The sequence below is a fragment of the Maylandia zebra genome, linkage group LG3, assembly GCF_041146795.1.
Source record: "Maylandia zebra isolate NMK-2024a linkage group LG3, Mzebra_GT3a, whole genome shotgun sequence".
Classification (NCBI taxonomy): Eukaryota; Metazoa; Chordata; class Actinopteri; order Cichliformes; family Cichlidae; genus Maylandia; species Maylandia zebra.
In genome coordinates this window covers 55,868,688-56,445,403 of record NC_135169.1, presented here as the reverse complement: position 1 = coordinate 56,445,403, position 576,716 = coordinate 55,868,688, and the positions used below count along the sequence as shown (strand labels likewise).

The 576,716-nt window shown below is 42.1% G+C and overlaps 20 protein-coding genes, 2 long non-coding RNA genes and 3 other non-coding genes across 33 annotated transcripts; 7 read left to right on the top strand and 18 right to left on the bottom strand.

The window, feature by feature from the left end:
- Positions 1-14,429: 14,429 nt before the first annotated feature.
- Positions 14,430-26,131, bottom strand: LOC143416597 (snRNA-activating protein complex subunit 2-like). Its single transcript, XM_076882015.1, has 7 exons — positions 25,873-26,131; positions 24,666-24,839; positions 22,813-22,933; positions 17,917-18,005; positions 17,379-17,823; positions 16,132-16,220; positions 14,430-15,875 (listed from the first exon to the last, which is right to left on the bottom strand). The coding sequence occupies exons 1-7, from the start codon at positions 26,080-26,082 to the stop codon at positions 15,558-15,560; spliced, it is 1,446 nt and encodes a 481-aa protein (XP_076738130.1). The 5' UTR covers positions 26,083-26,131; the 3' UTR covers positions 14,430-15,557.
- A 22,277-nt stretch (positions 26,132-48,408) lies between these two features.
- On the bottom strand, positions 48,409-56,655 carry LOC143416596 (uncharacterized). Its single transcript, XM_076882014.1, has 2 exons — positions 56,404-56,655; positions 48,409-52,697 (listed from the first exon to the last, which is right to left on the bottom strand). The coding sequence occupies exon 2, from the start codon at positions 52,645-52,647 to the stop codon at positions 50,503-50,505; it is 2,145 nt and encodes a 714-aa protein (XP_076738129.1). The 5' UTR covers positions 52,648-52,697; positions 56,404-56,655; the 3' UTR covers positions 48,409-50,502.
- Positions 56,656-61,091: 4,436 nt separating this feature from the next.
- LOC143416595 (AP-1 complex subunit sigma-1A) lies at positions 61,092-72,792 on the bottom strand. Of its 2 annotated transcripts, XM_076882013.1 has the most exons (6): positions 72,603-72,791; positions 71,549-71,691; positions 70,171-70,349; positions 66,556-66,664; positions 65,299-65,436; positions 61,092-64,870 (listed from the first exon to the last, which is right to left on the bottom strand). In XM_076882013.1, exons 3-6 carry the CDS (start codon positions 70,347-70,349, stop codon positions 64,823-64,825), a joined length of 474 nt encoding a protein of 157 aa, XP_076738128.1. In that variant the 5' UTR covers positions 71,549-71,691; positions 72,603-72,791; the 3' UTR covers positions 61,092-64,822. The 2 variants fall into 2 exon arrangements, with proteins under 2 accessions (XP_076738128.1, XP_076738127.1); XM_076882012.1 differs by lacking the exon at positions 71,549-71,691 and having other exon boundaries at positions 72,603-72,792.
- A 2,082-nt stretch (positions 72,793-74,874) lies between these two features.
- On the bottom strand, positions 74,875-79,469 carry LOC101481046 (serpin peptidase inhibitor, clade E (nexin, plasminogen activator inhibitor type 1), member 1). The gene is made up of 9 exons (XM_012915921.4): positions 79,389-79,469; positions 78,351-78,589; positions 77,863-78,087; positions 77,557-77,751; positions 77,255-77,453; positions 77,035-77,135; positions 75,992-76,078; positions 75,581-75,664; positions 74,875-75,495 (listed from the first exon to the last, which is right to left on the bottom strand). Exons 2-9 carry the CDS (start codon positions 78,586-78,588, stop codon positions 75,452-75,454), a joined length of 1,173 nt encoding a protein of 390 aa, XP_012771375.1. The 5' UTR covers position 78,589; positions 79,389-79,469; the 3' UTR covers positions 74,875-75,451.
- A 10,062-nt stretch (positions 79,470-89,531) lies between these two features.
- Positions 89,532-89,605, top strand: trnat-agu (transfer RNA threonine (anticodon AGU)). Its single transcript has one exon. It is a non-coding gene; the product is annotated as a tRNA-Thr (tRNA).
- A 238-nt stretch (positions 89,606-89,843) lies between these two features.
- trnas-uga (transfer RNA serine (anticodon UGA)) lies at positions 89,844-89,925 on the bottom strand. The gene has a single exon. It is a non-coding gene; the product is annotated as a tRNA-Ser (tRNA).
- A 5,967-nt stretch (positions 89,926-95,892) lies between these two features.
- On the top strand, positions 95,893-177,460 carry zanl (zonadhesin, like). Its single transcript, XM_076882267.1, has 102 exons — positions 95,893-95,896; positions 96,236-96,385; positions 96,512-96,777; positions 99,081-99,165; positions 99,284-99,436; positions 99,693-99,863; positions 99,963-100,060; positions 100,151-100,229; positions 100,344-100,850; positions 100,957-101,150; positions 102,019-102,160; positions 106,755-106,999; positions 109,021-109,169; positions 109,637-109,765; positions 109,852-109,990; positions 110,190-110,331; positions 110,732-110,928; positions 111,117-111,255; positions 111,782-111,898; positions 112,173-112,297; positions 112,731-112,876; positions 113,318-113,461; positions 113,591-113,698; positions 115,890-116,059; positions 116,627-116,829; positions 117,366-117,510; positions 117,777-117,970; positions 118,060-118,201; positions 118,364-118,608; positions 120,379-120,527; positions 120,995-121,123; positions 121,210-121,348; positions 121,548-121,689; positions 122,090-122,286; positions 122,475-122,613; positions 123,076-123,192; positions 123,467-123,591; positions 124,028-124,173; positions 124,615-124,758; positions 124,888-124,995; positions 126,806-126,975; positions 127,498-127,700; positions 128,367-128,511; positions 128,778-128,971; positions 129,061-129,202; positions 129,365-129,609; positions 131,693-131,841; positions 132,956-133,084; positions 133,171-133,309; positions 133,509-133,650; positions 134,052-134,248; positions 134,437-134,575; positions 135,103-135,219; positions 135,494-135,618; positions 136,055-136,200; positions 136,642-136,785; positions 136,915-137,022; positions 139,245-139,414; positions 139,982-140,184; positions 140,721-140,865; positions 141,132-141,325; positions 141,415-141,556; positions 141,719-141,963; positions 143,735-143,883; positions 144,351-144,479; positions 144,566-144,704; positions 144,904-145,045; positions 145,447-145,643; positions 145,832-145,970; positions 146,433-146,549; positions 146,824-146,948; positions 147,385-147,530; positions 147,972-148,115; positions 148,245-148,352; positions 150,163-150,332; positions 150,901-151,103; positions 151,770-151,914; positions 164,387-164,634; positions 165,141-165,318; positions 165,424-165,532; positions 165,820-165,914; positions 167,508-167,684; positions 168,448-168,656; positions 168,742-168,886; positions 168,987-169,084; positions 169,175-169,321; positions 169,424-169,588; positions 169,768-169,895; positions 170,859-171,130; positions 171,209-171,417; positions 171,599-171,743; positions 171,841-172,088; positions 172,179-172,308; positions 172,401-172,582; positions 172,851-173,032; positions 173,292-173,422; positions 173,804-174,006; positions 174,089-174,224; positions 174,642-174,785; positions 175,277-175,373; positions 175,587-175,630; positions 177,155-177,460. Exons 1-102 carry the CDS (start codon positions 95,893-95,895, stop codon positions 177,208-177,210), a joined length of 15,927 nt encoding a protein of 5,308 aa, XP_076738382.1. The 3' UTR covers positions 177,211-177,460.
- Positions 177,461-181,111: 3,651 nt separating this feature from the next.
- On the bottom strand, positions 181,112-196,594 carry trappc14 (trafficking protein particle complex subunit 14). Of its 3 annotated transcripts, none has more exons than XM_004575974.3 (12): positions 195,988-196,594; positions 193,584-193,667; positions 190,203-190,332; positions 189,923-190,009; positions 188,948-189,068; positions 188,683-188,752; positions 185,519-185,580; positions 184,067-184,239; positions 183,446-183,579; positions 183,063-183,208; positions 182,182-182,343; positions 181,112-181,694 (listed from the first exon to the last, which is right to left on the bottom strand). In XM_004575974.3, the coding sequence occupies exons 1-11, from the start codon at positions 196,420-196,422 to the stop codon at positions 182,202-182,204; spliced, it is 1,584 nt and encodes a 527-aa protein (XP_004576031.1). In that variant the 5' UTR covers positions 196,423-196,594; the 3' UTR covers positions 181,112-181,694; positions 182,182-182,201. The 3 variants fall into 3 exon arrangements, with proteins under 3 accessions (XP_004576031.1, XP_004576030.1, XP_004576029.1); XM_004575973.3 differs by having other exon boundaries at positions 183,078-183,208; positions 188,683-188,830; positions 195,988-196,593; XM_004575972.3 differs by having other exon boundaries at positions 188,683-188,830; positions 195,988-196,592.
- A 2,312-nt stretch (positions 196,595-198,906) lies between these two features.
- Positions 198,907-221,537, bottom strand: LOC143416594 (galactose-3-O-sulfotransferase 2-like). Of its 3 annotated transcripts, none has more exons than XM_076882010.1 (5): positions 221,428-221,537; positions 219,190-219,446; positions 209,267-209,383; positions 203,881-204,181; positions 198,907-203,120 (listed from the first exon to the last, which is right to left on the bottom strand). In XM_076882010.1, exons 2-5 carry the CDS (start codon positions 219,204-219,206, stop codon positions 202,038-202,040), a joined length of 1,518 nt encoding a protein of 505 aa, XP_076738125.1. In that variant the 5' UTR covers positions 219,207-219,446; positions 221,428-221,537; the 3' UTR covers positions 198,907-202,037. The 3 variants fall into 3 exon arrangements, with proteins under 3 accessions (XP_076738125.1, XP_076738126.1, XP_076738124.1); XM_076882011.1 differs by lacking the exon at positions 221,428-221,537 and adding an exon at positions 220,265-220,410; XM_076882009.1 differs by lacking the exons at positions 219,190-219,446; positions 221,428-221,537 and adding an exon at positions 213,008-213,698.
- An 8,159-nt stretch (positions 221,538-229,696) lies between these two features.
- On the bottom strand, positions 229,697-230,963 carry LOC101479542 (lysophosphatidic acid receptor 6). Its single transcript, XM_004575976.4, has one exon. The coding sequence runs from the start codon at positions 230,961-230,963 to the stop codon at positions 230,007-230,009; it is 957 nt and encodes a 318-aa protein (XP_004576033.4). The 3' UTR covers positions 229,697-230,006.
- Positions 230,964-235,327: 4,364 nt separating this feature from the next.
- Positions 235,328-237,906, bottom strand: LOC143416593 (metallo-beta-lactamase domain-containing protein 1-like). The gene is made up of 2 exons (XM_076882008.1): positions 237,464-237,906; positions 235,328-236,093 (listed from the first exon to the last, which is right to left on the bottom strand). Exons 1-2 carry the CDS (start codon positions 237,881-237,883, stop codon positions 235,851-235,853), a joined length of 663 nt encoding a protein of 220 aa, XP_076738123.1. The 5' UTR covers positions 237,884-237,906; the 3' UTR covers positions 235,328-235,850.
- A 3,861-nt stretch (positions 237,907-241,767) lies between these two features.
- On the top strand, positions 241,768-247,188 carry mpdu1b (mannose-P-dolichol utilization defect 1b). Its single transcript, XM_004575970.5, has 7 exons — positions 241,768-241,928; positions 243,798-243,863; positions 245,211-245,343; positions 245,460-245,545; positions 245,849-245,967; positions 246,284-246,394; positions 246,573-247,188. The coding sequence occupies exons 1-7, from the start codon at positions 241,802-241,804 to the stop codon at positions 246,690-246,692; spliced, it is 762 nt and encodes a 253-aa protein (XP_004576027.1). The 5' UTR covers positions 241,768-241,801; the 3' UTR covers positions 246,693-247,188.
- A 3,486-nt stretch (positions 247,189-250,674) lies between these two features.
- On the bottom strand, positions 250,675-255,039 carry LOC143416592 (transcription factor Sox-19b-like). Its single transcript, XM_076882007.1, has 2 exons — positions 253,907-255,039; positions 250,675-252,343 (listed from the first exon to the last, which is right to left on the bottom strand). Exons 1-2 carry the CDS (start codon positions 254,566-254,568, stop codon positions 252,082-252,084), a joined length of 924 nt encoding a protein of 307 aa, XP_076738122.1. The 5' UTR covers positions 254,569-255,039; the 3' UTR covers positions 250,675-252,081.
- Positions 255,040-259,190: 4,151 nt separating this feature from the next.
- On the bottom strand, positions 259,191-263,977 carry eif4a1a (eukaryotic translation initiation factor 4A1A). 2 transcript variants are annotated; one of them, XM_004575966.6, is made up of 11 exons: positions 263,837-263,977; positions 262,619-262,661; positions 262,389-262,521; positions 262,150-262,289; positions 261,867-262,035; positions 261,345-261,454; positions 261,098-261,241; positions 260,875-261,012; positions 260,698-260,787; positions 260,009-260,088; positions 259,191-259,856 (listed from the first exon to the last, which is right to left on the bottom strand). In XM_004575966.6, the coding sequence occupies exons 1-11, from the start codon at positions 263,857-263,859 to the stop codon at positions 259,712-259,714; spliced, it is 1,215 nt and encodes a 404-aa protein (XP_004576023.1). In that variant the 5' UTR covers positions 263,860-263,977; the 3' UTR covers positions 259,191-259,711. The 2 variants fall into 2 exon arrangements, with proteins under 2 accessions (XP_004576023.1, XP_004576025.1); XM_004575968.6 differs by having other exon boundaries at positions 263,941-263,965.
- Positions 261,604-261,744, bottom strand: LOC111501241 (small nucleolar RNA SNORD10). The gene has a single exon (XR_002721443.1). It is a non-coding gene; the product is annotated as a small nucleolar RNA SNORD10 (small nucleolar RNA).
- Positions 263,978-266,181: 2,204 nt separating the features above from the next.
- LOC143416591 (uncharacterized) lies at positions 266,182-285,934 on the bottom strand. The gene is made up of 12 exons (XM_076882006.1): positions 285,547-285,934; positions 284,081-284,223; positions 281,878-282,552; positions 281,373-281,486; positions 279,247-279,358; positions 277,710-277,857; positions 276,682-276,729; positions 272,380-272,457; positions 269,084-269,221; positions 268,585-268,668; positions 268,408-268,458; positions 266,182-267,453 (listed from the first exon to the last, which is right to left on the bottom strand). Exons 2-12 carry the CDS (start codon positions 284,166-284,168, stop codon positions 267,343-267,345), a joined length of 1,647 nt encoding a protein of 548 aa, XP_076738121.1. The 5' UTR covers positions 284,169-284,223; positions 285,547-285,934; the 3' UTR covers positions 266,182-267,342.
- Positions 285,935-286,479: 545 nt separating this feature from the next.
- Positions 286,480-314,763, bottom strand: LOC101476623 (leucine-rich repeats and calponin homology (CH) domain containing 4). 2 transcript variants are annotated; one of them, XM_004575965.3, is made up of 18 exons: positions 314,384-314,763; positions 299,382-299,526; positions 298,464-298,593; positions 298,164-298,269; positions 297,675-297,921; positions 296,724-296,820; positions 296,489-296,582; positions 296,322-296,413; positions 296,177-296,229; positions 293,359-293,514; positions 293,127-293,195; positions 292,933-292,996; positions 292,785-292,848; positions 292,388-292,489; positions 292,214-292,311; positions 291,914-292,051; positions 291,340-291,417; positions 286,480-286,899 (listed from the first exon to the last, which is right to left on the bottom strand). In XM_004575965.3, the coding sequence occupies exons 1-18, from the start codon at positions 314,553-314,555 to the stop codon at positions 286,789-286,791; spliced, it is 2,016 nt and encodes a 671-aa protein (XP_004576022.1). In that variant the 5' UTR covers positions 314,556-314,763; the 3' UTR covers positions 286,480-286,788. The 2 variants fall into 2 exon arrangements, with proteins under 2 accessions (XP_004576022.1, XP_004576021.1); XM_004575964.3 differs by lacking the exon at positions 286,480-286,899 and adding an exon at positions 287,547-291,149.
- Positions 314,764-325,080: 10,317 nt separating this feature from the next.
- Positions 325,081-326,832, top strand: LOC112430984 (histone H2A.Z). Of its 2 annotated transcripts, none has more exons than XM_076882005.1 (5): positions 325,081-325,219; positions 325,502-325,579; positions 325,724-325,837; positions 325,915-326,044; positions 326,271-326,832. In XM_076882005.1, exons 1-5 carry the CDS (start codon positions 325,217-325,219, stop codon positions 326,330-326,332), a joined length of 387 nt encoding a protein of 128 aa, XP_076738120.1. In that variant the 5' UTR covers positions 325,081-325,216; the 3' UTR covers positions 326,333-326,832. The 2 variants fall into 2 exon arrangements, with proteins under 2 accessions (XP_076738120.1, XP_076738119.1); XM_076882004.1 differs by having other exon boundaries at positions 325,090-325,202.
- Positions 326,833-341,917: 15,085 nt separating this feature from the next.
- LOC143416814 (protein NLRC3-like) lies at positions 341,918-575,097 on the bottom strand. The gene is made up of 14 exons (XM_076882437.1): positions 575,049-575,097; positions 572,124-572,259; positions 570,589-570,702; positions 568,387-568,488; positions 566,840-566,916; positions 564,896-566,723; positions 496,498-496,674; positions 495,024-495,197; positions 491,658-491,831; positions 488,289-488,465; positions 400,765-400,941; positions 351,599-351,775; positions 343,139-343,312; positions 341,918-342,463 (listed from the first exon to the last, which is right to left on the bottom strand). Exons 2-14 carry the CDS (start codon positions 572,231-572,233, stop codon positions 342,454-342,456), a joined length of 3,471 nt encoding a protein of 1,156 aa, XP_076738552.1. The 5' UTR covers positions 572,234-572,259; positions 575,049-575,097; the 3' UTR covers positions 341,918-342,453.
- LOC112432492 (protein NLRC3-like) lies at positions 360,127-362,315 on the bottom strand. The gene is made up of 2 exons (XM_024801035.2): positions 362,043-362,315; positions 360,127-361,901 (listed from the first exon to the last, which is right to left on the bottom strand). Exons 1-2 carry the CDS (start codon positions 362,248-362,250, stop codon positions 360,127-360,129), a joined length of 1,983 nt encoding a protein of 660 aa, XP_024656803.2. The 5' UTR covers positions 362,251-362,315.
- Positions 379,989-384,953, top strand: LOC112432863 (neuroligin-2-like). The gene is made up of 5 exons (XM_076877846.1): positions 379,989-380,027; positions 381,717-381,887; positions 382,315-382,388; positions 382,479-382,769; positions 383,075-384,953. The coding sequence occupies exons 1-5, from the start codon at positions 379,989-379,991 to the stop codon at positions 383,901-383,903; spliced, it is 1,404 nt and encodes a 467-aa protein (XP_076733961.1). The 3' UTR covers positions 383,904-384,953.
- On the bottom strand, positions 396,002-399,012 carry LOC143416590 (uncharacterized). Its single transcript, XR_013096984.1, has 2 exons — positions 398,563-399,012; positions 396,002-397,893 (listed from the first exon to the last, which is right to left on the bottom strand). It is a non-coding gene; the product is annotated as an uncharacterized LOC143416590 (long non-coding RNA).
- On the top strand, positions 513,810-514,297 carry LOC112434443 (uncharacterized). The gene is made up of 3 exons (XR_003024069.2): positions 513,810-513,865; positions 513,945-514,068; positions 514,228-514,297. It is a non-coding gene; the product is annotated as an uncharacterized LOC112434443 (long non-coding RNA).
- On the top strand, positions 519,268-530,351 carry LOC112433243 (mitogen-activated protein kinase kinase kinase kinase 2-like). Its single transcript, XM_076877841.1, has 7 exons — positions 519,268-519,382; positions 525,826-525,963; positions 526,052-526,123; positions 526,199-526,285; positions 526,368-526,438; positions 526,542-526,597; positions 528,843-530,351. Exons 1-7 carry the CDS (start codon positions 519,268-519,270, stop codon positions 528,928-528,930), a joined length of 627 nt encoding a protein of 208 aa, XP_076733956.1. The 3' UTR covers positions 528,931-530,351.
- LOC143414128 (carboxy-terminal kinesin 2-like) lies at positions 535,673-539,154 on the bottom strand (the record flags this gene model as incomplete). Its single annotated transcript, XM_076877838.1, has 5 exons — positions 535,673-538,018; positions 538,170-538,244; positions 538,336-538,475; positions 538,714-538,852; positions 538,984-539,154. Coding segments are annotated over 5 exons (540 nt in total), but the record flags the coding sequence as incomplete, so codon positions are not given.
- Positions 575,098-576,716: the final 1,619 nt, after the last annotated feature.

Here is a 576,716-nt window from a genome sequence, read left to right as displayed (position 1 = left end):
AGGATAAAACACAGAAAAACATGAAGGTGATTTTCCTGGCCTGGGATTTAATAAAAATATTCTGCAGTAGATCAAAAATGAAAGAAAACCATTAATCAACATGTGAACATTACCTGATGCTGCGGAAGTGAAGCAGAGCAAAGTTACAGAGGTTTTAGAGACACAGCTGAGCGTTTTGCAATTTTGCATAATTTTAAAAAGTTTACATTTGTTCAGAAGCTTGTTGAACGGCAGAAATTAGGTTTTCTTTTCGGAAGTAGGTAAAAGGAAAATAACAGCGGCCGACAGCGCTGTAAACAACGGTAGACTTGTGCATAACAAGCAAGCGAATAATGCAGAAAACAGAGATTTTTAGATGGGAAACTGTTCTTGAAGTATACTGAGAAAGAGAGAGAGCTGTGCATGAAGTGTGATTTTATCGTGGTGGCAGCAAAACAATAAGAGGGAATTCATGACGATGTTTATGTGAAGTGTAGTTTGGATCTCCTTTTGCTGCTGGTTCAGTCAATATTGTTTGGAGAGAGATAAAAACCTGCAGCTTTTGAATCTAGCGCAAAAAGGGCGTAAACACAAAGCGCGGAGCCGCCGACGGATCAGGATCAGCGAGCTGTCAGCTTTCAGCCCCGACCGTGTACGTGCCGTCGGGTGAGAAAGGCACATCTCACTGATTCTGATCCGTCGGCGGCTCCGCGCTTTGTGTTTACGTCTTTGTGCAGAATCCGTGTTCCTGCTCTCATTTACTGTTTTAGCTGTTTGGTGGTTGTTGAAATTTAGTGCGGTTTAACCTGAGATTCACGTTTCGGGCAAAATAAATTTATATTAAAAAATCGATTCAGGATTTTAATGAATCGATATCACGTAATCCAAGCTAGAATCGATTTTAATCAATAAATCGATAATCAAAACCCACCCCTAGTGGTAATTGACTCGACTCCATTTGAGTGCACACAAAGTAAACTGCACACTTTAGCTGTGAAGTGAAAACACTGAAATCGCAGTAATAACACGTACGAGGGGAATAATAACGAAGACTAGATTCTCCCGATCGTTACTCTTGCTGTCCTGTGAACAGCATCGGCGTGGTGTTAATTGTTTGCTGTTCTCACAATCGCCTCCTGCCTGGGAATATCACCAGGTAAACTTCCGACATTTTTAAACATTTTGTTGTTCAACAGCAACAAGACTGTCGGACTGTGTTTGAGGAAACCTCACAAATGTCACAGATGAAATATCTGTTTGCGTGTGCAGAGCGAGTTTAGATATTTGCATCTGTCATTCCTTTGAGCTACTCCTTTAACATTTTTTCTTTTGTTTTGTTTTTTTAATTATCATTTCTGTGTCAGATAATGGAGTCAAATCTGGCGCCTGTGTAGAGCACTCAAAACCCATGAAGGCTTCCAGGGCTCACGATGCACTCCACAAGGAACTGCTCCTGGCACATAAGAAGTAGGTACCATATGAAAACCAAATATTTTCTAACATTTGAATGAAGTCTAATGCGGTCTGTTCATCATTTTTTATCACACACAAATGTGACTTGTAGTCTAAATTACTGCGAGTGGTCAGTAAGACTAGAAAAGTGCTACACCACACTATAGGTGGGAGTACATTACATTGCAAGTCTTCACCTGTTCTTCAAGGGTCACCTGAGGGCGAGTCTGTTTTTACAGGCAACTTCTTTCAACATGTTGCACATATCTTTACAATCATCTGTTCGGGACATTTTTCCACTGATATCTACCATTACCCATGTGATAGTTCATGATTTCTTTGTTAAATAAACTAAATGAGCAAGCTAAGCTTTGTCTGTACAGTCTCTGTTCTTTGTTGTCAATTTTGAGCCAACTTTGTAACACATGTGGGCTCGTTCATAGCTTTGAATGCTTTTTGGAAGCACCAAGTAAAAGTTAATTCTCCAGAGAGAGGGGTTTTGTATGTTGTCAACACATGTAAGTTAGTTCTAGCTTTTTATTTTAGATTCTCGACTTAGTGAGTCCCACTATTGTTGATTTAAATGGGGGGACCGTTTTTCCAGCAGGTTTCAGAGATTGTGTTCTGGGTAACTGTACGTGTTTGTTGTCTTAGTTTGTCTTAGTGTTGTCTTAGTAAGGGTTTATTGCTGGTTAAAGGTGGTCACAAGAAAATGCCAGCTGTAGAACCCTGGTCTTCTGAGCAGGAAGCTAATGAAGTTCACATTTGCATTGATTTTTGTTAGCTTTTGTTATTTTTATCTGTTGTCACATAAACCCCAGTGATCCTGTTTTATTTGCAGCCATACAAGGTTATCTTGGTTTCGTCAAGCTAAAAAATGTTTTCCAGAACAGAGCAGGCTCTTTTAGATTGGTGTCCATAGATGGACAGTGATACATCTGTCTCAATAGTGTTCTTGACCTGGCAAGTTGTTGTGATGAAGTTTGTCTTAACCAAGAAAGAATTCATCCACCTTTTGTCTTGTGTAGTGTTTTGACAGTTTAAGGGGTTAGTAGGCCACTGCAATAATTCTAGTGTCAGATTTTTCATTTGAAAAATTTTCTGACACTCCGCGGGCACCTTCGTTCTATTTAGCATCTTAGAGCACTGGATTTCGGTTGAAACCCACAGCGGGTAAGGAGCTTTCTTGTCTTGACCAAGGACCAAGATGGCGGCGCGTGAACACGAGGCTCAGTGTCTCTCCAGAATCTGCTATTTAGCGTTTTTTTAATCTACTTTTAACCGGATTATTCATCCAGAATTGCTGTGCGTTGCTGACCTACAGCAGACAAGAGCTTCTGGACATCTGGACTCATAACTCCAACAGTTTTATCGCCGATCTCCGACTCATCCCAGAGATCTCCAGAACACCAGAGGCTGCCCACTCTCCCCGGCCGGGCGGAAGTGCACGCAGACGGCGCCGAGAACGTAAACAAAGGCGAGGTAGGCGCGGAGGGCTATGGGCTAAGGGCTAAGCTAAAGCTAACAACAGTATTTTCCTCGCCAATGTCCGTTCTCTGGCAAACAAAATGGATGAGATATGGCTCTCCATCACTAACAACAGACGGATTATGGACTCAAATGTCATGTTTTTCACCGAAACATGGTTGAACAACAGCTGCCCGGACAATGCTATCGAGTTAGCAGGACGCCACACACACCGAGCCGACAGGCTAGCAGATGACTCCGGCAAGACCAGAGGTGGAGGTTTGTGCATTTATATTAACAATGCTTGGTGCATGAACTCCACTACTATTGAGAGTCACTGCTCACCTAATGCGGAGTCTCCTGCCACACCAGAGGAGACAAGACTTTAGACCGTGTTTATTCCAACCTGGCTGGAGCCTACAAAGCAACACCCCTCCCCCACATTGGACAATCGGACCATGTCTCCCTGTTCCTCACACCTCGGTATTCACCACTCGGTATTCATCACTCGGTATGCACCCACGGTGTGGGACGGAGAGATTTCGCAGGTCTTTGCTCCCCACTGCTGTCAGACTCCATAATAAAGACTTTAACTGATCAAGCACACACATCCATACATATGCAATAATACTAAGTGCAATAATCCTTTCTGTCATCGTTGTATTTTTACTCAGTTGTATATAGTATTTGTATTTGTATTCTATTTTTATCTTATTGTATATTTATTTTATTTTATTCTACTGTATATAGTATTTTATTTTATTCTATTCTGTACAGTTGTGTACTGTATTTATTCTTATTGTATTCTAATTTTTGCCTCATAACTTTTGCACTGTCCACTTCCTGCTGTGACAAAACAAATTTCCCACGTGTGGGACTAATAAAGGTTATCTTATCTTATCTTATCATCTAACGTGTGAAACCTGCTGTGAGGACAATTAAAGTGTGGCCAGAGGGGACAGACGCAGTGCTCCAGGACAGATTTAAAAACACAGACTGGAATACGTTCACTCACACAGACCTGGACCAGTACGCCTCATCTGTACTGGAGTACATCTCCAAAACCACAGACAGTGTCACCACCCAGAAACGTATCACCATGTACCCCAACCAGAAGCCTTGGATGAACCGGGATGTTCATCTCCTCCTGAAGGCCCGCAACACCGCCTTTAGGTCAGGAGATGCACACGCCTACAGTACAGCCAGGGCTAATCTAAAGAAGGGCATCAAAAAAGCCAAACACCATTACAAAAAGAAGGTAGAAGAACACTTCTCCAACTCCAACCCCCGACGCATGTGGCAAGGACTCCAGACCATTACAGACTACAGGACCACCAAACCCTCCCCCGCATCCTCCGATGTCTCCTTCCTCAACAAGCTCAACAACTTTTATGCTCATTTTGAGCGAGGGAACCCCACAATCACAACCAAAGCAGACGTGACGCCAGACCACCAACCTCTGACTCTCTCCCCCACCGATGTAGGAGCGGTGCTGAGCAGGATCAATGTCCAAAAGGCGGCAGGTCCTGATGGCATCCCCGGGTGTGTTCTCAGAGCGTGTTCTGGGGAGCTTGCAGGAGTGCTCACAGACATATTCAACCTGTCCTTGGCCCACGCTGTGGTACCGGCCTGCTTCAAATCCACCTCCATCGTCCCGATACCCAAAAACTCCAACCCATCTTGCCTCAATGATTACCGCCCAGTAGCACTCACCCCCATCATCACTAAGTGATGAAGCACACTTCAAATCCTGTCTCCCCCCCACCCTGAACCCCCACCAATTCGCATACCGCCAGAACAGGAGCACAGAGGATGCAGTCTCCATCGCACTGCACTCTGTCCTCTCACACCTGGACAACAACAATGCCTACGCCAGAATGCTGTTTATAGACTTCAGTTCAGCATTCAATACAATCCACCCCTCACAACTCATCAGGAAACTGACAGACCTGGGCATCAGTTCCCTCATCTGCAAATGGTCACTGGACTTCCTGACCAACCGCCCCCAACATGTCCGGCTGGATAACCACTGCTCATCTACAATCACAATGAACATCGGTGTACCACAAGGCTGTGTGATGAGCCCTTTCCTCTACTCCCTCTTCACCCATGACTGCAGGCCTGCCGATGGTTCCAACACCATCATTAAGTTTGCAGATGACACCACGGTGATTGGCCTCATCAGTGACAACGATGAGGCCGCCTACAGGGAGGAGGTGGATCGTCTGGCTGAGTGGTGCGACAGAAACAACCTGCTGCTTAACACCGAGAAGACCAAGGAGCTCATCGTGGACTACAGGAGGAATGCTGACCCACATCCACCCATCCACATTAAGGGGACGGCTGTGGAGCGTGTGAGCAGCTTCAAGTTCCTGGGAGTCCACATCTCCGAGGATCTCATCTGGACGACCAACTGCTCCAAGCTGGTCAAGAAGGCTCACCAGCGCCTCTTCTTCTTGAGGACTCTGAGGAAGAACCACCTGTCCTCAGACATCCTGGTGAACTTCTATCATTGCACCATCGAGAGCATCCTGACCAAATGTATAACAGTCTGGTACGGGAACTGCTCTGCCTCGGACCGGAAGGCGTTGCAGAGGGTCGTGAAAACTGCCTAGCGCATCGCCGGAGCACCACTTCCTGCCATAAAAGACATCTACAGGAAGCAGTGTCTGAAAAGGGCTGGGAAAATCATCAAAGACCCCAGTCACCCATCACATGGACTCTTCACCCTCCTGCCCTCTGGGAGGTGCCACAGGAGCCTCCGGACTAAGACCACCAGGTACCGGAACAGCTTCTTCCCCACAGCTGTCAGACTCCTGAACTCTGCCTCCTGACATCTGACCCACGTTAACACATGGACTGAACATACACACACCCACAATGGACAACTGTACCCTCAAACACACAATAATAACATGGACTGAACCACCATTCACAACCACTAGCACTTTATATAGCCTCTGTAGGAATTATATCTCACTTATCTTAACTGCACTACTGTATAGCTCTGTGTAAATAATCATTCTGTACATACGATAATTTTTAATCCTACAACTGTTTATAACCTGCATAGTTCCCATTTCTGTATAGCTGTATATCTCAGATTTCTGTATATTTTTTTATTTCATATTCTGTATAGTTTTTCATAGTTATATCCTGTTCATAGCCTGTACAGCTTGTACTCACTACAGCCTGGACATACTGTACTTAAAGTTATAGCATATTCATAACATACCTTCATACTGTGTATTATAACATACCATAATAGACATATTTCTGTAATATACTTACATATCTACATTATTGCTAATATATATTATAATATATCTATATCATGGCTAAAGCACTTCTGGATGGATGCAAACTGCATTTCGTTGCCTTGTACCTGTGACATGTGCAATGACAATAAAGTTGAATTCTATTCTACTCTAATTCTATTGATGTCAGTGGCTTTTATTTCCTCCTTTCACCAGCTTATTGTCCTTATTGTCCTGTGTTGACTGCTGGGATCTTGTTCCAGAGGTGTGGACTTGAGTCATATGACTGAAAAGAAAAAAGTCTTGTGACTTGTCTTGGACTTTTACACTGATGGCTTGCAACTTGAACTGAACTTGAAACTGTTTACTTGAAAAGCCTTTAGATTTGGAGTAAAATAAAGATAATAAAGTTTATGTCATGGTCTGCGACCCAGTGAGTTGAATTGTTTATTATTTACTTGCCACATTATTGCTGTCGGTGTTTTGGTTTTCTTCCCTTTGCCCCTCATGTTTCTCTGTGCTCCCTCTGTTCTGTGTCTTGCTATCCCTGCCTGTGTGTTCCCTTGTTTCCAGTGTAGTCAGGTCACTGTGTAAAGCCCGTCTCTCTGAGTCTGTGTCTTTGCATGTGTGTTGAGTTTCCTATTTTATCCTGTTGAAGATGGTGGACATCTTGTAACCTTTTGAAGAAACAACATATTTGACACAAGGTAAGAACAAAGTCGCAATTAGTGCTGTCCATCCATACTGTTCCTCAATCACCACCTTAAAAAACTTAAGCCTCAAGTCAATTTCCTGAATGGCCTGGTAAGGAGTTTCCAAGCATCTTTGAACAAAAGATTTCTTGGAATCATTATCAGTGTGCGAATGGCTAGAGCAGCCTCCTCAGATCCAGTGTACCTCAAAGCAGCTGCTTTGGATCCAAAACAATGACGTGGTCCCACCTCTGTCTTGTTCTTCCCACTCAGCTGACATCTCAGGATTTGCCTTACTGTCTGTAGATATTTTGTGGTTGCTGCTTTCCTAGTGGCAGCTTCACGGTTCCCATTTGGCTGTGGGGACACAGGTCTTAAGGAGACAGGACTCACCCCATCTGGTCCAGTAGACTTGCCTGAGTGGAGTCTTCTCATTTGTCTCTGAACCTGGTCTTGAGTGAAAAAGATAGGTGGGGTGATAGAGGGGCGTCAGGACTTTTACAGGAGGCAACGGTGCAATGTGGAGAGGGAGGGAGAGAGAGTGGTATGGCTGTGGATGTAGCTGACTACAGGTAAGGCTGTTGGGGGGTGAGCATTCACTGCAGTGTCGAATCTGTTGAAAAACACATTCAATTCATTAACTCTGTCCTGGATGACTCAGCCCCAGCCTCTGCTGCTGAATTGCTGCATCTGTTGTTTTCTTTAGCCAGTAGATGTGGATCATCGCAGGGGCTGATACTGTCAATCTCCCCCTGCTTGGGACACCTACTTGAATATCTGCCACTGCGATGGATACTCAATCCTGTTTATGGAGGTTACTGTAGTCTGCTTTTAGCTCCACTAGCCACTAAGCACTGGTGCAATATGTTGTGTCATTCTGCCATATGCTCTTCTGATATTGCTCGGTCTCAGTTGGGCTGTATACACTGATAGTATACCTTGGATGTCTCAGTGGAGAGTAGCTGGCAGCGCTTCAGGACTACTTCGTGCGCACAGACGGGAGCATGTTTAAAGAAGCAGCCACACGAAACGGCCTCCTGGACCTGGACAAGTTCACTGAATTTGTGACCTGCTACATCAGTAAGTGCACAGAGGATGTAACGGTCTCCAAAAACACACCACGAGAACCAACGAGAAGCCCTGGTTCACTGCAGCAGTACGTGCATGTCTGAGAGAGAGAGATGCTGCTTTCCGGTCTGGAGATAAACCGGCTCTCAGAACAGCCAGAGCCCACCTCTCTCGCGCCATCCGACATGCAAAGCGTGTGCATGCACAAAAGATCCAGAGCCACGTCCACAACACAAAAGACTCACGCAGTTTATGGCAGGGCATTCAGGCCATCACACAGTACAAGCCTGGACCAAGCAGCTGCATCAGTAAGGCCTCCTGGATTGTGCTTGACCCCTCACACTCCTCACATGGACTCTTTTCTCTCCTTCCATTTGGCAGACACTACCGCAGCATCGGGGCCTGATCCTCCAGACTACGGAATAGCTTTTTCCCACAAGCCATCAGACTCCTGAACTCACTACCAGGCCCCCATCTCCCCCCACAACACACCCCCACACAAACTGTTAACAGACTCTTTTGCACTTTACACACCACTCCCTCTGTAAGATGGTAAATGGTAAATGGCCTGTATTTGTATAGCGCTTTTACTAGTCCCTAAGGACCCCAAAGCGCTTCACACTACATCCACCCATTCACACACTGGTGATGGCAGCTACATTGTAGCCACAGCCACCCTGGGGCGCACTGACAGAGGCGGAGCTGCCGGACACTGGCACCACCGCCACATGCTGCTTTATAGACAAATGTTTTACTCCAGGTTTACAAGCTGGTGACTTTAAACCACTCCAAACTCTAAATTGTAACTTCTCTTGATCCCCTAAGACTTAAGTGTATATTTGTTTTTCGTACTCCTTTTTATATCTATTTATTAGCCCTTTTCCACTGATGTAACCGGAGCCCTGTCGTCTTGCTTCTCTGTATGCTGCACTGGATATAGCAGAGATGACAGGATGAAGTTTACTCTGACTTTGACTTTCCTGAATTCTGTCTCCATTGTATACCTCTTCATGATCCTAGCCAGGGATATGAGTCTTTACTTGGCAGTGCTCTACAGCTCCAATAGCTAGCTTTGGAATTTCTCCCCATGTTGCCTTGATCTTGGCATCGCATATCCGTCTCCATGGAGGGTCCTCCTCATTGTGGGTCCTTGTAACCAAGCATTCCAGTGGTTTTAGATAAGTTATTTGGTTGCAGTGATGGTTGCAGTAGAGATTGTCTGTGCTGCATATACATCTGTAGTTGGTACTGATAGGTTTGTAACTTGAACCCATCCGCTGGAACGTTGAAGACAATATAATTACACAGCAAAGCAAGACACAAGGCACCAAAGTTCTCTGGTTTACTCATGCATGAGGGAGACCTGCCTAGAGCCAAGTGTCGTCCCACCACTTGACCTCCACCAGACTCTCAGCCAGGCTCCCCATAGCACTCCTTTTATTGTGGTTACATGAATATGCATAGGGTCATTAACATATAGCATCTTACATAGGTATACATGTGAACAAAGAATACTGTGTGTGTGTGTGTGTGTGTGTGTGTGTGTGTGTGTGTGTGTGTGTGTGTGTGTGTGTGTGTCTGTGTGTGTGTGTGTGTGTGTGTGTGTGTGTGTGGTACTGCTGATCAAAGGGTCATACATCCTTGGTCAGGAAGAGGGTAGCCTCCCCCTCACCCTAGATAACACGGTGAGGAAGTCCTGCAGCTCATCTAAACAAAAAGCACTTAGACTAGAACAGATGCAACTACGTTAATCCTACCATAAAACAATAAGAGAAGGTACGACCTCTCTCGTGCTCCCAGGATGTGGGTGTGCATTCTAGTGTGGAATACACACCAAGCCTTTGCAGCCTGTTAAAGATCACAGTCCTATCACTACACAATTGATTATACACCTCTAAGCATATATGGTTAAATATTTCTAAGCATAAATGACAATCAACAATACAAAACCTAACAGGTACTTCACATAGTCTTGGTAAATCAGTCAGTAGGGTCTGATTTTACCAGTAGGCCTTTACCTGACATCATGGCTCCCCCTTGCTGTAGCTTTCGAGTTTTACCTCATCAATCTTCAGTTGTGATAACAGTTGCTTCCTGATGCTGGAACACTGAGCTACTAGTTGCTTCTTTGTTAGTCTAGATTTTAGGTGTTGAAGATTCCTTAGGTCCCACCTCCTCTTGATGTAACACCTTCCGCTGGTAGGTGTGGTAGCATTTCAACAGCCCCGTATTCTCATCTTAACTGCAGTTTTTCTCTGCTTCCTTTATGGATAAAGGGGTTTGGCTCTGAGCAGCAGATCAGAACTTCAGCAGGTGCTTGAGAGGAGGAAAAGGGAACAGAGTTACCAGGATGAGGAACAACATAGTAGGACTCCTCTGGAGAAAGTCCTACTCAGACGTCAGCAGAAACAGCATGAGGTAGTAAACTTAAAGTGTTGCACCAGCTTTAGCTACTTTTAGTAAGTTCCTTCATTTAATCGGATCATCCATTATAAACAGTGTCTAGTAGGGTTCAAGACCATTTCCTCCAAGACTACTGTAGGGTATTTATCTTACAATATAAACCACCCTGAGGTTACTGCTGTTGTGATTTGGTACTATATAAAACATAATTGTACTAAGGAAGGACTGTAGATAAAATGAGTGGATTTCAGATATCATGAAGAACATTATTAACACAGAACGCAAACGGACTGAACTCAGTTAAAGCACTTCTTACTCAATGCGTTTAATATTTGCATACATTCACGCAGAATGTATTTCATAAACAATAAACATATTATGTCATAAAAAGGACCTTTTTATGACATGAAAAAGTTACTTTTTCTCTGTCATTTATTTTCAATAATAAGTTCTATGTGCTTCTCTTTGTCTCTTAGAGAGAGAGAAAACAAGATGAGGAGGTACGAGAGGAATCCCAGCTGATGGAGTTTGTTCGAGTCCGACAGAACTTAAGAAAGATCCATACCGTGGTCCAGGAGAAGAATGCAAACTCTTGAACTGTTATTGAAAAATATGAAAAGATTTATTGTTTCATTTCACTTTATTCAATGTCTGATGTCCTTTACATGTAAAAACACTGGTTGTTGAAATACAGAAAGGAAAAAAAAATTAATACAAAATTGTTACACATTTTTGTTATACTTTACATGTGCTATATTATATACTTTTTAAAAAGAAGATATTCATAAATGTAAATAGGAACTGTTCTTTAACTTGTGCTGTTTAGTTATATTGAAGTCTTGTTATAAATTACTGCTACGTTTATGTTTTAATAATACCAGATGTTTTTGCAAACAGTTGCACATAAAATCCTGAACACTGCAGGACAATTAGCATGTTTTGTTGTGAAGTGGAAAAAAATACAAATCAAAATGTAAAATTCACAAAATTTGGCCAATAACTCTTGTTAGTGATGGAACGGACTGTGCTGAGGCTTCGGGGTATGTGTCAAGAAATCCAGTATTAGGAATAAAATGATTAAATAAAGCTGTTTTTATACACATTGCTATGTGCTCATTAAAGAGGGAATTGGATTATCGTGATTGTGCAGAGGGTTTTGCAACATGCTTACACATTATACCGTTTAAAAGTCAGGATGATATTTCTGGGCCAAGGGATCAGGGTTCAGAATATCCTGAACTTAGATAATAGATAGAATCAGTAGGATAATATTAATCAAGGTTAGGCAGGGAGGAGTTTTCTGTTATATTCCAGGAGAAGAGCAGATACGAGACAAGGCCAGATGTGAACAGAGAGAGAAGATTCGCAGGGAGACGGCAGGACCGCCACTTTGCTTCCCAGAAGAAGACAGTCATAACAATACTTGTTTGTTCTTGTTTTATAAAACTGTACAGCCCGCTCTGATGGTCATCCTCTGTGTGAGACAGACGGCTGATTTCACTCTGAGGTCCAGCGCTGTAAACTTGTAATTTCAAGTGCTGAAGCAAATTAAATCTTTTAAACGACAGAAGTTCTCCTGTACTTCCTTAAGAAAAAACAAACATGTCACCAGAAAGTCTTTTATGAAGATTCTTCGTCATGAGGCTTGCTTCATTAGGGTGAGTGATGTCACCGATGACATCTGAAGCCTTGCTGGTTCAGAAAGTGGTTGGAGTGTTTGTGTAATTGATGATCATATATTAAGTAGATTGGATCCATGCAAAATTTTCATGTTAGTGTTCAAGCTTGTTTTCATGGAAAAAGAAGTGTCTCCCCCTATATGGCATCACTTTGTCCTGATTTCTCCTAATAAAATATTACACATAATGTGCAATGTGTTACTGCGACTACAATATTCACAAGTCGGATTTTTTTCATCATTCTAAGGTGAAGTATTTGTTGTGTGCCAAGCACCTGACCTATGGGTATCATCTAGAAAGAGGTGCATTAATCCAAGCTGGCTGTGGGATACTCGTCCACTCTGTGGGAGCCAGGGATTGAACCACCAACCTCCTGATCAGCAGCTGCCCTGCCCTACCTCCTGAGCTACAGCCACATCATTAAATATTTTTTTAAAGTGTCATTAATTAAAAAAAATGTAAAATCATTCAAAGGCATTTAAAGAAATTTGAAGCATTTAATAAATAATAAACACTTTAATGGAATAGTAATGACTGATATAGTTAATTATTTCAATTTTAATTTGTAATTAATTAATTACACATTTAATTATGTATTTATTTGGGCATTTGTGGGCCTCAAAGCCCAAGCACAAAATATAGTTTCTTCCCTCTGCTGCTGAGGAGACATTCATCTGAGTCACCAGCCTCAGAAATCACAAGTTAACAGCAGCTCAGATCAGAGCCCAGATAGATGCACACAGAGCTCCAGTAGCAGACACATCTCTACATGTTCAGAGGAGACTGTGTGAATCAGGCCTTTATGGTCAAACAGCTGCTGAGAAACACAAGGAGTGGACATTAGACCAGAGGACATCTGTGCTTTGGTCTGTCCACATTTGAGATCTTTGGTTCCACCTGCCGTGTCTTTGTGCGATGCAGAAGTGAAGGCAAAAGGACCAACAAGTGCTCAGCATCTCTGGGAACTCCTTCAAGACTGTTGGAAACCGTTTCAGGAGACAACCTCATGAAGCTCATGGAGAGAACGCCAAGAGTGAGCAAAGCAGGACTCAAAGCAAAGGGTGGCTTTCATTACTACATAATTCCATATGTGTTCATTTATACTTTTGCAGTCTTGATTGCAGCAAGGAGGAATTATGGCAGGAGCCCTAGCTCCGCCTGGAAGAGAGAGCTGGGGATTCAGTAACAGCAGGTCCTCATCTTTGGCCTACACCTTTGCCATCATTATATCTGGCAAGGAGTAGGCTGGGGCGCCACACAGCTGGGCCTCCAACGCCAACTAAGACAAGCTTCTCTTAAACATAAAACAGAAATTTGGATGCCAGATGGATCAATATCTACCCACCCATCAGCCATAAATGAGTAGTTTGAGAAATTCTACCGCGACCTTTACATCACCTTTTTTTTTTTTAGGTATTTACAAGTCTGAAGCTTTACTAGTAAGCACTTCAGACTTTCACAACCACCAGATCATTCAGTTACTGATGACATACTTGATTTGGACCCTTGTGCAAAAGGCAATATTTGAATAAATTATTTCAAGATTCACCGAGCTGGGAAAAAACTAGATTAACATGAATAAAGGATCTCAAAATGGAAATTCCCAAAGAATTCTGGCAGCTCTGTCTAGAGCTTTCTGTATTAGACAATGTTTGATACAATTTAAGAGAGTACTTAGTTACAGACAAGCAAAAATGTATCCAACTGTGAGCGTAGCATGTGCAAGATGCCAATCAGGTTCCAACCACATTAGGGAATATGTTTTGGGGGTGCCCTCGGCTACACAAATTCACAAGAATGTGTAGGTCTTTCATACACATGCAACAGAACAATTTCACCATCGGCCCACATCTCCACCTTTAGGATTCCTGCCCAAGCTGTTATGGTTTCGTCACCACAGCTAAAAGCGATTGCTTTCGCCTCAGTCACGGCTCAAAGGTTTATTCTTCTCCACTGGAAATTAGACAAACCTCCTTCTTTTAACAACTTGGTAAAAGAAATGCTTTAAATGTTACAGCTGAAAAAACTGAGCTACAGCAATTCAGTTCAATTTTATTTATACAGCACCAAATCACAACAGCAGTCACCCGAAGGCGCTTTATATTCTAAGGTAGGCCCAACAATAATCCTTACAGAGGAAAAACTCAGATTCATGGATTTAAAATGGACTCGTAAAGTTTTGGCGAACTTAAAATAAAACAAAAAATAAAGCTCGCTAGCAAACATGAAATAACTTTGCCAGTGTTGGTCTATGGGATGCCAATAATAGTCCATTTGATTAATTTACCATGCTGAGCATTGTTACGTTAACTTGGTGATGACTTTGCTTACAGAACTGTTATATCGTGAGTGGTGCTTCATATGCCAATGTGGCCACATTGTACATCATAGTCATGCACTTTATTTTCATGTTTTACAGTAACAGACACGCGTTTTCAAGAATACAGGTTTATTGAACTTTTTTAACTAACATTTCTCAAACAATTGTGAGGACAGAATATCCATTGTATTAATTTCATTTTTTATATCATGGATTTTTTACATTTGTGACACTACCATTCAAACCCAGGTCTACTTAATAAAATTACATGTTTCCAACTTCCTGTACTTTTTTGCATTTATCAAAATATGCTGATATTTTATTTACAATGCTTTCTGTAGACAGTGCTGAACAGAACTGTTGGCAGGTCAATGAGCTGCATATCTATTGCTCTTCCTCCTCCAGGTCCCAGCAGCTGCTGAATAGGCAGGCATAATTCAGTCAGGTCCGCTGTTCTCCAATCCCCAAATCCAGACTCCTGTACCCAAACTGCCAGACGTAGAAGTGTGATTCATCACTCCAGAGAACACGTGTCCTCTGGAGTCCAGTGCTTTACACCACTGCATCCAAAACCTTTCATGTAAGGCTCGGATGCAGCTGATCAGCCACGGAAACCCGTTCAATGAAGCCGTCTAAGTGCTGCTCTCAAGCTCATTTGAAGGCTTTCATTCCCAGTGGTTTTCACTTTGTTATACTACTGGCAGACTGGAATATTCAGCATTGCACAGGCATCCTGTAACGGTACCACGCAGGAATGTATTGAGCTCATGACAGCGACCCATTCTTTCACAAAAGTAGAACCAGTCTGCAGGCCTGGAGCTCGATTTTATACAGCTGTGTTCGTGGAAGTGATCGGAACACCTGAATTAAAGGGTTTGGGTAGGCGAGGGAATACTTAATATAGTTTTATTACATTCAGCCATTCTCATAGATGAAAGATCTGAAAGTGCTGTTTGGAAGTGTTGTTTAGTTATATTAAAAAGTCAAACAGTTATCTGCAGGAAACATTTCAATTAAAAAAAAAGAAGCTAAATGTCCCAAATGCATTTGTTTTAACTGTACTAACATAATGAGCTGAAAGAACAGCTTTGCATGAATGATACAGCTCGAAAGTTTGAAATAAGAACCCACGTAATTCAAACAAATAAAGAAAATCAATTAGCAGGAGCTTTTGACACTTAACATACTGTGATGAGCTGAAAGCTCAGTAATGGGTTTAAAATCACTACAACAACAACGTCTAAATAATTATGGATTCCTGTCTACGCTTTAACAGTGTCAGCGGCACAATAAAAGGGTTAAGATGAGGGGGCGTCACATTTGAATAATCTAATTTGCTAGATGTGGTAGAGCTCTGTGTTGATTGGCTGTCGGCTTTGTGCATCAGTGACTTCTTTCCTTCACCGTCCGTGACGTTAGTGCTGTCGGTAGTTCCTGTAGGAGTCTGATGGTCTTGAGGAACCAGTGCCTTTAACTGAGTAAAAAGTTCATCATCCAGTTCTTGAAACCTTCTTCTTGTCGTGTTAGAGTCAGCGGGGGCAGAGAGACACTGGTACATCTGAAACACAGAGGGTCTCATCAAAACACTGGAGCAAAAAGTTCCTATTTTTAGGTTCTGCCAGAAACATAAAAAGCCAGACGGCTGACAAAACCTAACCAGCACAGATCACCAACTGTCCTCGGCCTCCAGTGAAAGCCAAGAATGAAATTTATTTCAATCAAAGTAATTTTATCCTCAAAAGAAAAAACAATTTCAGGGCTTTCAAAGCCTGCTCACATGAAGACGACGGCTGTGTGTAAGCAGCAGGTCTCACCTGGATCATATGTTTGTGCAGTTTGTTGCAATCTAGCAGGGGAAGCTCCTCTGGGAGAGACATTAAAAGGTCCAACACTATGGCACTCTCTGGATGACAAAATGTATTATTAGCAAATGTAAATTCATCAAGTGAAAGCTATAAACAGACTTTCAGGATCGATCCAATATTTTGAGTAACCAGAGGAACAAGAACACAATGCACGTTTCAGTTTTTCCTTTTTAGCGAAGCTTTGGTCAAAGACAGCACCAAGTCTGTTTCATAATAGTGTAAAAGGAGTTCACAGAGTAGGTGTACCCTGGTTTTATATGTTGTTTCTTCAATTTTTAATTTAAAAAAATATCTCTTTCAGTCTCTTTGTTGGTAACATCTCCATTTCAGCTTCACCGACAGGTGTTGCCGGCATAAAATGTAAAATAAGCTTCTATTTTTTTAAAAATACAATAAAAAAAACTCTCAGTTTCAACATTTGAGAACTTGTTTTGTACTATTATGAACTGAATATATGCTTTAAAAGACCTGCATATCATTGTCTGCTTTTGTGTTTAGATTTTATGAAGTGTCCAAACAATTTGGGGTCAACTTGTGACGACCAAAATGGTTTCCCGGAGCTTGAGGGGTTTGCACATTCACAGGTTGCCTGATGGGAGGGGACGCTGCTGCAGACAGTTACAGTCAGACTGCAATCACTCCCAAAGACATTGATGAAGGTTGACAAATAATTGCTATCGACTTATAGACAGATTGCCATCAGCTGGTTGTATCGTGCTTACTTTCTACAGAACAAGAAAGTTGCTGAGCGCAAATGAAGTCGTTAAATGTGAACTTCTATGTAGACAACAGACGTGAGTTTTTACTATTACAGTTAACTGCTGTATTATTTTACAGACTAATACCCGACTGTTAGCAAACTAAACTCTGTCTTATATTTAAGAAGCACATCTTGAGTACAGCTTTACCAACACGAATAACTTTTGATTTGTTTCTCGTGAAGACATCCTGTTGTTCTGAAGACAGAAACGAACCTTTTTTCATTAACCTCACATGAATATTACATAAAATACTGACGGCACCGGTGCAACCCCTCAGCCTCCTGGCAGACACACCTACATTTGAAAATCCTAGATGACTTCATACTTAAGTTTTCACATTCACAGGATATTTGTGGAAAGGTTTACGTGTGAAATTCAGCATGTTCAATGTGTTTGTTGCAAAAGGATTCTGCCATAATATTCAGCGATGCTTACCCATGGGAGTGAGTTGACAATCCTGATTCGGTTTTTGAACTGTACTTAAGAAGCCATAGATCCTCTCAAAGTCCACTACACACTTGACACCAAACATGTCTTTTGTGGCATATTTGCTGGTCCGACCAAACTTGGCATGAAATGCTGTGGCGGAGACGGACTGTGGGAGAGTAGTGGGTGTGGAGCAGCTGGAAATGGCTGAAGAGGCAGCAGTGGATAATACAGAACGGGGGACTGAAGTAAGGGTAGTGGCAGAGCAAGAGGCGGGCACATTAAGGCTGGAAGACAAAGACTGAGAGGTGGAGGTGATGGCGACGGTGGTGGGCTGTGACTCGGTGGGCTGCTGGGTGGTCTTGTTTATTGACCTGCTAAGACTTGGAGATGTCGAAGACCTAGAAGGGGGTTGAAGCGGTCCTTTCTCTGGCGTCGCTGTCAGAGATGCAGTCTGTAGATATACACATGGCTTGTCAGAAGTTTCAAATGTGGGCGCAGGCTGTTGCTGCGGTAGACAGATTGTGCCGTTTGGCATGCTACATACTTGAGATGGTGCTGGCGGTGTTTTGGATGGCCTTGTGGTTGGTGCTGGAGTCTTGGGTGACTGGACTGCCTTTGTGTACCGATGCGCACCTAGAGAGGGACGTTTTACATTTTTAGTTGCAATATATTTTTTCACAATAATATGGCAGCAACTATCAACACATGTAATAAGGCGTTACCTTGGGGATCAGAAAGGACACACCTACAGTTTGGCTACTCTGGTCTGCATCTGTGGATGTGTTTGTAAACTTGCAGCTTTTTCCTGTGATTTGGTTTCTTTTAACACAGAAGAGTCAAACTGAACTCTGCAAACCTTAATTCATCCCTACAAACCATGTGAGACTGTTCACTCTGCTTACTGGTCAGCTGTGTCTGTGGCAGGAGTAACAGAAGTAAATACAGGGAGATGTTGCTGTGTGCCGGACTACTGGAGAACATGGACAGTTTACATAGAAATCACAGTTAGCTGCTAACCCATATATTGATGCCTATGATATATCTACCTGCACATTTTTAGTACCTTGATGGTGGAAATAACTCATTTTTGATGTAAACAGACTAAACACCACAGGTGTGAAAAGACCCAAAGACACAAAACAAACAGGCTGGTGACCACTTTCATAGTTGTGACAGAGTATCTGGTCTCACAATCAATATGCAAGTGGCACGACAGCTCTATGAGATTGTCTTAATATACAGTAAAAGCCATAGAAAGCAGGCAGGTGTTTGTTTGTTTAAAAAAAAACAAGAACATATTTTTCCCATTACCATGTTCAGGTGCCCAAAATATGGAGCAAAACGGATATTACATTTCACAATATGGGAAGCTGTTATTCCAGCTTTATTCTTAAATGGATTAAACTCATTTTCCAATACAACACTCCCTAATGACAAAGTTTGCTTGAGAATTTCAATACATTTGCTTTTATTCCAAATTTATTAGTTAAAAACCAAAAATACAACATGCACATAAGTATTCACAGCCTTTACCGTCACACTCGAAACTGACCTCAGGTGCGCTGCATTTCCTGTTCTTGTCTGCAACTTAATTAGAGTCAAGCCTTGGTAAATTTAATTGATTGGACAAGAAAGGCCAGCTCATAGTTTATGGTGCAGGAGCTGTCTGTAGACCTCCAAGACAAGACAAACACAAATCAAGGCTGCAGACAAACTTCATGAAGGCCCCAGTGAGCACAATGGCCTCCATCAAGTTTAGAAGCACCAGGACTCTTCCTGGAGCTGGTGCTGATCAAGGTGTGGGACCGGGTGGAAGGGCCTTAGTAAGGCAGGTGACCAAGAATCCAACAGACACTTGTGGGCGATCGTGGCTCAAGAGTTGGGAGTTCGCCTTGTAATCGGAAGGTTGCCGGTTTGAGCCCCGGCTTGGACAGTCTTGGTCGTTGTGTCCTTGGGCAAGACACTTCACCCATTGCCTACTGGTGATGGTCAGAGGGCCCGGTGGCGCCAGTGTCCGGCAGCCTCACCTCTGTCAGTGCGCCCCAGGGTGGCTGTGGCTACAATGTAGCTTGCCATCACCAGTGTGTGAATGGGTGGATGACTGGATATGTAAAGCGCTTTGGGGTCCTTAGGGACTAGTAAAGCGCTATATAAATACAGGAGTTTGTTACTAGCAGCTATATAAATACAGGCCATTTACCATTTACTCTGGTGACGTTCCAGTGCTGTTCCAGAGGGAGGAGAACGTTCCACAACGACAACCACTTCTGCATTATTCGACCAATCAGACCTGTATGGTCGACTGGACAGATTAAAGTGAATCCTCAGTAAAAGCGATGATGCTTGCCTGGAATTTGCCAAAATAGATCTGAAAGGCTCTTATACAGTGGGGCAAAAAAGTATTTAGTCAGCCACCGATTGTGCAAGTTCTCCCACCTAAAATGATGACAGAGGTCAGTAATTTGCACCAGAGGTACACTTCAACTGTGAGAGACAGAATGTGAAAAAAAAATCCATGAATCCACATGGTAGGATTTGTAAAGAATTTATTCGTAAATCAGGGTGGAAAATAAGTATTTGGTCAATAACAAAAATACAACTCAATACTTTGTAACATAACCTTTGTTGGCAATAACAGAGGTCAAACGTTTACTATAGGTCTTTACCAGGTTTGCACACACAGTAGCTGGTATTTTGGCCCATTCCTCCATGCAGATCTTCTCGAGAGCAGTGATGTTTTGGGGCTGTCGCCGAGCAACACGGACTTTCAACTCCCGCCACAGATTTTCTATGGGGTTGAGGTCTGGAGACTGGCTAGGCCACTCCAGGACTTTCAAATGCTTCTTACGGAGCCACTCCTTTGTTGCCCGGGCGGTGTGTTTTGGATCATTGTCATGTTGGAAGACCCAGCCTCGTTTCATCTTCAAAGTTCTCACTGATGGAAGGAGGTTTTGGCTCAAAATCTCACGATACATGGCCCCATTCATTCTGTCCTTAACACGGATCAGTCGTCCTGTCCCCTTGGCAGAAAAACAGCCCCATAGCATGATGTTTCCACCCCCATGCTTCACAGTAGGTATGGTGTTCTTGGGATGCAACTCAGTATTCTTCTTCCTCCAAACACGACGAGTTGAGTTTATACCAAAAAGTTCTACTTTGGTTTCATCTGACCACATGACATTCTCCCAATCCTCTGCTGTATCATCCATGTGCTCTCTGGCAAACTTCAGACGGGCCTGGACATGCACTGGCTTCAGCAGCGGAACACGTCTGGCACTGCGGGATTTGATTCCCTGCCGTTGTAGTGTGTTACTGATGGTGACCTTTGTTACTTTGGTCCCAGCTCTCTGCAGGTCATTCACCAGGTCCCCCCGTGTGGTTCTGGGATCTTTGCTCACCGTTCTCATGATCATTTTGACCCCACGGGATGAGATCTTGCGTGGAGCCCCAGATCGTGGGAGATTATCAGTGGTCTTGTATGTCTTCCATTTTCTGATGATTGCTCCCACAGTTGATTTTTTCACACCAAGCTGCTTGCCTATTGTAGATTCACTCTTCCCAGTCTGGTGCAGGTCTACAATACTTTTCCTGGTGTCCTTCGAAAGCTCTTTGGTCTTGGCCATGGCGGAGTTTGGAGTCTGACTGTTTGAGGCTGTGGACAGGTGTCTTTTATACAGATGATGAGTTCAAACAGGTGCCATTCATACAGGTAACGAGTGGGGGACAGAAAAGCGTCTTACAGAAGACGTTACAGGTCTGTGAGAGCCAGAGATTTTCCTTGTTTGAGGTGACCAAATACTTATTTTCCACCCTGATTTACAAATAAATTCTTTACAAATCCTACCATGTGAATTCATGATTTTTTTTTCACATTCTGTCTCTCACAGTTGAAGTGTACCTCTGGTGCAAATTACTGACCTCTGTCATCATTTTAAGTGGGGGAACTTGCACAATCGGTGGCTGACTAAATACTTTTTTGCCCCACTGTACCATTCTTGCCTGATGAAACAAAGACTGAACCCTTTGGCCTCGTCTGGCTCTCTTCCACAGCATCTTGTGTCATGCCTAACACCCCTCATCCCCAACTAGTTGCAGCAGATGGCAGCCTGAGCCCTGCTTTGCTGCGGCTTTCTTCCTGTTAAAAAGTAGTGGCTCCCCATCCAACCTGATGGAGCTCGAGAAGTTCTGTAAGTAGAATGGGAGAAACTGCCAAAAATAGGTGTGCAAAGCTTATGGTAACTTATCATTTTGTCATTATGGGGTGTTAGGTGTAGAATTTCTGCTATGATAAATGAATTTAGTCCATTTTGGTCTTGACATTGTAACATGACAAATTGTGGTCCAAGTGAATACTTTACGGATGCACTGTGAACCTTCAGGGGGAATGTTTTTGTTGTTTGTCAATCATTTCACACTGACCTATGAAACACATAAAAATATAGAAATAAATCAGTGTAGCGTCAATACTGGCAGGGCCCAGTCAGACCCTTCAGCCTCCTTGCAGATGCACCTATGGTATAAATCTCTGACTCTCTTCCACAGCATGTCTTTATCTTGTCTTCCATCTCTCCCCCCAACCGATCGCAGCAGATGGCCCCTCCCTCCCTGAGCCTGGTTCTGCTGGAGATTTCTTCCTGTTAAAAGGGAGTTTTTCCTTCCCACTGTCGCCAAATTGCTTGCTCATAGGGGGTCATATGATTGTTGGGGTTCTTTCTGTATGTATTATTGTAGAATCTACTGTACAATATAAAGCACCTTGAGGTGACTGTTGTTGTGATTTGGTGCTGTGTAAATAAAACTGAGTTAAATTCAATTCCAAAATCCAAAATGCCTCATTCTCAACTTATTGCATTTAAAAGATTTCCAGAAAACCTTACGGTCAAGTTCACTGGCATTCAAAGTTTTTTGAAATTTTTTAGCAGATACATCTAGATTATCATTTTCAAAATCCTAGGTGACTTCCTTCTCCAGTTACTACATCACTTCGTTCTCGAGTTACGGCATACACAAACTTGATTGTTGGCATTGCCCACCCTCATTCCATCCAGTGTGATAAAAATACAAGACCAGCCTTTTATGGCTGATTTACCATGAAACCATGAAAAAAATTCAAATTATAGGCGCTTTGTTACTAGCAGCCTGTTAATTAAAAAATGGTAACTGAGAAACTGAGAAAGATAACACAATTTGACAGTACAAAAAAATATATATTTTTGCACCAACAATGCGATTCAGAAAGAGCCATTAAGCAAAAACCTGGCGTACATCAGCATACTGTGCAGTGTGCGCTTAGAAAACACTCTACCGCTTACCAAACGTTTATCAGAAATGGTCTCAATACAAGGGTGGCTACCATTAAAAATAAAAAGGAGCAGGCTCTCGTTTCTGGCAGCTGAATACATGATGCTGAGAGGTGGTTGGAGGAGCTACAGGTTTGTACCTTGCACTGGCACCGGTATTGGCCTCAAAGGGATGGTACGACCATCTGTGGGTGGTCTGTGCACCTGGGGAGGGTCACCATTTCTCAAAGTGCAAGGCTCTGTAGAAGACACGATCAGCATCTGAAAACACAGAGAGAAGCAGAATGTGGGAGAACAACATTGATTCAACTGTGTTTTTAACTACACAAATGTAACTATCAGCAGGAATTTTAAAAGCAAAGAACAGAAAACTTTAGTTTAATTTACATGCAGCAAGAATTATTCCTTGCAAATTAAGATGAGGTGTTGCACATTATTGATTTGTCTTTTTTGAAAAAGCTATATTCATTTTGATATCAGCCAAGCTCATGAAGGTGGTACTTTAATGCCATATATTTTCTGAGGTGGTACTCATCATAAAAGGTTTGAGAACCGCTGCTCTAGCTGATCTCGATGAACACCAAGGTGTTCCCAGACTAGCTGAGATGTACAGTCTCTCCAGCATGTCCTGGCTCTGCCCTGGAGCCTCCTTCTGGTGGGACATACCTGTTACGCCTCACCCAGGAGGCGCCCAGGAAGATGTTAGATGCCCGTACCACCTTTACTGGCTTCTTTCCATGTGGAGGAGTAGCATCTCTACTCTGAGCCCTCCTGGGATGGCCAGAACACTCAGCTCTCTTTTCACCACAATTTTAGGTGCAGCATCTGCATCACTGCAGCCGCAGCATCGATCTGTCTGTGGATTTCCTGCACCCCCTCTCTCATCACTCAACAAGACTCCGATATACTTAAACACCCGCACTTGGGACAGTAACTCGTCGTTGACTCCACCCTTTTTCTGGCTAAGAACCATGGCCTCAGACTCAGAGGTGCTGCTTCACACTCGGCTGTGAACCGCTGCAGTGCGAGCTGGAGGCCACCACCTGATGAAGCCAACAGAACCACATCATCTGCAAAGAGCCGAGACGAAATTCTGAGACCACCCAATTTAAATTCTGTCCATAAAAATTCGATAATTCCAAAAGCACCTCTCACAGAATACTCCAAGGGACACGGTCGGATTCCTTCTGCAAGTTCACAAAAGACATGCAGACTGGTTGGGCACTGGCACCCACCCCGTGCAACCTCAAATAAGATTCGGAAAGTACTGGGAAAAATTCTCTGATACAAATATGTGAAACGATAGACTTTGAAAAACTTTGTTTTGCCTGTTTGTCTATGAGTCTTCTTTTTTTGGTCAGTGGGTCTTTGGGTATAAAGAACAGGCTCCACCACTTTCCCCCCTCTTTGTTGGAGACAGCACAAAGCAAAGATGACAATCAGCACAAGGAGAGTTTTACCGATTACCACAGCAATTCAACTTGAGAAACATGAACAGGTAGGAAAGAAGGCTGCAGCTTGACTTGTTAGCTGCTGAAGTTCAGTTCTGGCTGCTGGGCTGGGGTCTGAGTAACTTAGCCTTAGCATTAGCATCCTGTCTGTACAGGTGTTTGCAGAGAGCTGAGGTTCTGTTAGCAGTATAATAAGAGATTTGTTTTTCTGTCCTGGATGTAGTTTGCACTTTATCATCATGCTCTTGTCCTTTTCTTCAATAAAAATAAGAGTTCGGTCCATATCCACGCTGTAGACTGCGCCACTATTTTTCTCCACAGGCACACAAATTGAAATCAGCTGACTGTACACAAGTGCAAGGAGAACCAATAAGTGGAACCAATAGGCAAGCAGAATAACAATCCCAATGAATTAAAATACTGGGTCTCGTTTCTCCCTACTGATAACAGATCTATCCTGAAGTATGACTGTTGTGTGAAGGATTTGTTGTTTACTTAAATTATCACAAAAATAAAGTTAAACTAAATTTAAAAATGCCTACCTGAGAGAAAGCGGTGGAAATAGTTTCCTCAAGGGTTCCCACTAAAGAAGAGGCCATGTATGTCCACTCCTCAATGGGTTTTCTAACGTTCCTCTCCTCCCTCCTTTGCCTTTTCAGCTTCAACCTGGCATTTAAGAGCACTTTGTTCTTCAGAAGTTCAACCACAGACTGGATCTGAAGGAGGGAAAGGACAGTGCGTGTCTTTATGCACAGTCAGCACACAGTATAAACAAAAATTAATAAACTCAGTTCAAAAAGTAAGGAATCTTGTGTTAGATTATTTTTTGTAACAATATTTGGCAATAAACCTCATGCTCTTTAGTCCCCTAAAACGCTGTCACGTTTCTAAGGAAAATGCACTTGCAGCGGTTACAACGATGGAAAACTTGCCAAATCTTCTCTATCAATGACAAACAACTTATTCTGACAAGATGCTGACAGTCAGGTCCCTGTGAGCATGGTCAAAGTATGCCACGCTGACTGACCCACACCATAGGGCAACGTTAAGCTGGTGTTGTTGGTCCTAAATCTCCAAATTGAAGACCAAGTTCGAAATAATGGGAGATGTCAGCACTCAGGAACCATAGGCGGTCTTCTACAGATTTGCAGGATTACATGGCACTCCAGACAATCTAGCATAGACGGCACACGGCCAGTCTCTGGCCTCATAGGGCTGCCATGACTGCCCTTTACTGTTTGCACTGGTATTGACAACATGTGCACTGGAACCTGAAGATGTGGAGGAATATCATCTTTGGTGATGATGAGTCCAGATTCTGTCTATGACACGGAGGACGCTACGCTGCTTGCTGCACCAATAAGGTGACAGCTTTCAGCTTTTGGTGAAGGAAGTGTGCGATGGTGTGGGATGTCATCGTTCTCACTGGAAATCCAAAGTTTGTCATTACTGGGGACTCATATTTCCAGTTTCTTCAGACTTTAATCATCCGATCCAATAAATGACACTAAATGTGAGCTGTTTGGCAGTGACAACGATCTGAAGGCACAAATACACGTTCCTTACGATTTAAGGGGAAATATACAGATTCAAGACGTATTAAAAATTAGGACTGTTAAAACAAACAAATAACCACTCAAACACATACTTCCTTACTTTCTGTTTATATAAATTAAAAAGGATATTTACGAAAGACTTGTTTTGACTTAAGTACCAACGAAAAGCGTCGTTTCTGTATGAGGGCCGTACCTCTGAAAGGGACCGAGTAGGCAGGTGTTTTCTCAGGAAGGCACAGTCGATGTCTGTTTTTCCTGCGGCGGTCCTGCTACTCAGTCCTTTAAGGGCAACAAGAAGTTTCTTCTTCTCGTCTCGATGCCAGCTGCATTTACCGGAACGTTCCGGCTCAGCGTCCAGTCTGTCAGCCCACTTTGTCCGAGTAACGCGAGGATGCGGCTTCATGTTCGCCTGAGATTCAACACAGGTTCCTGCTACTCAAAGCAGGAAAACCCAGTGCGCATGCCCTTTGCTCCAAAACTTCCGATAATACATTTTCAGAATAAAAGTTGAATATTTCTATTTGCTACAAATAATTTGTTGTTCAGTGTGCATTGAACTGAAATTACATTTATTTGGTGATACAATTAAAGAAAAAGCGTTTCTAATGGCCCAGGCTTATGATTTTTTTATTAGATGTGATAATAAAAAATAAAACAAACAAACTGTCTGTCACATCAATATTATACATTTAAAAAACAAAACTTTTTGCGCTCCACAGGTTTGGAATGTGAAATCAAAGCATTTAGATCCCTTGCTCTCTCTCTCTCTCTCTCTCTCTCTCTCACACACACACACACACACACACACACACACACACACACACACACACACACACACACACACACACACACACACTTTTAAAAAAACTTGTTTTTAGCGTATATTGTGGATGAGTAGGTTTCCATTTTATTTTGAAGGTCGTACTGTTTCCGGGTAACTTCAGCGCTGACCTCCAAGGTAACGCAGCATAAAAATATGGACAGAGCTTCGTGAAATTCTGATCGCCTGGCAAAAAGTTTAAAAAAAAATCATTGCGGGAATTTAAGCTGTTATACGTCACCTGTTGACCTACATCTGTCAAAAATAAGCCAATCATATCTGTCACAAACAATTTCAAGTATTTAAAGGCCAAAACGAGCATTCCTGTCACTAAGTAGCTCCTGCAGTCAGTGTTTGGTAAAATATATATATCCTTTGTTTATCTGGGTAAAAAGTGTAATGTTTTTCAAAAAAGATCTTCCCCAAGAGGGAAGCAGAAATTGTGACAAATATAACGTCACAGTTTTATAAACTTATTTGAAACTTATTTGAAATGACCAGAAAGCACTGGATTGATGACAAAATGGGTACAAATATGCAGTCATAAAGATACTTCAGAAACAGGTCATTAATGTATTTGATATATAACCTCTTCATAAATCCTGTCACTACAGTCTGTGTAATAGAGTGAATTGTTGCCCCCCAGTGGTAAAATACAGAAGTGCCTGTTACAGGGCTAGTTCTTGGTTGACCAATATATAACAACAAAAAAGGGTAGTTTTCTGCACCGCTAAGAAACAACAAGTTAGTGTGTGATGTCCTGCTGTTCAATAAAGGCACCTATCCACGTCCTTCTGTCCTGATCCTTTTAAGAGCCTAATCCAGAATATCACAGTCTGTTTACAGAATTAAAAATTAGATGTATAAAAAAAAACAACCATAAAAACGGAAATCAAATTTTGTCACAACACCTGAATTGAAGATCTTGAAGATGTTGTTCTGTGAAACAATGATTAATGTCTAACAAAGCTCCTTATTATACCAGACTGCCAGTTTTTATGAACAAGAGAAATACTCGCACAAACAAAGAAAGAAAAGTTAAAGACACTGTTAAAGACAGCAGGCTGTGACTCTAATAATGTGCTTCAGCAAAATTCTCCATTTGTTAACATTTGTGTTGCTCACAATAAATCAATCATGCGCTGTGGGTCAGCACGTCACCTGGGCCTGCCACGGCCGCCCCGCGGTTCAGCATGCCGCCCAGACCTGCTCTCCCCTTGCCGGGGTCAGCAGCGCGCCTGAGAGACATGCTCTGAACGAACTGGAGGTCAGCACTTTGCCTGGACCTGCCTAATGATTTTTCATGCATTGGAGCCAGCCAACACTGCCTACGGCTGCCATGCCACCATCGGCTCAATTGCCTGCGGCTCCAACGTCACCACCAGCTCTACCATCAGTAGCTTCTATCTCACTGTCAGGTCCAGCCAAGTCTCTGCCTGAGCCGGAGGTCAGCAAGTCCCCTGGACCTGCCATAGAGTGCCCACTCCGGGTCAGGGATGAGTTCCTACCCCAAGTGGTGGAGTCTAAGTACAGTGGGGCAAAAAAGTATTTAGTCAGCCACCGATTGTGCAAGTTCCCCCACTTAAAATGATGACAGAGGTCAGTAATTTGCACCAGAGGTACACTTCAACTGTGAGAGACAGAATGTGAAAAAAAAATCCATGAATTCACATGGTAGGATTTGTAAAGAATTTATTCATAAATTAGGGTGGAAAATAAGTATTTGGTCACCTCAAACATGGAAAATCTCTGGCTCTCACAGACCTGTAACGTCTTCTGTAAGAAGCTTTTCTGTCCCTCACTCGTTACCTGTATGAATGGCACCTGTTTGAACTCATCATCTGTATAAAAGACACCTGTCCACAGCCTCAAACAGTCAGACTCCAAACTCCGCCATGGCCAAGACCAAAGAGCTTTCGAAGGACACCAGGAAAAGTATTGTAGACCTGCACCAGACTGGGAAGAGTGAATCTACAATAGGCAAGCAGCTTGGTGTCAAAAAATCAACTGTGGGAGCAATCATCAGAAAATGGAAGACATACAAGACCACTGATAATCTCCCACGATCTGGGGCTCCACGCAAGATCTCATCCCGTGGGGTCAAAATGATCATGAGAACAGTGAGCAAAGATCCCAGAACCACACGGGGGGACCTGGTGAATGACCTGCAGAGAGCTGGGACCAAAGTAACAAAGGTCACCATCAGTAACACACTACAACGGCAGGGAATCAAATCCCGCAGTGCCAGACGTGTTCCGCTGCTGAAGCCAGTGCATGTCCAGGCCCGTCTGAAGTTTGCCAGAGAGCACATGGATGATACAGCAGAGGATTGGGAGAATGTCATGTGGTCAGATGAAACCAAAGTAGAACTTTTTGGTATAAACTCAACTCGTCGTGTTTGGAGGAAGAAGAATACTGAGTTGCATCCCAAGAACACCATACCTACTGTGAAGCATGGGGGTGGAAACATCATGCTATGGGGCTGTTTTTCTGCCAAGGGGACAGGACGACTGATCCGTGTTAAGGACAGAATGAATGGGGCCATGTATCGTGAGATTTTGAGCCAAAACCTCCTTCCATCAGTGAGAACTTTGAAGATGAAACGAGGCTGGGTCTTCCAACATGACAATGATCCAAAACACACCGCCCGGGCAACAAAGGAGTGGCTCCGTAAGAAGCATTTGAAAGTCCTGGAGTGGCCTAGCCAGTCTCCAAACCTCAACCCCATAGAAAATCTGTGGCGGGAGTTGAAAGTCCGTGTTGCTCGGCGACAGCCCCAAAACATCACTGCTCTCGAGAAGATCTGCATGGAGGAATGGGCCAAAATACCAGCTACTGTGTGTGCAAACCTGGTAAAGACCTATAGTAAACGTTTGACCTCTGTTATTGCCAACAAAGGTTATGTTACAAAGTATTGAGTTGTATTTTTGTTATTGACCAAATACTTATTTTCCACCCTGATTTACGAATAAATTCTTTACAAATCCTACCATGTGGATTCATGGATTTTTTTTTTCCACATTCTGTCTCTCACAGTTGAAGTGTACCTCTGGTGCAAATTACTGACCTCTGTCATCATTTTAGGTGGGGGAACTTGCACAATCGGTGGCTGACTAAATACTTTTTTGCCCCACTGTATCTCTGGGTCTCGTTCACAAGTGACAGGAGAAGAGAGCAGGAGATTGACACGTGATCGGCAGTGATGCGGCCGCTTTACCGGTCTGTTGTGGTGAAGAGAGAGCTGAGTGTAAAAGTGAAGCTTCCAATTTACCTGTCGATCTACGTCCCTACCTTCAACTATCGTCACGAGCTGTGGGTAGTGACCAAAAGAGCGAGATCGTGGATGCAGCGGAAGAAATGGGATTTCTTTGAAGGGTGGCTGGTCTCTCCCTTAGAGATAGGGTGAGAAGTTCAGCCACCCGGGAGGGGCTCAGAGTAGAGTTGCTGCTCCTCCACATCGAAAGGAACCAGTTGAGGTGGCTCGGGCATTGACAACGATGCCTCCTGGACGCCGCCTGGGTGAGGTGTGCCAGGCATGTCCCACCAGGAGAAGGTCCCAGGGCAGACCTAGGACACGCTGGAGAGATTATATCTCTCGGCTGGCCTGGAAACGCCTTGGTGTTCCCCCAAGCTGGAGGAGGTGGCTGGGGAGAGGGTGGTCTGGGCTTCTCTGCTTGGCCTGCTGCCCCCGCGACCCGGCCGCAGATAAGAAGAAGATGTACAGATGGATTGAAATTAATGTTAAAGTCATAGTGTTTAACTGTTATAAACATCATGGGGGGAAAAACCAAAGAAAACAATACAAGAGTGCTTTACTTTATTTTTTCCAGAGAAAAAAAGTACAAATAAGTTTTCACTGAATAACATATTTAAACCAACTTCACATCAAATCATCAGTTTTAAACGTTTTACAGTTTTACTGTTTATCACTGTTAAATATTCAAATATCGTTCATAGTCTAGATTACAACAGTTCAGCAGTACCAGATACCTGAATTATTATATTATGGATGTATCACTCAGACTTTACACTTCACCTGGGTCTTGCTCTGCATTGTGCAAATTCACATAGCATTGTGGACCCCCTAACACAAATCCTTTGATGTGCCTTGCTTTTGCCTCTCTTCACCCTAATTTCTTTTGTAAGATCTCCCAGAAAGAGTTCTAATGAAGGAACCTACACACCTGGTCAAGGCGAATATAACAGAGTCAGTTCAGGAGTAGGTTGTAAGAACCTCTGACTGCTTTGTTCACACATATCTTAGCAGGGTGGAATCGCATTCCCTCTTTCTCATAATACTCATCAGTGTACTTTTGCAAAGGTTTTCTGGGTCACCCGACGCCTCTCGCTTGCATTTCAAAAACATTTTGACGTCAACCCTCTGGATTCTGATTACTTTTGATTTTATCCTTATATTTCACCTTTTCAAATTGTTCACCATGTCATGTTTGGTATCATTCTTTTCAGCACAACCTCACACGTCTGAATTTAAAGATATTGTTTTTATTCTCACATACTGTATTAACACAACTGACCTAAAATCGGACCAAAGACATAAAAATCAAGTATGAAAAAGTTTGATGTTTTTGCTGTGAAAAACACAAACAAGTTTAACGAATAATTTTCATAACTTGAAAAGAACATATGCTCAAATTTTGTGAAATATAGGTAAATATAATTATTTACCTAAAATGCAGCCAATGCCTGAGGAGTTTTTCTGCAGCCACTTAAACTCTCTCTCTCTCTCTCTCGCTCTCTCTCGCTCTCTCTCTCTCTCTCTCTCTCTCTCTCTCCCTCTCTCGCTCTCTCTCGCTGCTGTCACTCACAAAGCTTCGCCATCTCCCGAAGCAACCAAATGCCACATTGCCGTAAAAATTTTTTTGATTGGGGCATTTGTTCAGCAATAGGAAAAGCACTCACCCTATTGGTTCTGCTCCTCAGCACAGGTACTACAGCGAGGAAACATCAGTTATCTGTAGGGAAGGCCTGGATGAAACAACCCACCAGGTGGCAGCACAGTGCATTTGACAAAAAACGTGTAAAGCATCTGAACTTGAACGTTTTCTTTAATTCAATCTTGTGGTATAATTTCATTGCATCTGCCGAAGAAAGCATTACTGGGGCCGAGATGCTGTGGCTTTCTGTCTGGATGAAGGCCATGACTGTGAAATGAGTCAACTTTAATGACACCCAAAACATATTCTCACATGACCATAACATCAACACAGTGATGCAATCTCAATGCATGTACCTGTTCATAAAACACACAAAGCTCAGCGCAGGACCCCTAACTGACCGGAATAATCTTATAATCAGGATGACATGACAGACAGCAGCTGGAAAATTCAGAAGTGGCATTGATGGAAGCGTCGAAACCATCCACAAAATATAGACCCACTCGCCTGTGAGAGCATGTTTCACTACAATGTTGTCTCTGTGGGCTAAAACTGAAGCCGTTCAATAGAGACATTAGTAAAAATCGTATTCTAATTAATATATGCTCCTTCATATGTGAGAGCTTGTATGTCTTGGGAGAGAAACAATGTTTTATACATGCACATACATGATGATGTTAAAGTAGTGAACAATGCACTTGGTCTACAGTTTATGAATGAATGTATGGCAATAGACACATCTTTAGCACAATAACGGTGCATTTCCAACTGAAAATCAAAGATTTTTCTGGAAGACAGTTTGGTATCAAGCCATAAATTTGGTTCACACACTTTCACACGTTGTGTCGTAGCCATCGAATGACAGATCAGGATATGATCCCACATTCATTGGCTGTATTAAATTTGTGTGGAAAGTGACCCTTGTCCAGGTCTTTTCTTATATGTTGTATCACACATTTCACAATACCTGAAATTGTCACAAGGAATCAGACCATGTCTCTGCTCTGGGGTTATTTGCAGATACGATTACAATCTGCATTTTTCACCATGTGCGTTGCTGAATTTGGAACTGTGGTGTAGGGGAGTCTCATGGCCGTAGCAGTGGTTACAGACATAGGATGCACTGAAAGAACCTGTGGAAACCTGTGAGTCATGTGGTGATGTTCATTGTGTAATTACAGCAAGATTGTGGATGTGGATTACTGTGTGTAAAAACACACCAGCAACATGATGGAAGATTACAATCTTGACATTTAAGTATTTTCAAATTTGGTGACATCAGTGTGGGATACCTGCTGATTATCATCTAGTCCTACTGCACTCTATAGCTTTCTTTCTCAGACATGGCAGCACTGGCTGAGTGTGCAAGACATAAACAGAAGTTAAACTTGTTTTCAATATTGTTTGAATTAGACAGTTACTTCCTTTTTTTGACAATATATATATATATATATATATATAAGGTACTCACTCCAGCCTTAAACATTACCCACCTCCATTAACTCTAGTTCTTTGGCTAATAGAATCATTATTACTCTGCATATCTGCTTCATCAAGAAATAAATCCAGGTTATAAATGTTATCTGCATTTAAAACAGCCTGAACATTGCTGGCTACTGAAGGTCCTCTAAAAACAGCATTTATCACACCACCAGGCTGGGAGCCGTCCACTGCTCTATCAGGGACATTAGCCAGACTCTCTTACTCTGATGGGCACCTGTTCTGGGTTATCAGCACCAATATCTCTACATACTACTCAGGCATTGAAAGTGGATGTGCCTAATCGTTGCTGACCTGTCGTCACCACTACTGCGCCATAGTCACAGCGTCGTTCACATTGTCAACACCAGAGGGAGCAAGAGAAACACGACTCCTGTCATCAGGAGACAGCAGTAGAAAAGCATCACCAGAATTAATATAACAATATAATATAACCACCATTGTTCACATTATCAACAGCAGTAGGTGGCATATAAACACTAGTGTTATAAACACAGCCAGAGAAACACTAACATTATCATAGTGAGAGCCAGAGAAGCAGCACAAGAACTGTTAAAAGCACCAGGAGGCACAGAAGCCACAGCAGCTGCAGGATTAACAAACACGTGGAGTAGTGAAACCAGATGGTTCACACACATGTAAGTGGGTGAAGAGCTTGTGCCAACCATCGCATCTCTATCATATGTCTATTATTATTACCATTAGCATTTGCAAATATACTAATTAGACATGGGTTTGTGAAACGGGGGGCGGGGGCTGCATGACATCTTGTGACAAAGACGCACACACAACAATAAGATTGTTGATTTGTGTATCTGTGCATTCTCACAGTTTGGTGTTCCAGGTGCTGTATGTTGTTTGTTTCTAATTCCCTGTGTTTGCGATACATCATGTTGTTCTATTTGTGCTCTATCATCTTATTATGTTTCCTTCTATTTTCTCCTACTGATGGTCCTGCTACACATATAATGCATTAACTGACATCGCACTAATAGAAATCAATAAATAAGCAGATAAAAGAAACACATGAACAAGAGAAGCTTATACTGACGTTGTAGAGCTCATCGTGGAAAAGCAAAGTGTGTTTGGCACAGAGAGCATTCAGATCATAAACCTGTCTGCAAAAGCTGCCTGACAGGAGGTCAAAACACACACACACACACACACACACACACACACACACACACACACACACACACACACACACACACACACACACACACACACACACATGTGTCTCATCCACCAACACCATCATGCAGCCGCTGCTGCTGCATGATGGTGTTGGTGGATGAGTCATCCACTCCTCAGCACATGACATCATGAATCACTTAACCCCTCTGTAGGCAGGAGAGCTGCAGCCATTATGCTTTTCTCTCTCCTAGTAACAAGGCTAGGCACCTGACAGATTCGCTTTTTTGTATTCTTCTGTTTTTCTTTGTCATCCTATTTATTTCATGAGCTGAAATTCATTCTTTTTCAGGGTAGCCTACATTTTCACCCTTATACTTCAACCTTATATCCCTCCCATCTGTCTGTTTCAGTTACTGGTTCATCCATGCATCACATGGAGCAAACATGAATCAGTTTGTCACACACACGTGTCAGAAAAGGCATCCAGTGTGAAGTCTTTGCTAAATCAAACATGTGGATTCAAAACAGAGTCGTCTATACCAGATCAGTCAGGGTCCAGGTTAACAGTGATGGTCTCCAATGCCATTGCCCAACAGGTTGCTGGTGAAAAGTGCTGCTGTTGGCTGAATACAATATTGACATAGGAAAGGGATGAGGTGTGATAGGAGGCAGTGAGAAAAAAAGAAAAGGCAGGAGTGTGTAGGTGAGAACAGAGACTAAATGACTAGTAGAGGGGGAGTGCAGACTGATGTGATGGAGATGATGGCAAACAAACGATAAGTCAGGCTTCCAGCATTGTAGCCTCCATTTCTACACAACGTTTCTACAGTAGAATAACTGTGGTGATCGCTTTAATGTGTCTTTGGGCTGGTTTTCAACTTTGTTTGTGTTGAATGAATATGGTTCAGAGACGGTGACACTTACCAAAAAACAGAAGGTGGAGAAGGAGGTGAAAGAGCACAACATGTAATTATTTTTATTGGAAAAATTGAATAATGAGGATGGGCAAGATTAAAAATGAGTATATCAGAAGGATATCTCAGGTTGGGACAAGACAAGAGAGGTTTACATTGTTCAACACGTGCAGAGGAGAGACAAATCATGCTAAATCAGAATCAGAAAACGTTATTGTTCGTTGCAAAGTAATGGAAATTTGTTTTAAACTTGGTTTTCACTGTATAGAAAATAATACAACAACAAAAAACACAATATAAACACAGCATACTGAGATTAATACATAAAAATTATCTCTTTTTTTAAAAAACAATATTTTTAGTGCTTTTGCAACCACATACAAAGATTTGTTTTCACAGTAATATGCCGCAGTAGTAAGAACACCCCCCCCCCCCCCCCCCCACACACACACACACACCCTCACCTCCCATCCCTGCTCTCACCCAAGCATACATCAAATAAAAACACATGAAATGTGCACACATTAGTATATTATGTGGCATTTATACATATTGAAGGAAACAAAAAGAAGGGAAAAAACCAAAAACAAAAACAAAATAGCCCAAATGTACCCAATGCCCAAACCTGGAACCCTGCGTCCACATTTCCTGGTACAAATAAAGAATTTTTCCAAATAGGACTAAACCGAGAGAGATTATTCTTAATATTCCTCATTTCTTTTACTGTAAACCAAACTTCAATCATGTTTCAGACTATAGGATTATTTGTTTCTTTCTTTAATTGTTTTGGCTGTGCAGAGTATAAGTACAAGTTTAATGGCATTTTAAGAGAATTTGTTTCCATCCCCACCCAAGAAGGGATATTTTGGGATGAAAAATAAAACATTATTGTCCTTAGTTGAATAGCCAGATAATGCCAGTAAAAGTTGGGGGCATTTCAACCCCCCTGTGTCGAAGGGAAGATGCAACAAAGACAAGCAAATGCGGGGACGCTTCTTGTTCTAAATAAACTCTCTGATTACAGTTTTTTCTGAATGCTTAAACCCTAACTGTGATTCCTGTAGCACAATCTCTAAAACTATTCAGACTTATAGCAAAACCACTCACTGAGTTTGCAAAACTAAAAGCACAAAAACTGCTTTGCACTCAGTTTGCAATTTTGTAACACACACTTTGCAAAACTGTAGGCACAATTCACTGCACAACACTCAATTACCAAATTTCCAACACACTCCTAGCAAAAGTATACACATGTATGGCTATCATTAACACTAATTTGCCAACTGTCTGGCACACTTTCACATGTGAAAACTTTTTTAGATAATTAGTTCATTTTGCAATCAGCCTAAGCACTATAATACAGGTAAGCTGTGTGTGCGGAGTACAATGGAGGGAGCAGAAAGAGTGAGAAGTAGAGGAGGCCGAGGAAGAGGACGTGGAGGTGAAGAAGTAGGATGAAGAGGACGACAAGGACAAGGAGGAGCAAGAGGAAGACGAGGAAGGGGGAGAGGAAGATGAGGAGGGGGGAGAGGAAGGGTAGGAAGAGTAAGAAATAGAATTGCTGATGACATCAGAGCTACAATAGTGGACCATGTAATCAACCGTGGAATGACCCTGAGGGTAGCTGGCCAACGGGTCCAGCCTAAACTGAGCCGCTACACTGTAGCAAGCACCATAAGGACATCTTGAAATGAGAATCGGTTAGTACAGTCACTTCGCACAAAGATTTGTAGCACTGCCGTATGCCAATGAGAAACACACCAATACCATTGATGTAAAAATACTGAAATTGTTACTTTACAGAGTTGCTAGATGACCAGATGCTGGGGCAGAGGAAGCATGTTCACTGCAGACCAAGTAACCCATATAGTCATTATGGCGATTGCAAATAATCCTATACTTGGAAATAAACACTTGTGTTTGTTTTGATGTGTTTGAATAAACACCAGTACTTGAAGTTTGGATCCCTCTATGCTTATGGATCTATGACAGAAGTATGAGCTCAAACTGACATAGCCTACCTTGTGCACAGAGAAAGCAAAAGCCAGATGTGTTTTGTATTCATACCATCAGTGTGCAGTTGGCGCATTATGTGCTTAGTAGATGATGGCTTGTGTGTACTGTTTGATACGGAAACACCATTTTTACGAAGGTGTGAAGAGTTAATCTAGCTGTGTTTGCTTTTGCAAGAGAACTACAATGTTTTGATTATTGGGTGACAGGTTTTCTTATTTGTGTGAAGAGTTTTGCAAAATTAGCCAATAGTTACAAAAAATGTGCTTAAGCAATCAGAAAAAACTGTAATGATGCTAGATTGGTAAACAATCCAGTAGGAGGAGCCAGTGGGACATTCTGAAACATTCATTTATTTTAAGACCACTTATCCTTCCAATAACAGATGTTATTATAAACTTATACAACGCTCCAGATCTTTAGAAATTTTCTGTAGAATTGTATTATAGTTAAGAAGCACCACATCTTTTAGTGAAGGAACTATTTTAATGCCTATAAGTGAATTCAGAATTAACAGTAAACCCAGATATATTCTGACTTACGTTTTGACTATACCCTTGTTTAAGTAACATTAATGATGGTTTTGTTACATTTACTTTATACCCTGAGAAGGCCCAAACTGGTCTATTAAATCCTTTTACTGCAGACGCAGAAGTTTTTAGCTTTAAAAATAAAGATTTTTAAAAATAAAATGACATCATCAGCAAATAAAGCAATTCTATGGTCCTGTCTACCAATCTTAACACCTTGTATTTGTCCACTGGTGCTAACACCTATTGCCAAAGGTTCAATAGCTAAAAGGAATAAAGGTGGAGAACCCTGCAGACACCCTCTTTTACAGTTTTTCTCGATTGCTTAAACACTATAACCAGGCCTCTAAACTAAAATTTCAAAACCGTAACGCTACTGTTCAAAAAGCTCACCCATTTCCCTGAACTATAAACACTATTCCCTGCTTTGACACATGACTCAAATTTGGTGAACTGTTACTGCAAAACTCTACACACAAATCCCTACATTTTACAGTGCTTACACCATGTAGTCATTTAGAAAGCACTAGCATGCAATAATGTTAACTTAAGTCAGCATAGCTTGAGCTCAATTAGCACACAATTAACCAGGTGGAAACACTAGGAGTCAAAATTTAGCACACACCAATCAGAACCTGCGATAGATAGATAAAAGGGCCAAAGTCAGCTCATTCAGGTTTGAAACAATGGATCCAAAGAGATGCAAAGGAAGAGGACGTGGTGGAGAAAGAGGACGTGGTGAAGGAGGTGGAGAACGACGGCGACAAGGAAGGGGAAGAGCAAGGGCAAGAAGACAGTCAGTCTCGGATGAAATTCGAGCCACTTTAGTTCACCATGTCCTTGTCCATGGGATGACTATGAGGGAGGCTGGGCAACGAGTACAACCAAATTTGAGTCGCTTCACTGTTGCCTCCATCATCAGAACCTTCAGGGAGGAAAACAGGTAGGTGTACTTGCAGTAAGACTGCTTTGTACAGTAACGTTTAAGTTACTGAACTTATGTGTCTTGAGTTTCAGTATGTTTCCATTATTTGCCTGTAAAATGAATGTGTGACAGTTACAGTAATGAGTGCTTCTATTTTTGTAGGACACAGAGACGACCACCTGGTGGAGGCAGGTTAAGGCTTTTGTCGGAGGAGCAAGAGAGGGAACTTGTAAACATGGTAATTGCAAATAATGTAATCCGCCTGCAAGAGATTCAAAGGAGAGTGATTGAGGATGATCATCTTTTTCGAGGCATAAATGCCATCAGCCTCTCCACATTTGACCGAAAGAATCAATTCCGGATGAAACAGGCATACCGAGTCCCTTTCGAACGAAACTCTGACAGAGTGAAAAACCAACGTGTGGAATATGTTCAGGTATGAGTTTTGATACTGTATAAAGTATTGTGTACCATCACAGCATGGCAGTTTATGCTGCCATTTCAGCACTCTTGAACTGTGGTTCAGGGTACCGATTGACTCTACTGTGTTATGTGTTTTGCAGAGAATCTTTGAGATTGAAGGACGGCCTGTTCCCCATGAAATAATCTTTGTGGATGAGGCAGGTTTTAACCTGACCAAAAGAAGGAAAAGGGGGAGGAACATAATTGGCCATCGGGCTATTGTAAATGTCCCTGGTCAGCGTGGGGGGAATGTCACTATGTGCGCAGCCATCAGCCAACGAGGGGTACTCCACCGCCATGGCGTACTAGGACCCTATAACACTATGCTTCTCCTTGCTTTTCTTGATGGTTTAAGACAACATATGTTCCAGCTGGACTACAGGGAACCAGCACAGCCAGAGCAGCCTCACTACGTTGTTGTGTGGGATAACGTCAGCTTCCATCGCGCTGCTCTGGTTCGTGACTGGTTTACCAATAACCCAAGGTTTTCTAATATCTTTCTGCCTGCATACTCTCCCTTTCTAAACCCGATAGAGGAGTTATTTTCGGCATGGCGGTGGAAAGTGTATGACCGAGAACCTTATGTCCGTGTTCACCTCCTTCAGGCCATGGAAGAGGCCTGCCTAGACATATCAGTAGATGCATGCCAGGGGTGGATCAGGCATGCAAGAGGATTTTACCCCCGCTGCCTGGCTGGGGCCAATATAGCCTGTGATGTGGATGAGATTCTCTGGCCTGACCCAGACCAAAGACAAGATGCTGAGGTGGGATAATGTTTCTGGTGTGTGTTGTACTGTATAGTACATGAATGACAATGTGCCACTGTACATACATTGGTTGCGTCTTTTGTGTTTATCATGTGACAAGGGTTTTGAAGGGGAGAACCATAAGCAACCTATTTGTTTTGGAACTATTGTTTTGAATTAATTGTACCAGTGTGCAAAACTCTGTTGTAGTGTGTGTGTTTTTGAGGGCTTGTGTTTGATGTCTGAGGGCAAAGTTTGGTTTTTCAGCAGGAGTGAATAGTTTTGGGTGTAGAGCTTCATTTTGACCTGGAAATAGGATGTTTGGGAAATTGAGTGAGATGTTATGGATTTGTGTTTACTGTTGTGAGGATATGAGGCGTAGTTTCAAGAAATGTGTTTTAGCAATCGAGAAAAACTGTAATGTCAAATGGTTCAGAAATTATCTCATTAGTTAGAACCTGAGCAACAGAATGACAGCTTGATCCAATGCAAAAATGATTTACCAAACCCAAATCTAACAATGACATCAAAGAGATATGGCCATTTGATTCTATCAAAATCTTTCTCCATGTCAAGCGAGGGAATGGCTGTATCTTCCTGTTCACTTTGATTATGAAGAACGTTGAGGACTCGTCTTACATTATGAAAACCCTGCCTATATTTAACAAATCCATTTTGATTCAATTCAATTTTATTTATATAGCGTCAAATCACAGCAACGGTCGCCTCAACAATCATATGACCCCCTATGAGCAAGCACTTTGGCGACAGTGGGAAGGAAAAACTCCCTTTTAACAGGAAGAAACCTCCGGCAGAACCAGGCTCAGGGAGGGGCGGGGCCATCTGCTGCGACCGGTTGGGGTGAGAGAAGGAAGACAGGATAAAAGACATGCTGTGGAAGAGAGACAGAGGTTAATAACAGACATGATTCAATGCAGAGAGGTCTGTTACAGTTTTTTCTGATTGCTTAAGCACATTTTTTGTAAGTATTGGCTAATTTTGCAAAACTCTTCACACAAATAAGAAAATCTGTCACCCAATAATCAAAACATTGTAGTTCTCTTGCAAAAGCAAACACAGCTAGATTAACTCTTCACACCTTCGTAAAAATGGTGTTTCCGTATCAAACAGTACACACAAGCCATCATCTACTAAGCACACAATGCGCCAACTGCACACTGATGGTATGAATACAAAACACATCTGGCCTTTGCTTTCTCTGTGCACAAGGTAGGCTATGTCAGTTTGAGCTCATACTTCTGTCATAGATCCATAAGCATAGAGGGATCCAAACTTCAAGTACTGGTGTTTATTCAAACACATCAAAACAAACACAAGTGTTTATTTCCAAGTATAGGATTATTTGCAATCGCCATAATGACTATATGGGTTACTTGGTCTGCAGTGAACATGCTTCCTCTGCCCCAGCATCTGGTCATCTAGCAACTCTGTAAAGTAACAATTTCAGTATTTTTACATCAATGGTATTGGTGTGTTTCTCATTGGCATACGGCAGTGCTACAAATCTTTGTGCGAAGTGACTGTACTAACCGATTCTCATTTCAAGATGTCCTTATGGTACTTGCTACAGTGTAGCGGCTCGAGTTAGGCTGGACCCGTTGGCCAGCTACCCTCAGGGTCATTCCACGGTTGATTACATGGTCCACTATTGTAGCTCTGATGTCATCAGCAATTCTATTTCTTACTCTTCCTACCCTTCCTCTCCCCCCTTCTCGTCTTCCTCTTGCTCCTCCTTGTCCTTGTCGTCCTCTTCATCCTACTTCTTCACCTCCACGTCCTCTTCCTCGGCTTCCTCTACTTCTCACTCTTTCTGCTCCCTCCATTGTACTCCGCACACACAGCTTACCTGTATTACAGTTTTTTACAGTCGCTAACAAGCGCCTACCCATACTTCAGATACTTTTTCTAAACTCTTAACACAGACCCACACCTACAAAACACAATTGGCCAAATGGATAATATCCTTCCCAAAAATACACTTCGTTAAATATATACTAACTCCTCATTTCAAAATTAGAACACATCTTTCTCTGCACACACTAACTGTACAAAAACACTATAAATCTGACTCAAAATGAAATTAGTCTGTCAAAGAATAACACTTGTTTTCACTTCACAAGGTACATGCAGTCAATCAAAGTACACCAGGTTTCAAAATACTGGCTATTATTGACATTACAAAAACTGCATAGACTTTTATGTTTCAGTTTCACAGGTATTTGCATGCGAAACATGCAATCCACCATATTGACACCAGAAATGTCTTGGTTGGTAACTGTATGTCCACATGTACAGTAATGTTCACATTCAAAAGCATTCCAGTAAAAAGCAAACAAGTTTTTGTTTCTTTACTGTTTACCACAGGAGGTACAGTAGAAACACGGTATGATAGGACAGAGAAAGTTTTACAGTATTGCTTACAGTGAACAAAATATCCATGAAACACACAAGAGCATTCTGAACAAAAAAACAACAGCAAAAAGCCAAGATAAAAAGGGGGGGGAGGGGGAGGGGGGCTAAAAAAAGGCAAAAGATTTGCATCTAATCTCTGCGATCTTCAGGGTTAGGCCACATGTTTTCATCAACATCACATCTGATGTTATCCAAGTCGATGCACCTGGGATAAAACCGCCTGGTATGTCGGATCCACCGACATATCATTGCAGAAGCAGAGGTTTTTATACTGTATCTAAGGTTTGGAATATTGTTTTTGCTATTGTGGGATGTTGTGTGTTAACATTCGTAGATACTACAAGAACAGTCCATAGTTTTGTTGGGAGGTATAACTTGTCTGTTAAGAAAATGTAAGCATTGTGGAAATGTGTTCACTGACTGCATATTGGGTGAACACGACATGAAATGTGTGAATGGTATGGCCACAACAGACCGATGCTGTGCTAATTGTGTTTAGAGTTTTGCAAATGTGACAACTGTTTGGACAAACGCTTGTTAGCGACTGTAAAAAACTGTATAGTGCTTAGGCTGATTGCAAAGTGAACTAATTATCTAAAAAAGTTTTCACATGTGAAAGTGTGCCAGACAGTTGGCAAATTAGTGTTAATGATAGCCATACATGTGTATACTTTTGCTAGGAGTGTGTTGGAAATTTGGTAATTGAGTGTTGTGCAGTGAATTGTGCCTACAGTTTTGCAAAGTGTGTGTTACAAAATTGCAAACTGAGTGCAAAGCAGTTTTTGTGCTTTTAGTTTTGCAAACTCAGTGAGTGGTTTTGCTATAAGTCTGAATAGTTTTAGAGATTGTGCTACAGGAATCACAGTTAGGGTTTAAGCAATCAGAAAAAACTGTAACACATAGTGAGTGAGAAAGGTGACTGGAAAGGAAAAACTCAATGCATCATGGGAATCCCCCGGCAGCCTACATTTATTGCAGCATAACTAAGGGAGGATTCAGGGTCACCTGGTCAGGCCCTAACTATATGCTTTAGCAAAAAGGAAAGTTTGAAGCCTAATCTTAAAAGTAGAGATAGTGTCTGTCTCCTGAATCCAAACTGGAAGCTGGTTCCACAGAAGAGGGGCCTGAAAACTGAAGGCTCTGCCTCCCATTCTACTTTTAAATACTCTAGGAACAACAAGTAGGCCTGCAGAGCGAGAGCGAAGCGCTCTAATAGGGTGATATGGTACTACAAGGTCATTAAGATAAGATGGGGCCTGATTATTTAAGACCTTGTATGTGAGGAGCAGGATTTTGAATTCTGGATTTAACAGGAAGCCAATGAAGGGAAGCCAAAACAGGAGAAATCTGCTCTCTCTTTCTAGTCCCTGTCAGGACTCTTGCTGCAGCATTTTGGATCAGCTGAAGGCTTTTTGAACATCCTGATAATAATGAATTACAGTCGTCCAGCCTGGAAGTAATAAATGCATGAACTAGTTTTTCAGCGTCACTCTGAGACAGGATATTTCTAACTTTAGAGATGTTGCACAAATGGAAGAACGCAGTCTTACATATTTGTTTAATATGTGCGTTGAAGGACATGTCCTGGTCAAAAATGACTCCAAGGTTCCTCACAGCGTTACTGGAGGCCACGGTAATGCCATCCAGAGTAAGAATCTGGTTAGAGACCATATTTCTAAGATTTTCAGGGCCGAGTACAATAACCTCAGTTTGATCTGAATTAAGAAGCAGAAAGTTAGCGGCCGTCCAGGTCTTTATGTCTTTAAGACATTCCTGCAGTTTAACTCATTGGTGTGTGTTATCTGGCTTCATGGACAGATAGAGCTGGGTGTCATCAGCATAGCAGTGAAAATGTATGCTATGTCTTCTAATGATGCTGCCTAAGGGAAGCATGTATAATGTAAACAGAATGTATGGTCGACAGTAACGAACGCTGCACTGAGGTCTAGCAGGACAAGCACAGAGACGAGTCCACTGTTAGAGGCGCTGATCGTTTGGAGAAAGTAATTATTGAAGTGAGCTAAGAAAGATCAGTTGGAGAATCTAATTGGAGAGTCTAAATAAATATCAGCAGCCCTGAAATGAGTCACTTTTTTCGCTAATGGTTAACATTTTATTTGTGACAAAATTCATGAAGTTATTGCTGGTTAAGGTTAAAGGAATGTTTGGCTCAACGGAGCTCTGACTTTTTGTCAGCCTGGTTATCGTGCTGGAAAAAAAAACTATACTGGATTAGTTAGTTTTACTTTTACTCCCTACATTTTTAACCAAACATCTGTACTTTCTACTCCTTATATTTTCAATGCTCCTAACTTTTTGTTTGAAGCATTTCAGTTGTTATTTCACGTCACATTGGTCCTTCATCAACATCAAACCAATCTGAACCTGTAACTCATGAAAAGCAATCCTTTTTGTGTATTAATGACCAGCAGATGTGGCATAAAAAGAGGTAAAAAACAAAATAAACAAACAGGCAAAACTATCAGGGGTTAAAGTGAATGATTTTTTGGTTTGTTTGTTTGTTTGTTAGCTCTCAGTAGAAATAATCGTGACGTGATTAATTTCCTCATGATGAATTTTTAAAAACAGATGTTCCTTCCTTTTCTTTGTTCTACTTAGTTGACTCACGCCGAGTGCATTTACTAGAATTAAAATTTAGACTAAATTAAATTTTGTATTCCCATCTACAAATTTTATTATTACACAAGGTTCACTTTGCACAGCTGGTAGAGATATCCTCAAAAGAGCTACATTTTCACTTTTACTTGAGTAAAGAAGTTGAATCAGTACTTCAACTTTTACTAGAGTATTTGTCAACAGTAGTATGTGTAGTTCTATTTAAGTCTGTACTTTTGCTACCTCTGCTGAGGATCCACAGTATCCACACTCATACGCAGTGAAGATGTAAAACCATTAACAAGATAATGATATACACAAGATGATGCATGCAATTGAAGAAAAGAAAAGTGGAGGAATTAAAAGTAAGCACTTTCTGAAAGTTGTCTACCGTAATGAAATGAATTCCTCACTGCTGTATAATCCATAATTGTAAATGTGAATGGTATTAGGAAATGACCGGGCAAAAGAGGATCTTTGGAGAATATTGTTAGATGTTCAGGTTTTATGCCATTTGTCAGAATAGGTCTAGAGTGTGAATAACGTGGTGGATGGTTTCTTTTACACATTTAAAAAATTCAGTTGAGTCTAATATTGGAAATAGATATAAAATGTATTTAATCCCACACTGAGGGAAATTAGATAAAAAGTCAGAGAAATCAGAGTAAGGTCCAGGTGGATGATAGATAACAGCAGCAAAAGAACTGGCTTTTGAGTTTTCAGGTTTGGTTGAAAAATGCATCAGGCTTTCAAAACTCTGTCTGGTCTTTAGTGTGGAAGATTGCTGCCACACCCCCTCCTCGGCCTGTGCTTCGAGGATTCAGACAGTTAGTGTTTATTCATTATCACTTATGTTAGAGTTTGTATTGTTGATTGTCATTTATGCTTAGAAATATTTAACCATATATGCTTAGAGGTGTATAATCACTTGTGTAGTGATAGGATGTGTGATCTTTAGCAGGCCGCAAAGGCTTGGTGTGCATTCCAGGAATGCACACCTACATCCTGGGAGCATGGGAGAGGTCGTACCTTGTTTAATTGTGTTATGGTAGGATTAACGTAGCTACGTCTGTTCTAGTCTAAGTGCTTTTTGTGTATAAATGAACTGCTGGACTTCCTTACTGTGTTATCTAGGATGAGGGGGGGTCTACCCTCTTCCTGACCAAGGATGTTTGCTTGTGTGCTTTTATGACCCTTTGATCAGCAGTACCTCACACACACACACACACACACACACACACACACACACACACACACACACACACACACACACACACACACGGGCAAGGTACTCTTTGTGTGTATGTAGACGTCATATGTTAATGAACCTATGCATATTCATGTAACCTAAGGACAGGACAGTGGTACGGGAGAACGGAGGAGAGCAACTGGGGCCAAGCGAAGGAACGGCGTTTGTCCGGTTCTCTCCCGTGCACGAGTAACATGAAGAAGCTTGCCTATCCATCTCCATAAAACCTCTCTTGACATGTCTAGATGACATTAAAGCTTGGTTGGCTCGAAACTTTTTAAATTTTAATAAAAAGAAAACAGAAGTGTTGGTGTTTGGACCCAGTGGTCCCTGTGAGTCCTCCTCTGTTGTTTTAGGATCCCTGGAAGTCTATTTTAAATCTGTTGTTACTGACCTTGGTTTTAAGTTGGACAGTGATTTTAAATTGGACAACCAAATCAGAGCAGTGGTGAAGTCCAGTTTTTATCATTTAAGGCGACTGGCAAGACTAAAATCTTTTCTTTCGAGGCAGCACCTTGAAACAGTGATCCATGCTTTTATTTCTTCCCGCCTGGACTACTGTAACTCACTTTATGTGGGGGTCAGTCAGTCATTGCTCTCACGTCTGCAGCTGGTTCAAAATGCGGCTGCACGACTCCTAACAGGAACTCGAAAAAGAGAGCATATAACCCCCGTGCTGGCCTCTCTGCACTGGCTGCCTGTGTCTTTTAGAGTTAATTTTAAAATTCTTATGTTTGTTTTTAAATGTCTACACAGTCTTGCCCCGCCTTACCTCTCTGAGCTTCTTCATCCCCACATACCCTGTCGGTCTCTCAGGTCAGCTGACCAGCTGCTCCTGGAGGTACCGAGATCCAGGAGGAAGCTCAGAGGGGACAGGGCCTTCTCTATTGTGGCTCCAAAATTATGGAATAATTTGCCCATGCATGTTAGAGAGGCCCCTTCACTGTCCACTTTTAAATCACGTCTTAAAACCCACTTTTATTCCTTGGCTTTTAACCTCAGTGAGACTTAGTTTCTTTTTTAATGCAGTAGTTATTTAATTAATGATTTCACTCTTCTTTTATTTGTTTTTTATTTATATCTCATGTAATTTTATTTTACAGTTCCAATGTACAGCACTTTGTGTCAGCTGTGGTTGTTTTAAAGTGCTTTATAAATAAAGTTGATGATGATGATGATTTGTGTCTTGCTTTGCGGTGTAATCATATTGCCTTCAACGTTCCAGCGAATAGGTTTATGCTACAAACCTATCAACTTACATAATCATCCTGATGTAAACAGGTTTCTGTAAGGTAGAATAATCAGCATGTTGATCAATTATTAATTCATGTACTAACAGGGACTTAGAAGACAGAGAGACTTGCACTGTTTTACTCGTTAGTGCAGTATGTTGTTATATTGTTTTTCCTTTCATTTTCTGTGGATTTTTGTTTTTTGGTGGTCGGGGACCAGACACAGTCTCTAAGGGGATGGGGATTTGGGGGACAACAGGAGGAGAGAAACTGCAAAGAAATTTGTAAGACTGCAACCCTGCTTCCTGCTCCAGAAGGTTACAGAAATAAGAGCTGCTCCATCCAAAGTGGATGGATGCCATCTCTCCTAACAAGACCAGGTGCTCCCCTGAAAATTTCCATAGCAGGCGATAGCTTCAGTGTTGCCTGCTCTGGCCCATGCAAGACAATTCACTACGGTTGCTGGTGTCTCTGTCTTCACGTCTCAAAACAGAATTGGTAATATCCAGTTTTTTCCAGAGCAGAGTAGCTGGTGTGGAGTGGTTGGTCGTGCACTCACAGAAGATTGTCGTGGGGGCTCTTGTCAGGCCTGCATCGGCTAATCCACAGTGTTACTTGTGTGGGTTTTTTCACATAGTTGGGCCCCAATGAGACCCTGGACAAGCACATTCTCTTGGGGCTACATAGGATAAGTGTAGGTTTTCCCAGCCTCAAAGTCCATCCATATATGCATACTGCTGGCCCGCACAGACATGTATGTTGGGAAGTAAGACTGCAGTTCTCTATTGAGCTGCTCATGATTATGATCATACTTCAACCAAATTGGACTGGCACAAATATGGTCCAAGCGAGCACAGTACATCATGCATTCTGGTAGCAGCCCGAGAATGATCTTTACCGTCCTGGTTGAGCAGTTTATTGAATCTAGCACTCTTTTCAAGACTGAGAACACTGATGAATACACAAAGGCAGTCAGTCAGGCACTCAGCAAACAGACAGTAGGGAAAAGCCTATACTGATATTCACTGTCGTGATGTGACAACTGCAAGCTCACCATCAGAAGTGTTCAGCTTTACTTTGGTCACCAAAGTCACACATGTTGCCGACCAAAGTGTCCAGGTTCGATGAGATGACGACTTTGCTGTTGCTGTCTCTCTCTCACAGTCTCTTTGTGTCCAAAATGAAACATTTTTTTTAATAAAAATATTTTTCTTTATTTCTTTATGTGTAGTAAAATAGTAATTGACATGGACATTTACATCCAGCAAACACATATTTATTACAGCGGTTACAATGAGTTACATCTAGAAAGAGCGTTGGTAACACTCATTGCATACATGACGCAAACAGTTAGTAGTAGGTACACTGACGTTTTTGTTTCATTCATCTTTAAGATTTTTTTATACTTTTTTCATTGATGCATAAATGTCTTTAAAAAAAGTTGTTTTTCAGATGCAAGTATACATAAACGTGCAGACATTGTACCCTCTACTGTGTCTCAGCCCCTTTCTTTATTAATAAGCCAAAAAGAAAAGCATAAAAAAAGCAACAAATCATTAAAAATGACAAAAGTTCAGTTCATTCTTTTTGTTACTCGTAGCTCATGGTTACTTTTTTCTATGACACTTTCAATGCCAAGATGCTGCGCTGATACCTTGATGATGACAAAGATGAACACCAACAAGCCAAAGTGGAAAACCTCTTTTCGATTGGAAAAATAGAAAAAGTAGCAAAAGAAAGTTTTTATTGATGAATTATTATTAGTATCCATGTGAAAACGAAAATCAGGCTGTACAAAGTTTCTTTTTGTGTCATTGTCATTGAAAAATGTTTGGAAATGTGGAGCAAACATAAACATGAGCAAACTGTTAAGATGGTGAGAACATTTGCATTATGCACTTTAGTCTGACTGACCACACAAAGTGCTTCACACCAAACCTTACCATTTTACTCTGTTCTTGCATTGCTTTATTCCCTACACTTACACATTTGATCTGCATTTGACCTGCCTTGCATTCGTACTTTGGCAAATTTAGAACCAGTACATGTATCATGTATGTTTTTCATTGTGGGATTCTCGCTAATTAGGAGATTTGAAACTAGAGCCTTCTTGATATGAGGTGAAGGGATGTTACTAAACACTGAACCACCATTACAGGAGAGTTTTCCTATAATCAACATTTGGATAATGGGAAAAATAAGCCGAATTAAAACTGAATTTAAAAATGACAAATTAAAAAAAGAACGAATAAAATAAAAGTTTAAAAAAAATGTGTGAAACTGGGATTTCAGAGCACTTAGTGCCAACAACACTTCTTGTAAAATAGAAACTTGTAACATTTACTAAAAAACTACAAAGGCCATCTTGCTTAGAAAAGTAATGTATTAAATGCAAACTGCTGCTTCTAAGGAATCTGTTGAGAGTGACTGAAAATGTAGAATTATTCTTTTGCTTTTAAATATCTCCATGAAAAGATCAGTATGGCTCCACCATTACATCCTCCTCCAATAGCAGGACGTGTAAAACACTGGACTGTTTTCTAGCCAGGGTTTGGCTGAATTTGTTATCACCGTAGCAACAAGGTTGTTGAAGTTATGCAAAAGAATGAGTCATCCAAGCTATTATATTGGTGGTAGTCTGGCTTTTTGATGCATTATGTTTTATTATAAAGAGCTTTGGTGGATATGTGTGAGTATACATTCACAGAAACGTGCTTTCCATCAAAAATTTATCCTTTTATATGAACAATAAAAAACTGATACATTTACATAAACATGTGGTCATTTAAAAGATAATTATAGGGAGTGGCTTTTGATTTCTAAGAGGTGATAGTGAAAGAATGTATGGACACCCTGCCTTTGGGGGCTATTTCCTTCCACTGAGGGGGGACTTTTGGTATCTTTTGGCCAGGCATAATTTTGAGGAAACTATTTTAATTTGATAATTTTCAAATTTTAATGCCAAAACTATCATTCCTGACAGTAGAGCCAACATGGGAATAAATGTTTTCAAATTCATCTGACTGATTCTGAAAAAGGCCTTCGGTACAGGTAACAGCATATTTAAACATCCTCCTTTGTTGGCATTTTAAAATGTCCATATAGAGAATGTTGTCAAGAAAAGTTAAAGGATAGCAAAGGAAATGAGTGCAGTTGTACATCTTTCATCCGTTTTATCCAGACCACCTCTGGGGAAAAGTCTTCTGTGGTGTCCTTGTCTCAATCATAACCAATCAAAATGATTACAGGAAACTTATTACATATGAAAAACCACCTAAATACTTTAACATAAATAAATACACTCTTTTCTGCTTGTGGCTCTTCTTCTTCTCGTCCTTCTTCTCATGTCTGTACTCAGTCCATCATGTATGGCTTCTTCATGGATATCTGCTGTATGTATTTCTCCAGATCATCATAGTTACTGTCTGGCTGCTTTCCAGCCACATAATAATCTGCAGGCGCTGGGGCTGAGTAATACAGCTGCTTCTGCTGAGAATGGATTCTGGGAAGTGGATGTAGTTTGGGGTTGGACGCTGGCTGAAATGTCCAAGGGTACAAAGAGAGAGGGTATCTGGTGTAGTAAGACTTCTGCTGTTGGCCTGTAGGGGGTTTTCTCAGCTTAGGTTGGACCCAGCTGTTGTATCGCCTTTTGGGAGAAAAAGCATAAACATCATCCACTGAATGAGTGAGGAAGTTGTTGAGAGTGAGAGCGGGCTTAAGGATCAAGTAATAGGGTTTAAGTCTGGGTGCAGGAGGAACATAGATGGGGTAGCCTTTGTAGGGCTTCTTCTGGTAGTAGGAAGGATAAGTGTGGGGGAAAAGGGGATAGTGAGGATATCTAGTCCAAGCAGCTTTAGGGGACGTGAGCCAGAGGTCCTGTTTGATCGGCACAGGAGGCTGGGCCCAGATATTTTGATTGCCAAGCTGAGGTTTTGCAGGTTTGTTCCAGAGATCCTCTGATCTTGTTGGATTTTTCTTCTGCAACCAAGTTTTGAGGAAATGAGCTGCTGGAAATGGTTGGTTAGAGGCGGGAATGTCATTTTGATTGCTTGAAATCTGTGATTCCGATGAAAATGGTGAAGATATGGGGGATAAAGGTCGTCGCCAACCTGATATCACGTCAGGCGACAAGTCTTTCTTCTTCTTCTTCTCCACGTCACTGATGATGTCCACCACATCATCAGCAGGGAGGTGGAGCTTGCTGGAGATCTCTATAAGCTTGTCAATGGTCTGAGGATCAATATCGTCTTCCTCTGTGACTTCCTGTTCTTCATCAGACCTTTTATCCTCTGCAGCGCTGGAGAGAGAAGAGCTGTACTGCTTGTTCCCGTTATTCTGTTTGACCATGTACCGCAGCAGCATGTCTGAGGCAATATCAGCTAGCATCTCCTCCTCCATCTTGGCTCTTTGTGCCTCAGCTGCCTGTCTCCTCATCTCCTCCTGCTCACCTTTGGCCTGAGCCTCCTCTTCCTCTGGACTCAACACCTCCTCATCTTCTTCCTCCTCGTCTGGATCATCATCTTCCATCGTCTGTTCTCTTGGAGCCTGGAGGTCTGCTGAGTTATGATTACTGTCATCAAATTCATCCATAAAATTATCTCCTCTGAACTTTGGGAAGCTGAGAGCTTTCTGCGTCTCTTCTTGCCATTTAAGCTTTTTCTTAGTGATAGCAAGGTCACTGCCTTTATTTATGGGCATGATGTCGTTGTAGCTGTAGTCTCTGCTTTCTCTGTGACTTTGCTCAGAGTCTCCTTCCCTCTTAATGGGCACATTCAAAGCAGGGAATTCCTTCATCATCATCTCAAGACTTTTTAGCTCCTCAGGGCTGAGCTGTTCCTCCTCCTCACTACTGGCTTGATCAGGGCTGGTTGATCCCTGCTGGGAACCAGTACTCTCTCCATTATCGCCTCTTCCATCTGAGCCAGTGGGAGGCTTCTCTCTTGCTATTTCGACTGTGTGGCTTGTAGTACGACTGGTCACCCTCTCGGTCAGCTCCTCTTCTTTTTGTGCTTTCTTCCTCTCTTCCTCTTCCCCCGTTTCCTGCTCCTTCCCCTGTGTCGCCATTAGCAGCTCTAACTCTTGTCGTCCGTCTCTGTCTCGGTCTGCTCCCTCAATCGTTCTCAATTTTCTGTATGAATCTTTGTTTTTATATTCCTCTTTCTCTGCCGTCATCTCTTCTTCCATTCCATCACGCCCCTCTCCTTCGCTCATTTGCTCTGCTTTTGAATTATTCAGTGCCTCTAGTAAAACTGCTGCTAGTTTTTTGGGATCAACATTTTTAAAAAGCTCTTCTTCATGCTCTGCTTCCTCTTGTCTCTGCATTGGCTGGCTTTCTTCACCACCTATATTCCTATATCCAGACACAGTCAGCCCTGACATATGTTGGTATGGCTTGTCAAGGGTGCTGAGAGGATTGGAGGTGGACAGATGGAGAAAGTATGCTGCTGTCAGAAGAAGCAGCCGTATTAAAGCACTTGAGGGATTATGGTATCTAGTCATGGCTAGCCAGAACAGGACTTTCTGTGAGCGGTGAAGGAGATCAGAAATCCCTGGAAAAGAGAAGAAACAGAATCAAATCTTCACTGAGAATGCAAGGATGTATATGTGGGTTTGATGAGTGAATGAGTGAGTACCACATATGACGGCTAAAGCTTGTTTTCTATCTGCAGTTAATCACAACTTTTAGTGTAACCATGACCGTTTCTTCTCCTGGTGCTTGACTAGCCATTCCACTCCTATCACACATATTGCTCCCATGAAAAGATATTCTAAAAAATGCATACTGTGTTTACACTTTAGTAAACCTTTTGTCCCGTTTCATTTTATGAATTTGAAATTAATCTCATTAAATCTGTTACTTTTATTAGATGTCACCAAAAGTTTTGGGAGCTGACACGTAGGGATGGAAACTGATGAGAGCTGAGTGATGCAGATTCCATTGTCAATATCACTTATCAATTATCAATTCTTGTTGGAGCTATTTATTCTTTTTTTATTACTTTGAAGTTTGCTAGGGGTTGTTGTTGATTTACATATATTTTTGGGTTATTTTATTTGTAGGTTTATACTTCTTTTATTGTTTTGTTTTGTTGTTTGTTTTGTTAAGTCAGCCAGGAGGAACTGTAGGGCCATTTCCTTTAAATGAAGGCACTGGTAAGTGCACGTGGAACTGATAGGTGAGCAAATTTGACGAATCCAAGGAACTGAACATCTCGAGTCCCATCCCTACTCCTAGAGTTGTTCACAAAAAAGAGTTGTAACATAAGTTATAACACACAGGGACCTGAAGTGAACCTGAGAGTTAAAACAATGAAAGTGTCCATTGTCTGCACTTTTCATGATTTACATTTTGCTCTTTGAAGTTTTTTTAAATTCTCCTGTTCTGGTGAACTCTGATATTGTTCCCTGCTCTCTTCTGGCCCACTTGCTAACAATCAACCTTCTTCAGAAGTCCAGCTCCAGTGACAAGCAGTAAGGATCTTGGAGGACTGCACATCTCCTGAAGGTAAAAACCTTTCTCCACCCGCATCCAACCGAATTGTAGAGTTGGGCGGATTGATCCAAATATCGATAGCATCGATACCAGATCGATACTAGCACGATTGGATCAATACTTTGCTTTTATCCTTCAAGTTCAGTATGTGGCCCGCTGAACTGTGTTAATCATTTCTTTGGAAAAACTAAACCTCAAACACGCACTCTGAAAAACGTGCAAACTTTCTGTGCTTTAGATTCAGAATTTTTTTAATTCCAAGTCTCCAAAAACCAAGTTTGAAAACATGAAAAGCTGAAAGGTGTGTTTTGTTGTGTCAGCTAATTATTGTGGAAAGTAACAATCACAGTGGTGATTAAAATGTGTTCAGAATTTGCAAATTGAGAAATCATCTCATAAGTCATGGCAAACTATTCTCCCCCAATTAGCTGCTGAGTAACTTCAGCAATACTGGCCCTGTATTTGCTTTGTATTGGATCGATACCAAAATTTGTAGTGTGGCACAGAAATTCTGTGAATGAGGGAAAGTGTGAACGTGAAATTATGTGACGCTATAATTTGAAATACAATAACACATGAATAACACACAAATCCTGCGTGAAGCAGCCCAGACGAGGTCCTGACAGACATTGACTGATGCGCGCGCGCACACGCACACGCGCGCGCACACACACACACACACACACACACACACACACACACACACACACACACAGGGAAATAGGAAAGTGGAGACAGAACACAAAACAAACAGAAAACAGAAGCTCGCGCAGTGAGGACTGAGGGACGTGACGCTGTGCTCTAGCACTAGAGCAATGTTTCCGTGCAACACTAAGAGCACAGTTGATTTTCACTTTCTGCGTTTTCGCGCGCGCGCATGCGTGTGTACCTGAATCTAGTGTAGGAGTAACTAACCAAGGTAGTTATAGTTAACTAAACCGGGCAGAGGAGGCGTGGGTTTTCACGCACGCAAGACGCGCTACCTGCAGTCCTCGAAGATCCTAACTGCGCGTCGCTGGAAGCGGATGATATGTGACTGCTGAATGTTGATTGGTTGACAAGTGGGCCGAAATAGAGCAGCGAGCGATAGCAGAAGCAGAAAAATAGTGAAAAAACGTAAAACATGATCAAATAAATCATCTCTCAATGTCGCTGCTGCTGACGCGCTGCTCTGCTTGGTGCTGCAATGTTGAACCCAGAGTGCAACAAGTGAAATATCTTGAAATCCGCAACAACCAAACCGGTGCGCATTCACTGCCATGCCGTCTTTGGAACGGGTAAGACGTTTATCACACCGAGTCGTTTACACCATCAGAAAAAGCTGCTCTTGTTTTCAGAAGCCACCGCCTGCCTGCATCGCCATGTGCCACATGCAGCAGTTAAACACTGTAAAAATGCGCAGGAACAGCAAACTCAAATGTATTTTCTAAGAATACCTAAACAACCAGTTGTACGGTGAGATTTTTTTATCCCTATTAAAGCAAAACAATTCAAGTTTAATGTCATTTCGTTCTCAGCTAATTACCACAAACCTTTTTGTTTGTTAAATCACCCAACAGTTCTATCAGTATATTAGTAAATAGTTGCTAAAATCCTTTTGTTTTTAGTTGCAGTAAACACACTTCGGAGATACAGGAACAGCATATCCTGCGGTGGAGGCTGGGCTGTGCCAAAAAAGGGATTTCACATGTTCTCGTGTGTTGTTGTTGTTGTTTAATGTCTAATACATGTACTTATATTCGTGAGTAGACTGTACTGAGCAGGATTTATGAAGAGGCTTTTGAAGTGTCTTCATCACTCTGTGTAATTGTACCCATTTTGTCATCAAGCCCTTCCTTTTTGGTTACTTCAAGTAATTTTATCGAACGGTGATGCTGAGATATGATTGGCCTATTTTTGATAGGTTTCAGGTCAACAAGTTATTTTTAACCGTTTAAATGTAATCATTGTTTGGCACAACGAGATGACTCTGTTGTTTGCACTGTTGCAGCAGGTCACAGTTCCCAGAAAAGCAAATAAACATGAGCATACAGCCACCTCAGACTCTGTTCGACAGTAACCTCCCCGCAACTCGCACTTCACATGTAAACAACATTATCTCAGACTAACATGGACGTCAGTGTTATGCAGAGACAAAAGGTTGCCGTTGTCTCTGTGGTTTTTAATGCGAATGTCCCCGCGGTTACAGCTTCAGTCTACTTATTTTACAGTGCAGTTGTTTCAGTCTAGGATATGATTGCTGGAAATGACGATGATTGAGATGATGTGGCTGAAGATGAGAAGTAGGAGGGGTTGTAGGAGCAGACACGGTTGATTATAAACAATGAATTTTGACCACATCAAATAACAATACTTTAAGCTGCCATCAGTGCACAAATCCACTTCAACGTGACGCCTGACTTACGAACCGCCTGCGTGTCCGCAAAATATTGACTGGGGCCTAATTGATTTTTATTCAATAAAATCAATTAAATGTGCCACAGTTTGGGACGAACATAAATACTTCCGATTCATCTACTAAACCTCCTCCAACCCATCACACAGCAGGCATTACCACCTTTTTCTGCATTTTCTATATATTTTGCACATTTCCTGCGCCTCGCTTTGCTTTGACTACAAAGCTGTAGCGTGACATCATAATTTTGTTGCAATATTTCAAACATTTATGAGTATTTCTAAGAACGCTTATATTAATGAGCAACAGTACTTCTTTCGGAGAGCACAAGGTTAAATGCTTTAATGCAAAATAAGTTGCCGCTTACTTGCAGTTCAGTGTGTGCGGCGGGGGAATTCCTGCTTTCCCTCCTCGTCACGTCACACAGCTGCTGAAGTCCTGCAGTCATCCACTCCGTGCTCGTCGTGACGCGTGCCGTGTTGTAACGTGCTGTTAATCCTTGTTACTGTTATTGTTGTATGTCGCAGGGTTTCGGACTCTTCGTGTGCTCCTATCACAGGAGTCAGAACCTAATTCGTGTATTTTCAGGACTACGGACAGAGGCTGCGGCTGTCTTCTACCCCCTCCTTCCGCACACACGTGATCCTTGCGTCAAGGTCCCCATTGACGTCAATAGACTGGATTTCATTCATAAGATTTTTCTGCACCCCACCGACCTTATCTTATCCCTCCTCCCCTATTGTATCAGACCAATTAGCTGCAGTGCTGCTGTTGAATAAACAGAATATTCGTAATTCATGGTGCAACCTCAGAGAGCTGGTCCAAGCTTTCACGGGCAAACCGGAGTGCAAGAGGGAACATTTGGGGTTTTCTTTAGACATAGACACGCTTATTTCTGCGGCTGTCTCACGTTTGTGTGCCATCAGAGCTTAAGGATGCTGTGCACTGGTGTGTGACAATGGAGGCAAAAATAGCTCTCCTAATAAGCTGTGAAAGGGCTCAGTTTTAGTAAATAAATACATTTATTTTTCATGGATCATCATCTCCATCCTTCTGTTCACTGGTGCAATTCTGCATTCATCAGCGTCTCCAGTTTTGTGTTAAAATGTCTGGTTAAAAGTCCACTGCCCTCGCTTAGATATTTCCGCACTGCTACAGCTGCATCATCTGAACCTTTCATTCAGTGGTGCTGGTTTCAGTTATTGTGCAAACGTACAGTTTTTAAGTTTGGGGAAACCTGCAGTCAGCTGAGACATCATGTTCCTCCCACTGAAAACATCCAGATGAACAGAATCAACTTTTGGGGAGCTTTTCTACTCTTCATTATTTTCATAGTTGCCTCAACTCCCTCTTAATAGTGTATGAATGTGTGTGTGAATGGGTGGATGACTGGATATGTAAAGCGCTTTGGGGTCCTTAGGGACTAGTAAAGCGCTATATAAATACAGGCCATTTACCATTTAATTAATCTTCTGCACTTCCTGTTTCCAAGCGCACGCTCTCTGTCTAGCCAATTCATAGAAGTCAAATTCTCCTTCCATACTGTCCAATCTCACGTGCAACACACTTTTTCTTTTCCACCTTTCTTTTTGCAATGCACGTGCCCTACCAGTGTTCCTGGCTACTTCTCCTTCATCTCATAGACTGTCCAACTTTTTTATTACCACTTTTTATTTGCATAACACCAAGTCACAACCGTTGCCTCACGGTGTCGTTATGTACATTTACTTTTAATACCATTGATATTTGGACTGCTTTTCTCCATCATCTGCCTCCCTTGGTCACATTGCAATAAGCTGTTGATGGCTTCTCATGATGCATCATCATGGATTCATAATCTTCATTTAAATGCTTGCTCACAGGGGGTCACATGATTACTGGAGTTTTCTGTTTTCTTTATACTCTATGTATAGTTTCTTCACCTTCTAATATAAAGTATTTGCTCAAAGAGGCTCGTCTCGTTTTCTCTGTATTATTGTAAAGTTTTTTGCTTACAATATAAAGAGTATAAATCAGCTTGAAATATAAATGTCAAAGAATAAAACTGATGATGTGCCAACTAAAAAATATCCAATCCAATGTTTGTTCAAAACGTATCATCACTCAGTGATCACCACGACTACATTTTCTCTAAATAATACAAGATAAAATTCATCAGTTCTCAAAGTTTAGCTCTGTCAGTTAACCTTTATTAACACCAGGTGAAGAGTTCCTGTTATGAATCTGGATGACAAGCATAGTTTTTGAAAGTGCGTAGACTAGTCTTCTAGTTTTTTGTTAGCAGTTTAATCTCACTGTGGTTGGGCATGCTAGTCTTTACAGGTATCTCTGCAATATATCAATGCAGGAAACCCGCAGTCAGCTGAGACTGAAGATGTCACTTGGATGAAGGACGAAACATTTCTCCATCTGAAAACGCTACGTCCAGATGAACAGAATCAACTTTTAGTGTATCCGCACCAACAATCACACCCAAGGCCAATTTGGAATCACCAATTAACCCAGTGGTTCTCCATCTGTGGGGTGTATAGCTACTGGACGTGCACAACTAGTGAAATGTGAAAATAAGAATGTTTTTTAGGTAAACAACAGTTGTCATTGTTCTGAACTTTACTAAACTTGAAACCTTTTCTTTTACTTGCCAGTCAGGGTAATTATTATAATTCTTAACTATTGGGATTCTTATCTAAGTTAAACTGCGCCATTAAAGTTTTAAGTTGCATCTCTATATATTTCATATAGCTCCACTTGCCACACAGATGCATCTGTATGTGCAAGGGTGTGGATTTCTGTGCCACTTTGAAACTGGTGTGTGGAGTGACTACGCTGACCTGTCGTCAAATGACAGAAGACTACAGGATATTTCTGACTGCTGGACCATTCAACCTAGAGCCTAATATAACTGTACATTTGGAGAGACATGAAAAACATTTCCCCCTTACCCCCACCAACCCACCCACTGAGTGCTTTTGACTTTTACACAGGAAAGAAGAAAAAACAAAAACTGGACCATATAGTAGAACTACAGATCTATGGTAAATAAATAAAGAGCAAGTTCCATCACTTATTCTTTTACAAAAAAGGTAAATAAACTCCTAATGTGGGCCTTTTGGGGTTTTTTTCTTTATATATTTTGGCCACACATTGTGGAATATAGAGGATTTTGCCCAATTTTACACTGGACTGAATCAAAAATACACACATTTCATGCTGTGTGTTAACAGTGCTAAGTGAATCACACTTGTTGTGATTTACCTCTTCAATATAAATACCTTTCAACAGAATTATGAAGGAAGATGGATTGAGTATATTGTATAAAAGACTTTAAATGCAGAATGTTTGTCCAACTCTTAGACACCCCTTTTCAGAAATGTTTATTAATCCCACCAACTCAGACTAATTTGTGTGATTACAAGCAGATGCATTCAAATTCAAAGGGAAAAGTAAACAAAGTTAGAAACATTGTTCCAGCTCATAAAATATTCCTGCTGAGACAGTATAACGAGCTAAGATTTATTTTAAACAAGCAAACAAACCAGAGAATCTTAAGCCCGACCATTTTAACATAATTTCCCTGGAAAATAAATCCAAGGTGATGAGGTGATGATACACGTCCTAATAACCCCATAAAAAAACATAGACACTGCAGCACCTTAGGGGGGCGTGCTCCATTTTGACCCCGAGACTTCCAGGCCATACTCAGCACAGATGTTTCTGTATCCTATGCCAGCCACTTGGTTATGGCGTTCCATGTATGTCCTGTTTGCTAGCATCTAGCACCCTGTTGTTATATGTGCTCAGGGGCATCTTTGCACAGCCCGCCCTTGGGGTCTTGCCTTGTGTGATAGACCGTAAAGTCTAGTGCTCAGAGTGTGTTCCTGCACTGCCATGATTAGTGCCTTTCTCTCAGTTCACCTTTGTCCAGCCACTGGTAGGATTTCTGGACATCAGCCACTTCTTCTGCCGGCCGTATATACCATGCAGGGTTCTGTAGATCCATGATGCTCCTCTTCTCAAATTTCTGCTGCCTGAGATATTAACTAACCACACTCTCAGTTGTGGCCATCTTCCTGAAGTACTTGTGGATGTTCATTGTCTCATCCTGGGTAGCAGTTCTGACACTCACTAGCCTTGGCCACCTTCCTCCTTCTTAGTGTACAGTCTTAGGGTGCTGCATGCATGTCAGTGGCTTCTATCTCCTCTTTTGGCCAGCTTATTTCATGGTTCGTTCCTATTTGTCTATGGGACTACCCCCTCCCCCTTTTCTTTTAACGATCCAACTACACTTCTCAAGTCCAAATGGGCTGGAAGTAGCCTGCATATGATTATATCCGGCCCTAGATAATTTCACGTCAGTTATTGATGGTCCTCAGTAGAAACAGAATCTTTGGCCCTGCGGAGAAGCCATGCAGGCAGGGATGGGACTTTATTCCGATGGGCACACCATGCAGGCAATCTGGGATCATATCATTATGTTAAAATAGGAAGGGGGCAGACGTTACAAAGACAACAAGTGTAGTGGTACAGGCTTAGTACACAGAGACAAGGGTGCCGGATTTAAACGCTAAGGTGTTGGGAAAAATGAGTGAAAAAAGTAAACTAAGCAGCACTTGGCTGCATTTTAAATAATACTGAAGACTGCTGAGTGCAGAATCTATCAAACTAGGAGCTGGCTAAAGTGACACCAGATTTTATTTTCAGCCATTTGCCATTATGGAGGACAAAAGGTTTCAAACTTGTCCAGGCCTTAAAGCTGATGTGTGCTCTCACATATAGTAATAAATGCATAAAAAATAAGGCTTTTCTGAAAACAATGAAAAGTCTCACAGGCCAGAATACATGCTTCAAGCCATTTATAATTCTTACCCTGTTTGATCTGTTGCTCACCACAAACAAGCACAAGAAAAATTTGTTACCCTAAACTTTAGTTGCATAAGTTTTACAGCTTTCCCCACTGATAAAAACGCTTCATACTACACAAAATAATTAAGCAAAAACAACTGAATGAAAAAACAACTAAACGTATATCAAAAAAATGGAGTCTGAGCAATGAGCTACCAGAACTTTACACATTTATTTCTTACACTTAAAAACCAAAGAGTCATGCTGACAGATTTGTCACAGCAGCTTTTTCTTTACCATCTAGAAACAGTTCAGAATCAGAATCAGCATACTTTATTAATCCCTAAGGAAATTATGTAAATATGTAACTTCTTTACAGTGACGTTGAGTTTCACTAGTCCAGCCCCTTAAGATCAACATTTGCTGTAGATCCTGGTGGTGTGGATCAGTGAACCAGTGTCTCCTTCACTCCTGGCATACAGCTTGATATCATCCGTGTAGAGGAGGTGGCTAATAATTGCTTAAGTCCTTGGCCAGCCTGTTTGATGATCTGGCTGACGGGGGTTCAGGCCTATGCAGAACAGTAGTGTGGGGCAGAACATCTCCTTGGTAAATCCTGCACTTGAAGCTGACCTCTAGTGTTCGCCAAATCCCCATCAAATTCCTTATGGTCCTGTCTTGTACAGTCAGAGGAATCCCAGGATCCATGAGTGAGGCACTGAGTCATAGGCTTTCTTATGGTCAATCAAGGGAGTGCACAGGTTGGTCAGTCTTGTCTTACAGTCTCTGGTAACTGCTCAACCAGTAGCAGGTTTTCACCACTCTCACCACCCCAACATAGCACACTGGAACCTTCAACAGTTTTAGTAAATCCTTTTGTAACCAATGCCATCAGTATATTTTGTAACAAGCTTGCGAAGCTCTTGACAGAGCACACTGGTTTTACACAACATGAGATGTTCCTTGTGTGACACCTTTTTATAGGCCATCAGTTGGGACTTGAGAATTAGCTGATATTAATCTGCACCTGGCGGCAGGAATGCTTTCTAATTACAGAGGGAGTCTGACAAGAGCCAAATTGTGATAGCTAGACCACTGGATCAGCACATTTCCAAAACTGCAGCTCTTATGGAGTGTTCTCAGTCTGCAGTAGTCAAAAGTGGTTGAAAAGGACTAGCGATGAACCAGTGACAGGGTCATGAGCGGCCAAGGCTCACCAGTTCATCTGAGGAGCAATGGCTGGCCCGTGTGGCTGGTCCAACAGACAAGGTACTGTAGGCTTAAACTGCCCCCAAAATATTGGTTCTGAAAGGTTACTGAAAAACAGTGCATTGCATTTTGTTGGGTATGGAACTACATAACAGCAGAACAATATGGGTGCTCATGACCCATCCATCACCAAAAACACCAAAAATGGGCACTTGAGCATCAGAACTTAAATGCCTTAATGCAACTGCTGTTGTGATTTGGTGCCATTTAATTGAAATGGAACTGAATTGACCGTGGTGCCATGGAAGAAGGTAGCCTGGTCTGGGAATCATGCTTTCTGGGAATGGCCAGGTTCTGCTGGGGAACCTTGAGTCCTGTCATTCATGTGGATGTTACTTTGACATGTACAGCCAACCAAAGCCTTGTTGTAGACCATGTACATCCTTTCACTGAAATTGTAATCCCCGATGGCTGTGGCCTATTTGAGCAGGATAACCCTCGCTGCCACAAAGCAAAAATGTTTCAAGAATGGTGTGAGGAGCTATCTGTTTCTAACGCCTTGGTGCAAGGTGTGTGTGTGTGTGTAAACTGTAATCGTTTTAGCAGTTTATCTATTAAGAAGTAGGGATGGGTATCGTTTAGGTTTTATCTGATACAAGTACCAAACCGGTACTTTTGAAACTGTGCCGGTGCTTAAACGGTGCTCAAACCGGTGCTTAAAGAATGGAGAACACAAAATTGGTCCAAAAACCTCTCATGTTTAGCTGTTTTCCACTTTTTCTTTGGTCATTTTAGCCTTTTTGGCCAGGGTGAAGGGAGTACCTGTCATCAAACAAGAAGACAGCTGCATGTAACTACGACGGTGTTTGCTAGTTCATCTTACATGCATTAATGTAATAACGTGGTTAGCCTACTCAACGTAAATTACACACGAACAACATTAAGCTACTCACGCAGAGAAGAGGAACGGCAGAGATGTGCACGGTGTGAGGTCTCGCAGCAAGCTATCAAATACGGCGCTTTTCTCGGCTTTTAAAAAAACGCTATGCGTCGCCAGGTGTTTCATCAGATTCGAGGTGTTACCTCCTTTGCACAGTATCAGCTTAAAGCACTTGTTGCAGGCTGCTGAGTTTTAATCTTTTGCTGTGAAGTACAGCCAGACTTTTGACCGCTTCGCCTTGGGCATTTTTAATCTGTAGCTCTGCTCTAAAAGAATGTACGTACCTGGGCCCGCCTACTACGCTCGCAAAGGTAAAATGATTGGCTGGAATCCAAAGTGCATGACATCTCAGGAAAAAAAAAAAAAAGCACCGAAATAAAGCACCGAAATGTGCGCTGCTTTTCGGTCTGGTTACTACCATTTATGTCAGAACCGATACCGGTACCCATCCCTATTAAGAAGTCTATTATCCTGGAATTTTGTCAGGGGTATCAGCCTGGAAATTTTTCAACTTGTTCAACTGATTTTGAATGACCCGTTCCATTACTGCCCACTGCTCATTCAGCAAAAGTCTGTTTTTCACACAGATGTCACACTGAAAACAAAACTTTGTAAAACATTTACAGAACAATAAAATATAGTTAAGCTAGATAATTCTATCTGCCTTGTAATTTCACCCCAGCCCAAACAAGTAACCACTGCACACAGCATGTCCCTCCTATAACTTTCAACTCTGACCTTTACCTGTGTTCCTTCTCATTCTAAGTTGCACTTTTCTTAAACTGCATATGACATTTCCACCTCATCAGGATACAGTACATATTAATGGTTCAAATGTAAATAAGATCCTTTTTTTTTAGTTCTGATGCCATTCTAAAATGTCTTTGGTTTATTCTTCACTATCAGTTTATCAAAGTTGTGCAATGAAAGATGGGCCAATAACAAGGAATATTCATACAATCTAAAAATATTAAACACCTGAAATAAACGTGATATATTCACACACCAATTGATTACCTAGTACAAGAACAATTTGAGTGGAGCCAGAAAATTAAAATGTCTAATTCTTGTAATTGTTTTGTTTTTAATTTCTTCACTGTTTTATGTAGCGCCTGCATTTCTTAACATGGTGTAAATATACTGTACAAGGCAGGAACACAAGCCATCATACGAGCGAATGTATTATCTAAATAACAGAATGACATTAAATGTTGTTAAATGTATGTATAAATTAAGTGTTTTTTCCCCAACTTACCATCGTCAATGCTTTAAAATTCACTAGTAGCACTTGTAGTGACATTAAATATTTATTACAGTCTTACTACTCAAGTGAGCCCATAGTCAGTACCTGACAAAGCTTCATGACATAATGTGCCTGCTCAACCAGTTTTTGTATCATAGCCCAGTCACACTGCAAAATCACAATACTGTGATAAACATTCAGCAAAATGTTACTTTGCTGAAGTGTATATAACCCACAGTGGTAAACACTGTGGGTTATTTTCTTAGCTGGACTCTGCCTTACTCCTTAAAAAGAATATAAACACACAACTCTGGCAGCCACATAGAAGTGACCTCCCCACCCACACACACGCACACTATCACCCACCCACCCAGAGCTAAAGGGCCTGGCACTGCAAGGTTCTTCCACTAACTGAGTCTCTCCCCCAGTTAAACAGTGTATATCAGTCCCCATTCACATATACATAGTACCAGTACTGTCAAGTTGATGCATGTTCTACCCTACACTGACCCACCCCCTGCCTTCTATATTCTCCCATAACGCTGCTGTGGGCTATGCCAAGCCCATCTCCTCCAGTACACTTCTCGGTGATTCGTCCTCCTGAAAAGATAAACAAATGGAAGACGCAACTTAAATTACAGACAACAAATTGTTCCATTCACATTGCATGGAGCTGTCACCTCTCACAGGCATGATGACCGTATGCCATTTATATTAGTATTACTGTATTATATGCAAAAAAAATGCAACAGTTAGGGCTAGCTGACTCAGAGTGCAGGCAGAGAGGAAACTTACACAAAACTGTTTTTTCACCGACCAGGGAGGAACAAAAACGACACAAATTTACATATGCAGAGTGTACAAACTGCACAACTCCAAACTGAAGTTAGTCTGGTGATCATTAACACAACAAAATGTGTCCCACAGTCAGTCCATGACTTGTGACTGACTTTTCAGTGATAACTCACAGGTCACTAACTTTAACGCATCGTCTTCTTGAGTCATGTCAACTCTGAAGCCCAGCTTACCTCCTGCAGTAGGTCAGCTTGTTCAATGGCTTTGAGGACACTCTTTTTAGATGTGTCCTGAATCTCTCCTCCCATCAGGAACTCGTCTAAAATGAAGTAGGCCTTCTCAAAATTAAAGATGATGTCCAGCTCACATACCTACACATACACAAAACGCCACTCTTTACCATGCCAGGGAAAGTCTCAGAATGGTCTTTCAACTTTTCCCTTTTGAGAATTCAAACAAAATTATGTTTGAATTCATTGTGAGTACATTTTAACAAGTAGACATTTATCTTTCTGACAATAATAATTTTAGAAAACGTATACAAAATGATTCAAAGAGTGACTGCATGTATTATAGGAGTACATTTTTACTTAAACCAACTAAGGATAAGTTGCTGTACTAAGAATTATTGTTACCCCTGGACAAAATGTCAAACGAAATGTCAAACGATCACTGCGGCATCAATGAGTTAAACTGTCTAAATGCTTTCATCTTTAATAAAATGATCAGTGTTGCAACTTTACCAGGTGTAACAATTAAGTTTAACATCCAAGCATCCATGAAAACAGCATTTATTAAATTCAGCAGTTAGAAGTTAGCAGGAAGTTAGCTTGCTAGTTTCCATGTAAATATACCATGCTCTGAGAGATTTCAGAAAGAAAAAAAATCAAACTTACAGCACTGCTGTCACTTAAATGAGGACAGAAAAACTAAACCGAACTGACCTTTGTAGGGTTACTGAAGTTGGGCTAGCTGGAATATAATGGTTTGCTACATGCTGGCTAGCTACAGAGCTATAGTTAGCATGATATAAAAACATTAGCACAGTGAAGCTGGAGGATGAAATATAAGTTTTTCCTGTTCCTGTTTCCATGTTAAGTTCCTGATCTTCAGCTTCATGTTCCCATTCCAATCTTTATTTGCCTCAGAGTGATTCTTTTCTGACTCATTCAAATTTTTGGTGTCTGAGCAGCTGGGTTGTAGTTACATGGTAAGGTTTTAAAACTGAGCTTTAAAAAGTGTTGCAGATGAATAGTAGTAATGAAAACCCAGACAGGTCGACAGTGATCATGGACTATTTTTAGGGGCTTGTTCTGATTAAACAGAACAAGATGCAAAGCATTAAAACATGCCAAAAACACAACAGCCTTAAAAAACGCAGAGTAGTTTGGACCCGGAAGCAGGATTCATATGCCATCAACTAGTCTCTTCCTTCAAAGTAATTCACATGCAAATCAGAAAAATCACATTAAGATGCACATATGACTTACACTGCCAAAATATTTATCCAGCAACTCTACGAAACGGTGTATAACTTCGAGTGTGATCAGCTCATTGTCTTGCTCTTCAATGGCACAACAGAAATAAAGGCTGGCATACCTGCAAGACAATATACACAGAAGTAGAAACAACTTTAAAATCCTACATTGCCTTGTTCTCAAGTTATCGCATTCACTAGATTTGCAGAAAACGTAACCTCTGACCTTTATGTTAAGGCCACTGAGATTGAAACTCAAACATATTAAGTGGATTCACCTATGGTATCAATTTGAAAACCCAATGTCGCCTCGTTCTCAAGTTAACAAAAACCACCAAGGCCGCAGACTGCCTGCTGTGAGATCCAGTTAAGACTTTCTGCCTCAAAATTCATCACAGATTTTAAAAAAGAAAGAAAGACGAAGAACAACAACAACAACAACAACAACAACAGAAATGTACATACAGTCGAAGTATGACAGTTTACCATACCTGTGTAGGGCTGCCAGACAGAGCAAGCGTGCAGAGTTCTTTCAGTCCAATAACCTGTGTTTGGGTGCTGACCTATGAAGTAGCATCTGTGTTTTAATCAGTCACTTATCCCCCTGATCTTGTTGACTTGCCTGATTTTGTAATTTGTCCAAGGTAAGTGGGCTAAATGATTAAATCCTTAATTCTGCTTTCTGTTTTAAATGCATTGTTTGCCTAGTTGTGTTGTAACCTCCAAGTTGTGCTTGCGTTTTGGTTATTAACACATCAATATCTCATTATTATATCAATATCCCAAAGGTGTTCTATTGAATTAATATCTGGTGACAGTGGGGGCGATGTGAGTATAGTGAACTCATTGTCATGTTCAACAAACCAGGTGACTGGGGGAAGCTGTCGTCACAGGATGGGCACAATGTGAGCATAAGGGTTGGACGGGTCAGGAAAAATACTCAGGTAATGATCCCATTTAACACCTGCCTGAACATTTCATACAGTGTAGGATAGCCCCATGCTTACAGTGTAGGATAGCCCCATGCTTGCATACTATTTATGTCGAACTCTGACCCTCTCATCCAAACGTCGGATAAGAAACTGAAGCTCAACAGACCACACAATTGTCTTCCAATATTCTATTTCCCTATTTTGGTGAGCACATACAAAGGAATGGCACCCAGTGTGGTCTGCTGCTGCCATCTTGTCTTTTGCATACTTTGGCTGTAATGCAGGGTTATGTTGGTACTATGGTAAATGGACTGGTTCTTATATAGCTCTTTTCTACTCCACCTGAGCATTCAAAGTGTTTTATACAACTTGTCTTGTTCACCCATTTACACAAGCTCTTATTTTTCTCTGTACATGCTTTCTACCACATTCACACACATTCAAACTCAGATGGATGCATTGAAGAGCAACTTGGGGTTAGTATCTTTCCCAGGGATATTTGGCACATATGTATTTGGAACAGCCATGGATTGAACCACCAACCTTCTGATTAGCGCACAATGTGCTATACCTGCTGAGCTACAACAACCCTTATCAGATAGAAGAAGTCTTCTTCTCTGAAATGAACAAGTTATTTTTGCCCAGAGACCCACTGCTCCCTGCATATTTTCTCCTTTTCAGAACTTTCCCTTTAATTTCTAAAGAGGGTTGTTAGAAAATAGATCACCAATTTGTGAAACACTCAGAATAACGTGCGTCAGAGCAACATCCATGCCACATTCAGTCACCTGAATTACATTTCTTCCCCATTCTGAGGTGCTGACCATGTCTACATAAATGCATGGACTGGGTTGCTGCAATGTCAGTGGCTGATTAGACATTCAACAAGTAGTTAAAAAGTTGTACCTAACAAAGGTATACCTAACCTATCTATAGACTTGGAGTACTGTGTTAAGCCACCCATCCTTTCTTTATATTTTGCTTCCACTGAGCCAGACTCTTAATTTTTTGTAATTTTTATTCAAAACTTTTACCTGGACATTGTTAGGGCTGTTTTTGTTTTTGTTGTGCATCTGCACCTTATTGTTGTCAATGCCTACGGATGGGACAGTGTGAAACGTAATTTCAATTCCTTTGTATGGCAAGTACATTTGAAGAAATTGACAAATAAAAGTATTCTATTCTATTCTAATTGTAGTTCACTGCCCAGACTGTCCTGTATTTACGAATCACTTTTGTTTTTTTGATTGATGAAATCTCCATAGTAGATAGTGAAAAACAGGAACTTTCCTGTCAATTAAATGTTTATGCTGGTGTAGCATGAATGGCTGTAGATGAAGTCTTTATCAACAGAAAAGACTGTTAGAAATTATTATTAAAAAAAAATAAAAATACAGTTAAAAGTCCAAAAATGTATGCCCTCCGTCACATGTTCCAAAGACTCCAGTGGGCTGAATTGGTGTCTTTGCTGGATTGATTCTGCTCCCCTGGTCTTATGTTTAGCACCACTGATTTAGTCCAGTGTTAGACTATACTTGTAGAGGGGATGCGTTCTTTAGTGATGGTCAAGGGTGGTTCTGTGCCACATAAGATGGTTAGTCTAATTTCCTTCCCTTCGCCTCAGCTGAACTTGTCCGGTCTGTAAAATCTCAAGTATGCCTTCCAAAGCTCTGATGCAGAAAAGCAAATGTTCTAAGGCTTGTTGTGTCAACATTGGACTCAGCCATTAACTCTGCTAGGTGTGGCAAAGCCAGCTGATGTGGCTGGCCATAGTGGGAAGTAGGAGAGGCCACTGTGTCACTATATTAGTTACTATAGTGTGAAATGTGTAGGCTTCTTCAAATTTCAAATGACTCATAAAAATCTAATAATGTAACATTCAACAGAAAGACCTGATGCATCTTCTAAACCAAGTTGTTTTCCTTGGGTACAGCTGGTTTAAGTCCTTAAGATGTGTTTCTCTGACCAGGGAAGTCAAGGGAAGCAGGCCAGTAGTAACTTGCCCTGATGCTAAGAGCTCCTGGCAGTTAAGGCAATGCAAATCCAGCCCATGGCCCTGGTGATCAGGGCCACCCATATTCCTCCACTGATCACCGGATGTATGAGGCCATGGTTAGGTTCTCTGTAGTTAGAGCTCAAAGGCAGTAGTTCACCTAATTTGCCAAAGCAGACTTATAGTTCATCTACGTGTTCCACCAGTGGGGGCTGGGCTGGCAGTGAAAGACCATGTACCACTGTGGTGGACGTGGGCCTATCGTCCCCATCTATATGAAAGCAGCTTCTCTTTCCAACAGACATTAATTTTAATGAAATACTCAAATACAGACAAATATGTAGTTTTCCTTCCTGCTGTTTCTTTCTTGGAGACGAAGCACTGCCACATCTCATCCTTTTTACATGTTTAATACTGTGTTACTAACATTTCTTTTAAAAATTTCTAAACAATAAAGGCTACTGCCTAAATGTATAAAAGCACTAGTGCATTTCTTTAGTTTCTTGATAATTAGTGATAAATCAACAGCAGTTCATAGCACGAGTTAGCTACAAAAGAAAATGAAACTGTAAATATCTACTCTAGAAACAACTGTCAGTAACGTTAAAATGAGAAAAGATGAAAATAGTGTAAAGAAAGCACCACAAGAAGCACGTGATGATGTGATGAGTACAAAATGCAGGACTGCCCATGGCACTTTTACCTTTTATAGACAATCTTGAGGTCGCGCCATTCTAGAAAACTGCACATCTTTGGTTTGCGAGCCAACACTATCTGCATCAGCTCCCTGACCATCTTCTTCTTGTCACGCTCAGCTGTGGCTGTGTACCACTTCTGCAGTCGCAGCTTGCCCTGCCGGCTGAACAGCAGCATGAAGCGCATCTACATGCAAAAACAGAACAGCCCCCAAAAAGACAGTACAGCATATATGAGAACATGTATTCAATGTATAGGTACATGTCAATACATAAATGTAAATTTGAATTACTGGCCCAGTAAAGGAACCTTTCCTGTTAACTGCATTCTTGTGCCCAATTATGAGTCACTTCATCACAGTTTTTTATCATTTGCTCCTTTTGTAAACATTATTATCAAGTCTGACATCATTAACAATTTCTGTGTTCAAATGCTCTTTCAACTCCCAAAAGCAAAGAAATACAGGGACGTCATTAAGAGTTAAATATGGTCAAAACTATTTCAGCTCCAATAAAATAATCAGTGCGGCTGCTCAAGTGTTGCACCATTATGATAAAGAGGATAAATAGGAGGGCCCCATATTAATAGAGGCAGATGCCATCATATGGTAGGAATCAATGGTATGGTATCAACGTTTTGCAATGTGGTCTGGATTACTTGCTTAGAAAAGGTTCAGGTTCAAAGTTTAATATACAGTGAAATCTGAAGTCAGCCCAAGAGAATCACATCCTTGGTGACAAATAAACCTCAGTGTGCACTGTGAGTCTTTGGAAATTAAACCATGTCAACAGTGCACATTTTTAGAGCACGCGGCGGCTCCTGTCTGCTCAAATAACAAAGAACTGCACCATGTTTGAAATCCAGCAGAATAGATGCTTGGGCTGAGATGTGCTGCACTCAAAAATCAACTCTGACATTTTGTGAGACTTTAACTTGTGGTAAACATTTCAGGTAGAAATATACTGCAAAAAAAGAGAATAGCATGCCAAATTGTTTTCTCAAATCACAATAAAAAAAAAATTTAAAAAAAGGTCTAATCTCCACTTGGTGTCTATATTAGATCATCATCCCATATCTACTTGGTCCAAGGGAGTGTCACAATGAAACACATAGGGAGTTAAGCCAGCATTATAAAATAGCCATTTTAAAATGATTTTATGTTACAGTGATCCAGTCAAACCTACCAAAAAAACATAAATAAAACAACCTCATGGCTTTCTGTAATAGGTTATTTAAATTCCAGTCTACTTATCCCACGCCCTCCAAATCCCTCAGTTGTTAATGCAATATCTCTCTGATACGTCCCAAGTACACTACTGAAAACTGGCAGTTCAAAAGTAGAAGGTGAACAAAGTGGAGCATTTAGCAGTTGAAGAGTCAGTTACCTTTTTCAGGTGCTGGAAGACCAAATTAGGACTAAAACCAAAATTAATAATGGATTTGGTCACTAAAGACTTGCACTAGGATGACAATCTTTAAATATTCTTTGTGAAGTCAGCTGGGATAGGCTTCAGCACCCCCCGCGACCCTGAAAAGGATAAGCAGAAGCAAATGGATGGATGGATGGAATGGATATGAAAGTCTATAATAACATAATGGCCATGACAAATTTACATTGCGATTGTATGTGGCGAGTGTTTCATCATCCTATGCTGTTTCCCCACTGGTAAAGGAAAGGGAGGAACTGACATCAAATGGCTATAATATTTTGGTTTGATATTACATACACACATAGACGTCTTATACTGCATTTAAAGCAAACCCATATACATAACACTTCAATCACATAATGAAACCACTGGTATAAACTTAAGCTGTAATGTGTATTACAGCTATTTTAAAACTTTGCAGATTTGGCAATACTAATCCCCCGTATCACTTACTAATTATGTTTACTTACATGTGCCTGTTACCAGTCTACAGTCTATTTGGCAGGGACGAGTGTGGGAGCTATGGCAGGTAATATTAACATCACCAGTGTCAGTCACATCATTCGGCCACGCAGAGTTTCAAAAACAACTGCGCTGAGGTTAAGCAGAAAGTTAGCCACATAATGAAACCTATTTCATTACTTTATGTTGTAACCCTAGGCTGGCAGAAAGTAGGAAGCACGGCATCACCTCCGTTGCTGACGATAACTAAAACCTACAGATAAACTAATTACCTGCAACAAGGGCAGGCACACTAGTTTGTCCCGTATCTGTCATGCTAAAGTCTGACTAACATCACACGGATCACAAGCTGCACGAAAGCTATATACAGCGTAAGAAGCATGAAGCATGTTTCTTATGCTGGCCTGTTAGCTTGCAAGGCTATGCTGACAGAAGCCAGGTGTAGTTACCGCAGGTGGTGACTTCCTGGAGTCATACACCTTGATAGCATTAGCGTAGCATACCCTCCACGTACACTTTTCCAGGCAGGTGAGACGTAATAACTTACCATTCTGTGGGGTTTTTAACGTTTGTGTCACGTGACAAACGGACTGTACTCCCTCGTTGCCCACTCAGACGTACACCCGAACTAATGCCGAAAGTTCATTCCCGTGTGAGGTGCTCAACTACTGCGCTTGTAATAAGCGCAAACCCTTCCCCGACCGTTGCTTCTGCCAAAGCACTTCCACATCCGAGGAGCATGCGCACTCGGGCACGTCTAACGTGACGTTTATGATTTCGTCTCACTTCCGGAGGGTTCGAATGATCTTAAAGTGTATGAAGTGTAGTGTTACATCCTCACCGTGTGTAACTGCGGACACTGAGTCCCTGGTAAAGAAAAAAAAAGAGAGTCTCCGTAGCGGTAGGATTTTCCATCATCATCATTCATTAAACACCGAAAAACCAGGTTTCTCTTCAGCATTGTAGCCATGCTTACAAAAAGTCAGAGCTCTGCTGAGTCAAGCATTCCTTTAACTTCATTGATTAAAAAATAAATAAATGAAATTTTATCTATTGAAGAACAAATACTCAAAGCCATAGACACATCATTATTTTAAGCTACTTTAAATGTCATTTATATTTATTTAGACTCTTTCACTTCAGCTAATCTAAATCTGAAATAACTTTAGTAATCGCTTCCTCCAGGTCATCAACGTGTCCATTAGACCTCATTACCCATTCTTACCAACTGCTCAAACTATTACAATTAGTAAATGCTTTAATCTTAAATATGATCATCTATCTCTATTAATAGGCTATGTGCAATTAAGGTGGCAATCATTAAACTATTACTTAAAAAGCAGTAACCTGACCCAGCTGTCTTATGTAATTATTGACCACTCTCCAGCATTCCTTTTATCTCAAAAATTCTTGAAAGAGTTAAACAGCTAACCGATCATCTGCAGAGGAATGGTCTATTAAAAGAGTTTCAGTCAGGTTTCAGAGTTCATCACAGCACAGAAACAGCTTTAGTGAAGGTTACAGATCCTTTCCTATATGGCCTCTGACAGTGGACTCTTACACACTAAGTTTAATTATCCAGTCTTTAAGTGATGACGGGATGAACCCTGCTTCTGGGTCAAAACTACTCTGCGTTTAATAAGGCTGTTGTGTTTTTAAAATGTTAAAATCTTTTTCTATTTATTCTGAACTTCAGCACCCCTAAAAAGCGGGGTGGCTTTTTAGGGACTTGTGCTCAGTTGGTAGAGCAGGTCAGATACTAACCGGAAGGTTGGTGGTTCGAGCCCAGGCTCCTCCTCTCAGTGATGCCGCAGTGTTCGTTTGAGTTTGGGACCTGAAGCGGAGTTTGGACCCCAAAACAGCTAATGATGTCAGACTTAAAGACCGGATTGAGTTCCACATGGTTCTGTGCTAGGACCAATTCTGTTTACATTATACAAGCTTTCAGTAGTATCATTTGAAGTCACAGTATAGATTTTCCTCGCTAGCAGATGACACAACATGATGTCTAACCAGATACTTAGTATCTAAATATGATGGGACGCAGAGTCTTCAGCTTTTAGGCCTTCTTTTCTAAAGTATATAGTTAGTGCTCGATCTGGTAACTCTAAATCCTTCCTTATTTGGACCTAGACTGCTGCAGGCTTCCTGTGATGCACGGACTGTTTCTTCGTCTTCACTTACCTTTTTCACATGTGTAACTTGCTAACCTAGCCCTGTAGAGTCAGTGTTAAACACCTGGAATGCACAGAGTTGATTGGTTAAGTGGTATCATGTGGTATGGCTTAGCTTCCATCCAATTGGTCTGTGCATTTCTGCAGCCACTGAACCACTATCATAAAGATCAGAATAGCTGAACCAGTTAAAAATAGAAGTGCCCTCCCTGGTGTTAAATCATAAACTTCTGTTTTGGCTGTAGGTCTTGGTCCATATGGGACAGCCTGTGGGTCGGTGTCAGTGTCGGGACTCTACCCCACCCTATATCTTTCTTTCAGATACTGTTCATCTACTGTAGATAGATACAGATTTTTTTTAGACATGCTTTTGTCTTCCACTTGTCTAGTTTCCTCAGTCACTGCACACCATGCTAGGTGTTCAGGTTTTCAGCTAATACCTATTTTGCAGCTTAATAGGACAAAAATGCTGTTTTGTGCAAAGCTTATCTCTGGCAGATTTAACTAAAGAAATGGGAACTAATATTTCTGTTATGTGTAGAAACTATATTGATTTGTTAGGTGCCTTTTGATGCTTGACTCAGGGGGAGAACAGAAAAAGTCAATGTTAACCTTTCAAAGAACTCCTCAAAGACTGCAACAATGTAAAAAATATAGTAGTTTAATAAATATAAACATAGTGACAGAAATAAAAATGTAAGAACAAAACAAACAAAAAATATGAAATATATTTTTTAACAGTAATAATATCAAAATATAACTATTTATAAATACTAATTCATTCAGCGTCCCTCCCTTACAATTAAATCAATATCTTTTGTATCAGAAACAGGTGAAATACCTCATATGTTCACTTTCCTTTATATCACAATATGTTTTATCACTCAGAAACATTCAGAGAAATAAATAATCTATAAAGATATATATATATATATATATATATGTATATATATATATATATATATATATATATATATGTGTGTGTGTGTGTGTGTGTGTGTGTGTGTGTGTGTGTGTGTGTATATATATATATATATATATATATATATTTAGCAAAATCTTTTTCAATAATGTTGTAAATAAACCTTCCAGTGATAAAGTTTACAGTTTCAAATATGTCATCTGATGTAAGTAGTATATGTCAGATATGTCATCCATTGGATGGTCATTATGTGGAATTTTAGTAGCCTCACGCAGGGGAATGAAAGGTTTTCAGAGCGGGTTACTGCTGAGGCTGGTTGAACTGACCCATGAAAAGAACAGCACCTAAACATAAAAGGGAGAACATTAGGGAGCCACTCTACCAATTAGCAGTCTGGTATTGTAAAATTTTATTCTAGTGAAAGGTTACCTGTGAGTTTGTGCTGGATAAGGAAAAGGAACGGTCGGTCTAGAATGATCTCCTCTACGGCCATACGAGAAAACAAGACAGCAGCTAACAGAATAATGAAAAAGAAAGGGGGGTCAGTGTTGGGTTTATGTGGGGACCTCATTTGGACCCCTCACATTATCTTCAAATAGTTCTCCTGATACATTTTTTGTTGAAAAGTATTTGTTACAATATGATTAATCACAAAAAATGATTAAAATATTTTCTCTGTCTATAAATCAATATCTATAAACATTAAGAACTCTGCTTCTTTTGCCTATTTTCAACATCCCCTTTTAGCTTACATCATATTATGTTCCATACTACCATAAAAAATCAATTATATCACCTGTGCCACAAATAAAAATATATAGACTTGAGAAATGAGGGTACCTGTTGATGCTGCTCCTTTGGTTCCCTCTTCATTCACCTCAATTTTCAGTTTTTGCAGGACCTTCGACACACACAGCCTTTGATCCACTAGAGGGAAAAACACAAAAAAAAACAAATGAGTAAATAAAGAAAAAAACAATTACATAAAATATGTTTGTTTTTTTCATTATGTAGTTTTTTTTAAACCTTAAATTTTTTTTATCTGCTTATTTATAATCTATCATTAAGGCTTAAAATGCTTCAATTTTAAATATGGACAGTCTTGACACACAGGCTTTTAAGGTGGTTGTAATGAATAGATAGATAGATAGATAGATAGATAGATAGATAGATAGATAGATAGATAGATAGATAGATAGATAGATAGATAGATAGATAGATAGATAGATAGATAGATAGATAGATAGATAGATAGATAGATAGATAGATAGATAGATAGATAGATAGATAGATAGATATAAAAAAACTGAGTGATCATCTCTGAAAGACTGGTTTATTTCAAAAGCTCCAGTCAGGATTAAGAGTGTATCATAGTGCAGAAACAGCTTTAGTGATGGTCATGAACTATCTTCTGGACTCATCTCTTTGTTTGTCCTGCTGGACCTCATTAAAACACCATTCGTGTTAAACAGTTCAGTTGTTTGAATTCTATCTGTAACACACTCCGATTTGTTCATATAACAACACAATACACTCATGACTCCAAGTTTGTAAGGAATCTTGGAGACATTCCTGACTCCAAGATGATAGCACTGATAGCACTGTTCTATCTACCCGAACACTCACAGTGCTTTATACAACTTATCTCATTTATACCATTCATATGCTTAAGTGCTTTCTATCTAACATTCACACTTAATTATACTCCAGTGGATGCATCGGAGAGCAGCTTGGGGTTAGTATCTTGCCTGAGGATATTTGGCATACAGACTGGGGTAGCTAGGGATCAAACCTCCAACTTTCTGATTGGTAGATGACCTGCTGCACCTCGGGAACTACAGTTACCCCCGAGAGGTGAACATTTAACAAAAAGGTTGACTTACAGGTGATGCGTGTGAAGTCTGCAGTAGCTGGGTTGAAGATGTCTCCTAGTCCCATGTTAACTAGCGCAGTCTTCAGATTCACCTCGGAGTCCAGAGTAAACCTTCAAAACACCAGTCTTTCAGTTTCTTGTGTTTTGTTTAGGCTGACAGCCTTGTGATAATCAATATGAATCAATATAATTTATTGTTAGCTCCAAAGATACACTCTGACCACTCTTACCTAGGCAAGGCCAGCTGCCTCCTGACATTCCTGAGCTCTGTCCTCCACTGTCGGATCTTCTGGCTGCTCAGATCTGCACTGAGCGTGCTCAGAGGAACTTCAGGCTCAAAGGGAGACACCAAGAGCATGCTCAGTAAGTCGCCCTCATATGGGACCTCAATCACATCGTAATCCACTCCATCAGCGGTTACAAACTCTCCTGTTAATTGAGGGGAAAAGAAAGGCCTTAATGAGTAAATACAGATAGAGACCTTAGTCATCTGTGGAACCGTTTGATAAACAAGTGCAACAACGTGGCCCACCGTAGTTGAAGCGGTTGGTGATTCTCATCATGTGGACTGGCACAGTGCTGCCATTAGCACAGTGGAACATCCTCTCCTGTGTCAGTTTTGGGTCAAAGGGAATTTTCCAGAGCCCCTGGAAGTGGAGCGCATTAAGGAGGATGAGGCGTGTCTGATCAGTCAGAGATCCAGACTGCAAGAATTCAGGGATAAGACCTGCAGAAGAGATGACCAAACAATTTCAAAGATGGACACAAAGATAGACGTCAGCAGAAATCAAAGCTGATGGAGGTTTCAGACGGGTTTGAGTCTGCTATATGAATATACCTGCAGTGTGATCTGAGACCCATGCATTGATAACGCTGATGGCTTGGTCTGGCTTCGTGAAGTCCACCTGGTGAGGGTTGGTCTTGAAGGCCTTGGCCAAGGTCCGGTGATATCTCTTCTCCAGATTCATCTTCCTCTCCACCATCACCCCGTTGGCTATTTCTACCCCTTCCTCAGTGGACAGGCCCCGCTGCAGAAGCCACTGCTGCCGAAGCATCCCCCGCTCTGCGGGACGAGTTTTGTTTTTTCATGGTTATGGTCTTGACATGCTCTAGTCTACCAAAGTCACAAAACTACCTTTTTTTAATCTTTCTTTAACTTAGTTACAAACTTTCTTTTGCAAACGCTACAGTATGTGTAAAAACAGTAAATAGTGCCATATTGTTGTCCTGATGCTAAAAACTTTATGGATATATTCTCATTATTTCCTGTAACCTGTTCCTGTTGCCGCAGTCCCACTTTGTTGTCTGGATCTAGATGTCACTCACCTTGCAGAGAAAAACCCATAGCTGTAGTTAAGGCCTTGCTGGTGTTTCCATTTGCACCAAGCTGAGCCATGGCCAGAACAGAGGCCACACCATATGGGGACAAGACCACATTCTTGTCTGTTGACTCCTGGGCCAACTGGTAGAAGACCTTCAGCCCAAAATCAGTCTGCTTATCCTGCAGAGAACTCAGTCCCACTCTGCTCAGAGCCAGCACCAGGAAAATATATACACAAAGCATTCTGGAAAAGAAAAATGAGAATTTCATCAAATATGAATAGTGGTGATTCAGTATGCAGCAGACACTCTGTATCTGACACCTGCAAGTATAACCTTTCTTCTCAAACAGCTTTTCTCGCAGTGATTGTACACTACATCACTAAAACTGATGCATTCTTTAGAAATAGGTATTGTATCCATTTAAAGAGGAGTGGATTTTTGTTTAACCTTGTGTCTGTAGATCCTTTCTGATTCTTAGTAAGAAACTGCACTGGATTACACAGTGGTACAGAGAAAGGTTAAAGACCTGTCAAAAGTTGGCCATAAAATGATGTCTTAAAATTATGACTGTAAAAACTTGCATACAGAAAGGTTCCAGCAAAGAGTATGAAAATAAATAAAGACAGAAAGAAAACGTGTCAAACTAGCCACAACTGGTAGATGTAAAAAAAAAAAGAAAGAAAAGAAGAAGAATATATTAGTCCACTTCTAACTGTGCTTCAGTCAAACACTGACTCAGGATAATGAGATTTAATAATAATAAACTTAATAATAATAATTCAGGATAGGATTTATAACAGATTCAGTTTGTTCTTAGGAACTGAATGCAAGTCAACATTATAGACATCTGTATTAAAAAAAGCTGTGCACATGTGATTGATGGTGTAATTTATGGATGTGGACAAGATCAACTGAAAACTACTCAAGAGGCTAAATTACACTTTATTGTATTAAATAACAATTTCCCTTCTAATTCCTTGTAATGCTGTGTGTGCCTGTATGTATAAGCTAAAGTCTGAACTGTCAGGTTCAGGTCCTTACCTTGTAGTTGGTGTGTGTCCAGTGTAGTATTTCAAATCCCTGTTTGTTCAGGTTTGTTCTCTGCTGGTCCCTGAGTTTGAAATACTGACAGCGGTTTGCCTATTTATACTAAAAGACTGCCTCCCTCCTACGCACACACATAAACACACAAAGCGTTGGAGACGATGATGTCATCTGACACTGTCTGGACAGACTTCCTTTTCATGAACACACATGTCCACTCACCCTCCCTCTCACTTTTTTCCTTGTCTCTTTTTCCAAGTTATCATTGAGGATATGGAAAGTCACTTAACTCTTTCCCCACACGGACACACACACATTAGTCTGTTCTTCCTGCTCATGCTGGGACAGTTAGTCAGAGGTGAATGCACAGTAATGTTTCGTAATCACTGATTTTTTAAAATGTCTGGATATAATAAATATTGCTGGCTGAGAGGCAAGTGCTGCACTCTCGAATGCTCTGCATTTTTCTACAGGAAATATGGTGTGGAAGTAAATGTGCTATCTGTTATTTGTTTTTGTTTGGAAGGCTATTTTTGACTTGTTTTAACGTGTCACAGGTTAAAAACATATATAATCCAGTGCTGCAGTGAGTGGTATACATGCTCATGTGCTTTCACTTTGGGTGGGGCTGCATCAGAATTCCAAATTTAGTCACAACTTTTAACATTCCTTATCCCACTACTCACCAAGCATCTGGTAGACAGGACAGAGAGTTGCATTTTACACACTTTTTCCAAGTCTATCTACGGAAGCTTGTGGCAGCCTAACAAAATTGTAATTGAAGCCATTTGTTATATAGAAGAAAGCAAAATCAAAGAGCTTCCTGGACCTGATTTTGTTATGGAGTGTTTCAATTTCCATTACTAAGAAACAAAGAAACAAAAAGGACAAGAAGATGTTAAAACACTGCAGATACCCAGGAGACACAGAAATTACCAAACTGCATCCCTTAATCATCAGAATAGTGTCAACAATTTTTCCTAAGAAGTAGGACCAAAACCATCTGTGGATTATCCAGAGTAACAGAAACATAAGAATCACCAAAAACACAAACTAAGTATAAAATACATAAATAAAAAAGGTGAACAGATGTTGTGCTGCTGGAACATCGTTTCTGTGAGGGGACCTTATATAACAAGCTGCATTCACACAAGCTGTTTCATCCTTGAGAGCTTTTCTAACATTCACTCACATTCTGATGGATGCACTGGGAGAACTCGGGATTAGGATCTTGTCGAAGTATAGTTGACATGCAAACTGAAGCATCCAGGGATCAAACCACCAACCTACTGATAAGTAGATGATGTACCTCTTGAGTTATACTCAGACTGAAAAGATGTGCAAATGTAATTTCATGAATACCTTATTAACAGAGAAAATCAGTTTAAACTAGTTCACCTTGTGTAAAACATTCAAAATAATTCCAAAGAAAAATACAAACCTAGGCTACAAATTTTAATGACAAGGTTTGGGAACCAGATCTTTCTTTATTCTAAGATAACTGAGTCTTTGACAAATGTTTATGGCCATTGACAGTGTCTGGCATTTTTTGCCCTGGCTTTTAAATAGATGTAGTTTTCTATCTTCAAAATACTCAAAATTTGTTTATTAAGCCTGAGAAGCTCCCACTACTAATACCCTGGGAATGTGACACAGCCACAACAGTGAGAGAATAACAACAGTGAACAATGGGATGACAAGTCCGTTATCAAGCCTTTAGGATCACCACTGTTATTTTTACACATTATGCTGTTTTTGCTTTAGACAATGTTTCCTAAAATATAAAGATGCATCAGCACATCTGGTTACTGTAACTTGGTCCCACAACCCCTGAGGATTTAGTACATTCCATGTAAGGCTGTGACTGGAAATTTGGTTTGTACACCCACTCAGTTCTCTGTGAGAGAAAACAGGAATGAACTGTTGCCAAGGCAGCAAATAACACCACACACTGACTCTTAGTTTTGTTATTGCTTAGCTATTGATTTGTATTTATTCCCAGGTATTTTTGTCCTAGTTATTGGGTTTATTTGTTCCCTCTGTGGGGCTCGTCCCTCTGTATCACTTTTCTCTGGTTAATTTATTTATACATCCATGTTTCTCTATTTAGTTATAAGTCTTATTTCCTGTTTTATATCACCTTCTCATATTGGTAAATGGACTGGTTCTAATCAATCTGAGCGCTCAAAGTAATTTACATAACTCCACACAGTCTGGCTACACTGTCACTAATAACTCTGCGTGCTCTTTGGTTAGAATCCAGGTGACTTGAATAAACCTCATGGGTTTGAAAATAGAGTTAAAATTAAGAGGATAAACAGAAATTTCAGTTCAGTTGTATTTATATTGTGCTAGTTCACAACATTATTACTTTATATATAATTATAAATTTCAACAAAACGTAAAGGCTTAAAATTAACATTTGCACTAATTTTCAGCAATAATATGGTATATTACAGCTGATATATTGTTATAGCCTGAAAAAAGTGTGGTGCCGGACTGCTGCCTTTTGAGTAATACGGTGAGGGATGATCATGTTATGACTGATGTGTCAGAGTGTGGTTGTTCCTCTGTATCAGCCCATCACAGCTGCAGGGACATGTACAATAAGTCCTGAGTGTAACATTTCTGTAGAGACCTATCTCCACACATCAAAGCTGATGTGGTCCTTGTGTTGACTCATCTACTTTCTGTCTGTCTTGCTACATCATGCTCTCTTCTCTCCTGTTTTATGTTCATTAACTGCACCTTCTGTTTCAGGGTCTTCCTCTGTGTGCCACCTTTGCATCCAGCACACCTATATTTCTTCTCTGTGCAGGTACCTGGTTGTGTCTGGGGGACTTGCCAAGAGCGAGTTTTTCCTTGAGAAACAGTTTATCTGTGAATCTGTAGTGGAGACCAGGACATTCCAGCTATCATTCCTTATGCTGTCTGTTGTTTTTACCTTCACTGTAAATAAACACACTGTTAGTGAACCTACTGAGTCCAGTCTTCTCTAGTGTTCATGATGAAAGCATTTTGGCAGCTACCAAAATGCATCCTGATTTTTCTTAAAAACAAGAAATAATGGACTGTAATTATTCTGCTGATCAGTTCTAATAGTTTGTGGTTTAAAAGTAATTAACAGGGTTCATAGCAGTTTGGCCGATCTCAGATGAAAATAATTTGTCAAAACAATTCATCCATGTGTTTTATCTTAATTACTCCCCTTTTTATCCATTTCTTTCAGAAAACTATCAAAAAATGTCAAAACTTTGAAGCGCTCCATATTAACAGTAGGTACTTTTGTTGACTTGGAGGCCCCATTATTTCAGAAGTTTTGGTTAAAACTTAAAGTACATAAATATCTCTGAAGACAAAAGTCACTGATGAAGATACACTGTCTTACTTTCAAACTAGCCTCTCCTTTTCTAAATGTATTCTCTATGAAATAAGCAGAGAGGGGGCCAATCACATTTATACTGAAATTTACTAACATGGTTATCATACAAAACACTAGAGTAATGTGACAGTTACTTTTAGTGTATTGACTATCATGTTGAGCTGTATACGACACGGCTCTCAGCCATCCTACCAAAATGAGATAAAACTGAGGCACAGTTATCATATTCATATCCAGCAGTATTCCTCAATTATTTTAACATTTTACTGATATACAGGGACCAAGCCTACAAAAACAACAGAAAGTAATTTTGTTACATAAGTTCCTGCTGTATGTATGATGAAACAGTTTTATATAATCCCTGAAAGTGCAAAGCAGTCAATGAGAGACAGAAGAAATGGAAAACTCAAGTGTTTGTGGTTAGGTGAGTAAATGGGTGTGATTGTGGTGAACAGATAGAAGATCGCTTATGTTCAGAAAACGGGAATTTCCATCCATGAAATGTATTCGCTACTTCATATTCCACAATCAACTGTTTATTATATTCTAACAAAGTTGATGCGATTTGGATTGAAAGCAACTCCACGTAAAATCACAATGGGATCAGTGGATAGTGAAGCGCGTGGTGTACAGTCATCCCAACTCTCTGCAGAATCAAACGACAGTTAGTCTGCTGTCTGCGGCAGGGGAGCAAACTTCCGGCGGCATGCGAGAATGTGTGACTTATTAGTGACCCGTCAGTAAGTGCGAGCTTCACCGGCCTGCTGACAAACCATGCAGGCAGGGGCGGGGCTTTGTGTTTATGGACACCAATCACACGCAAAGACAGACTAGGATCATACCATTACGTGAAACAAGGAAGGGGGAGGGGGCAGACATTCCAAAGACACCAAGTTAGTGGTACAGGCCGGGTACACAGAGGAGATGAGCATCTGGCTGCATTTCAGTGCGATTGGAGACCGCAAAGCAGAATGCAGAATTTATAAACTTAGGAGCTGGATAAAGTTTTGGAGGATGAAAGGTTTCACATTTCTCCTTAAACCTCATGCTCTTCTCCATAGCAGTAGTAAATGAATTAAAAAAAAATGATGTAGCACTTATCTATCTATACTATTAGGCGAGTTATGTAAACTGCTTTGAGTGCTCAGATAGATATAAGAAGGTGAAGGAAAACTAAGCACGAGAAACAAATAACTGTCAAAGCAGGCAACTTCTAAATATCTCGTGTTGCCACATGTATTTCCACGTGTGGGACTAATAAAGGTTATCTTATCTTATCTTATCTTATCTTATTGCCTTCCAGTAAGTTTTAATAACCTGACAGTCCCAGAAAATATAATAGTCTGCATTTGTGTTTCCACATCACAGTCATAGTGAGATTTTTGGTATGTTGTAATAAAGTAACTTATCAGGCTTTTCCAACCAAACTCCCTCCAGCTCACACAGCGTCTTTGAATGGCAGAGATGTAGAAATGTGTGCATGTAGCACAGAGTCATGGTTCACTGAGTCTCAATGAGTCTCACAGGCCGGAATGTGCTTGAAGACTTTTACAATTCTTAACTTGTTTGATCAGCTGCTCACCACAAACGAGCACACATTTGACTTTTAACAGTTTATCCCACATTCATACTACGTGAAGTCATCAAGCAATAAACAGGAAATGACAAGAGTTTGTTTTTACTTTCTAATGTCCAAGTTTGTTTTGTTTTCCAACTACAGGTTAAAAAACAAAAAAAAAACTGGAGAGTCGGGGCAATGAGCAGGACAATACAGGACTGTTAATTAAGACACTTTATTAACAAACATTAGCTTACAAGGCTCGCTGTCACGATGCTGTCCTAGTTAAAGAGCAGCTCAGTAAAATATTTAAACAACCATTTTGACCAGCCACTTGGGGAGGGAACCTACACGGGGGAGTGCCCAAGGGTGCCACCAATTACTCACCCGTGCAGTCTCTCTGCAACTTAAACTCCTATTAAAAGCATGATTAAAGTACAACAGTTAACACTAAAACACCATAAAACACAAAGAACCAGTCTATGCCAGTCAACACAACCACAACAAAGCAACAACAAGGCTACAACAAGACAGCAGCAGTGCGTAGGCCTGTAACAAGAGAAAGAAAGCAGTGATCCAGGGCCCACCCTGCTATAAGCCAAATTCCAGACAATCTATAACAGTGGTCCCCAACCCCCCAGGCATCGGACCGGTACCGGTCCGTGAGTCGTTTGGTACCGGGCCGCGAGAGTTGAGGCTCAGGTGTGAAATGTATAGTTTTCAGGGTTTTTATCGGTTTTCAGCGTTATTTTGTTATCGTTTTTATCGTTTACTCGGTTTTCCTGGGTCTTTTCACTGTGTTATGAATAAATTTTCTGTTTTTCGGTACCGGTACTAGTTTTATTTTGTTGTATTTATCCGCGACACCTTAAAGGCCGGTCCGTGCAAACCAGCTTCTGGTTAACAGCTAAGGGAAGGGTGAATGCTCATGCTGCAATCAGACACCATGCGTGAACCTAACACCTCCTATCAAGTCTAACCCACTCATACCTGTTATTAATCTCTGTCTCTCTTCCACAGCATGTCTTTGTCCTGTCTTCCTTCTCTCACCCCAACCGGTGGCAGCAGATGGCCCGCCCCTCCCTGAGCCTGGTTCTGTTGGAGGTTTCTTCCTGTTAAAAGGGAGTTTTTCCTTCCCACTGTCACCAGTGTGCTTGCTCATAGGGGGTCACATGATTGTTGGGTTTTTCTCTGTATGTATTATTGTAGGGTCTACCAAATTGCCTTGAGGTGACTGTTGTTGGGATTTGGTGCTGTATAAATAAAACTGAATTGAAAAAATGACTTCTCGTAGCCTCTTATAGTGTGAGATGCTTAGGTCAAAGATATATCCAAACAGAGATATAGCCTGACTGCTCTTGAGTACTGGAATATTGTGGAGTACTGTACATGTGTACCAGCAGATAAAAAGTTTCCTCTACCTGTAGTGACTAAATCCATTATTTTGACACTGTGGTTTCTAATTGTTTGGTAGTAGTTTTAACGTTCACTCAATCAAAGTTCACCATGCCGATCTTTGTTTCCATTCATATTCATGAGTCATTTATTTCATTTGCATTGTCTGGTTTTCTTGCCATTTCCATTTATAAAACGCAACAGGTAACTTGATTAAGCACAGGAGAAAACCATTTCTCATCAGCAACACCTGAACAGAATTACCCATGACCTTAAATAACCCTGTACCCGCTTCTGCCATAACCAGTACATAAAATGAAAAACAACCCTCTAGTGGTGATAAAGATAGGGAAACACTACCTCTGTGTGAACCTCTTTGCTCCACTGTTTGACAGTCAAAAGAGGCACGATCCCAAAGGTGTCAGACTGCTTACCCATAAAATGTTTTAGAGTCCATCACTCATGGGTTAAACAGAAAGAAAAACCTAAAAATGGCTAACCATGCACTGTTACAAAGGTTGTTATATGTCAGTATAATCATAAAAAGCAGTTTGTAGAATTACCCATAATGGTAATATATGTCCATATTTTTTTCTAGACATTTACCGTATTTTGTTCCTCAGGAGCCCTGGAAGCTGAAGGCTCTGCCTTCCATTCAACTTTTCCAACTTTGTTTTATTGATTTCAACCATGACATACAAAGTCAGCAACAGCAAAGTCGATTTTGATTTCAGAACAATTGTATGTCCATTACACCCTCCCGAATTCTCCCCCTTCCAGGTCCACCCTAGACAAGACACCGCAGAGATCCAGTCTCTGCACATAAAAAATACCTCAAGACCCATACACATAACAAGCATAACAAAAAAAGAAAAAACCCACCAACAACAAAACGAAAGGAAAAAACCCCCAAAAGAGAACAAAACAAAAGCTTTATAACGTAGCCTCACTCAGTTCACTTCAGTCTCAGGAAGTACAGTAATGGTGACAACCAGTAAAAGAAATGATTTCCAGGTTTTGTTAAATTTCCTAATAGAACTTCCATTCAACTTTTAAATACCCTTTGAGCCACAAGTAAACCAGCAGTCTTTGTCAAAGGGTGTGACACTGGCGACATGTTTTACCATCAAGCACAAAATTGCTGTACTCAAAGAGACCTTGTCTAATCTTGTCCTTGTCTAATCAACGCGATAACACTGATATGGCCGTTGTTAGCAAAAGTTAAAGTGCCACCTAGTGGCAACTGGAAATGTCACGTTTGAAATTTTAATGCACTGCTCCTCACATGTTGATCCCATCCACCTGAAATCTAGTGTGGGTACATATCAGACGCTTCATTGTGAAAATTGTGAGATTTCACTGAAAGGCATGCCGAGTTACCAGGGAGCAGGAAGTAGCTTTAGAGGGGCTTGGAAAGCTCAAAAACTCATGAATCTTAGCATACTCCTCTAATGTGCAGCTTTCCACTTCTGTAGCTGTTATTAGAGCACGAATCTTAACAGTGATTTTTGCACATCAGGTCATCTTGCATATTAAGCTCATGGCTCCTTTGCATTTTGTTTTCTTTCTGTCAACCCTTAACCTATCCGGCATTTGTGTGTGGCAGCAAAGAGAAATGCTTTTTCTTCTTGTACATATGACAATAAACGCTTTGAATATTGAATCTAAAGACCTTGATTATGCTAAACTGAGAAGCTTTTGGGGTTTCGTGAAACGGCGTGGTCATGACAGCATGCCGAGTTTCGATCTTTCACCATGAAGCATGAAATGCTGTAGCTCATTGACTAGCCTCTATCAAGCTTGACAGGCATGGTGACAGTCCCACCCCGAACAGATTGATATGCTATTTGTCAGCAGTAGTTAGAGTGCCACCTAGTGGGAAAAGAAAATATGCAAATAGGTATAATTATCAATCTTACAGTTTTTTCTGAATGCTTAAACCCTAACTGTGATTCCTGTAGCACAATCTCTAAAACTATTCAGACTTATAGCAAAACCACTCACTGAGTTTGCAAAACTAAAAGCACAAAAACTGCTTTGCACTCAGTTTGCAATTTTGTAACACACACTTTGCAAAACTGTAGGCACAATTCACTGCACAACACTCAATTACCAAATTTCCAACACACTCCTAGCAAAAGTATACACATGTATGGCTATCATTAACACTAATTTGCCAACTGTCTGGCACACTTTCACATGTGAAAACTTTTTTAGATAATCAGTTCACTTTGCAATCAGCCTAAGCACTATAATACAGGTAAGCTCTGTGTGTGGAGTACAATGGAGGGAGCAGAAAGAGTGAGAAGTAGAGGAGGCCGAGGAAGAGGACGTGGAGGTGAAGAAGTAGGATGAAGAGGACGACAAGGACAAGGAGGAGCAAGAGGAAGACGAGGAGGGGGGAGAGGAAGGGTAGGAAGAGTAAGAAATAGAATTGCTGATGACATCAGAGCTACAATAGTGGACCATGTAATCAACCGTGGAATGACCCTGAGGGTAGCTGGCCAACAGGTCCAGCCTAACTCGAGCCGCTACACTGTAGCAAGCACCATAAGGACATCTTGAAATGAGAATCGGTTAGTACAGTCACTTCGCACAAAGATTTGTAGCACTGCCGTATGCCAATGAGAAACACACCAATACCATTGATGTAAAAATACTGAAATTGTTACTTTACAGAGTTGCTAGATGACCAGATGCTGGGGGCAGAGGAAGCATGTTCACTGCAGACCAAGTAACCCATATAGTCATTATGGCGATTGCAAATAATCCTATACTTGGAAATAAACACTTGTGTTTGTTTTGATGTGTTTGAATAAACACCAGTACTTGAAGTTTGGATCCCTCTATGCTTATGGATCTATGACAGAAGTATGAGCTCAAACTGACATAGCCTACCTTGTGCACAGAGAAAGCAAAGGCCAGATGTGTTTTATATTCATACCATCAGTGTGCAGTTGGCGCATTGTGTGCTTAGTAGATGATGGCTTGTGTGTACTGTTTGATACGGAAACACCATTTTTACGAAGGTGTGAAGAGTTAATCTAGCTGTGTTCGCTTTTGCAAGAGAACTACAATGTTTTGATTATTGGGTGACAGGTTTTCTTATTTGTGTGAAGAGTTTTGCAAAATTAGCCAATAGTTACAAAAAATGTGCTTAAGCAATCAGAAAAAACTGTAATGAAAATTTACTTTGCAGTTCCACACACGATATGCATCAGTGTGACATTTTGGTCAATTGTTATCCTCCATTGCCACCTAGTGGGCTTAGAAGGTGCTCAGCAGGGCTCGACCGCATCGGGGTGCAGCTCTCGCATGGCTGCCTGCAGTGCCCCACTTGATTACTTGCTGTTTCTCCCCGATGCTACTAAATAACAATATATTAAGTTTATATTAACTTGTAATACATTTCATTATGATATTGTGACTAATATAGACAACTTTTAAATAAATATTTTCTTTTCATATCAGGCGTGTATAGCCCTTCCATCCATTTTCTTCCATGTATCCTAACTAATGGTTGAAAACTCATTTAAAGCCGAGCTTCAGCGAATTCAAGTTCTAGTTAGCTCTCTCCAGAAGTCGGTGACCAGGTTAGCGCCCCATCTCCGTACATCCCTGGCTCAGTTTGAATACGTCTTTATCATAAGTCCTCCTCATGTTTACTAGAGTTCCTCTTGACTCAGCGCTATGTTAAGGATTGACACATGTTTGGGTCCGGCCGGTCTTCACAAAGTTTCGTTTTAAAAATTTTCCGGGTAAGTCTACATCTTTAACGCAAAAATAGCACGGCTGCGGAGTAGGTGGCGCCGTGGCTTAGTTGGTTAAAGCGCCTGTCTAGTAAACAGGAGATCCTGGGTTCGAATCCCAGCGGTGCCTTTTTATGGAAACACATAATTTACTGCCAATTGTTAGAATAATTGTGAAGTACTTTTAATATCCGTATAACATAGACTATCGGACTGACATTTAATCAATGACTCAAATGGGCTCATAGTCTTTTTTCGTTTTAGATAGCGTAATATTTTTATTTCATAGATAACCATCTTTAGATTCCAAGAATAGAGTCAGTAAATTTACATTTTTCTATGAATAAAAGTAGTGAAAGGAAAGCACACGCTGCGAGCAGGGTTCGAACCTGCGCGGGAAGATCCCATTGGATTTCAAGTCCAACGCCTTAACCACTCGGCCATCGCAGCTAAGCCACTACATGGTGGGTATTGTTTTGATAAGTGAGTAAGTCGTATAAGTCGAATAAGTGGGAAAAAAGTGGGCATGTGTTTTGTTTTTCCTTTTCCAGAATTCTGAGAAAAATGTCAGAAGACTTTAGTATCACACATTAATCTCAGAATTCTGACTTTAATCTCAGAATTCTGGAAAAGAAAAAAAAAGATGTGCCCACCCTCACTAGTTATGTTTCTGATTGAGGCAGTATCACTTATAATGGAGATGTCAGGAATAGACACGGTTGTGGCACTGATTCACTCTTTAGCACTATGGTCACCCCGGTGTGTTGGCCAGAACACCACTTAAGGCCAAGTTGTCCCAGAGTATAGAAGAAGGAGCTTGAGGTTTGGTTTGAGGCACTTTATTCTCAAAGCTCAGTTCCTGTGGCTGTAATCACACGGGTGTGTGTGTGATTTTTTAACATTCACGCACACATCACATCCCACAGGAATCAGTGCATCCCCACCGGACTAACACCGCTCGTCCGACACTAAAACTGCCCACCTTACTAACTGGATGATGTCACCAGACGGTGGGCTGGCTCAAACTGACAGAAGAAGAAGGATTTTCTCCTTCCAAATCGAGTTAAAACTGAGGTTATTGTACTCTGCCGTAGATGTGCCTTAAAAATGTGAAAGCTTAACTTTATCTTATCTTATATCTCAGAAATGTGGTATGAAACCAGATACTTGTCTTCCAGTAACATTGAGAGGAATCGAGGAGTTGTTATTGACTAGAATATGTCCTTCAAACCACAGATTTAAAAAAAATTCTGTGTAGTGTTTTGAAAAAAGTTTTTTAAAACTGCAATTTGAGTGTAAAGCAGGACTTGTGCTTGTAGTTTAGCAGGATTGGTTCTGGGGGTTGGTGGATCAGTTACATGTTGTAGTCATTGTGTCTGAAGTACAAGTAATTGTGTGTAAACAATTGGGGGAAACTGTAACAGGCTGTACTAAAAACTCCCTGAAAAGCCTTCAGTTAATCCAAAATGCTGCAGCAAGAGTCCTGACAGGGACTAGAAAGAGAGAGCAGATTTCTCCTGTATTGGCTTCCCTTTGTTGGCTTCCTGTTAAATACAGAACCAAATTTAAAATCGTTCTTCTCACACACGAGGTCTTGAATAGCCTCATCTTATCTTAAAGGCCTCATATAGAGCACTTTGCACTCCATCCACATGTCAAAGGAAAAGTGTTTCGTTGTTGCTACCCTACTGTATGTGTTGTTAATTTCATTTACACATAAGCAGCTGAAACTGATTAACAACCCTGTCTGCTACTTCACTGACCAGACCAAGAACCCAGAACTTGAACTGACTTGATGCCATACTGTCATTACAAAGTGTTGCTTTAATCTTTTGAGCAGTATAGTATCTAAAACTTGTCACTTGTTTAAGACCGACAGGCAATTATTCATTGTCACATCTACACTTACAGCTTATTTAGAATAACCACCTAACCAAAGAAGCATATAGATCACGCTCCACAGAAAGGGCACAGCTACGTTAGAACAGAATATTTCTGCATTCAGGCGACTCACTACCACAGCACCCAGATCTCATGTGAAACACTTGGTTCTTACTTGGTGTAAAAAAAACTTAACTCCAGGTTGCAGTGTGTGATTTTAAACCACACCCCTGAGAAACACACTGTGGTCACAATGGCAACCAACACAAAGGTCCTTACTTTGAAGGACTTCACTCACGTCTCAGTATCTTTATTGGACTAGAACTTTCATGCACACCCATAGCTGATTCATGTTGATGATTTTATATTTTAATGATTCAAGCTAAGCCACCATCCACAGATCATCTGTGTTTAAAGGTTATTTTTCTATATGATGCGTTCACAAGTAAACATAGAAGCTTGTCCGTTGATTTTAAAAAGATCTCATTTGAAAACGACGTACAGAGCTATTATTAAATTAGGTTTATATGCTGTCCAGTACAATGGATGCAATGCTTTACTTGTAAGATTCACTGCAAGGTAGAAAACTTATGTAACACTTTTTAGGGCATAGTGTGATAGCTCTGCATTCATCAAACCAGCAGGAAACTCAAGTCAGAGCTGAATCAGTTTAAAACAAGGATGTTACCTCAATTTTAACATTTTATACCTAATTCGGAATTATTATTATAATGTTGCTGCTGAGCATGTTTGCTATTTGCCTCATTTAATTTATCTTATTTCATAATTTATTCAAGAAATATCAGGAAAATGTTTTGTCTATGTGGGTCATAAAAGCCCAAACCCATTTTCACTGTCAGGAAAACGATGGGAGAGTCCCTGTTGAAACTTTAACAGGAACTTTCTTCCGTGTGTAAAAGGACAGTGACACCTGTATCACCTTGGGTTCTTATGGGTTTAGAACTAAGGAAACAAGGAAGTAGTCCGGGGACCAAGATATAAGAAAAGATAAAGATAATGTTCTGGACATTAACATAGTGCAGTAATATGAGAGAGAATCAGCTGCATCTACGATGACATTCAAGCTCCTGTATCATTTTGTGCATCGTCCTGTATCTTTATTGTTTAATCTCTTCTGTCCAATTCTTGTCATTGACATGAAATATGAGAGCTAGTATTCTGAATTGTTGAGATAAAGTCATTGCTAAGTTGATTGTTTCTGGGTGTGGCCATCATATTTTATTTTATACGTGTTTTATTACAAATTTCTCTTTGGTTTTTCCCTACTCTCAGATCTCTGATATGATACCACACAAATTCTCAAAAAAGATGATTAGATGATTCTTCATATCAGAAATGTCATTTAGGTTGTCATCTAATGTTGTGTCCACTCTTAATAATTTTAAGTGGAGCATGGGATTCAATTTTCCATAACTAAAACCAGCAGAACTTCGAGACTTATTTATGCAATCATGCCAAAGGACTGTTTTTCTAGAGCTTTTAAAGTGAAGGGCCACCACCGCTACCTAAAAACCTTTGCAAAAACTTAATGAGCTTAATTGTGAAAGCAGAAAGAGTGTCTGTCTTCAAATCTGAACTGAGATGAGATGATGATGAGATGAGAGCCTTTATTTGTCAGTTGCAGGTCTTTTACCCACAACCGAGATGACAGACCATACATACAATACACAAACATCACATTGGGGAGACGGGTCAGGCTAGGTAGCGAGGAAAAAAACATTGAAATGTGTAACACTGAAGGATAATAGAGGAATGCACAGGTATCAACACACCATAGCACAATAAACACAGACAGCAACATGGGAAAGAGTTCCAGTGTGTACATCTGATCTGGGGCCGCTGCAATCTTCGACTGCGCCTCCAACTGACCCGATGTCCACATCAGAGGGGAGGTAAGCGTTGGAGGTGGCGTTGGATCCGGGGTAGGGAGGGTGATGCGTCAGTGAGGGCTTATCAGTATCAGTATATCTATGTGTGTGCGTGTCCATAGTTCAGCTGAGACAGTGTCCTTCGCCCTGCCAGGCTAAGTAAACAGTCTTCCAGCCAACCCAGGTGGCCTTGCATGGAATGGGAAGGAACAGACTCAACACAGTCGTTATCAGGGTGTTGATGTTCAGCTCCGGTCTTGCAGCTGGCGCCGAGAGGGGATCCGCATAAGTGATGGTATTTTTTACTTTAGTGCGAACAGCTCATATGAATTTCAAAGCAGTTCTACAGTCCAACACTGGTCTCTCAATCTCCCGTTGGAGAGCCGCGAGCTTCGCCATACTTGCGTTCTGTGATGTTGTCATTTCTTGTGCTCAAGGAGCCGATTTCTGAGAACTCACGGCAGTGTGCCTCCCCGAGATGTCATCCAATTTTGCGCCCAGAGATGTTATTCCGAGCGAGCCCTTCCGAGATGTATCCAGTCTGCAGTCAGAGGTCTTATTCTGAGTATTCACAGCAGCCGTAGCCTCTCCAAGATCTTATCCGTGCTGCGCTCAATGAGCCCATTTTGAGAAACTCACGCCTCTCCCATCGTTTCAATCCCAGCGGGCAGCCTTGTGGGGGTTTGAACAGCCGGTTCCGCTTCCTTAATTCTTCGATAAGTCAGGGCCAAGCCAGCTCCGATCAGCCAGAACCCTGTTACCATGGTTCCGAATAGGTAGCACTCAGGCTCACCCAAGCCCAAACTTCTCGTTGAGAAAGGGGTGTCAATTGCAATCCATAATTCCTCTTTTAGGTTTTAGAGAACAGACTGTGAGAGAATGTAAGCAGGGAAGATAAGGGAGAGGAGAAAAAGTGTGTCCGCCAAAGAAGAAAAGCTGGGAGCTTGTTTCACAGAAGGCGTCTGAAAACTGAAGGTTTTGCTTCCTTATCTACTTTTAAATACCTGAGGAGCAACAAGTAATTCTGAAATCTGAGAGAGAAGTGCTCTTTTGGTTCTTTAAGAGTTCTTTAAGATATGATGATAATACATGCATGAACTAGTTTTTCAGTGTCACTCTGAGACAGGGTCGTTCTAGTTTTTCTGGTGTGAAACATTTCTAAGATACCTGAATGTAGAAGTAGTGTGTACTGTTCATGCTGATGCACAGATATAAAATGTAGGTATATCAGATAAAGAAAAGGAATAGGAAATGCTGATGTGAGGTTTCGTATTTGCTGCAGTATGAGCTGTCCTCACAACATGATTCCTTGAAGCTTACTGGTTGAGAGTCCATGCAGTAGTCGGTCCACATCGTGTTACCGGTCCATCCGTAAGTTGGTGGTAAAGAAGAACAAATATGTGAACGCAAGTGGCCTTCCTAGAATCACTGTCAATATACATTACAAGCTAAAAAGGTGTGTCCCTCTGATCAAAGTTTCATGTTTATTACACAATAAGCTTGATAATTTCTTAAGTTCTTTTTTATAATATGATGTTTGAGGAACATCCCCACCCTGCTCGTGAACTCCTGAGGTCAAAAGGCACACATGCACACACGTATCCAGTCACGCCTAACGGGACCACACCCTCTCCCTATCATTCACAGTTACTCATTTACTCATTTTGATACACAATATACAGCAGTTCAGCATCCACACCACCTACTCAATTTATCCATCCTGGTTTCCACCCAGCATGCCCCTGACTCATCCCCAGCCTATAAAAAGTCCTGTACTCTGTGTCTCTGTCTTCTTGCACTGGTATCTCAAAGTTAGCCATGGAAATATTAAAGTTTTTAATTTTCTTATTGTGGATGTGTGATTCCAGAGCAGGACAGTTACAGTACAGGTGAGTTCTTAATGCATAACAACTATATAATCAGTTAAGTTGCTAATTATTCATATAGCTGGATCCTTCTAATAAGTTATGACTTTATCGAGCAGGAAAGCGTCGTTTCTTTTCTGGTTGTTCTCAATAGCTGCCTTCTTTAATAATTGCTTTAAGTGATCAGTAAGCCTGGAAAAGCACTATGCCACTATGACTCTTATGTATAAAAATGTAAGGCTTAAATCACAAATATATGTCATTATTAGACCTTTTTTTTTGTTAAGAATTGGGAATTTATTTAGTTATTTATTTCTACCTTTAACTTGACTTTCAGTTTCTTTGGATAACTAGGCCTTCTTTGGAATATGGAATGAGTAAAGTGCTTCTTAAATGGACAAAACGACGAGTTTCCTACTTCACAAATGACTGTCACGGCCCATCCATGTTCATGTGCTCATGTGTTTTTTGTAATTTGGCGAATTGTATCGCAGTAGTTGCACTTAATTAATTAACTCTAATGATGTAAGCCACCACATGAATAACAGAGACACAGAGAATTCTGTTTGAAGCACATTTACTTTATGCACTTTGGCCTGTCTTCCACCATCAATGTGTTCCTTGGAGAGTCTTTTTTCTTCTTTTCAATGTCCTGCGCAGTTTTAACCAGACTCTAACCTGCATCTTTCTCTTGTTTTCAGTGCGCAGAATGAGCAGACAGAAGATGGTATGTTGGTTTTTTTTATCATCTACGACATGTTCAAGACATATAAAGTGCACTTATGGGTAACATACTATCACAGAGATGTGACATTACTGCAACACTGTATCCAACACAGTCCCTGTGTTGGATTTGAACCTTAACTCTTTACAGCTCCTTATCTTAAGTAATGATAATAATGTCCGGCCTAAACGTACAGAAAAATAAACAGTTGTCTCTCATTGTCGAATCAGTTTAATGTCTGTTACTGGGATGTTAACTGTCAGTAACGATTAGGCATAGCTTGAAACCTGACACTAATAAACAGATGCTTGTTTGCATTTAAACACTTGAACTACTCTATCATAGAGAATTCTTCATGAACATGTTTGGCCTTGTGTTCCGTCTGTAATGTGTTTCTACAGCCGTAGTGGTGACTTCATGCGACTTTAACCAAGACAGTGGCCCATTCTGCGATTTCATCCAGGATAGCACAGACAGCAGTGACTGGACCCGGCACAGAGGTCCAACTCCCACACCTGGCACTGGTCCCAGTGGAGACTACCCTGATGGAGGTTTGCATGCTTTATTAAAAACACGTTTATTCCGTACTATTGTCGTGATTGTACTGAATGGGATTAATTAAGAGTTCGAGGGTGTAAACAAATAAACATGTTTCGTCTGTGTCCTTCTTTCTGCAGAGGGATACTACATCTATCACGAGGGGGACAATGTGTCTAATGGACAGAAAGCTCGCTTGCTGAGCCCCCCCATCACCTCATCAGCCTCTGAGATCTGTGTTCAGTTCAACTACTACATGTACGGGATTGACAATACCAATAATTTGAGAATTCTGGCAAAATTACCCAGTAGTGAGGCAGAGGTGTGGAAGAGGACTGGATTCCAGAGTCCAAACTGGTTGAACGGCTCTGTTACCGTATCGAAAGCGAGCAGCCAGAGCATTACCGTGAGTGTTACCAGATCACTTTAACAACTTTAAACAGCATCAACAGTAGCAACAGGAGCTTGGGACTTTAGCTATGAAGTGAAGTCATTCAGACACTAAACTCTCATCAGACATTAGTAAGTGACATTAATAAGGTGAAGGAAGCTGCTTTAAACAGCTTTGCAAATATAGAAATCCTTCTGTATTATTATCCTCTAATTTTATTAAGGAACTAATTTAAAGTTTCATTTTGTCGCTGATAATTGAGAACAATTTTTCTACATGCCAAATGAATACACGCAATAAGCAATATTTAGCATTACAAAACAGATAGTCAAAGGTAATAATAGTCAACACACGTAAAGATTATTTTACAGCTGCTTTTATGTCTTTGTAATTGCAACAACAGCTGTAAAACAACCATTCAAAATGCTGAACGAGACAAGAACAGACAGATATGTGCTGAGGCCCATGATAACGCTCTGCTCTTTAAAACATGTTCATAAAGTTTCGGACTGTCACACCCTCAACAGTATTCTGAAGGAGTTGCTTAACGTCTAGTGTATCATATTTGATACATACAGTTTTTGGCACTTCCACATCATCAGTGTGAATTTTCCCCCTGAAAAACCTAAATAAATTGCACAATACCTTTTTTAGCAATAAAAAAAAACAGATAAGCAAATACAAATTAAATGTCATATACAGAAATTGAAATGTGATTTATTTTTTAAAAACTTAAACAAAAGGAGGTTAAATAAACACTATTTTCAAAGAATTACAATTTTCTGGCAATGATTTCATGATTCAGGCTTTAAAGGGTTAAAGTAACAGCTGTGCTGTTTCTTACATTTTTTGCACAGTGCTTATCATGTAACAGCTTACCCAGTGCTGTTCAGAACCACACTGTCTGTTATACGCTTCACTTTTGGTGAAGTGAAAGCTCAGGAGGAGGAATTTGAAACGAGTCAGGAAACTCAATAATTAAAGATTGTTTGCAGGTTATTATGTAAAATCAATATATAACACACACAGTGTGTTCTAGCAGACACTTCTGGTCATGTATGTGTGTCGGTTACATCGCAGTATTTAACAACATGAAATCAAAGTACTTACATGCAGGACTAAGGTCGTAGCTTTATGGTCTGAACTATGATACCTTTGTGTCTCATTAGTCTGATACTTCTTCACCTTTTCTAAGAATCCTTTGGTGCCTCTTCTGTCTGTCACACTTCTCATCTCTCACCTCTTTCTTCTCTTGTTCATAAGAGGCCAAATCCTTAAAAACGTTTTGTTTTCATGACTAAATGAAAAAGCTTCAAATATTTAAGAGTCCAGCCACTACCACATGTCAAAGACATGTCCTGTAACCAGTTTTTACTGTCTCAGTTTCTTTATTTTTGAAACACATCCTTATGAGTACATTAAAGTGTAACGGCAGAATGCTGCTGGAATGACACACAGCGGCGGCTTCCTCTGTGTGTCTATTTCTGGAGGAGTGGAATGATTCTTATCATCTTTCACATTTTATTGTTTGGCCAACTCGTCCACTTTGTCACGTGTAGACATGATTTTCTGCTTCCTAAAAGTTAGCTGTAAAAATATTTTCAGGGCCCAAACATCAATGTGCTGAAAAACTGATGAAGCACACAAAGTTATTCATCACTGACACTTGTACTGTTTATGTTGAGGTTGAGCTGACATGAAAACTTTTTGTTCACTTGCCCGCCAGACTTTTATTGGGCAACTAATCTCACTTGCAAATGTTTCCTTCCATCTCTAAAAGCATCAGAGCAATTGTCATTTTGATCAGAAAATGATGTTTAGATAAACTGACTATAGCTTTAAAAATTACTGTTAAAATATGATTGTTATTTATTATAAATTAATTAAAATTACTAGCAAATGGTGCAGATGGCCCCGCCCCTCCCTGAGCCTGGTTCTGCCGGAGGTTAAAAGGGAGTTTTTCCTTCCCACTGTCACCAAAAGTGCTTGCTCATAGGGGTCATATGATTGTTGGGTTTTTCTCTGAATGTATTATTGTAGCCTTACAATATAAAAGCGCCTTGAGGCGACTGTTGTTGTGATTTGGCGCTGTATAAATAAACTGAATTGAATTGAATTGGATTACTTGGGTATCTGGAATAAAAGAAAATAAACCCTTAAGTCTTTTACACCCCCCCAGTTTGTTTCTGCTCCTACCGCTTAGATGGAAATCAAGGCTTTATTGAAGAAAAACTCTTTCTTTAAGTTACTGTGTATATTATGTATATAAATCTCTAGCTTTTTTTGTGTAGGGTGATATTTTCTTTGCATGTCTACAGATCGTCTTTGAGGCTCAGAGAGGCTTATCTTCTTCTTGTGATTCAGCTTTGGACAACATCGTCATCACTGAAGGAGCATGTCCCTGTGAGTTCACACACATGCACATAAAGACACAGACACACACACACACACACACACACACACACACACACACACACACACAATCACATTTTGAGCTGATATATAAATGTTTTGTTCACAGCTTGTATTTTTGGCTGTGATTTTGACACTTCCGGTGACCTCTGTGGATGGACAACTCAAACTGAGGATCCCAATATGTTTGGCTTCAGTCAGTGGACAGGAGGAACTGAAACTGAAGGCACTGGACCTGATGGTGACTTTTCAAAACCTGGTTGTAAGTGATTTTTCTTTGTGAGGTCTAAATGGAAGTGAATGTTTTACCAAGACTGGCTCTATTTTCCTCTTGCAATATTTGCAAAACATAGAACGCTGCTTTCTGGCCTGATTAAGCACTAACTGACACTATTGTGGTACTGACAATAAATCAGAAATATAATAACAATTCTACTAATAATTTACAATTATTACTACTAGTAGTAGTAATATTATTTGCATTGTTATTATTATGCTTTTAACCCTTACACATGTAGTTGGATCCTATCTGTTGTTGGATTCCTTCGAGGCTATACCTGGAGTCAGTGCTCAGATCACAAGTCCTTTAACAACTCCCTCCTCCTCTGCATGTCTCGAGCTTACCTTCCATTACTACCTGTATGGCACTAGTACTACTATGCAGATCAGTGTCCACACGATCACCACAGGTAAAAGAAAAAAAGGGTGCACTATCATAATAGAAGAATGTTTGACCAAAAGCTAGAAAAGAGGAAAATCATTTTTTGAATTGTTTTTCTCTTTACCAGATGAAACCCTCGGACCTGCTCTCTTCACTGTAACGGGGAACCAGGGACAAGGCTGGAAGCCGGCAAACGTCCGCTTTCTGGGAAATAATGCTATTAAGGTAAATAGTAGAACACCACAAGTCTCTTTATGTGTGTATTCCTGTGTGTGCACAGGCTTCACATCATATGCACATTTATATGCATTTCAGTTTGCAATTGTGGGTACCTATGGAGAAACGCCTCAGACAGATATTGCTATCGATGCTGTTTGTATCATGACCTGCACAGGTGAGAGATCAACCCAAGACGTTTAATTTGCCTTCTTGCACATTCAGAACCTTCAGAAATATGGATCAGTTGTGTCGGTGTTTACATGAGAAACTATATCTGTTTCATTTATAGGTCAGCCTGTTACACCCAAACCACCAACTGCTGCTCCAACTACACCTAAAACAACAACACCCAAACCACCAACTGCTGCTCCAACTACACCTAAAACAACAACACCCAAACCACCAACTGCTGCTCCAACTACACCTAAAACAACAACACCCAAACCACCAACTGCTGCTCCAACTACACCTAAAACAACAACACCCAAACCACCAACTGCTGCTCCAACTACACCTAAAACAACAACACCCAAACCACCAACTCCTGAACAAACTACACCTAAAACAACAACACCCAAACCACCAACTCCTGAACAAACTACACCTAAAACAACAACACCCAAACCACCAACTCCTGAACAAACTACACCTAAAACAACAACACCCAAACCACCAACTCCTGAACAAACTACACCTAAAACAACAACACCCAAACCACCAACTCCTGAACAAACTACACCTAAAACAACAACACCCAAACCACCAACTCCTGAACAAACTACATCTAAACCACCAAGTAAGACTTGTTTTATCAGATATTTCCATTAATACTTCATTCCAGAAGTCCAGAAGTTCTTTCATTCATGCTCCTTTTTATTTTCCATCTTATTCTTTCTATCCAGACCCCTGTCCTCCTAACGCAGAGTATATAGAGTGCGGTCCAGCTTGTATACCCACCTGTATGGAACCCTCCACCAATTGCTCCGGCTCCTGTATCAGTGGCTGCTTCTGCAAACCAGGCTTTGTTTTTAAGGGACGGCGTTGCATACCACTGGAGAGTTGTGGCTGTTTAGACGATGAGAATAACTATTATGAGGTCAGATGTCCTATTTACATATACTACATAAATTCCCGGTCAGTAAACACAGATATACAGTCAACCTCTGCCTATTCAGTATTTGTTGATTTTTCTGTGGAATGTAACTCTAAATTATTGGCAGAAAATTTGCCTATTTGTGGATTTTTTGATAAAGCATATCTAAAATATTCATTAGTTATTTTCATCAGGGTGATTTCATGTTTGAACTATTAAAACAGGCAGTTATAAGCGTTTTTAGAGGGCGTTCTTAAGTATTCCCAGAGTGATTGTGGTCCCTAACCACAATCGGGGGTCGACTGTAGTAACAAAATAGCAAGCATAAGTTGTATTTCAGGTCCCTCTTCTGTGAAACCAGCCCTCAGTTTAGATTTGCAAAACAGACGCCCTCTCTGCTTTTAGGATTATGCTTACAATTTTTTGATAAAGCTCATACTTAGGGTAGAAGCAGGTGACCCTAAAATAGTTAGTTATACTGCAATAGGTCAAGGCTACTAAGGCGTTCGTATGATAGACTGAATGTCTCTTCTTTGCTTAACTCTTTTCACTTTTTGTGTTTATTTATAAAACACTTTTCACCTCATCATTACTTATCTGGCTGTGTTCCATAGTGTGTCTTTTTTCTTATTTGCCTTTATTTCTCTTTTTCTCAACTCCAACCAGTCACAGCGGATGGCTACTCCTCACTGTGCCTGGTTTGGCAGGGATTTCTTCCTGTCAAAAGGGAGTTTTTCCTTCTGACTGTTGTGAGAAATAAAATAAATCTAGAGGCGACTACTGTTGTTAAATAACTAAAAATGGAATGAATTGAATAATATGTAATTATACACCACGCTTTCTTAGTTTTGATTGTGTTAATTCTTTTCAGCCTGGTGAGATCGTATTTGGAGATGGCTGCGCAAAGCTGTGTCGCTGTGCAGGGAACTACACTTTGGAATGTGTTGATAACTCCTGTGACCCCACTGAAGAGTGTCGGGAAGTTAATGGTGTAGCAGGCTGTTATCCTAAAGGTAATAATGTTTGGCAACAAAAAATTTGTCTTGAAACTACAACATGCATCTTAAAATGTGTAATTTTAATAGATGAATATGCAATGGATGGTCTAGTCACATCTAAAGAGAAAAATATTTTAAAGTAGTCACGTCCACAACTACCACTCCACTGTTCAAAGATTGTTGATATAATACTCCAGAGGTTGATTCTGTTCATCTGGACGTAGCGTTTTTGTGGGAGAAATGTTTTGTCACTCATCCAAGTGACTTCTTCAGTCTCAGCTGACTGCAGGTTTCTCCAATCTCATAAACAGTACATTTGCATAATGACTGAAACCAGCCCGCAGAAGGAACAATGGGCTGGGAGGTCAGTTCCTTAATCTAAGGAGCCTGGAAAGAAAAAGCATCTGGACTTCTTTAAGTTGCTTGAAGACATTTCACCTCTCATCTGAGAAGCTTCTTCAGTTATAGCGTCAAATGGTGGAGAGTCCCAGATTTAAACCCTGTGGGAGTAACCCCACTGAGAGGGCCAAAGGACCCCTAATGATCCTCTAAATAATCGCATGTCAGATGGCCCAGGATGTGAGTGGGCGTTGAGGCGTCTGGGAAGGAAAAACAAAACTGGATTATAGATGGCAGACAGTTGGTGTCGTAAACCACCGCTTCTGTTCAAAGATGGTCGCTCACAGTGGACAAATGGCTTATTTTATTCCTCTTTCAAACCATCTGTCTTCTCTGTCCAAAATGTGAACATTGGCATCCTCGAAAGAGTGACCTTTGTCCTTTAGACGCAGTTGGACAGCCGAGTCTTGTCCTGTGGAGGTGGCTTTTCTATGTTGTGCCATACGTTTGTGAAGTGGCTGTTTGGTCTCTCCAATGTAGAGGTCTGGGCATTCCTCGCTACACTGTACAGCATACACCACATTGTTAAGTTTGTGTTTAGGAGTTTTGTCTTTAGGATGAACCAGTTTTGGTCTGAGTGTGTTGCTGGGTCTGAAAGAAGCTTCTCAGATGAGAGGTGAAATGTCTGTAAGCAACTTAAAGAAGTCCAGACGCTTTTCTTTCCAAGCTCCTTAGACTACGATGACCTGGATGACTGAGAACCTTCACAGTTAGTTCCTTGATCTTAATTATGCAAATTCTCATGACCATTGATCAACAACCACTGATCAATAACCATGAGTCCCATTCACAGAGAGTTGGGGAATGGCTGCAATCACAGCATTGTAAGATGGTGACAGATGTACCCTTAGGCCCCCTCCTCGATTCAGAGATGGTCTTTCCCTTTTCACGTAAATTTTCACGTTCCTCCCTGTCCAGGATGTTACATCCTCATCATTGAAAGAGTGTCACTGGCCTGTAGGTGTAAATAGACTGCAGAGTCCTGGCCTGACGAGGTGGCTCTTCTGTGTTGTAGCCAGAGGTTGTTTGGTTTCCCTGATGTATAAATCCTGACAATCCTACTGGCACTTAACAGCGTACACTATGTTACTCTGTTTGTGTCGGGGGACCCGATCCTTGGGGTGGACCCATTTTTGGCGCAGCGTGTTTTGGGGTTTAAAAGCCACAGAGACCCGGTGTTTAGAAAAAATGCATCTAGACTGCTTCGATACTCCTGACATACTCCTGACATGTACGGGATAGCTATAGGTCACTATATAGTCAGCGGTTGTCCTTCTCTCCTGGAGCTTTCTTTAGGTGGCTTTTCTTTAGGTGGTAGTAGGAGGACGCAATGTGCAGACACTCAGAGGCGGAACGTAAACTGAAAAGGGTAACAAAACTAGGAATACAAAATACACTTACACAGATAGAAAACGCAGCTAGATAAGGGTAGATCGCAACGCGGACACAGAGAAACACAGGGCTTAAATACACGGAGGGAGGAATCAGGGAATGGGTAATAGGAGGGAAACACAGCTGAGGAAAACCAGGCCTAACGAGACAAAGGAAGCACAACCAGATGCATTTACATGGACTTTCAAAGTAACACAGGAAACATAACACAGACTGAACTTACAGACACAGACTCATAGGCAAGCACTACAGAGGGAACAGAGACGTGGAACCAGGGCAGACACAGACACTGACTGGACACGGGGATATAGCAGGCAGGGGAGACAGCAACTAAGGTTTACACAGAGACATAAACCATAAGACAGAACTCTAACAAAGAAAACAAAGACTAGAAATGATAAATAATATAATAAACTCAAAACCTTGGGTCAACGACCCAGGCATCCTAACATAGGCAGCCGTTGTCCTTCTCTCCTGGATCGGCTGGAGCTTTCTTTTGGCGCCTTACCAGCTTTGACAAAAGTCCAGCTGGGATAATCACATTTACTCAGGGCCTTCTTGATGTGATGTTCTTCTGCCTCCCTGGCCGCTGTGTCTGTGGGGATGGTGTTCGCTCTGTGTTGTAGCGTCCTGATTAGGGATGGGTATCATTTAGGTTTTATCCGATACCGGTGCCAAACCAGTACTTCTGAAACGGTGCCGGTGCTTAAACGGTGCTCGAACCAGTGCTTAAAGAATGGAGAACAAAATCTTTGTCCAAAAACCTCTCATGTTTTTATTTTTTGCAGTCTCTTTTTTTCTGCAAAATGATAACCAAGTTAGCCTTTTCTGTTGATACAACATGAAGGGAGTATCTGCCATCAAACAAGAAGACGGCCGCATGTAACACCGACAGTGTTTGCTAGTTCACCTTATGTGCATTAATTTAATAATGTGGTTAGCCTACTCAACGTGAATTACATACGAACAACAGTAAGCTACTCACCCAGAGAAGAATGGCTGCTGCCGCCACCATCATCATTTTTGCTACACTGGCAGGGCTAGGGCCAGGACTCTCCTCTTCGGGGATGTTGCTAACTCCGGGTCAATAACAGGCACCACATCCGCAGTAAATGTGCTTGGTGCGAGGTCTTGCAGCAAGCTATCAAATACAGTGCATTTCTCAGCTTTTAAAAAAACGCTATGCATTGCCAAGTGTTTCATCAGATTCAAGGTGTTACCTCCTTTGCACAGTATCACCTCAAAGCACTTGTTGCAGGCTGCTGAGTTTGCATCTTTTGCTGTGAAGTACAGCCAGACTTTTGACCGCTTCGCCTTGGGCATCCTCGGAAACGTAAAATGATTGGCTAGAATCTAAAGTGTATCACAGCTCAGGAAAAAAAAGCACCGAAATAAAGCACCGAAATGTGCGCTGCTTTTCGGTCTGGTTATCAGAATCAGAATCAGAATCAGAATACTTTATTGATCCCTGGGGGAAATTATTTTTTGTTACAGTGCTCCATTTTAAACCAACATTAAGACAAGACAGACAATACACTAACTAAGAATAGTACAATATATACATATATATACATACATACATACATAAGTCACTCATAAATAAATAGTTGGAAAAGAAACATGTGTAGTTGTAGCAGCAAACAGTGTGTTAAGTGGATGCGTTGTACAGGGAGATGGCCACAGGCAGGAATGATTTCCTGTGTCGTTCAGTGGTGCTTTTTGGTAATCTCAGTCTCTCACTGAACGTGCTCCTGTGACTGACCAGCATGTCATGGAGTGGGTGGGAGGTGTTATCCAACATTGTCTTTATCTTGGACAGCATCCGCCTCTCCGACACCACCTTGAGGGAGTCCAGCTCCATCCCCACAACACTGCTGGCCTTACGGATTAGTTTATTAAGTCTGTTGGCATCTGCGACCCTCAGCCTGCTCCCCCAGCATGCAACAGCATAGAGGATCGCACTGGCCACAACAGACTCATAGAAAATCCTCAGCATTTTCTGGCAGATGTTGAAGGACCTCAGTCGCCTCAAAAAATAGAGACGACTCTGGCCCTTCCTGTAAAGTGCTGTGGTGTTTGCAGCCCAGTCCAGTTTATTGTCAATGTGTACTCCAAGGTATTTATAGTCCTCCACAATGTCAACACTGACCCCCTGAATTGAAACAGGGGTCAAGTGTTTATGTCATACCGTTTATGTCAGAACCCATCCCTAATTGGGAGTGGACCTAAGGGGGCCGTGGACCCCCTAATGTTCCTCTCCATTATCACATGAGCCACGGTTAGAAAACAGGTGTGGGTCACAATCAGCACAGGTTTCGGGTGAATCCATTGTGAGACCTAGCCTCAACCTATCATGTGACTTACTGAGGTGAAATGACCCAGTATGTGAATGGGTGTTAAGGCGTCTGGGAAGGATCTCAAAACTGCATTATAGATGGCAGACAGTCGGTGTTGTAAACCTGTCCCTCTGTTGAAAGATGGTCATTCACAGTGGACAAATGGCTTATTTTATTCCTCTTTCAAACCATCTGTCTTCTCTGTCCAAAATGTGGACATTGGCATCCTCTTAGGGACACTCCCAATAGGGCTTAAAAGTCTGTGACTGTCCACCAGTTGCTCTTAGAACTGAAGAAGCTGAAGAGGTGAAATGTCTTAAAGAAAAGTCCAGACACTTTTCTTTCCAAGGTTCTTAGACTACGAAGACCTGGATGGCTGAGAACCTTCACGGAAAAATCTGCCTTAAATTCTTGATTACATCAATACATTACATTCGTATCAAAATGCCAATATACCATTTATCTCTTGTTATTTTCTTTAGGTACATCCACGTGCGTTGCATCTGGCGATCCACACTACACCAGCTTTGACAAACGCAAATATGACTTCATGGGCAACTGCAGCTATCTGATGTCTAGTCCATGCAATGACACAACTGTGCCCTACTTTGAGGTCCATACTGACAATGAAAACCGGTATAACAGGCCGACCATCTCCTATGTGAATGCCGTACATGTATACGCACAGATGATAAAGATCTCCATTCTCAAAGGTGGCACTGTGCAGGTAAGAAATTAGAGAAGGAAGGAAAACAAATCACGCTATCACATTATCAGGCACTACTGCATTACAAACAAACATCATTCTGTGGTACAAATCACTGCACATGCTCAGGAACACTTCTGAAAACCACTGCAATTGACCATGGAAAGAAACTTGCACTTACACTTACCACTTTGCACATGTTCAGGAGTTGAGTGATCACATTTGTTGATCACTCAACTGGCACTGGTTTCGCTAGCTACCAGTGCTAGCTAGCGAAACCTGGCTAGCACTGGTAGCTAGCCAGGTTTCGCTAGCTACCTGGTTTCGCTAGCCAGGTTTCGCTAGCTACCAGTGCCATCGGAATGACAATAGTTCAATAGTCTGATCTTGATCCTAACATTCAGGGACGTCGAGTTCCAAATAGGTTAGAGATAGGTCCTTCTCTCACCCCAACCAGTCGCAGCAGATGGCCGCCCCTCCCTGAGCCTGGTTCTGCCGCAGGTTTCTTCCTGTTAAAAGTCGCCTTTGTCGCCAAAGTGCTTGCTCATAGGGGGGTCATATGATTGTTGGGTTTGTTCTCTGTATGCATTATTATAGGGTCTACCTTCAAATATAAAGCACCTTGAGGTTACTGTTGTTGTGATTTGGCACTATATAAATAAAATTGAATTAAATTGAGTAGAACTGGAAACATCGGAAGACTTCGGCCGCCTTCCCTACTCTGAAGTCGCATCCTTGTCTGATGCCAGTATTAATCTTGAAGAAATCCATTGAGAAATCGTCTCTCCGGACGCAGCAGCAGGAGTTGGAGTAGAGACCACAAAAGGCATCTACAAACTTGCTGGGGGACTTCATATTGAAGTTAGATAGCCCTTAGAGTCAGCCGGTGGACGCTGTCAAAAGCCGTCTCAAAGTCGATGAAATTAATAGAAATCTTCTTTTGGTATTACGATGTTTGTTCAATGATCATGCGGAGGGTGAATATTTGGTTGACTCAGGACTGGCCACTCCGAAAGCCAGTCTGCTCTTCTCCCAGTCGTTCGCCCACTGCACATCGTAGCAAACTCAAAAGAATGAGGAAAAACACTTTCCCGGGTACCAACAGCAATGTGATGCCCTGCCAGTTGTTACAGTCGCCCAAATCACCTTCCTTCCGAAGTTTGATGATGATGACTGTAATTGAGCATTTCAGGGAGGATCTCGTCCAGGCCAGCAGCCTTTCCACTCTTGAGGAATCGGATCGCTTTCTTGACTTCGGCGTGTGTTTGACTCAACGTTGGTCTTGCTCAGCTAGGGTGAGCGGGACTCGTCCATTTTTCTCTTGGATTTGGACGCAGCAGCCACCGCGAGCCCCAGTTAGATCTCGTACAATGCGACATAAGGTTCAGGTATCGTTCGGCTGCTTCTTGGGCTTCCATGCCTTTGGTTTCGATCCACTCTCACTTGTCACACCGGCAGCTGCATTTGACCTGTCCGACAAGGTCTTAGTATGCGGCCGTGGCCCTCTTATGCTGCTCTGCAGGAGCATGCGGGTCAAAGGCCAGCTGGTCCTGAACCAACTTCACCAAACAACTTTGAACTAGAAGGCTTTTGACAGCGTCCACCGGTTGGGGACTGGCAACGGTGGAGTTGATGTAAAGAAAACAAACATATAATAAGATCCAGAAAGGCTTCCATACCACATCACCAAAAACAACTACACCCAAACCAAGAACTCCTGGGCCAACTACACCCAGACCCAAACAAACAATTCAAGGACCGGTTGTGATTTTGTTGCGTTAATGTAACACAGCTATAAATGTGCCCATGTGCCAATTGTTATTGAAATGGGTTAGAGTGGAATCAAGTTGAAAATAATCAATTATTATGTTGTTCTTCTTTTTTTTTTATGTCATAATCTGTTGCTCAGCCATCATTGGCATGATGAGGGAACGTTTCTTTTTAGTTACGGTTAGTAATGTTGTGACATGGGTAATTCGAAAATGAAAATGTTGGCTAATAATTGACCAGATTTGATGTACTGCGCCTATTTCCCCATACAGGTTAATGGGACCAATGTCAATCTGCCACTGTCCCCGGCCCCTGGTATTTCTGTGTTCAAGTCAGGAAAACACTACACTGTCTCCATGAACTTTGGTGTGACGGTTCGCTATGATGGAAACTCCTTCATGGACATTAAAGTAATCGAAGAGTGAGTGAAGACCAAATTCATGGTTTCCTTATAAAGTGGTGTTTTAATCACAAGTTCACCAGTCCAGAAATCTACATCCATACTGATACAACTAAAACTATAACACATATTCATATACTGAACATGAATCCTTTATCTGTAAGGAGTAGTAAGGTGATGAAGGCAGAGATTAATGACACAGCTAGGATATTTTATTTAAACAATTTAGCAGGGGCAACACAAACAGCTCCCTCAAAATTTCAAGATAAAATCACACAAAACTTCTAATTTCCTGACTAGTTAATTCTATGCTGATGCTATCAAACGCATCAAATGTACATGTCTGATCTTTTAGTCTTACTAATGTGTGGGGTTTAGTCTACTGCTGAAAAGAAACTTGGCTGGAATTAAAACACGTTGTAGTTCTGGCTGACTTGTTAGTCTTTCTTGCATAAGACTCTAACACAATCATTTTCTGCAATCTGCAGCTATCATAACAAGCTGTGTGGCCTGTGTGGCAACTATGATGGAGATACCAAAGATGACTTCCGCAAACCAGATGGAAGCTTAGCTGAAAATGCCAATGACTTTGGACACAGTTGGAACATGAATCCAGAGTGAGTACTGCAGAGATGCAAGTGTAAAGAAACATTTACCATTGACAAAAGACAAATGTTCTTAAGATGATGGTCTGTCTTGACAGATGTAATGAGAAACCCAACACTACCATCCCTGGGTGCAATGAAGAAGAACAGGAACTGTATGAAAGCTCTGGATATTGTGGCATTCTGCTGGACAAAAATGGACCTTTTGCTGTGTGCCATCCCAAAGTCAACCCCAATGTATGTTCATGTAGAGGATAGTGCACATATAATGAACAAATGTGGAACCAGTCCTTATTCTGAGCTTGTTGTATTTGTCTATGTGTGTGTGCATTCAGGGTGAAAATGTGATATTCGTAATAGTGGAATAATTTGAATATGTGGTTTTAGATGGTCACACAATATAAAGCATTGTAACAAAGTGATTGTTTGTTCTCAGAATTACTTCAGGGACTGTGTCTTTGACTTGTGTGAGCTGGATGGTGCCAAGCCCATTTTGTGTGAAGCCATTGAAGCCTATGTCAATGAATGCCAAGATCGTGGGGTCAACCTTGGACCATGGAGGAATGAAACCTTCTGCCGTGAGTATTGGAAGGACAAATGATTTAATTTAGTAGTAAAATATCTTTAGGTATATCATTAGGTAAAAATCAGCTTGGCTGAGTAGTTGGGAGAAAATAACACAAAGAAGTTTATGTCAGTTTTGACTTGTGGAAGAGTACTTCATACGGGCTTCCTACTCACTAAAGTTAACCGAGGGAGTGCTGCTTTAGCATACCTAGTTGGGCAGACAACATATGCCAAGAGGCTGCAGGAGACTGGGTTACCACCAAACTCAAACAATCTAGTTACACGGAAGACAACACAGCTGGAAGTGCCAAAGACGTATCTCTTTTCTTGTGAAAAGCTGTCATTTTATATTTTAACCAGCACATACTTTTGTTTCCTATCACTAACTTCAACCTCTTGTGGTCTGCTTAGCACTGAGCTGTCCCCCAAACAGCCACTACGAACCTTGTGCAGATCCTTGTCAGGAAACATGCTTTGGAAAACCCCCCTCCTGCTCTGGTCCCTGCTCTGAGTCCTGTGTGTGTGATCCCAGCTATGTCCTGAGTGCTGGCAAGTGCGTTAAGGAGAACATGTGTGGCTGCAACCACACGAACGGCCAGTATTATGAGGTATGGTGAAGTGGGTCTGATAGGCCGGCAGTGAATCATTTGGTCCTTTGTATTTCAAGTCAGGTCACTTGCAGTCTCTTTATGTCCTCTCTAAAACAACATTTTCATACATACATGCATAAAATGATCTACAAAGAATCATCTGTGCCTGCTATGCTTAATTGTCAATTTTGTTGTCTGTTTGTCAGCCTGGAGAGGAGTTTTTTGAGGAAGACTGCAAGCGAAAATGTTGGTGTGGTGCAGCTGGAATTACCTGTGAAGCCTCTGAATGCCCCCCAATGCATGAATGTAAACTTCAGGATGGAGAGCTGGGCTGCTATCCTACGAGTATGTTTGTAATGTTCACACCTAAAAAAACACAGCAAAGCTGTAGCCATTATATTCTAAGTAGGTTTCCAGATCTCATGGGTTGGACTGCCAACCTGAAAAGTTTTGCAACTGTGTTTGACGTGATGCTGTAGACTTTGTCAAAGTTCTCAAACTAGCATTTTCTATCCCTGCTCTAATATACATAATTAGATTGAGTAATGGAAGATAGAGAAGCACAAACCACAGGTGTCTTTTACTTTCAATAACAGTGAAATATTTATGTGTGTGTTGCTGTTATGTTTCTTTTGCTCTCTTCTGTACAGTTTGTCTATAACAACACGTGTTACATGCATTTCTTTATAATACAAAATCACAGAGTTGCAGAAAATTTTTGTCTAGTCAGGAAAGGATATATTCCTTGCATCTATTTTAATGCCAGTACAAGTCAAAAGCAGCAGTGAACTGCACTGTTATTAGGTAATTGTTCTACAGTGGCTTCATCTGTGTTTCAGTCTGATGTTCCTGATGTTTTTCCCTCTCTCAGGTTTTCAGGATTGTGTAGTTTCTGGGGATCCACACTACAACACCTTTGACAAGAAGTACTACAGCTTCATGGGAACCTGTACTTACACACTGGCCAGAAGCTGTAGGAACAGCACAGGTACACACTATTTTGAGACATTTATTCATTAAGATGTTTGGGTTTCATTGCACCTGTTCTAGTCTTGCCACACCACACGCACAAATGAAAGTTTAAATGAGCTAAATTTACTCATTTATTATTTTCATCGCAAAGCATGACATATATTGTTTTCATTCACGTTTGCTGCAAAGAGAAGACACTGAATGTCAGTGGTGGTTTGTATGTTAATGCCAATGTTCACCTTTAATATAAACACACAATATTCCTGATTGTCGTGGTCTTCCCTGTGCAGGCCCTTGGTTCTCTGTGGAGGCAAAGAATGAAGAGAGAGGAGTTGCAGGAGTGTCATACCTGAGGAAGCTATATGTGACAGTGGATGGAATTACTGTGACCCTGATGAAGAGCAGTAGAACACTGGTCAGTATATGAATGAATTACTATCTCTTGTATTTCCCATCTTTAAGTAAAATGTGTGCCAGCAGACATCCCACACAGAAGTTGTATCATCACCATGGATGTCTTATGTCTACACATAACTGACATTTTAGCAAAGAACTCAAATTATATCTTTAGTTACATTGTTGCTAACAGCATGTAAAAACCAAAACAGATTTTTCCCATTTTACAGTTGAATCTATGCCAAAGATAACACAGTGTGATAGGCATAAAGCAATGTCTGTCTTGCTTGTTAAAACTATACAAAGTCTGTTTTTGCCTGATATACTGCACATTGCACACTCTTTGTACTTTTATACTCCCTGACCTGTCCACCAATTAGACGTTTACACAGTCTGTTTAACATCTTTATATTCTTATGTTCTTAACATCTTTTTCTTCATCACTGAATCAGGTGAACGGAGTACGGGTGGCTCTGCCCCACTCCCCCTCTCCTCTCATGTCTATTAGTCTTGCTGGTCAGTTCATCACGCTTCAAACATCCTTTGGCCTGAGGGTGCGTTGGGATGGAAACCATTATGCCCAGATCTCAGTTCCCAGGTTAGTATAAATATTGGTTTGAACTATTTTGATATTGTAGAACTTCTTTTTATTTGCTTCACACATTCATACAATACACCTGACCACTGTCTCCATTGCTCCATCATTCTTTTTTTGATGACCACTTTCCTCCGATGCAACCATAACCTAATGATCTGAAGAAACTCTGATAGATAACGATCTAAACTGCTGAACATCACCAGTTGTTTTATGTATGTTGTGAAAACAAAGCAGTCCATTTGTGTGCATATTGTGGACTTATGCAACTTTTAATATATACTAACGATGCCCTGGTTTATTGTATCAGGGATCTTTGCATTCTCTTCATTTGTTTCTAGAATTACAATAAAAGGCCAAGCAACACCTTATTAAACATTGCAAATATTCTTAAGCTTGTCTTATTTTAATCCTACATATCCTACCTTGACTTTGTCCTACCAGCTCCTACTATGACCAAATGTGTGGCCTTTGTGGTGACTATGATGGGAACCCAGACAATGACTTCACTAAACCAGATGGCACTGTGGCAGGAAATAGTAATGACTTTGGGAACAGCTGGCAGACCAAAGACGATGAAGATGACTCGTGAGTTCCAACATATCTCTCTTTCTGTCTTTTGGATTTCTTCTGGTTACGTCTTTTGTTACCTTACTGTCGGACTCTTTCTGACAAACTGAAGAGGATGTAACTGTGTTTTGTATTTGTATTGACCAGATGTACCCCAGGAACAAAGCCTGATCCAGACTGTGACCCCAACTTGGAAGCTGAAGTTGTAAAACCAGAGAAATGTGGTAAAATTACAGACCCTACTGGACCCTTCCGGTAAGAATTCACAACCCCTCCACTTTTGGTTATCGACTTGGTTAAACTGATGGGATTCCTGGGTTTTTACAACGTTTTTTTCCTGACCTTATAAAATCATGAACTAGATGGCAGCATGCCTGGTAATCACCCAACTGACCTGTAAAATATGAATAAATATTTTCAATACTATTACTGTAATGCTGTAATGAACCCGTCTGGCACTGGGATGCCAGTTTCGTTCTTTGTCCCTCATTCTCAAACGCAGCAGCAAGTTTTTACCAATGACTTGCCAGTTTATCTCTATCTATCGTTGCAAAAAACCTGGGATACCAGGTTCTTTCTATAACCCTCCTTTGCAAATGCCACAGTGAGCTTTTGGCACCAGGATGCCAAGTTATTATTCCTCATTTGCAAATGCATCAACAAGGTTTTCTACCCAGGAGATTCCAGTTTCCCTTCCCCTCTGTCCCTCCCTCGCAAAATGCAACAGCATGCTTCTTGGCACTAGGATGTCAGGCTTTCTTTATCTACCCCTCCTTCTTAAATGCAGGAGCAAGCTTTTAGCACCGGGTTGCCAGTTCCTCTTCCCTCCGTCCCCTTTTCACAAAAATGCAGCAGCATGTGTTTTGGCACTGGAATGCCAGGTTCTCTTTCTCTGTCCCTCGTTTGCATATGTACCAGCAAGCTTTTGGCCCCGGGATTCTGGGTTTCTTTTTCTGTTCCTCCTTTACAAATGCAGCAGCAGGCTTTTAGTACTGGGATGCCATGTTTTCTTTCTCTTTTCCTCCTTTACAAATCCAGCTGAATGCTTTTTGCAATGGTATTCCAGGTTCTATTTCTCTGTCCGTCTTTTTCAAATTCGCCAGCATACATCTGGCACCGGGATGCCAGGTTCTTTTCCTTCATTTGCAGTAGCAAGCTTTTCTTCCCTCTATCTCTCCTGAGCAAAATGCAGCAGCGTGCTTTTTGGAACCTGGAAGCCAGTTTCTCTTTCCTCTTTCCCCAATAACTTGGATGCCAGGGTCCATGCATCTATCTATCTTTCCCAAAACATAACAATGCACATTCCTGACACCGTATTGCCAGTCTTTGTCTCCATATCGATCATTTTCAAACACAGCAGTAAAAGCTTTTACGAGCCGTCAAGCCATTGCCTCATGTCTTAAAATACAGACATGCATCCATCCAGCCTCCACACCAGTCGAGCCACGTTGCCACTCGATCAGGGGTTCTCCTCATTCAACTATTAAGGTCTTTCGTTTTCTGAAATTTGCTTTGATGTCTTCTCCCACCATTCCTTCGTAATTTTCCGAACTCAACCACTCCACTCTCTGGAATCCTTGACCACCTTCTCTCTGCGCTTCTCTTTTGTCCTGCTTTCCTTCTTCCACCTCAACCTGTAGCGGCAGATGGCTGTCCTTCCATGGGAATGGTTTTGCCAGAGGTTTCTTCCCGTTAAAAGGAGTTGTTCCTTCCCACTGTCGCCAAAGTGCTTGCTCATAGGGAGTCATATGATTGTTGGGTTTTCTCTGTAGGTATTACTGCAGGGTCTACCTTACATATAAAGCGCCTTGAGGCGATTGTTGTTGTGATTTGGGGCTGTATAAATAAATTGAATTGAAAAATTGAATTATTACTGCAGAGGTCTTTGACCTTCACAATGCACCGTTATTGCTGCCTCTAGGTGGCCAGTCCCCTCTGCGCCCTTCCCTAAAGCTCAGTTCAACTCATGTTTAAGCCATTCACCTTTTTCTAATAGAAACACTGTAAAATGTAAAATGAGGATGTGGGCTCAGCTAGTGAATTAGAGATAAAGTATCCAAACACTTCCCTTCCTGTTCTTATCTATATATAATCCCCCAGTACTACTAGCTGTTTGTTCTTCCATTCATTCCCAACCCTCCCTCCCCTTTTTCAATTTCAATTCTTTCACTGTTTCACTTCTCATTAGTACATGGGGATCTGCCAGCCCAGGAGCCACCGCCAGTCCCCAGCGAGGCCTTCCCCAAACCGCAGTTCAATTCATGTTTAAGCCATTCACCTTTATTCACTGGCCCCATCTAGTGAATTGTTGCTAAACTTATGCAACAATTGTTGACTGTTTCACCACCAAATGTAGCTTGTTTGTTTGTTCGAACTCAGATTTTCAGTATATATGAGCCTCTGCCTTTTCCTACCTAAGCTAAGTGAGTGCTTTTCTCTGTTACAGGGAGTGCATCAGTGTAGTTAATCCCACTCCATTCTTCCAAAGCTGTGTGTATGACATGTGTCAGTTCAACGGCCAGCAGCACGTGCTGTGTGACCAGCTCCAGGCCTACACTGACGCATGTCATAGTGCTGGAGCCAAAGTCTACCAATGGAGAACTCCAGACTTCTGCCGTAAGTTTGAATCTGAGATATACCAAATATATCTAAATGATATATGATAGTTTAATAATAATATCAGCTGTTCTTTCTGAACATCATAAAGTATATATAAAACATAGTCACAGTGACATCACCCATTGGCTTGATGAGCCCCAAATTGAAGCATGAATGAATAAAGCCTTGAATAATACTTTTTCATTTTGGAAAAATGAGCCTTCAGCATTTTCCCTTTTAAATGGGGTGCATGCCATAGCTTCTCCATTTGGAAGTTGTCTCCACCTGTAAATATAACTAAGATATATTACATCCTGCTCACCAACATTATAATTGAACTTATAATCATATTTATAATTGTATAGGGAGGAGAGTTTAAGATACAGTGCACAATGCTGAAACCAATGTAAAATATTCAATGCAGTTAATATTGTCCTTGCTTTCATTTATGACACTGAGTTAAATCAATATGAGATACGTAGGTGCCCTGTCTTTGAATCATTCTACTCCCCCTCCCTTCTCTGTTGCTATTTGTCCACCATTGTTCCCTCTCATTATTGTTCATCCCTGTGTTTGTCCACACAGCTCTGACCTGTCCTCCCAATAGCTCCTACTCCCTTTGTGTGAATTCATGTCCTGAGACATGTCTTGGTGTGGTGGGACCACCTGGCTGTGAGGAAGTGTGTGTAGAGGGTTGTGAGTGTAACCCTGGCTTCATTCTCAGTGATGACAAATGTGTGGAACTGAGAGACTGTGGTTGTGTGGACCCCAGTGGAACCTATCACCCTGTAAGTGGAAACAGCCTCCAAACAATTAAAACCATATTCCATTTACCTTTAAAATGTGCTAAGCTCATGCTAACATCATTTTCAGTTCTCTTTATGACTTCAACAGGAGAGACGCCAAGAGACACAAAGACCCTACAGTAAAAAAGAAATTAAAACTCAACTAAATTAAGGGTGCATAGACTGCAGAGAACTGTTGGCACATAAATATTGGTTTTACAACAAAGATTTTTACTTTCAACTTATCAAGCACAGATTATATTTATTATACTGTATTATACCTGAATTTAAAAGACACTGGTGTTATAGAATTTGTATTTATGTCATAGCATTTACATACTGGTGCCACCACAATTAGAAAGCCCAAAATCAATAAATAAATGAGTAAAGGTTGGCCTAATTAGTTAGTGGCATACAGAATCCCTGGTTTGCATCCAAATGTATATTTATCATTTAGATCTTTATATTCGTGTGATGTATAAGAGAGAATTACATGACAGAATTTTGATTGTTTTTTGTATTCTGTGTACATTTGTCAGGTGGGCGATGACTGGTACTTGGAGGGTTGTGAACAAAAGTGTATGTGTCACAGTGGAGGTCTGCTACAGTGTCATAACACCAGCTGTAACCCAACTACTGAGAGCTGCCAACTACAAGATGGAGAATATGAATGCCACCCTCTGGGTATGTTAATCACACAGCTTCACATAGAAATAGCTGCATGAATGCATGGATGTGGATTACAGTGTCAAGTGCTTTATCCGACTGGTCCTAGAAATGCAGTAAATAAATGCAGTCATTTTAGCAACAGGCACTCCAAACCTCCTCTGTCTCAACTGATGTTGTTTTTTTGGACTGAGTTTGTTAAGACTGCATAATAACTTCCTACCTTTTTAGTTCCTGAAAGAGTATCTGCACATTTTCCAGTAATCCTTTTTCTTTCTATCCAGACCTGTGTCCTCCTAACGCAGAGTATATAGAGTGCGGTCCAGCTTGCATTCCTACATGTATGGAACCCTCTACCAACTGTTCTGGCTCCTGCATCACTGGGTGTTTCTGCAAACCAGGCTTTGTCTTCAAAGGACGGCACTGCGTGCCGCTGGACAAGTGTGGTTGTTTAGATGACAACAATAACTATTATGAGGTCAGATGTCCTAGTTAGTACTGTGTACAGTGTACATTTAAAGACATACAGTATACTTTCTCAGTACTGATTGTTTTCATTTTATCCAGCCTGGTGAGATAGTATTTGGAGATGGCTGCACAAAGCTGTGTCGCTGTGTAGGGAACTACACTTTGGAATGTGTTGATAACTCCTGTGACCCCACTGAAGAGTGTCGAGAGGTTAATGGTGTTGCAGGCTGTTATCCTAAAGGTAATAATGTTTGTTGACTTTATTGTTGTTGACTTGATTTAATGCAGTGTAATAAATTACATCTGCACAAGGAGCACCTTGTGTTGTGCTTTACAGTCAGTCGGTATAACTTGATAGTTGACAGTGTGGAAATTACAATTTTCTCATATATTATTCCTTTAGGTACATCCACATGCATTGCATCTGGCGATCCACACTACACCAGCTTTGACAAACGCAAATATGACTTCATGGGCAACTGCAGCTATCTGATGTCTAGTCCATGCAATGACACAACTGTGCCCTACTTTGAGGTCCATACTGACAATGAAAACCGGTATAACAGGCCGACCATCTCCTATGTGAATGCCGTACATGTATACGCACAGATGATAAAGATCTCCATTCTCAAAGGTGGCACTGTGCAGGTAAGACATGAGAAGAAGAAACAGGATGTTTTGCATGTGAAAACCAATCACGCTTTCAGTTTTTAGGCACTACTGCATTACAAACAAACATCATTCTGTGGTACAAACCACTGCACATGCTCAGGAACACTTCTGAAAACCACTGCAATTGACCATGGAAAGAAACTTGCACTTACACTTAGCACTTAGTTCCTCCTACGCCGAGCAACGCATCAGGCAGCTAACAATCTCCATCGATGTCGGTCAGGGGCGAATGTTTCAGCTTCGTCCCAGGCGATGTCGACTGTTTTCAGATCATCCATAAACATTCGACGCCATGTGATATTTGGTCGGCCTTGCTTTCGCTGGTTCTGCCAAAGGCTTCTTCCTGTTAAAAGACGCCTCTGTCACCAAAGTGCTTGGTCAATGGGGTCATATGATTGTTGTTTTTTTTCTCTGTATGTATTATTGTAGGGTCTATCTTACAATATAAAGCACCTTGAGGTGACTGTTTTTGTGATTTGGGACTATATAAAAAACATTGAATTTAAATGAATTGAATTGGAGACGTCGGAGGACACCGGCAGCCTTCCCTACTCCGGAGTTGACATCTTGATCAGAGATCCCGTCATTCGAGATGATGCTGCCCAGATATGTGAAATTTTCCAACTTATCAGCACGTTATTGGTTGATTATGACGGGAACATGGGCAGTTGTGTAGCCAACTCTGAGTACCTTGGTTTTCTTGGCGCTGATTCGTAATCCGACTTCCTCACCTGCCTCTGCAAAGCTGCAGTCCATTCTTGGAGGTCTTCCGTAGTCGAGCCCAGTAGGGGCCCAGTAGCCAATTCAAAAGAATGAGGCAAAGCACTTTCCCGGGTACCGACAGGAGCGTGATGCCCCGGCAGTTGTTACAGTCACCCAAATTGCCTTTCGGGAAGTTTGGTGATATCACCTTTTGCCCATTCATAGGGTACACGCGATGTTGTCCAGCAGGCGTTTAGGGGTCTTCTAAGGGCGCCATCCAATCATCTGTCTGGACGCAGAACCGGGAGTTGGAGCAGAGACCACAAAAGGCGTCTACAAACTGCTGGGGGACTCCATATTGACGTGGGATAGCCCATAGAGTCGGCTGGTGGACGTTGTCAAAAGCTTTCTTGAAGTCATTGAAATTACCCATTCATAGGGTACACACGATGTTGACCAGCAGGCATTTTGGGGACTTCTAAGGGCGGCATCCAACTGGGCTTCGTCATCCTTCAGCATTGTGGGGAGGAACTCGTCCAGGCCAACATCGCTGTCTTGACTTCGGCGTTGATGATTTTTCCGATATCGACAGGAAGAAGATCCATGGAGGGTGCAAGTTCTTTGGCCTCGAACAAGTGGAGTGGCTCGGGCTGGTTTAAAGTATCGCAGAACTGTTTGGCTCAACATTGGTCTTGCTCAGCTTCAGTGAGGAGGACTCGTCCATTTTGTCTCGGATTGGGACCAAGCGGCCACTGCGAGCCCCTGTTAGATCTGGTACAATGCGATTTAATATTCGGGTATCGTTCTGGTCTACTGTTTTCTTGGGCATCCATGCCTTTGGCTTCGATCCACTCTCGCTTGTCATGCCGGCAGCTGCATTTGACATGTCGGGCAAGAGCTGAGTTGTTCAGACATCATTGGCATGATAAAGGAACGTTTCTTTTCAGTTACAGATAGTAATGTTGTGACATGAGTAATTCAAAAATGAAAATGTTGGCTAATAATTGACCAGATTTGATGTACTCTGCCTATTTTCCCATACAGGTTAATGGGACCAATGTCAATCTGCCACTGTCCCCGGCCCCTGGTATTTCTGTGTTCAAGTCAGGAAAACACTACACTGTCTCCATGAACTTTGGTGTGACGGTTCGCTATGATGGAAACTCCTTCATGGACATTAAAGTAATCGAAGAGTGAGTGAAGACCAAATTCATGGTTTCCTTATAAAGTGGTGTTTTAATCACAAGTTCACCAGTCCAGAAATCTACATCCATACTGATACAACTAAAACTATAACACATATTCATATACTGAACATGAATCCTTTATCTGTAAGGAGTAGTAAGGTGATAAAGGCAGAGATTAATGACACAGCTAGGATATTTTATTTAAACAATGTAGCAGGGGCAACACAAACAGCTCCCTCAAAATTTCAAGATAAAATCACACAAAACTTCTAATTTCCTGACTAGTTAATTCTATGCTGATGCTATCAAACACATCAAATGTACATGTCTGATCTTTTAGTCTTACTAATGTGTGGGGTTTAGTCTACTGCTGAAAAGAAACTTGGCTGGAATTAAAACACGTTGTAGTTCTGGCTGACTTGTTAGTCTTTCTTGCATAAGACTCTAACACAATCATTTTCTGCAATCTGCAGCTATCATAACAAGCTGTGTGGCCTGTGTGGCAACTATGATGGAGATACCAAAGATGACTTCCGCAAACCAGATGGAAGCTTAGCTGAAAATGCCAATGACTTTGGACACAGTTGGAACATGAATCCAGAGTGAGTATTGCAGAGATGCAAGTGTAAAGAAACATTTACCATTGACAAAAGACAAATGTTCTTAAGATGATGGTCTGTCTTGACAGATGTAATAAGAAACCCAACACTACCATCCCTGGGTGCAATGAAGAAGAACAGGAACTGTATGAAAGCTCTGGATATTGTGGCATTCTGCTGGACAAAAATGGACCTTTTGCTGTGTGCCATCCCAAAGTCAACCCCAATGTATGTTCATGTAGAGGATAGTGCACATATAATAAACAAATGTGGAACCAGTCCTTATTCTGAGCTTGTTGTATTTGTCTATGTGTGTGTGCATTCAGGGCGAAAATGTGATATTCGTAATAGTGGAATAATTTGAATATGTGGTTTTAGATGGTCACACAATATAAAGCATTGTAACAAAGTGATTGTTTGTTCTCAGAATTACTTCAGGGACTGTGTCTTTGACTTGTGTGAGCTGGATGGTGCCAAGCCCATTTTGTGTGAAGCCATTGAAGCCTATGTCAATGAATGCCAAGATCGTGGGGTCAACCTTGGACCATGGAGGAATGAAACCTTCTGCCGTGAGTATTGGAAGGACAAATGATTTAATTTAGTAGTAAAATATCTTTAGGTATATCATTAGGTAAAAATCAGCTTGGCTGAGTAGTTGGGAGAAAATAACACAAAGAAGTTTATGTCAGTTTTGACTTGTGGAAGAGTACTTCATACGGGCTTCCTACTCACTAAAGTTAACCGAGGGAGTGCTGCTTTAGCATACCTAGTTGGGCAGACAACATATGCCAAGAGGCTGCAGGAGACTGGGTTACCACCAAACTCAAACAATCTAGTTACACGGAAGACAACACAGCTGGAAGTGCCAAAGACGTATCTCTTTTCTTGTGAAAAGCTGTCATTTTATATTTTAACCAGCACATACTTTTGTTTCCTATCACTAACTTCAACCTCTTGTGGTCTGCTTAGCACTGAGCTGTCCCCCAAACAGCCACTACGAACCTTGTGCAGATCCTTGTCAGGAAACATGCTTTGGAAAACCCCCCTCCTGCTCTGGTCCCTGCTCTGAGTCCTGTGTGTGTGATCCCAGCTATGTCCTGAGTGCTGGCAAGTGCGTTAAGGAGAACATGTGTGGCTGCAACCACACGAACGGCCAGTATTATGAGGTATGGTGAAGTGGGTCTGATAGGCCGGCAGTGAATCATTTGGTCCTTTGTATTTCAAGTCAGGTCACTTGCAGTCTCTTTATGTCCTCTCTAAAACAACATTTTCATACATACATGCATAAAATGATCTACAAAGAATCATCTGTGCCTGCTATGCTTAATTGTCAATTTTGTTGTCTGTTTGTCAGCCTGGAGAGGAGTTTTTTGAGGAAGACTGCAAGCGAAAATGTTGGTGTGGTGCAGCTGGAATTACCTGTGAAGCCTCTGAATGCCCCCCAATGCATGAATGTAAACTTCAGGATGGAGAGCTGGGCTGCTATCCTACGAGTATGTTTGTAATGTTCACGCCTAAAAAAAACACAGCAAAGCTGTAGCCATTATATTCTAAGTAGGTTTCCAGATCTCATGGGTTGGACTGCCAACCTGAAAAGTTTTGCAACTGTGTTTGATGTGATGCTGTAGACTTTGTCAAAGTTCTCAAACTAGCATTTTCTATCCCTGCTCTAATATACATAATTAGACTGAGCAATGGAAGATAGAGAAGCACAACCCACAGGCGTCTTTTACTTTCAATAACAGTGAAATATTTATGTGTGTGTTGCTGTTATGTTTCTTTTGCTCTCTTCTGTACGGTTTGTCTATAACAACACTTGTTACATGCGATTCTTTATAATACAAAATCACAGAATTGCAGAAAATTTTTGTCTAGTCAGGAAATGACATATTCTTTGCATCTTTTTTATCATCTGTGTTTCAGTCTGATGTTCCTGATGTTTTTCCCTCTCTCAGGTTTTCAGGATTGTGTAGTTTCTGGGGATCCACACTACAACACCTTTGACAAGAAGTACTACAGCTTCATGGGAACCTGTACTTACACACTGGCAAGAAGCTGTAGGAACAGCACAGGTACACACTATTTTGAGACATTTATTCATTAAGATGTTTGGGTTTCATTGCACCTGTTCTAGTCTTGCCACACCACACGCACAAATGAAAGTTTAAATGAGCTAAATTTACTCATTTATTATTTTCATCGCAAAGCATGACAGATGTTGTTTTCATTCACGTTTGCTGCAAAGAGAAGACACTGAATGTCAGTGGTGGTTTGTATGTTAATGCCAATGTTCACCTTTAATATAAACACACAATATTCCTGATTGTCGTGGTCTTCCCTGTGCAGGCCCTTGGTTCTCTGTGGAGGCAAAGAATGAAGAGAGAGGAGTTGCAGGAGTGTCATACCTGAGGAAGCTATATGTGACAGTGGATGGAATTACTGTGACCCTGATGAAGAGCAGTAGAACACTGGTCAGTATATGAATGAATTACTATCTCTTATATTTCCCATCTTTAAGTAAAATGTGTGCCAGCAGACATCCCACACAGTATTTGTATCATCACCATGGATGTCTTATGTCTACACATAACTGACATTTTAGCAAAGAACTCAAATTATATCTTTAGTTACTTTGTTGCTAACAGCATGTAAAAAAAACAAAACAGATTTTTCCCATTTTGTCAGTTGAATCTATGCCAAAGATAACACAGTGTGATAGGCATAAAGCAATGTCTTTCTTGCTTGTTAAAACTATACAAAGTCTGTTTTTGCCTGATATACTGCACATTGCACACTCTTTGTACTTTTATACTCCCTGACCTGTCCACCAATTAGACGTTTACACAGTCTGTTTAACATCTTTATATTCTTATGTTCTTAACATCTTTTTCTTCATCACTGAATCAGGTGAACGGAGTACGGGTAGCTCTGCCCCACTCCCCCTCTCCTCTCATGTCTATTAGTCTTGCTGGTCAGTTCATCACGCTTCAAACATCCTTTGGCTTGAGGGTGCGTTGGGATGGAAACCATTATGCCCAGATCTCAGTTCCCAGGTTAGTATAAATATTGGTTTGAACTATTTTGATATTGTAGAACTTCTTTTTATTTGCTTCACACATTCATACAATACACCTGACCACTGTCTCCATTGCTCCATCATTCTTTTTTTGATGACCACTTTCCTCCGATGCAACCATAACCTAATGATCTGAAGAAACTCTGATAGATAACGATCTAAACTGCTGAACATCACCAGTTGTTTTATGTATGTTGTGAAAACAAAGCAGTCCATTTGTGTGCATATTGTGGACTTATGCAACTTTTAATATATACTAACGATGCCCTGGTTTATTGTATCAGGGATTTTTGCATTCTCTTCATTTGTTTCTAGAATTACAATAAAAGGCCAAGCAACACCTTATTAAACATTGCAAATATTCTTAAGCTTGTCTTATTTTAATCCTACATATCCTGCCTTGACTTTGTTCTACCAGCTCCTACTATGACCAAATGTGTGGCCTTTGTGGTGACTATGATGGGAACCCAGACAATGACTTCACTAAACCAGATGGCACTGTGGCAGGAAATAGTAATGACTTTGGGAACAGCTGGCAGACCAAAGACGATGAAGATGACTCGTGAGTTCCAACATATCTATCTTTCTGTCTTTTGGATTTCTTCTGGTTACGTCTTTTGTTACCTTACTGTCGGACTCTTTCTGACAAACTGAAGAGGATGTAACTGTGTTTTGTATTTGTGTTGACCAGATGTACCCCAGGAACAAAGCCTGATCCAGACTGTGACCCCAATTTGGAAGCTGAAGTTGTAAAACCAGAGAAATGTGGTAAAATTACAGACCCTACTGGACCCTTCCGGTAAGAATTCACAACCCCTCCACTTTTGGTTATCGACTTGGTTAAACTGATGGGATTCCTGGGATTTTACAACGTTTTTTTCCTGACCTTATAAAATCATGAACTAGATGGCAGCATGCCTGGTAATCACCCAACTGACCTGTAAAATATGAATAAATATTTTCAATACTATTACTGTAATGCTGTAATGAACCCTTCTGGCACTGGGATGCCAGTTTTGTTCTTTGTCCCTCATTCTCAAACGCAGCAGCAAGTTTTTACCAATGACTTGCCAGTTTATCTCTATCTATCGTTGCAAAAAACCTGGGATACCAGGTTCTTTCTATAACCCTCCTTTGCAAATACAACAGTGAGCTTTTGGCACCAGGATGCCAAGTTATTATTCCTCATTTGCAAATGCATCAACAAGGTTTTCTACCCAGGAGATTCCAGTTTCCCTTCACCTCTATCCCTCCCTCGCACAATGCAGCAGCATGCTTCTTGGCACTAGGATGTCAGGCTTTCTTTCTCTATCCCTCCTTCACAAATGCAGGAGCAAGTTTTTAGCACCGGGTTGCCAGTTCCTCTTCCCTCCGTCCCCTTTTCACAAAAGTGCAGCAGCATGTTTTTTGGCACAGGAATGCCAGGTTCTCTTTCTCTGTCCCTCCTTTGCAAATGCACCAGCAAGCCTTTGGGCCCGGGATTCTGGGTTACTTTCTCTGTTCCTCCTGTACAAATACAGCAGCAGGCTTTTAGCACTGGGATGCCATGTTTTCTTTCTCTTTTCCTTCTTTACAAATCCAGCAGAATTCCCTCCCTTTTTCACAAAATGCAGCAGCGTGCTTTTTGGCACCTGGAAGCCAGTTTCTCTTTCCTCTTTCCCCAATAACTTGGATGCCAGGGTCCATGCATCTATCTATCTTTCCCAAAACATAACAATGCACATTCCTGACACCGTATTGCCAGTCTTTGTCTCCATATCGATCATTTTCAAACACAGCAGTAAAAGCTTTTACGAGCCGTCAAGCCATTGCCTCATGTCTTAAAATACAGACATGCATCCATCCAGCCTCCACACCAGTCGAGCCACGTTGCCACTCGATCAGGGGTTCTCCTCATTCATCTATTAAGGTCTTTCGTTGTCTGAAATCTGCTTTGATGTCTTCTCCCACCATTCCTTCGTAATTTTCCAAGCTCAACCACTCTACTCTCTGGAATCCTTGACCACCTTCTCTCTGCGCTTCTCTTTTGTCCTGCTTTCCTTCTTCCACCTCAGCCGGTAGCGGCAGATGGCTGTCCTTCCATGGGAATGGTTTTGCCAGAAGTTTCTTCCCGTTAAAAGGAGTTGTTCCTTCCCACTGTCGCCAAAGTGCTTGCTCATAGGGAGTCATATGATTGTTGGGTTTTCTCTGTAGGTATTATTGCAGGGTCTACCTTACATATAAAGCACCTTGAGGCGATTGTTGTTGTGATTTGGGGCTGTATAAATAAATTGAATTGAAAAATTGAATTATTCCTGCAGAGGTCTTTCACCTTCACAATGCACAGTTATTGCTGCTTCTAGGGGATGTCTTCTTTGGGGATCTGCCAGCCCAGGAGCCGCCGCCAGTCCACAGCGAGACCTTCCCCAAACCGCAGTTCAATTCATGTTTAAGCCATTCACCTTTATTCACTGGCCCCAGCTAGTGAATTGTTGCTAAACTTATGCAACAATTGTTGACTGTTTCACCACCAAATGTAGCTTTTTTGTTTGTTCGAACTCAGATTTTCAGTATATATGAGCCTCTGCCTTTTCCTACCTAAGCTAAGTGAGTGCTTTTCTCTGTTACAGGGAGTGCATCAGTGTAGTTAATCCCACTCCATTCTTCCAAAGCTGTGTGTATGACATGTGTCAGTTCAACGGCCAGCAGCACGTGCTGTGTGACCAGCTCCAGGCCTACACTGACGCATGTCATAGTGCTGGAGCCAAAGTCTACCAATGGAGAACTCCAGACTTCTGCCGTAAGTTTGAATCTGAGATATACCAAATATATCTAAAAGATATATGATATATAAAACATAGTCACAGTGACATCACCCATTGGCTTGATAAGCCCCATTCTGAAGCATAAATGAATAAAGACTTGAATAATACCTTCTCATTTTGGAAAAATGAGCCTTCAGCATTTTCCCTTTTAAATGGGGTGCATGCCATAGCTTCTCCATTTGGAAGTTGTCTCCACCTGTAAATATAACCACGATATATTACATCCTGCTCACCAATATTATAATTGAACTTATAATCATATTTATAATTGTATAGGGAGGAGAGTTTAAGATACAGTGCACAATGCTGAAACCAATGTAAAATATTCAATGCAGTTAATATTATCCTTGCTTTCATTTATGACACTGAGTTAAATCAATATGAGATACGTAGGTGCCCTGTCTTTGAATCATCGTACTACCCATTCCGTTCTCTGTTGCTATTTGTCCACCATTGTTCCCTCTCATTATTGTTCATCCCTGTGTTTGTCCACACAGCTCTGACCTGTCCTCCCAATAGCTCCTACTCCCTTTGTGTGAGTTCATGTCCTGAGACATGTCTTGGTGTGGTGGGACCACCTGGCTGTGAGGAAGTGTGTGTGGAGGGTTGTGAGTGTAACCCTGGCTTCATTCTCAGTGATGACAAATGTGTGGAACTGAGAGACTGTGGTTGTGTGGACCCCAGTGGAACCTATCACCCTGTAAGTGGAAACAGCCTCCAAACAATTAAAACCATATTCCATTTACCTTTAAAATGTGCTAAGCTCATGCTAACATCATTTTCAGTTCTCTTTATAACTTCAACAGGAGAGACGCCAAGAGACACAAAGACCCTACAGTACAAAAGAAATTAAAACTCAACTAAATTAAGGGTGCATAGACTGCAGAGAACTGTTGGCACATAAATATTGGTTTTACAACAAAGATTTTTACTTTCAACTTATCAAGCACAGATACCTGAATTTAAAAGACACTGGTGTTATAGAATTTGTATTTATGTCATAGCATTTACATACGGGTGCCACCACAATTAGCAAGCCCAAAATCAATAAATAAATGAGTAAAGGTTGGCCTAATTAGTTAGTGGCATACAGAATCCCTGGTTTGCATCCAAATGTATATTTATCATTTTGATCTTTATATTCGTGTGATGTATAAGAGAGATTGTAAAAGGAGTCTGCAAAGAAAGGCGTCTGGACTTCTTTAAGTTGCTTGAAGACTTAAAGACTTAAAGAAGTCCAGACGCTTTTCTTTGCAAGCTCCTTTGACTACGATGACCTGGATGACTGAGAACCTTCACAGACATATAAGAGAGAATTACATGACAAAATTTTGATTGTTTTTTGCATTCTGTGTACATTTGTCAGGTGGGCGATGACTGGTACTTGGAGGGTTGTGAACAAAAGTGTATGTGTCACAGTGGAGGTCTGCTACAGTGTCATAACACCAGCTGTAACCCAACTACTGAGAGCTGCCAACTACAAGATGGAGAATATGAATGCCACCCTCTGGGTATGTTAATCACACAGCTTCACATAGAAATAGCTGCATGAATGCATGGATGTGGATTACAGTGTCAAGTGCTTTATCCGACTGGCCCTAGAAATGCAGTAAATAAATGCAGTCATTTTAGCAACAGGCGCTCCAAACCTCCACTGTCTCAACTGATGTTGTTAGTTTGGACTGAGTTTGTTAACACTGCATAATAACTTCCTACCTTTTTAGTTCCTGAAAGAGTATCTGCTCATTTTCCAGTAATCCTTTTTCTTTCTACCCAGACCTGTGTCCTCCTAACGCAGAGTATATAGAGTGTGGTCCAGCTTGCATTCCTACATGTATGGAACCCTCTACCAACTGTTCTGGCTCCTGCATCACTGGGTGTTTCTGCAAACCAGGCTTTGTCTTCAAAGGACGGCACTGCGTGCCGCTGGACAAGTGTGGTTGTTTAGATGACAACAATAACTATTATGAGGTCAGATGTCCTAGTTAGTACTGTGTACAGTGTACATTTAAAGACATACAGTATACTTTCTCAGTACTGATTGTTTTCATTTTATCCAGCCTGGTGAGATAGTATTTGGAGATGGCTGCACAAAGCTGTGTCGCTGTGTAGGGAACTACACTTTGGAATGTGTTGATAACTCCTGTGACCCCACTGAAGAGTGTCGAGAGGTTAATGGTGTTGCAGGCTGTTATCCTAAAGGTAATAATGTTTGTTGACTTTATTGTTGTTGACTTGATTTAATGCAGTGTAATAAATTACATCTGCACAAGGAGCACCTTGTGTTGTGCTTTACAGTCAGTCGGTATAACTTGATAGTTGACAGTGTGGAAATTACAATTTTCTCATATATTATTCCTTTAGGTACATCCACATGCATAGCATCTGGCGATCCACACTACACCAGCTTTGACAAACGCAAATATGACTTCATGGGCAACTGCAGCTATCTGATGTCTAGTCCATGCAATGACACAACTGTGCCCTACTTTGAGGTCCATACTGACAATGAAAACCGGTATAACAGGCCGACCATCTCCTATGTGAATGCCGTACATGTATACGCACAGATGATAAAGATCTCCATTCTCAAAGGTGGCACTGTGCAGGTAAGACATGAGAAGAAGAAACAGGATGTTTTGCATGTGAAAACCAATCACGCTTTCACGTTATCAGGCACTACTGCATTACAAACAAACATCATTCTGTGGTACAAATCACTGCACATGCTCAGGAACACTTCTGAAAACCACTGCAATTGACCATGGAAAGAAACTTGCACTTACACTTAACACTTAGTTCCTCCTACGCCGAGCGACGCATCGGGCAGCTAACAATCTCCATCGATGTCGGTCAGGGGCGAATGTTTCAGCTTCGTCCCAGGCGATGTCGACTGTTTTCAGATCATCCATAAACATTCGACGCCATGTGATATTTGGTCGGCCTTGCTTTCGCTGGTTCTGCCAAAGGCTTCTTCCTGTTAAAAGACGCCTCTGTCACCAAAGTGCTTGGTCAATGGGGTCATATGATTGTTGTTTTTTTTCTCTGTATGTATTATTGTAAGGTCTATCTTAAAATATAAAGCACCTTGAGGTGACTGTTTTTGTGATTTGGGACTATATAAAAAACATTGAATTTAAATGAATTGAATTGGAGACGTCGGAGGACACCGGCAGCCTTCCCTACTTTGGAGTTTACATCTTGATCAGAGATCCCATAATTCGAGATGATGCTGCCCAGATATGTGAAATTTTCCAACTTATCAGCACGTTATTGGTTGATTATGACGGGAACATGGGCAGTTGTGTAGCCAACTCCGAGTACCTTGGTTTTCTTGGCGCTTATTCGTAATCCGACTTCCTCACCTGCCTCTGCAAAGCTGCAGTCCATTCTTGGAGGTCTTCCGTAGTCGAGCCCAGTAGGGGCCCAGTAGCCAATTCAAAGGAATAAGGCAAAGCACTTTCCCGGGTACCGACAGGAGCGTGATGCCCCGGCAGTTGTTACAGTCACCCAAATCGCCTTTCGGGAAGTTTGGTGATAACACCTTTTGCCCATTCATAGAGTACACACGATGTTGTCCAGCAGGCGTTTAGGGGTCTTCTAAGGGCGCCATCCAATCATCTGTCTGGACGCAGAACCGGGAGTTGGAGCAGAGACCACAAAAGGCGTCTACAAACTGCTGGGGGACTCCATATTGACGTGGGATAGCCCATAGAGTCGGCCGGTGGACGTTGTCAAAAGCTTTCTTGAAGTCGTTGAAATTACCCATTCATAGGGTACATGCGATGTTGACCAGCAGGCATTTAGGGGACTTCTAAGGGCGGCATCCAACTGGGCTTCGTCGTCCTTCAGCATTGTGGGGAGGAACTCGTCCAGGCCAACATCGCTGTCTTGACTTCGGCGTTGCTAATTTTTCCGATATTGAAAGGAAGAAGATCCATGGAGGGTGCAAGTTCTTCGGCCTCGAACAAGTGGAGTGGCTCGGGCTGGTTTAAAGTATCGCAGAACTGTTTGGCTCAACGTTGGTCTTGCTCAGCGTCAGTGAGGAGGACTCGTCCATTTTGTCTCGGATTGGGACAGAGCGGCCACTGCGAGCCCCTGTTAGATCGTACAATGCGATTTAATATTCGGGTATCGTTCTGGTCGACTGTTTTCTTGTGCATTCATGCCTTTGGCTTCGATCCACTTTCGCTTGCCATGCCGGCAGCTGCGTTTAACATGTCGGGCATGACATTTACAGACATCATTGGCATGAGAAATGGTAAATGGCCTGTATTTATATAGCGCTTTACTAGTCCCTAAGGACCCCAAAGTGCTTTACATATCCAGTCATCCACCCATTCACACACACATTCACACACTGGTGATGGCAAGCTACATTGTAGCCACAGCCACCCTGGGGCGCACTGACAGAGGCAAGGCTGCCAGACACTGGCGCCACCGGGCCCTCTGACCACCACCAGTAGGCAACGGGTGAAGTGTCTTGCCCAAGGACACAACGACCGAGACTGTCCAAGCCGGGGCTCGAACCGGCAACCTTCCGATTACAAGGCGAACTCCCAACTCTTGAGCCACGATCGCCCACTAAAGGAACGTTTCTTTTCAGTTACAGATAGTAATGTTGTGACATGGGTATTTAAAAAATGAAAATGTTGGCCAGATTTGATGTACTCTGCCTATTTTCCCATACAGGTTAATGGGACCAATGTCAATCTTCCACTGTCTCCGTCCCCTGGTATTTCTGTGTTCAAGTCAGGAAAACACTACACTGTCTCCATGAACTTTGGTGTGACGGTTCGCTATGATGGAAACGCCTTCATGGACATCAAAGTAATCGAAGAGTGAGTGAAGACCAAATTCATGGTTTCCTTATAAAGTGGTGTTTTAATCACAAGTTCACCAGTCCAGAAATCTACATCCATACTGATACAACTAAAACTATATGTCATGCGCCGCGGCGCGCGTGCACAAAAGGATCCAGATGCAGACTCCGCGCTAACAGAAAAGACACTTTATTGAAATAACGAAAGGCGACCCGGGAAAACTAGAGAGCAAAACAAGAAACTAAAAACCCGGGGAATAATGACACGAGGAAGCCAGGATCGGGACCATGGGAGGCTGCAATAGAAAGGGGAGATGATTACTAGGGAGCCGGAAAGTAGGGAAAACACATCAGGACTGAGTTAGAGTAGGGGGCTTACGATGGAACGGGACTGTGGGAGCTCGGGAGGGAAGTGTGGCAGTCCGTGAGCAGAAAGTCCGTGGAAATAGCGAATGGGCCAGATGATGCACCGAGTGATCCAGTTGAGCCGGAGGACAGGCAGGTGGCAGACGCCGAGTCGAAACCTGGACACAAGTAGGCAGATTAAACACAGTTCCAACCAGAAGGGAATGCACGCTTTCATGGAAGTCTAGTTACCACTGTGGGGGGACTAACGGACTGGCGTGGAGCCTTCCATCAGTGCCGGGTTCAGTAGATCTCCGTGTAGTCACCGTGATGGAGAACAGATGTGCCGGTGATAGCCCGGGGGTGTGGCTACCCGAGCGTCACGCATTCCTCAGACACAGGACCACGGACCATGACACTATAACACATTTTCATATACTGAACATGACTCCTTTATCTGTAAGGAGTAGTAAGGTGATAAAGGCAGAGATTAATGACACAGCTAGGATATTTTATTTAAACAATTTAGCAGGGGCAACACAAACAGCTCCCTCAAAATTTCAAGATAAAATCACACAAAACTTCTAATTTCCTGACTAGTTAATTCTATGCTGATGCTATCAAACACATCAAATGTACATGTCTGATCTTTTAGTCTTACTAATGTGTGGGGTTTAGTCTACTGCTGAAAAGAAACTTGGCTGCAATTAAAACACGTTGTAGTTCTGGCTGACTTGTTAGTCTTTCTTGCATAAGACTCTAACACAATCATTTTCTGCAATCTGAAGCTATCAGAACAAGCTGTGTGGCCTGTGTGGCAACTATGATGGAGATACTAAAGATGACTTCCGCAAACCAGATGGAAGCTTAGCTGAAAATGCCAATGACTTTGGACACAGTTGGAACATGAATCCAGAGTGAGTATTGCAGAGATGCAAGTGTAAAGAAACATTTACCATTGACAAAAGACAAATGTTCTTAAGATGATGGTCTGTCTTGACAGATGTAATAAGAAACCCAACACTACGATCCCTGAGTGCAATGAAGAAGAACAGGAACTGTATGAAAGCTCTGGATATTGTGGCATTCTGCTGGACAAAAATGGACCTTTTGCTGTGTGCCATCCCAAAGTCAACCCCAATGTATGTTCATGTAGAGGATAGTGCACATATAATAAACAAATGTGGAACCAGTCCTTATTCTGAGCTTGTTGTATTTGTCTATGTGTGTGTGCATTCAGGGTGAAAATGTGATATTCGTAATAGTGGAATAATTTGAATATGTGGTTTTAGATGGTCACACAATATAAAGCATTGTAACAAAGTGATTGTTTGTTCTCAGAATTACTTCAGGGACTGTGTCTTTGACTTGTGTGAGCTGGATGGTGCCAAGCCCATTTTGTGTGAAGCCATTGAAGCCTATGTCAATGAATGCCAAGATCGTGGGGTCAACCTTGGACCATGGAGGAATGAAACCTTCTGCCGTGAGTATTGGAAGGACAAATGATTTAATTTAGTAGTAAAATATCTTTAGGTATATCATTAGGTAAAAATCAGCTTGGCTGAGTAGTTGGGAGATAATAACACAAGAGAGTTTTTGGTCAGTTTTGACTTGTGGAAGAGTACTTCATACGGGCTTCCTACTCACTAAAGTTAACCGAGGGAGTGCTGCTTTAGCATACCTAGTTGGGCAGACAACATATACCAAGAGGCTGCAGGAGACTGGGTTACCACCAAACTCAAACAATCTAGTTACACGGAAGACAACACAGCTGGAAGTGCCAAAGACGTATCTCTTTTCTTGTGAAAAGCTGTCATTTTATATTTTAACCAGCACATACTTTTGTTTCCTATCACTAACTTCAACCTCTTGTGGTCTGCTTAGCACTGAGCTGTCCCCCAAACAGCCACTACGAACCTTGTGCAGATCCTTGTCAGGAAACATGCTTTGGAAAACCCCCCTCCTGCTCTGGTCCCTGCTCTGAGTCCTGTGTGTGTGATCCCAGCTATGTCCTGAGTGCTGGCAAGTGCGTTAAGGAGAACATGTGTGGCTGCAACCACACGAACGGCCAGTATTATGAGGTATGGTGAAGTGGGTCTGATAGGCCGGCAGTGAATCATTTGGTCCTTTGTATTTCAAGTCAGGTCACTTGCAGTCTCTTTATGTCCTCTCTAAAACAACATTTTCATACATACATGCATAAAATGATCTACAAAGAATCATCTGTGCCTGCTATGCTTAATTGTCAATTTTGTTGTCTGTTTGTCAGCCTGGAGAGGAGTTTTTTGAGGAAGACTGCAAGCGAAAATGTTGGTGTGGTGCAGCTGGAATTACCTGTGAAGCCTCTGAATGCCCCCCAATGCATGAATGTAAACTTCAGGATGGAGAGCTGGGCTGCTATCCTACGAGTATGTTTGTAATGTTCACGCCTAAAAAAAACACAGCAAAGCTGTAGCCATTATATTCTAAGTAGGTTTCCAGATCTCATGGGTTGGACTGCCAACCTGAAAAGTTTTGCAACTGTGTTTGATGTGATGCTGTAGACTTTGTCAAAGTTCTCAAACGAGCATTTTCTATCCCTGCTCTAATATACATAATTAGACTGAGCAATGGAAGATAGAGAAGCACAACCCACAGGCGTCTTTTACTTTCAATAACAGTGAAATATTTATATGTGTGTTGCTGTTATGTTTCTTTTGCTCTCTTCTGTACAGTTTGTCTATAACAACACTTGTTACATGCATTTCTTTATAATACAAAATCACAGAGTTGCAGAAAATTTTTGTCTAGTCAGGAAATGATATATTCCTTGCATCTATTTTAATGCCAGTACAATTCCAAAGCAACAGTGAACTGCACTGTTATTAGGTAATTGTTCTACAGTGGCTTCATCTGTGTTTCAGTCTGATGTTCCTGATGTTTTTCCCTCTCTCAGGTTTTCAGGATTGTGTAGTTTCTGGGGATCCACACTACAACACCTTTGACAAGAAGTACTACAGCTTCATGGGAACCTGTACTTACACACTGGCCAGAAGCTGTAGGAACAGCACAGGTACACACTATTTTGAGACATTTATTCATTAAGATGTTTGGGTTTCATTGCACCTGTTCTAGTCTTGCCACACCACACGCACAAATGAAAGTTTAAATGAGCTAAATTTACTCATTTATTATTTTCATCGCAAAGCATGACATATATTGTTTTCATTCACGTTTGCTGCAAAGAGAAGACACTGAATGTCAGTGGTGGTTTGTATGTTAATGCCAATGTTCACCTTTAATATAAACACACAATATTCCTGATTGTCGTGGTCTTCCCTGTGCAGGCCCTTGGTTCTCTGTGGAGGCAAAGAATGAAGAGAGAGGAGTTGCAGGAGTGTCATACCTGAGGAAGCTATATGTGACAGTGGATGGAATTACTGTGACCCTGATGAAGAGCAGTAGAACACTGGTCAGTATGTGAATGAATTACTATCTCTTGTATTTCCCATCTTTAAGTAAAATGTGTGCCAGCAGACATCCCACACAGTAGTTGTATCATCACCATGTATGTCTTATGTCTACACATAACTGACATTTTAGCAAAGAACTCAAATTATATCTTTAGTTACATTGTTGCTAACAACATGTAAAAAAAACAAAACAGATTTTTCCCATTTTGTCAGTTGAATCTATGCCAAAGATAACACAGTGTGATAGGCATAAAGCAATGTCTTTCTTGCTTGTTAAAACTATACAAAGTCTGTTTTTGCCTGATATACTGCACATTGCACACTCTTTGTACTTTTATACTCCCTGACCTGTCCACCAATTAGACGTTTACACAGTCTGTTTAACATCTTTATATTCTTATGTTCTTAACATCTTTTTCTTCATCACTGAATCAGGTGAACGGAGTACGGGTGGCTCTGCCCCACTCCCCCTCTCCTCTCATGTCTATTAGTCTTGCTGGTCAGTTCATCACGCTTCAAACATCCTTTGGCTTGAGGGTGCGTTGGGATGGAAACCATTATGCCCAGATCTCAGTTCCCAGGTTAGTATAAATATTGGTTTGAACTATTTTGATATTGTAGAACTTCTTTTTATTTGCTTCACACATTCATACAATACACCTGACCACTGTCTCCATTGCTCCATCATTCTTTTTTTGATGACCACTTTTCTCCGATGCAACCATAACCTAATGATCTGAAGAAACTCTGATAGATAACGATCTAAACTGCTGAACATCACCAGTTGTTTTATGTATGTTGTGAAAACAAAGCAGTCCATTTGTGTGCATATTGTGGACTTATGCAACTTTTAATATATACTAACGATGCCCTGGTTTATTGTATCAGGGATCTTTGCATTCTCTTCATTTGTTTCTAGAATTACAATAAAAGGCCAAGCAACACCTTATTAAACATTGCAAATATTCCTAAGCTTGTCTTATTTTAATCCTACATATCCTACCTTGACTTTGTCCTACCAGCTCCTACTATGACCAAATGTGTGGCCTTTGTGGTGACTATGATGGGAACCCAGACAATGACTTCACTAAACCAGATGGCACTGTGGCAGGAAATAGTAATGACTTTGGGAACAGCTGGCAGACCAAAGACGATGAAGATGACTCGTGAGTTCCAACATATCTATCTTTCTGTCTTTTGGATTTCTTCTGGTTATGTCTTTTGTTACCTTACTGTCGGACTCTTTCTGACAAACTGAAGAGGATGTAACTGTGTTTTGTATTTGTATTGACCAGATGTACCCCAGGAACAAAGCCTGATCCAGACTGTGACCCCAACTTGGAAGCTGAAGTTGTAAAACCAGAGAAATGTGGTAAAATTACAGACCCTACTGGACCCTTCCGGTAAGAATTCACAACCCCTCCACTTTTGGTTATCGACTTGGTTAAACTGATGGGATTCCTGGGTTTTTACAACGTTTTTTCCTGACCTTATAAAATCATGAACTAGATGGCAGCATGCCTGGTAATCACCCAACTGACCTGTAAAATATGAATAAATATTTTCAATACTATTACTGTAATGCTGTAATGAACCCTTCTGGCACTGGGATGCCAGTTTTGTTCTTTGTCCCTCATTCTCAAACGCAGCAGCAGGTTTTTACCAATGACTTGCCAGTTTATCTCTATCTATCGTTGCAAAAAACCTGGGATACCAGGTTCTTTCTATAACCCTCCTTTGCAAATACAACAGTGAGCTTTTGGCACCAGGATGCCAAGTTATTATTCCTCATTTGCAAATGCATCAACAAGGTTTTCTACCCAGGAGATTCCAGTTTCCCTTCCCCTCTGTCCCTCCCTCGCAAAATGCAGCAGCATGCTTCTTGGCACTAGGATGTCAGGCTTTCTTTATCTACCCCTCCTTCTTAAATGCAGGAGCAAGTTTTTAGCACCGGGTTGCCAGTTCCTCTTCCCTCCGTCCCCTTTTCACAAAAATGCAGCAGCATGTGTTTTGGCACTGGAATGCCAGGTTCTCTTTCTCTGTCCCTCGTTTGCAAATGCACCAGCAAGCCTTTGGGCCCGGGATTCTGGGTTTCTTTTTCTGTTCCTCCTGTACAAATGCAGCAGCAGGCTTTTAGTACTGGGATGCCATGTTTTCTTTCTCTTTTCCTCCTTTACAAATCCAGCCGAATGCTTTTTGCAATGGTATTCCAGGTTCTATTTCTCTGTCCGTCTTTTTCAAATTCGCCAGCATACATCTGGCACCGGGATGCCAGGTTCTTTTCCTTCATTTGCAGTAGCAAGCTTTTCTTCCCTCTATCTCTCCTGAGCAAAATGCAGCAGCGTGCTTTTTGGAACCTGGAAGCCAGTTTCTCTTTCCTCTTTCCCCAATAACTTGGATGCCAGGGTCCATGCATTTATCTATCTTTCACAAAATGTAACAGTGCACATTCCTGACACCATATTGCCAGTCTTTGTCTCCATATCGATCATTTTCAAACACAGCAGTAAAAGCTTTTACGAGCCGTCAAGCCATTGCCTCATGTCTTAAAATACAGACATGCATCCATCCAGCCTCCACACCAGTCGAGCCACGTTGCCACTCAATCAGGGGTTCTCCTCATTCAACTATTAAGGTCTTTCGTTGTCTGAAATTTGCTTTGATGTCTTCTCCCACCATTCCTTCGTAATTTTCCGAACTCAACCACTCCACTCTCTGGAATCCTTGACCACCTTCTCTCTGCGCTTCTCTTTTGTCCTGCTTTCCTTCTTCCACCTCAACCTGTAGCGGCAGATGGCTGTCCTTCCATGGGAATGGTTTTGCCAGAGGTTTCTTCCCGTTAAAAGGAGTTGTTCCTTCCCACTGTCGCCAAAGTGCTTGCTCATAGGGAGTCATATGATTGTTGGGTTTTCTCTGTAGGTATTACTGCAGGGTCTACCTTACATATAAAGCGCCTTGAGGCGATTGTTGTTGTGATTCTGGGCTGTATAAATAAATTGAATTGAAAAATTGAATTATTACTGCAGAGGTCTTTCACCTTCACAATGCACAATTATTGCTGCTTCTAGGGGATGCCTTCTTTGGGGATCTGCCAGCCCGGGAGGCACCAGTCCCCTCTGCGCCCTTCCCTAAAGCTCAGTTCAACTCATGTTTAAGCCATTCACCTTTTTCTAATAGAAACACTGTAAAATGTAAAATGAGGATGTGGGCTCAGCTAGTGAATTAGAGATAAAGTATCCAAACACTTCCCTTCCTGTTCTTATCTATATATAATCCCCCAGTTCTACTAGCTGTTTGTTCTTCCATTCATTCCCAACCCTCCCTCCCCTTTTTCAATTTCAATTCTTTCACTGTTTCACTTCTCATTAGTACATGGGGATCTGCCAGCCCAGGAGCCGCCGCCAGTCCCCAGCGAGACCTTCCCCAAACCGCAGTTCAATTCATGTTTAAGCCATTCACCTTTATTCACTGGCCCCATCTAGTGAATTGTTGCTAAACTTATGCAACAATTGTTGACTGTTTCACCACCAAATGTAGCTTGTTTGTTTGTTCGAACTCAGATTTTCAGTATATATGAGCCTCTGCCTTTTCCTACCTAAGCTAAGTGAGTGCTTTTCTGTTACAGGGAGTGCATCAGTGTAGTTAATCCCACTCCATTCTTCCAAAGCTGTGTGTATGACATGTGTCAGTTCAACGGACAGCAGCATGTGCTGTGTGACCAGCTCCAGGCCTACACTGACGCATGTCATAGTGCTGGAGCCAAAGTCTACCAATGGAGAACTCCAGACTTCTGCCGTAAGTTTGAATCTGAGATATACCAAATATATCTAAATGATATATGATAATTTAATAATAATATCAGCTGTTCTTTCTGAACATCATAAAGTATATATAAAACATAGTCACAGTGACATCACCCATTGGCTTGATGAGCCCCAAATTGAAGCATGAATGAATAAAGCCTTGAATAATACTTTTTCATGTTGGAAACATGAGCCTTCAGCATTTTCCCTTTTAAATGGGGTGCATGCCATAGCTTCTCCATTTGGAAGTTGTCTCCACCTGTAAATATAACCACGATATATTACATCCTGCTCACCAACATTATAATTGAACTTATAATCATATTTATAACTGTATAGGGAGGAGAGTTTAAGATACAGTGCACAATGCTGAAACCAATGTAAAATATTCAATGCAGTTAATATTGTCCTTGCTTTCATTTATGACACTGAGTTAAATCAATATGAGATACGTAGGTGCCCTGTCTTTGAATCATCCTACTCCCCCTCCCTTCTCTGTTGCTATTTGTCCACCATTGTTCCCTCTCATTGTTGTTCATCCCTGTGTTTGTCCACACAGCTCTGACCTGTCCTCCCAATAGCTCCTACTCCCTTTGTGTGAATTCATGTCCTGAGACATGTCTTGGTGTGGTGGGACCACCTGGCTGTGAGGAAGTGTGTGTAGAGGGTTGTGAGTGTAACCCTGGCTTCATTCTCAGTGATGACAAATGTGTGGAACTGAGAGACTGTGGTTGTGTGGACCCCAGTGGAACCTATCACCCTGTAAGTGGAAACAGCCTCCAAACAATTAAAACCATATTCCATTTACCTTTAAAATGTGCTAAGCTCATGCTAACATCATTTTCAGTTCTCTTTATAACTTCAACAGGAGAGACGCCAAGAGACACAAAGACCCTACAGTACAAAAGAAATTAAAACTCAACTAAATTAAGGGTGCATAGACTGCAGAGAACTGTTGGCACATAAATATTGGTTTTACAACAAAGATTTTTACTTTCAACTTATCAAGCACAGGTTATATTTATTATGCTGTATTTTGCCTGAATTTAAAAGACACTGGTGTTATAGAATTTGTATTTTTGTCACAGCATTTACATACTGGTGCCACCACAATTAGCAAGCCCAAAATCAATAAATAAATGAGTAAAGGTTGGCCTAATTAGTTAGTGGCATACAGAATCCCTGGTTTGCATCCAAATGTATATTTATCATTTAGATCTTTATATTCGTGTGATGTATAAGAGAGAATTACATGACAGAATTTTGATTGTTTTTTGCATTCTGTGTACATTTGTCAGGTGGGCGATGACTGGTACTTGGAGGGTTGTGAACAAAAGTGTATGTGTCACAGTGGAGGTCTGCTACAGTGTCATAACACCAGCTGTAACCCAACTACTGAGAGCTGCCAACTACAAGATGGAGAATATGAATGCCACCCTCTGGGTATGTTAATCACACAGCTTCACATAGAAATAGCTGCATGAATGCATGGATGTGGATTACAGTGTCAAGTGCTTTATCCGACTGGTCCTAGAAATGCAGTAAATAAATGCAGTCATTTTAGCAACAGGCGCTCCAAACCTCCACTGTCTCAACTGATGTTGTTTTTTTGGACTGAGTTTGTTAAGACTGCATAATAACTTCCTACCTTTTTAGTTCCTGAAAGAGTATCTGCTCATTTTCCAGTAATCCTTTTTCTTTCTACCCAGACCTGTGTCCTCCTAACGCAGAGTATATAGAGTGTGGTCCAGCTTGCATTCCTACATGTATGGAACCCTCTACCAACTGTTCTGGCTCCTGCATCACTGGGTGTTTCTGCAAACCAGGCTTTGTCTTCAAAGGACGGCACTGCGTGCCACTGGACAAGTGTGGTTGTTTAGATGACAACAATAACTATTATGAGGTCAGATGTCCTAGTTAGTACTGTGTACAGTGTACATTTAAAGACATACAGTATACTTTCTCAGTACTGATTGTTTTCATTTTATCCAGCCTGGTGAGATAGTATTTGGAGATGGCTGCACAAAGCTGTGTCGCTGTGTAGGGAACTACACTTTGGAATGTGTTGATAACTCCTGTGACCCCACTGAAGAGTGTCGAGAGGTTAATGGTGTTGCAGGCTGTTATCCTAAAGGTAATAATGTTTGTTGACTTTATTGTTGTTGACTTGATTTAATGCAGTGTAATAAATTACATCTGCACAAGGAGCACCTTGTGTTGTGCTTTACAGTCAGTCGGTATAACTTGATAGTTGACAGTGTGGAAATTACAATTTTCTCATATATTATTCCTTTAGGTACATCCACATGCATTGCATCTGGCGATCCACACTACACCAGCTTTGACAAACGCAAATATGACTTCATGGGCAACTGCAGCTATCTGATGTCTAGTCCATGCAATGACACAACTGTGCCCTACTTTGAGGTCCATACTGACAATGAAAACCGGTATAACAGGCCGACCATCTCCTATGTGAATGCCGTACATGTATACGCACAGATGATAAAGATCTCCATTCTCAAAGGTGGCACTGTGCAGGTAAGACATGAGAGGAAGAAACAGGATGTTTTGCATGTGAAAACCAATCACGCTTTCACGTTATCAGGCACTACTGCATTACAAACAAACATCATTCTGTGGTACAAATCACTGCACATGCTCAGGAACACTTCTGAAAACCACTGCAATTGACCATGGAAAGAAACTTGCACTTACACTTAACACTTAGTTCCTCCTACGCCGAGCGACGCATCGGGCAGCTAACAATCTCCATCGATGTCGGTCAGGGGCGAATGTTTCAGCTTCGTCCCAGGCGATGTCGACTGTTTTCAGATCATCCATAAACATTCGACGTCATGTGATATTTGGTCGGCCTTGCTTTCGCTGGTTCTGCCAAAGGCTTCTTCCTGTTAAAAGACGCCTCTGTCACCAAAGTGCTTGGTCAATGGGGTCATATGATTGTTGTTTTTTTTCTCTGTATGTATTATTGTAAGGTCTATCTTACAATATAAAGCACCTTGAGGTGACTGTTTTTGTGATTTGGGGCTATATAAAAAACATTGAATTTAAATGAATTGAATTGGAGATGTCGGAGGACACCGGCAGCCTTCCCTACTTTGGAGTTTACATCTTGATCAGAGATCCCATAATTCGAGATGATGCTGCCCAGATATGTGAAATTTTCCAACTTATCAGCACGTTATTGGTTGATTATGACGGGAACATGGGCAGTTGTGTAGCCAACTCTGAGTACCTTGGTTTTCTTGGCGCTGATTCGTAATCCGACTTCCTCACCTGCCTCTGCAAAGCTGCAGTCCATTCTTGGAGGTCTTCCGTAGTCGAGCCCAGTAGGGGCCCAGTAGCCAATTCAAAAGAATGAGGCAAAGCACTTTCCCGGGTACCGACAGGAGCGTGATGCCCCGGCAGTTGTTACAGTCACCCAAATCGCCTTTCGGGAAGTTTGGTGATAACACCTTTTGCCCATTCATAGGGTACACGCGATGTTGTCCAGCAGGCGTTTAGGGGTCTTCTAAGGGCGCCATCCAATCATCTGTCTGGACGCAGAACCGGGAGTTGGAGCAGAGACCACAAAAGGCGTCTACAAACTGCTGGGGGACTCCATATTGACGTGGGATAGCCCATAGAGTCGGCCGGTGGACGTTGTCAAAAGCTTTCTTGAAGTCATTGAAATTACCCATTCATAGGGTACACACGATGTTGACCAGCAGGCATTTTGGGGACTTCTAAGGGCGGCATCCAACTGGGCTTCGTCGTCCTTCAGCATTGTTGGGAGGAACTCGTCCAGGCCAGCATCGCTGTCTTGACTTCGGCGTTGATGATTTTTCCGATATTGACAGGAAGAAGATCCATGGAGGGTGCAAGTTCTTTGGCCTCGAACAAGTGGAGTGGCTCGGGCTGGTTTAAAGTATCGCAGAACTGTTTGGCTCAACATTGGTCTTGCTCAGCTTCAGTGAGGAGGACTCGTCCATTTTGTCTCGGATTGGGACCAAGCGGCCACTGCGAGCCCCTGTTAGATCTGGTACAATGCGATTTAATATTCGGGTATCGTTCTGGTCTACTGTTTTCTTGGGCATCCATGCCTTTGGCTTCGATCCACTCTCGCTTGTCATGCCGGCAGCTGCATTTGACATGTCGGGCAAGAGCTGAGTTGTTCAGACATCATTGGCATGATAAAGGAACGTTTCTTTTCAGTTACAGATAGTAATGTTGTGACATGAGTAATTCAAAAATGAAAATGTTGGCTAATAATTGACCAGATTTGATGTACTCTGCCTATTTTCCCATACAGGTTAATGGGACCAATGTCAATCTGCCACTGTCTCCGTCCCCTGGTATTTCTGTGTTCAAGTCAGGAAAACACTACACTGTCTCCATGAACTTTGGTGTGACGGTTCGATATGATGGAAACTCCTTCATGGACATTAAAGTAATCGAAGAGTGAGTGAAGACCAAATTCATGGTTTCCTTATAAAGTGGTGTTTTAATCACAAGTTCACCAGTCCAGAAATCTACATCCATACTGATACAACTAAAACTATAGCACATATTCATATACTGAACATGAATCCTTTATCTGTAAGGAGTAGTAAGGTGATAAAGGCAGAGATTAATGACACAGCTAGGATATTTTATTTAAACAATGTAGCAGGGGCAACACAAACAGCTCCCTCAAAATTTCAAGATAAAATCACACAAAACTTCTAATTTCCTGACTAGTTAATTCTATGCTGATGCTATCAAACGCATCAAATGTACATGTCTGATCTTTTAGTCTTACTAATGTGTGGGGTTTAGTCTACTGCTGAAAAGAAACTTGGCTGCAATTAAAACACGTTGTAGTTCTGGCTGACTTGTTAGTCTTTCTTGCATAAGACTCTAACACAATCATTTTCTGCAATCTGCAGCTATCAGAACAAGCTGTGTGGCCTGTGTGGCAACTATGATGGAGATACCAAAGATGACTTCCGCAAACCAGATGGAAGCTTAGCTGAAAATGCCAATGACTTTGGACACAGTTGGAACATGAATCCAGAGTGAGTATTGCAGAGATGCAAGTGTAAAGAAACATTTACCATTGGCAAAAGACAAATGTTCTTAAGATGATGGTCTGTCTTGACAGATGTAATAAGAAACCCAACACTACGATCCCTGGGTGCAATGAAGAAGAACAGGAACTGTATGAAAGCTCTGGATATTGTGGCATTCTGCTGGACAAAAATGGACCTTTTGCTGTGTGCCATCCCAAAGTCAACCCCAATGTATGTTCATGTAAAGGATAGTGCACATATAATAAACAAATGTGGAACCAGTCCTTATTCTGAGCTTGTTGTATTTGTCTATGTGTGTGTGCATTCAGGGTGAAAATGTGATATTCGTAATAGTGGAATAATTTGAATATGTGGTTTTAGATGGTCACACAATATAAAGCATTGTAACAAAGTGATTGTTTGTTCTCAGAATTACTTCAGGGACTGTGTCTTTGACTTGTGTGAGCTGGATGGTGCCAAGCCCATTTTGTGTGAAGCCATTGAAGCCTATGTCAATGAATGCCAAGATCGTGGGGTCAACCTTGGACCATGGAGGAATGAAACCTTCTGCCGTGAGTATTGGAAGGACAAATGATTTAATTTAGTAGTAAAATATCTTTAGGTATATCATTAGGTAAAAATCAGCTTGGCTGAGTAGTTGGGAGAAAATAACACAAGAGAGTTTTTGGTCAGTTTTGACTTGTGGAAGAGTACTTCATACGGGCTTCCTACTCACTAAAGTTAACCGAGGGAGTGCTGCTTTAGCATACCTAGTTGGGCAGACAACATATACCAAGAGGCTGCAGGAGACTGGGTTACCACCAAACTCAAACAATCTAGTTACACGGAAGACAACACAGCTGGAAGTGCCAAAGACGTATCTCTTTTCTTGTGAAAAGCTGTCATTTTATATTTTAACCAGCACATACTTTTGTTTCCTATCACTAACTTCAACCTCTTGTGGTCTGCTTAGCACTGAGCTGTCCCCCAAACAGCCACTACGAACCTTGTGCAGATCCTTGTCAGGAAACATGCTTTGGAAAACCCCCCTCCTGCTCTGGTCCCTGCTCTGAGTCCTGTGTGTGTGATCCCAGCTATGTCCTGAGTGCTGGCAAGTGCGTTAAGGAGAACATGTGTGGCTGCAACCACACGAACGGCCAGTATTATGAGGTATGGTGAAGTGGGTCTGATAGGCCGGCAGTGAATCATTTGGTCCTTTGTATTTCAAGTCAGGTCACTTGCAGTCTCTTTATGTCCTCTCTAAAACAACATTTTCATACATACATGCATAAAATGATCTACAAAGAATCATCTGTGCCTGCTATGCTTAATTGTCAATTTTGTTGTCTGTTTGTCAGCCTGGAGAGGAGTTTTTTGAGGAAGACTGCAAGCGAAAATGTTGGTGTGGTGCAGCTGGAATTACCTGTGAAGCCTCTGAATGCCCCCCAATGCATGAATGTAAACTTCAGGATGGAGAGCTGGGCTGCTATCCTACGAGTATGTTTGTAATGTTCACACCTAAAAAAAACACAGCAAAGCTGTAGCCATTATATTCTAAGTAGGTTTCCAGATCTCATGGGTTGGACTGCCAACCTGAAAAGTTTTGCAACTGTGTTTGATGTGATGCTGTAGACTTTGTCAAAGTTCTCAAACGAGCATTTTCTATCCCTGCTCTAATATACATAATTAGACTGAGCAATGGAAGATAGAGAAGCACAACCCACAGGCGTCTTTTACTTTCAATAACAGTGAAATATTTATGTGTGTGTTGCTGTTATGTTTCTTTTGCTCTCTTCTGTACAGTTTGTCTATAACAACACGTGTTACATGCAATTCTTTATAATACAAAATCACAGAATTGCAGAAAATTTTTGTCTAGTCAGGAAATGACATATTCTTTGCATCTTTTTTATCATCTGTGTTTCAGTCTGATGTTCCTGATGTTTTTCCCTCTCTCAGGCTTTCAGGATTGTGTAGTTTCTGGGGATCCACACTACAACACCTTTGACAAGAAGTACTACAGCTTCATGGGAACCTGTACTTACACACTGGCAAGAAGCTGTAGGAACAGCACAGGTACACACTATTTTGAGACATTTATTCATTAAGATGTTTGGGTTTCATTGCACCTGTTCTAGTCTTGCCACACCACACGCACAAATTAAAGTTTAAATGAGCTAAATTTACTCATTTATTATTTTCATCGCAAAGCATGACATATATTGTTTTCATTCACGTTTGCTGCAAAGAGAAGACACTGAATGTCAGTGGTGGTTTGTATGTTAATGCCAATATTCACCTTTAATATAAACACACAATATTCCTGATTGTCGTGGTCTTCCCTGTGCAGGCCCTTGGTTCTCTGTGGAGGCAAAGAATGAAGAGAGAGGAGTTGCAGGAGTGTCATACCTGAGGAAGCTATATGTGACAGTGGATGGAATTACTGTGACCCTGATGAAGAGCAGTAGAACACTGGTCAGTATGTGAATGAATTACTATCTCTTATATTTCCCATCTTTAAGTAAAATGTGTGCCAGCAGACATCCCACACAGTATTTGTATCATCACCATGGATGTCTTATGTCTACACATAACTGACATTTTAGCAAAGAACTCAAATTATATCTTTAGTTACTTTGTTGCTAACAACATGTAAAAAAAACAAAACAGATTTTTCCCATTTTGTCAGTTGAATCTATGCCAAAGATAACACAGTGTGATAGGCATAAAGCAATGTCTTTCTTGCTTGTTAAAACTATACAAAGTCTGTTTTTGCCTGATATACTGCACATTGCACACTCTTTGTACTTTTATACTCCCTGACCTGTCCACCAATTAGACGTTTACACAGTCTGTTTAACATCTTTATATTCTTATGTTCTTAACATCTTTTTCTTCATCACTGAATCAGGTGAACGGAGTACGGGTGGCTCTGCCCCACTCCCCCTCTCCTCTCATGTCTATTAGTCTTGCTGGTCAGTTCATCACGCTTCAAACATCCTTTGGCTTGAGGGTGCGTTGGGATGGAAACCATTATGCCCAGATCTCAGTTCCCAGGTTAGTATAAATATTGGTTTGAACTATTTTGATATTGTAGAACTTCTTTTTATTTGCTTCACACATTCATACAATACACCTGACCACTGTCTCCATTGCTCCATCATTCTTTTTTTGATGACCACTTTCCTCCGATGCAACCATAACCTAATGATCTGAAGAAACTCTGATAGATAACGATCTAAACTGCTGAACATCACCAGTTGTTTTATGTATGTTGTGAAAACAAAGCAGTCCATTTGTGTGCATATTGTGGACTTATGCAACTTTTAATATATACTAACGATGCCCTGGTTTATTGTATCAGGGATCTTTGCATTCTCTTCATTTGTTTCTAGAATTACAATAAAAGGCCAAGCAACACCTTATGAAACATTGCAAATATTCTTAAGCTTGTCTTATTTTAATCCTACATATCCTGCCTTGACTTTGTCCTACCAGCTCCTACTATGACCAAATGTGTGGCCTTTGTGGTGACTATGATGGGAACCCAGACAATGACTTCACTAAACCAGATGGCACTGTGGCAGGAAATAGTAATGACTTTGGGAACAGCTGGCAGACCAAAGACGATGAAGATGACTCGTGAGTTCCAACATATCTATCTTTCTGTCTTTTGGATTTCTTCTGGTTATGTCTTTCGTTACCTTGCTGTCGGACTCTTTCTGACAAACTGAAGAGGATGTAACTGTGTTTTGTATTTGTGTTGACCAGATGTACCCCAGGAACAAAGCCTGATCCAGACTGTGACCCCAATTTGGAAGCTGAAGTTGTAAAACCAGAGAAATGTGGTAAAATTACAGACCCTACTGGACCCTTCCGGTAAGAATTCACAACCCCTCCACTTTTGGTTATCGACTTGGTTAAACTGATGGGATTCCTGGGATTTTACAACGTTTTTTTCCTGACCTTATAAAATCATGAAATAGATGGCAGCATGCCTGGTAATCACCCAACTGACCTGTAAAATATGAATAAATATTTTCAATACTATTACTGTAATGCTGTAATGAACCCTTCTGGCACTGGGATGCCAGTTTCGTTCTTTGTCCCTCATTCTCAAACGCAGCAGCAAGTTTTTACCAATGACTTGCCAGTTTATCTCTATCTATCGTTGCAAAAAACCTGGGATACCAGGTTCTTTCTATAACCCTCCTTTGCAAATGCAACAGTGAGCTTTTGGCACCAGGATGCCAAGTTATTATTCCTCATTTGCAAATGCATCAACAAGGTTTTCTACCCAGGAGATTCCAGTTTCCCTTCACCTCTATCCCTCCCTCGCACAATGCAGCAGCATGCTTCTTGGCACTAGGATGTCAGGCTTTCTTTCTCTATCCCTCCTTCACAAATGCAGGAGCAAGTTTTTAGCACCGGGTTGCCAGTTCCTCTTCCCTCCGTCCCCTTTTCACAAAAGTGCAGCAGCATGTTTTTTGGCACAGGAATGCCAGGTTCTCTTTCTCTGTCCCTCCTTTGCAAATGCACCAGCAAGCCTTTGGGCCCGGGATTCTGGATTACTTTCTCTGTTCCTCCTGTACAAATACAGCAGCAGGCTTTTAGCACTGGGATGCCATGTTTTCTTTCTCTTTTCCTCCTTTACAAATCCAGCAGAATTCCCTCCCTTTTTCACAAAATGCAGCAGCGTGCTTTTTGGAACCTGGAAGCCACTTTCTCTTCCCTCTTTCCCCAATAACTTGGATGCCAGGGTCCATGCATCTATCTATCTTTCCCAAAACATAACAATGCACATTCCTGACACCGTATTGCCAGTCTTTGTCTCCATATCGATCATTTTCAAACACAGCAGTAAAAGCTTTTACGAGCCGTCAAGCCATTGCCTGATGTCTTAAAATACAGACATGCATCCATCCAGCCTCCACACCAGTCGAGCCACGTTGCCACTCGATCAGGGGTTCTCCTCATTCATCTATTAAGGTCTTTCGTTGTCTGAAATCTGCTTTGATGTCTTCTCCCACCATTCCTTCGTAATTTTCCGAACTCAACCACTCTACTCTCTGGAATCCTTGACCACCTTCTCTCTGCGCTTCTCTTTTGTCCTGCTTTCCTTCTTCCACCTCAGCCGGTAGCGGCAGATGGCTGTCCTTCCATGGGAATGGTTTTGCCAGAAGTTTCTTCCCGTTAAAAGGAGTTGTTCCTTCCCACTGTCGCCAAAGTGCTTGCTCATAGGGAGTCATATGATTGTTGGGTTTTCTCTGTAGGTATTATTGCAGGGTCTACCTTACATATAAAGCACCTTGAGGCGATTGTTGTTGTGATTTGAGGCTGTATAAATGAATTGAATTGAAAAATTGAATTATTCCTGCAGAGGTCTTTCACCTTCACAATGCACAGTTATTGCTGCTTCTAGGGGATGTCTTCTTTGGGGATCTGCCAGCCCGGGAGCCGCCGCCAGTCCACAGCGAGACCTTCCCCAAACCGCAGTTCAATTCATGTTTAAGCCATTCACCTTTATTCACTGGCCCCAGCTAGTGAATTGTTGCTAAACTTATGCAACAATTGTTGACTGTTTCACCACCAAATGTAGCTTGTTTGTTTGTTCGAACTCAGATTTTCAGTATATATGAGCCTCTGCCTTTTCCTACCTAAGCTAAGTGAGTGCTTTTCTCTGTTACAGGGAGTGCATCAGTGTAGTTAATCCCACTCCATTCTTCCAAAGCTGTGTGTATGACATGTGTCAGTTCAACGGCCAGCAGCATGTGCTGTGTGACCAGCTCCAGGCCTACACTGACGCATGTCATAGTGCTGGAGCCAAAGTCTACCAATGGAGAACTCCAGACTTCTGCCGTAAGTTTGAATCTGAGATATACCAAATATATCTAAATGATATATGATAGTTTAATAATAATATCAGCTGTTCTTTCTGAATATCATAAAGTATATATAAAACATAGTCACAGTGACATCGCCCATTGGCTTGATAAGCCCCATTCTGAAGCATAAATGAATAAAGACTTGAATAATACCTTTTCATGTTGGAAAAATGAGCCTTCAGCATTTTCCCTTTTAAATGGGGTGCATGCCATAGCTTCTCCATTTGGAAGTTGTCTCCACCTGTAAATATAACCACGATATATTACATCCTGCTCACCAACATTATAATTGAACTTATAATCATGTTTATAATTGTATAGGGAGGAGAGTTTAAGATACAGTGCACAATGCTGAAACCAATGTAAAATATTCAATGCAGTTAATATTATCCTTGCTTTCATTTATGACACTGAGTTAAATCAATATGAGATACGTAGGTGCCCTGTCTTTGAATCATCGTACTACCCATTCCCTTCTCTGTTGCTATTTGTCCACCATTGTTCCCTCTCATTATTGTTCATCCCTGTGTTTGTCCACACAGCTCTGACCTGTCCTCCCAATAGCTCCTACTCCCTTTGTGTGAGTTCATGTCCTGAGACATGTCTTGGTGTGGTGGGACCACCTGGCTGTGAGGAAGTGTGTGTGGAGGGTTGTGAGTGTAACCCTGGCTTCATTCTCAGTGATGACAAATGTGTGGAACTGAGAGACTGTGGTTGTGTGGACCCCAGTGGAACCTATCACCCTGTAAGTGGAAACAGCCTCCAAACAATTAAAACCATATTCCATTTACCTTTAAAATGTGCTAAGCTCATGCTAACATCATTTTCAGTTCTCTTTATAACTTCAACAGGAGAGACGCCAAGAGACACAAAGACCCTACAGTACAAAAGAAATTAAAACTCAACTAAATTAAGGGTGCATAGACTGCAGAGAACTGTTGGCACATAAATATTGGTTTTACAACAAAGATTTTTACTTTCAACTTATCAAGCACAGATACCTGAATTTAAAAGACACTGGTGTTATAGAATTTGTATTTATGTCATAGCATTTACATACTGGTGCCACCACAATTAGCAAGCCCAAAATCAATAAATAAATGAGTAAAGGTTGGCCTAATTAGTTAGTGGCATACAGAATCCCTGGTTTGCATCCAAATGTATATTTATCATTTTGATCTTTATATTCGTGTGATGTATAAGAGAGATTGTAAAAGGAGTCTGCAAAGAAAGGCGTCTGGACTTCTTTAAGTTGCTTGAAGACTTAAAGACTTAAAGAAGTCCAGACGCTTTTCTTTGCAAGCTCCTTTGACTACGATGACCTGGATGACTGAGAACCTTCACAGACATATAAGAGAGAATTAAATGACAAAATTTTGATTGTTTTTTGCATTCTGTGTACATTTGTCAGGTGGGCGATGACTGGTACTTGGAGGGTTGTGAACAAAAGTGTATGTGTCACAGTGGAGGTCTGCTACAGTGTCATAACACCAGCTGTAACCCAACTACTGAGAGCTGCCAACTACAAGATGGAGAATATGAATGCCACCCTCTGGGTATGTTAATCACACAGCTTCACATAGAAATAGCTGCATGAATGCATGGATGTGGATTACAGTGTCAAGTGCTTTATCCGACTGGCCCTAGAAATGCAGTAAATAAATGCAGTCATTTTAGCAACAGGCGCTCCAAACCTCCACTGTCTCAACTGATGTTGTTAGTTTGGACTGAGTTTGTTAAGACTGCATAATAACTTCCTACCTTTTTAGTTCCTGAAAGAGTATCTGCTCATTTTCCAGTAATCCTTTTTCTTTCTACCCAGACCTGTGTCCTCCTAACGCAGAGTATATAGAGTGTGGTCCAGCTTGCATTCCTACATGTATGGAACCCTCTACCAACTGTTCTGGCTCCTGCATCACTGGGTGTTTCTGCAAACCAGGCTTTGTCTTCAAAGGACGGCACTGCGTGCCGCTGGACAAGTGTGGTTGTTTAGATGACAACAATAACTATTATGAGGTCAGATGTCCTAGTTAGTACTGTGTACAGTGTACATTTAAAGACATACAGTATACTTTCTCAGTACTGATTGTTTTCATTTTATCCAGCCTGGTGAGATAGTATTTGGAGATGGCTGCACAAAGCTGTGTCGCTGTGTAGGGAACTACACTTTGGAATGTGTTGATAACTCCTGTGACCCCACTGAAGAGTGTCGAGAGGTTAATGGTGTTGCAGGCTGTTATCCTAAAGGTAATAATGTTTGTTGACTTTATTGTTGTTGACTTGATTTAATGCAGTGTAATAAATTACATCTGCACAAGGAGCACCTTGTGTTGTGCTTTACAGTCAGTCGGTATAACTTGATAGTTGACAGTGTGGAAATTACAATTTTCTCATATATTATTCCTTTAGGTACATCCACATGCATAGCATCTGGCGATCCACACTACACCAGCTTTGACAAACGCAAATATGACTTCATGGGCAACTGCAGCTATCTGATGTCTAGTCCATGCAATGACACAACTGTGCCCTACTTTGAGGTCCATACTGACAATGAAAACCGGTATAACAGGCCGACCATCTCCTATGTGAATGCCGTACATGTATACGCACAGATGATAAAGATCTCCATTCTCAAAGGTGGCACTGTGCAGGTAAGACATGAGAAGAAGAAACAGGATGTTTTGCATGTGAAAACCAATCACGCTTTCACGTTATCAGGCACTACTGCATTACAAACAAACATCATTCTGTGGTACAAATCACTGCACATGCTCAGGAACACTTCTGAAAACCACTGCAATTGACCATGGAAAGAAACTTGCACTTACACTTAACACTTAGTTCCTCCTACGCCGAGCGACGCATCGGGCAGCTAACAATCTCCATCGATGTCGGTCAGGGGCGAATGTTTCAGCTTCGTCCCAGGCGATGTCGACTGTTTTCAGATCATCCATAAACATTCGACGCCATGTGATATTTGGTCGGCCTTGCTTTCGCTGGTTCTGCCAAAGGCTTCTTCCTGTTAAAAGACGCCTCTGTCACCAAAGTGCTTGGTCAATGGGGTCATATGATTGTTGTTTTTTTTCTCTGTATGTATTATTGTAAGGTCTATCTTAAAATATAAAGCACCTTGAGGTGACTGTTTTTGTGATTTGGGACTATATAAAAAACATTGAATTTAAATGAATTGAATTGGAGACGTCGGAGGACACCGGCAGCCTTCCCTACTTTGGAGTTTACATCTTGATCAGAGATCCCATAATTCGAGATGATGCTGCCCAGATATGTGAAATTTTCCAACTTATCAGCACGTTATTGGTTGATTATGACGGGAACATGGGCAGTTGTGTAGCCAACTCCGAGTACCTTGGTTTTCTTGGCGCTTATTCGTAATCCGACTTCCTCACCTGCCTCTGCAAAGCTGCAGTCCATTCTTGGAGGTCTTCCGTAGTCGAGCCCAGTAGGGGCCCAGTAGCCAATTCAAAGGAATAAGGCAAAGCACTTTCCCGGGTACCGACAGGAGCGTGATGCCCCGGCAGTTGTTACAGTCACCCAAATCGCCTTTCGGGAAGTTTGGTGATAACACCTTTTGCCCATTCATAGAGTACACACGATGTTGTCCAGCAGGCGTTTAGGGGTCTTCTAAGGGCGCCATCCAATCATCTGTCTGGACGCAGAACCGGGAGTTGGAGCAGAGACCACAAAAGGCGTCTACAAACTGCTGGGGGACTCCATATTGACGTGGGATAGCCCATAGAGTCGGCCGGTGGACGTTGTCAAAAGCTTTCTTGAAGTCGTTGAAATTACCCATTCATAGGGTACATGCGATGTTGACCAGCAGGCATTTAGGGGACTTCTAAGGGCGGCATCCAACTGGGCTTCGTCGTCCTTCAGCATTGTGGGGAGGAACTCGTCCAGGCCAACATCGCTGTCTTGACTTCGGCGTTGCTAATTTTTCCGATATCGAAAGGAAGAAGATCCATGGAGGGTGCAAGTTCTTCGGCCTCGAACAAGTGGAGTGGCTCGGGCTGGTTTAAAGTATCGCAGAACTGTTTGGCTCAACGTTGGTCTTGCTCAGCGTCAGTGAGGAGGACTCGTCCATTTTGTCTCGGATTGGGACAGAGCGGCCACTGCGAGCCCCTGTTAGATCGTACAATGCGATTTAATATTCGGGTATCGTTCTGGTCGACTGTTTTCTTGTGCATTCATGCCTTTGGCTTCGATCCACTTTCGCTTGCCATGCCGGCAGCTGCGTTTAACATGTCGGGCATGACATTTACAGACATCATTGGCATGAGAAATGGTAAATGGCCTGTATTTATATAGCGCTTTACTAGTCCCTAAGGACCCCAAAGTGCTTTACATATCCAGTCATCCACCCATTCACACACACATTCACACACTGGTGATGGCAAGCTACATTGTAGCCACAGCCACCCTGGGGCGCACTGACAGAGGCGAGGCTGCCAGACACTGGCGCCACCGGGCCCTCTGACCACCACCAGTAGGCAACGGGTGAAGTGTCTTGCCCAAGGACACAACGACCGAGACTGTCCAAGCCGGGGCTCGAACCGGCAACCTTCCGATTACAAGGCGAACTCCCAACTCTTGAGCCACGATCGCCCACTAAAGGAACGTTTCTTTTCAGTTACAGATAGTAATGTTGTGACATGGGTAATTAAAAAATGAAAATGTTGGCCAGATTTGATGTACTCTGCCTATTTTCCCATACAGGTTAATGGGACCAATGTCAATCTTCCACTGTCTCCGTCCCCTGGTATTTCTGTGTTCAAGTCAGGAAAACACTACACTGTCTCCATGAACTTTGGTGTGACGGTTCGCTATGATGGAAACGCCTTCATGGACATCAAAGTAATCGAAGAGTGAGTGAAGACCAAATTCATGGTTTCCTTATAAAGTGGTGTTTTAATCACAAGTTCACCAGTCCAGAAATCTACATCCATACTGATACAACTAAAACTATATGTCATGCGCCGCGGCGCGCGTGCACAAAAGGATCCAGATGCAGACTCCGCGCTAACAGAAAAGACACTTTATTGAAATAACGAAAGGCGACCCGGGAAAACTAGAGAGCAAAACAAGAAACTAAAAACCCGGGGAATAATGACACGAGGAAGCCAGGATCGGGACCATGGGAGGCTGCAATAGAAAGGGGAGATGATTACTAGGGAGCCGGAAAGTAGGGAAAACACATCAGGACTGAGTTAGAGTAGGGGGCTTACGATGGAACGGGACTGTGGGAGCTCGGGAGGGAAGTGTGGCAGTCCGTGAGCAGAAAGTCCGTGGAAATAGCGAATGGGCCAGATGATGCACCGAGTGATCCAGTTGAGCCGGAGGACAGGCAGGTGGCAGACGCCGAGTCGAAACCTGGACACAAGTAGGCAGATTAAACACAGTTCCAACCAGAAGGGAATGCACGCTTTCATGGAAGTCTAGTTACCACTGTGGGGGGACTAACGGACTGGCGTGGAGCCTTCCATCAGTGCCGGGTTCAGTAGATCTCCGTGTAGTCACCGTGATGGAGAACAGATGTGCCGGTGATAGCCCGGGGGTGTGGCTACCCGAGCGTCACGCATTCCTCAGACACAGGACCACGGACCATGACACTATAACACATTTTCATATACTGAACATGACTCCTTTATCTGTAAGGAGTAGTAAGGTGATAAAGGCAGAGATTAATGACACAGCTAGGATATTTTATTTAAACAATTTAGCAGGGGCAACACAAACAGCTCCCTCAAAATTTCAAGATAAAATCACACAAAACTTCTAATTTCCTGACTAGTTAATTCTATGCTGATGCTATCAAACGCATCAAATGTACATGTCTGATCTTTTAGTCTTACTAATGTGTGGGGTTTAGTCTACTGCTGAAAAGAAACTTGGCTGGAATTAAAACACGTTGTAGTTCTGGCTGACTTGTTAGTCTTTCTTGCATAAGACTCTAACACAATCATTTTCTGCAATCTGCAGCTATCAGAACAAGCTGTGTGGCCTGTGTGGCAACTATGATGGAGATACTAAAGATGACTTCCGCAAACCAGATGGAAGCTTAGCTGAAAATGCCAATGACTTTGGACACAGTTGGAACATGAATCCAGAGTGAGTATTGCAGAGATGCAAGTGTAAAGAAACATTTACCATTGACAAAAGACAAATGTTCTTAAGATGATGGTCTGTCTTGACAGATGTAATGAGAAACCCAACACTACCATCCCTGAGTGCAATGAAGAAGAACAGGAACTGTATGAAAGCTCTGGATATTGTGGCATTCTGCTGGACAAAAATGGACCTTTTGCTGTGTGCCATCCCAAAGTCAACCCCAATGTATGTTCATGTAGAGGATAGTGCACATATAATAAACAAATGTGGAACCAGTCCTTATTCTGAGCTTGTTGTATTTGTCTATGTGTGTGTGCATTCAGGGTGAAAATGTGATATTCGTAATAGTGGAATAATTTGAATATGTGGTTTTAGATGGTCACACAATATAAAGCATTGTAACAAAGTGATTGTTTGTTCTCAGAATTACTTCAGGGACTGTGTCTTTGACTTGTGTGAGCTGGATGGTGCCAAGCCCATTTTGTGTGAAGCCATTGAAGCCTATGTCAATGAATGCCAAGATCGTGGGGTCAACCTTGGACCATGGAGGAATGAAACCTTCTGCCGTGAGTATTGGAAGGACAAATGATTTAATTTAGTAGTAAAATATCTTTAGGTATATCATTAGGTAAAAATCAGCTTGGCTGAGTAGTTGGGAGATAATAACACAAGAGAGTTTTTGGTCAGTTTTGACTTGTGGAAGAGTACTTCATACGGGCTTCCTACTCACTAAAGTTAACTGAGGGAGTGCTGCTTTAACATACCTAGTTGGGCAGACAACATATGCCAAGAGGCTGCAGGAGACTGGGTTACCACCAAACTCAAACAATCTAGTTACACGGAAGACAACACAGCTGGAAGTGCCAAAGACGTATCTCTTTTCTTGTGAAAAGCTGTCATTTTATATTTTAACCAGCACATACTTTTGTTTCCTATCACTAACTTCAACCTCTTGTGGTCTGCTTAGCACTGAGCTGTCCCCCAAACAGCCACTACGAACCTTGTGCAGATCCTTGTCAGGAAACATGCTTTGGAAAACCCCCCTCCTGCTCTGGTCCCTGCTCTGAGTCCTGTGTGTGTGATCCCAGCTATGTCCTGAGTGCTGGCAAGTGCGTTAAGGAGAACATGTGTGGCTGCAACCACACGAACGGCCAGTATTATGAGGTATGGTGAAGTGGGTCTGATAGGCCGGCAGTGAATCATTTGGTCCTTTGTATTTCAAGTCAGGTCACTTGCAGTCTCTTTATGTCCTCTCTAAAACAACATTTTCATACATACATGCATAAAAGGATCTACAAAGAATCATCTGTGCCTGCTATGCTTAATTGTCAATTTTGTTGTCTGTTTGTCAGCCTGGAGAGGAGTTTTTTGAGGAAGACTGCAAGCGAAAATGTTGGTGTGGTGCAGCTGGAATTACCTGTGAAGCCTCTGAATGCCCCCCAATGCATGAATGTAAACTTCAGGATGGAGAGCTGGGCTGCTATCCTACGAGTATGTTTGTAATGTTCACACCTAGCATTTTCTATCCCTGCTCTAATATACATAATTAGACTGAGTAATGGAAGATAGAGAAGCACAACCCAGAGGTGTCTTTTACTTTCAATAACAGTGAAATATTTATGTGTGTGTTGCTGTTATGTTTCTTTTGCTCTCTTCTGTACGGTTTGTCTATAACAACACTTGTTACATGCGATTCTTTATAATGCAAAATCACAGAGTTGCAGAAAAGAAATTGGAATAATACAAATTTTTGTCTAGTCAGGAAATGACATATTCCTTGCATCTATTTTAATGCCAGTACAAGTCCAAAGCAGCAGTGAACTGCACTGTTATTAGGTAATTGTTCTACAGTGGCTTCATCTGTGTTTCAGTCTGATGTTCCTGATGTTTTTCCCTCTCTCAGGCTTTCAGGATTGTGTAGTTTCTGGGGATCCACACTACAACACCTTTGACAAGAAGTACTACAGCTTCATGGGAACCTGTACTTACACACTGGCCAGAAGCTGTAGGAACAGCACAGGTACACACTATTTTGAGACATTTATTCATTAAGATGTTTGGGTTTCATTGCACCTGTTCTAGTCTTGCCACACCACACGCACAAATGAAAGTTTAAATGAGCTAAATTTACTCATTTATTATTTTCATCGCAAAGCATGACATATATTGTTTTCATTCACGTTTGCTGCAAAGAGAAGACACTGAATGTCAGTGGTGGTTTGTATGTTAATGCCAATGTTCACCTTTAATATAAACACACAATATTCCTGATTGTCGTGGTCTTCCCTGTGCAGGCCCTTGGTTCTCTGTGGAGGCAAAGAATGAAGAGAGAGGAGTTGCAGGAGTGTCATACCTGAGGAAGCTATATGTGACAGTGGATGGAATTACTGTGACCCTGATGAAGAGCAGTAGAACACTGGTCAGTATGTGAATGAATTACTATCTCTTGTATTTCCCATCTTTAAGTAAAATGTGTGCCAGCAGACATCCCACACAGTAGTTGTATCATCACCATGTATGTCTTATGTCTACACATAACTGACATTTTAGCAAAGAACTCAAATTATATCTTTAGTTACTTTGTTGCTAACAACATGTAAAAAAACAAAACAGATTTTTCCCATTTTGTCAGTTGAATCTATGCCAAAGATAACACAGTGTGATAGGCATAAAGCAATGTCTTTCTTGCTTGTTAAAACTATACAAAGTCTGTTTTTGCCTGATATACTGCACATTGCACACTCTTTGTACTTTTATACTCCCTGACCTGTCCACCAATTAGACGTTTACACAGTCTGTTTAACATCTTTATATTCTTATGTTCTTAACATCTTTTTCTTCATCACTGAATCAGGTGAACGGAGTACGGGTGGCTCTGCCCCACTCCCCCTCTCCTCTCATGTCTATTAGTCTTGCTGGTCAGTTCATCACGCTTCAAACATCCTTTGGCTTGAGGGTGCGTTGGGATGGAAACCATTATGCCCAGATCTCAGTTCCCAGGTTAGTATAAATATTGGTTTGAACTATTTTGATATTGTAGAACTTCTTTTTATTTGCTTCACACATTCATACAATACACCTGACCACTGTCTCCATTGCTCTATCATTATTTTTTTGATGACCACTTTCCTCCGATGCAACCATAACCTAACGATCTGAAGAAACTCTGATAGATAACGATCTAAACTGCTGAACATCACCAGTTGTTTTATGTATGTTGTGAAAACAAAGCAGTCCATTTGTGTGCATATTGTGGACTTATGCAACTTTTAATATATACTAACGATGCCCTGGTTTATTGTATCAGGGATCTTTGCATTCTCTTCATTTGTTTCTAGAATTACAATAAAAGGCCAAGCAACACCTTATTAAACATTGCAAATATTCTTAAGCTTGTCTTATTTTAATCCTACATATCCTGCCTTGACTTTGTCCTACCAGCTCCTACTATGACCAAATGTGTGGCCTTTGTGGTGACTATGATGGGAACCCAGACAATGACTTCACTAAACCAGATGGCACTGTGGCAGGAAATAGTAATGACTTTGGGAACAGCTGGCAGACCAAAGACGATGAAGATGACTCGTGAGTTCCAACATATCTATCTTTCTGTCGTTTGGATTTCTTCTGGTTACGTCTTTTGTTACCTTACTGTCGGACTCTTTCTGACAAACTGAAGAGGATGTAACTGTGTTTTGTATTTGTATTGACCAGATGTACCCCAGGAACAAAGCCTGATCCAGACTGTGACCCCAACTTGGAAGCTGAAGTTGTAAAACCAGAGAAATGTGGTAAAATTACAGACCCTACTGGACCCTTCCGGTAAGAATTCACAACCCCTCCACTTTTGGTTATCGACTTGGTTAAACTGATGGGATTCCTGGGATTTTACAACGTTTTTTTCCTGACCTTATAAAATCATGAAATAGATGGCAGCATGCCTGGTAATCACCCAACTGACCTGTAAAATATGAATAAATATTTTCAATACTATTACTGTAATGCTGTAATGAACCCTTCTGGCACTGGGATGCCAGTTTTGTTCTTTGTCCCTCATTCTCAAACGCAGCAGCAAGTTTTTACCAATGACTTGCCAGTTTATCTCTATCTATCGTTGCAAAAAACCTGGGATACCAGGTTCTTTCTATAACCCTCCTTTGCAAATACAACAGTGAGCTTTTGGCACCAGGATGCCAAGTTATTATTCCTCATTTGCAAATGCATCAACAAGGTTTTCTACCCAGGAGATTCCAGTTTCCCTTCCCCTCTATCCCTCCCTCGCACAATGCAGCAGCATGCTTCTTGGCACTAGGATGTCAGGCTTTCTTTCTCTATCCCTCCTTCACAAATGCAGGAGCAAGTTTTTAGCACCGGGTTGCCAGTTCCTCTTCCGTCCCTCCCCTTTTCACAAAAATACAGCAGCATGTTTTTTGGCACTGGAATGCCAGGTTCTCTTTCTCTGTCCCTCCTTTGCAAATATACCAGCAAGCTTTTGGGCCCGGGATTCCTGGTTCCTTTCTCTGTTCCTCCTTTACAAATGCAGCAGCAGGCTTTTAGCGCTGGGATGCCATGTTTTCTTTCTCTTTTCCTCCTTTACAAAACCATGGAATACCATTGCAAAAAGTGAATACTTTTTGCAATGGTATTCCAGGTTCTATTTCTCTGTCCTTCTTTTTCAAATTCGCCTGCATACATCAGGTACCGGGATGCCAGGTTCTTTTCCTTCATTTGCAGTAGCAAGCTTTTCTTCCCTCTATCTCTCCTGAGCAAAATGCAGCAGCGTGCTTTTTGGCACCTGGAAGCCAGTTTCTCTTTCCTCTTTCCCCAATAACTTGGATGCCAGGGTCCATACATCTATCTATCTTTCACAAAATGTAACAAAGCACATTCCTGACACCGTATTGCCAGTCTCTGTCTCCATATCGATCATTTTCAAACACAGCAGTAAAAGCTTTTACGAGCCGTCAAGCCATTGCCTCATGTCTTAAAATACAAACATGCATCCATCCAGCCTCCACACCAGTCGAGCCACGTTGCCACTCGATCAGGGGTTCTCCTCATTCAGCTATTAAGGTCTTTCGTTTTCTGAAATCTGCTTTGTGGTCTTCTCCCACCATTCCTTCGTAATTTTCCGAACTCAACCACTCTACTCTCTGGAATCCTTGACCACCTTCTCTCTGCGCTTCTCTTTTGTCCTGCTTTCCTTCTTCCACCTCAGCCGGTAGCGGCAGATGGCTGTCCTTCCATGGGAATGGTTTTGCCAGAGGTTTCTTCCTGTTAAAAGGAGTTGTTCCTTCCCACTGTCGCCAAAGTGCTTGCTCATAGTTAGTCATATGATTGTTGGGTTGTTTCTGTAGGTATTACTGCAGGGTCTACCTTACATATAAAGCGCCTTGAGGCGATTGTTGTTGTGATTTGGGGCTGTATAAATAAATTGAATTGAAAAATTGAATTATTACTGCAGAGGTCTTTCACCTTCACAATGCACAATTATTGCTGCTTCTAGGGGATGCCTTCTTTGGGGATCTGCCAGCCCGGGAGGCACCAGTCCCCTTTGCGCCCTTCCCTAAAGCTCAGTTCAACTCATGTTTAAGCCATTCACCTTTTTCTAATAGGAACACTGTAAAATGTAAAATGACAATGTGGACTCAGTTAGTGAGTTAGAGATAAAGTATCCAAACACTTCCCTTCCTGTTCTTATCTATATATAATCCCCCAGTACTACTAGCTGTTTGTTCTTCCATTCATTCCCAACCCTCCCTCCCCTTTTTCAATTTCAATTCTTTCACTGTTTCACTTCTCATTAGTACATGGGGATCTGCCAGCCCAGGAGCCACCGCCAGTCCCCAGCGAGGCCTTCCCCAAACCGCAGTTCAATTCATGTTTAAGCCATTCACCTTTATTCACTGGCCCCAGCTAGTGAATTGTTGCTAAACTTATGCAACAATTGTTGACTGTTTCACCACCAAATGTAGCTTGTTTGTTTGTTTGAACTCAGATTTTCAGTATATATGAGCCTCTGCCTTTTCCTACCTAAGCTAAGTGAGTGCTTTTCTCTGTTACAGGGAGTGCATCAGTGTAGTTAATCCCACTCCATTCTTCCAAAGCTGTGTGTATGACATGTGTCAGTTCAACGGCCAGCAGCATGTGCTGTGTGACCAGCTCCAGGCCTACACTGACGCATGTCATAGTGCTGGAGCCAAAGTCTACCAATGGAGAACTCCAGACTTCTGCCGTAAGTTTGAATCTGAGATATACCAAATATATCTAAAAGATATATGATATATAAAACATAGTCACAGTGACATCACCCATTGGCTTGATAAGCCCCATTCTGAAGCATAAATGAATAAAGACTTGAATAATACCTTTTCATTTTGGAAAAATGAGCCTTCAGCATTTTCCCTTTTAAATGGGGTGCATGCCATAGCTTCTCCATTTGGAAGTTGTCTCCACCTGTAAATATAACCACGATATATTACATCCTGCTCACCAACATTATAATTGAACTTATAATCATATTTATAATTGTATAGGGAGGAGAGTTTAAGATACAGTGCACAATGCTGAAACCAATGTAAAATATTCAATGCAGTTAATATTATCCTTGCTTTCATTTATGACACTGAGTTAAATCAATATGAGATACGTAGGTGCCCTGTCTTTGAATCATCGTACTACCCATTCCGTTCTCTGTTGCTATTTGTCCACCATTGTTCCCTCTCATTATTGTTCATCCCTGTGTTTGTCCACACAGCTCTGACCTGTCCTCCCAATAGCTCCTACTCCCTTTGTGTGAGTTCATGTCCTGAGACATGTCTTGGTGTGGTGGGACCACCTGGCTGTGAGGAAGTGTGTGTGGAGGGTTGTGAGTGTAACCCTGGCTTCATTCTCAGTGATGACAAATGTGTGGAACTGAGAGACTGTGGTTGTGTGGACCCCAGTGGAACCTATCACCCTGTAAGTGGAAACAGCCTCCAAACAATTAAAACCATATTCCATTTACCTTTAAAATGTGCTAAGCTCATGCTAACATCATTTTCAGTTCTCTTTATGACTTCAACAGGAGAGACGCCAAGAGACACAAAGACCCTACAGTACAAAAGAAATTAAAACTCAACTAAATTAAGGGTGCATAGACTGCAGAGAACTGTTGGCACATAAATATTGGTTTTACAACAAAGATTTTTACTTTCAACTTATCAAGCACAGATTATATTTATTATACTGTATTTTACCTGAATTTAAAAGACACTGGTGTTATAGAATTTGTATTTATGTCATAGCATTTACATACGGGTGCCACCACAATTAGCAAGCCCAAAATCAATAAATAAATGAGTAAAGGTTGGCCTAATTAGTTAGTGGCATACAGAATCCCTGGTTTGCATCCACATGTATATTTATATACATTTTGATACATTTATATTTATATATTTATTTATCATTTTTGATCTTTCCCACAAATTTCCCACGTGTGGGACTAATAAAGGTTATCTTATCTTATCTTATCTTTATATTCGTGTGATGTATAAGAGAGAATTACATGACAAAATTTTGATTGTTTTTTGCATTCTGTGTACATTTTTCAGGTGGGCGATGACTGGTACTTGGAGGGTTGTGAACAAAAGTGTATGTGTCACAGTGGAGGTCTGCTACAGTGTCATAACACCAGCTGTAACCCAACTACTGAGAGCTGCCAACTACAAGATGGAGAATATGAATGCCACCCTCTGGGTATATTAATCACACCGCTTCACATACATCTAAAGATTATTATTTCATTTAACACATCTGACATCTCAGTGCATTATCCATTTTATATAGTTCCACTGAAATCTGCATTTGTTTTGCTCATCATGGTAAATGATAAAGTAACTCCCTGCCTTCTTTGTTCAGGAAATGGTATCTGCTCAGTTTCTGGTGATCCTCACTACATAACCTTTGATAAACGTACTCACCATTACATGGGTTCATGCTCCTACACCTTGACCAAACCCTGCAATGTCTCCTCTGGCTTGCCACATTTCACGGTCCATACCCAGAATGAGCACAGAGGAAGTAATAAGAAGGTTTCCTATGTGAGGGCTGTGGTGATCAATGTGAATGGTATCACTGTCATCCTTGGCAAGGGACACACGGTCCAGGTAGGCAGAGGGTTCTTCCAGTCACTCATACAATAAACAGTATCTCTGTTTGCTATCTTAGTGCTTTTACCCATTTTATTTACTACCAACTGAATAATTTTAAGGCCAATATGTACAGCCTAGGCCTATTGGAACAAGAACCACTTGTAAGATTTTCTTTAAATCTCTTCATAATCAGATTTAAGATTTTTATAATCTGCAGCAGTCAAAATAAAACACAATTTTTAAAAAATTAAACTAGTTCTCCACCAAATTTAAATCAACAGAATGCAAGTATAACAAAGCTATATTTATAGCAGCCTCTTTACTGAATGTGTTTTCCTAACATGTGTTTTAATAACAGATTCAGCCTCTTCTCAGTAGAAGGTGGAAACTGTCCCCTGCTGCATTTGTCTATAAAGATGGTTGATTTAAAGGAAAAGTCTACTGTAGAGGAACAAAGAACAAGTACACATAATAAGCTGTGTTTTTCTGGCAATAATATTGTGATCTCTGGCTGTTGTCAGGTCAATGGCACTGCGGTTGTTCCACCTGTTACCTCCATCAGGGGAGTTAAGATCTACTTGAGTGGAAAGTTTGTTGTCTTAGAAACATCTTTTAATCTGAGGGTGCGTTTTGATGGAAACCATCATGCTGATGTCACTTTGCCAACTTCCTACAATGGCCTACTCTGTGGGATGTGTGGTAAGAGCCAGTGCAATTATTTGCTGTTGTTCCTTACTAAGTGAATAAAACACAGGATTTGTCTAATTAAAATAGAGTGATTTTGAATATCTGTTGTCTCCACAGGAAATTTCAATGGGAACCCTAACGATGACAACTTGAAACCAGATAACACACCAGCTGCTAACACCAATGAGCTAGGAGACAGCTGGCAGGTTGCTGACTCAGACCCCGAGTGAGTCACATTACAGAAAACAGAATATAAGACCTTTAATTTTATCTATTTGTAGATTTTCATTTCTTCATCATTATGTCAATACAAGAATTGTTGATCCTACTTTATTCCTAAGTTCCTTTTATTTCATTGTCATTCGGCTTTGACTGCTACGTCTGCATTAAATTTCAAGTTCTTCCCAGAAATTGTCCTGTACATGTCACCAGTCTCCTGCTAATCTTAGCCTTAGAATTACCAAACACAAACATGTTGACTCCATTGCAATGAATTCTCCCATTTCCTCTCAGCTGTACTGATGGTACAGAAGAAGAAGATTGTGATGTAAAGGTGGAGGAAGAGGCCACGAAGCCTACCAGCTGTGGCATGATCACTGATCCCAACGGTATGAAAAACACATATGTGTGTGCACGCGCTCTCTCTCTCTCTCACTAAGATACACACACACACGCACACATAAAAGAATGTTATCATTACAACTAATAGTCTAATATCATCTACCCATCCATCCATCCATCCATCCATCCATCTATGGTCCTGGGGGCAGTAGTTTAAGGAGACAAGCCGAGACTTTCCTCATCCTAGTCAGCTCTTCTGACATTAATAAGTTATATTTCCAGCGATCTCTCACTCCAACAAGTCCTGGAACTGACCCGCCTCCTTCAATCACAGAATACCTTAACTCAAATGTGTCCAGGTGGCATCCTAGTCAATGCCCGAACCACCTAATTGGCTCCTTTGAATGTGGAGGAGCTGCCACTCTACTCCAAGCTCTTCACCCTATCTTGGAGCCCAGCCACCCTTCGAAGGAAGCTCATTTCCGCCGCTTATGTACATAACCTCATTTTTTTCGGTCGCTACCCAGAGCTCTGAACCGTAGGTCAGGGAAGGATCATAGATTACCCAGATGCTATCCCAATCCGTCTGTCAAATCAATTAAATTTTATTTGTACAGCCACAAATCACAATAACAGTTGCCTCAAGGCACTTTATATTGAAAGGTAGACCCTACAATAATACATATGCACAAGATCCCAAGACCCCTGAACTCATCCCTGACCTGGAGTGAGTGCTCCACCTTTATCTGGCTGAGAACCGTGGTCTTGGACTTGGAGGTTCTCGCTTTACACTCAGCTGCGAAACGTTCCAGTGGAAGCTGGAGCTCACCATGTGATGAACAACAAAATCTGCAAAAGGCAAAGATGGAATCCTGATGCCACCAAATGGACAGCCTTCATTACTTGGCTGTGCCGAGATATTCTTACATAAAAACTATGAACAGAATCAGTGAGAAAGGCCGCCCCTGGCAGCCTACCACTGATTTTCCCAGGGAGGGTGAGAAATGTGATCCCTTATAGTTGGTGCACAGACTCTGCTTCCATTACAGAAGACCTGACTGTAGGATTGAGGATTGTTTGCCATTTTAATGGACTCACCAAACTCCTCCTTTTTCATCTACTGCCTTTCACTCCATTTGGCCCGCAGGTACCTGTTGGATGCCTGTAAATACTAAATAGACTGATTCTTATATGATGCTTTGTATTGTCACAAGCACGTGACTAGAACACACAAACTCCTGCACTGAAACAATATGCTGGTTTACAGTGTGTACTTAATCTTATTAAGCACTGACATTTGATGACTTCAGCACCCTTGTAGACAAAACATGGCTCTCAGCACAAGCCAGGAACTGTGGAAGCGATGCTTGGGAAATGATATGACGTATACATGCAGTAAAACAACCAATTGGTTTGGTGATGTGAAATATAGATATGTGCTGTTAGCTGAAGTAAGCCCTTCATGCCTTTTTCCCACTTTGTATATGTCTCACATATATTAAACAATCTTTACATTTACCTTAAAACTTGTGGGCTGGCCTCTCTGATATATATCACTGTTAGGCTAGACAATGTGGTGAAAATCATCCCCAAGCAGTCGCTTCAACTACACTTTGTTCTATCTTTGATCTTAACCTCAGGAATCTTTAAGCCCTGCCACTCTGTTGTATCCCCTGAGCCATACTTTGAGAGTTGTGTATTCGACATGTGTGCCACTGGAGGTGAGACCGTGGCTCTGTGCCAGGCCATAGAGACCTACGCCGACATGTGTGCTGCTGCAGGAGTCCCCATCGAATGGAGGACGAACACCTTCTGTCGTGAGTCCTGTTTTTCTTTGTGTGTGTATAGAGAAAAAATAGGATCTTAAGTAATACTTTTTCCATTGCTACCAAACGTATTACTAAAGTAATAATAACAATATTAGATGTTTCCCTGAGAAATCAGTGCCTTCATTTTGAGCGTGACAAAATGATCAGTTTAAATATAAAAAGTTGAGTATAAAGTAAGAAAATCCCCATGATTTGTCCAATACACCCAGGTCATCTTCCACTTTCTTTACTACTAGTTACATTATAGTACGTAGTTTATATTTCCATTTAAAACTGCAGCGTCTGCTGTCTAACAGAGGTTACATACGCTTGATTTTTAGGTGCTAAGGAATAATGCTTATATGCCGCTTTATGGGAAACACAAAGGTTTATTGGTCCACAGAAACATATAGTGGACATTCCAGACCCTCCCAGATTTCAAGAAAATTTACCAATATTTGTTTGTTTGTTTTTTTCAGAAAAATATCCTGGTGAAAATAGTGCAGTTTAAACTATATACTCTCATTTGTTTCACTTTCACTAGGTTACATCTCTCACAAGGTTTAGATAATTCCACTGCGAGCACCAAAACTGTCCCTCTTCTGAGTTAGGGGCCAACAATGGTTCAAAAAGAAATGCTGTACACAAACTTTATGAGTTTTGCTGTAACATGTTTCCTGTAGACAAATACAACCTTCTTTTTGTTTATAGCTATGTAACAACTGTTGTGCATTTTTACAAACAACCCTAAAAATTGCTTGACTCCCTCCAGCTCTGAAGTGCCCCCCAGGCAGTCATTACACCTCATGTGGCCCTGCATGTCCTCAGCCGAGCTGTCAGAACCCTGCAGGACACGGCGGCTCTTGCGATCTTCCCTGTGTGGAGGGCTGCATCTGTGACACTGGCCTCATCCTCAGCGGAGACAAATGTGTCCCAATCAGCCAGTGTGGATGCACTGATGGTGATGGGAAATACAGGCCGGTGGGTGTGCAGTGGGAGATTTTCCTTTTTGCAAGAAATTGTGTTTTATGTAAGGGTGCATTAAACTTTTTTGGTATATGTTTAGGTTGGAGACACTTGGTTCACAAAGGCTGACTGCTCAGAGCAATGCAAGTGTGCTGGAAACAACAACATCAGCTGTGAGTCTTGGCAGTGCAGCCCTGCACAGGAGTGCAAAGTGGTGGAAGGAGTACTAGGCTGTCATTCTACAGGTAAACTGAACGAAGGGCTGGATAATTACATGTTCACGTCACCTAAAGCTGTGTCAGTGTATGTTTTTGCCCTTTTACCGAGTCTCATATCCGACCTCAGGTAAAGGAGTGTGTCATGTAGCTGGAGATCCGCACTACTACACTTTTGATGGTGTGATGCATACGTTCATGGGAACTTGCACATATACTCTGGTGGAGGTATGGGAGGAGTTTAACTTACTTTGTACACAACAGATATTCCTGTGGCGCTGTTTTGTCTTTGAAAACAAAATATACACTATTTTAAAGGTGTGCAACGCCACCCAAGTCACTCCTTTCAACATAGTGGCTAAGAATGAGGAACGTGGTCAACCAGAGGCATCATATGTTCGCTCTGTGAAAGTCACCCTGTACCCTGGCACTGTTATTGAACTGCAAAAGGGCCGCAGAGTTCTGGTATGTGACATAGTTTATGATTTTACAGACATTCAAATATAGAGGAACTACGCCATACTGAAACAATCAGCAGCTGACATGATTTCACTTTTCTGTGCTCAGGTGAACGGACAGCGGGTGAAAACCCCAGTTTCCGTTGACTTGGCTGGAGCTAAAGTGATAACCAGTGGAGCCTATAGTCTGCTGGACACAAACTTTGGTCTACAGGTGAAATTTGACGGAGTCCATCACGTTGAGATCACTGTTCCAGGAGAATATTTTGATAAGGTATCAGAAATTAAGACCATGTTTTCTAGTGTCTGCATCACAACTCTTTCAATGTCAAGTCACATGAGGAAATTAAAAATTACAAATTGTGTATGCTAGTCATGGCTGCTTGTAGTAGCTGCTCTGCTGTATATTACAGAAACATTGCAATAACCTTGTTCCACTGGCCTCTTCTCCAGGTGTGTGGCATGTGTGGAAACTACAACCAGAACCCCTCTGATGACAACCTAATGCCCAACAAGAAACCAGCCAAGGATGACATTGAACTGGGAAACAGCTGGAAATCAAATGGAGACAGTGATCCTGGGTCAGTGGGTAACAACCAGTGAACAACTTTTAGTGTTGTTATGCGGATATTAGTTGTAACTCTATCCGGTCTTTAAGTGATGACATGTTGAATCCTGCTTCCAGGTCCAAACTACTCTGCGTTTAATAAGGCTGTTGTGTTTTTAACATGTTTTAATGCTTTGTATCTTGTTCTATTTAATCTGAACAAGCCCCTAAAAACAGTCGGCTTCTCTTGTTTTTCTTTTCTGTTTTTTTACCACTGTTCATTTTAAAGCTCAGTTTTTAAAACCTTACATGTAACTACAGCCCAGCCCATGCAGCAGTACATTAATGACTAACCTCGTATTGTGGATGGATTATCTCAGTTGTTCTCCTGACTGAAGTTTGGTCCGTTTACAGCATCCTGCCATGCGATTGCATTTTTCCCTAACCATCTGGAACCCTCATGTTAACTTTTATCGAGTGGAAAAAGCGATATATAAACATGTAGCACATGATTATATACCAGCTAGCCTACAAACGCCACTGCTGTTTAGTTTTCTGTCTTCATTTATGCTGGAAATGATAGCAGAGCTGTACATTTTGGAAATCCCTCATTCAAACATGCTATATTACATATAGATGGAAACTAGCGAGCTAACTGCTTGCTAACTTCTAACTCCATTACATTTCATAAATTCGGTTTCCATGGATTCCTGGACATTAAACTTAATTGTTCCACCTGGTAAAGCAGCAACGCTGATCATTTTATTAAAGATGAAAGAATTTAGACAGTTTTTAACTCTCAGTGATGCTGCAGTGATCGTTTGACTTTGGGACCTGCAGCGGAGTTTGGACGTCAGACTTAAAGATAGTAGTGGTCTCCAGATTCACCAAACACGCAAAACACCCCTGGTTCCAGATAGTGGTTACTCTAATGAATCAAATGTATGCTGTCCATGTTGGCGAAATTACACCCTGATCCAAATGTTCTTCTGTTCAGTTGTCAGCCAGACACCCGTCCAGACATCCACCCAAAGTGTAGCAAAGAAGAAGAGATGCTGTATGAGGCTCAGTGTGGTGGGGTCATTCTCTCCAATAACTTCAAGCCGTGCCACGCTCTAGTGCCCCCTGAGGCTTTCCTGGCTAACTGCGTCTATGACATGTGCGAGTATGACGGCATGCAGACTACGCTCTGTGACAACGTGGAGGCATATGCTCAGGCCTGTCAGAGTGCCGGTGTCACCATCAGCTGGAGAAACAGCAGCTTTTGCCGTGAGTTACAGTAACAAAGATTCACATAAAGATTTGAATTTATTGTTTGTCTTACCTCATTCTCGTCCCTCTCTGCAGCCCTGCCCTGTCTTCCTAACAGCCACTACTCAGACTGCACAGCCCCCTGCCCTCCCACGTGCTCTGACCTCTTCCCTGTCTTCTGCCATCTGCCTCCAACTACTTGTCTCGAGGGCTGCCAGTGCAATGCTGGTTACGTCCTCAGTGACGGCAAGTGTGTTACTCTGGACCAGTGTGGCTGTCTGGACTCAAACAGGGAGTACCATGATGTGAGTACAGTACTGCCCGTACTGTTGCTAGATGATGGACTCAGTGGGATGTTCCATAATAGAAAATCCTGAGCTCAAAAGTACACAGAGGCTATGAGGATTTAATATTAGCATATTGAAAACCCTTTATTCTAAGTCCAGGTATAACCAGTCCCATGCATGTCTGTGTGTGCGCCCACAGGTAGGAGATTTGTGGCTAACAGATAAATGCACTGAGTCGTGTACCTGTAACCCTGGTGGTGAAGTCAGATGTGAGGACCACAGCTGTAATTCGAATTCACTGTGTGACCTGGACAAGAATGGAAACCGCTACTGCAGACCCACCGGTGAGTTTGAGAGACTTCAAACCTTAATAAACAAGCAAAGTAACAAAAATGACTGTGGTTTTTGACCATGAATCCTCCCATTTCCCACCATCGTTAGAGTTCAATCAGTGCAGCATCTGTGGGGATCCTCACTACCTAACATTCGATGGCTTCAAGCATCACTTCCAAGGTGTCGACACCTATGAACTTGCTCTGGGTCACAACCTGTCGAGCTCCCTGACGCCCCTGGTGGTGAGAGGAAAGAACGTTAGACGTGGAATGAACAAGAGGGTGTCGTTCCTGGAGGAGATGGACATCAATGTTTACGGTGTCAATGTTAAATTCCTGCAGAAGAAGACTGTCCTGGTCAGCTGACACTTTGTTAAAAAAGAGCAGGTTTTCATGCATTTCTAATGGTAAAAATGATGTAACGCAATCCTACCTGATCTCCTGTAGGTCAACGGGGAGTATGTAACACCTCCTCTCACACCAGTTGATGGTTTGACCATCACAAGGAACTCCAGGCAGATCCAGCTCACCACTGACTTTGGACTCACTGTACGCTTTGATGGCAACAGTCGAGGAGGTAAAAGAAGAAGACAGTTCTGTCTGAGAACGTCTTAGGCTTTTGTACAAATCTGTTCACGTTCCTCTTATGTCTCTCTGTTTGTGTATCAGAAATCATACTTCCTGGTACCTATAAGAATTCTGTTAGAGGACTGTGTGGGAACTATGATGGCATCACCAGAAATGAATACATGAAGCCAGATGGGACATTAGTCAGGGATCTTAAAGAATTTGGAGATAGTTGGAAGGTCAATGATCGACCTGCCAACAGACTTAGGATCTTGGACCGTCCTATCCGTGCACTGAGGTACGATTACAACCAGGCTCACTGCTTCTACAGATTTCTGTCACTATTTAACAGAGAATATTGTTGTTAAAGAAAACTGCCTTATGTTATAAAATAAAGATAATTATTGCTGCCCGACAATAATTAGCAGAGCTTGGCCCAAGTCTGTCTGCCTGTTAAGTGCTTGATAAAAGAAAATCTTCAAACAGAATAGGCTCGTTTCATGTTACAGTTTTTGTGGAAACTAAACTTCATGTTACACACGGCTGTTACACAACAGTTTCTCTGTCTCCAGACAAGAAGCAGAGACTGATCCAGACTCAGGGTTCGAGGTGTCAGACTGCTCTCAGTCACAGCTCAGCGACTACAACAGCCCGACGAAGTGTGGGGCGCTGTCTGATTCCAGTGGGCCATTTGCTGCCTGCCACGCCACCGTGTCACCCCAAATCTACCAGGAGTAAGTAGTCTGCACTTAAGTGGGGATATGTATGAAGCTGTCTTCTGGACACATTTCAGTACAATGTTAACTTGAGCATAATCGATATAATTCATCTGAAAAACGCAACGTCTAGATGAACAGAATCAGCCTTTTGGGATTTACGTACCTGGATGATTGAGCGTGCATCAAGACATATTCAATATAACACATGACAGCAGCTGTATGAACCAACGTGCATGTGTGAGCTTTTTGCTTGTGCTCATGTTTGTCCTTTCAGTGACTGTCTGTTTGACCTGTGTGCTGAGGGAGGCAGTGAAGCTATGCGCTGTGCCAGTTATGAAGCATATGCAGCAGCTTGTCAACAGGCTGGAGTTACATTAGGATTGTGGAGGCAGCAGCTGGACTGCGGTAAGAAATGCTGCCCTTCATTCACATCATGTGGGAAGACAAACAGTTCAGAGTCCATCTCCTCACTCCACCTGTTGTGTGTTTTTGTTTGTATTCATAATTTGAAGTAAAAAACAAACAAACTGCATTCCAAAACTGTCAGAAAACGCAGATTGTAATGTGCTGTCCTCACTGAGACAGATATGTGGTAATGCAGTTTGTATTCATCTTATATAGTTTACAGTTTCTTATTTCTTCTTTATAGTTTCTTATATAGATACTCTTGCACATTATCAAATCTCCTGTAAACGTGAGGCATTGAACTAAGACACATTTGCAAAACAAAGAATTACATTCTGTCGAACGGTTTGCTGTAAATAACATCACGTTTCTCTTTCCCAGTCCTCTCTTGCACCGCCAACAGCACTTACTCCCCCTGCATGTCATCTTGCCCCGCCTCCTGCGCCAACCTGGCAGCACTCTCGGAGTGTGAAGTCACTTCGTGTGTCGAAGGCTGCCAGTGTGCCGCCGGCTTTGTTATGAGTGAGGGGACTTGTGTGCCATATGCACAGTGTGGCTGCACCTTCCTAAACAGATACTACCCTGTAAGTGGCCTTCAGTTACACGAGTGACTGTGTATCTATGTGACCACGTGACGATGTGCGCTCATATCTCTCCATCCTGCAGCTCAAAGAGAAGTTTGTGACCGAGGACTGCTCTCAGTCTTGTGAGTGTAGCAGTACCGGTGCTGTGTGTGAGCCGAAGACCTGCCAGGACGCTTACGTGTGCACCATCTACAACTTCAAACGTGACTGCTACAAAGGTACGTGTTCATGCAAGTGTTTGAGCACTGTATATTTTGAATCATACAATCATACAGCAGGGCTGTGTGGGAGAGTCTGGGTGCTGAACTGGTCTGTGTGCAGTCCAGGCTGATAACATAAAAGCAAAAATACAACAAAGAAAATCCAGGACCATGGAGCATCTCTAATCCCACAGTAAACAGGAATGGGACAACATTCACTCCACTAACTGGTCCCAGTTCACAGCTGTTTATGGACAGCTGTTAAAAAACTGATGTTTTTTCACAATTACCTCGTTTTTTCCTAAAACTTTATAGATTCTCAGTTTAATTCCGTGATTATGTGTTTCCTGTTGTGAATAAAATATCTTACAAATTAACTGAGAAATGAACTAAATTAAACTGTCAACAACAACACCTATTTTTGTCTTCTTGCAGCAAGTCCCTGCCTCAATTACCCCTGTTTGAACGAAGGCACATGTCAGGACTCAGGCAACAACACGTACACCTGTCTGTGTGCAGAAGGCTTTGAAGGCACAAACTGTGAGATGGAAGTGATGCCACCCACCGGTGGAGGACTTGGTACGACTGAAACATGACTTCATTCTTTAAAGCTGTCACATTTCCTCGTGAACTTTCCTGTTTCTATACTACTCTTTGTGTCTGCGATGTCTTTGTGTGTCTTTGTGGATGCAAGACTAAACACAGAAACATTTTAGTATCTAACACTGAAAAACTAACGTTCAGCTAGATGTCTCATACTTCACTGTTTATCATCATAAGATCTGTTTGCACTAGGATCAGCTGATATCAGAGGTATTAGCCAACACGGCGTTCTGGACTAAAGTAGAATTATAATGTCCGTGGTTGATATAACCCAGAAAAGTGACAATATAATGTCGAGATAAGAGGTATCATATAAAATATTGACTTAATATCTCCTCCAAGCTCAGTTTCAAATTCATGTAAGGACCCTGCACTCACTGTGATTGGTCAAATGAATTATTTCACTGAGAGTGGAGGACATGTGGTTAACGGTTAAAGACTTTGTTTCTCATTTTTGTGTGTTTCAGAAACTAAGTGGATTATCCTGATTGCGGTTCTGGTCCCAGTTGCTGTCATTATCATCACCGTGACTACCATTGTTCTTGTTTGCAAAAAGAAAACCATGTGAGTGTTAACAGATCATCTTAACAAAAATATGCGCTTGAATAAGTACGTCTGTGTGCACTGTATGAAATTTAAACACAAACACAGGTTTTAAAAATATATCTGGGCCAATATCTTTTGTTTTTTCCAAATACCGTTATAAAACTTCAAATAAATAAATAACTGTATGCATGCACACATTAAAGTCTCTAACCTCAGTTTTTCTCTTTTCAGGAAAAAGAAGAAGAAGGAGACAAATATCAGCATGGAATCAACAAGTAAGGATCAGGAAAAAGATTAAATGAGCTTAAAAACAAATCTGCAAAACGCAATAAAGCTGCTCTACCACAATAAACATCTAGTTAGTGTAACACTTGCTACTGTTAGTAGTTGTTGTTGTTGTTTCCATAATGTCACTATAAGCATCAAATTGAAAGGGTGTGTAGCAGTCAAGCTCCTGCTCATCAAATCCACATGACCATCAGAGTGACCAGTTTGCTGGGCTGGAACATTCAGGTGTATATTAACACTACACCACCAGGCGAGGATGTGCCAGCAAATCCACTCAAAGGTCTGACAGTAAAAAGCACAACAAAAGAGCAAAATATAAAAATCTCAGACTCTGTGTGCCTCGCTCAGCATGTTATGGGTAAAAATCCACGACAGCGTCCTTCGAATAAGAATAAGTGTCGCTTGTTCGGAAGCTTTTTCTCTCTTAAAAAAAGGAGCATGGCAGCCCACCTTAGGTCTGCAAAGACTTCTCTTCCTGTCAAACTGTCAACAATAGTAGAGGAGGGATGTGCTGGTCGCAAGTGTGAGTAATTCCACAGATTAGAAGTAGGTGGGTTTCTGCTTCTCGAGTCCAATTAAAGTCAAAAACACAAAAATCACAGGAGAGGAGCAAAGGTCTACGCCAGCTGTTTTATTAAACAGAGAAGCTCAGCAAAACAGAAGGAAAGGCAAAGCTCCCCTAGGGTGTTCGCTGTTAGCGCATGCAGGTTGGGACCAACCCCAACGGACAGACAGCAGGAAAAAGCCCAGAGGACTTTCCCAGATCCCCTTCTACAGGAACCCACCTCCCTGCTGTGGAGTAACTTTCCCACGCGCCCAAAAACAGCAGGTGCAGGGTCAAGTACGGGCCAGGACTCTGGCTGAGGGCCCAGCACAAAGGGGCACCCTTAAATTAACCCTTTGCTTTGCCTTCTGACAATAGGTCACAACATGGTCAAAGGTCACACATTACTACAGCAAACAGCGTACTTTTTGTGATAATCTTATGATGTACATGTGAATAATACTTGGCCTAACTACATCAAATATATGGGTTAAATACTTTACATAATAATAAACACTCCATCGTAGGTTAATAGTGTGTTTCAGTATCTCTGTTACCATGTTACTATTTTCTAAGAGCTGCATGAAAAATGTTTATTGTGTGTGTGTGTGTGTGTGTGTGTGTGTGTGTGTGTGTGTGTGTGTGTGTGTGTGTGTGTGTGTGTGTGTGCGTGCATGTGTGCGTGTGTGTGCATAAGGGCAAAATACCTCGTGCCTAATATTCTACGTGAAAGCTATCTAGTACAGATAGATATACAGTGTATAGAGTTATATAGGTATACATGTCATACAAAAATCCACCACAGGGGGTGATGAAGGGGCAACATGAACTCCTCTGTATACCAGTCAAATGTGATGTCATCTCTCTGACAACTAAAGCTTTGTGTATAAATACTCGTATGTATATAATGTGTGTGTATTTTACTTATTTTTCAGCTCTAATATGTCTCCCATGTCTTCTGTTTTAGGTGTTCCATACACAAACATTGATAACCAGAAAAAGGAGAAAGTCACTGCTTTTTGATGACAAACTTCAATGAAACTATTTTTTCTCTATGTAACCACTTGTCATGTCAAAGAAGAGTAAAAATGAAGATAAGACTTGCTTATTTGTTTATTTGTTGCTTTTTTAAGTTATGCTTGAACATGTCATTTGAAGTGAATGTTTAATTAAATAAATAGTTATATGTGTATGTGCTTCTTGTAGTGTCTGCCCACAGTTTTTCAGAGTAATAAGTTCCACCCTGTCTTTACTTCAGAGTGTGCCCATTACTAACCTGCTGTCTAATAACCAGCCAGTAGATGTAGAGAGAGACAGCAAAGCGAAACACCACTGTCCCCTCTGCACCAAAGCTCATGGAAAAAACGACTGAAAGTAGAAAACCATTCTGTATTCAGGCAAATCAAACATTTTTTTATTCTTTTGGGAAAACATGAACTCCAGACAATCTGATGGAGTCACTAAAATCATATATTAAAACAAGAATAGGACAACATTCCTCTCAAAGAAACCTCAGTTCTGAAATATTTGCAGACTGTTGAACGAATAGGAAACGCTGCACATTAGTACGCACTGCCATATCTCCTCTTTTTTGATAAATGTTGCTGTTATCAAATTTCAAATTATTTTTCCCAAAAAATCCATTTTAAATACTGGAAGTTCTGTTGTGAATAATAAATGTTTTTACAAAACTGGCCCGCTCTGTTTGTATTTACCTTTTACATGGAGTCCAAACGTTTTCAGAGCATTTGTAAGAGGGGTGGCACATTTCTGGAAAAAGTCTTTGGACAGATACAATCAAGTTTAACTTGTATCCAAATGATGGGAAGATAAAAATATAGAGAAGGAAAGGAACACCGCATGATCCAAAGCACATCATCATCTGTGAAACACCGTGGAACGTGAAGTGTGCCGGGCTACAATCACTGTGGAGAGTCAGCAAAGTGCTATAACACACTGCAAATGGGGGGAAAATGGATACTATTACCGCGCAAGCAGTAGCTGGTAGTCGGGCCACATGCGTGTCCTTGTGCAGTTGAACATAATCAACAAAGTCCGCTTGTAGTTGAAAACAAACAGGCAAACATTTATTTCCAGTCTTGAAATACAGTGATCCGTTTGAATGTTCCTGTACACGGTAAGAAAACTGTTTGACTCCACAGCTAGTTAAAGCCCCGTTACTCCACACTCGTGCACGGTTACCATGTATTAAAGGAACAGTACGTCAAAATTAAATAAGGAAAGAAAATACAATTTAATTGTAAATATTACGCTAAACAAAATTATATAGTAAAAACTGAAATTCCCTATTATCTTACACTTATCCAAACTAATTCAAATTATTAACAAATATACATTCTGTGCAATCTGAGTAAACTAAGAGATGATTAGACCTTTATCTTACACAGTATACTGTAAATGCAAGCTACATGTTTTTAAAGGCAAAACACAGGAAATTGTTCACGAGCCCAGCAAGTCAACTGTCCTCTACTCAACAGAGTTATCAAAGAACAATGCAGAAAACCCAGGAACTGAAGGCAGGGCAATAAAAGCCTGCCAGAGCATGTCACGGGCATCTGATGATGTAAATGAGCTCTAGATTTTAGGGTCACTGACTGCAAAGGATTTTATTCATATATTTAAAAAACAAACTCCTATATTTACAAGTTTAGCCTCTAAAACGTGGGAGAACATCTAACTAATGACCAGCTGGTCAACTCTACTAAAAATACACGTCTGAAAGTATGAATAGAGAATATTTTGCAGAGGTTTTATACATATTTTTATTCACAGCTTTATACAGTGTAGAACAACTGATGACACTATGAAATCCCAAATTTATTAAGAAAGTGAGCTCAAACTTACAGTCAGTCATAAAAAAGAAGAATCTAGATCGATCTATGCACGCACGCACAAACGCACAGACTTCATAGTTTCTCACACGGTACAAAATACTAAATAATCAGGAAGTTGTCACGGTCCGCTGTGACGGACCGAGTGGAGAATGCGTGTAATGGACCCAGGTGCGTACACAAGTGAACAGACGGGAGTGAGCTTTAACAGAAGGCGAGCCTTTATTATGGCTGAAAACAAGGTGTGCAAATACAGCAGGGATGGCGTGGCTAAACAAAAACCTAAACTGGGAACAAAGTATGGTGAGGCTATGGCTTGGAAGACAACAGACCAGGCATGGAAACACGGAGGGTGGGAACACAGACGACGCGACACAGACTGTAAGAAACACAGAGACTAAATACACATGAGGGATGATCAGGGGAAGTGGCCACACATTGGAACGCAGCTGACACACATGAACTTAACGACAGGACAGGAGGAGTGAGCTGAATACACAGACAGTGAATGCAGGCCTTCAAAGTAAAACAGGAAACATGAGACATGAACCGGGGAGACGTAGTACAGGGGGAGGTGACATAACTGACAGCATGAACTTGACAGTACAAGACACACAGACATAAACACACGAAGGGCAAGGGAGACGTAATGCAAGGGTAACATAATTACAAAAAGGACTGGACTACCTTAAAGAACCTAAGCAAACAATAAACATCAAAATAGGTTAAGCATAACACACTGGGTCACACGACCCAGGACCATGACAGAAGTACTGTGTAGCACCCACAGTCTGGTTGATGCCACTTGCTGCACTAGAGAACCAGGAACGTATATTTCCAAACTGGGTTACGTTGTTAGAAAGGTCGCTCAATACTTTTAACAAAGCAAAAACCCAGCAGCTGTGCACAGACTCACTAAGATTACAGTCTCAGCTGCACATATTCAGGATGTTGTGTCCTATGTACACTGTGCTGAACACAACTGTTCTAATGAGAATGAGAACTTTGATGGCCCATGATGCCCTAACCCTAATACATTCACAAAGTATTACATCATCTGACCCTGACAGTCACTGCACATACCTGTAACTGTTACGTCCGTTTTTTAATTGTAAGCCTATTTTTGCATTTAACTCTACTAAACTGTGCACAATGTTTAGGCAGATGCTCAGATTCTAAGACATTGGTACCACCAGTGCAATGACTCCAAACATGCACTCGCACATGCAATCATCTTCAGTCTCAATAAAAATGAGTTACAGTGGGATGCAAACGTTTGGCAGCCTTGTTAATAGTCCTTATTTTCCTGCATAAATCGTTGGTTAATAAAAAATGTCAGTTAAATATATCATACACACACACAGTGATATTTGAGAAGTGAAATGAAGTTTATTGGATTTACAGAAAGTGTGCAATAATTATTGTAACAACCAACGATTTATACAGGAAAATAATGACTATTAACAAGGTTGCACAAACGTTTGCATCCCACTGTACGTCCTCTTTAAACTGTCAGCCTCCTACAGTATCGCTCGTTTTCTACTGCACAGAAAAAGCAGTTTTAATAAAATCAGTGTTAGCAAAAATTATATTCACAACTAAAGTGCAGATTTTATAATTGTTAATGTTTTTTATGTAAAAAAAAAATCAAGCAGCTGTTTCTAAGCCGCATCGGGCCCATTTTTGGTCCACGTTCACAAAGTTGAGTGCGCTGCCCGCCAGCTCAGCTGCTGGGATATTTACTCTGGTTATCCTCGTCTTTTTATGATCTGGAACATGCAAGTCTAATAAATCAAAAACAAGAAGGAAATGAAGGAGGGGGCAAATATCACAGCAGGAAGGTCTGAAATATTAGACAGTGCTGCTAGAAGTTAAATCAAAAGATAAACTGAAAGTAAGTAAGTAACTACTGCAAGGGCTCGACACACTCTGACTGGATCCTACTATAAAACAAAACTTTTAGCCCATCAGTCTCTGTGCAAACCATAGAGGCTGACATAAGAATAGTTTAAGACATAAATCCTTTAAGTTTGAGGCAAGAAGCCAAGAACCAGCTGTAAACCTTTGACATGTTAAATAGAATGAGTAATTACATTTTTATTGTTACATATAAAGGCCACATGGCACAGTATGCAAAACAAAACAAAAAACATTTCTTTACAAAAACGTAAAAAGTAAAAAGTTTTGTTATCACATCCACATTTTGAGACATGAACATACTGGAGCTTACTTTGTGCTATTGAGCCTGACTCAATGATGCTAAAAGGAAACTCGAGCGAAACCAACAGATTCAAGCATAAACAGAGACGTGTATGAACAGTTATACACAGTTAAACAGGTTTAGCAAAAACAAACATTTTTAAAAGGTCTTTAAAGGAAATAAAAATGTTGATGTGATGGAGGGAATTTGTCATCAGGGAGAGGCGTAACAAACAGAAGTATCCCTCCACTGACCTGAGCTCACATCAGAATCTCATCAGCACCAGTCCTCTGACTCATCTTTCATTCCTCATTCACTGACTCCATCTTTACCATTTATTATAGTAGGACTGCTGCTTCTTCTTCATGAAGACAAAGATCTGACGGCTGCTCTGTGTTGAAGCACAGCCACAGAACAGTGATGCTTTTGTCATAAGCTCCCACAGTCCAGATCACCTGAACGGAGAAACAGAGTGAGAAGAAGTTTAAAATGCTCCTAGGAAATGTACCAACATTAGACCAGTTTGCAGTAGATTTACATTTGTGTACATTTTGATAGATGGACATTTTTCACCACTATCCATTTGATGGCAAATAATCGAAATACAAATTTCATTCCAATTAATTTTAGGGGGTCTAAAGTTACTTAGAATCAAACCGCTCCTTCCAGTCAGCTTGGACAAAGGTTACTAACACTTTCGGCTGTCGTGTTGCTTTAGTCCCATGATAGCTTGTTGTATTGTTTTTCTACAGCCAGAAGCTGAATGTTAACCATGAACATTAAGTAACATGAAACGTATTTCACTCCAGCTTCCTAAGTTTTGTCTTATTTTTACAACATTAAGAGCCAGTCCATTTTGATTGTGCAACTACAGAAGGCGGTTAATGTTTCACCTCAATAAAACAGGTAATGTTGAACAGTACATGCACCAAAGTTTCCTACCTTTTGTGTACATCTTTGATTCATTCCAGCACTAGCACCTTACACTCTCTCTTGGCTATTTTTACCAGTGAAACAAAGCTGGGGTCGGGGGGAAGGTGAGGGGCTCGATTAACAGTTCCTGCAGGAGAGGTTGTTGTCTGGAGCTCTGCCATAGCGCCTGACCTGGACCCAGAACAAAGATATCACAGACATCATTGTGTACTGCAATATGAAAGATTGTCTTAAATGCGTCTCCAATCTTGCATAACTACTACAATGTCTCTAAAAAGTGTATCGTCTATTATGTGAATCTTTTATACAAACATATTTGGCTTAAATCTGACATAACTCAAAGGAATTTCCATCCATCCATCTTCTTCTTCTGGAAACAACCTAAGCAGAGAAGTCTCCAGCCACCTCCCACAGCTTATTCAGGGGGACGCCAAGTCGTTTCCATGGCAGCAGAGAGATATAGTCTTACCAGTTTGTCTTGGGTCAGCTACAGGGTTTCCTCCAGGTGGGACACCTTGGAACACCTGACCTGAGAGGAGCCAATGAGGCAACCTATAGATGCCCAAAACAATGACCCGGCTCATTTCCAGAAGCAATAGCTCGACTCTGAGCACTTCTTGAATGACTGAACTTCTCACCATCTCTAAGGGAAAGGGCAGCCACCCTCTGGAGAAAGCTCGTTTCTGTTGCTTGTATCTTTGATCTTGGTCACAACCCTCGCCCACCCAAGTTGATAAAAGGTAATTTCTTCCCTTTTTACAGTTTTCAATTAATTCAACTTAACTTTACTCATTTAATAAAAACTTTTTTTCCCAGTCGCCCACACCCCAGTGGAAGTATCTCAGTGCCCCACAGTTTGAGAAGCAGTCTTGTACAATGACCCTCCATACCTGAGATTTACTGACCAAAATGGCTGGTGGTGGGGGAAGCTCTTTAACCGGCTCAGGCTTCGTCCTTCGAAGGTGTTTTTCAAAGGTGACTGAGGCTCCGTGGGCGGTGCGGGCACAGAAGCTGTAAACTTCATATGCTGGCTCAGCTACCGCGTTATCATAGACATGTGGAAGATGGAAAGCCATTACTTACATTTTTTGTCAAGCAAAACTGTGCCAAATAAAAACAATACAGCAGTATGAGCGGTGTAGTAATTCCTGGTTTAAAGTTCTTCAAGGATCAAACATTAAACGGAGCATAAACAGGATTTACTGGGCTGGGTTTGTGCACTGTTAATATTAAGACAATGTCAATACATTTAACAACTTATTTCCTTTGGTACCTCAAAAATCCCAGTTTTGAGAATCTGGAAGGCCACAGTGAAGGACAGCATGGAACCTTTCTTACACTGGCCCAGGTTGTTGAGTGGAGACTGGCACACAACCGCTCCCACACTGGGATCCTGCTCACTTCCTCCTAGATGGATGCATGGACAGTGAGGAGCAGGTAACAAACATAAGCAGGGGGAAGAATGAGAATTTAGACTGGATTAGGTATCCGATAGAGGATTGGAGCAGAGAATATTTATCCAATGCAAGAATCTAAGGCTACGTTCACACTGCAGGTCTTAATGCTCAAATCTGATTTTTTTTATCAAATCCAATTGTTTTGGCTGCTTGTTCACAATACAAATAAAATGTGACAGCAAACGCGCTCTAGGGTGAACCCTCAAAGCGGCCCGCATGTGCAAAAGCAGACGTCACACACAACGCGCTCTGTTTACGGAAGTAAAAATGGTGGCTACGGATCTAGTAGGTGTTGTTGCAGCAGTATATCAATTTCTCTCCATGCTAATCAAGTCCAAAACCTCAGTTTCTGTCCATTGACTCGCTGCAGATTCAGGAGAGGGAGCAAATAATTATTTCCCACACACTAGGAACTGTCTGTAGGATTTGATACTCACCCTCTGAATTCCAGATCAGACGAACAGCAAGGAAATCTTGCAAATTGTTGAGCAGCGTATATTTCACCCAGAAGTGTTGTTGAGGCCTGACGGTCCTTGGGCAGGACGCCATCATCACCAACTCCGGACGATTTAAGTGAACACTGGGTATCGAGTAACAAGTAGAGATGCATCTGGAGAGAGCATGATAAGTATTATATTTCTATTATTAGAACATATAGCAGGAATTCTTCTTATAAGAGAAAACAAATAGCACAACAAGACTACAATTTCAATTCTATACAATTATAAACAGAAAAAAGTCATTTAATGTTCTTATATGGAGAGTGTTTTGGTTTCTTCTGTAATACATTTTGTATTTCACACATAAAGGCATACAAAATGACACAATGTGCTTATCCCTGTCAGGGTCACGGGGGGCAGGAGCCTAGCTCGGCTACCACAGGGCGAGAGACAGGGTACACCCCGGACAGGTCGACCAGTCTATTGCAAGACTGATACATAGAGACAGACAACCATTCCCACTCACAGTCGTACTTATGGGCAATTTAGAATTATAAGTTAACTTAATCCCACTAAACTTTGGTCTTTGGACTGTGGGAGGAAGAGAACCCACGCAAACTCCACACAGAAAGGCCCCAGGCGCTGGAACTGTGTTACTCCTGCTTGCGTTTGTTGAGCAATTGCTGTCCTTCTACAGCAATGCATAGTGGTCAAAGGTCTAATGTAGTGCAGCCACATACATGATCCATAGTTGCTACAGTCTGCGCTAAGGGTGCAAACACGCACTCAGTTGTTATTTAAAATAGATGTTAAACTACAAATTCTGGAAGTCATATAAATATCATCTCTTAAATTGTTTAAAAAAAATTTTTATTTTGCCACAGTTGGTGAAATTAATCAATTTATTTTTATACTAATTTTCTCTAAATCCTGTTATATGTTTGTGTTCAGTCAAATAACATAATAGTGCTGTAGATCCAAAAATATAGGATTATAGATCTCTCTCTCTCTCTCTCTCTCTCTCTCTCTCTCTCTCTCTCTCTCTCTCTCTCTCTCTCTCTCTCTCTCTCTCTCCATATACATATACATATATATATATATATATATATGTATATTAAAGGTTATTTGTATTTAGCAGCCTGCAGCCTTTTGATGATCCTTTGGTGCCCTCTAGTGACTCATGTGAAATAGTGATCAACTGGGAAATTAATGTTATTTCTGTTAAATAAACTTGTACGATCTTTATTTGTAGACCACACTAAGCAAAAGATAAATAAAACTCAAAGGGAACTTTAAGTCTGTTTGCCATCCTTTACTGGATGCAAGCAGCAGCTGTAATTACTTTAAAATACACAGCAGTCGTTTCATATACACAGTACATGCAGACTCCAGGATTGTTATGTACTGCTACTGCTACAGAAATACCTCAACAAGAAGACAAATAGTTACCTCATGGCAGGATGTACTGGACTGTGCCACTGTAGGACAGCCAACAATGGGACTTCCAAACCCTATGAAAAGACAACAACATTATTTAATAATTAAAACCTCCTCTTCGACCCCTCTACCTCTCACATTGGACTCTCCGGGAGGCTTCAGACTGAAAGCCCCATAGAGGGCAGAGAAGTGACAAGGTGATGAGAGGCATTATGAGGTATGGTCTTTCCATATGATTTCCATGCATCCTCATTAAATTTTCAGTTTTTACAGGTGGGATAAGGTCCCTAGGCTAGATGCCCCATGCTAACCAAGCCTACCTCGGATATGGGCAAGAGAAAAGGGAAACCATACCATCGCCAGGATTAACAAGGTCCCTGTCAGGTGTTGAGGAGCCAGGATACTGATGAAAAGTGTACTGAAACAAGAAGGCTCAAGTCGGCAAGAGATGAGAACAGGGCACTGTTGGAGTACTAATATGCAAGTAACCCCAGGAGAAGAGGTTACATGAGCGGGATGTGGGACCTCTGGTATCTCCAGCATCCAGATTGTCAGCAAAACAACTACTAACTCAGTGTTCCAACATTTGGAGGAAGGAACTGCTGTCACAGCTAGAGACTGACGAGGTACAACACACAAGCTACGGCAAGGGGGAGCCAGGAAGACAAGTTGGGGGGAGATATCATCATCACCCCCACCCGAGCTTGGGTACCAAGCCCAGGTACGATGGAAGAAGGAGCGCTGAGTGTGAGAGAAACTGACCTGAAAGGTAGGATCATGGTGAAGCTTTAAATTTGGACCCTCCGTATTCGGTTACCAAGATTACGTGAAGCACTCTCTGAAGGTCTACTAGATGATGTGAATGCAGCACTACGGACAGTTCCTACTGTAACCATCACTGAGACTAATCAATACCCTTCAGTACCCTGGAGAAGGAGACTGGAGGTCAAGATCAAGGTAGCGTGGAGGGAAGTTATCGGTATTGAAGTAGAAAGAAATACAGCAAGCATGATAACCTGCCTCAGTACCACATGGAAGCTCCTGTCAGGCATCATATCGGAGGCTGAACAGGCAAATGGTTCAATACATGAGCGGCGCACAGAAAGGAATCAGCAGGAATACTAGAGGAGTGAATCCCCAGCTACTGGTAGACAGAGCAGGCGCCTGAGACTGCAAGAGTTTGAATAATACAGGCTAAGGGAAGCATGTATAAAGTAAACAGAAAAGGCAGAGTGCCTTTAATTCCTATGGCATGTTCTAACCTCTGTAATACAAACGGTGGTGACCAGTAATGAAAGCAGCACTGTGATGTGGCAGATTTCTTTTCTGATGTATTAATCATACATTTTTATCGTGTCACATTAGTAATAGTAATAGCAAGAGCACTCCTGTCACTTAGTTGTATGCATGTGCACTACAAATGGGCCTTATGCTCTACACACACACACTTGACGCAGTGAGGCCAGTGTTAGTTCATGGGAGAGGTTAAACAGATAGTGAGCCTCCTGTTTATCAGGGACGTAAATCCTTGGGTGACGGCCAAGCAGAAAACAAAGTCATAATTCTGTCTGTGAGGGAGAATTATGACTCTGCGGTCCTACCTACCTATGTCATGTTTGGTGACAGGGTGTGTACCACACTCAACATGGACCAGAGGAAGCAAAGGAAAGAGTTGTCTCAGGAGATTAGAAAGAAAATCATAGACAAGCATGTTAAAGGTAAAGGCTATAAGACCATCTCCAAGCAGCTAGATGTTCCTGTGACTACAGCTGCACATATTATTCAGAAATTTAAGATCCATGGGACTGTAGCCAACCTCCCTGGACGTGGCCGTAGGAGGAAAATTGATGACAGATCAAAGAGACGGATAATCCGAATGGTAACAAAAGAGCCCAGAAAGACTTCTAAAGAGATCCAAGGTGAACTTCATGCTCAGTGAACATCAGTGTCAGATCGCACCATCCGTCGCTGTTTGAACCAAAGTGGGCTACATGGGAGACAACCAAGGAGGACACCATTGTTGAAAACAAATCATCAAAAAGCCGGACTGGAATTTTCCAAACTACATGTTGACAAGCCACAAAGCTTCTGGGAAGATGTCCTGTGGACAGATGAGACCAAAATTTTACTTTTTGCCAAGACACATCAGCTCTATGTTCACTGACAGAAAAATGAAGGAGGAGGAGGCTCGGTTATGTTCTGGGGCGTCCTCTGGGGTTGAATCTGTGCAGGGTACATTGAAATCTGAAGATTGTCAAGGTATCCTAGAGAGAAATGTGCTGGCCAGTGTCAGACAGCTTGGTCTCAGTCGCAGGTCATGGGTCTTGCAACAGGACAATGACCCAAAAACACACAGAAACACCCAAGAATGGCTGAGAGGAAAACACTGGACTATTCTAAAGTGGCCTTCTATGAGCCCTGACCTCAATCCTGTTGAGCATCTTTGGATGAAACATGCCGTGTGGAAAAGGCGCCCTTCAAACTGGAAACAACTGGAGCAGTTTGATCAGGAGAAGTGGGCCAAAATACCTACTGAGAGGTGCAGAAGTCTCATTGACAGTTACAGGAATCGCTTGACTGCAGTGTTTGCCTCAAAAGGTTGTGCAACAAAATATTAAGTTGTGGGCACCATCGTTTTTGTCCAGGTCTGTTTCATGCATTTAGTTTTTTTTAAATAATTCTGTTCAAGCATGGTTAAAAAGCAATGTGTGACTTTCAATGGTTAACATTCATAGAATTTGTATTTACTTATACTTTTGTTTTACAGTTATTTCTGTGACCATTGTGAGTTTTTCGCTCATTGACTGAAGGGTACCAAGAATTTTGTCCACGTCTGTAAATCATATATAAATCACGGTTTATGCAAGCAAATTGTTAGTACAATCACTTCCTTTATTTCTACCGTGTGTGGACTCAGTGGAGACCTTCAAAAAGCAGCTAAAGACGTGTTTATTTCAAAAAGCTTTTAATTGGAACAGGGTTTTATGATATATGTGTTTTTACCTTGTAAAGCACTTTGTGACACGTGTCTGTGAAAGGTAATATATAAATAAACTTTACTTCCTTACTATTTATTGTAATCATTTGGCAGCTTTAACTTTGCACTAAAACTTGTTTTCACAAAATCGCACTGGTTTTAAAAAAGTAACGACACACTCTCCAGTGTGCCTTCTCACCTTGCTGGATTGCTGTTCTTCTTTCTCTTGTAGCTGCAGCTGAAAAATGAAGGTCTGCTCCTCCAGGGCACTAAGCATACAAGGTAAATGTGATGATTTGTTGTCTATCCGACAGAATGAAGCCATGCTGATCTCTGCTGACTGGTGGCTTTAATAGAAAGTATAAAGCGTTATGCTCATTAGGAGGCTAAAGAACACAGAAAACAACTTGCCAATTACTTCCCTGCTTACAAAGCATTTGCACACCGAGTGCATATGTACTTACCAGACATTGTCGACTACGAGCACTGAGCCATCAGGCATCATGGGAAGGTAAGACGAGTTATAGTTTGGAAGAATCTTGACATCTTTGACACACATTCTGTCCTGTGAGCTGCAGTTCATCACTGAGGAAAAAGTAACCCACTAATCATTAGCTGTTTATGAGCTTATTGTACTTCTAGGTACAATTGCATCATTTTGGTGTTTTGCTAACTTGACGCAGTTTTCTGGACCATTCAAATTCCCAATTTTTACTAAATTTAACAGAATAGTATTGTATATTGTGTATATTCATTTTGTTTGAAGTTTAAAATGCAGTAAAAATCAGATGAAGGTAGCGTGACAGACGTTTACTTTGATTACACAAAAATGAGGCAGGACTACGTGATGGATAATTCTAAGGAGCTCGGAAAGCAACCAGCTGGGCTTCTTTAAGTTTCTTGAAGACGTTTCACCTCATACTTAAGCTCTAAAATCAAATAGTGGCGAGTCACAAGTAATTACACCCTATTTAAACCCCAGTGGGCTGCCCCCTACTGTTGCATTTAAACCGTATTTAAACGTGTTTGGGTTTATGTTAGGACTACTCCTGGCAACGAATTTCTTACTTGACTAACTATGTGGGGGGGGAAATGAGACACTTGCTTAAAACTAAGAAACACTCAAATATTCATTTGAGAACTGTATGATGAAAAAATGTCAATTCCATAATAACAAAAGGGATTTGAAACCACGTATCACACTGTTTAGTAATGAATCATGGCGCTTAACTGTGTGGCGTCTGACATGGTTAATGATCAACATTAAACATTACACGTAGCTGCTTTAGTTTAAGGGTCGTGATATAGCGGCTGCTGTTTCACTTAATACTGAGACAGGTAGCTGTCGTTTAGGAGAGATCCAGATTTGGGAAAATACAATTAAAAAAATAATAAAAGTCCACGTTTTGTGTCTGTGTGTGCATGAGCTGCTGTTCTACCCTTGAGGACGGTCAGATGTTTTCCAGAAACAGTCATATGTCGACACTGGACACTGGGAGGTGGAAGAACATCCAGGGTAGTGCTGACTAGGAAAGAGGAAACCATGGTGTTTGTTTACTATCAGACTGGACAATGGAATTATAATTTATATGTAATCCAATGGGACAGATACTGGTTTCCTAGTCTTATGACCTCATTAGTTGTAGGTTTTAGACTACAATCCTTTTTAACTCTTGTGACACACAGAGCTCATTCAGTATGTTGAGATGGCGTGTTTACCTTGTGCCTTGAAGGTGCTAAGATCTTGTCTGAAGGTGCATGTTGGACTCCTAAACTGCAGCAGAGTCAGGTAGCCAAGCTCCCTTAATTCTGCATTTTCCTCCATCTGCTTCCACACAGTGACTACAATCTGTCATCACAGAGAGGCATTCAACTACAGGTTCCACCTCTAGAGTTCATCATACAGGGTACTATGCAAAAGTCTTAAGCCACCTTTAATTTCTTACACTTTGTTAGCAAAACTGGAAATAATAATAATGGATTGCATTTATACAGCGCTTTTCGGGGCCCCAAAGCACTTTACAATGCCACTATTCATTCACTCTCACATTCACACACTGGTGGAGGCAGCTACGGTTGTAGCCACAGCTGCCCTGGGGCAGACTGACAGAAGCCAGGCTGCCATATCGCGCCATCGGCCCCTCTGGCCAACACCAGTAGGCGGTGGGTGAAGTGTCTTGCCCAAGGACACAACGACCGAGACTGTCCGAGCCGGGGCTCGGCAACATTCCGGTTACAAGACGAACTGCCAACTCTTTGAGCCACGATCGCCCTTATACATAAATACATAAAGTTTTACTGAAACTCAAGTTGTCTGCAGCGTTTCCTGACTGCCAGTGCCAGCCTTGTCCCTGAGACGCTGCGAAGGGCGAACTGAACCTCCAGCCTCCCGGGGATCCGGCAGCTTATGCGCCACAGCAGACGCAGCAGGAGGCAGAGGGCCAGCAGCTGCTGGAGCGTCGTCATCCTCGGCTCCTAACGTGTTCGAGTCAGGGGTCACCAATGTGGAGGTAAACACAGACGAGACGAGAGCTCTCACACGCCAACGTTTCGCACTCTAACGTTATTCTTGAACAAACAACAACTGCAAACATCGTACCACAAAACTCAGCAACACACTTCCTGCGTGTGAGTGGAGTCCACCACAGTGGAAATAAGGCAAAAACAAGAGTTTGTAGATAAGATAAGCTTTCTTGTCATTTCTGTCTTCACAAAGATTTTTCCGGGCTTCTTGAAGGGCTTTCCAGAGGTCTAATAGGGTTGTTGGCTGCTGCTGTTCTCTGTAAAGATGATGCGGGCTCCGAGGAGGCCGATCCATGATGTACTCCATTGTGTGTTTTTCTCTTCAGGTATGCTTTTACTCCTCTTTTTTACTTTAGTTTGGTTTTAAAAATTTTGTCATCTAGTTTTTGTTTTTAGTTTAGTTTTGGTTGATTGTAATAACATTTCTACTCAGTAGTGTGCAAGCCTGACAATATCAGGCAGAAGTGATCCAGGGTATCACTGAGCTGGATCGTCTCAGGTGCATAGTCTCAGATTGACCGAAACAATGTCTAGATTGAGGTCAGGCATGTGTGGGGGCTGGTCAATAGTATCAGTTCCTTCATCATACTCTTGTCACATGAGACCATGTGACCATTCTGGTGCAACACAAGAAACCCAGGACCTGCTACACCAGCGTATCATCTGACAGTGGCTCCAAAGATTTCACTCTGACACCTAACGGCCATCAAGCTGCCGTTGCCTAGCTTGCAGAGGGATGTGCATCCCTCCATGGATGAGGTTGCCCATTCCCTAACCTACAAACAAACCAGTTATGCTGAGCATTATTACAGGCAGCATAACATCCCCCATGACTTCTCCATTACTTTCACATTTGCCACATCCACTCAGGGTGAACCTGTTAAGAGGTAAATGAATTGGTTTTTATCAGCACCTCCAAGTCTGAGGCCATGTACCTCAGCTGGCAAAGGGCGGAGAGCCCACGCCGGGTCAGCGACAAGTTCCTGGTTGAGGTTGTTCAGGAGTTGGGTGCCTCCTGGATGAGGTGTTCCAGGCATGTCCTACCAGGTGGAGGCCTCGGGGCAGACACAGGACATGTTGGAGAGATTATATGTCTCTACAGGCCTGCGAACGCTTTAGTGTTCCACGGGATAGGCTAGAGGAGGAGGCAGGAGGTCTGGGCGTCTCTGCTTAGGCTGTTGCCCCCGTGACCCGGTCGCAGATTTGTGGAAGAAAATGAAAGGATAGATGGAGTGGTCTTGTTATTGGCCCTCTAGTAGGCCTGTAGTTAATGTAATTAACACCAAAGCAACTGAAACCGATTAAAAATCCCCTCTGCAACTTAACTGACCAGATTAATATACCAAGGGTTGAATTTATTTAATGCTTTACTTTGATTAAAAAGTGTTCCTGTAATTAGTTTGAGTGTATAAAGAAATCAGGGATGAGTCAAGACTTTTGAACAGTTTTGTACCATTTAGGAATAATAAGCACAGTACAAACAAACACTAACAAATATAAACACTAGAACCTATACAATACATGTTTACGTTTTTTTTACACCATTTAAATTCCTTTTACTGAAGGCATCAGAACTATGAATAAACACATGAAATTCTGTAATAACAGAAAAGTGTGAAATAACTCAGGACATGTTTGATATTTCAGGTTCTTCCAAACAGCCTTTGCTTTGAGTCCTGCTTTGCTCACTCTTGGCGTTCTCTCCATGAGCTTCATGAGGTCGTCTCCTGAAACGGTTTCCAACAGTCTTGAAGGAGTTCCCAGAGATGCTGAGCACTTGTTGGTCCTTTGCCTTCACTCTGAGCTCCATCTCATCCCAAACCATCCACACTGGGTTTAGGTCAGGTGACTGTGGAGGCCAGGACCCATCAGACCAAAGCACAGATGTCCTCTGGTCTAATGTCCACTCCTTGTGTTTCTCAGCAGCTGTTTGACCATAAAGGCCTGATTCACACAGTCTCCTCTGAACATGTAGAGATGTGTCTGCTACTGGAGCTCTGTGTGGCATCTATCTGGGCTCTGATCTGAGCTGCTGTTAACTTGTGATTTCTGAGGCTGGTGACTCGGATGAATGTATCCTCAGCAGCAGAGGGGACTCCTGCTCTTCCTTTCCTGGGGCGTCCTCATGTCAGACAGTTTCATCGTGGTCTTGATGGTTTTTGTGACAGCACTTGGGGACACATTCAAAGTTTTAGCAGTTTTACAGCCTGACTGACCTTCAGTTCTGAAAGTAATGATGGGCTGTTGTTTCTCTCAGCTGATTGGTTCTTGCCATAATATGAATTCTGACAGTTGTCAAATATGGCTGCCAGCTGTGCACCAACCTGACTGCTGCACAACACACCTGATGGTCCCAACCTCATTAAGAAGGCAAGAAATTCAGCAAATGAGCCCTGACAGGCTCACCTGTGAGGGGAAACACGTCAGGTGACGACAGCATGAAGCTCACTGAGAGAAGGCCGAGGGTTTGCAGCGCTGTCAATCTATCTACATCTATACACACACACACACACACACACACACACACACACACACACACACACACACTACGTGTACATGCATACAGGTGTGTCCAACCTTGGCTTTACGTGTACTGACTGGCAGCTTGTCCAAAGAGACAGTGAGACAGAAGATAAGCTGGTCTTCCAACACCCAAGCAGACTGCAGGAGATCAACATAAGACAATTTTTGTTTAAATAAATAAAATAATATGGACTGAGTTAAACAATCAGTCACAACAGTACGATATCTAACAGCTGCCATCACAGGTAAAACTCTTAAAACAAACACTTTGGTAAATAAAAAATGAAACCTGTGCTCGCTTAATGCTAGTTTAGCTTTAATTGTGGTGGAAAATAATGTATGCGTTTCAGTTTTCTGTTTGCAGATATTTATGTATAGACATTTACAACAGCTGATAAATTAAAATTTAAAGAATAGTTTTACAATCATTTGTTGTATGTGTTTGTTTTTTCCTGAACAGTTTGTTGTAGCAACTCTTTTAACTCTGCATGTTATGGTAATTCAACTGTGCAGGTGCCCTGCTGCCACTGGTGCATGGATGTACGGCTCCTGAATGACTGGCTGCAGCCTTATATATAAAGCCTGGAGCGCTTCACACGCTTCTCCTAACAGCTGAGGAAGTGGAGTGGGTGAGCTGCCGTTACTTTGAACACATCGTTTTCTCCTGTTTTTGGACAGGAGGTCAGACTCTGTCTTTATTTTGGTTCCTTTCCTCTGTGAGGTCGTGTATGTTGGCATCCATCAGACCTTAGCTTTGTTTTATTTACTATTTTGGCCTCAGGTCACCCTGAAGTGTTGACATTCCTGTTCTGTTGTTTTTGCCTCATTACTTTGTAAATAAATGCCATGTAATGACCAGTGATTGTTTCCTGTGGCTGCGTGGGTGTTGGTGGGGAGCAAGTGCCTCATCCATGCCATCTCCTGGCCCGCAGACGGGTTGTAACAACAGGGACTAGACAGGAGAGTGCTGAGAGTGTTTTTGTACTTATGTAGTTTGTTTTTCTAAAAGTAACCTTTTACTTTCACTCCTCACATTTTCAAAAACAGACTCATTACTTTGCATTCAAGAGGAGTTATTATTTGTTACTGCGAGCCTCCAAACATCAAACTGATTTATGTGTAAACAGTAACACATCCATGGCAGTCCTGTTGTGTAATCGTCAGCAGAGGATTATGCATAAAAGAGCTGAAGTGTGTCAAAGTCAGGGGTTAAAACTGGGCTTCATGAGCTGCAGGGCTTCAGCATCTAGTCAGCCCCACAGAAGGTGAGTGAACATAAAGGGAGTAATGTGTTACTGAAGGTCATTTCAAATGCAGCATTTCTGCAAACACACAAATTGTTTTTGCGCAGTTTGTGTAACAGTGTGTTGACAGGGAGAGAAAAGAAAGAGCTAACTTCACTCAGACAGACAGGACGTGGCAGGAAGAAGAGAGCTTACATTTAAAGGTAAGGATGCTCGTGGGATTTTTTAAAACGAGATACTTTGTTTGTACATGTGACTTTTTTTTAATTTTGAAACATGCTGCAAATCAAACTAAGGCATGAAAACCCTCTGCAGGTTAGTTTTCTGCACTGGGACGACTTAAAGTAAAGCACAGTGTGTGCCTGGTGCACAGTGGCTGTGGGTTCATGGCCACAGTTAGCTTAAATCACATGTAGCAGAGAGTCACATGAATTTGATGAGCTTAGAGCCACTGATGAACTCCACCTTGATACTGGTTTTATAGCATCTAGTATAAAGACAGTATAAATTGTGGAGGATGAAACATCTGCTCACATCTGGTTGAATCCAGGTGTGTCCATCCACAGAGAGCAGCAGGTCAGCTGATCACAGCCTGCACAGTAAGAACACCTACTGGAGCTCTCAGGAGAAATGAGTGTGAGTTTGATTCAGTTCCCCACACTGAGCCGTGACAACCAGTTTTAGGTTCCCCACCTGCTGAACCCACTTTAACCTCTGACTGTGCACACTTCCTGTTTACAGGCAAAGTCCCCTCCACAATGGAGGCAACAGCAAATAGATTTGATTTTCCTTTTTCTTCAGACTCAAGCTGAGTATAATTAGAATCAAAAATAGACTAAAGTTTGTGTTCCCCTCTGTTATTCTATCATTGTGTTCACATAGCACAGGGTTCAGCGTCCTCCTTTACTTCGAGCACATTTAGAGCCTTTACTTTTTTTTATTCAAGTAAATAAGTAGAATCAGTACTGTAACTTTTACTGGAGTATTTTTACTAGTAGTATCTGCACTTCTACTCGAGTACAGACAATCTAAACCACCCTGTTTTTTGTTTTGTTTTTTATCTAATTAGGACATATGTGTAGCTTACTTAAAAACCAATTTTTTTCCTGTCTCGTTGTAGGTAACATGCGACAATGAGTGATGACAGTTCTGCAGAAACATTAGATGTGTGTAAATCTATGGACTTCCTCTTCTTCAGTACTGGCTTATTTTACCTTGGCTTGTTCTGTCTCGCTGTGCATCGCTGCACTACTGGGTGAGCACTTATGACTGAGGAGTTGGTGACACTGTGTGAAGGTCTGCTTGTCCCCCCGTCTTCTTCCGCTCTGTTCTGCGGTCCTACACTCTACATCCTCGCTGTCTTCACTGCAGCTGCTCATGCGGTCACACTGCTCAGCCGGTGTCTGCCTCCAGCTCTCCGCGGCGCACACGCTCGCCAGAGCGCACAAAGAACCCCCCAGGTCCTTCCGAGACAGAGCACCATCGTCCCTGTCCGTTAAGCCCCGAAACCGCAACACCAGCAGAAACTGGAGAGTCTCCCCGAGGTAGACGTTCTTTCGCTGAGGAAGCGTTGTGTAGTTTGCTGCGTCTGATAAACTCGATATTTGGGCGACAGGAAAATACAAACAAAACTTGTATTGCGACTCCATCGTGGCGGTGGCTAACTCTGCCTCTGCATTTCACCGCGCCTGAACAGGAGCTTACTGAAAGCGCCCACCGATGTGTGCATCCTGCTTCCTTTCACTAATAGCGACAAAACAACAGGACGATTAATCGATGTAGAGAAGACGAATCAGACCAATGCAATCAAAAGTCAGTGACGAAAACCAGAAAAACGAAGGCATGCTGTACCAGGATGCAGTTTACATAAATAACATTTATAATAAGATCATTTTACGTCACCTTGCAGTGACTTCCTACTAAAGCTTAACTCTAAGCCCATGCAGCCCTAACTGACAGCTGCCACACGATATTGCCAACAATATTTGCTCATCTGCAAACACACACATGAACCTGAGTGAGATCCCATTCTTAATCAGCTCACCTGGGAACCTTGCTTTCCACAAGGTGCAGGTCTGTGTTTATGGGAAATCTGACCAGTCTGACCATTTGTGAGGTCAGACACTGATGTTGAACCAGACGCCCGAATCACAATCTCTGCTCTAGTTATTTCCTCAGGTGTTCTGTCAGGTGTTCATTCACACCAAACTGTCTGATCCATGAACAGGGAGGGGTCGTACCCATCACTGGGAGCATGAAGCTGAAGTCCATGAAGCTCTCTGCACACTGTTCTTAAGGTAATATTACAGCCACAGTCTTGGAGGTTTGCTGGCAGCCTCTTTCATTCCCAATCACGTCCACTTCATTATAACTGTGTCAGTTGGCGATATCCTCCTAAGACCCAGCAATTAACTTTTGTCCTCCTTTGGGGACACGAGTCTGATACTTCTACATCATGCACCATATATATGACTCCTGCTGTACTGTCAGGGGGCATCCTGGCTTTTGTGTGGGCTGGGCAAACAGAACACATCAGCTTCCATATTTTATGGCCATGAGAGATTAAGTGATACTTCTGTTTTTTGTAGATTCTATTGCTTAAACTCAAATTGTTCCTTCTTTAATTTGAGCATCTTAACTTAGATCTAGATTTCTCAAATGCGTAGTAATTACAGGCTTTCCAAAACAAAACTTTTATTCTGTGTTCTTTTAAGTCGGCAGAACTTACTACCTCATAACCGATTGGAACAGTGTCTATACTTCAGGAAGTAGAGGGCAGAATGAGGCAGAAAGGATTTTACTCAGAGCAGTCGAAAAGGAATCAGTCAAAGGATGAAGTGGAGGAAGGCCAGACATCAGAGAGGGAAGGTGAAAGCTAAAAGGAGGTGATGCACCTCATCCGAAATAAGAACTGTTAAATGTAGGGCTGTGAAGTTTTTAGGCACAACAGTATCAAACAACGTGGCCCACAACCACGTGATTCTCTGACTACATCAAACAGAAAATAGGCAACACTTTGAAATAAATATTAGCAAGTCCATTAAGGCAACAAATGAGAACAAATGTCCTCAACAAGGCTGCCAAGGAAAGATGTTTCCCTTCACAGGCGATCTCCTGTCTGAGAAACCAAACCTCATAACTTCAGAGCTTATACATCTTGTCCATAATAGACTGTGGGTGTCATCATTTTGCCCGTTCTCAGGCTCCTCAAACGCTGGCACGTCCTTTAATCTTTTTGTTTGCCCTGTCTGTCCTGCATCTCTGACAACTTCCACAGTTCTGAATAAAATATTTTTCAGCTTCACTCAGCTTCACATTCTGTGATCAAACAAGCTGATGTCCACTTCAAGGAACAGAATATTACAAAAAAAAATGTTTCTGTGAAATTAAATTAAATTATCTAAAAAAATCTAAATATCAAAACATGTCTCGGGAGGAGTGTTATGAACTCCTTGGCCTGCTGTATGATCTGATTCGAGACAGTTTATACCTCAGTATATTTCTGAGTGCTAACTATAATGTACAAAGCAGCCTGCTAACTAAACTCACTAGCTTTAGCTGATAACTGAGCAGTCCAACCTGTCGATCAAATATGGTTGTTTCACAGAATAGTTATAAAATGGACATGGTTTCACGTATCTACTAATTCTACGTCATTTAAACCTGCAGTGTTTCTAATGCTGGCAGGGCATCCTCGGGTTGCATGAACACTGCATAGAAGTCTACGGGAAATGATTGTGTAGGTCTGTGAGCTCAGTAAAAAGATTTTTAAAGACATTTTTCATTGAATAAAATGTGGAGTCTATGAAGATGTTCAATATGTTCAACTTGAATATGATCTAACGATGTACACAAGCTTGAATAACAAGTTTTAATTCTTAAATTTAAAGATGAAACAATTGTGAAAATAGTCACAAATATGGAGGCTGATATTTGCACAGATGCAACGGCAGCTGTAAACTTACAGTTTGCTTTGCACTCACTGCATTTTCTGTTTCATGATTATAAATGTAACAATTTACACATAAAGTTCTTTGATCTTTTTACTCAGGACATTTTAATGCAGCACAGAACAACCACCGTATCACACAGCTGCTGTCAAATGTTACAAACAAGGAGGCAAAAAGACGTAGGAGAGTTAAAGATTTTTTTAATTATTTAGTACAAGAAAACAAACACAACAGATGCACACAAAGAGCGTGATCTACTACAAATTTCCGACAGAATACAGTTTCAAGTAAGATCATAGCCACATATACTGCAGCTGCTCGGCCTGCTCAGTAACATCTGGAGCAACATGAGGAGTTCTCTGTGAAATGTCCTGTCAGGGCTGTGGGAGTGGCTGAATAGAGATCGTTGGCGAAGTGGGCATGACAGAAGGTAAATCACACCACCTACCACTGCTTCTTACTCTGACCTGTACCGCTCTTGTCCACTATGTACAACATGGAACTTTAATACTGAAAACGAGCTACAAAATGAGTCACATTACAGTATTTGCGAAAATTCAAATAAAGCTTTATCCTAGATCGGGAAGCAAAGTTTGACTTTCTGGTACCTTCTAGTACCAGAAGCTGTTTTTAATGGAGTGCAATTAAAAGGAAGAAAACACACACACACGTGTTTAAACACCAATAAAAAGTATGAGCAGACAGAGGTGACAACACAGTTACTGTCCTGAATTTAAGAAACAGGTTTAACTTTGTTATTTATTTATGTGAAAATGTTTCACCTCATTTTATTTTTACTTGTTTACATTTTTCAACTTGTTTGCCATCTTCCATATTTATATTGGAATTAAGTGTGTAATAAAGAAATTTCCTCAGCATTAATAAAGTCTTTTTATTTCTTTATTGCACTGTGCTGATTACATGACACGACTGTGGTATCCTATAGAAGGGCGCTCGAAAAGCACAAAAACATTATGATGGAGTTTTCAGTGTATTAACTGTTTGTCGTCCATGTTGGCAAGAATTGATTGGCATTCGTTAGCGATTGAGTACCGACATGTATGCTGTGTGTAAATATGACTTATCACCACTAACCTTCAGAGAGTGACAAAATGTACCTGGATATAATAGTCACAGTTATCTAATAACCAAAATATAAGGGACACTTATGTTACAGCATGTAGTAGCACTCTATGCTAAAAAAAATCCATATTGTGTAATTTTTTGAATGTTCAGCTGTTACTGGTGTAAAACACGAACAAGCAGAATAGGAAGCGATATTCTTCGAAATCTAAACGAAAGCTGGCAGGTGCAAAAGACAGAAAGGTCTCTTTCAGTGAAGTCAACACGACGTGACTTGGAAACCAGGAAAACCACGGGAAAGGAAACCATTTACTTCAGTTATGCTGCTGTGACATAGAAGCAGCTTCTGTCATTCCAAACGTCTGCGTAGGCTTGACCTCCAGAGACCTTTCTGGATGTGACATCGAGCACATTTTAATTAGCGCGACTGAAACAATGTTGTTGAGACCCCAGACAGGACTATGACACTCCTGAAGCAAGAGTTTCACTGTTAATGATGGCTTATTTATGAATGAAGAGAAAGTCAGTTTTAGAGTAAACTAAAATAAATCACTGGTTTCCTGAGTGAAGGGAAATAAACACTTTATGTCCCTTTGATTTTAAGACGTTGTTCAGTATTGACTCTCTTTAAACACACTGACTGTAAGAGATGAATAATATCCTTTCATCAGAGGAGGTAGCCACTCAAACACAGTATGCCTGAATCTCCCTTACGGGCCACTGCTGAGGTGACCAGATGTGCGCTGTGTAGGGTGGCCGACTCTGGACGGAGAACAAGACAATCGAATGTTTGACACTGGGCAATAAATTCAATACTTTCAACAATGAACGAACATGTACGATCTAGGAAACAACCTGTTGTAAGGAGGTTCATTTAAAAACAAATTGGCGCATGCATATTTCCTGTATATGCATGCAGTCACGTCTGACGCTGTCTGTCACCTGTGCTACCTCGCATGCAGGGATGACCCTCACTAAGGCAGGGCCAACACTGTCAGTGAACCCACTCTGTGACACTTCTTATGCAATCAAAGAAACGTTGTTTTCAGCCTGTGTTAGATTGTACGGACAGCAGTTGGTGAAGAACACAACTGAAACAGTCGTCTAGCTTTAGCACTTTACCTGCTAAAACTCCTAATATGGTCTGTGACTCTACTTTCCTTCCACAGGCACGTCCTCAGAAAGGAGGGAAAGGTAAGCATGCTGGCCCTGCACTTGCCCAATGTAGCTTTGGACCTCAGTATGGAAGAGCAGCTCAATGACAAAATGAAACTGGGACTGCTGGGAGTCACTGGAAACAACAGCGAGCCATAAGCTTTCTGCCCGACAGGTGCAGACGTGGTTAATGTTGCTGAAAGTGTGGATCTGAAACAATATAGCAATCTTAGTCTAAAGCTAAAAGATGTATTTTCCTAAATGTAAACAAACTGTGGCAGAAAACTGAAACTCATAATCCAGAAATAGCTTTTAGAGTCCAGACTCACCACTCGACAGCACAAACAAGCCTGTGGTGTTTCAGGAGACACGCCCACGGGCACTTATTTTGAAGCACTACCTTAATTTCACTGGGAAAAAAATCATTACACAAACCTGATGTAAATCAAAACATTTAAAATCCTGCCTAAAAGTGAATTTTTAAAAATTCATCTGGAAGATGTACCTGCACCACCACAGCTGCTATCTGCGGACTTCTCCTATAGATGAGATTTGCTGTCTCTGAGCCGCGTTTAAAGGCAAGCTTATGTAAAAAACAGTCTGTATGTTAAAATACAAAAAAAGATTTGAGCAAGGAAGCGATCATTTGTCTGATGAAATCAATAACAGCTGTTAATGCAACAACAAACCTAAAATGTCTTGGTTTTCTGCAGTGCTCTGTCCAGCGAGACTGTCTTCATGTTTTTATTTTCACAAACTCCCGCCTGTGTCGGATCAGCCACAAGACCCGAGCGGTGTACCCCTCCTCTGTAACCTTGGGACAGCTTGTAACTTTCATTTAATTTAAGCATCAACACAATAAGAAAATGCAGTTCCAATGATAAAATAGACTGTCACTGGGAGTAATTGCCAAAGATGAAAACATACCAAACCAGAGAGTGTGTTCAGGAAAAGAAAGAAAACTGGAAGTGCTGCAGAGAAGCTTGTTTCTTTCTCACATGTAAACTAAATTTGGCTCAGGCGTCTCTGGTCCGTTTCCCCTCACAAATCAAAGGTAACATGTAACTCACCTTAAACTATCTCAATCTTTCTTTTTCTCGCACTCCTTTTAAAGTCTGGTTACTCTTCATTATACGGCTTCCATCCCAGTCTCTTTCTCTTTCCATCTCAGCTTCTCTCATCATCATTTTCTCTCCTGTCCTAGATGAATCATGTCTTACAAAAGCACCACCAGCTGCTAGCAGTCCCTGTCCCTGCTGTCCCAGCTGGGGTTGGACAGCCCGTGGGAACTGTTTACTATCCAGCAAATCTTTGTATTGGATCTCGGGCCTAATCATCCTCAGACAGGCCGTCCTGGTAGCATTGTCGAGACCCGGCTGGAGCTCGTATCCAAGAATCTTTACTACTCCGCTCTGAAAGGGTCGGATATTTTTGTCTCGTATCCGGTATGCTTCTACGGGCTTTCCACCATCCTTCAGACAAACCCGGCCCAGGATTTCCCGCCGCATCCTGAGAAGAGCTACTTCTTGCTCCATCTGGGCACGACCAAACTTGTCGATATCCTCCCAGAACGTGCGGTTGAAGGCTTTGTATAGGTACCAATCTAAGGCGTTCCACTGGCGTAGCTTCTCCCGCTGATGATCCGTTAGCGACAGATTGGGCAACATCTTGCCTTGTGAGCGTCCAGCTCTAGCACCGACGCCAGCCGCTACGGCAGCTTTGCCGACCCAGCTTCCGCTCATTACGCTGTTGCTGCTGGGCTTTTGCTGCCGAGCGTTAAGGCTAAATGAGACTACAGCATCCAGTGGCCAGCAGAGGGCATGTCTCAGCAGGATCATAGACTGGTCAAAGTACTCGGACACAAGAATCAGTCTGAATGTCTGGCGGATCATGGCCTCACCATGCTGAGCTAATTCCACTGAGAAATTAGCATTATTGTCCATGCCAAAATCAAACCACAGCAGGTTGCGGGCATAGTGGTTGTTGCGAAGACGAGGGTCATAGTATTTATTTGGGTCGTCGACAAAGTCGCCCAGCCCTTTTGCCTTCCGAAAGGCAGGAGCTACTTCTTTGTAATAAGCAAAAGAGGACTCCGCCAGCGCGACAGGATCCCTGATGATAGAAAAGTAGAATGTGTCTGCAGGCATCACTTTCTCCACCTGGAAGACAAAAATTGAAACAGTTACAAATAACGATACTACTGCAGTAGCATCACGTATTGTCTCTGACATCAGCAACGGTTCAACTATCCATTGTTTTAATTATGAAACCAACAGAAGCTCCTCTGATGTCATTCTACCGCTGAGCATGCTCAATCTGGACAGAGGGTTTGGCTTGCTGACACGGGTATTTACAGGTATTTACACTAGCAGTCTGGTGATTACCCAGAATGACAAATAGTGCTAATGCACAGCCCGGCAGAGTTAGGCTAACCAATCCCACTGGGACCTTCTAGTGCTGGTTGAAGGGTTCAGTTTCCTAAGAGTCTGAAGGTTTGGATGGGCTGGCAGTCCTCCTACAGTCATACAGGCGGTTAGGTTAAGTCAGACTAAGCATGGAGTTTAGTGTCTGTAGTGTTTTTAGTCCAATTTGAGCAAATTTCTAAATGAACATCACTTTAGCCCACAAAACGACCTTTGTGTATTATTTTTGTGTATTTTGTTCATTAGTTGTTGTTGATTATCTTCTGCCAATTTTTATTATATGGCTGAGGCTACTGATGTCACATCTGTATATGAGTTTGTACACTTTCATTTTCTATATATAAACTATAAAATGAGTCTCTTTAAGATGTCCAGCCATGTTGGAAATTTGAACAGTGGAGGATTATACAGATGGCTGTATGATTATCAAACCATTTTCAGTCATTACTGTCAGCCTTCTATTTTACCCACCATTCTCTTCGTGTGAACGACTTACCTCTGGCTTATTAAACCTCATGTGATTGCCCATGATGTGAAACTCCGTGGCTCGGGGACCTCGATAACCTTTGACTCTGTGAGCATTGAAGGGTAGTGGGTACCCCAGCTGGTAGCCCAGTGGAAGGGCAAAGCGAAGGTTGCGTTCCTCTCCAAAGCGGTACAGCATGTTGAGCACTGTGCTGCTTGCTGTCTTGTGTGTCTTGAGGAACATGATGTGAGTGTGGGGCTGACAGGAGCCCAGAGACGGCCCCTGGGCATCAGGGGATGAAAAGATGGAGTGAGCAGCTGGTTGGGCACTGCTGTTGGACGAGTGGGAAGAGAGGAGCAAACTGTAAATAATTATTGTTCAGAACATCTCTGGGATTTTACCACAACTCAAATCTACTCACCATATGATAGTATTGACATTTCTACAATCAATGCAAATCAATTCTTGGTCTTACTTGTACTACAAAATCAGTAGGTTTTCACCCCACATCAGAAATCATGTTTAAAGCAAACAGCTTAGCAGCATCACACTGTCTCAACCGATAGAACTGATGTGGCTGTTCACAGGAAATGTAAAAGAAAGGCAAGGCAAGTTTATTTGTATAGCACAATTCAACAACAAGGTGATTCAAGAAAGGACAACAAACAGAAACAGTTCAGTTGCTGAGTACACTTTGAACCTAACTCCTTACTTCATGCAAAGATAAAATGTCTTAAAGAAGTATAAACGTATGAGCTTTGAATTTATTAGTTGCTGTGAACTGATTTTATAACTGAGTTTTATTCCTGTCTGGATGGTTTCCTTCTAAGCAGATGTTACATAAACACAGACACATCACAGCCAAAATGTTCAAAGCTATACTGTGGTAGCACGGGGATTTCATTTCACACAGGCACAAATACTCCAAGAAAGCAGCAGCAATCATTTCTTCATCATTAATAGCAAACTGAATGAGAAGCATGTGATTGGGTAGCATTTGTCCTGCAGCTGTGGCTTAATGGTTGGGTAATAGTGGGACAGCAAGGACAACAGTATTTCACAACATTCAGGGCCCTGTTCTGTGGAACCAGGGTTCAGGAGACAGACAGTATCTCTACTTTGAAGACTAGGCTTACAGATACAGCCACTTTAAAAACGGCTGTCTCATCCCTGACAGGACCGTGGGTGGGCGCGTGACGGATTTCTGACCAATTGCCAGCTGATGGGTGGCTGTAATGATACCCTCACCTGGAAGATGCAACCATGGGTGGTAACGTCCCAAAAGCAGCATTTAGGAAAACCGGTGGTAATATCTTGTGTATCCACCAGGGGGCGCAGTGTGGAGGCTTGTTATCCTCCTGAGACCCAGTAATTCATTTTTGTGCACTGTAGTACACATTTAGTTTTTGCTTGTAGCTCTCATTCTCTACTTGCCACTCTTCTAAGTCCTGATGTTTCTTAGAGAGGACAACAGTACCTTTAAAATGATATCACATGTGTGGGGGTGTGGCCTTGCCAATTGTCTTTTACCCACCTTTTCAAAATGGTTGGCATGCCTACCAGCATATTTTATGGAAGAAAGAAAGGTAAGCTTGATATTTACATTTAAAATGTTTTGTTAAACTCAGATTTTTATTAATTTTCAAAAAATAAACATCTAGTAAATAATTTGAGGGGTCTTTAAGAATTAGGCTTATTGAGTTTCACAGAGAACATGACTAATTTATTAATGTGTACTCTAGTGCACGTCGGGACTTTGTACTTATATTTATTTCACTTTTTCCTAGTAGACAACTCTTTGACAAAGGCAGAGAGAATTCTTAACAGAATAATTGAGCGAGATTCAAACATAGATTTTTCAGAAGATGAGAGTCATGTGAGCCAGATAGGAGAGGGTGAGAAGCCAGGAGGAGCCACACAAAGATTATCGAGATGCAGTGGCAGATGTGATAGAGAAAAACACAGGGCCACCTGAAATCTGTCGTCCTATCTGGTCCAAAACCAACATGTAGGAGAATCTGGAATTTTTGCTTTGAGTTAAAAATAAAATATGGGTAAAATGCAGGAATGTTTTCCAGTAAAGTAAAAAATAAGAGTCGCATTTATAGCTGAATCCATGACACCTGATTGTTTCTACACGATCACGTCTTTGCTGAAAGTTATCAATGATCTCAATGTGCGAAAAGAACTCCCAGTATCTGGAGTTCAAGCTCCTCTTGGCTGAGAAACCAGGGACAAACATGTGAACAAGACCTGAATAATACCAGTAATGAAGAGTTCTCTCCAAAAATCAAGAAAAGGAAGCCCCAACCAGATGAGAGTGTAGCAAAATATGGTTCCCTCCACTTGCCTGAAATGGTTAACAGTCCAAAGCATTTCAGTTGTAGAATGGTTGGGTGCAACAGTAAAACATATGTGAGATGTGGGAAGTGCCAAATGTTGCTTTGTGTCTCCAAATAAAAATAAAAAAATCACAGTACTTCCTCAGATATCATAAATGAATTGATTTTTGTGAAATAGAAAGCCCAGTGCAATCACTTGTTCCTGAACCAATGGCTTACAGCTAGTGAAGTGTCAGTGACTTCTAAGTTGGTCCCTGATCTACATTTTTATTATTATATTGTTATATAAATAAGTTTTAATATCCTGCTTACAAAAATTTCAGTGGACCATTTAATTTTCTTAAATAGCTCTTGAATTTTGTTAGTTTCACATTCGTGATCAATGAACTCCCCTTGTGCACTGTAGTGCACATGTTGTAAAATTTAAATAAAATTAGTTAAAAATAATTTTGTTTTTGTAATGTATTTATTTTACCATCCCAACACTTGATTTATCTGAAAAAAATCAAAATCAAAATATTTTTTTCCCCTGGGTCTCACCATGTACATGTGAAACTCGAAATATTAGAATATAGTGCAAAAAAATTTTCAGTAATTCTACTTAAAAGGTGAAACTAATGTAGACTTATTACATGCAGAGCGAGATATTTCAAGACTTTACTTGTTATAATTATGATGATCATGGCTTACACTTATGAAAACCCTGGATAGTATAATCATACATAAGTACTCAGTACTTGTCTCGGGCCCCTTTTGCATGAATTACTGCCTCAGTGCGGCGTGGCACGTCAGCAGTGACGTGTTATAGAAGACCAGGATGCTTCAATAGCAGCCTTCGGCTCTTCTGCATTGTTTGGTCTCATGTGTCTCATCTTTCTCTTGGCAAAGCCCGTTCAGGTCACGTGAGTTTGCTGGCCAATCAAGCACAATTATCCCATGGTCATTGAACAAGGTTTTACTAAACCGTCATGACTTTGTTTCTGAGAGTGTCTCATGACAATGACGTAAGCCCGTGCGACGTCCGTGGCAGCAACAGATGTTTGCAGATCAATAATGGACGACCATGCAGCGTTTAAAGCGTGAAAGTAATCACATTACTTTGAGTTTGATTCTGTAAAAAGTGACAAAAACATCAGCGTTTGCTGCACACTCTGCGCGGAAAGAAAACTTCTTTCTACACCGAAACATTAAACTTCAACTCTGAGCGAGCAGCGAGCACGCTGCCACGGGAATGTGACGTTCACAGAGAAACCCCCGGATCCTCCCACTGACAGGACCACTGTGGGCAAACCTCCACCCGCCCCACTCCTGCTAAACAGGTGACAATAGATTTAAGAGCTGCTGAGTCTTTGATTTTATTTATTTTCTGCTGTGTTTTACTCGCATCTATTTGAAAGAGTGAAAACACAAAACATTATTTTATTTTATGTGCTGGAATATGCAGAAAATAGATTTAAATGTTAAACATTCTTCCAGTCAGAGAATGTCGCATATTATTTAATTTTTGCTTCATGCATGAAGTTAAAAGATTAAAACTAACAAAACAAGTTTTTCATTTGATTACATTTTATATGATGGATTATGCAGAAAAAGTAGAACTGGGCTGAAAGGTCTGTTGCTCTATTACATATTCAGGTTGTTTATCATGGTTTTAAAATGTAACTAAGTAACTAATTACTTTTGAAAATAAGTAATCAGTAAAGTAACAGGATTGCTTTCTTGGAAAAGTAATCAGTAATTAGTAACTAATTACTTTTTCAACTAACTTGACCAACACTGCTCGCCATTCTTCCTCCAGACTCTAGGACCTTGGTTTCCAAATGAGATGCAAAATTTGCTCCCACCAGAAACTGGACTTTGTGCCACAGATTAACAGAGCAGTTCTTTTATTCTTTAGCCAGGTGATTCTGTTTGTTGTTCAGGATCAGCTTGACATGAGGAATAGAGCATTTGAAGCTCAACTCCAGGATCCGTCTGTGTGTTGCACTAACTCCAGCCTCAGTCACTCCTTGTGAAGGTCTCTCACACTGTTGAACGGCCTTTTCCTAACAATCCTGTCCAGGCTGAGGTCATCCCTGCTGCTTGTGCACCGTTTTCTTCCACAGAACTTTCTATTAATGTGCTTTGATGCAGCACTTTGAGAACATCCAACCTCTTTTGCAATTACCTTTTGAGGTGTTCCCTCTTTATGGAGGCTGTAGTGATGGTTTTCTGCACAACTGTCAGGTCAGTAGTCTTCCCCATGAACCAGACTGAGAGACCATTTAAAGGCTCTTTGCAGGTGTTTTGGATTAATTAGCTGATGAGAGCGTGACACTTTGAACCTACGATATTGAACTTTTTCAAAATATTCAAATTTGCTGAGCTTTTGAATTTGAAGTTTTCATAAGCTGTAAGCCATAATCATCAAAATTATAACAAATAAAGGCTTGAAATATCTCGCTTTGCATGTAATGAACCCAGAGCAGCATCTAGCGGTGTGGCTGTTATTTTACTATTACTGTATTATAGTATATATATTGCTATATGCAATACTGTTGAGCATGTATTTGCCTATGTAGAGCTTACAGCGAGGGGGTTTTCAACCACTGCAAATGTACTCCCATGCTGTAGTCCTCCACAATACCAACTGCATGTTGCTCGACATGGATGATGCTGTATGTTAGTTAATGCCAACTGGTTGACAAGTCAACAGGTACTAGCGCGATAATAGTTGACCAGGAATGAGACAAGTACAAAGACATTACACACTCGTTTATGCTGAGTTAGTATGAAACGTAGAGAGAGCTGTTTATGACCACAAACCAGTGATCTCTGTTTCACTTTCGGTCTGTACAACTTCACTTTTCTTCACAGATGGACGAAAAAAGGACATCCAATGGTTGTACCAGCTCTACCACATATTTGTGACACTGTTACCATGTGACAAAAACCCACTCTATAGGAACACGGGCAGCCCACAGTTGTCCATGAACTGCCAACATAATTTCCTCATAATAGAGAGAAAGAAAACTAAATCTGATGCAAAAATGTAAAAATCCAATGCAGTTCAAATTGAAAAAGCAAAACCATACCTCTTGTTGAAGATGATTCCCAGCAGCTGGGTGGCAAAAGCAATGGCCACAAAGAATAGCAGCGCTTTCCACATCCAAACTGGACCCAGCCGACCACAAACCAGCGATCGCAACATCCTGTGAGGAGGAGAGAAGGATGGATGAATGGAATGATGCACATAGTTGTGAGCCCAAAGCAGTCAGTGGAAGAGGAAGATACAGAAAAAGAAGGGGAAAAGTGTGTGGAAAGAGAGTAATACGGATGGATGGATGGATGGATGGATGGATGGATGGATGGATGGATGGATGGATGGATGGATGGATGGATGGATGGATGGTAGTCGGACGATTGGATGGATGGATGGATGGATGGATGGATGGATGGATGGATGGATGGATGGATGGATGGATGGATGGATGGAAGAATCAAACACAGTAAGATAATGTCATTAAAGTGACAGGATAGGGTTTGAAGAGGAGAAAAGGCATGAAGAGACGGGGACAGCTGGATGAGTCATAAAACAAAAACGACTGAAGTATCTTCGGGAAGGAAACCAGTCTGAAAATAGATCTTGTATTCCTTAGATTCCTTAGATACTGATGTCCGGTTCATTCTTATAACAGAAGATGAATAAACTCAAAGCATACTTTTAACCAAAATTTAAATACTAATCAGTTAAAGGTTCAAGTTAATTTTACATAGCACCATGGACTTTTCCTTGGCTAGGAAAGGCTACCACTCGCCATTGAACAGAGTTTTTTATAATGTGGCACAAACAAGGCATGAATGTGATTGGTTTGAAAAAGTTGGGGAGGGGTCACAGTTTAAACCTGGCCTCCCTACTGGTCTTTGTTCTGGTGTCTGGCTCATGTTTCCCCTTACACTTTGTGCAGGGGGCTTGTCTCTGTAATGAGAAGAAAGACGACTCCTCTCTACTTTACCATGGCAACCGCCTCTCTTCTCGAGTCAGTCCACTGGAGAGTGAAACTCTTGACACCTTGAAATTTTTGTACCGTGCTGCACCATCTCCAATGAATTCATTCCCCAAAAATTCCTAAGGGGGGACGGGGGGGTCCTCCCTGTTTATGCTGTGTTTTAGTTAGTATCCGTGTACCAGTCTGCCTCTGATACCAGTGTCTTGATTTTTCCTGTGGGTTTATATGTATGGGTGTGGCATTTTCTTACAACACTCTATTCTATGATACATATTTGTGTAGTAATGTTAGAACAAATTATGAGGTAATTGTGAAACCTAAAATAATGGGGTGTATATGTAATAAAGATTTTTAAAAATGTGTTCAAATGTGTATCTGTTCATTGTAAACATGTATGTATTAATGTCTGTAACTGTAACTTTAACCTCAGCCAAACGTCTCCGAAAACGTCGGAGCGCTTTTGCAAATATGTGGTGTCTTGATAAACCGAGCAGATATTTGAAGTTTACACAGCTACAGTATCGCCTGAAAATGTGTTAAAGGTTTATTTTGTGACCCAGAAATAATAAGAGTAATATTAAAACTAAGTAGCTGCTGCCATTGTTGGAAACTGGAATTGGCTGAGTTGTGCTATGAATTCTGGGAAAGGTTGGTCCACGAAGGATACACCCATCCTTCAAATCTGGGGAGAAGGAGGACACATTTTTCTGAGTCTTCGAATTTAGACATTTGTCACGTCGCTGTAACGTAATCAGCCAACAAATGTGGCCTGCGAAGGATGCAGCCCCTGAATTTGTACACAGCTACGATACTGGACACAGCTTCTTCTTCTTCGGGGTTTAACGGCAGCTGACATCCTTGTACATGCAGTGCTGCCATCTTCTGTTTCAGTCCGTTATTACACTCTTAAATCCTGCTACTTATTCCTGCGTCTTTTGGGATCTTACAAAGCTTCAAATGACGCGTCGAATATTAAATCAGTCGTCGACGATTTTGATAGTCGACGTAATCGTGACTGGTCGACTAATCGTGGCAGCCCTAATGTCTATTGATGTCTATGGTGTTTCCATAGTTGGCACTACTAATTATTAAAAGGGTTTGCCCATCTTAAACAGTAAGTGTGACAATACTTTCCATTATCAAGCATTTAAATAAAAACCCAACACCACTAGAAAAGGGATAAAAATATACATCAATAAAAGTCTTTTTTTTAACATATTCATGCATATGTAACAAGTTCTATGTAAAAGAGCCTGTAGTGAGCTGTCAAATGAAATAGTACTTTCAGACAGTCTGTTTTTCAGTGACATTGATTGCTGTCACACAATCACACTGGAACAGATCAATGTAACAGGATTTGTGATAGATGTGTGTTCATTGGTTTGGAATCACACACAGGTGTCATCAGAGCGTGAACACAACTGGCATGGTCTTTTTGTGTTTGATAACAAAGGAACACTCACAGGAAGTGGCTGTTATGTCATACAATTGCACGTATATTAAACCTAATTTAACCTAATGCATTTTAGTAAAATGCTTATTGGTAATAAGCTGCTACATATTGCCAAAACAACCTTGCAACTCTGTTGAAAGGAAGCGTATTTCCTCACTTTTGGTTTTTATCATACTGATAAAGAGCTGATACACTTATCAAAGCCTCCCACGGGTCTTTAAAGCTGAGAGGGGCTCAGTGTAAAGACCATAACATATGATTCACATCAATTCAATTTTATTTTTATAGCACCAAATCACAACAACGGTCCCCTCAAGGCGCTTTATATTGTAAGGTAGACACTACTAAAACAATCATATGATACCTATGAGCAAGCACTGTGCTGGCGACAGTGGGAAGGAAAAACTCCCTTTAACAGGAAGAAACCTCCGGCAGAACCAGGCTCATATTCATATCTATCCAACTTAACAGTGATGCCTCGTTCCATCCAGCTGGGCGAACAAAAAAAGAAAGAGACCATTCGCACTATTACAGCAATATTGTTTTCAGAGGATAAAGGCAACTTTGTCGACTTTGCCACATTAGCTTTGTACTGTTAATACGTGCATAGAATTTATGCTTCTATTACAATTTTGTAAAAACATCTTTATTAACTTTATTTTTTTTATTTAACCCTAAAAAATTAATTTAAAAAAACCTCTACAGTTAAAAATGTCTTATACTGATGTATATTACTATTTCAATCGACCCAGTTACGTTACTGGCTAATGGGACACTGGAAAAGTTTGGGGAAAAACTTCTTCAGTGGACTTGGAGACGTTGATGACTAGAATAATCTTCTGACACTCTCCTAATATGTGATGGACTAGTTCTCTATGATTATTTGACATTTAAACCCAGACGGATTCATAACATTGCAGTCAGGCACGTTACAGTGTGGTATGTCATATGACAGCTGAAATCACACTTCCTCTAAATAGATTTGTGCATTTCACTGTTCACTTTGATCAGATCTGATCACACTGCCTCTCCGTCTGATTGTCACTTCTGCAGACCAATGTGAGATTAATATTAGGGCAGCAGCCACCACCCTGTTCACCACATATTACAAGTCTGAAATGCCCAAGCGGAGTTGGAGGGAGAGGCTGTATATATGTATATGGTTCCCGAACTTGTGACCATGTTAAGACTTGGCGTGTGAAGAATCCCTACACCCACACCTTCGCCCATGTCTGCAAAATCGCAGCCTAGCGCCGCCCATTGTACACCACAGTCTCTCCATCCTAATAACCCCGTTATGGTTTTGCTATCAGCATCTTGTTCTGTGCCCACTTGTTCCATTCTCACATCTATTGCTAGCTATTTCAAGTTACCTGGCTCTCCGTCTGAAAATCATAGCTGTGTCCCCAGGCCGGTATCGGTGACGCTGTTATTGTGCAGCTGCAGAGAGCTCGGAGCATCTCGGAGGCTTCAGCTGCGGCAGATCCACTGCTCGGGCCGTGGACCCGGATCAGCCCCGCGGAGGGACACGGGCCGGAATACGTCCCTGTTGGGCTGAAAGCCCGTCTAGTTCCGAGGACGTAAAACGAAATTTTCTTTCTTCCAGCTGTAAACCTTCCTGCCTATTGTGCTGATAATGAGAATACAGTAGAGTCAAGAAAAGAACAGAGGATGTGGCGTACTTCCGGGAAACATCAAAATAAAAGCATTCATGTGTCTGGACCGTGAACAAGCCGTGAAGGGTATTAGCGTTAGTCGACGTGGGTGCCGAGCAGTGGGTCGGGGGGTCTGGGTCCGTTCATAAAACTCACTGTACCCCGTCCGATGAACTATACACATACTCAGTCTACAGGTTTGAATTTGACATGTCGCCTGTAAAAGTGGCTCCGCGTTGTATCCGGCTGCTCTTGCTGTCGCACACCGTGCTTTTATTAAGTGCGTTATTCCGCTTCGGTTTGTTTTATTGACGTCAGCTTGGCGAAGGGGGTTCGCCATATGTGACGTCACACGGTGACGCCGTTAGAAAGGCATCCGCAGAAAAAGAAAGATTCGTTCCCATCGCTTTTCCTTGACCTCCAGGGAAACAAATCCAAGTCCAGGAAAGGTGGTAAGAGAACTGATAAGGAGTTAGGAAAATGCTCTGAAAATCCGAAAGACCCTGCGCTTGTCTCATTATCAGTGTGATGCCGGATATCCGCCATATTTAAACTACTAAGTGCACGTTCTACTCCTTTAATCGAATCTCGGCAGTATTTGGACCTTTATTACAAAGGTTGGAAATTTGACGAAAACGGAAAAATTAGGCCAGATTTACTAACGCAAGGGGGAGTAAAAATACATGGCCTTGTGACATGTATTTGTAAAGAGGAGAATATTTAAATGAGTCACTACAAAATCTGTGCCACACAGTTTATTGCAAATTGCATAATATCTAAAGCCCCAAAAATCATGCCTTGTGCCTGCTGCTGTTGTGATAGCTACATCTTTTTGTTTGTTTGTTGCTTAAAGACAGGAGATAGATGGTGATGTGGATGTTGCAAAGCTGTGCCAAAACCGTGTCTCAGTAAAACTTTGCACTCAAGCTTATAGGCGAGCCCCGCGTATTGCTCTTCAATAATTCTGGGATTTTCATGTAAAACTACAAAAACAACCACAACTCAGATTCTCTTTCTCAGCAGTGTGCACACAATACATCTTATTTTCTCGTATTAACCTGCTGCGATCTAGTGGAACTCCTTTCCTCCACGGTTAGGATTTGTGTGACTGCAGTACATCCATCCATCAAAAGTTTATCAAAAGAAGTAAAAGTTTATGATGTCCCTAAAAGGACCCATCTCATCTTCAAGAACTCATTGTACTGTATCTCCTCTTTAGAGTACTTTGCTCTAAGACTGCTGGCTTACTTGTGGTTCCCAGGTAGACGTGGTAATGGGAGGCAGAGCCTGCTCTTCTGTAGAAGCCTGTTTCTGCTGGCACTTAACCGTACAATCAAATGTGCCTTAAAGCAACTGTTTATGTGGTTTGGTGATTGAATTGAATAAAGTCTGCAATGTGACAAAGAGCATTACCAATAATGCAAACTAACTGTACAGAACCTCAGACAGACTGTTATCAGTAAATATATATCAGAATTTTTATCTTCTAAATCTGCCTTCTTAATAGGAGACCGCGACTCAACTAAAAGTTGTTTTTATTCCTGTTGTGTAATGTTCAGAGTGCAGCTGTGCATTTAACAGGCTGTTGCTAAAACTAAAAATATAGGGTTGAAGAAACATTGGGACGAATGTGTAAAATGTATCATCCTGATCCATGCTCTGGTAAGAAAATCCCAGAAAGTTGATTCAGTGTTTTCAGAAACGTTTCATCACAACAGTCCTCAAATGTCTGGGATATACCTCATCATAACTTCTTGGAGGTTTCCCTGAGAGAATAAGCAATCTTATAGCTGGTGGCTGCCCACTACACCTAATCTTAAGGTCAGCATAAAGTTATTTTCCCTGTAGGAATCAGTAAAAGCTACCTTAGTCTACAATTTGGGGCTTAATGTTGAAAAAGATCTAATACCTTTTGACACAAAATTCCACTAATCACTGTCACACTTTCCTGATTTGGTCTCACTGCCATTACTGAATATTAAAAGTAATAAATGACAGGTTTGGTGATATTTTCATAAACTATTCATTTACCACATCAATAAACACCATGACGGCGCAAAATGTTTTTTCTAACATGGCAACCTTTAAAAAGTGAAAGGAGACAGAAAGACAGGTGGGAAAGAATACAACTTAATGAACTTTTTGATGCCATTTTACACACAGTACTGGTGCAGAATCTAGAAAATGTGGGGAAATACTGGCATCATATACGGTACTTACTTCTGAAGAAATTATGATGGGACCCTGAAATCAGTGGCGTGTCTAGAAAATTTTTGTTGGGGGGGCCAGGTAGGGGCACAGATTTGGAGAAGGGTGGCAGATGTAATTGGCAGATAATGTTAAAAACAATTCCACCAACCCTTAACCATAATTCAATAACCCTGTAAACCTAATAACCGAATGCGCTTTTAACTCTTATTAGAATGAGATTTTAACCACTACGGTGCAAAGTTTTTAGATACTGCGTTGATAAAGTACAAGAGATACAATCAGTCAGTGTTTATTCAGCATTCAAGGACATCAATATTTGCATAGTATTTTTACTGACATGTAGTGCACATATGTTTTGGGCAAAAACATTTTTGAATATTAAAATACGAACATTTGTAACAAACAATTGACAAATTAGCCAGTTCCAATGTAAAACTTTCTCTGCCTGTTAAAAAAAGAAGATAATCTTCTCACAAACTGGTGATTTATTTTGAAACAGGAAAAAAGTGGAGAAACAACTGAAAAGACTAACATTTGAATAGAACCTGAAAGCAAGTAAATACTTTCTCTGCTGCCTTATGGTAAACTTTGGTAATATTGATAAAGAACAACACTGGCTGATGATGAAATACAGTCAGCTGGCATGGTGACACTGCCAGTATTAACCTGCAGGGCTGGACTGGGACAGAAAATCGGGCATTTTGACTACAGACCGACCCACCAGGTGTTAAAGCCATAAAGACTTTGAATGAAAACAAATGCTGTTGTGACAGTGATGTACAGTCTTGTTGGTATATGTATGATTTCTATACATTTTACGTCAGATAAAAACGTTGGTTGTAAGATTTAGATAATTAATTAATAAAAACTAGATATTTTAAATGAGAATAAGAAAGTATGTCTTTGTGCCCCCCTCTCCCTGTTAATGCCCTACCTGGCCCCCTGGCAACACTTTGCTAGACCCGCCCCTGCACAGTTACCAGCTGTCAGCTACATAAAAAAGGATGCTGGTGTTATTTGTCTCTCAGAAACAGTTCATAACTTCCCTTCAACTCATTCATGTCACCTAAAAGGTAAACCTGTTTCTCCATCACCTGTTCAGCTCTGATGGTTCAGTAAGGACATCTCCTGGTTTCATCCTCACGTTTCCCTCTCACCACATATCCAAACCGATATCATGACCAGCAGCTTTACAGCTGTGGCTCCAGCAAACATCAGCTGATACTAGAAATTAATATTAAATAAATTCTAACAACAGCTGATCAAGCTTAAACGTGCTGCTGTTGTTTAGCGCGACATCCGCTGGTTTCCTCTTTCTGGCGCAAAGTGAGCGATAAACAAGAGAGCCGATCAGCTGATCATTGATCAGTTTCATGATTGAAGTAGAAACAGGAGAGGGAGGGGAGAGAATGAGAGAAGAAGAAACAGCTGTGCAGCGTAACGACAGAATGACTCCAGCTTTGTGTGGTTTTTTTTTTCATTGTAGCTGAAGTCCGGGACAAACTGTGTTCCTTTTCAGCTCAACACGAAACGCGTAATATTTTCTCTGAATACGAGACGATTCCGTTTTTTACAGGACGGTTGGCAACTCTACTAACCTTATGAATAAAGTTCACTATCAGTAACATCATAGCACCACCCAGCTGTATAAACTCCGTCATGCTAGCTAGTACGCAGTACGAGTTATTGTAACTGACTGTAAAAAGTCAGCATAATGAAAATAAACTCCACCTAAACTTGGTTTATATCTGACCCAGATAGACTGCAGGTCATAACTTCTTACCTGAAGTTCAGTTCACCTGACACTCCGGCCGCTGCTACCTCGGGTCTCTGCTCCTCCTGCCTCCCCTTTCCCTCATCCACCTGTTGCCTCTGTGGAAGCTCCGCCATAGCCACCACCAAACAACTGACTTATTTTTACACATCTGCCAGCATCTGGCCAATCCACCACCGTTCATTGTTTGTACCGTTAAGGGAAGAAAGACAACAAAAAAGCATTGACACCAGGCGGTGGGCCGATGGCCAGTCCAGCTATGGAGAGTTATCAACCTCTGTCTCTCTTCCACAGCATGTCTTTATCCTGTCTTCCTTCTCTCACCCCAACCAATCACAGCAGATGGCCCCGCCCCTCCCTGAGCCTGGTTCTGCCGGAGGTTTCTTCCTGTTAAAAGGGAGTTTTTCCTTCCCACTGTCGCCAAAGTGCTGCTCATAGGGGGTCATATGATTGTTGGGGTTTTCTCTGTATCTATTATTATAGGGTATACTGTACAATATAAAGCACCTTGAGGTGACTGTTGTTGTAAATTTGGCATTGTATGAATAAAGTTGAATTGAATTAATCTGTAGTGGAATACATTTAAAAACATCCAACATAAAGACAGGGGCTGTCATTGTCCCTGAATCTTCTCATGCTTTCCTGCCTGTTATCTCTCTCTGTCTCTCTGTCACAAAGGTAGTGGTTGCCCCATGATCGGAAGGTCAGGGGTTTCAATCCACTGAACGGCTACCCTGAGGTACCCCTGAGCCAGGTACCGTCCCTACACACTGCTGCCTGGGTGCTGCACTGGTGGCTGCCCACTGCTTCACTGGGTGAATGGGTTAAATGCAGAGGAGTAATTTCCCTACAGGGACTAACACATACACATTAGGTATATCACATTAGCCACCTGAAAGCATGAAGAAGGCTAAAACTGCTTGGTTAAGGGAAGAGATGCGAAAGATGGGTCTATATGGTTCTCTGTGGATTATTTGATGCTTATTCACTGCCCTGGGTCGACAAACTCCTGGTTGGATTAAGTACTGCTCGTCTTTATACAACACACCAAGGACTACTTGTAGATTGCCTTGTCTCCAGAATCCACACAGATATATATTTTGGAATATCACGTTTAATGGGAGCAACTTTTCTAATGTGCACCTCGAAAAATTACACAGTGTAGTAACCAAACGTGATATTCAAAAAGATATATCTGGACAATGATTTTGTTTTTTGTTCAACTAAACCAGGGGTCGGCAACCTGCGGCTCCGGAGCCACATGCGGCTCTTTAGTCTTTATACTGCGGCTCCGTGGTTTGGGGAAATAAATTGTAAAAGTATTTAGCTGAAGTGTATTTTATTTATGTTAGTTTTTTTTTTAACTTGTAGTTCTAAATTGGAAGATTATCGTGATCTTGAAATATCTTGAAAAAAATAAAATCCCCACATCCCCACGGCTTGCCCTGGCAAACCGTGACAATGCCTAATTTGTGGATTGTCGATCTTCAGATCCTCATACATATTTGAGCAGCTTTTCTCCACCATGAACTATGTTAAAAACAAAAACCGCTCACGCCTCACAGACAACAGCTTACAGTCCTGCGTAAAGATGAAAGTGACTTCGTACAGCCCCGGTCTCCAGACGCTGTGCGCAGAGGTTCAGGAGCAAAAGTCCCATGTCAAACATATCACGGCAGACCCAACGATGTTTGCATGAACAGAATGGCTGTCGCCATCCTCCATCTTTAAAATGTATTACCCTTCCAGGACCTGAAGTTAAGTAAAGCGCCAGGGTTCTTATCAGTGTTTTCCGTATTGGACCTTATCACTGTTTAGTTTTCACATTTCCTGTTTTATTGTGTTAGCCTCGGACTGTGTGTATGTTCCACTTCCTGTGTCATTAGTTAGATTTAGTCCAGCTGTGTGTACTCACCTGTTTCTTGCCATCATGAGCCAGTGTATTTAAACCCTCAGTTTCTCTCAGTTCCTCGTCTTATCATCGTCTAATCCACAGGTGTGTTTCCAGGTCTACTTCAGTCAGCCAGTCTTTCAGTTTCAGATAGCTTCTGTCCGTCCAGCCTCACTAATAAATACCATCCACACCTTCAATCTGCCTGCGAGTCCTGCATTTGGGTCCACTCGCCCTCTCTCTACAGTGTGACGCCTGACAACTTGACATCGACCAATCAGCTGAAAGGAAGAAAAATCTTGTCAAAATTTGTATGTGCAAGTTGAAACTCACACGCATGCGAGGGAACTTGAACAGGACGCTTCACACATATTTTTTTGCCTTCTATCCGTAAACAGACATTAACCAAACAACTTGTAACTTGTTTAATTATCTTTTACAAATACAAATCTTTTTTAGGCACACATTTTAGATATTTTGATTTACAAGGTTACAAAACTCACTTCACAACTAGACAGTCTGATTTACAAGTACAAAATATTTATGACCATAATTTGAGCCTCTGAATCAATCTGCAGTCCTAATCCCGAGACCCCTTTGCACAGTGTTCAGAAGAGTTGTTCCTTATATTTCTTAAAATGTTTCTTAAAGGCACATTTATATTCCTTCAGCCTCCTCTCATTTTGCATATAAAATAAAATACATCTAATTTTCTTTGATGTACTTGCTGTGTAACTCTTGTCCTCCATACATCACAGACCACTAATCACACTTTTATCAGTTAATATCTAATATAGCGTTCCATGTTCTTCCTCCTGCAGCAACTGTGTTATAAACAATGAAACGCAAAATGCAGTTACAACGAAGATTCACACAATCTGCTCAACTGTGTTTATGCTGCTCTCTATAAAACGGGAAGTGATGTGTGACCTAATACAACAGACTTCACACAAGAGGGAGAAACGCTGAGGGAAGAATTTGGAACAAATAACTGGATTAAGTTCACAAAGAGAACCAATACAGGAAATAACCTAAACATTATAAAAAACCATCCCTTGATAAATAACCAAAACAGTCCAAAACACTGAAAACAACTGACCGAGGACCATGACAGTGTGTATTTGGGGATTTGTTTGCATTCATTTACACACACTCCATTTTCCCAAGACTTCAGGATGGACACATAGTTGAAAAACTAGATGAAGTTCCCATCGATCCAACCATTCTCTTCCGCTTATCCTTTTTCAGGGTCATGGGTGCTGGAGCCTATCCCAGCTGTCTTAGGGTGAGAGGCAGGGTACACCCTGGACAGGTCGCCAGTCTGTCGCAGGGCAATGAAATTCCCCAAATCCGAAAAGCAAATCCAGAATCTAAAAGTGTGTATTTATTTAGGAGTTTAAATGTAATTAATTCCCAATTAAAAAACAAGTTAACTTTGCAGAAACTCACCACTGCTCACACTGTGGGGACAGGAAGCCGTCCTGATTCTAAATTTAGAAGCAAAGCCTCTTATCAGTTCACTGGTGCCTTTGTTAAGGAGCACAACACCTGCTGCTCCTGACCAGAGTCTACTCCACTTTAATCTACATGGCCCAGTTCAGAGAGTCGTAACAAAAACGAGCACAAGAAAACATGCACTGCGATATCTGCTTTTGTTCTATTAAACACAAAAACAGCTGCAAAGAGGAACTGATGAAGTCACTGTGTTTAGAATAAGTAACAGTGTGCTTAGTGGTTGCGTTAATGTTTTGTCCCAGCATGGTTTTCTAATAATGACGACAAGTACAGTAATACTCATCATTACATTATCAGAAAAAAGAGAAAACAAACTGTGTCAGTTTATTTTTATAAAGCTTTTATAAGTTTTATAAAGCCTTATGAAGGGAATCGTTTTACAACATCAGTGTTACATCCCTGAATCAATGTGACATCATGTGCACCAAACTGCACCGTTTATGCTTTTGTAAAATGACTTTTCCTGTGAAAAACTAAGAATGCTCCATGATTCAGTGCCACCTTTTACACCTTTAGTAAGAAGGTACAGGCGTGAGGCAGGTTAATGCTTCACTGCTGTGAAGCTGTAATAAACCTGTCACAAATCTTTCTCTCTAATAATTTTGTCTTAACTTCAGATTCAAGTTTTATGTTTCATTAAAGGGAAATCAGACTGCCTCGTTTTATTGCCACCTCCAGGTTAACACCCTGATGTTGCGCAGTTTACAACGTCGCTGTTTGGATGTTTTAAAAGCAAAATACACTCACGGTGCGGTTCAGCAGGTCTTCCTCGTATAGCGGTGTCCGGTTAGTGAAGAAAACAAAGGGCGTCCTTGTTGCACTGCTCCTGTTGGCTCAGCAGACGGCTGAGAAAGACCTCTGAAGTTACCGTGTCATGTGGTTCCTCTGCGCCACACAAACACCATCACGGACACGTCACTTACCCACTTTCCCGTTTTTAACTTTAGCTCCTGAATAAAAAAGTTTTAAATTCGGTATTGGGGGAAACAGTAATGAATACATGTGAGCTGGAAAATGTCTCAACACGTTTATTATAATATACAACCCTGAATTATACTGATTCAATTCAAGTTTATTTTATTTATATAGCGCCAAATCACAACCACAGTCGCCTGAAGGCGCTTTATTACTGATGACCCAAAGACAATTCAGTCCACTGATGAGCAGAATGCGCATCAGGCAGCTACGTGAAGTTCACCACAATTAAAAAATGAAGCTTGGAGAAAAAATAGATCCCGGGGTCAAATACGTGATGAAACAGGCTTTTGTGTAGCTACCATTCACTGCGCGTTGTTAGTTAGTTTATGTCACACTGGTTACAAACTATACTGCAGCTAAAGTATGTTGATAGTCATGTTTCACCTTTAACAACAGCATCTCTGTTCTCGCACTTTCATTCCAGACGCATTTGTCTGTCCTGCTTTGTGTTTCTTTGCTTTTTGCGCTGTCCACGGCACGTGCTGCAGAGACATCTTGTGGTCATCTTGTGAACGTTTAATGGGTTGTGATTGTTATTTTAGAAATTCAGAGCTTTGAATTCGTTTTAGAATAGTAACATCACAAGTTTAAGTTAGATAAAAGACTCTTGACAGCTTACAGGAAACAGAATCTGCATATACTGCACTATTTCAAATTGCTGACTGAATCCTCCACATTGCTGCTGTCTTTCCAATTTGAATAAAGCATTTGTTTTTCGTACATGGCTTAATTTTTAGCTAGATCAAATCGTTGACTATTTCAGAATCAGAATCAATGAAACGTACAACAGACACCAAGCAATCATATAAAGTGTAGAAATAGAGATATAAATATAAATATTAAAGTATTAACACTAATGTTTCTGGGATATTACAGGTGTGAGTGCACAGGTGCACAAATATACTTTGTGGCGTACAAAAAGTGACAGAGTGTCTGGTTCAGTGTGTGGGTCTGACCCAAGTAGATGCATTAGTTTGATAGAGGGAGGTAGGAACAACCTCCTGTGTCATTCCCTCAGACTGCAAGGTTGAAGAAATCGCTCTTCAGTGTGTTACGGAGAGGGTGGGAGTCATTGTCCGTGACCGGCAGCTGTCATGAAACGGCCCAAATGCAGGCTTGTAGGTGGGGGGAGCCTGCATCTGTGAGACAGACACGCAAAATTAAAAAGGAAACCATGAGAACAGACATGAAAACTTGACTAGACGTGACACATGGAGCACAAAGGAGGCACAATAACAAAACCCAAGATCTAAAACTCATTAAAGAAAACCAGAAACTAAATTCAAGATCCAAAATTATTTATTTGTCACATGCATCATTATACGAGTACAACATGGGCTCCGTAGGCTGCAGCGCCCCTGAGAAGGACAAATGGATGGATGGGTTTTTAAATAAATCTAACACCAGAAGTTTGTTCTGACTGATAGATCCACCTCCCATTTCCCAATAGGAAGGGATCTAAGCAGCTTCTAAAGAAAAATGTGTGGACTTCTTGAAGTTTTTCAAGAAACTTTTCTTTCCAGGCTCTTTAGACTTCGATGACCTGGATGACTGAGAACCTTCACAGACATAATATGAAGGGATATTGATTCATCTATTTTGGGGAGCTGTTACGGTTCAGCGTGGGGGACTCAGGCGCAGGAAGCCAGAATCAGCTGTACACAAGAATTTATTTACAGAATCCACCAGGTGTATAAACAGGAAGTGCAGGGTAGTGCTATATACAACAAGGTGAGGGACGGCGCTCCAGGGAAATCCAAAGGGGTAGTCACTCGTTCTCCAATTCTCCACACACACACATGACCACAGGTCCACTCTCCACTCTCCACACACTGATTCACACGGGAAGGTATCCAGGAGTCCTGTAGACGAGGAAACGAGAATTAATTACAACGTTCACAATGTTAACTGAGCTGTAACTTTGACTCTCACTGACGGGTGGCAGACAACGATCCAGCGAAGACCAGCAGACTCCTTCTGGCTTAAATGCCGATCGCCTTGATGGGCATCAGGTGTGTTCCCCTTCCGTGGGCGTGAACCCACAGTGAGTTCTTCCCCGGCGACAGAGAGGAGGAGAGAGAGAAAGGTAGAAATGGCCGATCAACGTCCTGCTGACCCCCCAGGCCGTGACAGGAGCGTCCTATATATAACTTGGGAGTTCTGAGAAACTGTGCACACTTGATGGTGTTTTTCATTTAGACTTGATTAGGTTTAAATTTCTTTTTTATTATAAATTTCATTTGTTGATATTCTAAAAATCTTTTCTTGTTGAACCCGTACTGTAGAACTAATCTGTCGAACAGAATAAAGTCTGTTCCTTCTAAAATATGTTCCAAGTATTTGATTCCTTTACGACTTCAATCTGTGAAGTTTATCATATTATTGTTTTGTAATATGTCCGGATTGTTCCAGATAGGTGTACGTTTGCATGGGATTCATGAAGACTGTTATTTTTAGAAACTCCCACCATGCTGTCAGAGAGGAGCTGATGTTGATGCTTTTAAAGCATTCATGTCGTTTGATGTTTGAGCTGATAAATGGTCAGAAATCTCCAGATTATTGCACAGTGCCTGTTCTACAAGGCTCATCTTAGTGGGCGTGTTTTAACCATCCGGAGATGAACTGAAGCCTGTTGGTTAAAAAGTAGTGTTGAAAGTTAGGCGGCTCTAGTCCTCCTTTATCCTTGGCCCTTTGTAGCATTTTTCAGCTGATACGTGCAGGTTTATATTTCCAAAGGAATTTAGAAATGTACGAATCCAGAGATCTGAACCAGGCAGCTGATGGTTCACTCGGGATCACATAAAATAATCAAACCACCATTTTTCTTGAAGCAATCCTTCCCATGAGTGATAGGGACAGAGACTTCCCTCGAGTCAGATTGTCTTCTACTTTCATTAAAAGTGGCATGTTGGTTAATTCAGTTAAATCTGCAAGCCTAGGAGAGTTAGCTCTTCTGTGTTGTGCCACTGGCTCAGCAAGAGGTTGTTTAGTTTCCCTGGAGTGTAAATCTTTGCAATCTTCCTGGCACTTCACAACGGTCCTGGTGATATGTTAAATAAGGAATTGTTGTGGAATTTGGTGATATAAATTAGACTTGTTTTGCGGTAAATCTTTTAGAACCTACCATCATATTAAACACTACAGCCAAAGAAACAAAAAAGTGCTCACAGATTATCCTAACAAAGGAAAATTAACTCAAAAAAGCCTTTTAAACAATCTTGTGTTTTTGGATTACAAATGAATTAATTTACGAGATGCACTGTAGGTACTGTGCATTGCCCAAGAATGTAAGTGTGCACATTGTTTTCATGATCAATAATATAAATTATTGATCATTTTGAAGTAGATGTTCTTGCTGATGTTCAATTTTACATGAATGTCTGCAAGAACTTTTCCCATCCTTTTGTTCAACCACTTGGAGTCACCAAAAGCTTATATTTTACACTGCATGATTTACACTGAGATGTACGCTTCATTGCCCAAGTGTACAAATAACTAACTAATATGTAAACCGTTTCACCATAACGTAGGAATGCTACTGTGTTTAGTAACGACTGTGTCGTCCATGTGGCCTCGGTCTCCACATCAACCAATTATTCTGATTGATTGACTGAGTATTTGCAGATGTCCTTACAGCCTTTATTATAAAGAAGATGTGATTGTGAGCTTCTGATAAAGCTTCAAAGCCAGAAAGTATAATCCTAGAAAAAGTGAAAAAAATGCTGCTCTTCTTTTTATTTTTAATGCATTTTGTTATTAATAGTTGTCCTACATTGTCACTGTAATACATCGAAATGACAAACACATCTGTACCATAGCTACAAAAATAAAAGCACTTATTGGTCAGGAATCGTCGCATATCCACCACTAACTAAAGTAGCGATTTAGCAAACGCCTCCTTGCCTGAGACCCTCTGAGACTTTATACAAACTCTTTTTCATTTGAAGGCTTGTGCAGTACTCTGCTCTCTGCTCTACTGATGTGTTATTATAGGGCTGATCCACCTCTGTGTGTCTTTAAATATTACATTATTATACTACTTTAAAACATAAGGGAAATGATCTGATGCCAATGTAAAACTGTACAGTTGTATGATGAAGAATAAAATAAAAGACATGGTTGATATTCCAGGTCCTAATGCTGGATGAAGTGTTCAGATTTTTAAAGTAGCATTCTCAGCTGAACCTTCCGATTGCTTTGATTCTAAATGTTGATTTTAAACTTAATTTGGTCCTCGCAAAGAAACAGCCACAGCGGCATGCTTTTCACAAGTAAAAATACAGTTTCTTTACACATTCAAGCATTTCAGTTTGAACAAGAGGAAGTTACAGCAAAACTAGAGCCTTTGTGTCTAAGGTCTGTTGTTTTTAGAGATCACACACATAGACAACCACACCACAGGAAGCCACAGACATGAACACAATTTCAACTTCTCATAAAGATCTGTCTGTTAAAGTTGTGCAGTCAAAGCAAAAGCAGACGGTTCAAGGTTCTTTATTTGTCACATGCATAGTTATACAAGTATAACACACAGTGAAATGTAGCCTGACACGCTCCTCGACATGTGCAAAAAAATGGGGGGGGGGGGGGGGGGGGGGGGGTGTAGAGGAAGAACATTAACATATATATATATATATATATATATATATATATATATATATATATATATATATATATATATATATATATATATATATATATATACACACTGGGTGAATGTGCAGTAGTAGCAGCAAGCAGGTGAATTCTGTACATTAATATGAATAGACATCTGACTATTTTACAGGATAGACAATATAAACATATTTAAAATTAAAGGAATTGAAATGTACATTGTTCCTTGGTTTAGTGTCTGGAAGAGTCCTGTCTCAGTCAATTATAGATGATGTGAGAGGGCGGGTGTGTGTGTTTAGGGCACGGATGGCTTGGGGATAGAAGCTCCTCTTGAGTCTCTCTGTCCTTGCCCGGAAGATGCTGAACCTTCTACCAGATTGCAGAAGTTGGAACAGTTTGTTGCCAGGATGGGACGGGTCCTTCAGTATCTGCGCTGCTCTAGTCCGGCATCTCCTGGTGTAGGTGTCCTGAAGCGGGGGGAGAGCAATCCTGCAGCAGCGTTCTGCTGTACGGATCACTCTCTGGAGAGCTTTTTGGTCCTTCACACAGCTGTTCCCGAACCACGATGTCATGTTCTGTGTGAGGATGCTCTCCACAGCGCCTGTATAGAAAATCCTGAGGATCTTTGGAGAGACTCTGAACTTCCTCAGTTGTCGTAGGTGATACAGGCGCTGCCTAGCCTTTTTGGTCTGGACCTGAATGTGGGCAGCCCATGTCAGGTCTGAGGAGATGTGGACACCAAGATACTTGAAGGACTGCACCCTCTCCACTGGAGCTCCATTGATGATAATGGGCTTGTAGTCTCTGTGCTAACCCCTTCTGAAGTCCACCACCAGCTCCTTGGTCTTGCTGACGTTCAGCTGGAGGTGGTTGTCCTGGCACCACGATGCCAGATTCTTCACTTCATCCATGTAGGCCGCCTCATCGTTGTTGGAGATGGCACCCAACACCACTGTGTCATCAGCAAACTTCACAATGGTGTTGGAGCCATGGGTGGCCACACAGTCAGAAACACCAAAGCTGTTCCTGCCCTTCAATTACAGAGCACACTGTTTTATTCACTTCAGCAAACAATTGTAATTACAAGAAAAACGCTGTGTAAATTGCTGTGTAAAAGTTGAATACTTTGTATGATGCTGAGGTATAATGACCTTTGAAGACACCGTCTGTATGAAGAAACATGCTGCAGGCACTGCTCAGGTGTGGCTTTGGCCCATTCTCCCACACATTCAAATCCTGAAGGTCCCGTGGCCCGTGCTATAACTCCCCATAGATTTGGATTCAGGGCAGCTGATTGGCTGGTACCAGTTTAGAGTTTCCTTGGCCGTGTGTTTGGCATCATTGTCTTGCTGAAACATGCACTCTTTGTTCATCCTCCTGGTAGATTTTTGTCAGGAATGTCTCAGTACATTATTCCATTCATGCAAATTCAGCTCCCAGAGTCCTCAGTGGAAGCTTCGGTAGTTTAGACATTCTTCTGTAACCAATGTCATCGTTATGTTTCGCAGCAATACGATTGCAACAGTCCTTAGACGCTCACTGGTTTTATATATCATGAAATGTCCATTGTGTGGCACATTGGTAATGACACAACGTTTTATTGGCCATCAATTAGGCCTGAACCAGCTGATAATAATCAGTACTAAGTGACAGGATTGCTTTCTAATTACTGACAGATTTCAGCTGATGTCATGACTTTCCATGTGATTTCCCTTTCTTCATGTGTTCGGTACTTTTTCCCCGCATCTTTTCTTATTGTTACACATCGATGGTTTGATTTCTTTAGATTTATCGCATAACTGCTGCATCTATTTCATGCATCATGCATTCATACATTTAGTCCAAAATGTGTTTATAGAAAGATTATTTGACTTTAAATTCACTTTATCACAATTCCAAGGCTGCTCAGCACCTAAGAAGCCACTGCTTTACAATGAAAAGCCAGGATAAAGTTTCCAACTTCCCAACAATCTTACTTTAGTGAGAACTCCCCAGTAAACTGATGGAACAAAATGTTTGGCCATAAAGGCTGAAATAAGCAAACTTGAAGCCTAAGAGGTCCAATTTTGATATTCCTTTGAAACTCCCACGATGAGGAACCTAATGAGGAGGATGATTGAAGGTTGTTATCATCATGTCCTCATCCAATCAGAATGCAAAATAAAACAGCCACCAGGTTGTTGTTTGTTTGTTTTTTTTAGTTTTGTGACCTTTTCAAAGTGGACAGACAACAATAAAGAGACAGGAGATAACAGCAGGGGACTTTTCATTTAGCGACTTGACACAGAGAATACAAGAATATCATTTCATTTATTCATTATACATGTTTTGGAGCTGCAATATGCTGGTGTACAGACAAGCTCTGTTTCAGAGATGGGCTTTTAACCAGACGCATTATCTATAGTTTCCAACAGCATTGCTTTCTGGTAAAAGAGTCCAGGTGCTGAACTTGCAAGATAAAGTTACAACATTCGATTTGTTGTGTCCAGTGTCCTGACTTTTTTGGAAACAGGTTTAGAAATGATGAAAGAATACAATCAAGTCTTGGCCCCTGTGCTATCCAACATAACAGAACATAGTAATAAATAATATGGTCTTCAGATGATGCACATACAATTTCAGGTGAACAACAAAATAAGACGTATTACATCGTATAATTATTTATTTAACAAAACGAAGCCAACACACAGAAGCAGTGTGTGAAAAATTAAATACAATATTACTGCTTCAGCGGGAGTCACATAGCCGCTAGCTGCTAATAATCAGATAATCTGTTTATGTGCTTCTTATATAAATTTTTTAGTGCTGTCAGTGTTAATCTCTTTAAAATGATGTTAACGCCATGACCGCATTAATGCGGCAAATCTCAGTTAGCGAGTTAAGGTGGATCTCCCCGTGCGTGGGGCTGCACGGCATCAACGTGTTGACGAGCTAACCACGCTAACGCATTGATGCCATGCAGCTCTATGCACGGGGCGATCCACTTTAACTCGCTGAGATTTGCCGCATTAATGCGGACAGCACTGAAAAAATTTGGAACAGAATAAATGGACCCTTGCAGAGCAATAGCAATTCATGTTTACGTAGTTCAAACGTGTATAATAAAAGATATTATCTTCTACTTTTTTATAATAGAATATTATTTTATTGCATCTCCATGAGCTTTGTGCATTACATTGTTTGTTTTTAGAATCTGTTATTGCATGGTAAAAAAAACCAAAAAAAAAAACCTTTATGACCATTGTGAAGACATAGTATATACAAGATTATGCAAGATGTGTTGTTGTGGAGAAACCACCGTACACTTCCCTGTGATGGCTTAGTATTGTGCAAGCATAATACTTGCCTTGGTGGTCTCTGGCTGCACTGTGCTGTGCTGCAGGTTTGATATTAAAACTAAAATTAATGCCAGTGAGTTAAGAACCTTTTGGAAGGACCCTCATTTAAAGAACACCTCATAAATAAGACGTTAAAGGTTGAGTAGCAATATAGAGAAAAGCAAAAGTCATTTCACAGTCTGCTTGTATTTCATCAAATGTGATGGAAAGAGCACAAAGGAGAAAAACAGAACTCGTGCTGGTGATGATGTTGGTGAGAACATAAACCAAAGACAGACAGATACAGACAACTGAGGAAAACATGCCCAGAATGCACCTTTCAGGATAACAGTGACCCATGGAGCTAAGTGGGACTAAGAGATCCTCCAACATCTTTCAGCTATTGTGAGCACTCAGCTATCTCTGCCCTGAACTCAGATTGTACAGGGGGAACATCTTTTGAACAGTGCCTATCACCATGTTCTTCCTGAAGGTATCTGTGGTGAAATAATACGCAATGGGGTTAAGCACTGTGTTTAGACAAGCCACCGCCAGGCTGTAGCGGTATGCAGCCAACATGGGGTGCATACCGCTACAAGTTCTAGAGGTTATAGGCTCTCTGTGCAGGGAGAGGACAACTAGGGTAGCATGGTATGGAGAGAAACTGAATAGGAAAATAAGCAGACTTGTAGCAATCATCCTCCGGATCTTTCTGCTGTTCAGCAGATTTGTCTGAGCCACAGTGCTTTTTTGAACAGTATGAACCAATATCCAGGAGCATACTAGCATAATTGCTAAAGGGAGCCCAAACCCCAGAAATAAAGTGGAAAAAACTACTGCTGGTTGTGTGGCATAAACCGGTGGGTTATCAAAGCAATGTTTAGTAACATTTAAAGAAACATTTTCACGCTTGAGGATGTAGATTGGCACACTTGGACCAAAGGACAGTATCCACACTCCAAGACAAATCAACCATGACTTCTGTCTTGCTCTCTGAATTCTTGTAGACATAGGAAAGCTGACAGCGACACAGCGGTCAAAGCAAATACAAGCGAGGAATAAGATGCTCCCATACATGTTGGCCTTCAGGATCAAGCCAAGGCAATCACACAACACCAGAGGAATGCCTTCTAATCCAAGGTGGTAGTAGATTCTCACTGGCAATGTGAGGATGAGTAAAAAGTCCGCCACGGTCAGGTTGGTCATGTAGACAACTGTTGGGGATCTGGATTTGATTTGACAAAAAAAAAATACCAGAGCTATAACATTCAAAGTAAGACCCACGATGAAGATGAAGGAGTACAAGCACACGTGGATGATGTCGAAGTGGTTCGTACTGTCATTGGTGCAGGTAGTGGTGTTGCTGATGGACATCGTGACCTGTGAGAAAGCAGAAAAAATAATGCATGAAAAAAACAGGTTTGTTGCAGGTTTAAGTATCAAAGAACAATTCATGTTCAGCTCAGATGTCGTCAATCAAATAACTGTAACTTATGTCATGTCAACATAAAGCTTCTTTGATTACTACGGCAGCAATGTTACAAACTACTATCTCAGCTGGGAAACAGTCAAAGAAGCACACACTGATCAGAACCATAAGTGAAGCAGCTCACTGAAGTGACTACACACAGTCACACACAGTTCTGAATTGGTGTAAGAAAAACAAACTGTCAGACTCCAACCTGATTCACCAAATCGAAACTGGACTTAAAACGAATCACAGTGAAGCTGGAATTACTGAAGCCGTCGTCAGGCCCAAGTCTTTGCAATATGTTAGTGATTAAAACAGACCTCGTCCTCGCACAGCTTCATACCACTGAAGGGACACTACAAGGATGATTGAGCTCTATCATTGGCTATTTGCTGGGTGGGCTGAAATCACATTCAGGTTACCCACAGAAGAGGCTCCGCAGTCAAAGCTTCTAGTACCAGTATTAGTAGCTCAGGAAGATAGGGTGGCAGAGGAGCCAATCACTGGCTTCAATGTGATTGAACACATGTTAGAGAGGGGAATAGAGCCGCCTCGTGCTGTGAAGGAGGATGTTAGCACAGTATTCTCCACTGACTGTAAGAAAGCGGAAGTCTTTTTAAAGGTGAGTTTGTTAGGAGCAACTCAGGCGGACCCCAGCAGCAGATCACAGTACGCATTTAGCTAGAGTGTAAATGACTTATCTACAGTGACAGAGTAACAATAACAGTTCTGGGATTGCAGGGATAACTGGCGGAGGACTTGAACGGTCTATGGGAAGAAAAGGGAGCAGAGATTACTGAGTGGACACTAGACTTGTAGTCAAGACCGCCTAAACCAAGACAATACCAAGACCACAAGGTATCGAGACCAAAACCAAGACCAAGACAAAGTCGAGACAAGACCAAGGCCACGTAAAAGTGGTCTCGAGACTGGTATCGAGACCAAGACAGGTCTTAAGACATCCAACTCTAGTGGACACAGAGAGAGGAAGACGAGGGTTGTGTGAGGTAATAGAGTTGGAGAGCTTATTTGTCACGAGTTTGGTAGAAGGCTCGGGCAGTGGTAGTGAGGAGCTGGGGGCTGAGGCGAGAAGAGTGCGTGCTGGTGGCAGCACAGGCAGATGGGCGTGGCCAGTTCCCCTTCTCCAGCACAGCAGCAGAAGGTAAGACAGCTATTGAGGGAGGAGATTGACATGTTTGCACCCAATGGTTTTTCTTACAGCACCTCCTTCTCAAAACTCCACCTCTCCTCTCCTGCCTGCTCACCCTCTCAGCCTCTCTGCATGACTCCGAGGAATTTGGACTCAGTGTATCCCTCTCATTTGAGTAAATTATGGTTGTGGAGAGATTACTCGAAAATGATGCATGGACTAATTCTCCTGTCTTCCTTCCCCCAGACCATATCTGTTCCTCGAGTCACAGTCCACTGGCTTCACTTAAACCCTCACCACCATATGGCCCAAGTGTGTGCATGTGTTTAACTGAGAACATGCAACTCAGTCCTGCTCTCTTGCCTGTTCTCGTCTAGGCCTTGCACTTGCACTTAGTCTGCATGCCTCCAGTTTAACCATTCATAACAGAACAGCACATCATGCTGCGTGTACGCACAGGAAATAAAAATCTGGAGTCTGGCAAAGCTGTTTCCACAGGGTGCAATCGTGGAAAAATAATCCCCCTCTGTGGAGTTTTTGCTACATAATCTGTAAAAGCTGTACTCAAAAGGCATTGTAGCTCCAACAGTACATACACAGTATAAACTTATTGCTTCACTAACACGTTATCAGGAAAGATAGCACTTTAAATGGCATATGTCCTTAAGTAGTTTGGGAGGACGAATGTAAAACAGTCTATCACATATGTTGCCATGCATATCCCCCAACCTACTCAAATATGTATGTGAGAAAAGAAATGAATGGACATGATGAAAAATTAGTCGTCCTATGTATTCTTTTGTTACAAGATCCCAAATCCACCATAAGAGCCTATTGCAGAGTACTTAAAAGTACTTCTAATGTTACCTTTCATAATTACACATCATACAAGTGCTCTGGGTTTACAGCTCATTCACTGTAACATTTCCATGTGGTTATAACAAATAGCTGAAAAGTCATTGGCTACCTGGAAGATTTTAGCTGAGAGCTTGTAAATGAAAATCCACGTTTGGCCAAATGTTGCGCTTTACTTTAGTTTACTGGGTTTTTGTTTTTTTGACAATTTGTAAAACATTTCACACCATGAAGACATGCAAAGGTACAACAGTATCTCTGCTTCTAAACATTATTTGTGTATGTTTGAAATAACATGAAATAGTCAGTGCATTTTCAAACCACTACATTTCTTTCAGTTTCATGTCGTTCACACAGACTAAGGTAAGGACAGGAAGATACACAAATAACATTCCCCACAATTTTCTGGTTTGGTTTTACCCTCTGTAGAGCTGAGTGACTAGTACTAAAATAGTGTTAAATAGTATAAAATAGTGTTTAAAGGTAATTTGTAAATGCGCTGATAGTGTGAGTTTTACCTGTTTGATGATTAAATTTATAAAGATCCAGTGGAAGCAGAAGAAGAGCACTTCTGTGGTGAGCTGATATCTTTGCCACAAGGCAGCTTCCTGTGCTGACATCGGTCAGCTTCTCTCTGCTCAGTTTTCACACGTGTGTGTGGTACGAATACTTTCTTTACATTTTCTGTACGTGTTATGGAAATGTATCCACACACAGTCTGTAGTTTGCTCTCATATCGTTATTGTTTGTGTAAACATAAACAAAATGAATTATGTTACAAATGTTATTGGGTCATCTCCAAGCAGATCTAAAAATCTTTGTATTAAAATAAAAATGACTATTTTCTAAATTCAAAGTCATGTGACAAAACAGACGAGGCTCGTTGTCTTTTTTAAGTTTTAGTTATTATTGACTGGCTTACATGAATAATGCTGAGCTTGATTTACTTCTAGCTTGATGTTAAATTTACATCATATTTATATCTTAGAAGAGAGATCCCTCTAGAGGCGAGCAAATCACCCGGGTTCTGTTCATCTGGATGTTGGAGGAAACATCAGTGGAACAAACCTTTCTTCAGTCACAGCTGACAGGATGTTACCCCAACCTTCCCCAAACCCCAACTAACAGTGACCCTGAGAGGTCAAGTGGACTGCAACTTAAGAAAACAACAGCAAATAGAAAAAAGCTGCAAAATAACACAAAACACAACGGAAATAGGAAAAAACACAAAACAAGCCCCAAAACTGGCATCGTTTTGGGGCTACATAGTTCTACAGTGGCAGAACTATGTAGATGTAAATGTGACTGAAGGAGCAGAACAAGTGTCAGGCTTAAAGAGTGTTTCAGTATTAGACATGCTGTGGCATATTAACATATTAATCTGTAGAGTTTAATTCGGCTCTCTCGTGTTTGTCAAATATTTTCACTATGTAAAAATAAATTTTTTAATTCAAGTTTCTTTTGTTTTTTCTCTTTTTCTGCTGTTTTTTTAAAATCGTCAAACACGTGACCTTTCATCACAGTCGGATATCAACCACACACAAAACTGCATGTCAGGATCCAGACTGGCTGGTCCTCCTCCTCCTATCAACCCTCCCACATATCTGACTTCCTGAGTGGGCCGTAGTTCTTCCCACAGTTCTTCAAATCAGCGAGGAAGAGCGCGACGGTGCGAACGACTGAGTCTGCAGACAGTTTATGTAGGAGGCTCGTCGCACACCCTCCTGTACACGCTGAGTCTGCAGAGTTCTGCTTTTCACCAAGTGTCCACATTTTCAAGTTTACAGATAAAATGTTCATGTTTGTGTTTTAGCTCTCATGGGTCCTCAGATGCAGCTAAAGGTGGGGCTTTAACAAATCACCCCTTCAAAGGAGTTCTCTTTAACTCATCGATCCTTGCTTCTTTGATATCGAGTCCTCTAAAGGTCAACAGCACTAAATGTTTAAAAAAGAAAATGTATTTTCTCATCACGAGCCCTAAGTCAGCTGAGTCACATGTCACAGATGCACCTCCATGCATTTGTGTTGATAACACACTGATAACAAGCTGTGGGTCTGTGTGAGGGTACGTCGATGATTTTGATCTTTTCAGAGAAGAATTTGTCTTTGGGCTGTGGAAATGACTTTAACCAGACACGAGCAGATACATGTAGCTTCAGGCTCACCTGTTTGTTTAGCTGTAAGTCCGAGACTAACTTCACATGTGGGACAGAAAAGTTTGTTTCTTCGTCTTTAATCCATTACATCGTTTCAAAACCCAGCTCGTTTTGAATAGTCTTTATTAGATGACGCATTAATGATTACAGACAACGGAGTTTGGATTTCTTTGGAAGTTCAGGATCGGTTATAAACTTGCTGACCAACAGTGATAAAGAAACAATGGAGATTTCTTTGTGAACAAATGTTCTGTAGACACCAGTTTGATATTTGAGGCTTTAATAGTGGAACAATAAACATTTCCTGTCACTGACCTCATTTGTGTCGTGTGCTGATGTCAGTGGTTCCACCACAACTTTGCAGCTACATGTTGAAAAGTCCATACAAGTTTTATTATGAGTTCATTTAACATTAACCAGAGAATGTTTTTTCTCAGTCCACTGTGAAAGGTAAGCGAATTAAGGCAGAAATGTAGAAAATCCCACAGCAATTCACAGAAAACTACATTCAGTGTCACAGTGGTGTATGTGGAAGTTTGTCTTCCTGCCAGAAGTTCTTAACTTTGGCTTGAATGATCCGAGTCGAGCTCCTAGTATTCAGTAAAGTCCCTTCAATTCACAAGTTGGAGTCACTTGTTCCTGAGAACTCTGAATGGAAGTCCGTGTCCTGGTATGATCACGTCGGCAGTACGTAAGGCCTCCTGGCGGCTGACCTCGTGTACTGCAGCGTTCATACTTAGATCCCGCCAGCTGTTCTCGTCTGAGCAGCACTCAAACAGATCTCCTGCGATCAGCACGGTGCCTGCTGAGGTCCCCTTCACCTGCACGCTGATATCTTGTCCTGTGTGGCCTGGAGTGGGAACTATAGACACCTGTGGATGAAACAAGACTATTTAAAAACACTACATACATTTAGAAAAACCAACGAGATCACCAACTCTGTCACAGGACTCAAATTTTGAGATTATTGTTGAAATTATTTAATAGTTTTTCTTTATTTTTACTACTTTCTACATTGTAGATACAAACTGAAGACGTCACCTATATGGAGCAAGATATATGGGATTATGTAGTAAAGACAAACGTGATAAATATGTTTTATATTTTAGATTCCAGCCTTTGCTTTGTTGGCAGCGCTGCAAACCCTCGGCCTTCTCTCAGTGAGCTTCATGCTGTCGTCACCTGACGTGTTTCCCCTCACAGGTGAGCCTGTCAGGGCTCATTTGTGGAATTTCTTGCCTTCTTAATGAGGTTGGGACCATCAGGTGTGTTGTGCTTTGAATGTGTCCCCAAGTGCTGTCACAAAAACCATCAAGACCACGATGAAACTGTCTGACATGAGGACGCCCCAGGAAAGGAAGAGCAGGAGTCCCCTCTGCTGCTGAGGATACATTCATCCGAGTCACCAGCCTCAGAAATCACAAGTTAACAGCAGCTCAGATCAGAGCCCAGATAGATGCACACAGAGCTCCAGTAGCAGACACATCTCTACATGTTCAGAGGAGACTGTGTGAATCAGGCCTTTATGGTCAAACAGCTGCTGAGAAACACAAGGAGTGGACATTAGACCAGAGGACATCTGTGCTTTGGTCTGATGGGTCCTGGCCTCCACAGTCACCTGACCTAAACCCAGTGTGGATGGTTTGGGATGAGATGGAGCTCAGAGTGAAGGCAAAGGACCAACAAGTGCTCAGCATCTCTGGGAACTCCTTCAAGACTGTTGGAAACCGTTTCAGGAGACGACCTCATGAAGCTCATGGAGAGAACGCCAAGAGTGAGCAAAGCAGGACTCAAAGCAAAGGCTGTTTGGAAGAATCTGAAATATCAAACATGTTGGAAGAACCTGAAATATCAAACATGTTGGAAGAACCTGAAATATCAAACATGTCCTGAGTTATTTCACACTTTTCTTGTTTACTACAGAATTTCATGTGTTTATTCATAGTTCTGATGCCTTCAGCGAGAATTAATGTAATCCGAATGAGAATACTTTATTAATCCCTAAGGTAATTATGTAAATGTAAATAGTGTAATAGTTCATTACTGCGTAAATAGTAATGACAACTGGTACACACACACACACACACACACACACACACACACACACACACACAGTCCGTGTTTGCATCGCGGTGGTTTCAGTGTGTTGTATTCCAGCTAAATGAAGATCAAAATAAGAAATAAATCTCTCGGTTCAACCTTTAAATTTCAGTGTGTGTTGTGACAAAAATGAAAAACTCACATGTTCATCAACGGTGTAAGTCTGTCCCTCTGCCAGCTCGCTGGGACTGTATCTGTCCCCTTCACTGACGTCATATCCTACAATCATCTTTGCAGTTGGGAAAAGACTCAGATTTCCAATGTGGTCTGAGTGTCCGTGGGTGCCCACGACCAACTCAATGTTTTCTGGGTCCAAACCTCTCTTTTTTAAGGTCGTCAGAAGGAAGTCCCGGTCCCACGGCCCCCCAGTGTCGACCAGGATATTCTTCAGTCCCGTTATCAGAGTGATGGTCCCGTCGGCTCTGAAGTTCCCGTCAGTCTCCGGACAACAATATCCGGGTTTCAGGACGGACACGGAATACGCCTGACCGCAGAAATCCAATTCCGTCTCTGACAGAGGGACTTTCTTAAGGGAACAACATCCACCAGAGGCTACCTCCATCACTGCAGTTACGGAAGTGGTGTGGAGCGTTTCTTCTTCTTCCTGAAAAAGCGGAATAAACAGAGAAGTCTGCTGCCCTCTAATGGTTGTTATCTGTTACTGCGGGTTTAAACCGACGACTGAAAGCATCTTTTATATAGTCATTGGGTTGGAGCAAAGCACGAAGGAGTATTAGGGCTTTATTCAGAAAAATATATTATTGATCAGTTTGAGAATAAAGCTGAAATAATACTCTGGACTTTACTCTCTTTATTATTAAAAAAAAGTCTGTGGTGATTATCGGCCTCTGCAAAACGCCTTCTGTAGATGAGTTAATGAGATCATACTTCAGAGTCAGTTTTAGTCATAGGAAATGATTTCTCTTTCAGCACAAACACAGTGTGGTGATAAGAATAAAGACAATGAAGAGATGGAACAGAAAGCAGGAAATGAAATGGCTGGAAATAAGACAGATGCCAGCATACAGATAGTTACACCCTCGTGAAAAAAGACGATGTATGTTGTTTCACAAGACACAGTAAGACAGCTGGTCAAGTGGTCTGTGTAGGTTCACCATCATCTAGGTCATGGGAATCTAGAGTTTAGAAATAAGAGCAACTGGACTTCTTAAGTTTCCTGAAGACGTGTCACTTCATATCCGAGAAGCCTGGAACTGAAGAAGCTTCTGGATGAGACACTGGGAATGTCTGAGGCCCCAGTCTGCCAGTTCTTCGACTTCCACCTCAAGCAAAGCTTCAGTTGCATTACAAGGGAAGCTGAAGCTCATGGTTCTCCTCCAATTTTCTCAAACTTAACAGTAATAAAACTGAAGTTTTATTACCTCCTGGATTGATTACTGTAATTCCCTCCTGTTTGGTCTTCCTGAAAGGTCCCTTCATAAACTCCAACTTCTTCAAAGTTCTGCAGCTCGGGTCATAACTTGCACTCCGTGAAGAGCTCATATTACCCCAGCTCTTCAGCAGCTTCACTGGTTGCCCATAGAAGCCAGGATAAATTTTAAAATCTTATTTCTCACGTACAAGTGTCTCCATAAATCTGCTCCTTCATATTTGTGTGACCTGCTCCACTGTTTCCCGCCCTCTCAGATCCTCATCTGCTATTCATCTTACTGTTCCGTCCGCGGGTCTCATCACTGTGGGTCACAGAGCTTTCAGTGAGCTTTCAGTCGCTCGGCTCTGGAACTCTCTTCCTCCAGCCATAAGAAATATTGACTCCCTTTCTGTGTTTAAGTCACAGCTCAAAACACATCTGTTCAAACTGGTTTATTCACTTTAGTGCTGATTTGATCTGTTGTCAAGTTCTGTTTTGCAATTTTAACTTATTTTATGTATTTTATGACTATTGTTCCTTTTATTAATTTTGTTCTTTGTAAGGTGACTTTGGGTTTCTCGTAGATCTCTTAGGACTGTCCTGGCTGACATGTGTCTGCAACGTTGAGGTTGGGGTGGCCTCTAGATGGGCAAACTGAAGTGATGGTTCCCCTGATTAAGAAGGGGCCTGTAGGATGTGGCTCCAACTATTGAGGGATTATACTCCCCAATAAAGTCTATCCCAGGGTAATGAAGAGAGAGTTTATCTGTTAGTTGAACCTTGGATTCAGGAGGACACATGTGGTTTTCATCCTGGTCATTGAAACACTGGACCAGCTCGTTATCCTCTCAAGGATATTCGGGGGGGGGTGTGGGAGGTTGCCCAACCAGTCTACACGTGTTTTTAAGGAGAAGGCATCTAACCAGGTATCTCAGGGTATCCTCTGGGTGCTTTTGGAGTATGAGGTGTCTGGCCTGTTGTTAGGGGCCATTCAATCCCTGTACAACCATAAAGCTTGGTTTGTATTGCCAGCAGTAAGTTCAACTAGCTTCCAGTAGGTGTTGGACTGTGTCTTTGTTACCCTTTATCAGCAGTTTTAGTCATAGCTTTTATGGACAGAATAGCTAAGTGTAGACAGATGATGGAGCAAACTAACCAAAAAACAAGTTAAACATAAAGGAAATCGCACAGAAAGAACAATATAGTGTCCACAGCTCCACCACAGAGTAACACAGTGAAACATTAGGTCCCTGTTAGTATACAAATTAATGATGAATTAATATATTGATTGACTCTGTCTTACAGAAACATAAAGGTTATGATTATGTTAGTTTAAGCACCACCCCGACCCATACTAACTATCTGAATACTTGCCGCACAGGCTGAAGCGAGGAAATGGCAGCAATCACCCCCTGTAGCATAGCAACCAAAGACACAGACAGTGTTTCAATTCGTTTCAAAGCCTGACGCTTGTCTACCCTGGAAAACTCAAACACGGTTTTATTTGTGTTCACTTGGCCCATACTCTGAGCTTCTATCTGATCTCTCTGACTTTTTGTCTTATTTCATGTTTTCTAAAAGGAAACTCATCTGTTACTATGCTAAATAAGTGAAGCTCATCTATTTGTTAATTCTAGCTTCCTTTCCATATGAAAGTGGAGATCATAACGGATCTCAGAACACCAAAAGCCCTCAGAGAGAAAGACGACTACACTTTGTAATGAGACTAAATACAGCTTTCAGCAACAATAGCTAACTGCAGCCACAAGATGGTAGTAATGGAAAGGCTGGATGCACATATTAACAGACAGGAGCTTTATGATCAAATCTGTTTCAGCTGCTCCTGACTTTTTTCTTTGACTTTCACTCAGTATTTTAGAGTATTCATTTGTTTCAATAGCTTTCTTTTCAAAAACCAAAACATAATTTTCGTAAGGCTTAATAAAGTTTTCTGATTCTGAAAGGACAGAGATTGGTCTAAATCTTAAATTCTGTTTTAGATTTGACAAACTGCTTCCCTTGCTTGTCCTAATGGAATCCCACTGGTAGGACTGCTTTCTTCCATTTGCGCAACATCTCTAAAATTAGAAATATCCTGTCTCAGAGTGACACTGAAAAACTAGTTCATGCATTTATTACTTCCAGGCTGGACGACTGTAATTCATTATTATCAGGAAGTCCTAAAAACTCCCTGAAAAGCCTTCAGTTAATCCAAAATGCTGCAGCAAGAGTGCTGACAGGGACTAGAAAGAGTGTGTGTATTTTGCCCATAATGGCTTCTCTTCGTTGGCTCCCTGTTAGGTCCAGAATCAAATGTATAATCATTCTCATCACACACAATGTCTTCAGGCCCCTGCTGCTTTACTTGTGGTTTAACTACATAGAGTATTTAAAAGTAGAATGGGAGGCAGAGCCTTCAGCTCAGACACAGACACCGTCTCTACTATTAGAATTGCACTTAAAAATTTCCTTATTAAAAAATGCATAGTTAGGGCTGGATAAGATGACCCTGAATCCTGTCTTGGTTATACTACAAAAGATTTAGTCTTTCTTCTTCACGTACTTTTTTCACTCACTGTGTGTTTATACACCACTCTGCATTTATTTATTAGTTGATCTCTGGCTTTCTCTCCTCATCCCCAAACGATCGTGCCAGATGGCCAACCTGATGTCTCAGCCTGATTCTGTCAGAGATTTCTTCCTGTTCTTCCCACTGTCACCAAGCGTCAGGCTTAGTTCTTGTGAACTATGGCTATAGAAATTGAATTGAAATAGTAATCGACCTAAAACCATAATAAGTGTGATTTACTTTAATTCCACTGTAATAATGCGGTGAATTTGATTGCTATCCGATCCCTTACAGTTAGTTACAGCTCCATCGTTTGTAAAAGACACTTTTTCAGCTTCTAGAAATGTTGTTTTTATCTTTTAGGTGGTACCTGTGTAACTGATATATATGTAAGAAATTAACTAAACACGTACTGTAATGTTACATGATGGAGTCGAGCACTTTATGACAGCACACTGTTAGCGGAACACTTGTGATGTCATTTGAACCGGTGGGATCTTGTTTCTGTTACACATTAACGGCGACGTCACATCTTGACAATGGCGGAAGAAGCCGTTGTTGTTGAGGGTTTGTCTTTCATGGATCCTTTCAAAGGGCTTCTGTTGACATATTTTATGCCAGAATCATGCTACGACGAGTTCTTCCTCAAGTTCAACTTTCTAGACGGTAAGAGGCTCGTCGTAGTTTGACAAGCGCAGTTTATTCCCGGAAAGTGTAACTCTGAGGGTCCGATGACAGGACACGAGCGACGTTTCCACGTTAGGTGTAAATAAAGTGAGAGTCATGTGGTGTCGGAACGCTTAGTTAAAATGTAACGATATTTGAATACAGCTGCATGCAAACAATGAGGGAGCTCGTTTGAACCAGCAGTCTGCTACAAAGTAACGACACGAATGTACCTGAACACGGGCTCGACACGACTGGCAACACCGTGTCAGTTCCACTCTGTTACTCCAACTACGAACTACAAAGTCAGAAAAACAGCAAACAGGAAAAAGTTATTGGAGGAATATTTGTGTTTTTATTCTCTCAATTTATTTCAAAAAGTTCATTTTAAAGAATCAGGTGAAGGAAATGTCTTTAAAGTTGATTCACAGATTTAAGTCACGATGTCATTTACTGTAGAAACGTCGTTTTGTTAGCTCTGATTATTCTAGCTACCTTTTCTCTTATTAATCACATGCTGATTTTTCCCAAGTTCATTATTCACACATGTAGGTTTACAAGCAGATGGCTTCATTTTCGTGAGATTATAAAAGAATTGTAGCAAATGTCTCCGTGATTTCTTTTTCACAAAATCGAAACGCCGGCAGTTCCAATCTCTGTAATGTTGAAGTAAACTTAGTGTAATCCTGTTTGCCGTGTGTTCTGTTTCACTGGAGTTAGAAGTGAATCTTATTGAGAGAGGAAAATGTATTTACGACACAGACTGTGGTACAGAGTTATTATAATTGAATATTTAAATTAGTTTTTGTTCTTGTTCACTTTGGGGGCCTCAGGATCTGATCTTTGGTTTTTGCGGGCGATGCGGTTCTTTTAGCTTCTTGGGATCATGACCTCCAGCTTGCACTGGAGCTGTCTGTGGAGAAGAGAATTAGCGCCTCCATGTCAAAGACCATGGTTCCCAGACAGAAAAGGGTGGCGAGCCCACTCTGAATCTGGGATAGGTTACTGCCTGAAATACAGAAGTTCTCGGGGTCGTGTTCCTGAGCGAGGGGAACGCCGGATTGGGGCGGTATCTGGAGCGATGCGGACGCAGTTTGTTGAGGTGAAGAGAGAGCTGAGTATGAGAGCAAGGCTGTCGATTTAGCGGTCTATATTCCTACCTCACCTGTGGAACAAGCTCTGAGTAGTGACTAAAGAGGTTACAGCTACAAGTGCCAAGAGATGAGTTTCATTCAAAGAGCGGCCGGGCTCTCCCTTACAGAAATGGTGAGCTTGGTCATTGAAGAGGGACAGAGTAGAGCCATAGCTCCTCCACATTGAAAGGAGCCAGCGGAGGCATCCACTAGGATGAATCCTGGACACCAGCTAGGTGACGTGTTCCAGCCATGTCCTACCTCCTGCCTGGCCTCAGTCAGACTTGCAACCTGAGCCCAGATACACAGCAGAAAAATTACTCTATCATTTCCTTCAGGATTAATAAAGTATTTCTGATTCTGATGGATGCTTTGAACCGAGTTGAGTTGTTTCCTTTTCGGTTAGTTTCCAAAATAGTTTTTCTGGTTTTAGTTTAGGCTTTATTACTAAATATGAAATTAAAGATGCCTAAATGTTTGTTCACTAATAGGTTCAGTTAACTTTAATATCCCTGCTGTAGAAACAAAGGCCTGTTTGTTTGGTTTGTTTTGCAACTTTACGATTTTTATTCAAAATCAGTTTAACAGTGCAGTGATTTTTTTTTCTTCACTTAACTGTTTTCCTTTACTGCAAATAAAAAAATAATAAATAAAATAATAATAAATAATGAATGTATTGCTGCAGACATTACATTCCAAAGGTCCTGATAATCATTCAGCCTGTGTTTTCTTCCAGTGCCATGTCTGAAGATTGTACTGAGCAAAGGCCTGGGGATCGGCATCATACTGGGATCAGTGATGGGTAAAATGCTTCCTCCACCTCTCTTTGTACCTGCTGTTATCTGAATTGCTGCCTTAGTCAATCAAAAGATAGAATATATTGTTTGGCTTATTTGTTTTTAATTATAAATAAACATCAATTTCATTTAATTTTAGTGAAATAATTAATTATAGTCATATATCCTATGTAGTATAGGCCCATATTTGCCTCAAGGTGCTTTATATCATGAGGTAAAGGAAGGTTGGAGATTGGCCTATAATTAGCTAAGACTGCTGGGTCTAGAGATGCTTTTTGAGTAAAGGTTTATCTACAGCCAGCTTGTGAGAAGACGTCAGGAACAGTAAGATGAATAGCAGATGAGGATCTGAGAGGGAAACAGTGGAGCAGCTCACACAAATATGAAGGAGCAGATTTATGGAGACACTTGTACGTAAGAAGTAAGATGTTAAAATTTATCCTGGCTTCTATGGGCGACCAGTGAAGCTGCTGAAGAACTGGGCTAATATGAGCTCTTAACGGAGTGCAAGTTATGACCCGAGCTGCAGAACTTTGAAGAAGTTGGAGTTTATGAAGGGACCTTTCAGACCAATAATAAATAAAATAATTAATAAGCAATTGGAGTTAAAAAGAAATCATGGGATCACTTTATGGACCAAAATGTAACAGCTGAACACAGTCGTGGCTTCTTTCTGCAACAGAAATCAAATCTTCTCCCGTATCTGTAGCAGAAGTTCCCATGAATGTGGGAATTTATGGTTGCTTTGCTTTCAGTCTTCTGTCCAGTTCAAACCAGCTCGATGGGGTTTCAGTCTGGAGGCTGTGATGGACACTCCGTGTTTCCAAGCTCTCCATCTTGTTCTTTTTTTTCAGACCTGCATGTATAAGTGTTGTGATCTTCTGTCTCTCTTTCATTGTTAATCGCCTTTTCCTCACATCACTCTACTTTCTGCAGTACAGCACTGTTCAGCTGATGCTGACGAGGCTTTGGTACCACAGTGTGTCCAGCACTGCTTTATGCAGACAGAGGGGGCTGGAGCTGTAGGAGCAGCAGCTTCTGCACTGCTGCAGAGCAGCTTCAAACTGTTAGCCCATGTTGTTCCTGAAAAAGGGCTTTTTGTATCATTGTGAATGAGCATTATGTTGTTTAACCTCTGACAGTTCAACACTTTGTACCATTTCAAGCTCTTGACTGGTAGTGTATACACTGTATACAAATCCAAAACCCATTGTTTGCTTCAGTAAATCGCTGCACCCATCTTCCACCTATTTTCCTTGAAAATATAAAGAGGCGAGGGGCGGTGCAGGACTTCTGTACGGTACTGTGTGTTAAATTATTTTATAACTTTTTCCCCAATTGTTTTTTAACAGTGAAGCTTCCTCAGATCTTAAAGCTTCTTGGAGCGAAGAGCGCTGAGGGGCTGAGCTTCAAGTCTGTGCTGCTGGAGCTGTTGGCGATCACAGGGACAATGGCTTACAGTGTTGCCAACAACTTCCCTTTCAGGTTGGACCATGTTTGGTTGAAGTAGAAATGGACACAAGGTGCTCTGAATTCTGCATGTTATTGTAATCAGTGTTTATTAAGGGTCCAGGTTTTCTTTATGCCGTGTGTCACTGCAGTTCCTGGGGTGAGGCTCTTTTCCTCATGCTGCAAACAGTCACCATTGGCTTCCTCATTCAGCATTATGGAAAAAGAACCAGCACAGGTAAGACTTCATGCAAACTGAACTGTTACCAGAACTGCTTCGGTCGTTGTAGAATTTTGTGAAGCTTATAGTCGCCTCGAGCATGTATTCATGTGGCGTATAACTGTGACCAATGGTTTGACTTCTCCCCTTGATGTTATTAAATACCAAAATATACATGAAAAAGACATTTTACATCTCACAGCTAGTCTTAACTGAACGGATACCTTTTTGTTTGTTTGTTTTTGTGGCGGAAACGTGCTTCCACATGAGACGAATCATTCAGTTTAACATTGTTACATCGACATGTTGCTTCCCTTGCAGGTCTCCTATTCATGGTTATATACTTTATCCTGCTGGTCCTGCTGCTGTCTCCAGTGACTCCTATGTCAGTGGTTACCTCCTTGCAGGCCTTCAACATGCCGGCGATCATCATTGGGAGGGTAGGCCTGCACACGTCACACGCGTGGTTTTAAATCATCTGTAGCTTTTTTCAGACGTTGTCTTTTCAGGCATTCCTGTAACACAGTACAGTGCATCCAGACAGACTGACAGTACTCAGAGTGATTAGCTTGTAATACATTTTCAAGACCTCATTGTGTGTATGATATGTCAGCTAACACGTGTCATCAGATGAATCCATCTTTACAGTTACACCGACAGTGTCCACTAACAACATGCAGATAGAAGAACGTGTCAGCCTCCACAAACAAACGCTCGAGCTTGAGTAACACGTGATAATCTGTCCGGTTCTCTCAGCTCATCCAGGCATCCACCAACTACGCTAACGGTCACACCGGCCAGCTCTCCGCCGTGTCTGTTTTCCTGCTGTTCGCTGGGTCCCTCGCACGCATCTTTACCTCAGTACAGGTGAGACGATTAAAATACAATGCACACCTCCGTGTCTTTGCCCTGGTTTGAGCAGTTTTTACGGGGACCATTCCTCATCAGAGCGTTAGCTCTTTATTGAACTAAGATCTCATTATAGAGGACATGGTTCACATTCTGCAAAAAGTAAATTATTGAGCTTTATGCTGTCTTTTTACAGGAAACTGGAGACTCACTGATGGCGCTCACCTACGTCATATCCTCAACCTGTAACGGCATTATTACTCTGCAGGTTCTTTACTACTGGAACAGTTCACCTCAGAAGAAAAAAGAGGATTAGACAAATAACCGTCACTAAACGTGGATAACAGAGAGCCATCTACATGTTCGTTAGACACTATGTGTGTCTTTAAACTTGGAAGACCAAACTTACACATGAAATGTTTGTACAAAGCCTTTGGGACACATGGTATTATAGATGTGCACCTGACTGACGTACAGGTGAAATTGTAACAAGCCAGGCTGATCATTCAGCTTTTATGATGAACAGCTTTGGTGGTGGGGTTAAATTATGGGTCGAGCTGCTGCTCTAGTCCTCTCCCTCCCTGCACTGTCCTTACATTCCTTTTGATGCAGTTTCCCTGATTGTGGTTCACACTGGTTTTAATCATCACAGGGTTAAATCTGTAGGCCCTGTGGAGGAAACACGCCGAGTAACCATTGCACATTTGTTTATCATATATATTCCACTGACTTGTATTGTAACAGCAGCGAGCGACACAACATATCCTTATATTGAATTTCTCTTCAGCTGAAATAAAATATTGTGATTCTAAGTTGGAGGTTTACAGTTTTTCTTTTCTGCATCATCACATAAAGAGTGTGTGTGTGTGTGTGTGTGTGTGTGTGTGTGTGTGTGTGTGTGTGCGCGCGTGTGTGCGTGTGTGTTCCTGTCTAGCTATCTTTGTGAGGACCGAAATCTGCATTCTACTATAGTTGTGAGAACCAACAGGCACTTGTGAGGACGCACTCACCGGTCCTCACAAGTGTGAAGCCATTTTGAGGCTCAAAATGTGGTTTTAGTGTCAGGTTTACAATTAGGTTATGGTCAGGTTTAGAGTAAGGGTGAGGCATTCATTTTTAATGGTTAAGATTAGGGTTAGGGGCTAGGGAAACCATTATGTCAATGAAGGTCCTCACTAAGATAGCTGAACGGGCTTGTGTGTGTGTGTGTGTGTGTGTGTGTGTACATATTTTTTTCCTGTTTTCTTATAAGTTCAGTGAAGTGATGCAGAAACCAGAGACTGAGAGCTGAACGTGTGCATATTTACTCGCCGGTTAACTTTGAAGAACGTCCACGTCCTGCAAAGAGTTTGTGGATCTCAGGTTTTTGGGTCTTTACCTTACAAAATAAAGAGTTGTTGTTGTTGTGATTTGTTGTCATTTAAATAAAACTAAATTGAATCTTGAATGTAAACACTGAATCACACTTTAAAGCTCTGTTGGTAACCACCACCTGATGCTCACACACAACACTCACACAAACAGAATGACTGCAGCTCTTTGTAAAGACTTTTAAGTCACTCTTGGCATATCCATGGCAACCACTTTTTGAAGCCTCATTGCTTGTTGCTAGGTGAGGAGATGTACTGGACCAGAAAATCCTTCCATTGACACTCCCTCCACCTCCTCCTCCTCCCACACTACTCTTTCTCCCCCTTCTATCCAATTCCTATCCTCGCATGGTCCCATGGACCTCAGCAAAAACACCAACGTGTGTGCTTCAACGTCTCCCACTTAGAACAAATGGTCAACGATTGTTCCCGTGCTACTTCTGTTGTCATGTCACATGGTTTGCTGTTCTTGGTTTTTATATTTTTATAGCTACTCCCTAAAAGATCCCTGTTTTACATTTTAAGAATCAAGAGTGTTGTGGGAAAGTGTTAAAGGTCCACATCCTAGGAGGGTCCATACCGCCTTCCAAGAGATGGATGGATATAGAGATGTGTGTCACCCTAAAATATGTCATGTTGAAGGGCTGAGAAGCTATAGGTTTTTGCAGTCTCTTATATGTGCTCTATGTTGTTATGCCCCTCCTGTTGTTGGTCTCGGTGCGCTCATCTTTTCTCCCTTTCCTCAGGATCCTATCCCCTCCCCTCAGTGACCGATTAGCCAGTGCGTGATTCCCTCCCATTTCCATGAGAAAGGCGCTGCTCGGTGAAAGGGTTAAGCCTGTGGACTAAGTCCTAAAAAGCAACCCTAATTTTCTGCTCGGTGGGGGAGTGAGGAAAGCGGGGAGTGGGAACAAAGACGCCCAGGGGAGGAGCGGGGACTCTGGGTTTACTATATGCACCTGCGACTTGAAAAGCCACGGACAATGTGCTTCTGAAACGGCCAATTACGAACGGGCCATCCACTCGCTTTTTCTGTGGAAAGACGTGGGGGAGGAGGAAAGACGAGTCTAAAGGAAGGAAGAGACTAAGGAAAGTGAATTTTTAAAGAGGGTAAAGATAAGAAAGTAAATAATCGAGCTCTAAATAATTCTGGGGACAATAGAGGACACCCTGTCCTGCCTTCCCAGCCCCCAAAATTCATCCTCCCATATCACATGATCCCCTGTGTTCTCCCGCTTTAAGTTCATTTTTGTCCCAAGTGTTATCCTGCCTCGGGCAGAGCTAATGGCTCCACCCGGTAGGAGGAAAAGTGTCTCTGGAATGCTGAGAAACACAATTTAAACTTGTTCAATTCAGCTTTAAAGTCAAAGATTCTCTTTTTTTGATGCAAAGCAAAAATTTACGACTGATAAACTCAGAACATTGTGACAACAGGAAAAAAAGGTTTTCCTGTTTTTCTTTTTTTGCATATTTGTAACAGTTTTCAGATCTTCAAACAAATTTTCATATTAGGCAACAATAACCCAAGTAAAACAAAAGTCCTGTCCTTCTGTTGAAGGACAATTTCATTTATTAAGAGGAACAAAGTTACCAAACCTGCGGTCCAAAGTGAAAAAGGAATTGTCCATTTTTAAATCATAAATTAACACGCAGGCCTGATTACTGCCAGAACTGATGAACAACAAATCACTTAAACCGGGCTAAGTGAAGTTGGGTTAAGTGAAGGTTAAGACATCTCAAAGCAACACTTTATGTTGTGATCTAAAGAAACTCACTAACGGATCAGAAACAAAATCATCGATATCATGTCCAAGTCTCCAGCGGACCACGGTGACAACTATTATCAACGAACTTAGCAGAGCGGCTGTCTTCCCGGGAGTGACCGGCCTACCAAATGACTCCAAGCCTGTGTCGCTGACGTGTCCAGGAGGCGATAAAAGAACCAGAACTACATGAAAAGAACCTCAGGCCTCACTTACCTCAGCTAAGTGTTCATGATTCAACAGGGAGAAATAGACTGGGACAAAATGGCATTCATAGATTTCAGAGTGAAAAAGAGCTAAAAAGTCTCGGGGAAAATCACAGGAGTCTGATACAGAAATGTAACTCTGTCCCATCCATCAGGGATGTGTTAGTGTTTGTTGGTGTCAACTTTGGGAGCCGACACGTTTCATAAAAATGAAACCTTACCAACAGTCGAACATGGCTGCAGCGTGACGGTCTGGGGCTGCTCTGGTGCTTCAGGATCGATGACTTGCTGGAACCACGAATTTGCAAATTGATGGAACAATGAGTTCTGCTCTCTACCAGAAAATCCCAAAGGAGGATGTCGGATGTCAGTTTGTGCCCTGAAGCATGAAATGATGTTCGGCCTTCAGGGTTTCAGGTTATGGAGCAGAATGATGATCTAAAACACACCAGTCCCCTTTAAAAAGGGGAAAAGTGAACAAAACAATGGTTTTGGAGCGGCCTGGACAAAGTGCTGACTTAAATCCTCACCGCCGTTCGTACTCAAAACCCTCCATTAAGGCTTATAGTGGGGTACACTCATACTGCATTCATAATGCAAATATTATAATTCAATAAAAGTTCAAGTGTCAAAGCAGGTAAATACTAGGCCGACATTAAAATGGTGAAAAATCAAATTGTATTAAAACAATGTCAGAATCATCAGTCTGTGTAAATGTGGCTCATGATTGTTCTCTTGAGTAGTTTTAAGGGGAAATCGTTTCCAGAATTACTTGTATTCACTATATAATTGTAGTATTCTAACCCACAACCTACCCACCTAATCCAGCCCAGCACTGTGCAAATGGATGAATGATTACAATATAAACTAAGAAGCCGGCGAGAGCATGAAGGCTGGATTAGTGAGTTATTGGATTGGAGACAAAGTGAGCTGCTGTAATTTCATTTTCATGAAACGTGTTGGCATATACCTAATTTATTAATGTTGTTATGAAAGCCACAAATCTTTTCCATCAAAAAGGAATCAGACTCTTAGTCTAAGAGCTTCATATACATACTGTTTGCATAAATGCTGCCTACGGTAACTTACACATGACACTGGGCAGGTTAAACCCCGAATGCTGGACATAGTTCAGCTATGATGACTAGAACAGAATTATATCACAGTACGTGACTGACATGTCCCGCTTGTGTTTGAAGATCACACTTTGAATCCAACCAGGACTAAACTTAAAAAAGAAATTAGCATTATCTCAACGTTTGTTACTGCAAAAAGTTTAGAAACAAGAATAAAGGTTTTCTGAGGTTTAATCAGGAACACGCATCCATTCTCTTTAAAAGTTATAAAAATACAACTGACAGTTCATTTAAAAACAACTCTGGTCTTTTTCCAATCCAGCGTCCTTGTATGGAGACATTTGAAAGACCAACTGAAAATCTAGCAGTTCACATAAAAATCCTTTCAATTATTTAAAAGCATAGAAAAAGAAATACTACACCTGCCTAGCGCAAGAGGACATGAATATAAATTCAGCATGCTCAGTTCAGATCGATGCATCGAAACATGAAAATGTCCTAAAACTAAATTATAGCAAATAAAACACCTGCACACAGTGAACACAGTCAGATCTTAGAGCCGAAAGTGTGATTCTGACTGAGGCTGCTTGTATTACTGCATGTAGGAGGTACTACTGCACAAAGCCAGTCCTTTTCCTCGTAGACACGGTGGTGATTGTCCAACAGAAGTTTGTTTCATTTCATTCAAATGTAACTGAAGAGTAGAAGTCCAGATCTAACACAAGGCTACTAAACCAAAGCCACATGGCAAAGAGTTAGATTTTAAAAAGCTCTGTTATTCAAGTTGTGCATTTCATTCTCGAGTTTCCTGCTGACGCGTCACAGCAGCACTAACGAATGGCCAGCAGCTCAGGTGATGTGGCTATCACATGATTTCAGATGGCAGAAAGTGACAGTCGCCATTCGAAGACGTGGCCACGGGAACCAGTCCAACCAGCACTGACTGTGCTGGAACCATAATGAAAGCCAGTATCGCAAGTATTTAGGGTGGTTCTAAAACACAAGTTCTATAATACACAAAACACTAGAAAATATTACATGTTATGTACAACAGACACCCCGGCTTCACTCCAGACATTCAGTGAGAGACGTCTGTGGCAGGGTGGTGGGTGGAGTCTCAGCGCTGCGTGTGTGGCCTGGATGCGTCGTGGCACCAAAGAGTACATTCGGATACTTGTCGTACTGCAGACACATCATCAAAAACTTCACAACTTCTTTATGCTGACATTCTGAAGTACTCCACACCCGATTCCATCTCCTCTCTAGCTGCTCGTGAACCGTTCGTCAGTCCTAGATGTGTGTGAGAGGAACAGTTCCAGTGAGGTAGTGCTGCTGCACACTGGTGTAGCCCCTCTGTGCTGTCGAAGGGTCGCTGGCATCTCCTCCCGGTCCAGGAATGTACATGCTGATCATGTCTCTGAGGTCACCCTGCAAAGCCCCCCGATGGTGGTTTGGTGTTCCCGTGGGAGGAGAGTGGGACACCGGTTCTGATTTCACCATGGACATAGTGACAGGGCTGGGCTGCTGTGGACTGCTGCTGTATGACATGGGGCTGTGGGGTGAAGACGGCATTACAAGTTAAACAACATCAAAACAACGTAATTGTTTTGGAATAAAAACGTCAGGATGTACTGCTGAACTACAATTCTGTCCTGTCTTTGTCCACCATAAAAACCAGTGTGCACCGAGCTAGTTACAGCACTTTATCATCAAACACACTCCTGCATTACTGGAAACTCTGCAATAGTTATTTGAATCCGGTGTAGTAATTATATCCAGTTAACTTTTAAGCACCAGATATTTTCAGTTCTGTGTAACATAGATAATAATGCCGCAGAGCGAATTACTTCTCTTACACTGAGAATTTATACATACATATTTTTATCTTGCACTGGGGATTTTGTTGCTATCATCACGTATAAAAATTCCCAATATGTTAACAAACCACAGCGTGAACTCTACAACAGACATGAGTGAGCGCACAGCAGACTATGTTTGATTTTGTAGGAAAACTGCGGGATGACTGGTCTATGTGTCACAGCTGTTTTCTTTCAGTACATCTGCTTTTCTATCTGAATCCTCTATCATAGTTAAATGCGTATTAATGTACACTGATGCAAACTTGTCTTGATTTTCGACACTAAAATGCATTCATTAAATACATGTAGAGAGATATTTTCAGTGTTGGAAGAGACTGGATGGATTATAAAGTTGATACGTGTTCCTGATAAATCTTCAAAATACTGTCTGAGAAAATTTTTAAAATTTGGATTCGACTTGTGTTTAAAAGCTTAAAGGAAAAATCTCAAGCTTCAATGATTCCACTGCTGTATTAAAAATGCAGTGACAGATACAGCTGCAGACCAGTCAGCAGAACCAATCAAACTGGGAACTACTGCAATAAATTGCAGCATCATCCATCCTTACACCTGAAAATTGATCAAGTGTTCAGACTTTGTTTAGGGTCATGAGATCTGTGCTAGGAGGCAAAATCTCCCCTAACACAGGACAATGGTTTGGACGGGGGTCTGTGGGCAGGGGACCACACACGGAGCAAGCCTGCTTGCCAACAAGTTATACTGATAAAGACTGCAGGCAGAGGAATGCAGACAAACCTCGTTGCTCAATCATATGTAGACTTCTTTGTGATTCGGTGGGAATGGATGCAACATATGTGCCTCATTTGAATAAACTCAGCATGATGAGTCCTGTGGCAGTTTGAGAACATCCAGCATTACTTATTTCTGGTATCTTAATTTTCATTCAGTAAAAAAGACATTTCTCAGACTCGTTTTTTAAAATCAGAATCAGGATACTTTATAAATCCCCAAGGAAATTATGTAAAACAATATAACAGTGAGGGGATTTTCAGCACAGAGAAATAAATTCACCGAGTGAAAGTCCAAGGAACCATGAAGTCGCACTAACGAAGGATTGCACGCTCCGTTTCCACCAGATTTGAACACCTTTGACCTGAGTTTGGAGAACTCAATGAAGAAGTAACCTACAGTTTAAACGCTGCTGCTCAGTATCGTATCTGCGCGCTTTGCCATCTTTAACGAGCGCTGGGAACATGCGCGGTTGTTGTTTTGCAGAAACGCAGACACACACTCACCTGTATGAGTTGGCCCCGTTCATGTACGTCTGCGGCGCCGTCATTGCAGGTGGGTACTGGAGAGCTGACAGCTCATACCGGTGGAGCTGCTGTGTGTAGCCCAGTGCCTCGCCCTGCATGCCGGCGTATCCTCCGGTGGGGCCCCAGCCATAGCTCTCCATCCTGGGGCTCCCACCTTGGCTCTGTGCCGCTGCCACCAGCAGGTTTCCCGCTGTCAGTGGGTACTTGCCTACCTGAGTGTCTTTTTTGAGTAAAGGCTTTGTCTTGCGTCGTGGCTTGTACTTGTAGTCAGGGTACTCCTTCATATGGACCGCACGGAGCCGCTTGGCCTCGTCAATGAAAGGCCGCTTCTCAGCATCGTTCAGAAGTTTCCACTCGGCCCCCAGCCGCTTGCTGATTTCAGAGTTGTGCATTTTCGGGTTTTCTTGTGCCATCTTGCGCCTCTGCCCCCTGGACCAGACCATGAAAGCGTTCATGGGCCGCTTGACTTTATCCATGGGGTCGGCTCCAGGTGCGCATGCCGTTTTAGAGCTCGGGTGAGAGTTTCCATTGCTGCCCATGCTCCCGGTCATGGTGCCGGTGACCGGTGACATTCCCTGGGAGGTCTGATGAGAAGGGGGCTGGCCAGTCGGCTTCAGCTCGTGTTCCATCATGCTGTACATGCTGGGAAAAGTAGGAAAGTTGAGTTACAAATAAACGATCGAGCACTCAGGAGCCTTCGTCGCCGTCAATCTGGCGACTTTTGGCCAGGTTTAGTTACACGTTTCCCCGGGGCTTACGCACGACACACCCGTGAGACTGCAGCGGACAACCTGCCCCCCCTTTCTTAAATTAAAAGTCTCTCGAGGCAGTCATTAAACTAGCACTGAGATACACTTTCACAGTAAAGTTTTGCGGTTTCAGTGCAGTGAAAGAGTTTACGGAAAACCACTTGTTGTCAGACAGCCAGCTCACACACTGAACTCATCTGTCTGTTCACTCCCAAAGTTCTCCTATTCTCGTGCAGTCAGGCATGAACCAATGGGAATGGCAAAAAGCTTCATTCTGTGCGTGTGCATTTGCAAATGAAAGGGCTCCGGGGGTGCGTGAGACACTTGTTGATGACGGAGTTGGTGAGAGGAAGCATTCCAGTAAGACAAGACGATCTTAATAATCCCCGGGCAACTGTAAACTATATACTGAAAACGAGGTTTTAGCAAAGTTGTCTGTGGAGGCAGCCACGCAGGCTTAAAATATGGTTCGAAAGATCCGCAAATATAAATGTATCTATAATCATGAAAGTTGAAATAGTACAAACAACAAAAACTAAAAGAGTAAACAGGGTTTTGTGTTTATAACCAGTTCGATTTCATTTATAAAGCACAACAACAACAGTGTTTGAAACTGCGGGGTAACCGTCCGACAATATCACAAAGAAACCCCCAACGATGAGAGCTCCTCTGTGGGCAACACGGGGGACACAACGCCCTCTAACTGTTAGCCAGGGCCAGGCTGAGAGAGGAGCGCATGCTGCCGCTGGTTGGTTAGGGAGGTGCAAGAGAAAAACCATCAAAGATCCAATAATTTCATTTCAACAGAGACATATTGTGTCGCACAGCCTGTCGGGACTGTTTCACACACGCAGCTCTGGTTCCAGAGTTTTTAAAAGAGCAAGAGACTTTCAACTTAGCATTTCAAACCTAAAAGTTTTTCTAGAAAGAGTAAATTATTTGCACACAGTAACAGAATTATGTAAAAATAGCTCCTGAAAACTAACCATGTTATTGAGTAATAGCACAAACCATGGGTGTGCAATGGCTTTGTAAAACTTGTAGCTGGTAAAATCTGACTGAGGCTTATCTTCCAGTTTACATCCAACAGAAGTTTGAGCTGCAGCTTTAGAAAGCTTCATGCCAAAAGCGAAAGAAATCAGTTTAGCTTGAGGAAAAGATATGTTGGTGTTCATAACTCAGGAGGTGGATATGAAAAGTTCCAACTGTCAAGAACTGGAGCGGAAGTGTCATCGAGAAACTCAAAGAGAGCCAGAACAAGCCTTACAGGAAGTAAAAGACTAGTGAGAGATGCATCCAAAGATCTCAGAACAACTGCCGACACACAAGTGACCCCAGTAGGACAGTCACAATTGTTATTTCAAGGAAGACAGTTACTTGCACCCTGCACAGGAAGCAGAGCAATGGAAACTGTGCAGACACCTTCAAGTCAGACTGAGATACGCTAAAGACAACCTGGAGAAAGACTATGCACACTGGAAGCCCGTCCTTTGGTCAGAGAGAACTAGCCATAGAGACGCTGCTTATGTTTGGAGAAAGAACACAATCCCCACAGTGACACACAATGACGAGAGTACTAATCTGCAGGGATGCTTTGGAGCATCTGGAACTGTGAATGTCGTCAAAGTGGAAGGAATCGGGAAAATCTGGAACCCTGAAGCAGTCGGCAGCAAAGCTGGGTCTGGGTCGCTGCTTTATCTTCCAACATGACAACAACACCAAACACACATCCCTCATGGTGAACCACCTTCAGAACAACAAGTAAAAAAGCTCTGACTTGAATTCCATTGAAAGTCCTTGACAGTTTAATTTGGAGGAGCTTGAAAGTCGCTAAGAATGTACTGGGATTACTTTGGAGATGTGCGAGTCTTGTTGAACCACAGCAAACGACTGCAGCAATGTCGACAACCCTGGTAGTTTTGTAAAATGATTTTATCACCGTGAAGTGAAGTTGCTTGACAAAGCTGAATTAAAAGTGTTTGTTCTGTTGGTACGTAACCAAATCATGTGTTAACATCAGTTATCAGAGTGTCCTTAAAGCCAACACTGATGAGACAATCATAACGAGAAGCTTCAGATGAGAGTTTGGGTCAATTTAGTTCCAAGAACTTCAACGTTATTTATACCAAATCACAACAACGTGTTTTATATTGGAAGGTAAAGACCTCCACAATGTAGCCAGCTCTGATTAGTACTCACAATCAGAGCCTTAAAGAATGATAATAGAGTACGATGTGGCTGTTTCGATTACTTTAATTATGCCATACTATCTCCTGCTGACTTTGTGAACATGTCAGAGAATCAGAGACTCTTTTAATGTTAAAGAGCTTGGACCGTGACATTTCCATTATATCTCCTCATTCAGCAGACCCACGAAATAATGATGAGATTCAAATGTTTTGGAACGCATCAAAGTCCAAACAGCTTGATGGAAAGGAGGGGAAATCTGAATGAACAGAAATAAAGTTGGATAAAATACGCTGGGGTTTGGAGGTCAGAGAAGTGGGTAAAGGCTATAGATTTATAGGGGGAGAAATAACCAATGAAAACAGGGAAGGCCAGAAAATGAAGGTGAAAAGAAAGGAGGAGGGATGCAATGATGAAGGGATGGATGATGAAGGGGTGGGTGATGGGTTGGTGCAGGAGGGTGGATTTGGATGACAGGGCTTGAATAGACCTCTATTCTTCCCTACGCTGGCTTCTCTTATCATGCAAAACAGGCCCGTTCAGCCTCCCAGCCATCCGTCACACAAAGAAAGACCATGGCAGCCTTTTTACAAGCCTCACACTCACATAATCCACCCACCCCATCCCACCATCTCTCAACCCTGCGATCCAACACCCAACAGGGAGCGAGTTGGTACCCACAGTGTGCATGTGGCATTTGGGGGATGGGCACAGGGTACATTCACCACAAACAGCGCCTTTGGAAAAGGGACCACCTAACCTGAGAAGCAGGCCACAAAGTTGAGCTGTGCACCATGTTTTGAGGCTGTGCAGACACGATTATAGAACCACGGGAAGCTGGAATAAGGCTGCCCGTCCATCCCAGGGCTAACATTTCTCTATCTTACGTCTGTGCCTGTGAGCTGGAAATTAGTCTGTGGATAAACTGTCAGTGTCGCTCCTCCAGCAGGCTGGGAGAGAAAGAAAATGCAAATCCACAAGAGTGTGCATGTGTGCTACAGAGAGTACAGGGCTGATTATGTTAGCAAGGCTGAATCGACGTCTCCCTCTAGTGGACGGAGACGTTATCGTTCATACATTTGTTGGCCTCCTGCAGGACATGCTGATGGTGCTGCTTCTCAGACAGCTTCTATTTGCTCAGCAGGAAAAACACTGTATGCGTCTCTATTTCATCATTTTATATTCCAGCTTTATTACAAATGCACACATGTATCTTTACCTTATCGTAGACATGCCTTATGCCGTTACATGTTTAGTACTTTATTATGAAGAATTGCACTCTATGCAAGAGTCCGTCAACCAGCCGCAGCCTCAGTAAACTGGTACGGTCTGTAGCTGCTGCACCCACGGTGGGTGAGTCAACCTCAACACCGTTTCACACAAACACCAAATATTTGAATAAGAGCAAATTAATTCAGTCCTATGACGCTCCTGTTGTCTCAGGGCTGTCTCTTTTTAATGAAGATTCAGATCTTAATGAGCTCTCTTTAATTGGGAGAAAGAAAAAAAAAGACAACAGGAAAATAAATGATGGGAAATGCAACAGAGACACTGACACGTTCTCCTCTGATGGGACAAACGTGTCTGAAGATGTGAATATTATAAGAGTTCCAGCTCTAACATTGACTGCTCCACTCCATCGCCCACGTCACTGAGTGAGCTTTGCCACAAAAGTAGACACCACACAGGATTTGGCCAACAGAGGGCTGCTTTACAGCTTTAAAGAAAAGGAAAAGAAAAGGATGTTTTTATTGTTTTTCTTTTAAAGACCAATAAAATAAATACTATACAGTATCCAATGTAGAAAACCTGATACACTGTCTCAAAAAAAAAGAAAAAAAAAGAGGGGAAACAATCCATACATTTGGGGGAAAAATAAAAAATATTAGCACTGATAGCACACACCTCATAATACGAGAGCTCAGAAACTTTTGGTGGAGTGGAAAGCAAGATAAAAATCTCTATATACTTTTATATTTGTAGTTTGGTCCAGATGACACTCCCCATTCATCTATAAGATTTGGATGAGGTAGGTTACAAAACATGACCACAACCATTTGAAATCTTATATTCCCTGTAAAAAAAAAAAAACAAAAACAAAAAAAACAAACTCCAATCTCAACTAACTGGAGACGGGGAAAAAAATAAAAACCAAAAAGCCGCTTGGATCTGGGTCAGGAGGCCAAATCGCTACAACTCACCGTTTCTGCCTGCAAGCACTCCTCATCTGAACTCTACTGTACAAATGGCTGAACAGGGTTACGGCCGCAATGGGAAAGGAGGAAAAGCAGAGAAGCACAGCAGTAAAGAGGATCAAATTTGTCAGCCACTGTACAGCTCATTTTATTGATCATGTCCTGTTTACTTCCAGAACCCAAAACCTGCTGTAAACATGACCGTGGGCGTGCGTTGTGCAAATACACTGAAGATTGTTTAAATACTGAGCTAGTCAATCACACCGCTGTTCATTCAGAACACCGTCGAGTCCAGACTGCTCGGGTCAGCCGACCGACGCTGCAACAGCCAAACCTCACACAAGCTGCAAATCAACAGTGTCTCTTTGCCAACAATCAGCAAGTATAATGTCATCACTGGACTTTAAATGTGCTTTTGGAAACAGTTCTGGCGTGAAGCAGAGTATTTAACCGCTGGGAAAATTTCAGGGTCGATAAAAGACAATGGCAAATGGAGCGGGTCAGCAAGTCATTCTTCCAAAATCATGTCAAATGCTGAGTAAATTCAGGGTGGAATTTAGAAAAAGGAAGTTTTTAGTATTCGTATTGTAGGAAACAAGCTTTTACTTCTAAAACAATCGGATATGGGTGGACAAACAGAAGCGGGGAGTCTTCTAGATAAGATCGGCCACGTTCATGGGCATCTCCTCCACGGTGGTGTTGTAGAATGTCTCAATGTCCCTCAGTGTTCGCTTGTCATCCTCGGTTATCATGTTAATGGCTACTCCCTTTCTGCCGAAACGACCTCCCCGACCGATCCTGTCAAAAACAAAAGGGATCACCGTCACTGCAGATATCATCTCTTTGGGTTTGCTGCTCATGCTCACGTTGGACAAAGAGTTGACGTGAACATTTCATTTGCCTGTTGTGCATAGCTGCCAATCATGTCTGCAAACCGTTTATGTCCTCACCTGTGGATGTAGTTTTCCCTGTTGGTTGGCAGGTCGTAGTTGATGACAAGGGAAACCTGCTGAACATCAATACCTCTGGCCTGAGAAGAAACAAACACCTTTACTTACATGGCACAACTCAATTTTGGATCTAACAGCGAGCCAAAGCAGGAGAAGGATGGTCTCTGAAAATGTACTGCTCCCCCCTTCCCCTGGAGTTTCTCTGCATCACTCTGAGACAGGATATTTTAGAGATGGTAAGCAGCCTTACATATTTGTTTAATATGTGCATTGAAGGACGTGTCCTGGTCAAACAGGAGGCCGAGGTCATGCCATCCAAGAGGAATCTGGCTGTCAGGGCCGAGCACAATAACCTCAGTTTGATCTTTATGGCCATCTATCAATTAAAATTGGGCCGTAAACTGGATGTTTCTTTGCACTCATGTCCTGAATAAGAGCTAACCCCACATACAAACTGGTGGTGGGTCCAGTTTCTATGACCCACCACAGCTTTACCCAGAACTCTCACAGGTGAGCTACAGGAATAAATGTAATCTGCCAATTAGTTGTGAGTCAGGGATTTCAACCCAGCTACAGTGGAGGGCAGATCTCTGCTCTACCAAGGAACTTTCAGTCCTTTACCAACACTGCAGCTGGCAGGAGAGGGAACCTTGGACTGCAAACAGCACTAATAAGAAGCCGTTACATACCAACAGGTCAGTGGTAATAAGGACTCGACTGGAGCCCGAGCGGAACTCCCTCATGATCAGGTCTCTCTCCTTCTGGTCCATGTCACCGTGCTGAAAAGACAGAATGAAGTCTTACAACATGCACTGAAAGTTTCCACACTTGTACCAAATGTGTCAGTCACACAAAGAGGTTCGTACCAGAGCAGAAACTGTGAAGTCTCTGGCATGCATCTTCTCAGTAAGCCAGTCCACTTTTCTCCTTGTGTTGATGAAGATCACAGCTTGTGTGATGGTCAAGGTTTCGTACAAGTCGCACAAGGTATCCAGCTTCCATTCCTGAGGACCACCAGGTCAGACTGTTAGCACAGCAAGCTCAGCATGAACACCCTGATTACAGGGAAAGCGAGTGCACGTTTTTCACCTCTTTTTCCACATTTATGTAAAACTGGCGGATGCCCTCAAGTGTCAGCTCCTCCTTCTTCACGAGGATTCTGATAGGCTCACGCATAAACTTCTTTGTGACCTCCAAAACATCAGCTGGCATGGTGGCAGACAGTAGGACAACCTTAAAAAGATTTACAGAGATATCCGTCAGCTACAAGCAGAGTTCATATTTCAAGCAAGGATCTTTGGCTCGGCCGTTACGGCGCTGACACCAAAGTTCTAACCTGGATGTTGCTCGACAGCTTCTGGAAGATCTCGTAGATCTGATCCTTGAATCCTCGACTAAGCATCTCATCAGCCTCGTCCAACACGAACATTTTGATGTATTTAGAAGCTGCAAAAAGGGAACCACCATGTTACACATACGGGCACATAACACAGCCATACGTTTGCACACCGATACAACTGATTCATGTTGGATTTAGGAATCACGTGCCACTAATGAGGTTTCGGTAATGAAGCGTCTTCAGGTGTAAAGGTGCCGTATTCAGAAGTAATGAACGTATGATCATGCCTCTGGACCTCTGTTGTCATGAAAGCTCGAGCCAGCAGAACGCCGACCACAGCTACACCACAGCAGGGGCTTACAGTGTCAGCTGACACGCATGGGTTTCATCATTATACAGCATTATACAATAACTGACCTCCGAGGTGATCAAAGTCACCAGAGACTCGTGTTCATTTCTTTCTTTGTGGTCACACATTTCAAACTAAGCCTGATTTAACTCCTTCTCAGGAAGACTTACAAAGGTTTTTGCGAGTTAGCATGTCAAAGACGCGTCCGGGAGTTCCCACCACGATGTGTGGGGCTTCAGCCTGCAGTTTCTGGACCTCACTGCGGATGTTGGTCCCTCCAATGCAGGCATAGCAGCTGGCTCCCATGTAGTCGCCCAGGGCAAGGACCACTTTCTGAATCTGAAAGAAAGTCAAAGACCAGACGTTAAGCCATGCAAAAGGCTACATGAGAGATCCTTAAGAAACAATAGCACAATATGTCACTAGTGTAAGAGGGCGGGTGTGGAAGCCTACCTGCTGAGCCAGCTCCCTAGTGGGAGCCAAGACCAGAGCCTGAGTGCCTTTCAGCTCCACATCAATCTGCTGAAGGATGGAAATGGCAAAGGTGGCAGTCTTCCCAGTGCCAGATTGGGCCTGAGCAATCACATCGTAACCTGAAATTAAAACATGTGCAATTTAGTATCCAGGGAATTCTTGGGGTTGTTAACTGCTAAGTGTTAGAAACACATCATTACATATTGAAGCACGCTTACCCTTGATACAAGGCATAATGGCCCTTTGCTGGATAGCTGAAGGTTTCTCAAAACCATAGGCATAAATTCCCCTGAGCAGGGTCTCACGTAGACTCATCTCATCAAAACTATCCACAATCTGGTTCCAATTGCTCTGGAAAGGTTAGAAAGAGCACAGGTTTATTGTCAGTTCATTACATGCTGTGCTGTGAAGAACGTCACAGTGTTGGTGAGTTTCATAGGAGACTTACCTCAATGATCCCATCTGGCTCCATGCCTTCAGGGCCATTGTCTCTGTGAATGACAGAAACTCAGTCATCTTTCCTCTCAAGCTGCACTTGTAAATGACCTTAATGCACTAAATCCTCTCTGCCCACGAATAATGAGAATAAAAAGAATCTTCTGTGGCACAAAAATATCCCCCTTTAAGTAAACGTGCTGATATAATCATTACCAGGCTCGCCGTTATATCATTCTTCCCAAACTTGGCATGAAAAAAGAAGCCTTCGCCCCTTGTGCTGTGACGCGCGGCCTTGTGGAGAGGCCGCCATTTTTGCTACATACAATCAAGATGGTCGTTTCTCCATTCAGGGGAGGAAAAGACAGGGGCGGGTGGACGCTTCACGGAGGAAACAGAGCCACAGCCACGTCGAATGTGGCCAAGTAGTCGACAAACGCCGACATCTTTGTGTTCAAAGCGTTCGGATCATTTAGAGCTGTCCGCGATGCTATGAAGAAAGCGGCAGAAGAAGCTTCGCGGCTTTCCGCCGCGGCCTGCTCCGCATTAGCTGCTAGCAACAGGGCCTGCTAGTCTGTAACTGTCGGCGAAAGTCGGCGAAAGCTATTGTTCATTTAGACACGTAAGGCACAGCGCTTTATGGAGGCAGCACACAGCTCCACCACATGCAGCGTGTGTAAGCGGAAAAACGACCATTTTCAGCGGCCTTAAAGCGGCCTTTGTTTAAAACGCCGACCATCCGTACTAAGACCATGTGACTCCATCGAACAGCACGAAACGGCATTAATTCACCTTTACAGACAAAATAAGGTTCGTTACGTGTATTACACCCGAAAATATCGTAGTTCCGATGTTTTGGCTTCAATATCAAGTTACTACAAATGAAAAGAGGAAGAATTTTTAAAGGCCTACATCAGGCTTGTTCACGTGCTGTCGCCGGATGCCGATAACGACCGCAGTCTGTATCCACATCTGAAGCATTAAGACTAATATAACTTCTGACTAGCATGACTTTAACGATCTAAAACATTCAATCTTATTTCACACTCGTCTCCTGAAACGCGCAGAGTCCTAATGTTCATCTAAGACAAAAAGTCCCCGAATGTTACTCGACTACAAAACTCGGTTAAAAATCTGCATTCTTGAGAACATCAAGTAAAATATGACGGATTGAAAAAGAAAATACGCCCTAGAACTCACACTTTATGCGACCAAAAGTAGCCCTCCTTACCTGTTATCATATTCAGCCGACATTATTTCAAAGAAAGAATCCGCAGCAGAAATCTCTTATATAGGTTATGCGCACAAAGAGGCTTTCTCATTGTAAAAGCTCACCGTCACTTAGCTGTGGTCCCGCCCACAGGCACTTGCGATTGGACGAGCTCTACGTCACGTAAAAGTAAGCAGACCCACGGGGCGGACCGTTTCCGTTTACAGTATGCTCGTAATTCACGCTCGTGCCCGAGTTCTTTAGCCAAAGAGGCGGGGTTTCAGTTTTTACGGAATCCGTTGGTGACGCAACCGGGTTTCTTCAGTCCGCCTGCCCAGGTGTGTCCCCGCTGCTTTGTTCAGACATTAAAAAACGCCGAATTAAAAATAAACACAATTTTTAAAAATTAAAAATAAACACAATTTTTAATTCGGGTCATGCAACGTGTTAATGTTCCAGCATTACGTCGAGTATTTACAGCCTATCAGAAATGAGGCTCCTGTGTAATATGCATCAACACACTGCTCTTTACATTCACTCATACTCTATCACGGGAAAGAGTTAAAAAAAAACTATTTCTGTTGATTATCTCAATTTCGTGCTGAATCTGGATAATGGACAAATCTAATGACAGTGCAGTAGGTTAGCTCCATAAATGTAAATAAATAAATAAAGCTTGAAAAACTAATGTCTATAATGGCACATTTTAATGCTTTAAAAAAAAACATAACCACAAAATGACACCATGAAATTAAACTGAACATTGTCCCAGTGACAATAATGTGGCATCTGTACCTGGTTTAGAACTTTTTAAGTGTTATCATATATATGAAGAACCCATCGTGTCTTTCTAGTCTCTACATGTGCTGAGAATCATTCAGATATTTGCTCTGAAATGGGGTTTTATTACTTTCATGTAATGTGTTTTTCATTTCTTGATCTAATATTCTGTCTCCATTAAAATTAAACTACCATAAACAACTAGGCTGCTCATTTCTTTGTGAGCAAACTTACAAATTCACCAGATCATCAGATGATTGTACCACTGTACTAATATTCACTTTCTACACAGATTGATGCTTTTTCTTTGTGGATTCCCTCATCAGGTATTGCTTTTCTGTATGGGGCCGATTTGGACTTCACACCATGTGGGCAGCAAAAACAAAAAAGCACTTGGGTTTTGGTTACGACTTGTTCTCTCAGTGCTTATGTATCGTCTGAGTGTCGACACCTATCACAAAAAATACTGCAGTGGCTTTCCTCACTTTCACAGCCGTTAGAAAGGGACTGTGAAAAGGTGTTGTGGCAGTGATCGAAGCGCCCATTACAGCAGGTATCAGTGTGAAAGGGTCTGCAACCATCCCCTCTGCAAAGAGCTGGCTGAATACCTGATACTGCAGGTTAATGAGGCACGCATTCACACCCCTCACCCACCACATCCTGGTAGTAGTCACTGCAAGGCCCCCTTTGTACTTTGTGGATGATGCAATCAATATGGGACTGAATGATATCCTATAATATCTAGATGCAGTTAGTTTAGCGACATGTTCAAGGCCGTCAGCTGTGCACCCCCAGCTTCCCCAGAGAAAGAGTCTGGTTTGGTGCAGCCACAGAGCACGGAAGCTCAAAGCAGACAGTTCAGAACTGGGATCACTATCACGAGGAACAAACCATAATGTGATGAAGAAATGACCCAAGAAGACCTCTAACTACTTTAACTTTTCATGAAACCCAAACATATTACCACAATCACTGACAGAGACAGGAAAAAATTTAATGCAATGTAAATATAGTTCTTTGAGCCAACAGGTCATTTCAGTTCAATCTCCCACAAGCTGTTTGTGACTAGAAAGTTTGACTAGGACTAAATTACATCTGCAGAGCTTATGGGGTGTTCCCCGTTTGCAGGAAGAAACAGTGGTTCTGATGGAGACTGCATAGCTGTCTACATCTGTGTGCCGGTTAAACACACTCTTTCAAAATGCTAATGTCCACATTTTGGACGAGGAGTGAACGACCCTCTTTGAACAGACGTGGCGTCTCACACCGACAGCGTCTGCCATCTACGATACAGCTTTGAGATCCTTCCCAGACGCCTTAACACACATCCTGGGCCTTTTGACTTCAGTAAGTCACATGATGGGGGGCAATGGGTTCACCTGAAACCTTGGCTGAGTGTGACCCACCCCATTTTCACACCTTGGCTCATGTGATTATGTAGAGAATCAATAGGGGGTCAACGGCCCTCTTAGGGACAACAGGGCTTAAAATCTGGGACTGATTCTCAGACGAAACGTCTTGAAGAAACTGAACGTAGTCCTTCCATTACTATGATGTGGACGAGTGAAAACCTTCACACACACACACACGTTTGCCACATATTTTTATTTTTAGCAGTCATAACGTATTGTAGAAGATATATAAAACAGCTCTCTTGCATCAGCTCCTTCTTGGAAAAAAAAAAAGCAAAGCCAAAAACAACTATTCACAAGTTTTCTTTTGTTATAAAAAGAATAAGAGAGCACTGTATCTCCACTGTGGACATATGCCTGGTGTGTATTTGTGGTCCTCAACAAAATGGCTTTTATACTAACCAGAAAATCTAAACAAAAACAAAAAAAATAAGAAAAAAAAACAAATCGTCTTTTTTCTTGATCTTTTATGAAACCCAAACATGTTACCACAATTACTGACAGAGATTGAAACACATTAAAAATTAAATGCATTGTAAATATACTTCTTTGAGCCATTTCAGTTCAATCGCTTTCAAGGTTTATGACTTGAAAGCGATCGAGGGGGAAAGTTTCTACTGTGTGGGCCAGCATGAGGCGGGACTCATGGATGCTGCAGAAATCCAACTTTCCCTGAGATTCACCAGAAAAAAGTTTTACCTGCCAACATAACCATGGATTCCCACTAAACTCCAGCTGAGCAGACCGCAGGAAACGGTTAAAAATATTGTACATGGAAGTTTCACACTGTAATACACTGGCAAACATTTTGTGCTGAACAGCTCGTCCACAACGGTGGCCATTGCATGGGGTACGTTTCATTTGCAAAGATGTCAAGTAATGACTGGCTGGATGGAAAAGTCACTGCAGCCCTCTAAACACAAACTCCACTGTGGGACTTCCCTTCATACCTCCTGGACGCAGGCTTTTCCGTACCTCAGTGCTCCCTCTCCAACCAGAAAACTAGTGGACTATCTTTACACGGATAACTAGCACATCCCCAAAATAAGACAGCTAGTCTTGGCCTCTCACAACCACAAAGAACTATGACAGATATTTAAATCAGTGTTTTTCAAACAAACCGAGGGAAGCAGAACCTGAAAAAATAAAGTCAAACAATGTTCGCATCTAGAAGAATTTCTCTGCATGGTGGAAGAGAAAAAGTTAGGTTTGTAATGTTTATTTTCCCCCAGTCACTTGCTCCCATTTTCCTCTTGTTTTAACACTGTCCCTCCATCCTGTTAGACTTCAGGGACGGAGCAGGTGTAGCTGGCCACAAACGATGGAAATGAAGGGTCACACCATAAGCTTGCAGTGACACAGTTCTTTGTACATCTGTCTTCTGAGGCGGGGCATGTCTTGCTGCCCAAAGTTGAACTGCTGCCCGAGTGCCAGACACTTGCAGTACTGCAGGATAGCAGATAAGGAAAGGTCAGGGTCAGATACTGAAACACATTTAAAACAATCTGATGTGTGGTAATTACCATCTATGCAGTAGGTACATGTTTCCCTCATAAATGCTATAAAGAAGTGGAACAGACTAATCCAAATTGTCTATGGCTAGCTCTCAACAACGAGAGTTCGTGTTTATATCAGGGCTGGGCGATATATCGAGTATATTTGATACGTACGATGGTTAAAATGGTTTTATCGTAACCATCGAGTGTAGGTTCCCGCACGCTGCAAATGCATCATCAATCCCCCCTCCTAGCTGGAAAATGTTCTACCTGCCACACTGTGCTGAGCATGCGTGTTTATATGCTAGCAGATGGGAGAAATATGGTGACAGCGGGAGTTTCGGACTCGCTGTCGTCTGGATTTCACGAGAAGGTTGTCGAACAACATGAATAAACTCTGCATGTCAACATCTCCCCACACACCAAAGGAAACGTTAAATACACCAGCTGTGATTAGAGCTACGACGGCCTCTGTTGAAGGAAACCGTTCACGTTATTGTTTATCGTTCCTGAAGCATATTTGTGGCCTTCTTTTGCTGCTGGTTCAGATCGTTTTGGTTGGAGAGTGACGAAACCTTTGATGTTAGACAATGTGACGTTTGCTGGGTTACATGAAGCTGAGTGTGGCTTTGTTGTTTGTGTTTAGGCACATAACCTTTTTAATTGTTGTGTTGGCCGTTTGGTGTTTGCAGAAATGGTTTCTATGAGCTTGTGGCTGAGACTTGAAAGTTTCTGTGGATACCACACATGTTGGTATTTACATAAAAAACCCGACCTCACTGAGGCTCACACTGCAGCCCACCCCCTTTGCTGCTCAAGACATATCGCGATATAGCCAAACAATATGGCAATATTAGAGTTTCCTCATATCACCCAGCCCTCATGCACACTGTAGAAAACTCACCTGTAACACAAAAGCCCCACAGTCACTGTCATTGTTCTGGCGGCCCACATTCTGCAACATTACAAATACATTAGCATTAGCAATGGTACCATTTCAACTAAAGTCTACTTCTCGTTTGATTTTTACTCAAAGTCTCACCAGAGCTTTGGTAAGTGTTATAAAGAAAAGTCGTGTTACCATTTTGAAAAAGCCGGTCCATCCTGTCAGGAAGTCTTGCTGGTCTTTTTTGATGGCTTCAGCTTGCAGGTATTTGTAAATGTGCTGGAATCAAAATGAACACATTCAAAGAGACTGAGCAATTTCCAAAAACAGGGATTCTGACTTTGAGCAGTAGATTCATGGATACACTATAGGTGTGACAGCCCGCCCTCTCCTATCAGCAACTGAATCACTGGCAGGACAGACAGAGCAGCAGCTCTGGACCCGAACATTTGGGTTTAACACAACCCAACTGAAGAGGTTACAAAAACTTTGGTCTTTTACAACAAATTTGCAGTGTTAAAAAATACTAAGTTTTTTTAAAAAGCAACAATATTAGCTACCAGAAATATCACGCAGCTGCTTATTTGCTACTATTAATCATTTTGACAGAATAAGCATCTATACCCACTGACCTTTCTTCAAAAACCGTTCAATCATCCACTCATTCCTTTTCCAAAAGCTGCCTGATCCCTACCTTTGGGCAACGCCTGTTCAAAGTCCTCTGAGAGTCAAAGTAGGTGATGGCTCGACGAGGAATGTCAACGCTGACCAGCGACCAGTGGACCTCAAGATGGATGGGGATCAACAACAGATCCTTCTGAAAGATGTCGACCTGATAAATGAACAGAAATAAACGAGAGTTTGAGAGACGTAACAAAAATCTTGGTTAAGCTGTCGGTTTTCAATTATACGATGCCCCCACCCTGTAACACTAAGCCAGCAGTGCTCCTAATGTGGTCTGAAGCAATGTAACCAACACACAGATGGAAAAGCTTGTAAAGTGGTGTATGCGGCTGCTAGCCAAGAGCTAATTCAGTTATGAACCAAACAAAGCCAGACGCTAACAATGTGAGAAGTATGTTCTTCCTATTAAGACAAGCAGATGAGTAAGGCTGTCATCACATCATCGCTTTCAGTTCTATAAAAACCCGTCACAACATTTTTCCATGGGATTTTACAGGTACTGCAGATAAACCACATGCAAGTATTTCATTGCTTTGGTGTATATTTGTTACACGTTTCAGACCAAACTAATTTTACTCACATTTATCCAAAAACACCTTGATGATCAAAGATAGTTTTACACAGAATATTCTCAAAAAACTAACAGCATTGAATATGATAATATATGGTAACATGTGATATTAAACAATGATATATTAATATAACAAGACGAGGACGGAGTAATGTCCATGGCTGCTCTGCTGCTTCGGGACCTGGACGACTGCAATTGATTCAACCATGAACTCTGACCATGTCCAGCCATCAGGTCACTCAGTAAGCTTAACCACAGGTGGGCAATGCAGCAGGACTGAATATTGTCTAATATTTCATTATGTTTGATTATCTTAAAATGTGTGAACAAGACAAACGTGCAAGAAACTAAGAAATGAGGAACGGGGCATATCCTTGCTCAACAGTGCTGGATGATCAGGGTCTAACAGAAACGGAGGCACACACGTTATCTCAACAAAAAACTTTAAAGTAAAACTTTAATCTCCAGACACTCGTGGGATCTTTTTAGTCATCAGATCGTAAGGTTGCATGATGATGATGTGCCTTCTATGTGTATAATATTAGGATGAGATTTAGAAACCAAAACTATTTTATATTTACAAGTGAGCTGGAACTGTGGATAAACAATTACAATTTAAATGTTAAAAAATATTCTGTTTAAACCTTTGAAAAAATAAATTGTAATTGTGTTGTTTATATTATTCCTCTCATGAAAACTGGGACGGGCTTTCAAATCGTAACTTGGAGAAGCAGCTAACTAAACGTATAAAGTTGACTGTTTTTTATTCAAGCACTAAAAGAGCGAGTCAGGATGGCTCCTTTCAGGGGTTTGTAACAAGCTGTAACAGTAATCATGTAAAGACAACATGCTTATCTGAAACTATACAGGAGACAGTTTAAGTTCATTTTGTAACAAAGAACCTTTGAAGTTTGAAAGAACTGGACTCAGTTTCAGATGAACTCTCCGTGCTCTGCTTGCTGCAGAGCTCTTATGTTTGAAATACAAACTAGACTTTTGTCTTAACCAAAGTTAGTCTGACGCCTTGTTTTTGACTAAAGATCCCAGAGAAGATCAAAATGGTCCATTGGTAGTGTCAGTAGATACCAAATAAAAAAGCTGAACCACAGTGGTTTTTGGACAAACAGCTGATTTCCATCTAAAGCCAAAGCACAGAGCAGACACAACTGTGCGTACAGCTCAGGCTTTGTTATGTTTGAATGAAAAGAGCACATAAACAGTCAGATCTAAAAAAAAAAAAAACTAAGACATAAAAATATATGTTCATTTTCATTTTGATGTCACAACGTTCTTTGAAAGTTCAAACTGAAGCAAACTGACATTTACAGCACTGAGCCATCAGAAAATGGTCAACGGTCAGAAATGTACTGAAACATGCAAACACACATGGAAATCTAAGGCAAAAATACATTTGGTGAGACCAGCCTGAACTCTCAGGTTCAGTAAAAACTTTCTAGCTTGAATAAAGATCAGTCCAAAGGTCTTCTTTGTTCCCTTTGTTCCCTTGAGAAGGGAACAAAGGGAACAAAGGGAGGAATCTTGAGGATTCCAGTTTCAACATCTCTGAGGTCCAAACCCTGAGTGGGTCATTCTACGACTGACCAGGTTTCATTGTTTTTCTATCCAGGTCTTTGCTGCATTACCTGTGTGTTTGACATCGCTGCTGTAAAATAAAGCAGTCAGATGCTTTCCAGCTGGAAATGAAGGGTGGCGCAAAATCTCAGTTTGTTCTGCATTCAGTATTACTTCAGGTTTAAGAAGATCCTGAGCTGGCTGACATGCAGTCTCTGTTGTACAGACGAGACCGTTACTGCACCTGTTCATCTACAATCTGAAGCTAAAATCTCACATTTGGACGCATCACTCTATCAGACTGGTTGCCACCAATTTTTAGTGTAGTTGTTGAGTTGTCTGGCACTCCTCAGCTTGTTGTCAGTTTACCCTGCTTCTTTAGATATTTAAGACAGCTACTAGTACTTTTGTCCTCCACTTGTCCAGTTTCTTGACTGCATACAATGCCAACATCTGCAGGAGTTTACAGGAAAAAGCTCTTTTTGTCACCGTGTTGGTCACAGAACTACACGGCAGTGTTCAAACAAAAGAAATCTGAACCAATTATGTGTTTCGAAACTGTGACAATGTTTCATCCCCCAGAAAAAAAACTACTGCTCAACACCACTCGGGTCTTTCTCCTTGGAAGCAAAGACTTCAAGAAATGGGCGGCTGGCTCAAGACCTTTGTGGAGTTAGTAAAGTGAGAAGACTAATCTGTGTAGTTTTAAAAGCAGAGGGTTTTCCCCACTCTTACTCCAGATGTGTAAGAAAACCCCACGGACAGTGAGGCTTTAACCTAGACCAGTGCAGATCATACAATCATGCATCACACACAGAGTCGTATAGAGATTCTTTGACTCTGATATTATGTACCGACTTAATGAAAAACTCAAACTCTTCTAAGCAGATGAAACACGGTTTCCACTCGTGTGCAGCCTGTCATGACGTTTGAAATGTGCTACTGATGTTCAGAAAGTTCTTAGTTGCAACTGTCTGCATGAGAGGTCTGAATTATTTAGACCACCTTCATAAATTTGTGTTACATTGTAATTTAAAGACAAGACTGAATGTCTTTTATCATCCAGCTCTAACGACACTCCTCATTGTTTTATTCCTGCATATTGATACAAAGTGTTAATATGCTGCTAAACTACTCCGAGTATGTTGGCCACATTCACTTACATTTTTTGTCCACCGTTTGACTCCTTCGTAGCCTTTTGTCCTTAGCTTATCGTAAAAGAAGCTGTTGAAAAAATGGACCTGAAAAAGAAAAAAAATGATTTTGATTGATGACAGTAAACATGTAGTAATGGGATTACACAGACCATTACTACGGGAGCAGCAAGGCTCCAGTCATCGCAGCCAGAGACAGGACTCGGCACAGTCCAACGTTTTGTTTTTATTTTTTTACCATCATAACATGACAGCAAAAGGAAAAAAGCTCCTTAATCCATAATTGGCAGCTCGTTATGCCCGTCTGCTGATAGCCACACATCCTGCCAGGCGTGTTTCCACACTTTATAAAAAGAACATCAATTAGCATTCAGACAAACTCTGTGAGGCCCAGGTGGACGAGAACAACAGATAAGACTGGTTTTGGTTTTTCCAGCTGGGGTGGACAAGGCTGAGCATCAGGCCTTCAAACCTCGGCCTGTGCTTCGAGGTTTCCGATGGTTAGAACGACTCAGGGGTGTTGAACCCCGACTATTATGACAAGTTACTCTAAACATGTTACAAATTATCTCCACTACATAAAGACATACTTGAGAAAAAACTAAAAAAAAAATTGTTATTCATTAAATCTTTGTTGGTTGAAACCATCTTGGAGCCGTGGGAGCAGCCATGTTTTTTCGCACACAATGCATTCTGGGACGATGACGTGTATTGGTTGTCGGTAGTATAGGTGCTTTCGTTCAGCTAACCTGTTTTGTTTTTTAAAGTGTAGCAACCGTATTAATTAACTTGCCTATTACCTGGTTACGACTTGGTAGACCAGCACTATGCGGTCTTTGAGTCTGATGTTATTAGCCATGTCTGGGCCCAAACTCAGCTGCAAAAGTCAAATGATCACTGCGGCATTACTGAGAGTTAAAAAACTGTCTAAAGTTGTTCATCTGTAATAAAATGATCAGTGTGGCTGCTCTGCCAGGTGTATCAATTAAGTTTAATATCCAGGCATCCATGAAAACTGAATTTATGACATTTAACTGAATTAGGAGTTAGCAGGAAGTTAGCTCACTAGTTTCCATCTAAATATAATATACAGTGGAACCCCGAATTATGAAATTAATTCGTTCCAGAGGGTCTTTCGTAAGTCAAATTTTCCTAAGTCGAAGCACCTTTTTCCATGGCCTTTTGAGTGAGGCGATGCTGGCTGAAGACGAAGTTCTTGGTGGAGGAGGTTGAAGAAAGCATACGCATGCATGCATACATACGTACATGTACATAACATTATGGAATTTAATTTAATTTTTTAAAATTTTCTATATTATCCATTTCGTTACGCGGGCACTTTGCCGTACCACGGGCAGAAATATTGCCGTTAAGTGCCTTCGTAACTTGAATTTTTCGTTAAATGGGGTCTTTGTAAGCCGGGGTTCCACTGTACCTGTACCACTGTGTTCTGACTGAGAGATTTATTATCAAATTCAAACGTACAGCTCTGCTATCTCCTCCAACATAAATGAAGACTAAACAGCAGCGACGTTTGTAGGGTTACTGAAGTTGGGCTAGCTGGTATATAATGATGTGCTACGTGAACGCTATGTTAGCATAACATAAACAGTAAAGCTGGAGGATGAACGCTAACAAACTGAGGACTTTTTTCCCACTTGATAAAAGTTCATATGAGAGTTCCCAATGGTTAGGGACGAATGTAATCGCATGGCAGGATGCTGTAAACGGACCAAACTTCAGTCAGGACTGAGATAATCCATCCACAATACCAGGTTAGTCATTAATATACTGCTGCTACATGGGCTGGGCTGCAGTTACATCGTAAGGGTTTAAAATCTGAGCTTTAAAATGATTGGCGGTAATAAAAACCGTGAGAAGCCGACAGTGATCACTGACTGTTTTTAGGGGCTTGTTGAGTTTAAATCGAACAAGATACAAAACATTAAAACATGTTAAAAACACAACAGTCTTATTAAAGGCAGACTACTTTGGGCCCGGAAGCAGGATTTATCACGTTATCACTTAAAGACCGGATACCGGTCATGGAGGCTAACAAGGGCTGCCCAAAGAACATCTGGATTAAGACAAACGCTCTGAGACGCCGTTGCCATTGGCAAGCAGTAGCCGCATAGACACCAGTAGTTTTCCCTCACTCTCTCGTCATCGTTTGACGGATTGTTTTCATCTTCATCTAAACTAAGTGCTGGTTGACTGTTTTCGGTTTGCTCTGGTTCAAACTGGAAAGGTTGAACAGAAGTGATTTCCAGTGCGCTGCTAACTGTGAACTGGATGCGGTGCAACCGTGTGACGTCACTACCCAGAGTGCATTGAGAAGTAAATAACAATGGCGACCTACTGGTAAATCGGTTTTATATAAAATGTGCTTAGAAGGAAAACATTTAGTATATTTTAATACCACATGTGTTATTGAAAGCACAGTACACATTTTAGCGCAAACATGTCTTAATAACCGGGGTTCCCTTTAAACTAACATAATCATCCTGCTGTAACCAGGTAAATCCATTTGTTTATTAATTAATGTACTAACAGGGACTTAGAAGAGAGGGACGCAATGTTTAAAGTTTAACATTTAACTGTTTTACTCTTTGGTGCTGTTGAGGACACGATATTGTTCTTTCTTGGTTATTTGTATTTAAATCATTTGCTCAAGTTTGGTTTGTTTTTGTCTGGCAGCAGAACGATTAGACACAAGAAGGTGTTGGTGGTGTACCGGGGGCTTCTGTTTAGAACTATGCTTCCTCATCCCCGTCACCCAGCCATCTTTTTATTCTCAGGTCAATCTGCCAGGGGAGAGCTAACGGAGCCTACGCTACCTTTGACTGCACCGGCTACAGCGGCCTGGCTAGTTACGGGTTTTTCCAATCAGTGATCCTGGCCTCCACAAACGGGCTACATTTATTACATGTATTTCTTATTCATTAACATCTGACCTAATGAGCAGGAAAGTGCAGGAGGAACAGGTCAAGAGGCCACACTGCTAACAAGTTGGCTATGAGCTAAGCTAGTGAATCGCTGAAGACACAGTGAGTGAAAACTGAAAATAACTAGTGTGTGAATCAGAGAGTGCTCTGGACAAACCACGTGAAGATTACACTCTGAAATAAGACGTTATCTGTAAGTTTCCAATTAAATCGACTACACAGATAAGCTACACAAAAACAACAGTGTATGTTTGAAAAGGAACAGAGAGTGATACAGTACAGACAGCAAACATCAAGTGATGAGGAATAGTCAGGCCCCATCTTATCTTAATGACCTTGTAGTACCATATCACCCTATTAGAGCGCTTCGCTCTCGCTCTGCAGGCCTACTTGTTGTTCCTAGAGTATTTAAAAGTAGAATGGGAGGCAGAGCCTTCAGTTTTCAGGCCCCTCTTCTGTGGAACCAGCTTCCAGTTTGGATTCGGGAGACAGACACTATCTCTACTTTCAAGATTAGGCTTCAAACTTTCCTTTTTGCTAAAGCATATAGTTAGGGCTGGACCAGGTGACCCTGAATCCTCCCTTAGTTATGCTGCAGTAGGTGTAGGCTGCTGGGGGATTCCCATGATGCACTGGGTGTTTCTTCTTCACTAACTGTGTGTTAGTAGACCTCTCTGCACTGAATCGTTAGTTACTGTTAATCTCTTCCACAGCTTGTCTTTGTCCCGTCTTCCTCCATCACCCCAACAGATCCCGTTAGATGGCCCCGCCCCTCCCTGAGCCTGGTTCTGCCGGAGGTTTCTTCTTGTTAAAAGGGAGTTTTTCCTTCCCACTGTCACCACAGCGCTTGCTCATAGGGGGTCATGTGATTGTTGGCTTTTCTGTTTTCTTTGCACTATTGTAGGATCTCCAACCTGATAATATAAAGCGGTTTGAGGCAACTGTGTTGATTTGGTGCTCTATAATTAACACTGAATTGAACTACACCAATTCAAATAATCAATAGTTTCTGCTCTAAATATATTATTATTATTATTCAGTTATTAGACCCTCCACAAAAATATTTACCATAATAACAATGAAAAACGAAGGAACATATCACAGCTGTAAGATCTTTGTATACTCAGTTTATATATTCTGAGTGGCTGTTTTCATTATGATACATCAAGTATTTGATGTAGTTGATCTTGTGCACTGATGTATCGAGTGAAGCATGGTTTCAGTGTGTTCAGCACAGAAGGTTCAAACAAGGCTGAAGAATCTCAGAAGATGTTACATATGGCTTTTGCAACGACACAATAATAACTGTGGGTAGGTAAACCATCCACAGCACAAGCTGCAACAGTTTCGTTTGCAGCTTCCTCACCTTCTTTGGCACAGAGTCCATGACCAGCTCACCGTACATGTTCATCACCTGAATAACACAAAAACAATGTAAGAATTAAAGTGCAAAGAGAAATGTTCTCAGGCAGCAACACTTTTGATACAATTCTCTTTACTTTTAAGGCCCGAGTGTGAAACCAAGCAGCCGTTTTCATAAACACAGTCTGATTTTAAAGCCTCGCTGAGGGCCTAAACTTTGCACACGCATCTGCTCTGGTGAAAACGTACATATTTTATGGGTCTGGCATGTGGACAGTACAAAATGATTCTGCATACATGGTTCCACCTGTGTGGGTGAAATTTGGTACACGTGTGCAACTTTCCAAGATCAGTTCAGAGAAGCTTTGAGACAAACCCAACAGGAAGTCTGCCGTTTGTCATTTCCAGATATTACACTTTGTGGTTGACAAGGAATGTTGAAACTTTGGTTTGGAAAGTCTTCAGTAGTTTGTTTTACAGTTTGCCTCAAAGTTACGACAGGAAGCACAAACCTGCATATTTGACGTGATCGTTGAGGAGTTTGATTTAAATATGATTACAGGAAATGGCTCAACTGCACCACTCCACCTCCAGCCAACTGAAATTTTCAATTCAGTTCAGTTTAACTTCGATAGCCCCAAAGCACAACAGCAGTCGCTTCATGGCACTTTATTCTGGAAGGTAAAGACTCTACAATAAACCAAAGAGTGAGTGTCCTGTCATCACTGCTCACAGCTTTAATTTGTTTTGCTTTTCTTGATGATGAAACATTGGATGTTGTAACATCTGGACTTTGGAGAACGAGAACATATACTGACGTACCTAACTCAGCCGATGCCATGCACCTGCATCATTTACAGCACGTACAAGTTACGAAGTATTAACAGCAGTATCTCTAAAATGTGCCACCGCAGGAACAACACAGGTGTACTGAATCACATTTTAATGACTCCCTTTGGACTTAGGTGCACTAATGCCTAAGATTAAGTCAAAATTCCCCCCAAAAGCCCCAGTTAGAGTGTACTAGCATACCTGGTCATTGAGCCAGTTCTGTCCATACAGAGTGCCCAGGTCGTCCATGGTCAGAACATGCCGCTTGTAGTTGACTCTGAAGGTTTTAGCTACAACAGATCCTGATGAGCGGTGGAAGGAGTGTATTAGATGTTGGACCACTGCTTTTCTAAGGAAGAACGAATCAAAATCAGATGTACAGTTAGCTCCATGTATTCAGACATCGCTAATGAAAGCTTTCACTACACAGCCCAAATCAAAGGATCGCTACAGCAAGTGAAAGAGGACACCTTTGCTGCAAAAACAAAACAACTGCAGTTACATAGTGATTCTGTGAACATTAAGTTGTGAGTTGTGAAAACAAAGCTTAACGTCTCATTCACCCAAACATTCATGCAAGCATGTTTCTGTACATCTAAGAGCTTTTATCCATCTCCACACGCCGCTGAATGTCTCACGAGCAACTCAAGATTCTGCAGCTTCCCCAAGGATACTGAAGCATGCAGCCTGGAAAAGCTAATGGATAAAGAAAACACCAATTTTCCGATGAGTAGATGACCTGCTCTACGTTCACAGCCACACTAACCCCGGTTCTCTGAAAACCAAGTGAGCTATGAAGTATGCCATCCTGGTGTGACCAATCACGGGAGCTCCGCTTCCACCACATCAAGAAGATGGTTCAAGCACACAGGGTCCCCAGACCCCCTCTCTATAGGAGCCCCTGGCTCCACACCAGGCAAGTGTTTCTTTGATGTGACCATGAAGTCCGGCAGCATGGTGAGATACCGGCTTTGGTTTTCAGAGAACTGGGGTTGCTCGTGTAACCAAACAGTGTGTATCTCACTACAGGAGACTGCATGCTCCAGAGACTATAACACCTCGACCGAGGACACGCCCGAGCTCGGTACGGAGCTAACAGCATGCTAAGCATCAAGAGTCCAGTGAGTGCACAGTCACATCAAGGCCAAAAACAAAACCCTAACACATGTGTGGGGATGCAACACCCTTAAAAAGAGAGCCCCTAAAGGGTCCACCTTCCTCTGGTGGACTTAGCAGGTCCACAGCAGAACTACCTCACTGTGGTTGGAGGGAAAGTTTCCACAGGAAGTATTGCTACATAAAATTCACTCATCCCCACACACTCCACAGGCTCAAAACTCAGCCCTGAAACTCTGACACTGCGGCTAAGTCCCAGGAGGGAACAACCTGTTTAACAGCAGGCGTCAGGCGGTGTGGCCCCTTATCAACTGCTTCATTCCCAAATGCAACATGGCTGAAATTGGAGCTAAACACACTTTAATAGTGGGAAATGCTCCCAAGTTATCCAGAAAATCCTGAAGGAGCAAAACACATTTGATTACGAGACGCACACATGTCTCAAATATGCATCAGTAAGTGATGGTGTTGAAGCTCTACGTGGTCTCAACCGCCCTCAGAGTAGTGCTGCAGATTACAGCGTAGATATGGACACCAGCTTAACCTTTACTGCACAGAAGGATGAGAGAAGGATGGTAACAACACAGAACACTGTTAACACAACAGTATCACTACGTCTCACCTGTGTGGGTGTGAGAAGTTTTCATTGAAGATGTCCTGAAGTTTCTCCACAACATCATCCACGTGGATGGGGATCAAACTGCCGTACTGCCGTAGCGACTCTTCCAGAATACCTCGAGACAGATGACAGCCACATGAATGAGGGCTGCGCCACACAAAGGTATAATACAGGTAACATCATACAACATGTCCAGCTGAGATACATGCATTTACATTTGCGAGCACCAACAATGAGCAAACCCGAGCAGTGAGTTTCATACTGGCTGATGTTCAACAACAGAGGACGTCCAGCACAAACTGAAACACACTCTGTGCTCCTCCATGAAGAGCACAAGGCTGTGACGCAGCAGGGTTACAAACCTGTGAGACTGTACAAGCTCTGGCTCACGTGCTGCTAACGTTCACATGTTCCGCCTCCATCACACATGATGTTAACCATACAAACGGTCTCCCTGCTACCCTCTGGATAAATAACAGTGTGCAGCTGCAGCACTGTGGAAACGCCACATTATTCATGTTCAGTGTTTAGTGCAGTCGAGCTATAGTCTATATTCAACTCATATTCTTTGTGTCAATACTTCACTTTAACTCTTAGCTGTCACCATGTAAATGCCAGCGTTTCACCCACATTTCAAACTATCTGGGAGCAGCGAGTGACAACGTTAAGCCCCACAGCTCCCAGTTTTTAAACAAAAAGCACCAGTGAAGATGATGCTGCCATAGTTTAATGTCCACACACACTAAACAGAAGTGTCAGTCTTCCACAAAAGCACAGCAACTCGTTAGTTTTGTACTTCATTTAGATTTCATATAAACCACATTCATGAAAACGATACCGCTGAAAACAGTTTATTTGAGAACATGAACACAAAGGTTTCATTTGTTTTTTGACAGATGTCAAACTTTAAATGAAAAACATTTGTAAGATGAAACCAACGAGCAGTTCATGTTGAGACGTCTTTTCCTCTTATCACGGCTCATTAATGACATCCAAATATTTCTTGGCCAATGATGGAAATCAGTGGAATACTCGATTACTAGGATAATCTGACCCACCTGCCACAGAGGCAACAACAGGGAACGAGTGGGTACAAAGACACAGCTCTGCTTTACACGGGTCCAGAAAGACTTTACAGAACCAGGTTGGACCGACACGGCACTGCTGACACAGTTACACACGAGACATACAAGGCCACAGACACAGCATGAACTGTTACTGATGCATCACACATGTGTGAGCATGTGTTACAGTACACTCTGTAACATGAACACTGTAGGACCTCACATTGATGCTGACATGAGAAGCAGCGCACACTGAAACACAACAGGGAGGTACACAAGGACGGACATGAACCAGGACGTCACCCAGTCACAATGAAGGGACGCACTACAGGAAACACGTGTCAGTCTAAAAGCAGTTTAGAGACTCACAGCTAAAGACAAACTCTAGACCCAACAAAGACAGCGGACACCTCAGACCCTGGACGTAAAGTCCGGATCGCTGCAGTCAAAGCAGCTGTTACGTGAGGTTTACAGCTGAGGATAACAGGACATTATGGAGGAGCAACAAGTGTGTGGACTGATTGGTGCCTCCATATATATATGAGATAAAAGCAATGACAGCTGGATGAATCTCGAGTTATGGGGTCGTGTAGAGTGTCCCCCCGACTCAGACATGTGACGTAAGGAACATGAAAACAGTTATGTGGAAACAGCCTTCCTCACTATCAGTACGACACATTCAGCATCTGCAGCTCAGACTGTTCAGTAAGGATACGTGTTTAACTCCAAGACTGATTCAAGTCTTTGGGTATTAAGACAGAGCAGACGTCGTGTTTGATGCGAGCTGGCAATCACCGCTGCTGCCCGTCAGCCTCCTGCTAGACACACCGATGTTTTTCATTTTCAAAGCCTACGTCGCCTCATTCACAAGCTCTCACATTCATAAAACCTGACCTCTTCAGCTCGCTGATATTCAAACTCGTCCAAGACTTGATGCCCATGCTGTAGAAGTTTGAAGCGCCTACGTCGCCTCGTTCTCACATTCACGATCTTGAGCGTCCGTGCTGCCCACGCTGGTACTGCACAAACATTTAAGGCAAGGCTAGAAGCATTTGTGATACATACCATTCACACAACTTGTGTGTTCTTCAGTAAGAGCCAGCTCTGCCGGCCTGACCTCTGCCTCCAGGGTCACTCGGTCCTCCTGCTTTCTTGAGGAGGAGCCGTTTATTTGCTGATCTGCCAAAGGAAAGAAATCATATTTGTTATGGAATCTGCAGACTCAGGCATTTTTATCAAATTCCAAAAATAACAGTTAAATCAATTTGGGTCAAAGGTAACTTAACTGCAACTTTTAACAGTAACAGGGAGGCTAAACTAAACTCTACTAAGCATGACGCTGCAGCGTATCACAGCTGGTGTCACTGCAGGTTATGGAAATTTATTATTATTCCCACTTATTCAAATGCCTCGTGGGGATTTTTTCACAAAAGCAGTAAAACTGGCGACTGAAGCAGACTGAAAACATCTGTTACTTTTGTTATGGTACTCTGATTGTTGCCACTGACAAAACATATCATTTTAAATGCCTGCTATTCCCATTACTTAGCATTCCCACACGAATACGTACCTCTGTCAGACTCTGTGTGCCCGTCATCACTGCCGTCATACTCCTCGTGCCCGTACGGGGGGCCCTCATACCGTTTCAGTCTCCTCTGTTCTCTTTGAGTGTTCCTTTGCCCTTTGTGGCTGCACCTGGGTCTTACGGAGCACATCCACCGGGCCTGCTGGCGCCAGCTCTTCCAGTGCTGAGAGAGCCGAAATCCAAGACCTCCACGGCATCGCAAGCGCCCGAGTCTTCTCAGAGCCCTGTACTTGCTTAGGCGGGACCTAAACAAGTCTCCCGCTTCAGCCTGGCTTAGTGCGTGAGCTACGGGGGCCTCGCCGATCTCTTCAGCCTTCTGTTCTGGTCTCTGATGATCGTGCTGCTGTGAATGAAGGTGCTCGGAAGACTGGGAAGAAAAATCTGAGATTCCCCACTCCTCCACCTCCTGGTCTCCATCCTCTTCAACATCTTCATCCTCGTTGTTTTCCAAACTCTTGCTGTCAAACTTACCCATGTCTTCACCATCAAAGTTGTTAACTTCATCGTCACCTACAGCTTCAGTCCCACCTATGCCATCTTCCTCATCCACTACATATTCACCCGTCCACACCTTTTCTTTATGTTCCAGTCTCAGGTGCATGGGGGTGGATACACTGTGATCTGACACTGGGACTATGAGGCGGTCCGCTGGAATCCCACCTATGAAACAAACAGCAGTGATTATCGACCAATCAGGCATCACGACAGCCCAAAAGTACTGCTGCAGCTCATTACAACAGGTAACAATGTATCTATGAGCTCTTCCTACACAATATAAACAAGGCACACTTATCTGTACTTATCTGTATCACATTACTTAGCAACCACCTACCAACAGGCCAAACTATCCCATTTGTAGTGAGCATGGACCTCTGACACATTAAAAAAAGCATCGTATCGTCTTCATTTCACTAAAAAATAACATCTACCCCACAGTGCTGTCCAAAGGCCTTGAGTCACCCCCTCAGGCTTACTTTGAATATTTGAACACAGCCTTAAGTAACAGCTCTAGCTGCTGCTTCAGTTTTCCTTGGGACATCATTAATTTTTTATTTTTGGAGGTTTGGTTTTTGGCCTCATTTCACTCAGTGACGTTGGGGATCTTGTCAAAATCGAAATCTGGAAAAGTATGTCCAAATTTGGGTCGACCCTGCAAAACCACGAGGAAACGTTCTGCCTGGGAACACATTCAATCATTCGTCTGTGTGTTTAGTATCGGTTAATCCGACATCCTTTGTATCCTGGCAAAGAGAGACTACCAGAGTCTGATTAGTGTTTGTTGTATGATCACCAAAAAGAGCTTAAAGACACTATAGAAAAGCAGCAGTTATAATAAGATGAGAGCATGTGTGCATACATTCAGTCCGTGTTTATTAAGGTATCGATGTGTGCTGTGATCACTCCATCCTCGATGAAATGAATGAAATATCCTGGTGGGAAACCTAAGCTGCATGCTGGTTTCACACACCACCCACGTCCACGTTTTAGATACCAAGTAGATCGGGGGTGGGGAACTCCAGGCCTCAGGTCCTGCAGGTTTTAGACCTCACACTGGGTCAACACACCTGAATCAAACGAGTTCATTCACAGGCCTCTGGAGAACTTCAAGACATGTTGAGGAGGTCATTTAAATCAGCTGACACATCTAAACCTGCAGGACACAGGCCCTCGAGGCCTGGAGTTCCCCACCCCTGATGAAGACTTTGAAATCAAAGACTTTCTGGGGCCCCTGAGGGCCACAGCTCACTGCTGGACTTCACTGGTTACTAGATCGATTTTTTTTAAATGGCATAAAAAGCAAGTTCTTAAAACATACATGAGACACAATAAAGAAAAAGGAAAACAAATTGAGGCAAGTTTTATAAACCTACACCACACTGTTGTTGAATATTCACTCATTTATCACCGACATTTAACTTCAGGGGCACAGAGAGGATGAGAAAGTCAGTGCAGGGACTCCAGCAACACGTCATCAGGGTGATGATGACCCTGATGAAGGCCACAAGTAACTCCGTAAAGTTGTTCCTCTTTACTTTTAAGTGTTGTGTGTTGTGACATTTCATTTCAAAAATGGAAGTGACCTCGTGTCCATCAACCTCTTAGGGTTTCCACAGATGCCTGACCCAGTGGTCTGAACGTCCACCCTACTGGGGGGTAAATATTTTACACACAAACAGTGAGTGCTAACCTCCTCCTGTGTCGTTCTGCCCCACAGCGGTCAGACCCAGGTCTCTCTGCCAGCGGTTCTGGGCTAGGCTACCACCACTGTCTCGCATTATCCAAGAAAAACCCACAACCTGCGCCAGCTCGTCACCTACAAACAAACACAGTCTGCAACGGTGGGAGAGAATACAGTCAGTTCATGAAGTCCACAGTGGACATCAGAATAACACAGTAGCTGCTTCTGTCTGTTTGGATTTTTAAGTGACAAAAAGAAAACTCTATGAATCACTTTGCTTCATAGAGATGCAGTGTTATATACCAAAATGTAAAGATGCATTTCCATGCAGATTATTCTAGTTTGTAAATTACAACGATATGCAGTTGAGTGTTTTCACAGCATTTATACATGAGTTGATCTGATTCAGCATAGATCCAACACTGAGACAGTGCTCCATAGGCAGTACAGGACACTCAGGACCCTGGGATAGCCTGGGATATTGTATTTTGTAGGGGAGTCTCTAACACTTTAGGGCTACCGTGGACCCGCCATGTCTTACAATAAAATAAGAACTGGGTGGTTACAAAACATATTCATAAGTAGCCTATAAAAGACAACTTCACACGAATGAAAGCCTATGGTTCAATAAAAAGTAGAAGTATTAGTAAATTTCATTAATTTGACATGGCAGCGCTTTTCTAATCTTACTGAACACTTGGAATGTAAACAAGCCGTTACATAGTCTTGACTTGTTGTTACGAAGTACTGAAGCTAATTTTGGCACAATTATTACAAAACAACTACTAGGAATATAAAGGCAGTAATAATGACCTAAAACCCCCACGCCGTAATTTTACAACTAACGCGTGGGACCGTTTCAGTGGGCAGCCACAGGCTTTGCTACACAGACAGAATACACGTCCCGGTGCCTCCACGCTGCTTCACTTATCCTGCTCACTGATGTTAGTCCTGCAGTTTGTCTTGCTAGCTTCACTCCGACCACTGTGTGATGACAGCGGCATCGACAAAAAGCGACAGGAACTACACGTAGTTATGGACTTAACTGTTTACGTGCAGGATTAAAAAAATAAATTACCAAATAAATCCTCTTCTCAATAAAACTCTTCCATTATGAACACTTCTGCAGGAAATAGTCTACACCAATGCTATCTCGTGAATGCTAATAGCTAGCTTACCGTTGTTTCATCAAATTAGACTGAATAAAGCTCACACCAACTGCAAACTCCTTTTTATTATAATATATCATGACTATTGACAACCAAAGCATCAACACGAACATAAGGAATAAGGTGAAGTTATTCAAATTTGCCGAGTTCTTTAATTATCTGTTGAGTGTGCGGGCTAACCTTTGAGCTATAACCATGTTGTCCTCAGCTAGCTAAGCGGACTGTAGGCAGATACCATGCTAGCAGAAAAATAAACCGCCCAGTGTGTGTTTGTTTCCTAGCTAAATGTTGCCACTGCATGCTTACCCTTGATCTGTAGGGGTGTAGAAATCTCTATCCGCGTTCTTCTGACAGAATGTGAGCGTATTCTGTGTGCACAACACTGACCCAAAACAAACGCTAATTGATGTTGAATCTCATTCAATGAAGTCAAGTGTGGGGTAGCTGTTTCCACACTCTCCCTCCGCTTCCTCTCTTCTTCTTGTGTTTGAAGACGATTGGCCATTAGCTGTTAGGCACTATACCGCCCCCACGTGGTATGGTGTGGTATAGCGGTTGGAAAGACTCAAACTCGGACTTCAACGTTTACCGGTTTCCTGCTTGTTTTGCCACTTTTGGTCTGCTCCCAGGGGATGAACCATTATTATGTCTACACATTGCAGACAGCCTTTGTAATAGCAAAAAAAAGTCAGGCTGTATAATTTATCTTTAGAATCTTTTTTCCATATGTACTGCCCATTTATGTTTGCACATTGCAATAAATCACTTCATATGCTTTTTTTTTTTTGGCAAAATAAAGAAATAAGGGATGGCACAAGCCTTTGGTCCTAGAGCTGCTGTGCAAACAGAACCATTAGAAATTATTCAGGTGATTCTTTCATTGTTGGTCTGCTCCAGGCCGTGCAGACCATCATGGAACTAAAGGAAACCAGATTCACACGCAACAGGTTCTGTCCATGTCTACGGTTAGAAGATGGAACGCGTCGAGTGACCCACATTCATTCAAACTGAACTCTGAGGCGAAAGCAGTGACATTAAGTTATTGTTTACTGTGCTGTCAGGACTGAATATTGAGCTGCAGAGAACAGCAACTCACTGATAATGTTCAGCTGAACTTACCCTCCCAGCGTGCTTGGCAGTGAGAGCAGCTTGCTGGTTCCTGCTGAACTGACGACTTGCATCCTTCGCAGTTCATATTTCAAGTCATAGAAACCGTTTTCCATCGCTCACATCAACAAATTGTAGCTTTGATATATTTTTTATTGTTCATTAACCACTTGTGTTTGTTTTGAACTCACTGCAGTACGACTACAGGTACACAAAAACGTCACAGACTCTCTAAAATGGTACGGATACAACGAGCGCTTGAGTGATTTACAGATCTATTTGAACCGTTACCTTTTTTATGAAATTTGAAAGCTGTTCTTAATACAAACTCTGTAAAGTTGATCAAATATGAAGCATATAAAAATAAAACACTGGCCCTGAGATACTGCTGGCGTGGCACTGGGGTGCCGAGACTGCTTTGAGCTAGCAGCCACAAAGGCTTCATGTTTTTGGGGCTCGCTGGTCTGCCAGATCGGACAACGTCTGGACAGTCTGGGCCAACCGACTCAGGCCTTCGTCCTCCATGATGAGTTGAGGTGAACACAAAGAATCCTGGAAGGGGACGGAAAGAGCAGGAAGTAGATCCAAGTAAGAAACATACACTTCTACACATTCACCAGTAAGCAGTCACTCATTAATATCAAAGTAACAGGGTATGTCCAGCTTTATAACTTTGATAATGCTGCATATTTCTAAGTGTGGTTTGATCAGATTTGAAAAACTTTGCTAATGAGACAAAACCAAGGAGTCCTGTCACTTAATGAGAGGATGCAGCTACATCACAGTGCAAATGTTCCCCTGAATACCAGAGCATGACTTTTACTGACGTATTCATTCTTTACTGAAGATGATGCATTTGACTGTGTGTACTTACCTGTGTGAGCACGAGCTGCCTCAGGACTAATGCAGGTGTTTAAATGGGTTTGAAATACAGATGCTGCTGTCACTGTATTATAGAAACTCTGAAAGGTTTTTGTTCTTCTAACAGAAAAAACTGAACCGAGAGGTTTCAGACTCATTAGCAGTTTTGATATTAGTTTGATGGTTTGTCACAACTCACACATGACGGGTCGACAATGAAGACAGATGAGACAGTTTCAGGAGGCGAGGTGGACGCATGTAAGCTTCACAAAATGAGACACTGAAGCTGCAGGAAGACAACAGCAGCAAAGCAAACACAGCAGAGAAGCACCAAAAAGTTCTTTTGAAATCATTTAATTACAACAGACAAAGAGTCAAAAATCATCCTCGTTAGTAAAAGGTGTAGAAATATACAATACAAATGCATTTGGACTAACATTAAAGAATATGTCTGCATCATTGTGGATTTTATCAGTTAGTGTTCGTCCAGTTTGACCTACAAAAATATACATCTGAGCTGAAACAACAGCAGAGTGCTCATAAAACTGTCAGATATAAGAAGCAGTTATTTTGGTTTTACAATGGACAAAAATCTAAATCAGTATAAAACAGCGTCCTCACACCAGAGCCAATCAATCCCACTGCACTCACACTGAGGGGGCGGAGCAGAGCCAACATCGCCATCGTGAACGGAGCTCAGCTTCTACAACTATCACTTGCACCTACTTCATATATCATGTCTAAACTGAAATAAACACTTGTGTCCTTGATTTTGCTCGGTCATTGGTCTGTAACCACTACAAAAATAGAAATTTAAACACCATAAAACAATAAATACAATAAAATTTCCTTCAGAAGAACCTGTTGAAACAGGAACTCCAGAAAGTGAGAATTGTTAAATAAGCTTTAAACAGAAAGTAAGGAAACGCTGTTTGTTGCAACGAGGCGTCTGTTCTCACACAGCGCGTCCTTCACCATGAAAACCTGCCACAGCTTCTCTGTCAGCACCAAGCAGCCTATTCTGACACTCTTACGCTGACCATGTGGTGCTGACAGTCAGGTGCTGACTGGAGCCTGAACAGGTCAAAGTGTGGAGGTGACATAACGGGACTCTTACCTGATAAGGTAAGAAAGCACCTTTGGTGGGAGATGCGCCAAAGGTGCTCTGTTCAGAGTTTGGGGACGGTGAGGTTGGAATAGCCTAGCCACAGTGCTGACCTCAGTCCCATCAAACACTCCTAGGATCAGCCTGTTTGTCCCAGACTAACCAACACAATCACACCAGTTGACTTGTGACGCATGCTGGTCAGAGGCCGTCCAACCGCAGTGTGTGACCTGCATGAACCCAGGCTGCTGTACCTGCGTACGGTTCTTCCACAGGCCGATGAGTCGTGTTTCAATCCAACAAGCAGAATAAGCTGTTTGGCATCAGCAGAGAAGGTCTGGCAAGTTTGTCCTGTTATTTCCTCACAAATGTGGCACATTTAAGGGGAAACAGCGGCTCCTGCCAAGCAGCACAGTTACAGCACAGAAGTAAGTGCTCACACACAAATGTGCACACTTACTGTTTGTTTAGACGTTTGTTACACAACTAAATTTACAATAGCTTCTGATTCAGGTACCGAGTGCTTCACATTAAATAATAATGATGAATGCAGTGTGTTACATGTAAATGAGCCCATAATCTATTTACATAGAGAATTACAGGTGGACCCATGTAAGTCTGGGATAACCAAAGTTCATATGAAACAATAGACACGTGTAACAGGAAGGCGCTGCTCGCCGCTCTGAGCCGTGCTGCTCTCTCATCTCGTCAGATTAAAGGCTCGAGGCAGCTACTGTCGCTTCATATTTGGTGCCATTTATATAAACTGATCCAATCAGCTGGCCCACAACATACAGCTGATAGACTGAAGCAGCCTTTAGGTAAAGTGGCCCTGAAGCCAAAAGCCAGACTGCAGCGTCTAGTTTTAGTCCCACAACAACAACAGTGATGGAAATGAATCGTTTGTAAAAAGAGCCATCGTCTTTAAATCAATGGTTTTTACATGAATAATGTCCCATTTTAGTCAGCGGGCTGATTCAGTTGCTGTTACGTCTAACAGCAGTGCCAAACTCATCATGAATAAACAACAAACTGTGTCTCAGCAGAGTGACATCACAGGAAGTTTACACCACGCTGACGGGCTAAACCGGCTCCTCAGAGTTCCTTAAAGTGGAAGACGAGAAGGTCTGAGGTGAGATCAACACCAGGCTGTGGTGATGTGCACACTCACTCACTTAGCAAGGACACTGCTGTAAAGCCAAACAGAAAGTTATAGAAATAATAAAGTCAGCACATAAAGAAAGCCCAGAGTTACACAGAGGGACTTTTAATCAGGGCTCATCACATGAAAGGAAGCACAGCAACTTTTTTAAGGAAGTTGAAGTGACGACGTGTATGAAGCTAAAAGGAAACCGTTTTCATTTCCTATTTCTCCCAGTGAAACACTATCGCTTACACTCAGAGTTTCAGATGTTTGAATATTTGCTCAAACACTGAATGTAGCCTGAATCTCCCAAATGTCTCGTCCTGCGGGTTAAACAGCTGCAGTAACGAGTGTGTCATGTTGGTTGCACACACTGGCCCTGAGTAGAAACAGCAAAGTTTCCACGCTGAGCCAATCACATCTGTGAATCTCCAAAGGAAACTTTGTCACAGGGTTATTTTACCTGGATACATCTAATTGACCTGCTAGTGACATAAAGTGCGCACACTAATCTCACAAAGTTTTAAAACTACTAAGATGTTGGACTTGTTTCACCGAGACAACCAAACATAGAACAAAATAAATAAAGCAATAATTTAATGACCTGTTTACATTTATACAGACAGGTTAGAGTCCGGGTTAACCGTGATTGGTCAAACAGACCATTGACAGTAATGGAGCTGACACAGAGAGCGTCCTGGAGGGGTTTGAACCTCAGGTCTGAGGCAGTAACGGCGCCCCCTGCTGAAGCGCAGGCATGTTTCACTCGCTCACATCAGGAAACATCACAACATGAGCACTTAAGACGGAAACATTATCCTTTATTTTGTGTATTCTTGTATTAAATAATGAGGTGCAGATGCTCTCTATGAGCTCCTCACGAGGTCAGCAAAAGCAGAGATCCCTTAGATGGGTGTGTCAGGCATAGAGGCCCCGCCCACCTGTCAGGTACAGCTAATCAGACAGACTGGCTAAGAGCGAGGATTATCTGGAGGGGAGAGGGCTGCAGCAAGGGCCAGCGTAGGAAACATCAGGAACTGTGAATCATGCAAAGCATCGAGCCCAACAACACAAACACACACAGTGAGACTTGGTCACAGCTTCTCTCTGTGAACATCCTCCTGCATGTCTAATGAGACACTTGGTTAACCTGAGATTTCAAATACACAGAACAGCTGGGCTCCGTTTCCCTCAGACTTCCACCAGTATAACCAGTGTCATCAGGACAGATAGCAGTTACCTTTCACTTGTCACTAATGGAGCGACCCAGGTTTAAATGAACTTCCAGGAGATGGTTGGTGATGGTGCAGGCAGCTGTGACACAGACAATCATCACGGAGCGCTTCTGTTCAGTCACCAGTACAAAGCAGCACACTTACAGGTCTTACAACACGAGCACCGTTTGCTTTCTATGCTAACAGCCTGTTGCTATGGCGAACGTACTCCGTGTCACATGTCGTTGCTTTAAGGGAGCAGGTAGCAGTAGAGGACGTAGAGCAGCGCCATGACTGCACAGTAGAAGAGCAAGAAGTCTGCGGACAGCAGCGAGGTGGAGGACGACGAAGCCTCAGGCGAGGAGTGGAGGCGGGGCCGGTCCTTCTCCTCCCCCTCCACGGCCAGCAGGGCTGTCACACAGCGCAGCACATTGGGCAGCTTACACAGAAGCACATCAGAGCACACACACACTTCAGTCTGGACAGGAGAGGACACACACACACGCAAACGCACAGAAAGACAATATGAGTAGTTATATTGTTAAAGCTAGGACATCAGAGACGACAGGACAAAGGGCAGAACAGCAAAAAGCAGATTTAGACTTGATTCAAAGCACTGTCATCACAGCAGACTACACCAGGACAGCGTCGGGACATGCACACGTTACCTCGGGGACTCCCAGCCGGCGACAGGCGGCGACAAAGTTTTCCACGTTGAGTCGACACTTTGCCAGGCTCAGTTTGGGCTGCGAACCACACACACACACACACACACACACACACACACACACACACACACACACACACACACACACACACACACACACACACACACACACACACACACACACACACACACACACACACACACACACACAGGCGAGTTATTCTCCATCACAGCAGGAAGCTGCAGCTGTACTTTTACACTCTCTTTGCTGTTTCACATTCAACATCTTCTGGAAGCTTTTAATGTGAAATCTGAGAAGGAAGTAGGAAGAAGCTACAAATATGTAACAGCAGTGTTAGTTGTGACATGAATCGTTCTGCCTGTAGGAGCACTTCGTGTTTCTGATCATAGCGAGCCGACTTTATCTGCACAGACGCGCTGCAGCTCTCACAAACTGCTTGTTTTACAAAGAAAGGTGACGTGACCAACAGGTGAGTGGACAATGACCAGGTGAGTCATACAGACTCTACTGCTAACAGCAGCGTCATATTTCGTTTCAAGGCTTCCAGACTCACCACCGCTGGGGAAGGAATGTGGATGATGGACACAGAGCGTGGGCGGATGTGATTCACCAGCTGGCAGAGGATGGTGCCATTGGCCAGAGCTTCACCCATATCCTCTGGTAGAGTGATCTTCAGCCGGGACTCTAGAGTCTGATTAAGGACACAGAGCGTCATGGTTTAAAGTAGACCCCACTCAGGTGCCATGACACTAACACAACTCTTATTAGTTCGTCCTATGAGGAGCCTGACTGTGACACCAAGCGTCCAGTTTCCCGTTTAGATCACGAGGAAGTGTTGGTCTGTGGGGCTGACCTTGCGTAGCTGAGTGATGTCCGGTCTTTCCTCTTTAGGCAAGCGCAGCGTCGTGCGAGACTCGCTTCTGCCAGACTCCCCAAGAGAAAAGATGGCCCCTGAAAGCAGACAGGTAAATAAAGGTGTAAAGGTGTGTGGATTGTGGCGTGACGCTGTGGCGTGTTCTTTCGGTACCTGTGGGTTTGACGCTGCTGTGAGAGGACGTCCGAAACAGGAAGCTGCTGGGTTTCTGGGCCTGACCAGGAGGAGGGGACGTCTTGGGGGAGGACGGGAAATCTGATGCAAACGTCAACAATGCAAAGTGTTAAAGACGCACTCTCACTCACATCACAACACAAAATGACACACACATACAAACTGAATCGAACATATTTCATAATTACAACACGGCTCCTCTTCATCAAAGCGTGACTGCAACCACTCGTATGTGGAAGACTTGATTGCTTCACTGAAATGTGCGCTTCTGAGGAACTACACTTTGATGTGTTACAGCACATGTTGCACAGTGGGATTTAAAAGAGCGTGTAATTGTGAAACATTCCACCCACACACACTCGCTCTCCTTTGTTACCTGTCTTGCTGCTCGATCGCTGCAGAGAGACTGAAGGAGCGCCTGTGCTCATTTGGTCAGCGCTCTGAGGGAGAAACAAGTGTGATTTAAAACAGCAGACACACAAACCCGTTTACCTCAGTGAACTGAAGACAAGGACAGTACTCACTGCACATCTGTGTCGCAGGCCAGATGTGCCATTCTCTGCTTTGCTGCTTTCTGGTGATGTACCACTAGAGAGAGACACACGCCACTATCAGCAGCAGAACCTCAGCCCTTTGTTACCACTTTAACATAGATTTTTGAACAGGCGTTTGTCTCTATGGCAGGCCTCACGTGTGTTTATCTGCACGCCATCCTTACCATGAACTACTTCCCATCTGCTGTGCAGTGGCCACATGACTTCCTGTTTTGGTGGAGAACTTCAGCGAACTACAAAATAACAGGTTAAGACAGGCAACAGCGTATAATTAGATGAGAGCACAGTTACAGCGTTGACTCGAGGGACACGTAAGGTAAGCAGAAACGCCGAGTCATCTTCAAAATAAAAGAAATGTGCAGACGCTAAAAGCAGAATATCTCCGTCAGTATCAACCTTGCTTTCTCCTTTTGCTGCTGCTGAAGCCGTTCTCTCTCCTGCCAGATAAACAAGGTACCAGGTCTCCTTCGCTCCTCTAGGGAGGGGCTGGAGGGGGACAGAGGAGACGAGGAGGCTGAAGATGAAGAGCCCAGCTCGATGTGGAGGCTAGATCTGGGAGTGACAGACACAAAATGGATACAATCAGAGTTTTTTATCCGATTGTTTCCAAGCTCGTGAGCCGACTTCCAGGACTTCTTATTACTTATCACTGGCAGCTTGTCTGTTAGAGACGCTGCTGACATACAAACTAAACTAGGACTCTCTGAGAGGAAGCTTCCAACATTTAAACTCTGATTCCTCTTCAACAACACAAACTTTCATATCCAAATGTTTCCCATTACTGATGTTTACGTACGATTTACATTCACAGACGTTTGAACCTTTTACTTTATCCAAAGGAAGTCGGGCAAATACGGAGGGCTAAACGTGCACAACTAAACAAAAGAAAAACACATACGCTGTTCCAAACATCGTTTTAATCAGAGAATGGCATCAAGTCGGTTCAACATGTGAGATACTGATCTGGTCATCTAAGGAGCTGCTCTGCTATTAATTAAACTAACAGGAGCAACAATGAGACAAAGTCCAAAATAAATAAAATGGTTTTATAGGTGAAAGCCGCTGAGTTTGGTCAGTGTTACTGCTGACTGGCTGACACCTGGATCATACAGAGGCTGCACAGGTAGTCCGACTCCTCCAGCACGGCACATCAATACGTGCCACTGACACAAGGTTTGCTGCCTCCCAGCACAGTCTCAGAAACATGAAGGACACAGCTAACTCTAGCTTGACATTGCCAGAGAAGGTGCTTAACCCAACAGCATTACCAGGATCTGCTCCTTTGTGCCATGAGCTACAAAATGACCTTCAGCAAGCCACGAGCGTGACCGTCTCTGACCAACAATCAGACTTGGGCCCTGTGCTCACTGCCTGCCCTGGGGCCTGACAGGTCCAGGAGCGGTGCTCCGTCCTTTCCACAGATGAGAGCAGGTTCACCCTGAGCACAAGTGACAGGTATGAAAGGGTCTGATACCTCCAGACCCGGACTTTCATCAAGCATCTCAAACTTGGGATGGACTGGTCCTGTGGTGATTGACTGGAATTGGACATACCACCACAGACAGACCCTTCAACCACAACTCAAAAGCTTTGCAGAGGTCTTTGGACTGAACTTCCCAAACATCATGCTGATCCAGTGAAATCTGTAGGAAAAGTCCAAGATCAGAAACAGCAAAACCCCGTCAATGTCAAATATTTGATCTTAAAAAGTCACACATGGCACTATGGCTCCAGTTTTCCTCACCCACCAGCATAAAATACAAAAAGCTTTATCACAACGGCAGCGCGAGCAAAGGTCCACGACAATCGTCACACCGAGTCAAACATTCCCTCAGATCGTCAGAAAGGAGAGAGGCTGTTCTTGTTAACAGCTGGTGTAACCCCGCTCACGTCTCCATCACAGAGCCCACTGCGTGCCTGAACTGTGCGCTGCTGGACTCGAGTTGTGTCATTTGCAAGTGAATTTACCCACGTGACCTTGGTGGCTGTGGACGTTCCTTCCTCTACTAACCCACAGTGCACGTGACACTATCCACTCGGCCACAGCGTGGTTACAGAATCAGCACCCTGGCGTCTCCATTGCTGTCTCGGGTGACTTCAACCACGTCACCTTGGACATGACACTTCCACCCTTCACACAGGACGTGGTCTGTGCCACGGACCGACTGCATGCTAATGTCAGGGAGGCATACAGTTTCTCCTCCTTTCAGCTCTATGTGCCTACTGTGAAGATGCAGAGTGTGACCACAGGAGGTGGTCAGAGGGCTGTTTTGGGGTGACAAGCACCCACTGAGACCCACGGTGAGGACATCAGTGGGCTCACCCAGCGTATCACTGAGTGCATAACCTCCTGCACAGACTCTGTTGTCCCTCCATTGTTACCCAGATAACAAGCCGACACTGAAGATGAACTGAAGGGGTCCAGATGTGGACTGACATTAGACTGACACCAGAGCTGAGGACACCAGCATCTACCTACTCAATCGAGTCTACGCCCTGGACCAGCCGGAGAGGAGCGTGAGCGTCATGTTGTTTCAGTTTCCTGGTTCATTCAGCAGCATCAGACAGACCTGCTGGGTGATGATCTGACAGCGATGCAGGTGGATGCCTCGCTCGTCCTGGATTGTTGATTACCTGACAGGATGACTAGAATATGTGCGTCTTCAGCACTGCGTGTCTGACCAGGTGATCAGCAACACAGGGAACCACAGGGGGCCTCTTCACTCTCTACACCACAGACATCAGCCACTGCACCTTAATACCACTTTCCACCACCGACATCTACCAAAGCTTTAGCTTTTAGCTAACTAAATGCAAACAGTCTTAATATATTTGCCAAGTCTTGTTTTGTTTAGTGTGCTGTGTGCAGAATATAAAGTTATGCATCAGCATTGCTCAATCACACTAAAGGCCTAAAGTTTCTTCTAATAACATGTATCACTCTGGGTTCCAGTGTTATAATACAGTATGAAGTGGATTCATGTTGTGTGAACCTGCAACATATTTAACCTGGAGAACTTTTGTGCTGCACAAAGCAAGTATTGCAGCTACACTTTGGGAGGTGAGATTTGTGCAGATAATCAATATTCCTCTTTTAATTTTGAATTCAGATTTCTGCTTGTGGTGTTACAGAGCAGACCCTGCGCTCTGAGGTTTGAACCTACTGCAGGTGATACAGCCATGCAAAACTCTGACTGTGCTTCACACCACTGACCTGGATGTTGTTGACTCCTGGGATTGCAACGGTGACGATCTGTCCTTCTGATCCTGAAAAACCAATACGCGGTCAACATAATCAACACAAACACAGGACACGACACTGCGTGACAGCTGCAGATCGGCGTGAGGATGACTGGTACCGAAGGAGGCGTGGATGTATTGGTCCTGATGTCGTCCTCTTCCTCTGTCACACTGCTGTCAATGAAGTCAACCTGCTCCGCATTTCCATTCACTGTGAAGAGTACGATGGTGTTCAACACGTCTCACAGCACAAACAATGATTTATGGCCTGTGCCTCTTTCCTCACCTCTGTTGGATTCCTCTTCTTCCTCCGCCAGGTTACTTTGGTCTCTGTTGACCTCAGCCATGCGGAGGGAGCGCTCTGAGAAGTCGTCAGCAGACTGAACACACAGCACATGTCAGTGAAACACTGATCTGTTTATCTAATACTACACAATGCATTTTTATATCCACTATTATAGATATTAATAGAAGAATATATAATGCAGTCACATGTGACAGTGTGTATCCTGTAACGTTACCTCGTTCCCAGACCATCGTTTGCTGCCGCTGTCAACGCTGTTGAAGCCAGAGTCCAGCCCTCCTAACTGACCTGGAAACAGTTCCTGGTCTGACAGACTGCAGGGAAAACACCATAAGCACCCATTAAAATGAAGAAGAGCAAACATTGTGTTAGTCGGGGCAAACTGTGAAAGAGCGCCGCTCTAAAGGGCAGTGACTCATGTTTTTAGGCTCTGGTGCAGTGTTAGAGTGGATTTCCCACAGCAGAGGTACTTCTCTTATCTCTGTCCTTGGTTCAAGTACTACAATGTTACTGGGCGGCTAAATGGAATGCATTGAATTACAATGGTACTATTTTCATTTGAGTGTAGATGGATACTGAGCGGTGCCCAACCCCCGGGCCACGGACCGGTACGGGGCCGCGAGAGTTGAGGTTTGGATGTGAAATTGACAGTTTTCAGGGTTTTTATCGTTAACTCGGCTTCCCTGGGTCTTTTCTCGTGTTGCAGTTGTGTGTCTTATTTTGAAAGAAATATTTATGCGTTACCATAGCGACCAGAGAACATTGGGGTTGGGGTTTAAAGCGTTAAGAGGCACAGAGGAGGAAGCTACGCTAAATGTTGTTGGCGCATTTCAGGAGGACGCTGCTAATAAAGTTACACAGTGAATCTGCATTTATTATTATATTTACCAAATCCCACAGTTTGTGTCTTGGTCGTATCATTTTATTTTGTCGTCTCGCTGAGGAAATCAACTTCCAAAGTATTTGTTACTCACAGAGGTAAATTTACAGGATTATAATATCCAGAAAATCCAAACACGCTGGCGTAGCACCTCCACATAGAAATATGTATCGTCACACGTGTTGTTAGGATCTGACTGTTACAGCAGGAAATTGCACACAGCGTCTTCACTGACTTAACCCAACCAGTTAAGGAAGTCTTGACTATCTCTTAGACCTTTGTCCTTACCAGCTGTTAAATCCAGTGGGTCTCAGGTGTTTCTCCAGCTCTTCTTGGCTCCTCTTACAGGCCTCCATGTTGAGGTACTTGAAGATGTGGTATTTGCCCTTGGAGCAGATCTGCGCTGGTGGCATCTGCAGTGGATTGCTATCCAGTGAGATGCTTTGCAGATGCCTGAGGTGACGGTAGCACAAAGGCAGATGGGAAACTCGGTTGCAGGAGACATCGAGCCTAACGAGGGGCAGCTCGGATATTTCTGTGTGGGGAACAGAGAGGGTAAGAGTCAGTCGCTCCGGGCTTGGAGCTTCGTAAACATTAAACTGACTTCATACAGTTGAAACCTCAACTCCTTCACCACTGGACGTCGATCCAATAAGAATTCACTTCTATATTATATTATCTACATTCCCTCTCTGATTGGCCTGTTCAGCACTCTCTTTTCCTACTGTGGATTTTCAAGTAAGCATGAGTGGCAAAGGGCTCCAAGTTTATTTGTACCTTCAGGCAACGTGGTGAGCCGGTTCCTTCTTAGGTTCAAGTCTCTCAAACACTCCAACTGCCCGAGCTCTGCTGGCAGACGCTGAAGTTCATTACAGCTTACATCCTGAGAGAGAAAAAACTATAATAAACCAAGAGGAAAACTGCAACACAGAAATGTGACAGTGATTAAACTGTAAGACTGGACGTCTGACCGTGAATCACAGGAAGGTGAAAGGGATGCTGTGAGGGGTACCACTGTACCCTCCACAGTACAAACAGAACATTTCAAGGAGAAATGATGGTGTGAGTGTGTCGTACCAGCTGTCTGAGTTGTGTGAGGGAGTATATGGAGGCGGGCAGTGAAGACAGCTTGTTGTTACTGATGATGAGCACTCGAAGGAGGGGGAGCTGAAAGACCGAAGGCTGTAAACTGGACAGGAGATTACGACTGTGGAGTCACAGAGAGAGTGATGCAGTTTAGGAGGTGTGACCTGGGACTGCACACAAACACAGTTAGATGCTTTACTACGTTACACAGTGTGTTTGCTGTGAGCTGCACTTTTCCTGCTCCAACTAACAACAACCTGGAGGGTTCGCCTTGTCTCCTAGCAACAGCAAAATTAAAGTGTCCAGGCCCACATTAACAAACACTAAGACACAGAGGCTCGCCTCAGAGGTGAACCTGATTACCGACTGCTGCCTTTGCACTAACCAGCGCCTGGTTCTACCAGCCTACTGTGTGCTCCCTGATTATTATCAACAGTTGGATTAGTGATTGTTTTATATAGACTGGATGAACAGTGTACAGATGGAATGATCACTGTTTGTGTCACTGACACCAAACTATGACTGCTGACTACTCAGTAAGTTTGTTTTTAAAATGTATCATTTTATATGAACAAAAACAGCATTTTTATTGGACTGAACGTGGCCCAACAGTCCACCTAAAATAGTTCAGGACCAAAGCTAAACCTGTTTCCATTTTGCCAGAAATGTTCAAATGTTGCTGCAGAACAGCTGCAGTAACAGTGTTTCTCACTGTTTTTGAAGTAGGACTGGCCTCCATCTGACGTTACGACAGAAGCGCGTTACCTCTGCTCTTCCATTACCACGGCTCTAAGAACTGTTGGAGGTCTACATTTGTCACAACATTACTTACTACAACAGAATACAACGCTACTGCTAAACAATGCAGTGCAGTAATCAGAGTCACGTGTTGCGGTGTGTAGGAGTTACCTGAGGTTGAGGTAGGTGAGAGCCTGCAGGTTGCTGAGGCTGGAGGACAGGGACCGCATCCCATTGTGGTACAGGCTCAGTGTCTCCAGGGAGATGAACTGACACAGCTCCTCTGGCAGCTCACACAGGCGGTTCTTTGACAGATCTGGAAAACATCAAACGGCCCAAACTTCAATAGTTGTAGATACATTGATACAAATGTTAAAATGGACCAAATGTTTATTAAATGTTTTTATGAATGAGATCTTTGTTTTATGCCACATACAGCAGCTTGCACTGTAAAACCTGCAGCATAGACTTAACCACCACCGCCTCCTGCCTTTCACATTACTGTACAACACTGTCAGTCACCATGAAGACAGCGTGGCGCAGCAGTCACGTCTCAGCTCAAATTAGACATTTAAATGAACAAATGCAGTCAAAGGATCAACTTGATACATTTTTTTTGTTTTAATTACTTTACAAATTGTTTTTATTTGTTTATATTTTGTATGTGTTGGTAAACTTAAAGGTCAAAGGTCAAGTTTCCTGATAATCTCATGAATGCAATAACCCTGAAAGAAGTCACCTAGCACTTTGCATTTGATACCACGAGTGTATCCACTAATAATCTCAAACAAGGTTGAATCTCAGGTCAGAGGTCAGAGGCTGACATGTTCATGCTTCAACAGGACATCTGTGCTGTAGCTGTGTCTATGTAATCGCACACACCCCTGAAACCCGACACTGTGACCCGAGGTATATCCTGATGTGCACGCCCCTGCATTGATTTCAAAATCCTACACTGCATTGTTATCTGGAATTATTGCACCTCTGACCCCTGACTTTGAGGTCAAGGTCACTGAGATTCATCAAACTCCAAGATTTTTAAGAGATACACCAATGGGATCAGTGTAAAACTCCTACTTTGCTTCGTTCTTGAGTTATTGCATTCATAACTTTGGGTATTCCAGTCGCCCACCTCCTGCCTGGCATAATGACGACGATATCACATCAGCCTTTCATGGCCGAGGGCTAAAAATGTAACTTAACGTTGGGTCAGTGCAGGTCCCAACTATTGTCATTGGGCCGTTCGATACCATTAGATCCTCCTGGACATTTATGGCTAATTTTTAGATGCAAGTTTCCTCATTTATGAGTGAGACGATAACAATCACCAATATAAGGACTCAGAAATGTCAGCAAATTCCCAGAGGGAGGTTGCTGACATCATCTGAAAGGACATGAGGGAACATAAAAAGAAATGGAGGGACAAATATGTCTGACCTCACGAAAGAGTAGAGACTAAGGAGGGAAAAGGTTACTGCATGTAATTTTTTTCTATCATGGGCAGAAACACATAAAAACAAATAGATAATTAACTGGGACACAAACACACGGTACAGTAATTAGCACCAAACACACCAGCACAAGCAGGTCGTAGGTCTACAAATATTTCCTGCTGAAGCCTAAATCAAAGATCTCTCCTACTAACACCGAGAACAACACGTGTCCAGTACAGCTTCAGAGACACAGATGAGCGACGGCTGGTGAGAACAGGACACCGTCACTGTGTGGGTGTGGAGTTTTTGTAAAATCTCTTTCAGTTTAGTTAAGAAATAGATTAAATGACTAGTAAGCCTGGTACCAGGTAGTGACAACACCGATGATTAGTCGGCTAGTTATTCCCTAACCTTACCCAAGAAAACCTCACCAGCCCAAACTCTGCTGACCTTGTTAGCAGAGTCAGACTGATTTCACATTAGAAAGTGTCCTGCTGTGTTTCAGCCTGGCATTAAGCAGAAACGCTCCACAGCGAGGAGCAGGAGGAGGCCCAGCACGTCACCATGATAAGAACTGAAACCTTTTGTCAAAGCTGACTCAGACCAGCTCTCTTCAAACACTGCTGTTTTCTCTGTCCTCTCTGGGGAATCAGCTCACATTCAGCTGAGCTGAAATGTGATTGGATTTCCTCGTCAGGACACACGGTGCAGCTTCTTACTTCCTTCAGTGTCTACAGTAGAGGTGAAGAGAACAAATCCACGATACTCTATAAAATCTAATATACGATTAAAAAACCTGAATGTTCTTTTTATTTACATTTATTTTATTCTCTTATTATTTAGTCCTCGCTCCCACTCTGGGACTCAAAGCAGTTCAGCTGCACACAACCCAAAAGACAAAACATTAAGAACTGAAAAAAGTAAAACGTGTGTTGAAGAAGCAGAACAGAAACTCAAATATATGACAAAAACTTTGTCCACATAGTGTGTAGGGCTGTAATAATCTATCAATTACTCTATTAGTTAATCGAGTGATTATACAAAAGCAAAAAGACAAAATGAAGAATGTTTTAATGTTTAACTACCACATTTGTATTTACGTGCTACATTAAAGTGTCATTATCTAAAGAAAACATTTTCTTGAAAAAAAATCTATAATTTTAAGTACAGTCAAATACAGAGTAAATAAGATAAATATGCAAACTGCACTAAGGCTTAAAAAATGCTCTGTGTTGTTTCTGACATTAATAGGAGGCAACGAGACGTTATGAAGGTGCACATGTTAAAATCCACCCAACACCCTCATGGCCTCAGTTTTACTGGTCCATGTACTTTTTTTTATGGGCCTGTGAAAAACTTTACAATTTCATATTTTTAGAAATTACAAAATTTTATATTATTTTACTTTAAAAATGTTATGAAAGCCTTGAAATAAATGTGGTCTAGTACTATCTAGTAATATCAGTCTGCACATGCTCCAGAGAGCTTTTCTTCAAATTCTTTAATTCTCACTCGCTTTCGCAACTTTGTACTTTTGTGTTACTCGATGCTACAAACGCGTTTTCTTTTCCCTGACTCACTTTACCTGTCATTGTTCAATTACTTAGATATAAAAATGCTTTGTTAATATAAATATATATCATGTTTATGGTTATTAAATGACTCCTCCTTGTTGGCTGTATTTCAATCAAAGAAAATTCAGACCAGCTAGATCTGTATGTGTTCACCCAATGAGAAGTAATTACTTTCAAACAACGACTTTCATTGCTAAGCATTGCACATGCTGCTGCACACTCTGGAAAAAGTTCAAATCTAACCAAGCAGGAACAAATGTTGGATCGCTGTTAAGCTAACACATCATCAGAGCTACTTTCTGCATCTTGAATATCAAGGGTAAGTAATGCATGTGTACAAATATAGACCTGAATATATTCATTTCTGCAGGGGTGGCGAGTAACCCTCTACCTTCATGTCACAGGTCGTTCAGTGTTACCCTGTCTCACAGGATTATCGGCCACTTCAGGATACCTGCTGACCTGGATCGACTCCCGTTAAATTACCACAGTGGGTGTGGAGATGTTTCACCAGGCTTAAGAACAGGGTCAGCGATTATTAGCTCGGAGAAACTGGATCAAAAATATAAACAAGGAAAAGCACACAACAAGAAAAAACAGTATGCAGGTTATAGCAAGCTCTCACTTGCCCTGTGCCACCGTCACACTCTGTGGGTATTTTCCAGTAAAAGTCACAGGCCTAACCAGTTTGAGCCCTGGTCCATATGCAGACACTCCGACAGTGAGCAGAGAGCCGTTAACAGCTGCTGTGGATCAATGATTGTGCTGTGGCCAGAGGGCACAGTAAAACACAGGGTAATGAACCCTGTCAGCAGTAAGACGGCAGCTCTGAAGCTCCACGTCTGCTATAAGGGACCTAAATATATATAAACACTGTCAGATTAACCATAACGTCTCACTGTCAATGCCATTAACTACAGACATCATGGTGAAGCTAATTGGAACGTGACATTTCACAGCATTTGTGCATCCATCAGGTTCATTGATGCTTTTTGTTCTCAACCGTATCAGCAATGGATGTGAATAACTGGTCAAATGAGACACGTCTGGAGGAAGGACCAGCACGCTCTGGGCACGCTTCATGTAACTGAAGGAAGGATGAATGGAAGACGTACCGAGACCTTCTGCTACCAGGATGATGAAGATGAAATGAAGACAATGATCCCAAACACACGGCCAAGGAGACTCTGAATTGGTTAAGAAAATAAAGCTGGCGCAGCCAATCGCCTGACTCTAATCTGACATCTGTGGAAAGAGCTAAAGGTCAGAGTTCAAAGTAGGGGCTTATGGAGCAGGTTATGGAGCACTGTTTATGTGGAAGAATGGGCCAAAGTCATGTGACTAGTTTCTCTATACAGGACGTTACCTCATCAATAGGCTTCTGTACAAAGTATTAAATACATTTTTGTTCAATACTTTCCTGTTTCACTGTGTCATTACTAGAGATGGACCGATCCGATATTACGTATCGGTCCGATACTGACCTAAATGACTGGATCGGATATCGGAGAAAAATAAAAAATGTAATCCGATCCATTAAATATCACGAAAGCACCTCACAAAACTTGCAACACGCCGTAACTCACCTCAGAACGTTAGCACGTCGGAGCAGTATGCATCACGTGATAGAGCGGCTGTGGCATGCGGGACCTGTCGGTGGTCTGGATAGCATGTGGAGCTTCGCTAGCAACCCGGCATTTCATCTCCGACAAAGTTATCCCCGAGAGAAGTAAAGCAAGTGTGTAAGTCCATCTCTGAATGTTTGTAAAGCATTCCTGCGTTAAGCTTACCAAGCGATATATGGAGCGACTGCCTCTCGCTCTCCGGCTGCTACTTCAATCGTGAAACTGCTTAATGATCAGCTGATCGGCTTTTCTGTCGTGAGTCCGTGTCTCTTGTTTGCTTTTGGCCCACTTTGCACCAGAAAGAGGAAACCAGCGGCTGAACAACAGAAGCACGTTTAAGCTTGATCAGCTGTTGTTAGAATTTATTTATTATTACTTTCTACTCGAGGATCTTTTTCTATGTAGCTGACGCTGGTAACTGTGCAGGGGCGGATCTAGCAAAGTTTAGCCAGGGGGGCCGATAGGGCATTAACTGGGAAAAGGGGGCACAAAGACATACTTTTCTTTCTTATTCTCATTTAAAATGTCGAGCTTTTAATAAATAATTATCTGACACCCAAAGTTTTAATTTGATGTAAAATGAATAGAAGTCAATTACTGTATATAGTGACTATTAAGTCTAATATATATACCCTAGTAAGCTATAGTACTTTTTACTTTGGGAAGGTACCATCTGTGCAGTCTGCAATTTTGTTGAAGAAAGATGTTGAATCTATTTAATATTTCTTGAAAAATAATTGATTTCTGTGCATTTTTTTTCACACTGCATCAAATTAAGGTTGATTACGTCGATTAAGCATCATGAGGTGGAGCGTGAGGGGTGGTTCCCTATTTTTTATTTATTTATTTTTGTTGTTGCTGGGAGTTTGAACCCTATTAGTTAGGTTGCTTAATATTTATGCTAAGTACTCTTTAAAATACCAGAATAGGGAGGATGGTGTAGGTTTAAGTTTATTAGATTGATCAGTATTGCTGAACTATGAAATTTTTTTTTTTTTGCATACAGGTATAACAGAATAGCTTTAGTGTAGTTGTTGTTTTAAACTTGAGTATGAACTTATACAAAATGCAGCAAGATATTTAAAAAAAAAAAACAGTTTTGTTGATTAAAAAACACTATATCGGATTCATATCGGTATCGGCAGATATCCAAATTTATGATATCGGTATTGGAGATAAAAAAGTGGTATCGTGCCATCTCTAGTCATTACACACAAGTCAACATCTATAGTTTCATTTCTTTGCATGTGTGGATTGCATGGCTATTACTGACATTCGGTCACAATGGCAGCACGTTTACTTTTAAATAGAGTTGCAAGTTTTCCAAAATGTAAAAGTAGGGAAGGTGTATTTACTGGAACAATGAAAGCAGATCATGAGGCTTAAAAGGGGGCTGAAGGTTTTAAACAGATCAGTAGAAAGAGGAGGATTTTCCTGTCAGAGCAAAGCTCTGCATCTAATTACAGGCTCTGCAGGAGGCTTTATCCTGGACACTTACGTCACCTCTCACACATTGATCAGACAGAACTCTGTGGAGGGCTTCCAAACACCTACAGCATGATAACACAGGACACGAGCTCGAGACATCAAACAGGTTTAAACTCATTGTTTAAAAAAGAAAAAAGTCAAATGAAGTCATCGGCCCTCTTATGTTCCACCCTGTATTGCATAACAGCGGGCCTGAGGAGCTGCTCAGCACACGTTTGTTTGTGTTATGAGCTTCATTTGATCACAGCTGACACACTGAAACATTACAGCCTTCAAAGTCTGAATATTTATCCAGGTAAGATGGACAGATGGACATAACCTGGACTTCATCTGCACAAAACGCATCTATGTTTCATGAGAAAGTCACCACTACTACAAAACACAGCAGTGTCTCCCACGAGTACTTGGGCGAGTACTTGGGAGAGTACTTGGGCGAGTACTTGGGCGAGTACCTGGTCGAGTATTTATGTAAATATAAATATCATTATATAATCCATTGGCTATGCTGTCCACCCCTGCTGTACATTTTTTTACCAGCTTTAGTCGTTTCTAGGATGTGACTGATGCTCTGCATGAAACTAACCAGGTGAAGACCACATTGTGAATGACATATTAAATAGCATTTCATTGTTGTTCACTTTAACTGCGGTGGCTGATATCATATAAACAACATATGCACATTTTATAAACAAAATAAAATAATATTTCTTTAGTTGAATTTGTGAAACAGACACAAACATTACAGTTTGACATCATAAAAATAGTATTTCTGCACCAATGAGGTGATTCCCAAAAAGCTATTAGCCAAAATGTTGGCACCTTTAGCATGCTGTGCTTAAAACAATTAGAGGGAACCGGATAACTCAAAGACGTGACGGGGCTAAAAATGACATTTAAAATGAAATCTGATCCTTTGTGTGCAGACGCTTCATCACAAACTCTCACTGGAAGATGTGTTGTCAAGAAGCCATCTCTAAGGAAGGGAAATGAGATAAACACTGAGGTGGATCCAATTACACAAACACTGCACTGAAAATCAGTAGCAACACAGTTCAGAGTGATGAATCCAGATTTGAAACTGTCATTGCAGGATCTGTTTAGCAGATCTTATGAAAAACTGGCTCCATTACTGATTGTCCCATGTCACGTTTCCTGCACATTCTCCACCTGCCTGTGCTGAGGTGTGTTCACGTTAACAACATGAGCCTGAGTTAGTGGGCAGGCACCACTGCCAGGAGACAACAAAAGAACTGAGAAGACACAAATAAATGAGTCACAAGGAGAGGCTGTAGGCAAACGTGTGCGTCGCTTTTTGTAATAACATGAAACAACTTAGCAACAAGTGCTCGACATATGAGACAACCTTACATTTGTATTCGTGTGTGTCAGAACATCTAATACTGACTGACAGTTATAGACTAAAGTTACTTTACTAGAGTTCGACCAACCACGCGTCTTGGAAATGACCTCGTTTGACTACTTTACAGCATTAAATATGCACTGAACAAGCATTCCTGCTGCTGTGAGCGACATCAAGCTTTATTATACATTCGGTTTAGCGCCATGTAGCAACCAGCTACCTCTTCCCCTCACCCTGGCTCTTTTTCATAAGACAGCATCAGACCACAACGTCTGTTCTGATGCTGTTTGTTTCGCAATGTTGCCAGTGACAACACAACTCTGTGTCTGCTGAAAGACAGGATGTGGCTGTGTGGATTCCTGTTACAGTGTTAGTGATAGCAAGCCGATGAGCAGCACTACAGACAGAAGCTAAAGGCGTTCGGTACAGCGTGTGTGAGAATAGAAAGAAACTGCACTATTTCATTAGGTGGGAATCTAAATGTTTCTGTGAGTGATGGAGACGTGCAGCAAGTTACCATTTAAATCATAGCGAGATGTTTGGATATGACCCGATCTTAACCAGCAGCGTGTTCCAGCAGCGTGTTTCCTACCAGCAGTATAACTAGCAGCTCTGTCTGACTCATGTGAAACAGACTGAGAATGTTGCCTCATTATTTGAAGCCCTTATTATTTTATTCATTATCTTTTATCCTGTCACACCTCCAGTCTTCTTTCTGTTAAAGCCATACAGACTGCAGGTTTTGCTTTAGCTCCATATGCAAAGCTCAGTGTGTCCATGCAAAAGGCAGAACATGCTGCTCAGCACACTGACAAACAAATAATACGACACAATGCATGATGGGCATGAAAAACTAAATCTAACTAAATAAATGTCCCATGGTGGTTGGAGGTAAAAACATAAATAACATTGTTTAAAGACTTCTTTTTAGTTTTAGTTTGTTTTCCACTGAGTTATCAGCTTTGTCACTGGTTAGCTAACAGAAACTATTGTAAGTCTAACTGCTACCAACCAACCAAACCCAGTGACGTAAAGGTTTGTACTGGCACCAAACGTGTTCTAGAAACTCTGAGCACTTATGTCTTAAATGCAGTTGCACAGTTTGAGGACAGGGAGGCTCCATAACTGACCTAAACTACAGTTCGTATAAATCTGTTAAACTACTTTCCTTTCATTTAAACTCGCCTGAACCTACCTCTTGATTAAAGACACCAACAACCTACAGCCACATTATTAAGAAGCACATATTTCATCTATCAAATTGTAAAAACTTTGACGTTTGCTACAATAATAACAATAATAATAATAAATGGGTATATGTGCACATACAGTATTTACTTCAACCCCTCGAGGCCCCGTCTTCTACCCACTTGCACAGTGAATCTGCTGTTACGTAAGAGAGGGACGGCCTCAGCTTTCATTATAGAGGAGGCGGTCCTCTCCACACAATTCGATTATTTACACACCAGTAGTAGTAGATTGTGTTTCAGGGAAAAACACAGGACTATGTGACCTGGGTTTATGGATCATGTGGTCTCTAGGTCATGTGTGTTGTCATGGCCCCGTAACACAGAACGTGTTATTTTTTCTCCTATACCGGACTATTTAAGATCAGATAACTCTCTTTATTGTCATTGCACAGTCATACATAGTACAATGAGATTGGAAAACTGTCCTACGTCGGCACTACATATAACACAACACGATATGAGACATCACATCACAACGCAACACAAACAACACAACACAGTATATTAACTTAGTAATAAAAAAAAAGAAGAAGAAGTGCATGTGTATTGCAAACTGTTATTATTGCACATTAATTATAATTGCACCTTGTTATAAATATAAATATTATTATTGTTTTAAACATCGTTCCCCCCCCCAAAAAGTCCAGGGAGGTAGCCAGTCAGGTCAGCTATTTGCACTGATCAGGGCTATTGCCCTGTTGTAAAAGCTGTCCTTTTTGGGAATTGAAGATGGTAGATTACTTCATATTTTTTTTAATGAAACAGGTTAACTTTAAACTTTTAACTGGAAAAATGGAAACTTATTGTTGGAATTTACATCCAGTTTGTAGTGGTTAGCAGGCTACGACTTCCTGAATAATAAAGTAGCCTGGAACGCCGGACCTGTTGGAATTTAATGCATTTAAAACAATGTGGTTAAACAACAACAAACAGCTTTAACAAGGAAAGAAAACATATCAGCAGGAGGAAACTCTACACTCACATACCGTGAAACTTATTCAAGTTCCAAATACAACGTTCAGTTCAGCTCTATTTAAACTAGCACCAAATCACAACAACAGTCACCTCAAGTCACTTATTAGTGTAAGAAAAGGACCCCACAAGAACACAGAAAACTCCAATAATCAGACGACCCCCTATGAGCAAGCACTTTGGTGACAGTGGGAAGGAAGAATTCCCCTTAAACAGGAAGAAACCTTTGGAAGAACCAGGCTCAGGGAGGGGCGGGGCTTAGAAAGACGGGACAAACCATAAACTATTGTCAGTCCTTACAAACAGATCAAAATAACAGTAACATGTCTCACAACTTCCTACACACTGAAGACCAACAGCTATGGGAACATAGGAGTTCTGACTACACACAGACACACACAGGCCACAGACCCAAACTAGTTATCGTCCTTAAAGCTGAAGACAGACTCTGGATCAGAGAGAAAAAACAGCAGCAACCTTTAAAGCAAACAGCTGTTTGTTACTAAAAGCACTACCATGAAAAGATGTCATACTGAAAACTCACTCTGAACTAAAGTGAAAGACTCTGATTAACAGAGCCATCCATGAAGACCACCAGGCTGCCCTGTTCACCAACAAAAAAGAAAACCCTTTTCCTCACAATGAGATGTCCCATCCAGTCTTCTCAGTTCATGAGACGCTCCTTCAGTATTCCCATGGATATGTTTGAGGAAACTGCTGGTTGGTTCATTGACTCACTGTGATGTTTTTAGTCTCTTACACTGACATGACAGCTGGATGGAAACATGGTGCCTGGCTAACAGAACCTGCTCGGTAATCGGAAAGGGAAAGCAGGGAGGCTCACAGAAGAAAAAGCAGAACTAAAGACTGAGTGAACATGCCGCCCACATCCGCAGAGTAAAGGAAATAAGACCTCTCTCTCACAGAGCAGATGCCAGCTACTGACAACAAGGCTCGAAGCCATACAGAATCCATACTGAAGCCACACAGCAGGTAAAATAAGTATTGAACACATCACCAATTTTCGTAGTACATATATTTGTAGTAGCACGAATTGCTCAGGTGTGATTTTGGCCCAGATCTCATTATTACACATAACTTATGGACCTCTGTGATTAATTTCTTTAGCATCTGTGGGCTGAATGGGTCGCTACAGACGTCTGGTGAGAATTTCATCTCATTAGCATCTTTAGAAATATATTTAATTTGTTCAATACTTATTTTACCCACTGTGTGTTAAAGTGTGTTCACCGAGTTCACAAAGTACAGAATAGCTTTGTAGCTTCTAGCAACACTTCCCAAATATGTTCCCTTGGATCCCCTGTGGAGGCACCGTGGGCAGACACACACTGCACTGTGGGCCCCTGCAGGGGTTGGTGCTAGCATACCTACATTATGCCCACACACAACTGCTCAAGTGTGGACAAGAACCCCCAAGGGATTTATGTCTCTACCCAGACTCAACAAGATATACTATGGAGCTGTTTACAGAAAATAAGATAATCACATGTGGCCTAATATCATTGACTTCTTTAGTTGGTCAGCAGTACATCAATAAGGTCTCCATCACCCTTTCTCTGCCCCTTGCTGACAGTGTGATGGCTGGAGATTAATAATAACTGATAATTGAATGTAGTGGTGTATAAACATATAGTGAGTGAGAAAGGTGACTGAAAGAGAAACACCCAGTGCATCAATGGAGTCCCCCAGCAGCCTACACCTATTGCAGCATAACTAAGGGAGGATTCAGGGTCACCTGGTCCAGCCCTAACTATATGCTTTAGCAAAAAGGAAGGTTTGAAGTCTAATCTTAAAAGTAGAGATAGTGTCTGTCTCCTGAATCCAAACTGGAAGCTGGTTCCACAGAAGAGGGGCCTGAAAACTGAAGGCTCTGCCTCCCATTCTACTTTTAAATACTCTAGGAATAACAAGTAGGCCTGCAGAGCGAGAGCGAAGTGCTCTAATAGGGTGATATGGTACTACAAGGTCATTAAGATAAGATGGGGCCTGATTATTTAAGACCTTGTATGTGCGGAGCAGGATTTTGAATTCTGGATTTAACAGGAAGCCAAAACAGGAGAAATCTGCTCTCTTTCTAGTCCCTGTCAGGACTCTTGCTGCAGCTGCATTATACATGTAAGCATGTATAATGTAAACAGAATTGGTCCTAGCACTGAACCCTGTGGAACTCCATAATTAACCTCAGTGTGTGAAGAGGACTCTCCATTTACATGAACAAATTGGAGTCTATTAGATAGATATGATACAAACCACTGCAGCACAGTACCTGTAATACCTACAGCATGTTCTAATCGCTCTAATAGGATATTATGGTCGACAGTATCGAACGCTGCACTGAGGTCTAGCAGGACAAGCACAGAGATGAGTCCACTGTCAGAGGCCATAAGAAGATCATTTGTAACCTTCACTAAAGCTGTTGGTGGCTATGAACGATGTCCGTCAATTGAACGGGTGGTGGTGTGGACATGAGGCAGCCAGTCATCACAGAATGCATTTCAAACAGGATCACCAGGAGCAATGGTGAAGGAACGTGTCCCAAAAAGTACGTTCTAACATACTTTTGTTTATGTATCACCAAATATGCAATACATGAGATTTTTTTAAAGCAAGGATGTTGTTGCGGTCGATTTGCCAAGATAAGATAATTACTCCAACATTATCTGAGATGTCAGGTCTAGAATCAGCTCTGATGTTGATGTGTGAGCCTCACAAACAGAAGCTGTCAATAACCAGAAGGGACAGGACCGAGGAGGATTTATTAGAATAAATAACAGTATGGGACAGAGGTGGTAATACCAGTACTCTATCGTATTGTTTTTGCCTTATACGCTTCATTTCCAAATATGAAGACATGATGGGTGTCTCTAGACTTTGGCACATAACTGTATCTATATGACAAATGTAAAACATAAACAAATGCACACACACACACACACACACACACACACACACACACACACACACACACCAAGTGAGCAGCTGGGGTTCTCAGTGCCGGCTGTCCAAATCCCCTCGTGCTCTCAGCATAGCTGTACGACCAGCAGGACCCCAGCAGCCTTTATTAGGAATTTGGAGACGTGGCGAACGACACTACAGGACAACTTCAATTCTTCAACAATTTTCTTTTTAAAATGCTTAAGAAAAAGTTACCTAAGTTTCTCAGCAGTCCATTTAATCTGCTTGCTGCATTGAAGCATACTTGGGGATTAGCCGAAACCTAACCTCACAGCACTATAGCTCCAGAACAGCTTGGTGAATCAGCACTAGCTGAGTACGTCCCTTACAATCACAGAATCAGTGGGTGCAGTTTTCTGCTGATATAACGTCTGTGTCAGGAGGCACAACTACCAGGTACTTCTGTGAAACTCAAAGCATCTCATTAGGCAAGACACTCAAATACAGGCTAGATGCTACAAAACTGACTGTTTCCTGCTAAACAACAACTGAGTCACTGTGAGCCAGTGTGAATGACAGATGTCAGCAGCTGCCTTGTTAATGAGGACAACTGAAACGCTGATTTCAAGATTCTGCCACATGCCTCGCAAATGTATTAAACTTTAAATAAAAAATGCTTTATTAAGCAACTAACACATTTGTTAAAGGGCTGTGTGTCACCGCTTCTCCAATCAAGCCACAAACGCGTAGTATATGAAAGTCTGTGCACCACTGCATCTGAAAATTTAATTCTCTGCTAAGACTTCAGTCTCCAAATGTTCAATTCATACACTTAACCTTATAGTGTGAAGAGTATGTAAACAGAATTATCATTAACAGTCTCAGCGGCATTCACTTTGATGATATAGTGATGAAAGCCTGAAATACTTCCTCATCCTTTATTATCAAAAAGCACTGACTGAGTGACACACAGGAAAAATGATGTGTCAAGTAGGCATTTAAGCGAGGCCTTGGGACATAAACACCCAATCAGAATCCAAGCATCGTAGCCTCTTTCATATCACAGTCACCACTCAGTGAGAGAAAGCAGAGCTTAAGCTGATGGATAAACTCAAACACCCAGATAAATGATAAAGATTAGGACAGCGATACTGTAACTAATAGATGTCCAGGTATATTTTGCAGCTTATTTTAGCTTTTATTTTTTAGCCTCCCACCCTGTCACAGCACATGCCTGACCTCCCTGAGCCTGGTTCTGCCAGAGGTTTCTTCCTGTTAAAAGGGAGTTTTCCTTCCCACTGTTGCCAACAATCAGGAGGAATGTGGTTGTTTGGGTTTATCTGTATTAGCGTTAAGTCTTTACCTAAAGTGCCGAGGTGACTGTTGTGATTTGGGCCTATATACACTGAACCGAATCCGCCCAAAAAATGTTACAAAAGATTTTTACTGTTGGGGATTACTGGATCCCACCTCTTATTTTGAAAGATCAGATGCTGCTAACCAGCTAGCCCAGTTTCAAGTCCAGTTTCTCTGCTGCAAGCTGATCAAGTCACTGTTGCAGAGGATGTCGTTCAGATGCCTCTCCTTCAGGCCACGAGGGCCCATTTCACAACAGAGTAGTGGCTTTAAATGCTGTGCTTGACTCTTTCATCCAACACAGGTTCTTGAACAGGTTCACACTTCTTCCACTACTGATCTTTAATGTAAAACCACGACATCCCAACATTAATGCTGTACACAGCTATCCCCCACAGTCATGAGTGCCCCACTCATGCCCGTAAAGCAAAGAGCCAGATGGTTACAATATGCAAAGCAGCAGCAGCAGCACTGCGATCAGACTAATTTCACCCGCTTGGATGAGGTAATCCTCTTTCACCATCGCTAGGCTAATCCACACCTACTTCACTGTTTTTACTACTTTTACTCTGTTACCAACAGCACTCTGCTTTGATAATGATAACTAGCATGAATCACCGGTAAACACAAAGTCTAAACCCCGTTGAGGGTTTCACATGATAAGTTGAGGAAGAGGAACTCGTCTGGCGTTTTTTCCTTTTCTCGTTGGAAGTTAGCTTCCTGAGAATAGCAGCTTTCTTAAAAGCGATACTTATGACTGTGCTCAACTAGAAACGGAACTACAACCTCATATGTTTGAAGCTCTTAAGCAGAAACGTATTTGGGAGTTATATTGGCCGCTAACGGCGCCGCTCAGGCCGGTGGGAGACGGGCCAGCTGTACGAGGCTGAATCCCTGTTAGAGATACTTGACGTTCATACGGTTAGTCACGTTAACCTGCCGAAGCAAGAAGTCGCTATGAAACATATAAAACAAGTCAGTTAAAACGTAGAGAGGCTGGCCATGTAGCTAGGACAGGATCGGGGAAACTTGTTTCTTTGAAAACAGTGTTGTGCAACGCGGCGGGGAGGGGAAGGATGAGTGTTCGCCCTGAGCAGAAAGAAGCAGGTGGCGATACAACAAAAGGCGTCTCTCATAATTAAAGCTAGCATGATGGCAGGCTTTTTCAACTTACTTAGAAAAGTGAAAAACAAGCTAACCTGCGTGTGTTATGTCGGACAGGTCATAGTTCTTGGCGCTCCGAGGAAACTCCTTCAGTTTACGGTTTGACAAGTTGAGAGCCCCGCTCGTGGCAGCCTCCTCGAGCGCTTTTTCCACGCTACGACTGGCCGCTACTGTGGCAGGCAGCTGGGCTCCATCCCCAGCAGCCATCAAACGTACAGGTCTACCTCCTCTTACACTTTGTTTGAAGCGTCCACTCCACGTTCATACCCTGTAGGTCCGTGTAAAATCCAGAGTGGGCGTTCTTCGTGGACACTTTCAAAGCAGGGAATTATTTCTTTTTTTAACGCAGGCTTCGCTCAACAACGGAAGCTCTCGATTCCGTTACTGAACCAGGGGCTGTCAATCTTCCAGGAAGTCGCGCCAAGCTACAAAATGTCGCAACTGTTTTACGGGAAGCCCGGGTTTCTCCTTCAAAATAAAATACCAGAACCAAAATAAAATAGTGTAGTAAACCTCCGACGGTTATGAGTGCTGCTCTGTATGTGGCAGGCTTTTAGCAGAGCAAACAGAAAAATAACATTGCACCAATAAAAGAGCTCACAATACTGACAACTGTGCATATTTTAAGTAACTAACTAAACTCATTTTTAGCGATAGATGATATGGTTTGGACATTTTATCGTCAGTTGTGATAATTTTAGGTTCAGATTTTGACTTCTAGGCTCCTCGTTACATGAAGAAGAATTGCAAAATGTTGGGAACTGTAACACTGGCACTATCATAAGGATTCAGTTTAGAATGAACTGGCTTTACAGCACATATCTATTCGCTTTACATGTCAAATGATGTACGGTCCATCACAAAGAAATATATAGAGAAATAAATGTTGATAGGTTACATGAAAAGTAGAATAGCCTTTTATTGTCATTGTACATGTACGGTGAAATTGTGGGTGCTCCACACTAACTGTGCATGAAATGGTAAATGGTAAAAGCGCTTTACACATCCAGTCATCCACCCATTCACACACACATTCACACACTGGTGAATGTGTGTGTGGAATAAAATATACAGTTGTATAGACAGAATTAATAACAGCCAAGAGGAGTACATACAAACAAGAGAACCATATACAAAACAGGAGGAGGGCGCACATTACAGTTTTGAAACTGATGAAGGTTAATCAGACCATGGCTCAGATTGGTAAGTGGGTGGGTAGGGGTGGGGTGTGGGAGGGATAGTGTTTGTTAACAGTCTGAATGGCCAGAGGGATGCAAGGGATGCAGTAGAAGGCCAGCATCAGCTTCTGGTCCAGGTTATTCTTCCTCAGGACACGGAGGAAGTGTAGCTGCTGCTGAACAAGGCTTGGTTTGGTCCAGGAGTACAGGAGGAGGCCCTAATCTATACTCATTACAGAATATTTAAGTGTCCTTCCTGAATGTGGCTTAAACTCTACAATAATCAGGACTGAGTTAAGTAAGGTTAAATTAGAACACGTGGGTTAAACCTCATAAGGATAAGTAATCATACACAGTGCTGAAAGTATTCATGGGTTCAAAATACATATATTAAATGAAAACTGTGCAGAAATGATTTCTGTTGAATATTTGCTGCTCATTGTTGAACTGAGATATAGAATTAGTAAAAAGGTTACTGTGACCATTTAATCCTCTCTGAAACCGAGCGTAGAATTTAAAAAGAAATATTGAATCACAAGTTCCACCTTTCCAACTAGAATGATCTTTGTAGAAATTACGACTACATACGCTCACCGTGATGACTGAAATCCAGTTGTATGGTTGCATAACCCTCAGCACCAGGTGCTGATGGGCAGCTGATGGAAACATGACAGCCACCTACACAAATACTCATTCTTGGCGACCTCCCACACCGTGGTCGACTTGGTCAGCAGCGCTGGGAAATTTAATGTAGACACTGCTCAGTTCACAAATATCCCTGCAGACTTTATCTGCCAGTTGACCCCTATTAATGAGTACAGAAATCACGTGCCTGTTGGTGTTCATTTACTAATATTGCCAAACAAAAGTCAAATCAGTGTCCATGAAGGATTAATTTAAAGCCTCTGTGCAGTCACAGCACTCCTGGTTAAATCTGTAATTATTCAAAAGTCTTGAAAAACTAATCGCTTTGAGCTAAGACAGATGAAATGGCCATTTGAATTAACTTTGTCTATTAAGCGTTAGAACGCAGTTATGTTGCCTATTCTGGGTTTTATTTTGTTAGGATTGACCGGAAGTGAAGCAACGCTGTGTTTGTCGACGTAGCTTTCACGGGGGTTATAAGGGGTGCGGCCAACGCGAGGGTAGAGGGAAGCATGGGCGTCGCCTCAATGAAAGTATTTTTGAGGCAGACTGAGGAGGCGGAGACTATGTGAAGCCTGTTAATATAATAAATGTATTTATATCTACATTAAAGTTTCAGAGTGTAAACTTTTTACAACACAATCATAATCACACACAAGCTTTTTCCAAACGAAGGCAGAAGTTAATGAAATTTTCTTTAATCTTTCATTTTCATTGTAGTACCGACGGGATTAAATTCAATATTACTGTGTCCAGTATTTTCATGTTTTAAGCATCCATATGAGACATACTATAGCTATAGTTATAGAGTGATTCACTGTGTGTTTGTGATTCGGATGCATTCCGGTTTGCAGTGTGTGGCTCTTGTTGGAGGGTTGTTTGGGTTTATAAATAGTTGATATGGAGGATTCATCATCCTGCAGGAATCATAGGTTTGTCCTTCTTTAATCTACATTCAATGTCCCCATTTTAAAGTGTGATGGTTGTAAAATAGTTTACATTATTAAAGAAATGCAGTTTCTTATCCCTTTATTTCTTCTGGCAATGTGTTGTTTCAGTTCTCTGACTGATCGTTGATAATTACAGTGTAAATAATGTTTGTTTATTCTCCACCATAACTTTGTCATGGTCCTGGATTCTGAGCGTAGCATAATGTTTTAGTTCTGTTTAATATGACGTTTTCCACATAGTCTGCTCTTCATTTACATCCTTTGAAGTTTGTATTTAAGTTTAAATCTGAGTTTATTTTTCATGAGTCTACTCTCTGATTTCCCTACTTTTATCCACAGTTAAAGTCATTCCCTACTCTTCAATCTTCTTACCCTGTTCCCTGTTCTTAAGTCAGCTTTGGTGTCAGATGTTCACGTTTCGTTATTTCCTGTTTTATTATAACTTCTTCCCTCCTGTGCACTGTATTTAGCTTTGTGTCCTGTGTTTTGTTTTACCTGTTCCAGCTGTGCACAAAATGTGCACATTGTGCTTTTCATTTCAGGTGGTAGAGCGGGTCACCTACTCACCGGAAGGTTAGTGGTTCGATCCCCGTCTGCTCTAGTCTGCATGCCTTGGGCAACGCCCATGTTCCGATGCATCCATCAGAGCATGAATGTGAGTGGATGTTAGATAGAAGCACTAAAAACCTTAGATAAAGTGTGTGAATGGGTGGATGCACGAGTTGTATAAAGCTCTTTGAGTGCTCAGTGACAGTAGAAAAGCGCCATATAAGAGTTGTATCCTTTGTCTCACTTCAGTTCTTTGTTGTGTCATACTAACCATTTGTCTGCCTTTGTATATTAGTCACGTCGCGAGTCGCCTCGGGGGGACACCCTAGCATGTTGATCCAAACCGAGCTGACGTTCCATGTGATGTGACAAAAGATGCCCTGACCGATGTGTCACGTCATGTGTCGCCAGGGACCCACACCGTTGGCCCAGGACCAAGGATCCTTGTTTCCAGCTGGCACCATGAGGAGGTGGTGTTGGGGTTTCACCAGACCCTCCGGATGTAGGCTCACGAGCCTACGCAGCATGGCCTAAATGGTGCGAATCCACTGGCATCCAGTGCGTTAAGAGGATGCCCAAACACCTCAAAGCTAAGATCAACAAGAGAGTCATACGGCCGGTGGCCCTATAGGAGCAGAAGATGGAGATGAAGATGCTCAGGTGGATGGTGGGCGTAACCCGCCTGGATCATGTGACGAATGAAGGTGTTTGAAAACAACTCGAAGTTGCCCCAATTGAAAAGAAGATGAGGCAAGCGCACCTACAGTGGTATGGACACGTCATGTGCAGTGAGGAGAATTTGGTGTCAAGAACAGCCCTCTGACTTGACCCTGGATCTGCCGACTGCAAGGAAGACCGAAGAAGCGGTGGATGGACGCAATCACCAATCTCGCCGTAGAGGACACCCAAAACTGATCCAAATGGAGAAGACAGAGCCATGCAGCATGGAGGAGAGGAAGGCACTCACATCACTTAGTAATGACAACAATATTATCATCCTTCAGACAAGGGTAGGTGCACAGCTCTGCTAAACCAGAAAGACTGTCATGAGAAATAGACAAAAATACTTATGAGGCCTTAAAACCAGACCCAGGTTGTGGTTACAGGAAGAAGGTGATAGATTTTCTGGCTTCGATCTTCAACCCGCTGGTGGGCAGCTCTGAACACCACATCCAGAACATCCTGGGTTTTGTTGAGAAGGTGAGAGATGTCATGATGGAGGCAGATGAAACCATGGTCTCCTACGACGTTACATCTCTCTTCACTTGCATCCCAGTCACAGAAGTGTTGGAGGTAGTTCGTAAGAGATTACAGGATGACCCCAACCTCAGCAACAGGACCACTCTCAGCATCGACCAAGTGTGTTTGAACTGTGTCTTCATTCCACCTACTTCACATACAAGGGTCAGTACTACAGGCAGAAACATGGGTGTGCCATGGGCTCCCCAGTTTCACCCATCGTGGCCAATTTGTACATGGAAGAAGCAAAAAAGAGGGCTTTGCTATCCTACCCTGGAACACCACCAAGCCTTTGGTTCAGATATGTGGATGACACCTGGGTGAAAATCAAATCTCAGGATGTTCCACAATTCATGGATCACATTAACTCTGTGGACCGACACATCAAATTCACCAGGGAAGATATGAAAAGTGGCAAGTTAGCCTTCTTAGACTGTGAGATTTCCATCAGTAATGGGGGACATCTAAAAGCTGACGTGTACCGTAAACCTACATATACGGATCAGTATTTAAGGACACCCACAAACTGGGTGTCATCAGGACGCTACAACACAGAGCGAACACCATCCCCACAGACACAGCAGCCAGGGAGGCAGAAGAACAGCAAGAAGGCCCTGAGTAAATGTGGTTATCCCAGCTGGACTTTTGTCAAAGCTGGAAAAACGCCTAAAGAAAGCTCCAGCCGATCCAGGAGAGAAGGACAACCGCTGCCCAAGCGAAAACCTGTAGTGATCCCGTACGTGTCAGGAGTATCGGAGCAACTGAGACGCATTTTTTCTAAACACCGGGTCTCTGTGGCTTTTAAACCCCAAAACACGCTGCGCCAAAAACTGGTCCACCCCAAGGATCGGGTCCCCCGACACAAACAGAGTAACATAGTGTAGCTGTTAAGTGCAGGAGGATTGTCAGGATTTATACATCGGGGAAACCAAACAACCTTTGGCTACAACACAGCAGAGCCACCTCGTCAGGCCAGGACTCTGCAGTCTATTTACTCCTACAGGCCAGTGGACACTCTTTCAATGATGAGGATGTAACATCCTGGACAGGGAGGAACGCTGGTTTGAGGGCGGAGTCAAGGAGGCCATTTACGTGAAAAGGGAAAGACCATCTCTGAATCGAGGAGGGGGCCTAAGGGTACATCTTTCAATCATGCTGTGTTGCTGTGTGTAACTGTGGTCATAAAAATTACTACAGTGAATTTTTTTTTAAATTGTATAGTAGAAAGTAAAAAAGAGACATTTTTCTGTCGTTTACCCGTTTATAGCTTAATGACTTTTTGTAGTATGAAGGCCAATAAGGGAGGTTTTTATCAGCAGGAAACGCTGTTAAAGTCCATTCTGCTTGTACTTGTTTGTGGTGCACAGCAGCTCAAACAAGTTGGGAATTATAATATAATAATAGACTAATTTAAACACCCAGACAATGAACCATGGCTACATGCACAAAGACACTTTGTATATAGTTTATTTTATGTAATATTTAATACTGAATTGTAAACTAAGTCTTTTTAAGGAAGCAAGTTTTTGTTCAGTGTTATCATAACAGCTTTATTTTTATGCATTTACTACTGCCAGGGAAAGCACACATGAGGCTAAAGTTGTGGACAAGTTTGAAACATTTCATTGACTAACATGGAAAATGCCTGAAAATAAAAAAGAGCATCATCCATCCAGTCGCTTCCACTTATCCTTTTCAGGGTCGCGGGGGGCGCTGGAGCCTATCCCAGCTGTCATGGGGCGAGAGGCAGGGTACAACCCGGACAGGTTGCCAGTCTAACACACAGAGACAGACAACCATTCGCACTTAGTGGCAATTTGGATTATCCAATTAACCTATCCCCACAAGCTGCATGTCTTTGGACGGTGGGAGGAAGCCGGAGTACCCGGAGAGAACCCACGCAAACACGGGGAGAACATGCAAACTCCACACAGAAAGACCCCGGCCTGATGGTGGAATTGAACTCAGGACCTTCTTGCTGTGTGACAACAGTGCTAACCACCATGCCACCGTGCTGCCAAAACGAGCATCACTTTATCCTAATTTCACTACTTTACCGCTAATTTTACAGATAGACTCTGGGCATTGGCATCCTTCATGCAGTGGAGCCAGTGCATCCGAACAGAGGGCGGCCCAGGAGGTAATAATAAAGAGAGTTGATGTGTATCTGGCCTCCTGCTCTGACAGTTTCCTGCTCATGTAAATGTTCGGGCAGCTGATCCCCTTTACTTGGAGTGTAGAGCAGGGGTTCCCCACAGAGTAATGTGACGACCGACCCGACACCCTGTCATGCTTGTGTGTTCTTTCAGTACCCAGTACAGTGGTCTCCAGCTTCACTATATAAAGGAGAGAAACCTCATTAGTTTTATCATGCACACCTGTCCCTCCAACCCTACTGCCACTGCCCCTTGAGCTCGCTGCACCACCCCTCCCCTGCAGCTGAGGCAGGGACCACATCTCCGCCACAGCCTTCTCTGTACGAACGCTGCCTGACACTGCTTCGTCCACTGGACCAGACCTGGGGCGAGATCAGTCAACGGGCTGATCAGTTCCGTGAAGCCTGGTATGAACTGACAGTAGTACCCAGCCAGCCCGTGGTCAAATCCAGTGTTGTGAAAAAACGAGCAGTGCGTACCTGGTCCAGGAGCTCAGCTCCCCTTGCTTTCACTCTGTCTTTCCTCAAACAAAGGAACACTGCAGACTCCTATGGGAGTCACTGACAAACTTATGCTTACAGCTAGATAGCGCAATGAAAAAACACCTCTAAGTACTGGGTGAATCCGACAGAACTAGACATGCAGTATAGAATGAAAATATACATTAGGCACTATTCTCAGGAACCAAGAATGCCTGCGGTGAAAATACTGGCTTTGAGGTAAACCAGTACGAAACTAACATTTAAAGTCTACATTTTTTGAACATCAAAGATAAAGTTACCCAAGAGAAAGAAAAATACACTCCTCAAAACGTGAAGTATAAACCGGAAACATTTAGCAACTGCAAATCGGCATCCGTGGACGCTGACAATTGGTCGTCTTCCAGAACACCAATGATGCGGATGTTTTGACACCGGGACTCCAAATCTTCATATTTATCCTCCAACTTGGCCACCGCCTTAGTTAGATGGTCCACTTTTCTCTGGAGGCTGATGATGTCGTCAGTACAAGTGGACAGGGATTGCTGCATCTCGGTAACCGTTACTTTTAGTTAGGTGAAACTCTCCTACTCTACTTTGAGAGCGCTGACACGGTTACTATCGGTGGCCTGGGCCCCAGTCCCCGACTCAGGACAGGTCAAGGGCTCATCAGGAGAAGCTGGAGGCGAGGCTGGATCAGGTTTCCTCATTTAGTCGGCTTTGGTGGCATTTTAGTGACCGAAATATAAAAGTTTACAATTGTAAAAGGACTTGTAAAATGTGTGTGTGAATGGGTGGATGACTGGATGTGTAAAGCGCTTTGGGGTCCTTAGGGACTAGTAAAGCGCTATACAAATACAGGCCATTTACCATTTACTTTGATATTGCTTGGGGTCGAGTCAGAGAAAAAGTGCTCAGTAATAATTGAAAAATAGGGGCAGCACGGTGGCACGGTGGTTAGCACTGTTGCTGCACAGCAAGAAGTTCCTGAGTTCAATTCCACCATCAGGCCGGGGTCTTTCTGTGTAGAGTTTGCATGTTCTCCCCATGTTTGCGTGGGTTAACTCTGGCTTCCTCCCAACATCCAAAGACATGCAGTTTGTGGGGATAGGTGAATTGGTTAATCCAAATTGCCAGTAGGTTGTCTGTCCCTGTGTGTTGGCCCTGCGATAGACTGGCGGCCTGTCCAGGTTGTACCCCGCCTCTCGCCCCATGACAGCTGGGATAGGCTCCAGCGACCCTGAAAAGGATAAGCGGAAGCGAATGGATGGATGGATATTGAACCAATGCCAAATAATAACGTTGGGTTTGTAAAGCTCATTCCTTCAGCACTCTTTAAAGGTTGAATTTCCCGTGTTGGCTGGTAATAACTAGCGCAATGGATTAGTTCACTCAACACATTGAGCTATTTTTATCTTTCATTTTTGTCTTTCATCAGTGACCCAGTCAGCTACTCTCCAGCTGCACTATTTTCCCACCAAAGATTTTGTTTATTTATTTTCTATTTTTGCTTCCGCTCAAGTCCCAGCAGGAAAAATGACATCAGCGCTTCTCACGCTCTTTATGCCTTTTTCTTCTGAGCTGTCCCTCTCTTTCTCTCCTACACTCAGTATTTCCCTCATGTGGATGTGATCTCTCCATAACCAGGACATGATGGCTCACACTACAATATTACTGATTTTACAGTATTGTGATGCAGCCATGTACAACAAAGAGCCAACAAGACAGCTCTTCTTATGACTTTACAAAAAGTTCTGATGATTTATTTATTTATTTTTTCAAAGTCCATCTGCTGTGTTAGTCAGCCTCCCCTGACACCACACATCCCCCAGCAGACCCATGGCTGATTTCCTCTCCTGCTTAGGGGGGTGGGGGTGGGGTCAGAGGACGCTGACCAACACAGCAGATCTCCATCAGCTAATCATCCCTCCTCTCTTTTAGCCGGCTGTTGCGAGCAGTGCCGGACTGAGCTGGAGTGTGACAGCTGGAAAGCTGCACAAACAGACTGACAGGTCCTTCTGTTACAAGCATAGAGCATATTATTGGTCCCCGGTCCTTTGAATGTTAAATCAGTCTAAAGAAGTGGGCATCGTACTGGATTCACTTTATCTGGCCAGGATCGCTCTGATTTTGAAACAGAACTGTGACCCTACTTTCATCTCATAGTACAGACCTGTATCTCTCCTCTCAGTCCAAGCAAAACGACTAACCAAGATCTAAGCATCTGAAAACTTATACTGCCAAAATCATACTTCTGGATCAGACAAAGTTCATACCCTGTGGGCATATTCATTTCAACATGCAGAGACTTTGATATCATCTACAGTATATCCCTGCTCACAGCAGGGAGGATTCAGTTGTATCTCTTTTTGTGCCGAGAAGGCTTTTGCTCAGGTTGAACGGCCTTTTGGTCGACGACTTTTCACCTCTTCCTGTATCATCTGGGGTGGTTGGAACAAGTGGTGTAAAAGATCATTATGATGCTCGAGCCATTTCCTTATCAAGGCTGAGTGGAACAGAGTCTACACCCAGTCTTTGGCTAAAATCTTGCATATCTGAGCCACAGCTGTAGGAAGTGATAGATTTCTGGCTGATCTTTATGAGTGGCCGTTGCTCTGTCTCTCTCTCTTTCTGCCTGGGAATTTTTACAGGTAGCTTGTGACATCTATGTAACACACAGAGATTCATTCAACATTCATTTAGGATGGATGGATTGATGCAGGCTGTAATTAAATTACTTCAAACACAGAGCACCAACTTTTTCTTCAGTTTGCTTTCTTTGTCTGCTTGTGGCTGGTTGCTTTATCCTGTTGATGGTGTGGCCAGTTGTCCCAGTCAGCACAGGGAATCCCATTATTTTAAACATTTGATCATGCTGCTACAGCAAAGTTCTTCCAGTTATACAAGAATAGCAGCAATTTCCCAACCTTAGAGTTAAATGATATTCAGAGCAATTAGATTTCCAGGCTATTGCACTGACCTCTGCTCGAGTACATATGTGTTTTTAGAAAAGAGGTAACGTGCAAGACCCTGATAATTGGTACGTGGGGGAGGCGGGGTGAGCACTCTGCTGTGCTTCATATACTAAACTACATGGTAAATGGCCTGTATTTGTATAGCGCTTTACTTAGTCCCTATGGACCCCAAAGCACTTCACACTACATTCAGTCATCCACACATTCACACACAGGTGATGGCAAGCTACATTGTAGCCACGGCTGCCCTGGGGCGCACTGAGGCGAGGCTTGACCAAATGGGGCTATTTAATTTTACCATCAACTTTGATAGGTTTCTGCCTGCTAAACCCTAAACTGGATAAGCAGATAAGAAGATGAATGTATGTGGGGACTTCTATCTATACTAAATTAAAAGTTAATGCCATGTGAAAGAAAAACTAAAGCCAGCTCATTTCGATATAAAATGGGAACGAGATACGCCACATAAACTACATTACCCATAAGCTCTTAGAACGGAACCGCACAGAGAGCTCATTTATTGGCTGAAAAGCTTCAGCGGTAATCACGTGACTGCCGTCATCCGGGTAGCCATGGCTGTATATAACGACCCGCGGTGGGGGGGAGGGGGTCTAGTTCAAACAACAGTCGATATTCAGTGTAGACGGAGGATATTATTTTGGCTGCCGAGTCAGAGTTTCTTTGTAAGTTTTTAAATATGGTACGTATTATATGTCGTATTAACAAAATATTATAACGACACACTCTGTTTAGGTAGTTTATTTGAAATAAATCTTTATTTGGTAGCGTTGCGTTTTCTTTATTAGTTAACAGTTGGCCGCTAGCATTGGCTGGTGTAGTGGATTAGCATGCTAAATACCCACTGGCTTCACTGGGGAAGCGCTAGCATGGCTAGCGAATATTAAGCGGACCTTAAGTTAATGTTGGGCTACAATAAGGCGCGTTTCGGCGGAGGCACACTAATAGTACTGGTGTTTTACAGGCTGGTGGTAAAGCTGGTAAAGACTCTGGAAAGACCAAGACCAAAGCGATTTCGCGCTCTCAGAGAGCAGGACTGCAGGTTTGTCCCCAAATTTCATTCATTTTCTCGGTTGCACAAGCACGAGCTATTAGCCAAAAGTCAGTGGCTCTTTGTCGGTGGCGGGCTCTCATCGGGCGGCCAGCACGGCTTTGCTTCTGTTCACTCGTGTCATTATCCCCGCAGTTCCCGGTAGGCCGTATCCACAGACACCTCAAGTCCAGAACAACGAGCCACGGCAGAGTAGGAGCCACCGCGGCGGTGTACAGCGCGGCTATTCTCGAATACCTTACTGCTGAGGTGACCCTAAGCTCCGTTTATCTTGCACTTCGTTGCTTGAAGTGTTGATCTTTTTGTAAAGGCTGTCTCTCTTTCAGGTTCTAGAGTTGGCAGGAAATGCATCAAAGGACCTTAAAGTAAAGCGTATAACCCCACGCCACTTGCAGCTGGCTATTAGAGGAGACGAAGAGCTGGATTCACTTATCAAGGCCACTATTGCAGGCGGAGGTACGAACATTACAGAGAACTGTGTTACGGTCTTATACTCTCGTACTCTAGGGGTTTACACATTTTGTTGAGGCACAAATCCCTTTTGTGTTGCATCTGGTGTAAAACTGTAACATCAACACTATTGTGGCAACTCTTTGTTACAAGGGAGCAGCTGAAAGTGGTTACTGAAATTAAAACTTAACTGTTCAAGTATATAAACTGTTATAACATTGATTTTTTTCAGGCGTGATCCCACACATCCACAAGTCTCTGATCGGGAAGAAGGGCCAGCAGAAGACTGTATAACCTGAAGGGTTCAGCAAGTTGTGCCATCTCAGGATGAAGTCTGCATCAAGTGGTTAAATGTCTTAGATTAGTAATCTTACATTATTTTATGGTAGTGTGCATTTACTACTCTGGGTGGGGTCTGTTTTGGGTTTTTTTGTTTTGTTTTTTTAATAGTGGGCCCCTCCCCTCTCCTGCAGGTTTTTGGGGGCGGGGGGCGGCTCCAGCCGGCTTGTCTTGGATGTATACGTGTATTTGGCCTTTCTGTTTTTAATCTTCACAGCTTTGAAAGGAGCTCACAGCCACCAAACCTAGTCGATACAGAGTACAGGATGTGCATAGCTTTTGTGAAAACTCAAGATGTGCTTATGTGCTTTGTATGTATCTTTAATGCAGACCATCCATTTCAGACTTGTATTTCAAAGCATGTTCATTCTCTTTACCACTGGACTGTCATGGACCGGTTCATAACCTTGTTGGTATTTTTGGATTCCTGAATAAAGACTGGATTTGGCACAGTCTGAGTGTTTCCCCTAGTTTGTCTTATTCTCTTTGAACAGAGTGCTGTGGCTTTCGTCTTAATCATGCAATGATGTATGACTACAGGTGGTGTAATGTGAAGCTTTGACTTTCATTCCACCTTTGTTCAGTTTTACACAAAATTGGAGGAATGCTAATGGACCAGTTAGGTGAGGTGGCTTCACGCAGTGTTATAGATTTCATCTTTATTTTCATTGCATAAACGGCCAAGTTTTAAACTGTCAGGGTTCATCCCCCTGACGTCCCTACTGCAGTGACCTAAACATCTGTGGTCTAGTGCACTCGGTGGCTTTTTAAAGTGCTGCAGTGCCAACACGCAAGAGTTTTCTGTCTTTGCCTGTGTTCAGAGTTACAGGAGTGTTGTACATGTGAGTTTTTAAAATGATATACTGCAGGCGTAACATCATAAACCCAATTGTAGTATATGATTCACTTCATAGAAACAACTGGGAGACCACGTTTTTATTTCATTTCACTGAAATGTTAAGAATTCTGATTGTTTTTAAAACTGAAGGTGCCTCAAGTTTACTTTTAGAAACCAAAGAAGCGTTTGGACATTTCCCATTACTGCAAACATATTAGACTGGTCTCTGCTGCATTTAAAAGGTTCTTCAATGCAGCACCCATACCTGATATTGAATACATGCTTTCTAATGCATTAAAGTTTACTGAGTAAAATGTTCATAGAAATTAAAACAGAAAGCTAACAGCAAGATATCATTTAATTGTAATTGAACTGTCCACTGTTGCCCACTCACATCCTGGGCCTTCTGACCTCAGTAAGTCACATGATAGGGTGGGGCTACGTTTCACAGTGGGTTCACCTGAAACCATGGCTGTATCCCAATTCAGGGTCTGCAACCTTAAAGTACTGTCTAACCTTCGTAGCGCTGCCCAGGTTGCCTAGCAACCATGATAGTAACAGCTGGAAACGTTTCATACAGCTTTGTTTGACAGAAATGAAGGAGGACGTATTTTGTACATTTGTTTCTACATGAGCTCTGTGTGATGTGATAAGTATCTGAGGCTGAGACCACAGGACTGTAAAACATGATTGTTGGGCTTCATTTCTGTACTGAACAGTCATTTAAGATTAGTTAGTAAATAACAATTAGTTAATGTTGTTCATGAGACTAAAGTCATCTCACTGTGGTAATGTAAATATAATATGGCCAATATTATAGTCACTATATTAATCATTATTAGTTATTACAGCAGTGAACATGAACTCTGAGCTTCAGTAAAGATTCAAGTTGCATTTATTTATATTTCCTATCACCTTAAATCTTCACTCAAAGACAAGTGTCTGTGACAGTGTGTATATAGATGTATTACATACAAGAGACAAATATTGTTATTTTAATATGTTGGCATTACTAAATTTGGCTCAATGCTTACATATATGTGTAAAAAGCAAATGTACGAGCTGTGATAACTGTGTCTGATAGAATGAAGATTAGACTGATAAATGAAATATTCCTTTATTGGGTGAGAAAATCAGACCATGTCATAACTGCTTTAAGTCATACAGAATAGATATACTCAAAGCTTCATAGAACTGAAACAAACATTTATTTTTAGCTCCATTCTGCTGCTGATACAGACTTTAGGTTTCTGAACATTAAACTTGTTGCTGCCTTTCATAGTGTGTAACTTGAAGGCCCTGAGTACTTTCTCCCACACTGAAAACACTGGGATGATCACATTATTTGAACATTACCTAATAAGACTGATTCAGCACAGACAGTTATGTTAAACTTTCCTAGCAGTCCTTCACAAACAGGGAACAGTCTGTCTATTCTCTCCATCTGTCAGCTGCTGCTGGCTCTTCCTCCTCCTCTTCCTCACACACTGCTGAGTTTGTCCTGGTGGATCATCAGGGCTGCAAAGCCTCACAGATGATGTGCAGCAGTGGGTCCCTCAGTCTGTCCTCACTCTGGACACTTGCAGTCGTCACACATGGAAATCAAATGTGTGATAAGCTGCAGGATTCAAACACAAGTGTAACTTATAAACACATGTTCATACTTTTATTCCACAATCAGAGAGAAAGAAACAGAGAGAGAGTGCAGGACAGACAGACAGGTGACAGTCTCAGGTGTACACACTGCTACACAACAGCACCAGAGAAGGAGGATTTAGTGTTTGTGTTATTACGAGTGCTAAACAAGAAGAGTTCCAGATGGTGCAGTGGACACATGTGTGACTGCTGTGATTAAAGCATCTTTCTTTCAGCTTAACGAGTGAACCGTCAGCTCGTTCAAACACACGTTAAAGTCCGTTTGGCTCGACACCACCGAACAGAGGCAGCAATATAACATAGCTAACATTAACAGTGCAGTGAATCCTGCTTGTGCCGTGATGTTCAGGACTGCAAACCGAGCAGCATCACTGACTTTCAGCTTGTTGTGTTTGTGGATATATGACTGACTTTAATTATCCACAAAATCATCACATTCTCTGTAGGATTAAGGTCGACTATTGAACAGCGTATATTTTAAAGTAAAGGCTTTAAAACCAAGTAAACGCTGAAAGTACAAACATCACTAATGTCACATAACTTTGCCAACATGTGGCCAACAGGAATGTTTTAATGTTCTTCATTATTAAACATCTGCACATAAATAAGTGACATAATATTCAGTACTTACTTCTCACAGTTTACTCTTCAGCCGCCCCTCTTCCGCCGTTTTTTTAGCAAAATTATCCACACCCACCGCCGCGCTATGGAGTCTGGGATATGTTGGGTCATGAAGTCTACACCGCCACATCCTTAAAATTCAGGGAAATGAAGGACGCATTTGAGGGCCGCATTTCGAGCAGCCTTTGAATTGGGACAGCCTTCGTCGCGTCGCTGTGACGTAATCGTCCTTAAAATGCGGCCTTTGAGGCTTCAGACCCTGAATTGGGATACAGCCCTTGGCTGATTGTGACCTACACCCGTTTTCACACCTTGGCTTGCGTGATTAGGCAGAGGATCAATAGGGAGTCCATGACCCTCTTAGGGGGACACTCACACCGGACCTAAACCTGGGATTCTCCACAGTCGCTCTCAGAACTGAAGAAACTTCTTGGATAAAACGTCTTCAAGAAATTTAAAGTAGTTCAGACACTTTTCTTTCCCAGCTCCTCAGACTGTCCACCCTGTTAGCTTCGTTAAGCAGCCATGAAGAGTAGAAGGCCAAGTATGAGTTTCAAACAGTAAACACATTTTTAAACCCTGCAAACAGTAGCGGTTTCAGATACGGGCGACACGGACGGTTGCCCGGGGCGGCATCATGGGCATCGGCAAAAAAAAAAAAGAAAGTTGCTCGTACTCATGCTGCCCCGATGTCAGCCAGCGCATATTGGGAATTGCATACGCACCTATCAGTTTTGGGAGTAAGGGCGCCCTCCGTTTGCAAGGTGCGCCTGCTGCCTGCGGCACTGAGAGGAGAGGGCGGGGGATTCTCTGACCGGCTGGAGCAGCATCTAATAACCAACTCACAAAATAAAGAAAAATAAAAACAAACCAACAAACACAAAAACACCAGGCATCATGATACAGACTTATAATTTGCACCAATGTTTTTTCAAAATTCTATACACGAAAGTGAGCGCGAGAGCGCGAGAGCCCTCGGTGCGCCTGCTCGCTGCCAAAGTCAAAGTAAACTTTATTGTCATCTCCGCTGCAGACAGTCCAGTATACAGAGATATGAGATGACGAGGCTCCAGTTACAGCAGTGCAAGTAAACAAACAATAAGAAGAGTAAGAAAATAAATATACACTTTAGGACCAGGGGTAAAGGATCAATAACAATTTAAATTTACAGTTTGAGGGGAGGGGGCCCCTGCTGCTTCCAAAAAGAGCACATTTCATTTATAATGTTGTAAATCCAAGTCCATTATGTATTCATGATTTGAATCCTGGGTTGTGTGAAATCTCAGAAATGCACCCTAGATGAAGTGAATCTGTGAACTAAGGTGTAGGTCTATTAGATCATGTTGTGGTGATCCTTGTGTTGGGGGATTTGTGTTCATACTGGAGTGCAAAATTAAAACCAATGGAAGATGGACAAGAAAAGTTCAAAGCCATCATGGTGCTCAACTTAGAAAAAATAGAAAAGAAGAGGAGGAGAAACGAGCAAAAGATGCAGGTAAGCAGATGTGTGATTGGATAATGGCAGGTCATCCTGAAACTATCAGAATCAGAGTGAGTCAGAAATTATGTGGGTTACAGTTGCTCCAAGAAGAAATGGTAAACAAACAAACAGTAACAGACTAAACTCCAAACAATACATTATGTTACAGATTTAAATATTAATTAGTCCTTGTCAATTGTTGATTTGTCCTGTTCTCATTGTATGACGAATTATGATGGCTGTTTGGTAGCCGTCTGCATACAATGCATACTCTCTCTGTGTGTGTGTGTGTGTGTGTGTGTGTGTGTGTGTGTGTGCAGCAGCTTTATGTTAATGTGTGTAAGGATTTGTGTCTGTGTGTGTGTGTGTGTGGGGGGGGGGGGGGGCGCCAGAGGGATTGTTCGCCCAGGGTGCCAAACAGGCTAGGACCGCCACTGCCTGCAAATAAACAACATTAACATCAAAAGTTTTACATTTCCTAAATGTATCCCACAATCTGAATATAACACCCACTTCCCCACGTTTGATCCGCTGTGTTAAATATGATTAAGAACAGAATGCAATCATTTGCAAATCCTGTAAACCAGTATTTTAAACAAAGTGAGAAAATGAAACATTTAAAGAAAAATATTAGCCCATTTTGAATTTGATGGCAGCATCCTCTCTCCAAAAACTAAAGGCTTTACGATGTTTAGTGCTGGACCATGTTGGTTAATGTGTAAACTCAACAGTTTCCATTTTGATTAACCTGACCAACATCTAACATAGAACACCTTTGAAGTGGACCTCGCAGCCTGTGGATAACTTCAAACACGTCGAGGTCTTCAGAGGCTGAACTTTGACCCAGCATCACAAGGAGCGCCATAAACACTTGTTACGGTTATTAGAAGGAACCCAGCCTTTAGACATCCCCACAACGACATCGTGACCAAGGGTCTGTTGCATGATTTTTAACATGGCTACAATGTGTCGTCTGCTGAGTCATCGTTTAATACAACAACGTACTGAAAGAGAGCATTCAGCATCTGACTGAGCTGGACTAACCTTCCCTTTCAAAAGTGAAAACTGCAACATAAAACTGGAATACAACCAACTTCTAATGAAATGTAACATTTTATAACATGAACACAGATTCCAGGTGAGCTGTGTCCTCCAGGACTGGATTTACCAGAACAGGTATGAGGACGGTGCCTGACGGGCATGTACGAGCTGGAGTGGATCCCAGCTAACACAGGGTGAGGAGACAGACGACTGTTCACGCTCACACTTATTCACCAGTTAACCTAACCCCACTACCTGAATGTCTGTGAACTGTGGGAGGAAGCCAGAGTCCCCTGAGAGGACCCACACAAACACGGGGAGAACATCCAACCTCCACAGAGACTCTCTCTGCACTAAAAGCACAAAATAAAAACCACACCGTCATGTAATTTAAGAAACTGGTCTTAAAAACAGTTAATCTAATGTGTCCACATGGAGCCCGTGTTAAGGTCCGTACTGGGCTTCAGAACATCAAGTGAACAACGTCAGATGGGACCTGGGTGCGTTGTCTCCTGATAGAAAGTGCTGAGGATCAGAAGGACTCAGGGACAACACGATATCTGTCCAGCAGAGGGCGGCATTATTCCAAACGGCTCCATCCTAGAAACATGATGTGGAACAGCTGACCTGTAGATCTGCTCAAGAACAATCGTCACAGTCTGATCACAGTCAGTCCCACGTCTGCCATGTTCTCAGCTTCCTTTAGTACAGGTAGCTTTAATGATCATTTCAAGTGTGGTTGTTTCATGGAAACAGAGAGCAGACTGCAACATCTGTGACAGCCGCCTCTAACACTCTGATGGACGTGTGGACAGCAATGCTGCCTGGAACAGTACCGATGTTTCAGGGCTGATGGCGTTTTTGGGTGGGACATCTACATCCTGACATATCAAGGTTACTTTACTTTTACGTAAATTTGCTTTACAGAAAAATAATAGCGTTTGTCATCCCTTCACAAACACACACATCGATTTAAACCTGACAGACACACATTTGGAAATTAGACGCGATGAATCAAATCAGAAAAACAGTTATTAGTTATTAAGTTTAGTGACGGCAGCAGGGACAAAGCTGCTTTTATAAGACTTTGTCCTGCATCATTCTCATGATAAAACAGACTCAATGGCCCCAAGATATTTATATGACTGCACTTGCTCAGGTTTGTCCGGATTTCAAACTGTTCTAAAAGTCTTTTGATTCAAATCTGGGGCTGTGTTATTGAAAGAAGCAGAGAAATCGATGAACTGAAGTCCTTTACTCTCTACATGTTTGACAATCAGGTGAAGTAGAATCAAAAGCACGTCCTCCACTCCTCTATTGGGCTTATGTGCAATCTGCATTGAATCAAGCTGAAGTTCAGTGTCTTCCATAATCACATTTCTGATGATTTGTTCAAAGACTGAGGTGAGGGCAGCAGGCCTGAAGTCGTTTAGAACTTTTGGACGACTAGATTTAGGACCAGGAACCACGACAGCTTCTTTCCCAAGAGAGGGCATGAACGATTTATTCAGAATAACCTAAAATATAGGACTGAGTTCTTGAGCACAAGTGTAGGAGCCATATGAGTTGTTCCTTTTTGTTTTGGATTAAGAGGGTTGGTTTAAATGCACACCTTGTATTGGTGCACGGGTGTGGGGCGTGACTCGTGGGCGTGTTAGGTGATAAATGTGGTTGTACTCACCTGTTCACCGCACCTGATGAGCAGAAAGGTCGGGTGAGCATGAGGGGAAACCTGTTGACCCCAGCTTGAGTCATTTTGATGCATTTTTGGCTGTAACTTGATGTATGCTTTATGCACTAATTGATGCCATAGGCCGATGTTGTAGTTTGGTGTAGTAATTGGTGTAATTCGTTGTGAGTTGCAGTCATTGTGTTTGTGCAGTCTGTGCATTTGTTTAATAGTTCGATGAGCCGTTTGGAATAATGCCGCCCTCTGCTGGACAGATATCGTGTTGTCCCTGAGTCCTTCTGATCCTCAGCACTTTCTATCAGGAGACAACGCACTCAGGTCCCATCTCACGTTGTTCACTTGATGTTCTGAAGCCCAGTACAGACCTTAACACGGGCTCCATGTGGACATATTAGATTAAATGTTTTCTAAGACCAGTTTCTTAAATTACATGACGGTGTGATTTTTATTTTGTGCTTTTAGTGCAGAGAGAGTCTCTGTGGAGGTTGGATGTTCTCCCCGTGTTTGTGTGGGTCCTCTCAGGGGACTCTGGCTTCCTCCCACAGTTCACACACATTCAGGTAGTGGGGTTAGGTTAACTGGTGAATAAGTGTGAGCGTGAACGGTCGTCTGTCTCCTCACCCTGTGTTAGCTGGGATCCACTCCAGCTCGTACATGCCCGTCAGGCACCGTCCTCATACCTGTTCTGGTAAATCCAGTCCTGGAAGACACAGCTCACCTGGAATCTGTGTTCATGTTATAAAATGTTACATTTCATTAGAAGTTGGTTGTATTCCAGTTTTATGTTGCAGTTTTCACTTTTGAAAGGGAAGGTTAGTCCAGCTCAGTCAGATGCTGAATGCTCTCTTTCAGTACGTTGTTGTATTAAACGATGACTCAGCAGACGACACATTGTAGCCATGTTAAAAATCATGCAACAGACCCTTGGTCACGATGTCATTGTGGGGATGTCTAAAGGCTGGGTTCCTTCTAATAACCGTAACAAGTGTTTATGGCGCTCCTTGTGATGCTGGGTCAAAGTTCAGCCTCTGAAGACCTCGACGTGTTTGAAGTTATCCACAGGCTGCGAGGTCCACTTCAAAGGTGTTCTATGTTAGATGTTGGTCAGGTTAATCAAAATGGAAACTGTTGAGTTTACACATTAACCAACATGGTCCAGCACTAAACATCGTAAAGCCTTTAGTTTATGGAGAGAGGATGCTGCCATCAAATTCAAAATGGGCTAATATTTTTCTTTAAATGTTTCATTTTCTCACTTTGTTTAAAATACTGGTTTACAGGATTTGCAAATGATTGCATTCTGTTCTTAATCATATTTAACACAGCGGATCAAACGTGGGGAAGTGGGTGTTATATTCAGATTGTGGGATACATTTAGGAAATGTAAAACTTTTGATGTCAATGTTGTTTATTTGCAGGCAGTGGCGGTCCTAGCCTGTTTGGCACCCTGGGCGAACAATCCCACAAATCCTTACACACATTAACATAAAGCTGCTGCACACACACACACACACACACACACACACACACACACACACACACACACACACACACACACACAGAGAGTATGCATTGTATGCAGACGGCTACCAAACAGCCATCATAATTCGTCATACAATGAGAACAGGACAAATCAACAATTGACAAGGACTAATTAATATTTAAATCTGTAACATAATGTATTGTTTGGAGTTTAGTCTGTTACTGTTTGTTTTTTTACCATTTCTTCTTGGAGCAACTGTAACCCACATAATTTCTGACTCACTCTGATTCTGATTGTTTCAGGATGACCTGCCATTATCCAATCACACATCTGCTTACCTGCATCTTTTGCTCGTTTCTCCTCCTCTTCTTTTCTATTTTTTCTAAGTTGAGCACCATGATGGCTTTGAACTTTTCTTGTCCATCTTCCATTGGTTTTAATTTTGCACTCCAGTATGAACACAAATCCCCCAACACAAGGATCACCACAACATGATCTAATAGACCTACACCTTAGTTCACAGATTCACTTCATCTAGGGTGCATTTCTGAGATTTCACACAACCCAGGATTCAAATCATGAATACATAATGGACTTGGATTTACAACATTATAAATGAAATGTGCTCTTTTTGGAAGCAGCAGGGGCCCCCTCCCCTCAAACTGTAAATTTAAATTGTTATTGATCCTTTACCCCTGGTCCTAAAGTGTATATTTATTTTCTTACTCTTCTTATTGTTTGTTTACTTGCACTGCTGTAACTGGAGCCTCGTCATCTCATATCTCTGTATACTGGACTGTCTGTAGCGGAGATGACAATAAAGTTTACTTTGACTTTGGCAGCGAGCAGGCGCACCGAGGGCTCTCGCGCTCACTTTCGTGTATAGAATTTCGAAAAAACATTGGTGCAAATTATAAGTCTGTATCATGATGCCTGGTGTTTTTGTGTTTGTTGGTTTGTTTTTATTTTTCTTTATTTTGTGAGTGGGTTATTAGATGCTGCTCCAGCCGGTCAGACTCATCTGGCTAACCTAACAGCAGTCCTGGCCAGGCTAGAAAAATATGGATTGAGAGCAAACAAAAACAAATGTGAGTTCTTCAAGGATGCCATTGAGTATTGTGGACACAAGATCGACAGACATGGGCTCCACAAAACCGAGGACAAAGTTGAAGCAGTCCTGAAGGCACCAGACACTAAAAATGTGAGTCAGCTACATTCATTCTTGGGCTTAATTAATTATTACCACAAGTTTCTACCAAACCTTTCAACAGTCCTGCACCCGCTGAACTCTCTGCTGCAACAAAATGTCAAATGGAAATGGACAAAAAACTATGAAGAGGCATTTAATTTAGTTAAGTTAAACAGCTCATTACATCAGAGGAGGTTCTGACACACTTTGACCCCAAGCTACCACTTCGCCTCGCCTGTGATGCCTCACCATATGGCATTGGTGCCGTGCTATCTCACAAAATGCCTGATAGATCCGAACGACTACTTGCCTTTGCCTCAAGGTCCCTAAATGCAGCCGAGCACAACTATACGCAGATAGACAGAGAAACACTCAGTCTAGTGTGGGGAGTGAAGAAGTTTAATCAGTATTTATATGGACGACACTTCACCCTGATCACAGACCACCGACCTCTGGTGTCCATCTTTAACCCTCAGAAAGGTATTCCAACCATGGCTGCGGCACGCTTGCTTGGGCTTTGTTCCTGGGTGCACACACCTACACCATTGAGTTCAAAGGGACAAAGCTACATGGAAATGCAGATGGACTTTCACGTCTTCCACACATGCAACCCACCGAAGAAATGACTGCTCCAGCTACTGTGTTTCATGTTACACAAATGGAACCCCTACCTGTCACAAGTGCTCAGGTGAAAAGAGAAACGAGCCAAAACACAATCTTGTCAAACGATCTTACTGTGAATGGTTGGCCGTCCTGTAGTGACACTCAGTTCTCTGCGTACTCCACCCACAAAGACCAACTATCCGTTTGCCAAGGATGTGTCATGTGGGGAACTCGTGTCATCTGCCACCCAAACTACGTACAAAGGTACTGGACTCACTGCACGATGGACATTTGGGTGTTAAGATGAAAGGTCTTGCTAGAAGCTATGTTTGGTGGCCAGGCACTGATTGTGAAATGGAGAATATGGCTAAATCCTGCATTGTTTGCCAGCAGACGCTGCGCCAGCCTCAAACAGCACCTGTACACGCGTGGGAGTGGCCATCTGCTCCATGGCAACGCATTCATATAGACTATGCTGGCCCATTTATGGACTAAATGTTCCAGGTTGTGGTTGATGCCCACTCAAAGTGGCCAGAAATCTTCCCCGTAAAGCAAGCAACAGCTGCCAGCACGATCAATAGTCTTTGGTCACCGTTTGCACGCACAGGTCTGCCACAACAGCTCGTAAGTGACAATGGTCATCAGTTTACTGGAGAGGAGTTCCAGTGTTTCCTTGGGAGTAACGGCATACGACATATCACTTCAGCTCACCATCATCCTGCAACAAAGCTGAACCAGCCAGTCGCACAGAGGGGAAACCACTACAACAGAAAATTGACAATTTTTTTTACTGTCTTACCACTCATGCAACAACTGGACACACACCTGCAATGCTCTTCATGGGATGAGATCTGAGATCACGTCTAGATTTGCTGAAACCAGACATTCGCAAGGATGTCCAAGATAAACAGTCTTCCATGGTGGAAGCAACAAGAAACAAAACCAGGTTCTTCAATGTTGGACAAAGAGTTCTCGCCAGAGACTACAGAGACCCAAGTCAGAAATGGCATTCTGGCACGATTCGTTCACGGACCGGACCGCTGATATACACCATAAATGTTGGAGCCAACTTAGTCTGGTGTAGACATGTTGATCAGATTCTAGATGCAGAATGTCACGTGGTTCCAGAGCAACCTGAGAGGACACATCTACACTTCAAGATTCAGAAGAGTTTGCCCTCGCTTCACCACCTGAGGTTCAGGGTTTACGTGAAACCACCAATGTTCAAACACCTGAACTTTCCACACAGAGCACTATGGACTCTGACCAAACAGGCAGACGTTACCCTGAGAGAAATCCCAGAGCACCTCAGAGACTGAACTTATAGGTTTCCAGTTCATTTTGTAAGGAAAGCAGTTAAAATGTTTAAGAGGAAACAACCTACCTCTATGTTGTAAATCACTGAGTAGGTGTCATATTTCAGTTTAAGTACAATCTTATGCTTATGCATAAGCTTATGCTAGACGAGTCCAGAAGTACAGAAACCTTGTGTACAGCGTTGGAGATGGAGTTCTTCTCTTGAACATGAAACGTGGAAGGAAGGGAGGAAGACTTGATCCAGATTTTTCAGGACCCTACACCATTCAAGACATCGCTGGCAAATGTGTGAGATTAAAAAAACACAGAAGGAGCAACTTTAAGAAATCACTACAGCATTGACCATATCAAGCCATACAGAAGAAGCCACCATGTAAATATCAGTGACAATTAAAAATACCCAACTCGCAGTCAGACGGTGAACAGCAGCACAGACCTGAAGATGCCTCCCTGCCATCCTACTGCTAACCCTCAGTGCCAGCAAAGTCCAGAGGATTCATTCTGCACCCAAAACGGCTGACACAAGGAGTTTAATTGTGTTCCAGGACCAGAAACGCGTGAACAAGAACTTCCCTCCCGGAAACAAAGCTTAGAAAATGAAGGTGACATAGTGAACAACTCTTTTTGACCAGTTGGTCATTTGTTGCCAGTTTGGCGTTGCAACTTAATTGACTGTTGCATGACTTTGTTTGCATTTTGCAGTCTTCAACTCATATTAGATGTAAAGAAACATGCAACGTGCACTGAGCTTGTGGAAGTCTGGAAATGGATCTGCCTGTCAGTAATTTTCTATTTTGCCCACCCGCTGTACCTTTCCTATTTCTCTGCGTGTAAATGCATGCCTATTGTATTGACTTTTTTCCTGTTGTGGCCCGTTGGCCTTTACCAAGCTTATCCACTAGAAATCTCATGCATGCCTGAGCTAACTTATCATATTTTTCTTTTAGTAAAGAGGCTATGGCATGCAAAGGATACTGGGCGCTTGGAGGCAGCTGTTGGACCATACAAGTTATTGGATTCCTCTTTTCGAACACTGCAGGGGTCACGGTGGTTTCTGATGAGGTAAGAGAACTTATCATTATTGAGTCTGATTTCGAGGTTCTGCTCCTTCTGAAGCATTTGCAGTGCAGAGACCATTAATAGTTTAAAATGTGCGGGTAGGTGGGTGGGTGGGGGGGGGGGGGGGTTATATTGCAAAACTCTGATAAGGTTTCACCCATTCACTTCAACAGGAAAAAATGTTATCAACCACAACACAGATGTTGTGACATCTGTGACATCATAATACCCAGTTCCAGTATATGCAGAAAGAACCTTTATCAGCAATTCTATTCCTTTAGATGTTTTTGTGTACAGCACTCAAGCAGTTACTTCAAAAATTGTTGATGTTGTTGTATAAACTCAGATTTTTCAAAACAGGTCATTGATGCATATCTGCACCGTGTTATTGACAGATGAAAGGTAAGTAAGAAATGTCATTTACCTACTAATTTTGAAATAAAATTAAAAAACCCTATTTACTGTTCTATAACATTTTTGTATACTTGTGCAGAATGCTGCACACCTGCTCTGTTCAGTAGTTGCAAGCTCGTTGTTTTCTGGGCAGTTCAGATGCCTCAACTGGTATGTTGAAAGCTCAGAAGTGGTCCAAACAGTTGACTCCTTTCTGTTGCTGAGGAAAGAGTTCGGTTCCTTTAAAGAAGACTATATTTGAAAACACCCTGAGACGCATGGTACCTAAGTAAATCCAAATTACTCTGCACTTCCAATCCCACAGATGAAGTTCCCAGTTGAAGACGTGGCTGTGCCCTGTGAACTTTGGTACACACTGGATTCTTGTGGTATGTGTTCATTTTGTTATTAATTTGCATAATTTGTTGTGAAGCAGTTTCTTGCACAAAGTGTTATTTTTAAATAAGTTTTCAGTGGCACAAACAATTGTAATTTTTAATTTAACTTTTTCTTTAGATTGTCAACATTTCTGCACAGAAAATACTGCTCATAGACCCCATGGGAATGAAGGCATTTATGACAGGAAAATTCTGCGCAACTGGAGGTATGTATGATACTGAGGTGTTATTCTTAGATTAAAAAAAAAAAAAATCTTGTTTCATTACAAACACTTTTGTTCAACTAGGAATTTTCTGAGGATGAGAGGGCATGAAGACACCATGGAGTGGCAGTTACAGACTATGCAACACAACAAGCGACAGGATTCCAGCAGTTGTGGAGTTTTACTGTTAAAGGTAACCCATATTCAAATGATTCAGTTTCTTGTTAGCTAGAATTAAGACTTTAAGTGAATTTAAGTGAAGTGAAAGTTATTTCGGTCAACAACAACAAAGATGATCATTTTACATAGAAGTACTTAATCATACAGTAACTGAAAAAGGAATAGGCTGAAGCCTTGTGGCTTATAATTATCCTATCCTTTACCTAATTAAGACTTTACATTCTAATTATGATCAATCTCACAGTTTGCAGAACACTACCTTGATTTTGGAGAGGTCGGTGAGGTGTCAACCACTACAGAGCCAGTTGTGCTGGAGCGAATGCAGATAGCTTGCACCCTACTTGAAAATCGAGGTAAGTCCAGTAAAGTCCTTATCACGTTAGTGCGTACTTCCAATTTAAATAGTGCTTTTCAAACAGCACAGTACAAATAGTGCTCTTCAAACACTTTCAGATAAGACCCTTCTCAAAGTCTAATTTAGACTAATTTTCCAGGAAGTATATTTGGAAAAAATGTACTATTATTTTTTAATTATTCAATAAATAATGTTTGATTAAAACCTAACTATGATTGTGTTTCAGGGAACGCTGAGGACTACTGCATTGTTTGCTCCATGTTAGATGCTAACGCTGACCGCAGCATGATTGAAATGGTAAAACAAAACAAAACAAAAGAAACACATAGTCTTAGTATCATTACTTGCCAATCATAATTAAAATGTTGAGTAATAGTATTCACCAAACAGAATATGAGCCATTTATTTTTCCTTTCCAGGTGCAGTGTGAATCTTGCCAAAGATGGGCACATTTTGCATGTGAAAAATATAAAGAGAGCAACCAAGAATATAAATGCCAAAAATGTACGGGAAACACATAACTTCAAATAAAAATAGCTGTCTTTTCCCCTCCATGTGTGTTTGTATTCTTTGTCAACATTTGGATTCCTGAGATCAAATATATTTTCCTTTGTGTTTGTTTTCTTCCCATTTGTGGCTTTAATGTAGTGTTACATCCTGTTTGTTTGCTTCCCTCTGTATACATGTCCAGATTCACTGTTATGTTTCTATTCTTACATTGCTGTGTGATCACTGTTCCCTCTGCTGACTGATGTGACCTTTTGTATCTCACACTGATACTTGTCATATTTGTATCTGCGCCTAAAAGATAAAAAGTTTTCCATGCTAAAACACAGCTCCACCTTCTGCAGTTCTCCCTCTGAACCACTAGATGTCTCTGTTATCTAAATGAAGACGTGCAGCACAGCAACCACAGCAGCGCTCAGATCACACGTGTCCTGTTATTATGTATAAAAGCATGAAACAGGTGAGACAGGTGGGATCAATATTAATGTTGTGGAAATATATGAAAAAGCAACAGAAGAGTGAAAACATTTCGTGTTTCTAGAAAGATCTTTCAGCTCACAGCTGCTCACAGACTGTATTTACAAGTGACAAACTGCAACTCTACAGTACATCTACAGTATATATCAAATATATTCTGTATTCAAATCTATTGAGTGATGTTTGAAAGTCTTTCCAGGTGAGTTTGATCCAGGAGGGTCTGAAGCCAGAGTCAGACAGAGACTGTGCAGAGACTGTAGAAGGACAGAGCAGCAGCAGAGCAGTCCAGATACACTGATGATCCTCTGTCAGATCCAGAGGGACACACAGGGATGATGCTGGACTCTACATTGTGTCTGACAGTGGAGCTGTTCTCAGAGCAGTTCACTCTGCAGCACTGACAGTCATCTGCACTTCTTCTCATTCCTCTGTCAGTCACTGCTGGATGAAGCTCTCCTCTCCACCTCCCAGTAACATGGCCCAGTCAGAGCGTCTCTACACACAAGCTGCTGCTGCTTCAACCTCTCTGGATCATCAGGACACAGCTCCTCCTCTCTCAGCACACACACCGTCCTGTTTACCATCATCACCTCCACCTGCAGAGAGAAGAAGGAAGAGCAGAGGAGATAAACGAGTGTTTCCAGAGACTCTTCATCAGCTGTCAGTCAGTGATGCAGCACATCCAGTATAAAGAGCAGCAGGGACTTCAGTGCTGGGACTGTACTAGGACTCATTGTTGCTTCACTTTTTCTAATCTTTGGATTTTTATTGAAGTTGATGAAAATGTTTTTCCCTCCTAGTTTGAGTTTGGACTTTCATTCATTAGAAGAACCTTGGTGTGTCGACTCTGAGCTCTGTAGGAACCCCAACAACAAGCCCAACAATCCAGATGGACGGTTCCAGCTGTTAACTGGAGGAATTCCATCCAAACATCTGCTCTCACTAAATTCTTCCTCACCTACAGACTGTGTTCTTCACTGCTTTAAACTTGGAAATGAATGCAGTCATTGGTCTGCGTGCTGCTTTGTTCAGAGAGCTGATTGGCTGTTGACAGTGTTTGATCAGAGCGTGTCAGCCGTTACCATGGTGACCATAAAGGTCAGAAACAGGAAGTGTTTGTGTCCAATCCTGAAGCCTGTCACCATTCTCCTCTCACAGCTTCACTGAGAAGCTGCAGCTTTACAGGAAACACTGGATCTTTGCTTCATACTGACTGTGTTTAGTACAATACTGCTGACAGCACCACCCACTCACTCCATCACTCTACTGACCTCAGAGTCTCCAGTCTGTAGTCTGGACTCTGCTGAAGATCAGACAGCTGCTTCACATCTGGATACTTCAGGTAGTTTCCTCTCAGGTCCAGCTCTCTCAGATGGGAGGGGTTGGACTTCAGTGCTGCTGCCAGATAATCACAGCTGATCTTTGACAAACCACAGAGACTCAATCTGTATAAAGAATGAAAGATGTAAGTTTATTAGACAAAGTGTGAGCTTGAAATCATTCAGTGTTTCATCATCTGTTCAGAGCTGAAGAAGGTTCAGAATGTAGAAGTTTAGAAAATGGAAACTCCAAACAGCTGAAGCCAACAGGAAGCAGCTTCAAACAGGAAACTGTGCAGAGTTTCAGACTATATGTCCTGATGCAGCCAGTTGGATTTTGGAGATTTGAAACTCTGTTCTGTGACTAAGTCCTTGAATCATTTCTTCCAGCTGGTCCAACAAGACAGACTAAGTGTTGGACATGTGTTGTGGCTCCATTAGGGGAGCTTCTAAATGTGATGTGATGGCCCCTCTGGGTCTGTCAGGTCACAGGACTGAAGAGAGCTCAAACTGGGCACACAGTTGTTCCAGTCTGGACCAAAGACTCTATACTGGGACTGAGGGACTGCTTTGACTGCACCCACTGGGACGTTTTAACGGCTCATGTTCTCACTTAGATCATCGATTTCTACTTACATCTCTTTCTGGGAAAAATGGGGATTACTTTGGAAACAGGAAGTATTTTCCCCAATAAGCAGCCCTGGATTAGTAAATCACTCCAACATGTTCTCAGGCAGAAGAAGCTGTCTTGTTATGAGGGAGAGAAGAAAAAGATTGAGGCACAGAAACTTGTTGAAAGAGAGATAAAGCAGCTAAAATCAGGTGTAAAAGTAAAGCAGAGGATGAGCTGAATAAAGGACACTCAAGGCTGGCTTGGAAAGGAATGAAGTCCATGGTGGGGATGCAGAACAAGGAGCAAAGATGAATGTGATGCTGAATCAGCAGAAGACTTGGACTCATTGGATTCCAGCTTTGATATCATTGATTTCAATGAAGAGCTTTGTGATTGTAGCAAAGGGCTGGTAGCTCTGAGAGTCCCACTGATGAGGTGTTTGTGTGGAAATCTCTTAGTGGGACCAAAGAGAGAAAAAGCCCTGGTCCTGATGCTGTGGGAGGGAAATGATTGAAGTGTGCTGTGAGGAACTGACTGGGAGATTTTCACACATTTTCCAGTCCTCCTTGGAACAACAGGAAGTTCCCAGCATATGGAAACAAAGGTTAAGTGTCCTATGGCACTCAGTGATGATGGTGCTGTGGCCCCACCACCTCCACCTCTTTGTAAAGGAACTAACTGTCATCTGAAGCTTCAAATGGAACTAAGACTTCCTCCACTAGGTGGCAGTGTCTGATGAGAAAGTGTTAGTGGAGCTGGCCTGGAGTCAAAAACAGGAAGATGCAGGATTTGGGCTGAAATGGGGAAAAGTGGTTGGCACTAGTGCCTTAAAGCAAGAAGGTTGTAGGTTGAAGCTTGTTGGCCTTTCTGTGGAGGTTGGATGTTCTCCCACAGTCCAATGAAATGCTGCTTAGGTTCATTGGTGCTTCTAAATTGGCTGTAGGTGTGGATGTGAGAGAGTGCTTCTCTGTCTCTCTCTGTTGGCCCTGTGATGGACTGCTCACCTGTGCAGGTGGACCACGCCTCTTGCCCTATGACAGCTAGGGCACAGGCTGCAGCCCTGTGAGCCTAAGCTGAATAAACAGTTAGCAAAAATGATCCATAGATGGCCTGAAATCCCCCAGTTAGCAGTTTGGTAGATAGCTATGACATGCTAATCCCATCCAGCAGCTGTATTCTACCTGTAAGCTGATCCCTGCTGAGCCAAAGCACTTTTTCATATACAAATTACAACCTTTAATAGAAACCTATTGGTCAGCATCTTATTAGCCTGCTGTTAGCTTCATTCCACAGAAAACTGAGAGAAACTAACAGAGTTGATAAAGAATAAAGAGAAATGTGCTGATTTAAAGCCTTTGAAGTACTTCAGATGATCTCTGTCCACTTCTGTCCACTCATTCATTCATGTAAGCTTTCTAATGCAGCTTTGATCTTCACAGTCTGCTTCATGAAACTCATTCTAACCCTGAATGTCAGAGTGTTCCTCCTTCTCTTTCCCATCATTCATGCTGGCAGTGGAGGAGATTTGGATGTTGGACTGTGTTTTGGATGATGTGTGTATGTTTGTGTTGGACTGCTGTCTGTAAAGCAAACGCACATTTTGCTTTGGATTTCAGTGTCAGACAGACTTTAAGGTGGAATGAAGAGTTTGAGAGTTTCACAGTGAATTATCCAGTGGAGGATTTTTCTTCTTCTTTGAAGGTTTGAAATGTGAACATTGTTCTGCTGCAGTCAATGGACTAAACCAGAGAAGAAAACAGACTTTACCATGAAGATCCTCAGTGTGGATCAGTATAATATCAGCCTGATGTCTGCAGTTTAGTGTCAGCACAACTTTCACATCATATTCATCTCAGCACAACTAAAACATGCTGACTGACCTCAGAGTTTCAAGTCCACATCCTGGACTCTCCAGGAAACCACACAGATGCTTCACTCCTGAATCCTGCAGCTTGTTGTTGTAGGTCAGCTCCAGCTCTCTCAGATGGGAGGGGTTGGACTTCAGTGCTGCTGCCAGATAATCACAGCTGATCTCTGACAAACCACAGCCCATCAATCTGTATAAAGAATGAAAGATGTAAGTTTATTAGACAAAGTGTGAGCTTGAAATCATTCAGTGTTTCATCATCTGTTCAGAGCTGAAGAAGGTTCAGAATGTAGAAGTTTAGAAAATGGAAACTCCAAACAGCTGAAGCCAACAGGAAGCAGCTTCAAACAGGAAACTGTGCAGAGTTTCAGACTATATGTCCTGATGCAGCCAGTTGGATTTTGGAGATTTGAATCTCTGTTCTGTGACTAAGTCCTTGAATCATTTCTTCCAGTTGGTCCAACAAGACAGACTAAGTATTGGACATGTGTTGTGGCTCCATTAGGGGAGCTTCTAAATGTGATGTGATGGCCCCTCTGGGTCTGTCAGGTCACAGCACTGAAGAGAGCTCAAACTGGGCACACAGTTGTTCCAGTCTGGACCAAAGACTCTATACTGGGACTGAGGGACTGCTTTGACTGCACCCACTGGGACTTTTTAAAGGCTCATGTTCTCACTGAGATCATCGATTTCTACTTACATTTCTTTCTGGGAAAAATGGGGATTACTTTGGAAACAGGAAGTATTTTCCCCAATAAGCAGCCCTGGATTAGTAAATCACTCCAACATGTTCTCAGGCAGAAGAAGCTGTCTTGTTATGAGGAAGAGAAGAAAAAGATTGAGGCACAGAAACTTGTTGAAAGAGAGATAAAGCAGCTAAAATCAGGTGTAAAAGTAAAGCAGAGGATGAGCTGAATAAAGGACACTCAAGGCTGGCTTGGAAAGGAATGAAGTCCATGGTGGGGATGCAGGACAAGGAGCAACGATGAATGTGATGCTGAATCAGCAGAAGACTTGGACTCATTGGATTCCAGCTTTGATATCATTGATTTCAATGAAGAGCTTTGTGATTGTAGCAAAGGGCTGGTAGCTCTGAGAGTCCCACTGATGAGGTGTTTGTGTGGAAATCTCTTAGTGGGACCAAAGAGAGAAAAAGCCCTGGTCCTGATGCTGTGGGAGGGAAATGATTGAAGTGTGCTGTGAGGAACTGACTGGGAGATTTTCACACATTTTCCAGTCCTCCTTGGAACAACAGGAAGTTCCCAGCATATGGAAACAAAGGTTAAGTGTCCTATGGCACTCAGTGATGATGGTGCTGTGGCCCCACCACCTCCACCTCTTTGTAAAGGAACTAACTGTCATCTGAAGCTTCAAATGGAACTAAGACTTCCTCCACTAGGTGGCAGTGTCTGATGAGAAAGTGTTAGTGGAGCTGGCCTGGAGTCAGAAACAGGAAGATGCAGGATTTGGGCTGAAATGGGGAAAAGTGGTTCGCACTAGTGCCTTAAAGCAAGAAGGTTGTAGGTTGAAGCTTGTTGGCCTTTCTGTGGAGGTTGGATGTTCTCCCACAGTCCAATGAAATGCTGCTTAGGTTCATTGGTGCTTCTAAATTGGCTGTAGGTGTGGATGTGAGAGAGTGCTTCTCTGTCTCTCTCTGTTGGCCCTGTGATGGACTGCTCACCTGTGCAGGTGGACCACGCCTCTTGCCCTATGACAGCTAGGGCACAGGCTGCAGCCCTGTGAGCCTAAGCTGAATAAACAGTTAGCAAAAATGATCCATAGATGGCCTGAAATCCCCCAGTTAGCAGTTTGGTAGATAGCTATGACATGCTAATCCCATCCAGCAGCTGTATTCTACCTGTAAGCTGATCCCTGCTGAGCCAAAGCACTTTTTCATATACAAATTACAACCTTTAATAGAAACCTATTGGTCAGCATCTTATTAGCCTGCTGTTAGCTTCATTCCACAGAAAACTGAGAGAAACTAACAGAGTTGATAAAGAATAAAGAGAAATGTGCTGATTTAAAGCCTTTGAAGTGCTTCAGATGATCTCTGTCCACTTCTGTCCACTCATTCATTCATGTAAGCTTTCTAATGCAGCTTTGATCTTCACAGTCTGCTTCATGAAACTCATTCTAACCCTGAATGTCAGAGTGTTCCTCCTTCTCTTTCCCATCATTCATGCTGGCAGTGGAGGAGATTTGGATGTTGGACTGTGTTTTGGATGATGTGTGTATGTTTGTGTTGGACTGCTGTCTGTAAAGCAAACGCACATTTTGCTTTGGATTTCAGTGTCAGACAGACTTTAAGGTGGAATGAAGAGTTGGAGAGTTTCACAGTGAATTATCCAGTGGAGGATTTTTCTTCTTCTTTGAAGGTTTGAAATGTGAACATTGTTCTGCTGCAGTCAATGGACTAAACCAGAGAAGAAGAAAACAGACTTTACCATGAAGATCCTCAGTGTGGATCAGTATAATATCAGCCTGATGTCTGCAGTTTAGTGTCAGCACAACTTTCACATCATATTCATCTCAGCACAACTAAAACATGCTGACTGACCCCAGAGTTTCAAGTCCACATCCTGGACTCTCCAGGAAACCACACAGATGCTTCACTCCTGAATCCTGCAGCTTGTTGTTGTAGCTCAGGTCCAGCTCTCTCAGATGGGAGGGGTTGGACTTCAGCGCTGCTGCCAGATAATCACAGCTGATCTCTGACAAACCACAGTCCATCAATCTGTATAAAGAATGAAAGATGTAAGTTTATTAGACAAAGTGTGAGCTTGAAATCATTCAGTGTTTCATCATCTGTTCAGAGCTGAAGAAGGTTCAGAATGTAGAAGTTTAGAAAATGGAAACTCCAAACAGCTGACAGAGTTCATACGCCTTTGTCAGGGTCAAATTCAAGCAAGACCATGTGAAAATTAAAACACATCATCCTAGGTGAACTTAAACACCTTTGTTCCCCTTTTGTTAAGACATAGAAAAGTACACCACACAAAAATACTGCAAAAGGAAACGGTCGCCTTATATACATAGTGTATAAACTCAAAATGCACATTTCACTTCAAATTAAGATTAAGGCTTTGAACAGATCACATAGTTCAGTTCAACATATAAGACTTTAAGAATGCACAAGCATCTACTTAAAATCTATTTAATTTATCATCCATGATATTATTTTGTACAATTCCAATGTATTTTGTTCATCTCCCTTAAATAAACAGGCAGTCTTAAAGTATGAAATATTCATATACAAACACATATAAATGTGTGTACTGTCTCAGTGGCTGATAGTACCCCACAGGCCTCAGTGTGAGCTTGAAGACATTTATAATGTTTAAGTAGTTTAATGTGCAGGTGCTGACGATAAACACATTTTGAATGAAAGCCGGGGAACTTTGGTAGCACAGAAACAAGTGGCTATTCTTTGTGACTATATGGATCACTCACAATACCATTATTTCACACAAAGGCACCAAATTAATACTCAAAAAAGCTGCAGCAATACACACAAATATAAACAGTACTTGGTGACAACTTTGCTTTTAGCCTTTAACCCTTCTTGACTACTTTTGATGTGGCCTCTATATTTTACCTTTAAAAACAGTTTATCTTGCCAATCTGTTATTTTCTCATTTTGACCAACTGTATCAGCACAATTTATCTAAATTCAGACAAAATTTAAAATACAAGTAGAAAGTGATATTTTGACTGTAAAAACCACACACATGTTTAACGAATCATCTTCATAACTTGAAATGCAAATAGAGATTGTACATTTTTAAAAATACGCACACGTTTTGCAAACAACAAAGTTATATGGTACTATTTACCAAAAAATGCAGCCAAGGCTCAGACGTTTTTCATATAATCATTTCAAACTATTTACAGAACAATCAGGTGTCAAACAATAGTTTGTGTCACTCTAACACATATGAGAACAGCACAGGGATAAACCTGCAGGTCTGACAGCAGGTGTGTCACTCAGCGTTTACACTGCAATCTGCCTTTGTTGGCTTTAAGGCAGCAACTGTGACGATCACTAGTAGAACTGACACACAAAACAAAACAACAGCTACACACTAAATACACAAGACAACAAACTAACTTGAGACCAAACACGGTAAACGTCACAAATCTCTCACGTATCAAAACTCTCTCTCTCTTTCGCTCACTCGCTCTCTCTTGCCGGTCACTCCTAAAACTTCCCCCTTTTGCTAAACAACCAAATGTCATGTTTCCATATCATTTTTGATTGGTCGACATGGTACATTTTCCCACCTATAGGGCTTTGGAGCGTGATGTCACGGGAGATGGGCCATGCCCCCTTCCGCCATGACAGTAGGCCAGCCAAAGGATACCATTTCAGCTATGGATCGTACGTGTTGTGTTGTCGGTTGCAACGTTAGATCACACGATCGTGAAGGCAAGAAGCTGGATAACGGGCTCTCTTTTCATCGTTTTCCATCCTGGAGGCAACGTGAGGGATCCCATGTATCCGATATTACTAAACAAAGACGTCAGGCTTGGATTGCAACGGTGAGACGAGCGGATATCGAGTTCTCTGCAATCCCCAGCTTTTTGTTGGTTTGCTCACGGCATTTTCTTTCCGGTGAGTTCTAAATGAATTCATATCACTCTTGAAAGGCTTTTAGTGTTATTTTCAATGTGCTGAGGTCATAGATAATGAGATAAAACATGCTAATGTGTGATGCTGCAGAACCACATCATGTCGACTGAGTAGCTTATGATTTGGCATTATTGCAGGCAAACCAGCATATGAAATGGATGTAACAAATCCAGACTGGGCACCAACACTGCACATGGGGCATGACGACATACCTGTATCAGACTCGGACCGGCACTCAAGGCGTACGCAACGGAAGCGAAAAAGAGCACCCATCGGAGGTAAACAACCCCCCCCCCCCCTCTAAAAACATACTAAATTGCTATCACTGTACACTAATCCGCACATAACTTCCAGATGAATCACACACCTGTCATTGGAATATTGGTGTACATTTACCTTATGTCTAATTTTATCTTACAGGCTTTCGTTATGCAGCTGCAGAGTCTGAAGGTGTGCCCCGTGCAGAAGTGATTGATGAAGATCTGACAGAAGACCAACAGCAAAATCACAATGTCATGGAGGCAGTGGACAGCAGTTGTGTTGGACAAGTGGAGGTTGAGGTAGCAGCTGCAAATGTGGATATACTGAAGAAATGTAAACCTTTTAAAATGATGACAGATTACAAACTCTCAGCTGTGTCTGTAATCAAACCTCTGTAACTTTGCTTCACTTCAGCAGCATCAGCTCATGTTCACATGTTGATTCATGGTTTGCTTCAGTTTTTGATGGACTGCAGAATATTTTGAAGGTTATCTGCTATAAAAAGCCAGAACAGGAAAATCTGCTTCATGTGTTTCTGTTTGATCCTCAGTGACTTTGACACAAAGGCCTCTGCTGTGATGATCACACCTCTGATCAAGTCTCACAGTGTCAGCTTTGTTTTTATACATATGGATATGTGCTGATAAATGATCAGAGTTATAATATTTCCCACTGTCTGCTGTGTGCCGTGACCTTTGACCTGCTAAAGACAGTCAGCTGTGGATTATTCATTGTTGTGTCTGATACTTAGAACTGTGAGGAAGAACACTACACAGTTAATCAGGGTCCCCTCTCTCTGAATCAGGGAAGGTGGGCAGGCCGCGTGTGGGCCGCGGGCCATACGTTGAGTCTCACTGTTTGAAATGTGAACATTGTTCTGCTGCAGTCAATGGACTAAACCAGAGAAGAAGAAAACAGACTTTACCATGAAGATCCTCAGTGTGGATCAGTATAATATCAGCCTGATGTCTGCAGTTTAGTGTCAGCACAACTTTCACATCATATTCATCTCAGCACAACTAAAACATGCTGACTGACCTCAGAGTTTCAAGTCCACATCCTGGACTCTCCAGGAAACCACACAGATGCTTCACTCCTGAATCCTGCAGGTTGTTGTTGGAGCTCAGCTCCAGCTGTCTCAGATGGGAGGGGTTGGACTTCAGTGCTGCTGCCAGATAATCACAGCTGATCTCTGACAAACCACAGTTCCACAATCTGTATAAAGAATGAAAGATGTAAGTTTATTAGACAAAGTGTGAGCTTGAAATCATTCAGTGTTTCATCATCTGTTCAGAGCTGAAGAAGGTTCAGAATGTAGAAGTTTAGAAAATGGAAACTCCAAACAGCTGAAGCCAACAGGAAGCAGCTTCAAACAAACACAACAAGAGAAAAAACTCTGAATGTTTCACAGTAAAGTCGTACATTTATCATAAAAACAGGACAAAGACTTGAAAAAGTCGTGTTTTTCCTTCCAGGAACCACAAGGCTTCACTTTTAAAGGTGAAGTGTGAAAGAAATGGACATATTTGAAGTCCAACACCTTTTTCCAGTCACATTATTAAAGCAGACAAACTACAAGCTCATTTTCATTCCAACAAGTCATCTTCTGACCTGGACTAACAACACTGGTCTCTATGTGCAGCTGGCTGTGAGACCAGTGCTCAGGGAGCGTCTACAAAGTGCAACACTGAAAGAACATCACACACTAGCTTTGTCCCAAAACGTCGGCTGCATCCTTCGGAGGACCCGGTATTCGCGGTCTACGTGGGCCGGGTCCTTCAAAGACTGAAAAGGCTGGAAGTGCGAGGCTGTGAAATGGGACGGTCTAGCCTTCAGATTTGCGTCACCGCTGTGTTGGTGGAGTTTAATAAACTCGGCCGTCTGCTCCTTGCTATCTAAAATATAACAGGACACTGGCGTAACATCTCGACCGTCTCACACTTCTGTTTAATCAGTTTCCTGTTTAACGTTTATTCAGCTGTGTGAAAATCCCGGAGGAACTTTGATCTCAGCCAAACCGATTTACTCCGGAACAAATAAAACACAGAAAAAAGGCAAACAATTACATTTTTAAGTTATCCGGGTGACTTATATATCGTGTTTCACCTGAGTAGCGAAAGAGCGGGGTCTGAAAACGATGAAGCCGGGTGTCCGCTGCTCTCGCCGGCTGGAGTGACCATTGAACCCCCCGGCTTGCTAGCGAGCGGGTGGGGAACAGACGTCTCCGAAAACGTCGGCACACTTTTGCAAATATGTGATGTCTTGATAAACCAAGCAGATATTTGAAGTTTACACAGCTACTTTCTCGCCTGAAAATATGTTAAAAGTTTATTTTGTGACCCAGAAAGATTAATAAGAGTAATTTGAAAACTTAGTAGCTGCCGCCATTGTTGGCAGCTGAAATTTGGCTGGGCCGCGCTATGAATTCTGGGATATGGTGGGCCACGAAGGACACACCCGACGAATCCTTCAAATTCGGGGAAATGAAGGACGCATTTGTCGGGCACATTTGAAGGAGTCGACAAATACGGACAGCCTTCATCGCCTGGCTGTGACGTAATCGGCCTTCAAATGCAGCCTCTGGAGGATGCAGCCGACGTTTTGGGACACAGCTACTAATTTGCTTCCATCATCCAACCTGAAGAGGAAACAGAGACGCCTCCCCTTCAAAGTAAAAGCTGCTCCTTTTGGACACAGTATCAAAGAAAGTCTACAGTATAACATAGAAAAGACAGAACAAAGTTTTGGTTGTTTTTAAATTGTGCAGAAATGAAACTACACTAAGCTCAATTATGTGACAGACATTTCATCCCATGTCAGTTTGGCCTCATCCTGGGCCGGATTATCCAGCACACACTCTGACCACAGGTCCATGTTGAGCAGGATGAGCTGCTGGCTAATCTGGAGGCTGTAGCAGCAGCTCACAGTCACAGTGGATTTCCACTCATGAAAAAGCTCTGGCTGCTTCATTTCTCATCTCATATCAGAGAGTTTAAAGCTTCACTGAAGCTGTACTGTGATGCTTCCATATCCCAGTGAGGCCTCCATAATGATTTCAGCTGTTCTGTACACACACTGTGTGCCCTGTATGGCTCAAAGTCTCTGCAGCCTGTTTTTATCTGCTATCATCAGATCTTCATCATCCTCATTCACATCCCTCACACACTCTACAGCCTCATCAGCACTGACTTCATCTTCACTGACTGATGGAGCACAACATGAACCTGTGGAGGCTGAAACACTGTCCTGTCAAACATCTCCCCGTCACCACTCCACTTCTGTCAGCCTTTAAATGAACCCTGCTCAAGTCTGTCACTTCTGTTTGCAGCCAAACGAGGTTAAAGATTATGCCACTACATTCTTGTCTAGAAAATATTAAAGTGTATTTGGTGACACACAAAAAAGGGTAAAAGTATAGTTTGGGTCCACACATGTCCAAACACTGGTGTGTAGGCCTACTTAGTATTGAGAAAAGCCCACTAAAAGAACGCCCACCAGACCAAAGCAATGGTGTTGACTTGATCAGCATTAACCCCGCCCCCTGACTTTGATGGGTGAAGCTGACAAATAAAATGTATTTATGAACAGCGATGCAGGGCCAGGAGTAGCAACGTGAATTAAATAAATACATCATTAAATAATTCATTAAATGTGTCAGTAAAATAATTAAAATAGAAAACAAACCAACAAAATATGTAATTAACTAATTTGAATTGTACATAAATACTTAATGAATTGTTTTAAATGAAATTAACCGATAATTCATTGTGATTTTGTTTTGTGTTTTGATGAGCTAATAATCAGCTCTCTTTTTCTCATTGTTGTTCTAAGCCGCTTATCCAAAGGTAAGGCACTACCTGTTGAATTATTTCCAAAGTGTGCCAAATTGGACATTACAAATTAAAGTCTACTCACTGAAATTACTGGGGAATGTCTGCTTTGATTTTGATGAGAATCTCATGACAGTACTGAGGATTTAATGCAGTTGGACTGCTAAAAATGATTGAATGCGGTTGGACCGCTAAAGGATTTAATACGGTTGGACCGTGGAAAGCAGTTGGACTGCTGAGTGATTTTAGTATATTAGGGAATTTGGTTATTGTTTGGGGTGGAGCCCGTATTGGTTATAAGGTTGGACCTGCTTCAGTCTTACACTTTTTTGGCTGTTTTACTGTTGTTCCAAAGTATTATAAATTATTCAAGAACGTCAGTTGGACTGATAGGAAGCACAGTGCTCAGAGGTAACGCTTGCCAATGCCAAGGACGCTTAGGCATTGTCCTCGAAGAGGGATAGTCAGTTGGTCACTGTGGAGCTTGGGGCACTCCAGAATAACTAGGAGTTAGAGTCTCCTTACCGTTTGGAACGGTAGTCTGCGCTTTTTTGGCCAGCAGAAGTTGGACTTCGGGCGTGTAACTTTAACTTAAAACTTCGGGGTAAGCCTTGGCTGTGAAATGCCAAAAATAGAGCTTCAGGCAAAGTTTGGGTTGGTTGACGCTTTTAAATTGAGTTAGGGATTTTAGAGATGAGGCCAGAAACTGTTGGACAGATACTGGTTAATTGATCACAAAAAAGTTGGACTTTATCGGTTGGACCGTTAACTTAAATTTGTCGAAATTGTTTAGGCGCTAAAGCTGACAGATGTGACAGTGGTTGTAAATATAAGACGTCTTTGTAATATAAAATAAGAGATCTCTGTGTGAAAGGAGTCTGAGGCAGTGCTGGAGCTATTTTTAGACTGTGTGTGTGTGAGTGTGAAAATGCAAATTAGTCAGCAGTGAACTGTTTAAACCACAGTTGGTTTTACAAATACTGCTGCAAACATTGTTGAGTGTGTGTTTAAGACGCCATTTATGTTCATTAGAGGGCTATAAATAAAGTTTTGAGTTGCCGTAGTGAATGTATAGTAATTGACTGAGTTTTGATATATAAATATAGTGAGTGCACTGTATATATTTAAGACTAACATATTACTTTTAGGAGTAACCTCTCATCAGCAATAAATGCTGGTGTGTTTTATTTTTTCTATTCTATGTGTGTGCTGTGAGAATTAATAGAGGTTTCAATTGTTTTCTTTGACTTGCTCTTTCTGATTATGAAAGGCATGTCTGAAATACTCTTAGGAAAGCGTGTTGTGAGTATATTCCTCAACTCTTGTCACAGTTTAAGTGTGTGAATGCTGTGAGTAGCAGGTTTTGAGTGATTGGGTGTGATTTGTACAAAATAATAAATAATAATAACACTATGAAAGTTGATAGTAGAGTGAGTGCAGAAGTGGAAGTGTGAGAGAAAAGGCGGTGTGTGTGTGAGACGATCTGACAAACGCAAAGAATTTAGTATATTTAGAAGTGTGTGCGTGAAATAAGGGTGAATTGTTTTAGATCAAGACTTAGTAAAACAAGAGTTTTATTAGCCTGTAAAAAAAACAAAACAGGAGAGATAGAAACAGAAAATATGGTTCTGAGCAGCTGCAAGGTTGACAGGAAATGGTGTGTGTGACAGGAACTTTGCATGCCCATAAAAGGAACTGACTGTGACAAGTGAGCACACAGAGAGAGAAACATACGAGTTAAACTCCAGGCAGATGAAGCAAATGGAGGTTTTAAGAAAAGAAATGAAAAGGATATTAATTGTATGCTTTAGTGTGTCAATACAGGTGGACTTCTTTCAACCTAGAATCTTGAGTACAAAACCATTGATTAACAGAATTGGGAGGAAAACAGGCCAGATTTTGGCTTAAAATTTTACAGCTTGACCTCCCACTTGTCCCGATCCTGAGAAGAAGCTCATAGGACAGTTAATCTCCTGATGAAGACCGACAGAACATCGTGGACTTCAAGAATTAACAGCAGGCAAAAGACAGTGCAACTGAAACTACACTGACGATACCAGCAGCAGCATGGAAGAAAAGCACGTGATGGAAAATGCACGGTGAACTGCAGGCTGGTAAGAACAGTGTGACATAACTGTTTAAAGACACTGAATGGGATATTTTGCCAGGCTGGGATTTAATCTAAAAGGAAAATACTGAAAAGAGCAACGGAGAAGAAACAGAGAAGAAACAGACTGTGTTTGCTGGGGATCACAAGACAACAAAGGACACTAAGAGAAGGGCACAGGGGCCAGTGGGAAGGTGAAGCCCAGACGAGTTCGACTGCGAGAATAGAGGGTACAATTGGGTTGAAATTGAAGCCGGAACTCAGGATGGTTTAGGGATGTCCACGTCACAAACAAAGAGGTAAACAAGAAGAAGGTAAAATAAAGAGAGAAAATAACTGACAATTACATTAATGGATAGAAGACACACATACAGATATTACATAGATTTATTTTTAGGATAAAGGGGAGAGCTTATACGTAGAAATGACTTTTTATACATATTGCATTTTGTGCCTTTAAGGGAGTTGTGGCTCAATTCGTCTCTTGTGGGTCACGAGCCTTTGGCTAGCGCTATGATTAGCCAATCTACTGTGAAGATGATATGAGTTATTGAAGGATTGCACACGCTCACAGACATATAGAGTCCATAAACACACATGACAGTATTGATTCCAGGCAAAAGGCCTCAAATTAATTTAGCGTTTAACTGAACTTGAGCTGGCCCTGTAACAAGTGACAGAAAAGAGGAACTGAATAGGAGTTTCTTGCTTTAGAGAAGGACCAAAGGAAGGAAAGCATATATTTTGGTTAAGTCTGATAAACTAGAATGAGAAGGTATTGTTACATCAAAGGAGCAAGATGAAATAAAAAGGCTGTACCAAAAACAGGTTATAACACAGGAAATGTGAGTTTTAAAATGAAGTTAGTGTTAACCAGAGATGGGCAGTAACGCGTCACTTGTAACGCGTTACTGTAATCTGATTACTTTTTTCAAGTAACAAGTAAAGTAAGGGATTACTATTGCAAAATCGGTAATTAGATTACCGTTACTTTCCCGTAGGAACGCTGCGTTACTGCGTTACTAAAACCGTGATTTTTTTGCGAGAATGTCTCACGACAGTGACCTAAGCGAGTGCGCCGTTAGTGACAACAGCTGTGTGCAGATCAACAATGGATCATAAATCGATTGTGGGAGAGAGTATGAGCGTGCAGCGTTTAAAGCGTGGAAGTACTGACCTTATTTTGAGTTTGATTCCATAAAAAGTGACAGAAACATTAGTGTCCGTTGTGCGTGGGAAGAAAACCTTTTACAGCGGAAAAAAAACCCTAAACTTCCAAGCAAGCACCGAGTGCGCAACGACGTAAAGGGAAATTCACAGAGAAACTCGCGGATTCTTCAACTGACCGCGGCACACCTGCACCAGGGTAAACCTCCGCCTACCCCCAGTCCTGCTTTACAGGTCAAAATAGAGCAACAGGACCGCTGAGTCTTTGAGTTTATTTATTTTCTGCTGTGTTTTACTTGCATCTATTTGAAAGACTGAGTATAAACACAAAAAATATTTCATTTTATGTGCTGGAATGTGCAGAAAATAGGTTTCAATGTTAAACTAATTTATTCAAGTCAGAGAATGTTGCATATAATTAAATTTTTGCTTGATGCATAAAATTAAAAGATTAAAACTGATAAAACAAGTTTAAAAAAAGAGACTTTTCCATTTGATTACATTTTATATGATGGATTATGCAGAAAAAGTAGAATTGGGCTGAAAGATCTATCGCTTTATCACCTCTTCAGGTTGTAAATCGTGTTTTTAAAAAGTAACTAAGTAACTAAGTAATTAATTACTTTTGAAAATAAGTAATCAGTAAAGTAACGGGATTACTTTTTTGGGGAAGTAATCAGTAATTAGTTACTGATTACTTTTTTCAAGTAACTTGACCAACACTGGTGTTAACACACAGGAGTTGTTTCAAGGCAGCGTTTAGCTGTGATAAAATGTATGCAGGAGTAATTGCTTATATGTTTAAACTTAATTGATTAAAGTGGTTGTTTTTTTTTTGGATCTTTTAGTAGAATAGGCGCTTATAATGATTTTCTTGTGAAAGGAGATTCTAGGTCAGAGTGGAGGCCTTGCAGCAGCGAGACTTCTGTGTACAGGATGTTGATGATTAGATAAGGCAAGTGACAGGAAACGCATGCAGGGACGTGAAAGCAGCGTTTTAAGAGTTTTAAAATGATGAGTAACGTTGAAGAATATATATAAATACAAGTCAATAAGTCAAGAAGATAATTAGGATCAGGCTTTTGATTAAAGAGTCCCAAAGATGATAAGTTAGGGAGGTGCAGGAAAAGGTGTTTGGTTTGCTTTACACAAGATCTCGGCGACCACAGGGGGGTGAGGATCCTGGAGGCCCGAGGCATGATGGACCACAAGAGAGGGACGCAGAAAAAACCTAATCTTACGCATGGAGTGTTCTCGAGGGGGAGCTGGTGTTTATTACTGGACCACTTAGATGACATGAGGTTGTCTGATTTGCTGAGCCAGAGGACGGCTAGAGAGGGTCAGAGCGGGAGTGGTGACCCCGATGTCCATGATGCCATGGATGGACATGGAAGCAGCTGAGTGGGCCGAGGAGTGACCCAACACAATGTATTGTGACCTCTGGTGTTCCAGAGGTCGAGAGAGGGAGTATTGAGATTGGAGAGATATTTTGCTGCTATTGTTAATAATCATCATCATTACCATTGCATTAATAATATAATCTACAGAATTGATATTGCATTCAGATGTTTAAACAGTGTGTGTCTTTCAGAAAGACTAAGTTGCAGGCTGACAGGAAGTTGCAGGTTTGAAGAGTGTGTCTTTTGCAGAACTGAAACCAAAAGCAGAGTCTAAGTGCAGGTTATTTTGAGGAGCCTTTAAGGACGAGGCACACACTTAGTTAAAGAGAATCATTTATAGGTGGAAGTTTAATCATGTTTTGCTCGGGGTTGCAAAAGAGCAGTTTGTCGCAGAACTGCTGCTGATGTGTCACGATGATAAGCGAGCATCCGGCAGTGACAGGAAGTACCTGCCATGAAGATAGGAGATAATGTTCTTTTAAACTGTGTTAAAAGTCATTGTGGTTTTGATTTGACGTATGCATATATTCTGTTTGTGACGTATGAGGGGGCGTCATTAAATTCAAGCCCTGATGGTATAAAATATCTGTTTATGCTTTGATTAAGTCGGAGATCAGCCCGGTCTGCGAACGGAGCTGGTCTTCCCACGCGTGTATTTCATTAAAATCGTTTGACCAAGTTCTGGACCATGGTTGTTTGTACTCTCCTTCCCCAATATTTGAACCTTAACATTAGTTTACTCAAAATAATTTTAAGACATCAATATTAAAGGTTAAGTTATGATAATGAATACATGCAACTATAACTGATGACATAAGAATTTGGATTTTTAAGCTAAAGCGAAGGTGCTGACTCACTTGGCATGTTACTCTCAAATCCTCCCTAATAACAATAACATAATTACACTTTAGCCACAAGAGGGCAGCAGCATTAATACAAGTCACGTGTATATAAAGGTACAGTGATTATATTACAGTGATTTTGACAAAAACAAAACAGAAGTTGATGCAGTGTGTTTTTCCATAACATACCAACCAAATTAAATAATAAAAACTTTATAACTTACAGAGCTTTTTTAGAGACTTTGACCACTGGCAGCAGCCTCAGAAGAGCCTCCTCTGAAGCAAAGTATTTATTCAGGTCAAACACATCCAGATCTTTTTCTGATGACAGTAAGATGAAGACCAGAGCTGACCACTGAGCAGGAGACAGTTTATCTGTGGAGAGACTTCCTGATCTCAGGGACTGTTGGATCTCCTCCAGTAGAGAACGATCATTCAGTTCATTCAGACAGTGAAACAGATTGATGCTTTTCTCTGCAGACAGATTCTCACTGAGCTTCTCCTTGATGTACTGAACTGCTTCTTGATTGCTCTTTGAGCTACTTCCTGTTTGTGTCATGAGGCCTTGCAAACGAGTTTGATTAGTCTTCAGACCCAAGAGAAAACGAAGGAACAAGTCCAGGTGTCCATTGGGGCTCTGTAAGGCCTTGTCCACAGCACACTGGTAGAAGTATTTCTCTGTCTGAGAGCTTGTTTGTTGTTTTTCCAGCAGATTGAGTCCAGAGTTGATGAAGGTCAGGTGGACATGAAGAGCAGCCAGAAACTCCTGAACACTGAGATGAACAAAGCAGAACACCTTGTTCTGGTACAGTTGTTTCTCCTCTTTAAAGATCTGTGTGAACACTCCTGAGTACACTGAGGCTGCTCTGATATCGATGCCACACTCTGTCAGGTCTGGTTCATAGAAGATCAGGTTTCCTTTCTGCAGCTGATCAAAAGCCAGTTTTCCCAGTGACTCAATCATCTTCCTGCTCTCTGGACTCCAGTGTGGATCTGTCTCAGCTCCTCCATCATATTTGATCCTCTTCACTTTGGCCTGAACCACCAGGAAGTGGATGTACATCTCAGTCAGGGTGTTGGGCAGCTCTGCTCCCTCTCTGGTTTCCAGCACATCCTCCAGAACTGTAGCAGTGATCCAGCAGAAGACTGGGATGTGACACATGATGTGGAGGCTTCGAGCTTTCTTGATGTGGGAGATGATCCTGCTGGCCTGCTCCTCATCTCTGAATCTCTTCCTGAAGTACTCCTCCTTCTGTGGGTCAGTGAACCCTCTGACCTCTGTCACCATGTCGACACACTGAGGAGGGATCTGATTGGCTGCTGCAGGTCGTGTTGTTATCCAAAGGCGAGCAGAAGGGAGCAGGTTCCCTCTGATGAGGTTTGTCAGCAGCTCATCCAATGAGGTGGACTTTCTTGTTTCAGTCAGGATTTTAGTTTTGTTGAAGTCCAAATTAAGTCGACACTCATCCAAACCATCAAGTATGAACACAACCTGGAAGTCTTCAAGCCTGCAGATTCCTGATTCGTTAGTTTGATTAAAGAAGTGATGAACAAGTTCCACCAAGCTGAACTTTTCCTCTTTCAGCACATTCAGCTCTCTGAAAGTGAATGGAAATATGAACTGGATGTCCTGGTTGGCTTTGTCTTCAGCCCAGTCCAGGCTGTATTTCTGTGTTAAGACTGTTTTCCCAATGCCAGCCACTCCCTTTGTCAGCACTGTTCTGATTGGTTCGTCTCTTCCTGGTGAGGCTTTAAAGATGTCTTCTTGTCTGATTGTTGTTTCTGGTCTGTCTGGTTTCCTGGATGCTGTTTCAATCTGTCTGACCTCATGTTCCTCATTGACCTCTGCAGTCCCTCCCTCTGTGATGTAGAGCTCTGTGTAGATCTGGTTCAGGAGGGTTGGGCTTCCTGCTTTAGCGATGCCCTCAAACACACACTGGAACTTCTTCTTCAGTTGGGCTTTAAGTTCACGTTTACAGAGTGGAGCAAATATTTCTGAAGGTAAGAAATTCAGAAAAAAATATTATATAATAAATATCATAGCCTTTCAGTACCCTGAAAGGATGAATGTCTATTGGTCCATTTCTTGAGCTATTAGGAAAGATCAATATTCAGTCTTTAGAGAAATTCTCTTACTGCTCTGCAGATGGTCAGCCATCTCATGCTGCTTAAGTCTCCTCAAGAAGTGGAGTGTGATCTTCAGAAATGCTTCTCTGCAGCTCTTTCTTTCATCTTCATCCTCTCCTTCAAACATCTCCTCATCCTCCATCTGGCTCTTTAAAGTTTCTGGGTGATCTGGACTCAGAAGCTTCTGGATCTTCTTCAGCTCGTTCTTCACAAACATGGTGATGTTGTCCTCCAGCCGCTGGAAAAGAAGACTATATGAATTACCCAGTGGTAAATGGACTGGTTCTTATATAGCTCTCTTTGATACTCTGTGCACACAAAGCATTTATACAACATGCCTCATTCAACCAAGCACATTGTTCTATGCTTAAATACTTTCTTTCACACTCTGATGGATGCATCAGAGGGCAGCTTGGGTTTAGTACGTTACCCAGTACATTTGCCAGCCAGGGTTTGATTCACAAACCTAACTAGTAGCTGACCTGCTCCCCTCCTGAGCTACAGTCACCCCAATCTGACTGAAATCATGGAGCCCAAACTCTGATTTATGTTGGACACACTGACAATCCTCTGGTCCACAAAGTGCAGCATAGAGGTGACTGAAAAGAACAAATGTAAACGTAGTACTACAAACCATAACCACAGAGTCCAGGTGTGTTTGATGTTGCTGTGCAGACTGACCAGTGGAAACCTCTGCTCTCTGCTGGTCCACTCTGTGGAGGAGTAATGTATAATTAGCTCATGTTATGTCTGTCCACACACAGACACAAGCTAAAGGTCCATGAAGTGATGTTTGGATGGGTTCAGTCAATCAGATGACTGTCATGGTGGAGCTTTGCTAGTCCTGCTGATCCCACTGAGAATTAACAACTCAGTTTCCAGATGTCTGTAGTTTTCTGCTCAGTTTCTTTAGTCCCAACAGCTCTTACCATCTCCTGCATAAAGCTTTCCCTGCATGCTCAGATGCCCTGGAACAAGGTGCTCTCTTTATATCAGTGACTGGTTTAAAGGGACAACTTGCAGTGCTCGCCAAACTTTGTGTCAGCAAAAGTAGTTCTAATGTTTCTTACATTTATTACATTTTTACACACACAAATCAATGAACGCAAAAACATGAACTTTCCAGATATTTTGTTTTACAATGTTACAAAACTCAGTTCACAACTACACAGTCAGATTTACAAGTACAAAATATTTATGACCACAGTTTGAGCCGATGTATGTCCCGAGTCTGTGGACTCAGTGGTTTTGTTTTGATTGTTATTGTCTTTTGTTACAATTTCATTCTGATTAAGATTTTCTAGTTCTGAGGTTTTGGTTTCTGTGTTCCCTCTGTACTGTGTTAGTATTGTGTCTCTGTGTTCACTTCCTGTTTTATTTTGACAGTGCCATGTCCTATGTTAGTGTGTCTACTTTTGCTTCCCCTTGTCTGGTTATGTCCAATGAATCCTGCTGTGTCTCCCTTTTCTCATTCCCTGATGGCTCTTTTGTGTATATGAGCCCTTTGTTTTCTCCTGCTTGTTGCTGGTTCGTCTGTGTTGTCTCCCCGTGTCTCCGTTTCAGGTTTCAGGTTAGTTTTGTAGTTTTTTCAGTAGAGGTTATCTTAGCTTCTGCACAGGCCATCTCCACTGCACTTCACCGTTTCAATAAAGCTCACTCACTTCACAGCAGTGTCTGCATCTTGGGTCCTTTATTAAATTCAACATGGCTCGCCCCGCTAGCCGTGACATAAGATGTGAAAACAATATCCAAAAAACATGAGGGACAAACAGGGAATAGTTTTAAGGTGCAGGGCCAACAAACTGAGTCTAGCCATGAACTCAGAGTTGATTGAATTAGCATTTTGAATTGGCTGATCTGAGTTACTTCAATCAAGTCTATGTTCACTTTGAGTTAAGATTATACGTGATTGATGTAAAATAAAAAAGCCATCATCAGCAACTGATTCTGATTTAACAGGTTTTCAAATCTAAACGGTACCCATCCCTAGCTGGCTGTAGTTAAACCTTTACTTAAAAAGCATCCCTAGACCCAGCTGTCTTAGCTAATTATAGGCCAATCTCCAACCTGACAATCCTTGAAAGAGTAGTTGGGGGGAGTCAATCAGAGGGGCAGTGTGATGATCTTAGGTTACGAACTACCGCAGTCAAGTCATTAAGGGAGACGGGATCAAACTGCTCTAAGACAGCTGAGCACACAGGAGAAAGACTCGGATCTGAGGCAGCAGTCGGCGAGACAAGAGCCCTAATAGACAGAACCTTGTTGTTAAAAAATGCTAAAAAGAGTGACGCTGAAAAACTAGTTCATGCATTTATTACTTCCAGACTGGACGACTGTAATTCATTATTATCAGGATGTCCTAAAAACTCAGTGAAAAGCCTTCAGCTGATCCAAAATGCTGCAGCAAGAGTCCTGACAGGGACTAGAAAGAGAGCAGATTTCTCCTGTTTTGGCTTCCCTTCATTGGCTGCTCCTCACATACAAGGTCTTAAATAATCAGGCCCCATCTTATCTTAATGCTGCACCACAACACCTGATCTCTGGTTTCCTCACCTCTTCAATCCCACTTTAATACTTGACTAAACTCATTTTCCTGTTTAGGTGTTGAGGCAAAGCCGCCCATCTACAATGCAGGCAACAGCAAACGGAGCTATTTTTGATTCCCTTTGAGTTTTTTCTACTTTTGTGCTACAAAATGTTCAAGCTGATTAAATTCATTAGAATAAAAGTTCAGATAATTTTCTCATATTAATGTTGGAGGTAGAAATTCAGGGAACTTTGCACAAAAACTGGCAGAAATTTCCTTCAAAGATGGCGTTTTTACTTTAATACTGTGAGTACATTTCAGAGCCTGTACTCTTTTACCTTTACTTGAGTAAAGAAGTTGAATCATTATTTCAGCTTTAAGAGGGTATTTTAACACAAACATCAGTCCTTCTACTTAAGTATGTTTGACACTTTGTTTACGTCTAAATTAACTTTACTGTTAACCAGTTTTCATGTTTCTGTAATCCACCAGTGTGCTCATGCTTTTTTAATTGAAAACATATTTTTAATGATCAAATATAATTATGTTTGTTATTTGTGGATTTTAAATGTCCTTGACAGAGACAGATGATGATCATTATCCTGCACTGTGGTCTCAGGTTTGGTCGAGCTAGCACAAAGAATGGCTATGTTGAACTTCCTCCTGGGATCTACACTAAGAAGTGAGTCCAACATTAGCAGGGTCTCTTTCCTTTATCTGGATTCACTTTAGCATTCACAGTCACGTGAAGCTTGTTATTAACTCGATAAGTCAACCCAGGGTTTCAGCTGAGCGCTCACATGAAACATGGCAGCATCTGATCAATCATATTCATGGAGACGTGTATCAGCAACAGAGCAGCTGAGTTTGCAGAAGGAAGTCAAACTAAACCACAGGAACAATATGAGGAGATTACACACATAATAAAATACTAGCAGTAACACAGCTGCTGCAGACAAATCAGTCGTGTGATCGTGTGTGAGAGGAGAAGGACTGTAAAGGAGTTTGGTGTTAAAAGCTCTGTATGAATGTGGGAGACTTTGAAGGGCTTTAAAAAGGCCAATATAAAATAAAAGGCAGCAAAATTGCTGAGTGTGAAAGTCACCAGACTTATCAGAGCTCTGTGATTAAGACCTGTAAGAACACCTGTTTGTACTTGTTGGCATTATATCAAACACACACGTATATTAAGCCTTTGTTTGAACTCTGGTTGAATTTGTTACTTTCAGACTGTGAACATCACAGAGGCTGCAGCTGCAGATCTTTTATTCACCTGGAAATTTACTTTAAATGTTAGATGGAAAATGTGTTGCTCAGTTTAACCAAAGTAAGAACAAGAATCCATAAACCTTCATAAAGACAAACATCTCCCAGAACATTGAGCTGCTGAAGTGTCACTGAAGGGAAAAACTATTTGTCCTCCTCCATCCAGCAACACCTGAAACACCTGAGTGGAAGCTCCTCCCTACACTGTGTTTGAAGCAAAGCACAAAGGAGACACCTGCTGGAGCAGCTGGAGTCCTACAGACACTCAGCCTCTTCACTACACAAACACCTCCTACAACATCCACTCTTTCCACTCTGACTGCTGTGTTTGTGGAAACACTCCAACACACACCGCTTCACATACCAACATAGAAATGTGTGTGAAAAAGAGCTGAGCTGATATTAAACATGAGGATTTATTCAAAAATACAGAGTCAGGAACAACATCTAGACACACATTACCTCTCAGAGGCAGAAGAACAGCCTTTAAAGTTTATAAAAGCATCCTTCGACATGTTGCTCTTTAAGGAAACACAGCTGGGTTCAGGTCCAGGAGATTCTGGCCTCTTATTGATCCTAAAAGAAAAAGAATAAATGTCACAGCTTCATGAGACAGGAAGGAAAAACTGGAAATATTAAATTAAAGACATGATGAACAATGTGAAACTCATAAAAATAATGTACTTACTCTTTGTCACATAACAGTCTTTTGTTAAAGTTTACACTAACACCCTTCGACCTGTTGCTCTTTAAGGAAACACAGCTGGGTTCAGGTCCAGGCTCTGGATTAGTTTCAGGGTTATGTCCAGCTGAGCCTGGTACGCCCCACAGCTCTGGGCTTTAAAACAACACACACAGAGGTATGAGTGTGAATAATGATGGAGCAGTGATGTGAGTGCTGAGCTGTGACATGGAGAAGAGTCATGGACAGTTAGAGATGGTCATCTCACCTCTGAGCTTTGGTCTGGCTCTCATGTTCCCCACACAGAGTGCTTTTAGAGGGAGGGACTCCCTCCTCTCTGTCCTCACACTGATCCATGCTGCTCAATTCACATCAGCTCACACACACTTTCTACCTTCACCTGCAGAGGAAACACAAATCATTCATGTGCACATCAACTGAGAGCTGCAGAGGTCGTGTCTGATGTGTTGGACTAACATCCATCTGAGACGCAGCTTTCATCAGTTCACTACAAAAAGTGTCACAGAGCCCAGTTCAGCCTCCAAATCCTCCATTACTGTAGTCCTACAAAGCAGCAGGTCAAACATGGCTGCAGAGAGCAGCTTTATGTCAGTAACCATGTCCAGGACCGAGCTGACTGCTTACAGAGTTCATACTCTAACTGCTAGCTGCTCTGCTAGCTAAGCTAACTCAGTAACAGTGACTCTGACAGCAGTTACTGTGGAACAGCGGCCGAGCTCAGGACACATTCAGTGTGTTTAGTCTGAGTCCTGGACTCTGATTCAATGGATTCAATCCAGCTCAGAGTTTCATGTGTTCATCAGAATAAAATACATGTACTAATATAACAGAAGTAATGCTCTGAATGCAGGACTGTAATGGAGGATAAATAAGGTTTTTACAGCCTGAAAGAAACATTCAGTTCATATATTTGTAGACAGTGAAGCAGTTTTTAATACTGCAGCTGTTTCCTTCACCTGTGTGTGTGTGAGCCACACCTTCATGTGCTGCTTTAGAAATATGTGGTCTGACTGCTCAGACTGAGTCTAGGAGGAAAGTTCACACGCTGGAGAAAGTTTTGTTCCTAACTTTGTCAGAGTTCGGCTCCAAAGACAAAGAAGACGGAGCTCACAGTCTGTAGATGGTCCTCAGTGTGTGTGTGAAGCACACAGGAGTGTGTTTATGTCAGCAAATCAGTGTGTGTGAAGAGTCTGAGGGAGTGTGTGAATGAGACTAAACACTGAAACCAACAGTCCAAGAAAAGCGTCTGGATTTCTTTAAAGTTTAACTTAAAGAAGTCCAGACGCTTTTCTTTTTGTCTCCATAATGTCTCCATAATGCTGCAATGTTATCTGCCCCAGAAACACTGTGCAGAAGCTCTGATGGTGACACAGAAAAGTCAAAGTGGAGATACTTCTGTCCACCTTTGATTAGACTCATTATAAAAAGGAAACAAAGTTTGAACACAGTCATGTTTCCAGTTCACTGACTTACATTTATTCCATGGACACTCACTCTAACCTGAAGCACAGCTACAACCCAACATTGTTGAGGCCTCATCTCCTCCTTTCCTGACTGTAGAGGTTAAATATGCAACAACCAACAAATAAAAGAATTTGGTTCATTTCAAAGAAATTCACACGGCGACCAAGTAAAGTAACCGTAGTAAAGGAGACAACATCCCGTTGATGGTGGGATTATTTGAAAGATTTGCTTTGGTCACGTCACCAAATGCAGTTGAACCACCCGTGGATCCATGTTTGACCATTCTACCACTCTGAGCTCTGCTTTTGAATCATTTTATTATTATCATCATTCATTTATTCATTCTTTGGAGGGGGGCTATTTCCTAATGCCGCCCTAATAAGCTGATGTTCAAGGGGAAATATAACAGAAACTCTTTCAGTGTTATTCATTAATAAATTAACAGATAAACTGTGAAGAAGAAAAAACTGAGATTTAAAGGAGAGAGTGAGAAACTTGATCATCCATCCTCATAATACATGTTTATCAGTATCTGCTGTGACCATACTGCAGTAATAACTACAAGTCTACATTTCTGTGACTGTTGATCAATCACAGCAGGAATCTGAGCTCATCTCTGCACACAGAGCAGCTTCAGCTCTGGGATAAACTGCTCGCTTCACGTCCTTCTCAGCTCACAGACACTCATCCTGATATTTTCCTTTAACATTTGATGGTATAATTCATCTGAGTTTACACTTTATCTGCATGAATACAGAAAAACAGACCCAAACACCAGAAACCATCAGTTTCACGATCAACGGGAAGTGGCTCAAACCTCACAGTTTCATAACGTCACCCTGAACTCCACTCACGGAGTTTCTGTCGCCATTGTAGTTTTTAAAGTCCTGTGATAAAGGCGGGTCTTTCTGTGAATCCGCACGCTCATTGGCTAATAGCTCGAGATTGACACATCGTTATCCAATGAGCGTGCGGGAACTTCCGACATAAAGTTGTTTCCTTTGAAAAACCAAAGTCTGATTATTTTTGCCTCCACTGACGGAGCCTGTTGTTCCCGCCACAGAGACACAGTAATGTCAGAGCGGTGTTAACACTCACCCTGCCTCAGCACAGCTCTCACTCTCCTCCTGCTCTCTCACACTAAACGGAGGCTCAGCTAAACTCACTTCCTCTCTACTTACAGGAAACCAGCGCTCAGAGGAGCCGACCGGCCTCACATTTCACCCACAGACACGAACAGCGTGGAATTATTTTATGTCATAAGAAGAAACATATTCATGTAAACACTCACCTGCCTCAGCTCCACCTTCCTCCTCCTGCTGCTCTGAACGGAGGCTCAATACTTTCACTTTCACTGCTGCGCCCTAAACACAGAGGATGCTGGGACTTGTAGTTGTTTCCTTCCGGTGCGGTCTTCCTCTTTGTTTGTGTTTGTGTTCAAGTTATTTCGATCATGTAAACATCAACAGAACACGTCAAGCCACACAGAGTTTGTATGTCGAGGTGGGTAGGAGGGTTTGAGGGTTTGGGGAGGGGTCAGAGGGAAGAGGTCTCTCAGTCTTGACAATCCACATTGATGGCATTGCATCTTTCAGCGTGTTTGTGGGTCGATTTGGATGCTCCAGGTGTGAGAGCAGCCACTCAGCCTCTGCTGCAGATGTGTGTCACAAGTTCATCTAGTAGTGAGACGGTGGCGCAAGATGGCGAGTTGAGCAGTCGCACGAATTAGGAGCTCGTTGAACTTGTCCCAGAATTTACTTTGTGTTCGTTATTGTTTCCACTCGAAAGTAGTAAAATGACTGCCCCAAGTATAGTTAAACCTGCTAAATTCAAACTCGACCTCAAAAAACAAGAAACAACATCGCCATGTGATGGAAAGGAAGACAGCAGAGAAGGAACGGATCATGACTACGTAGGGTTGCCATCTCCCTGAAAAATAAATAAGGGACACCTCGTGGCCAGGGCCGGGCAACCTAGTTGTCTTCACCCTTCCCAGTGTGGTGAATTTTTTAGCTCTTTTTTTGTGTGTGAAATTATTTTTTAACCATTTGACTTGAATTTGATTTAAGCAGATGCATGTTCTTTGTGACATGACCATATGGGACACAAATGATCATTTAGCCATTTATTTTTAGCTCAAAATGACAACATTAACACAGTAAAACAGGTTTCTTTCTTAAACAGAAGCCTGTCATGCTTAACTTTTGAGAATATAAGTAAATCTTTCTTTAAAAGAACTCTGTCCTGCTTAACTTAAAATTATATAAATTAATAGAAAACAATAGAAAGAAAAATATTCTTGTAACAGTGCACATATAGTGCATTTAGTACAATTTGCTTCAGCTGAGGTATTATTTCAGCTTTTCTAATGCTAACCAGCTGCTCCTGTTTGTAAACCCGCTTGTTCCCATGATTACGCATCATAACTAATCATCATTATTCATCTATGTATTACTTTTATGTATTAGTCATCTATTTGTTGTAATCATCTATCCTTGCAGTTGTTTATTACACAAAATAAATTATATTATCACACTTCTGGCCACATAGCGCTGATATTCACTGCACATGCCCATATTAACCTTAACCAGAGGGTTTAAAAACAAACACACCAGTGTTTACATACCATATCTGCTTCTGCCGTGGCCTGGTGGACAACAAATTGGTTTAGGGTTCCCCGAGCTTTCACGCCCCTCATGTTCTTCATGTGCCCACCATTAGAAGCATGCCTATGGAAAAAGTGCGCCGGCACACAGTGCAGTGCGCTTTATATGTGTTATCGTGCACTTTTCCAGCCAGGTGTTTTCCTTTTCCCATTCCTCCCTGTACTTTTGCAGCCTTTTTTTTTTATTTCTCTGAGGGAACAAACATTGCTGCTCTAATGCTGGGCTCACACTGTGCGATTTTTGGCCCATTTTGAGACAATTTTTGAGTCGTGCGACCGATTTGGCGATCGGCCCGATTTTGGCCTTCATCGTGCATCGTGTAGTATACGTGGGGTAACGAGAAGCGATTAACACCTCACGACCAGCTCCCGATCATCAATCGCTCGTGAGCGTGTCACCACAGCCGCTCACACTGCTCACGCGCAAACACGTAAACGTTGGTGAAAAAGACGGAGCAGCACGGCTGTGATGTGGACACAAGCGATGGAGGCACAACTTGTAGAACTTTGGAAAGCTCATTCGAGCCATTTCGATGTGGCCTCACAAAATTATCACGACACAACAACCGTGAAAATAGTTGGATTTACACTGCTGCTCATTCACAGCTGCCTGATCAATGTTTTTCATTAGCAATTTAACAAAGTTGATGGTGGTGGTGTGTCTGTGTGAGTGAAAGACAGAGAGAGCGACAGATTTTCTGTTATAACCTTCATGTTATGGAGGCACAGTGTGAGCACTCAGGTCGCATCAGAGCATCGGGCGGTATAGTGTGAGACCTGCATCGTGACCTACCAACTGCGAGTCAATTGTGCAGTTTGAGCAGGAGCTGAATAACGTGACTGAAAAAATCGCACAGTGTCTGCCCAGCTTTAGGTGTACTGTCGTCCGAGACTTGCACCGCAGTGTCGGCGTTTGTTTCCCTGTTGGCCATGCTTCTTGTTGTGGTCATCTGTTGTCTTCCGGTATTTTCTCCGCAAGCGACCTTTCCTCGACCAATGAGATGAGCGGTTATCTGAATTGTCATACTCGAATTGTCATAAGTGTGCTGTCAGCTCATTGGTCACAAAGCAGGAGAGGGGCTGGGAATTATGTTTTCCAACAAAGCGTTAATTCCATAAACATTTATAGACTACTTTTGATTCTCACTGTATTACGGGACAAAGTGCGTCCCTTATTAGCTCAATACGGGACGTGTACTTTTGTTTCTACAAAAAAAACGATTCCGTTTTTTAAGGGACGGTTGGCAACCCTATGACTACGTAGCAATGGACGTAGCAGTGATGAGCAAAAGGGAACGGGGCAACGATTCGGTTCCATCTACACCTTGTAAGAAGCCTGCAGAAAAGAAAGCTAAGTCAGCAGAGATAAGTGAAAGTGACGAAGTCTCCAATGCTACTATATTGAAAGCGATTCTAAACCTTGAAAAAAGAGTGGACGAGCAGCTAGCTGACCTGAGTGTGCAATGCAAGCAAGCTAGTACGATGCTAGCCAGCCTAGCCAAAGCGGTTCAGTTCAACTCGGAGGAGGTGAAAGAATGTAAACAAAAGGTTAAAGAGTTGGAGAGACGAAACGAGCAGTTGACCAAAGATAACTACGATCTCAAGGAGAGAGTGTGAGAGCAAGAAAGGTACAAAATGAGGTGGTGCCTCCGGATTAAAGGATTAGAAGAGAAAAGAGATGAAGGTGTCAGATCGCTGGTTATTGGAATTCTTGGCAAGATCGCACCTGATATGATATCAAAGCTTGAAGAATCTGTGGATGTGGTGCATAGAGTTGGGAAGAAGATTGAGAACAAGGTCCGACATATCATCATTCTGTTTGCTCTGAGACACGTGAAAGAGGAGATTTGGCGTCGCACCAAAGATTCGGCTGTCTGTAAGAACGGCGGTTTCCACTTCGCTGAGGTACTGCCGCGGGAGGACTGGGAAGAGAGGAGGCGGCTGTGGCCGCAAATTGAACAAGCCAGACGGGCTGGGAAACGGGCCTTTTTCCGGGGTCCTCATGGATACATCGAAGGACGGAGGATCATCGACGTTGAATGAAAGACTTGATGTAAGACTGTATACAGTGGAATATTATTAATGGGACAAAAGAGTTCTACTTAAAGTTAAAGGTTATTAGTCACTGAGTTGGTGACAAGTGTTACAATTTAAACTCATGTTTATATATTTTTCTTTTCTTTTTAAAAAAAAAGTTATTTTCTTAGCATATTCTTATTATGGTTCACTCAAAAATTTCTTTTGGTTCATTAAACGTTCGGGGTTTGAAGGAAATTGTTAAGAGAAAGGCACTTTTTTTATTTTGCAAGGGGCAAAAATGTCACTGTCTGTTTTTACAAGAGACTCACTCTGTGGATGCCGATGTTACCTTTTGGGCTAATCAGTGGGGAGACAAGATTCTTTTCAGTCGTGGATCTAACAGATCTGGAGGTGTGGCGATTTGTTTTAATAAGTTCCCAGGGGAGATTATAACATATAAAGCTGATAGTGAGGGTCATTGGTCAACTGCAGCTTGAAGAGCGAAGGTATATTTCTAATTGTTACAAATCTTTATGGACATAATAACGAAGGTCAAAATAAACGTCTATTGGAAAATCTAACAAATGTTATTTCAGAGTTTAAAGTTATGTACCCCACAGATTACATCCTAGTAGGAGGAGACTGGAACATGACCTCAGATGAATGGATGGACAGATGGCCTCCTCGCTTAGGAAGGAGGCAACAGAATAACATTATTGAGAACTTTTCTAGTGATAATAATTTTACAGACATTTGGAGAAGTTTGAATCCTGGAGTTAAGAATTATTCATGGTTTAAACCTAATGGAGAAAGCAGGTCAAGAATTGATTATTGGTTAGTGAGCGATGACATTTTGAGGTGTACTTCACCATCTAAAATCTCCAAAGCACCCCTATCTGATCACTGTTTCATTGATCTTGTCTTAGAACCAACAAGGATGAAACGTAGTAGCAGGGGATATTGGAAATTTAATGCCAGCCTTTTAAATAAGGACAAGTATTGTGATAAAATTAGACATAAAATTACAGATATAAAAAATGATGACTCAGTAGTGGGTAATATACAGAAATGGGAACTTATTAAATTCAAAATCAGAGAATTCACTATAAAATTCTGCAAAGAACTGAACAGGGAAAAACGGGAATATGAAAGTAATTTACTTCGTGAAATAACTCAGTGCTGTAGTAAAGAAAAACTAAACGTGCAAGAGAAGAATAAATTGATGGAGTTACAAACTAAATTAGACGATCTTTACCTAGAGAAAGCCCACGGTGCCTTTATAAGATCGAGAGCCAAGTGGATTGAGGCAGGTGAAAAGAACTCATCATATTTTAGTAAGCTGGAAAAGTGCAGACAGCAGAGAAATCTAATCTCAAGCTTGTTGATAAATGGGACTGAATGTAAAGATTTCAGAAAGATTGGAAAAGAAGTCTTCACTTTTTATTCCAAATTGTACTCCTCAGAATATTCAGCAGCTGATTCTGATAGTTTCTTTGATAAGATTCATAATCTCATCCCATGTATTGACAAGCCGTTCAAAGATCTGTGTGATTCAGAGCTTAAAATTGAGGAACTGGATTTGGTGGTCATGAAAATGGCATTAAACAAGTCCCCAGGGACAGATGGACTCACTACTAATTTTTATCAATTCTTCTGGAAGGACCTAAGAACTTTATTGTTTGATGCATTAAAGGAATCGATAGAGAAAAAAGAAGTGATGCCGAGCATGAAACAAGGGCTGATAACCCTGATCCCTAAATCGGGTAAGGATAAAAGAATTTTAGACAATTTAAGACCCATCACCTTACTAAACACTGACTATAAGATCCTGTCTGGAGCTGTAGCTGAGAGGCTAAAGAAAGGCATCTCAAACATTATCAGTGAAACACAATCAGGTTTTTTGAAAGGAAGACTAATTCATAACAATATTAGGCTGGTTTTGGATCTCCTTGAATACAGTGAATTAATCCAAGAGAGAGGGTACATCCTGTTCTTGGATTTTTACAAAGCATTTGACTCAGTTGAACATACGTTCATATTAAAAACTCTGCAGTCTTTTGGTTTTGGAGAGGAATTTATCAATGTTATAGAGATGCTATATAATGACATTAACAGCTCTGTTTTGCTAGAACATGGTACATGTTCAAGGTTTGAGGTTAATAGAGGGATAAGGCAGGGATGTAGCAGCTCACCACTTCTGTTCATCATGGTTGCTGAGCTGTTGTCTATTTTGATTAAAAACAGTCACATTGAGGGGTTAACTGTGATGGGTGAACAGATAATAATCAGTCAGCTGGCAGATGATACCACCCTGTTTCTAAAAAATGAGGACCAGATTCCTTTAGCCTTGCAGGCGATCAACCATTTCTCCAAAGCTTCTGGCCTACAGCTGAATATTAATAAATGCAAAATTCTAGCTCTGCATGAGTGTCCCCTGCAAGCAATAAATAATATGCAGATCAAAAAAGAGGTGAAGTATCTGGGCATTGTAATTTGCAAGGATAAGACATCAACAGAAAATAAGAATATCTGTACCAATATAGAAAAGTGTAAGTCAATTTTAAACATGTGGCTGCAAAGGGACATAACTCTGTTTGGGAGAATCTTGCTAACCAACATGGACAGTCTGTCCAGACTCATCTATCCAGCCTTTTCTCTGCCCATACCTCCAAAACTAATTAAATCTATAAATACTCTTAATTTTAGGTTCATATGGAGGAACAAATGTCATTATATAAAGAAAAATGATGTGATTAAGAATTATGAAGAGGGTGGGGCTAATGCCACTGACTTTGATGTTATGAATGGTGTACTAAAATTGAAATGGTTAAGATCTTTCATTAGGAACAAAAATTCCTTTTGGAACATTATTCCCAATGTGATTTTTGGCAAAATGGGTGGAATAGACTTTTTGTTACGTTGTGACTTTGATTGCAGTTCGTTACCTGTTAAACTCTCAGCTTTCCATCAGCAGGTCCGTCTCTACTGGAAATTAATCTATAAACATAGCTTTACTCCTCACAACACCCCTATATGGAACAACAGGTATATCCGTTTGTGTAGGAAATCTGTGTACGTGGATGAATGGAGATCTAAAGGGATTTGGGCTGTAGCTCATTTTATGGATGATAATGGGGTCTTACTAAAACATGAGACGTTTTGTGAGAAATTTGATGTAAGATGTACTGCTAAGAGATATAAATCCCCAGTGAAAGCCATCCCAGTCCCTTTGAGATCAATGATAAAAGAAGATATTGTGCACTCTAAAATTTCTCCTGGACTGAGGCAGCTCTGCATAGCTGGAGTTGAATTTGGTGACAGCAGGTTTACAAACAAAGTGATCAGGAATATTTTGATAAATGAAATTTGCCCTAATCCGGTTAAAAGAAATTATATCCTTAAAGAATTTGAGACCATGGAGGTTAAGGCGATAAGACAAAAGTCTACAGGGAGAGCAGAATTATTAGGCAAATGAGTATTTTGTCCACATCATCCTCTTCATGCATGTTGTCTTACTCCAAGCTGTATAGGCTCGAAAGCCTACTACCAATTAAGCATATTAGGGGATGTGCATCTCTGTAATGAGAAGGGGTGTGGTCTAATGACATCAACACCCTATATCAGGTGTGCATAATTATTAGGCAACGTCCTTTCCTTTGGCAAAATGGGTCAAAAGAAGGACTTGACAGGCTCAGAAAAGTCAAAAATAGTGAGATATCTTGCAGAGGGATGCAGCAGTCTCAAAATTGCAAAGCTTCTGAAGCGTGATCATCGAACAATCAAGCGTTTCATTCAAAATAGTCAACAGGGTCGCAAGAAGCGTGTGGAAAAACCAAGGTGCAAAATAACTGCCCATGAACTGAGAAAAGTCAAGCGTGCAGCTGCCAGGATGCCAGCATAGGAAAATTGGGTTGAACAGTGAGACTGCATTTGTGGGGTTTAGAAACATCCAGAGCATCGCAACAGAAAGGTAAATAAAAAAAGTAAGAGAGAGAGAGAGATAAAGAAATAAATGAACTAATAATACATAAATGAATAGAAAAATAGAAAACACACATGTAGAAATTGTCACATGTGAAATTGTTTTTGGAGAGAATCAGAAGTGAGACAGTTTGAATCCACAGTTCAGCGCAAAGATGCAGGAATTAAATCTGATTATAAAAACACATCGAGGCAACGAAGACCAGCTTACACTCAATATTAATATGAACACACAACATACACGCAATGAAGACATGCTTACACTCATGAATGTGAATACATGACATAAATGCTGAATGGTGTAGATTTAACACACTTAAAGGCTGAAGCTGAGGAATAACTCAGGAAGTTGCAGGACAATAGAGGGACTGTTGTGACAAGGAAAAAGAGACTGGGAGGACCAACCAGGGATTAGAAGCTTAAAGCAGGTTTAAAATAGTGAATTAGAAGTGGTTTCCAGCTGATTGAGCAAAAGAAGTGACGACTGTAGAAATAAAAATAAAATAATAATAATTGAATTATGCAGCAATGTTTTGAATATGCATTTCTGTTGTCAGGGCAACTTCTCGAGATGTGACTCAATATGCAAATTAGTTGAATGAGTGGGGACAGAAAAAAAAGAAAAACTCAAGTTTCCTGTCTGAGACATGAGTGAAGTTTGCATTGAGAGAAATATATCTGTGACTGTGTGAGAAGAACTGTTTGGTAAAATATATGATAGCAGCCGCAGGACAATTAAATAAAGTCTGTGACTAAGTGCAGTCGTGCAGATCTGGAGAAGAAGTTTATAATTTAGTGATGACACATTGTTATAAAGTGTTTAGAAAGGGCTTAATGGGAATATTACTGTTGGGCAAACTGTGCGGCTTTAACAAGATTTTCTGTGTATTTAGCAGGTGAAACTCTGTCAGCTGACTTCAGACTGTCAGGAAGCTGAAGAACCTGAGGCCAACCACTGAAACATGATGTGGGCAAAATGAACAGAGGGAGGGATTTTAAAGGTGAACATTTAGGACTTACTGCAAATGTTACTATGTCAAAGTTACTGTGACTCAAACAGAGGAAATTCTGATTTTTTTATTTCCACACCCAGCATGTTTTGGGTGTTATATGCTATTAAATACTTTTAAATAAATTAAAAAGTATTTAATAGCATATAACACCCAAAATATGCTTCGGTTCACATTTAACTCCAGAAAATCATCAATCAAAACATGGATATTACCTGACCACAGATTCGTGGTGACGTCACTGCTCTTTTAACTGTTCGGTGTCTTTGTTTGTTTGCTGGTTGTAGAAATGGTTTATATGAGCTTTGAGCTGAGAGTCAGAGGTTTCTGTGGACACTGCTCATGTCGGCACTTATATTTCTGACCTTTTCTTATAACCGATTAAACATCATCTCCTCCCTTTTGCCCCCATTTTTGGTGGTGTAGGTACAAATGATCAGGCATGACATTCTCATAATAAATAAGATACTGCAAATAATTATTTCTGCATTTGTGCGATTGAAGTGAATTGAAAATGTGTATGAAATGACACTGTTTTAAAGATTTGGCCTAAATAATTTTGGAGTGAATGAGTCTAAACATGATGACCTAACTAGTGATACCCTGACACACACACACACACACACACACACACACACACACACACACACACACACACACACACACACACACACACACACACACACACACACACACACAGCATGTTATGCCAGTTTCAGCTGAAACTATGTTTCAAACCATGTTCCGGGTTTTTAGTTCACCATTTATGAGGCTTCAAGAAGAAAATAAAAGACAGATCTGAATGTTTGAAAATGTTTTGGAAAGATTCTGTAAAGATCAGATGAAAAATACTCAAAGGATAAATTTAATTGGTTTATTATTTAGATAAGTTGAAAAAAGTTAAACAAGTAAATGAAGAAACAAGGCAGAGGAGAGAAAAGCCCAACAATCCCCTCTGAGCAAGCAGTTGGCGACAGTGGGGAGGAAAAACTGCCTTTAAACGGGCAGGAACCTCCGGCAGAACCAGGCTCAGGAGGGGACAGTCAACGGCCGGGACTGGTTGGGGGGGTTAACAGAGGTGGAGCAAGACGAGGCTACATCAGGTGAGGAAGCAGTAGCCTCTCTCCTCCGGAACAAGTGGAACCATTTTTTCTTTTTTTTCATGCACTTTTCCACGAGCGCTTTTTTCTCCAGGATGAGATTTCTCAGCTCATCGATGGTTTCTGCGTTTTGTTCTTCAAGTTTCTCACATCTTTGTTCCACCTCTTCCAATGTTGCTTGTTGTTCTTCAAGCTTGTCTTTGAGTTGTTTGGATGTTGCCTCCTGTATCAGCTTGTCCTTGTGCATGTCTGCATTTCTCTGTTGGACCTCTTTGTGCTTGTCTTCTAACTGCTCGTTTCTTTTCTGGATTTCTTGGAGCGTGAGCTGCAGGTCTTCATGTATTTTGTCTTCTTGTTGTTTTTGCGCCTGCATTTGAGTGTGTTCACGCTTCAAGTTATTGAATTCCACCAAAATCCCCTTAACGAGCTCGGAGTTGTTTCTCGCTATCTGATCGATCCTTCTCTGCATCTGTGAGCAGCGTTTCTCCAGTTTGTCCTTTTCTTCTTCCACTTGATTACAAAACTCTTGCAGTTTTAGATTTTTAGACTCAAAGTCCTGGACGACACGTTTTCCTTCTTTCAGTCTTTCCTGCTGTTGCTCTTTCTGTTGAAGAAGGTCTTTATTTTGGCGCAGTGTTTCATCCAGGCTTTCTTTCAGCATGCGGTATTTTTCCTGCATGCTCTTCAGTTCGTGCTGCATGTCTCGTTGCTTTTTGTCCTGCTCTTCCTTCTGTTGGAGGAATTCTTTCTTTTCTTCCACAGCTTCATGGAGCTGTCTTTGGAGGAGCCGATTTTTTCGGTCCATGTATTGGAGATCCCGTTGTATCTTATCAGTCATCGTTTTCTTGTCTTGGAGCTGGTTGGTCATTTCTTTTAGTTCTGCACTCTTTTGCCTGTTTTCTTTAATGAGGTGCACAATCTGCTCTCGGCTCTGAGCAAACTTGATTCCCCAGCCCTCATTAATAATTTTTATGTCCGGCTGGCGCTGTTGTCTGTCTTCCAGCTCTTTATTTTGGGCTTCCATTCGTCTACATTTGTCCTCCAGTTGAAGTTTCTCTTCTTCAATTTGTTGCATTTTTTTCTGGAGAAGGTAGTTTTCCTTCCTACTCTCCTCTAACGCCCTTTGGAAGGATGAGACGCCATTTGGGGAAATTGGCCGGCCACGCCAGGAAGGAGAGGCGGCGTAATCTTTTTGAATTGGTTGTTTTTTTCTTGGAAACATGTTGGAGTTTCTATACGATGACTTTGAAGAGCTTGTGGTGAACGTTTTGTAGGCTGCAAACACAGATGCTGCTGAAACGAACTAAAACTTGCTGTTTCTCACCCCTACTTAAGGAAAAACATCAAAGGACTTAAGATTCTTAAGATCTATGACATCATCACTCCCTAAGCCAATGAGATTGTCACAAGACATTTTGGAATGGGGTATTTTTTTTTAAACTGTTTTCAAACTTAACGTAAAATTTCAGTGTTTCCTGGTTGTGGACTATTGGTTAGTCCAGCCGATTAAGAAATTAATTGTCACAAACATCCCTAATATTATATAACAGACGACAGAAAACAAGACAGTTTTTTTTCTACGCAATAGAAGTATAATAAAAGTTTTTTTAATTATCCTACTTTTTATAAAAGAGAACATTTATTGAAGAATATGTATTTAATTAAAAAACTCTGTTCATCTAAAGCAAGGGTCAGCAACCTTTAAGACCCAAAGAGCCAAAGAGCCATAATTGGCCTATCTGGGGTTGAAAGGCTCGATAAATGCACGGCGTTTCGCCGGGTACACCGGCTTCCGCGAGTGTGACGCTTATTTTGAGCGATGAAAAAATAACAAAATATAATTTTATTTGTATATTGCAAAATCACAATAATCTTCCAATTTAGAACTACAAGTTAAAAAAAGAACTAACATAAATAAAATACACTTCAGCTAATTTATTTCCCCAAACCACGCGGAGCCGCACTATAAGGACTAAAGAGCCGCAGGTTGCCGACCCCTGATCTAAAGGGTTTAACAAAAAGGGGGAGCTTCCTGCTGGAAATTGAAATGTCCCCATGTCCCCACTGGGCGATCGTGGCTCAAGGACACAACGACCGAGCCCCGGCTTGGACAGTCTCGGTCGTTGTGTCCTTGGGCAAGACACTTCACCCGGCAAGACACTTCACCCGTTGCCTACTGGTGGTGGTCAGAGGGCCTGGTGGCGCCCCAGGGTGGCTGTAGCTACATCACCAGTGTGTGAATGTGTGTGTGAATGGGTGGATGACTGAACGTGGGTGCTTAACTAGTTAAAAGAAACAAACAAACATCTGTCTCTTATTTTTTATGTCACACAGGAAAGAAGCTTCAATGTCTGATGAGAAGACATTAATTTGTTGGTGTTTGTGGTGTTTGGTGCAGTTTTCTTGTTCTCTGGCTTGTTGTTTATTTACAGTGGAGATGAAGATCTCTAACAAGTTGATTTGTTCACATTTGCGCATTTTTAAGAGGAATGTGTTTTTTGAGTTTGTACACTATATGCATGTAAGGCAACCGTTTCCTTTTTCTGTATTTTTGTGTGCTGCTCTTTTAACAAAAGGGGAACAAAAGACATTTAAATCGACCTCAGATGATTTGTTTAAATCTTTACAAGGTCTTACTGAGGTGATGCAAAGTGAAACATGCTTCTTTTTTGGTAATGTGCTGGAAAAGCTTGAAAATTGACCTTGAATGTGCTTAAAAAGTGCTTGAATTTGACCCTAAAAATGTGTATGAACCCTGCATATATTGCAGTATTTACAGTTTATAGTAGGAATTTCATGGCAACAGCTAATCTTTATTTTGTTTACTGGGAAATGAAATGCTGCCAATTCACAAAGCTGTGCTTCAGCTGCACTTCCTGTTGTAGACTTGTGATGCACACAGGCTCTGTTCCAGCACTCAGCATGTTCTTCCTTATTTGCTCCACCAGGGGGAGCTCCTAAACTATGACATCTTGATAGGAGTGAACCAGGGAGAGGGGCTGAAGTTTGTGGACGACAGTGAGGACAACGACGGCATCTCAGCTGCGGCGTTCGACTACACCATCTCCAGCTTTGTTGACAACCTCTACGGCTACCCAGAGGGTGAGGACGCCACCTCTGTACACTGCCACTTTTTCAGTTATTCCATTTTACAGCCTCCTCTCATTTAACTGCATTTTGCAGCATCATCAGGTTTTGTCTCATTAGGAGCCGCGTTTGTTGATTTGTTCGTTTTTTTCTGTTTGCTGTATTCATTAAAATAAACGGATAATCGTCAAAATGACAAATGTGGACAATTATCAAAGCTTACATTACAATTCTGACAGCTTGAGTTCACATGAATTTTCAAAAGAATATAAAAACCTGTGAAAGTGCTTTAAGCGTTTAAAACATGCGAGTAAAGAATGGAATCAGTAACATGTGAGCCCAGTGAAGTGCATCAAACAAGACAAGCGTGCTAAAGAGAGCCACTCATCCACATCACGGCGTGTCTGCGCCTTAACCTTTGAGGCTCTGTGGGCAGTAATGCTATCATCCCCCAGGTAGTGGGCTCCCAATCTCAGTGTCGGTGTTTCTGACAGATCGGCCTGCGAACCCCTCACAGCCGGACCACAGTCACAGTACAGACATGTTTGGATAATGCAGTCATGCTTCCTCTCTGCTGCCTGTCACTCCTTCTGTTATCAGAAAGACTTTTTTTTCCTCTCTAGATTTCTCACTCACTTCCTGTTTACGGACCACCAGTGGGTGGCACCAGCTGTGGCCACTGCCAAACTCCATGCTGAGTTTCAGTCCCCAGTTTACTTTTACACGTTCTACCACCACTGCCACACCGAGACGCGGCCCGAGTGGGCCGACGCCGCGCACGGAGACGAGATACCTTACGTGTTCGGCGTACCGATGATCGGTGCCACGGACCTGTTCCCCTGCAACTTCTCCAAGAACGATGTGATGCTGAGCGCTGTGGTCATGACTTACTGGACTAACTTCGCAAAGACTGGGTAGGCCTCATGTCACAGTAGTGTAAACTGTACACGTTACTGTATGTTCTCTGACAGCCTTCTAGTCATGTTGAATACTTGAATCTGGGTTGCTAGTTTAATCCCCGTGTGGCTTTGAAGAATTGAACATACTGGTTCACCAAAAGCATCCAGATCCCAGAGCAGCCGGTTGGTCTTAGATAGTTTAAAGGTTGCACAGAGAATGGGCCTCCTGTCTGTATTCAGTGTATTGATGCCACATGTTACTTATAATGGAGACTGAATATAACTTTGAACTGAAACGTTTAACCTTTATGCTCCACCAGGGACCCCAACCTGCCCGTCCCTCAGGACACTGAGTTCATTCATACCAAGCCCAACCGCTTCGAGGAGGTCATCTGGACCAAGTTCAACTGGAAGGACAAGCAGTACCTTCACATCGGTTTGAAACCTCGTGTCAGAGACAACTACAGAGCTAACAAAGTGGCCTTTTGGCTGGAATTAGTCCCTCATCTTCACAGCCTGCACGACGTGCTCTTTCCCACCACTACGCGCTCCCCCGCAGGCCGTGACCCCGGCACCATGAGGCCCAGAAACAACGTTCCTCGAACCACTCGTCATCCTTACCCTACCTTCCCATCAGATCCTGAGCCCGAGGGCTCAGAGCGCCCGCCCCAGGACCTCTTTCCCAGACACACCCGCGACTACTCCACCGAACTGAGCGTGACAGTTGCAGTTGGAGCGTCGCTCTTCTTCCTCAACATCCTGGCCTTCGCCGCCCTTTACTACAAGCGTGACAAGCGGCACGAGATGCGCCGGCACCGGCTGTCCCCTCAGCGGGGCGGCCCCGCCAACGACCTGGCTCACAGCCAGGAGGAGGAGATCATGTCCCTGCAGATGAAGGACTGGGAGCACGACGCTCACCACGACATGGAGCCCCTGCGACCCCACGACATCCTGCGGCCCGCCTGCCCTCCCGACTACACCCTGGCGCTGCGCCGCGCCCCCGACAACGTGCCGCTGATGACGCCATACACCATCACCGTGATCCCCAGCACCATCACCAGCATGCAGCCTCTTCACGCCTTCAACACATTCCCCTCCACCGGCCACAACAACACCCTGCCCCACCCCCACTCCACCACCAGGGTATAGTAGGGACAGGCCCGACACAGCGCCACCTAGGGACCAGGAACACTGGCTCTGCTACCGCTCTGGAAGGGAGGCCTCTAGACGTGGGCCTTCGTTCTGTCCTCTTATTCTCTTCTTTCTCCAAAAGCAACTACACCTGCTGCGTCATGTGCTGTGAAACTTGGCAGCTCCCTCCACTGGTGGCATGTGGAGGTGCAACTGAAGTGTCCAGCAGCAGATGAGCAGTTTGGGGTGGGTGACTCAGATCTTTCAAAGATACTGTTTTCAAAGACGGTCTGCTGTTTCCAGGCTCAAGACCTCCAACATTTGTCAAAGGGACGAATGCTCTCTCGCTCCTCGCTGTTTTCTCTTTTTTACGTTGGCGTCATCTCTTTTTCCATCTCCTGTGTGTTATGTGCACATTATGCTTCTCTTTTCTACATCCGTGTTTTATTACTGCTCTCTTCCTCTCATTTGACACGCCTCCCTCCTGCTCTTCTCTAAAAATTCCCGATCTGCTGAGCAGTCTGGAGGGGGAGGCGTACACTAAACATATAACTATGAAAACACTGATATCTTTCATTCGACCAGCATTTTTAGGTGCCAAGTAAGTACTGCTGTGTTTCATTTCTCATCGAGGGAGAAGAAAAACCAAAGAAAAATAGAGTTTCGCTATTTACCGTCAACTAACAGAGTTCTGTCATGTTCTCATGACAAAGTGCCAAACTGGCCTCAGTCGTGATTTTCTTTCTTCCATCTTCTCTCTTTTTGTTGTTTTGTTTGAAGCATTTGTTTAATTGTTGTTTTTTATTGTGTGGAAAGAATTTTTCTGAAAATATAGATATAGAGAAATGATATTATATATAGTTCTATATAAAATGTGTACAAAGGAGAAAGTATATAAAAGGGTTTTCTCAGTGGGGGATCTATGCATGAATTATTTTTAAAGACGCGGGGAAAAGGACACTGTACCTGTCGATGCACGTTTCCCAAAATCTAAACGAGTCATATCGCTCCATGTTTGCTACTTTTGGTTTTTGGTTTTCTCCCGCAGAGTAAGAGCATCGCAGGAGCATCGCAGGAGCATTGCAGGAGCATTGCAGGAGCATTGCAGGAGCATTGCAGGAGCATTGCAGGAGCATCGCAGGAGCATCGCAGGAGCATCGCAGGAGCTCCTGAAGTCAAACGACGCCTCCCAGCACTCATTTATTAAAACGGAGTCGATGCCAAAAGTCTTAAACGTTAGAATCAAAGCAACAGCTGTGAACTCAGTCATGGTGTCATGTGCAGCCTCCATCTTACTGTCACTACTTTTTCATTTTAGGGTACGTGAGGTAAAGCGTCCGTCGATGTAGCTTGATTGTACAAAATTATTTTTCTACGTTATTAACAAAACAGAGCAGAGACTGATGCTGCTCCTGTCTGACCCCCTTATGTCTGCCACATGTGTATTCTGACTTCATATCATCACTGCTCCCTCCCTCCTCCTCTCTCCATCCTACACCGCCTTTGTTATTTAACACCGACCCCCCCCAAACTGATAATCAGACAAATTCCCAAACAGCTGACTTCACTGTGTCGACACCGTTCCTGACTATTTCTGACCTCAGCTCAGCTCTGCTATTATCCTCACATTAAGGGTTCGTTCACCTGCCTGCAGATGATCTGTGAGCTCGTCGGTTGTAAATTAAACTCTAAGCACACTGAGGGTAACCGGGAGGCGTTCAGGGCCTGCAGTGCAGAGCTGCAACATGAAAAAAAGGGATGGGGGCTCAGATCTCCTGAACAGGGTAGAAACAACACGGTGGGTTTGTGCTGTTTGTGATTCCTGCTCCGTCACTCTGGTGGAGACCACTGCAGCTCAGCAGCGCTCCCTGCTGACCCTCTGATGAAGATGTCAACAGTATGTAAACTGAGCTGATGTGCTGCTGTTTGAGCCCACGTGGTAGCGTACGTCCAGTATGGGAGAACTTAGTCACCGGTGCTGTCTTTGCTTGTGCTCTAGCTTTAGCCTGTTTGATTGTTTGTTTTCTATTTTATTACTGCCTAAAAGGGGAGGTGGGGGAAACACATGCCTGACTTCTCCTGTCAGAGGTTTTGTAAGCTCAGTGGAAGGGAAACGTGCACAATGTAAATCATAAAACAACTGAGTGGGGCTGTGCTGCAGGTGGATCAGTGCTGTGGACAGTAGCTGTGGAAAAGAGACTGGACAAAGACTCTCAGCCTTAAATACAGGACAGAGGATGATCCGATCATCTTTCAGCTAACAGTGTCGAGCAGAAGGACGGCCGGCTGATGCGTCCGTACGAACCCTTTTGTACTCACTCCTGTGTATAAGGAGGTGGCGAGGGGTTGTGTAGTTAACCTCAGTGATAGGTTTGTAGCATAAACCTATTCGTTGGAACGTTAAGGACAATTTAATTACATAGCAAAGCAAGACACGAGTAGGCAAAGTTCTTCATGTTTCCCGTGCACGGGAGAGAACCGGACAAACGCCGTTCCTTCGCTTCACCCCAGTTGCTCTCGTCCGCTCCCCCGTAACACTGCTCTTTTATTGAGGTTACATGAATATACATATGACGTTCATTAACATATGACGTCTACATACAAACAAAGAGTACGTTGCCTGTGTGTGTGTGTGTGTGTGTGTGTGTGTGTGTGTGTGTGTGTGTGTGTGTGTGTGTGTGTGTGTGTGTGTGTGTGTGTGTGTGTGTGTGGTGGGGGGGGGGGGGGTCAGAGTGTGACCCCATAAAGACTTCCCTAAACCTGCTGGTCTGGAAGTCCAGCAGTTCATCTAAACAAAAGGCACTTAGCCTAAATCAGATATAGATACATTTATCCTAAATGAACAGAGGGAGTGACTTTAAGTCTGATTTCAGACTATGTCAGTATTAGTTAAGCCAAGAGTCGGGCAAAAGCTTTATGACCCGGAAAGTTCTAATTCCCACAACATATTGTTCGATTAGTAAGCAAAACTTTTCTGTGATGAAGATTTTTGGGGTCGTTGTTTTAGTGATGGGTTCATTCTGTCAGTTAGCTTTGGCTTGTTTTCTTATTTCAATAGAGGGAGTTTTACTAAACATGGACATGTCGAGGAGCGGCTCATTATTTCTGTAACAGTGCACTTAGAGAAAACTGTCAGGTGTCGCCCCCTTTGGTGATGATGTTTTGTGCTCTGATGAGCTAATAATCAGCTCTCTTTTCCTCCTTCTTTGTTCTAAGCAGGCCTGCAAGATTGAATTAACAGCGCTGTAAAACATTGTTGTGAGAGCAAATATAAGGTGAGCTTTTCCAGATTACAATGGGCTGAGGAAAAGGTCACCTGTGGGAACCTGCGAGTTCCTGTCTAAAGGATTGCAGCGAGTCAATCCAGTCCAAGATCATAAAGAACTCTTTTTCTAAAAACAAAAGAAAGAACAAATAAATGAGCTCATATTGATGAGGGTGGAGACTCTGATGCTTTGTGCGTGAGGCTCCACTATCAGCAAGATCTAGTGTGAATGTGTGTGCATGATGTGTGTGACTGGACTGTGACTGGACTGACCATGTGGACTAAAGTGTTGACTGACTTGACACTGAGACAAAGACTGGACCAACGTTAGGATGAGTAGATGTTGACAAACAATTCACGACGCCGGTAAGAAAAGGGTGGATGCTTTGCTTTGCTTTTGGCAGGAGCAGGAGCACAAGAGAGAGAGAGGGAGACCGAAAGGTATCGATTTGTCACATGGCATCGGTTTGTCACATGGCATCGATTTGTCACATGGCATCGATTTGTCACATGGCATCGGTTTGTCACATGGCATCGATTTGTCACATGGCATCGGTCTGTTAGGTTTTGGGATGAGAACGTGTTGGATGGTTATCTGTCTTGGTCTGGTGGAGGTCTCTTCCCATAAGAAGACTGATGACTTTTTCATTAACACTGAAGTGTTTCTTTCTTCTCTCTCCCCTCAGATGACTTCACACTATAACCAAGGACACCTCATAGGGGATCATCTGATTGTGGCTTCTCTAATAATCTTTCTAATAGTAATATTGTTCACTGTTATGTTACAGAGTGAAGTGAGATTAGTGCTGTAAAACTTCCATAACACTGAACAGATGCCACCACAGATATGTTGAAATCTCAGTCAAAACTAGCAAAAACAAATGAAATCCATGAATCAGAAATGCTGATTGTTGAACAGATAATTCAGTCTGTACATGAGGAGGATCCACTTTAGACTAAACTACATACAGAAACACAGGAACCAGGGCACAGTGTAAATCCAGGAGCTCTGTGTGCAACAGCTGACCTGTATGAACACAAAACACTGATTGAAGTCCACGTTGATGCTTTCTGTCTGTTTAACTTTTACATTTTAAGCAACACATTTTACTTCAAACACACAGATCAGGTAGAAAACTGTGGATTAGAAAACAAATTCATCAAGAAGGTCCTGAAGCAAGAAGTTCATCATTGCATAGAGTAAGAAAAAGGACATGAATCATCCCACGGGTCTGTGCAGTCGTTATGTTATCATCACCTAAATCATGTCTGCATACTGTGTGTGTGTGTGTGTGTGTGTGTGTGTGTGTGTGTGTGTGTGTGTGTGTGTGTGTGTGTGTGTTGCTTTTTTAAATCTTCTACTTAGAGTTCAAACTTGGATAGTGATAAAAACATTGCACTGCTTCATTTAATATCTAATTGAACACATCTGTGGTTGAATTTGAATCTTAAATGTTTTGATTTCAAAGATGTGGTTCTGATATGAAGGAACAGGAAGTAAATTGTTGCCATGGATACAGTGAGACAGACGCCTCAGACCCTTATTTTTTATTTCTTTGACTTTTTATTTTATTGATTCATTTCTTTATTTTTACATTTGAAAAAGTGTATTTGTCTGAATGAACTAATCCCCATTTCCCATGCTTTGTATCACTGGTCATACTGGGAACAGCCATAGAAAATGTTTGTAAAGAAGAAATCTTAAACATGAGCAGATTCTCAGGCGATTTCTGTTTCCTAACCATTGTTTCAGTGCACACGTCCCATCACTACATGTGTGTTAAAGATTTCTTTGGGATCAAAATCATCCACTGACAGTTATCAGTACAAACAGGATGCAAAAATCCAAAGTTCAGACTTCAGAGTTACTAAAACAGAGATCTGAGGAAAACTGGTTCTTCACACGACGTTTCATGTGTGAACAGTAGAGGTGGTTTCATTTTCACATGTAGGTGTTGCAGTGAGGATTGCAGGGAGACATTTGCTGAATAGCTGCAGCTCTGCTCCTGTAGACTGCCTCTGAATGTGTGTGTGGTGATAAAGTCACTTTAATTAAATGTCACCTGTCAGGGAAAACTTTGTGTTGACTGAAGAAAGTTCACTTCTCTTTCATTGCAGCTCCACTCTTATTTTTGATGCACTCATTTGTTTCATAAATGATTTCAATGATTTTGCCACAGCTCTGCATTGTCAGGTCGGAGCATGTGTGCTTTTGATGAAATGCTGATATGATGACGCTTGATTGGGGAAAGATTTCCACAGGTGGTGTTGTTGGTCTCCTTCTTCCAGTTTTCTTGTTGCTGCCTCTCTCCTCGCCTCAGTTGCTGCAGCTGTATCATGTATGTTGTTATGTTACATACAAAGAGGAATTTGTGACATTAAAGAGTAAAGATTCTTCTAATTGTTTTCATCTCATCTCCTACTGCTTTAGTCTGCGTGGACAATATATGAGTAAATCATTACCAAGTCAGATTATATTTGGAATATTTCAAACAGAGGACATTACAGTGAAATCTGCTTTCAATGTGACATTTACTTTGATCCTTTAAGACACAGTTTATACATCAGACAAGCTGTTTGCAGAGCGATTAAATGTTTGATATTGTTGTTAAAGTTGTACAGATGAGCGTTAATCACCAACAGCTTCATTCATGTGGATGAACTGGACGGTTCCAGGGAAACTATCAGGATCACACGCCTCCAGTGGTCACTGTGAGTAACTACAACTCTGCACATACAATAATTAAGATGAAGAAATGTTTTTATTGTAGAAAGATGAACCGAATGTAGTTTGACTCTCTGACAAACGATGGCAAGATAAAAGTAGTTTGTTAAAAAAGACACAAAAATGGTAACAATGCAAACAAATACAAACAACAGCATATCCTGATATGAGGCTCACAGATCAGGATCAGTACAATACGTAGCAACCGACATTGATGTTGCCATGGTGACCGCTGCTATATATAGTGTTTCTGTTACCTCACTTGTCTTAAACATCAACGCTGGCTGTTTTTCATTTTACTAATGAGTCCACTCTCTTCCCTCACTTTCGTCTCTTCCTCGTGTTTGAGCTCCTCTCAGAGAGGATTTAAGAAAGAGCTTTGATGATGGCTGTAGCTCAGGAGACAGAGCAAGGCATCTAATGATCAGAAGGTTGGTGGTTCAATCCCTGACTGCTCCAGCTGGCACACAAAGTATCCTTGAGCAAGACACTAACCCTCTCCGATGCATCCATCAGAGTATGAACGTGTTAAACAAGAATCAGTCCATTCACCATGGAAATATCAAAGTAGAAAGTGATGGCAGTTATGATTGGCTGCACAGCTGGATCACATGACCAGGTGAGTGGAACAAATAACAGGAAGCTTCTCTTGTGGCTTTAATAATCATTTGAATTGATAACTTGTGATTTACAGACTGTTCTTTATCTTTTCATTGTCGTCTGAAACACAGAAAAATATCAATGTTGGAAAATATGACATTTATATCTAGTTTCTACAGGATGGTTTAATTCTCCAAAGGCCACCACAGACATGACAAAGTTATTTCATCATTATAATGCACAAAAACAAAAAGCAGGATGAGCCCTGCTGCTCACCAAACTTGTGCTGAATAATAATTTGTGAATCATTTAGTTTAAAACATCAACTGACTGAATCCATGAATCTCATCATGTGTTTCTGAGTGAAAGACACAGACATGAACAGACTGAACTGTTTCTCTAACAGGTAAGACTAACTACAAAGAGTCAATTCATACCTAAGTGTGCCAAAAAAGTCTGAAATACCCTTCATGAAACCAGTCGATGGATCCCAGAACCCAAATCCAGGATAAAGAGGTTCAGTGAATGTGGTGTGGAAGGTGTGGAGGTGGATCAGAGAGTCAGAGGAGACTCTGTAGAAGGACAGAGTGCCAGCAGGACAGTCCACACACACTGCTACTCTGTTAGAGACAGAGGAGGAGGAGGAGGAGGAGGAGGAGATGGGTGTTTCTCTGTTATTGTGCCACACAGAGGAATAATGATCAGAGCAGCAAAGACTCCAGGACTGATCATTTCCACCAAACACACACTCATCACTCCTTCCTTTCCTTTTGATTCCTCTGTAACTCACTGATATCCGAGCCCTCCTCGTCCACTCGACCTCCCAGTAACAGCGACCAGTCAGACCATCTCTACACAGCAGCTGTTCACAAACATCAAATCTGTCTGGATGATCAGGATGTGACTGAAGCTCCTCCACATGTGTCACCTTCCTGTTGTTGTCAGACAGTTGGAGCTTTGTGTTCACTGTGTTTGTGTCGATTGTGAGTTGACAGGAATCTAAGTTCAAAATACTTATTAAATACATACATCATTGATTTAATGCCAAATAATTTCATTTCCAACATTTACAATAAATTAATTAAAAATTTAATGATTCTTAAATAAATGTAATTAATCAATTAATAACACATTTAATTAATTATTTAAGAATCTATTTATTTAATTCATTTGGGCCCTTCTAGCCCTGCAGCTGTGCATGTGCTCACATATCCACTGGTATGTGTCCTACAGGTATTCTCACAGCAGTGCTGCTGAACATTAAATGACCAGCAGATGTCAGTTCTTCATAATAAGCAGTTAAACTTTGTGTGATCTGCCTTTGGGTGAAGCAACAAAGCCGGAAAAATTGGACACATTCACAGAGCTTTACCACACCATCACTAGACAACAATGGAATTATTTTAACTAAAAACAAATAATCAGAAAGTCTTCTGCCTGGTCTCGTACCTCTGTGTTTCTGTAACATGAATAATGAGCTGAAATTCTCCTCACGACACCACCGATCAGCTCGAAGGGCCCTCGAGTTTACCTGCATGCATCCTGTTCACCTGTCAGCTGTTTAACACCTGCTGCTTATTCAGCAAACACGCCCACATTACCTGGTGACAGTCACAGTTTAATGCGGGCCGCTGTTTGTCAATATAAAATAGTTTAGTTCCAATATTGTGCACATAATTTGCAAATGCACCATATTTTACAGACCATGAGGCTCACTGGATTATAAGGCGCATTAAGCGAAACAAAAATGTCGCATGAGTCAAACTTTACTCAGCTCATTCTTCTTGCTTCCTCCACTTCCGTACCATTGATTCATTCATGTTTAATTCTCTCACAGCTGCTTTATTCCCATGTTGGGAAGGGCGATGGACACTAAGATAACTACAGAATACTTTATAAGTGAACCTGATGCTTTAATCAGGATTTGGGCTATTTGCATTTAAATTAAATCAGTAATATAGTTCTGCCACTTATCTGCTCTAATGACTGGAAATCTGATATCCAGTCACCAGCACAGCTCACTCACTTACAGTCACTGACTTCACTGTTTTTGCTCCTGAGCAAATCAGTTTGTTTTAGATTAAAGTTGTTTCATAACTGCATCATTTTACTGAAGTTTAATGTGTCAGCGGAGCACATGTGGAACTGAACCATTCGCTTGTCTTAATTATCTGATGTTTATATGTGTTACACTTTTTTAATCTTTAATTTTAAATTGAAACTAACATTTAAAAACATTTGGTACAATGTGGAAAGAGGAAGAGTATTTCCAGCAGGAGCAGAAACGTCTGACTCAGCATGACGATGCTGTTGGTGGATACTGAAGAGCTCAGCCTGTCAAGACAGGATTAGGTTATCGTTTTTAAACATGTTTATTCAATTATATTGTGAGGCCAGTTATCTGGTATAATCTTTGGAAGTCTATTAAAATAAAAATGAAATCAGATGTGTGGTCTTTTGGTTGTTTTTGTTTTGTTCAATAAGCAGATGTTGGTGTTTCAGCAATGCAGTAACTTAAGTTTAAAAGGCTTGTTAGAAACTATGAAACACATCATACAGACTTGTGGACATTAGAAGACGACTAATAATCATCATGAATAAGACTAAAGGCAGGAAGGTGTCCTTTATAACTAATAATATTAATAACTAATAATATTAATATCATAGTCTGTCTGCAGCTGAGACAATACAAACTCAAACTGTGGGGAGAAGATTATATCACTTCAGTTTAAATTGACCTTAAGTGCCACATTTTCACAGACTTCTTTATTTACAGCATTTTTTACGTGCTGTATAGATTATACAGTTAGGTCCATAAATATCTGGACAGAGAGAACTTAGTTTCTGATTTTGGTTCTGTACATACACTAAAATCAATTTTAAATGCAACAACTCAGATGTGTTTGAAGTGCAGACTTTCAGCTTTAATTCAGGGGGTTGAACAAAGAGATGCAGAAGAATGTGAGGAACTAAAGCATGTTTAACACAATCCCTTCATTTCAGGGGAAATGTGGAGGAAAAATTAGAAAAATTAAATAACTTAATTAAATTAATTAAATAATAAGATTGTCAGCTGATAACCAGCTTCATGCGACCGCTTATCCTGGTCCCAGTGTTAGGGTCAGTGAATCCAGTTAACAGAAAGATATCCTGGATATACTCGACTGACTTTTTAGACTCAAGATTAATAATCATTATAAAAATTATAGTCTAACATCCAGAAATCTGTACGGTGTGTTTCATTATGTCTAACAAGCCTTGTACAGTTAAAGCTAACAGTTACTACATGCATCAGTACATTTCTATATTTTTATATCTATAAAAAGAAATCTGACACTTGCCAGACTTTATCAAAGGTGTGAGCGTCACAGCAGATGCCTTTGTGTCAAAGTAGCTGAGGATCAAACAGAAAAACATGAAGGTTTTCCTGGCCTGGGATTTTATACAAATATTCTGCAGTACATCAAAAACAAAAGAAAACCATTAATGAACATATGAACATGACCTGATGCTGCTGACGTGAAGCAGAGCAAAGTTACAGAGGTTTGATTACAGACACAGCTGAGCATTTTGCAATTTTGCATCATTTTAAAAAGTTTAAATTTGTTCAGTATTGAACGGCAGAAACGAGGCTTTGTTTTCAGAAGTAAGTAAAAGAAAAAAAAAACAGCGGCCGACAGGCTGTAAGAACGGTAGACTTGTGCGTAACAAGCAAGCGAATAATGCAGAAAACAGGAAACTGTTCTTGAAGTACAGAGAGAGAGAGAGAGAGAGAGAGAGCTGTGCATGAAGTGTGATTTTATCCTGGTGGCAGCAAAACAATCAGAGGGAATTCATGACGATGTTTATGTGAAGCGTAGTTTGGAGCTTCTTTTGCTGCTGGTTTACTCAATATTGTTTGGAGAGAGATCAAACCTGCAGCTTCAGAATCAGCTCAAAAAGGGGCGTAAACACAAAGCGTGGAGCCGCCGCAACATCAGAATCAGCGCAAAAAGGGCGTAAACACAAAGCGCGGAGGCGCCGAAACATCAGATCAACCTGTGACACACATCTGCACCACGTTTGATTTCGTTTCTTGCACAACACATTTGTACCTTTCAGTTGTGTCTGTTTGTGCGTCATGCAAATGAACCTTTGAAAAGAATGAAATGACACCAATATTTCACTAGTGTTGTAACATCACATGTCGTTAGCGTAGTCTGTCTGTGTCTTTTCTCTGAGAAAAAACATTTTAGAGTTGGTTGTTATATACAGTCTGTATAAGTGTGGTTAATCTAATAAACATTTGTAAGGAGATGGCAGTTACTGTGAATGTACCGCAGGTGAATAGTAATAAACAGTCAGACAATGACTCTGACAATCTCATTCAATCTTGCAGACTGAATGCACCTTCTGTGGAAAGTGGTACCACACAGTGTGTGTGGACTTTCCCTGTGCAGAAGGCGACTACAAATGTTGTGGGTGCTAAATAAACAGTAAAAAGTGATCCCTGTTGTCTTTGCTTACTGATTGTTTTTAGTGTTGACAATCCACATTGCTGCCATTGCATCTTTCAACATGTTTGTGGGTAGATTTGAATGTACCAGGGGTAAGTGCAGCCACTCAGCCTCTACTCAATGTGATCATAGCTGCAGGTGCAGATGTGTCACAAGTTAATCTAGTAGTGGGCTATGGTATTTGGCCACAGATGGCAGCAGTGGACTGACCTCCATTTGAAACTGCTCTAGCTGCTGTGTGATAGTGGATCTGCTACAAATTGAAGATCATAGGCAAGTTTTGGAAATGAACCCTTGTATTATGTTGAAGAACAAAAAAATGACATTGATTTTGTTGCGGGTCATTTAGATCCGTACTGTGTAAATCCACTCAGAATTGTTCAAAAACTGCAATGAAACAATAGCAACTTTATTTCCCATCAGATAAACATGTAGAACACAGACATACAACAGTTAGACTTTCCATAACTATTTTAGGAACAATTTGGTTTTTCGTTCTTACAAACACATTTCTTTTGAACTTGCCCAACGTTCTCAGTTTTTCAATGCTCAACATTTTCAATTTTGTCCACATGATGGACAGAATGTAACTGTGTACTTTCTGCAGATGTACTTCTTGCATTTCTCACAATACGTGCTTGTTTTAAAACAGGAATCTTCCTAACTAAGATTTAAAACAAAAGATTGCGTCTCCTCCAGTCTCACAAACAGATGACAAACCAAGCGACACACCTGAGTCACTGACTTTATATATAACTACCAACTCTCCAGCCATGTTGATGGATTGCCTATATTGGCTGGAAATATTAATTTCCAGGGAAAGGACACAGGCAGATGATGCTTACAGGATGTGATGTGACGACACTAATGAAATATCGATGTGTCATATTTGTCCAAGGTGTATTTCATTGTTATGGGAAAAGAGAATATCAAAATCATGATGACCAATTGGAGTGGTGATTTCTATGACTTTGTGTATATAATTTGGAATTTTGTACAAATGTAGGCCAATAAGGAATATATGATATCATTTCATTCATTTCAAAGGTTTATTTGCATGATTCACAGACAGACACAATTGAAAGGTACAAATGTGTTGTGCATGAAACGAATTCAAACGTGGTGCAGATGTGTGTCACAGGTTGATCTGGCTGTAGGCTGTGGCACTTGGCCAGAGGTGGCGCTGGTTGACTCGACTCCATGTTAGTGCACAGAGCAAACTGCTCGCTTTAGTTGTGGAGCAAAAACGCTGAATTCGGTGAAATAAACCGTGCGAGTGGAACGATAACGACGACAAGGGTCTCCCGATCGTTTACTCTTGCTGTCCTGTGAACAACATCGGCGTGGTGTTACTTGTTTGCTGTTTTTGCGATCGCGTCGCGCATGAGGATATCACCAGGTAAACTCGCCACATTTTTAAACATTTTGTTGTTCAACAGCATCAAGACTGACGGAGTGTGTTTGAGACAACCTCACAAGTGTCACAGGTGACACATTTGGCGTTTTTTTGCTGGTTTGTCGGTAGCAGCTCCTGAAACGCAAGACTGCCACACATCTGTTCGACCAACGCCAGTTGATCTAAACGCCAGTTGATCTGGAACACCGGCGGCCGCCTCGGGTCTCTGCTCCTCCTGCCTCCCCTTTCCCTCATCCACCTGCTGCCTCTGTGGAAGCTCCACCATAGCCACCACCAAACAACTGAGTTATTTTTACACATCGACCAGCATCCGGCCAATCCACCACCTTCCATCGTTTATACCGTTACAAAAAAATAAAAAAAACATCATCGGTCCATAAAAACGAATAATCACCATCAGTATGCCCGATGGCCAGTCCAGCTATGGTCGTGCCATCAGTTAACCCTTCACGTGGCAGCTGTGACACGCGTGCCCAGGGTTGCCGACCCCTGCTCTAAAGCATCTGATTTGGATTCCTGAGATCAAATATATTTTCCTTTGTGTTTGTTTTCTTCCCATTTGTGGCTTTAATGTAGTGTTACATCCTGTTTGTTTGCTTCCCTCTGTATACATGTCCAGATTCACTGTTATGTTTCTATTCTTACATTGCTGTGTGATCACTGTTCCCTCTGCTGACTGATGTGACCTTTTGTATCTCACACTGATACTTGTCATATTTGTATCTGCGCCTAAAAGATAAAAAGTTTTCCACGCTAAAACACAGCTCCACCTCCTGCAGTTCTCCCTCTGAACCACTAGATGTCTCTGTTATCTAAATGAAGACGTGCAGCACAGCAACCAGAGCAGCGCTCAGATCACACGTGTCCTGTTATTATGTATAAAAGCATGAAACAGGTGAGACAGGTGGGATCAATATTAATGTTGTGGAAATATATGAAAAAGCAACAGAAGAGTGAAAACATTTCCTGTTTCTAGAAAGATCTTTCAGCTCACAGCTGCTCACAGACTGTATTTACAAGTGACAAACTGCAACTCTACAGTACATCTACAGTATATATCAAATATATTCTGTATTCAAATCTATTGAGTGATGTTTGAAAGTCTTTCCAGGTGAGTTTGATCCAGGAGGGTCTGAAGCCAGAGTCAGACAGAGACTGTGCAGAGACTGTAGAAGGACAGAGCAGCAGCAGAGCAGTCCAGATACACTGATGATCCTCTGTCAGATCCAGAGGGACACACAGGGATGATGCTGGACTCTACATTGTGTCTGACAGTGGAGCTGTTCTCAGAGCAGTTCACTCTGCAGCACTGACAGTCATCTGCACTTCTTCTCATTCCTCTGTCAGTCACTGCTGGATGAAGCTCTCCTCTCCACCTCCCAGTAACATGGCCCAGTCAGAGCGTCTCTACACACAAGCTGCTGCTGCTTCAACCTCTCTGGATCATCAGGACACAGCTCCTCCTCTCTCAGCACACACACCGTCCTGTTTACCATCGCCTCCACCTGCAGAGAGAAGAAGGAAGAGCAGAGGAGATAAACGAGTGTTTCCAGAGACTCTTCATCAGCTGTCAGTCAGTGATGCAGCACATCCAGTATAAAGAGCAGCAGGGACTTCAGTGCTGGGACTGTACTAGGACTCATTGTTGCTTCACTTTTTCTAATCTTTGGATTTTTATTGAAGTTGATGAAAATGTTTTTCCCTCCTAGTTTGAGTTTGGACTTTCATTCATTAGAAGAACCTTGGTGTGTCCACTCTGAGCTCTGTAGGAACCCCAACAACAAGCCCAACAATCCAGATGGACAGTTCCAGCTGTTAACTGGAGGAATTCCATCCAAACATCTGCTCTCACTAAATTCTTCCTCACCTACAGACTGTGTTCTTCACTGCTTTAAACTTGGAAATGAATGCAGTCATTGGTCTGTGTGCTGCTTTGTTCAGAGAGCTGATTGGCTGTTGACAGTGTTTGATCAGAGCGTGTCAGCTGTTACTATGGTGAAGGTCAGAAACAGGAAGTGTTTGTGTCCAATCCTGAAGCCTGTCACCATTCTCCTCTCACAGCTTCACTGAGAAGCTGCAGCTTTACAGGAAACACTGGATCTTTGTTTCATACTGACTGTGTTTAGTACAATACTGCTGACAGCACCACCCACTCACTCCATCACTCTACTTACACCAGAGTCTCCAGTCTGTAGTCTGGACTCTGCTGAAGATCAGACAGCTGCTTCACATCTGGATCCTTCAGCTTGTTTCCGTACAGCTCCAGCTGTCTCAGATGGGAGGGGTTGGACTTCAGTGCTGCTGCCAGATAATGACAGCTGATCTCTGACAAACCACAGCCCCACAATCTGTATAAAGAATGAAAGATGTAAGTTTATTAGACAAAGTGTGAGCTTGAAATCATTCAGTGTTTCATCATCTGTTCAGAGCTGAAGAAGGTTCAGAATGTAGAAGTTTAGAAAATGGAAACTCCAAACAGCTGAAGCCAACAGGAAGCAGCTTCAAACAAACACAACAAGAGAAAAAACTCTGAATGTTTCACATTAAAGTCGTACATTTATCATAAAAACAGGACAAAGACTTGAAAAAGTCGTGTTTTTCCTTCCAGGAACCACAAGGCTTCACTTTTAAAGGTGAAGTGTGAAAGAAATGGACATATTTGAAGTCCAACACCTTTTTCCAGTCACATTATTAAAGCAGACAAACTACAAGCTCATTTTCATTCCAACAAGTCATCTTCTGACCTGGACTAACAACACTGGTCTCTATGTGCAGCTGGCTGTGAGACCAGTGCTCAGGGAGCATCTACAAAGTGCAACACTGAAAGAACATCACACACTCATTTGCTTCCAGCACTTTCACACAAACATCTACTGTCATTATTGTCACCAAACTCTATGGATCCTTTATTGCAAATTCAAATGGGATCAAATGGTCAGACAAAAGAGGGTTATGAGGAAATATGATGAAATGTTGTGTATTAGCAGCAAGTTATTGAATCATTTTCCTCAGAAACCAAACAAACTTTCAGTGTTGCACTTTGTAGACGCTCCCTGAGCCTCACAGCCAGCTGCACATGGACCAGCTGACATTACCCAGCATTAGAGGCGGGTGTAAAAAAATGGATTTTCCTATTTAAATGGTTTTAATTTGAATAAAGCGATGTTGATTCATTCAATCCTGAATCGATTTTTAATATAAATGTATTTTGCCAGAATCTCAGGTTAAAGCTCCCAAAAGTATTTCAACAACAAGCAAACAGATAAAACAGTAAATGAGAGCAGCTAAACACACAAAGATGGAAACACAGAGCGTGGATCGTTCACTCGACGGCACGTACACGGACACGCCGTCGGGGCTGAAAGTGGACAGCTCACAGATCCTGAAGCTGCAGGTTTCATCTGTCTCCAACCAAAACTGAGTGAACCAGCAGCAGAAGAAGATCCAAACTACGCTTTACGTTTGATGAACATCGTCATGAATTCTCTCTGACTTTGACGTTTACTTCCTGCACAGCTCTCTCTCTCTCAGTGTACTTCAAGAACAGTTTACCTTCAAAAATCTGTTTCCTGCATTATTCACTGCTTATTACGCACCAGTCTGCTGTTGTGTTCACTGCTGTCGGCCTCCCAAAACAAAGCCTCATTTCTGCTGTTCAATACTGAAGAAATGTAAACCTTTTAAAATGATGACAGATTACAAACTCTCAGCTGTGTCTGTAATCAAACCTCTGTAACTTTGCTTCCCTTCAGCAGCATCAGCTCATGTTCACATGTTGATTCATGGTTTGCTTCAGTTTTTGATGGACTGCAGAATATTTTGAAGGTTATCTGCTATAAAAAGCCAGAACAGGAAAATCTGCTTCATGTGTTTCTGTTTGATCCTCAGTGACTTTGACACAAAGGCCTCTGCTGTGATGATCACACCTCTGATCAAGTCTCACAGTGTCAGCTTTGTTTTTATACATATGGATATGTGCTGATAAATGATCAGAGTTATAATATTTCCCACTGTCTGCTGTGTGCCATGACCTTTGACCTGCTAAAGACAGTCAGCTGTGGATTATTCATTGTTGTGTCTGATACTTAGAACTGTGAGGAAGAACACTACACAGTTAATCAGGGTCCCCTCTCTCTGAATCAGGGAAGGTGGGCAGGCCGCGTGTGGGCCGCGGGCCATACGTTGAGTCTCACTGTTTGAAATGTGAACATTGTTCTGCTGCAGTCAATGGACTAAACCAGAGAAGAAGAAAACAGACTTTACCATGAAGATCCTCAGTGTGGATCAGTATAATATCAGCCTGATGTCTGCAGTTTAGTGTCAGCACAACTTTCACATCATATTCATCTCAGCACAACTAAAACATGCTGACTGACCCCAGAGTTTCAAGTCCACATCCTGGACTCTCCAGGAAACCACACAGATGCTTCACTCCTGAATCCTGCAGGTTGTAGTTCCTGCTCAGATCCAGCTGTCTCAGATGGGAGGGGTTGGACTTCAGTGCTGCTGCCAGATAATCACAGCTGATCTCTGACAAACCACAGCCCCACAATCTGTATAAAGAATGAAAGATGTAAGTTTATTAGACAAAGTGTGAGCTTGAAATCATTCAGTGTTTCATCATCTGTTCAGAGCTGAAGAAGGTTCAGAATGTAGAAGTTTAGAAAATGGAAACTCCAAACAGCTGAAGCCAACAGGAAGCAGCTTCAAACAAACACAACAAGAGAAAAAACTCTGAATGTTTCACATTAAAGTCGTACATTTATCATAAAAACAGGACAAAGACTTAAAAAAGTCGTGTTTTTCCTTCCAGGAACCACAAGGCTTCACTTTTAAAGGTGAAGTGTGAAAGAAATGGACATATTTGAAGTCCAACACCTTTTTCCAGTCACATTATTAAAGCAGACAAACTACAAGCTCATTTTCATTCCAACAAGTCATCTTCTGACCTGGACTAACAACACTGGTCTCTATGTGCAGCTGGCTGTGAGACCAGTGCTCAGGGAGCGTCTACAAAGTGCAACACTGAAAGAACATCACACACTCATTTGCTTCCAGCACTTTCACACAAACATCTACTGTCATTATTGTCACCAAACTCTGTGGATCCTTTATTGCAAATTCAAATGGGATCAAATGGTCAGACGAGAGAGGCTTATGAGGAAATATGATGAAATGTTGTGTATTAGCAGCAAGTTATTGAATCATTTTCCTCAGAAACCAAACAAAATGATTGACAAACATGTTTTTACAAACTCAGTGTTGGATTTGGATCAGAAGGATAAGCTGATGTTTAAAGGCATTTGAGTCTCGCTGTATGAGAGTCCAGTTTTTTTTTTTTTTTGCTCTGGTTTACATCCCAAAATCCTCTAGTCTTATAGTATACGACAGCGGATCACTTGTAAACATCGGTGCCAAGGTTGCACATCTAATCTTGGACACTTTTAAACCTGACCCTTCCTGGCCGCCAGAGATTCTACGCGGCGCAGAGAACAACAAAGGACGGGCCGCTCATCCGAGGCGCAGAACAAAGAAGCGCCGGCAAAAACGCGCTGGTATTAAGAACAGACTGAGACAGCAGGCGCATCGCGCACCACTGCCCAGTATCCTACTGGCCAATGTACAATCCATGGAGAACAAGCTCGATGACCTAAGAGCAAGGGTCACCTTCCAACGTGACATGAGGGACTGCAACATTCTGTGCTTCACGGAGACATGGCTGACCCCCACCGTGCCGGACCAGGCCGTAACTCCGTCGGATTCATTCTTTGTGCTCCGCGTGGACAGAACGGCAGAGTCGAACAAAACCAAAGGTGGAGGAGTGTGTTTCATGGTAAACAGAAAGTGGTGTGATGCCAGGAGCATTTCTACTCTCTCCAGCGGCTGCTCGCCACATCTGGAGTTCCTGAGCATTAAGTGCCGCCCTTTCTATCTGCCCCGTGAGTTCAACTCAGTCATCGCCACGGTGGTCTACATCCCACCCCAAGCGGACATAGGTATGGCTTTGTCCGAATTACATGATGTGCTGAGCTCGCTTCAAAACAAGGACCCGGGCGCAGCCCTCATTGTAGCAGGAGACTTTAACAAAGCAAACCTCAGACAAGTCATGCCAAACTTTTACCAGCATGTCTCGTGTCCAACGAGAGGGGATCGGATTTTGGATCACTGCTACACGCCATACAAGCAGGGCTACAAAGCTGTCTCACACCTGGCTTTTGGGAAGTCTGACCACAACGCCATCTTCCTCATTCCCCAGTATAAACAAAGCATACGGAGGGAAGACGTGACCACGAGGGAAGTAAAACGGTGGACTGCCCAATCAGAAGCTACGCTACAGGACGCACTCAACGACGTAGACTGGGACATGTTCAGAGCATGCGCAGTCGACATCGACGAGTTTACGGAAGTAGCAGTATGCTTCGTCAATATGCTAGCGGAGGAGATTATCCCTACTGCGAGAGTCACCACAATCAGACCAGGAGTGACATGTTTAGCCGCATGTTCTCCTTAAATTGCTGGCTGTCTGAGTGGTGTCCCAGAAACGATGTGGGCTTCATAGATAATTGGCAAACCTTCTGGAGGAAACCTGGTCTTGTTAGGAGAGACGGCATCCATCCCACTTTGGATGGAGCAGCTCTCATTTCTAGAAATATGGACAAATTTATTAAACCCCCCAAAATATGACTATCCAGAGTTGGGACCAGGAAGCAGAGTTGCAGTCTTACACGCTTCTCTGCAGCTTCTCTCCTCCTGCTACCCCCCCAAAAACCCATCTCCATAGAGACTGTGTCAGCTTCCAAAAAGACAAAAAACAAACTAAAAACCAGCAACAAACAACTTAAACATAAACAATCACAAAGAAAGAACAATACAGTATCCACATCTGAACCAAAGAGTAAAACAGTGAAATGTGGATTATTAAATATTAGGTCTCTCTCCTCCAAGTCTCTGTTAGTACATGACTTAATAATTGATCAACAAATTGATTTACTCTGCCTTACAGAAACCTGGTTGCAGCAGGATGATTATGTTAGTTTAAATGAATCAACACCCCCGAGCCATTCTAACTACCAGAAATCTCGAAGCACAGGCCGAGGGGGCGGTGTGGCAGCAATTTTTCACACCAGCCTATTAATTAATGAAAGACCAAGACAGACTTTTAATTCATTTGAAAGCCTGATGCTTAACATTGTCCACCCCAGCTGTGAAACTCAGAAACCAGTCTTACTTGTTATCATCTATCGTCCACCTGGGCCTTACACAGAGTTTCTGTCTGATTTCTCAGACTTTATATCTAATTTAGTTCTGAGCTCAGATAAAATAATTATTGTGGGTGATTTTAACATCCATGTAGATGCTAAAAATGACAGCCTCAACATGGCATTTAATCTGTTATTAGACTCAATTGGTTTCTCTCAAAATGTAAAAGAACCCACCCACCACTTTAATCACACTCTAGATCTTGTTTTAACATATGGCATCGAACCTGAACATTTAACAGTGTTTCCTGAAAACCCTCTCCTGTCTGATCATTTCCTGATAACATTTACTTTTACAATAATTGATTACACAGCGGTGAAGAGTAGACTTTATCAAAGTAGATGTCTTTCTGAAAGCACTGTAACTAAGTTTAAGAATATAATCCACCCACTGTTATCATCTCCAATGCCCTGTACCAACACAGAGCAAAGCAGCTATCTGAACGCTACCCCAACAGAGGTCGATTATCTTGTTAATAATTTCACCTCCTCACTACGTACGACTCTGGATACTGTAGCTCCTGTGAAAACTAAGGCCTCAAATCAGAAGTACCTGACTCCGTGGTATAATTCTGAAACACGTACCCTAAAGCAGATGACTCGTAATCTGGAGAGGAAATGGCGTGTCACAAATCTAGAGGATCATCATTTAGCCTGGAGAAATAGTTTGCTGCTTTATAAGAAAGCCCTCCGCAAAGCCAGAACATCTTACTATTCATCACTGATTGAAGAAAATAAGAACAACCCTAGGTTTCTCTTCAGCACTGTAGCCAGGCTGACAAAAAGTCAGAGCTCTTTTGAGCCAACCATCCCTTTAACGTTAACTAGTAATGACTTCATGAACTTCTTCACAAATAAAATTTTTATCATTAGAGAAAAAATTACCAATAATCATCCCACAGATGTAATATTATCTACAGCTACTCTTAGTACCATTGATATTAAGTTAGACTCTTTTTCTCCAATTGATCTTTCTGAGTTAACTTCAATAATTACTTCCTCCAAACCATCAACGTGTCTTTTAGACCCCATTCCTACAAAACTGCTCAAAGAAGTCCTGCCATTAATTAATTCTTCGATCTTAAATATGATCAACCTATCTCTAATAATCGGCTATGTACCACAGGCCTTCAAGCTGGCTGTAGTTAAACCTTTACTCAAAAAGCCATCTCTAGACCCAGCAGTCTTAGCTAATTATAGGCCAATCTCCAACCTTCCTTTCATATCAAAAATCCTTGAAAGAGTAGTTGTCAAACAGCTAACAGATCATCTGCAGAGGAATGGTTTATTTGAAGAGTTTCAGTCAGGTTTCAGAGCTCAGCACAGCACAGAAACAGCTTTAGTGAAGGTTACAAATGATCTTCTTATGGCCTCTGACAGTGGACTCATCTCTGTGCTTGTCCTGCTAGACCTCAGTGCAGCGTTCGATACTGTTGATCATAATATCCTATTAGAGCGATTAGAACATGCTGTAGGTATTACAAGTACTGCGCTGCAGTGGTTTGTATCATATCTATCTAATAGACTCCAATTCGTGCATGTAAATGGAGAGTCCTCTTCACACACTGAGGTTAATTATGGAGTTCCACAGGGTTCAGTGCTAGGACCAATTCTGTTTACATTATACATGCTTCCCTTAGGCAGTATCATTAGAAGACATAGCATACATTTTCACTGCTATGCAGATGACACCCAGCTCTATCTGTCCATGAAGCCAGATAACACACACCAATTAGTTAAACTGCAGGAATGTCTTAAAGACATAAAGACCTGGATGGCCGCTAACTTTCTGCTTCTTAATTCAGATAAAACTGAGGTTATTGTACTCGGCCCTGAAAATCTTAGAAATATGGTATCTAATCAGATTCTTACTCTGGATGGCATTACCTTGGCCTCCAGTAACGCGGTGAGGAACCTTGGAGTCATTTTTGACCAGGACATGTCCTTCAACGCACATATTAAACAAATATGTAAGACTGCTTTCTTCCATTTGCGCAACATCTCTAAAATTAGAAATATCCTGTCTCAGAGTGACGCTGAAAAACTAGTTCATGCATTTATTACTTCCAGGCTGGACTACTGTAATTCATTATTATCAGGATGTCCAAAAAACTCACTGAAAAGCCTTCAGCTAATCCAAAATGCTGCAGCAAGAGTCCTGACAGGGACTAGAAAGAGAGAGCATATTTCTCCTGTTTTGGCTTCCCTTCATTGGCTTCCTGTTAAATCCAGAATTGAATTCAAAATCCTACTCCTCACATACAAGGTCTTAAATAATCAGGCCCCATCTTATCTTAATGACCTTGTAGTACCATATCACCCTATTAGAGCGCTCCGCTCTCGCTCTGCAGGCCTACTTGTTGTTCCTAGAGTATTTAAAAGTAGAATGGGAGGGAGAGCCTTCAGTTTTCAGGCCCCTCTTCTGTGGAACCAGCTTCCAGTTTGGATTCGGGAGACAGACACTATCTCTACTTTTAAGATTAGGCTTAAAACTTTCCTTTTTTCTAAAGCATATAGTTAGGGCTGGACCAGGTGACCCTGAATCCTCCCTTTGTTATGCTGCAATAGATGTAGGCTGCCGGGGGATTCCCATGATGCATTGAGTTTTTCCTTTCCAGTCACCTTTCTCACTCACTATGTATTAATAGACCTCTCTGCATTGAATCATATCTGTTATTAACCTCTGTCTCTCTTCCACAGCATGTCTTTATCCTGTCTTCCTTCTCTCACCCCAACCGGTCGCAGCAGATGGCCGCCCCTCCCTGAGCCTGGTTCTGCCGGAGGTTTCTTCCTGTTAAAAGGGAGTTTTTCCTTCCCACTGTCGCCAAAGTGCTTGCTCATAGGGGGTCATATGATTGTTGGGTTTTTCTCTGTATCTATGAAGCGCCTTGAGGCGACTTTTGTTGTGATTTGGCGCTATATAAATAAAATTGAATTGAATTGAAATTGAATTGAAAAATTGAATTCCCAAACCAGAAACCGTGGATGGACAGATCGATCCGCACTGCAGTAAACGCCAGGACCGCCTCCTACAACGCGGGTCTCGCCACTGGCGATATGAGCGCCTACAAAGCGGCCTCATACGGCGTGCGTCGCGCGGTGAGAGATGCCAAACGCCGGTACCGGGAACGTGTGGAGTCCCGCTTCCACCAGGGCGACACACGGAGTATGTGGCACGGACTACGCACCATTACGGACTACAAAGCCAGGGACACTGCGCCGATCAACGCCGACTCTGCATTCACCAACGAGCTGAATCGGTTCTACGCCCGTTTCGAGGTTAGCCAGGCGGCTAATGCTATCTACCGCATGACTACCGAGGACAGTGACGTCATCAGCGAGAGACCGGTGACCAGCATCGCGGAGCATGACGTCAGAGCGGCACTGAGGAGAGTGAACACAAGGAAAGCGGCGGGGCCAGACGGCATCACCGGCCGTCTACTGCGCTGCTGTGCTGACCAGCTAGCAGGTGTGTTCACTTACATCTTCAACGAGTCCCTGGCGAAGTCTGTGGTCCCCACATGCTTCAAAAGATCCACCATCATCCCTGTGCCCAAGAACAGCAAACCCTCATCCCTGAACGATTACTGGCCAGTTGCACTGACCTCGGTAGTAATGAAGGTGTTTGAGAGACTGCTGAAGAACATCATCTCCTCCTCCATCCCAGACACCACAGATCCGCTGCAGTTCGCCTACAGATCCAACAGATCCACAGAGGATGCCATCGCCCACGTCCTACACACCACTCTCAGCCATGTGGACAAGAAACAGGGTAACTATGTGCGAATGCTGTTTGTTGATTACAGTTCAGCGTTTAACACAATAGTGCCCTGCAGACTGTTCACAAAGCTGAGGGATCTGGGACTTAACAGCCGTCTGTGTGCATGGGTGTTGGACTTCCTCACTGGCAGAACTCAGGTGGTGAGGGTGGGCAGGTGCTTCTCCAACAGCATCACCATCAACACAGGAGCACCTCAGGGATGTGTCCTCTCGCCACTGCTCTACTCCCTCTACACTTCAGACTGTGTGGCCACCCATGGCTCCAACACCATTGTGAAGTTTGCTGACGACACAGTGGTGTTGGGTGCCATTGATCCGACGTCGCCCAGATCAACAAGGTCCGCGTCAGGTGTTGAGGAACCAGGGCACCCTGATGAAAAGTGGGCTACTGGAACAAGAAGGCATCGGTGGGCAAGAGACGAAAACAGGGCGTTGTTGGAATGCTACTACGCAAGTAACCCCGGCGGAAGGGGCTACATGAATAGGATGAGGGACCTATGTATTCTTCGATACCCAACATCCACAATGACGGCGAAACAACTAGTAGCTCAGTGTTCCAACATTCGAAAGAAGGGACTGCTCTCACAGCTAGAGATTGACGAGGTACAACACAAATGCTACGGCAAGGAGGAGTCAGGACGCCAGGTCAGGGGGGCGATATCATCACCCCCACCCGAGATTGGGTACATAGCCCCAAGTGCGATAGGAGAAGGATCGTTGAGTGCGAGAGGAACTGACCTGAAAAATAGGATCATGGCCAAGCTTGAAACCTGGATCCCCTGTAGCCGGTTACCAAGATTACGTGAAGTACCCTCAGAAGGTCTGCTAGATGATGTTAATGCAGCACTACGGGCAATACCTACAACCACGATTACCGACACTAACAAGCTGATCTACAATACGGCAGCAGTGATCAGTGAGATGCTTGGCTACAAGTTGAAAAGCGACAAGGGGCAGTACCCTCCATGGAGAAGGAGGCTAGAGGGCAAGATCAAAGTAGCACGGAGGGAGGTTAGCCAACTAACGGAGTTGCAGCAAGGTGCGACAAATAAGGTGCCTAAGAAATACAGCAAGCTGTCCATACCTGAGGCCTTGGAAACTGCCAAGCAAAGACTCACAGCCTTGGCCAGCCGCTTGAGGAGGTACACCAGAGAGATAGAAGGCAGGAGAATGAACCAGCTGTTCTCCACAGAACCAGCAAAGGTGTACTCTCAGTGGCAAGGGAACAATAAGAGAACAGCACCACCAAGGCTGGAGACGGAGCAATACTGGAAGAGCATATGGGAGAAGGATGCAACCCATAACGGCAATGCTCAGTGGCTAGAGGATCTGAGGGCAGACCACAGCGACCTCCCTGAACAGGGTCCAGTAACCATCACAGTGGCAGATATCCAAGAAAGGGTCTCCAGTACGAAGAGTTGGACAGCACCAGGGCCCGACATGGTTCACGCCTACTGGCTGAAGAAGCTGACTGCACTCCACGAGCGTCTGGCAGCACAAATGAACCAGCTGCTAGTTAGCGAGAGACACCCGGAATGGCTAACTGAAGGCCGGACGGTCCTGATCCCCAAGGACCCCAAGAAGGGACGGGTCCCCTCCAACTACCGACCAATAACCTGCCTCAGTACTACATGGAAGCTCCTGTCAGGCATCATATCGGCTAAGATGAACAGGCACATGGGTCAATACATGAGCGGGACACAGAAAGGAATTGGCCAGAATACCAGAGGCGCAAAACACCAGCTACTGGTAGACAGAACAATCAGCCAAGACTGCAAGACCAGACTGACCAACCTGTGCACTGCCTGGATTGATTACAAGAAGGCCTATGACTCAATGCCCCACAGCTGGATACTGGAATGCCTAGAATTGTACAAGATCAATGGGACCCTAAGAGCCTTCATCAGGAACTCAATGGGGATGTGGCGTACAACACTAGAGGCCAACTCCAAGCCCATAGCACAAGTCACCATCAAGTGCGGGATCTACCAAGGAGATGCTCTGTCCCCACTGCTGTTCTGCATAGGCCTGAACACCCTCAGTGAGATCATTAACAAGACTGGCTACGGATACCGACTACGGAACGGAGCAGTTGTCAGCCACCTCCTGTACATGGATGACATCAAGCTGTATGCCAAGGGTGAACGAGACATCGATTCACTGATCCACACTACCAGGCTATACAGCAATGACATTGGAATGTCGTTCGGACTGGAGAAGTGTAGTCGGATGGTATCAAAGAGAGGGAAGGTAGTCAGAACTGAGGGGATTGAACTACCAGAAGGCAACATTGCAGACATAGAGGACAGTTACAAGTACCTGGGGATCCCGCAGGCAAATGGGAACCATGAAGAGGCCGCTAGAAAGGCTGCAACCACCAAGTACCTGCAGAGGGTCAGGCAAGTCCTGAGGAGTCAGCTGAATGGTAAGAACAAGATCCGGGCCATCAACACGTACGCCCTGCCCGTGATCAGGTACCCTGCTGGGGTAATAGGCTGGCCAAAGGAGGAGATAGAAGCCACTGACATAAAGACAAGAAAGCTCCTTACCATGCATGGAGGGTTTCACCCCAAGTCCAGCACCCTGAGGCTGTACGCTAAGCGGAAGGAAGGGGGCCGGGGACTGGTGAGTGTCAGCACCACAGTCCAGGATGAGACAACGAACATCCAAGAATACATTGGGAAGATGGCCCCAACTGACCGAGTGCTCAGTGAATACCTCAGGCAGCAGAAACCCAAGAAAGAGGAGGGAGACGTGGAACCATCATGGAAGGACAGGCCCCTGCACGGTATGTACCACCGGTAGATAGAGGAGGTGGCTGATATCCAGAAATCCTACCAGTGGCTGGACAAAGCTGGACTGAAAGACAGCACAGAGGCACTAATCATGGCAGCACAAGAACAAGCTCTGAGCACAAGATCCATAGAGGCTGGGGTCTATCACACCAGGCAAGACCCCAGGTGCAGGCTGTGTAAAGATGCCCCAGAGACAATCCAGCACATAACAGCAGGGTGCAAGATGCTAGCAGGCAAGGCATACATGGAACGCCATAACCAAGTGGCCGGCATAGTGTACAGGAACATCTGTGCCAAGTATAACCTGGAAGTCCCGAGGTCAAAATGGGAGATGCCCCCAAGGGTGGTGGAGAATGACCGAGCTAAGATCCTGTGGGACTTCCAGATACAGACGGACAAAATGGTGGTGGCTAACCAACCGGACATAGTGGTGGTAGACAAACAGAAGAAGACGGCCGTAGTGATCGATGTAGCGGTTCCGAATGACAGCAATATCAGGAAGAAGGAACACGAGAAGCTGGAGAAATACCAAGGGCTCAGAGAAGAGCTCGAGAGGATGTGGAGGGTGAAGGTAATGGTGGTCCCCGTGGTAATCGGAGCACTAGGTGCGGTGACTCCCAAGCTAGGCGAGTGGCTCCAGCAGATCCTGGGAATAACATCGGAGATCTCTGTCCAGAAGAGCGCAGTCCTGGGAACAGCTAAGATACTGCGCAGGACCCTCAAGCTCCCAGGCCTCTGGTAGAGGACCCGAGCTTGAAGGATAAACCGCCCGCAGGGGCGTGCTGGGTGTTTTTATATATATATATATGTATATAATGTTCTTCCTCTACACCCCCCCCCCCCCCCCCCAATTTTTGCACATGTCGAGGAGCGTGTCAGGCTACATTTCACTGTGTGTTATACTTGTATAACTGTGCAAATTCCCTGCTGACTCGGCCTCAGGATGTCTAGAGGCAAGAACCAAGCGCACCCAAATGAGCGCACCAGTGATCATGTGCGCATCACGCAGAGGGAGAGTGAGGGACGAAAAGCAACAGCAGAGCATGGCAGTTGTATCGCAGTTTGTGTGATTCCGTGTGCGTTAATGAGACTGTAAGTGTTATTGCCTTTGACAGGTTAACTGGTATGATAATAGTTATAGTTTTTTGTGTATGTTTAAGCTAAAGTTATGCTTCCGTACACTGCTACCACGTTAGTAGGTTTATTTAATTATTTAATTAACTAGCACTAAGTTAATACCAGTGGCCAGAATCTCCCCCAATGATTATATCCCGCGGTTAAAGGATTTTTCTGTTGTTTATTGTTTAGTTTAACTGTTGTTAGCTTGCCACATGCTTGCCTTAGTACTAGCAACTGGGAAGATATGTGCTATTTAGCCAACTTCTGGTCTTACGGCGACCCCTTGTGGACATTGTAAAATATTGCTGTGTCTGAGTAGATGATGTGTTCTGATTGTTGCTTGGTTGTCTTTGAGCCTGATAATTATAGTGTTACCTGTTTCTGTTTCCAGACAACCATGCTTATAGTCACCGATACTGCACCTGCCACAATTATCAGTGCATATCTTCTGTGAAGCTCCATTAAAGACGGTGAACTAAACTCCTGGACTGCTGCAGTCTTTCTGACCGAAGACTTAGGCCAGACTTGTATACCCAGCACTTCCAGTATATATATATTCTACTATAACTATGCATGTGACAAATAAAGAACCTTGAACCTTGAGTTATTACTCAATATTTATGGATGATGTTCTTTCAGTGTTGCACTTTGTAGACGCTCCCTGAGCCTCACAGCCAGCTGCACATGGACCAGCTGACATTACCCAGCATTAGAGGCGGGTGTAAAAAATGGATTTTCCTATTTAAATGGTTTTAATTGGAATAAAGCGATGTTGATTCATTCAATCCTGAATCGATTTTTAATATAAATGTATTTTGCCAGAATCTCAGGTTAAAGCTCCCAAAAGTATTTCAACAACAAGCAAACAGATAAAACAGTAAATGAGAGCAGCTAAACACACAAAGATGGAAACACAGAGCGTGGATCGTTCACTCGACGGCACGTACACGGACACGCCGTCGGGGCTGAAAGTGGACAGCTCACAGATCCTGAAGCTGCAGGTTTCATCTGTCTCCAACCAAAACTGAGTGAACCAGCAGCAGAAGAAGATCCAAACTACGCTTTACGTTTGATGAACATCGTCATGAATTCTCTCTGACTTTGACGTTTACTTCCTGCACAGCTCTCTCTCTCTCAGTGTACTTCAAGAACAGTTTACCTTCAAAAATCTGTTTCCTGCATTATTCACTGCTTATTACGCACCAGTCTGCTGTTGTGTTCACTGCTGTCGGCCTCCCAAAACAAAGCCTCATTTCTGCTGTTCAATACTGAAGAAATGTAAACCTTTTAAAATGATGACAGATTACAAACTCTCAGCTGTGTCTGTAATCAAACCTCTGTAACTTTGCTTCACTTCAGCAGCATCAGCTCATGTTCACATGTTGATTCATGGTTTGCTTCAGTTTTTGATGGACTGCAGAATATTTTGAAGGTTATCTGCTATAAAAAGCCAGAACAGGAAAATCTGCTTCATGTGTTTCTGTTTGATCCTCAGTGACTTTGACACAAAGGCCTCTGCTGTGATGATCACACCTCTGATCAAGTCTCACAGTGTCAGCTTTGTTTTTATACATATGGATATGTGCTGATAAATGATCAGAATTATAATATTTCCCACTGTCTGCTGTGTGCTGTGACCTTTGACCTGCTAAAGACAGTCAGCTGTGGATTATTCATTGTTGTGTCTGATACTTAGAACTGTGAGGAAGAACACTACACAGTTAATCAGGGTCCCCTCTCTCTGAATCAGGAAAGGTGGGCAGGCCGCGTGTGGGCCGCGGGCCATACGTTGAGTATCACTGTTTGAAATGTGAACATTGTTCTGCTGCAGTCAATGGACTAAACCAGAGAAGAAGAAAACAGACTTTACCATGAAGATCCTCAGTGTGGATCAGTATAATATCAGCCTGATGTGAATGAATGAATGAATGAATGCTTTATTGGCCATATGCAGGTTGCCCCACAGAGGAATAGGACCCCCCCCCCGACTTACACACACAACAACAAGACATCACATGGGAATACAGTCGGAGACCGGCAGCGTTGAGAGACAAAGTGTGAGCTTGAAATCATTCAGTGTTTCATCATCTGTTCAGAGCTGAAGAAGGTTCAGAATGTAGAAGTTTAGAAAATGGAAACTCCAAACAGCTGAAGCCAACAGGAAGCAGCTTCAAACAAACACAACAAGAGAAAAAACTCTGAATGTTTCACATTAAAGTCGTACATTTCTCATAAAAACAGGACAAAGACTTGAAAAAGTCGTGTTTTTCCTTCCAGGAACCACAAGGCTTCACTTTTAAAGGTGAAGTGTGAAAGAAATGGACATATTTGAAGTCCAACACCTTTTTCCAGTCACATTATTAAAGCAGACAAACTACAAGCTCATTTTCATTCCAACAAGTCATCTTCTGACCTGGACTAACAACACTGGTCTCTATGTGCAGCTGGCTGTGAGACCAGTGCTCAGGGAGCGTCTACAAAGTGCAACACTGAAAGAACATCACACACTCATTTGCTTCCATCATCCAACCTGAAGAGGAAACAGAGACGCCTCCCCTTCAAAGTAAAAGCTGCTCCTTTTGGACACAGTATCAAAGAAAGTCTACAGTATAACATTGAAAACACAGAACAAAGTTTTGGTTGTTTTAAATTGTGCAGAAATGAAACTACACTAAGCTCAATTATGTGACAGACATTTCATCCCATGTCAGTTTGGCCTCATCCTGGGCCGGATTATCCAGCACACACTCTGACCACAGGCCCAGGGGCCACGCACAGCTGGGCTCCATCCAAGAGACAGCAAACAAACCAACACAATAATAAAAAGCACCATGTGATCTTCTTACATCTTCAAGACAAACATAGTAAAAACATGATATTTGTTTCCTGATAAAATGATGTGACAGGTAGAACAGAGTAAAGTGGTGGTGTTACAGCCTTTCTCCCCTCTGCTGCCGAGGCTGTTAGTCTCTCCCAAACTCAGCTACAGGACTTCCAAATGAATGAAAGCAGCAGAAGTGGCTTTACAAATGAAAGAGGAAGAGGAGAAGAAGAGGAGAGGGAGGCCACCCTGACCATCACTCCAGCTGAAAACATCACACTTCCATTAAAGTTGGTGAGGAAATGTTGAGCAGGATGAGCTGCTGGCTAATCTGGAGGCTGTAGCAGCAGCTCACAGTCACAGTGGATTTCCACTCATGAAAAAGCTCTGGCTGCTTCATTTCTCATCTCATATCAGAGACTTTAAAGCTTCACTGAAGCTGTACTGTGATGCTTCCATATTCCAGTAAGGCCTCCATAATGATTTCAGCTGTTCTGTACACACACTGTGTGCCCTGTATGGCTCAAAGTCTCTGCAGCCTGTTTTTATCTGCTATCATCAGATCTTCATCATCCTCATTCACATCCCTCACACACTCTACAGCCTCATCAGCACTGACTTCATCTTCACTGACTGATGGAGCACAACATGAACCTGTGGAGGCTGAAACACTGTCCTGTCAAACATCTCCCCGTCACCACTCCACTTCTGTCAGCCTTTAAATGAACCCTGCTCAAGTCTGTCACTTCTGTTTGGAGCCAAAAGGAAAAACTGTTGTTCAGTCGTTTGGAAAGACAACATTTCTGAAAGCACTCAAACTTCTTCACATTTGTCTTCAGACACATCCTGAACATTTCGGAACTAAAGAAAGTTTCAAACATCAAAGACCTGAAATATAGAAAAACTACAACAGCCGCAGTCAGTGAACTCACCTCAGAGTCTCCAGTCGACAGTTTGGACTCTCCAGTCCAGCACACAGAAGCTTCACTGCTGAATCCTGTAGGTTGTTGTTGTTACTCATGTCCAGCTCTGTCAGATGGGAGGGGTTGGATCTGCTCTTCACATCTGTGCTTCAGCTCCTCTTACTGTGTTTGACATGACACAACGATTGAGTCTCTCTCAGACCTGCAGACTTTTAATGAGAATCTTTGTTTGGCTTTAATCTGCAGATGAAGGAGGAAGATGGTGTCACATTTAGGCTTCCATAATGTCCACAGTCTGTCACTAAGATCTGATCCAGAGTCAGAGTGAAGACACACATTTGGACTGTTTCCTGTTTTGACTCCAGAACATTTTGAATGAGTTCAGCTCAGTGAAGAGTTCCAGCTGGAAAGATGATCTCTGTTTGCTACCTGCTGTCAGGTACGACTGTTCACGTCCACACGCAGGAAAAACCTGCTGACTGTTACCAAACGGAGCAGAAATCTCATCACTGGACAATAATGATGAATGAACTCAGAGCTGCTGATATCAGATCTGATTTCAGGGGAACTAAACACAGAAATGATTGGCTCATTTTAGCTTTCTGAGCCATTATCTGCTGGTGTGTCGCTAGTTGGCAGAAAATGATTTGTATTCCTGTTCAGGGCTTCAGTGTTTATGAGTCCAGATCCAGGTGACAGCAAGTCAAAATGATGTTACCTGTCTGTGTCCAGCAGCAGCCTGTATTCACTTTGAATATTGTTATAACCTGACATGGATCAGTTTGTCTTTGATTGGTTTGTAAATGTCACTGTTTCCATTGGACCTGAGTGACGTACAAAGACAGAGAAGGAGAGAAAGGAGAGAGAGGATGGAGACAGCAAAGAGAGAGCAAACACAAACAGGTGAGAGTGGACAGGTGACCAAGGTCAGCAACCAATCAGAGAGCTTCTGTTTGACCCACAGTCACTGATGATGACTGCACATAACCAAGCAGTGTGTTACTCTGATATCAAATATGGATCCTGCTCTTATAATAATGATCATCAGATGATATTATTGTGTTATTTTGTAGCTGAATACGATGTTTGTGTGATTATCAGTGAAAGAAGCAGTGAGGAGGATGGAGAGAGAGAGAGAGGACAGAGGGTGAAGTTAGAAACACTAAAAGGATTTTTCATGGATTTCATGGATGATTTGAGTGATTTCCAGCAGGACACTTAAACATGCTCAGATGACACTACAGTGCTCGGACTTATATCCAACAATGATGAGACAAACTATAGGACAGAGGTGCAACAACTAGAGTCATGGTGCCACGACAATAACTTGGTCTTAAACACCAAAAAGACCAAGGAGATCATTGTAGATTTCCGGAAGAGGGGTCATAACAACCATCTGCCTCTCTTCATTGGCAGTGAGGCGGTGGAGAGGGTGAGCAGTTTTAAATTCTTGGGGGTAACTGTGACCGAGGACCTGTCCTGGGGCAACCATATCACCTCAGTTGTACGGAAGGCCCAACAGCGCCTCTACTACCTGAGGAGACTGCGGAGCGCACACATTCCCAGATCTCTGATGTTGAACTTCTACAACTGTGCCATCAGCAGCGTTCTGACGTATGGATTTCTAGTGTGGTTCCCCAGCTGCACCAAGGCCGATCAGCAAGCACTCCAGCGGGTGGTGAAAGAAGCTGGCAGAATTATTGGAACAAGTCTGCCAGAGATCAGTAATATCTTCCCCACTCGCTGTCTGAGGAGGGTGCACAGTATCCTGCGGGACCAACATCACCCTGCGCGCCACCTTTTCCATCTGCTGCCCTCAGGGAGAAGGTACAGGTCTATACAGGCCAGAACATCCAGACTGGCCAACAGCCTGTATCCACAGGCTGTGAGGCTCCTGAACTCTCTGCCCCCCTCTCACGGACAATAACCATATCCAACTTCTTAATAGCAATGAACTGGTCTGCATTGGTGCATCATATCTTTATTCTCTTCCCCCTCCTGCCCCCCCCCCCCCTTTCTTAAATAGATAACTATCATATCTGATATCATATCTCACAGTACAATAATATTGAATGGGTTGCATTGTTGTATTTTGTCATGTTTCTCAGGTCTTTGTCTGAATTTCTACGAACATTATTGCTAAGGATTGTCTTATTGCATTGGAGTCACACTGGATTAAATATGTACACTTGGGTTTTAAGGGGTATTTATTATTTTCTTCTTTTTTTTGGGGTTGTATGGAAGCCCCAAACGCAATTTCATTGTTCTTGACAATGACAATAAATAAATAAATACTAAATACTAAATGTCAGTGGACGTCCTAAAGAACATATTCACTGATATGAAACGTGTCATTGAACAGGATTAATATCAGTGGAAACATGGTGGAAACAGCTGTGACTGCATGGATGTGACACACTTCAAATCTGTTCTCCACTCTTGGATTTGGGATCCATGGAGCTGCTGCTGAGTCTGTACAATAAAGGAATGGTGTGGAAGGTTGCAGCGTACGGACACAAACACTTTGTGGTTACAATCTGATTTTATTTTCGACATTAAACTACTAACCTACACTGATCAATGATGTTAATGATCACATCTGGACTCACCCAGCCTTTCTGCAGCTCCTCACAGCTGGAATCAGTCTCTGTCGTCCCAGCACTGATGTGTTGTACTTCTGCAGGTCCAACTCATCCAGAACCTCCTCTGACATCTGCAGCATGAAGGCCAGAGCTGAGCACTGGATCTCAGAGAGTTTCTTCTCTGATCTGTTCTCTGACTTCAGGAACTCTTGGATCTCCTGAAATAATGAGAGGTCGTTCATCTCCATCAGACAGTGGAAGATGTTGATGCTTCTGTCAGGAGAGATTTAGTTCACTGTTCATCCACTTCAGGTTGTTGATGACTCTCTGGATGGTTCCTGGACTGATCTCTGTCTGACCCAGAAGACCTACTAAGGGTCTCTGGTTGGACTCCAGACAGAGGCCATGAAGGAAGCGAACAAACAGGTCCAGGTGGCCATTTTTACTCTGGAGGGATTTCTTAATGGCTCTGCTCAGGAAATCATCCAGAGATGGTTTAATGTGGGGAAACCGAAGCAAATTAGTATAATCATGATAGTCAAAATCAAAGTCAGAATCATAACAAAAATCTCCCAAAAAGTTCTTCAGCACCTCTGTCTTCCTGTTGGTGTGACAGTGGAACATGTAGACAGCAGCCAGAAACTCCTGAATGCTCAGATGAACAAAGCAGTAGACTGGTTTCTGGAAGATCACACACTCTCTTTTGAAGATCTCTGTACAAACTCCTGAGTACACCGAGGCCTCTGTCACATTCAGACCACACTGCTCCAGGTCTTCTTGGTAGAACATGATGTTTCCTTTCTCCAGATGTTCAAACGCCAGCCTCCCCAGCTTCAGAAGAACTTCCCTGTCAGCCTTCGTCAGCTCCTGTGGACTCGTCTCACGTCCCTCATGGTACTTGTTCTTCTTCTTCTTTGTCTGAACCAGCAGGAAGTGTGAGTACATGTCAGTCAGGGTCTTGGGCAGTTCTCCTCTCTGCTCTGTAGTCAACATGTGCTCCAGAACTGTAGCAGTGATCCAGCAGAAGACTGGGATACTACACATGATGTGGAGGCTCCTGGATGTCTTCATGTGGGAGATGATTCTGCTGGACAGCTCTTCATCACTGAATCTCCTCCTGAAGTACTCCTCCTTCTGGGCGTCAGTGAAGCCTCGTACTTCTGTTAGCCTGTCAACACATGTAGGAGGGATCTGATTGGCTGCTGCGGGTCGGGAAGTTATCCAGACGAGAGCCGAGGGAAGCAGATTCCCCTGGATGAGGTTTGTCAGCAGCTGGCTGACTGATGACTTCTGTGTGACATCAGACAGCAGCTTCCTGTTGGTGAAATCCAATGAAAGTCTGCTTTCATCCAGGCCGTCAAAGATGAACAAAAGCTGAGAGACAGCCAGCTTCTCTGCTGTGACCTTCTGTAATGTTGGATGGAAAACATGGAGCAGCTCCAGAAGACTGTACTGCTCATCTCTGATCAGGTTCAGCTCCCTGAATGAAAGCAGAACCACCACACTGACATGTTGGTTCTCCAAGCCCTCTGCCCAGTCCAGAGTGAACTTCTGCACTGAGAAGGTTTTTCCAACACCAGCCACGCCGTTGGTCAGAACCACTCTGATGGGTCTCTGTTGGTCAGGTAAGGCTTTAAAGATGTCCTGGCACCTGATTGGAGCGTCATGGAGGGCGTCCATCTTGGAAGCTGTCTCCAGCTGCCTCACCTCATGTTGGGTATGAACCTCTTCACTCTGTCCCTCTGTGATGTAGAGCTCAGTGTAGATCCTGTTGAGGAGGGTTCTACTTCCTGTTTCATCACTTCCTTCAGTCACACGTTCACATCTCCTCCTCAGACTGATCTTATGTTCATCTAAAACCTCCTGCAGACCAACATCTGCTGAAAGAAAGAAAAACAATGAGACTAAAGAGAAAGAAAACTCTTCAATGTCTGAACAACACAAGAAGTCCAGTTTTCAGAAATGAGTCCATCAGCAGACAGATGTTCAGTCTTACTTTGTACACAGCTGCTCTGACTGGCTGTCTGCAGTCCAGCTCTGCTTCTGGATCTTTCTCCACACTGTGCAGAAGCTCTGATGGTGACACAGAAAAGTCACAGTGGAGATACTTCTGTCCACCTTTGATTAGACTCATTATAAAAAGGAAACAAAGTTTGAACACAGTCATGTTTCCAGTTCACTGACTTACATTTATTCCATGGACACTCACTCTAACCTGAACCACAGCTACAACCCAACATTGTTGAGGCCTCATCTCCTCCTTTCCTGACTGTAGAGGTTAAATATGCAACAACCAACAAATAAAAGAATTTGGTTCATTTCAAAGAAATTCACACGGTGACCAAGTAAAGTAACCGTAGTAAAGGAGACAACATCCCGTTGATGGTGGGATTATTTGAAAGATTTACTTTGGTCACGTCACCAAATGCAGTTGAACCACCCGTGGATCCATGTTTGACCATTCTACCACTCTGAGCTCTGCTTTTGAATCATTTTATTATTATCATCATTCATTTATTCATTCTTTGGAGGGGGGCTATTTCCTAATGCCGCCCTAATAAGCTGATGTTCAAGGGGAAATATAACAGAAACTCTTTCAGTGTTATTCATTAATAAATTAACAGATAAACTGTGAAGAAGAAAAAACTGAGATTTAAAGGAGAGAGTGAGAAACTTGATCATCCATCCTCATAATACATGTTTATCAGTATCTGCTGTGACCATACTGCAGTAATAACTACAAGTCTACATTTCTGTGACTGTTGATCAATCACAGCAGGAATCTGAGCTCATCTCTGCACACAGAGCAGCTTCAGCTCTGGGATAAACTGCTCGCTTCACGTCCTTCTCAGCTCACAGACACTCATCCTGATATTTTCCTTTAACATTTGATGGTATAATTCATCTGAGTTTACACTTTATCTGCATAAATACAGAAAAACAGACCCAAACACCAGAAACCATCAGTTTCACCATGTAGAATATATTGTTGTTTCCTTGCTTTTAATTCAGAGAAAAACTCTGATTTGGATTTTCTCTGTTCTCTTTGCCACAGTCCATCCCAGCAGCAGCTGAAGCAGCTGACTGTCACAACACTGAATAACACTTTAGGAGGAATTTCAGAGGTCAGTAAAGCTCCAGTTTCAACATCAGTTAATTAATCATAGTTCATCATAAATGTGAACCTGGCTGGCACACATGTTAATGTTAGCCATTTAAATATTAGCAGTTAGCTGAGGCCACAAGAAGAAGAGGCCCTAGAAGAACAATGGATGATAAGATTAGATTTTCAAGACTAGGCAGAGACGTGTTTTCCTTTACTGTCTCTTACAGAGGAGGGAGCAGATAACAGACGAGGTCACGGAGGTACGGGGAGGATTCGCAGCAGACAGCAAGACTGCCACGTCCATGCGAGAGAGCGATGGCTACGATAATCTCTGTTTTTGTCTCCCTATATAATGTTGTACAGCCCATGTGAGGGTTAACACAAACATCAGTCCTTCTACTTAAGTATGTTTGACACTTTGTTTACGCCTAAATTAACTTTACTGTTAACGAGTTTTCATGTTTCTGTAATCCACCAGTGTGCTCATGCTTTTTTAAGTGAAAAGAGATTTTTAATGATCAAATATAATTATGTTTGTTATTTGTGGATTTTAAATGTCCTTGACAGAGACAGTTGATGATCATTATCCTGCACTGTGGTCTCAGGTTTGGTCGAGCTAGCACAAAGAATGGCTATGTTGAACTTCCTCCTGGGATCTACACTAAGAAGTGAGTCCAACATTAGCAGGGTCTCTTTCCTTTATCTGGATTCACTTTAGCATTCACAGTCACGTGAAGCTTGTTATTAACTCGATAAGTCAACCCAGGGTTTCAGCTGAGCGCTCACATGAAACACATGGTGTTGGCAGCATCTGATCAATCATATTCATGGAGACGTGTATCAGCAACAGAGCAGCTGAGTTTGCAGAAGGAAGTCAAACTAAACCACAGGAACAATATGAGGAGATTACACACATAATAAAATACTAGCAGTAACACAGCTGCTGCAGACAAATCAGTCGTGTGATCGTGTGTGAGAGGAGAAGGACTGTAAAGGAGTTTGGTGTTAAAAGCTCTGTATGAATGTGGGAGACTTTGAAGGGCTTTAAAAAGGCCAATATAAAACAAAAGGCAGCAAAATTGCTGAGTGTGAAAGTCACCAGACTTATCAGAGCTCTGTGATTAAGACCTGTAAGAACACCTGTTTGTACTTGTTGGCATTATATCAAACACACACGTATATTAAGCCTTTGTTTGAACTCTGGTTGAATTTGTTACTTTCAGACTGTGAAACATCACAGAGGCTGCAGCTGCAGATCTTTTATTCACCTGGAAATTTACTTTAAATGTTAGATGGAAAATGTATTGCTCAGTTTAACCAAAGTAAGAACAAGAATCCATAAACCTTCATAAAGACAAACATCTCCCAGAACATTGAGCTGCTGAAGTGTCACTGAAGGGAAAAACTATTTGTCCTCCTCCATCCAGCAACACCTGAAACACCTGAGTGGAAGCTCCTCCCTACACTGTGTTTGAAGCAAAGCACAAAGGAGACACCTGCTGGAGCAGCTGGAGTCCTACAGACACTCAGCCTCTTCACTACACAAACACCTCCTACAACATCCACTCTTTCCACTCTGACTGCTGTGTTTGTGGAAACACTCCAACACACACCGCTTCACATACCAACATAGAAATGTGTGAAAAAGAGCTGAGCTGATATTAAACATGAGGATTTATTCAAAAATACAGAGTCAGGAACAACATCTAGACACACATTACCTCTCAGCAGCAGAAGAACAGCCTTTAAAGTTTATAACAACACCCTTCGACACGTTGCTCTTTAAGGAAACACAGCTGGGTTCAGGTCCAGGAGATTCTGGCCTCTTATTGATCCTAAAAGAAAAACAATAAATGTCACAGCTTCATGAGATAGGAAGGAAAACTGGAAATATTAAATTAAAGACATGATGAACAATCTCATAAAAATAATGTACTTACTCTTTGTCACATAACAGTCTTTTGTTAAAGTTTACAACAACACCCTTCGACCTGTTGCTCTTTAAGGAAACACAGCTGGGTTCAGGTCCAGGCTCTGGATTAGTTTCAGGGTTATGTCCAGCTGAGCCTGGTACGCCCCACAGCTCTGGGCTTTAAAACAACACACACAGAGGTATGAGTGTGAATAATGATGGAGCAGTGATGTGAGTGCTGAGCTGTGACATGGAGAAGAGTCATGGACAGTTAGAGATGGTCATCTCACCTCTGAGCTTTGGTCTGGCTCTCATGTTCCCCACACAGAGTGCTTTTAGAGGGAGGGACTCCCTCCTCTCTGTCCTCACACTGATCCATGCTGCTCAATTCACATCAGCTCACACACACTTTCTACCTTCACCTGCAGAGGAAACACAAATCATTCATGTGCACATAAACCAAAATCCTCCTTTCCATCATGTGTGCTGTCCAAATATCAGCTGAATGCAGTCAGACAGCAGTGTGAGGCACAGGAAGCTGCCATCAGCTGCTCTACTTCTACTATCAGTCCACTAGATGGAGCCATGAAGCACACATGATGCATTCACTGACACACACTGATTCACTGTGACTGGAAGTTTAAGTACATTAAGCCTCCACTCATCTACATTGTGCTTACAACCCACTGCCCCCCATCTCCCACCCCCATCAACCTCCTGGGGCCAGGAATGACTGGAACTGAATTGGAAACGGGCGTAATCAAACATAAATCTGTTATTCTTATCCATAGGTGTTAAACTCTGGCCCGCGGGCCAAATTTGGCCCGCAGCCTAATTACATTTGGCCCGCGAAGCCAATACTAAATTATTATTAGAGCTGGCCTACTGGTATTATACAGCTAATATATATATTGTTTAGTATTAAGCTTTGCTTGTTCCATATTCAGTTTTTCAGCAAAACTTGTTTGAGTCCATAAGAAAAGATTCATTCTTAAATTTGGAGGAAGATTTTTTTTTTCAGTAAATATTAACGTTAGCCCGCGACCTTGTTCCAGTTTTGAATTTTGGCCCACTGTGTATTTGAGTTTGACACCCCTGTTCTTATCCAACCTGTCTGCCTGGACACAGTTTGCTGACCGATCATGGAGCCTATGATTCGCTTGGACAACAACTTCATGAATGTGGAAATGAAACTGAGTGTCAGCTGAGTGTCGAGCAGAAGAGGAATCAGAGAAAAGTGACAGAGCTGCTGACTTTACAAAGAAAACTAAAACCATGTTGAAGAGATTAAACAGATAATACAAGCTAACAACAACACAGCTGCTGCTGCAGACAAAACACATGTATGAGTGTGTGACAGGAAAAGCACTGAACAGAAGTTTACTATTAAAAATGCAGCATGTTGTAAAAAGTTTGGTCAGTGAGACTGAAAAATGGCTGCATGAGTTACTATTGTGAACAAACCCCTATAAGAACCCTGATATTACCTGAATAAGATCACATCCTGATACGTAGTGCAGACCTTGGTAAGAGATACGGTCCAACTGGAATATAAACCTTTGGTGTGTTTAATCCAGTCAGTCTCTGAGTAACTCCACTCCTCTGCTTTCTGTTGGAAGAGACAAAAGTTTGTAGCACGATCCTTTTCCTCAGAGGCCTGTGTTGGATTTATATTACATCTAAGATAAAAAATAATTCACAAAGTCTGCTCTGTCCTCCTGTCCTCCCTGCAGTCTCTGTGAGCTCCGCAGAGTGATTATAAAGACCCGGAGCTCAGAGTTTCTCCAACACCGTGGTCAAGTGTGAGCCACGCCTGCCACCCGTTATCTGCCAAACTTGAGCTTCAACGCTAAGTTTTACGGTAGTGCTGCTTCTTATCCCTTTTTGCTGATCACACACATAACAACACACATGGTTTTCAGGAAGTTAACAGAAATAAAGCCACAGTGTCATTTGTTTTTCACTCAAGTTGTCTTTTCTTCTTAATTTTTCTGGTAATGCTTCTTCATTCATGATTCATTCAAATCTAAAATAACTTCAAAAAATGTAAAATATTTCTGAAAATCATCTCTTATAGTTGAAATTCAGTTGTCATTTGGCTCAGCTGCTCTTTCATGCATCCATAGTTTCACCTCAAACTGCTGCTTGAGACACGAGAAATTAAAGAACAACTCTGTTCAAACGGAGAAACTTTGAAGGAACTCAATAATGTCATTTAAATGGTTTCAGGTAGGTGTATGAAGGTTCTGTATTCAATCATATATGATAGTTGACATGAAATTCTGAATTCATCTTCTTGGACACCCACACTGCAAAATTCTGTAGAAATGAAATTAGTCGTTTCTAATCAATTTCAACATCAAATATCATAACATTGCATCAAAATGCGTAAAAATGATTCTTGATAGCTGACCTTAAAGTCTCTGTGCATTCTTCCTCTGGGTTACCTTCTCTATATATTTGCAGTTTAACCACCAAAAGCTGCAAGGTTTCAGAGAAATAAAAGGAGCGTTCTACTCAAATTTAATAAGATTCATTTAATAAACAATAGAAAAAAAACTTTGACAGTTGTCATAAAATTCTTAACAAACTCCTCTTCTGTCTGTAGCTCAGGAGTTAGAGCAGGGGCCCGTTCTTCGTACGTCACTTACTACATCCAAGACCAAATCATCGCGCTAACCGTGAGCTCGCTAATCCGGTTCTCCGAACACACCTGCTGTTGACGATTAGTACAGCTGGATGAAGTAATGTGAGATCACTGGGTGGCTTAACAGGGGCTACGCATCGATAGTAGAAACATTGATCGGCAACCTTTTGATTGGTCGGCGAAAATGTCGAAGGAGCGCGCTCGGTATTTTTCGGCAGCAGAGCAAGAACTCTTGAGTGAGGGATTTCAGGAGTTTCAGAGTTTAATCAGAACGCAAGGGAACACTGCAAAGGCTGCAAAAGCAAGGAGAGAGGGCTGGCAGAAAGTTGCTGACAAATTAAACTCGTAAGTAATTTCATATCACACTATATTATCCAATATTATATTACATTATATTATAATATGTTATATTATATCCCCTTTCACATTAGAGCCACAACAGGACCCACTAGAACATGGGAACAAGTAAAAGTGAAATATAAGAATATTCTACAGAATGGTAATATTTATCACTTATATTGCTTTTAGTCTCTTGGAAAGAGACCCTGAAATACTCTGTTTGTTTGTTTATAACAGCAACCAAGAAAAGGGCAGAGCAAAAAAAGACAGGTGGTGGTCCTGCACCCCCTCGTCAACAAGTTGGTTAAGTGAATAATATCCTCACGGGAATATCGATATCTCTCAATGAGCACACTGTCGCGCTGAGCTAAAGGATCCTGTCTATCCCGCAATATACGCTGAATTCTGAGGACTCTCCTTATCAATCTTGCACCTTCCGCAATGGGTGGCTCGCGTATACGGACAGGACATGGCTGCGACAGACTTCCCAAATCCACCTTTGCTTTTATAGCCGTGGTCTCCCATCTTGATTACACGAAGTAATTTACAATTACTACTCTGAAATATGAATTACATCTGTAATAATCACATACATGTAATAGAATGTTAATAGTACATTTCCCTTTTTTAGGAAATGACCTGTATGTATCTGTGTGACATCAATAAAAGGATCAAGTGCTGCATTATCTTCAGTTACATTGATGTTATTTATTTATGGTGAAACAGTGGTAAAATATCGCTGTTGCTTTCGTATAAATGAAGCGGACATACCTGCGTGGCCGTGATCTAATCCTGTTTACATAAAGTAAACCTGCTCCCGAGCAGGTTTACGCTTACGGCTCTGTTGCTACGACAGCAAGTCCCGGATGAGCTTCGGGGAACCGAACGATCCAAGATCACGCGAAATCGTCAACAATCAAATCCAGCTAACTTACTTAGCGAGGTACGAAGAACAGGCCCCTGGTCACGAAGTAACTGGAAGGTTGGTTGTTTGATACGAGATACTAACCCCAAGATAGAAAACTCTTCTGCACAGGAAAAGTCCTTGAATGAGTCATTTGTATGAAGCACTTTGAATGCTCAGAGTAGAAAAGCACCATATCAGAACCAGCCTCACCCACTTGTGATGGGTGGGTGGCTGTGGCTCAGGTGGTAGAGCAGATCAGCTGCTGATTGGAAGGTTGGTGGCTCGAACCTTGGCTTCCCCAGCCTGCATGCCAAATATCCTTGGGCAAGATACTAACCCCAAGTTGCCCTCTGATGATTAGTTTGCACTTGTGTTTAGAAGTGCTTGTGTGAATGAGGCCTGTTGTATAGAGCACTTTGAAAACTCCAGGAGAGTAGAAAAGCACTATATAAGAATCAGTCCATTTACTACATGTCCGCAAAGTTTCATCTCCAACCACTGCAATATTATTTGTTAGGATCGCTGTTCTCTCCGGGTACTCCGGCTTCCTCCCACCGTCCAAAGACATGCAGCTTGTGGGGATATTTAGTTGGATAATCCAAATTGCCACTAGGTGTGAATGTGTGAGTGAATGTGAGTGCGAATCGTTGTCTATCCCTGTGTGTTGGCCCTGCGACAGACTGGCGACCTGTCCAGGGTGTACCCCGCCTCTCGCCCTATGACAGCTGGGATAGGCTCCAGCGCCCCCGCGACCCTGAAAAGGAGAAGCGGAAGCTGATGGAGGATCGCTGTTTTTTTCCTCAGGGTTTTGTGATGCCTTTTTGTTTTCGAGAGTCTTTTGTGTTTTAGTTTGGCTCTTTGTATATAAGGATGGTTAATAGTTTGCTTTAGGATTTACTATATCCCATGTACCCTGTTTTCATATTGTAGTTTGTCTTCTTGGTTTTGTAACACTAAATATCTGCTTTTGTGATCCCTTTCTGTACTTCAGTTATGTCCCTTTGTCTGTCTTGTCTCTCTGTTTGTCTGTCATTGTCTGATTTCCCCATCTGTCATGTTTCCCATTCACTTATATTTTCCTTTCTGTTTTCTACATGTCTGCGTATGTCTCTGTGTATCATTTCCTCTTTTTTATCGTCTCATGTCTTGTGAACTTAGCTTTGAGTTTTACTTCCCCCATTTGGTTAATGATTTGTTCCCATCAGTGTCTCAGTCTCGTCTGCATTTATCTATCTCATGTTCCCCTGTCCAGTCTGTTCTCCTCTATGTAATTTAAGCCTTGTTCTCCATGTTTTCCTGTTTTATTGTTTTAACTGTTGCTTCCTGTGACGATTGTAGCTTTCTCCTGCATCATGTCTCTCACCCGTTGCCTCTCGTCTCATTATCCAGTGTGTATTTATTGTCCCCGTCTTCTTGTGTACTTTGTGCTTTCCTTGCTCTGTGTTCCCATGGTTTTGGGGGCGGTGGTGTGGGATTGATTAAGGAAATGGCTGAGTTAATAGGAATGACCAAAATGAGAAAAATAAATCGATCTTCAATAAGAGAAAGGATTCTAAGAAGGAATATTTTTGATGGATCAGAATTATATAATGAAATATGAACAAAATCTTTTGTTAATCATTGTTTATTAACTGAACCTTGTTGAATTTGAGTAGAACTGTTTTTTAATTTGGCAGAAACACGGCAGCAGTTTGAAATGAAACTATCCAGGCTGTAGAGTAGACGAGCAAAATCAAGAATCCACTGAGATTTTCATGACAATAACTAAGAAGGATTTCTTAAATGAATTGTTGATACGCTGTTATGATAATCCACTGAGCTTATTGAATTTGGGGAGAAATGTCCTTTAATGTGCAATCACACAGTGGGCTGAGATGAAACTGCACACAGTGTGGGTGTCCCAGAAGAGAAATCAGTTAAAAATTTAGTGTCAGCTAGTAAGCAAGAATTTAAAAAATATTTTTACAGATATCAAATTTGTTCTGTTATATAAAACTGTAACTTATACTAGTCAGGTGGATCATCAACAATCATCAATCAGTGCAGTACCAGCAAAATTCAGACAGACACACAAACACACACATGCATAATTTTACTGTCTTAACACAGTATCATAAATCTAATTAGAATATGCTATAGTCCTTTAAATACCAATTTAAATATATTTCAAAAATATATTACAGCTTTTTTCAGTCTGTTGAACAAAAATCCCCAAAGAAGAAGAAGCACTACCATAAAACTTTGTGTAAAAGTGCACGAAAGTTTAAGAGGCTTACAAACGACGGCTCACATAACTGCGGTGTTACAAGTCAACCTCGTTCATATCTGTCATCATGAACAATGCTATGGTTTGTGCTGGAGCGAAGCTGCACACAGCTGATATTATCAGAAAAAAATACATACTGATTCGATTACCTTCACACGCAGATTCACACAAAGACGACCAGCTGCATCAGCGAAGTTTAGAGAACAGACAGTGAAACTTAAAAAAGGAAACAGACAGATTTGTGGGAATGCTGGGGCTGGGGAACATTAGTAATTAGAAACACAAAATGTTTCTAAGCATTTGTAAATGTTTGTTGGAGGGTTTAGAGGAGCTGAATCATTTTGTGTGAAAGTTAAAGTCAAACACACTCTTAGTAGAGAGAGACTGTGTCTGCAGATCAAACAGGTCTCACTGTGATGTCCCTTTAGTCAGACTCTGTCTCTGCTACATTAATGACTGAAAGTTGTCACGTTCTTATTTAGTTAATACTCCTTAAACCAGGTGTACACTTTTAGTTTAATACATTATAGATTCTCTGATGAAGAAATACGGTATATATATGTAACCTGATGAAGCGGTATCTAAAATGTTTTTATGTTTGACATACCAAGACTGTTTCACACTGCAGGAGTTGCAGATGATAAAACAAAGACTGTAAAGCTAAGCAGTTTGTTTGCTGTTTATCACTGCCTGTCCATTAGTCAAATTAATATTACTTTTATCAAAAATAATTTCCCGTCTGTATTTGGTCTTCCTCCATAGTCGCCATAGTCACATCATTGTGTTTTGTTGATGTTTCCCCTCCTTGTGATTCATTCAGTGTCCCCATGTCGGTCCCTGTGTGTCGAGCCGTGTCTCTTAGTTTGTATCCTGTTTTATTTGGAAAGTCTCGTGTCCTGTGTTCAGTGTGTTCAGTTTTGCTTTCTCCTTTCTCATCACATCTAATTTGTCCCTGCTGTGTCCTCATGTGTTTCCACTTCCCTTATCATCCCTCTGTGTATATATTGTGTGACTTTCCTTTTGTTCATTGTCCCTACATTGTTTAGTTTCACTTTAGCCATGGCATCATTATGTTCATTTCAGTCAGCTGTTCCCCCGTGTGTTTCCACTTCCCCTGATCACCTCCTGTCTGTATTTAAGTCCTCTGTCTTTCTTTATTCAGTGTCAGGTCGTCTGCGTTGCCTCCCGTCAGGTCTTATCACAGTTGATTCAAAGTTATCACAGTTTTGTCACAGTCAGTTAGTTTTCCTAGTTTGGTTTCAGTTTAGTTTTTGCCACAGCTCATGATGCTTTCATTTTGTATTCACGTTTATAGCCTAAATAAACAGCTTGCCTTTTTTTTCAAAACTTAGTTCTGCCTCCTTCCCTGTCTGCACTTGGGTCCACTTCATCATAACACTGGTGTACCCCACCATGACAGTTATGTCCAAGTTTTCCATGTTCCCAGTGTTTAGTTTCCCCACTTTAGTCTTGGTTAGTTTTCCTTTAGTTTGCTCCTGCCTTTTGTTTTGTTTTGCTCACCAGCCTTGAATAAACGGTTCGCTTTTGGTTAAACTTTTGTTTCCACGCGTCTGCTTCTGGGTCCACACTTCAACCTCCACATAGTCCACAGCCCACACTGTGGTTGGGGTCAGGTCACAGAGTTTTGGACTTTAACTGGCATTTTATGCAAGGTTTCATTTTTTTCCTGGAATTTACTTCCCATGTTTTGCTGGCTGTGTGTTATGACTCTGGAAATTATTCTAAAAAATATTAATTTGTGATTGTTTCATGACCAGATCCTACAGACTCTTTACAGTCATTATGGGATGGTTTTACAGGTGAGGGACACTGATATTTTTCCTCCTCATACCAGTGTCACTACTGGTGTGAGAAGAGACCAGTAACCTGTACTTGTATCTGACAAAACAATCAGAAACAGATTTTATAAGGGTGGCCTGAGGGCCTGATGTCCTCTAGCAGGCCCTGTACTCACTGACTGGAACCATGCATGATTGACATTTGCCATAGAATACCAGAATTATCAGGCCACCACTGGCAGACTGTGTTTTTCACCCTGAACACATATGACAGATATGAAAGGGTCCAGAGAAGTTGTAACATCGTTCTGCGTGGCCAGTTTGATAGTGGGCCAGTAATGACCCAAGAGGCATATCAGTGGAGGGAGGCACAGACATCTATGGGCTGGCAGCATCACCCTGACTGCAATTAGGCATCAGGATGAAGTTTCTGGACCTCTGGACTGATTACCAAACTCTACGCTGGTGCAGTGGTTGCTCCTCCTGCTGCAAGACAATGACACCAAACACACCTCCAGGCTGTGTGAGGGCTGTTTGACCAAGAAGGAGCGTGATGGAGTGCTGACCAGATGGTCTGGCCTCCACAGTCACCTGACCTAAACCCAGTGGAGATGGTTTGGGTTGAGATGGAGCTCAGAGTGAAGGCAAAGGACCAACAAGTGCTCAGCATCTCTGGGAACTCCTTCAAGACTGTTGGAAACCATTTCAGGTGATGACCTCATGAAGCTCATGGAGAGAACGCCAAGAGTGAGCAAAGCAGGAATCAAAGCAAACATTAAATTTTAGTAAGCTCTTTGGGATCCACTAAGGTTTTTGAAATTCCGTCATATTTTGTTTGAGATATCTTTTTTCTCTGCTGATCAAACTGGAGAGTCTCACTGTAATGTGCCGGCGAGTCACACTCAATTTTACTTTTAGTTTGGAAACTGAACAGACTTTCAGTAAAAATAATGATTCAGCAATGTACAATGTTGGGAACTAATACATTTATAACTATTTTCTAAAGGATCATTTAATGCCACTACAGGCAAGCTAAAGTCTAGCTATCATTTCATAATTCCCACAGCAAAAGTAAGGTGACAGGTGACCACAATGTGGCAACAAGACTGAATTAAGACTGGAAACCTGCACCATCATCTCATCCATCCTCTCAGTTTGGAAGGTAGACCTACACCATTGTCTCAAAGGTATACTCTTCTGTTGGATAATTTGTTAGTTTGTTAAAAACCGACAGAGGAAGCTGTACAAACACATCACATGTCAGTTTTCAGCAGAAGTGTAGGAGAGGACAAAATGTAAGCGCTGAGAACTTCAGAATCTGAGATTTGTCCAGATTTATAGAGGAACAGATCAGATTTATTTTGTTTATATCATGTTCAGTCTTTCAAAATTAGAAAAGGCAGAATTTGTGCTGTTCAAACACACTGATTCCACAAAAAGACAAAAATGTGAAATTGCCTAGCTAACAGTTACAGAGTGTTACGAGTTCAAAATTGGGGATGGAGACAAGAGAAAAAACCACAATAACAACACTGGTCCGGCCGGGTTAAGTCAAACGATGATTTTAATGATCACACGCGTGGGAGATGGACACTGATGCAGACAGCCTCAGATCTCAAAATGGTGGAGCATTGATCAAACTCTTATAGCCTCTGGTTCTCCCACCTTATCATAAAAGCCTAAACATTCACATGCTTTTCTCTCACACAGCGCCTAAGCTACGACCTTGGCTCCCTGTTTATCTGCTCCTGCTGAGATGGGGCAGAAAACTCCAGCATGTTCTGTTCTCTTCTAATCAGACAAATAAGGCGATGACTTTCTGCGAACAGTATTTCTTATAACATCATAAAACAATATCATTCATCCACAATAAATCAGCAGTCTAATGTAATGCAAATCAGTTTAACTAATGCAATAGTTATCAGCTTCTTCTAATTCAGGAAAATAATGCCAACTAAAACTACCTAATAAGTCACAATCTTTACTTAGGGGTATAACATGGCATAAAATAATATTATAATCTAACACTATGCATTGTATAATAGCCAGTGAGGGGACAGACATGGCAAATGGTGCAACATGTCAGACTGTGGGATTATACATTTGTTAGTTTTTCTAATGGCCTCTTCAAAAGGTAAGTTTTATTCCATATTGTCATTTTTGGTTTTTTAAGTTATTTATTGTGACAGGAAAACAAAACAAAACAAGAAGCTCCTAAAAAGGTCATAAATGTGAGAACTTTTCCAAAGAAATCTCAGTCAGTTATGCCTGAGATAGAGAGATGATTATAACAGAGTAAAGATAGCATTAAAATGTTGGTGACAGAAGTAATGCTAAAATCTCAACAAGCCAAAGTTACATACATGTTAAAGGGAAAGATCAAACAGTACTGAAATGAAGAAGTGGGCATTACGGGGCTTCCCCAGTGAAATAACTGAACTTGGAGCACAAAATAATAAATAACATACCAGTAATGCGCGGAGGGAAGGCTTCTGAGAAAATGTATAAGTTCACAGGGAATTTCTACAATAGCACGAGTTAGATGTGGGCAGATTGATGCAGTTATCAATAGTATTGATACCAATGCTGGTATTGTTACTGGAGATATACTACTGCAATAGGATTGGTACTTTGTTTCTGTCCTGTAAGTTCAGTATGTACCTCAGTGAATTCTGTTATGTAGTTGTTGTTGTTTTTTTAAATGAAACATAAAACACGGACTATGAAAGCCTCTTATTTTGTTTGTGCAGCTCTAACAACAGTGATACAAGCACAGCAGACTGTGCTGGCTGCAGTGGGAGAAGATGCTGAATTCAGCTGTCAGCTCTCAGAGACTAAATACATCCTTCAGGTCACATGACAGAAAATCTTACAAGATGTGGAGACAAATGTTGACACCTACAGCTTTACTGAATTTTCAAAATGCAGAAAAAAATGATTGAGTTTGCTGATTAAAACACTGATGAAACTCTGCACTGGGAAGTTTTTGTACTTTACTCGGTACAGTTGATCATTCTAACATGCCTTGGAATGTCCCACAAGGAAGGGAGATTCTTCCTTCCTTCGGGGACATTTGAGTTTTCAATAATTTGGCTATTGTACGACATTGTTTCAATACGTGGTACAATAGCCAGTGGGGACACAGAGACGTGCACCATGTCAGACTGTGGGATTCTGTGTTTGTTTTTTCTTTTTATGGCCTTTTCAAAAGGTAAGTTTTATTCCGTATTGTTGTTTTTGTTTTTTAAAGTTATTTATTGTGACAAGAGAAAAAAAAAAGAAAACAAGAACCTTCACTCGTAATAATTAAAAATTGATCCTAAAATGTGAGAACTTTTCTCTGAAGTGACAAAGAGATTGTCTTTAGACAGAATTAGAGGGAGATACAATTACTGAAGAGTTTAGATTTTGTTTGAATGAGTGACAAAACGTTTCTCCCACTGAACACTCAGCCTAATAAAAAAGAACAAAATCAACTTTCTGTGTCATGAGTTGTTCATCATTCAGATTAATGAGACTGTTTTGAGAGCTGTGTGAAAGCAGCTTTAGACTGTTTTGTTAAAGGTTGCCCCATGCCTATTCATATTACGATGAAAGCAATAGATAAACCACATGTTTGTGTGTTATGTATGTATGGTTGGTAAATTAACAAAAATTGGGTTGTATGTGGCCTACAATGTAAAAGACGTTTCACAACCCCAATGTAGTTAAAAACAAGAAGGCACTCATTTCCATTAGACAGAGATGGAGTTCAGGTCATAAGTAGTTTACTGACAATTATTTAACATTTGAAATGAAAAGATCCGTCAGTCCATTCACATATATACTGTTCAGAGAAGGAATGTAGTTTAGAGCAAAGTGTAGTAGTGTGAAGTGGCTAAACACACTCACCAATTGTTCTAAAATAAACAATTTATCAAAACATTAACAGTCTTTCACACATACATACGGTTTATACACTATTTTAAAAAGAAGGGGTTGAAGACCTGATTGATTACAAAAAGTCTATTAAAATGTTCTGGGTAACCACAGAAATCTTAGTCAGTTATGTCTGAGAGAGAATGTTTATGACAGAAGTAATGCCAAAATCTCAACAAACCAAAGTTACATACATGCTAAAGAGAAAGATCAAACAGTGCTGAAATTAGGAAGTGGGCAATATAGGGCTTCCCCAGTGAAATAACTGATCTGAAATAACTGAGGCACAAATTAATAAATAACATACTAGTAATCCACAGAAGGGGAGGCCTCTGGGAAAATGTAGAAAATCAATGGGAATTTCTACAGTAGCACGAGTTACCAGTCAATACCAGTCCTGGTATTGGTTATGTTGAAGTGATGGGTTTTATAATTCATTTTTGGTCCACTGAAGGGATTGTTTTGTAACCCCAATATTGATATTTTGTAAATAAAAAATATGACCTCAATTAAACCTTTAAATTCCCTGCACTTGTCATAGATATCTACATGACGTCCAACAAATATACATCAAGTCCAAGGTTCTATTGCTACAACGCTCCACACCACCATCTCTCACCTGGAAGTGCAGGGCCGTTACGCCAGGCTGCTCTTTGTTGACTTTAGCTCTGCTTTCAATACGATACTCCCGGACAGACTAATAGATAAACTGCTGGAAATTGGACTTCCTTCCACCACCTGCCGCTGGATCAGAGACTTCCTCTCAGACCGTGTACAGAGAGTTAGAGTGGGGCCTCATCTTTCCTCAGCCCTCAGTCTCAACACCGGCTCTCCACAAGGCTGTGTACTGAGTCCCCTACTGTACACTCTGTACACACATGACTGTGTTAGTTCCCACCCAGACAACACAGTCATCAAGTTTGCAGATGATACCACTGTGGTGGGGCTCATCTCAGGGGGAGATGAGACTGCATACAGAGCTGAAGTTCAGAGGCTGTCAGATTGGTGTGCAGACAACAACCTGGACCTCAATACCACCAAAACAAAAGAACTGGTAGTTGACTTCAGAAGGAGGAAGTCCGAGCTGCAGCCTGTCAGCATCAACGGGGAGTGCGTGGAAAGGGTCTCCAGTTTCAAGTTTCTGGGTGTGCACATAGACACAGACCTCCAATGGAGCTCTAACACCTCTGCGGTCTTAAAGAAGGCCCAACAGCGTCTCCACTTTCTGAGAATCCTCAGAAAAATGGACCTGAAGAAGGAGCTGCTGACCGTCTTCTACCGCTGCTCCATTGAAAGTGTGCTGACATATTGCATCGGTGTGTGGTTCTCCAGCTGCACCACAGCACACAGAAAGGCACTCCAGAGGGTCATCAACATGGCCCAAAAAATCATTGGACATCCTCTTCCCTCCCTGAAGGACCTGTACAGCACTCGCTGTCTCAAGAGGGCACGCAGCATCCTACGGGACTGCACACACCCAGGACACCGGGTGTTTAAGCTGCTGCCGTCTGGCAGGAGGTTCAGGCTGCTGAGGTCCCGAACAAATAGACTCAAGGACAGCTTTTACAACAGGGCAATAGCCCTGATCAATGTAAATAGCTGACCTGACTGGATACCTCCCTGGACTTTTTAGGGGGAGGTAACAATGTTTAAAACGATAACAATAATATTTATATTTATAACAAGGTGCAATAATAATTAATGTGCAATACACATACACTTATTCTTCTTTTTTATACTAAGTTAATATACTGTGTTGTGTTGTTTGTTACGTTGTGATGTGTCATATCGTGTCGTGTTGTGTTATATGTAGTGCCGACGTAGGACAGTTTTTCCAATTTCATTGTACTACTGTACTATGTATGACTGTGCAATGACAATAAAGAGTTATCTTATCTTATCTTATCTTATCTTATCTTATCTAATGTTGAACGCCATATTGATGTCCAGCTTAAATCATGGTTGGACCTCCAAATTGTTGGAAAAGTTCAAATGCAGTACAGACCTCCAGAATTGGTCATGGACCAACAGAACCAATATAGACTCGATCTGTACATCTATCTGACTTTCTTTGTTTAGTTGGTAGCTAACTGAATTGTCTTACTTTTTTTTATAGATGAAAGAAAATGTCCCTGAAACATACAGTATGAAACAATGAGTGTCAGGTTTATATTTATAGTCTACATCACATTTAAGTGGTACCCATATGTCAATTTGTTTGAGCCTAAAACACAGACTACTCCATGACCCGAATGATTGTTTAATCCTTCCCATCAATACCTCTCAGTTCCACATCTCTAACTCATGTTATTCTCCATGCAGCTCTAACAGCAGTGGTCCAAACACAGCAGACTGTGCTGGCAGCAGTGGGAGAAGATGCTGAATTCAGCTGTCAGCTCTTGGACACTAAAGACGTCCTTCAGGTCACATGGCAGAAAATCTCACGTGATGTGGAGACAAATGTTGCCACCTACAGCAAGTACTATGGTCAGAGAGTGAATGATGGCTTTAACGATAAAGTCAAGTTTAAATACACTGGACTACAGAACTGCTCCATAGTCATCAGGAATGTGAAGGAGCAGGATGAAGGATGCTATCACTGTCTGTTTAACACTTATCCTGAAGGCTCCTTCACTGGTAGAACCTGCTTCCAAGTCTATGGTAAGAACTTTTGCATTAATGTGTTTAAATGTGCTAGAAACTGATTTCCTTTCAACAACATATTCCTTGCAATATCTCCTGATCCTTCACAGAGCTGCATGTTGATGTCAGAGAGTCAAACTCTGCTGAAGAGTGGGTTGTTTCCTGTTCAGCCACTGGTCGACCTGCTCCCACTGTAACACTCTCACAACAAGACCTCAGCTTCTCACAGTACAACACTGTCAGTGTGTCCAACACCAACGCTACATTCACTGTCACCACTACAGCTGTGCTCTCAGGTTCACGTAAACACAGCACACAGGTGGGATGTGCAGCACGAGTGCTCTCTGCTCCTCACAGAGAGGTGATGGAGACGATTCCTGAGGTCCAGCAGACGTCAGATTATCAGTGATGGTGAGAAACTGAGATGCAATAACAATGCATTGTGGTAGTATGCATTTTCTCTTTGATCAATAATTGATGTATTCATTTTGATCAGTGTCACATTTTTCCTGCTTTTTCAAGTTTCCTCCTGGATCATTGTATTAGCTGCAGTATTGGTGATGATGGTGTTTGTCAGTGTTGCTGCTCTGCAGTAGGCTACTCTTTAAAGAAAAAGACCAGATAACTTTCATTTTTCATTTCTTGTCATTTTTTTCTACACCAAAATCTATCCAATAATATCTGCTTAACATTTTCTACTTGTGATTTAGTTATTAATTCTTTGCTTCATGATTCAATCGGTCTTTGTCTAGTATTAAATTTTATGTTTCCCATTTAATCCCACTGGCTTTAAAGTGTTTCACCAGATTTTTACGAAGTATTTCCAGTCTTTTGTTGTCTCTGTCCCAAATGTTCTGAAATGTGTTGCATGTATTAAAAGAAGTTGGACCAAAAAATGTACTATGTACTTATAAACTTACATTTATGAAAGCTGAACAAACACTGATGTACTTGACTTTTGTAACAGTGAAAAGGCGATCTGTTTTTATTGATAAATATATATGTTTGCATTACTGTTATTTAGATTGCCATGTTAGAACGTAGCAAACAACATTGTTTGTTCCTCTATGGTTTCTTTATTTTTACAAATCTAAATGTTTTTGGTCAAAAGATTAATAATTTCATATTGAGGTCAGACGGTCAGCAGTTTTGATGTTTTTGCAGAGATTTTATTTTTTGCAAAATAGCACAAGTAAACATTAAAAGTAGTTCCTAAATCAAGGCATTTATTATTAAGGCGGCCATTATTATGGCCCTGTGTGGAAAAAGTGATTGCCCCCTAAACCTAATAACTGGTTGGGCCACCCTGAGTAGAAACATCTGCAATAAAGCGTTTGGGATAACTGGCAATGAGTCCTTTACGAGGTGCTGGAAGAATTTCTGCCCACTCATCTTTGCAAAATTGTTGTAATTCAGCCACACTGGAGGGTTTTTGAGTATGAACCACCTTTCCAAGGTCACAGCACCTCAATCAGATTCACGTATGAACTTTGGCTAAGCCATTCCAAAGTCTTTCTTTTGTTTTACTTAAGCTGCTTAGAGGTGGACTTGTTGGTGTGCTTTGGATCAAGTGCACTTCAGCTTGTGGTCGTGAACAGATGGCCAGACATTCTCCTTCAGGATCCCAGAAACTGGATTCTGTTCATCTTGACGTTGCATCTCCAGACTGAGAGATCTCAATTACTTTGTTTCTTATTTGCTTCTGAATTTCCTTGGATTGCGCCATGATGTGTAGTTTTTGAGGATCTTTTGGTCTACTCTACTTTGTCAGACAGGTCCTGTTTAAGTGATTGATTCAGCACAGGTTTGGCAGTAATCGGGCCTGGCTATGACTATGGAAAAATTGTATATTTTCTATTGATAAATGCAAATATTTTATGTCTGTTATGTGCATTGCCGTGTGGAGAATATAAGGAAAACAATTGTGTGGTTTACATTGTTTCTTCCTCTTAGATTTCTTGATTTTTTTTAAAAATTGCAATAACTTTATGTTAATTTCAGTGCACTTTCACATTTCTTTAAATTCAAACTACAGTCCTGTGAATAACTAGAAACACTTTTAGCAGCACAAATGTGAGCTAATTGTTTTCTGCTTGACTTTATCAGTCTCTCATATTGTTGTGGAGGAATGTTGGCCCACTCTTCATTACAACGTTGCTTCAGTTCTTTGAGCTTTGTGGGCATTTATTTAAGCACAGCTCTCTGAATGTCCCAGGTTGAGGTCTGGACTTTGCTTTTCAGCTATTCTGCTGTAGATTTGCTGCTGTGTTTGGGATCATTGTTCGACTGCAAGACCTAAACTTTACCTATTAAACAGTTAACTCTGTATTTTACACTTTATGTGAATATTGTTGCAGATTTCAATTATTAATGTTTTTATAACTTTGTTCTTTCTTATATTTAATATTATACAATATTTATACTTCATGTCTCTGTCTTCTTTTGAACACTCCAGCACAGCATCACTATAACTTTGTCCTCACTGACAATAAAGCTGTTTTATATATTTCATTGCAAATGTTTCAAGCAATTTGTAGCTGTATCTTAAGATATTTTGTTAATAATATAGTATTTTATATTGTTTTTTTCCCCATATTTGAGAAATATTTAACATGTAAAAGTCTGTTTATGTACAATTTGGTGATATTAGCCCTGATTATTGGAGGAACTTGTACATGAAGCAGATTTCTGAGACTTCAGATTTGAAGGTTGTTGTCATATAATCTAAATGATGGCAGATTAACGTTCCCTACCTCTGTCCTACAACCACAGGACTCCTTTGCATTCGACTGATAGAAATTTCAAGCTCAGTGTTAATGAAGATTTCAAAGGCCTTAGTGCAGGGGTAGGGAACGTCTAAAACCTGCAGGGACACCGGCCCTCGAGGCCTGGAGTTCCCTACCGCTGCCTTAGTGTGAAAGGAATGAAGCTGTAGCGCCTCCCAGTGGTTGAAAAGAGGTACACAAGAGGTTTTTGCAACCTGCTGTTTAATGAAGGTAATCAGCTGGGACAAAGGTACATTATGAGAATAATATCTCTGACAAACCTCTACCTCAATTAAAAGATGCATTTTGATTTACATGAATGCATTTCATCTTCTCTGCAAAGGCTACACAACCTTCTTTGCCATTTGAGTGTGTCCAGTCCAGCTGAAACCAGCTCATTACTGATGGCATGAAAACGATCTGTGAGGTAACATTTTTACTGTCATTCATTCCTGTTGAAAACTTGTCACGTGTTTGCTTAGGTTCTTCTCAATAATCCTCCCGTATCCTGTGTAAAAACTACCCGAGCTTAAAGTATACAGACTGCCGGGAGGGGCGAGACGGGAATTTTCATTGCATATATATATATATTAAAATACAGATAGCAGCAGCCACGAAAACATAGGCAAGAGAGAGCATAGCAGTGTCGTAGATGTAGCCAAATAAGACAGATAAATTAAGATGGAAAATCCCCAAAACAAAACCCAATCTTTAGTGTGGGAGCATTTCCATGTCATTCCCAAAGGTGTAATTATTTTCAGCGACTGCAAACTGAACACAAACTTTTCATAACTGAGTTTGTTTCTTCAGTTGTATTTTGGTAATGCTGTTGTACAGCAGGGAAGCAAACACAAGTGCTAACGCTAACAACATCCAATCAGGATTTATTGGTTAGATCAAAGCTAACATCTGCATTACATGTGAGCACTACACATGTTATTTAACATATATAACGTATAAGATTTTTACATCTTTCTCTTTCCCTCGAGAAGAACTGCTAAAACTGTAGAAATAACATTACAGAAAAGCAGGACATGCTCAAGCAAAACATTATAGAAAGTCTGTCACGGTTCTGGGTCAGTTTGACCCAGTATTTTGAGTTGTCATGTTTTTGCAGGTTTAGTTTAGTTCCATGTGTCATTTTCTGTCTCTCTCTCTATGTCGAGTCTGCGTCTTAGTGTGATGGTTTCTTGTTCCTGTTTTATTGTGAAGGTCTGCGTCTCATGTGAGTGTGTTCAGTTTGACCTCTGTCTCGTCTTGGTGATTATTCCCAGCTGTGTCCACCACCTGTGTGTAATTCCCCTGTGTTTCTCTGTGTATTTAAGTCGTGTCCTCTGTCATTGTAGTTGCTGGTCCGTCTGTGTGTCCACCATGTCTCACCCGTGTGTTTGTGCTCTGTAGTTTAGTTGTTTCCAGTCTAGTTTAGTTCGTGCTCCATTTGCTGTTTGTCCATATTTATTTTTGTGTTCAATAAACCACCTTCACTTCTCCACTACTGCCTGCGATTGGATCCTCATTTATTATTTTCACACGGCTCTCCTCACCCGCCGTGACAGTACGGACCAGCCAGATATGGATCCAGCGGCAGTCACCCCACCTAGGGAGCTTCAGGAGGCCGTTATCGACTCTGCTTCTAAATTGATTTACCAGCTGTTAGAGCATGAGGGAGAAGTGTCTCTTTACACTGTGGAAGCCAGCCTACAACACCTTATTTCCAGTTACCCCTGGTTATTGGACTCACTGCGTCCGCTCGTACAGAATTTTGTTCTTCACGAGCTTCACCTACACCCCCCCCGCCGCTACCGCTCGCCTGCTCATGCAGTGATATCATCAGTGACAAGTCAGGTGATAGAGGCTAATGCAAAATGGTGTTTCAGTGAGGCACAATTTATTATGACAATACATTTTTTTAAATACTCAGTATGAATTAAACAGGTTAAAGGTCAATGCTCTGTTGTAATATAAAGACAAAATGATTGACAGCAGCCCAGCAATATCAGTAAAACGCAAATTAGCCACATGGTGCAATGTAAGGAGCTCTGTGATTGGTTAGGAAAGGACAGACTGGCCACCTCGATTTTTCTTCACTGCACATTGATCCATAGCTTTGCTCTGTAAAGGCTAACAAAGTGCTTTTGCTTTACAAAGACATTCAGCGTCGGTATTCACTCTTTTAAAATGCCACTGAACACTGGAGTGAAATGGAGCCCTGATCCTCAGAGTTTTATTGTTGCTAACATTTCTTATAGATAGCACAGACAGTGCCCCACTGCAGTAATCACTCATGTCTAGATATTCCTGTTAAAAAGGAGTTTTTCCTCCCCACTGTAACATGGCAAACATAGCAAACGGATAATCCAGCTGAAGCTTCAGACAGCCGTCAGACAGTGAAACACTGCCATCTGCTGGACGCGAGTAACACAGACGCTGAAGGAAAAGCACTCAGAAGGAAAAGCACGCACACTTGGAAGACTTGACCATTTGCACAAAATGAATGGCTGACACTGGACAGATGAGAGAATGTGGATGGTCACACCCTCGTGCATTAAAGAGGGCTTTCAGTTCATTGAAAACACAAAACCAAACACACAAAAGACACAATGAGACAGCTGATCAGTTTGCTTCACTAAATCATCGACACAAGCCGTGTTGTAGAGGGTACTGCAGCCGTGGCAGGTTATCATCTTAATGTGGCCCTGACACTCCATCGTACGCCACAAAGCTGTGAATAAATGAAAAGCAAAGAGGCATCATCACTAACATAACTGTAGAAGTTATCCCGCTGCATTACATTTATCAGGATATCGTAATAAATGTTCATATGTTGCTTTGACCCATCATTGTTGTCATTAATATCGCTACGTGACACTGGACACTTCCTGTCATTCATATGTCCTGACTTTGTGATCAGTGTAGCAGCTTGAAAATAACTGCTTGGTTAACAGCAGGTGTACAGGCAGGTGCTCTGATCAAATAACATGTTTGGCTAAAGAAACAGAAAATAAAAACATGTAAATAGGAACACCCACATCTCTACTTCTTCTTCTATTTTCCATTTCACACTTACAAAAAAGTTCTCCTGCGTAGGTGTTGAGACAAATATATGTCAATTTAATACTTCAGACAGGCCCCAGAGCAGGTCTGAACAATTAGTCCACTTAAAATCAAAACTGCAATTTGAAACCATGCAATTAGCAATTTTGCAAAGAAAACTTGGCTAGGCTAAGCTAAGCTAACTGTTAGACAAAGTAGAGGAGTTGGAAGAGTAAAGGATTCTGGTTAACTCCAGTTCAACTTAACATTAAATTAAACTGACAAATATCATGTTTATATTCATATCTTAGTCTTTTGATGAGCTCTATCTTATAAATCTATTAGACTCAGACGAGGTCGGCACAGGGACAGGCCTCGGGGGTCCAGGCCCACCCGGTGAAGTCCTTCTTCCCCAACATCTTCTGATGTACTTCATTTATACATTTTGGTAATGAAGTACTTAAACTACCACCTCACTGATTAGTTATTGCAGTGTGAGCTCAGTTCAATTAATCAGGTCACAGTAGTTTAGCACTTCTACAGCAATCATGCAACCAGCATGACTGAGGAGGACACTGGGTGGACGGGCTTTGCAGGTCAGACTTTGAAACTATCTTTTATTGTCATTACGCCAAAAGCAGTGAAATTATATGCTGTCCCATTCAGTGCAAATAAAGAATCTGTGTTTACTGACAGGACAAAGCACTGAACATGATTTCATCTGTTAACCTGGACAAATTCCAAAACAATTCCTTATTATTTCTTTTTCTTAAGTAAAACCAGTAAAAGCTTCTACTTCAAAAATATGGACTTAACACTGAGATCCTGATATTTTAGACCAGTTGAATTTAGATGATCTTTTTTAGTTCGTTCAGTTTGCTGGTTCTAACGACGACGGTCTTCATCAGTTTTAATGTCACTGTGACTCATATCTCTGCATGGCTGTTTTGTTCTGAGTGCACTGTGACAATGAAGTTAAGATCCGGTGATCAGCACAGCAGCCTGGGAGTGACTGCTTGGTTAACGACAAGGTTTACAAGACCTGATCAAATGTCACACTGGAAATATTTTGCAAGTGAAACAGCAAAAGCAAATGAAAAAATGTAAATATGTTAACTGGACCACCTACATTGTTTCGAGAGCAGAACTAAAGAGTGCGACCCATCACTTCAGTGTCAGCATATAATTTCTATTTAACACTCAAAAAAATCTGTTGTACAAGTATTAAAAATATATTCACAAATGAAATTGACATGCCTGAGATGAAAACATTACTCATACAAGTTGTCAGGTAAAGTCTATAGCACTGTTACATCTAAATATGGACACTGAGCTGGGACGATGTCACAGATCTGAGCCTCTGCACCTTCACTATACGTTTGTGTATGTCAGGCCTGTCCTGTATCTCTCCACCACCTGATCCAACACACCACCAAATCCTGATCAGCTGATCATCTCTGCTCCTCTAATCACCTGAATATCCAAGTATCCGAAAGTGTCCATCGATCTGACAATACAATTGTAAAACCGATCACTGACCTGTGCCCTAATGTGTTCTGTGCACTTGTGAACACACTTCCTTATGGAGTACGTTTATTAAGGACACTCTTTCATTAGCACACAGGTTCAATAACACAACAAATAACCTCCAATAAACCTTTTAATAAACTGTCATTGGAGGCTGATGTGTTCTCTCTTGGCTTGTTTTCTTGTTGTGTGCCACACAGAAAATAAATGCATGGTGTCTTAACTCACTGATACGGGGATATCAATGAGCACAGAGTCCAGCCAACGATGGCACAAAGTCAAACCTCCTTCAAGGAAACTGGAGAGTCCAACACTGGCATTGAGGCTACCCCAACAATATCAATATGGTGTAACTTCCTGCTCTAACTCAGGCTCCTTCCCCACAAGAAAGATGATATTTTATGTACTCGAAGTCAGACCTGGAATCTGCGGGTCAGACTTCCTGGGCCCCTGACCCCTGACCTCTGAGATTTTCATGTCTTGTATTTTATAATATTTATCTTTTGTTCTCCTGCCAAAATTGTAAACACTGTCATCATGCCATATTGCACTGTTGTTCGATCAGCTTCATTAAATATACTTTTATATATACTTTTATCCTTTGTTTTGTTATACATCCATTTAAATCCTCATATGAAATTATTACAACCAACTGGTAGTAAAACAAAAATAAAAAGATTGTTCAACATTTTAACTGCAAATGGTCAAAACACTCACTTTATTTGCCAAAAATTATACTTAAAAAGGGGAAAAAAGAAGTGTTAATAGTTTATTTGAAAGGTCAAAATATACCAACACATCTTTTTATTTTAAATCTATTTGTTTGTGCATTAATTTTTTTTCTAAAGCCAGATGTGGAAAAACAGGCTGCATCTACATGCAGGTTCTTGTGGTCAGTGGTCATCATATTTGCATTATCTTTCTGAGTCACAAGCAGGGAAGTGTTAAAGTTTCCTAGAAGTGGTGGGCCAGTGATGTAGGTGTGGATGCAAAGGATTATTTGAGGTGGTGCTGATCAGAAGTATAAAAATCAAAGTGTCCAGATCCAAACACACTTTGTTCCTCTGTGACAGAAGTGAACTAGAACTCACAGCAGCATCTGAACTGCAGAAGAGATCTCTGCTCATCTCCGTCTGCATTCCTCTTTTGCTAAGAACTTATTATGTATCATTTAAAATGATTTTCCTTTTAAAGCTGGGCAGCAGGCTCACGTTGAACATCTCCATAAACTGTCATAATTCTGCTGCTACACTAAACACTGCATTCGGTGAGCACACTAAACTTACGTAAGCTGTATATTTGCACGGTGAGAGACCTGTTTTTGCTGATTTGTGTTCAAATACAACAAGATCTTATTTAAACTGACTGTCAGATGTTGCCTATCCAGTTATGTAATGAACCCACTATATACATGAACCACAGACCCTTCACCACATCTTCATCACCTGCTGTTCCAGACAACCAACTTATACCTGAACCACTGCAGGTTAATCATCATCATTAGTAAAGGAAAAAAAAGGTGAGTGTCTTATTATTTTTATTTTGCAGTGTGTCATTGTTACTACAGAGCACACTGAAACATGTGACAGGAAAGAATAACTGAGTGCAGAAAGGCATTTATATTAAATCGGATTTAAACTTTGTTCTTAATGAACCGGATCTATTATGACCTGGACTTTTATCTATAAAATGGGCTTGTGAAACCCAGAGGAAAACTCTCTCAATATATCTGTAGATATAAATATATATTTATCCAAATCACATCAAGTAAAAAAGGCAAAATGACAAAATTAAAAAAGAATAATAACAAAAAGTATAAATGAAAACACAAAATTTTAAGGCAAAAACAAATATCTTGATGTCTTAATACGATGAATATAAAATATAAAGTAATACAACAAGGTTAAATATCTAAACATTTAAACTACTTCAGCTTTTCAAAGCTTCTTTTTCCAGTTGAAAATGACATCATCACGCCTGAATCTGCTTCCAGGAGCCGTCCAGATCAGGCTTGTTCAGGATATTTAGAAATCGTCCTAACAGTTGAAAAATAAAAAATAAACAGAGAACAAAGTAATATATATGATTAGAAATAAATAAAAAAGAAAACTATAAATAAAACGACTTCTTTCATTTAAAGAAAAAGGTCTATCAGTCCTCTTGTCGTGTGTGTTTGCAGCTCACAAAGACGACTTACTGAGCTTCAGGATCCAAAAGGATGTATCTGCCAAATTCTTAATGTGGAAAAATGTCCATGTGTTTTCTTCTCCAGGAGACGATGAAGACACTGTTTGTCTGCACGATGCTCGTGCTGCTCTTTGCTTCCGGATTTTCCAAAGTGAACAATTTTCAACCAAGCGAGCACCGACCTGAAGAAACACCTTATGAAAAGTTTAGAAGACAGCATGTAGATGCTAAGATGACTGAAAAGCTGTGTAACACAGAAATATCAAATAGGAATATCTACAAAATTGACAACAGTTGTAAGGAAACCAACACATTCATCCTCAGCATTCCAGCAAAGGTCAAATCCATTTGTAGAGGTGATGGGAGGTACGATGAAAATAGCGGCATGACGTATAGTACCGCAACGTTTCGCATAATTAAATGTAAGCTAAAGCATCAGGGAGCCAGGAAACCCAGCTGCCAGTATGAAGGCAGGCTTCTCACTAACAGGATCATTGTCGTGAAATGTGAAGGGAAGTTACCTGTGCACTTCAATCGGGACCTTCTACCCTCTGAGCGCAACGATGGCGAGCAACTATGAGGAAAGAGTGGTGTGGAGGGGGGCGTGGTCTGCGATGCTGCTGCAGGTCAGATGGATGTACCTGCGCTGCATTTGCTATCACGCCTCGCCAACTTAAAAGGCTTTGTGCTGTCTGAGTTGTTGGTGTTGTGGATGTGTTGGCTGGCAGTCCACAGACAGACTGATTTACACAACTGTGGAAAAAATTAAATTAATAAATAAAATAAATTGGAAAACATAGATGTGTCATTATTTCATATAGATTTCAAATAACATACCATTTGATGTCAACATGTTTTAGTTGCATTTGCAGTGCTCGTGCTGTTATATTCTTATGATTCTGTTCATTTTATGAGTGTATCCTTCAGCCTTGCTTCACATATTTACTGCTGCTTGATCAGCTTTAGTCCTGCTAGCATCAGCACAGGTAGAAACAGATCACACATCAGAGAATCGGCCGTGCATCTAAATGTAAATGGAAACTAAAAATGAAAACATAGATAACTGAGCTGAACTTCATAGATCTGAAAGTTGACCAATGCATACATAGTGCTAAAAATCAGGTATCGGGAAAATGATGTCAGGGCTCTGAGTGCGGGCAGGTGGAAATGTGGATCCAAATGCAGGACTCCGAGACGAAATGTAACTAAAACCACAGCTTTTATTGCTGGCATGAAACAAAAACAGAAACCAAACCATGAAACCAAGCAGGAACACACAGGCAGGGTCTGAGGGTACGACGCGACACCAAGCGTGGGAAAACACAGGGCTTAAATACACAGGGTAGCAATGAGGGAATGGGCCACAGAAGGGAGACACAGCTGGGGGAGCTGAACTTCATAGATCTGAAAGTTGACCAATGCATACATAGTGACAACACATTATTTTATATTATGCTGAAGTCAGTTTTTATCCAATTTTATAACTATATCATATAATAAAGTCTGTTTTGAAGTTTACTATGGTAACAATTCATCTTTTTAGGCTTTTCAGAAACACTGTAACTTCATAGGTATGAACCAACAAACCATTTTTCATCATGACAATAAAAAATAAATCTAAAGGAGATAAACATCACAACTGTTCAACCAAGCATTAAGTCCATTTTGAAACAAAGAACGATGTACACTCAGCCAATCACATGGCAGCAACTCAATGCAGTGTAAAAGGTGAGATGTAAAATAAAACAATTAAAAATATTAATTAATCTTAATCAATCTTAAAATATGAAGCAATCTTCTAACTCCCCTTTACATACAAAGCTGTGGCCAACCTTACAAACCATTTTGAATTTTTTCCAGCCGAGGCGTTCAAAATAACCAAACTGCTAATAGTCACGGTTTAATTTGGGCAGCTGCCTGCCTAATATAATGTAAAATCATCACAATATTTTACACAAAGAGAGTAAATGTATCCTTGTACTCAGCTAAGACAGCTGGGCTGCTGTGGCTTGTGTTTATGTTCAGAGTGACATCTGATTTAAAAGCAGACTGTCATGGTTGCGGCTGTGTGCAGGCAGGATGAGGACCCAAACGCAAGCTCACGGAGGCAGGAATGAACTCAAAACACAGCTTTATTGCTGGAGAGAGAAACCATACAACCTAAACGAGGAAACTCTAACGTAATACACAGAGAAACACACGGCCATGAATGAGGGAGAACGCGACACAGAACTGAGGGAGACGCAGACATAAATACACAGAGGGTTAACGAGGGAAGTGGGAGCACACGGGGAACACAGGTGACACTGATAATCATAACAAGACACGGCAGGAGTCAACGCAACACTGACGGGAGACTGTCAAAGTAAAACAGGAAGTACACGGAGGTTCAGAGAGGAGGAGAGACAGCACGGGGAGAGCACGGACATAACGGGCTGGGAAAACATGGAATAAAACTCAAGGAGGGGAAACGAGGGCTCACAGATACACAGAGGGGCACACAGGAGGTAATCAAATAAGGAACATCTTAACAGAAACCATGGCATAAATAAAGAACAACACACAAAACATATGAAAACTAAGAATGCTGGGCCAACATGGCCCAGGATCATGACAGACAGCAAAAGACACTGAGCAGCATATCAGTCAGCATGGGAAAAATGCCATAGATTTAAGGAGCCAGGCTAAAATAATTGGTTTCTAGTGGGTTCTATTGTAAGTGCTCTATATTTCAGCATGACATACTGTATGCATCCTACACTGAGAACCCTTGAAGCTGATCATCAGGGTATGCTGTGTACTTCTTACACAGAAGATAAAATAACATGCAAAGATTTTAGATGGTTGTGGTTGGTCCTTACACACAGATGTAAGGTCAAAAAAAAAATCACCCACAATGGATCGTTCACAGACGCTGGTCCAGTGGAACCCACTTCCACAAAGGCTGCACCTGCTCTGGCAGAACAGGAAGCATCAACTACATAGTAGCTATTTTCATAATTAAGACATCAACTATAGGTGTTCCCAAAATGTGCCATGTTGTCTGCACACCTGACAGCTCAATAAGTCCTGTGTTGATTACAGATGGTGGTTGTTTCCAGAAACAGCACTTGCATAAAACAAGTACAGAGCACTTTATGAGCCAACCTGCTTCTTTAATGAGCATTTAGGTTGTTTGTATTCAGTGTTCACAGATAATATGCTCATTAAAAGGGGGGATCCACTATGTCCTTCTTCACAATCCTGTCTGCCAACTTTAAGAAGAAATCAGAGTGACGCAGAAGCTTTAAAACAGTGTTCAGAATAATCAGTGATGCTTTTATCTGAACTGATGACAGATAAAGATGAACGTGAGTGTGGCAGAAGAGTCAGTTCTCCCTCTTTCTTGGAAGTATACAAAAGTCTGTTGTTTATAAAAAGTTCATAAACAAACAACAAGTTCTTACAGAATGAGACGTGAAGCCTGGAGACGAGCAGTTCAGACACGCTGTTATTAAATTCTACCTGAGCAGGTTATAGTTCACCTCAGTTACGGAAGAACAAATAACACTTGGCTCTGGGAGCTTCAGTTTTTATACACTGTCGTAGCACCACCCTAAGCCATCATTTGCATCAACACCTACATCACTAGCCCAGCAGTTCTAAGAAACTTCTCTGTTTGTGGTTCAGAACCTAATGTGACACCAATGAGCACAACAGCATGCAGCTGCAGGTTGTTGTTCATACCTGGCTTTACAATAAAGAGCCATGTTTGCAGGCAGCTGTTTGAAGTTTTGTGTAAAATATCATTTTTATAGAAATAAACCAAATGTGTCTAAATATATTAAGTAAACAATCAGAATAAGAACATTTTGAAATAAAATCCAAAAACTGCATCTGGCTTAGTTTTTGTTGAATAAATAATGACTCTGTGTAATATGTCATGTGTTGTATATGTAAGTTGTATTTGTACAATGAAGCCAGGCTTTCTTTGTGTTAGCTGCCTGACAAAACCTAAAACTCTAGTCAGAGATTGCAGGTGTCACAACAGACATGATCAGCTTTCTCTGTCGATCCTATCTTTCTGTTTCACACTCTGTGCACTCATAGAAAAAATCTTTAAAAAAAACAATCACATGACTCTTCTTCCACACAACATGATCCCTGAGTGCCGCCTGCTCCAACCAGACATGTTCTCACAGCGACGATGGTGATAATTAAAATCTACAAAGAACGTGATAAACATTATTAAAATGCAGCACTGTTAAAGCAACGTGATTAATGCTGCATTAAAATGAGCCTTTAGCACATAGAGATGATTCAACAGTTTCATTTGACTTCATTGTTTCTAAGGCAGATGCTACACCAGTGAAGGTGCACTTAGTTTTCACACACTGCTTCTGCATTGTGTCTTAGTTTTAGTGGATTAAATAATGACACAGTGTTTGTTTGTTTTTCTTTAGTAACAAATGACCTCAGACCAGCTTATAATATTTTATAAACAAATAAGCATAAATGCATAAACTCAGCCTGGAATCACATGGGATAAACATGGGATGTGCATTTTTTTATTTGTTTTGTGTTACTGAGTCTTGCAAGAATGCCAACCTTACCAGCAGCAGCTTGGTTTTTTTGTTTGTTGTTTTTTTAATTGAATGAGTGCTGAAAGTTGAGCAACAGCTGTGACAACGAGAGAAGATGGAGCCAATCAGAAACAACTGTGAAAATGTACAATATGCAAGCTAAGAAAGCAAAGTGTAGCAATGTTGCCATCATTTTTGTTATTGTGGGATTTTTTTCAACATTCACTGAAAATCACTTCTCTCATATTTCCTCTTTATTATTTTCATCACTGTTTAAGAAACGTAACAAAGTCTTATAAAGCATCTAAACCAGCATCATGAAGTGATGTTTAAAGATGGCAGCAAGCTCACAGCATCTCTCAACTCAAGAGCAACATTCAAAGTGCACAGGCTGAAGGAAAGTATTGATTTTATCACATGCAATTACAATACGCCTTTTCATCTGTATCTGGATGTACAATGGGTATCGTTGTTTGTCCCAGCAGTTTACAATACAGAATGTGCACGTCTGTGGGGCTTTTATAAAGATTTCTATTTGCATTGATACAATTGCTTGGATCACAAATTGTTCTAACTTGATTAAAGTCACCAATGATAAAGGTATTCTTGCGCTTACAGTTACCATTATTATCTCTGTTTGCTATCAGATCATCACATCCCCCTTGTGGGATCATGTTGATGATCTGCTGGTTTTCTGAACACGTCCGTTAGTCATGCAGAGCACAGTGCCAGAGAGCGCCACCAGCAGGAACATGGAAGTCTTCATTGTATTTCTATATCGAAAAAGTAAACAGAGTGAATATATAAATCAGTATTATTTCATTTCATTTATTAACTTGTTTATTTTTGTTTCCTAAATGTTAATCGTGCTTAACTATTAAAGTAAAAATACAGATAGATAGGAAACTCTCTGAAAAGTCAAACTGTTTTCAGTGAGTTTATATATTTGCCAGAGGAAAGGTCAGAATCTGCATATCTGACCACTTTGAATCAATTTATATCTAAACAGAAATCAGTAAAAGTTCAAATCAGTTTATCAATATCCTCACTTATGAGGATATTGATATCCGTATAACTGGAGTTATTATAGATTTTCATACATGACATTTGTGAAAAAGGCGAGGGTGTCAGGGTCCCTGTGTCTACCCGGTCGCCTCAGTGTGGCTACATGTGTTTTTTTGTTTTGATTTTGTCCCCGCTCTCTCCCTCCCTCCTTCTCTCACTGCCTGGGCGGAGCTCATCTGTGGGCTCCTGCCCTTGGCCCACGCACCTGGTGACACCTGTGGCTCATCACCCAACAGTGTTCCAGTCCCCTTATAAGATGGCAGCCCTGTATTTCTCGTCGCTGGACCGTTGCCGACTCTCGTCAGTGTTAACCCCAGCTCAGTTCGTTCTCGTGTTTCCCTAGCGATCTTCTTACAGTAACCTTTTGCATCTCTGTGAATAGATTTCCCTGGACCTGCCCCTGTGTTACCTGAGCGATCAAGTGTGTGAGGATTGGAGCGAGCTTTTGTGTTTCTTGTGGAGTGTGAAGAGGAGCGTGGAGCGTGGATGGAGTGAGGACTTTGGAGCGTGTGTGGACTGCAAGTGTCTTTCCCCCCTCCTGTTCGTGTGTGGATTCCCGGAACCCGTCTTTTCCCCACTGTGTAAATAGATCACCTGGTGCTTCTGTAAATAAAAAACCTTTATTGTTCCCTACTCAGAGCCTACGCGTGAGTCCGTTCAGTCCCGTTGTGACAGAGGGTAAGGACGTAAATCGACTGGTAAAGAGGGACTGGTGAAGAGTCTGCAGCCGCAGCACCGATCCATCTGTCCATCTCCTGTTCCCTTCTCTGATCACTCGTGAACAAGACTGCGAGTTTTGTAACTTAATAAAAGCAGTAATTTGTTTGCCAGAGTGCCCCTTCCACGTCACACCCTGTTCTTTCCTTCTTGTCTTATATGAAAATTCACTTTGTGGAGCTTTTTGGGAAATTGTTAAACTTCAGGAAGATTCTGAACATGCCCCATCGTTTAGCCAGCTCTTTGGAGCTGAGCAGGTTCAGGCCTGTTGTTGTAAGTTTTATAAAACGATCTCATTTAAACGAATAATCCAGCTGAAGCTTCAGACAGCCGTCAGACAGTGAAACACTGCCATCTGCTGGACGCGAATAACAAAGACGCTGCTTTGACGGGTGAGGGAGTTTCAACAAGTCTGCAACGACTCAAGCATCAAACTACAGAACTATTCTAGCGGACATGGTGCTCTAATGACTGCTTCATTAACGCAGGTCAGAAAGGATCAAACATATCAATAAATCATAAAACACAAAACGTCTCTTATTGCCCAGGGCTCAGGAAGTGAGTGTGTTCCTTATAGCCCAACACGTTCTCACTCCCAACTCGTCAAACGTGTGACGCATGGTCAGGCTCCCTCTGCTTCACTTATGGACCATATGGACCACCAGGTAAGACCATTTAAACGGACAGCATTTATAGAATGACTATTAAAAGTCAGCGAGTGTCAGTAATGTTAATGTGGTTATGTTAGTAATACACCGAGTGCTAATATAACAGCTTTAAGATGCATTTGTAGATGTTATTACGTGTTTTACCGTCTTTATGGTGCTAGCTTAAAGTTACGGTGTAAACGTTAGCTTATATTGGAGGAAAGCTGTTACTGTTTAAACGATGTTAGCACAGAAATATTAGCTTCTGTCATGACTGATGAAGTTACTAGTTAATAAAGTTTCCAGTAAAGTGTTTAATCGCAGCCACAGACTGACAGCAAATATCTCGATTAGCTTCAGTGCATCTGTAATAAATATGTGCAAGTTTCAGTGCTTCGTTTAAACTGTATGATACTTATACTGACCCAGGGTCAGTGTAAAATACAATCCTAGCTGTGTGAACAAAGCCTGGCTGCTTTAATCCTGCATGACAAACCTCAGGATGCAGGTTATTATTACTCTTTCCTGCTGGCACACCTGTCACACCTGAGAGTCAGCTAGAAACTCACAGTGACGTGGACATCATGCAAAGACTGCCAGACTCTGTAATACTGCAAATGATCAGTGACTCAGGTTATCACTAAACTTTAAACGGCACCTCTGTGTCTCTGTGTGCTGAACATCTAGGATTGAGTCAGGCTGCATTGACTGTGGGACTTTAATGTGTTAAAAGCAGGTTGAAGACGGCTCAGAAACATTTGAAGATTAAAATTTAGCATTATGGCTGCTGGTGGTTTGTAAAGCCTCTACTCAGCTGTATTTTTGTTACTAATTTATGTTTGTTGTTGTTTAACACAGATTTCAGAAGAGCAAATATGCTTAATAGTTTAACTAGATTTCATTTGTCAGTGTGGGACTGCTGAGTCACCTGAAGAACTCATTTCATTCATTCTCCACATGATGTTCATTTACAGAAATGTTTCACAGGAACTGATTTCTCCCAAAGGGTGAACTAGTGTGTTTCCATAGATTACCTCTGTATGAATGTACTTCTTAAATGAAGGCAAGTGTTTGTCCTTTTTTGTTCCTCAGGTACAGTACGTGATATCAAGGGCAGGCGGTCATCACTGGGGGTAGACAAGAAGCAGACGTACTTCCAAGAGGGAGCTGCAGTGAGGTCAGAGGTCAGAATCTGAAACAGCTCAGGTTTATATTTTAGAGGTTATAAAAAATCAAAATGTATTATTTAAAGAAACCTTTAAATAATAGTCATAATTATGATTATTATAAGAAATATCAAACATTTAAGTGGATTTTCTGTTACACATATCGTGTTAGCCCTGCAATAAACTGGCAGCCTGTCTTTGTCCTGTATCAGCTGGGATAGGCTTCATCCTCCTGCAACCCTGAATTGGATACATTGTATTCCAATTATGTAATCTGATCATTTACAAACTCAAGGTATCTAATCAAAATGTAAGTGATGCCGCCCTTGACAGACAGGGAGATTTTATTCCTCAAAGACCATCATCCAGTCGAAGTACTAGTTGCCACGTGGTCAGTGTTCTCACAACCATTGATTTTATCTCACAACTTGTTTTCACCAAAGAATTTCAGTAAGTAAATATTCTTCAATCTCTTTTTCCCCCCAGTGTCTGCAGATCAGCATCAGTGTCCACGTGAAGAACCTAGTTATGTTGCCAGTGTCAACCCAACAAAAGGTACTTTACCTTCTTGTATATATTGTGATTCCTTTACTTTTATATTTGTTGTTATAGTTGAGTTAGGCAGGGCTTTTGTGCAGTCCTAAGAAACATACTGCCTAGAGTGTTTTTCACTTTGTGGAAGAGTTTCTTTATTTTTTTTCTGTTAGTGTGTGGAACTGAGGTGCTTCGTCAGGAGCTCCTTCAGTTGTTGGAGGATGGAGAAGAGGACGCAGCCAAGACTTGTGAGACGTTGTCTGAGTCAGCTGCTACTCACTGGGCGATCAGAAACATGGTGTCCTTGCTAAAGTGGAAAGAGGCCAGGCCTTGTCTTATAGACAATATGTTAGCTACTCTGGATCCACAGTCACACCGTGTGTGTCAGTGTGGCAAACAAGTAGTTGTGAGGTGTCTGGACTGCCTGCCTCTTCCATTCCTTTGTGCTGACTGTGATATTGCAGTTCACACACGCTTTGTCCTGCACAGCAGAGAGGCAGTAACAGGAGGGTTTTTGCAGCCTTCATCAGAGTTTCACAATCCAATATGTACGGTTTTTAAGTCTTATGCATTTATTGCTATGTACTATGAGTGTGTGCTGTTATTGTATATTTATTGTGTATCATTTAATTTCCAATTCTTTTTATATATATTGTGTGTTTTTAATGTTAGTTCGGCTGTTGCCTGTGCAAAGACCAGACTGTGTGTGACTGCCCAGCAGGTAACGTTGAGGTTTCACCCGGTGCAATTGTGGCTCTTGTAACCATAAATGGTAAGTTGCTCTTTTGTCACACACTACATACACAATAGATGTGTTTGCAGGTTTTATTGCAAATTGTACATTGCTACATTGTTTTGAATTACCCTCGGCCCGCAGTATATGTGGGCACCTGTCAAAGGTCATTTGGATTTACCAGACCGCTTTGAAAACAACATGGGAAAAAATGAATGTCTTTGTTGAGCCATGACTGGATTTCTCCTTATCCTTCCTAAAGGCCGTTATAACCTTGCACTGCCAGTGGTGAGCTGCACCAGCTGTGGCCTAATGTGGTCCCCCTCAGTTAAGGACTTCCAGGGTGGTGGATATTGGCCTGGCACCTTAAATTTCTGCACCCTGTTTTCAATGGATGTCTTTCAGTCTTTCTATGACATTAAGAAGCTGCAGCAGGGATGTCACTTAAGGCCTTTGTCAAAGTGCTGGATGAACGAACAGCCCATTTTGGAAGGGTGAGTTTCTAAATTTGTCAAGTTTAAGGAAATTGTGCAAATCAATGTTTATGATGACTGTCCGTGAATATTCTGTTGTTTGTCCTCTACTTAAAAGACTGGCCGAATATCAGCTGATGCCTTCAGCAAAAGTTTCTTGGAGTGGAGTGCTGTAAAGTGTGAGGTGGACAGAATGTGCAAGGAGCCATGCTTTAGCTGCCCTGCCTGCACTCCAGACATGCTCGCCGTCTCAGTTGATGGAAACTGCAAGCTTTATCGCTTTCAATCAAATGCAAGGTACGTTATGCATTGTGTACATAAATCAAATATGGATTTGTACAAAAATTGTATTTTGATGTTTCTTTTCAAACAACTGTCACCGTGTTCGTTCAGCACTTCAGAGCAGGGGAACTTTGAAGGTGTCTTCATTGAGAAAGATGAGGAAGTTGCTGAGTTTGTGAAATACATCCAGAGACACACAAATGATGTAAGATACACATATATATCAGTGCTGTCAGCGTTAATCTTGTTAAAATGACGTTAACGCCATAACCATATACTCATACGTGTGTGTGTGTGGATACATATTTGGATGGGTGGATATTTATTTTGTTTTTCTCTTGGTGTTGTCGTAATACTATTTACTTGACTTTATCTTAATGTGTACTTCATTTTGAGTAGCTCACACTTGGATGTGCGAGGTATACTGCAGCTTGTAGTCTTGGATACGTTTAAGACATTTTGTTATAAGGTTGAATGAATTCAGCAGTCATGTATTGTGACCTCCTTTCTATAGATCAAATGGGGAGGTGCGTTTCAGGATGGGGCCGGTTCTACAGTTGGAGAAGAGGTGGAACAAGTAAACAGTTTCCTGTCTAGGGCGGCCATCACAACGAAGTACATGTCTAAAGCAGGTGTGTGTCTGTGTGTGAGATTCCACTCAGTCTCCTGCTCATTCATTCTTATTTGTATACTAACTGAAATGCAGGGCGAACAGACATGCTGAGCCTCCTGGCTTTGGGCTGGAACAAAAGGAAAGTGGAACAACTGGGCCGCACTTTGAGCCAGAGATATCTAAAGGTCATTTTTTCAACACCCATTTTAATGTGTGTGGTAATGGGGCAAAAACACCAGTACTCTAAAAATGTCCATATGAATGACATTTATTAATGTATTCTTAGATCATAAGGATCTTTAGAGAACAAGTGGAGAGCCTGAATGCGAGCAGAAATGAGCTGGGTGTGGATGACGACACACTGCAGCAATGGGCTGAAGGTGAGTCTCAATATAATGCACTCGTGTATAACAACAGGACCCACCATGGCCTCATTAAAGAACTTAGAGTTAAGATCTTTCTGACAGTGTCAACAAACAATGAAAAATAAGCTTGTAAAAGCAGAATTGATGGCAGAGTTGTTGCGTTTGATCAAATTGGATTGGACCTGGGTTGAAGTGATGTCGTACTAGTTGGTTTTATAAAGCTGAACACCAACATACTTGTTATCTCATGATAATGCAGCACATGAAGGCTCCAGATGTCTTATAATGAATATCATCAAGTCAGTGATTACAGAGTCCACTGTAGTTTGGTGACTGTTACTCATCCTGTGTTCTGATTAATATTCCTCTCACTTAGAAACGGATCAAACTGATGGCAGCCTTGGAGCGTTGCAGGCACGAGTAGAGCAGCTTGTCGTCATCATCAGAGTGCGAACACAAAGTCTTTACAGACAAAATGGTGTCACAGTTTCTTTGAAACGGACCGTTTGATGCTCAGTTTGTACAGCTTGTACAGCTACTTTGTAAACAGAATAAAATCAGATCCAGGTTTGTTTAAGCTGGATGTGATTTGTTCTAGCAAACAAATTGATGAGTGTAGATTAAAATGTAAATATATGCATTATGTGAAGGTGTTCCTTTTTATGATTATTTACAGATAGCAACAAGAGGCGACACAGAATTCGCAAGGTCATCTTAGATGAGAAGAAACGCTTGGCGGCTGCTGTTGACGACTACAACAAGGAAACAAGCAACAAAGCAAATCGTATCCAGTGATGCCCTCATGCAGAGCGACGTTTGGCCCTGGCAGAGCACAAGTGAACGTAAGCTCTTGATTTCTAAATATCCTTTTTAAACAAACTCCCAGTATCTGAGCAGCAGTTGAATGTTTTGTTCTTGAATCATAATATGCTGCTATGTTTTCCCATCTGATGTTGTTAAACTGCAGCTGCTGCTGACCTCCGGACAAAGAGAAAGGTCTTTGAGAAGGTGATGGCTGTGAGGCGCCTGAGAGAGGAGGAGATGATCCTTTGCAGGGAGATGCAGCATCACTGGACAGTGTTGCAAATGCGATCTGTGGTGTTGGGGACAATCTCCTCAGACTGTAAGCACATCTTTTATTTATTTATACATTTGGTGATGAATTGATTGAAAATAATAGCAGATGCTAAAGTCTTACTGGATCTTTTACCTATATTTGGGTTGCTAGCTAACACTGCCTTCTCCCTTAAAAAAAGTTTAATTACATGATCCTAACTCCTTGTGTTTATGAGGTGAGGTTTTTTGTCTGTTTGTTTGTTTTACTTATATTTAATAGTTTTGTTGTTTTTACAGCCTCCCTTGTTGGCATGTCGGAGGATGCACAGAAAGGACTCCATAGCCTGGTTTAAAAACAAAGTGAACTGAAAGCTGAAACGCTCAAAGTAAAGGACGTGTACAAGAGAATCCTCAGCCACCAACCACTCCTGGAAATGGACTCGGAGGAGGAGGAGGACGTTCCAGACGATGAGAGTGATTTGAGCACTTCTGATGAAGACTGATTGTGTCATCATTGATGTTATGTTTGCTAGAATAAAAAGTTAATCACATCTGTTTAATGTGATTTTCATAATGTCTGTTTCAGAAATTGCTTATCAACAGACATTTTACATGTTGAGAAGAAAAATGTAATTCCCTTGGTGCAGTTGTTTACCCTGAATCATTCTTTCCCATCTAATTTAATGACTCGTGTACATGTTCAGATACAATAACATCATTGAATTCATGGGATGCTTTCTGGGCTGCTCAAATTACCACAAAATGTAAAAGCACCAGGCAGCACACTCACAAGGACATGTTTTGTTCAGTGTTTTGTTGAAGAAATCAACAAGTACAACTGAGATGTTTGCTGTAGTGGTGTGTTTGTTAAGAAGCATGCCAGCACACTGGTGAACTGACAGTCCCAGAATGCACCCGAGCCAGTGACTCGCCCCAGAACAAATTACATTAATTATCTAGAAAGACAACCGTGATCAAAGACTAAGTAAAAGAGTAGGAAACAAAAGATAAGGAAAGGTACTGTGGGGTAGGAAAGAAAGGCCAGAGCTGTGCAAAATGACCTCCAGCAGGCCACAAATATGCACGTCTGCTCAAACGGTCAGATACTGACTCCATGAGGGTGGTATGAGGGCTCGACGTCCACAGGTGGGGGTTGTGCTTACAGCCCAACACCGTGCAGGATGTTTGGCATTTGCCAGAGAACACCAAGCTTGGCAACTTTGCCACTGGCGCCCTGTGCTCTTCACAGATGAAAGCAAGTTCACACTAAGTACTTGTGACAGAGTCTGGAGACATATTGGAGAACCTTCTGCTGCCTGAAACATCCACCAGCATGATGGTTGGGCAGTGGGTCACTAATGGTGTGGGTGGCATTTCTTTGGGGGACTGCACAGCCCTCCATGTGCTCGGCAGAGGTAGCCTGACTGCCATTAGGTGCTGAAATTAGATCCTCAGACCCCTTGTGAGACTAAATGCTGGTGCGGGTGGCCCCGGGTTCCTCCTAATGCAAGACAGCGCTAGACCTCATGTGGCTGGAGTGTGTCAGCAGTTCCTGCAAGATGAAGGCATTGATGCTGTGGACTGGCCCGCCCATTCCCCAGATCTGAATCCATTTGAGGACATCTGGGACATCATGTCTCGCTCCATCCACCAACTGCACCACAGACTGTCCAGGAGTTGGCAGATGCTCTAGTCCTGGAGTCTGGGAGGAGATCCATCAGGAGACCATCTGCCACTTCATCAGGAGCATGCCCAGGTGTTGTAGTGAGGTCATACAGGCATGTGGAGGCCACACAGACTACAGAGCCTCATTTTGACGTGTTTGAAGGACATTACATCAAACCAGATGAATGATTCTGTATTGCACTGATCAAGGAACCAACCCAATAGGAGCTAAAGGCATCCTCTTCACATTACTTAACATAGTGAGTTTATACTATGTTTAATGTGCATTTTCTTCATCAGTCTAGAACATAACATGTTAGCGCTCCCTGGTTCTTTTTGGAGACAGATCCTGAGACAGCAGGCAGCTTTGGAGAACTCATGCCAGCTGTGGTCATTAAGGAAAACTTTGATTTAATATTGATTTCATGACAACTATCCTCAGGCACATATTCCTGGATATATACAATGACACGAGTAGACACTAACCCCCAGCAGTCTGGTGCTATGACAGCATAACTAAGGGCTGACCTGAACCAGCCCCAACTATAAGCTCTATAAAGAAGTGAAGTCTTATGCCAACTCTTAAAAGTCTTGACCATGTCCACCTCCAAAACTCATAATGGACTTTGGAGGTGGACAGCTATCAAGCTCCTCACAGAGGAGCAGCTTGACAGCTAACAGCTCCCAATTTAGTTTAGTCCAAATACATGAATTCAAATTGAGGTGATAACTATTTATCAACAGTATGAATGTCTGTTCCCGTCCAACAAAGTTGTTACTACATACCATGTTGAGCAGGGCTTCCACTTGACTTTAACTTCTTCTTTTTCCTGAAAAACATGATATAAACAAACAATTAATTCAGAAAGACATGCAGGTTGCATACAAAAAGGAGCCTACAAACATTTGTGTACTGTTGAATGGCTCAATATATTATACAGTTAGTTTACAAAAACATAAGAACCACTACAATGCTTGTACTGCCAGCATCGAGTGCATGTCAGCAAAGCAACACTGCTTACATTGTGGCTCACAAGCTCCACTCCTTTTCATCAAAACCAAAATTTTATCTACATTCTGTTTTTTACACTTTAAATCCCAGTTAGGTTAAATATTACCAGTAGCTTTTCAGATAAAACAGTAATAAAGTCCTAATGGTTTCATAAATCTTCATATTTTTTTTCATATAAGCATCGGGGACAAGGCTGTCTTGCAACTGTTGAGGTCACTAGTGTGCGCCCTATTTCTTCCAGGATCACTCTTCATTTGTAGGTTTTAGTGGACTCCTACTACTGTGAAGTGGTTTTCATGGGACAGGGGCTTGTATTCCAAGATCTGGGAGATTGTAGAAATGAGCAGTGATGCCCTTCTTGCCATCTTTCCAGAAATATCAGTGATCTGGAAGCTGTTAGGCTGACTTACAGCAGCAGCACTTTCTGCACCTGCAGAAACTCCAGGACACATTTACTAACAGTGTTTGTTGCTGTGTGTGCTGCAGCTGCAGCTTTGAATTTTTTTTGAGAGCTAATATTTTGGCTATGGTGTCTTGTTATGAAATGTACAAGAGTAAGAGTGTTAGCATGTGTGTCAAAGCTACGTTTGACTGGGAAACTCAAAGCTCAATAACCTGTATCAACAACAATTCACTGCAGCCTGTGTAATATTTGATGCATCATAATTTATTCCAGTCTATCTTGCAAATACATGTTTGCGTTGCAATGTCATGCACAACACACACAACTATTAGAGCCTTAAGATCAAACCTGCGTCATTCTTTTGGTCCACTGCAGTGTAGCAGTCAAACAAGGAGAAGTGAAGTGGCCCCAAATGGCCAGGATAGAGATCAGAGGGTTAATGCGTAAAATGCATAAAAATATTATTGATTACAGGATAATACATTAATGTTAATATCAACAATAAGCTTTTTACTCTGAAGTTACAAGTATAAACAATGCTGTTGCATTTACACTTACATTTTTTACTATAAGTATGGAAACAAGTGAACAGCATTTTATAATAAGTTTAACTGGAATTCTGTACACTGAAAAACAAACAACAGATAAAAAACGAATAGTTATGTCTATAACTTCTGTTCCCTGAAGGAGAGGAACGAGGTACAACACATAAGTATGGGATATCACGCCCTCGCGTGTCCTGGCTGAAGAAACCTTTATTCACGCCTTTACGGCAGATGACGTGTGATGACACGCGCAAGGCCCCGCCCGCACATATAGCCGCTGCCATCACCGTCATCCCTCAGTTCGATAGCCGCTCTTCACCGAGCCAACTGCTCAGTGGGGCCACCCTGTGTTGTACCTCGTTCCTCTCCTTCAGGGAACAGAAGTTATAGACATAACTATTCGTTCCCTTTCAGTCGATTCACTCGGTACAACACATAAGTATGGGACCTATATACACGCCCCGCAGAGCAGCCACCGAACTGGAACGGGACCACCACATCCTCAGTGAGTGGTAGACCCAGCAGAAAGGACAGCATGAGCCACCGAAGGGGCTGTAACGTCCAACCGATAAAACCGCACAAAAGTGTGCGGCGACGCCCAATTAGCCGCTGCACAAATATCAGCCACAGGCACCCCTCTAAAAAGAGCCCATGAGGTCGCCATCCCCCTGGTGGAATGAGCTCCCACCCCGTGGGGCAACGCAAAACCTCCGGTGCTGTATGCCAGCGAGATAGCTTCTACAATCCAGTGGGACAGCCTCTGTCTGGACAGAGCTCTACCTCTATTCGGATTAGCGAAGCAGACAAACAACTGGTCACACAAACGCACATCCCGAGTGCGCTCAATGTAGGTGCGTAGCGCACGCACCGGACAAAGAGAATGCACCCTCCTCTGCTCCTCAGATTCAAAAGGAGGGGAGCAAAAGCTCAGCAACTCAAACTCCATCGAACTATAAGATGCAGGCATGACCTTGGGAAGATAGGCGGCATTCGGACGCAATACGACCTTGCGGCCATCAGGAGAAAACTGTGTGCAGGCAGGATGCACAGACAGCGCATGAAGGTCCCCCACTCGCTTCGCCGAGGCCAAAGCGAGAAGTAATGCGGTCTTATACGAAAGAAGTTTCATATCTACCGACTCAACGGGTTCAAACGGAGGGCCACAAAGGGCCTCCAGCACCAAAGACAAGTCCCAAGCAGGGACACTGGACTTAAGCACGGGCCTCAGCCGGCGAACCCCTTTCAGAAAACGCACGGCGAGGGGATGCGCACCTGGTGTCACCCCGTCAAAACCGATATGACAAGCAGATATAGCCGCTAAATAAACCTTGATCGTCGAAAACGAAAGGCCTTTATCCAACAGCTCCTGCAGGAATGTCAAAACATCCACAATAGAGCACTGAAATGGGAGAGTGTGGCGGCCCTGGCACCATCGCTCGAAGGCTCGCCATTTGTAAGCGTACAAGCCTCTAGTAGACGAGGCCCTGGCGCTCTGAATCGTCGCTACCACACTAGGTGGCAGACCCTTAGCAACCAAGTTTAACCTCTCAGCAGGTAAGCATGAAGGTGCCACAGATCCGGGCGCGGATGAAACACTTCCCCCCCCGCCTGAGAGAGGAGATCCCTGCGGAGAGGAAGCTGCCAAGGACTTGCTGCAAGCAGGCTGATTATTTCTGCATACCACGACTTCGCGGGCCACCAAGGGGCCACCAGGATCAGAGAGAGGGAATGCCGACGCACCCTCTCCAGAATTGGAGATATCATTTCCACTGGGGGAAATGCATACAGGAGCACGTCCGGCCATTGGTGCGCTAGCGCGTCCAAGCCCAAGGGTGCATCGTGGTCGATTATGGAGAAGTACAGGGGGCAGTGAGCATTCACCCTGGAAGCAAAAAGATCTATTTGCGCCTCGCCAAATAGATCCCAAATCTGAGCCACTATTGAAGGGTGTAACCTCCATTCTCTCACCAGAGGACCCCCCCTGGAGAGAAGGTCCGGCCCCAGGTTCAGGTGGCCCGGGACATGGGTGGCTCTTAGAGTCAGAAAATGAACACTGCACCATAACAGCAGAGAGCGAGACAGCTGCAACAGGGGAAGAGAGCGTGTTCCTCCCTGCCTGTTTATATAAGACACCACTGTTGAATTGTCCGTCCTGACTAAGACATGCTGGCCCTGCAGGACTGGACGGAAACGCTTTAGAGCTAAGAACACTGCTAACAGCTCTAAGTGGTTGATGTGCAGCTGGCGCTGAGCCGCGGACCAGATCCCTCTCACTGACGCACCCTCGCACAGCGCTCCCCACCCACTTAGGGAAGCATCTGTGGACACCACCTTGCGAAACAACACCCTCCCAATCCGAGAGCCCTGGTGCAGTAGCCCGGGCTCCCTCCAAGGACGGAGAGCTAGCATGCAAGACGCAGTTACCGGCAGCCTCCTCCGGAGGTGACGCGAAGCACACAAACGGTGAGAGAGAGTCCAGCGTTGAAACGCTCTCATTTTCAACAGCCCAAGCGGCACTACGGCGATCATAGATGCCATCATGCCCAACAAGCGCAATATCGTCTGGAAACGCAGTCTGCGTCCCAGCTGAAATTGAGCGAGGCAGCGATGAAACGCGGCCACTCTGTGCTCTGACAACCGTGCGCGGCTGGAAAGAGAGCATATTTCCAGACCGAGAAAAGCGATCTGTTGACCTGGGATTAGCGAGCTCTTCTGAAAGTTCACAGAGAACCCCAGTGTCTGAATGTGTGACAGAACCCGCGACAGCTGCGTCTCCGCCTGTTCTCTGGAGCAAGCCACGAGAGCCCAGTCGTCCAGGTAGGCCAAGATGCGGATGCCCCTCTTCCTGAGGGGCGCTAGCGCTGCCTCGGCACATTTCGTAAAGGTGCGGGGAGCGAGCGACAGCCCGAACGGCAGCACTAGGTATTCGTAGGCTACGCCCTCGAATGCAAACCTCAGAAACTGCCTGTGTTTCGGGTGTATAGCTACATGAAAATAAGCATCTGTTAGATCGATTGTCGCAAACCAATCTCCCGGGCCGACTGCACTCAGGAGCTGTCTGAGTGTTAGCATCTTGAACCTGTACGTTCGCAGGTACGTGTTCAAGACTCGCAGGTCGAGGATGGGACGAAGCCCTCCCCCTTTCTTCGGAATGACAAAATAACGGCTGTACCAACCTTTGTCCGTCTCCGAAGCGGGGACCACCCGTATTGCTCTCTTCTGTAATAGCGCCTGTATTTCCTCTCTGAGTACCAAGGCTGCCTCGGGGTTGACAATCGTGTTCACGACTCTTTGGAAACGAGGCGGCTTGACCCGGAACTGCAACCGGTAACCCATGGCAACGGTTTGCAGCACCCACGGAGAGGGGGCGCAAGCGCGCCACTGAGGGAAGTGAGCAGCCAGCCGGCTGGCCTGCAGCACTGACGGCGGGGCGCCGTCGCCCCCCAGTGTGTCTGCAGGGGACTGCATCCCCTGCCTGACCTGGCTCATTTCGCCTGCAGGTTGAGCATTTGAGATTGTTTGAGAGTAAACCACACTCTTTATTGATTGCAACATGGGAACATGTACATTTATACATTTTGTTGGGTGCACCTTTTCCGGGGCATAACAATGAAAAACAGCGGGAACACTCGATGTGGTCGCTTGAACATTCAACACATCTGAACCGTGTGCAGGGGTTATGTGCTTGGGAGACCGCGATAGGGAAGTGCAGCGCCTTCTGGGGCTGACAACCTGAACAGAACTTAAGCGGCACCTCTTGTGCGGCAACAGAGGGGTAAGAGCAGCGTCTCCCTGCTGCCGGATCCCTTCCCCACTCGCAATCACAGCTAGGAGGGCTGAGGCTTCTTCCTCCTGGGCGTCGGGTCCCGTCGGGGGCCCGGGGGAGGGCCTTTGCCCCAGGCCGACTGGCGTGGAGCTCGGGCCGGAGTACGTGCTCTCGCCGGCGGCCCTCCCACTCCAGCAGTGGGCGCCGGTCTCTTGCCAGCTGTCAGAGGAGCGGCGGGCCTGTGAGAGCTAGCAGTGGGCTTGGGCTGGGGCTGGCGTCTGGGGATGATGTCGCGCAGAGCTTCCGTCTGCTTCTTCCTCAGATCAAATCTAGCCTGAATGGCTTCAAGTGAATGTCCGAATAACCCAGCCGCAGACACTGGTGCGTCCAGATACACAGCTCTGTCTCTATCAGGGACGTCGGAGAGGGTCAGCCACAGGTGCCTCTGCGCCACCACTGTCGAAGCCATCCCTCTGCCCAGGGAGAGCGCTGCACAGCGAGACGCACGGAGGATGTAATCCGTGGTGACTCTAACCTCGTTAAGAAGAGGTGACAGCGGGCTGTCCTCCGGAACCAGCGATCCAAGCTCCGCCAGGCACATTGCTTGGTACGTCTGGAGCATGGTGACGGAGCTCATGGCTCGAGCGGTGCCGGCCTGAGCCCGATAAATCTTCTCCAGCTGCGAGGCCGAGAATCTGCAGTGCTTGGACGGCAGAGTTGCGGGGCCACCGACACCATGGTTATGGGACGGGGCCAGATAAGCAGCCAGAGACGGCTCCATAGGGGGTGGGTTAGCTAAACCAGCTCCCTCGGCGCCGTCCAATTCCATGTACTGTCCATAGCCGGGCACAGTGACGCGGGTAGACAGAGGTTTGTCCCATGACGCTGTTAGCTCGCAGAGAAAGTCTGGGAACATGGGGAGGCAGTTTTTGGCCGTTGCGGGCTCCGGTGGAAGGAAAAAACCCGCAAACCGCGACGGCTTCCGAGCTGGTGGAGGAGAGGGCCAGTCCACCTGCAGCTTCTCAGCGGCACGGCGAAACAGGGAGAAAAGAGAGGTGTCATCGTGGCCGACCGGCGCAGCAGCGGCGGCATATTGGGTCGACAATGAGCTCTCCTGCTCATCCTCCGACAAACCATGGATGTCCAGGCCGATGTCCAGCACGTCATCGTCTTCCTGGGGAGCGCTGGCGGGCTTCAACCCAGGCTGAAGCCCGTCAGCGCTCCTGCATGGTTCCGGTCCGTCATCGGCTAACCCGTCAACGTATTCCATGTGGTCAGCCCAGCTAATCGCGGGGACATCGACCTGAAAATTTTCGTCTTCGGACTCGGACGAAGCCGGGGCTCCAGACTCGGAAAGAAGAGGGTCATGCCGTGCGACAGCCGAGCGTCCCAGCACTCTTTCCACAAACGTCACCCGTCTTTCCAGGGTCGAGCGTCGGAGCTGGCGACAAAACGCACAAGCTTCGGGCTCCGTCAACGCTCTCCTAGCGTGGACGATCCCCAGGCAGACAGGGCAGGCATCGTGCTGGTCGCTGTCGTGCAAAGAGAAACCACATCCCTGAGGACAGGGGCGAACAGAAGATTTCTGCTTTGCTCGCTTCGGTTTGGAGTCCATTCCCAAAACGCAAAGCGAAACGCTGCACAAGAAAAACTTGAAAATAGCGCTCCGCGGGCAGCCTACGCACCAGCTGGGCGGTGGAGGCTAACACCAACAGGGGCAGTTAAGCTAGGTTCAAGTTGGCAGACAACGGAGCTAACTAGCAGTAGCTAGCTAGCCCAACTCAGCAGAGGTGTTCTCAGCGAGGTGAAGAGCGTAAGAACTGAGGGATGACGGTGATGGCAGCGGCTATATGTGCGGGCGGGGCCTTGCGCGTGTCATCACACGTCATCTGCCGTAAAGGCGTGAATAAAGGTTTCTTCAGCCAGGACACGCGAGGGCGTGATATCCCATACTTATGTGTTGTACCGAGTGAATCGACTGAAAGGGAACACAAACAAACAGCCAGTGCCTTCATCTGTCCATTAAATGTCAAACATCGCTTTGACCTGTAGTCTCTGCTCGTCAGCACATGCTTTTAAAAAGAGCTCCATGTCCTCTGCAAACTGAAAAACAAAGAGGAAGAAGTCCCTCTACACAAAAACACTGTGGATGACAGGCCAGGCAAACATCTATTGACCTGTTTGAATGCCTCCTCATCATGTGAGCCTTGAAGTTTTTTTGTAAGAAGACTAAGACCACAGTGAGGACGTTTCATTTTCATGGACTTTCCACAAGCCCCAGTTTCATTTAGCACAGAGGGTGGAGCACATGAATGTTCTACCCAAGATTCAGGAAATGGTTTAGATGCTGGAGACGAGACATGGAGAGGGAGACGAGGCTCCACGGAGAGTTCAGTGGGGAGCAGTCCTGAATGCTGACATGACAATAATTGCTTTGCCATATCCCCACGCTGTATGACTGTCATGTTACAGAAGGGCAGTGAAAGTGCACCGGCACATCATTTTGTCTGTAAGAGAGAAAAAAAGAAAAAACATGCAATTTAAATGTAGTTGTATAGAATGCAGTCAGTTTATCTAACAATCAGATTGTACATATTAACAAAAATATCCAAGCCGTCCTCAATAATGAAAGCAAAATGGTGTGGATCACAAGAGCTGTCAGGAAATGTGGTGAACAGGAAAAATATTTAATGAAAACACTTTTTTCTCTCGCTGATGAATGAACTGAACTGTACAATGTGAAAAATAACTTTTAAGTCAACAAAGACCTGCAGAGGTGCTGAAAAGAAGTGCATATTTATGACTTTAACTATGAGGTATATTTAATACCAACATACCTTTGAAAGGCAAAGCACTTTGAATGTGTCCATTTATATGCTGCTCAATCTTTGCCCTGACAGCAGGGCTGAGAGTGGGGCACAGAGGGCAGTGAAACAGCCAACACGTGGTGCATTCCTGCAATTCTGGCCTGGAGGCAGAACTCCAATTTGATATTTGCATCTAAAACAGAGAGAAAAACAGATAAACACCATATACACATTTAAGTTCAGGTTTTAGCAGAAATAACACGTTACAGTTAGCATGTAAGAGATTTGGGAGAAAATTCTTTACAAAAACATAATTTACAAGAAACTTTTATTTGTGACATACGTATCTATTGACATATAAAAGACAACTGAACAAAGGCTAACTAACATCTTGGCAATAAAACAGAATAAATAGAGAATATTAGTATTTATACATATATAAAACTCTCTGTGACGACCTTTACAATGTTTTTGCAGGTGGAATGAGAGACATGAATAAAGTGCAATATGCAGTAAATGGAACAATGTGCATTGATGTTACAGATCGTGAAAAGTAGTGAAGTGAATTTGTTCATAACAAGCAAAAATCAAATACGTTTGAAACTGACCACTAAATGCTAACCAGAGGTGTCAAAAGTGCACATTCTTACTAAAGTTTAGATGCCTTGGGGGTCTGACCGTTGTTGTAGCGCTAACAAAGTGCCAACGTAATCAGTGTAAGCAAACTAGATGATTCCTACAATTATATAATTATTAACGGCAAATTTAGACATGAAAGACTCTGTAACAACCTTTACGATCCACTTGCAAGGTTTCCACAGTCGATGGCTGTATCCCAATTCAGGGTCTGCAGCCTTAAAGTTCGCAGCCTCAACGGTCCATGAACTCTGAACATCTGAACTCTGAAGCATGAACTCTGTGTCAAAGATTCAAGCTGCAGTTATTTATATTTCCTATCACCTTAAATCTTCACTCAAAGACACTCAAGTATCTGTGACAGTGTGTATATAGATGTATCATATATAAGAGAGAAATATTGTTATTTTAATATGTTGGCATTACTAAATGTGGCTCAGTGCTTACATATATGTGTAAAAAGCAAATGTACGAGCTGTGATAACTGTGTCTGATAGAATGAAGAGTAGACTGATAAATGAAATATTCCTTTATTGGGTGAGAAAATCAGACCATGTCATAACTGCTTTAAGTCATACAGAATAGACATCAGAGCCTTAAACAGGCTGACTTCTGCTAAATGGGTCAAACTGGGCAGAAAGTCTACAAACACATAACATCCTTATAGAATATGATGTAACACTATAGATCAACTTAGCTCAGAATATATAAAGCATATAAACAATTACAGCAATATGATGCAACAAACACAGCAGTGCTACTGATCCAAAATACTCAAAGCTTCATAGAACTGAAACAAACATTTATTTTTAGCTCCATTCTGCTGCTGATACAGACTTTAGGTTTCTGAACATTAAACTTGTTGCTGCCTTTCATAGTGTGTAACTTGAAGGCCCTGAGTACTTTCTCCCACACTGAAAACACTGGAATGACAACATTATTTGAACATTACCTAATAAGACTGATTCAGGACAGACAGTTATGTTAAACTTTCCTAGCAGTCCTTCACAAACAGGGAACAGTCTGTCTATTCTCTCCATCTGTCAGCTGCTGCTGGCTCTTCCTCCTCCTCTTCCTCACGCACTGCTGAGTTTGTCCTGGTGGATCATCAGGGCTGCAAAGCATCACAGATGATGTGCAGCAGTGGGTCCCTCAGTCTGTCCTCACTCTGGACACTTGCAGTCGTCACACATGGAAATCAAATGTGTGATAAGGTGCAGGATTCAAACACAAGTGTAACTTATAAACACATGTTCATACTTTTATTCCACAATCAGAGAGAAAGAAACAGAGAGAGAGTGCAGGACCATAGCTGGACTCGCCATCGGGCATACCGGGCATTTGCCCGGTGGGCCGCTGGCGATTTTTTGCTTTTATGGGCCGATCGATTTTTTATTTTTTTTGGAAGGGTATAAATAATGAAAGGTGTTGGATTGGCCAATTGGTCATGATCGACTCTGGGCTGGACCAATTACAGCCGAGGAGGTCGGATGCACCCTCCCCCTTGTTTAGCAATCTTATAAATGAACTAAAGAAAATGGAGAACAAAAAAAGGAAAGAAGGTGCAGAAAAAATTAGGGCCAAAAAGAAACAAGCCCTTCAGGCAGACGCTGCCAAATGTGTAAAAATAACTGAATTGTTTGGCGGTAGCTGTGGCATAGCGTCCACAGATTTAGCAACATCAGCAAGTGGTGGAGGCCAGCAGGTGGATAAGGGAAAGGGGAGGCAAGAGGAGGAGAGACCCGAGGCGGCCGCCGGTCATAGTGGCAGAGGAACTGAACTTCAGGTAAGAAGTTATGACCTGCTGTCTATCTGTGTCAGATATAAACCAAGTTTAGTTGTAGTTTGTTTTCGTTGTGCTGACTTTTTACAGTCGCTTAGAATAACTGGTACTAGCTAGCATGACGGAGTTTATATACTGCTGGGCGGGTGCTATGAAGTTACTGATAGTAAATTTTATTTTATGCTTAAGGTTAGTTTCTCAAACTCCTCAAAATCTTAACAAATTGTGCCAATCCTTACATGTTGCACCAGGCTGATTTATCATCAAAAGTGGAGAAGTCTGTGACAGAGGAGACAGAAGAGCAGCAGAGAGAGATGGAACAAGAGAGAGAAATAAAAGAGCAGGAGATGGAGATGGAGAGATGACTTTATGTCATCCATGAGGGATGCATTTGACATATGTTTCACATATTATAGCCCAACAAGTTACTTATAGCAATTTAAATACGAGCAATCACTTTTTGGCAGACAATCACTTTTTGGCACAACACCGGCTATTTTTTGTGTTTCTTTTTATCGCTCTGTAGCTGAGTTCAATTGAAAGCCTGCATGCGCTAGTACCTCTTGCCACAAGTTCCCAGAATCCTTTGCGGTTTTTACCCCTGAATGACGTCACATTTTTGGTGGGCCGGTCTCTAGTCAAAATGCCCAGGCCGATTTTTTGTCCCAGTTCAGCCCTGTGCAGGACAGACAGACAGGTGACAGTCTCAGGTGTACACACTGCTACACAACAGCACCAGAGAAGGAGGATTTAGTGTTTGTGTTATTACGAGTGCTAAACAAGAAGAGTTCCAGATGGTGCAGTGGACACATGTGTGACTGCTGTGATTAAAGCATCTTTCTTTCAGCTTAACGAGTGAACCGTCAGCTCGTTCAAACACACGTTAAAGTCCGTTTGGCTCGACACCACCGAACAGAGGCAGCAATATAACATAGCTAACATTAACAGTGCAGTGAATCCTGCTTGTGCCGTGATATTCAGGACTGCAAACCGAGCAGCATCACTGACTTTCAGCTTGTTGTGTTTGTGGATAAATGACTGACTTTAATTATCCACAAAATCATCACATTCTCTGTAGGATTAAGGTCGACTATTGAACAGCGTATATTTTAAAGTAAAGGCTTTAAAACCAAGTAAACGCTGAAAGTACAAACATCACTAATGTCACATAACTTTGCCAACATGTGGCCAACAGGAATGTTTTAATGTTCTTCATTATTAAACATCTGCACATAAATAAGTGACATAATATTCAGTACTTACTTCTGAAAGTTTACTCTTCAGCCGCCCCTCTTCCGCCGTTTTCTTTCGGCAACATTATCCACACCCACCGCCGCGCCGTTCTCTCAGAACTGAAGAAACTTCTTGGAAAAAATGTCTTCAAGAAATTTAAAGCAGTTCAGACACTTTTCTTTCCCAGCTCCTCAGACTGTCCACCCTGTTAGCTTCGTTAAGCAGCCATGAAGAGTAGAAGGCCAAGTATGAGTTTCAAACAATAAACACATTTATTTTTAAACCCTGCAAATAAACAACATTAACATCAAAAGTTTTACATTTCCTAAATGTATCCCACAATCTGAATATAACACCCACTTCCCTACATTTGATCCGCTGTGTTAAATATGATTAAGAACAGAATGCAATCATTTGCAAATCCTATAAACCAGTATTTTAAACAAAGTGAGAAAATGAAACATTTAAAGAAAAATATTAGCCCATTTTGAATTTGATGGCAGCATCCTCTCTCCAAAAACTAAAGGCTTTACGATGTTTAGTGCTGGACCATGTTGGTTAATGTGTAAACTCAACAGTTTCCATTTTGATTAACCTGACCAACATCTAACATAGAACACCTTTGAAGTAGACCTCGCACCCTGTGGATAACTTCAAACACGTCGAGGTCTTCAGAGGCTGAACTTTGACCCAGCATCACAAGGAGCGCCATAAACACTTGTTACGGTTATTAGAAGGAAGCCAGCCTTTAGACATCCCCACAACGACATCGTGACCAAGGGTATGTTGCATGATTTTTAACATGGCTACAATGTGTCGTCTGCTGAGTCATCGTTTAATACAACAACGTACTGAAAGAGAGCATTCAGCATCTGACTGAGCTGGACTAACCTTCCCTTTCAAAAGTGAAAACTGCAACATAAAACTGGAATACAACCAACTTCTAATGAAATGTAACATTTTATAACATGAACACAGATTCCAGGTGAGCTGTGTCTTCCAGGACTGGATTTACCAGAACAGGTATGAGGACGGTGCCTGACGGGCATGTACGAGCTGGAGTGGATCCCAGCTAACACAGGGTGAGGAGACAGACCACCGTTCACGCTCACACTTATTCACCAGTTAACCTAACCCCACTACCTGAATGTCTGTGAACTGTGGGAGGAAGCCAGAGTCCCCTGAGAGGACCCACACAAACACGGGGAGAACATCCAACCTCCACAGAGACTCTCTCTGCACTAAAAGCACAAAATAAAAACCACACCGTCATGTAATTCAAGAAACTGGTCTTAAAAACAGTTAATCTAATATGTCCACATGGAGCCCGTGTTAAGGTCCGTACTGGGCTTCAGAACATCAAGTGAACAACGTCAGATGGGACCTGGGTGCGTTGTCTCCTGATAGAAAGTGCTGAGGATCAGAAGGACTCAGGGACAACACGATATCTGTCCAGCAGAGGGCGGCATTATTCCAAACGGCTCCATCCTAGAAACATGATGTGGAACAGCTGACCTGTAGATCTGCTCAAGAACAATCGTCACAGTCTGATCACAGTCAGTCCCACGTCTGCCATGTTCTCAGCTTCCTTTAGTACAGGTAGCTTTAATGATCATTTCAAGTGTGGTTGTTTCATGGAAACAGAGAGCAGACTGCAACATCTGTGACAGCCGCCTCTAACACTCTGATGGACGTGTGGACAGCAATGCTGCCTTGAACAGTACCGATGTTTCAGGGCTGATGACGTTTTTGGGAGGGACATCTACATCCTGACATATCAAGGTTACTTTACTTTTACGTAAATTTGCTTTACAGAAAAATAATAGCATTTGTCATCCCTTCACAAACACACACATCGATTTAAACCTGACAGACACATATTTGGAAATTAGACGCGATGAATCAAATCAGAAAAACAGTTATTAGTTATTAAGTTTAGTGACGGCAGCAGGGACAAAGCTGCTTTTATAAGACTTTGTCCTGCATCATTCTCATGATAAAACAGACTCAATGGCCCCAAGATATTTATATGACTGCACTTGCTCAGGTTTGTCCGGATTTCAAACTGTTCTAAAAGTCTTTTGATTCAAATCTGGGGCTGTGTTATTGAAAGCAGCAGAGAAATCGATGAACTGAAGTCCTTTACTCTCTACATGTTTGACAATCAGGTGAAGTAGAATCAAAAGCGCGTCCTCCACTCCTCTATTGGGCTCATGTGCAATCTGCATTGAATCAAGCTGAAGTTCAGTGTCTTCCATAATCACATTTCTGATGATTTGTTCAAAGACTGAGGTGAGGGCAGCAGGCCTGAAGTCGTTTAGAACTTTTGGACGACTAGATTTAGGACCAGGAACCACAACAGCTTCTTTCCCAAGAGAGGGCATGAACGATTTATTCAGAATAACCTAAAATATAGGACTGAGTTCTTGAGCACAAGTGTAGGAGCCATATGAGTTGTTCCTTTTTGTTTTGGATTAAGAGGGTTGGTTTAAATGCACACCTTGTATTGGTGCACGGGTGTGGGGCGTGACTCGTGGGCGTGTTAGGTGATAAATGTGGTTGCAACTGTGCCATCAGCAGCGTTCTGACGTATGGATTTCTAGTGTGGTTCCCCAGCTGCACCAAGGCCGATCAGCAAGCACTCCAGCGGGTGGTGAAAGAAGCTGGCAGAATTATTGGAACAAGTCTGCCAGAGATCAGTAATATCTTCCCCACTCGCTGTCTGAGGAGGGTGCACAGTATCCTGCGGGACCAACATCACCCTGCGCGCCACCTTTTCCATCTGCTGCCCTCAGGGAGAAGGTACAGGTCTATACAGGCCAGAACATCCAGACTGGCCAACAGCCTGTATCCACAGGCTGTGAGGCTCCTGAACTCTCTGCCCCCCTCTCACGGACAATAACCATATCCAACTTCTTAATAGCAATGAACTGGTCTGCATTGGTGCATCATATCTTTATTCTCTTCCCCCTCCTGCCCCCCCCCCCCCTCTTTCTTAAATAGATAACTATCATATCTGATATCATATCTCACAGTACAATAATATTGAATGGGTTGCATTGTTGTATTTTGTCATGTTTCTCAGGTCTTTGTCTGAATTTCTACGAACATTATTGCTAAGGATTGTCTTATTGCATTGGAGTCACACTGGGTTAAATATGTACACTTGGGTTTTAAGGGGTATTTATTATTTTCTTCTTTTTTTTGGGTTGTATGGAAGCCCCAAACGCAATTTCATTGTTCTTGACAATGACAATAAATAAATAAATACTAAAAATACTAAATACTCACCTGTTCACCGCACCTGATGAGCAGAAAGGTCGGGTGAGCATGAGGGGAAACCTGTTGACCCCAGCTTGAGTCATTTTGATGCATTTTTGGCTGTAACTTGATGTATGTTTTATGCACTAATTGATGCCATAGGCCGATGTTGTAGTTTGGTGTAGTAATTGGTGTAATTCTTTGTGAGTTGCAGTCATTGTGTTTGTGCAGTCTGTGCATTTGTTTAATAGTTTGATGTGCTGATTTGTATAGTGGACAGTAACACGTGGAATTAAAGGAGCAAATAGTGCAGAAGTGCATCTCATGTGTTTGTTGTTGTCGTCATCAGCGTCCTCATGTTTATCCTGCTGCGGCCATTGTGGAGGAGCCACAACAACTTGTCAACAGAAGAGTTTGTAGGTTTTATTAGATTATTTATATATAGTTTTATTGGTGAGAGTTTTATGGTTCGCTGTTGCCTTTTAGAGTAAGCCTGTGGCTTCACACAGCTGGTTTCAATCAGGAGTCTTATTCCCCTGTTAGGTTTCAGCAGTTTCACCTGCATTAGGCATTGTACTGATTTGCTTTCTATTGTGCATCAGGCGGCTGAAGCCATTGGCTTGGGAGTACCGCCGCAGTTTGTGTTTAAGACAGTTTGTCTTCCTCACAGCTGACGGTATGGAGGTGCATAAATACCCATCGCCAGTATGTACGGAAGACTAGGCTGGGTTAGCTAGGTTTAACAGGCAGATTAGTGGGGATGTTACTCCTGTTAATTGTGTGTGTCCAAGGTTTATTGAAAGGAACGTCATTAATTTGATGTGTTGGAATGAAGCTCTGTGGCATAGGTGCAGTTCAGCGTTTGGATTTTGTAATGTTTGAGTTATGAGTTATGTGAGTTATGCAAACAACAAAGTTTTTTGCAGCTGTTCACCTAAAAATGCAGCCAAGACGTTTTTAAAATAAACATTTCAAACTATTTACAGAACAATCAGCTGTTCGGCATCAAATCTGATGCCACACAAATTATTTGTGCCACTGCAAAAAATAATTTCTGTCCACTATGAGATAAAGGAGAACAACAGCCTGATACCTGCAGGCCTGACAACAGCAGATGTATCACTCCACATCAGCCACGCCGCTTTGCTAGCTAAAACACATAAGGACGCTGTCATAGCCTGTCAACCATGTTGATTAGCTGCGTATATACACGAATGTGAATCGCATCATTGGCTGGACTATGGGATAAGGTGGCATCATTCTAATCGCATACAGGAGCAGCCGGACACTTACTGACTATTAACTACTCGATTTAAATCAAGACGCAACCTCTCGCGCTTTCTCTCTCTCTCTCTCTCACACACACACACACACACACACACACACACACACACACACACACACACACACACACACTTTCTAACAGCCATCTTCAAGATAAAACAAATCAAGCTCCAATAACTAGTGAAAAATGTAAAAACTCTCCAAGACATCTGGATTAACGTTAAATCCTAATAACTGTGAACTCTTTGCCATAAATGATAAACTGTAAGATTCCTGTTAAATCAGAAATAAGATATTTGGAAATTCATCTCACAAAGGACCAAAAAGTAAATCGGTCGTTGAACGTGGAGAAGAAACTAAAAGAATTCAAGACCAAACTGAACTCTGGGCTTTTGTCACGGTTCTGGGTCATTTTGACCCAGCATTTTCAGTTCTTATATTACTTTGTATTATGGTTTTTATCCCGATGCTTTTGTTTATTGGTATTCCATGTTTCTGTTATTCTTAGTGAGAGATTAGTTCTTAGGTTGTCTCGTGTTTAGTATAGGTTCAGTGTCAAGTCTGCGTCTGTTTCTTGTTTCCTGTTTTATTGTGAAGGGTTGTCTCATGTCAGTGGCTGTATCCCAATTCAGGGTCTGCAGCCTTAAAGTATGCATTTCAAGGCCGATTACGTCACAGCGGCGCGCCGAAGGCTGTCCCAATTCAAAGGCTGCTCCAAATGCGGCCGTGAAATGCGTCCTTCATTTCCCTGAATTTTAAGGCTGTGGCAGTGTAGACTTCGTGGCCCAACATATCCCAGAATGCATAGCGCGGCAGTGGGTGTGGATAATTTAGCCGAAAAATGGCATTAAAACGGATCTCCAATTTGCACTGGACGACAGGAGGGGGAAATCCTTGTGAAAGTGGCCAAAAGACACAAAAAAGGTTACGGCAAAAACAACTAATCATCCGTGTGGATACTAACTCACTCGCCTGGCTAGTGCGCTGCAGAGAGGACGTGAGTAACATCAGTTCTTTTAAGTGAAGGATGTTTTTGAAAATACTGAGAAAATGTCAGGAGGCGTTGGACAAATGGACATTTTTGATAATGGCAAAGAGGATTGAACAACATATGTGGTGAGAGATGAACAATATTGTCTGGCTAACAAAATAGAGGATGAGAGGAAAGTTGCTGTGTTCCTGAGTGTCATGGGAGGAAAAACATACAACTTGCTGCGCAGCATCAAACAAAAACTAAATGTGCAAAAGAGACCGAAAGCTGCATGAAGTAACTGAGAAAGACTCAAATGATTCTCAGGAGGATTTGGCATGCCTGGAGCTGTACACAATGCAAGAGAAAGACAATGATGCAATATGGCTCACACCAAAAATACAAGAGGTTGAGTTACAGATGGAACTGGACACTGGGTCTGCCCTCTCACTGATCTTATATGAAGATTACAGAGACAAATTCCCCAATCTGAAACTGAAACACACCTCGGTGAAACTGAAAACATACACAGGTGAAAGAATAACTCCTCTGGGAAAAGTGAAAGTGGAATATGAGAAAAAGAAACGCAACCTGGAACTTTATGTCAATGAGACTGGAATGAGGCCCGAGTGCACATTCTGTGGATGAAAGACTGAAACAGAAACTTAATAACCGTGCCCAGGTGATCAAAGATGGAATCAGCACCCTGAAAAATATTAAAGCACAGATCATACTGGAGGACAATGCAAAACCAAGATTTCACAAGGCACGTCCTGTACCTTATGCTTTATGCCCCAAAGTCGAAGCAGAGCTCCAGCGCTTGGAAGAGCAAGGAATACTCACCAAGGTGGAATGGTCAGATTGGGCTACACCAATAGTGTCAGTAAGCAAGAAAGCAAGTGACAGAGTGCAGATCTGTGGTGATTTTAAGGTTTCAGTGAACCCAGTTCTCCGCATAGATCAGTACCCACTTCCGCGGATAGAAGACATATTCACAGCAGTCGCAGGTGGCAAACACTTTTCAAAAACTGACCTTGCCCAGGCTTATCTCCAGTTGGAAGTAGAAGAGACATCCAGGAAATATGTGGTGATAAACACTCACAAAGGCCTATATCAGTACAACAGGCTGGTATTTGGTATCGCCAGTGTCCCAGCAGTATGGCAACGTGCCATGGATCAGGTCCTACAAGGCATTCCAGGAACAGTGTTTTCTGGATGACATAATAGTCACTGGTGTTGATGAGGAGACTCATCTGGCTAACCTAACAGCAGTCCTGGCCAGGCTAGAAAAATATGGATTGAGAGCAAACAAAAACAAATGTGAGTTCTTCAAGGATGCCATTGAGTATTGTGGACACAAGATCGACAGACATGGGCTCCACAAAACCGAGGACAAAGTTGAAGCAGTCCTGAAGGCACCAGACACTAAAAATGTGAGTCAGCTACGTTCATTCTTGGGCTTAATTAATTATTACCACAAGTTTCTACCAAACCTTTCAACAGTCCTGCACCCGCTGAACTCTCTGCTGCAACAAAATGTCAAATGGAAATGGACAAACTATGAAGAGGCATTTAATTTAGTTAAGTTAAGCAGCTCATTACATCGGAGGAGGTTCTGACACACTTTGACCCCAAGCTACCACTTCGCCTCGCCTGTGATGCCTCACCATATGGCATTGGTGCCGTGCTATCTCACAAAATGCCTGATAGATCCGAACGACTACTTGCCTTTGCCTCAAGGTCCCTAAATGCAGCCGAGCGCAACTATACGCAGATAGACAGAGAAACACTCAGTCTAGTGTGGGGAGTGAAGAAGTTTAATCAGTATTTATATGGACGACACTTCACCCTGATCACAGACCACCGACCGCTGGTGTCCATCTTTAACCCTCAGAAAGGTATTCCAACCATGGCTGCGGCATGCTTGCTTGGGCTTTGTTCCTGGGTGCACACACCTACACCATTGAGTTCAAAGGGACAAAGCTACATGGAAATGCAGATGGACTTTCACGTCTTCCACACATGCAACCCACCGAAGAAATGACTGATCCAGCTACTGTGTTTCATGTTACACAAATGGAACCCCTACCTGTCACAAGTGCTCAGGTGAAAAGAGAAACAAGCCAAAACACAATCTTGTCAAACGATCTTACTGTGAATGGTTGGCCGTCCTGTAGTGACACTCAGTTCTCCGCGTACTCCACCCACAAAGACCAACTATCCGTTTGCCAAGGATGTGTCATGTGGGGAACTCGTGTCATCCTGCCACCCAAACTACGTACAAAGGTACTGGACTCACTGCACGATGGACATTTGGGTGTTAAGATGAAAGGTCTTGCTAGAAGCTATGTTTGGTGGCCAGGCACTGATTGTGAAATGGAGAATATGGCTAAATCCTGCATTGTTTGCCAGCAGACGCTGCGCCAGCCTCAAACAGCACCTGTACACGCGTGGGAGTGGTCATCCGCTCCATGGCAACGCATTCATATAGACTATGCTGGCCCATTTATGGACTAAATGTTCCAGGTTGTGGTTGATGCCCACTCAAAGTGGCCAGAAATCTTCCCCGTAAAGCAAGCAACAGCTGCCAGCACGATCAATAGTCTTTGGTCACCGTTTGCACGCACAGGTCTGCCACAACAGCTCGTAAGTGACAATGGTCATCAGTTTACTGGAGAGGAGTTCCAGTGTTTCCTTGGGAGTAACGGCATACGACATATCACTTCAGCTCACCATCATCCTGCAACAAAGCTGAACCAGCCAGTCGCACAGAGGGGAAACCGCTACAACAGAAAATTGACAATTTTTTTACTGTCTTACCACTCATGCAACAACTGGACACACACCTGCAATGCTCTTCATGGGATGAGATCTGAGATCACATCTAGATTTGCTGAAACCAGACATTCGCAAGGATGTCCAAGATAAACAGTCTTCCATGGTGGAAGCAACAAGAAACAAAACCAGGTTCTTCAATGTTGGACAAAGAGTTCTCGCCAGAGACTACAGAGACCCAAGTCAGAAATGGCATTCTGGCACGATTCGTTCACGGACCGGACCGCTGATATACACCATAAATGTTGGAGCCAACTTAGTCTGGTGTAGACATGTTGATCAGATTCTAGATGCAGAATGTCACGTGGTTCCAGAGCAACCTGAGAGGACACATCTACACCTCAAGATTCAGAAGAGTTTGCCCTCGCTTCACCACCTGAGGTTCAGGGTTTACGTGAAACCACCAATGTTCAAACACCTGAACTTTCCACACAGAGCACTATGGACTCTGACCAAACAGGCAGACGTTACCCTGAGAGAAATCCCAGAGCACCTCAGAGACTGAACTTATAGGTTTCCAGTTCATTTTGTAAGGAAAGCAGTTAAAATGTTTTAGAGGAAACAACCTACCTCTATGTTGTAAATCACTGAGTAGGTGTCATATTTCAGTTTAAGTACAATCTTATGCTTATGCATAAGCTTATGCTAGACGAGTCCAGAAGTACAGAAACCTTGTGTACAGCGTTGGAGATGAAGTTCTTCTCTTGAACATGAAACGTGGAAGGAAGGGAGGAAGACTTGATCCAGATTTTTCAGGACCCTACACCATTCAAGACATCGCTGGCAAATGTGTGAGATTAAAAAAACACAGAAGGAGCAACTTTAAGAAATCACTACAGCATTGACCATATCAAGCCATACAGAAGAAGCCACCATGTAAATATCAGTGACAAGTAAAAATACCCAACTCGCAGTCAGACGGTGAACAGCAGCACAGACCTGAAGATGCCTCCCTGCCATCCTACTGCTAACCCTCAGTGCCAGCAAAGTCCAGAGGATTCATTATGCACCCAAAACGGCTGACACAAGGAGTTTAATTGTGTTCCAGGACCAGAAACGCGTGAACAAGAACTTCCCTCCCGGAAACAAAGCTTAGAAAATGAAGGTGACATAGTGAACAACTCTTTTTGACCAGTTGGTCATTTGTTGCCAGTTTGGCGTTGCAACTTAATTGACTGTTGCATGACTTTGTTTGCATTTTGAAGTCTTCAACTCATATTGGATATAAAGAAACATGCAACGTGCACTGAGCTTGTGGAAGTCTGGAAATGGATCTGCCTGTCAGTAATTTTCTATTTTGCCCACCCGCTGTACCTTTCCTATTTCTCTGCGTGTAAATGCATGCCTATTGTATTGACTTTTTTCCTGTTGTGGCCCGTTGGCCTTTACCAAGCTTATCCACTACAAATCTCATGCATGCCTGAGCTAACTTATCATATTTTTCTTTTAGTAAAGAGGCTATGGCGTGCAAAGGATACTGGGCGCTTGGAGGCAGCTGTTGGACCATACAAGTTATTGGATTCCTCTTTTCGAACACTGCAGGGGTCACGGTGGTTTCTGATGAGGTAAGAAAACTTATCATTATTGAGTCTGATTTCGAGGTTCTGCTCCTTCTGAAGCATTTGCAGTGCAGAGACCATTAATAGTTTAAAATGTGCGAGTAGGTCGGGGGGTTTATATAGCAAAACTCTGATAAGGTTTCACCCATTCACTTCAACAGGAAAAAATGTTATCAACCACAACACAGATGTTGTGACATCATAATACCCAGTTCCAGTATATGCAGAAAGAACCTTTATCAGCAATTCTATTCCTTTAGATGTTTTTGTGTACAGCACTCAAGCAGTTACTTCAAAAATTGTTGCTGTTGTTGTATAAACTCAGATTTTTCAAAACAGGTCATTGATGCATATCTGCACCGTGTTATTGAGAGACGAAAGGTAAGTAAGAAATGTCATTTACCTACTAATTTTGAAATAAAAAAAAAACCCTATTTACTGTTCTATAACATTTTTGTATACTTGTGCAGAATGCTGCACACCTGCTCTGTTCAGTAGTTGCAAGCTCGTTGTTTTCTGGGCAGTTCAGATGCCTCAACTGGTATGTTGAAAGCTCAGAAGTGGTCCAAACAGTTGACTCCTTTCTGTTGCTGAGGAAAGAGTTCGGTTCCTTTAAAGAAGACTATATTTGAAAACACCCTGAGACGCATGGTACCTAAGTAAATCCAAATTACTCTGCACTTCCAATCCCACAGATGAAGTTCCCAGTTGAAGACGTGGCTGTGCCCTGTGAACTTTGGTACACACTGGATTCTTGTGGTATGTGTTCATTTTGTTATTAATTTGCATAATTTGTTGTGAAGCAGTTTCTTGCACAAAGTGTTATTTTTAAATAAGTTTTCAGTGGCACAAACAATTGTAATTTTTAATTTAACTTTTTCTTTAGATTGTCAACATTTCTGCACAGGAAATACTGCTCATAGACCCCATGGGAATGAAGGTGTTTATGACAGGAAAATTCTGCGCAACTGGAGGTATGTATGATACTGAGGTGTTATTCTTAGATTAAAAAAAAAATCTTGTTTCATTACAAACACTTTTGTTCAACTAGGAATTTTCTGAGGATGAGAGGGCATGAAGACACCATGGAGTGGCAGTTACAGACTATGCAACACAACAAGCGACAGGATTCCAGCAGTTGTGGAGTTTTACTGTTAAAGGTAACCCGTATTCAAATGATTCAGTTTCTTGTTAGCTAGAATTAAGACTTTAAGTGAATTTAAGTGAAGTGAAAGTTATTTCGGTCAACAACAACAAAGATGATCATTTTACATAGAAGTACTTAATCATACAGTAACTGGAAAAGGAATAGGCTGAAGCCTTGTGGCTTATAATTATCCTATCCTTTACCTAATTAAGACTTTACATTCTAATTATGATCAATCTCACAGTTTGCAGAACACTACCTTGATTTTGGAGAGGTCAGTGAGGTGTCAACCACTACAGAGCCAGTTGTGCTGGAGCGAATGCAGATAGCTTGCACCCTACTTGAAAATCGAGGTAAGTCCAGTAAAGTCCTTATCACGTTAGTGCGTACTTCCAATTTAAATAGTGCTTTTCAAACAGCACAGTACAAATAGTGCTCTTCAAACACTTTCAGATAAGACCCTTCTCAAAGTCTGATTTAGACTAATTTTCCAGGAAGTATATTTGGAAAAAATGTACTATTATTTTTTAATTATTCAATAAATAATGTTTGATTAAAACCTAACTATGATTATGTTTCAGGGAACGCTGAGGACTACTGCATTGTTTGCTCCATGTTAGATGCTAACGCTGACCGCAGCATGATTGAAATGGTAAAACAAAACAAAACAAAAGAAACACATAAGTCTTAGTATCATTACTTGCCAATCATAATTAAAATGCTGAGTAATAGTATTCACCAAACAGAATATGAGCCATTTATTTTTCCTTTCCAGGTGCAGTATGAATCTTGCCAAAGATGGGCACATTTTGCATGTGAAAAATATAAAGAGAGCAACCAAGAATATAAATGCCAAAAATGTAGCCAGAGTCAGACAGAGACTGTGCAGAGACTGTAGAAGGACAGAGCAGCAGCAGAGCAGTCCAGATACACTGATGATCCTCTGTCAGATCCAGAGGGACACACAGGGATGATGCTGGACTCTACATTGTGTCTGACAGTGGAGCTGTTCTCAGAGCAGTTCACTCTGCAGCACTGACAGTCATCTGCACTTCTTCTCATTCCTCTGTCAGTCACTGCTGGATGAAGCTCTCCTCTCCACCTCCCAGTAACATGGCCCAGTCAGAGCGTCTCTACACACAAGCTGCTGCTGCTTCAACCTCTCTGGATCATCAGGACACAGCTCCTCCTCTCTCAGCACACACACCGTCCTGTTTACCATCATCACCACCACCTGCAGAGAGAAGAAGGAAGAGCAGAGGAGATAAACGAGTGTTTCCAGAGACTCTTCATCAGCTGTCAGTCAGTGATGCAGCACATCCAGTATAAAGAGCAGCAGGGACTTCAGTGCTGGGACTGTACTAGGACTCATTGTTGCTTCACTTTTTCTAATCTTTGGATTTTTATTGAAGTTGATGAAAATGTTTTTCCCTCCTAGTTTGAGTTTGGACTTTCATTCATTAGAAGAACCTTGGTGTGTCCACTCTGAGCTCTGTAGGAACCCCAACAACAAGCCCAACAATCCAGATGGACGGTTCCAGCTGTTAACTGGAGGAATTCCATCCAAACATCTGCTCTCACTAAATTCTTCCTCACCTACAGACTGTGTTCTTCACTGCTTTAAACTTGGAAATGAATGCAGTCATTGGTCTGCGTGCTGCTTTGTTCAGAGAGCTGATTGGCTGTTGACAGTGTTTGATCAGAGTGTGTCAGCCGTTACCATGGTGACCATAAAGGTCAGAAACAGGAAGTGTTTGTGTCCAATCCTGAAGCCTGTCACCATTCTCCTCTCACAGCTTCACTGAGAAACTGCAGCTTTACAGGAAACACTGGATCTTTGTTTCATACTGACTGTGTTTAGTACAATACTGCTGACAGCACCACCCACTCACTCCATCACTCTACTTACAGCAGAGTCTCCAGTCTGTAGTCTGGACTCTGCTGAAGATCAGACAGCTGCTTCACATCTGGATGCTTCAGGTTGTTTCCTTGCAGCTCCAGCTGTCTCAGATGGGAGGGGTTGGACTTCAGTGCTGCTGCCAGATAATCACAGCTGATCTTTGACAAACCACAGCTCACCAATCTGTATAAAGAATGAAAGATGTAAGTTTATTAGACAAAGTGTGAGCTTGAAATCATTCAGTGTTTCATCATCTGTTCAGAGCTGAAGAAGGTTCAGAATGTAGAAGTTTAGAAAATGGAAACTCCAAACAGCTGAAGCCAACAGGAAGCAGCTTCAAACAGGAAACTGTGCAGAGTTTCAGACTATATGTCCTGATGCAGCCAGTTGGATTTTGGAGATTTGAATCTCTGTTCTGTGACTAAGTCCTTGAATCATTTCTTCCAGTTGGTCCAACAAGACAGACTAAGTATTGGACATGTGTTGTGGCTCCATTATGGGAGCTTCTAAATGTGATGTGATGGCCCCTCTGGGTCTGTCAGGTCACAGCACTGAAGAGAGCTCAAACTGGGCACACAGTTGTTCCAGTCTGGACCAAAGACTCTATACTGGGACTGAGGGACTGCTTTGACTGCACCCACTGGGACTTTTTAAAGGCTCATGTTCTCACTTAGATCATCGATTTCTACTTACATTTCTTTCTGGGAAAAATGGGGATTACTTTGGAAACAGGAAGTATTTTCCCCAATAAGCAGCCCTGGATTAGTAAATCACTCCAACATGTTCTCAGGCAGAAGAAGCTGTCTTGTTATGAGGGAGAGAAGAAAAAGATGGAGGCACAGAAACTTGTTGAAAGAGAGATAAAGCAGCTAAAATCAGGTGTAAAAGTAAAGCAGAGGATGAGCTGAATAAAGGACACTCAAGGCTGGCTTGGAAAGGAATGAAGTCCATGGTGGGGATGCAGGACAAGGAGCAAAGATGAATGTGATGCTGAATCAGCAGAAGACTTGGACTCATTTGATTCCAGCTTTGATATCATTGATTTCAATGAAGAGCTTTGTGATTGTAGCAAAGGGCTGGTAGCTCTGAGAGTCCCACTGATGAGGTGTTTGTGTGGAAATCTCTTAGTGGGACCAAAGAGAGAAAAAGCCCTGGTCCTGATGCTGTGGGAGGGAAATGATTGAAGTGTGCTGTGAGGAACTGACTGGGAGATTTTCACACATTTTCCAGTCCTCCTTGGAACAACAGGAAGTTCCCAGCATATGGAAACAAAGGTTAAGTGTCCTATGGCACTCAGTGATGATGGTGCTGTGGCCCCACCACCTCCACCTCTTTGTAAAGGAACTAACTGTAATCTGAAGCTTCAAATGGAACTAAGACTTCCTCCACTAGGTGGCAGTGTCTGATGAGAAAGTGTTAGTGGAGCTGGCCTGGAGTCAGAAACAGGAAGATGCAGGATTCGGGCTGAAATGGGGAAAAGTGGTTCGCACTAGTGCCTTAAAGCAAGAAGGTTGTAGGTTGAAGCTTGTTGGCCTTTCTGTGGAGGTTGGATGTTCTCCCACAGTCCAATGAAATGCTGCTTAGGTTCATTGGTGCTTCTAAATTGGCTGTAGGTGTGGATGTGAGAGAGTGCTTCTCTGTCTCTCTCTGTTGGCCCTGTGATGGACTGCTCACCTGTGCAGGTGGACCACGCCTCTTGCCCTATGACAGCTAGGGCACAGGCTGCAGCCCTGTGAGCCTAAGCTGAATAAACAGTTAGCAAAAATGATCCATAGATGGCCTGAAATCCCCCAGTTAGCAGTTTGGTAGATAGCTATGACATGCTAATCCCATCCAGCAGCTGTATTCTACCTGTAAGCTGATCCCTGCTGAGCCAAAGCACTTTTTCATATACAAATTACAACCTTTAATAGAAACCTATTGGTCAGCATCTTATTAGCCTGCTGTTAGCTTCATTCCACAGAAAACTGAGAGAAACTAACAGAGTTGATAAAGAATAAAGAGAAATGTGCTGATTTAAAGCCTTTGAAGTGCTTCAGATGATCTCTGTCCACTTCTGTCCACTCATTCATTCATGTAAGCTTTCTAATGCAGCTTTGATCTTCACAGTCTGCTTCATGAAACTCATTCTAACCCTGAATGTCAGAGTGTTCCTCCTTCTCTTTCCCATCATTCATGCTGGCAGTGGAGGAGATTTGGATGTTGGACTGTGTTTTGGATGATGTGTGTATGTTTGTGTTGGACTGCTGTCTGTAAAGCAAACGCACATTTTGCTTTGGATTTCAGTGTCAGACAGACTTTAAGGTGGAATGAAGAGTTGGAGAGTTTCACAGTGAATTATCCAGTGGAGGATTTTTCTTCTTCTTTGAAGGTTTGAAATGTGAACATTGTTCTGCTGCAGTCAATGGACTAAACCAGAGAAGAAGAAAACAGACTTTACCATGAAGATCCTCAGTGTGGATCAGTATAATATCAGCCTGATGTCTGCAGTTTAGTGTCAGCACAACTTTCACATCATATTCATCTCAGCACAACTAAAACATGCTGACTGACCTCAGAGTTTCAAGTCCACATCCTGGACTCTCCAGGAAACCACACAGATGCTTCACTCCTGAATCCTGCAGCTTGTTGTTGTAGCTCAGATCCAGCTGTCTCAGATGGGAGGGGTTGGACTTCAGTGCTGCTGCCAGATAATCACAGCTGATCTCTGACAAACCACAGCGACTCAATCTGTATAAAGAATGAAAGATGTAAGTTTATTAGACAAAGTGTGAGCTTGAAATCATTCAGTGTTTCATCATCTGTTCAGAGCTGAAGAAGGTTCAGAATGTAGAAGTTTAGAAAATGGAAACTCCAAACAGCTGACAGAGTTCATACGCCTTTGTCAGGGTCAAATTCAAGCAAGACCATGTGAAAATTAAAACACATCATCCTAGGTGAACTTAAACACCTTTGTTCCCCTTTTGTTAAGACATAGAAAAGTACACCACACAAAAATACTGCAAAAGGAAACGGTCGCCTTATATACATAGTGTATAAACTCAAAATGCACATTTCACTTCAAATTAAGATTAAGGCTTTGAACAGATCACATAGTTCAGTTCAACATATAAGACTTTAAGAATGCACAAGCATCTACTTAAAATCTATTTAATTTATCATCCATGATATTATTTTGTACAATTCCAATGTATTTTGTTCATCTCCCTTAAATAAACAGGCAGTCTTAAAGTATGAAATATTCATATACAAACACATATAAATGTGTGTACTGTCTCAGTGGCTGATAGTACCCCACAGGCCTCAGTGTGAGCTTGAAGACATTTATAATGTTTAAGTAGTTTAATGTGCAGGTGCTGACGATAAACACATTTTGAATGAAAGCCGGGGAACTTTGGTAGCACAGAAACAAGTGGCTATTCTTTGTGACTATATGGATCACTCACAATACCATTATTTCACACAAAGGCACCAAATTAATACTCAAAAAAGCTGCAGCAATACACACAAATATAAACAGTACTTGGTGACAACTTTGCTTTTAGCCTTTAACCCTTCTTGACTACTTTTGATGTGGCCTCTATATTTTACCTTTAAAAACAGTTTATCTTGCCAATCTGTTATTTTCTCATTTTGACCAACTGTATCAGCACAATTTATCTAAATTCAGACAAAATTTAAAATACAAGTAGAAAGTGATATTTTGACTGTAAAAACCACACACATGTTTAACGAATCATCTTCATAACTTGAAATGCAAATAGAGATTGTACACTTTTAAAAATACGCACACGTTTTGCAAACAACAAAGTTATATGGTACTATTTACCAAAAAATGCAGCCAAGGCTCAGACGTTTTTCATATAATCATTTCAAACTATTTACAGAACAATCAGGTGTCAAACAATAGTTTGTGTCACTCTAACACATATGAGAACAGCACAGGGATAAACCTGCAGGTCTGACAGCAGGTGTGTCACTCAGCGTTTACACTGCAATCTGCCTTTGTTGGCTTTAAGGCAGCAACTGTGACGATCACTAGTAGAACTGACACACAAAACAAAACAACAGCTACACACTAAATACACAAGACAACAAACTAACTTGAGACCAAACACGGTAAACGTCACAAATCTCTCACGTATCAAAACTCGCTCTCTCTTTCGCTCACTCGCTCTCTCTTGCCGGTCACTCCTAAAACTTCCCCCTTTTGCTAAACAACCAAATGTCATGTTTCCATATCATTTTTGATTGGTCGACATGGTACATTTTCCCACCTATAGGGCTTTGGAGCGTGATGTCACGGGAGATGGGCCACGCCCCCTTCCGCCATGACAGTAGGCCAGCCAAAGGATACCATTTCAGCTATGGATCGTACGTGTTGTGTTGTCGGTTGCAACGTTAGATCACACGATCGTGAAGGCAAGAAGCTGGATAACGGGCTCTCTTTTCATCGTTTTCCATCCTGGAGGCAACGTGAGGGATCCCATGTATCCGATATTACTAAACAAAGACGTCAGGCTTGGATTGCAGCGGTGAGACGAGCGGATATCGAGTTCTCTGCAATCCCCAGCTTTTTGTTGGTTTGCTCACGGCATTTTCTTTCCGGTGAGTTCTAAATTAATTCATATCACTCTTGAAAGGCTTTTAGTGTTATTTTCAACGTGCTGAGGTCATAGATAATGAGATAAAACATGCTAATGTGTGATGCTGCAGAACCACATCATGTCGACTGAGTAGCTTATGATTTGGCATTATTGCAGGCAAACCAGCATATGAAATGGATGTAACAAATCCAGACTGGGCACCAACACTGCACATGGGGCATGACGACATACCTGTATCAGACTCGGACCGGCACTCAAGGCGTACGCAACGGAAGCGAAAAAGAGCACCCATCGGAGGTAAACAACCCCCCCCCCTCTAAAAACATACTAAATTGCTATCACTGTACACTAATCCGCACATAACTTCCAGATGAATCACACACCTGTCATTGGAATATTGGTGTACATTTACCTTATGTCTAATTTTATCTTACAGGCTTTCGTTATGCAGCTGCAGAGTCTGAAGGTGTGCCCCGTGCAGAAGTGATTGATGAAGATCTGACAGAAGACCAACAGCAAAATCACAATGTCATGGAGGCAGTGGACAGCAGTTGTGTTGGACAAGTGGAGGTTGAGGTACCAGCTGCAAATGTGGATATACTGAAGAAATGTAAAGCTTTTAAAATGATGACAGATTACAAACTCTCAGCTGTGTCTGTAATCAAACCTCTGTAACTTTGCTTCACTTCAGCAGCATCAGCTCATGTTCACATGTTGATTCATGGTTTGCTTCAGTTTTTGATGGACTGCAGAATATTTTGAAGGTTATCTGCTATAAAAAGCCAGAACAGGAAAATCTGCTTCATGTGTTTCTGTTTGATCCTCAGTGACTTTGACACAAAGGCCTCTGCTGTGATGATCACACCTCTGATCAAGTCTCACAGTGTCAGCTTTGTTTTTATACATATGGATATGTGCTGATAAATGATCAGAGTTATAATATTTCCCACTGCCTGCTGTGTGCCGTGACCTTTGACCTGCTAAAGACAGTCAGCTGTGGATTATTCATTGTTGTGTCTGATACTTAGAACTGTGAGGAAGAACACTACACAGTTCATCAGGGTCCCCTCTCTCTGAATCAGGAAAGGTGGGCAGGCCGCGTGTGGGCCGCGGGCCATACGTTGAGTCTCACTGTTTGAAATGTGAACATTGTTCTGCTGCAGTCAATGGACTAAACCAGAGAAGAAGAAAACAGACTTTACCATGAAGATCCTCAGTGTGGATCAGTATAATATCAGCCTGATGTCTGCAGTTTAGTGTCAGCACAACTTTCACATCATATTCATCTCAGCACAACTAAAACATGCTGACTGACCTCAGAGTTTCAAGTCCACATCCTGGACTCTCCAGGAAACCACACAGATGCTTCACTCCTGAATCCTGCAGCTCGTTCCAGCTCAGGTCCAGCTGTCTCAGATGGGAGGGGTTGGACTTCAGTGCTGCTGCCAGATAATCACAGCTGATCTCTGACAAACCACAGCTCTCCAATCTGTATAAAGAATGAAAGATGTAAGTTTATTAGACAAAGTGTGAGCTTGAAATCATTCAGTGTTTCATCATCTGTTCAGAGCTGAAGAAGGTTCAGAATGTAGAAGTTTAGAAAATGGAAACTCCAAACAGCTGACAGAGTTCATACGCCTTTGTCAGGGTCAAATTCAAGCAAGACCATGTGAAAATTAAAACACATCATCCTAGGTGAACTTAAACACCTTTGTTCCCCTTTTGTTAAGACATAGAAAAGTACACCACACAAAAATACTGCAAAAGGAAACGGTCGCCTTATATACATAGTGTATAAACTCAAAATGCACATTTCACTTCAAATTAAGATTAAGGCTTTGAACAGATCACATAGTTCAGTTCAACATATAAGACTTTAAGAATGCACAAGCATCTACTTAAAATCTATTTAATTTATCATCCATGATATTATTTTGTACAATTCCAATGTATTTTGTTCATCTCCCTAAAATAAACAGGCAGTCTTAAAGTATGAAATATTCATATACAAACACATATAAATGTGTGTACTGTCTCAGTGGCTGATAGTACCCCACAGGCCTCAGTGTGAGCTTGAAGACATTTATAATGTTTAAGTAGTTTAATGTGCAGGTGCTGACGATAAACACATTTTGAATGAAAGCCGGGGAACTTTGGTAGCACAGAAACAAGTGGCTATTCTTTGTGACTATATGGATCACTCACAATACCATTATTTCACACAAAGGCACCAAATTAATACTCAAAAAAGCTGCAGCAATACACACAAATATAAACAGTACTTGGTGACAACTTTGCTTTTAGCCTTTAACCCTTCTTGACTACTTTTGATGTGGCCTCTATATTTTACCTTTAAAAACAGTTTATCTTGCCAATCTGTTATTTTCTCATTTTGACCAACTGTATCAGCACAATTTATCTAAATTCAGACAAAATTTAAAATACAAGTAGAAAGTGATATTTTGACTGTAAAAACCACACACATGTTTAACGAATCATCTTCATAACTTGAAATGCAAATAGAGATTGTACATTTTTAAAAATACGCACACGTTTTGCAAACAACAAAGTTATATGGTACTATTTACCAAAAAATGCAGCCAAGGCTCAGACGTTTTTCATATAATCATTTCAAACTATTTACAGAACAATCAGGTGTCAAACAATAGTTTGTGTCACTCTAACACATATGAGAACAGCACAGGGATAAACCTGCAGGTCTGACAGCAGGTGTGTCACTCAGCGTTTACACTGCAATCTGCCTTTGTTGGCTTTAAGGCAGCAACTGTGACGATCACTAGTAGAACTGACACACAAAACAAAACAACAGCTACACACTAAATACACAAGACAACAAACTAACTTGAGACCAAACACGGTAAACGTCACAAATCTCTCACGTATCAAAACTCTCTCTCTCTTTCGCTCACTCGCTCTCTCTTGCCGGTCACTCCTAAAACTTCCCCCTTTTGCTAAACAACCAAATGTCATGTTTCCATATCATTTTTGATTGGTCGACATGGTACATTTTCCCACCTATAGGGCTTTGGAGCGTGATGTCACGGGAGATGGGCCACGCCCCCTTCCGCCATGACAGTAGGCCAGCCAAAGGATACCATTTCAGCTATGGATCGTACGTGTTGTGTTGTCGGTTGCAACGTTAGATCACACGATCGTGAAGGCAAGAAGCTGGATAACGGGCTCTCTTTTCATCGTTTTCCATCCTGGAGGCAACGTGAGGGATCCCATGTATCCGATATTACTAAACAAAGACGTCAGGCTTGGATTGCAGCGGTGAGACGAGCGGATATCGAGTTCTCTGCAATCCCCAGCTTTTTGTTGGTTTGCTCACGGCATTTTCTTTCCGGTGAGTTCTAAATTAATTCATATCACTCTTGAAAGGCTTTTAGTGTTATTTTCAACGTGCTGAGGTCATAGATAATGAGATAAAACATGCTAATGTGTGATGCTGCAGAACCACATCATGTCGACTGAGTAGCTTATGATTTGGCATTATTGCAGGCAAACCAGCATATGAAATGGATGTAACAAATCCAGACTGGGCACCAACACTGCACATGGGGCATGACGACATACCTGTATCAGACTCGGACCGGCACTCAAGGCGTACGCAACGGAAGCGAAAAAGAGCACCCATCGGAGGTAAACAACCCCCCCCCCTCTAAAAACATACTAAATTGCTATCACTGTACACTAATCCGCACATAACTTCCAGATGAAACACACACCTGTCATTGGAATATTGGTGTACATTTACCTTATGTCTAATTTTATCTTACAGGCTTTCGTTATGCAGCTGCAGAGTCTGAAGGTGTGCCCCGTGCAGAAGTGATTGATGAAGATCTGACAGAAGACCAACAGCAAAATCACAATGTCATGGAGGCAGTGGACAGCAGTTGTGTTGGACAAGTGGAGGTTGAGGTACCAGCTGCAAATGTGGATATACTGAAGAAATGTAAACCTTTTAAAATGATGACAGATTACAAACTCTCAGCTGTGTCTGTAATCAAACCTCTGTAACTTTGCTCCCCTTCAGCAGCATCAGCTCATGTTCACATGTTGATTCATGGTTTGCTTCAGTTTTTGATGGACTGCAGAATATTTTGAAGGTTATCTGCTATAAAAAGCCAGAACAGGAAAATCTGCTTCATGTGTTTCTGTTTGATCCTCAGTGACTTTGACACAAAGGCCTCTGCTGTGATGATCACACCTCTGATCAAGTCTCACAGTGTCAGCTTTGTTTTTATACATATGGATATGTGCTGATAAATGATCAGAGTTATAATATTTCCCACTGTCTGCTGTGTGCCGTGACCTTTGACCTGCTAAAGACAGTCAGCTGTGGATTATTCATTGTTGTGTCTGATACTTAGAACTGTGAGGAAGAACACTACACAGTTAATCAGGGTCCCCTCTCTCTGAATCAGGAAAGGTGGGCAGGCCGCGTGTGGGCCGCGGGCCATACGTTGAGTCTCACTGTTTGAAATGTGAACATTGTTCTGCTGCAGTCAATGGACTAAACCAGAGAAGAAGAAAACAGACTTTACCATGAAGATCCTCAGTGTGGATCAGTATAATATCAGCCTGATGTCTGCAGTTTAGTGTCAGCACAACTTTCACATCATATTCATCTCAGCACAACTAAAACATGCTGACTGACCTCAGAGTTTCAAGTCCACATCCTGGACTCTCCAGGAAACCACACAGATGCTTCACTCCTGAATCCTTCAGGTTGTTTCCCCACAGGTCCAGCTCTCTCAGATGGGAGGGGTTGGACTTCAGTGCTGCTGCCAGATAATCACAGCTGATCTCTGACAAACCACAGTCCCTCAATCTGTATAAAGAATGAAAGATGTAAGTTTATTAGACAAAGTGTGAGCTTGAAATCATTCAGTGTTTCATCATCTGTTCAGAGCTGAAGAAGGTTCAGAATGTAGAAGTTTAGAAAATGGAAACTCCAAACAGCTGAAGCCAACAGGAAGCAGCTTCAAACAAACACAACAAGAGAAAAAACTCTGAATGTTTCACATTAAAGTCGTACATTTCTCACAAAGCTCAATTATGTGACAGACATTTCATCCCATGTCAGTTTGGCCTCATCCTGGGCCGGATTATCCAGCACACACTCTGACCACAGGCCCAGGGGCCACGCACAGCTGGGCTCCATCCAAGAGACAGCAAACAAACCAACACAATAATAAAAAGCACCATGTGATCTTCTTACATCTTCAAGACAAACATAGTAAAAACATGAGCATATTTGTTTCCTGATAAAATGATGTGACAGGTAGAACAGAGTAAAGTGGTGGTGTTACAGCCTTTCTCCCCTCTGCTGCCGAGGCTGTTAGTCTCTCCCAAACTCAGCTACAGGACTTCCAAATGAATGAAAGCAGCAGAAGTGGCTTTACAAATGAAAGAGGAAGAGGAGAAGAAGAGGAGAGGGAGGCCACCCTGACCATCACTCCAGCTGAAAACATCACACTTCCATTAAAGTTGGTGAGGAAATGTTGAGCAGGATGAGCTGCTGGCTAATCTGGAGGCTGTAGCAGCAGCTCACAGTCACAGTGGATTTCCACTCATGAAAAAGCTCTGCCTGCTTCATTTCTCATCTCATATCAGAGACTTTAATGCTTCACTGAAGCTGTACTGTGATGCTTCCATATCCCAGTGAGGCCTCCATAATGATTTCAGCTGTTCTGTACACACACTGTGTGCCCTGTATGGCTCAAAGTCTCTGCAGCCTGTTTTTATCTGCTATCATCAGATCTTCATCATCCTCATTCACATCCCTCACACACTCTACAGCCTCATCAGCACTGACTTCATCTTCACTGACTGATGGAGCACAACATGAACCTGTGGAGGCTGAAACACTGTCCTGTCAAACATCTCCCCGTCACCACTCCACTTCTGTCAGCCTTTAAATGAACCCTGCTCAAGTCTGTCACTTCTGTTTGGAGCCAAAAGGAAAAACTGTTGTTCAGTCGTTTGGAAAGACAACATTTCTGAAAGCACTCAAACTTCTTCACATTTGTCTTCAGACACATCCTGAACATTTAGGAACTAAAGAAAGTTTCAAACATCAAAGACCTGAAATATAGAAAAACAACAACAGCCGCAGTCAGTGAACTCACCTCAGAGTCGCCAGTCGACAGTTTGGACTCTCCAGTCCAGCACACAGAAGCTTCACACCTGAATCCTGGAGGCCATTATTTCCATTCATGTCCAGCTGTGTCAGATGGGAGGGGTTGGACTTCAGAGCTGAGGCCACAACTTCACAGTGAGACTCTGAGAGTAGACACTGAGTCAGTCTGTGATGATAGAAAATATAAAATGTGTTATTATAAAAGCAGAAAATCTGCATTATAAACACAGACTGAATGTATATGAAGACAAAACAGAGTGAGGTCATAATCTGATGAATCTGCTCTTCACATCTGTGCTTCAGCTCCTCTTACTGTGTTTGACATGACACAACGATTGAGTCTCTCTCAGACCTGCAGACTTTTAATGAGAATCTTTGTTTGGCTTTAATCTGCTTTTGGCTTTTTCATGGATTTCATGGATGATTTGAGTGATTTCCAGCAGGACACTTAAACATGTCAGTGGACGTCCTAAAGAACATATTCACTGATATGAAACGTGTCATTGAACAGGATTAATATCAGTGGAAACATGGTGGAAACAGCTGTGACTGCATGGATGTGACACACTTCAAATCTGTTCTCCACTCTTGGATTTGGGATCCATGGAGTTGCTGCTGAGTCTGTACAATAAAGGAATGGTGTGGAAGGTTGCAGCGTACGGACACAAACACTTTGTGGTTACAATCTGATTTTATTTTCAACATTAAACTACTAACCTACACTGATCAATGATGTTAATGATCACATCTGGACTCACCCAGCCTTTCTGCAGTTCCTCACAGCTGGAATCAGTCTCTGTCGTCCCCGCTCTGATGTTTTGTACTTCAGCAGGTCCAACTCATCCAGAACCTCCTCTGACATCTGCAGCATGAAGGCCAGAGCTGAGCACTGGATCTCAGAGAGTTCCTTCTCTGACTTCAGGAACTCTTGGATCTCCTGAAATAATGAGAGGTCGTTCATCTCCATCAGACAGTGGAAGATGTTGATTCTTCTGTCAGGAGAGATTCCATAACTGTTCATCTTCTTCAGGTTGTTGATGACTCTCTGGATGGTTCCTGGACTGATCTCTGTCTGACCCAGCAGACCTACTAAGAGTCTCTGGTTGGACTCCAGACAGAGGCCATGAAGGAAGCGAACAAACAGGTCCAGGTGGCCATTTTTACTCTGGAGGGATTTATACATGGCTCTGCTCAGGAAATCATCCAGAGAGGACTTGTTGTATTTTTTTCCCAAAAAGTTCTTCAGCACCTTTGTCTTCCTGCTGGTGAAACAGTGGAACATGTAGACTGCAGCCAGAAACTCCTGAATGCTCAGATGAACAAAGCAGTAGACTGGTTTCTGGAAGATCACACACTCTCTTTTGAAGATCTCTGTACAAACTCCTGAGTACACCGAGGCCTCTGTCACATCCAGACCACACTGCTCCAGGTCTTCTTGGTAGAACATGATGTTTCCTTTCTCCAGATGTTCAAACGCCAGCCTCCCCAGCTTCAGAAGAACTTCCCTGTCAGCCTCCGTCAGCTCCTGTGGACTCGTCTCATGTCCCTCATGGTACTTGTTCTTCTTCCTCTTTGTCTGAACCAGCAGGAAGTGTGAGTACATGTCAGTCAGGGTCTTGGGCAGCTCTCCTCTCTGCTCTGTAGTCAACATGTGCTCCAGAACTGTAGCAGTGATCCAGCAGAAGACTGGGATACTACACATGATGTGGAGGCTCCTGGATGTCTTCATGTGGGAGATGATTCTGCTGGACAGCTCTTCATCACTGAATCTCCTCCTGAAGTACTCCTCCTTCTGGGCGTCAGTGAAGCCTCGTACTTCTGTTAGCCTGTCAACACATGTAGGAGGGATCTGATTGGCTGCTGCGGGTCGGGAAGTTATCCAGACGAGAGCCGAGGGAAGCAGATTCCCCTGGATGAGGTTTGTCAGCAGCTGGCTGACTGATGACTTCTGTGTGACATCAGACAGCAGCTTCCTGTTGGTGAAATCCAATGAAAGTCTGCTTTCATCCAGGCCGTCAAAGATGAACAAAAGCTGAGAGACAGCCAGCTTCTCTGCTGTGACCTTCTGTAATGTTGGATGGAAAACATGGAGCAGCTCCAGAAGACTGTACTGCTCACCTCTGATCAGGTTCAGCTCCCTGAATGAAAGCAGAACCACCACACTGACATGTTGGTTCTCCAAGCCCTCTGCCCAGTCCAGAGTGAACTTCTGCACTGAGAAGGTTTTTCCAACACCAGCCACGCCGTTGGTCAGAACCACTCTGATGGGTCTCTGTTGGTCAGGTAAGGCTTTAAAGATGTCCTGGCACCTGATTGGAGCGTCATGGAGGGCGTCCATCTTGGAAGCTGTCTCCAGCTGCCTCACCTCATGTTGGGTATGAACCTCTTCACTCTGTCCCTCTGTGATGTAGAGCTCAGTGTAGATGGTGTTGAGGAGGGTTCTACTTCCTGTTTCATCACTTCCTTCAGTCACACGTTCACATCTCCTCCTCAGACTGATCTTATGTTCATCTAAAACCTCCTGCAGACCAACATCTGCTGAAAGAAAGAAAAACAATGAGACTAAAGAGAAAGAAAACTCTTCAATGTCTGAACAACACAAGAAGTCCAGTTTTCAGAAATGAGTCCATCAGCAGACAGATGTTCAGTCTTACTTTGTACACAGCTGCTCTGACTGGCTGTCTGCAGTCCAGCTCTGCTTCTGGATCTTTCTCCACACTGTGCAGAAGCTCTGATGGTGACACAGAAAAGTCACAGTGGAGATACTTCTGTCCACCTTTGATTAGACTCATTATAAAAAGGAAAACAAAGTTTGAACACAGTCATGTTTCCAGTTCACTGACTTACATTTATTCCATGGACACTCACTCTAACCTGAACCACAGCTACAACCCAACATTGTTGAGGCCTCATCTCCTCCTTTCCTGACTGTAGAGGTTAAATATGCAACAACCAACAAATAAAAGAATTTGGTTCATTTCAAAGAAATTCACACGGTGACCAAGTAAAGTAACCGTAGTAAAGGAGACAACATCCCGTTGATGGTGGGATTATTTGAAAGATTTGCTTTGGTCACGTCACCAAATGCAGTTGAACCACCCGTGGATCCATGTTTGACCATTCTACCACTCTGAGCTCTGCTTTTTAATCGTTTTATTATTATCATCATTCATTTATTCATTCTTTGGAGGGGGGCTATTTCCTAATGCCGCCCTAATAAGCTGATGTTCAAGGGGAAATATAACAGAAACTCTTTCAGTGTTATTCATTAATAAATTAACAGATAAACTGTGAAGAAGAAAAAACTGAGATTTAAAGGAGAGAGTGAGAAACTTGATCATCCATCCTCATAATACATGTTTATCAGTATCTGCTGTGACCATACTGCAGTAATAACTACAAGTCTACATTTCTGTGACTGTTGATCAATCACAGCAGGAATCTGAGCTCATCTCTGCACACAGAGCAGCTTCAGCTCTGGGATAAACTGCTCGCTTCACGTCCTTCTCAGCTCACAGACACTCATCCTGATATTTTCCTTTAACATTTGATGGTATAATTCATCTGAGTTTACACTTTATCTGCATGAATACAGAAAAACAGACCCAAACACCAGAAACCATCAGTTTCACCATGTAGAATATATTGTTGTTTCCTTGCTTTTAATTCAGAGAAAAACTCTGATTTGGATTTTCTCTGTTCTCTTTGCCACAGCCCATCCCAGCAGCAGCTGAAGCAGCTGACTGTCACAACACTGAATAACACTTTAGGAGGAATTTCAGAGGTCAGTAAAGCTCCAGTTTCAACATCAGTTAATTAATCATAGTTCATCATAAATGTGAACCTGGCTGGCACACATGTTAATGTTAGCCATTTAAATATTAGCAGTTAGCTGAGGCCACAAGAAGAAGAGGCCCTAGAAGAACAATGGATGATAAGATTAGATTTTCAAGACTAGGCAGAGACGTGTTTTCCTTACCTAACCTAACCTACAGTTATGTTTCCTTATTTCTGCTGTTTGCATGTTCACAGCTGAAATAAAGCTGCCTCTTTGACTTCATCCTGTTGTGTTTGGGTCCAATCCTGCCTGCCACACAGCGCTACAGGACAAAGTCTAATATTTTTATCTTTTTAATGAATCTTTGGTCATATTTATCCAGGAAAACACAAACATGTAAAGGAGTCATCACAGTTCTCTGACCTCGTTGGTTCAGCACTGAAGTCTGGAGGGTAATGTTTGGACCGGTCACTCCTCACCGACGGACAGCTGGATCCTGCAGACTGTGACCTCTGACCTCTGCAGACACAAACATGTTTTATTGAATGATCAATTCTCTGATAAAGTGATTGAAGCAGCTGTGATCACACAGACTGCAGATAATGCAGCTGTTTGCTGTCAGTAACAGTCCTCTTAGATTAGAGTTCAGCTTTTTACAGGAAAACAAATGTCCCTGAATGCAACAGTGAGACACAGTCTGCCTGTGTGGCTGTGATAGCTGCCGTTAGGAGCGCTCATGTGTTTGCAGTTAGACGAGGAGATGTTACCATCATGGACACGTTAACAAATCCTGCAGCATCATGTGGCACAAACACTTTGTGTTCCTGTCATCTGCAAGCAACAGGAAGTTCATTAATAAAGGCGGGATGGAGACGCGACTGTGATGGTTCTCCTTCATCCAGCTGTTACACACATCTGGGCTCACACGACGAGCCTTTGTCTAATACAGCAGCTGCTCTCTGAACACTTTTCTGAAGAGGAGCTGCACAAACCTTTGTTTGCTTTCTAGAGCAGCGTATCAAAGTCAAACTACCCACTGCTAGCAGCTGTTTCTATCATAGTTTAGGATCCAGATGTGTGAGGTCTAGATTTATACCTCTGATTAAAATAAATAGTTAAAAACAGCCAATTGAGTCCAAATGTGTCTTAAACCAGATAAACTGACAGTTACAGCTGAGCCTGTGTGTCCTTGGAGACACTGCTCTGCTACAGAGATGCATTTTAGAAACCAGGAAACATCAAAATCATTTAAATCAGAGAGTTCTTGTTACTAACAGCTCACCTCTCTGCAGCAGAGACTTTAAAATCAATGATAAAATCTTACGCCTAAATTAACTTTACTGTTAACGAGTTTTCATGTTTCTGTAATCCACCAGTGTGCTCATGCTTTTTTAAGTGAAAACATATTTTTAATGATCAAATATAATTATGTTTGTTATTTGTGGATTTTAAATGTCCTTGACAGAGACAGATGATGATCATTATCCTGCACTGTGGTCTCAGGTTTGGTCGAGCTAGCACAAAGAATGGCTATGTTGAACTTCCTCCTGGGATCTACACTAAGAAGTGAGTCCAACATTAGCAGGGTCTCTTTCCTTTATCTGATTCACTTTAGCATTCACAGTCACGTGAAGCTTGTTATTAACTCGATAAGTCAACCCAGGGTTTCAGCTGAGCGCTCACATGAAACACATGGTGTTGGCAGCATCTGATCAATCATATTCATGGAGACGTGTATCAGCAACAGAGCAGCTGAGTTTGCAGAAGGAAGTCAAACTAAACCATAGGCTATATCATACCACCTGAAACACCTGAGTGGAAGCTCCTCCCTACACTGTGTTTGAAGCAAAGCACAAAGGAGACACCTGCTGGAGCAGCTGGAGTCCTACAGACACTCAGCCTCTTCACTACACAAACACCTCCTACAACATCCACTCTTTCCACTCTGACTGCTGTGTTTGTGGAAACACTCCAACACACACCGCTTCACATACCAACATAGAAATGTGTGAAAAAGAGCTGAGCTGATATTAAACATGAGGATTTATTCAAAAATACAGAGTCAGGAACAACATCTAGACACACATTACCTCTCAGCAGCAGAAGAACAGCCTTTAAAGTTTAGACCAACACCCTTCGACTCGTTGCTCTTTAAGGAAACACAGCTGGGTTCAGGTCCAGGAGATTCTGGCCTCTTATTGATCCTAAAAGAAAAACAATTGTCGCATATTATTGAGGATGAGAACAAAACAACGAAGGTCCAGAAGAATTAGGTCAAACGATGATTTTAATGAACACATGCGTAGGGAGATGAACACCGTTACACAATCAGCGTCGATCTCCGCCCAAAAGCACACAAGCAGTTGCTTTTATAACATCAGGGTATTATTACGCACCCTCTTGCGTCAGAGCAGATACTTGCATAAGTTAAAAACACAAATGTTCTGTTGACAACTTTTGACACAGTTTGAAAAGAACATCGTCTCCACGCCAGGTGCTTCCTGTAGCTCGTCTTGCTTTCACTTATCCCTGGAACATCAGACGCACGTCCTGCAGCAAACTATCACTTATGCAGGCACAAAATGCAGTTACAAGCAAAATATGTCTGAACTCTAACCTAGAATATAAGTCTACCTACGGTGTGTGTGTGTGTGTGTGTGTGTGTGTGTGTGTGTGTGTGTGTGTGTGTGTGTGTGTGTGTGTGTGTGTGTGTGTGTGTGTGTGTGTGTGGATGTCTCGACCTCAATTGCACTCTGTCTCACCTCTCGCCTACTAAAGCTCACACCCAGACTCTCATATGTGTAACAATTTAACTGAAACTATATGTGTAATATATTGAATAAATGCTTTAATCAAATGCCACTACTCAAAGCTCAATAAAAAGGATATAAACGAATAAAAGATAATAATGAATACTTGTATCATGTGTGTTTTGTAAGCGTGTAGGCAATCCTTCCATACCTCTAAGTTACTTTGCACAATAGATCGGCATCGCGACATCGCGCCAGACGAAGCTTCTGACCATCAATTATCAGACTGAGCTTAAACTCTTTAAAAGCACAAACTGCAAGATGTGTATAAAAATAGTTATAACTGCACCTGGAATAAAGGTTAATATGGGATTATGATAGCACCTGTAAAACAAGTTTTAACGTAATACCAACAGCATCAATAAATGCTTTGATGAAATGATGATTAATGCAATGGTAATGATAATGGTTATGACAGTAACAGTAACATATCTCCCTGATCTCCACACAATAAATGTAACAGCTTCATGAGATAGGAAGGAAAAAATGGAAATGTTAAATTAAAGACATGATGAACAATCTGAAACTCGTAAAAATAATGTTCTTACTCTTTGTCACATAACAGTCTTTTGTTAAAGTTTTCAATAATACCCTTTGACATGTTGCTCTTTAAAACACACTTTTACTCCCTGACCTTTGACCCAGTGTGACATGTTGACTCACTACCTCAGACAGCTTAAAATAGTCTTTTTGTTTTTTGGTGCTGCCTAAAAGAACCGTAAATATCTGTCCTATATACAGTTCTGTTCATATATTTTTGTGCTACATCAGGAAACTCAAAAACATAGTTTGTAATATTTTAATCCTTATTTTTAAAACTGTTTTTGTCATTTTTCTTCTCCCACTGCATCAAAAATCATTATTTACACTGAATAAATGAGTCAGCAGCTCTCTTACATTGTTGCTGCAGGTTCATTACTGAAGTCTGGAGGTTGTTCTTTGGACCGGTCACTCCTCACAGACACACAGCTGGATGCTGCAGATCCTGCTCCATCCTCTTCCTCCATCTTCTTGATGTCAGGGTGGAGTTAGTCTGAGAGGTAAACACACACACTCAGAGGTGCTGTTGTACTGGAAGCATCACACTGACGGGTTTCTAAAGTTCTCATTGATCATTTCATGGAGTTTCTGTGGTAAACACTGTCCTGTGACGTATGTGTTATGGTGAGGGTCATGAGGGCTAACCAGCCCCACTCCTTCCTCCTCATATTTCAGCCTGAAGCACAATAACAGCCTAAACCTAACCAGGAGGCTGTAACCTCAAAGGGACTTCATGGTTAGAAATAAAGGTTCAATGAAATGAAGCAGATCATAAAAACATGAGTTCCAACTTTAAAAGAAGCATCCACACGATGACGGCACAGCAGAGGAGCACTTTCTCTAACACACTGATTCAGTTCCACTGACACAAGGACACACACAGGAAGGCACACACACAAGCCTTTATAAGAAACAACACAATCATCTGCGCTTGACTTGTCAATCCAAGTCCTTAGCCCATGAGCCCGCGGTATCAGACCACAGATATTCCCTTACTTTGAAAAAATAAAGACAGTTTTCAGAACAGACCTGATGTTTATGCTACAGCCTGTTTACCAATATAATCAATATCAGATATCAGAGCAACAGAAACCTCGGTGATCAGGACGCTGGGACTGAGAACAGGAAGTGGCTCAAACGTCACAGTTTCATAACGTCACCCTGAACTCCACTCACGGAGTTTCTGTCGCCATTGTAGTTTTTAAAGTCCCGTGATAAAGGCGGGTCTTTCTGTGAATCCGCACGCTCATTGGCTAATAGCTCGAGATTGACACATCGTTATCCAATGAGCGTGCGGGAACTTCCGACATAAAGTTGTTTCCTTTGAAAAACCAAAGTCTGATTATTTTTGCCTCCACTGACGGAGCCTGTTGTTCCCGCCACAGAGACACAGTAATGTCAGAGCGGTGTTAACACTCACCCTGCCTCAGCACAGCTCTCACTCTCCTCCTGCTCTCTCACACTAAACGGAGGCTCAGCTAAACTCACTTCCTCTCTACTTACAGGAAACCAGCGCTCAGAGGAGCCGACCGGCCTCACATTTCACCCACAGACACGAACAGCGTGGAATTATTTTATGTCATAAGAAGAAACATATTCATGTTAACACTCACCTGCCTCAGCTCCACCTTCCTCCTCCTGCTGCTCTGAACGGAGGCTCAATACTTTCACTTTCACTGCTGCTCCCTAAACACAGAGGATGCTGGGACTTGTAGTTGTTTCCTTCCGGTGCGGTCTTCCTCTTTGTTTGTTTGTGTTCAAGTTATTTCGATCATGTAAACATCAACAGAACACGTGAAGCCACACAGAGTTTGTATGTCGAGGTGGGTAGGAGGGTTTGAGGGTTTGGGGAGGGGTCAGAGGGAAGAGGTCTCTCAGTCTGGACAATCCACATTGATGGCATTGCATCTTTCAGCGTGTTTGTGGGTCGATTTGGATGCTCCAGGTGTGAGAGCAGCCACTCAGCCTCTGCTGCAGATGTGTGTCACAAGTTCATCTAGTAGTAGGCTATGGCACTTGGCCACAGGTGGCAGCAGTGGACTGGCCTCCATGTGAGACTGCTCCAGCTGCTATGTGATAGTCCAGCTGCAAACTGAAGATCATATGCAAGTTTTGGAAATTAAACTGTACAATATAAAGCGCCTTGAGGCGACTGTTGTTGTGATTTGGTGCTATATAAATAAAATTGAATTGAAATTCAGAATATTCTTAACTTAGCTTTAAAACCAACCCAATCTCTCCTCCACACTCACAAACAAAGACAAACCAACTGACACATCTGAGTCCCTCACTTTCTTCAATCCACTCACTCTCACAAGCTCCACTTAGTCACACTGGCTCTGTTTATTACTAATTACTATTGTCTCCCCAGAAACACTTCCGTTTTCTTTTTTCCTATTTCAGTTGTGTTTTTTGTGCTTTTGCAGCGTTTTTTTTTTTATTGCTGGTGTTTTCTTAAGTTGCAGTCCGTTTGGCCTCTCAGGGCCACCGTAGCTATAGGCCAAAAATAAATACATAACATCATTTCAATCAGTTTAAAGGTTTATTTGCAAGACACAAAAACAGAAAAAATAAAAAGTTACAAATGTATTGTGCATGAAACAGGAATTCAAACGTGGCTCAGATGTGTGTCACAAGTTCATCTGGCTGTAGGCTATGGCACTTGACCACAGGTGGCGCTAATTGACTTGACTCCATTTGAGTGCGCACAAAGTAAGCTGCACACTTTAGTTGTGAAGCGAAAACGCTGAAATCGCAGTAATAACACGCACGAGGGGAACGATAACGAAGACAAGATGCTCCTGATCGTTACTCTTGCTGTCCTGTGAACAGCATCGGCGTGGTGTTAATGGTTTGCTTTTGTTTTGGCGAGCGCCCCGTGAATGAGAATATGACCAGGTAAACCCGCGACATTTTTAAATAGTTTGTCGTTCAACAGCAACAAGACTGACGGAGTGTGTTTGAGGAAACCTCACAAATGTCACAGATGAAATATTTGGTGTTTATTTGCTGGTTTGTCGGTAGCAGCTCCTTCAAAGTAAGTCTACCACACATCTGTTTGACCAACACCAGTTGATTTGGATCACCGGTCCAAACAATTTGAACGATTGTTGTGTTTCCTTTTGTGTTGAGTTTGACTGATATTTGCTGGATAGCAAATGTTTTAAAGCTATGCAACCTTTATCTGCACATAGCAGTTAAACTGTTTAGATCAATCTTTATTGATAATATACATTATTTATTTATGAATTACTGTGTACACAAGAATAAGTTAATGTATTAAGATAAACTGGCTGAAAGTTTTGTATTATTCTTGTGATTTTTTTTTTTATTGGCCCTGTTTATTTACAGGCCAGGTGACCCTTTAGGGGTTTAAAATGCCGAGCCAATGAACGGCTGGGAGCAGGAATCTTTCTTCACTGAAGCTTCCACTTCCACGGGTCTGGTAGGAAGTTGTCCAAGCCAACAAAACAAACAGACAAAAAATCCATCTATCAATCACCTGGATCACCTGTTGAGAAAGAAAAAAGAGAAAACAAGCAAACAAAAGAGAGCAATATAATAAACAACAGCATCGCGATGATCTATGTGAATATAACTGTAAATACTAAATATTGAATATTATTGTGCAGCACGTAAGATCGACAGCGCACAGTGTGCTTTGAGGTAGCAGCCAAAATGCAAGGCAAGTTTATTTATATCGCACAATTCAACAACAAGGTGATCCCAAGTTCTTTACAGAACATTAAAAAACAAAAACAGATAAAAAGCATGATTTAAACGTAACGTGCCCGTGAGCTCCGCCGGCAGCCAGCTGTGCCAGAGTGACCGAGCCCCAGGCTGAGAGGCCAAAGGCACCGCACCCTGAAGGAGCCCGAGCGAGCCCCAGGCTCCAGGCCCCGACAAGCAGTACCTGGACGCCCATCCCCAGACACAAAGAACCACCAATGCACCGATGTCTGAAGGCGTCTGCCACTGGCAGGGGGAGTGGTGGGGGGAGATAGGCCTCCATACCTTGGAGGGCCTGAGATGTCCCCAGAGAGGTGGCGTCTGATACCCGACCTGACATATAGAGACAGACAAACAGGCACACACAGATACAAACATCCATTCCCACCCTCATGCTCTCATATGCAATTACTCAGCAGCAGGTAAGCGCATAGCCCCTCCTGGTACCCCTCAATGTCTACGTGTATTTAAAATTGAGAGGTGGGCAACGGCGCCAGGGGTGAGGTTGTACACCCTGATGTGATTCTGATCTTGGAAACATTAAAGACATTCATAGCCAGACTGCTGACTTTGTGTTTTTATTCAGTCGCCTAACAGAAGTGCAGTGAGAAACGATTTACCCCATCCTGATTTCTTAGCTATTTGCATATTTGCCACACTTACGTGTTTCAGATCGTGAAGCAAATTTTTATGATAGATAAAGATGACCAGAGTCAGCATAAAATAAAGCTTTTACATGTATTGCTGGGAGGTCGGCAGCTCCCTCCACTGCTTGGCCCTCTGTGAAAAACAACTGGGATCCAGCTTCCCTGTGATGCTGAATTATATAAGTGGACAAAAATAAATAGATAGAAGGATGGATGATTGTATTTTGTGTACAATCGTTGAAGTGTAAAAAGGGTTGGCCCTCCGTGGTGCCCTAAGCAAAGTTTGATTTTTGGGGCCCTTTAATAGTGCCAATAATAGTGATTAATGATCACCTACTATAAATGTATTTCATTTTCTAATGTTGATGTTGTTGTAATCCACAGTGAAAAATGTCATAAAAACAGATAACAAATTTGCAACTTTCATGAAAAATGTTTTCATTAATATTTAAAAAAAAAAAAAAAAACACCTCCCCCTGCTGGCCACACAGAGAAACAATAGATAAAACCTGAGAGCTGCACAGTTGCAGCAGTGTGGTTTACGTCATTCTGTTGTCAGCCTGTTTTACACATCGGTGGTTTCTTATTGACGTGTAAAAAGATCTGAAATCGTAGTAAATTCAGCTGCTATTGTGGGCTGGGGATGATTTACACTTAACATTTTAATAACTGGGTATTGAATGTCAGAGGCCCAATGTTCCCTCTAATTTTTCAGGTGTCTGAGCGAACACACAAACTCCCTGAGCGGTTCCTTGGACCACTGTGAGCGACAGCAGACGTGTGCACTGTGGTCACACCGGCATCGAATCCATCCAAGTTTCATGGTTTATTAAAATAATCAAATTACAGCGTTTACATTTATGTTAGACTACTTTTAATGAACTGCTTCAGCCCATTTACAATGAAAATGTAAAAGAAATCTTGTTCATGACCTGTGTAGTATATTAACACTATTGGAAGTACAAATAACTTGAACTCCAATTTAGAAAACACAACTTTTTTTTTTTTATAAAGCTCTGACTTGTATTATGAGTCCGTGGTCTGGGAGAGAGTCTGTAACTCTCTGTCTCCAAAATACTGTATATAATGACCAAAGCTGGGAAATTAATCAATCAATCAATCTTTATTTATAAAGCACTTTTCATACAAAAAAAGTAGCACAAAGTGCTTTACATGGTTAAAAGCACCCCACCCCGCCCTCCAACTAACCCCCCACACTAGGGCTGGGTATCGTCACTGATTTCTAGAATCGATTCAATTCCGATTCACAAGGTCCCAAATCGATTCGATCCACGATTCGATTTAATTCGATTCGATTCGATTTAAATCTGGGAAATTTTGACAGTCAGAAGTATAATTCAGATCAGAACATTTACATATTTTTGTATCTATAAAAAGGAAGCTGACACTCGCAAGACTTTATCCAAGGTGTGAGCATCACAGCAGATGCCTTTGTGTCAAAGTAGCTGAAGATAAAACACAGAAAAACATGAAGGTGATTTTCCTGGCCTGGGATTTTATAAAAATATTCTGCAGTACATCAAAAACGAAAGAAAACCATTAATTAATGAACATTGCCTCTGACGTTACAGCGGTTTTATTAGACACACGGCTAAGCATTTTGCATTTTGAATAATATTAAAAAGTTTAAATTTGTTCAGTATTGAACAGCAGAAATGAGGTTTTCTTTTCGGAAGAATGTAAAAGGGAAAAAAACAGCGGCCGACAGCGTTGTAAACAACAATAAAGGGCGTGAACACAAAGCGCGGACCCGGATCAGCGAGCTGTCGGCTTTCAGCCCCGACTGTGAGAAAGGCGACATGTAACTGATTCTGATCCGCGGGTTGCGCTGTGTGTTTAAGTCTATGTGCAGAATCCCTGTACCTGCTCTCATTTACTGTTTGGTGGTTCTTGAAATTTTGTGAGATGTCACCAGAGATTCTGGCATTTCGGACAAAATAAATTTATATTAAAAAATCGATTCAGGATTTTAATGAATCGATTTTACGTTATCCAAGCCAGAATCGATTTTAATCAATGAATCGATTATAAAAACCCACCCCTACCCCACACTCTCATTAACATAAACAATCATGAATGCACCCATATCCCCCCCCCCAGCCAGGCTGAGAGGACCCCCAGAGCCCCAGCAGCCACGGTCGATCACAGCCCCGGTGCAGAGAGCCCCCTCCGAGGAAACACTGGAGATATGTCACAATAGGATATATACAGGGTAAAAAGATAAAGTAAATAAGAACGGGATACAATAGAAATAGTAAGAAGATAAAAAATGAGTAAGAATAAAATCAATAAATATTAGGTAAAACCTAAATTAATAAATAGAATAACAGGATAGAATAAATAAGCATAAAATAAATAAACGTTAGGTGAAAGCTAAATTAAAAAGGTGGTCTTGAGCCTGTTCTTAAAAACATGTACGTTCTCTGCGGCCCTGAGCTCCTCCGGCAGGCTGTTCCACAGACGAGGACCATACCACTGAAAAGCTGCCTCTCCGTGAGTATGTGTGCTGTCTTTGGGAACAGTCAAAAGGCCAGTACCAGAGGACCTCAAGGTCCGCGAGGGTTCGTATGGTAAAAGCAGATCTGAGAGATAAGACGGCCCAAATCAAATTCAAATTCAAATTTTATTTGTCACGTATAGAGTCGTACACAGTCATACACAGTACGATATGCAGTGAAATGCTTGGACAACTGCTCGTGACCTAAAGAAAAAAAAAAGGAAATAAATAGGAAATAAATAGGAAAAATTAAAAAGGGTAAATTTAACTAGGAGGGAATAAGATATAAATTAAGGTTAAAAATGAAATAACTGTACAACACAAATTAGAATGAAGGGTAAATTTAACTGGGAGAATAAGATAAAATATATAAATTAAAGTTGAAAATAAAATAACTGTACAACAAAATACACAATATAGAACTATATAAGAATGTATGAAGAAATATAAATAAATAAATATATACACAATAACAGCAGCTGTACAAGTATTAACTGGAAATGAAGAATATAGTGACCAGTGTTGTGCAATCCACATTATGTCTTGTGCAGTGCAAATATGCTTAAAGTGATTTAAGTGATGAAGTGAAAACAATGTCCAGAAAGTCCAGTGTGTGTGTAAGAACCATATGTGTGGGTCAGTACTGTGTGGTGGTGTGATTGAGAGACCGTATCGCCTGCGGGAAGAAGCTCCTCCTCAGTCTCTCTGTGTTGGTCTTCAGGGAGCGGAATCGCTTTCCTGACCTCAGCAGAGAGAACAGTCTGTTGTTGGGATGGCTGAGGTCCTTCACGATCTTCCTGGCCTTGGTCCAGCACCGCCTGCTGTAGATTGAGTGCAGGTCAGGGAGCTCGGAGCGGATGGTGCGCTCAGCTGACCGCAGAACCCTCTGTAGAGCTCGTCTGTCCTGCATGGTGCTGTTCCCGAACCAGGTTAAGATGTTTCCCGTCAGGATGCTCTCTATGGTGCCTGAGTAAAAGTTCCTGAGCACCTTGGAGGGCAGTTGGAAGTCTCTCAAGCGTCTGAGGTGGTAGAGACGCTGTCGGGCCTTTTCACCACGGTGTTGATGTGACAGGACCATGACAGGTCCAGCGTGATGTGAACTCCGAGGTATTTGAAGCTGTCCACTCTCTCCACTGGGCACTCGTTGATGACGGGGGTCTGGTAGTTCCTCTCCTGCTTAGTGCTGAAGTCCACTATCAGCTCCTTTGTCTTACTGACGTTTAGAAGGAGGTTGTTCCTCTGGCACCAGTTCTCCAGATTCCTAATCTCCTTCAGGTAGGCCGTCTCGTTGTTATCAGAGATCAGGCCCACCACGACGGTGTCGTCAGCAAACTTGATGATGGTGGTGGAGCTGGTAGTGGCCACACAGTCATATGTGTACAAAGAGTACAGCAGGGGGCTCAGAACACACCCCTGGGGGGCTCCAGTGCTGAGAGTGGTGGAGGCTGAGACATGTCCGCCCATCCTTACTGCCTGTGGTCTGCCAGTTAGGAAGTTGGAGATCCACAGACACATAGATGAGCTGAGTCCCAGATGCTCCAGCTTGGTGGTGAGTGTGGAGGGAATTATGGTATTAAATGCAGAGCTGTAGTCTATGAAGAGCATTTTAACATAATTCCCCCTTCTAGTGTCCAAGTGAGTGAGTGATGTGTGGAGGAGATGAGAGATGGCATCGTCTGTGGAACGATTTGGACGGTAAGCGAACTGTAGTGGGTCCAGTGTGTCTGGTAGTGAAGAAATGATGAAGTCTCTGACCAGGCGTTCAAAGCACTTCATCACTACTGAGGTGAGGGCTACAGGGCGATAGTCATTGAGAGAAGCAGACCATTAAGACATTTAAAAACCAATAAAAGAACTTTAAAATCGATCCTGAAATACACGGGGAGCCAATGCAGCGATTCTAAAACCGGTGTACTGTGGGCCCACCCTCTGGTCTTCGTCAGCACACGAGCTGCAGTTTTGTAAAAGTTGTAAGGGTGATATATTCTTTTTGGGGAGACCAGAGAGCAGGGCGTTACAGCAATCAATGCGACTGGTAATAAAAGCATGCATCAACATATATAGCTGAATTTTTTTAATATTTTGTACACAATAACAGAATAATTTCAGAAAAACACAAAATGACTGGTGTCAATATTATTTGCCCCACAAAAAAGGTCGAATATAAAACAATATTGCAAATATTGCACAGTTGAAAAAAAAAAAGCACTACAGCTCAGTTGTTCCCGCCATCCTTTGTCCTCCTGTTTCCCCTCCCTCTCCCCTCCAACGACGAGTTTGATGGTGTTACGGATTCAAATATTGGGGATGGATACAAGAGGAAAAACCACAATAACAACACTGGTCCGACCGGGTTGAGTCAAACGATGATTTTAATGATCACACGTGTGGGAGATGGACACCGTACGCAGACAGCATCAGATCTCAAAATGGTGGAGCATTGATCAAACTCTTATAGCCTCTAGTGGCCCCCACCTTATCATAAAAGCCTAAACATTCACATGCTTTCTCTCACACGGCGCCTAAGCTACGACCTTGGCTCCCTGTTTATCTGCTCCTGCTGAGATGGGGCAGAAAACTCCAGCATGTTCTGTTCTCTTCTAATCAGACAAATAAGGCGATGACTTTCTGCGAACAGTATTTCTTATAACTCAGCAGTATAATGCATCATGAAACAATATCATTCATTCACAATAAATCAGCAGTCTAATGTAATGCAAATCAGTTTAACAAATGCAATAGTTATCACCTTCTTCTAATTCAGGAGAATAATGCAAACTAAAACTACATAATAATTCACAATCTTCAATTAGGGGTCTAACGTGGCATAAAATAATATTATAATACCACATTGGCAAACTTCTCCCAATGTTTCCACTGAAGGGGTTGAAAGTTAAAAAGCGCCGAAGGTTAAGTTAGGTTTGGAGTAAATCATGGATGTGCGCACGTGTTTGTGTGCAGCTTGTAGTGCAAACGTGCGTGCAGAATTCATGCAGACATGTGTAACTGGTCGTTTTGAGGTAGAAAAGAGTGATGCGCGGTCAAGCTGGTAGTTGAAAGTGTCAGTCAGAGTAGAAGAGCATTGTGTAAAAATGCAAGTAATAACAAAAAAGTGCAAGTCATTAATCGCATCACCCTGAAAAACCTGAGTAAGGAGTGCAGCTCCTGATGAAAGGAGGAGCACTGAAAACCAGGAAATGATGTTTCTGGAACAGTCTGATGACTGAAGCTGGATGTTTGAAGTCTCAGTGAACTGCTTGTCTTTTCCCCACAGCTCCCCCCTCAGCGATGTATATGGCTATATGTTATGAACAATGTGCTGATGTCCGTATCAGGTAACAAACAGCGTGACACAAACGGAGAACATTGTGTCCACTCGATAATATGCTGCTCTAAAAAGGCTCCATCCTGCAGGCAAGTCGGCCCAGCTTTACTCGCACAGCCTGCCAGCTCTGTTTGAACAGAAAGGACATCTGCACAAGAAACACAGCAGCCTGTCGCTCAGCACCAACCGCCTCACTGAGCGGATCAGTCTCAGGTACGACACGCCATCACAGATGCAGGGAAACAGGAGCTGTAGGTGCAGCAGTGTTAATAATGTCATGTATGATGCTACCACTTGATTTTGAGGAAGGAGGATACTGTAAACCCAATTTTGTCTGCTTGTTCTGACCTGGATATTCTCTGTTGGCCACAGAAAGTTTACCATATCTGTAAAGATTCCTGACACTAAAGGTTGTAGGAGGTGCAGTGTAGGTAAGCAATGCCGAGTTACTCTGGTCAGTCTGTTTGTTCACGGAGAACAACTGCAGACACTTAGTCCTGCTCTCTCTGTTTCAGCAAGAAACCTGTTGTGATATTTTGATACCACGGTTAGCATTTACAGGATATTGTTTTATACAGGAAAACTGTTACTCAATAAGGCCCATCTACTAGTTGTTTTTCTCTTTCTCTGTGACCCAAGAATTAATGTGTAGGACTCACAAGCTGGTACCCCAAGGTCGAAAACACCACAGAGATGAGACCACTTCCTTACTCCCATCCTCCCTTTTTCTTCATCTCCTGGAAAAGGCTCGTTAAAGGCTAGGTGGTTTGTTTCAGAATTCACTGATGAAAGAACTCTGTATTCTATGTCTAGGAGTGTATTTTGCTGGGATGATCATAAATTATAGCTGAACTGATAAACTACACAAGGGATACTTTGCTCAGAAGGCAGGAAGACGTTTCCTTATTTAGTCTGTACCGGTTTGAACTGGGAAAGCTGACACACGAACCTTTTTTTTCTCTATATAAACTGCTGTGTATCAAATAAACCTTTGAGTTGATTCTGGGAAAGCAATCTGAACAGTTTCTGTATCACTTTGTTCTCCTAACTGCTCCCGATATCGTAACTAACCCAGCTGAACGGCATACCTGAGTGTTACTTTAAATAATTAGGAATCTTATAAGGAAAGGACAGAACTCTGCTTATCGCTCACGCCACGGAGGAAACCCGGGACGGCAATTTCCTTCAATTTTGGTGTCAGAAGTGGGATTGCTGACAGAAGGTAAATACACGTCTTTAATATTTATATGAGACCGTATTATGCCTCTCTCAGTGATCGATCCATAAAGAAACGGGATATGCTGACGAAGTTTCACTTAGTGATCCAGAGAGATACACTGACGACTTCCTCAGTCCCCGAATAAAGTAAATTAACCCTTGTGTGGTGTTGGTGGACACAGGAAGTTGCCTGTTGTCTTGAATATTTTAATTTTGTTTAAAAAAAAAAAAAATAATAATAATAATAATTAATTGTTTAATTAAACGTACGTTAAAAAGTGAGAAGTTGCTCACTCAGAGTTAAGTGAGAAGTTGCTCACTCAGAAAAAGTGACACAGGAAGTTGCCTGTTGTCTTGAATATTTCTCGTTAAGTGAGAAGTTGCTCACCAAAAAGTGACACAGGAAGTTGCCTGTTGTCTTGAATATTTCTCGTTAAGTGAGAAGTTGCTCACCAAAAAGTGACACAGGAAGTTGCCTGTTGTCTTGCTAGTAAATAATTAAATTTAATTTTGTTAAAAAAAAAAAAAAAAAAAAAACGAAAGAAAACTGAACACGGGTCTCACAGACCCGATTACCATACAAGGGTTAAAAGCAGTAAATTAAAAGCAGAAAGACACAGGAAGTTGCCTGTTGTTTTACGAGAAGTTGCTCGTTAAGCGAGAAGTTGCTCGCTAAGTGAGAGTTGCTCACACAAACAAAAATTGCTAGCAATAAATTTAAAGTAACCTCAGCTGTGCCGCAGCGAAATACTAACATAAATCCTTCAAGCGTGTAAACCCCTCTGGAAATCACTGAACATGGGTCAGAATAATTCAAAAACCACAGACAAGTCCGATAAAAAATCAAAATTACCTGTAAAACCAAAAAAAATTAAATTTAAAGTCTCAAACAACAGCTCAGTACGACTCCCATTTCCGGTTACGTGTAACCCACGTCCACGAATCGGCGAAGACTTCCATGATTACGTATCCAGAACATGTGGAAGTGCTTATGTGACTGACTTTGTTTACAACTTACGGACTGTAAGTTCAATGCATTCTAATTTATTTCCGGAGCCTTATCCCGAACGATTATCGCCAGAAAACAGGTCAGTAGAAATGTTGAATATCATTTGTGATAAGAAAAGTAGTCTGCTTAAAAAGTCCTGTAGAAAATATATGATAGAATGCCGCGACGTGATGCATCAAATGTTACCGCTATGGACAAAAGGACCGGAACCAGGTGTAGATACTTTTACATCAAATAAAACTAGTGCAGGCTCCAGCATAGAAAATAAATCTACCGCGGGAAAAGCTAGTCTTGCATGCTCAGCCATTCAGCCTACAGCCCCGCCGCCTTACGAAGATGAGACCGAATTAATAGTTGCTGCCGCAGCCGCATGCAAACAACGTCAGCGCTTTGATCCAACCAGCTTAAAAGACAGTGACAAAAAACCTGAATCACATGCAACGGGTCTCAGCCACCTAATTGAACAAGATCAGGAAAAACAATATATACGCCGCGAGGAAGAATTAGCAGAACATAGAAAGAGAGAAAAACTTTTGAAAGAAGAATGTGAGGAACTTATTAAAAACAATTTAGACGACTATGAAGAAAAACTTTTGCATCAGGCAGTGTCCACAATAGACACCCACATGAAACGCCACGATATCGTAGCTAGAGGTTTAGAGGTAGCTAAAGAAATACCTGTTACCCGAACTTTAATAAAGACTTATCTAAAAGGAAAAAAGGAAAAACAAAGCCAGGATGACAAAGGTCCTTACGCCAACACTCGCGGTAGTAAACAAACAGACCCAAAATCTAGTGACGTCAATGACGCTTACCCCTTTATGATAATAGGAGATCAGTGTTGTATTCAGCCCCCTAAAATCTCAGAATTAGTGACAACTATTAAAGAGCTTCCCGATCCTCTTAAAAATCCTACAGCCTTTGTCTCTGCACTACAGAGAAGTACCAGATATCACCATTTGGGTGGTCCGGATTACAGGTACATATTGTGTCAATGCATTCCTGGAGTAACCGAGTCACAACTCATAAGAGAGATAGGTGAATTAGACCCAAAGCATGATAAAGCATCCACAACTGTAGAGTTTTTGTGGGTAAATAATGACAAAGTCGCCGATTTCTTTAAGAATCTAAAGAAATTCCTGCTCACAATGTCCAGAGACAAAATTGACTTAAATGCAGTAACTATGTGTAAACAGAAGCCTGATGAATCTATCCTAGTATTCATAAAACGCTTTATGCACTGTTGGACTGATGAGGCATGCATGCCAGAGGATGGTAATGATCAGATTTTCATCACCACCTTTTTGAACAATATCCACCCTGAATGCTCTCAGTTGCTAAAAGTGACAGCTACTGATAATCTCTACGTATTGAGTAAAGATGCTTTCTTAAAGCTTGTACAACTGAAGGCCAGTGCAGACCTTTTTCCTACTATCACAAAAGCTAACAGTGTTAAGATGATGTTGAATTTTGATGTTCAAGGCTCAGAGGAAAGTGAGAAATTAATGTATGCAGGATTACCCGCTCCAGCACAGCAAGGAAGTTTCAGAGGACGGATGGATAAGAGTAGAGATGTTTGTTTTTGCTGTGGAAGGGTAGGACACTGGTCCAGAGAATGTCGCTTTGCAGCCACCAACAGGGCACACACGCCTCGACCACAGAACGCAGTACAAGTTCCCGCCACTAGGCGTCAGCAGAGCTCTTCCAGTCAAGGTAACTGGCAACCACAAGAAACATGCAATAATGGCCCCACATCTAGGCTGCAGCCTTACAACCCACATTATAACCCACAAGGCAGACAAGCTAGAGGTGCAAATTTAGCTCAGTTTTCCAGTAACCGCAGACACCCAGAGCATGAATCAGAAAGGGAAAGGGTGCGTTACAATTCTCACCATAATCTTTTCCCATCACCTGATAATCCCCGGCTGGGTCGCTACTAGGGAGGCCCAGGTGAGGATGAGGGACAGCAGTGTGAAGCACTACACACGATGCTGCATCTGCAGCTGTCCCCTAACACAGAACATTTGCCCATGCTACAAGTAGAAATAGATGGTAAGAAATACCCATTTTTAGTGGATAGTGGAGCCACTAAAAGTTCACTGTCTGGGAAATTCTATAATGGGCCTGTGTCCTCTGTGTGCATCAACACTATGGGAATTAATGGAACTGTAGTGCAATGCCCTAAAACTCATTCTCTAAAGACACGTTGGGGCTCTAAACCAGATGAAATCACATATCATCCATTTGTAATTATTCCAAACTCGCCTGTGAATTTATTAGGCAGAGATTTAATGGCAAAAATGAATTTGTGTATTTCATTTAACACAAAGGGTGAAATGTTTGCTGATACTGATAACAGCTATGTTTTCTCTGCCTTATGTACCATGGAGAAGGAACAGCCTCTGTGTCAGCTGGACGGCTCAGCAGAGAATGAACTCAACACCTTTTTGTCTGGTATTCCACGACACACACTGTGCCAAAGACGTGTTCAAAAACCACTGCCAGGTAATCCCATATCTGGGAGCCACACTTTTGTCTCTCTCACACTGTTCAACAACATGATAACTGCTCACACAAGTGAAGGTCAAACAGTGGTTTTGTCACATAACTCAGACATAGGTTATGACATAACTACACCATGTCGTCACATAGATCTAACCTACCCTATCGACTGTACTATTTCTGCACTTACGTTGCCAGCTGAATACCAGAATATGACATTGTGGTCTAAAGGTGAGAATGATGTAGGATTTATTGACTGTATACCTTATCACGCACAGCTAAAAAACAACAAGCCAGTATATGTCAAGCAATATCCCATTTCTGTCGAAAAAGCCTCAGCCCTAGATGTCATCATAGGAGATTTATTGACTACAGGAGTGATAAAGCCCACAGTATCTCCATATAATACTCCTGTCAATCCTGTGCCAAAGCCTAACAAACCTGGCGTATGGCGTTTTACACAAGACTTAAGACAAATTAATGCAGTCATTATCCCTTTGCCACCTCTGGTTCCGGATGTCCCCAGCATATTGACATGTATTCCATCCACAGCCACACATTTTACCGTGGTGGATTTATGCTCTGCCTTTTTCTCAGTGCCTGTGCATGAAGACACACAGCCGTTATTTGCATTCACACATAGAAATAAGCAGTACACTTGGACTCGTCTGCCTCAAGGCATGATGGACAGCCCTGCTGCTTTCTCAATGGTGATCCGTGCTACCCTGGACAGCTTTACTCCTCCTGAGGGCTGTACTCTGATCCAGTATGTGGACGATCTCCTCCTCTGTGCTCCGAGTGAGGAATTGTGTCAAACTGCTACACACATGCTTCTCCAGCACCTCCAACAGACTGGCCACAAAGCATCTGCAAAGAAAATGCAGTACTGTCAGACTTCTGTTCAATATTTGGGATTTACACTGTCTCACGGAAAACGTTCCATGACTGCAGACAGGGTCAAAGCTGTGACCTCCGTCCCTCGGCCTACTACACAGAAGGAAATGCTGTCCTTCTTAGGCATGGTGAACTATTGCAGACAGTGGATACCAGACTGTTCTTTTCATGACCACATTCTGCGTGAATGCTGCAAAAAAGACAAGCTTCCTCGAATACTGTGGTCAACAGAAATGACTGCCTCTTTCAATGCATTGAAGGGAGCGCTGACCTCCGCCCCTTGTTTGGGTCTGCCTGACTACCACTTACCTTTCCATCTGTACGTTACAGAGAACGGCACGACCTGCACAGGTGTATTGGCCCAAGAGCATGGCAGTGGCTACCGTCCAGTAGCCTTCTATTCAAAGGTATTGCCAGCAGTAGTTCAGGGGATGCCGGCCTGCCTGAGAGCAGTAGCAGCTTGCTCTATCATGATAAGGGACTCCGAGAAGCTCACACTCTCACATGACACTATTCTACACACCAATCACCAGGTCACGACCATTCTAGCAAACATAACTACACAACACATGACCGCACAACGTCGCTCAGGTTATGAAGCTACACTGACCTCCACAGCAAACCTCACCATAAAAGCGAGCAGCACACCCAATTCGCCAGCACATTTATTGATCCATATGCTGTGTTCTTCTGACCAACAGGATGGCTCAGACAGGCTTGACGATCATGACTGCATGACACGTATACAGGAATCCACAGCACCACGTCCAGATTTAGAGCAAACACCTATCCCAGACTCAGCCACGGTTTATGTGGACGGGTCCTGTTCAAGGCCGAGAGACAACTCATTTCTTTGTGGCTATTCAGTGGTAACAGTGCCTGACATCATACTAGAGGCTCACTCATTACCATTTCACTCAGCACAAAAAGCAGAGCTCATGGCTTTAATACGCGCCTGTGAGCTCCATTTGGATAAGCGTGTGACAATTTACACAGACAGCCGCTATGCGTTTGGCGTCGTACATGACTTTGGCACATTGTGGAGACAAAGAGGATTTAGATCTGCTGATGGAAAACCGATTGCTAATTCTGATCTTGTGCAGAGACTTTTGCAGGCTATACAGCTGCCATCGGCCGTTGCAGTTGTAAAAACGAAAGGACACAGTACAGCTGACACAGATGAAGCAACAGGTAATGCTCTAGCAGACGTGACAGCCAAAGCTGCAGCTGCATCACAGCTCCCACCTCCACAGGAAGTATTATCTGTGCCCCTACAGCTGCCACTTGTTACACTCCCAGACTATTTGGAAACAAATGTTGATTTAAAATTCATACAAGAGCAAGCCTCTGCATGTGATTACACTTATTGGGAGAATAATGGCTGTACCTTAGATGACAGAGATGGCCTATATAAAAACCTTGAGGGTTTGATTGCCCTCCCATCTTCCCTGCTGCCAGTCCTTGTCCGACATTTTCACGGTGTGAGTCATGTCGGACAAAGAGGGGTAATAGGGGCAATAAAATCAAGATTTGTAATTGAGAAAACATTGCATGCAGTAAAAAGCATATTAGCAACCTGTCTAACATGTGCACGAACTAATGTAGGAAAACCAAAAGCGAAACATCAGCATTTACCACAACCAGATTTTCCATTTCATACATTACAAATTGATTTCACACACATGCCAGCACAAGGAAGCATCAAGTACTTACTGGTAATAGTGGATCAATTTAGTAAATGGGTAGAAGCTTATCCAACCTCAAAAGAAACTGCAGAAGTAGTCTGTCAAAAGTTGTGCAATGAAATAATACCCAGATTCGGAATACCTCACCAAATTAACAGTGATAGAGGACCTTCATTTACATCAGAAGTAATTCAAAAGTGTACTAAAACTCTAGGAATAGACTGGAAATATCATGTGCCATACCATCCTCAGAGTTCAGGAGTTGTAGAAAGAATGAATAGGACCATAAAAAATCGCCTGACTAAAGCAATGATAGAAACAGGAATGACCTGGATCAAACTACTTCCTCAAATCCTCTGTGAGATTAGAATGACTCCATCCGCAGCAACCAAATTATCTCCATTTGAAATAATCATGGGAAGACCATTTCCAACACCATGGTCAGCTTCCAGAGGGGCACCGCTATTGGAAGGGGACATAGACACTGCATTGTCCGACTATGTTCACAATCTGGTAGAAACACTGAATAATAACTATCAGAAAGTTTGTCTCTCCCAGCCTCTCCCCTCCACAGATCCAACCCACAAGTGGAGACCAGGGGATGCGGTACTAGTGAAGTCACTAAAACCAAGGACACTCGGGGAGGCCGCGTTTTCCAGCCCCCAGACTGTACTGGCAGTGACGAGAACCAGCATCCTTACGGACGGACAACCTCAGTGGATTCATGCCAGCAGGGTTAAGACCAGCCCAATCGGACCATCTCAGGCGTCGGATCAAGCAGACGACATCTCCGGCGAGCCAGCGCCCGGAACTAGAGCAAATAAACACACACGGGTAGATGACATCTCAGGCGAGCCAGCGCCCGGATCCAGTGTACATACACACACGCAATCACTGATTAACACACAACGTCTGAAAGAGCCACAGCAAGGTACTCGAACATCCAGCAGGAATAGAAAGCCAAAAGTACCACATGATGTCTAACCTGATAAAGCCAGACTCACTCCATCCTGATAATGGAGAAAATGAAATGCCCATTGTCATCATACGGCGCTTATTCAATGTCTCTCGAACCTGGGACCAGGCCAGAAGACGACTGAAGAACTGTTTTTCTTATATATTTAGGTTATTCATCATACTTATCGCATTAACCTTAGGATTTTTCTTTGCTATTTTGTATTGTAAACTGCAACCATGTTCACATTTCTGCAGGTCATATTTTGCTGACGATACCTCATGCTCTATTTTGCGAGACACCTACTTAATGCACTCTTCACGTTCCCTAAAATCAGTAAATGGCAACATAGACGCCACTAATAAACCATTTTATGCGCCCTCTAGAGCAGGAGTCAACTCCTGGTATGAAAATGCTAGAACAGCTGCTCGTGATTTAGGAAACAGCAATTGTTATGTCTGTTCAAAGGGTAATCCAGAACAGGTTATAGTGGGATACCCAATCTCAGGTTTTCCCCTGACAAGGATGCTATTCAAAAATGATGAAAAGGGGCCCTTAACAGTAACCCTGATTGAAGCGGTGCGAGTAGAACTAAGTCCTTTAGATTGTTTACTCATATACACAGGACAAGTCTCTAGTAAGGATGTCAGCATGATTAACGACTCTACCCACCCCTGTAACCCAATGAAGCGCCCCGAAGACCGCACTGAACCTCTCTCGCCCCCAAAACAGGTGCGCCATCACCCAAATATCTTGATGACATGCATACACTGACCAAAACTTGAAAACATAAATTATGACGCGCAAAACTATACATTTTTTTTCTGACTCTCCAGGAGCACGCTGTAACGAAACATGGCTAGCAGCGAGTGTTGACAGGACACAACATAGACATATGTTTTATTATCTATATGCATATATAAGTACGCATTCAGATAACTCCACAATCCTGCATTCGCCCAACACACTAAACGACTCGTACTGGGGAGGCATATTAAAAGGCTTTACAGCTTCGCGCCTGACCAGACCAATCCCACATGCTTATTGGATGTGCAATAATACCCTTAGAGTGGCTTTACCTGTTAATTGGACCGGTACCTGCGGTCTAGTAACTTTAGCTCAAGAACTACTAATACAACAAACCTCAGATCTGCCTGTATCCAGCAAACGTACAAAACGCTCCACTTACTCACATAACGTTTACATAGATGCTATAGGGGTTCCACGCGGGATACCAAGGGAATTAAAGGCACAAGGGGAAATATCCGCAGGGTTTGTCTCACTAATACCGCATATACAGGTAAACAAAAATGTAGCCTGGATCAATTATGTTTATTACAATCAGCAAAGACTTACTAATTTGACCAATACGGCCCTTAAGGCCCTAGGAGAACAGATGTCTGCTACCTCTTTAATGACCATGCAAAATAGGATGGCTTTAGACATGCTGTTAGCTGAGAAAGGAGGTGTTTGTGCGATGTTCGGAGATGTTTGTTGTACTTTCATTCCCAATAATACCGCCCCTAACGGTTCATTCACACAAGCTATGAATAAACTTGAAGAATTGCAGATAGAACTAAGAGCCAATGCAGGTCACGGTCAGTGGCTAGACAAGTGGCTGCAGGACACGTTTGGAAAATGGAAGGAACTAATTGTAGCCTTTGTAACCGTTGCAGCATGTTTTCGATGATTATTGTCTGTTGTGTGATACCATGTATACGCTCTCGGAAATTTTGATATTAAGCTTACTCGAAGGACTAGTTACATTTATGATTTATTTCACATTTATGATTTGTCTTTATATTATGTTATTACATTCTGTCTTTATACTATGTTATCATTTCATGATAAAAGGAGAGAACTGTTGTGATATTTTGATACCACGGTTAGCATTTACAGGATATTGTTTTATACAGGAAAACTGTTACTCAATAAGGCCCATCTACTAGTTGTTTTTCTCTTTCTCTGTGACCCAAGAATTAATGTGTAAGACTCACAAGCTGGTACCCCAAGGTCGAAAACACCACAGAGATGAGACCACTTCCTTACTCCCATCCTCCCTTTTTCTTCATCTCCTGGAAAAGGCTCGTTAAAGGCTAGGTGGTTTGTTTCAGAATTCACTGATGAAAGAACTCTGTATTCTATGTCTAGGAGTGTATTTTGCTGGGATGATCATAAATTATAGCTGAACTGATAAACTACACAAGGGATACTTTGCTCAGAAGGCAGGAAGACGTTTCCTTATTTAGTCTGTACCGGTTTAAACTGGGAAAGCTGACACACGAACCTTTTTTTTCTCTATATAAACTGCTGTGTATCAAATAAACCTTTGAGTTGATTCTGGGAAAGCAATCTGAACAGTTTCTGTATCACTTTGTTCTCCTAACTGCTCCCGATATCGTAACTAACCCAGCTGAACGGCATACCTGAGTGTTACTTTAAATAATTAGGAATCTTATAAGGAAAGGACAGAACTCTGCTTATCGCTCACGCCACGGAGGAAACCCGGGACGGCAATTTCCTTCAAAACCCATACACAGATAGTACATATCTGTGCGGGGCTGTCCCATCTGGCCTGGTTTTACTCTTGTGGTATGAGCCTCTTCAAAAGTTCATGCATCTAAAGGTTTGTACAGATATGTCGAACTTGCCACCTGAATAAATGTCTTCCTTTCTAACTCTAACCCTATTTCCACAATGCAAACCAGTCATTAGACCTGAATTACATAAAAGTAGACAGACAGCATATCAAAATCTGAAGCATGCATTGTTTTTTAATAACATATGCATACTTTTTATTCAAGCCCAACAAGATTTTAGAGACTAAATAAAAGAAACGTTGTATAAACGCCGTCCAAAAACACCAACAGCACCTTCTCTGGGTCCAAGCTCGTGTAACTGAATGGTTACCATGTGTTTTCTGTGCTACAGGAACAGTGTTATCAGCACACAGTTCAACGCCAGCATGCACCATTAGATCACATAGCACAGATAATTGACAGTTTTTTTGTGAATGTCTCGCACATTTCATAACGATAATGTATGTACTGTGAGAACAGAGCTCTGTGTTAAGCCTGTCTGCAGTCCTAACACAGTGCTGCTTGGAGAAACACGCCTGTGCCACAACATTATGGAAAAGTGGCATCAGTCCAAAGACGTGCAGTTAGGGGACGGATGGATGGATGGATGGATGGAAGGATGGATCGACGGGTGGATGGATGGATGGATGGATGGATGGATGGATGGACGGGTGGATGGATGGATGGACGGCTGGATGGATGGATGGATGGATGGATGGATGGATGGATGGACGGGTGGATGGACGGATGGGTGGACGGGTGGATGGATGGAGGGATGGGTGGGTGGATGGATGGATGGACGGATGGGTGGACGGGTGGATGGATGGATGGACGGGTGGATGGATGGATGGATGGATGGATGGACGGATGGATGGATGGATGGATGGGTGGGTGGATGTTTGGACGAACAGATGGACGGGTGGATGGATGGATGGATGGATGGATGGATGGATGGGTGGATGGCATCGGTTTATCTTTAATCTCAAGATTTAATAATCATACAAGAATTCTGTTGTGCTGTTTTTGACGGTTGTATGAACAGGTTCAGCTCAGGTTTAACAAGCATCACTTAACCATCCATGAGAATTTATTTAGTTTTTTTTGTTTTCCTTGGTGACTGTTTCACAGCAACTCGCCATCAGACTCCCAGATTCTCTTCTCAGCTGTGTGTTGGAGTGAGAGACTGTAGTAATGATAAACCACCAACCGGCCAACAGCTCAGGTTTGATATTATAGAGCTGAACGGCGCTCCTGTTCCAGTGCCAGGTAGGACCGTTTCTGCGTGTCTCTGCTGACTTCCTGAAGCTTCAAGCTTCAACTTGTTGCAACAAGCTTCCTTCTTTCCGTGCATCAGGAGATAGTGGAGCACTCAGAGTCGTGCAGGTAACCCAGCTGGACCGAGACACTGTTCTCATCACCTTGGAAAGTAAGTCCCCTCGCATATTGTGAATCCTTCAAATGTCTTTCATGCTCATTCTCAATCTGTGTACTGTTTGGACAGGAACTGTAAAGATCGTGAACCTGCAAGGACTTCCATCCAGACAGCTGGCTGCAGAAATAGTCTTTGACTTCCCCATTGAAACACTAGGTAGAAATGATGATGTGACAAACAAAGTGAATGAGAGCTGATGTGTGTCCTGAAAGCTGAGTGACACCTCCTGTTCTGTCAGTCTGCTTGCAGGATAGTGTGCTGGCGTTCTGGAAGCATGGCCTCAAAGGGAGGAGTTTCCATTCAGATGAGGTGATGAACTAGTAAATTCATTCAACGTTGGCTGAGCTCGTATCATGTGCTTATCATATTAGTTCTAAGCCATTACACATGTGAATTTTCACTTTATGTGCAGGTAACACAAGAAATTACAGATGAGAGTCGTGTGTTCAGAGTTCTGGGAACAAACAGGTATGTTAACTGTATGCTGACAAGAGCTATCAATCACTGTGAGAAACTAGTAATCCTAGTACATCAGAAGTAATCAGGATAGTATTTTTCTTGATACTATTGTTAATAGACCTGGAAGTGATTTTCAGAGTAGCATGTGGAAGTAGCATGAATACTGCTAGCATTAATGGTAGCATTAAAGCAGGAGTCACACTAGAGTGTTTGTTCTGTTGGTTACTCAGATCCAAGGATTTAGGAAATGCAGCCTATGTGTTTGCATGCAGCCCTCCAAAGAAAAACAGCCATTAAAGTTACCAACTACTGTCTACCTGACACTTTGTACAGAAAACTACTTTCCTTAGTGCTAATTTTCTTTATTCTAGTGCCAAATCACAACAATAGTCACTTCAAGACACTGTATATTTTAAGATAAAGGCCCTGCAATTATGGTGCACAAAGGTGAAAAACTCCCTTTTAGCAGGTGAAAACCTGAACCAGGCTGGGGGAGGGGCGGGCATCTGCTGCGATTGGTTGGGGGGGTGAGAGGAGGAAGACGGGACAAAGACAATCTGGGGAAGAGAGCCAGAGAATATTCTCAACTAATGATTGAATGCAGAGAGGTGTTTAAACAGATAGTGAGTGAAAAGGGCGACTGAAGAAGAAACACTTGGTGCATCACGGGAACCTGCCAGCAGCCTAGACTTAGGCTAACTAAGGGAGGATTCAGGGAAGAAAGGAAAGTTTGAAGCCTAATGTTAAAAGTAGAGAGGGTGTCTGTCTCCCAAACCCAAACTGGAAGCTGGTTCCACAGAAGTGGTGGCTGTAGTTCAGGTGGGGGAGCAGGTCACCTACTCCCCATCTACATGCCAGATATCCTGCATGAAAGTTGCTCTTCGGTGCATCCGTCAGAGTATGAATGGGTGTGAACGGGTGAATGAGGCAAGCTTTGAGTGCTCAGAGTAGAAAACCACTATATAAGAACCGGTCCATTTACCATTTACCAAGAGGGGCCTGGAAACCGAAGGGTCTGGCTCCCATTTTACTTTTAAATACTTGGAACGAAGTGCTCTAATGGGGTGATATGGTACTAAGACAGGGGCTGATTATTCAAAACCTTTTATGTGAGGATTTTGAATCTTTTATTCTGGATAAAACAGGGAGCCAATAAATGTTCTGTTTCTAGTCCCTGTCAGGACTCTCGCTGCAGCATGTTGCTCAGAGCAGTCTGGAATTGATTTTTGACTAAATAATTAAAACTAATAATAATATATTACTATATTATATTACTAACAAATCCAGGACACCCCTGTTGATCCAGCAGCTCTTAATGAAGTTTGTAATAAGAATCGTGGTGAGTTCATTAGAAATATTTCACTTTTCTTTTTTAAATCAGTCATTACTGGAATCATCTGAAGTGCAAAAACAGTGGGATTATATATGAGAAGGACGGACTCAAAGACTGTCGTGTATCACATATGTATTACATCGATGTCCAAAATCAATGCATCATTAATGAAACTGAAACAAAAGTACTGAATTTCATGTGGAAGACCAAACCTCAGCATTCAGGAAAGTCTTATACAGGAGCAAAGATAATGGACGTTACCCGGAGTTTTCCACTGTGAAACCAGGAATAACAGCTTAAAAATGTTTCTGTGATCTAAATCATTGTCAGCCTGGCAGGCAAATAGCGTGGACACCAAAGTTTGTGAACGTGAAAACCTGAGAACAAAGACATGTAGGATTTTAAATCGGTACCATAGGTGTGTCTACTGGGAGGCTGAGGCTTAGCGCTGCTGGCTGCCAGTACTAAGTATTATTATACAACCCTTATTTAGTTGATCTTATCTTCTTTCCTTGTGTTTCAGTTAGTTTTTACTCAAACTGGGTGTAGAAGGAATCCCTGCAAAGGTTTCTTTTTCTTCTGTGTTATGTTTTATGTATTTCTCAGCTCTTTGCTTCCTTTTTTCTACTTTAAACTTGTTTGTATGCTGGTGTGTAAATGTTCACACTTATCATAAAGTTTAAAAAAGTAGTAGGCGTGGTGATGAGCAGGAACAGGAGTAAAACTCCAGTAAGTGTACCAGTACTGTACCAGTGTGTAGCATTAAAGTCAAACTACAGTGGTTGTAGTATCAGTAGAGTAGTGTTAGTACTAGAGGTGGGAGGAGTAGAAGCAGGTGGAGGCACTGGCTTTAGGTTAGTACTGCCTTTCTCTGGCTCTCCTTTACAACTCATCTCCTTCTCATTTGCTGACAATGTGCAGAGCCATCATCCTTCAGAGCACACCGACTGATGACCCGTCAGCACTGAGCAGCCTGTACATCCTGACAGGACACGAAAGCAGCTACTGAGAGAGGACACGGGGCTCATTCGACGGTGTTACCAAAGAAAAGCACAGCCTGTCTGTAACTGTGGGGTGGAAACGATGCTCTGTTTCACTGAGGCTGTGCCAGGAAACGGTTCAATGCTGGGAATGACAAATGTTAGGAAGGTATCCTGCTGACTGTCCAGCCTTCACCTGTACACAAGACACCTGTCAAGGTCCTCGCTGGGGTTATAGTTGATAAAGCTTTCTAGCTTTTCTTGTCTATTCAGCTTACCTGCTTAAATCAGACCTTTCTGTTAAAGCTAATGCAGACTCCACTGATCCGCCCGCTCAGTGTGGACGGGAGAATAACCTGAACATGGCCTCTGGGACATCATCATACTGATGTTATGAAGCGCTCAGTCAGGTTTTCTTCTTGATCAGACTGAGGGGCAGACTGAGTGTGTTTTGGTGCCTCAACATTCAGTCATATTCTGTAAAGCCATTTTCTGTCTGCATGCTGCACATAACCTCTTTGGACCAGAGTGCTGTGACACCTACACCTTACACCTGCAGGAGCTGCTCGGCCATAGAAAGCTGCTCTGTGAAGTGCACGGCTTTTTTGCCAGTGTTGATTTTATGGGTTTAATGTAATAACTAATTTTTCACATCATCGTCTGAGTCGTAATCCCAACGAGGAAACCTGGAATGTAAAACTTGATGGACGCTCCAGCTGAAGAGTGAAGTGTCAGACTTTTAATGGATCTTTCAAGCATTAGCGTACTTACAATGGCAGAAACAGTGCCACGTCTAAAGCATAGGAGCCATCTTCATCTCATTCTTCCCATTTCATGCAAGTTTCTTCTCATCCTCAGATGGACAGAATTTGGTTTGCTGACTTCATTCAGTCACACCATACTAGAGCATAAAAAGTGGAAATAAACTGGCCAGTAAGAAAGTGTGATGCTTGAAAGTATAGCGTAAGGACAGCAGCAGCACTGCATTTACAGCTGATATGATGACTTCAGCATCTTTAAAGAACTGTGAAGGAATTATCAGTGCTAACACAACCTTAAGCACGTGATGTGACCGTATACACTGCTTACACTTTCAGTATCCTTACTTAAAGAGAACATCTCAGAAAAAAGTACAGTTAGCAAGAAGCTTTGAGAACAAGGCAGTGTTATTGTATGCTAACCACCGTGGTGGTGTAGCTTGTCCTGATAAAAAGTGAATGTGGTCACATTATACTTGTTAACTAAAATGAAAAAATAAAATAATTCCACTACATGGGTAAAGATATTTATGATATTTATGGAAAGGATACTATAAAAGTAACACTGGCCTTTCCATGAGAGAAACTTGAAGTACAGTATGCATGTTGAGATTAATGTTTGTTTAATATGTTTTTGCTACTATGTGAAGATGTGATGTTATTAACAACACAGAATAGACAGAAATAAAGATTTTCATACTCTTGGAGTTTTATGAAGAGTTTGTTGGGTTGTTCTTCTTTGAATGTGTGGATCGATGCTTCTGCGATTTATATCTTAATCCTTCAATTTGTAAAAAACATTTTGAATTCCGTTTGAGAAGATAAATGAAGGTTCTTGCGTTCAAGTGGAGGCTCTAGCAGACTGAGAAAGTAACTGCATAACTGGTCAAAGGAGCTTGTAAAGAAAAGCGTCTGGACTTCTTTAAGTTACTTGAAGACGTTTCACCTCTCATCCGAGAAGCTTCTTCAGTTCTAAGGTCAAATGGTGGAGAGTCCCAGATAACTGCATAACTATGTTATTCCTGCACCCATAGCAGCAAGTAAGTAAAGGCAGTGATGAGGGCTGATGAGTTCTCAGATCACTCAGTCAGTCTCTGAGCGTCACCTTTATTGTGATCGCGCACTTTAAGCTTTCATGCCTGTATTTTTGCACAATTGTGATAATACTGTATTGAAAGAAATCTGTGCACAGACGAACATGGGGTGGCTTTGCTCAGGTAGTAGAGGAAGGTGCTTCAATCCCCGTCTGCATGCCAAATATCCCTGGGCAAGATACCAACCCAGAGTTGCTCTCCGAATGTGTGTGAACATTGCACAGAAAGTGCTTACAGAGAAAAGTGCTTGCGTACACCTGAATGAGGCAAGTTCTTTAAAGTGCTTTGAGTACTATATAAGAACCAGTCCATTTACATCGCCAAAACACTCAATACTCTCTTTACGAAGTTCTCTGTAGTTTGTTTCTCCAGCACCATATTTGACCGCGGTCAAGTGAGCCCTCACTTACGACCACACAGTCAAGCCAGCCGCACCTAAAATGTTGTTGCACTATTCTTATGCATATTACGGTACGGGTGCCGACTGGCTTAGAAATGCAGTCTTTTGTGTCCTGACCAGAGATGGGCAGTAACGCGTTACTTGTAATCCGATTACTTTTTTCAAGTAACAAGTAAAGTAAGGGATTACTATTGCAAAAACGATAATTAGATTACCGTTACTTTCCCGTAGGAACGCTGCGTTACTAAAACAGTGATTTTTTTGCGAGAATGTCTCATGACAGTGACGTAAGCAAGTGCAACGTCCGTGACAACAGCTGTGTGCAGATCAACAATGGATAATATATCGAGTGCGGGAGAGAATATGAGCGTGCAGCGTTTAAAGCGTGGAAGTACTGACCTTACTTTGAGTTTGATTCCATAAAAAGTGACAAAAACATTAGTGTCCGTTGTGCGTGGGAAGAAAACTTCTTTTTACGGCGAAAAAACCTCCTAAACTTCCAAGCAAGCACCGAGTGCGCTACGACGTAATGGGAAAGTCACAGAGAAACTCGCGGATTCTTCAACTGACCGCGGCACACCTGCACCAGGGTAAACCTCCGCCTACCCTACTCCTGCTTTACAGGTGAAAATAGAGCCAAAGGACCGCTAGTCTTTGATTTTATTTATTTTCTGCTGTGTTTTACTTGCATCTATTTGAAAGAGTGAGTGTAAACACAAAAAATATTTTATTTTATGTGCTGGAATGGGCAGAAAATAAGTTTAAATATTAAACAAATTTCTTCCAGTCAGAGAATGTTGCATATAATTCAATTTTTGCTTGATGCATAAAGTTAAAAGATTAAAACTAATTAAACAAGTTTTAAAAAGAGAGACTTTTCCATTTGATTACATTTTATATGATGAATTATGCAGAAAAAGTAGAATTGGGCTGAAAGATCTATCGCTTTATCACCTATTCAGGTTGTAAATCGTGTTTTTTAAAAGTAACTAAGTAATTAATTACTTTTGAAAATAAGTAATCAGTAAAGTAACAGGATTACTTTTTTGGGGGAAGTAATCAGTAATTAGTTACTGATTACTTTTTTCAAGTAACTTGACCAACTCTGGTCCTGACACTATTGTACTTCACAATCCACTCCCAGTTTTGGTTCATCTCCACTTTTCCACTTTTTCCACTCCACCCTGTGATCCACAGCCCAAATTACTGTACGATTCAGAGAAAATTAACAGTAAAATTTACCCAATTTACTGTACTGTACTCTATATTTTCTCATATTTGAGCTCAGATTACAGGAAAACTGTAAGAGGTGACACTGATATCTCACTAGATTCTGACTCTGGGTGACCCCCACACACCCAAGATTACTGTACGGTTTCTGAGATTGCTTTGTTAACCCTCTCAAGGCAGGCATTGCAGATATGCAACAGTTAAAAGCTAACAACCCGATCACCCCACATACATATTTCATATTGAGTTTTTTACTCAGAAGTACCACTGCAGGTATTCTTTTGTGCATTAGCAACAAAAACTTAATTTGAGCCTGAGAGGGTTAAGCATGAGTATGACAAAGGCTAAGAAAATATACTGCCTACAATAATATCAAATTTAAACAACAAATTACAAAATTGCCACACCTGCTGTTATTGCCAGGTGTTCGATAGAGCATTATTTAGTCATAAAAAATACATATCACTGAAATATCATCAGTAAAAGAAACACTCTGTCATGGTCCTGGGTCAGTGACCCAGTGCTTTTAGTTATCATTTTCTAGTTTATTATGATGATGATGATTATTATTATTGTTTGAGTTCTATGTGTGATATTCGGTCTGCCTTTGAGTCTGTGTCTCTGTCTGTCTATGGTGTCACCCCATCTGTTTGTGAAGCTGTCTGTTTAGATCTGTGTCTTGTTTGGTTCCCCGTGTCTGAGTTTCCTGTTTTATTGTGAAGGTCTCTGTCTGATGTGAGTATGTTCAGTTTACATTTCCCCTGTCCCATCAGCTCTGATTTCTCCCAGCTGTGTTGCCCTCCTGTCTCTCATCCCCTGATTACTGGTGTGTGTGTATTTAAGCCCTGTGTGTTCTCCTGCATGTTGCCGGTTCTCACTATGTAAGACATGTTAGCAAATTCTTACAAATGTGTTTGCCTTTAACATAATTTACATTTCATTTATACAGTTTCACAGACGAAACAAAATAGGTTTCCTGAACTGTTCTTCGTGGCCTAATTTTGAATCCTTCTGAGGGGGATGCATTATCCATGAAGGTGGGCAATTTGTTCGTCGATCTCTGACCCTCGCTGACTCTGACGCCTCCTAATTCTGCTTCCAGCCTCGCTGATTAATTTGTTGTCACTGATGCTGTCACCAGTTGTACACAACATCTGTTTGTCCACCAGTCTAATCTGTAATTCAGGTGAACCCAGAATTACCTGCATCTTTGTAATGTTTCAGAAAATATACACTATATGTTGATGGGCTTTGTCCCACTTTTCTTTCCTTTATAAGTAAGAATCTCTGTGGTTTTAATGACAATTCATATACAGATTGTGGAGGACATTTTATTCAACACTCAAAAAAGTTCCTCACCAGCAGACTGTAGTACAATTTCAGCCCACCGTTAATAAACCCATCCAATGCAGCGTTATCAGAGAAATTATGCAAGTGTTATGTTTGTATGTACTGGTAATCTATTTATCATTTATCATGATTCCTGCTCTGATGATTACTTTCTTCTCCTTCTGTAATTTTAATAGATAAAAGATGTTGAACATTAAGCTCCAAACAGGATGAATGAGGAAGACCACAGAGGAGAATCGTGGATGTAGTGAAAGAATATATGCAGATGGTTTTTTTCATGGTGGAGGAGCAACTTCTGATACCATCTTAAAGAAAAAACACATAAAATTGAAGAGTAAAAATAATGACAACAATATGTCTACATTTTTTATTAATTCTTTAGAGCAAATGCAGTCTTGTCATGGTCAGAGTTGCCCACTCATATTTAACTAATTCAAATACAATTACTGCATTTAAATGCTTATGTTCTAATAAAAGGCATTGTTTAATACTTCTGCCATGACAACCCAAATAAATCAATGAGAGGAAAACGGGAAGATTAGTCATCAGGCAAGGTTTACTGTTCATTTACCATGCCTTGATAACAGTAAGCTTAACAAAAGAAAAATGTTGGCGACGAGAAAAGGTGTTCTGTCAAAACATCCTACCGTAGCGTAAATTTATAGTCTTGTCTATCAATCCGTGCTACCTTATCAGAATATGCTACCTTACGTGGTTAATGGCTCCGTCGTATAGGTAGCATGTTCAGATGGTCCAATCACACTATTAAAACATGCTTCCTGCTGGGATTTATATAGGTAGCGTGTTCAGATGACCCAATCACACTATTAAAACATGCTTCCTGCTGGGATTTATATAGGTAGCATTTTCAGATGGCCAAATCACACTATTAAAACATGCTTCCTGCTGGGATTTATATAGGTAGCGTGTTCAGATGACCCAATCACACTATTAAAACATGCTTCCTGCTGGGATTTATATAGGTAGGGTGTTCAGATGACCCAATCACACTATTAAAACATGCTTCCTGCTGGGATTTATATAGGTAGCATGTTTAGATGACCCAATCACACTATTAAAACATGCTTCCTGCTGGGATTTATATAGGTAGCGTGTTCAGATGACCCAATCACACTATTAAAACATGCTTCCTTCTGGGATTTATATAGGTAGGGTGTTCAGATGACCCAATCACACTATTAAAACATGCTTCCTGCTGGGATTTATATAGGTAGCATGTTCAGATGGCCAAATCACACTATACATAACATAAGTGGTGGCTCGTCCGGGATCTTTGGACATTTTAGTGGAGACTGAATGTCAGTTTGTTTTGCTTTTAAGTGGGTGAGTGATGGTGTTCAGTGTAATTGAGCAAACTCCCTTTAGTGTGTTTCAGCTGGGTGACTGTGCTGCCCTTCCATCGAAGCACTTGTTTGTTGTTTTGCTTTATTGTTTTAGTTTGTGTTTGGTGGCTATCCTGGGTGGGGGTACGCTTCAGAGTTTGGTAGGAGACTATATCTCTGGTCTGCTGCCTGCTCTCGAGTTCGCGTTTAAAGTTGCCTCGAGCCTTGTACACCACTGAAGACTAGGGTAGGGAAAGTAAGGGATTTGTTGTTTTTAGTGTACTTTTGGTTTTGTGTTGTAGCAGGTCAGGTAATCATTTTGGGTTTGACTGTTGTGCTCTTTTGTGTTGGTCACATGTTACTTTTTGTGTGTTCAGTGTGGCAACTTCAGATCCTCATGTAGGGGCATCCATGCTTAAAGATGCCAACTTGCTTCAGAGGAACTTTTAATTTGTTTAGGGGTCCTAGAGGAACCCTTTTAAGGGAGGAGGTGTTACGTCCCTCTGCAGCTTCTAATCGTCTCAGTGTTTTCAGCTGGTGCTAATTGGCCACACCTAGTCAGGTGTGGATAAAAGCATTCCTGAGGCAAGCTTCCCGGCAGTGCACTAGTCTTTGCCTTGGTGGCACCAGCCATTTTAGCCAACCTGGTTTTCCATTTTAGGATGAAACCTCTTCTCACCCACACTCTGCTATTCATCTCTGTTTTTATGTTGCGGCTTTTGAGCCGGGTCGTAACACTGAAGATTACAAAGATCAACATTAAGACCAGTCTGTGCATTCAAAGCAGTGACAGAAAAGAGTGTGGGGCATTAACCCCCACTCACTGAAATGGCATCCAAGATGCCTTCATAACTTTAAGAAAAGGAAAGAAAAAAGGCAATAAAATGCAACAGCCTTTAAATTTGGTTTTATTTGTAGAGTAAATGTAATAGCGTACATGTTAAATAAACATTTAATTCCCACGAAACATACTAATGATATGGCAGACATCGAAACAGGTAAAAGAAACAATCATATTTATTCATTTTCATTAATTTAAAATACCCTTTACAAAGTATATATATAGAAACATAATCCAACATATGTGGAAAAAAACAAAAAAAAACTGACACCCTGCTTTAAACGCACATATATAAAAGTTACTCTTTTAATAATTTCTACTTTGTTGTCCTGATGACGCAGTCGTTCACCTGCATGTGGTGCAATCCAATTAGGCTGTCAGTAGTACTTCAGGTCTCCCAGCCCTTTGCCAGACAGGAGGAGACACCAACCCCCAGGTAACTCAAACAAAGATGTATTAATATAACATAAAACAGAGCTTTGACCTTGCAAGGTTAATATGTGTGCACGCCATATAAACATTGGAAGGTGTGATGGAAAAATGAATACATTTAATAAAGAAACGATATTGAACAATAAATGGAATATTTTAAAGTAGTGACTGTAAATTAAACTAAAGTGAATCAACGGGTGGTGAGGTGTGGAGCTTACCATGTGTGGCATGCCATCACACATGGCAACTGTCATGACCAACTCAGCGTGGAAACCTGAGATGAACCTAAAAAGTAGAAAACTCAGGTTTTTTTTTTTAAATAATTCTACTTTTTGTTGGCAGTCGCTGTCCTGATGACGCAGTCGTTCACCTGTGGGGGAGAAAACAAAACAAAATTGTCAAAAATGTTAAAGTTACAGTGAAACTTCAAATCCTTGTACAATTCAGTGGTATTTATACTGTAAACTTAATCCCAATGCTGTAAACTGACATGTAACTCTAGGAATCACTCATTTCAGCCACCTTTGCCACCATTTTCCACATTAATTAGAAGAAGAAATGAAATAAATGAATCGATTAGCTCAAAGAAATTCCACTGCAGACGAGTGTTTTGGTGGTTAAACTGCAAAGCAAGCCACGCACATGGTGCAGGCCACTTCTGTGGGCTCTATCAGGGATTTATGTGACTAGTCGACTAATTGTCACTAGTCTGTATCAGACTTACCAGTCGTTCAATCTAATTGTTAACATTTTAATTGATGCCCAATGCTGGTACATTGTGTTCTAAATGTTAGGCAGCGATCTACCACCAGATGGTGCACTGTTGTTGAGAAACGCCATAAATCTATTAATCTACCCTGATCTTCTTGTTAACACTGAGATCGCAGATACACGCAGAGGAAATTAGTTTCCTGAGAGGTGGAAAACCTCTCCTTTAGGAGAGCAGTTAAGTCAATGGGGGAGGGGCTCAGAGTAGAGTCACTACTCCTTCACATCAAAAGGTGACAGCCACCTTGGCCAGGAGGCTGTTCCAGCTGGGCACGTCCTACCAGTAGGAGGCCCCAGCATCCTTGGTCATGCTAGCCAGTTTACATCTATCAGCTGTGGTCAGGAGTAGTCCTTCCTGCTGCCCCCACAACCTGACTAGAAAACAGCTGTATAATGTATTACCTGAATCATTCTCGCCACACTTAGACGTACTTTTAGATTCTCAAATGATTGTCATATTTCAATAGAACATCTTTTGTAGTAATGCATTTTCATTTGTATTTAACAGAATGTGATAAATGGTTTAAGATACCTCTGCGTCTAGTTTGACAGTTTCTATTAATCAGTTCTGAAAATCAACTCAATATCTGAATGTTCCTTAGTTTTACATTAGTTGGTTAGTCTAATTATTTCCCCCTCGATTAGTCGACTAGTAAATAAGACGCCAGGAACATCCCTACTCTTCAGACAAAATGTGAGTATGAATTACACACCAAGGTATTAAAATGGATATGGAGTATGGCTTTGGTTTACCATAAACAGCTGATGTAAGGACATCATTAATGTACTCTGTCCAATGAACACTGGAAACAAGACTGCACTGACCTTGCTGGCAAACCTCAATGAGTTCAGAGTTTCCCCAAAGCTGTCGGGCTCCGGAGCAATGTTAACAAACATCAAGCTGCAAATAAAGACATCCAAAATTAGTGCCAAAGAATAAACAGTCACAATCTGAAGTGATGAGATCAAACGCTGTTAAATATTTTTTGGGGATAAATTCCTTCAGTTTTATGTGTCGTCATTATAAAGATTTGTGATGTCAACAAACTCACGTTTTGCCGTTTCCCCCCCAAACATCCCTGAAGGAGGTACGTGAGCTTCGAGTTCCTGTAAGCTACGTAAGTCTCCTGGAACACAAAGGCCAAAAAAATCATTAATACTGTAAATGTAAAGAAAGCAGGTGTGACATCTAAGACTACAGAAACTGCAGCTGCAGACCTTTTTGGCCAGAGCGGCGATAACGACGCCCAGGTTGGACAGTGAGCTGTTGATGGCGGTCATCTCTTTGAAACGGTCACCCTGAGACTGGCTCTTCACCATTCGCTCACTGCCAGCCAAGTCCACCAGGCACAGAGTGGCTACACACACAGAGAAAACCAACTCTTATAGGAAGCAGTGATCCGTTTTTCCTTCCATTAAAGGTAGTTTTAATACTTTACAAAACACTTCTTTTAGCGCTCAGGGGCTCAAACATTAACGTTGAGTCATCAGAGCAGATTTTGCACTGGTTACAGTAACAATAACTAACCAGACTAAATATTATAGATCCAAAAAGAAGAAACCACATTCCTGATGCTGGTACTTCCAGTGTGATACATTTGCACTTGACATCCCTGCCGGCATTAACTCCCTCAATATCCAGCTGGAAGACTGAGTGGGAGCGAGACGAGCGGTCATTCTGGGCTGTCTGGGCAGTGGAGCGATTCTGATTGGCCAAAGCAATCAGACGGAGAACCTGAGAGGACGAGGGAACGTTTTAAAACATAGAGCATCAATAAAGTTTGATGTATTTTCAAAGTTTGGTAACAATTTGTCAGCAGATTTGAAATTAATTTGTTCTGAGCTACAGATGTCTGTCTGCTGTACCTGATCCTCATTGGAGACCCGCTCATAGGTGAGATTAGTGATTGTCAATTCGTTGCTGGCTGTCTTGCGGATCTCATGCTCAGGTCTCTTGCTGGACTTGCCGGTGAACACAAGGTCCCTCAGGGTCTCATTGTAAATTTCGACGAAGCTCGCTGTGAACGTGAACTGTGAAGTGAGTGGGGGTTAATGCCCCACACTCTTTTCTGTCACTGCTTTGAATGCACAGACTGGTCTTAATGTTGATCTTTGTAATCTTCAGTGTTACGACCCGGCTCAAAAGCCGCAACATAAAAACAGAGATGAATAGCAGAGTGTGGGTGAGAAGAGGTTTCATCCTAAAATGGAAAACCAGGTTGGCTAAAATGGCTGGTGCCACCAAGGCAAAGACTAGTGCACTGCCGGGAAGCTTGCCTCAGGTATGCTTTTATCCACACCTGACTAGGTGTGGCCAATTAGCACCAGCTGAAAACACTGAGACGATTAGAAGCTGCAGAGGGACGTAACATTCAGTATTGATATTTGTAAATGTAAACTATGAGGATTTATTTATTTTTAATTCTTTTCTTTTTTTCTTTTTCCAAATAAATGTCCCGATTGAGTAATGAAACTAACCCAAAGGAGAATTCTAACAATATTAGACAGGCCATTCAATATGCTTTATCGTGGACAACTCGTGGCTAAAAACCCACACACACACACACACACACACACACACAAACCTCTAATCAAACATGAAAACGGATAATCCAGCTGAAGCTTCAGACAGCCGTCAGACAGTGAAACACTGCCATCTGCTGGACGCGAATAACAAAGACGCTGCTTTGACGGGTGAGGGAGTTTCAACAAGTCTGCAACGACTCAAGCATCAAACTACAGAACTATTCTAGCGGACATGGTGCTCTAATGACTGCTTCATTAACGCAGGTCAGAAAGGATCAAACATATCAATAAATCATAAAACACAAAACGTCTCTTATTGCCCAGGGCTCAGGAAGTGAGTGTGTTCCTTATAGCCTATTAAACCTTAGCAGGTTATTTTGATGTGTTACAGATGAAACAGCTATCCAGTAACATTCAGCTACAAAAACGCTTTTTTATAATTACTTTTTTACAGCTTCGCACTTTTACACAAGTTTTATCATCAGTGTCACAATGGCTGCTGCTAAAATTGAGTACAAGATATTTGTTGGCCTGATTAAAAGGTCTTGATGCGTGCTCAATCATCAGGGAAGTAAATCTCCAAAAGTTGATTCTGTTCTTCTGGACGTAGCGTTTTCAGTCAGAGAAACCAGCCGACTGAAGGAACAATGGGCTGGGAGGTCAGTTCCTTAATCATGATTATGCAAATTCTCATGACCATTGATCAACAACCACTGATCAATGGTCCTGAGTACCATTCACAGAGAGTTGGAGAACGGCTGCAATCACAGCATTGTAAGATGGTGACAGATGTACCCTTAGGCCCCCTCCTTGATTCAGAGAGGGTCTTTCCCTTTTCACGTAAATGGCCTCCTTGACTCCGCCCTCAAACCAGCGTTCATTGCAGTTATTGTTGACAATCACATTGTGTCGTGTAACCATCCAGCTCACATATTCAATGTAAATGATTTGTTGAACTGAAGACATGATGAATGTTCCTGCATTAAAACACATCCAGCCTAGTGTTCTCACTCTCCCTAAATGGATCTGTTACATTAGTGATATATGGGAGTTGTGTTTCAGTCTTTTCCACATGAGGACATTTACATTTAGTTTTTGCTTTACTGATGAGTGGCTGGTTAACCTGCAGTGGTTGAAGCATGTGTTGGTCGTCTGGAAGAGTAGGTGTAGAAGACGTCTTTAATGAATGTAATGCTCTGAAGGTGTCAGTGATTACTGTGAATTCATTATAAAAGTGGATTTCAGTGAATAAAGTGAATAAAGACAGGCCCTCATGGTGACGCTCAGGTGTCCATAAAGTGTAACAGGAGAGCTTTGTCATACTTTCAGAGATTTTACATGAGCCAGTCTTTCAAAAATTACATAAATAAATAATTCATTCATTCATCCACAGGAAACACAATGCTCATATCTGAAAGTAAACTCTGATATATATCCCCGACTAGAGTTACTACTAAATAAAGGATCGCCCCAAAATGACTAAATATATAAAGACACTCTCCAGAAGAAGTTAAAGGGATTTTATTTATTGTACAAGCAATATCTTCATAAGAATTACAAATTCTGCAGACATATTACCTTCTTACTGAACCTGAACAACTCACACACAGACGTGTCTGCTGCTTATCTTTGTTCAAACATGATGTTTTATCTTCTCTTCAAAACACATTACTCATCTTTCTGGCATCGTGTTACATGAAAACACCTGCATTCTACCTGTGTCATTGTACCACAAAGACAATGATTGCAACACTGTGCTTGCAAAATAGAAGAAATAAGACGACCAGCAAATACATAAAAGATGGTAAAAGTGATTCCATCTTTGTGTCTCCTCCCATTGTTTCCCCAGTCTGTCTAGTTCCCATATTCCCAGGACACCGCTGGACAACAAGTGGGTATTCCAAGACTGAGAGACAGCCAGAGTTGGCAAAAGATCAGACATTCTCCACTTAAGTAGAAGTAAAAATACTATTGTTCCAGTGAAAGTTAAAGTACTGATTCAACTTCATTACTCAGCTAAAGCAAAAAAGTACAGGCTCGAAGCGCTTACAGAGAAAAGCAGACAACAGAATACAACAGAATGCTGATGGCGGCAGTAACACACACTTGGAGGAGAGGCTCCAGCCGTCCATTCCAGCCCTATCCCTAACATTAACTCTAACCATAACTTTAACCTTAACCCTATCAGGTCTTGTTTTACAAAGCGATTCATGATTAGAACAAAAAACACATTTACACATACCGATGATTTGTCACATAGCATCGTTACCTGTTGGGATGAGAACGTGTTGTTTCCAGAGCACCACAATTTGGGGTGTCTGTAGCTCAGGTAGAGCAGGAAACCTACTAATCAGAAAGTTGCTGGTTCAATCCCCGCCTGCTCCAGCCTGCATGCCAAATATCCTTGGGCAAGACGCTAACCCCAAGTTGCTCTCCGATGCATCCATCGGGAGGATGAATGCGTATTAATGTTAGATAGAAAGCACTTACAGAGAAAAAGCATAGAAAAAAGTGAGTGCATGAATGAGGCAAGTTGTAGAGAGTAGAAAGGTTTTATACAAGAACCAGTTCATTTACCGTTATATTTTAGTTTCATTTTCAGTTCTGTACTTTTTACATGTAATATTGATTCATTAGATTGACTACATGTATTAGACCTAACTTGCTGACAGCAAATTTAAACAACCGTAATAATTTATTTTCAGCGTCTGAAATATTTATTTAGTTTGTTTTTTGTTTTCTTTTTGGCTCCTGATATTAGTCAACTACTATTTGTCAATGTTGAACTAATAATGAATCTAAGAAAAGCTATTTGTCACGGTTGGCCAGCGTCAACCGTGGGGATGTGAGGAAGGAGGAGCCAGGCACGGAGCTCTGAATGCAAGCAGTGCGTTTATTTACAGTGAATGGAAAATAACAATAAATCCGCAGTGCGTTCCCGACTCCCGTGAAATGTCCTCTTCCCAGTGCTAGTGTTCCTTGTCTCCGCTCCTCAGTGTCTGAGCACCCCGTGCTCGCTGCCCTCTCATCTCCACGCTTCTCCTGGGGAGATAACAAACAGGCAGCCGTAAGACACATACAATGCGGCAGACTATCCGTACTGACTGGCCGAGAGACTAACGTGAAGTCACGCAATGATCCAGCGTCAGAGAGAGCGCCACCGCATTCTTAAGTAGCTCCTCCGACAAGGCTTGATCAGCTGTGTGATGGTCTTCAAGTGTGGCCAACCACCTGGCAGGGCCACACCCACCAGGCCTGAAGGTGCCTGTAAACAGGTGCTCTCAGAAACTCCGGCATCCACACACACACACAGATATACCTGCAAGCAGGGAGAACGAGGGACAGCACACCAAAAACACACATGTCCATAACTGCTGGGTCGTTTAGACTCCTGAGCTGTGCACGAGGGGTCGAACACCCACTGGAAGGCCGGGCACTGGTTTTCAACCGTAATATACCTGATGTGCTCAGGTAACCTGTAGCGCCATGAAACCTCTGTCACACCAGGGCGCATAAGAAATGATGCTTTAAGAGACTGATGGGATCGGGCAGCAGGGAAAACATCCACAAAATGCTACTTTCAGTTTGACTCCCTAAGACTACCTAAACTAAGTAGAGTCATTGCATGCTTGTTAAAAGCAAACTCTCATATAGTTTTTAATGTGCTTCTTTCATTACAATGACTAGATAAAGAATGTGGCCCTGTCTCTATTTAACACTGGCTACCCCAAAATGTTTCCAAACCTACAACCGTAACTTTCACTGAGAGATTTTTAGATACGGTTATTGAAGCTGTGGGGTTAATTTTTTAAGTAACATGAGAGAGAGGCAGCAGCATACTGTTAGATTATAATATTATTTTATGCCATGTTAGACCCCTAACTAAAGATTGTGAATTATTATGTAGTTTTAGTTTGCATTATTCTCCTGAATTAGAAGAAGCTGACAACTATTGGATTAGTTAAACTGATTTGCATTAAAGTAGACTGCTGATTTATTGTGGATGAATGATATTGTTTTATGATGCATAATACTGCTGCAGAAAGTCATCGCCTTATTTGTCTGATTAGAAGAGAACAGAGCATGCTGGAGTTTTCTGCCCCAACTCAGCAGGAGCAGATAAACGGGGAGCCAAGGTCGTAGCTTAGGCGCCGTGTGAGAGAAAAGCATGTGAATGTTTAGGCTTTTATGATAAGGTGGGAGAACCAGAGGCTATAAGAGTTTGAGCAATGCTCCACCATTTTGAGATCTGAGGCTGTCTGCATACGGTGTCCATCTCCCACGCGTGTGATCATTAAAATCATCGTTTGACTTAACCCGGCCGGACCAGTGTTGTTATTGTGGTTTTTTTCTCTTGTCTCTTGTCTCCATCCCCATATTTTGAACCATAACAATACACACAGAGCATCAGTGATAGAAAGCTAGGCTAACATAGGGTAGCTACCTGTTCAAGGAGAAACATGTATAGGCCCATCTCAAGTGCCAGTGAACATCTAAATGATTCAGGGAAGACTTTGGAGAAAGTGCTGTGGGGAGATGAAACCAAATTCCAATTATGTGGCTTTAACTGACCTTTTGAAATAGGAGTGTGATGCAAAAAATAGCATCCCCGCAGTCAAGCAGAGAGATGGAAACATTATGTGGGCTACAGGACGACTTAGTCGGGGTTCCAAGCAGTCAGGAAATGTGACATCGTCAGACTGCAGGCCACGGATTGGCTTGTCAGTCGCGGCACTCAATGAGTCATGAGACGGTGTCTTTCACTAAAATCAAAACTGCAGTTTTTTAAAAACCCTGCAACAAGGCAAATAGCTGCACAACACCGTGGTTTCCAAGTGTGACAAAAAGCCACAGATACATCATTCACACATTCACACACTGGTGATGGCAGCTACATTGTAGCCACAGCTGCCCTGGGGCGCACTGACAGAACATTGCAGAACCTTCAGCACCTCGTATGAAAAATATTTGACTGTGTGCATGCTTTTAGCACTGTTTGGATTTGAGAAAATCTAAAATAAATCGAAATTTGCTTTTAGAAGTTGTTTTATAAAGTTCAGTGGTATATTATGCATACAATAGGACATCTATTTAGATTTACATCTTCCACAGAAAAAACTGCACATTACTGAAACTTAGTATACTGGACTTTGTTGTTGTCCCACACAGGTTCAATTTCGAGTGGTAGATGGCTCAGTGCTCAGTCAACCAAGATTTTATGATAGTGGGCACAATGAGATAGATAAGCTGCTTGTAAACAGTACTTTTATGCTCTCTTTTTCCATTTGGATAAGAAAGAAAGAACCAGGAAACAAAGGCAAACAAATAATCTGTGCCTTTATCCCAGATTCACATTATAGGAACAGCTGCTCAATGACCACTGTAGTCTTTGCTTACAGCACTTTTATCTAGATCTATGCAAAGTGATCCACTACACCTACTTTTACAGTTAAATCATTTTATGAGCACTGATGCCATTTTAATCTGAGTTTCTACTCAAATACAATCAGTAAAGAAAAACACAGTCTGTGACGTTTGTTTTGAAGGAAAAGGTATTCCCTGCAAATGTTTATCTGTGTGAGACTATTCAGAAAACAGTCATTTTGTTTTATAGGTGAGACACTTGGCCTCTTTTTTCCTTGTTCTACGTTTGTCTTTTGTCCGATTACTCTGGAACACAAGATGGAAAACTAATATTCTCATGTTAAAAATATAGAAAAAGGATTTTATCACCCATAAATGTTAACTTCTCATGCCACTAAGCACAAGCAGGAGCAGAAGTGCCCTCTGCAGTTTGTGTGTGGAAGTGCAAAAGCTTACAGCACCTGGTTTTCCCAGGCGGTCTCCCATCCAAGTACTGACCAGGCCCGACCCTGCTTAGGTCACGATATCGGGCAAGCAGAGCTGAAGAGGAGGATGCAGGAGGCCTGTGTGTGTTCAGCAGCCTGCTGCATTGGAGTTTGCCTGGTAACAGATGACTCAAACAGCCCACACACCCGCTGGACGTGACCGCAAACATGCCCCCCTACACCTTTTACATAGCCCGGCTGCTCGAGTTCTTTTGCTGGTTTTTCCCGCGACCCCCCACCTTCTTCAAATCCAACAAAAGTGGTATCAAACGTTTATGCTACGTTTGTGCTGTAAAAATTTTTGTTTGTGCTGCTATCATTTTAAAGATATTCAAGAAAATTTCTAGAGGTCCCCAGAGGTCAACCAGCCCCCCCACATTAATTAAATCAAACAAAACTGGTGTCAATCAACTGTGCTACGCTTGTGCTGGTTTGTGCTGCTAAAATTCTCGTTTCTGCTGCTTCTGTTTTAAAGATATTAACGAAAATGTAAAGGTCAAAAGGTCTCTTCAGTATCCTTCCTGATGGCAGCAAACTGAAGACGCTGTTGAAGAGATGAGTGGAGTCACCTGTAATGAAGAGGACCTTTCAAATGAGGCAGGCACAGTAGATCTCCTGGGGAGGGAGGCAAGAGAGGACCCTGCAATCCTCTCCACTGCTCTCACTACCCGTTGTCATATTTTTCCTGCAGGACCCAGTGCAGGAGTCATACCACACAGTGATGCAGTTGGTGAGGATACTTTCAATGGTGCTCTTTAGAAGGTGCTCATAGTGGGGGTTGAATCTCTTGTCAGCAGAGTGAAGAGAATTGTTATGTGCATTATTATTCAGCCCCCTTTGGTCTGAGTGCAGTCAGTTGCCCATAGACATTGCCTGATGAGTGCTAATGACTAAATAGAGTGCACCTGTGTGTAATGTAATGTCAGTACAAATACAGCTGCTCTGTGACGGCCTCAGAGGTTGTCTCAGAGAATACTGGGAGCAGCAACACCATGAAGTCCAAAGAAACACTCTGATGGACGTGTGGACAGCAATGCTGCCTTGAACAGTACCGATGTTTCAGGGCTGGGTGACGTTGTTGGGTGGGACATCTACATCCTGACATATCAAGGTTACTTTACTTTTAGGTCAATTTGCTTTACAGAAAAATAATAGCATTTGTCATCAAGATATTTATATGACTGCACTTGATCAGGTTTGTCCGGATTTCAAACTGTTCTAAAAGTCTTTTGATTCAAATCTGGGGCTGTGTTATTGAAAGAAGCAGAGAAATCGATGAACTGAAGTCCTTTACTCTCTACATGTTTGACAATCAGGTGAAGTAGAATCAAAAGCACGTCCTCCACTCCTCTATTGGGCTTATGTGCAATCTGCATTGAATCAAGCTGAAGTTCAGTGTCTTCCATAATCACATTTCTGATGATTTTTTCAAAGACTGAGGTGAGGGCAGCAGGCCTGAAGTCGTTTAGAACTTTTGGACGACTAGATTTAGGACCAGGAACCACAACAGCTTCTTTCCAAAGAGAGGGCATGAACGATTTATTCAGAATAACCTAAAATATAGGACTGAGTTGTCTGTGACGGTTCTCAGTCATCCAGGTCATTGTAGACTAAGGAGCTTGCAAAGAAAAGCGTCTGGACTTCTTTGAGTTGCTTGAAGACGTTTCACCTCTCATCTGAGAAGCTTCTTCAGTTCTAAGGGTCAGTTGGTGGGGAGTCCCAGATTTAAACCCAGTGGGAGTTTCCCCCCAAAGAGGGACAAAGGACCCCCTGATGATCCTCTACGTAATCACATGAGCCAAGGTGTGAAAGCGGGTGGGGGTCCTAATCAGCCAGGGTTTCGGGTGAGCTCATTGTGAAACCTGGCCCCACCCTATCATGTGATTTCCTGAGGTCAGATGGCCCAGGATGTGAGTGGGCGTTAAGGTGTCTGGGGAGGGAACTCAAAACTGGATTATAGATTATTTATATTATATATTGATATTATTTATCTGAATATTTATTTATCATAACTCTGTTTCTACACTCACTTTGTATGAGTGCTTGTTGTTTCTTGTATATTTGCTGCTATGACAACTCAGTTTCCCTCCTGGATTAATAAAGTTTCTCTGATTCTGAAATACAGTGAGCCATTATATTTGTAGTTTCTAACTAACAATATAAAGGCTCTGCAACCGATAGAGCCACAGCACGTCCCACTGGCAGCTGAAGGAGCTTTTATACAAAGGACTTTGTAATTGAAGCTTTATTTATACAGGTCGGCTCATTGAGACTCAATGTCTCATTTACAAGAGAGACCTGTTCCAGACACACATATTAAAATTACAACAATAAGAGAAAAGTTTGTGTAATGTACTCAGTCACATTAAAAACGAGAACAAGTTCCCAGAGATGGTTTCACAAAAACATGTGTACGTCTTTTGAAGTCTGCAAGTGAAATCAACGGAGAGCCTTAAATCCTTCGGTTATGTTTTCCATGAAGACGGAGCAGAAAAGGAGAACGCCTTCTTCCCAAGCTCTGCATGAACTGATGGAACAGTGAATGTAATGATGTCCTGAGACTGCAGGCTGTGACTAAACTGTTTGCCTAACATGTACTCTGATGAATAGGAGGCAGTAACCCAGAAACAGATTGATAGATAAAATGATACTAATGGACCATCCTGTGTAAGACCAATGAGGACCAGTTAACCAGAGAACACAGAGTATAGTGGTGTTCTTCTGTTGTAGAGAAAGATTAAAAATATAAGACACTGGCTCAGCTATGATATTTGCAGCCAAGTGCAAGAAGGAAGGAGAACGATTGTGAGGACGAGTTTCTGGTGTTGGGGCTATTCAAAGCCTTACAAACCTCTTCTACTGTGACAGGTGTGAAGGAAAAGGTATCAGTAAGCAGGAACTACGAGCAGAGTTGTGTGCAAGAGGTTTACCATCAGATACTGTGCTGAACAAAGAGCAAGAAGCAACAAAGTGTTTGTTAAAGCAACATTTCAGTTTTGTCTGACACAGGAGTGGAGTCGATATTTAAGTGAGGAGGAAGCTCTGAGGAGTCACAGCTGGCAGAGACACTTTATAGTTTGCCAAAACCTCCTACGGTCGTTTGGACTGTCAGTCGTTAAAGTAAAAAATAGTTACATCTTGATGATGGAGGCAGTAATCCGATTACACAGCTAATGAAAACGTAGCCAATCAGCATCAGAGCCAGACTTCCTGCCCAGGCCTGGTTTCTCTCATGTAGGAGATCGGCCGGTACTGAACCAAACCAGGCCTGTCCCGACCTTTCACCCTGACCTGGCAAAAAGGGGCGTGTCTGTCCACAAAGTAGACACAACTCTCCTGTAAATGTTCCCAAACTGACATTGTCAGCCTGTTTAATACGACCCCAGTTCAAACTGATGCGGGCTCGGAGCGTGAGATTTTAGTGTTTCTCACAGCACCAACTATGCAGTGATCACTCAGGTCGTTGGCAAAAACTGCAGATGTGGAAAACTTACGCAGCATATTAGTTAAAAAAGGTCAATAAGAGCAGATTTATCTGGGTGTTTAGGATCAAGGCGTGTGAGGCTTTAAATAATTTGAGTCAGTTTTAACAACAAGCAGCGTGCCTTAAAATCATCAGACACAGAAGAAAGCCAGTCCCAATGAAAATCATCCATCTGAAAGACGTCATTAAAATGCAGCTCAGATAAAAGTTGAACCAGAGACGGTGATGTGCTGGGGGAAGCAGGTGGAGGCTGATAGCAGCCAACAACAGTCTGATTTCCAAACAGATCAATAGTTAAGGCCAAGATTTCAAATGGCTGAGGTGCAGATGGAGAGAACAAGACTTGAGCAGCAAGACAGAGCTTCACATAAACTTCCAGACCTCTGCCTTTTCTGGGACAGTCTGAGTGCTAAATGTTAAATCCATCAGTTGCTACGTTTTTATCCAGTAAAGATTTGGAAAGTCTCAGAAACAACAACGATACCAGCACCGCTTGAACAGGCCCAGATTCCAATCATATCCATGTTAGGAAGCATACGACGTGATGCACGTGTAACCCAGACAGTTTTTAACATCTGCTGGTGTTTCATATTCAGCCAGAGGTCCAGGGTTAGGTTGGATACCAGACAATAATAAAAGCATCGTTATTAGACTCTAGAGCTCGTTTATAGCTGACACCACATGTAGAGTTTAAGTTCACACAGAGACGATGACATTTTTCTAAAACCAGCAAACAATAAACAAGAAATGTAACAAGAGTTTCAGAAGAAGCTGTTTTACAGAGAAATGATTCCCTGAAGACAAAATTATTATCATCTTTATTTCTCCAGGTGAAAATTTAATTGAGATTAAAAATGTTGTTTTCAAGAGAGACCTGGCATCATGGCAGCAAGAGTCAGAAATACATCATAATTCAAACAAATACAAAATAGGAAAAACATCCTACATAAACTTCATAAAGTTTCATTAACAGACTTTGAACAATGGACTTCAAACTTCCCCCCAAAACAACAGAAACACATTTGAAGATAATGAATGACATTTATCCCTCTAAAGAAGGACTTAGACTACGATTTAATATGAATGAGAACATGTTCATAAATGGATGCAACCAAAGATTTCATCAATCCCTGATTCAGAGACAACAGAACATTTGGTTTGATTTCACAAGATAAGAATGACGACTGAGTTGGAAGATTGTTTTATGTTTAGTCAAATCTTTCATACATAAAGTCGGATTACAAAATCATCCCCTAAGTTTGTTGTTTTATTCAAGGAATTGAAATTATAGAGAAAATCTGTGAAATGACTTAAAGAAAACAAACCACAAAAACTCTATGATGCTCTAAACCCCCTGGTTTAGGTCGGCAACCTTTCTGATGATGAGTGCATCTAACATTTCCTCAGAAGTCAATGTGCCATATGATTGCATTAGCAATAAATTACACACTATATAGAACCACTTCATAGGATTATATTTGTGCGCAGATGTTTGCAGCTATCAGCGAATATTTATCAGCTACTTTGAAACAAAGAAAGACTTTTTATCCATAACAGCAAATGAACTGTACAACATAAAATACAAATGCTATTTATGGTCTCCTCACAACAATGATAAGAAAAATAAACTGGGCCAATATGTCATGTTTCTTAATACAGAGACACACATGTTAATGTGATCTCTGGTCTCCTCTGAGTGGGAGTTATTATAACTGACTGTAAAAAGTCAGCACAAGGAAAATAAACTCCACCTAAACTTGGTTTATATCTGACCCAGACAGACTGCAGGTCATAACTTCTTACCTGAAGTTCAGTTCACCTGACACTCGGACCGGCGGCCGCCTCGGGTCTCTGCTCCTCCTGCCTCCCCTTTCCCTCATCCACCTGCTGCCTCTGTGGAAGCTCCGCCAAAGCCACCACCAAACAACTGACTTATTTTTACACATCGACCAGCATCCGGCCAATCCGCCATCTTTCATTGTTTATACCGTTACAAAAAAATAAAAAAACATCATCAGCCCATTAAAAACGAAAAATCACCATAAGTATGTCCGATGGCCAGTCCAGCTATGGTCGTGCCATCAGTTAACCCTTCACGTGGCAGCTGTGACACGCGTGCCCAGGGTTGCCGACCCCTGCTCTAAAGCATCTGATTTGGATTCCTGAGATCAAATTTATTTTCCTTTGTGTTTGTTTTCTTCCCATTTGTGGCTTTAATGTAGTGTTACATCCTGTTTGTTTGCTTCCCTCTGTATACATGTCCAGATTCACTGTTATGTTTCTATTCTTACATTGCTGTGTGATCACTGTTCCCTCTGCTGACTGATGTGACCTTTTGTATCTCACACTGATACTTGTCATATTTGTATCTGCGCCTAAAAGATAAAAAGTTTTCCATGCTAAAACACAGCTCCACCTCCTGCAGTTCTCCCTCTGAACCACTAGATGTCTCTGTTATCTAAATGAAGACGTGCAGCACAGCAACCACAGCAGCGCTCAGATCACACGTGTCCTGTTATTATGTATAAAAGCATGAAACAGGTGAGACAGGTGGGATCAATATTAATGTTGTGGAAATATATGAAAAAGCAACAGAAGAGTGAAAACATTTCCTGTTTCTAGAAAGATCTTTCAGCTCACAGCTGCTCACAGACTGTATTTACAAGTGACAAACTGCAACTCTACAGTACATCTACAGTATATATCAAATATATTCTGTATTCAAATCTATTGAGTGATGTTTGAAAGTCTTTCCAGGTGAGTTTGATCCAGGAGGGTCTGAAGCCAGAGTCAGACAGAGACTGTGCAGAGACTGTAGAAGGACAGAGCAGCAGCAGAGCAGTCCAGATACACTGATGATCCTCTGTCAGATCCAGAGGGACACACAGGGATGATGCTGGACTCTACATTGTGTCTGACAGTGGAGCTGTTCTCAGAGCAGTTCACTCTGCAGCACTGACAGTCATCTGCACTTCTTCTCATTCCTCTGTCAGTCACTGCTGGATGAAGCTCTCCTCTCCACCTCCCAGTAACATGGCCCAGTCAGAGCGTCTCTACACACAAGCTGCTGCTGCTTCAACCTCTCTGGATCATCAGGACACAGCTCCTCCTCTCTCAGCACACACACCGTCCTGTTTACCATCATCAGCTCCACCTGCAGAGAGAAGAAGGAAGAGCAGAGGAGATAAACGAGTGTTTCCAGAGACTCTTCATCAGCTGTCAGTCAGTGATGCAGCACATCCAGTATAAAGAGCAGCAGGGACTTCAGTGCTGGGACTGTACTAGGACTCATTGTTGCTTCACTTTTTCTAATCTTTGGATTTTTATTGAAGTTGATGAAAATGTTTTTCCCTCCTAGTTTGAGTTTGGACTTTCATTCATTAGAAGAACCTTGGTGTGTCCACTCTGAGCTCTGTAGGAACCCCAACAACAAGCCCAACAATCCAGATGGACGGTTCCAGCTGTTAACTGGAGGAATTCCATCCAAACATCTGCTCTCACTAAATTCTTCCTCACCTACAGACTGTGTTCTTCACTGCTTTAAACTTGGAAACGAATGCAGTCATTGGTCTGCGTGCTGCTTTGTTCAGAGAGCTGATTGGCTGTTGACAGTGTTTGATCAGAGCGATTCAGCCGTTACCATGGTGACCATAAAGGTCAGAAACAGGAAGTGTTTGTGTCCAATCCTGAAGCCTGTCACCATTCTCCTCTCACAGCTTCACTGAGAAGCTGCAGCTTTACAGGAAACACTGGATCTTTGTTTCATACTGACTGTGTTTAGTACAATACTGCTGACAGCACCACCCACTCACTCCATCACTCTACTGACCCCAGAGTCTCCAGTCTGTAGTCTGGACTCTGCTGAAGATCAGACAGCTGCTTCACTTCTGGATCCTTCAGGTTGTTTCCGTACAGGTGCAGCTCTCTCAGATGGGAGGGGTTGGACTTCAGTGCTGCTGCCAGATAATCACAGCTGATCTTTGACAAACCACAGTCCCACAATCTGTATAAAGAATGAAAGATGTAAGTTTATTAGACAAAGTGTGAGCTTGAAATCATTCAGTGTTTCATCATCTGTTCAGAGCTGAAGAAGGTTCAGAATGTAGAAGTTTAGAAAATGGAAACTCCAAACAGCTGAAGCCAACAGGAAGCAGCTTCAAACAGGAAACTGTGCAGAGTTTCAGACTATATGTCCTGATGCAGCCAGTTGGATTTTGGAGATTTGAATCTCTGTTCTGTGACTAAGTCCTTGAATCATTTCTTCCAGTTGGTCCAACAAGACAGACTAAGTGTTGGACATGTGTTGTGGCTCCATTAGGGGAGCTTCTAAATGTGATGTGATGGCCCCTCTGGGTCTGTCAGGTCACAGGACTGAAGAGAGCTCAAACTGGGCACACAGTTGTTCCAGTCTGGACCAAAGACTCTATACTGGGACTGAGGGACTGCTTTGACTCCACCCACTGGGACTTTTTAAAGGCTCATGTTCTCATTTAGATCATCGATTTCTACTTACATTTCTTTCTGGGAAAAATGGGGATTACTTTGGAAACAGGAAGTATTTTCCCCAATAAGCAGCCCTGGATTAGTAAATCACTCCAACATGTTCTCAGGCAGAAGAAGCTGTCTTGTTATGAGGGAGAGAAGAAAAAGATTGAGGCACAGAAACTTGTTGAAAGAGAGATAAAGCAGCTAAAATCAGGTGTAAAAGTAAAGCAGAGAATGAGCTGAATAAAGGACACTCAAAGCTGGCTTGGAAAGGAATGAAGTCCATGGTGGGGATGCAGAACAAGGAGCAAAGATGAATGTGATGCTGAATCAGCAGAAGACTTGGACTCATTGGATTCCAGCTTTGATATCATTGATTTCAATGAAGAGCTTTGTGATTGTAGCAAAGGGCTGGTAGCTCTGAGAGTCCCACTGATGAGGTGTTTGTGTGGAAATCTCTTAGTGGGACCAAAGAGAGAAAAAGCCCTGGTCCTGATGCTGTGGGAGGGAAATGATTGAAGTGTGCTGTGAGGAACTGACTGGGAGATTTTCACACATTTTCCAGTCCTCCTTGGAACAACAGGAAGTTCCCAGCACATGGAAACAAAGGTTAAGTGTCCTATGGCACTCAGTGATGATGGTGCTGTGGCCCCACCACCTCCACCTCTTTGTAAAGGAACTAACTGTAATCTGAAGCTTCAAATGGGACTAAGACTTCCTCCACTAGGTGGCAGTGTCTGATGAGAAAGTGTTAGTGGAGCTGGCCTGGAGTCAGAAACAGGAAGATGCAGGATTTGGGCTGAAATGGGGAAAAGTGGTTCGCACTAGTGCCTTAAAGCAAGAAGGTTGTAGGTTGAAGCTTGTTGGCCTTTCTGTGGAGGTTGGATGTTCTCCCACAGTCCAATGAAATGCTGCTTAGGTTCATTGGTGCTTCTAAATTGGCTGTAGGTGTGGATGTGAGAGAGTGCTTCTCTGTCTCTCTCTGTTGGCCCTGTGATGGACTGCTCACCTGTGCAGGTGGACCACGCCTCTTGCCCTATGACAGCTAGGGCACAGGCTGCAGCCCTGTGAGCCTAAGCTGAATAAACAGTTAGCAAAAATGATCCATAGATGGCCTGAAATCCCCCAGTTAGCAGTTTGGTAGATAGCTATGACATGCTAATCCCATCCAGCAGCTGTATTCTACCTGTAAGCTGATCCCTGCTGAGCCAAAGCACTTTTTCATATACAAATTACAACCTTTAATAGAAACCTATTGGTCAGCATCTTATTAGCCTGCTGTTAGCTTCATTCCACAGAAAACTGAGAGAAACTAACAGAGTTGATAAAGAATAAAGAGAAATGTGCTGATTTAAAGCCTTTGAAGTGCTTCAGATGATCTCTGTCCACTTCTGTCCACTCATTCATTCATGTAAGCTTTCTAATGCAGCTTTGATCTTCACAGTCTGCTTCATGAAACTCATTCTAACCCTGAATGTCAGAGTGTTCCTCCTTCTCTTTCCCATCATTCATGCTGGCAGTGGAGGAGATTTGGATGTTGGACTGTGTTTTGGATGATGTGTGTATGTTTGTGTTGGACTGCTGTCTGTAAAGCAAACGCACATTTTGCTTTGGATTTCAGTGTCAGACAGACTTTAAGGTGGAATGAAGAGTTGGAGAGTTTCACAGTGAATTATCCAGTGGAGGATTTTTCTTCTTCTTTGAAGGTTTGAAATGTGAACATTGTTCTGCTGCAGTCAATGGACTAAACCAGAGAAGAAGAAAACAGACTTTACCATGAAGATCCTCAGTGTGGATCAGTATAATATCAGCCTGATGTCTGCAGTTTAGTGTCAGCACAACTTTCACATCATATTCATCTCAACACAACTAAAACATGCTGACTGACCTCAGAGTTTCAAGTCCACATCCTGGACTCTCCAGGAAACCACACAGATGCTTCACTCCTGAATCCTGCAGGTTGTCGTTGTATCTCAGGTGCAGCTGTCTCAGATGGGAGGGGTTGGACTTCAGTGCTGCTGCCAGATAATCACAGCTGATCTCTGACAAACCACAGCGACTCAATCTGTATAAAGAATCAAAGATGTAAGTTTATTAGACAAAGTGTGAGCTTGAAATCATTCAGTGTTTCATCATCTGTTCAGAGCTGAAGAAGGTTCAGAATGTAGAAGTTTAGAAAATGGAAACTCCAAACAGCTGACAGAGTTCATACGCCTTTGTCAGGGTCAAATTCAAGCAAGACCATGTGAAAATTAAAACACATCATCCTAGGTGAACTTAAACACCTTTGTTCCCCTTTTGTTAAGACATAGAAAAGTACACCACACAAAAATACTGCAAAAGGAAACGGTCGCCTTATATACATAGTGTATAAACTCAAAATGCACATTTCACTTCAAATTAAGATTAAGGCTTTGAACAGATCACATAGTTCAGTTCAACATATAAGACTTTAAGAATGCACAAGCATCTACTTAAAATCTATTTAATTTATCATCCATGATATTATTTTGTACAATTCCAATGTATTTTGTTCATCTCCCTTAAATAAACAGGCAGTCTTAAAGTATGAAATATTCATATACAAACACATATAAATGTGTGTACTGTCTCAGTGGCTGATAGTACCCCACAGGCCTCAGTGTGAGCTTGAAGACATTTATAATGTTTAAGTAGTTTAATGTGCAGGTGCTGACGATAAACACATTTTGAATGAAAGCCGGGGAACTTTGGTAGCACAGAAACAAGTGGCTATTCTTTGTGACTATATGGATCACTCACAATACCATTATTTCACACAAAGGCACCAAATTAATACTCAAAAAAGCTGCAGCAATACACACAAATATAAACAGTACTTGGTGACAACTTTGCTTTTAGCCTTTAACCCTTCTTGACTACTTTTGATGTGGCCTCTATATTTTACCTTTAAAAACAGTTTATCTTGCCAATCTGTTATTTTCTCATTTTGACCAACTGTATCAGCACAATTTATCTAAATTCAGACAAAATTTAAAATACAAGTAGAAAGTGATATTTTGACTGTAAAAACCACACACATGTTTAACGAATCATCTTCATAACTTGAAATGCAAAGAGAGATTGTACATTTTTAAAAATACGCACACGTTTTGCAAACAACAAAGTTATATGGTACTATTTACCAAAAAATGCAGCCAAGGCTCAGACGTTTTTCATATAATCATTTCAAACTATTTACAGAACAATCAGGTGTCAAACAATAGTTTGTGTCACTCTAACACATATGAGAACAGCACAGGGATAAACCTGCAGGTCTGACAGCAGGTGTGTCACTCAGCGTTTACACTGCAATCTGCCTTTGTTGGCTTTAAGGCAGCAACTGTGACGATCACTAGTAGAACTGACACACAAAACAAAACAACAGCTACACACTAAATACACAAGACAACAAACTAACTTGAGACCAAACACGGTAAACGTCACAAATCTCTCACGTATCAAAACTCTCTCTCTCTTTCGCTCACTCGCTCTCTCTTGCCGGTCACTCCTAAAACTTCCCCCTTTTGCTAAACAACCAAATGTCATGTTTCCATATCATTTTTGATTGGTCGACATGGTACATTTTCCCACCTATAGGGCTTTGGAGCGTGATGTCACGGGAGATGGGTCATGCCCCCTTCCGCCATGACAGTAGGCCAGCCAAAGGATACCATTTCAGCTATGGATCGTACGTGTTGTGTTGTCGGTTGCAACGTTAGATCACACGATCGTGAAGGCAAGAAGCTGGATAATGGGCTCTCTTTTCATCGTTTTCCATCCTGGAGGCAACGTGAGGGATCCCATGTATCCGATATTACTAAACAAAGACGTCAGGCTTGGATTGCAGCGGTGAGACGAGGGGATATCGAGTTCTCTGCAATCCCCAGCTTTTTGTTGGTTTGCTCACGGCATTTTCTTTCCGGTGAGTTCTAAATTAATTCATATCACTCTTGAAAGGCTTTTAGTGTGATTTTCAACGTGCTGAGGTCATAGATAATGAGATAAAACATGCTAATGTGTGATGCTGCAGAACCACATCATGTCGACTGAGTAGCTTATGATTTGGCATTATTGCAGGCAAACCAGCATATGAAATGGATGTAACAAATCCAGACTGGGCACCAACACTGCACATGGGGCATGACGACATACCTGTATCAGACTCGGACCGGCACTCAAGGCGTACGCAACGGAAGCGAAAAAGAGCACCCATCGGAGGTAAACAACCCCCCCCCCCTCTAAAAACATACTAAATTGCTATCACTGTACACTAATCCGCACATAACTTCCAGATGAATCACACACCTGTCATTGGAATATTGGTATACATTTACCTTATGTCTAATTTTATCTTACAGGCTTTCGTTATGCAGCTGCAGAGTCTGAAGGTGTGCCCCGTGCAGAAGTGATTGATGAAGATCTGACAGAAGACCAACAGCAAAATCACAATGTCATGGAGGCAGTGGACAGCAGTTGTGTTGGACAAGTGGAGGTTGAGGTACCAGCTGCAAATGTGGATATACTGAAGAAATGTAAACCTTTTAAAATGATGACAGATTACAAACTCTCAGCTGTGTCTGTAATCAAACCTCTGTAACTTTGCTTCACTTCAGCAGCATCAGCTCATGTTCACATGTTGATTCATGGTTTGCTTCAGTTTTTGATGGACTGCAGAATATTTTGAAGGTTATCTGCTATAAAAAGCCAGAACAGGAAAATCTGCTTCATGTGTTTCTGTTTGATCCTCAGTGACTTTGACACAAAGGCCTCTGCTGTGATGATCACACCTCTGATCAAGTCTCACAGTGTCAGCTTTGTTTTTATACATATGGATATGTGCTGATAAATGATCAGAGTTATAATATTTCCCACTGTCTGCTGTGTGCCGTGACCTTTGACCTGCTAAAGACAGTCAGCTGTGGATTATTCATTGTTGTGTCTGATACTTAGAACTGTGAGGAAGAACACTACACAGTTAATCAGGGTCCCCTCTCTCTGAATCAGGAAAGGTGGGCAGGCCGCGTGTGGGCCGCGGGCCATACGTTGAGTCTCACTGTTTGAAATGTGAACATTGTTCTGCTGCAGTCAATGGACTAAACCAGAGAAGAAGAAAACAGACTTTACCATGAAGATCCTCAGTGTGGATCAGTATAATATCAGCCTGATGTCTGCAGTTTAGTGTCAGCACAACTTTCACATCATATTCATCTCAGCACAACTAAAACATGCTGACTGACCCCAGAGTTTCAAGTCCACATCCTGGACTCTCCAGGAAACCACACAGATGCTTCACTCCTGAATCCTGCAGCTTGTTGTTGTTGGTCGAAAACCAGGAGTAGTCATTACTCAGGTCCAGCTCTCTCAGATGGGAGGGGTTGGACTTCAGTGCTGCTGCCAGATAATCACAGCTGATCTTTGACAAACCACAGCTCCTCAATCTGTATAAAGAATGAAAGATGTAAGTTTATTAGACAAAGTGTGAGCTTGAAATCATTCAGTGTTTCATCATCTGTTCAGAGCTGAAGAAGGTTCAGAATGTAGAAGTTTAGAAAATGGAAACTCCAAACAGCTGAAGCCAACAGGAAGCAGCTTCAAACAGGAAACTGTGCAGAGTTTCAGACTATATGTCCTGATGCAGCCAGTTGGATTTTGGAGATTTGAATCTCTGTTCTGTGACTAAGTCCTTGAATCATTTCTTCCAGTTGGTCCAACAAGACAGACTAAGTGTTGGACATGTGTTGTGGCTCCATTAGGGGAGCTTCTAAATGTGATGTGATGGCCCCTCTGGGTCTGTCAGGTCACAGCACTGAAGAGAGCTCAAACTGAGCACACAGTTGTTCCAGTCTGGACCAAAGACTCTATACTGGGACTGAGGGACTGCTTTGACTGCACCCACTGGGACTTTTTAAAGGCTCATGTTCTCACTTAGATCATCGATTTCTACTTACATTTCTTTCTGGGAAAAATGGGGATTACTTTGGAAACAGGAAGTATTTTCCCCAATAAGCAGCCCTGGATTAGTAAATCACTCCAACATGTTCTCAGGCAGAAGAAGCTGTCTTGTTATGAGGGAGAGAAGAAAAAGATTGAGGCACAGAAACTTGTTGAAAGAGAGATAAAGCAGCTAAAATCAGGTGTAAAAGTAAAGCAGAGGATGAGCTGAATAAAGGACACTCAAGGCTGGCTTGGAAAGGAATGAAGTCCATGGTGGGGATGCAGAACAAGGAGCAAAGATGAATGTGATGCTGAATCAGCAGAAGACTTGGACTCATTTGATTCCAGCTTTGATATCATTGATTTCAATGAAGAGCTTTGTGATTGTAGCAAAGGGCTGGTAGCTCTGAGAGTCCCACTGATGAGGTGTTTGTGTGGAAATCTCTTAGTGGGACCAAAGAGAGAAAAAGCCCTGGTCCTGATGCTGTGGGAGGGAAATGATTGAAGTGTGCTGTGAGGAACTGACTGGGAGATCTTCACACATTTTCCAGTCCTCCTTGGAACAACAGGAAGTTCCCAGCATATGGAAACAAAGGTTAAGTGTCCTATGGCACTCAGTGATGATGGTGCTGTGGCCCCACCACCTCCACCTCTTTGTAAAGGAACTAACTGTCATCTGAAGCTTCAAATGGAACTAAGACTTCCTCCACTAGGTGGCAGTGTCTGATGAGAAAGTGTTAGTGGAGCTGGCCTGGAGTCAGAAACAGGAAGATGCAGGATTTGGGCTGAAATGGGGAAAAGTGGTTCGCACTAGTGCCTTAAAGCAAGAAGGTTGTAGGTTGAAGCTTGTTGGCCTTTCTGTGGAGGTTGGATGTTCTCCCACAGTCCAATGAAATGCTGCTTAGGTTCATTGGTGCTTCTAAATTGGCTGTAGGTGTGGATGTGAGAGAGTGCTTCTCTGTCTCTCTCTGTTGGCCCTGTGATGGACTGCTCACCTGTGCAGGTGGACCACGCCTCTTGCCCTATGACAGCTAGGGCACAGGCTGCAGCCCTGTGAGCCTAAGCTGAATAAACAGTTAGCAAAAATGATCCATAGATGGCCTGAAATCCCCCAGTTAGCAGTTTGGTAGATAGCTATGACATGCTAATCCCATCCAGCAGCTGTATTCTACCTGTAAGCTGATCCCTGCTGAGCCAAAGCACTTTTTCATATACAAATTACAACCTTTAATAGAAACCTATTGGTCAGCATCTTATTAGCCTGCTGTTAGCTTCATTCCACAGAAAACTGAGAGAAACTAACAGAGTTGATAAAGAATAAAGAGAAATGTGCTGATTTAAAGCCTTTGAAGTGCTTCAGATGATCTCTGTCCACTTCTGTCCACTCATTCATTCATGTAAGCTTTCTAATGCAGCTTTGATCTTCACAGTCTGCTTCATGAAACTCATTCTAACCCTGAATGTCAGAGTGTTCCTCCTTCTCTTTCCCATCATTCATGCTGGCAGTGGAGGAGATTTGGATGCTGGACTGTGTTTTGGATGATGTGTGTATGTTTGTGTTGGACTGCTGTCTGTAAAGCAAACGCACATTTTGCTTTGGATTTCAGTGTCAGACAGACTTTAAGGTGGAATGAAGAGTTGGAGAGTTTCACAGTGAATTATCCAGTGGAGGATTTTTCTTCTTCTTTGAAGGTTTGAAATGTGAACATTGTTCTGCTGCAGTCAATGGACTAAACCAGAGAAGAAGAAAACAGACTTTACCATGAAGATCCTCAGTGTGGATCAGTATAATATCAGCCTGATGTCTGCAGTTTAGTGTCAGCACAACTTTCACATCATATTCATCTCAGCACAACTAAAACATGCTGACTGACCTCAGAGTTTCAAGTCCACATCCTGGACTCTCCAGGAAACCACACAGATGCTTCACTCCTGAATCCTGCAGCTTGTTGTTCCAGCTCAGGTCCAGCTGTCTCAGATGGGAGGGGTTGGACTTCAGTGCTGCTGCCAGATAATCACAGCTGATCTCTGACAAACCACAGAGACTCAATCTGTATAAAGAATGAAAGATGTAAGTTTATTAGACAAAGTGTGAGCTTGAAATCATTCAGTGTTTCATCATCTGTTCAGAGCTGAAGAAGGTTCAGAATGTAGAAGTTTAGAAAATGGAAACTCCAAACAGCTGAAGCCAACAGGAAGCAGCTTCAAACAAACACAACAAGAGAAAAAACTCTGAATGTTTCACATTAAAGTCGTACATTTATCATAAAAACAGGACAAAGACTTGAAAAAGTCGTGTTTTTTCCTTCCAGGAACCACAAGGCTTCACTTTTAAAGGTGAAGTGTGAAAGAAATGGACATATTTGAAGTCCAACACCTTTTTCCAGTCACATTATTAAAGCAGACAAACTACAAGCTCATTTTCATTCCAACAAGTCATCTTCTGACCTGGACTAACAACACTGGTCTCTATGTGCAGCTGGCTGTGAGACCAGTGCTCAGGGAGCGTCTACAAAGTGCAACACTGAAAGAACATCACACACTCATTTGCTTCCATCATCCAACCTGAAGAGGAAACAGAGACGCCTCCCCTTCAAAGTAAAAGCTGCTCCTTTTGGACACAGTATCAAAGAAAGTCTACAGTATAACATAGAAAAGACAGAACAAAGTTTTGGTTGTTTTTAAATTGTGCAGAAATGAAACTACACTAAGCTCAATTATGTGACAGACATTTCATCCCATGTCAGTTTGGCCTCATCCTGGGCCGGATTATCCAGCACACACTCTGACCACAGGCCCAGGGGCCACGCACAGCTGGGCTCCATCCAAGAGACAGCAAACAAACCAACACAATAATAAAAAGCACCATGTGATCTTCTTACATCTTCAAGACAAACATAGTAAAAACATGAGCATATTTGTTTCCTGATAAAATGATGTGACAGGTAGAACAGAGTAAAGTGGTGGTGTTACAGCCTTTCTCCCCTCTGCTGCCGAGGCTGTTAGTCTCTCCCAAACTCAGCTACAGGACTTCCAAATGAATGAAAGCAGCAGAAGTGGCTTTACAAATGAAAGAGGAAGAGGAGAAGAAGAGGAGAGGGAGGCCACCCTGACCATCACTCCAGCTGAAAACATCACACTTCCATTAAAGTTGGTGAGGAAATGTTGAGCAGGATGAGCTGCTGGCTAATCTGGAGGCTGTAGCAGCAGCTCACAGTCACAGTGGGTTTCCACTCATGAAAAAGCTCTGGCTGCTTCATTTCTCATCTCATATCAGAGACTTTAAAGCTTCACTGAAGCTGTACTGTGATGCTTCCATATTCCAGTGAGGCCTCCATAATGATTTCAGCTGTTCTGTACACACACTGTGTGCCCTGTATGGCTCAAAGTCTCTGCAGCCTGTTTTTATCTGCTATCATCAGATCTTCATCATCCTCATTCACATCCCTCACACACTCTACAGCCTCATCAGCACTGACTTCATCTTCACTGACTGATGGAGCACAACATGAACCTGTGGAGGCTGAAACACTGTCCTGTCAAACATCTCCCCGTCACCACTCCACTTCTGTCAGCCTTTAAATGAACCCTGCTCAAGTCTGTCACTTCTGTTTGGAGCCAAAAGGAAAAACTGTTGTTCAGTCGTTTGGAAAGACAACATTTCTGAAAGCACTCAAACTTCTTCACATTTGTCTTCAGACACATCCTGAACATTTAGGAACTAAAGAAAGTTTCAAACATCAAAGACCTGAAATATAGAAAAACAACAACAGCCGCAGTCAGTGAACTCACCTCAGAGTCTCCAGTCGACAGTTTGGACTCTCCAGTCCAGCACACAGAAGCTTCACACCTGGATCCTGGAGGCCATCATTTCTACTCATGTCCAGCTCTGTCAGATGGGAGGGGTTGGACTTCAGAGCTGAGGCCACAACTTCACAGTGAGACTCTGAGAGTCCACACTGAGTCAGTCTGTGATGATAGAAAATATAAAATGTGTTATTATAAAAGCAGAAAATCTGCATTATAAACACAGACTGAATGTATATGAAGACAAAACAGAGTGAGGTCATAATCTGATGAATCTGCTCTTCACATCTGTGCTTCAGCTCCTCTTACTGTGTTTGACATGACACAACGATTGAGTCTCTCTCAGACCTGCAGACTTTTAATGAGAATCTTTGTTTGGCTTTAATCTGCAGATGAAGGAGGAAGATGGTGTCACATTTAGGCTTCCATAATGTCCACAGTCTGTCACTGAGATCTGATCCAGAGTCAGAGTGAAGACACACATTTGGACTGTTTCCTGTTTTGACTCCAGAACATTTTGAATGAGTTCAGCTCAGTGAAGAGTTCCAGCTGGAAAGATGATCTCTGTTTGCTACCTGCTGTCAGGTACGACTGTTCACGTCCACACGCAGGAAAAACCTGCTGACTGTTACCAAACGTAGCAGAAAGCTCATCACTGGACAATAATGATGAATGAACTCAGAGCTGCTGATATCAGATCTGATTTCAGGGGAACTAAACACAGAAATGATTGGCTCATTTTAGCTTTCTGAGCCATTATCTGCTGGTGTGTCGCTAGTTGGCAGAAAATGATTTGTATTCCTGTTCAGGGCTTCAGTGTTTATGAGTCCAGATCCAGGTGACAGCAAGTCAAAATGATGTTACCTGTCTGTGTCCAGCAGCAGCCTGTATTCACTTTGAATATTGTTATAACCTGACATGGATCAGTTTGTCTTTGATTGGTTTGTAAATGTCACTGTTTCCATTGGACCTGAGTGACGTACAAAGACAGAGAGGGAGAGAAAGGAGAGAGAGGATGGAGACAGCAAAGAGAGAGCAAACACAAACAGGTGAGAGTGGACAGGTGACCAAGGTCAGCAACCAATCAGAGAGCTTCTGTTTGAGCCACAGTCACTGATGATGACTGCACATAACCAAGCAGTGTGTTACTCTGATATCAAATATGGATCCTGCTCTTATAATAATGATCATCAGATGATATTATTGTGTTATTTTGTAGCTGAATACAATGTTTGTGTGATTATCAGTGAAAGAAGCAGTGAGGAGGATGGAGAGAGAGAGAGGACAGAGGGTGAAGTTAGAAACACTAAAAGGATTTTTCATGGATTTCATGGATGATTTGAGTGATTTCCAGCAGGACACTTAAACATGTCAGTGGACGTCCTAAAGAACATATTCACTGATATGAAACGTGTCATTGAACAGGATTAATATCAGTGGAAACATGGTGGAAACAGCTGTGACTGCATGGATGTGACACACTTCAAATCTGTTCTCCACTCTTGGATTTGGGATCCATGGAGCTGCTGCTGAGTCTGTACAATAAAGGAATGGTGTGGAAGGTTGCAGCGTACGGACACAAACACTTTGTGGTTACAATCTGATTTTATTTTCAACATTAAACTACTAACCTACACTGATCAATGATGTTAATGATCACATCTGGACTCACCGAGCCTTTCTGCAGTTCCTCACAGCTGGAATCAGTCTCTGTCGTCCCCAGTCTGATGTTTTGTACTTCTGCAGGTCCAACTCATCCAGAACCTCCTCTGACATCTGCAGCATGAAGGCCAGAGCTGAGCACTGGATCTCAGAGAGTTTCTTCTTTGATCTGTTCTCTGACTTCAGGAACTCTTGGATCTCCTGAAATAATGAGAGGTGGTTCATCTCCATCAGACAGTGGAAGATGTTGATGCTTCTGTCAGGAGAGATTTTATCACTGTTCATCTTCTTCAGGTTGTTGATGACTCTCTGGATGGTTCCTGGACTGATCTCTGTCTGACCCAGCAGACCTACTAAGAGTCTCTGGTTGGACTCCAGACAGAGGCCATGAAGGAAGCGAACAAACAGGTCCAGGTGGCCATTTTTACTCTGGAGGGATTTCTCCATGGCTCTGCTCAGAAATACATCAAGTGATTGGAGATCTTTGTTATCAAAAAAACTGAAAATCATCTTGGTGAAAGATTCTGATTTTAGAAACATCTTCAGCACCTTTGTCTTCCTGTTGGTGTGACATTGGAACATGTAGACAGCAGCCAGAAACTCCTGAATGCTCAGATGAACAAAGCAGTAGACTGGTTTCTGGAAGATCACACACTCTCTTTTGAAGATCTCTGTACAAACTCCTGAGTACACCGAGGCCTCTGTCACATCCAGACCACACTGCTCCAGGTCTTCTTGGTAGAACATGATGTTTCCTTTCTCCAGATGTTCAAACGCCAGCCTCCCCAGCTTCAGAAGAACTTTCCTATCAGCCTTCGTCAGCTCCTGTGGACTCGTCTCACGTCCCTCATGGTACTTGTTCTTCTTCCTCTTTGTCTGAACCAGCAGGAAGTGTGAGTACATGTCAGTCAGGGTCTTGGGCAGCTCTCCTCTCTGCTCTGTAGTCAACATGTGCTCCAGAACTGTAGCAGTGATCCAGCAGAAGACTGGGATACTACACATGATGTGGAGGCTCCTGGATGTCTTCATGTGGGAGATGATTCTGCTGGACAGCTCTTCATCACTGAATCTCCTCCTGAAGTACTCCTCCTTCTGGGCGTCAGTGAAGCCTCGTACTTCTGTTAGCCTGTCAACACATGTAGGAGGGATCTGATTGGCTGCTGCGGGTCGGGAAGTTATCCAGACGAGAGCCGAGGGAAGCAGAGTCCCCTGGATGAGGTTTGTCAGCAGCTGGCTGACTGATGACTTCTGTGTGACATCAGACAGCAGCTTCCTGTTGGTGAAATCCAATGAAAGTCTGCTTTCATCCAGGCCGTCAAAGATGAACAAAAGCTGAGAGACAGCCAGCTTCTCTGCTGTGACCTTCTGTAATGTTGGATGGAAAACATGGAGCAGCTCCAGAAGACTGTACTGCTCATCTCTGATCAGGTTCAGCTCCCTGAATGAAAGCAGAACCACCACACTGACATGTTGGTTCTCCAAGCCCTCTGCCCAGTCCAGAGTGAACTTCTGCACTGAGAAGGTTTTTCCAACACCAGCCACGCCGTTGGTCAGAACCACTCTGACGGGTCTCTGTTGGTCAGGTAAGGCTTTAAAGATGTCCTGGCACCTGATTGGAGCATCATGGAGGGCGTCCATCTTGGAAGCTGTCTCCAGCTGCCTCACCTCATGTTGGGTATGAACCTCTTCACTCTGTCCCTCTGTGATGTAGAGCTCAGTGTAGATGGTGTTGAGGAGGGTTCTACTTCCTGTTTCATCACTTCCTTCAGTCACACGTTCACATCTCCTCCTCAGACTGATCTTATGTTCATCTAAAACCTCCTGCAGACCAACATCTGCTGAAAGAAAGAAAAACAATGAGACTAAAGAGAAAGAAAACTCTTCAATGTCTGAACAACACAAGAAGTCCAGTTTTCAGAAATGAGTCCATCAGCAGACAGATGTTCAGTCTTACTTTGTACACAGCTGCTCTGACTGGCTGTCTGCAGTCCAGCTCTGCTTCTGGATCTTTCTCCACACTGTGCAGAAGCTCTGATGGTGACACAGAAAAGTCAAAGTGGAGATACTTCTGTCCACCTTTGATTAGACTCATTATAAAAAGGAAAACAAAGTTTGAACACAGTCATGTTTCCAGTTCACTGACTTACATTTATTCCATGGACACTCACTCTAACCTGAAGCACAGCTACAACCCAGCATTGTTGAGGCCTCATCTCCTCCTTTCCTGACTGTAGAGGTTAAATATGCAACAACCAACAAATAAAAGAATTTGGTTCATTTCCAAGAAATTCACACGGTGACCAAGTAAAGTAACCGTAGTAAAGGAGACAACATCCCGTTGATGGTGGGATTATTTGAAAGATTTGCTTTAGTCACGTCACCAAATGCAGTTGAACCACCCGTGGATCCATGTTTGACCATTCTACCACTCTGAGCTCTGCTTTTGAATCATTTTATTATTATCATCATTCATTGATTCATTCTTTGGAGGGGGGCTATTTCCTAATGCCGCCCTAATAAGCTGATGTTCAAGGGGAAATATAACAGAAACTCTTTCAGTGTTATTCATTAATAAATTAACAGATAAACTGTGAAGAAGAAAAAACTGAGATTTAAAGGAGAGAGTGAGAAACTTGATCATCCATCCTCATAATACATGTTTATCAGTATCTGCTGTGACCATACTGCAGTAATAACTACAAGTCTACATTTCTGTGACTGTTGATCAATCACAGCAGGAATCTGAGCTCATCTCTGCACACAGAGCAGCTTCAGCTCTGGGATAAACTGCTCGCTTCACGTCCTTCTCAGCTCACAGACACTCATCCTGATATTTTCCTTTAACATTTGATGGTATAATTCATCTGAGTTTACACTTTATCTGCATGAATACAGAAAAACAGACCCAAACACCAGAAACCATCAGTTTCACCATGTAGAATATATTGTTGTTTCCTTGCTTTTAATTCAGAGAAAAACTCTGATTTGGATTTTCTCTGTTCTCTTTGCCACAGCCCATCCCAGCAGCAGCTGAAGCAGCTGACTGTCACAACACTGAATAACACTTTAGGAGGAATTTCAGAGGTCAGTAAAGCTCCAGTTTCAACATCAGTTAATTAATCATAGTTCATCATAAATGTTAACCTGGCTGGCACACATGTTAATGTTAGCCATTTAAATATTAGCAGTTAGCTGAGGCCACAAGAAGAAGAGGCCCTAGAAGAACAATGGATGATAAGATTAGATTTTCAAGACTAGGCAGAGACGTGTTTTCCTTACCTAACCTAACCTACAGTTATGTTTCCTTATTTCTGCTGTTTGCATGTTCACAGCTGAAATAAAGCTGCCTCTTTGACTTCATCCTGTTGTGTTTGGGTCCAATTCTGCCTGCCACACAGCGCTACAGGACAAAGTCTAAGATTTTTATCTTTTTAATGAATCTTTGGTCATATTTATCCAGGAAAACACAAACATGTAAAGGAGTCATCACAGGTCTCTGACCTCGTTGGTCCAGGTTCAGCACTGAAGTCTGGGGGTTGATGTTTGGACCAGTCACTCCTCACAGACGGACAGCTGGATCCTGCAGACTGTGACCTCTGACCTCTGCAGACACAAACATGTTTTATTCAATGATCAATTCTCTGATGAAGTGATTGAAGCAGCTGTGATCACACAGACTGCAGATAATGCAGCTGTTTCCTGTCAGTAACAGTCCTCTTAGATTAGAGTTCAGCTTTTTACAGGAAAACAAATGTCCCTGAATGCAACAGTGAGACACAGTCTGCCTGTGTGGCTGTGATAGCTGCCGTTAGGAGCGCTCATGTGTTTGCAGTTAGACGAGGAGATGTTACCATCATGGACACGTTAACAAATCCTGCAGCATCACGTGGCACAAACACTTTGTGTTCCTGTAATCTGCAAGCAACAGGAAGTTCATTAATAAAGGCGGGATGGAGACGCGACTGTGATGGTTCTCCTTCATCCAGCTGTTACACACATCTGGGCTCACACGACGAGCCTTTGTCTAATACAGCAGCTGCTCTCTGAACACTTTTCTGAAGAGGAGCTGCACAAACCTTTGTTTGCTTTCTAGAGCAGCGTATCAAAGTCAAACTACCCACTGCTAGCAGCTGTTTCTATCATAGTTTAGGATCCAGATGTGTGAGGTCTAGATTTACACCTCTGATTAAAATACATAGTTAAAAACAGCCAATTGAGTCCAAATGTGTCTTAAACCTGATAAACTGACAGTTACAGCTGAGCCTGTGTGTCCTTGGAGACACTGCTCTGCTACAGAGATGCATTTTAGAAACCAGGAAACATTAAAATCATTTAAATCAGAGAGTTCTTGTTACTAACAGCTCACCTCTCTGCAGCAGAGACTTTAAAATCAATGATAAAATCTTACGCCTAAATTAACTTTACTGTTAACGAGTTTTCATGTTTCTGTAATCCACCAGTGTGCTCATGCTTTTTTAAGTGAAAACATATTTTTAATGATCAAATATAATTATGTTTGTTATTTGTGGAGTTTAAATGTCCTTGACAGAGACAGATGATGATCATTATCCTGCACTGTGCTCTCAGGTTTGGTCGAGCTAGCACAAAGAATAGCTATGTTGAACTTCCTCCTGGGATCCACACTAAGAAGTGAGTCCAACATTAGCAGGGTCTCTTTCCTTTATCTGGATTCACTTTAGCATTCACAGTCACGTGAAGCTTGTTAGTAACTCGATAAGTCAACCCAGGGTTTCAGCTGAGCGCTCACATGAAACACATGGTGTTGGCAGCATCTGATCAATCATATTCATGGAGACGTGTACCAGCAACAGAGCAGCTGAGTTTGTAGAAGGAAGTCAAACTAAACCACAGGAACAATATGAGGAGATTACACACATAATAAAATACTAGCAGTAACACAGCTGCTGCAGACAAATCAGTCGTGTGATCGTGTGTGAGAGGAGAAGGACTGTAAAGGAGTTTGGTGTTAAAAGCTCTGTATGAATGTGGGAGACTTTGAAGGGCTTTAAAAAGGCCAATATAAAATAAAAGGCAGCAAAATTGCTGAGTGTGAAAGTCACCAGACTTATCAGAGCTCTGTGATTAAGACCTGTAAGAACACCTATTTGTACTTGTTGGCATTATATCAAACACACACATATATTAAGCCTTTGTTTGAACTCTGGTTGAATTTGTTACTTTCAGACTGTGAAACATCACAGAGGCTGCAGCTGCAGATCTTTTATTCACCTGGAAATTTACTTTAAATGTTAGATGGAAAATGTATTGCTCAGTTTAACCAAAGTAAGAACAAGAATCCATAAACCTTCATAAAGACAAACATCTCCCAGAACATTGAGCTGCTGAAGTGTCACTGAAGGGAAAAACTATTTGTCCTCCTCCATCCAGCAACACCTGAAACACCTGAGTGGAAGCTCCTCCCTACACTGTGTTTGAAGCAAAGCACAAAGGAGACACCTGCTGGAGCAGCTGGAGTCCTACAGACACTCAGCCTCTTCACTACACAAACACCTCCTACAACATCCACTCTTTCCACTCTGATTGCTGTGTTAGTGGAAACACTCCAACACACACCGCTTCACACACCAACATAGAAATGTGTGAAAAAGAGCTGAGCTGATATTAAACATGAGGATTTATTCAGAAATACAGAGTCAGGAACAACATCTAGACACACATTACCTCTCAGCAGCAGAAGAACATCCTTTAAAGTTTATATCAATATCCTTCGAGTCGTTGCTCTTTAAGGAAACACAGCTGGGTTCAGGTCCAGGAGATTCTGGCCTCTTATTGATCCTAAAAGAAAAACAATTGTCGCGTATTCAGAATATTGAGGATGAGAACAAAACAACGAAGGTCCAGAAGAATTAGGTCAAACGATGATTTTAATGAACACATGCGTAGGGAGATGAACACCGTTACACAATCAGCGTCGATCTCCGCCCAAAAGCACACAAGCAGTTGCTTTTATAACATCAGGATATTATTACGCCCCCTCTTGCGTCAGAACAGATACTTGCATGAGTTAAAAACACAAATGTTCTGTTGACAACTTTTGACACAGTTTGAAAAGAACATCGTCTCCACGCCAGGTGCTTCCTGTAGCTCGTCTTGCTTTCACTTATCCCTGGAACATCAGACGCACGTCCTGCAGCAAACTATCACTTATGCAGGCACAAAATGCAGTTACAAGCAAAATATGTCTGAACTCTTACCTAGAATATAAGTCTAGGATGTCTGGATGTCTCGACCTCAGTTGCACTCTGTCTCACCTCTCGCCTACTAAAGCTCACACCCAGACTCTCATATGTGTAACAATTTAACTGAAACTATATGTGTAATATATTGAATAAATGCTTTAATCAAATGCCACTACTCAAAGCTCAATAAAAAGGATATAAACGAATAAAAGATAATAATGAATACTTGTATCATGTGTGTTTTGTAAGCGTGTAGGCAATCCTTCCATACCTCTAAGTCACTTTGCACAATAGATCGGCATCGCGACATCGCGCCAGACGAAGCTTCTGACCATCAATTATCAGACTGAGCTTAAACTCTTTAAAAGCACAAACTGCAAGATGTGTATAAAAATAGTTATAACTGCACCTGGAATAAAGGTTAATATGGGATTATGATAACACCTGTAAAACAAGTTTTAACGTAATACCAACAGCATCAATAAATGCTTTGATGAAATGATGATTAATGCAATGGTAATGATAATGGTTATGACAGTAACAGTAACATATCTCCCTGATCTCCACACAATAAATGTAACAGCTTCATGAGATAGGAAGGAAAAAAAGGAAATGTTAAATTAAAGACATGATGAACAATCTGAAACTCGTAAAAATAATGTACTTACTCTTTGTCACATAACAGTCTTTTGTTAAAGTTTTCAATAATACCCTTTGACATGTTGCTCTTTAAAACACACTTTTACTCCCTGACCTTTGACCCAGTGTGACATGTTGACTCACTACCTCAGACAGCTTAAAATAGTCTTTTTGTTTTTTGGTGCTGCCTAAAAGAACCGTAAATATCTGTCCTATATACAGTTATGTTCATATATTTTTGTGCTACATCAGGAAACTCAAAAACATAGTTTGTAACATTTTAATCCTTATTTTTAAAACTGTTTTTGTCATTTTTCTTCTCCCATTGCATCAAAAATCATTATTTACACTGAATAAATGAGTCAGCAGCTCTCTTACATTGTTGCTGCAGGTTCATTACTGAACCTTAGAGGTATGTCTTTGGACCAGTCACTCCTCACAGACAAACAGCTGGATGCTGCAGATCCTGCTCCATCCTCTTCCTCCATCTTCTTGATGTCAGGGTGGAGTTAGTCTGAGAGGCAAACACACACACTCAGAGGTGCTGTTGTACTGGAAGCATCACACTGACGGGTTTCTAAAGTTCTCATTGATCATTTCATGGAGTTTCTGTGGTAAACAGTGTCCTGTGACGTATGTGTTATGGTGAGGGTCATGAGGGCTAACCAGCCCCACTCCTTACTCCTCATATTTCAGCCTGAAGCACAATAACAGCCTAAACCTAACCAGGGCCCTATTTCAGGAAGCCGGTTTAGAAAACTCAGAGTGAAAAACGATACTCAGGGTTGAGTAACCCCGAACTGTCCAACTCAGAATATTCGGTTTCAGAAAGGCTGATAACAAGTAGTTCAGTCAACGCGGAGTTGCTTTAACCCCAAGTTAAGCGCGCGCACGAGGATACATAAAGCCCTGATTAGTGGAGCACAGATTAAGCGAGTCACCATGGAGACGGAGGGAAAGAAGGCGCGGTCAATGTATTTTACAGCGCTTGAGGCCGAAATTCTGATGGCAGCATATGCCGATAACATGCAAATTTTGCAGAAAAAAAGTAACACAGCCTCAGCTGCAAAAGAAAGGGAGCATGCATGGCAAAACATAGCCGACAGAGTCAATGCGTGAGTGTTAATATAAACATTGATCTAGGGATTTCCACCCATTTAACATGTTATTTATTATATTTCATTTGTTATTTTATACATTTTATTTTGTGATGTGATGTGAGCGCAGGTGCAACCCAACAGGCCCCAAACGTTCCTGGCAGCAAGTAAAAATGAAATATAAAAATATAGTCCAAACAGGTAAGGTGTAATTGTATTATGAGCCATAGTGCTTGGTCTGTTTGTCCCATGTAAATCAATTGCAGTTAGAGGCTACATTAATTTTCTTTCTGTAAGCACTTATTGAAATCATCTGAGCACATTACAAGTACATATTTGCTTACTCTGTATGCTCAAATGTGACCCGTTATGGCCACTAGAAAAAGAGCGGAGGCCCGAAAAACAGGTGGGGGTCCTCCACCACCACCACTCACAGAGCCTGGCCACTTGGCTTCCACATTTGTGATAATGTTGGCAGCATCACATATGATCGTCACAGTGCAGAGAACACAAATTAGCATCCATTACTATAATGAAATAATTTGTTAGTTTGAAATGCTACAGGGAACTATGTACCTGTACATTAATGCTGTGGAAAGACTTCCTGTTCAAATCAAATCAAATCAAATCAAATCACTTTTTATTGTCACATCACATGTGCAGGCACACTGGCACAGCACATGCGAGTGAAATTCTTGTGTGCGAGCCCCACAAGCAACTATGTTCACATAGTCTCCTTCATTTACTGAAGGAACAATGATTGGAATGTGAGTGCCATCTATACAGCCAATCACGCCTGGGAACCGTGAAAATAAATGTAAAATTTAAGTAGTTCAAGTATCACCACATCATGAATTAAGTTTTGTTCATCCTGCTACCTGCAATTTTGTGGCATCCCTCTTTGATAAATCTTGTGGGTCTATGACCGGGGAACACCACAGACGAGTGCAGGAGACGTTTCAGTGCAACTGTAACATTCCTGACTGCCCGACAGACGGTAGCCTTGGAAACGTGCTGAGCGTCACCAATATTATGCAGAAAGCTCCCGTTTGCAAAAAACCGAAGTGCAATACAAATAATATGTACAGAACTGAGAGCATGTCCGCGATGTGTCCTATGAGCAATATTAGGCCTGAGGATGTTATTCAAATAAATTATAGATTGTGCTGAAAAACGGTAACGTTCACACAGGAAATCATCAGGAAAGGATAAAATGTCCAAACGCGCTCTGATCACTCTCTCCCGGCGGAGAGCTCTGCAGAGAATTTGGGCTTCAACATCTACTGCAGGGGTGCCCAATCCCAGTCCTCGAGAGCTACCGTCCTGCAGCTTTTAGATGCATCCTTGTTCCCACACACCTGAATCAAATGAATGGCTTGTTATCAGGCCTTTGCCAAACATGATGGCATGCTGAAGAGATCAAACCATTTGATTCAGCTGTGTTGGAGTAGGGATGCATCTAAAAGCTGCAGGACGGTAGCTCTCGAGGACCGGGATTGGGCACCCCTGATCTACTGGCTCTTCAAGGAAGGGGCACGCCATGTCTGACACTTCCTACAGTCAGGTTTCCAACACAGAGGCGGAGAAAGTCAGGGTTAGTTGAAGTAAACCTGCTAGGGGGCAGGTTAGCTTCACGGAGTGTGTCGTCATAGTGACTCACTCAGGATTAATCTAAACTCGCTTTGTGAAACCGAAAACCCAGAGTTTTCGTTAACTCAGGGTATACTTACTCAGAGTTTGCACTAAACCGGCTTCCTGAAACAGGGCCCTGAACCCTGAACAAACCCACCTGTTCTCTGATTGGATTGTTAAATTTGTGATTGACATGACATTGGCCAATCAGATGAAAGGCAGAAAAATAGGGACGTACTTGTAACTTGAAACTTGAGTGCAGAGTTTCACACGTATTGCTTGGCTAAGTCCACACACAAATTATTTTTACACCTACAAATCCTGGTTTACAAGTACAAAATATTTATGACCACAATTTGAGCCCATACAGCCACAGACTGACGGAGGCAGGAGAAGCTGCCTACAGACATCAGTCAGTGGATCCACAGTAACATCGAGTTCAGCTGCTGATCATCAACTTTTTCTGTCTCGTTCCCAGACTCTGATCTCACATAAAACGAAGCAGATTTATGCTGAAACTAAGCTGCACACAGCTGATGTCAGCCAGGAAAACAGTACAGACTGCTAACGTTACCTTAACATGGAGACGATCAACTGCGCCACAACATTCACGAAAGCGAAAGTAAAAGCGACGGAAGGAAACGCCCAGAGAGGCGTTTGAGGGACGGTCAGAGTCAGGAACCTCAGAAACGCATCAGGCTGGAGTTTAATTCTGTTTCCATCTTTAGAAACATCTGGAAATAGTTATAAAAACGCTGCGTAATAAAGAAAAATAGTGTAGATTAGTTTGAGTTGTGTTTAGCTGAGCTGTGTCTTTAATCTGAAGTTCATTTTGTGGAGGAGCAGCAAGACTTTCAGTGTTACTCTCAGAGAAAGCCTCCCAAATGTCTGTTGTCTTAATAGTGGAATTATCTGGAAAATGAACCAGTTCTTATGAGCTGTTTTTCAATATGAGCAGTCACAGCATTTTATACAGCGTGCTTCATTCACACAAGCACTTCTTTTTCTAACAATGACACTATGATGGATGCATCGGAGAGCAAGTCGGGGTTCCACATCTTGCCCAAGGATACCGTGGCGTGCAGACTGGAGCAGCCAGGGATCAAACCTCCAACCTTCCAGTTAGTAATTCTACCTGCTGAGCTACAGTCTGTACTTCCTGAACAACACACACTCCTTTTGTTTCTTTATTTCCAGTAGCAACCAGGACCATAATGAACCCTGACTCCAACAGACACTCAGGAGCCACCTGCCCAGTAAGTCACCCGCTAACTGCAACTATCAGAGCCCTGACCTTCTGCAGAGACGAGTCACACTGAACACAGCAAGTGTCCCTGCTCTCAGATACAAACTCTGCCTTTAAAAGTTCAGAGTAATGAAATCAGCAGTTCTGGTTCTAGAATCTGTAGTCTCACACACATGTGCAGAGCACTTTTGTTGTTTTGGTTCACATCGGTTGATATTCTGCTGCAAACAACTAATGAGGACATTTTCTAAAAGCTTTGAGTGTCCATCAGGATCCTGTAGAAACAGCTTCTGGCTGCAGCTGCTGTGGAGCTCCACAGTAACCGGAAACACGTAACTTCGGTTAAATCGACTTTGACAGCGAAACTAAATTGCGTTTTTGTTACTATTGATGCTGCTGAGAAATAAAAATGGTTTTAAGTTTTTTTTAACACTCTGGGTTTGTTCAGAAAATTCCCCTAAATTGTTCGTGGCCAAAAGTGACACTTGCTGTTTCGCTGATTAATTTTTTTTTACAGTACATCGCGTTGTGCGTTCTGATTGCTGTAGACCATTGTCAATCAATCTAGTCCAGTGTCTCCTGTACAGGAGCGGTCCCTAATAGGCCCACGGACCGGTCCGTGAGTCTTTTGGTACCGTTCCGCGAGAGTTGATCCTCCGGTGTGAAATGTATGGTTGTAGTTGTGTGTCTTATTTTGAAATAACTATTTACGCGTTACCATAGCGACCAGAGAGCATTAAAAAGCAGAGAGGAGGATGTCACTGTCATTGTTGTTGGCGCACAGCTCAAGTCACGTTTATTATTATATTTACAAAATACCACAGTTTCTTTTTTTTTATTCTTTTGTTGTATTTATCCGCGACACCTTAAAGGTCGTTCCCTGAAAATATCGTCTGACATTAAAGTGGTCTGTGGTGCAAAAAGGTTGGGGACTCCTGCTGTACAGTACAGAATGCGTTTAGCTTGTCGAATTTACACAAATCTTCGATCGCTAGC

Coding starts and splice junctions, on each gene's coding strand:
- LOC112432863 (XM_076877846.1), top strand. CDS start 379,989: ATGTTGGAGTTTCTATACGATGACTTTGAAGAGCTTGTG. Junction 380,028..381,716: donor ATGACTTTGAAGAGCTTGTG/GTGAACGTTTTG, acceptor TTGCTCCACCAG/GGGGAGCTCCTAAACTATGA. Junction 382,389..382,478: donor ACAGCCGGACCACAGTCACA/GTACAGACATGT, acceptor TTTCCTCTCTAG/ATTTCTCACTCACTTCCTGT.
- LOC101481046 (XM_012915921.4), bottom strand. CDS start 78,588: ATGCTTTGTGTATATATTTTCCTGGTGCTGGCTCTGAGCAGAGTGGGA. Junction 77,454..77,556: donor CACCAACCGCTTCAACTACG/GTGGGCCACGTT, acceptor CTCAATTAACAG/GAGAGTTTGTAACCGCTGAT. Junction 75,496..75,580: donor TATCCAGCACAAACTCACAG/GTAACCTTTCAC, acceptor TTTTATGTTTAG/GTGCTGTTCTTTTCATGGGT.
- LOC143416597 (XM_076882015.1), bottom strand. CDS start 26,082: ATGAAGCCGCATCCTCGCGTTACTCGGACAAAGTGGGCTGACAGACTG. Junction 16,221..17,378: donor TTGTCAACTCACTCCCATGG/GTAAGCATCGCT, acceptor TTTGTCATCCAG/AGAGTGCCATAGTGTTGGAC. Junction 15,876..16,131: donor TGCACAAACATATGATCCAG/GTGAGACCTGCT, acceptor TCTGTGTTTCAG/ATGTACCAGTGTCTCTCTGC.
- LOC143416814 (XM_076882437.1), bottom strand. CDS start 572,233: ATGGAGGAAGAGGATGGAGCAGGATCTGCAGCATCCAGCTGTTTGTCT. Junction 491,832..495,023: donor TGTGGACTTGAAACTCTGAG/GTCAGTCAGCAT, acceptor TTCTTTATACAG/ATTGGAGAGCTGTGGTTTGT. Junction 400,942..488,288: donor TGTGGACTTGAAACTCTGAG/GTCAGTCAGCAT, acceptor TTCTTTATACAG/ATTGTGGGGCTGTGGTTTGT.
- LOC143416592 (XM_076882007.1), bottom strand. CDS start 254,568: ATGTACAGCATGATGGAACACGAGCTGAAGCCGACTGGCCAGCCCCCT. Junction 252,344..253,906: donor AACGGGGCCAACTCATACAG/GTGAGTGTGTGT, acceptor TTCACCCCACAG/CCCCATGTCATACAGCAGCA.
- LOC112432492 (XM_024801035.2), bottom strand. CDS start 362,250: ATGTTTGTGAAGAACGAGCTGAAGAAGATCCAGAAGCTTCTGAGTCCA. Junction 361,902..362,042: donor GGCTGACCATCTGCAGAGCA/GTAAGAGAATTT, acceptor TCTTACCTTCAG/AAATATTTGCTCCACTCTGT.
- LOC101476623 (XM_004575964.3), bottom strand. CDS start 314,555: ATGGCTGCTGGGGATGGAGCCCAGCTGCCTGCCACAGTAGCGGCCAGT. Junction 293,196..293,358: donor CAGCAAAAGGAGAAAGCAAG/GTTGATACTGAC, acceptor GTTATTTTGTAG/TTCGCTGAAGTTCTCCACCA. Junction 291,150..291,339: donor GCCGGCTGGGAGTCCCCGAG/GTAACGTGTGCA, acceptor TCTCCTGTCCAG/ACTGAAGTGTGTGTGTGCTC.
- LOC112433243 (XM_076877841.1), top strand. CDS start 519,268: ATGGACAGCCCTGCTGCTTTCTCAATGGTGATCCGTGCTACCCTGGAC. Junction 526,439..526,541: donor GGAGTTTCCATTCAGATGAG/GTGATGAACTAG, acceptor CTTTATGTGCAG/GTAACACAAGAAATTACAGA. Junction 526,598..528,842: donor AGAGTTCTGGGAACAAACAG/GTATGTTAACTG, acceptor GACAATGTGCAG/AGCCATCATCCTTCAGAGCA.
- LOC101479542 (XM_004575976.4), bottom strand. CDS start 230,963: ATGTCCATCAGCAACACCACTACCTGCACCAATGACAGTACGAACCAC.
- LOC112430984 (XM_076882004.1), top strand. CDS start 325,092: ATGGCTGTATATAACGACCCGCGGTGGGGGGGAGGGGGTCTAGTTCAA. Junction 325,838..325,914: donor TCGAATACCTTACTGCTGAG/GTGACCCTAAGC, acceptor TCTCTCTTTCAG/GTTCTAGAGTTGGCAGGAAA. Junction 326,045..326,270: donor GGCCACTATTGCAGGCGGAG/GTACGAACATTA, acceptor GATTTTTTTCAG/GCGTGATCCCACACATCCAC.
- LOC143416594 (XM_076882009.1), bottom strand. CDS start 213,030: ATGATTTTCAGACGGAGAGCCAG. Junction 209,384..213,007: donor ATTTTCAGACGGAGAGCCAG/GTAACTTGAAAT, acceptor TCCTCCTCACAG/GATGTTGCGATCGCTGGTTT. Junction 203,121..203,880: donor TGAGGTTTAATAAGCCAGAG/GTAAGTCGTTCA, acceptor TTTGTCTTCCAG/GTGGAGAAAGTGATGCCTGC.
- trappc14 (XM_004575972.3), bottom strand. CDS start 196,422: ATGGAGTCGCAATACAAGTTTTGTTTGTATTTTCCTGTCGCCCAAATA. Junction 190,333..193,583: donor TCAGTACACGTAAAGCCAAG/GTTGGACACACC, acceptor CTGTGATGACAG/ATTGTAGTCACTGTGTGGAA. Junction 188,831..188,947: donor CTCGTAGTCGACAATGTCTG/GTAAGTACATAT, acceptor TTTCTATTAAAG/CCACCAGTCAGCAGAGATCA.
- zanl (XM_076882267.1), top strand. Junction 136,786..136,914: donor AAAGACGATGAAGATGACTC/GTGAGTTCCAAC, acceptor TGTATTGACCAG/ATGTACCCCAGGAACAAAGC. Junction 167,685..168,447: donor GAGGACGAACACCTTCTGTC/GTGAGTCCTGTT, acceptor GACTCCCTCCAG/CTCTGAAGTGCCCCCCAGGC.
- LOC143416596 (XM_076882014.1), bottom strand. CDS start 52,647: ATGACTAGATACCATAATCCCTCAAGTGCTTTAATACGGCTGCTTCTT.
- LOC143416593 (XM_076882008.1), bottom strand. CDS start 237,883: ATGGAGGTAGCCTCTGGTGGATGTTGTTCCCTTAAGAAAGTCCCTCTG. Junction 236,094..237,463: donor CTTACACCGTTGATGAACAT/GTGAGTTTTTCA, acceptor TTTCATCCACAG/GTGTCTATAGTTCCCACTCC.
- eif4a1a (XM_004575966.6), bottom strand. CDS start 263,859: ATGTCGGCTGAATATGATAACAG. Junction 262,662..263,836: donor TCGGCTGAATATGATAACAG/GTAAGGAGGGCT, acceptor TGTCATTCACAG/AGACAATGGCCCTGAAGGCA. Junction 261,455..261,866: donor GCTAACTCGCAAAAACCTTT/GTAAGTCTTCCT, acceptor CCCTTTTTGCAG/CTTCTAAATACATCAAAATG.
- mpdu1b (XM_004575970.5), top strand. CDS start 241,802: ATGGCGGAAGAAGCCGTTGTTGTTGAGGGTTTGTCTTTCATGGATCCT. Junction 241,929..243,797: donor CAAGTTCAACTTTCTAGACG/GTAAGAGGCTCG, acceptor GTTTTCTTCCAG/TGCCATGTCTGAAGATTGTA. Junction 243,864..245,210: donor CATACTGGGATCAGTGATGG/GTAAAATGCTTC, acceptor GTTTTTTAACAG/TGAAGCTTCCTCAGATCTTA.
- LOC143416591 (XM_076882006.1), bottom strand. CDS start 284,168: ATGCGAGACAGTGGTGGTAGCCTAGCCCAGAACCGCTGGCAGAGAGAC. Junction 276,730..277,709: donor AGAACTGGCTCAATGACCAG/GTATGCTAGTAC, acceptor TGTGTTATTCAG/GTGATGAACATGTACGGTGA. Junction 267,454..268,407: donor GTGGGGCTTTTGTGTTACAG/GTGAGTTTTCTA, acceptor GCTATCCTGCAG/TACTGCAAGTGTCTGGCACT.
- LOC143416595 (XM_076882012.1), bottom strand. Junction 66,665..70,170: donor CTCAAGATTGTCTATAAAAG/GTAAAAGTGCCA, acceptor ATTGTCTTGCAG/GTATGCCAGCCTTTATTTCT. Junction 64,871..65,298: donor AAGCTGACCTACTGCAGGAG/GTAAGCTGGGCT, acceptor TTATCTTTTCAG/GAGGACGAATCACCGAGAAG.